This window comes from Erpetoichthys calabaricus, chromosome 7 (assembly GCF_900747795.2).
Source record: "Erpetoichthys calabaricus chromosome 7, fErpCal1.3, whole genome shotgun sequence".
In the NCBI taxonomy this organism is placed as follows: domain Eukaryota; kingdom Metazoa; phylum Chordata; class Cladistia; order Polypteriformes; family Polypteridae; genus Erpetoichthys; species Erpetoichthys calabaricus.
Genome location: NC_041400.2, coordinates 165,280,172 through 165,856,887, shown reverse-complemented (window position 1 = coordinate 165,856,887; position 576,716 = coordinate 165,280,172). Strand labels below are relative to the sequence as shown.

The window sequence follows — 576,716 nt, the reverse complement described above, 5'->3', positions numbered from 1 at the left end:
CGTATTGAAGAGCTCAGTGACTTTAAATGTGACAGTGCCATAGGAAAGCACCTTTGCCACAAGTCAGTGTGTGAACCTTCTGCTCAGCCAGATCTGCTGTAGCCAACTGAAAGTGCTGTTATATTATTAATTACAGTGAAGTGGAAGCGTCAAGGAGCAGTAACAACAACTTAGCCAACTACATAGTACATACTGTAGTAGGTACAAGTCATCTATCCTGTGTTGCTTCACTCACAACAGAGTTTTATACTGCCTTGCAAAGCATTATCAGCACAAGAACTGCATGCTGGAAACTTCATGAAATGGATTTCCATTTTCTAAGCAGCTGTACACAAGATAGGATCACTCTGTGCAATTCTGAGTGTCAACAAATGGACCATTGAAAACGTGTTCTCTGAAGTGATGAATCACGCTTAACTATCTGGTAGTCTGATGAATAAATCTAAGTTTGGTGGATGGCAGGAGACCTTCTGGATAATGGCCTGGAGCTGTTCTTCAGAGTTTGCCTAGGCCCCTTGGTTCCTGAAAAGAGTACTGTTAATACTGCAGCAGGCAAAGACATTTTACACAATTGTGTTCTTCCAACTTTGTGGCAACAGGTAAGGTCATCTTAACAGCATTATAGGCCCCCAAAAAAAGCAGTTCACTGGGGCCCCTACCTACACAACCACTCAGCAAGTCACAACATACACAGATCAGCATGGAGTCTCTATGCTCGTGGGGTCCCCGGGCAACTGCCCAGCATGCCCATGCATTAAGATGGCTCTGACAACAGGCCGTTTTCTGTTACAGTAGAACTACACTCCTGTGCACAAAGCCTGGTCGATAAAGACATGGAAGAACCCAAATTGGCTTGCTCAGAGCCATGACCTCAGCCAAATTGAACACATTTGAGATAAGTTGAAATGGTGATTGTGGGCCAGGTCTTCACATTCAACATCAGTACCTGACCTCACATGCGCTGTTTTGGTGGAATGGGCACAAATTCTCACAGACACACCCCAAAATGTTGTGGACTTCCTTCACAGAAGAGTGGAGGCCGTTATAGTCGCAAAGGGGGACCAACTCCATATTAATGCCGTGGTTTTGGAATGGAATGTCTGACAAGCTCATATACAGTAGGTATATTGATTAGGTGTCCACAAATATTTGGCCATATAGTGGAATAAGTACAAAAAGTATTAATTTGATATATTGTTAAAATGTTTATAGAAGACTGATCTTAGTGTGCATACTCAAATTTTAACAAATCTCCTTTTCAAGCTTGTGAAATTGTCTTTGTGCCTGTCACCGCTAGCCTATTGCCAGTTTGCAGAGCAGACTTTTGGACCCCACAATTCTAAGTGATATTTTATCTGAATTTTTTTGTGACACTATTTAAATGGGGTGTGAATTTTCACTTGCTCTTTTGAAGTATTGGTCAATATTATTATAAATCAGGTTGATTATCTATGTACAATATGACTTAGCTCAATGATCACTGGAGGAAAACTGGAAATGTATGGCTGTTCACTTTTGCAGTATCTCATTTTAATGTTGTGATATCTTCTAATATTATCCATTCTTAGTTGTTCCGTATGACAACATGCTGATAGATCCTTAGTTCGTGTGATTTTGTATTGCCATAATTCTGCAACATTTTATTTTCACTGATGTTACATTAGATTGTCCCTTCAGCACCACTGCCTCCACTTCAGTCACCCACAGTTTTCTCCATTTCTGCGTCTTCCCCTGCCTGCACATTCAGGCCACCTTCTCCATATCTTACTGCTCACTGTCAGAAGCAGATGAGCTCAAATAAGTCAATGGCCTCCAAAGAACTGCAGCATTTCTTATGTTCATCCATCCATCCATTATCCAACCTGCTATATCTTAACTACAGGGTCACTGGAGCCAATCCCAGCCAACACAGGGCGCAAGGCAGGAAACAAACCCCGGGCAGGGTGCCAGCCCATCTCAGGGCACACACACACACACCAAGCACACACACTAGGGACAATTTCGGATCGCCAATGCACCTAACCTGCATGTCTTTGGACTGTGGGAGGAAACCCATGCAGACACGGGGAGAACATGCAAACTCCACACAGGGAGGACCCGGGAAGCCATCCTCTTATGTTCATATGTTCTTAAAAATATAAGTACAATTTTTCAGTTATGATATCTCCAACCCTTGTAATTTGCATCGACTATAACTATTTTCCTTGTCCTAAGAGAATAGACATGACAGTATAAAGGTCTGGGGCACCAGATGATAAATCCTGTAAAACTGTTATGATAAGAAACAAAAAAAAGAAACACATTTCACAAGTGTTAATGTCTTCACAGACACAAGTCCAGTTGTGACTGCTCTAAGATGGCCAATCTTACAGCTTTGAGGATTTCCGGCAGGAAGAGGTAGGTCGGAACAGAAGTGATGTCAGTCGTGGCAAAGCCATCAATCTTCCAGTCTGCAGGGGGAGGAAGAGAAGAGACATGATTACACAGTGCCAACCCCTGGAGCAGCAGGGTATTACAATTACTAGAGCCCTTGAGCTGTCCCCTATGTGCATGCATGTGCGTGACACTTGCATTCTTCTTATATTTAAACTCAACTTTTCATCCCACATTTTTTGGTTATGCTCTTACCTTCTTACCTTCTGACAGGTAAGCTCACCTTCTCTCTCTCTCTCTCATTTTTCCTAGGGCACGAAGCGGAAGTGGAAGCAAAAGCAGAAGCGGACAATGGCTGACAGTGAGGTGAATCGCATTGCAACTGTAGTCGAGGAACTCCAGGCACTCGATGAACAGATTCAGAATCTTCTGTCCAGACGAAGATACCTCAGAGATCTGAAGGCTTGGCTGTTGGATAAACCGTCCTCGCCATCTGTTATCGGCGTAACATCAACCCCGCGTTGTGCCGCGCAAGTCACCTTCACCCCCGCGCCTCGTAGGAGCGACACCGATGATGTATTTCAGCTATGCAGGCGGGGGTTCAAGGCCAGAACACCTCCATCGGCACAGGCAAGCATCGTAACCCAGAACCGGTTTGACCCTCTAAGCGTCCCCAGTTCGCCTTCAGCTCCTGGTGATGTAATTGTGGTAGGTGATTCTATTGTTAGGAACCTCAATATCACTTGCCCTAATAGAAAATCTTTTGTTTCTTGTTTTCCCGGTGCTCGTGTCCGAGATGTGACGAGACGTGCACCGGTGATCTACAAGAACAGGGCAGTTGGAGCCATTGTTATACATGCTGGCGTAAACGACATAAGGCACCGACAGTCGGAGATCCTCAAGGCAGACTTCACTGCATTAATTAAAGACACAAAGGAGAGGACCCCATCGGCAAAGATATTCATCTCGAATCCACTCCCTCTCGTCAGACGATCAAACGAGTATTACAGTCGTCTGCTTGGTTTAAACAACTGGCTGCAGGGCTTCTGCAAGAATCAAGACATCGGGTTCATTAACAACTGGGACCTCTTTTGGGAAAGACCGCGTTTCTTCAAGCGAGATGGCCTGCATCCAAACAGCTTCGGCGCCCGGGTCCTCTCCGAAAACATATCGAAGGTAATTCGTTTATTTTGACTATCTATCTCTGCTTTTAACCCCTTCCGAAATGCCACTCCTGTGTTTGGTCATGATAATTGTTTAAAAAAATCTTCCATAAAAGTGCGCAACATAAATACTGTAATAACCAATCTTAATGCACATAGAAAATCTAGGCAATACGGCATAAACGCCAATAATTTAATTAAAGTTACTACTTTAGATGAACAATGTATTAAAACTGTAAAAACAGATCATAGATTAAACAAAAAATACACACAGAGCGGCGCTAATAAAAATAACTTAATTCCTGTTCCCTATATCAATAACGCACATAGTATTCATCTCTGCTCCTCCGAAACATTGAATATGGCACTATTAAATATTAGAGCTTTAACTAACAAGACGTTTTTTATCAACGACATTATTAGTGAAAAAAAAATAGATTTTATTGCACTAAGTGAAACGTGGCTTAGCTCAGATGGCGCAGCTGTTTTAATCGAATCTGCGCCTCCGGATTACAGTTTTACTCGTGCTGATCGCCAAGGAAAGAGAGGTGGCGGATTAGCAAACATTTACTCTAGCAGGTTAAAATGTAAAAATATCAGTTTTGGTAAATTCAAGTCCTTTGAGTATCTCGCCATTGTTATTCAGGGAGATTCTCACGTTCTAGTATTATCCGTGTATAGACCTCCTAAATTCAACGCGTCTTTCTTTGAGGAATTCTCTGACTTGATGTCAATCTTAATTACGAACTATGACACACTCTTAATAGTCGGCGACTTTAATTTTCATGTAGATAATCAATGTGACCAAAAAGTAAAAGAATTTATGAACCTCCTGGACTCTTTTGATTTGAGACAGCTCGTTAATCAGCCTACACATAAAGCAGGTCATACGTTAGACTTAGTAATTACTAAAGGACTAAAAGTTGATATAAAGCAGGTCATTGATACGGGTCTATCAGACCATTTTCTTCTACTTTTTAATATAGAAATAATGATAGAAAACACTCATGAGAAGCATATTGTTAAAAAACGCTTCTTTGACTCATCAGCAACTTTAAAACTTACAAACATTCTAACCAATCAGTCCGTTTATAGTGCCAACTATAATAGCGAGGAGAATGTAAATAGTAAGGTGGAAAGATTTAATACTAAAGTGAGGGCTGCTGTTTACATAGTTGCACCTGAAAAGACAGTTAAAAAATCTTCTAGCATTGTTATACCTTGGAAGACCCAAAGAGTGTCTGATTTAAAGAGAACATGCCGTAGAGCTGAGCGTAAATGGAGGAAGACTAAACTAACTATTGACTATGAGATATTTAAAGTTAAAATAACAGAATACAATAACACAGTCCGTCTTGAGAGGCGCTGCTATTTCTCTAAGATTATAAATAACAATGCTAGTAATCCCAGAGTCTTATTTTCGACAATTGATCGTCTGTTAAACCCAGGTAACTCAAAGGAATGCCTCCTAAGTACTTCCAGTAAAACCTGTGAGGCTATCGCTGTATTTTTCAATCAAAAAATTAATGATATTAGAAATAACATAGTATATCTCCCCAACACTAAGGATCCCCCGAAACCCCAGTACTCCATAATAAATAAATTAGAGTCTTTCACTAGGATAGATTTACCTGATTTACATAAAATAATTTCTCAAATGAAACCATCCACCTGTGCCCTTGACCCAATACCAACAAATTTTTTCAAAGAAGTATCGGGTGTGCTTATTGATAATGTTCTTGACATAGTAAATTCGTCATTAGATACGGGGGTCTTCCCAGACTGTCTTAAGACTGCGGTAGTTAAACCCCTACTTAAGAAAAATAATCTCGACCCCTCTGCTCTTGAAAATTATAGACCCATCTCTAACCTGCCTTTCTTAAGTAAAATTCTAGAGAAGGCAGTCAATAAACATGCTATTCTTGATAAATTTCAGTCGGGTTTTAGAACAAATCACAGCACAGAAACTGCACTCGTTAAAGTAGTAAATGACTTGCGGGTAAATGCAGACAGAGGCCATTTATCTGTTCTCATCCTCTTAGATTTGAGTGCCGCATTTGACACCATTGATCATAATATTCTTAAGAATCGCCTTAGTCAATGGGTGGGCCTCTCTGGCAGTGTCTTAAACTGGTTTGAATCCTACCTGGCAGGGAGAAAATTCTTTGTTAGTTGTGGTAATTATAACTCAAAGACACATGATATTCTATATGGTGTTCCACAAGGCTCTATCCTGGGTCCGCTGCTCTTCTCAATCTACATGCTTCCATTAGGTCAGATTATCTCGGGACATAACGTGAGCTACCACAGCTATGCTGATGACACACAGCTGTATTTATCAATAGCACCTGATGACCCCAAATCTCTTGATTCGCTAACACAATGTCTAACCTGTATCTCAGAATGGATGAATAGTAACTTTCTCAAATTAAATAAAGAAAAAACCGAAATCTTAGTGATTGGCAATAATGGATACAATGAGGCTATTAGAAATAAACTGGATGCATTAGGATTAAAAGTCAAATCAGAGGTAAAAAGCTTAGGGGTAACCGTTGATTGTAATCTGAATTTTAAATTGCATATTAATAAGATCACTAGGACAGCATTTTTTCACCTAAGGAACATAGCAAAAGTTAGACCTCTTATATCATCGAAAGATGCAGAGAAATTAGGTCATGCGTTTGTCTTTAGTCGGCTAGATTACTGTAATGCACTCCTCTCAGGACTACCCAAAAAAGACATCAATCGTTTGCAGTTAGTGCAGAATGCAGCTGCTAGAATCCTTACCAGGAAAAGAAAATCCGAACACATCTCTCCAGTTTTGATGTCACTACACTGGTTACCTGTGTCTTTCAGAATTGACTTTAAAATTCTGCTTATGGTTTATAAAGCTTTAAATAATCTCGCCCCGTCTTATATATCGGAATGTCTGACACCTTATATTCCAAATCGCAACCTCAGATCCTCAACTGAGTGTCTCCTTAGAATTCCAAGAGCAAAACTTAAAAGAAGTGGTGAGGCGGCCTTCTGCTGTTATGCACCTAAAATCTGGAATAGCCTGTCAGTAGGAATTCGCCAGACTAATACAGTGGAGCACTTTAAAAAACTACTGAAAACACATTACTTTAACATGGCCTTCTCATAACTTCACTGTAATTTAATCCTGACACTCTGTATATCCAATTCATTATAATAACTATTCATTCAAAATTTGTACTAACCCCTACTCTCTCTTCTGTTTCCTTTTCCGGTGTCCTATTGGTGGTGGCTTGTGCCACCACCATCTACCCAAAGCACCATGATGTTCCAACAATGATGGATGGATTAAAAGCCAGAAGTCTGTATAACCATCAGCATCAAGTGACTCCGTGAGAACCCTAACTACAAAGAGGACTATTTCATTTATGTTAGGTAGAATGCCCAAAGGGGACTGGGCGGTCTCGTGGCCTGGAACCCCTACAGATTTTATTTTTTTCTCCAGCCTTCTGGAGTTTTTTTTTTGTTTTTTCTGTCCACCCTGGCCATCGGACCTTACTCCTTTTTATGTTAACTAAGGTTGTCTTATTTTAATTTCTTATTTGTCTTTTATTCTTCTTTTCTTCATTATGTAAAGCACTTTGAGCTACTTTTTGTATGAAAATGTGCTATATAAATAAATGTTGTTGTTGTTGTTGTTGCCGGTGTGTTTTATTTTTACAAAATAGCAACTAAAAGTTTTTCACTTCTTTCTTCAAAAAATTACGCTGATCTGCACCGAAATCCTCCTGCACAAACAAATTGGTGTACTTTATAAATTTAGGTGTGCGGAATCCATTTCCGAAATTGAAACCATTTCCACAAGATAAAAATTCAGAAGGTTGGTGGAAGTATGTTTTGACCTGGGGAATGGCAGTCTTCCTTGTTCTTAACAGCTATACTTCCTTAGAAGACTGGCGTCCTTCAACATCTGCAGTAAGATGCTGCAGATGTTCTATCAGACGGTTGTGGCAAATGCCCTCTTCTACACAGTGGTGTGCTGGGGAGGCAGCATAAAGAAGAGGGACGCCTCACACCTGGACAAACTGGTGAGGAAGGCAGGCTCTATTGTAGGCACGGAGCTGGACAGTTTGACATCTGTGGCAGAGCGACGGGCACTGAGCAGGCTCCTGTCAATCATGGAGAATCCACTGCATCCACTAAACAGGATCATCTCCAGACAGAGGAGCAGCTTCAGTGACAGACTGCTGTCACTGTCCTGCACCACTGACAGACTGAGGAGATCGTTCCTCCCCCAAACTATTCGACTCTTCAGTTCCACCTGGGGGGGTAAACGTTAATATTATTCAAAGTTATTGTCTGTTTTTACCTACATTTTTATTACTCTTTAATTTAACATTGTCTTTATCAGTATGCTGCTGGAGTATGTGAATTTCCCCTTGGGATTAATAAAGTATCTATCTATCTATCTATCTATCTATCTATCTATCTATCTATCTATCTATCTATCTATCTATCTATCTATCTATCTATCTATCTATCTATCTATCTATCTATTTTAACGTTAGTTGAGTGGAAACAACCCACAATCAAGTATTTGGTACATTTTTTCTTCTCAGTTAGTACTTTTTTCCTCTCTTCTTTTTCCTTCAAAATAACCAGGAATTTATACTTCAGAAGTTTAGAAAGGTGTATTTTTGTTTTCCAGAACAGAGAAAGTTGTTGTTTAAATGTTTTTAAATGGTTTTTTACAGAGATATGTAAGGTCAAGCGATCCATCCATTGTTTTGACCAGGTAACAATTAAACAATTAAAGCAACCGGTAGAAGAATACACAATCTGACTTTGCTGAGAAAAAAAAGTGTGTGTCACAGTTCCTCAATTCCCAACATTCTTGGAAATACAAAAGGTGGAAAACTACAAAGAACTGTAATTTAGGAGCCAAGACCTTCCTACCCAGCATTTGGGTGTAACATGTCTTTAAAAATGAATTTCCTACACTCTCATTTAGATTCCATACCCATTCACATCCCCTTGATGAACACGGAAATAGGCTCGACCAGGACATCACTCAAATAAAAAGTGGACTGAGTCTATGTTAGATGACGTTTGTATGTCAGTTGCCAGTTCGAATCCCGTAAATGCCAATAGGGACTCTGCTCTGTTGGGCCCTTGAGCAAGGCCCTTAACCTGCAATTGCTGAACACTTTGAGTAGTGAGAAAAGCGCTATATAAATGCAAAGAATTATCATTATTAGGTCATTCCACTATGAAACACCTTCAGGCAATTTTAAATGGAGAAAAAACAGCAGAGACTAATTTTAAAAGTAATAATTATATTTAAACCAATTATACGTGTAATGTAAAGTTTAAACGTATAATTTTATAAATATGCCTTTTTTGCCAGATTTGGATGAAGAACCTTCAAATCATAAAGAACACCTACAATTTTTGACAGAAGAGAACAAAAATTTGCAGACCAATGTAATAATGGATCTCCAAAATTGTATGCGCAAAGAGGCCTCAACTGTAAATTGTGTCACACACACGTGCATTGGGGTCAGCAGCGGGGTCTGGGTAATGTTGAAACGTGACTGGTCATGTGCACTAATATCTCCTCTCATTCTTTACAGGAACAATTAAGAACAACTGCACTTCCTACTTCAGCAGTAGGCCGCCCCTTGGATGATGTCACTTCCCACTGATGACCCGCCTCTTCTCTTCCTCCCTTTCAGCCATATAAACCCAGCAATCCTTCTGTTTGGCAGTCAGATACGTGACTCAGCCTATAACGAGTACTCTTTTGCTAATGAAAGCCTTTTTGCCTTACAGCAATACAGATAATGTATGAGGCGGATCCCCCCAAACCTTTATTTTGTCTTTTGGACTCATTACAATTGTTACACTTCATAAAGAAGTATGGGGATTTAAAGACCTGGATCAACCAAACCCTGTAGTGAAATACCCCCAAACACCTATCTGAATAAAGCAATTACAACAGAAAAGTGCTTACATTCTGACTGCATTGTTAGAACTGCAAAAGTATATATACGTCCCCAAAACAAACAAAGAATCATCAAACCTGTATTTACACAGCCTCAAAGCAGTTGTTTGTGTTAAAGATGGAAATCAAAGCAGATGTAAATGATCAATATCTGCGGAGCACAGTGGCTTGCATTGCCCTGGCAGAACGGCTTCCCAAAATGACACGACGGTCTGTCCTACCAGCCATTTCCGAAGTTTGGTTTGACTTCACAGGTGTGCCCCATCCAGAAGAACAGCAGCGATGGTCCAGTAAGGCAATAAGAGATGCACTCCACTCTTCGTCTAGTAGGACTGGTTCTTTGGCACCAGAGCTTTATTCTCCAAGTTGGAAGTCTTGTTTATTACTTTTAGTTAAGTGAGTTATAGGTTGTAAAAAAGTGAACTGCAGCAGCCATTCGCATTGATTTACAGTATATAGTGTAACAAATCATAAGCAAACTATAATACTCTCTAAGCCTTCTCCACAACCCATAATTTCTTGCTTAAAGACATGGATGTTTTAATTTTGTTAGATAAATTGATGGGTAGGGAAAGCTTTCTTTTATTGTTTTGGAGATGTGCTCTGTAACCCAGATAACAGTGTATAAGACAGGGCACAGTTTGTTACAGAACAAAGACTCCATATTTAAAACATAAAAAACTCCAATGCCTCAGAGTTGTATTTGCTTATTATGCTGGTCATTACAATATTATAGAGATTAATTAATTTTGTTAATATTATATTGTATTTTGTTAATATAGTTTTGGTAAATAAATACAACTATTTGCTAAACTAATCTACTGTATATCATGTTCTGTTATCTGTCTTTCCTCTTATCTGTCATAGCTGCAGTTCCAACCCCTGACAGATAATCAAGGCGTTACTGTACTCAAACCAGTCAGCCAGCCAGTTGAAATCACATTTATTTCCGTTTCTGGTATTTGATGTAAAAATTAAATGAAAATCCTGACCCACATCTGCATAATTGTATACATTGTGCTGCTGCCTCGTGATTGGATGATTAGATATTTGTATGGATATGCAGGGATACAGGTGTTCCAGTTGATTTTCTGGTATCTTTCAATGAAATAAACATATCTGTAAATAATCCATCCATCCATTTTGTTAACCTACTTATCCAGAGCAACAAGAAAGCTGGAGCCTATCCCAGCAAGTATCATGCACAAGGCAGGAACAGGGTGCCAGTCCATCACAGGGTGAATTGTCCCACACGGGTCATTTTAGCAACACCAATTCACCTAACCTGCGTATCTTTGGACTATGGGAGGAACACATGGAGGAAACTGACATGGATACAGGGAGAACATGCCAACTCCATGCACAGACCAACCGAGATATAGTATGAACCCCAGTCTCATTGTTGTGAGGCAGCAGCGCTACAGTTGTCCCAACAATCTTTAAAGCAATAGCATGAAAACATTGTCAAGAGATGTAATGTCATTTCAATTGCATTTGTGAGCATTAGACATTTTTTTTCAGTAGCTGAGCCCACTTTTCACAAAACATAACTTGCCAGTTCTGGAATGCAGATGCCTGCTGGATTTGATTGCACTTCCCTCTACTGTCCTGGAGTGTCACTAATGGAGGGGTAGTGGGTGGGTATTCCTTCTGGGAAAAGGGGGCTGCGCATCTTCAAGCACACAATCCATTTAAAAACTCGTGACTAGTGCCTGCCGGCTGTAACTATATGAGCACTGGTTCAGGGTCACATGAACTCACTCAAGTGTGGTTGAATAAAGAGTCTTCTGTCTCCTCCATTATACAGCGAATCGGCCTCGAGCCTCTCATTACTGTGCTGGTCTCGGTTACACCCTTCTTTGAGTGCTCATATGGACAGGCAGACACAGGTAGCTGTCCAGAGCAGCTGTGTGTTTTTGTCCATGACACCAGCTAGGCTGAGACAGAGCCGCCATGCCTCCTATACTGTGATGAATACTGCGTATTAATAAGCTACAGCTTAGAGTTACTTATTTATACAGCACCTTTGAAGCAAAACGCCCAAAGTGCTTCACAACCTAAAACCAAAATAAAAAAAATAAATAATGAATAAAATACATAACAGTCAAAAAAGAACAATACACACATTATAAACTATTAAAGAACAATATTAAAGTATATCTAAAATATAAAACATTAAGACACTAAAAGTTAATATTAGGGCGGCACGGTGGCGCAGTGGGTAGCACTGCTGCCTCGCAGTTGGAAGACCTGGGTTCGCTTCCCGGGTCCTCCCTGCGTGGAGTTTGCATGTTCTCCTCGTGTCTGCGTGGGTTTCCTCCGGGCGCTCCGGTTTCCTCCCATAGTCCAAAGACATGCCGGTTAGGTGGAATGGCGATTCTAAATTTGCCCTAGTGTGTGTTTGGTGTGTGGGTGTGTTTGTGTGTGTCCTGCGGTGGGTTGGCACCCTGCCCAGGATTGGTTCCTGCCTTGTGCCCTGTGTTGGCTGGGATTGGCTCCAGCGGACCCCCGTGACCCTGTGTTCGGATTCAGCGGGTTGGAAAATGGATGGATGGATGGAAGTTAATATTAATAAAAAGAATAACAACAACAACAATATTTATTTATACAGCACATTTTCATACAAATGATGTAGCTCAAAGTGTTTTACAGGATGAAGAAAGAGAAAAAAGACAAAATACAAAAAATAAAATTAGGCAATATTAATTAACATAGAATAAAAGTAAGGTCCAATGGCCAGGGAGGACAGAAAAAACAAAAAAAACAAAAACTCCCGATGGCTGGAGAAAAAAATAAAATCTGCAGGGGGTCCAAGGCCACGAGACCACTCAGCCAGCCTCCTCTAGGCATTGTACCTGACATAAATGGCCTCAATCAGTCCTCATGGTTTTCAGGCTTCATGCGGAAGAACTTGATGATGACGGTCATGTGGACCTCTGGCCTTTAATCCATCAACGTAGGGACAGCACGATGCTTTTATCGGGTGGTGGTGGCGCAGATCGACACCACAAAAAATCAGAAAGAGAACAGCAGAGAAAGTAGGGGTTAGTATGGATTTCGGAGCCACCATGAATGATAATGATATATACAGAATATCAGGATTAAACTAAAATGAAGCTATGAGAAAGCCATGTTAAAATAATGAGTTATGAGCAGTTTTTTTATGTGCTCCACTGTATTAGCCTGTCGAGTTTCTATGGGTAAGCTATTCCAGATTTTAGGTGCATAACAGCAGAAGGCCGCCTCACCATTTCTTTTAAGTTTACCTCTCGGAATAATAAGCAGACACTCATTTGAAGATCTAAGGTTATGATTTGGAGTGTAAAGTGAGAGGCATTCTGAAATATAGGATGGAGCGAGATTACTTAAGGCTTAGTAAACCATAAGCAGTATTTTAAATTCAATTCTAAATGACACAGGTAACCAATGTAGTGACATCAGAACTGGAGAGATGTGCTTTTCTGAGTTAAGATTCTAGCAGCTGAATTCTGCACTTGTTGTAATCGATTGATGACTTTTTTTGGTAGTCCTGAGAGGAGTGTGTTACAGTAATCCAGTCGACTGAAAACAAAAGCGTGAACTAATTTTTCAGCATCTTGCAATGTTATAAGAGGTCTAACTTTTGCTATATTTCTTAAGTGAAAAAATGCTGTCCTAGTAATCTGATTAATATGCGATTTAAAATTTAGGTCAGAGTCAATAGTTACCCCTAAATTCTTTATTTCCGTCTTGACTTTTAAGCCTAATGAATCAAGTTTATTTCTAATACCCTCATTATATCCATTTTTGCCAATCACTAAGATTCCTGTTTTCTCCTTATTTAATTTTAGAAAATTACTACTCATCCATTCAGAAACACAAATAAGAGAAGAGGAAAACAGAATTATAGCTTGGTCTGATTCAAGAGAAAATAAACCTTTGAGAGTAAAAGTTAAAGTTTGTGTGAGCTACTGGTCATCTGATTGTCCAGCCCCATTTGATCAGTGAAGCACCAGCATTTATTAACATTTACGCCCCTCAGTTAGTCAACTGCTGACTTTGTCAGTTAACTGTCTGTGCTTCGGCAATGCTAAATATTGCATTATGTGCATCTTTTGAATTTCTCTAAGTCTTCTTGAAACCAAAACTCTGGCCGATTCATCGACACGTTCAGGGTCGTCGTAAAGTGGCTACTGGAACCCACAGCGTTATTCTCACCGGCCCAGCACTTTAACTGCTATTGTAAAAAAGTAATAATACACTACACTTATAGCAGATATTGTTTTAGCAACTTTCAAATTACTTGAGGTATCTGTTCCGAATTATTTTTATTATTTCAATAGCATATCTTACTAGTTTCTACTTTTAACTTTACATAATATATGAAATTTGTTATATAAATCAATTTATTATTAACTATTAACTGCAAGTCAAACTTAAAAACAAAAGCGCTCATTTTATAATCTGCCTTCTTTACAGTAACCTTTGGTATAGCAATGAGTCTATAAATGTTTAAATTGTAAAGCTTATTGTGTTGCAGTTTAAATTTTAATTAAATGCTATTTTAAGACTGGTTATCAGCCTTTGGGTAATAAAGACTTGAAGGTTTGAAATGTCTAAACGCTGTACTGCATCTAAGTGGATAATGATGGGGTTTTCTTTCTTGTTGTTAAAATTGGGTGCTAATTAAATGCCTACAATTCTGAGTTAATTGCTTACTTTTTCTGATTCAGGCACTTCAATGAAATATTCCTTTAAACTAACAAGAAATAATGACTGAAAAGCATACAAATCATCGTCAAATGCCACCACAACTTGTTTTCAGTTTAAATGCCACATATTATTGATTAAATGTCAAATTGTAACAAACACCTTCTCTGAATAAGTAGAGCTTAGTGTGGAAAATGCCGCTCCATCCAGTTCTAAATCTTTGTGATAGATTTTCTGATAATAAGTCAAATAAATAATATATACCATTAATATGGTACACAATATTTTATAAACAGTAAACATGTATGAGAGAGAGAGAGAGATAGAGGTTGGGATCACGCGCTGATGCAGCCCACCCACCACATGACGTACCACCTCAGGATCCCAAATTAGGACCCAAGCGCAGTCGTGCAGCGGGTGACACCTCAGCACCACTCTAGTTCAGATGGAATGGAGCAGTGGGAGGTTTTTTACAGTGGCTGGAGTGCCAAGTCTGCCACCAAACCCCAAGCTTTTCCTGCCAGTCAGAGGACCTGCTCTGCAGGGCTGGATACAAGTTAACGTCATACCCAGGACGGAGCAATTGCAGGTTAAGGGCCTAGCTCAAGGGCACAATGGAGTAGAATCATTTCTGGCATTTATGGGATTCGAACCAGCAACCTTCCAATGCTGCCGCAGATCCCTAACCTCTGGGACTCAAAAATTCCTGAATTGTGAAAAGAAAAATCCTTTATTACAAATATCGCTTTAAAACGCCTTCAAAATGCTCTCCTTGAGAGGCGCTACACTTGTCCCTGTACTTCTCCCATTTCTGTAAACGCTTCCCATGCTCTTGTTTTTGTTACCGTACCCAGAACCTGTTTGCTGGATTTCTTCCAAGGTAGCAAACCGTCTTCACTTCAGTCTCAGTTCTAATTTCAGGAACACACAGACATCACAGGGAGCGAGATCTGGTGGATACAGGCGGCGCAAACCAACAACCCCATTGGTTTTGGTTAAAAACTCTTTGACTGGTGTGTGCAGGTGCCTTGTCATGGTGCAAAATGCACTTTTGCGTGTGTCTTTTCTCTGGGTAGGTTTTTCTGATGCTTTCCTGTTGACATCTCAGCAATTCAATACAATGTCACTAATTAAGTCTGTTCACGGGGAACAAGCACTTTATCAACAAGTCTGTCAATGTTGAAAAACACAATGATCATTATCCATCCATCCATCCATCCATCCATCCATCCATCCTCTTCCACTTATCCGAGGTCGGGTCGCGGGGGCAGCAGCTTGAGCAGAGATGCCCAGACTTCCCTCTCCCCGGCCACTTCTTCTAGCTCTTCCGGGAGAATCCCGAGGCGTTCCCAGGCCAGCCAGGAGACATAGTCCCTCCAGCGTGTCCTGGGTCATCCCCGGGGCCTCCTCCCGGTTGGACGTGCCTGGAACACCTCACCAGGGAGGCGTCCAGGAGGCATCCTAATCAGATGCCCGAGCCACCTCATCTGACTCCTCTCAATGCAGAGGAGCAGCGGCTCTACTCTGAGCCCCTCCCGGATGACTGAGCTTCTCACCCCATCTTTAAGGAAGAGCCCAGACACCCTGCGGAGGAAACTCATTTCAGCCGCTTGTATTTGCGATCTCGTTCTTTCGGTCACTACCCATAGCTCATGACCATAGGTGAGAGTAGGAACGTAGATCGACTGGTAAATTGAGAGCTTTGCCTTATGGCTCAGCTCCTTTTTCACCATGACAGACCGATGCAGCGCCCGCATCACTGTGGACGCCACACCGATCCGCTTGTCGATCTCATGCTCCATTCTTCCCTCACTCGTGAACAAGACCCCGAGATACTTGAACTCCTCCACTTGAGGTAGGATCCTGCTCCCAACCCTGAGAGGGCACTCCACCCTTTTCCGGCTGAGGACCATGGTCTCGGATTTGGAGGTGCTGATTCCCATCCCAGCCGCTTCACACTCAGCTGCGAACCGATCCAGAGAGAGCTGAAGATCACGGCCTGATGAAGCAAACAGGACAGGACCAAACCGGACCCCCTCAACACCCTTGCTGCGCCTAGAAATTCTGTCCATAAAAGTTATGAATAGAATCGGTGACAAAGGGCAGCCCTGGCGGAGTCCAACTCTCACTGGAAACGGGTTCGACTTACTGCCGGCAATGCAGACCAAGCTCTGACACCGGTTGTACAGGGACCGAACAGCCCTTATCAGGGGGTCCGGGACCCCATACTCCCAGAGCACCCCCCACAGGATTCCCTGAGGGACACGGTCGAACGCCTTTTCCAAGTCCACAAAACACATGTAGACTGGGCGAACTCCCATGCACCCTCCAGGACTCTGCTAAGGGTGTAGAGCTGGTCCACTGTTACGCGACCAGGACGAAAACCACACTGTTCCTCCTGAATCCGAGGCTCGACTATCCGATGGACCCTCCTCTCCAGAACCCCCGAATAGACTTTTCCAGGGAGGCTGAGGAGTGTGATCCCTCTGTAGTTGGAACACACCCTCCGGTCCCCCTTCTTAAAGAGGGGGACCACCACCCCGGTCTGCCAATCCAGAGGCACTGTCCCTGATGTCCATGCGATGTTGCAGAGACGTGTCAACCAAGACAGCCCTACAACATCCAGAGCCTTGAGGAACTCCGGGCGTATCTCATCCACCCCTGGGGCCCTGCCACCAAGGAGTTTTTTGACCACCTCGGTGACCTCAGTCCCAGAGATGGGGGATCCCACCTCCGAGTCCCCAGGCTCTGCTTCCTCATTGGAAGGCATGTTAGTGGGATTGACGAGGTCTTCGAAGTACTCCCCCCACCGACCCACAACATCCCAAGTCGAGGTCAGCAGCGCACCATCCCCACCATATACAGTGTTGACACTGCACTGCTTCCCCTTCCTGAGACGCCAGACGGTGGACCAGAATCTCCTCGAAGCCGTCCGAAAGTCATTCTCCATGGCCTCCCTAAACTCCTCCCATGCCCGACTTTTTGCCTCAGCAACCACTGAAGCCACATTCCGCTTGGCCTGCCGGTACCTATCAGCTGCCTCCAGAGTCCCACAGGACAAAAGGGACCGGTAGGACTCCTTCTTCAGCTTGACAGCATCCCTCATTGCCGGTGTCCACCAACGGGTTCGGGGATTACCACCACGACAGGCACCGACCACCTTACGGCCACAGCTCCGGTCAGCCACCTCAACAATAGAGGCAAGGAACATGGCCCATTCGGACTCAATGTCCCCCACCTCCCTCGGGACGTGGTCGAAGTTTTGCCGGAGGTGGGAGTTGAAACTACTTCTGACAGGGGGCTCTGCCAGACGTTCCCAGCAGACCCTCACAACACGTTTGGGCCTACCAGACCTGACCGGCATCCTCCCCCACCATCGAAGCCAACTCACCACCAGGTGGTGATCAGTTGACAGCTCCACCCCTCCACCACAAGTCGGACGACACAACCACAAAGTCGATCATCGAACTGAGGCCTAGGGTGTCTTTGAAGTCTCCCAGCAGAACGAGGGAGTCCCCAGAAGGTATGCCCTCTAGCACCCCCTCCAGGGACTCCAAAAAGGGTGGGTACTCCGAACTGCTGTTCGGTGCATACGCACAAACAACAGTTAGGACCCGTCCCCCCACCTGAAGGCGGAGGGAGGCTACCCTCTCGTCCACTGGGGTAAACCCCAATGTTCAGGCTCCAAGTCGGGGGGCAATAAGTATGCCCACACCCCCTCGGAGCCTTTCGCCGGGGGCAACTCCAGAGTGGTAGAGAGTCCAGCCCCTCTCAAGGAGATTGGTTCCAGAGTCCAAGCTGTGCGTCGAGGTGAGCCCGACTATATCTAGCCGGAACCTCTCAACCTCGTGCACAAGCTGAGGCTCCTTCCCCTTCAGAGAGGTGACATTCCACGTCCCAAGAGCCAGCTTCTGTAGCCGAGGATCAGACCGCCAAGGTCCCCGCCTTCGGCCACCACCCAACTTATACTGTACCCGACCTCCTTGGTCCCTCCCATAGGTGGTGAGCCCATGGGAAAGGGGACCCACGTTGCATCTTCGGGCTGTGCCCGGCCGAGCCCCATGGGTGCAGGCCTGGCCACCAGGCACTCGCCATCGAGCCCCACCTCCAGGCCTGGCTCCAGAGCGGGGCCCCGGTGACCCGCGTCCGGGCGAGCGAAAACGCCGTCCAAATTTTTTATTCATCATAGGAGGTTGTGCTGAACCGCACTTTGTCTCATCTCTCACCTAGGACCAGTTTGCCTTGGGTGACCCTACCAGGGTCATAGGCTCACTGGGACACGCAAACCCATCCACCACGATAAGGTGGCGGTTCGAGGAGGGGTCACAATCACAATGATCACTATGAATTGAAAATCTGCTGTGGTGGCTTAAAGAAAAAAAAAATGACCAAAGTTACCTGTATGATTGCATATTAAATATCAGAAATACGAGCTTGATCAACTCAGCGTGATACCATAAAGCAGAATGATTGACCAGAGTTGTAGGCACACAATACCATACCATACGATATTCGATAGCTACACCCTACTCCTATGCTATTAACTGATTCTGGTCATTTTTGGGTTTCCCTCTCTCATATATTATCAATTAGGCAAAGCACACAAGACAAAGGGATGAGAGCCAATAGTTTGGTCCCAACTAAAGGCAGATGCAAAGAAAATGAAATGACAAAGAAGGAATTGTTAGGACCATCATGGTCTGGATCTCAAAGGTCAGTTGCAGTGTACCTAAAATAGTACTGTACTAGCTGTGGTTCAAGGCCAGACTGTGTAGTACAGTACTAAGAGGAGACGATCCTCAGGCCTAAGTGCTTTTGCAGTAAACAGCGGAACAAGATCAATACCACGTTTAAATAATGCGCAGCTAGTCTTGTTTTGACAGCTAGCTGGCTGTCTAATTGCCCATTAAAGGCCATGTGCTGCCAATTAACAGCTTGCTCTCCCTCAATTACACACTATCTCAATTTAAAGAGACAGAGCAGAAGGAAAAAGTATGTCATCATGTGAACTTACTAAAAAAATTGTAATCGTTAATCAATTAATACGTTAAATCAAACTGAGTGTGTGTGTTGTTGTAAATGATATTCATTCTGAGCGTATGAAATCCCTTGAAATCAATCCTTATACAGAAGGTAATGACGACAAAAGGTAAACATTAATAGGATTATATCTGAAGCATAATTGTCTCACTGTAAATCCTGGGCAGATCTACCATCAGGGCGACCTGGGTAAGGGTCACAGGGCCTCGGCATATTTGAGAAAAAAGTAATGCCAGCATTTTTCTTTTTCAGCGATACGTTACGTTACCTATGCTGTTACTCATAAATTATATCACCAACCCTCGATGTAATGTACTAGAGACCACTGGCTTAAATCCTCGAGGGAGACCACCACCAGGCTTGTTTTATTTTTATATGTGGTGTTCATATGGTATAAATATACACCTTGGGGCCTGTGGAAGTCTTAACCAGACTTGCAGTAATTCATTTCCCAGTTATGTACTGTAGATAATAAAGATGCAACTTGATTTTCTTATTAACCAAATTAATGCAACAGTCACCAAAGAGTATAAAATACCCAGTGAAAGGCTGGACGATATTTGTAATGGACGTCTCATCACGGCACAAACTTCACAGTAGAGCACAAGTTTTAATTAATGCATAATGTGAGAGATGTCATATCACATCTGGAGGACACCCACAAAGATATCTCCACGGCACTCCGAAGGAATACGACAGCAAAAGGAACTGGAAACATCTTTTCAATGCATACCTGCAGCTGAGCGATTTCTTAATTATGGATATCAACTCTGCGTCTTTTTACTGAAGGATAATGCTAAAGGTGTGCTGATCTGCAATTTTCCTAATTCTTAAATTGCGCATTATATATATTTCCATTCATCAGTTGTCTTGTGGCATTGAGTTAAATATATTTAATTCAGTATTATGTTATACTTCAGTCCAAATATAAAATTTAAATATACTTTCCATATTTTCTAATGATATACTGTATTTCTGCATTTTCATGTCCACTGCTGTCTGTCTGACGTGTGTGGAATTTATTTTATTATAACACTACCCACCATATTAAGTTCGTTAAACCTGCTGATGATGTGGTCTAAGTTAATGCACCACCTTGTTCAACTTCTCCAAGTCCAAAAAGCACATTACAACTTCATTAGTGTTTTGGGACACACTGAAAGAGTGCTAACCCCACAAGTTAATTTTATTACCATAAACGTGTACTAAGAATAGATCAGCCTAAGATCATCCCTAGCTGAGAGCACCAAGTGACAGTAAAGACCCTTAATGATAGTAAAGTGCTTCTGAGGCACGTGGTCTGTCACAAGTTGTGAATTTGGAAATGAACACTGACCTCCGGTCTGTCTACTTCTTCTTCTTATATAGTAGAGAGGGCAGAAGGGTTGGAACTTCTGCATCAGCAGAGCTCTTCCCTGAATTCATCCTCTGTTCTATGTTTAAAGAAGGAAAATTTCCCATTAACTGTGTCACCCCTCTTTAAGTTACTATGATTGCTAGCTGATTAGATCCATGAAGACACTCCAGTGGCACATTTTTTAGGCTAACATTTATATGTATATAGATACAGTGAATCTTTGAGAAGCAAATAAAGAAGTCAGGAAGATTAGGGCCACCATGGACCACCCCATTTAATTTGACATTTTGTTTTCCTCAATCAGAAAAGCTCAGCGTATTTGTGCTCAACTCAGCTCAGCTCAGCGTATACTGTATGTGTCTTGCTCCCTCCCCATTCCAACTGACAATGGTGTGGCTCATTTAAATAGAGGCAGGCAGGGAGGCGGGGCCTGGTACTATTATGGCTTGCCAGATTTGTAGATAGATACTTTATTAATCCCAAGGGGAAATTCACATACTCCAGCAGCAGCATACTGATAAAGAACAATATTAAATTAAAGAGTGATAACAATGCAGGTGTAACAGACAGACAATAATTTTGTATAATTTTAACGTTTACCCCCCCCCGGGTGGAATTGAAGAGTCGCATAGTGTGAGGGAGAAACGATCTTCTCAGTCTGTCCAGAGTTGCACCACCTTGTACTGACATAGAGTGCAAGTCCTCCTCCTTTCCGCTTTCCGCAGGTATTTGCGTCTCTGTCCGCTCTAACTGTGCTAAACCCGGGTAGCTCCACGTTAGCATCTGGGATGTTAGTTGTTAGCCACATTTCACTAAAACACAACAAACTGCATTCTCTGTAGGTCCTGACATTTTTCACCAGCATGGAGGTCTTCCTGGATGGGCAAAAGTAAAGAATAATTTGTTGTACCATTCTCAATTCCTTCTTTCCAGAAACCTTTTTGTCACACTCTAAAAGCAACAGACTTTTCTCTTGTGTGTGACACCAGTTCAGATTGGACAGCTAGGATTATAAATATGGGAAGTATCCCCTGAAGTACCTGATACAGAAATAATAAAATTAAAGGAAGAAATGAGGGAGCGCTATCTATAGAAACCTTAAAGCAGATTTGAGCTTCAGCTTCAGTGAGAATCCAGTGAGACTTGGTGTAAATTTCCACTTCATTTTAAAACATGCACTTCTTTTTTCTGCATTAAAATTTCTTGCTTAATCAGGCATTTTGTACACTGTATTCACCCATACTGCAGTCTGTAATATGAATGAATGAATCAATGTATTAATGAATGAAAAATGTATTGTTTTGCTCTATTGCTGCAAGGAATTTGTTTCAGTATTATAGCGGATTCTCTTAGGACTGGCTATGATTCTGCCCTTTAGAACTGAATCAAGCAGATTTAGCCACCATCACTATTCAAAGTGGTGTGTGTGTGTGTGTGTGTGTGTGTGTGTGTGTGTGTGTGTGTCATTTGTTCTAACTAATGGCATCCTGATAGCACATCACTACTGTCCTAAAAACTCTAGGCAGCCTAACACCAGATTTCAGAAGCTTGAATATACATAAGAATAATTTCTTGGCACACAACATCATGTTTGCATTTGTAATTAAAATGCTAGCATAAGTTTCAATTATTAAAGAAACATTTCCAGAGTTGCACTGCCTGTTGGCGTAAAACTACTTCAGTACTAATTGTGATAAACAGAACAAGCCTTTTAAGTCAGTTGGGCATAACAAATGAAGTAAAAACTGATTTTCTGTACAAATATTTATAGCCATTCTCTTGTATTTCAAAATACAATATATATATTGTGAGGCCTCGTCTCTGAACTCTTTTGGGACCCCCCCCCACACACAATGGGACGACTTGCCTAAACATGACTGCCGTGTCTATGGAGGGCTGCTCATCCATCATTGAGGCAACTGCAGGTTCGCAGCACAGTAACATAGCACCACAGAAACAAATACAAGTCGATCACAGTCGTGCTATAAGTGTGCTATGTCGTCGATGAGTGATGCAAAGAACATTATAAATACAGGGTACAGTATTACTTGGCCACTGACCTGACCCCGACCCTGCCTGTTTGCTGTGTCTGTGTATAGGAGAGTGGTAGCTCCCGCTGCAATAAATAACCGTGCTGTTCCTGTTTCATGCTGAATAAAGCTGGTTTTGTTAAAGTACTGAGACTCGGCCTCGTGTTCCTTCTTTTGTGATTCCAGGCTTGTTTAAGGTTGGTAAAATATTTTCACAACACCGTTTGTTTTTCATTGACGAAAGTTTGATACTGTTGCTAGTTTAATTGCGATGCAGAATATTGTGACCCATTACGTTTTCATATTGGTTTCTATCAGTGTATGAATGTCAGGGTTACAAACTCACTGGCTGGACAAGATGCTGGACTGTGACATAAAACATTTGCTCTGATTATAGTACTGTTTGTAGTTTGTCAAGGATTTGTCTGTAGCATGTCTTCTGACTTTGATTTAGGGTTACATATTGGGTTTTCTTCACTAGGTCATTTTCACTTACAGTGTTGACCTTTCGACTAAAACTCTTGGCTACAATTACATTTTTTTCCATCTTCTTGTCCTAAAACATTTCTTTTTATTTTGCATTAGACATAACAGCAACATGCCCATAGATGGTCTACGTGGTGGCCACAGAGAAAGTGCAGACGCAGTGCCAGTCAACAAAACAAAAGAGATCTGAGTAAAGTGTCACGGTTTTGTGTGTGGGAGCTGCTCAGAAAAGATTCCAAAAGTGTTTGTGGACTGCTAATTCTGACCGTTGGTGAGCAGTCAACATGCAGTTTGCTGTTAACATATATATATATTATGACACATGGGTCACTGTCTTGCACCCCAAAACACGAGGCTGAGTCTCAGTACTTTAGCAAAACCAGCTTTATTCAGTTTGAAACAGGAACAGCACAGTTATTATTGTAGAGGGATCTGCCACTCTGCTATACACAGACACAGCAAACGGGCATAGTCGGGGCCAGGTCAGTGGCCAAGTAATGCTGTTCCCTGAATTTATAATGTTCCTTGCATCACCCATCAGCAACAGGTGCATATAGCACAATCTCAATTGTGTCGTAGTTGTTTCCATGGCATTATGCTGCTGTGCTGTAAACCTGCGGTTGCCTCAGAGGACAAGCAGTCCTCCACAGACATGGCAGTCGTGCTTTGGTGTGTCGTCTGGTTGGGGGGCTCCAATAAGAGTTCAGAAACCTCACAACACCAACAGATAGAAACTGGGAAATGGCAGCACACATAATTAAAGTAGGAAACCAATAAAAGGCGGGACTATATGCCTCAGAGAGCCTAGACTTAACCCAACTAGCTGGAAAAACAATTATAAATGTTACCAAAAATATAATAACCCCACCCCACAAAAGGACAGAATACCATACACCCTTGGCTTGTAGATTGTTATGTTTTAGTCAGGGCCCACCCCCTCCCTTTTATGTCTATTTTCTTCATTTTTATGTTAATTTTGCTGCTTATTTATTTTCTTTAAGTCAAAGTATTTTTTTCTCTGTACCATGTGTTTTGTGGATGGTTCAGCCCTATAAAGGCTAAGGGAAAACCCATAGTCCCATGCGGTTCATTAAATGCACTTGTGATGTTGATGAGTTCCAGTGTTTTTGCTTAGCTTTGATTTATTGTACTGGATTTTGAGCCCTTTGCCTAATGTATTAAATTGAGAATTGTTTGCTCTGGATTGCCTTGCTGTTTCGGGTAACTCCTTTTGTCTCTGTGCTCTTTAGAGCTTATTTTTATTTGACCTCCTTAGCGTTAGACCTGAGCATCATTCGTACTGTACAAAAAGTGCTAAAAGTGTTAGTCCCGACTCGGGAAATAGTATCGACGCATCTTGTGTAAGACCTGAGGATTACTTGGGCTGTAAAAGTGCCAACAGCGTTAGTGGCGAGTGTTACTTGGGCAATGATATAGGCGTGTCTTGTGTAAGCGTCAGGCCCAGACGTCACCCAGGCAACGGTGTACACAGTTGCCTTCCCCTAGTCTCATAATGGCGTCTCATATGAAGCGCTTCTCAGCAGTGATGATGAGGTGAATCTGTCTTCAGGCAGTAAAACTGAAACGGTGAATGAAACTGAAAGTGATTCTGGTGAATCCAAAAGTGATGTGCAGTGTGCACATTTTTACTATTATACTTTCTACACTTCTGCCTTTGTATATTTAACATTTTGCATGTTTTACAGTAGAAAGAGGTGATTTAATAAAAATGGCATTTTTCAAGCCAGAAAATGAAATGCATTTTACACGTTTTTCTGAGAATAAATGTAACGCTAAGGAGGTTAACTGAGCTTCTGGGAAATAAATGTTTTTATCTATAAAAATTATACATTTGTCCTTTGTGACTAGTGGAGTTTTGATGGATTCCACTCTCTAGTGGGCCTCTTTAGTCATTTTTGTGACTATTGTGTTTGGGAGCTCTCTAATTTATAACATAGTGAACAGTCAAACAAAAATCTTTCTAAGTGATTTATTAACAAAAACAGTGTCAAGGCTAGGGGGCGCCAGTGAGCCGCAAACCCCAAACACAAAAACACAAGACAGTCCCAGGTTCTAAATAAAGAGTGTTTTAGTATAAGAATACCTCATATAATAAGCACAAAAGAAGTCGTCTCTTTCTTTTCCTCTCCTCTCTCTACTGCATTGCTCTACTCCAGTCTAGTATTGACTTCCTTCCTCCCAGCTCCGACTCACCAGTACAAAGCAGCTTCGTCCCTTTAACTGAGGACCCAGGAGTACTTCTGGTGGCAGGGCTTTGCTTGTTGGAAGAACTTCCAGGTTGGGCGGAAGTCCCAAATAGTAGGGACTGTAATTTCCTGCAACGCCATCTACAACTGTACTACTGGACTACAATTCCCAGCATTTCCTGTTGGTGCCCAAATGGACATCATTATCCAGAACTGTTGCCATCTAGCGTCCTGGGGGAATGAACATCCCTTACAGCCAGTTCTTCAGTGTCCTTCCCCTTCCGTCTTGGTCAGGGAGGGTACTACAAATATGTCCAGTCGAGATGCCTGTTCGTCTGCGTGTGGTATGGAATCTCCTCCTTTGGTTAGGATGTCCATCTGTCCTCTTGGAGCCTGCCGTCCAGGTAAGGAAAAATCCCCTATCCTGCTCGGGATGCCCATCCATCCCATGTGGCACTTACAATAGAAAAGTACAAAGAAAGACTCAACACATAAAAAAGGCACAAAGGAGTTTCTTAAAATGCAATCCTATGCAAACATGTCCCAAAATGATATCCAAAAATCATAATCCTTAAAATAAAGCCAGGTATAATCAAAAATCCTTTACGTTCAGAAAGAAACAGGTATTGTTATGGAAAACTCCAACAAACAAAGGATTCCCAACTCCTGAGCCTTCTCAGCCAATTTATAGACTCCCGGAGGGAACTCTGGAGTGGTGAAGTCAGGGTGGCCCCACCTCCTAGGACCCTACCCACAAAGAACAAGGATCAGAACTACATTTAAAGTGACAGTACAATGTTAAAAAATCACTTATTAAATGGATAAAAATAGAATATAGATGGGTAAAACAATACCTCAAAATTAACAAATACAACAATAAAACATATGATACATGCAACTGAACAAATACACATACAGCCACGGAACTGAATTTGGGAGCTGTTACCTTAAAGATTACAGACTGATTATACTGAGTTGGAGCTCCAGCATTTCTGTTTCAGTTTAATTGACAGTGTGAAGGTTCTGGAGAAAAAAGATTCCAATTGTAAAGGTATCTCCTTTCTGAGTTATGAAGTGCTTGCATTATGAGATTATTTCTCAGACAATGCTAATTAATCCTTTTTGACACACACAGACTTAAAGATTTTTATCATCTGTTGAGCTAATTAGTTCCACTCCAGTAATCAACACTACCTACTCACAACTTTACTGTTACAAACCCAATTAACACATTTCCTAAATGTTTATTACTTGTTCTGTTGTTTGCAAAGACGTTTTTTTTTGACTGAAACAGTGCTTTATTTCTTAAAAGTTAATGCCATAGCCACTACTGAAACCCCAATCCAAGCTTAGCAAAAAAGTGAAAGAGATGTGGAATTCACCCTACTCCATCCCAATAGAATTATCTGCAATGGAAAGAAGTCTTGCTGCCATGTACTGTACATATAACTGTCATTCTGATACTCCTTTCAATATGAAGAAGGTTAAGTGAATAGAAGTAAAGAGTTAAGGAGCAGTAAGTTTACACAGGACATAACAATGGACTCAGATGGCAAATCGTGAATTATTTCCATTGTTTAAAGGCCTGTTGTTGATTCTTGTTCTGATATCACACAGATGTGCAAAAGTTTAATAGAAGAACCAGGAAATGTAATATATTCAAAACAAAGCATGGCTCAAAAACAAATTAATTAAACGAAAATTTAGTCTTGTTAGATAGGGCAACTCAAAAATTAAAGTCAAAGAACAGGGCCTGTATTTATCAAGAATCTCAGACTTACTTTTAGGAATTGCACTAAAAGTTACACAAGGATAAGAATTTCTCCTACGTCAGTGTAGGGAATAAGAAGTAGTGTCTTAGTGCCAGTGCCAATTAAGAGTAGGTCTGAGAATGAATGACGTCACGATTTTATGGCACCCATTGCTGTGAACTGCCACTTATGATGAAACTTTTTAGTTTTTTGACACTAATGCTAAAACTTAACCACACAGTTAATAATCATTACAATATTCAAAGTAGTAGGAGACAAAGAAGAAGAAAAATGGAGCTAAGCTGCATATAACTGTTGCCACTTGATCACGGCAATATTAAGAATACCACAGTAACAAGCGCCAAGATGGAAAGGCCTAGACACACACCAAATGAGAGTAAAGCCAGATAATGGGCATGTTGATTTAACAATGAATGATCCACAGCCACATTTTCAGAAGAATTCCCACAGTAAATGGCTCATACAGCAAGAATTACTTAACTCTTTTAGGGCAGATATCAACTTTTTTCGACAGCAGGGGTTGAGGGGCAGAGGGCAATAATCAGCTGTAAATGTCGAAAAAACTCGCTGTTACATTATAGGTAGACACTCTTTGCTAGGAGGACTGTTAGACTCATTGACTTGACGTCGAAACCCTGTATACGTGTGAGTAACGTAAACGGCATCGACACCCGGCAAAAGAGCAAAGCGAATGTGCAAAGCAAATATACTCAATGTGCATTGTTTATTTTTGTTGTTTTTGCGTATTACAGTAATCCCTCCTCCATTGCGGGGGTTGCATTCCAGAACCCCCCACGAAAGGTGAAACTCCGCGAAGTAGAAACCATATGTTCATATGGTTCTTTTTATATATTTTAAGCCCTTATAAACTCTCCCACACTATTGTAAACATTTCCCGCACAATTATACAGCATAAACCCTTTGTATTCTCTTAGATATTAGGTAAGATTCGTTGAAATTATGTATGTAAACACAGTTTATATACAGTAAAACCTAAATATTATTTTAAAGATATCGAGCGTCTCCGATATCACATATGTTACAGCCATTACGACAGACAGGCCACCAGCAATAAATACGTACAATGCAATGCAATTGATTACATCTTGCCTGAAGAAGGGGCCTGAGTTGCCTCGAAAGCTTGCATATTGTAATCTTTCTAGTTAGCCAATAAAAGGTGTCATTTTGCTTGGCTTTTCTCTACATTCATAATGGCTAACACGGTACAACACCCTAGCACTACAATGCAAGAAAAATTGTATACAGTAAAATGTGTGTACAGTGACACTAAACTATGTACATGTAATAAGTACTGTACGTAGATAATTAATTATGCTTACTCACCAACAATGACACGACGACTTGTCCGATAACACTGAGTTTAATTTTACTGCACAACAAAGGATAGCGTTACAGCTTTTCTAAAGGAGCCTCTTCAGGCGACTGTGTAGCACCGCCGTTGTTCTTCTTCCACCACTCTTCAATCCAAATCCCTAAAGCAGATTCCATCCAGACTACTGCCTTATCACGTCCACTTGCAACTCGTTTTGCGCCCTGGTTAAAGGACACTGCAGCCGTAGATCTTATATGCTTTTCCTCCTTTTTAAATAAAAAGAATCGTGGACTCATTGATGCCGTAATGGTGTCCTGCAGCGGTGTAGCTGTTCCCTTCCTTCAACATATCCAAAACTTTTACCTTTTCTGCAATCATTTGCATCTTCTGTTGGCGCTTGGACACGGCCCCTGAAGCAGTAGCAGGAGCACGTTAATGCTGAATGAGTGAGATGAGACTTCCTGGTTAATGCAGCAATCCATCGCTGAGCCAATCAGCACACAGGAACTTAACTGTGTGCTCTGATTAGGTAGCTTCTCAGTCATCCGCCAATAGCGTCCCTTGTATGAAATCAACTTGGCAAACCAACTTAGGAAGCAAGTACCAGAAGTAAAAAGACCCATTGTCCGCAGAAACCCGCGAAGCAGCGAAAAATCGAGTTATATATTTAGATATGCTTACATATAAAATCAGCGATAGAGTGAAGCCACGAAAGTCAAAGTGCGATATAGCGAGGGATTACTGTATTGATTTATCAAACTTCAGTTTTGATGCAAGCGATCTGCAAATGGAAAACGAAAGACAGGTAGCTGTTTTTTTTTTGTCCAAAGTGCCTTTCAGCCTATAAGTGATGAGAAAACAGGTATGTAATAAGAGGCTCATGGAAAATAAAACAGTGACATTTGTCATAAATAAGGGCTTTATGTTGATTTACAGTATGTTGTGAAACCATTGCGTTATGTGCTTTTTCAAAAAAAAATATTCATCCCTGGAGAAAAGGTCAAAAATAATTAGCCCTAAAAGAGTTAAACAATCCATGACTATAAAACACACTGTTACTCTTTTAGTGTTCCATTTGTCTTCCAGAGTCGTGTGCCGTGTGTTCCTCTCTGTGATCCTCCCTTATCTTCTCTATTTAATAATGTGCCAGGGGTCTCCACCTGCCTCCTTGAACTTTCCTGGACTTGTAAATTGTAACACATATGCTACAGGGGTTCATGGAATGCAAAGTTTAGTGTACCTGTGTAACATTTTTGGTGTCAAACATCCATCCAACCATGTCTAACTTCAGAGCAATATGCTGGCTACTACAGTACAGTTTGCACCCATAACCACCTGTGTGTGCTGATTTGCATGAATGCAGCTTGCTTTAACATTTCCTCACGTGAACTTGTGGGGAAATTAAAAATCTGTGTACTACCTTACGTGTTGTTAAGGGCGTTCAAAGTTTCTTGTAAAGTTATTAATTGACTGCGTCCAAGAAAACATGGACCAAACAAGTGGAGGAAGATCTGAAGATCCGACAACTCGACCTGAACCAGGCCAGGAGCATCACTATGAACCATAAAACGTGAATCGTGCAGTGTACTGGTTGTGTGGCCAACTGAAAGACAGAGAGAGAGATTGCAAAGTTGCATTTTTCTTTTGGCCAAAATGTTACCAATACATTTATTTTGGCTGACAGCACCAGGCATCTCCATGTAGATGGATCAATCATGTAACAGACAAGAATTGTTGTGAATATTATTCCATTTTTTCTAAACAGATCTTTTTTCACATGTTCATTGCTGTCAAGTGCTTCCAAAACACAGGATGTGCATCTCGATCTCTGCTCGAATAACATCTTCTGGCAGCTCCTAATGAGTTTGTGTAAGTAAGATGGGTACCCAAACAGCCTGCTGATCTGCAGAAACAAACATCCTTTAGAGAATTTCTGCAGGTGTCACTCCCTCTGCCCAAAGAAATCTCACTACTGCACGTTGTTCAACAATGGTGTAATCCCGCAGTGGAGTGTCCATGTTCATTTCACCTTGGCCTTAACAAGACTAAAGACAGTGCTGTGCATGTTTGAACATCCCATAAGACATTGCAAACGTCTTGTACTGCATCAGCTTCTATCCATTGTGGCTACCATGTAATTTTCAAATTGCCTTTACTTTTGAATTGCCCTCCAATGTGTAACTATTTTATTCCTGTCCCTTGGCTCTTGTATAAACTGCTTATTTTTACCTTCTTTTGCTCTTCTCATTATTGCGTATTGTGAACTGTTTCTGTGTTTTTACTCTCATGGGTACAATACAATACAATACAATTTATTTTTGTACAGCCCAAAATCACACAAGAAGTGCTGCAATGGGCTTTAACAGACCCTGCCACTTGACAGCCCCCCAGCCTTGACTCTCTAAGAAGACAAGGAAAAACTCCCAAAAAAACCTTGTAGGGAAAAAATGGAAGGAACCTTAGGAAAGGCAGTTCAAAGAGAAACCCCTTTCCAGGTAAGCTGGGCGTGCGGTGGGTGTCAAAAAGAAGGGGGTCAATACAATATGATACGCAGAACAGAACACAAGTAATCCTCAATACAATATAATAGTGCAATAGAAATCTTACAAGTACAGAGTAGAATTAAACAGGAGATTATATCATATAATACGATTTGAATTTGTTTAGAGTCCTGGAGACCTCCGCCATCAAGCTGCCTCCCCCTATTGGCCATTCCACAGCTGAGATAGCGCTGGGCCAGCCAATCCAATGAAAGGACCCCTCTTTCCCACGATTTTTGCAATCTTCCATCAGGGATGACTTTACCTTAGACAGGCAAAACAACTTGGCAGGTGGGCCGTGACACCAAGTGCTACATTTGAGTACTGAGAAAAGAAACAGAATACGTGAGGGTGAGTAAGAAATTATAACTATCATGTTATTTATGTTTTAGTGCTGATAACTAACAACAGAGATGCAGTCTGTACAGTTAATCAGCAGCTCTAGTCAGGGTATGCTAAATTGAAGTAGTGAGTCTTTAGTCAGGATGTGAAAGCTGAGACCGAAGGGGCACCTCTTATAGTAGCAGGCAGACCACTCCACAGTTTAGGGGCCCTGTAACTAAAAGCTTGACCTCCCACTGTTATTTTATTAATCCTTTTTGGGGTTTTTTATATTCTGATTATTGGCTTTTGACCTTTTGCTCTTATGAATTTTCTTTTTGAAATATTGTTTGCTTACTTTTGCCTTTAGAAACTTCTTTATTTTTGTAACCTGTAAAGCCTTATTTATATTTTGCTTTTTTTTAAATAAACATCCTCTTATAGATTATTTAGGGACTTATCTCTTCTTCAGCCAGAGTTTTCATGGTTTTCCCTCTCGTGAAATATACATCACATTTTTTTAAGACTTTGTTTTCATTTTGAATATAAATTCCTGCCCCCCCCCCCCCTGCCCTTTTGAGGCCTATTTCAGCCTGAAGCCACCTGTTTTCCTGTGGACTGGCTAGCCTTGGCCAGTTGAGATTTGTTTTGTGGGCAATTTTAGAAGACTCACTGCTTTGTTTTGTGCTGCCAGTGCAATCATAACATAAAACATAAGTTGAAGAAAACATACAGAAAAATATATAATGTACAGAAAACAATTTAAATGATTACAAAACTATGACAACTTTAACTAACTGGCAATTTTTAATGCTAAAAACAAGATGTGAATGTACTATATATATATATATATATATATATATATATATATAGTCACACACATGCACTTGGGAGTCAACCAAAGGGACCGACAATTCCATGCCAGGCCAGGTGGTGGTGGGGTGCACTGAACCTCTCTCTTTTCTCTCCGCAGACCAAACACGAGAAATCCTTCCTGTCCCGGCCCCAAGGACGTCACTTTCTGTGATCCAGCTATAAAAACCCCTCATCCTCCATTCTTAAACAGTTCTGTTTTGGACTCTAACCAGTACACATTGTACTCTACTTTAAAGCCTTTTGCAGCTAGGGAAACACCTAGGGCTGTTTTTAGGGCGAAACACGTGTCGCATATTCTTTGCATTATTTGACAGTAAACTATTTCAACCATTCTATGATCTGCTTCTCGCAACTGAAATGAGGGCACCGTGGCGGATGTTAGCTGACTTGCTGACCAGCCACAAGCGTTACCTGGTAGGTAACCACCCATACAATCAGATTGTGACACAGACTACGAATGCAATATATATATATATATATATATATATATATATATATATATATATATATATATATATATATATATATATATATATATATATATATATATATATAATATAAAACGCAGAGGGTTATGTCCATCTGTTACTTGTGAACCAGTGGGGTTAAAATGTTACTCTTAGTCTTAATCGAAAGCTTATGATGTGATACAAGTTGGTGAAGTGGGGTAGTGGCAACATCTGCAAAGTCATCAGGGTTTGCTTGAAAGGGTGACATGGCTGAAAGGAAGAGAACAGCAGCGACATCTGCAGAGCGTGAGTGCAATTCTCACATCTGAAAGAACAAGAAGAGCAGATCACAGGTAATTTTTCACCCTTTTTTATAATCTAGTTATGCTGTGTGATGGATGGGACAAGGTTTCTTACCTGGAGAGGAGAGCAGGCCTTGAAAGGCACAAGCAACAGGGTGAAGATCGTCCTGCCTCAACCAGGCAGAATATTCCAGTGTTTCAGTGGGTGCACTGGCATCACAGCAGGCCTGGACTGAAGAACAATACCTGGCCAGGAGGCTAGAGTGTTGGAAGAATGGAGGAAACAACCTGGTAGGACTACATGTTCCTCTGACACACTTAGTGGCAGGCTCCCTGGGTGACACTACCTGTGGGGACAGCCACAAGACACACTTGGAAGTGTAGTCCCTTAGGGCAGCCTTGTTGGGATCCATGGTTGCCGTCAGGGTGTGCTGCAGGGATCCATCATCCCTGTTTTGTGGGACTTCCGTTTGACACAGAAGTGCCTCCATTGGGCTATGCCTTAGCACTCCCAGGTCCAGCATAAAAAAAAGGCACTCAACCTCTTCTAGGCAAGTTAGAGTTGGGTGGAAAGAGGACAAAACTTGCCTAGAAGAGTGGAAGGAGACAGGAATAGAGAAGAGGAAGATTTTCATTGGAATGGAGATTTTTTTAAAGCCTTTTTTGTACGGTATTAGTAAAACTAAACCTTTTATTGTACCAGGACTTGTGTTGTGGTGGTTGTGTCTGAGGTTTTGGGTGCTGAAACACCCCCTAATGGTCACAGGTGTTTTCAGAAAATTTGCTTTTGAGCAACACTCCACTTACCACAAACTCAACAACTAGATCTTTATTCACCTTTATTCGCCTGTTATCTTCCCTTCTGTTACATGTGCCTTTTGTGTCTCTGATTTAGGAGAAACAGCAGCTTGTTTTTAAGAATATGTGTTTAAGAATGTGTTTATGAATTTGGTATTTTGTCCATGTGAGTGTAATTTATTTTCATTTCATCATTTGTAAAAAATGTTTAAAAATTAATGATTTAACATCCTTTCATTAGTTCTTGCATAGTTCTCCTTAGTTCCAAGCAGCATGAATTCCCTTTTCTTAGTCCGTTATTGGGGGGCACGGTGGCGTAGTGGTAGCGCTGCTGCCTCGCATTTAGGAGACCTGGGTTCGCTTCCATGTCTGCGTGGGTTTCCTCCGGGCACTCCGGTTAGGTGGACTGGCGATTCTAAATTGTCCCTAGTGTGTGCTTGATGTGTTTGTGTGTGTCCTGTGGTGGGTTGGCACCCTGCCCGGGATTGGTTCCTGCCTTGTGCCCTGTGTTGGCTGGGATTGGCTCCAGCAGACCCCTGTGACCCATCCATCCATCCATCCATCCATTGTCTCCCGCTTATCCGAGGTCGGGTCGCGGGGGCAGCAGCTTGAGCAGAGATGCCCAGACTTCCCTCTCCCCGGCCACTTCTTCTAGCTCTTTCGGGAGAATCCCAAGGCGTTCCCAGGCCAGTCGAGAGACATAGTCCCTCCAACGTGTCCTGGGTCTTCCCTGGGGCCTCCTCCCGGTTGGACGTGCCCGGAACACCTCACCAGGGAGGCGTCCAGGAGGCATCCTGATCAGATGCCCAAGCCACCTCATCTGACTCCTCTCGATGCGGAGGAGCAGCGGCTCTACTCTGAGCCCCTCCCGGATGACTGAGCTTCTCACCCTATCTTTAAGGGAAAGCCCAGACACCCTGCAGAGGAAACTCATTTCAGCCGCTTGTATTCGAGATCTTGTTCTTTCAGTCACTACCCATAGCTCATGACCATAGGTGAGGGTAGGAACATAGATTGACTGGTAAATTGAGAGCTTCGCCTTGCAGCTCAGCTCCTTTTTCACCACGACAGACCGATGCAGCGCCCGCATTACTGCGGATGCCGCACCGATCCGCCTGTCGATCTCACGCTCCATTCTTCCCTCACTCGTGAACAAGATCCCGAGATACTTGAACTCCTCCACTTGAGGCAGGATCTCGCTACCAACCCTGAGAGGGCACTCCACCCTTTTCCGGCTGAGGACCATGGTCTCGGATTTGGAGGTGCTGATTCTCATCCCAGCCGCTTCACACTCAGCTGCGAACCGATCCAGAGAGAGCTGAAGATCACGGCCTGATGAAGCAAACAGGACAACATCATCTGCAAAAAGCAGTGACCCAATCCTGAGCCCACCAAACCGGACCCCCTCAATGCCCTGGCTGCGCCTAGAAATTCTGTCCATAAAAGTTATGAACAGAATCGGTGACAAAGGGCAGCCCTGGCGGAGTCCAACTCTCACTGGAAACGGGTTCGACTTACTGCCGGCAATGCAGACCAAGCTCTGGCACCGATCGTACAGGGACCGAACAGCCCTTATCAGGGGGGCCGGTACCCCATACTCTCGGATTACCCCCCACAGGATTCCCCGAGGGACACGGTCGAATGCCTTTTCTAAGTCCACAAAACACATGTAGACTGGTTGGGCAAACTCCCATGCACCCTCCAGGACCCTGCTAAGGGTATAGAGCTGGTCCACTGTTCCGCGACAAGGACGAAAACCACACTGTTCCTCCTGAATCCGAGGCTCGACTATCCGATGGACCCTCCTCTCCAGGACCCCTGAATAGACTTTTCCAGGGAGGCTGAGGAGTGTGATCCCTCTGTAGTTGGAACACACCCTCCGATCCCCCTTCTTAAAGAGGGGGATCACCACCCCGGTCTGCCAATCCAGAGGCACTGTCCCTGATGTCCATGCGATGTTGCAGAGGCGTGTCAGCCAAGACAGTCCTACAACATCCAGAGCCTTGAGGAACTCCGGGCGTATCTCATCCACCCCCGGGGCCCTGCCACCAAGGAGTTTTTTGACCACCTTCGGATTCAGTGGGTTGGTGTTTCCTTAAGAGGCATTAGCTCTCTGGAAATGTGTTCTTTTCAATTGCGGCGTTTTAATTAACCTGAATTTAAATAATTATAAAAAAAAAAAGGAATTATCCCCACCCATCATGCAATATGACGGTTACAAGATTACACGAGAAGTACAAAGGATAATCTAGCTCTTTACTGACGGGTTCACGCGGTATTACAGACGCGAAGCTTATGACAGACTATCAAGCATGTGGGTGTCTTGATCAACGCAGTCTGCCATCTTTCGTCACCACGCTGAAAGGATTTTCACTGGACGGAAGACATAATCTTCCGCCCAGCAGCTTCAAAGTGTTGGCCGTAGGTCCATCCTTATATTCTGGTTGCTCCATGTGCAGGCTCCTTCTCTGGGTCCAAACAAGGACAGGAAAGGACTCAAACCCCACCTTCAAAAATACAGGAATAGCACAAGGCCTACATACAGTTCTCATTCTCCCAACAAGGATAGTGTGCCGACAGAAGACAGAAATATATTAGTCTGTCTTTAGGCTGACTATTCAATTCTCCGGTTGTCTTTGGCTCTCTAGTCCTGTGCTTGGCTCGGCAATTCTAAATGCTGATGCTGAGCCCCTGTGTACCATACTTGGTCTGCCTGTATGAATGAGTCCATAACAGTGGTCACAGAGAACAGTGACATTAAACTTAATAACAAAACATACTATAACAGTTGGAAACTGGATGGATGGATGGATGGATAATCAGTTATTGTAATTAAGTCCTGTTAGTGTGAGAATCTAGCATACTGCTATTTCCTCTAACTTTTATGTTATTATTTTCTTAGTTGTGATGTGTTGACATGTAATTGTGCTTTGCAGGGTTCACATTGCCTTCTCCGGCTTCTTCTCCATATTTTGTAATGGCCTCCACTAACTGTCAACATGCTGCCAGCTGTACTATTTGCAGACTTCACAGCTCTTGCACTTTACATCCTTTACCAAACCTGTGTGCCTGCTTTCATTCTGTGTTCAATTTTAAACACTTCTCAGGACTCACGCTCTCTTTAATAACCTCTCATTATACTGTCAAGTCCAATCACCCTTCCATATTCAAATCCACTTGCTCCAGTTCAGGGTGGTGGAGGGAGTGGAGGAGGGCAACATAATTTAGGAGAGAACTCTTATTCTGAAATGTCTTGTGGATGCAAGTATTATTTACACACATTCCATGTGTGTGAGACTGATGTGTTCCATTATGTGACAGTGCATTGCTGTGTGTCTGTTAGTTATCTTGTGTGAATGGTGGTACAGGCCACATAGTTTTGGGGTACGCACCAGGTAAACATGTTTAATAAGAAATGACAAAAACAAGACATGCATAATGACACATCTAAAAAGATAGGAAGCAGTGGCCCAAGGCATTACTTTCTCCCTCAGGAGCAGGGTAGTGTCACTCAGGGACCCCAATCTTTGTGAAGGTCAGGTTCAAGCTTTGCTGACACCTACTACTGGAAGGGATGGGGCTTTCTCTCAGTATTTGAGGTGGGGTGAGTCGAGTTCTCTGGTTGTTTTCTCACAGGGGAGAAGAAGATACTGTTAGTGACAGCGCCCTCTCTTGTCTCAGTGTGGTATTGCTTACCTTAACAGAGCTCAGAAGATGGTCCCCTGGCACACATGCGTAACACTTAGCACTTTTGTTCTGTGACTGATACAATAAAGGTGAAACTCCCTACATTCTCTGTGTGAGAATGTCAATTTTGTAACAGTATGATTTTCTTTTTATATGTTATAATGCACAGGACATAAAGGAGGCAGCAGCCCAGAAGAATTGAAGGTAATGAAGAAACCAGCCCTGGACAGCAGGCCAATACAGAGCATGTATGGGGTTTTCTGAGAATTTCTTATACATCCACTGGCCCTGAGGTTAGGGATTTTCTCAGATTGCCGGTTCAAATCCCATAAAACACCAGAAGTGATTCTACTCCATTGGTCCCTTGAGCAGGGCCTTTAACCTGCAATCGCTCCGTCCTGGGTATGACATTAATCTTCATCCAGCCATGCAAGCAGGTCTTCCAACTTGCAGGGAAAACCTCGGGGTTGGTGGCAGGATTGGCACTACAGCCACAGTAAAAAAAACCTCGCACTCTTCAGTGTGGCACTGAGGTGTCACCCGTTGCGCGGCTTCACATGGATCTCAATCTGGGTGGTTTGTCATGTGGTGGGTGCAGCTCCAAACCTCCTCCTCCACTGTATCAGTTACCTTTTCAGGGAAATCAATTAATTTTATCTTACAGTAGTTGTTTACCGTCAGTCTAGTCAGTTCATATAAATAATGCTTTTGTTCAGAACATATTTTCCACTTCCTCCTCCATTACTCTTTCCATCTGTGACTTGCAGACATACTTGCCTGCAGTCATCTGCTTTTGTTCTGTCCCTGTCTTTGGAATTTAGAACGATCTTCTTTATTTTCTGATTGCATTGCACCTCACGTCCTTTGATGTGCTGGATACTAGGATGCAATGCAAATTGTTTAGTTTCCTTCAGGACATGAGCCACTAAACCATCTAGACCTGCTGATTTATTTATCTATAGTGCCACAAGCATTTTGAAAACCTGTTTAAACTGAACATACTGTAGTGTCGCCAATGTATGGCCAAGGCCTTACTCGACAGCTGTAGCCTACAGCCAGCAGGGCTTATCTTGTTGACGCTTTAATGAGTCTCTTGCTAAAAATACATTTTTCTTATCATTGTTTCCTAACATATAGAATTTGACTTGTATTTGGGTGTCATATGTTCTATGTGAAGACTACATGTTTAAGACGTCTTAGCAACAATAGCAACAACAACTCTCCCATGAAGTTTGAATTCAGTTTTGAGTTATTGCTCTGGTTTTCTTGGGTGCTGAAATGTGGTTTGCTGATTTTACATATTGCTACATACACACAAAAACAATGGACAGTCATGACAGGATAAATGGTCATAGGATTAGGGATGCTAATGTAAATGGAAAAAAAGAACAAGAAAGAACACATTAGAGAAAGTCCACTTTAGTGAGAGGATGAACTGAAATAAAACTGTGTGTTGGATGCTATGGGGTCTTAGTGGAGTAGTATGGAGTGTGTGAGGTTTCTGAATTCTTCTAGCCCCCCCCCCCCCCCCCATCCCCCCCAATGGGATGACACGCCAAAGTGCAACTAACGCATCTGTGCAGGATTGCTTGTCAGTCACCAAGTCAACCGCAGGTTCTCAGTGCAGCAGCATGATGCCATGTGTTATGGTGTATAAAATCTACAAATTATTCTCTATATTTTTATTATTATATTTTGCTCAATCCCAACAAAATGAATTTAGATGTAGGACACTTGTATAAGCATTATAATAAAAAAGGCATATCCTCTTCCCTTACACCTCACTTTTATAACAGTTGTTCACAGCATAGTGCTAAAATGGTTTTACAGCCTGGGAAAGGAAGACTGAGTCGATACCTCAGGATATTGATTACTTTATGGATGGACATCTGGGACAACAATTTGGGTTACAGCCTGGGAAAGGGGGACATGCAAAAAATAATAAAAAACTTTATTATCTGGGAAAAAATAGATTAAAGAGTTTGAGCAAAATGTATCCATCATATTGATGGCCAGCCAATCAGGTGCATGCAACAATCATGTGTTGTGAAACCACAGCATGAAGCTTTATAATAAATATGCCTCATTTGAAAGCAACGTCAGAAGTGAAACAGTGACGATGGAAGAACGATGTCAGAGACGAAAACAAAGACATGTGTGACCAGGTTTCATCCGATCTTCAGTTAACAGCATTTTCATGAACATTGATTGCTAAATCAAACGCCATCCTGGGACATTCATCCTTGACATCACTGATTCCTTTCATTAAGCTTTATTTAAGATTATTTTATCCAGACTTTACTATTGATCGTATTTGCTATTGCTTATTATTGTTCTTTAATAAATATTAACTTGTTTTCATCTTTCTATGCTTTGTCTTAATGTTTTTAGAGTGATTGAAATAATAAGGTAGATTTCTTTGAGCATCTGGTGCAGCCAGAGATTTGCCATTACCTCTGTGCTGCAAGGTTTATTAAGGCTGTGAGTGAGAGCTCCACTCAATAGTAGGGAACAGTACGTAAAAGTAAGGCATTCTTGACTGATAAATGGCTTATAGTTAAGAGTGCTGAGTCTTTGTATCTTTGAATATTTTCTTGGAAACCAAAAGAAATATTTAGGTCTGAGATCTATTTAAAACATTGTATGTTGTTCGTGCCGATAATAAATACGTCTCTTGAAGTGCTGAGAGAGTGACAAGTTATTGTGTGGTTTAAAGTGCTAAAAATTAGCCAGCTGTGTGTGTGCCATTCGTAGGGCACTGTTGTGGTTAGGGTCTGAGTGTGTGTGTATCTATGTATATGTGTGTGTTATTATTTAGGGTGCGGGAGTAGACCAATCCAATAACGAACATGGCAAGTGTTAAGGGTAAACAGATGATACACACTGCGGAAACAACTACGAGATGATTGAGATCACGCTATAAGCGGCTGTCGCCAATGGGTGATGCAAGGAACAGGACGACACGATGATGCGCAACTACTGTCTGTGGAGGACTGCTTGTCAGCTGCCGAGGCAACCGCAGGTTCTCAACTCAGCAGTATAGCACCCCAGAAACAACTACGAGTCAATTGAGATTGCACTATAAGAGTCTGTCGCCTATGGGTAATGCAAGGAACAGGACGACATGCCAAAGCGTGACTACTGCGTCTATGGAGGACTGCTTGTTAGTCTCAGAAGCAACCGCAGGTTGTCAGTGCAGCAGCATAGCGCCATGATAACAACTACGAGCTGACTGAGATTGTGCTATAAGCGCCTGTCACCGATGGGTGATGCAAGGAACAGTATAACTTGGCTACTGACCTGGTCCCGACTATGCCAGTTTGCTGTTTCTGGGTATAGGAGTGTGGTAGCTCCCGCAGCAATAAATAACCTTGCTGTTCATGCTTGAAGTTGAATAAAGCTGATTTTGTTAAGGTACTAAGACTCATTCTCTTGTTTTGGGGTGCAAGACAGGGACTCACGCATCACAAGTATTAGACATGCAAGCGTAGGGAGCACTTTATGGGCTTATGCCATGTTACTATGGGGAAGAATTTCAGTGTGACACTGGCACTGATTTTTGTTCCGTCCCTTTCCTTAGAATGGAGGAATGGAAACAGCCAGATGACAACTGAGGTCACTTCCTCTGGCCGTGAAACCACATCCCTTCTGGTCCAACTGATGTTTAAACAAAGTCAACGTTCATTTTGAGACTATCCTCACAGGAATACAGGGTTTGTGTGACTAACTTTCTTTTTTTTAGACATCGGATTTAAATGAGTGACCTTCCTTACCTTGTCGTTTGTTTACTTTCACAGGAGAAATGTTTCATTTTTAATTCCTCCTCATTTATTTACCTATTAGACACACCAGGAAAAAGAAAACTCTAAATAAACATTAGGATTAAATGCTAGAGAAGCACAATTCTAATTTTGATGTCCTCATAAACCCCACAATGTCTTTAACGCTTCAGCATTAAGTACACAAATTTCAGACAGAGCCCCAATGAGCAAACGTCAGTAATGCAGCATTGTTCGCAAAAGAACATTTGTGGGTGCAAAACAGTATGTTAACATTATAAAGTCATAAAAATTTGAAATCATTGTGACAGTAGTAGAACCTTCACCGGATCCTTTGCCAGCTATGGTGAGCTGGTAAAACAAGTAGAAGCTGGTATTTAACCAAATATAACACAGTTGACAGGTGCAGTGTTGAAACATAGTAACGTTAAATGAATCCCCACAAGACGCTTAGGTTAGATGTTAGTGCATCATTCCAGTAAGAATCAGATTTTTAGAATTTTTTCAGTGCCTTCACTTACCAGCTTGGCAGAGTCTTCTTCTTTAGCAGACTAGCTACTTTAGCGGTCCGTTGACGGGCAGTTTTCATTCTGCGCATGCATGACTACATACTCCCTTTATGCTGCTAAAAGCTGGCAAGCAGCTGATTTCACAACAGTCGAGGGTAACTAAACAGAAAAAGGGGAAAGCAGTCGCACTGCGGAGATGGTAGTAGTTTTAGTTTACTTGTTTGTGGATTTCATGTTTTGTTGTTGTTTAAGTGTTTAGACGTAATCCCCGGGGATGTGTGAAATGTAGGTAAGATAAGGGGGTGGACTCCCAGACTCCCCCTCTCTCATCAGAATGGTATGAGCTCATTTCGTTTAGGTGAGTGTGTAGGAAATGCTTAAAAGGCATCCACGCCATTAGTTCAAAAAGTCAGTGGCGAGGTTAAGGTGTTGCTATTGTGCGTATTGCAGTCTTTTTTTTTGCCCATGCTGTTGGCTGTCTTAAAGGTATTTTTCAACGTTTTTAAGCCAGGGTGTCTCCTAACTTTTGGGGGAGCTTCAGCCCTCAAGAGAGAGCCATTGGACCAATTATTCAAACTTTTGTTTTTTGGCAGCTTTGGACTGTGTGCATTATATGAGCCCTTGCCTGTAACTACTCTACATGAATGTTTTCATTAATTTATTGAATTTATCCTGTTTGTTGGATATGACTATTTTGTTTTGCTTTATTGTTGCATATAATTTTTATGGACAGTTTACCTCTTTGTGACACCTTTATTTGTGAATTGTTGTTGTTAATCTCACCAACAAATACTGGATTATGATTCTTCCTGTAATAAACATTGATGACTTTGGTTTTAAAATACTTTGTGCTTTATGTGTGTTTTGGGGCATCTATAGCACCATCTGGCAATGAACTACTAGCGGGCACTGAATTAAGATAGTGTACTGTATAATGCCAGTCATGCAGATTCTACAGCTATAAAATTTACAAAATGTGATTTAAATCATGACCATTTTTCTTAAAACATTTTATAAGTGGGTAGCATTGAGGTGGAGGTGTTGGCTCTGTTGCCTCACAGTGCAAGACTAAGTTTGGTGTGAACACATTTTTGCAAAAAAATGTTTGGAAAAGGACTAAAAAGTACAAACATAAACAGACAAACAATTAGAATATTACAACTACTTTGAGGAGAACACGGCATTTAGCCCTACAAGCTCACCCTTGCTGTTAGTGGGCAGATTGAAAGTCAGAAAAACAGAGACGACTGCAGGAAATGTTCACCAAAACCAATATTATGCTAACCAAAATCAACTGCTCGAGGAGAAGGTCAAAAGTACTAAACTGCCAAGAAAGAATTTGTTTTCAATAAGTTGCCAAGATTAATTTGCTTTAATTCAGATCCAAAGCTACAACGTTAGAACAGTTGTGTTACCATCTTACATAAGGACTAGCTGTGTAAGACCGTGCTGTTAAAAGCTCGGGGCCAATTGAAATGTCGAGATGTCAGGTAATTGAAAGTTTCTTCTGAGGTTTCGTTTTGCTGATGTGTTGGCCTCGCTTGTGTTACCAGTGGCTATGCCAGTGTTGTGTTTTCTGCCTTTACCCAGACTACACTTCTCACTTCCAGGTCGGACAGACACACACACACACACTTACACACGTAGACGTTTATATATAAGATGATGTGATGACACAGGACTAAAAACTGACATTATTGTTATAAACAATATGACTGTGGCCATCCAAAAATAGCAGAAAATGGTGACAAACTCTTGTCACTAAAAATAACATTAAAAGTAAACAATAACCAAAATCTTAAAATAAATTTAAAAAAAAACTCACTCTTAAAAACTCCGGTTCATTGGGCAGCTTATCTCTGTACACTCTGAAGCTGAAACAAATAAGCGCCAGAAGTTTTTGTTTTTGTCAGCCTCTTGTTTCTCCTGCAATGCATTGCAAATTTTAATCAAGGTGGAAGTCCCCCTCTCAGAGTTTTGAGCACAACGACATGAGCAGTTTAGAGAGGCGTTCCCCTTAGAAATTGGGAGGTGCTGGTATGTAACATTCAGTGCCACTACTGTACAGCAAAAAACTGAAAACTGACGGCCTACTTCAAGCCCTGCTGTCGTCTTACAAGTGTTAATTCACAGAATCACTTGATGGTAGAATTCTTTGCAAATGTAAAGGGTATCTAGAAATAAAATCTCTGCGGAGCAACAAAGTGAATGAGATGTCACTGGAGATTGGCACACAATTCTTTCTGTTTCCTCAAACCAGAAGCTGACAGTACGGCATGGCTGACACCTTGCTGCCCATTGTTATGAACTGAAGTTTCAAACATTGGAAAAGGGTGTGAGGCTTCCGTAATAAGCCACAAAAGCAGGTTAGGACCTTCACAGGCCAGGCCAGAAGAGGCTCACACAAGCCAGCCAGTCCCAAAACTGTTACCTGCGGGCTTCAGCCTAGACAGGCCTATAAATGGGGAAGTGGGTTTTAAATTTACATTTGTCTGCTAATTTAATTTATCCAAAGCAACGTACAGAAGAGGTAAACATAATCAAGTAAACATCTGTCTGGGGGACTGTTTGGAAACAAGTGTTATAGAACAAGGTTCCAAAATTTGATCATCACAAGTGAAGAGCTCAGAACAAAATGCAAGCTAGTTACAAGCAACTGGTTATAAAAATCAAGCAATTTCAACTGGTTTACATTCCTCACTTGTGATGATCAAATTTTGTAAACATGTTCTGGCTGTTAAGGTTCAAAAATTCAAGAAAGTTCGAAATTTCACAAAAATGACTTATAAAGGAGAGAAACCATAAACACTCTGGGTGGTAATCAAAAGAGCAACATGAATTTTGATAAAAGAGGATAATCATTGACAGAAAGCAACCAAATGAGCAAATATTACAAAAAAGGAGCAGAAAAGAGCTGCCAAAAAGGCAGTCCATATGTAACAACTGTCAAAACACAATCCAAAGAGCAGGAACCAGACACAGAAGTAAAAATAATCACAAAAGCTAGAACATCTAAAATGAAATAGCAGTACTTACAATACCCTCTTTAGCAACTCAGTGAACCACTGCTGAATCCTCCTAGATAGATAGATAGATAGATAGATAGATAGATAGATAGATAGATAGATAGATAGATAGATAGATAGATAGATAGATAGATAGATAGATAGATAGATAGATAGATAGATAGATACTTTATTAATCCCAAGGAGAAATTCAGATACTCCAGCAGCTGCATACTGATACAAAAAACAATATTAAATTAAAGAGTAATAAAAATGCAGGTAAAAACAGACAATAACTTTGAATAATGTTAACGATATATAAAGCCAGAGCGAGGACCCAGCAGTTGTGACATTAGATTGGACCTATCTTAGTGTTCTATCCACAAAACACAAGGAATGGCCACACTTTGAAAGGCAAATATTTCAAAAATGACAATAAAACTGAAAATAAATACTGGTTGTATCATAACACCCATTACAGAGGTGACGTGGTTGGAGTGCTAAGGGGTATTTAACTAATATGGGGACCCTCAGCATCCAGGTGTTCCAGGCACCATAAATGGGGTTATCAAAGCAAGAAGACTTTGAACATTGCCAGTCCCTGAAGTAAACCCTAAGAGGAGATGACATGTTGGTCTCCCTGGCAGGACCCATTACAGTCTGGAACCAAAAAATGAGTTGGCTCAAAGGCTCACCTGAGCAGGATATAAAGAGGGGGCCCTGAATGCAAATCAAAAAAGGAAGTTGAAAAGATTACATTGTGGTGCTTGGCGTGACGTCTGGAAAGAGGAAGGAGGAAAAGGAAACCTGGTGGTGGAATGAGGAAATACAGGAGAGTATACAGAGGAAGAGGATGGCAAAGAAGAAGTGGGATAGTCAGAGAGATGCAGAGAGTAGACAAGAGTACAAGAAGATAAGGCATAAGGTGAAGAGAGAGGTGGCGAAGGCTAAAGAAAAGGCGTATGATGAGTTGTATGAGAGGTTGGACACTAAGGAGGGAGAAAAGGACCTGTACCGATTGGCTAGACAGAGGGAGCGAGCTGGGAAAGATGTGCAGCAGGTTAGGGTGATAAAGGATAAAGATGGAAACGTACTCACAAGCGAGGAGAGTGTGTTGAGCAGATGGAAAGAGTACTTTGAGAGGCTGATGAATGAAGAGAACGAGAGAAAGAGCAGGTTAGATGATGTGGAGATAGTGAATCAGGAAGTGCAACGGATTAGCAAGGAGGAAGTAAGGACAGCTATGAAGAAGATGAAGAATGGAAAAGCCGTTGGTCCAGATGACATACCTGTGGAAGCATGGAGGTGTTTAGGAGCGATGGCAGTGGAGTTTTTAACCAGATTGTTTAATGGAATCTTGGAAAGTGAGAGGATGCCTGAGGAGTGGAGAAGAAGTGTACTGGTGCTGATATTTAAGAATAAGGGGGATGTGCAGGACTGCAGTAACTACAGGGGGATAAAATTGATAAGCCACAGCATGAAGTTATGGGAAAGAGTAGTGGAAGCTAGGTTAAGAAGTGAGGTGATGATTAGTGAGCAGCAGTATGGTTTCATGCCATGAAAGAGCACCACATATGCAATGTTTGCTCTGAGGATGTTGATGGAGAAGTTTAGAGAAGGCCTGAAGGAGTTGCATTGTGTCTTTGTGGACCTGGTGAAAGCATATGACAGAGTGCCTCAATTGGAGTTGTGGTATTGTATGACGTCAGGAGTGGCAGAGAAGTACGTAAAAGTTGTACAGGATATGTACGAGGGAAGTGTGACAGTGGTGAGGTCTGCGGTAGGAGTGACAGATGCATTCAAGGTGGAGGTGGGATTACATCAGGGATCAGCTCTGAGCTCTTTCTTATTTGCAATGGTGATGGACAGGTTGACCGACGAGATTAGACAGGAGTCCCCGTGGACTATGATGTTTGCTGATGACATTGTGATCTGTAGCGATAGTAGGGAGCAGGTTGAGGAGACCCTGGAGAGGTGGAGATATGCTCTAGAGAGGAGAGGAATGAAGGACAGTAGGAACAAGACAGAATATATGTGTGCAAATGAGATGGAGGTCAGAGGAATGGTGAGGATGCAGGGAGTAGAGTTGACGAAGGTGGATGAGTTTAAATACTTGGGATCAACAGTACAGAGTAATGGGGATTGTGGAAGAGAGGTAAAAAAGAGTGCAGGCAGGGTGGAATGGGTGGAGAAGAGTGTCAGGAGTAATTTGTGACAGACGGGTATCAGCAAGAGTGAAAGGGAAGGTCTACAGGACGGTAGTGAGACCAGCTATGGTATATGGGTTGGAGACGGCGGCACAGACCAGAAAACAGGAGACAGAGCTGGAGGTAGCAGAGTTAAAGATGCTAAGATTTGCATTGGGTGTGACGAGGATGGATAGGATTAGAAATGAGGACATTAGAGGGTCAGCTCAAGTTGGATGGTTGGGAGACAAAGTCAGAGAGGCGAGATTGCGTTGGTTTGGACATGTGCAGAGGAGAGATGCAGGGTATATTGGGAGAAGGATGCTTAGGATAGAGCTGCCAGGGAAGAGGAAAAGAGGAAGGCATAAGCGAAGGTTTATGGGTGTGGTGAGAGAGAGAGAGACATGCAGGAGATGGGTGTAACAGAGCAAGACGCAGATGACAGAAAGATATGGAAGGAGATGATCTGCTGTGGCAACCCCTAACGGGAGTAGCCGAAAGAAGAAGAAGAAGAAGACTGAGTGGTGATATGGAGGAGGGCAAATGGGGAAGCCACCCCTGCTGTTCTCCTGGTCCAATGTCAAGCCCAATGGTGCAGGAAGTGTATTTGTTTTAGTGTATTACCCTTTTAAGAATTTTGACACTATACTCTATGTTCTTCATATTATTGTTCCTTCCCACTTTGTTTTTTTTCCTTTGGGTACTTGTGTACTAAATGGACGGCACACTAGTACCCTTTTTCTATTATCAGGACGCAAATCGGATTTTCGCTTTTAACATTAGGCACCCAAAGGGGACATTAACATTAGGGACCTATAGGCAACTATGCTCCACCCCCACTAACTTTAAGGTTAGTATTTGTGGTTGGGGTAGGTCAGTCTAATAATTTAAACTCCAAAAATTAAGCAACCGGGATGCCTCCCCCACGGAGCCCAACACTAGAATGGGTAGGAACTGCCATCTGTGCCGTCCGTTTAGCACACAAGTACCTTCCTTTGTTTTATTCCTTCCCTCTTATTTTTTCTTAGACTTGTACTGGCTCTGATCATTTTTTTATGTTTTAGCACTCAGGTCAGCATTGGAATTTAGTTGCTAGGAAGACTTCAATAAAGATGGCAGTTGTGGTCACGATAGCTCAACATGTCTCACTGCTTAATTGCCAGGTTCTGCTCACACAAGAAACAGTCAAACAGAAAGTAGGCTGAGTGCTGGGAGGCTTTTCCAAGAGACACGTGCGCTCCCACCATATTTTTTTCACCCACTGCCCTCATTACCACCGGGCTGATTGCTATTTTTCTTTTAGAGTTGCTCTAATGAGAGGCCAATGGAAATAACAATGAGAGCATCAATTAATGTGAGCGTCCTCTGTCTGTCAGAAAGCCTCTGGCAATTAGGCAGCCTATAAGCAGGAGTGTGGAGAGAAATAAATTAGACTTAAAAATACAGCTGTCGTCTAAACAGCTTGCTCTCTTCAGCACGGGGCCATTATTTTGCAATTCTTATACCAGCTTTGCGGAGGTTGTTAGGCACATGCTCATAAACAGGGGCTGAATATATTTCAAAAAGTCCCGTAATGCTGTTATCCCACAGGTCACCTTTACTGTTTTGTTAAGCAGCACCCCCCAAAATGTTCACAACTGTCATTTTTTTTAATTTAAGCTTAAGAGCAAATGCTGACCTTAAGCATGGAAACGTGGCACTTGGAATTCAGAATGCCACCCAGTTTAATGAAACACATGCCTGCTGATTGAACTCCTTTTTCTTTATGCACAAATTATAGTTTGTTCTGTTTCTATGATCATAAAAACTATTATTTTAGCATTAGATTATACAGTACCTCTGTGACCCTGAATTGAATTAAGCAGGTATGTGAATGACATGCTATGCATTATTTATCTATGGATGAGGTCATTGCTATATATTTGTGTTGTGAAGCTTCACATAACAAAACTGCTCAAAACTCTCAAAACTGCTTCATCTAATCCAGGGCTGTGAGGACCTGAGCCTAGTCTGGCAGAACTGAGTGAAAAGCAAGAAACACTTGTGGACAGGCAACCTGGCCATCACAGGGTCCACTCACTCACAGAGACAAACTGGGAAAGCCAATCAAGTGAACCAGGATGACATTTGGGTCATGGGAGGAAAGCACTCAAGTAACATGAAATTCCAGCTCATAGTGGTGGTGACTCATACTCAGACTGATATAACTCGTCAGCGCTGTTACACGGCCTTCCCTTTGAAGTCACTATCCCCAGCGACCACTTTCAACTCCTCAATATGGAACACAGTCTGAAACAGTGGGGAGTTCATCAATTCCCTTGCGGTTGTGTGGCTGGTGACAAAGGCACATCAGCAGGGATGTTGAGCACTTTGTTTTCAGATGTCACGTGAGTTGTTAATTGCTGCGATGTTACGTGATAAGGCAGATGTGTTCAGTACTGCTTTCCTGTACCGTGATTTGTCCATTATACTTAAGCTAGCAAACCTCCTTGTCTAGTGCTGCAGTCGTACCCACCTTTCAGCTGTCTTCTTTCATTGAACTGTCAATGCAAATGGTGTTCCTGGTCTGGATAGCAGCTTTGAGTTCTTCCTTCCATCCACACTGCTCTGTAACACCTCAGCAATCTCCCTCAACCTTTGCCTGTTTTACCACCAGCCCTGCTACATATCGTTCACATTTTTTACACTTTTTTACACTTCTATGAGCCTGAAGCTCTACCGGCTTACATTCACTCAGGCCAATAACCCTTAGCAGATGAAGAAGTGGTGGGAGAGCTGCAGAGTTAGCAGTCCCTTAAGTGTCTTCCTTCCTGCACTGGTGCTGCACCTGGAATTCCAGATGCTAGATCTCGACTTTGAGACTCTCTAGAAACTCCTCAGAAGAGTCCAGCAAGTCCATTTTAGGTCTCCACTGCACTCTTTGTCTTCTTGTCATCCCACTTCTAACACCAATGTACCACAGGCACCAAAAACCAATATGGATTCTTTGTTTTTTATATTGTTCTTTTGGGTAGCTCACTATCATAAAAGGGCTGCTCACTGTAACTTTGCAGGCTTTCTGTTTTTATAGGCCATTTAGAGATAAAATTCTAGCCCATAGTAGTGGTGACTCATATCTGGACTGATGTAACTTGTCAGTGCTGTTGAACTGTCAATGCAAATGGTGTTCCAGGTCTGGATAGCAGCTTTGAGTTCTTCCCTCCATCCACACTGCTCTGTTACACCTCAGCAATCTCCTTTGACCTTTTCTAGTTTTACCACTGGCCCTGCTACATATCATTCACATTGTTTTACACTTTTTTCCAGCTCTACAAGCCTGAAGCTCCAACAGCTTCCATGCACTCAGGCCAATAAACCGTAGCATGTGAAGAAGTGGTGGGAGAGCTACAGAGGTAGCAGTCCCTCAACTGTCTTCCTTCCTGCACTGATGCTGCAACCGGAATTCCACATCCCAGATCTCGACTCTCTAGAAACTCCTCAGAAGAGTCCATTTTAGGTTTCCACTGCACTCTTTGTCTTCTTGTCATCCCACTGCTAACACCAATGTACCACAGGCATTAAATACCAATATGGATTCTTTGCTTTTTAAATTGTTCTTTTGGGTAGCTCACTATCATAAAAGGATTGCTAACTGTTGCCTCGCTGCAACTTTGCAGGCTTTCTGTTTATATAGGCCATTTAGAGATGGAATTCCAGCCCATAGTACTGGTGACTCATACCCTGCATGAGGCAACTTGTTAGGATCCTTACAATATTATATTCAAGAAGAATATTAGTCTTTCTAATGGGAAGTGATTCATTAAAAATTATCTGAAAGAGGAGCTCTTAGAGAGATTGGGAGCAGGCACTGCTACAGCGCGTTGTCGCACCCACCACACGACGAACCACCTCAGGATACCAAGATTAGGTAGATTAGATTAGTGCAACCGTGCAACGGGTGACACCTCAGCATCACACTAGTTTAGATGGAATGGAACAGTATGAGGTTAGAGATAAGAAAAATGAAGATTTTGTGTTTTGTAATTGGTAAGGGTGTTATATTTAATTATCATGCTGTCGGAGAGTTTTCCATGTCAATTAGAATTTCATTGAACTCTACACATGTGATAACAATTTAGAAGTAAGCGTTCTTACCCCTGATATGTTAGAATTTTGTCCCAATGTCTATTGTTGATGTAGATCTTTCTCTTTTTTCTGTCTGACTGATGACTGGTTATGAACAGCTTCTACTCTCAGCCTATCACAGATGGCATGGCACTGCATCTTCATGTTAACTGGCCAATCAATTTTATTCAGTTTGTCATGAGTGAGATTTACAATGTGTTACAGTTGAGATGCACGAGCAAGAAAGCTGCACTTTGGATAATTTTTGTCACGTGTGACAACATTGACCCTGTGAACCTTTGAACTTATAAGGATTCTGTAAACCTATAATTAAGGTTCAGAACACTGCAGCCAAACAAAGGACTGTGATCACTTTATCCTCAGCCAACTTGTCTACACTGGCTTGCTGTCAAATGAGAAGTAGGGTGAGCCACGACTTATCGGACCATAATGCAGTATGTAGACTGTCTGCTGTGTACACATAATGTGGGATTAACCTTATGCAGTAGATCCATATTACTAACCGAGAATGCTAAACCGGATGATGGACGCAGGCACATCCGGCAATGGGCCGTAGCTGCAAAAAGACGTACTGCGCAGGCGCAAAAAGAGTCCGCGAGAGTCGGCTGAGGAGCTGAGAAAGGCGGACAAAAGAGGGCGAGAGAGGCGGATGAGGGGCCGCGAGAGGCGGACAAGACCACAGAAAAAAGGAGTGAGCACAGGAAAAATTGAGAAATGAGGAAACGCAGGCAAAGCACGAAACACATTGCACACGAAACTAGACCCAAAAAAAAAAAAAAAAAAAAAAAAAAAGAGGCTCGCGCACAACAGCAAGGCACCGCCCCCCCTACAGGCACCGGACGGGACACACACCAAGAGGGGGATTCAACAAGCCCATGGAACACAAAAAAAAGAACACAAAACCACCCCACAGACCCTACAAGCAAGGGACGGGACACACACAAAGAGGGGGATTCAACAACACACAGGAACACAAAAAGAAAGAAGACGCTCGCGCAACAACAATCCTCAACCCCCCCCCCCTCCCCACACACACACACACATCCATAAGAAGTGACACCCAAAGCCACATATTCTAAAGTGAACATCAACACCTTCACACTAGACAGCATAGGTGTATCTCCTTACAATAAAGCACTATTAACCGTTCAACTGCAGAAAAGGAAACATTAACAGTGACTGCGATCCTCCTTATTACTTATCCATATTTCGCATGCTGAGAAAGAAACAAGTCATGAATACACGGTCACGGGTACAAAACGAAAAGGAAAGGATAACAGGAACAAACACACGAACACGAAAGAAACAACAAAATAGACGGCTATGCAGCATAGGTGGATCTCATTACAATAAGGCACTATTAACCGTTCAACCGCAGAAAAGGCTCCATATTAACAGTGAGTGCAATACTCCTTATTACTTATCCATATTTCTAAAAGAAAAAATGACTCGACTCCAAAAACGCAAAGCTCAACTAAAGCTTCTAGCTAACGATGTACCTAAAAGTAAAAACTTTATGAACTGCATTAGATCCTACAATAGTTCATTTAATATGCACAAATCTACATCCTAGATCCACATGACGCAAACTATCAATCAAAGTGCTGCATCGCAACAGGCACGGATTCAAAACGAAACACCTCCCGTCTCAGACATACGTTAATGGCAGCGAAGGCTACAACGGGCTTCTCACACAGCACAGGCAAATCGATTACAGCTCCAAAACAACACGTCCCAAATACTACACATGCAACAACGCGCCTCTCAAACGGCACAAGCAAAACATACACCAGGAAAATTCATTCGGATTAATGAATGTCATTTGCAATCATTGTCATTCAGTTCACTTCCCTGAAGAAACAACTGGCAATACAAGTTATACATTTACACGTTGTTGTCAAAAGGGTCAAATTAGACTGCCTTCTTTACATTCATATACTGAATATCTACAGAAGCTTATAATTGACGATGTACCTGAAAGTGAAATCTTTATCAACTACATTAGATCCTACAAATCGGAATCCACTATGAACATTAACGGTGGCACTGCACGTGACATCCGTCTTGAAAAAATGTTGTTTGTTGATGAATGTTCAATGGCATGAACAAACGTTTATGAATAATAATATTCGATTTGAAGGAAAGGTACTTTTATGAGGAGGAGATTTTAGACAGTGATTAGCTATTCTTCCAGATGCCATGCACTCAGCTATTGTTCAGTGCACCTTAAAATACGCAGATAATTGGCATTGCTTTCAAAAGATACAGTTAGTAAAAAAGATACGATGTCCAGAACCAGATCATAACAATTGCTTATTACAACTGAGAGATGGTACACTCACGGATACAGATGGACTTCAGCCACATATTATTACAATTCCTCAAGCCTTTATCTGCGACGACTTAGTTACAGAGAGATTTGGAACAGCAATCTCATTAGACCAAATGCCCCTTTTAACACAACGCACTATATTATGTCCAAAAAATATTAATGTGGAAAACATAAATACCCAAGTCATTCCATTACTTCCTGGAGAGACAAAACTCTTTCTAAGCTCTGACAAACTTGACTCTGATCACAACAATAACCATCTTAAATGACCTTACAAGTTCTGAGCTGGAATTACCTTTTACACTTAAACGGCGTGTACAAAGAAATTTTCAAATAAACCTTTACACTGTGCCACACACTTTATTGTTTGCTTTCTATTTGCATCATCTACACCGTCACACTATTCTATATCTCATTCATACATCACGCTCTTTGTCATTCCCAACACCAGGGGTTGGCGAGCGAAGCGAGCAGGGGGCGGAGCCCCTAGTATGGAAGAAACAAATTGATATAATGAGGTTAAAATTGTAAAGAAAATTCCATTGTCAGTTGTGTATCAGAAAATGCTACAGCTTTAATTTGTGCTTGTGCTGTTATATTGAGTATTGTAGTTTGTATTGCAGTATACAGTGGTGAGAAAAACTATTTGCCCCCTTCCTGATTTCTTATTCTTTTGCATGTTTGTCACACAAAATGTTTCTGATCATCAAACACATTTAACCATTAGTCAAATATGACACAAGTAAACACAAAATGCAGTTTGTAAATGGTGGTTTTTATTATTTAGGGAGAAAAAAAAATCCAAACCTACATGGCCCTGTGTGAAAAAGTAATTGCCCCCTGATCCTAATAACTGGTTGGGCCACCCTTAGCAGCAATAACTGCAATCAAGCATTTGCGATAACTTGCAATGAGTCTTTTACAGCGCTCTGGAGGAATTTTGGCCCACTCATCTTTGCAAAATTGTTGTAATTCAGCTTTATTTGAGGGTTTTCTAGCATGAACCGCCTTTTTAAGGTCATGCCATAGCATCTCAATTGGATTCAGGTCAGGACTTTGACTAGGCCACTCCAAAGTCTTCATTTTGTTTTTCTTCAGCCATTCAGAGGTGGATTTGCTGGTGTGTTTTGGGTCATTGTCCTGTTGCAGCACCCAAGATCGCTTCAGCTTGAGTTGACGAACAGATGGCCGGACATTCTCCTTCAGGATTTTTTGGTAGACATAGAATTCATGGTTCCATCTATCACAGCAAGCCTTCCAGGTCCTGAAGCAGCAAAACAACCCCAGACCATCACACTACCACCACCATATTTTACTGTTGGTATGATGTTCTTTTTCTGAAATGCTGTGTTCCTTTTACGCCAGATGTAACGGGACATTTGCCTTCCAAAAAGTTCAACTTTTGACTCATCAGTCCACAAGGTATTTTCCCAAAAGTCTTGGCAATCATTGAGATGTTTCTTAGCAAAATTGAGACGAGCCCTAATGTTCTTTTTGCTTAACAGTGGTTTGCGTCTTGGAAATCTGCCATGCAGGCCGTTTTTGCCCAGTCTCTTTCTTATGGTGGAGTCGTGAACACTGACCTTAATTGAGGCAAGTGAGGCCTGTAGTTCTTTAGACGTTGTCTTGGGGTCTTTTGTGACCTCTCGGATGAGTCGTCTCTGCGCTCATGGGGTAATTTTGGTCGGCCGGCCACTCCTGGGAAGGTTCACCACTGTTCCATGTTTTTGCCATTTGTGGATAATGGCTCTCACTGTGGTTCGCTGGAGTCCCAAAGCTTTAGAAATGGCTTTATAACCTTTACCAGACTGATAGATCTCAATTACTTCTGTTCTCATTTGTTCCTGAATTTCTTTGGATCTTGGCATGATGTCTAGCTTTTGAGGTGCTTTTGGTCTACTTCTCTGTGTCAGGCAGCTCCTATTTAAGTGATTTCTTGATTGAAACAGGTGTGGCAGTAATCAGGCCTGGGGGTGGCTACGGAAATTGAACTCAGGTGTGATACACCACAGTTAGGTTATTTTTTAACAAGGGGGCAATTACTTTTTCACACAGGGCCATGTAGGTTTGGATTTTTTTTTCTCCCTAAATAATAAACACCACCATTTACAAACTGAATTTTGCGTTTACTTGTGTTATATTTTACTAATGGTTAAATGTGTTTGATGATCAGAAACATTTTGTGTGACAAACATGCAAAAGAATAAGAAATCAGGAAGGGGGCAAATAGTTTTTCACACCACTGTATGCTGTCACTGCATGGACATGAGTGTATGTACAGTGCCGTTTAAAAGTATTCACCACCTTAGAAATTTTCACATTTTATTGATATATACCATACGGCCAAAAGTATGCGGACACGCATCCAAACTATTGAGCATAGATGTTTCATCTTCACTCTTTTTTATTATATCCATAAAATCAAATACTGTACATAGCCGCATTGTCTCCATTGACGAACATGGGGTCATACTGAAGAGCTCAGTGACTTTAAATGTGGCACTATCATAGGGTGCTGCTTTGCCACAAGTCAGTGTGTGAAATCTCTGCTCTGCTAGTTCTGCCCTGGTCAACTGTAAGAGTTATTATTCTGAAGTGGAGGGAGCAACAACAGCTCAGCCAAGTGCAGAAGGACACAGCGTGTAAAAATGGCCTACTCTCTACTGCATCACTCACAACAGAGTCGTCGGGAGCTTCATGAAGTGGGTTTCCATGGCCGAGTAGCTGCTCTAGGCAGTTAAGCTCATCCACTGTAGGCGCAACACTGAGCATTGACTGGAGTAATGTAAAGCAAGCCACTTTCAGAGCAGTGGAAATGTGTTCCCTGGAGCGACAAATCACACTTCATAGATGAATCAGGATTTGGTGGATGCCAAGAGAATACGCTGCCTTCTAGACTGCCTAGTGCCTACCGTAAAGTTTGGTGGAGCAGAGATAATGGTCTGGGGCTGTTGACCAGGGTTAGGGCTAGGCCCCTTAGTTCCAGTGAAGGGTAACAATAAAATGTGAAAACTTCCAGGGGGTGAGTATGTTTTATAGGCACTGTCTGCATGTGGATTTCAGAGCTGGGAGAGGCAGATTTAAGGCTACCACATGTTGCACCCATCCTTAAAACATGCTTTACAGTTAGACCACTTGTAGAAGAAACGTTTAGTCTTCATCACGTTCCTGCAACTTGCATCAAGCAGTTTTCCCCTATTAGAGGGTTCAAGAGAATCTAGTATTCTTATATTCAGGGAAGGATGAGAGAGATTTCATGTTAAGTCTGCTATACTCACTAATCATGGCAATGGACAGTGGTGACATGTTGCATGTTGATTAGTAAATGAGAGTAAGAATTTCACTGTCCTCTGTACACGTGATAAGAGTGATCCTATAAGCCCATTACAGTCACTATAAACCTACTGAACTCTTTTCTAATCCCTGTTCCTGTGTGATATAGCTGGTCCATAGCTCAGTAAGAAAGGCCAGTTTTTAAATTAGTAATTGCTGCACTCGCCAGCTTAAAGAGGGGGCAGAGTAGTGTGGCCGGAGCAGTTCCCGGGCATGATACGGGCTTGGGCGTTTGAAGTGCACAAGTGTGAGATCATCCATGTCTGTAATTGATGTCGGGAGCTGCTAATCACCACACCTGTGCCACGTCCCCATTCGGGAAAGAGAGCGGAGGTTAGAGGAGGACGCTGGAGGCTGAGAGCCGGTGCGGGTGTGAGCGAGCGAGCAGGAAGAACAGGTAGAGCGGCTTGCTGGTGGTTGTAGGCAGTTGGAAAGTGAACCCTCAGCAACGGTGTTTGGCTGGCAATCGGGGGGCGGATGGATTGGGTCACTTCTGCTGAGTTTTACAGAGGAGCAGGAGTGACTACGATTGAGGACGGCTTACCGCATGAGGCCATGGAAGGCAGTGGGAGTTCGAGGCTTTGAGGGTTGAAGCCCCAGCGTGAGCGCCCTGGTCACTGGGGAACCTGAGTCTCGGTCTGGCGGAGCCGTATGAAGCCAGGGGTTGGAAAGCGACCAGACCAGCAGGAGAAGGTGAGCTGCAGGTAGGACGACTCCCCAGGTGCAGGGCCCGGAGAGGAGAAACAGTGGAGCCGCCAGCTAATGAAGGCACTGGGTTTTTTAAAGGACTGTTTCCAGCCATTATTGACTTTTTAAATGTTGTTTTTAAATGGAATATTTATTGGATTATTTTAACCTCCACATTTCATCCTGGTTTTATGGATTATTTATATATTGACTTTGAGCACTGCACTTTATTTGGACATTGTTTTGGTTTGGACTGTTTTTAATAAAAGCTCTCTTTGTACTTTGCACCTTTCCCCTTACTTCGTTTGGTGTCCTCATTGTCCAGCTCATCCGGTTACATTACCGATGGTGTCGGGTTCAAGAGCTCCTAAAAATGAAGTGGGAGCATTGAGCAACAACCTGCATCGTCACATCCTGACTTATAAAGCTGTTTGCTCCATCACTGCCTGTTTGTGCCACTTACACCACAGACAGTAAGCATATCGTACAACTTAGCTTTTCTGACTCAGGTCTTCTTATTGTTTCAAAACCTGTGTTGTGATCCTTGGCAAACTCTTACTCAGCTTCCACTCTTCAGCGCTTTGCACCTCTCTGGTCCTCTCTTCCTAGATCTGTTGATGACACTCTATTTGTTGCAACATTTGAATCCAGAATAAAAAGCTACCTTGGTGTTAGACTTGTTTGGACAGTAACAGGCCATTTGGCCCATCATAGCTTTTCAATTGTCATTCATTTAACTTTTACAAAATATAAAGGTAAGATTTTAATTTGCTGTTCTGTTGTCAAAGAGTTATTCAGTGTGATCGGTCATTAACCTCACTTTACAATGGTCAGCTAGCCTGAAGCTGCACTCAGCATTTCTCAGTTGACCAATCACATTGCACTCTGCATTGTGGTCTCAGTGTGTAGGTGCTCTTGATTTGTCCAGCCCCTCATGTCCATCACTACTGGGAAGTATGCTGGTTTTTCCTTAGGTTCACATGTGAATTTCCCTTTGGGATTAATAAAGTATCTATCTATCTATCTATCTATCTATCTATCTATCTATCTATCTATCTATCTATCTATCTATCTATCTATCTATCTATCTATCTATCTATCTATCTATCTATCTATCTATCATCATGGCTCTCCTGAATTTGTACAGCTCAGTTTTCCACTTACTGTGTAAAATCTGTAAGGTTAACTTCCAAAGACTTCTGGGTGCCTACCAGAAGTACATTTTCTGTTTCGACTATGTGCGTGCTTATTTCTAATAGTGTCCTATTTGGTTATTGTAATTTTCAGCCCTGTGAAGTACTTTGGCTATGTTTGTATTAGAAGCCCCGTTTCTCAATTTGTGTCTTTCTTGATGGTTCACATTCATAAGTACAAGTGACCTGTAGATAGATAGATAGATAGATAGATAGATAGATAGATAGATAGATAGATAGATAGATAGATAGATAGATAGATAGATAGATAGATAGATAGATAGATAGATAGATAGATAGATACTTTATTAATCCCAAGGGGAAATTCACAAAATTTCTATTTTAAAATAGAATTTGTGTCTAACTGTAATGTGAATGTACCTGAAATGTCACACATGCACACATTGATACGGCTGTGCATGAGTCATCTGCATCACCAACAACAAAAACGGCATATTTGTAAGACGACTTGCGGTATTAAAACCGATAAAATGAACGTGTTAGTAGCTAGTAATCGATTCACGTTTTGCAACTGGAGGTTGAGAAACAGTTCATCCGCTGTACATGATTAGGTAGAGAAAGCAAAAAAGCCAGATGGCTAGCTTATGCTGTTTTCTCAGCTATTACTGGCAGTGCTACACCAGGAGATGTGTGGGTACGAGAAAGGAGGCAGCAGTGGTGGGGCCGTGACTGTTGTCGCAGCTGAAACTCTCCTCCACTGTTGTTTTACTGCACAACTGGCCGATGTTGACAGCGTTAAGATCATGTGTATAGGAATTTCGATCATTCACGTCACATGGCCATGTATCAGATACGAGTCCAATCTTGGACCACATATCAAAGTGACTTCAATCTGACTTGAAAAGATTGGATTTCTGTGTCCACACTGTCCAGAAAACATCAGACTTGTGTCACACTAAGGCAATAAAAAATCAAACTTGAGTCACATCAGCCTGGTAATGTGGATGTAGCCTTTGTGAAAGGGCATGCTGCTCATAGCCCCACGTAAAATAAAGATTAATCAATCGATTGAATTAAACTCAGCACTTGAAAGAAGCCCTGGTGTAGTAAAAGCTTTAAAAGCTATTTTTTCAGATAAACATTGGGCTACACAATGTAAAAACTAAATGTCAATACATTTAAAACCATAAATAATGAACAGGCAGTAGGGTTCCAAACACATTTAAAGAGTTCTGCAAAATGTTTGAAAGAAATGTATTTTTTATATACTGTATTAACTTTTTTAATCATTTTGGTAAATTAAAATTTGATTGACACATGCAAAACATTCATTTCATTAGGCAAAGTGCATTTTAATTAAACACATTACTTTTTATGCTATAATTGCAATTATACACGAAGGATAAAAACTGACTGTTCTGAACAAGAAGAAGTGTCAACTCACGCATATAATTTTAAGCAGAGCTGCCAAAACAGGCAGCATTAAAATCCATAAATATGCAGTTGAGTGTAGATTGTGAGACCCTTCAGTGGGAAGCACAATCTACGCACTTCTGTTTCTGTATGGATGACATACATTATTTAAAATTAGTGTACCAGAATCCTGCCGATGATACTTTGTGCTAATCAGTAATTTCTACTTTTGTAATTTTTTTTTTGAGACCCTTAGAGATGAGAAGTGCAGACATGCAGGATAGGCTAGGAGTAGAGCCGCTGACCCTCTGAATCGAGAGAAGCCAGTCGAGGTGATTTGGGCATCTGCTAATACGGATGCCTTCTGGACGCCTCCCTGTGGAGGTTTTACAGGAACAACCAGCTGGGAGGAGACCCTGGGATCACTGGGAGGATTAAATCTCCTAGACAACCTGGGAATACACTGGGGTCCCACCGTATGAGTAGGCAAGTGTGGCTGGAGAAAGAGACGTGTGGGCCTCACTGATAAGACTGTTGCCCCCATAACTTGATTTTGGATAAGCATTGCAAAATGAATGAATTAATTAATCATGATAGTAGCTTTAATAAATTTGTGTGCATCATTTTCCAGTTTTCTAGATTCAATAATGTTATACCGTACTGTATGTCAGTACAGCATTTCTCTAAATGCAACACTGCCTACCCCCAGTTTGGCCAGCTGACTTGCCAGTTATGACTGAATTTACTTGACTATTTTAGGACTAATCACAAGGTGTACAGGTCCTTATTCTAGCCTTTGATAACAATTTACAATATGAAAGTTGAGATGAAGAACGAGATTGATTAAATGTTTTCCGACCATGTATTAGTTAGGGGACTATTCCTAGGAATTGCTACTTTACTTCCACCATGTTATTCCTTTATTTAAATTATTCTTCCATAATCTTTAAATTGTAATACCACCAACTTGGCAAAACAATTATGAATGAAATTGAAAAACCCGTGTCTAAGGATGTTTTCATATTTTACTCTGTTTGCTCCTTATTTCTTTCCGGAGGCTATATACAAATTGGTGATTTTACAGTTCCAACAAGTATAGTTTAAACACTTCAAAAAATAAATTGAACACAATTCAACATTCCTTTGCTGTCTTCATGGCTGTACGTATCTTCAGAGGGAGGTAAGGAAAGTGCCATTAAAATGCAGACTCCTTCTGCCGCGCATAAAACCTTTCCAGTTATTTCAAACAATATGACTTTCTTTTCTTTAAGTACTATTTTCAGTAGCGTGATTTACACCATACTAGCTGTTTAAACACATAAAGCTAATCCATACTTTCTGCATTCACAGATCCATTCCTGTGGGCATAAAGAAATTGACGTCATTATGACATCCATCTAAGTGACCACACTGGTCCTGAAAGCTGTCTTTAAAGCTGCCCAGATATGTCCACATTGCACCTGTGCTGCAAGAGGACACATACATCATATACCCACAAATAGAAACACACATGTGCAGTCTCCGAAGTGTGATATAAACTGTGCACTTTGCATGTGTGTGTAGGCCTTCTGAAGTACGTGGTACCCGTAAGGCTGACTGTGACTCTCACCTACAAAATTCTAAAGCTTCCATCTATTTAGGCCATCCATTTCCCAACCCACTTCTCCAGTTCAGGGGCTCAGGAATCTATAAAATAAACCCAAAACATCAAAGTATCTTAATTACTTTATATAAAGTAAATCATATCTAATATATAAACGTCTACTACACAAACGTCTAATGCACAAGTGAGGCAAGCATATCGGCAAAACGAAACCTCTGAGGAGAGAGAAACTCACTTAGCCGCTAATGCACAACCGATGTGATTGATTGATTGAAGTGCCAGAATCCATGGTTTCTAAGAGCCTGGTCTTTTTGCAGCATGGGCTTACACAATTAGTCTTATATATAAATGTCTACGCATGGAAGTGTGTGTATCTGTCTGTCCGGCCCGTAAGTGAGAGGTGGAATCAGGGTAAGGGCTCTACCTCCAGGAATACACAAGCGAGGCGAGCACATCGGCAAAATGAAACCTCCTAGGAGTCAAATACCTGACATCTCTACATTTCAATTTTGTTTTCTGACAATTTCAATAGTTTCTAGGACCCCGGGTGTTTTACAGCACGGGCTTACACAGCTAGTACTGTATATTTAGTGCGTAAAGAGAAGTCTGTTATGCTCAAAACATTTCAAAATGAATTTTATTTATGTGTTACACTGTCACTCAATGGTGTCTCGACTTTAAGAGCAAGTGGAGCACTGACACCCCACCACCCCCAACTCACAGCAGTGAACAGTGCTGTGCAAAAATTAAGAACAGTAACAAGTAAATACAACTCAATAATTTATTAAAAGACAAACCTAGTTGTCAACTTTACAGTTTACCAGGATATGCTGAGTGCAACTTCTTATCTAGAAAAACATTCCTTCTCGAAGTATGTGAAATCTTCTTTGCACCTTATCTCCTTCCTTCCTTAGCCATCGTCCAACGCTTCTGCTGCTGTTATGATCTTTAATGCCACATTGGAGACTCTGTCATCTGGAAGGAGATTCTGCGGTCGGATAATCCCAAAACTGATCTTTCTGGCAATCAGACCAAACACCATGTTACACTGCACATTATCAAAAAATCACGCCATGCCTACCGTGAAGTATGGTGGTTGCAGCATCATTCTCTCATCATTCAGGCTCTGGGAGGCTTGAGAGCAATGTGCCCTCTAAGCTGAGCGCGTGAGCAATAGCTCACACGAATTCAGAGCGTCGCTCATACTTCCCGCACGATCACTCATTCCGACGGCGTCACTCGTACTTATCGCACGATCGCTCACTCCGACCGTCGGAGTTGGTGCTCATAAATTTTTGGCTTAAACAAAATGTCGCTCATAAACAATGTTTTTTGCTCACTATATGCTACTCCTTAGAGGGAACATTGCTTGAGAGGGTAAAAAGAATGCAGCAAAATATGAGAAAATTCTGGAGAAAACCTGAAGCTTATGAAAAGATTTGTTTTCTAGTAGGACAACAACCCCAAGCTTAAAGCCAAAGCTACACTGGAATGGCTTAAAAACAACAATGTGAATGTCCTGGAGCGGCCGAGTCAGAGTTTAGATCTCAATCAAACTGAGAATCTGTGACTGGACTTGTTCACTCATAGCCTCCATGCAACTTGACAGAGAAGTTCTGAAAAGAAGAACTGGGTGTTGAAAAAATCTCAGTGTCCCGAAGTGCAAAGTTAATAGAGACCTGAGCACACAGACTCAAAGACATCATGGCTGACAAAGGCGTTTCTACTAAAAAGTGACTGGAAGGGGTGATCATTTATTTCGTGTTTTATGTTTGTAGTTAATTAAGACCATTTCACAGAGATCTGTTTTAACTTTGACATTAAATAGTCTTAAATAAGTTTTAAATTATTTAATTTAAATACTTTCCCTCAGGATTAATAAACTTTTTCTGATTCTGATTCTTTTCCTGTTAATCCTTACCTTAACCTTGCTTGTTTCTATTTGTCTGCTTTATTTCATTCTGTCTGTTATTAGATGCAACTGAGAAGGCAAATTTCATGTTTTCTTGTGTAAACATGATTAAATAAAGAAACCTTAAACCTTAAACCTTAATCAGTGCCATAAAAGCCAAATTAAACCCACTCTGATTCAATGTTGTACGTTAATAAAAATGTGAGAACTTCCAAGGGGGTGAATATTTTTTATAGGTATCACACTATAACATTTTGGGGGTGATGCAACTGACTTAATTGAGCTGAACTCAGGGGCTAACTACTAGTAGTATATTTGTGCAATTATTCTGTAAGAGGGCCTTAGTCTTCTACTCCTCACATCGGTAGGCTTGTCTACACAGGCTGAAGGCATTTTGTTTACTAAAATCAATCATCTCAATGGATCAACCTAAAACAAGCCATCAATCCATCCTTCCATTTGTTGGCTGCCTCATCCAAGTCATGAGTGACTGGAACTTTCAGGCAAAAAACCAACAGAAGCACTGAAATGTTGTGTTTCACCCATCATCCTCTACCGGGCACCACCAAGCACAAGCCCAGCCCACTTTCATGTTAGGCCCCAAGTAACCGAACATGCAAAACTTTGGAACATGAAGGGAATGCTAAGGTACCCACAGCGTAACCCACACAGACAAGGGAAGATGGTGAGGACTTCTTTCAGACAGTAATCGGGTTCTAGGATTCAAGCTCAGACTTCCTGGAGGTTTGCGGCAGCAGCACCGCCATTCCTCCCCAGCACTGACAGGTATAAATCCTTTCCTTTTATCCTTATCTTCTGTGATGTTATTTAAAGATTTAGCACAGAGTGACAGATTAGCTTCACTGCTCTTCCCCATTAGTATAAGAGATCCTGGACCAGTAGGGACTCTTTAGGGGAAAAAAAAAACAACATCTCCAGAAAGTTTATATTTTATTTTATTTCATTGAAAACAAAATGATAAGAATTGAGTCAAAAAATGGGTCACGTTTTGCTTTCAGCAAATTGATAGTGCAACCCACATCACAGAAGTGAAATCCAAAATCCCAGCGGTGAACAGTCTTGCCTAATTGTTCACCTTTTTCTTAATTAGACTGTCAAAATGTTTGGACGTACGTGTTTATTCCTAAAGGTTAGAGCGTGATCAAGTGAAAGTGCATTGATTCAGATCAATCAATAATGTCAGAGTGACAAATGGGATAGGAAAGAGAGCTTCAAGAAGCTACAAAGAGCACACAGAGCAATCCATGCCGTAGAGCTGTTAATTATATTACCACAGAAGCGGGACACATGGTTATCAATAACATATTAAATAATTTAAATTACAAAAAAGGTAATCAATACATGACAAGCCTCCCCAGGGGCCAGACATAATGGTCCAGAGATGACATTCGTCTTGAAACATAAAGCAAGCGTTCAATCAGTATGTGGCGTATGCACCGAGGTCTTCAGCTACAGCGCTGAACTGGGGGCTCATTAAGGCTACACAAGTCTCCATAACTTTCACCTTTTCAGAAAAAATATTGAATAGCAATAAGGCTCTGTGTTCAGCCAGCAATTGTTTGAACCATCACAAAGAGGAAAATTATTGATTAGACTGCCTGAGGTGATTAATCAGATTCACTGTGAGCCCAATGCACACCATCATTATCCCAAAAAGGATATTTTTATTTGTACGGTTCCTTTCTGTTCAAATACCACGAATCATCATGAACTGGATTAAGAGTATTTGAAAATGAATGGAACAATATAGTGCCTTTCCACAACAGATGCTTCACAGTAGGCATTTTCCAGGTACAATTTAATTGCTTCTGTATTTCTAATCGGTGACTAGCTGACTGTGGGTCGTTTTAGAGGGGTGACCAGGACAGTCCTCTGCTTTACAGTCTGGGGTCTTAACCACTGGCGCTCTCCTTCCTTTCTTAAAGTAGTGTTAAGGTGCCGTCACACTTTAAGGGTTAAAGCCTCTGTGCTATGACTTTGTTTCCATCTTAAATTACTTATCCTTTTGCAGGCTTGTTTTATTTTCATATTAATTGTGAAGCGTCTTTTTTTAAGAATTTCATGGACGACAATATGGTAGAACTAATCTACTAAATTACTCTTTTCAATTTTTTCTCATTTTTGGAACCTTGAAATTACCATGGAATGGAATAAACCTCAGGATGACCTCAGGAGCAGGGGAGTTGTTAGCAACGGGTGCTGATTATTTTCTGAAACAGATTTGACATGTTCTCTAGTCAGGATAATGTTTTTCAGTTATGTAATTCATCAGGTTTTTACGATTTCTTTTAAGATGCACTGCTTTTCATCTTTTCATTTTGATTTTGCCTTCCAACATAAGAATTTTAACATTGTTATGATATTCTAGACCAAAAATTTGTATTACATACAAAATAAGGCCTAGATCTTTGAAATGGAGCTTCAGACTTTTCAATCAGCAGGCTCCAAACTCGGCAAATGCCTAAATGAGGCCTTAATCCCCAAATCTAGGACCAGACTTCTTTGAGGCCTAGCATCCTTTTCTTCTTTGGATAGCTGTTAGCTCATGCTACTTGCTCCAAATAGTTTGTAGTAACGGATGGGAAAAAAAAAATTAATTCCACATTTTCATAAAGAATGGACAGAAGAAAAGGCTATGATATAATACAAGCCAATAGTGACCAATGTTGTATAATGGCAAATGATGTGAAAAATATCCATGGAAAAACAAAAATTCTTTTTACTCGTGACATATAATCCACATGTCAGTTATCCACTTGCATGCTCAAAATGTGCAAAACAGATGCATTTTTGCTAAAATATTGTTAAACTTCTATTTCTAGAGCAATCAGCATGCATCATAAACATGAAGCTACAGCCTTATGGGACTGATTTATTAAATACGGGTGGCATATCAAGCACCAGGGGCCTCATGTATAATGACGTGCATAGAATTCACATTAAAACATGGCGTACGGGCAAAAGTGGAAATATGCATAAAAAAATTTAGATGCACAAAACTGTACATAACTCAACTTCCACACATGTCCCCTCCACAAATCCCAGTCAGCATGAAATGTAACGCACATCCGCGCGCCAGCCACCCCACCCCGACTCCTCCCAGAATTTTGCATATTTGAAATTTATATACAGTCATATGAAAATGTTTGGGAACCCCTCTCAGCCTGCATAATAATTTACTTTCAACAAAAAAGATAACAGTGCTATGTCTTTCATTTCCTAGGAACATCGGAGTACTGGGGTGTTTTCCGGGCAAAGATATTTAGTGAAGCAGTATTTAGTTGTATGAAATTAAATCAAATGTGAAAAACTGGCTGTGCAAAAATGTGGGTCCCCTTGTAATTTTGCTGATTTGAATGCCTGTCACTGCTCAATACTGATTACTTGCAGCACCAAACTGGTTGGATTAGTGCGTTAAGCCTTGAACTTCATAGACAGATTTGTCCAATCATCAGAAAAGGTATTTAAGGTGGTCAACTGCAAGTTGTGCTTCCCTTTGACTCTCCTCTGTAGAGTGACAGCATGGGATCCTCAAAGCAACTCTCAAAAGATCTGAAAAACAAAGATTGTTGAGTCTCATGGTTTAGGGGAAGGCTACAAAAAGCCATCTCAGAGGTTTAAACTGTCAGTTTCAACTGTAAGGCATGGAATCAGGAAATGGAAGGCCACAGGCACAGTTACTGTTAAACCCAGCAGGTCTGGCAGGCCAAGAAAAATACAGGAGCAGCATATGAGCAGGATTGTGAGAATGGTTACAGACAATCCACAGATCACCTCCAAAGACCTGCAAGAACATCTTGCTGCAGATGTTGTATCTGTACATCGTTCTACAATTCAGCACAATTTGCACAAAGAACATCTGTATGGCAGGGTGATGAGAAAGAAGCCCTTTCTCTACTCACACCACAAACAGAGTCGCCTGTTGTATGTAAATGCTCATTTAGACAAGCCAGATTCATTTTGGAACAAAGTGCTTTGGACAGATGAGACAAAAATTGAGTTATAAGGTCATAACAAAAAGCTCTTTGCATGGCGGAAGAAGAACACTGCATTCCAAGAAAAACACCTGCTACCTACTGTCAAATTTGGTGGCGGTTCCATCATGCTGTGGGGCTGTGTGGCTAGTTCAGGGACTGGGGCCCTTGTTAAAGTCGAGGGACGGATGAATTCAACCCAATATCAACAAATTCTTCAGGATAATGTTCAAGCATCAGTCACAAAGTTGAAGTTACGCAGGGGTTGGATATTCCAACAAGACAATGACCCAAAACACAGTTCGAAATCCACAAAGGCATTCATGCAGAGGGAGAAGTACAATGTTCTGAAATGGCCTTCACAGCCCCCTGACTTGAATATCATTGACAATCTATAGGATGATTTGAAGCAGACTGTCCATGTTCGGCAACCATCAAATTGAACTGAACTGGAGAGATTTTGCATGGAAGAATGGTCAAAAATACCTCCATCCAGAATCCAGACACTCATCAATGGCTATAGGAGGTGTCTAGAGGCTGCAAAAGGAGGCTCAACTAAGTATTGATGTCATATCTCTGTTGGGGTTCCCACATTTATGCACCTGTCTAATTTTGTTATGATGCATATTGCATATTTTCTATTAATCCAATAAACTTAATGTCACTGCTGAAATACTACTGTCTCCATAAAGGCATGTCATATATTAAAAGGAAGTTGCTACTTTGAAAGCTCAGCCAATGAGAAACAAAAATCCAAAGAATTAAGAGGGGTTCCCAAACTTTTTCATATGACTGTATAAACATCTACGTGTGGAAGTGTGTGAGTCTGTCTGTCCGACCAGAACTGTGATACGGCCCGGAAGCTCAAAGAGCCAGCAAGTCAGCCCCAAGTTAACGAGTCGGAAGAAGAAAGAAGTACAAGGCTACAGCATGAAGCTGGAAGAAAGCGACTCCGTTGCCAAAGTGAAACCACCGAGGAAAGATAAAGGATAGAGAGAAACTTGCTTAGCCGCTGATAGACAAGGGAGGCAAGCACGTCTGCAAAACGAAACGGCCGACTCTGCATTTCAATTTTTTTCTGACGATTTCAATAGTTTCTAGGAGCCTGGGCCTTTTATAGCATGGGCTTACGCAGCTAGTATTTAAATAAATATAAATAATAATAATAATAATAATTCATTAGATAAATATCCCTTTTAGTTGAGTCTTTTGTTAAAAAACAATAGCAAAAGCTGCTATACTTTCATAGGGTTACTCCTAACTGTTTTTACAACATACAACTGGTAACTGTGCTATTTGTCTACTCCTAACTACTTCATACTCACTCAACTTTTATTATTTGATATCTATATTATTTTGTAGTCTTTCTATTTATTTCAGGGTATTATTGAAGTTTGTAAATGTTTTTGTTCAAAAAACTATTGTATTTGTATAGTTGTTTGCACAATGTCAGATTAATGGACGGCTGAAATTGTGTTGTTGAGTTGAGTTGGTAATGTCTTGTTTTCCATGTTTATGTTTCACATGCTAGCAATAAAGTGATTCTCATGATATGGGCATACCATTGGGTACCACAACCCTTTTTCTGTGTCCTTTCGTATTTCATTACACAAAACAATTGACAATGCTTTAGGTGCAATTTTACTTAAGAAGAAAAAAGTCAGTGTGTTTCCTTGTTTAAATTTACCTTAAAAGTAAACATTCTCACAAACATTTCAGGGTCCTGATTTAAGTTCTCAAAATTATTCTTCTTGTTTGATCTTGATACAGAGGTTTGCCCAATAAATCAACTGCAGCTTATCCTTACTTTTCATTTTTGGTTAAAATATTCAGTATCTACCAAGTATAAAAAATTAAATATCTACAAACGAGCATTTGGAAAGCACCTAAGAAGCCTGACTGAGGTAAGAACATCAAGTGCAGGACAGGAACAAAAGCAATCGCCTACCTCCTCTTCTGTCTTCCCATCAGAATAGAGGGAAAGTCCCAGGATGGGCTATCATGTCACTTCCATTACACTTCTGAAAGACCCACTCCTTCTGCTCTGGAAACAATTTGAACAACAGCAGTGCCAGACGTCAGTGCCCATTTTGACCACACTCACCAAGAGAGTAGAACTCAAGTGAAAGAGAAGGCATTTTACTAAGAGCTTACGAGGACCCATAATGTCCTGCTATTCCTACTTTCTTCGTTATCACTTTCAGCTTTGTTATTAAACTGGGTACCTGGCTGGTCCCCAACTCTTTATGGCACTTTGGCATTTCATTTACAAAAAAATACACATATATATATACAGTATAGTAAATACATCCAGGTGGAATCCTGCTGTAACAAAATTCATGGGAACATAAAAACATTTTGTTATAGTGGACATTTCGTTATAACAAATATGTAGAAAATACATATAGTATTGTGACTGGGGTCGCCTGTGATTCGGCATCCATAATGGCAGCAGTGCAAGGACAGCTGCATAGATGCTCTGCTGCGTCTGGTAAAACAGTAAACCAAGGGCAAAGTAATTAGTTGCCCTCTGCAGGATAAGGCTTACTGTATAATGTGCTTGTTGCACAATATTTAGAACATTTAACACCGGCTTGAACCTGCTTGTCCTCGCACTCTCCTGGTCTGCTGAAGCAGTGATGCCAAGCCACTGGTGTTCTTCTATTCTATAGATAGGTGTTAAAGCAGGACACTTGCCCGTATCGTCGCTCCTAACAGCTCCTAGTTTGGATGAAGTCTTGAGACTGTACTTGCCTTCTCTATGCAGTATTAAAGTACCTTAATTTTCCTTAAAATCTTGGACTCGCATTCCTGTCTCTCATGCAACTCTGTGACCCAAGCTTGACAATAACTGTATAAAAAAAACAGCGCTTCGTAAACTGCAAATAAATTTTATTTGAAAATGAGACATTAGATGTAACTTTTTTTTAGCATAAAGTGACGCTGTTTCTCACCCTTTTTAGATAATTTCCCTCATTCATTGCAAAGAAAACTTTGAGAAGCTATATGAAACTCAAACAGTACAGTATCCACACACGACACAAATACTCATGCAGATGCAGAGGAAATATCGCAACAGATTGTCAGAAAATTTCATTACTTCGGTATTTACTCTAACGGGATTTGACCAGTTTACAGTATATTAGTAGTAGTAGCTTATCTAGTGATTCACTCTTTACATGACAGGACAATTTTACTAATTACAAGTGTTCATGCTTGCTCTATTTTGATCACCACTAGAAGGTGTTCACAAGAACAACATGGTTTTGCCTGTTTGTCATACACAAACATACACAGTTCTCCCCTTCTGTTTCTAATGCAAGTGCCATGCTCTGTAATTAAAAGTTTTCCTGTCTGTCCCTTGATCTCTTAATTTTCTTTTATCATTGTTTTGGGAAGTTTGGAAACCAAAGAACCCATTGGTAGTATTTATTTTGTGCTTCACAACATTTTTAACAATGTTAAACATTAGTTGTGTTTCTCCATGGTGCCATTTTGTTTTTCTCATGGGTGCCGCCATTTGCTGGTAACTCTGACAAGATGCAATGGATGGTTGTTAGGGAGCATGTCTCAGAAGTCACTTTGTATGGCATCTTCATCACATTTAAAGAAGCTCTGTGCTGGGACACTTCATCCAAGATTTTGGATTCACGTCAAAACCATAGCATTTATTCTTTTGCTGTGCTTTGACTTTTCTAGTTACGTAATTTACCACATTTATCGATTATGATTTAAGATTTATGAGTCATTTATTGGTTTAAAAACTCCCTGCGCTGTTTCCTGATTATGATTTCAGCTACACATCCTGAGCTTTTGTTTATTTTATTCTTGTCTTTTCAGTTATTTAAACTTTGAAATATCTCCTGATTCAATTTCATTTTCAAAACTGCTACCACCCTGTGCTGCCATTGCTAGATGATCTCAACCCACTAAGACTTAGGAGCAGAAGGTAGACATATTTGTTATCGTAAAAAACAAACCTAGAAAAGCAAAATGAGGAATCAAGACTGCAGTTATGTTTGCAATGGAAGAAAGAACTACATTTATGGGTTTTTCCTTTTTTTTACTGAAATGGCCAAATATTGTGTCTTCTGTATATTGTGGTATTTGATAATAGAATGCTAATATGATGCATCCATAAGAGGGTGAGATATATTCATTTAATGGAAGAAAATCAGAGGACATCGCTACCATGTCAATAGGAGTTTGAGTTAAGGACAATTAAAATAAAGAAATTACAGTATATGCACAACGTGCTATTGGCTGTTTTTATTTGTCATTTGAATTGGGGCTCCCCACCATTTTTGTTTACGTTTCGGTGTTTTAATTAATATGAGGAACTATAATATAAGGGTTTTCAGGTATCAAAAGACTCGCCGTACACCTCAAACGCTGATTGTGATTAATGGATCTTAATTCTTTCTTTGATATGTTGCTTTCGATTGTATTTCTGATTAGATGATTATTTTCTCCATATAGCAGAATGTGTTTGATTGTTTAATCTTTCTAAAACAATATATAACTACAAACAAATAAACATCAGAGTGTGTTCTTGCGTTGCATAGATGGGGATTCCAGTGGGATTGTAGCATAAACAGTCATTTCCATTATATTTTGTCAAATAATTATTCTGAGCATAACTGCGAATTTCTCATGCTGAACACACTGAGGACAGGAATTAATCAAATGGCACCTCAAACAGCAGATCGGTAGATAGATAATGCAGTCAGAATTTACGATTTATTGTAAATATTAATAGTTTTAGCTTAATTAAGATATGTATTATGATCTTTGCTTGCTTTTCTGCTGCTTCTTGAAACTAGCAGATCAGCAGGTACAGTGACATGACAGCTAGAGAGACTCAAATGGCACGCTGACACTTTACATTAGTGTTTAATTTCAAGAAATTCAATACCTTCTCACACCCACGCACTGGGTTGTCTTAATTACATGGTGTCTTACACCGACTTAAATGTGGTGAGCAGGATCAGTTATTAAAACTAGTGAAGGGAATTTTGTTTAATTATAGACAGTATGCAGCTTAACAATTATTTTTTATTATTTTTATTCTACTGAGAATTTTAAAAGAGACAGCTGAGTTAAACCTCACATATTTCTGTCAATGAAGTCTTTCTTTCTTTCTTTGTTTCTTTTTTTCTTTCTTTCTTTCTTCAAAGACAGATCAGAAAGACAAAAGCTAACTCACCCAGTGCTTACAGCAGGGCAGCTTTACTTGGGCTCGCTAGTGACTGATGATTTGTAAATATTCGACTCATTGGCGCTCAAAAGGAGCGCTAAAACACGTGTGTCCTGTGTGATATCATCAGCATTTCCGGTTTCGCCAGTGCTGGTAGAACTACCTGAATCAAGAGTCACGACTCATTTCTTTCGTGAACGAGTCACTACCCAAGGTCCAGTCGAATAATTCTTGTTCATTTGATTTGCAAACTAATCACTACCTAGTTGTAGTATATTTGATTCATGAATGAAGCATTGTAAGTTGAAAAATTCTCATTCACTCGTGATTCTGTAATGAAATATTTTATTTTCATTATGCATCTTAAATGTGTTATAATGCTTTGTGTACGGAAATAGGACAATGACATATGATTCATAGTGTTAAATATATGATTAATTATATATTTATAGATAAATTATTAAGTCATGATATTACTTATAAATCTATAACATATGGATTATTAAATCATGTATTTGTGATGCAATCAGAGGGGAAGGACTTCCCATATACGCCAGACTCTAAATGAATCAAATGATTCCAAAGAAATGATTTACTTAAATGGGTTGGTTGAAAGAATCAAATTGGTAAAGTAAATTGAAAGGGCCATCATTAGAGCTCACGTTAAATACATTAAAACCTTTCAAGCCATATGGCTGTCTGATAATTAAGTAAACATTAAGTGAATGTCAATAGGAGTGTGGTAGTCGTGGCCTGAAGAAGATAAAACAGGACAGAAGGAGCCAAAGCAGTAAACTGCACCAGGTCAGAAAAGAGCACCTGCCTAAACTAACTAGCTTATAAGGAGCAAGTTAAAACTGCGGTAGAAATTTAACATCTTATTAAAGAAAGAAGCATCCTCTTAACAGGAGAATTCAGTAATCAGGCAGGAGAAAAGCTGTTCATTGTATCTTTTTATTACTCCTCTGCAAAATGCCTTGGAGGGAGCATTCATCAAAAGCAGTCCGTTACAGCTTGGTCAGAATGATCAGAGAAACAAAGAATTGAGGTTTATTTTATAAGCTATTGACTTTACATACAGTGTCAATCAATACATACATTTTCCTCTGGTTGGTTCATTGGTTTACACCTAAATGATTTATATAAAATAAAAGTCTATTATATTAAATTCTGTTTCTTCTTATACCTTTGAGTTGTGCCACCACCCTTGAAATTTCTGTACATATAACAACTGTCCATTCTTGTTTATAGGACATTCTGCTTAGTCATCTCTTAGTCACCCTTCAGTACATGTTGTATATTACATTAGCCTTTCTTCTGGTACATTCTTTATTTACTTGACCATCTCAGTATTTTTCCTAAACCAATTCTTATATTTCAGTGTACATTTTGTTGTTCACTTCACCTTTATATCTGGTTTCCTGGTGTGCCTGAACAGATTTCTGACATTTCTTTAAGATGAATGCTGTGTTACCCTAAAATTATTGTTCCACAGAACACCACTGAGGTAAAAGTTGAATTGATGAAAACAAACTCAAAGAATCACAAAATCTGGGCACACTGGAATTGGTTATAAAAATAAAGCAATGTCAATTTGAAAAAGACTAAGTCTGTCAATCCTGAAATGCTCATAATAAATAATCACCTCATTTGTTTCAGCTGGCTTATTTTGTATTTATTTTCTGATATCATATGCCATTGCACAGAACAGCAGGATAGAGAAGTTCTGTTATGTTTCAGCCCGAGTGTGTTCTAGTTTTGTTTACCTACTGTATGTCGTTCATTGATTGCTGTAGTATAATTATCACTATTGTAAGGACTATTTGGATTTTCTGGTATTTTTTTTTAGATATTTTGCTCTGTTCATTGATTCTGCCTGTAGATTTCGGATTAGATTTGTTCTTCTTGGGTTGCCCTTTTAGTCGTACAATTTGTGTCTTATATTTTGACTTTTTCTTGTTCTTGAAGGGCACCTATTAGTATTTAAGCCTTCAAGCATTTCTGAACTTATAAACCCTGTGTTGCATTTTAGGACTGTGCTGGTCCTGAAGCTTTACTGTTAAGTTTAGGGTGAGGCCTTTTTTCGAAGACTGCTGTGCCTGCTGTGCTCTTTTTACAAGCAAAGGTGACAGGATGCACATGAGAGTACTAATCAATTCTCCATTTGTTAAGTGGCATAAAATATCTGAAATTATAGGCAAGCATGAACACAAAGCCTGTCATCAAGCTGTAGTCAAAAGAGCCAAGGTTCTTGTCCAGTCTATTGACACAAAATTATTAGTTAGGTCTCAGTCACGTTGGACAGAAAATGAGCAGCGAAAGTCGAAGAAAACAGACATCTGCTAAAAGAAGCTGCAGAGACAGTGCTCTCTTAAGGTCACCATGCAGTGTACCAGTCTTAGAAGGAACAGTGAACCCAGGGGGCTTCCTGTCTTTAATGACACATGGAGAAAGCAAAGCTTGTTGTGATTAAATGTTTATTGAAATATAAAACAAACACTTGAAAGAGGAACTTACGCTATTCTGATAGATATGACAATAAAATAAAACCCCATAACAGTGACAACAAAAGAATACAGGAGTCCATGAGTACCTTTTAGCACAGCATCGTCTCCACTAAAGAGAAGAGGAGCTAAAGATGAGCAGGACATGGGTTCATCTGTGTTCGTACCACTGGTACCATAGCCATCCGTTGATCGATATAAGAGCCAGATGCCTCATTGATCCTCACTGCTCCAAAATGTTCAGATTACAAATTCCATTTACTATTCTTTACTTATAATATTCAAATACTGTGCTCTATTTTAGTTATTTTACAGAGTTTACTTAGTTCAGTTATAACAAAAACATTGACTGTAATTTGCATTGAAATTAACACAAATTTGATATTTTAGGAATCAGACTGACAGACAAAGGAATATACTGAATATCATACAAAGTAAATGCCAATGTTTTATAAGTCTATCTTGTATCGCTATTTATTTGAACCTTTTTACTAAAAAACCTAAGGCCAGGGAAATATATAACAAATATTGAAAATGAATAAAGCTATTTTTAAAAAAAAGTCCTGTTTTTTAGAAAAAGACCCACCATGTCTGGGAAGCTGCCTACGCCCCACGTTAGCTGCTGTGCCACTATCAACCTCCACATGTACCGAATAAATATAAAAGTTTGAAAAATGAAATCAGTTCATGACCCAGCATTACTTTTAAGGATGTAAATTTTAGTGTTAATTAGTTTAGAATTTTCTTGAAATGCATGAAATGCCATAAAAGTTTCATCATTAAGATCTTAGATCAATGTTTAAAAATGTTCATTCACATGACAACAATAAATGGATGGATATGATATGTGAAAGATAACGACACGATCTGTGAAAAAGAATCAGGAAATTCAAGACAACAACTTCCCACCTACTACCTGCAGGCTTTGGCCTGTTCAGGCCCAAAATGCCTCACAAGAGAGAGGATGACCATAAACCTCCCGTGTTATATTTCATCCAGGGATCCTTCTCTGGCAGGGATCCAAATTCATGTTTTATGTTCTTGTTGCTCTTGGATGACATTTATTTATGTTAATGTTACTTTTGTTAATTATTATTATTATTATTATTGTTATTATTATTATTATTGTTATTATTATGCTGCAGTGGGCTGGCACCCTGCCCTGGGTTTGTTTCCTGTCTTGTGCCCTGTGTTTGCTGGGATTGGTTCCAGCAGACCCCCCGTGACCCTGTAGTTAGGATATAGTGGGTTGGATAATGGATGGATGGATGGATTATTATTATGTTAATTATCTGCTTTATTGTCTTTGCGTGTGTTATGTTTCAAGTGTTTAGTGGGTGGTCCTCCAAGTGGTGCAGCTACATGCCAATCACTGACACAAACCGATCTCCACCCAGTAAATCTGAAGGGACTCCCACAGTTCCTAGCGGTTAATTTGCATATCCTAGGGAGTGGTGAGTTTACTTGTGTTTTTTGCTTATCCTTATTATGATTTTTTTGGATTTATGACCTTCTGATCTGTTTTTTTGACCTTTGCCATGGGGCTTTGTTCGCCTTGGTTTACCTTTGCTGGCAACTCCTTTATGCATTTTGTGATGCAGTGTAATTGAACATTTTGTGAGAAAAAAACTTTTTACTTTACAAAGATGCTGCGTTTGCCCTTATGTCTAGCCAGGGTTACATGGGAAATCCCCCTCTAGTGGGCATTTTTGGAAGTATTTTTTGGACTTTCACGCTGTGGGACTCCTAGTCATACTATCTGATCTGTAAACTAACTTTGCATCTTTGTAAAATTAAGATTTGTTAATAAAGCTAAAAAATACAATAAAATACTCAGAAAAGCAAAAAAAGGCAATATAATGGTGAACAAGTCCCAAATTTTAATTGAATAAAAAAATTCCAAGAACAGAACAGAAAATATCCAGAAAACTAGAAAAATCTCAAAATAACAGTTCTCACAGTAAATTGTGACAAAAAAACTCAATTTCCGACTGCTGGGTGTCTCTTTCTGCAAGTTAGGAGGACCCAGCAGCAGTGACATCAGGGTGGGCCAGGGTGGGGAGAGGAATGGCAGCACAACTAAAGTGACAAACTGATAAATACAGAAATAACAAAAAGGTGACGAACAGTAATTCGAAATTAACAAAAGCACAATAAAACGGAAAATAAATTCAAGAAGAAGACTCAATTCATAACCCAGACATGTACATGTTAGGATGAACAGAAATTCTAAGGAGGCCCCGTGTGAGTGTGGATGGTGGGCTATACAGGTACAGGTGAGTGTGAGTTTGACATGAGGTGGGCAGGCGCCACTTCCAGGGATGTTTGTATGTGGCAAAAAATTTAGGTCAAAGGTTTTCATTAAAAAGATAAATCCAGTTTGGAGTTACAAATATAGATCCAAAAGACGACTTAACCGTGACTCACATCTAACTCAAAGGAAATTTATTTCTGTTCTGTTTATATCTGGTTTTCTACACTAACTGCACAAACCAATAGGAACACCTGATTAGCCATCTAATTATCTAATCAGCCAATCAAGTGGCAGCAGCGCAATGCATGAAGTCATGCAGATGCAGGTCAGGAGCTTTTGTTAATGTTCACATCAAACATCAGAATGAAGAAAAATGTGATCTCAGTGATTGTTTATGCCAGAGGGGCTGATTTGAGTATTTCTGTAACTGCTGACCTCCTGGGATTTTCACTCACAACGGTCTCTTGAGTTTACTCAGAATGGTGCGTAAAATAAATAAACATCCCATGGGCGGCTCTTCTGAGCATGGGAACACCTTGTTGATGAGACAGGAGAGTGACCAGACTGGATCGAGCTGACAGAAAGGGCTACAATAACTCAGATAACCACTCTGTACAACTCCAGTGAGCAAAGAAGCATCTCAGAATGCACAACACATCAATCGTGAGGAGGCTGGAGCTACAACAGCAGAAGATCATGTTGGGTTCCAGACTTGTCAGCCAAGAACAGAAAGCTGAGGCTGCATATGTCACAGGATTACCAAAACGGAGCAGCTGTAGACTGGAAAAACATATTCTGTTCTGATGAAGCTCAACCTCTGCTGAGGAACACAGATGGTAGGATCAAAACTTGAACCCAACCTGTCTTGTGTGTAAAGTCCAGGTGCCTGCAGGTGGTGTAAGGGTGTAGAGAATCTTTTCTTGGCACTCTTTTGGGCCTTTTAATGCTAGTTAATCATCGCTTTATTGCCACAGGCCTCTTGAGTATTGTTGCTGATCATGTGCATCCCTTCATGGCCACAATTTATCCATCTTCTAATGGTTACATCCGGCATGATAATGCACCATGTCACAAAGCAAAGTCGTCTCACACTGGTTACAAGAACATGACAATGAGTTCAGTATTCTTTCATGGCCTTCTTAGTCACTGAATTTGAATCTGATAGAACATCTTTGGGATGTGGTAGAACAGGAGATTCACATCATGAATGTGCAGCTGTCAAATCTGTAGAAATTGCATAATGCAGTCATGTCAGCCTGGACCAGAATCTCAAAATAATTTTTCCAACAACTTATTGAATCCATGCCATGAAGAACTGAGAGCATTCGAAGGCCCTTACTAGTATTAATGCAGTGGTCCTAAGAATTTGCTAAGTGAGTGTATGGTGCAGTAAGGATTGCTTATTTCAACTTATGAAAACACGACTCAAGGCAGTCATTTTGGCATCAGCCCTTGTGCCTTCTGGCAGTTACTGTTTGCTTGTGTGCTGTTTGTGCTCTGACGGCAAGTATGGCTGTTATTCTCTTTCTCTTTGTGCACTGGCAAATCCTTCAGTTGTCCCCTGATATCTATCTATCTATCTATCTATCTATCTATCTATCTATCTATCTATCTATCTATCTATCTATCTATCTATCTTTTGTAGACACCAGGAGGTGCTTCAGCTCCCCAAACTCTGGACACACACAGGCTCAGACACAAGTGTAAAAGCACAAAGAGACTTTATTGTGGGAAACTCTTTTTAAGCAAGCGTTTCAAACGCCACAACCACAATAGAGATAAAAGCACAAGTGCACATCAATGTTTTTCTTCTCTCTGTCTTCTTTCTTTTTCTGTCACTGCCTCCACTCCTCCATGCAGGCGTTGTCCTCTTTCATCCCGACTCTGGCTCCTTGAGCAGTGGCAGGCAGCTCCTTTTATGTGAAACCTGGGAGTACTTCTGTTGTCCCATAATTGTGGTCCAGGATCTCTTCCAGGTTAGGCTGGAGCACTTCCAACAAGGTAGGGCTTGTTAGTCCCCACAGCATTTCCTGGTAGCGCCCACGGAACCCAACAGGAGTCCAGTTCCCGTGCTGCTGCTGCAACCCGGCGGGTTGCCATCTGGCTGTCCAGGGGAGATAATGCCCTGTATTTGCTATTGTATCTGCCCCAATTTTTCTTCTTGGCAGAGGGCATCCTGGCTATCTATCTATCTATCTATCTATCTATCTATCTATCTATCTATCTATCTATCTATCTATCTATCTAGTTACTATTTCTTACTTCTCTTCAATATTTCCTTTGTAGGAGCTAATTAATTGTATATAAGTATGCACTGGTAAAATAATTTCTTTAAGCAGCTGAAGTACTGTAAGCAGCCTCCATGGCACATGATATGAGAACAATATTGCACATGGATTTAATAATAGAACAATTACTAATCTGTTCTGGCACTTAGGCAAACAAACATCAATTGACAAAACAAGACTGAAACACAAAAGAATGAATGCAAAGACATTATGCAGAGAATGGCTTGGCGGCTTCTGTTTCCCTAGGCACTAAAACTCTGTAGCGTGCCAGGCAGAGAGCTGAGGATGTCACTCGTTAACATTGGTTTGAGTTCACAGATGGTAAAAAGAAGGGCACATCTTGGCATTAGCTAGTGTTTCTCTGTATTTGCGCCATCTGCCTTTGATTAGCAAATGGAGCTCATGCCAAGTTTTATTGGTAGTCTTTACATTTCAGATGGCAGTATTTTGACATGTAATAACTTTTGATGCAGAAGTGTAATTGTTACTGTAACTTTAAGCTTTGGGTTTTGAGTTTTAAGCAGACATGCAATTGTTCCCAGAGCAAATTCAGAGCAGACTGTCAGCACACATTAGCACAATCAACACTTCGCTCCTCGTGTCTCTCAGCCACCATTATTATCTTGAACTGACAGGATGCATTAGTAATCTGACCAATGACTGTAAGCAGAGACATGGATTATAGATTGTGACACAAATTCCCAGACTCACGGTGATCTAATTCTTCATGTTGGCTCCATCTTGCAACGCTGATCCGCTTTTGAAGTTTCACCACCGTAGAAGATTGGCACTCAGAGCTTTCTTCTAGCAGCGTTCCCTCTGCCCTTTTTTTTTTCTGTGTCAACAGTCTTAAAATTCCTCCATGGATTCCAGGCACATCTGTAGATCAGAACAATTATTTAACATTCACAGCTCTTTTTGTGAGACTTTTTTTTTTTTTAAACCGATATATGGCCAAACGTTTGTGGACACCTGACCATCACAACTATATGAGCTTGTTGGACATCCCATTCGAGAACCATGAGCATTAATATGGAGTTGCAGCTATGACAACTCCACCAAACTTTAAGGTGGGCACTCTGCAGTCCGTCAGGCCGCCAGATAATAAAATGTGATGATACAGAAGAAAACTTGTTCACAGTTGATTCTAACTAGGCCATATTCTGTATCCTACCATTAAATTATACTTACTTTTCAGGATTCCATGTAAAACATACCGTATATCAGCGTTTCTCAACCTTTAAGTATTTGCGACCCGATTTTTCATAACAGTTTTAATCGCGCCCCCCCTAACGCTTTTTTGAAACCCTAATAAAATTTATTCCTATATTTTTTGCTGCCGATACACCACTACAAGTTTTAAATTTTCCTACGAATAGCGAAATTATGTCACATATGGCAACATTCGCGCCCCCTTTTTTGTTACTTCACCCACAGTTTGAGAACCACTGCCGTATATACTCACGTATAAGTCGGGTCTTGAAACCCAAAAAATCAATCATAAAATCAGACCCCAACTTATATGCTCCTCCAATCTCACATCAGTTTCTCAGACGCATTGAATTTTGTTTCACCACCCTCAACAACTTTCAATTTAAAACCAGCTTCATATTTTCTTCTGATCGAACGCTCCACCGTAGATAAGGGATGCTCTTACGATAAATGTGAATGACGGTGATATAAAAAAACACAAATTAGTGCAAACGTCACTTCGGAATAGTTTGGGTATCACCGTGTGGTCACGTAGACACAATAGAGAGATAGAGTGGTTAGGAGCACACGCTGATATAGCGCATTGACGCACCCACATAGAAAAAAAAAGGCCATGTGCTCCGTGGTTATTCTCTCAGGTGAGCGTTAGCATATCAAAACTCCAATAGTGTGAGTTTTCCACATTCGACATATACGACCGACATTATAAAATACCAGAAATGATATGGTAAAATCAACTCCCACTTATCCATGGGAGAACTTATCCGTGAGTATATACAGCATATTGATTTCAGACCCATGGCCACTAGTAACTTTACAAAACAGCTGCAATGTCCAAGAAAAGGAAAACTGATAAAGAGGCAAGAGACTTTCAAAAACAGACATGAGGCAGAATGTACACCAGTAAAGACTGGAGATGCATTTTAATGGCAGACATAAATGTAATCCTGCGAAAGTAAATACACATAAATCTATACATGAAACGCATGTTAAAGGGGGTCTTTGAGAAAACTCATGGTCATCCCAGGCCCTTTTTAACATGTTTTGAGTACTAATTAACCGCACTGTTTTATTAAAAGGGTCCATGGGCCAGATGGGGCCTGCAAGCCTCGAGTTTGACATCCCTGTTCAAGAGTCACCAGTCGGCCTAACCGTCACATCATTGGGACGTGGGATGAAAAGTGCGCAGAAGTCGACTCCGCTGGAGATGTTTGTTTCTTCTGCTCACCTTGTCTCATTTCTGTCGTCCCATTCACATTCCAACAGTCGCCTTAAGGGCGTTGACATAGCCATCACTTTAATTCTAACTCGATGTGGTATTATTTAATCAGGCTTTGCTTATTTATCCAAGTGTGAAATGAAATAAACCCCGTGGAGGCAAAATTCCTTAATAATTATTTTCAAGACGGCAAACAATTTGCAGGTGAACTACAAAAACAAAGAGTGAGCACCTGTGAAATGTGAGATGTGATTTGTAATCTCCTCAGAAGCTAATCTCCCGTCTATCTGTCATTTGTTTCCTTTGAAGAGCTCTTTCCAATGCAAACATTTTAATGTGCACTTTGTTTTTACGGCTCCCATCTCACCAGAGGAGTGGCACACATTTCTTGACTGTTTGCAACCTGACTATTATTGGTTGCACTTCTTTGAAGTAATGATGGCTCAAAAATATCGTCTAAAAATAGAAATAATTTGGAGATGCTAGGTTGACACCTCTGTGGGACACAATGAGCAAATGAGGATCACTTGCACAGTTAAAAAATAATAACCTCAGTGTGAGAATCGACTGTCTTTTCATTAAGTTTACAAACCTACTCATTCTAATTCACTGTTAATTTCACAACAGGATCATAGACTACCAGACCTTGTTTGTCCAATTCAGACATTTGTTATATCCACCTTTTCCAGTTCAGGGTCATTGGGAGGTCCATTCAGTGTTTGGTTCAATGATATGGTTGTCAAAACCTATAAAATGTATAAAACATACCTGCTTTATCCAATTTAACGTGGCAGGGGGTCCATACCCACTTAGTCCAATAAAGGGTTACAGAGCATTTGTGCTTTGTCACGGACACAATAACTTTATAATATCATGAAATGAGTGCAATACAAATAGCAATAAGGGTGTGAGACCTCCTAGAAAACCCCTAAACTTGGCCAGGCATCTTCCAGCCTGCCTCTCCCAGGCAACCTGAGCCCAAAACTTCACAGGCAGGCTTTGGCCTACATGCTCCCAAATAAAGGAAAACTGGATTTTAAAGGTTAAAATACTTAAAATATACTTTAAATGTTACAAAATACACCAAAAAATAAATCACTAGGGAAAGAAAACCCATAAAGAGACAGACACTAGAGACACTCTATATACACAAAGGATTTTCAATATTAAAAAAGGCAAAAAAGTTACATCTAAAAAGGCAATCCACAGCAGACAAGTACAAATCCGTAATTCAAGATTCAAGTCTGAAGCAGTATATCTAGAAATAAAAAAAAAATCCATACTTACACTAATAATGCACTCATTTAACATCAATAAGCCACTGAGGGGTCTGCTCCTCGACCTCACAGTAGGGGGTGGTCCTTCAGCTATGACATCAGGATTGCCCCGCCTCTTAATATTCTACCTTTGAAGTCAAATTCAGGGTAATGTCCAATTTATAGTTATGGGTTAACCCTTAAACTTGCCACATACTTTGGGGGGTTAATGCACCCCTGGACGCCAAATATTTTTTTTGCAGCACTTTTTAACTAAACGTCACAATTCACCAAGAAAAAGTGAAATTTTAATGGAATGCATATTTTTTTCATGCAAAGAGCATCACAATAACTGCAACACTGACCATTTTACACACCGCGAATGAAGTGTAAAAGCTATAAAAAAAACTACTGGAACACCATTGATGAAATTCAGTAAATCACCAACCCAACTGCGCTTGAACTGGCTGCACACAAGCACACAGAGGTAAAGGCTGACAGGCTAGTCTAGTGCAGCGGCTCAATCCCAGGGACAGTAAGGCTGCAGTCCTGCAGGGGGGTGGCAGTGGTCATGAACTGGCTACTCAACAAATGTACAGCAATGACTGACCAGCTCCGGCGTGCTGGTAAATTGCACTGGGAAGCAACTATAGCCAGTTCTGGTGTTCAATAAATGTATGTCGCTGAATATACTCGGCTCCTGCATGCTGGCAAATTGCATTGGGAACCGACAATAGCCGGTTCCGGTGGTTTAAGAGTTAAAGAACTGCTTTAGCTAATTTAGAGTCATAATAAGCCTTTCCCACTTTGTACTCTCCAGGGTCAAAGGCAACCAAGCCTGTTAAGTCTAACTCAGGGTAAGGGACATGCATGATGGAGAATCTGTGCCTACTTTGTCCATTTCAAGGTGCTACATGGTGAGACCTTCCTTGTTCAGTTCCTTTTACAAAGGGTCATATCTACTCTGTCTAATTTAGGATCATGGGTGACCAAACCCATCAAGTCCAATTCAAAGTCATGGTGTGCCATACACATATGGGTCACAGGAAGCCAGTAGTGGAAACCCACAACCTCAAGGTTTGAAGTCCAAAATCTTAACCAGTATGGTAACACTGCCTGCCTGAATTTAGAAGCAGGAGACATGTTGTCTTGGAGAGATGGAGAGAGACTGGAAAAGAGAAAAGATGAAAATGCTGCAGAATATTAATAACACTGATGCCAGCTGTTACTTAAAAATATGATTTTCAGCAAGACAGAAGTGTAAATTTGACACAAATTTTAAAACTTGCAGATGGTGAACTGCTGGTATGTAAAGTCAGAGGCCCACAAGTGAAGGTAAAGGGAGCACTAAGGATGCCTTAAAATCTCGGCATTATTTGGAAAGCAATCTTATATATAAACGTTGTGACAGACGTCCATGGACCTTGCACCACTGGGACGCTGCGAGAAGGGAAAGACCGGGAGAAGGGCAGTGTCTTCCCTGGAATGGAAGAGGGCAGCCACCCTGGATTGTATGGTAGCCACAGACCTGGGGAGCTCAACCCAGTGGAGCGACATGGCCACCACCAGGGTCGCCTGGGCAGCTCCGGAACTGGTGTATGCACACCCGGAAATGCTGCCGGATATTAATGGGGAGCACCTGGAGCACTTCCGGGTGCTGTATAAAAGAGGCCACCTCACTCCACTCAGGAGATGGAGTTGGGTGGAAGAGGACGGAGCTTGTAAGGAAGGAAGAGAGAGCGAGAAAGGAACTTTATTGTAGTATTTCTGTGCACTGTGGTGGGGGTTGTAGATAAACACGTGTGTTTTGGGACATTCTGTGTCTGCCTGTTTGTGTCCGGGTCTGAATCTTCCACAACATCTACACGTGGAAGTGTGTGTGTGTGTGTGTGTGTGTGTCTGTCTGGCCCAGAAGTGAGAGGTGGAGTCGAGGTAAGGGCTCCACCTCAGAGGAAACAGAAACTCGCTTAGCCGCTAATACACAAGTGAGGCGAGCGCGTCGTCAAAACAAAACCTCCAAAGAAAGAGTTACTCACTTAGCCGCAGATAGATAGATAGATAGATAGATAGATAGATAGATACTTTATTAATCCCAAGGGGAAATTCACATACTCCAGCAGCAGCATACTGTACGCAAGCGAGGCAAGCACATTAGCAAAACGGTATCTCTTTTACTTTTCCTCCTGCCTCTAATAAGTGAGTCCAGCACATCGATAAAACAAAACCTCCGAAGAAAGACCAAGTCGCTTAGCCACTAATGCACAAGCAATGCAAGCACATCGGCCAAACGAAACCTCCTAGGAGAGAGATGCCCAGAGTAGTTCCTTTCAATTACCTGGCATCTCTACATTTCAGTTTTTTTCTGATGATGTCAGTAGTGTCTAGGACCTCGGGCTTTTAACAGCACGGGCTTACACACATAGTAACTGAATAAGATGTGACAACACAAGCTGGGCCGATGGCTTCTTCTTGGCCTAAAACTCTGACAATAAAAGTGATTTTTGTATGAGGACGACTGTACCTAATGAACATACTGTGTAATTTTTTTTTTTAGTTTTCAGTGTGAATTTATCCTCCACACCTACACAGCCCATTTTTGAAAGGTTTCATTTTTATGCAGTCAGAAAAGGGACTGGCAGGCCGGACGATGTCAGCAGATGGGTATACAGCTGAGATGTGGCCCTAGGAAAGAGAGAAAGTGGAAAACTCATGCAGGCAGTTGGGCTTCAGATCAATATATTAAGGGGTCCTGTAACTGTTTTGGGTACCCCAGAAATAATTCACATGAACAATAACAACAATAACAACAGCATTAATTTACGTATATAGTATGTTTTCATACAAACAAAGTAGCTCAAAGAGCTTTACAAAATGAAATGAAAGGAAGTTAATATAAAATATAAACAAACAAGATTAGGCAATAATATTATACAATATGTAATGAAGAAAAAGGTAAGGTCGAATGGCCAGGAGGACAGAAAAACAAACAAAAAATTCCAGTTAGGCTTGAGAAAAAAAAAACCAAAATCTGCAGGGGTTCCAAGGCCAAAAGACCCTCCAGTGCCCACTGGACATTCTACCTAACATAGAAGTTCTAAATCAGTCCTTATGGTGTTCAGGCCTCACATGGAAAAAATTGATGATGATGGCACCCATCATTCAATCTGTAAACACAGGGGGCAGGTCAGGTGGTGGCGAATGATCATTGTGATCTATTATTATGAAGGCCACAGAGAGAGTGAATGGCATCAGAGTGAGGAAGAAGGTGACAGACACTCAGGGCACAAGGAGGCTGGTAGCTCACCTTTTGCTAAATAAGTGAGAGAAGCCAAAGAGCAGAGGTAGGAATTCCTTTTGGCTGACAGGGAGCATGGTTTTATTAAGTATCATCAGCCCAGACCTGCTGCTGCCATTTTTGTGGCCGCTAGTCCTTGTGTTTTCATGTGCAGGTGAGTCACTTGCCATTATTTCCACCTGAGAAGAATGGCTTTTTGGCTGCAATTCTTCCATAAAAGCCCCTTCTGACTGGACGTCTCTGGAATGTAGGTGGCTGTTCCAGAGTCCCAGTGAATTCTGCCAGTTCTGCATTGAATATCTTTCAGTTTCGAAGAGAAGTAAACTTGAAGGACAGAATTTGTCATTTGCGGCCCTCTGCCTCCGTGGCAGGTCACTGTGTTTCCCATCCTTAAACTTGCCTGTGTGTTTGTGCTTCTGTAGAAGAGCTTAGATGGCACATCTGGAAACACCTCTACTTAGGATATACCCTTCATGAGGCAGGGTGACCGCCCTGTGTCTTCTCACAAAACACACTGTAAGATTTGCAGGTTAAACCTCAACCTCCCTTTTGTAGTCTGGTGGTCCCTTGCTCAGTTTTATTTCCTCTACAGAGCAGTTTCTGTTTCATTTTATCACTTTGGTTCAACATTCACGTGATGGCATTGCTCATTAGCCCTTTTTAAGCACTGGGCTCTGTGCATACTAAGATCTCACTTTTCTGATGTGGAAAGTGCATTATTACTTGTGACAGATAGGGGGCGCTGTCATCCCCTTGAACCCTCGGTCAATACGTCAGACACCAGATAAAAGTCCAAAATGACTTTATTATAATAATAATTGTGCACAAAGCACCTCCACTCCACTGTAATCAATAAACAATCAATTCTCAATACAATTCTCAACAATGATAATCCTCCACACCTCCCAGCAGCTCAGTCACCCTTCCTCCCAACTCGGCTCACTGCTGGGATTTCCCACAGTCCTTTTAAAGTCTTTGACCTGGAAGTGCTTCTGATCCCCCCCCAGTCCATGTGAATCCTAGCACTTCCAGGTCAGATCAAAACTCTTCTTTTCTTCAGCCCGGAAGTATATCATTTCTTCCGTTTCCGCGATTGTGAATTACTTCCGGGCTATATGGAAAGTATAAGTCCCTGGGCCTCCCTGCAGCGTCCTCTGGTGGCCCCCATGGTATCCAGGAAGGCTGTGATGAAAGACTCCAGGTTCCATGATGCCCTGCTGGAATTCGGGGCCCTTCCATGTTGTAGGGATGGCTCCATCTGGCGGCTTGGGGTTGTTGGCTGGGATATACGGCCGGCAATCCCTCACATACTATATTAATTTTTTTTCTTTAAGGACATTCAAATATCTCATTACTTCAGTTTCATCAAGGAATGTTTGGAACTCTAATACATGTGAATGCTCTTTTCTATTAAGATGTCTCTCTATTATATGAAAAAATCCTTCGATACAACGAGACTTTTTGGAAGAGGGATTTTTTCAAGTCCTGTGAGACAACACTTTTGCCTTGAGATTTTTTTAAGTCACGCCCTCCTCTCAAACATTTTCAAACAAGACTACGGTCCTCTCAACTATCATTTGGGGGAATGCTTTTGTCAGATACACTTCCTGCACTCTCAGCTCTTACACATTTTAACGTTTTCCTCACTTTAAGTTCTCAATTAAAGAAGACGTATTATGTCCAAATCTTATTGAAGAATTTCAACACGAAAGGGTTATCAGCATACAAAATGAGTACATGCGCAATACTAGCACCGAGAAATGAGGAAGTCAAATGAATTAAGGGCAAAAATGTCGATCAGTTACACATCAAATTGGTTAAATGCATCCAAAAATGTCGAATGGTTACATGACAAATTGGTTAAATGTGTATCAATACTGTAGACTATGCTAAAACAGTTGGTGGTGATCGTGTGGAAGGTGAAAGCAACAACTTACAATATCCCATAGAATATCTACAATTATTAACAACGCACAAATTACTGTAGAAAGAAGAATTTTTCCAAGAAAGGGAATGTAGTAAATCTTCTGTGGATCACATTACACAACAAAGGAGATCTTGATAGGCCATTCGTATTAAAACGTTAACAGTTTCTGGTTAGAATAGCAAAGACAATTAACAAACCTCAGAGCCAAACATTTGAAAAAATCATTTTATTTAATAGAAATAATAGCAGTTATATGTTGCATTAATGCAAATGTAACAATTCCCATGAAAATAAAAATCTGTTTAAATTGTATATCCGCATCCCCATACGTGAGCAGCAGAACCGCAAAGAGGCTAGTGCGTAGCGCTGTCCAGGGGGTTTGCAAGTGAAGTGAGCAGTTAATCTAAAAGACATAAAATAACTGTCTAAGACAAATATTTTTGTGATCTGTCTAACGCGTCTCAGATTTTTGCAAACAACAACAACAACATTTATTTATATAGCACATTTTCATACAAAATGTAGCTCAAAGTGCTTTACATAATGAAGAAAAGAAAAATAAAAGATAAAATAAGAAATTAAAATAAGACAACATTAATTAACATAGAAAAGAGTAAGGTCCGATGGTCAGGGTGGACAGAAAAAACAAAAAAAAACTCCAGACGGCTGGAGAAAAAAATAAAATCTGCAGGGGTTCCAGGCCACGAGACCGCCCAGTCCCCTCTGGGCATTCTACCTAACATAAATGAAATAGTCCTCTTTGTTTTTAGGGTTCTCATGTAAGGACTTGATGATGATGGTCATGCAGACTTCTGGCTTTTAATCCATCACTGTTGGAACATCAAAGTAAGGTGTGGTGTCACATTTGGGTTTCTGGGTTGCATAAAAGGGCGGGCAGTAGAAAACTGGGCAAAAAGACCTCAATTTTGGCCCTTGAGGGAACAGTACTGGGGGCTTCTCTCAGTTATTGGGGAAAGAATTCAAGCAGACAGCAAACTTGACAGCTCATCTACCTTACTCCAGTGATCACCTTTCAGATTAAAAGAACTCAAAGACATCTTCTTCAGCTGAAGTGAGACAGGAGCAGTGGCTGGAGTGGAGCCAGAGGTGATCCAGACAGAATAGAGGGGAAACAGAAGAGCACATAATTAAGCAGGCATTAAAGCCTCCAAACCCCATGAGATGACTACCATACATGCCACCACCTGCAGATGGTAAACCTTAGTCATTTGGCAGAGGGCTACTTTGCTATTTGATCACCGTTTGAAAGTTTTTCTCTGAGGCTGAACCCACCCCAGGCTCAGTAAGGTGCAGCACGATTGGTCACAATATATAAATCAGGGGTGTCCAACTTCGATCCTGGAGGGCTTCCGTGGCTTTGGGGTTTCCTTCCTGCTGCTTTCTCCATCAATTTCTGCAGTTAATTCACATCTTTTCCCTTCATTTTATTTGCCATGTTTTTTAACACTCAATCCTCTGAATTGAATCTTTTTTTCCTTAACTCTGTCAACACAAGGGGTTGAAGATGGATATCAGGGGCAGAGGGCAAAAGAAAGCTGAAAATATTGATAAAAAAACTCACAGTTCCGTTATAGGTAGACCCTCTTTGTTTGGAGGACTGTTAGACTCGTTCACTTGATGTCAAAACCCTGTATATGTGTGAGTAGCTTAGAGTAAGCAACATCTAGAATGGCACTGACATCGGGCGAGAAAGCGAAGCAAATGTGTAAAGCAAAATACTTTGTGCATATTGTTTATTTCTTTATTTTTTACGTATTATTGCTGAATCAGACACTGACTTATCGAACTCTGATTTTAATACAAGTGATCTGGAGATCGAAAACGAAAGTCAGGTGCCTGCATCAGCTGATCATAGTGCTGGACGCTCGTGCAGCTGATGAGCCAATGAAAACGTTCGTAATGGGAGGACTGCACAGACATTGATCTGTGGGAGGCAAGCTGGCAACTGGACTTCACCAAATGACGCGGTCTGCTTGTGGACACTACCAGTTAGCAGCCACTCGACTACTTCAAGTCGTTTTTTTTTTTTTTTTGCTAGAAAGTGCCTTTCAGCTTATGAGTGATGGGATAAACACGCATGTGAATATGCATAGTGTAGGGGCTCCTGGAACATAAAACAGAGGGGCATTTGTCAGAAATAAGTAGTTTATGTTGTTTTATGTGTGAAACTGTTGCTTCTTTGTGCTTTTTAGAAAACTGAGTTTTTTGGAAAAATATTCAGCCTTAGGACAAAAGGAAGAAAAAATAATTAGCCCTAAAAGAGTTAAATAGCAGCCAAACAAAAAATGAGATATGAAGTCAGTCAAAAGATGACCAGCTGAGTTGGGGCCTCAAACTCCATGAAATTTCACTCCAACCCATTTCTTAATTCAAAGCCAATTCTTGTTGGTAAATAAACCCGTTATTTAATTCCATGGCTTGTTGGTGCTCTCATTCTACCAGACATGTCAATAACTGTTGATTTCCATTTTTTCTAAGAGCTCTGTGAAAATGTTTTGTGGATCTGAGCAGATCAAAATTACTGAGACCTTTACCTTTCTTTATTTTCAGATATCGTCTAATGGACACAGGTAGGCTGGTCATGTGTTGGCTCATTTCGAATCTCATTATTTTTTGACTGCTAGTTAAGGAAAGAAGAAACAATTAAGGGGTCTGAGTCTTAAAAAAATGTTAATTACAATTAAGACAAAAGAGTTAAATAATAGCAAAAACTGGTCACTAATTAAGAAAAAGGGTCAGAAGGAAAACCTGCAGCCACTGAGCATTGAGGCCCTCCAGAACCGGAGTTGGACACCACTGAAATATACTGTACTGTATTTAAAAATCCTTTATTTGAACCTGGAACTGTGTTGTGATTTAGGGACTCAGTGGCACCCCTACTTGTTACCATGTATATACCCATACAATCAGATTGTGACACAGACTACGAATGCAATGAATATATATATATATATATATATATATATATATATATATATATATATATATATATATATATATATATATATACACATATATAGATACAGTAACGGCAAACTGCACGATAACATGTAGTGAATACACTTGACTTGAGCATTCCTAGTTTTCATGCTCTTTCTCTGTATGTTCAGCATTCATTTGCTCAGAGGTTGATGCGCTTGCTGCTTCCTGAGCAACTCTCCTTTTCTCCGCCCTACTGGCTCACTTCTTCTCTTCTTTCCTTGGCATCTTTTCACGTTAAAACTGATTAAGTCACTGTTTGTGTTGTAATTACTTAATACGTTTTCTTTCATTTTTCACTTAAGCTGGCACTTAAGTCGTTTAATCAGCCTCAAGAATGATTTAAGATATGAAGGGGTAGGGGAAGTGACAGCGAAGGTGGTACGGATGAGAACGACGCCCATACACATGCACCACACGGCTGCCCTGCTGGCCGCTGCCGAGAGTTGATCTATACATATTAATAAAAGGCAAAGCCCTCACTGACTCACTGACTGACTGACTGACTGACTGACTGACTGACTGACTCATCACTAATTCTCGAACTTCCCGTGTAGGTGGAAAGCTGAAATTTGGCAGGCTCATTCCTTACAGCTTACTTACAAAAGTTAGGCAGGTTTCATTTCGAAATTCTACGCGTAATGGTCATAACTGGAACCTGTTTTTTTGTCCATATACTCTAATGGAGGAGGCGGAGTCACGTATTGCGTCATCACGCCTCCTACGTAATCACGTGAACTAAAAACAAGGAAGAGATTTACAGCACGAGTCAAACGTTGGAACGAAGGTAAATGACGTTAATTTTTGAGTGTCTTTTAATACTGTGTAAGCATACATATTAACACATGTGCAATTAAATGTGTGCATTTACGGGGTGATTTCTCAGGCTTAAAAGCTCGCCTTTTAATAAAAGGTAAATGCAAACTGTTTTCATTCTGAAGGGCACAAACCACGTTAGATTTCAGACGTTAAACGTGCAAAAATGTCGGTACACCAGATAAATAAGCGCAACATATTATCAGTTGTATTGTATGCTTACAATACATATAGAAATGTGTTAATCGTTAACTAATATTATGGGATGGTGTTTTTCGACTCGCGCCTTGATTTAAACGATTGCATTTCTTGGTGGGTTTGCGTAGCTTATTGTCAATATCTTTACACCTCTTTTTAAGACTTAATTTAAAAAGGTTTTCTTTTCTTCTTAATTAAAATTTAAAAGCAATACTTCACCGCTGCGAAGCCCCTCTAGCGCTGACGTCCGAGGTTAGATTACCGTAAGCGAGTGCAGTGAGTGTGTACGCCTGATGAGCCAAGAATAAGGGGGAAAGACGTGTCGCGTACTCTTTGCATTATTTGACAGTAAACTACTTTCAACCATTCTATGATCTGCTTCTCACAACTGAAGGCACCGTGGCTGATGTTACCTCACTTGCTGGCCAACCATAAGCGTTACCTGGTAGGTAACCAGCCACTCACTTCACTCCCTTACGGGAATCGAACCTCGGACGTCAGCGCTACAGGCGAAGCCCCTAAAATTGCGCCACGGTGTGTGGTTCGTTTATTTGACAACATGTAGATCGGGGTAATTACAATCACGACATTTGTAGTCTGATTCACAATCTGATTGTATGGGTGGTTACCTACCAGGTAACGCTTATAGTTGGCCAACAAGTCAGCTCGAAGTGATCACTCGAGTGAAGGCAGCTTCACAAAAAAACAGATCCTTAACAAACTGTTATTAGTACCCTAGGTTCTTGTCTATAAGCCGGACTCATGTATAAGCCGGAGACCAAAAATCATACGAATTTTTAAAATAAAATCGTATCATAGATAAGCCGGACTCATGGATAAGCCGAACGTACTATAACCTATAACTAATAGAAGGGAGGGAGGTCAGTGGTCTCACTCGCACCCATTTAATTTCTTTAAGGGGGGAGAGAGTGTGAGATATTGGCGTCTCTCTCACTCCCAGCATGGCGCAGTTGGAGCGACCGGAGCGCGTTCTTTCTGCTCTGGGCATCGCCGAGTCAACACGCGCGCGTAGCGGTCATTTAAATTGTGATTTTATATGTAAGCATATTTAAATATATATCGCAGATTTTTTGCTGGTTCGCGGATTTCTGCGGACAATGGGTCTTTTAATTTCTGGTACATGCTTCCTTAGTTGGTTTGCCCAGTTGATTTCATACAAGGGACGCTATTGGCAGATGGCTGAGAAGCTAGATTGCTTACTTTTCTCTCACTCTTGCGCTGACTATCTGTGATCCTGACGTATGGGGATTGAGCAGGGGGGCTGTTCGCACACCTAGACGGTACGGATGCTCGTCTAAAAATGCTGAAAGATTATCTTCAGGTTGCTATCTTTTGTAAAGCTGATTCCTGAAAAGACATGCTGCACGGTGCTTCGCATACTTAAAAGCTCGAAGGGCACGTATTGATTTTTGACTGAAAAACAAACTCTGTCTCTCTCTCTCTCTCTCTCTTCCTGCTCCTGACGGAGGGGGTGTGAGCTGCCGCCTTCAACAGCTTTGTGCCGCGGTGCTTCGCATACCTAAAAGCCAAACAGCACCATTGATTTGTTTGCTAGAGATTGTTTTCTCTATCTATGTGACATTCTGTGGTCCTGACACACACACCTTTGAAGAGGAAGATATGTTTGCATTCTTTTAATTGTGAGACAGAACTGTCATCTCTGTCTTGTCATGGAGCACAGTTTAAACTTTTGAAAAAGAGACAAATGTTTGTTTGCAGTGTTTGAATAACGTTCCTGTCTCTCTACAACCTCCTGTGTTTCTGTTCAAATCTGTGACCCAAGCATGACAATCTAAAAATAACCATATAAACATATGGTTTCTACTTCGCGGATATTCTTATTTCGTGGGTGGCTCTGGAACGCAACCCCCGCGATGGAGGAGGGATTACTGTATAAGCCGGATTTATGTATAAGCCGATATTCTATTTTTTCATTTTCACAACTTTTTTCCTTAGATAAGCCGCGGCTTATAGACAAGAACTTAGGGTATATTTTCCCTCAATTTAAAAAGGTTTTCTTTTCTTCTTAATAAAAATTTAAAAGCGGTACTTCGCCAGTGCGAAGTGCGTGGATTTGACCGACTGACACATACAGACATATTCATGAGTGCAGGTACTTCGGAAAGAAAGCACCGTGTAAACCTAAAGTTTAAATTAAGTTCATAGACCTACAAAAGGTTGCCATTCATTTGAGGCAAGATTGCTTTTCTTCTGTACAACTATACGTTGCATTCTCAAGAGTGTGCTTGCACGGCTTCAGATATAGATATATATATATATATATATATATGTATGTATGTCTATATATAAATATGTAAGCTTATAAGTACTGCCTTACTTCTCTTTAAGAAAGGAAGATGTAATGATACTTGATTTAAACGATTCCATGTCTTCCTGGGTTTGCTTAGCTTATTGTCAATATCTTTACACCTTTTTTTAAGACTTATTGCCTGAAACGGGCTTTCACGAAAAAAGTTAGGGCTTTGCTACAGGATACACCCTCCACAAGTTAAGCAAATAAAAATAAAAGTGTATATTTCTGTTTTATTTAAACCTTTTAAGCCCCATTTGGCTGTTTTATTATTTTTTTTCTTTCTTCAGTAATATTTAATCTCCTTAAAGAAAAAGAACATATCCATTTTACTTTTTTTATTTCTCTTTAGTAATATTTTAGTGTAAAAGGATAACCAGTATTTAAACCTTTTATGTTACTTTATACATTTATTTTACACAATGTTGAAAAATTAATAAGAAAGCTACATATTTTGGCAGCTGCTGCTTTAATTTTCAATGAAATGAAAAAACCTCTCCAAGAGAAAATGTCAATGAAGAAGAAACAGTTTGCACTATCTAAAAAGGAGAAACCCTCATTTATAAAAGTTTGCTGCAGATGACTTAACTGAAAATAAATTAATAGTTCCTATGTGTATAATACATATTTATCTATTTGACTTATGCCTTTATTCCAGCAACTTGCAACATCTGAGGTACAATTTCTTACATTACTTTTGTTTTCTGCAGCACAGGCAGGTGAAGTGACTTCCTCAGGGTCACACAGTGGTGTCAGTACCAGGATTTGAACTGACAAGCTCCGGGTTTACTGAAATATTACTGAAGAATGAAAAAAAACGAAAACGGGCAAATAGGGCTATGCATACAAATGTCCATCCATCCATTATCCAACCCGCTATATCCTAAATACAGGAGCCAATAAGTAGATATGTATATATACAGTATATATATATATATATATATATATATATATATATATATATATATATATATATATGTGAATGTATGTATGTATATATGTATGTCTATATATGATCTATATATATATATATATATATATATATATATATATATATATATATATATATATATATATATATATATATATATATATATATATATATATACTGTATATGTAGATATGTAAATTTGTATATGTATATATATATGTATATGTGGATGTGTATATGTATATATATGTATATGTAGATATGTATATATATGTATATATGTTTATGTATATATATGGTTACATAACCTCTTTAACACACTACTTCTCCGCTGCGAAGCGTGGGTATTTTGCTATATGTATATATATATGTGTCTGTATGTGTATATATATATATATTTATATATATATATATGTGTGTATGTATGTATGTGTGTATATGTATGTGTATATATATGTTGATATATGTATATATATGTGGATGTCTATATGTATATATATATATATATATATATATATATATATATATATATATATATATATATATGTAGATATGTGTATATGTAGATATGTATATAAGTATATATGTTTATGTATATATATGTTTACATAACCTCTTTAACACACTACTTCTCCGCTGCGAAGCGCGGGTATTTTGCTAGTTCTACAATAAAATAAAATAAAAAGAGGAATAACTTTGGAGGTCAGTTATCACCCCGAAAGTGGATAGCAGACGTCACGTAGTATATGTGTACCAAATTTCAGGTCAATCGTTCAAACAGTTTGCGAGCTAGAGGTAATTTAAAATCCTGGACAGGCAAACAGACAGCCACGGTAGCTTATTATATATAAAGATATAAAAGTAACTAGTAGGGGGTGCCATTGAGCCCCAAAACCACAGACTCAATATCGCTAAACGCAGTCCTGGGTTCAAGTAAAGGATTTTTATTTGTCTCCAACCTTCCAAGTGAGCACAGCCAATAAATACACAATCACAATGTTCTTCTACTTCTACTGCCCTCCTGGTGAGTGTTGCCCATTGCCTCCTGACTCCTGTGGTGGGCTTCTTTTTAAACCAGACCTGGGAATGCTTCTGGTGTCACAACAGTCTTCATTCAGAATACCTTGGGGTCATACAGAAACCAGGTTAGTCTTCCCCCAACACCTCCCTCTTGCAACACTTAATGACCCCAACAGGGCTGCTCTTTTATATTCCGACTCATATTAAACCCCGTAGGAGTCCTAAATGGGACCAGCCTGAAGGGACATTGCCTCCTATCGAGTGGGGGAATGAACTGCCTCTGGCACCCATGTTTGCCCATTCCATCCATTATCTTTTTATCTCAGCTGGAATGAGGATTGCTACCCATCCCGGTGAGTTACAGGTCCTTATATGCTGCCCATCCATTATGGCCTAACAGCCAGGTAAGGAATCACTGTCCATCCCAGTCATGATGCCAGTCCATTCATCTACTATATATATATATATATATATATATATATATATATATATATATATATATATATATATATATATATATATATATATATATATATATATATATATATATATACAGTGAAACCTCGGTTTGCGAGCATAATTTGTTCCGGAAATGTGCTCGTAGTCCAAAGCACTTGTGTATCAAAGCGAATTTCCCCATAAGAAATAATGGAAACTCAGATGATTCGTTCCACAGCCCAAAACTATTCATATAAAAATGATTAATACAAAATATAAAGTAAAAATACATAAAACAAATTAACCTGCACTTTACCTTTTAAATTGAATCATGGCTGGTGTGAGTGAGTTTCTAAACTCTTGTGGGATTCCACCCAGCGGGATGACACACAGAAGAGCGTCCCAAAGTAATCGCAGTCTCCCCTCCCAGCGCTGTAGCAGTTCACCATAAAAGCGAATCCGAAAAGCTATAATGCTTTATATGCTATAAGCGCCTGCCTTTGATGGGTGATACAAGGAACAAGGAACATTATAAATGCGCAGGGCACAGTACTACTTGGCCACAACCCTGTCTGACTGCTGTGTCTGTGTATAGTAGAGTGGCAGATCCCGCTACAATAAATAACCGTGCTGTTGCTGTTTCAAGCTGAATAAAGCTGGTGTTACTAAAGTACTGAGACTCAGCTTCGTGTTTTGGGGTGCAAGATGGGGACTTGCACGTCACAGCACACACGCACACACAGTCACAATGCTGTAGTAAACAGTATATGCGCGTATGGATGTTGACTATATAAGTGTGAAAAGGAGATGTTTGCCCACAATCCTGCAGCGAGAGAGAGAGAGAGAAGAACCGAGGTTCCACTATATTCCACTGTAATTATGTTGTTGGACTTAAGTGCAGCATTTGACACCATCGACCATTCTATTTTACTACACAGGCTAGAAAATGATGTTGGGCTTACAGGCACCGTGCTCGCTTGGTTTAGTTCTTATTTATCAAATCGATTCCAATATGTACAGAAATGTGCTGACAGTACTCCATCATTATACACAGAAGTTCAATATGGTGTCCCGCAGGGCTCAGTACTGGGACCTTTACTGTTTTCACTTTACATGCTTCCACTGGGATCTATCATTAGGAAACATAATGTTAATTTTCACTCGTATGCAGATGACACCCAGTTATACCTTTCATTTAAATCAGATGAAGTTTCTCCGATGTTGTCTTTAATTAGTTGTGTTAGCGAATTAAAGGAGTGGATGAATGAGAACTACTTGTCTTTAAATACAGATAAAACAGAGATGTTAATTGTTGGAGGGAATGACGCTGATCATAACAATATTTTGTCATCATTTAACTCAGTTGGAATCCCAATTAATTTTACTGAATCAGCCCGCAATCTAGGAGGTATCTTTGACTCTAGCATGTCATTTAAAGCGCATATTACAAAGTTGTCCAAAACATGTTTCTTCCATCTTAAAAATGTTAGGAAATTAAGGCGCTTTCTAAATAAACAGGATTCTGAGAAATTAATTCATGCATTTATCTCTAGTAGGATTGACTACTGCAATGCAGTGTTCACTGGATGTTCAAACTGTTCTTTATACAGCCTCCAGTTAATACAAAATGCGGCTGCAAGAATTATTACAAGAACAAGAAAATACGAACACATAACTCCAGTTCTTAAATCCTTACACTGGCTCTCGGTTAAGTTTAGGGCAGATTTCAAAATCCTTCTTTTAACATATAAAGCATTAAATGGCCGAGGTCCAGCTTACTTGTCTGAACTTATCGTGACTTACAAACCAGAGCGTACATTAAGATCTCAAGATGCCGGTCTGCTTATGGTTCCAAGGATTAATAAAATAACAATGGGAGGTCGAGCTTTTAGTTACAGGGCCCCTAAACTGTGGAATGGTCTGCCTGCTACTATAAGAGATGCCCCTTCGGTCTCAGCTTTTAAATCCCGGCTGAAGACTCACTACTTCAGTTTAGCATATCCTGACTAGAGCTGCTGATTAACTGGACAGACTGCATCTCTGTTGTTAGTCATTAGCACTAAAACATAAGTAACATGATAGTTAGAATTGGATACTAACCCTCACCTATTCTGTTTCTCTTCTCGGTACTCAAATGTGGCATTTGGTGCCACGGCCCACCTGCCAAGTTGTTTTGCCTGCCTAAGGAAAAGTCATCCCTGATGGAGGATCTCAGGAATCGTGAGAAAGAGGGGTCATTTCATCGGATTGGCTGGCCCAACACTGTTTCAGCAGTGGAATGGCCAAATGGGGGAGGCAGCTTGATGGATGAGGTCTCCAGGAGTCTAAAATTATCCAAATCTTATTATGTGATATCATCTACTGTTAAATTCTGCTCCGTACTTCTAAAAAATGTTTAATTTTTTGTTGAGGATTTGTTCTGTTCTGTGTATTGTATTGACCCCCTTCTTTTGACACCCACTGCACGCCCAACCTACCTGGAAAGGGGTTACTCTTTGAACTGCCTTTCCCAAGGTTTCTTCCATTTTTTCCCTACAAGGTTTTTTTGGGAGTTTTTCCTTGTCTTCTTAGACAGTCAAGGCTGGGGGGCTGTCAAGAGGCAGGGCCTGTTAAAGCCCATTGCGGCACTTCCTGTGTGATTTTGGGCTATACAAAAATAAACTGTATTGTATATATATATATATATATATATATATATATATACATACTGTATATATAAAAATCTATACTCTATATATATATATGTATATATACTTTATATATATACTGTATACTCATTTGTGTCTAATTTTTGAAGATATTTGTGCTATTTCTCTGTTTCCTATGTCACACAATTAAATGTCTGAAAGGAACATTCTGCTTATATCATGCAGTAGCCAAGCCTTTACTGTTGTCTCTGAATAACCTAAATACCCCTTGAAGGTCACATATTTGCCATGGGAGAGTCACAAGAGGGCACAGCCCTTTTTTCATCCTGCCTCTACAATTCGAACATGAATGCCATCATTTACAGCCATGGGTGAGGCTGCAGAGCCTAATGTAATCAAAGAAGCGCCTTTCATTTTCAGTCATCTCCTCTCAGTCACATTCCATTAGTTTGAGTGAGGAAGCGCCCAGCCTGGGATTTGCAAATCACTACACATGAGCTCAGCCACTTGCCTTTTCATTCTGTTACAGAAGCTCATCCTTCTAAACACCTGCCACATCTGGGCTTCTTTTATAAGCTTTATCTGCTGAATGTTTTCTGCACGGAAGCAAATTATCAGAGTATGTCACCTGAATAAACACTGGAATGCACAAGATGAAGAAAATGCTAGGCGAGTTGATTCTCTTTTGTGTAAAGGAATCAGTTCCCACACATTACTGCACAGGGCTGGGCTTGATAAAATTCAAAACATCAGATGGTCAAAGGGTTACAACGACATGGAATCTCTGCTTGTGAGAGATTGCTGGGTTTATCTCTCCCACACAAATATACCCATGAAACACCCAAACCTAATTGACAAAAAAAAATCCCATAACATCTTCTGTCTGCGGATGTGGGTATTATTTTATTTACTTTCATTTTTCTGTAAATCTTTTTGAGGAATTCTGCTGTTCACCATTGTTCCATATGGGTAAATTCTTTAGCTTAAAACGTATAGCTTAAAAAAAAGTGTAATTTGCTAAAATTGCTGGAGCTGTTAGACAGACTTGTGGCGTGTGACCCAAAGTGAAGTGGACACCTTGATGGATTTTAAAAAATCACATAATTGGCTGAGGTACAGGGACAAATTAGCTATTAGCTAACCATATTTTGTTGAAAGCTGATTTTCTGGCTTGGACGTTGGATATCTCTGGTTCCACGGTTCTTGAGGATCATCTTCCAATTAGCTGTGAACCACCCAGTCTCACTGAGATTGCACAGATGGTGAACCAACTGAGGGTAGGAAAGACTGCAGGGATCTGTGGTATCCAGGGTGAACTTCTCCAGGCTGTCCTCTTGGCATTGCAAGCAATCTTTGCTTCCATTTGGGAAACGGGCGTCATCCCAGCTGACTGTAAAATGGGACTTGTTGTCCCTATCTGGAAAGGGAACAGTGATTGCCTGGATTGTGGCAACTACAGGGGGATAACACTCAGTGCAGGGTAAGGTTCTTGCTATGGTCATCCTCAATAGGATCTGTGATCACTTGCTCACCTACCAGTGACCAGAGCAGTCTGGTTTTAGATAGATAGATAGATAGATAGATAGATAGATAGATAGATAGATAGATAGATAGATAGATAGATAGATAGATAGATAGATAGATAGATAGATAGATAGATAGATAGATACTTTATTAATCCCAAGGGGAAATTCACAAAGTTTTAAGCCTAAGAAGTCTACCATCGACCGCATCCTAGCACTGGGGCTTCTCATCAAACACAAATGTGAATATCAGCAGAGTTTCTTTGCAGAGTTTGTCGATTTTCATACAGAGTTTGACTCGGTTGATCGAGCTGCCCTGTGGAACATCCTGAGACTTTGAAGGATTCCCTCGAAGTTGCTGATTGTCATGGCCAGCCTGTACACTGGTACTGTGAGTGCTGAGCAGAGTGGGGGCAGAACCTCTGCATTCTTCCCAGTCGATACTGGGCTTCATCAGGGGTGTGCTCTTGTTCCTACCTTGTTCAATGCTTGTATGAACTGGGTGTTGGGCAGGGTCACGGGGCCCAGTGGCTGTTAGTGAAGAGAAAGTCACTGATCTTGAATTTGCCAACAGTGCTGTAATCTTTGCTGAGTCAATGGAGGTTCTGATCGGGGCTCTCGAGAGATTGAGTGAGGAGTCGGAGTGTCTGCACTTTGTGAGTGTCCTGGATAAAAACCAGGATTCGGGTCTTTAGTGACCTCTTTGGCACAGCCATCAGCTGTGTGCATGTCTAAAACAGAGTGTCAACTGTGTTGAGTGATTTATTTACCTCGGTTACTATGAACTTAGTAGCCGGATTGGGAGAGTATGGGGGATCATGAGGTCGCTAGAAAGGGGTGTGTAGCGCTCCCTGTACCTTTGCAAAATGGCAAAGGTTCAAGTCTTTAGAGTCCTGGTGCTTCCTGTTTAGCTAGAGACATGGACTCTGTCCAGTGACCTGTGATGAAGACTGGACTCCTTCGGTACTGCGCGTCTTCAGAGAATCCTTGGGTACCACTGGTTTCACTTTGTGTTGATGGAGTGGTTGCTCACAGAGTTCCGAATGAGGCACATTACCTGCATTGTTAGAAAACATCAGTTGTGGCACTACAGCCGTGTGGGGTGATTCCCTGAGGCTGATCTGGCTCACAGGATTCTCATTGTTGAGGACCCGAGCAGCTGGACCAGGCCAAGGGGATGCCCACATAACACCTGGCTGCAGCAGATAGAGGGTCACTTCTGAAGGGTGGGACTGGACCACCTGTCTGCCTTGGGGGCTGCCAGTCAGGATCCCGAGCTGTTTCGATGTGTGGTGGGTGAGGCAACACACTGTACCAGTGCATACTCCCCAACCTCACCTGACCTGGCCCTAGCCATATGAGTTTGATAACTGAACAGTCTCCTACTGTTTATAAAACGCTTTATGCTTTTCATTAGTTGCAGCAGTTACTCAAACAGAGACTGATGTCTGTTACGCTTATTCGTATGAGCTAGCTGAGGACTTCAATCCTCAAGACACAGAATTTGGGATGATAGAACAAGAAGTTGTCAGGGAGGTGCTTCCACAAATCTGGTTTCTCCCTTTACTTCCATTTCCTTTTTTTGTTTGCTTTGTGTACAGAAGTGGGTGAGCTCAAATTAGACTGTGGCTTCATGACTCATACAGCATCACTGAGGAGGTTTCATTGGCTACAGTCTCCAAGTTAGCTGTGTCGTAGGTCTTAAGGGTGTCTGAATTGGCTGCAATTCTCCTAGAGGCGAGTACTTGTGTGAGGAAATGAGAGTCAAGCAATCAATCCAGTGGAGTTTGTTCTATGGCAGGCATGTCAAACACGCGGCCCCCAGGCCGCATGCGGCCCGCAACAGAAATCTGTATGGCTCGCATGACAGATCCTAGTTAGCACTCAACTTGTACAAAATGATTACTATCGTTTGTGATTGAATCATTCTGCATCTTCGGTGTTACTTATTGACTTTTCTTACTTATGCCTTCTGACGAAAGCGCGTTTCCCATGGCATTACGGTACCGGAAACGTCATCTGCTAGTATAGCCACGAGCCTTGTTCAAAGTTAATGAGCCGCAGCGTCACAACTGAAGTGCTAGGCTGCAGCAGGGGTGGCCTTAGACATGTGCAAACTGTGCACCTGCACAATGCCGCCAAATCCCAGGGGCCGCCACGCCAATATATATTGAATATAAAACAGAAATAGAAAATAACGATACAGCTGATGGCAATGTGGCCAAAAAACATTCTGTTTCTTGTTAATTAGTACGCTGTATTTACAAATGTCGCCAGAGTCGGAGCAGTAAGCTATATGTAGTATTATAATGTTTTGCCGTAATGAGAATATCATGGGCCGCCACTTGGTTTTCAAGTTACGGATAAGCGCATATAGAAGCATGTCATGAGCACGAGGTGGCTATGCAGTGTCCACAATGGATGTGGCCACCCGCCATGCATAAGATACCATATTGACATTGCCAGGCGAAGGGGCCACCGATTCTTTCTCTGCCCAGGGCCGCCACGAGCCTAGAGCTGCCCCTGCTAAGGCTACACTACTGACTGGGCTGCTGAGACTGGCCACTGGGCAGAACTGACCATCAGGAGTAGTAATAGCCGGCATATTTTTACGTTTTTTTGCTCTAGTTTCATGTAATTTTGTGCTAGTATTGTAACGAACAGTTAGTGCAAACTACAGCTGAAGATCTGAAGTGGACGCGAGAAGTTGGTGAGTTGTTTATTAACATATTTTTGTGATTTTGAGTTTGTAAAATTATTGTAGGTCAGGTGGCTTTTTGCATATCGGCTTATTTTACAATATAAACTTTGAAGTAAACTTAGTAAAGTAAAATTTGATTTTTGGAGGATTTGTTTTCCAACTTGAATTACTGAGCAATGAATTCAGTGAGCATTTTCATGATTTCAGTTCACACAAACAGGGCATTGCGCTGTTCTCTTACAACATTGAGAATGCGCCTGAGAATATCCAAATGGAATTGACTGAAGTGCAGTCAGATTCTATTCTGAAGGCAAAATACAACGAAGTTGGTGTGCCAGGCTTGTATGCTTACCTGCCACCCTCGTATGTGCAGATCCGTAAGTTGGCATCGCTCAAGACTTACCATCGAGCACCTTTCATCCCTCATAAAAGTTGCAGCTGCACAAGATTTCAAGCCTGATATTGACGAACTGGTTACTAACAAGAGATGCCAAGTGTCGGGACAAAAGAAATAAATCTCACACTGTAAGGCTCCTATATAAGCAATGAATATAATATAATGAATATCAATCATCAAGACACTATATAAAAGTGGTCGGGATTGTCCTTCCGCCCCATGAGTGCAAAGCGTAGCGGTATTCCGCTTATCACAGACTTACTACTTGCGGCTTGGGGTACGAAGCGACACGATGTGAGCAGAGTTCTGGTGCTCCCATCGTTCCCTTGTTTTTGTGCGCGATGCGCTGGAAAAATAGACAAAATTATGTCTCTGGGAATAATTAATGTTGATGGAGTACAAGTGCCTCACCGCATAGTAAATATCAGGGGAGATGGTGCTTGCTTATTCTCATCTATAGCTTATTTAGTGCATGAAACTTTAGCGGTATAGATTCGGGCTGACATTGTACGACATGTTTTAAGTAATTGGTCAAGGTTTCAGCCATTTACAATGATGCCGTCAGGAATCTCTTATACAAATGAGCTTCAGTATCTCACTGAAATGTCAAAGTCTCAAACTTATGGTACCATTGCTGAGCTAATGGCAGTGGGAGAGTTGTTCCTCTATGAGTTTCAAGTATATTATTATGGAGTCCTACACTCCAAGTTTGGACAGGCACTCGAGGAGATAAAAAAACTTAGGTTTTTGGGAGATGTTATGAATGGGCACTTTGATGTTCTCATTCCCTACACTTACATGCCTGATGTACACATGGAGCGCACACAAATTGAGGCTAAAAGTCGGTCGCCTTAAAAGGCGGGTGAGCCTAGTAATATAATAAGGACCTAGCTAAGAGGTTAAGACTCTAATTCTACACTGTTGTATGGAGACTGCATGGAAATAAATTGCTTTTCTTTAAACTTTTAAGTGTTACATTTTTTAAAGTTTTCAGTATTGGAAAGAAAGCTACAATAACTTTGTATAATAGTATAATAGTATTTGTTACAGTACGGCCCGCTGACGCACGTATGGCAATCGAAGCGGCCCACCAATGGTAGTGAGTTTGACATGCCTGTTCTATGGGATTATAATACAGGTATGCAATGAAAATATTGTTTTGATTTTTTTCATGTGATTTTTATTTTTTTGTTTTGGGTGCTGAATTCAGAAATGAAAACCATTTTTCTCCATTATGTAACTTTTTACACAAAACACTCTTTTTAGCTGTCAAGTATACTTTTCTTTATTAATTCTGTGATATACTGTTAATTTTTCAAATATTAATATTTAAATGATGGCTGGTGCAGTCATAGCTCTACTGCCTTGCAGTAAGGAGACCAGGGTTAGAGTCCCAGGTCCTCTCTGCTTGGAGCCTGCATGTTTCTCCCGTGTCTGTGTGGATTTCCTTCGGGTGCCCCAATTTCCTCGCACTGTATAAAGATATGCAGGTTAAGTGAACTGGGGACACTAAGTTGGTCTGCAATGGACTGGTGCCCTGGCCAGGGTTTTTTCCTTCCTCTGTTCCTGCCTTGCGCCCTATGTTAGCTGGGACAGACTCCAGACATTGTGATGGACGGCCGGCATTTCCCTAAACAGAAAGAAGGAGGAAGAGCAGGCTTTTTAGGGCACTGCATCCCCTAAGACGCTAAATGGCAGCTCCCCTGGACGGCAACAGTTCCCCGGATTCACTCAGGGCATCCTGGGACACAGAGTCCGTTTCCTCAGCCCTGTTGGGTGCCGTGGGTGCTGCCAGGGGGAGCTCACAAATAACTTGGGGACTCCTATTAATACGACAACCCGGAAGTACTTCGGAGTCACGAGGACGGAAGCCCGCAGTACTTCCGGGCTACTTGAGAATGGATGATGTGGTGTTTGACCCGGAGAAGGCACATTTTCGGGTCATGGACTATTTAAAGGACTTTGGGAAACACAGCAAAGAGAGCTAGAGTTGGGTGGTAGAGTGACGGAGCAGCTGGGAGGAGTGGAGGATTGATTATTGTATTGATTATTGTTTATTATTATTTATTTGAGAATTGTGGAGTGTGTGGTGCTTTGTGCACTGTATCGAAGAATTTATTAAAGAAATCTTCTTGGTGCTTTTATAAGTGTGTCTTGGACAGCTGTCTGGTGGGTTTAGTGGGGCAACAGCACCTCTAGCGTCCACAACATCCAATCATGACCCTGGGCTGGATTAAGCAGATTAGAAAATGACATGACATATTTTAATGGTTGTTATTTGAATTAAGATATTCTAATATTAAAATCTATTTTAAAGCAAAACAATTATTATTTTTAACTCTTTTTAACTACAATGACCACTGTTGATTCAGATGTGGGGACCCAAAGGTTCTGTGGGTCTCACTGGGTCAGTGCTCAAGGGATACACAATGCCCTTATCTGTGAGTTGGACAGTAGAGCCAAGAACTATCATTGGGCTCAGAAGGAATGGTCAGCTGTAAAAAAGGCCACAGCTTGGTGAACCATTTAAAGGCTTTTGCAGGTGTTTTGAGTTAATTAGCTGATTAGAGTGTGGCACCAGGTGTCTTCAATATTGAACCTTTTCACAATATGCTAATTTTCCGAGATACTGAATTTAGGACTTTCATTAGTTGTCAGTTATAATCATCAAAATTAAAAGAAATAAACATTTGAAATACATCAGTCTGTGTGTAATGAATGAATCTAATATACAAGTTTCACTTTTTGAATGGAATTACTGAAATAAATCAACTTTGTCATGATATTCTAATTTTATGACCAGCACCTGTATGTATTTGTGTCTTAAAGATAAAGGTCTTTTTGTATTGACTTGTATGAGACCTGTCTGAATGCTGAGCCTACTCTTTTAATAGTATTACCCAGAATGCTGTGCAATTGAGGCAAACATGAAGGAGTGAAGAATCCATGTTGTTCTTTACTGTTATGTTTATTTGGTAGCAGTGGCCATGAGAGACAAGTGCATCAGGGGAAAAAAATACAAACCATACTTTTCAGTTCGCATGAGGTGAGTACCTGCTATGAAATTGGGTGTCAAGTCATTGTGAATTCACACTCCCTGCTCTTGTTGCCACTGTTTGCAAGAAATTTTCCTGTTCTGATATTTAAGTCAATTCATTTTATCTCAAGGAGGAATGGGGTTAAAAGACTGTTGCAACATTAAACTCCACTCAAAACTACTTCAGATTCCTACTTCCCTATTGACTTCAATGCATTTTGCTGAGTTTAACGAAGTTCCTGAACATCTCTGTGATTCATTCATTATTACCGCTGTGTATGAGATATTTTCAATTTATAAACAAAATACAAATAATAATTATTAATACATTTTAAATTCATGACAAATTAAGAAAGCTGTCTCTATAACGGACAATCAGCACAAATTTCAAAATAAATTATCCTTAGTTCAAGTTGTAATTAATAATATAGTGACAAGAGATTGAAATCAAGTTTGTAATTGTATTTCTATGGGAGGTCTTTACTATATTTAATTCTTTTAAGCTAAACCTGTCAAGTCAAACTCTTAAACCTGAGTGAAATGAACAAATGTCTGAATTCCATTTACTCATTGCAACCTTCTTCAAAGAAGCACATCTGAATACAATTTTATACTTAAATAATATTTAAAGGTTTAATAATGTTCAATAATATTTAAACAAAGCTGTGATGAGAAGTCAAGCAAAATGACACCTTTTATTGGCTAACTAAAAGCTCAGGACCCTTCTTCAGGCAAGACGTAAAGTTATTGTAATCTGTTCAGTTAGCCAATAAAAGGTGTCATTTTGCTTGACTTCTCATTGCATCCATAATATCTAACAACGTACAACACCCTACTACTACAAAGGTGTGATAAAAGGCTTGTTCAATTTTCACATTGTTTTTTCCAATTTGTACTCACCATCTATCTATCTCTCACTTATTAGAAGAGCAGGTGGAAAGGTGAAGACCCGAAAGGGACAAACACAAAAGAGCAGCCTATAGAGGGCCAGCAGCAGCAGGAACACCTGGCCCTGTCATCATGACTTGCACTGAAGGTGGACGTGACCTTTAATACAGTACAATTTATTTTTGTATAGCCCAAAATTACACAAGGAGCGACACAATGGACTTTAAGAGCCCCTGATTTTTGACAACATTGATTCTCTAAGAAGACAAGAAAAAATTCACAAAAAAACCCTTGTAGGGAAAAAAACAGAAGAAAATTTGGGAAAGGCAATTCAGAGAGAGACCCCTTTACAAGTAGACTGGGTGTGCAGCGGGTGTCAAAAAAAGGGGGGAAATACAATACAATTAACAGAACACAGTAATCCTCATTGCAATACGATAGTACAACAGTAATAGTACAAGTACAGAGCAAAATGCAAGAGCAGATGATATCACATAATAGATTTGTTCAGAGTCCTGGAGACCTCAGCCATTGAGCTGCCAACCCCTATTGGCCATTCCACAGCTGAGTCAGTGGTGAGCCGGCCAATCTGATGAAAAGACCCTTCTACCTGATGTTTCCAGCGCTCCTCCGTCAGAGATGACTTTTCCTTATGCAGGCAGTCAACTTGGCAGTAGGGTGCCACATTTGAGTACCGAGAACAGAAACAGAATATGTGAGGGTTAGTAACAAATTATAACTGCCATTATTACTTATGCTTTAGTGCTAATGACTAACAACAGAGATGCAGTCTGTACAGCTAATCAGCAGCTCTAGTCAGGGTATGCTAAACTGAAGTAGTGAGTCTTCAGCTGGGATATGAAACCCGAGACTGAAGGGGTATCTCTTACAGTAGCAGGCAGAACATTTCACAGTTTAGGGGCTCTGTAACTAAAAGTTTGACCCCCCCATTGTTATTTTATTATTCCTTGGAATCATAAGCAGACCAGCATTTTGAGATTTTAATGTGTGCTCTGGTTTGTAAGTCATGATAAGTTCAGATAAGTAAACCAGAGCTTGACGATTTAAGGTTTTATACATTAAAAGTGAGAGTCTTTAACACAGCCATTCTTCCATTATTTATTTTGACTTGAGGACCACCTGGTAAAATATGCATTAAATTTATTACATTTCAATCAAGATTAGAGACAGTCTTTGAACATGAATTTGCCGATTTGGTAAAATATAAAAAAATATTTCAGGTTTGGCACCCGAACTGCTTGCTGAAGCATGTTGAGCTGTACCAACCTGACAATCAAGTGCCTCTCCTCCACAGTGACATTTGTCCATCACCAGCTCTCCTGCTTAGTGCTGCCTGGTGTCAATAAACTCGCTGTCATCTATGAGTGATGCGCTTTATCTGTCTTATTATTTAAGCAAGCTCATTATGGATGCCCAGCGCTCATCCATTGAGTTCAGCTTCTAATTTTTTTCGTTTTTATCTTGAAGTGACTTTGCTTTTGCTCCATCTGTGCTTTGACTTTTGGCTTCTTTACAGCTGAAGTCTTCACCTGCTCCCTCAATTTTATTTCTTCCCCATCTGTCTGCTAACCGTTTTTTTCCCTTGACTATATTTGTGCTTTCTCTTGCCATCTGACACACTGTGCATGTAAATCTAATGTTGTGCTGGACATCATACTCTTTATTCCTCCACTTGCTTGTGCAGTGCACATTAGAGAATCCTCAACCTGCAGTGACACGATAGAACTAAAATCAAACACTTTGGAAAGTATGATGCTGGGGAATTATCTTTAGAATAAGAATAGCTGAGTTCACCACTACAATGGTTCCAATGGACATCCTTAATAACAACAGATCAGAGGAAGCAATGCATTTGAACAGCTAAGTTCATAACGGCAAATACAAAGGTGGAGTTACTGCAACTTATAGAGGCATAACATAGCAGTAAAACACATCATTCTGTAACAATCATGAGAATAGGGAATATTTAAGCCCAGTGGTTCTCAATCTTTTTGGCCTTGGGACCCAGTTTTATCTCTATTTGTTTAGTGAAGACCCTTTATTAGTAGTGATCTTATATATAAACGTCTATGCATGAAAGTGTGTGTGCCTGCCCGGCCTGGAAGTGAGAGGTGAAGTCGGGGTAAGGGCTCCACCTCTGAGGAAACAGAAAACTCACTCAGCCACTCATAATACAAGTGAGGCCAGCACATCAGCAAAACAAAACCTCTGAAGAAAGATAAAGTTGCATAGCCCGCTAACATTGGCAAAACGGTATCCCTTTTACTTTTCCTTCCGCCACTAATACACAAGCGAGGCGAGCACGTCGGCAAAACGAATCCTCCTAGGAGAGAGAGGCCCAGAGTAGTTCCTTTCAATTGCCTGACATCTCGACATTTCATTTTTTTTGTGATCATTTCAATAGTTTCTAGGACCCCTGGCTTTTTCCAGCACGGGCTTACACAGCTAGTTTGAATATAAACTAGCCAAAATTTTCCTCTGAATGGCACACATTAACATATAATAGTAAATACATACTCAACATTTAAATACAATACATAATACAGTAGGTGAGATACACACATCACTCATCCAAAAATAACTTGGTACATGGGTTTTCAATACTGAATCATAGTATCCATTTGTCTTTTTAAAGTGTAACCTGGTCTACTCTGATTTTCTAAGTTTGTCGAAATCAGGGCTGAGTGCAGACAGAAATGTTTTGGTGTTCAATTTTGGTGCATACATCCATTGCACAAGACAAGATGAGCTATTCTGCAATTGTGGGAGCTTGTTCATATTTAGCCATTCGATAAGCAAGGAGACGAAGCCCCAAGTGCCTGATGCTAGAATGAATTTTGTAAAGCATGAAGATTTTAGTCTTTTCATTTAAAAAAATTAAATGATTTAGTCCTGTGAGTAGCATGTTTTGTATGCAAATGTCTGTATACCTGAAAGCTTCATGCTTTCATGGTGGTACCAAACTGCAGACAAAGCACAATGGCTGTTACTCACCATGCTGCACGGTAAAAGTAAATCTACACCTCAGAAAATCGGGGTTGTCGGTTCTTTTAACATTCCTGTTTGATTCAGGTTTTTGGGAGGTTTTTATGGAGAGGAGGTGATGCTACAGGGCATTCAAGGAACTTTTCCATGTTCACTGGCTTTCTTATGAATAATGAAGTTTGCAGTGTGGTGTATACCAGACTGTGGCCTGCTTGTAACTGTACTCACGCCAGGTTTCCAATTCTCCAGTATGCAGAAGCAAAATGTCTCATTGACAATCAGTATCCCCCTAAAACATTGAGGTGATGGCTGATTTATTTATTTTTTAATTTGAGATAACAACCCATCTAGAGTGTCCTCAGGTTGAGAAACACGGATTTAGTCCATCATACTCACCTATACCTCATATAGATAGGAAAAGTACCAAATTATCTGGACAGATTAACAGTCTTCAGCAAACATCTTATCATTAAATAGGATCTTCTTACACAGAAATACTAAAGAAAAAAGAATCACATAATCTTATATTCTTCATGGTAGATGTAATGGTATAATTGTTGACATTGCTGCCTAACAGTTCTACTGTCAAATCTAAAGGCAAACAAATAAAAGCACCGAGGAGGGCAATAAGGGACAAAGGGCTGCAATATAAAGTACTTTGGAATATCCTTTCTGTAGGCAAATAGTCCCCTGATTTAACTAGCATGCACTTGGCTTTGAGTTTATTGTTGCTTGGCTAAATTTGAAGGTGCTGAAGCATCTGCTACACTTGGGAGTTTCCTAAAGAGAAATAAAACACTTAAAAACTACTTTATATCTGTATGCTCATCAGCGGTCCAAATTATTACTTTGATTATTTAAACGCGTTTGGAACTGGAAGGTGCAGATGGAATGAAGTCAACTTTAGTTCCCTCTTGTAGGCTTTTAGCACAGTTATTGACTTTGCTGATGTAAAATAGCTTTGAGCTTCTTAGTTTTATTTGTTCATGTTAAATATTAACTATTAAGATTAACCAACCAAATAACCAATTACTTCCATTTACACATGGGCAGTAGCTGATAGTACACACCATAATACACTGCAAAATCAACAAAAAAGATTTCTAAAATTTGGAAAGGCTGCTCTTTGTTTTACTAACTATGGAAGTAAGAATTGTACTGTACTCCGTACACATGACAATAATATTATTACTACTATTACAACTAGACTAAGGCACTGCCTGAAGAAAGCCCCTCCTTACAGCAAAGCTACACTTTATTCATGAACTAGCCATGGTACCAGTCAAGGACAGATAATACAGTCGGACAGTCAGTCATTGTCCAACCCGCTATATCCGAACACAGGGTCACGCTGGAGCCAATCCCAGCCAACACTGGCGCAAGGCAGGAACAAACCTCAGGCAGGGTGCCAGCCCACCGCAGGGCACACACACACACTAGGGACAATTTAGGATTGCCAATGCACCTAACCTGCATGTCTTTGGACTGTGGGAGGGAACTCACACAAACACGGGGAGAACATGCAAACTCCATGCAGGGAGGACCCGGGAAGCAAACCCAGGTCTCCTTACTGCGATGCAGCAGCGCTACCACTGCGCCACCGTGCCGCCATGTAATACAGTAGAATAATTTAAATACATTTGCCATCTCTTGGCCTATGTGTACCTTCAGCACCTTTCCTCTGTATTCATGTGCGTCTGAACCTCTATTCACTGGCACTCCCTTTCTCAAGCATGTTCTCAGAAAGCTTACTTCATTATTGTCGAAGTGCCTTTCTCATCTTCTGTCCGATTTTTTTACTTGCGTCTCTCACAGTGTGCACCTTCACTCCTCTGCATGCATCTCACACTCGCACTACCTCTTTCGTCAAGTCACCAAGGCCAAACTGACCAATCACAAAGCCAAGGTTTGATTACTCTGAGGTACCGGACACACAGTCCTTAGTGTTTTATTACATAGAATAGTAGATAATAAAGAAAGACTATTTAAAACACACACTGGACTACAGTGGAGATCAAATGTACTGTCATTTAAAATGAAAAAAAAAAAAACTAAATACAATGCTGAAAATTGACCTTTCAATGAAATGTGGCATGGTAAGGTGCTCTCCAGATATAAAACAAAAAAAAACAAAACCTGTTGTATCCTACTCATTCAAAATAGAAAGGCCAAAGGCAAATAACGCTTGGCCGCTCCCTAGAAGTACACTTCAAAACCCTTATTCTCATTTCAGCGGCCTGGCGACACTCCAACTTGAAGCTTACAAACTAATTTATCTTTTCTTCACTAATTTGTTCCCATTAAAGGAAGGTAGTTGAATTTCTCTTATGCAGAAAGAAAGTGTTTCCAGCTTACCAGTGTCTATGTTTGAACACGCTCAGGCGCCACCATGAAGCCTGACTACATCCAGGTTAAGCTCTTTCATTGTATTTTGTCACTTTAGAGGACTAGGAACGTTTGATTACAGGGTCCATTTTAAAAGTAAACTTCACCCATAAATTGTTTTTTTATAGGTACTTTGTACTGTAGATCTCACATTTTCATGCAGAATGAAGACAACAAAGTTTTTAATAGAACGGCTGACTATGGTGAACAATGCAGAACAGCAAACAATATCCAGAAGTCCCTGAAAAAATCTCATGTTACCCGTTGTTACATAATCCAAATGTCAAGTCATGCATTTGTATGCTTAAAGTGTTTATTTTCTAATTTAATTATTGTTTAATTATTATCAGAAAAAGTTAATCTCTTGATTAATTTTCTAAATTGTTTTTTAATTAAATTTACTTTAGTAATAAACTTATTGAAGTTAAATTCTTTAGGGCTTTTCTCGGGTTTTGGCTTTCTTGTTTTTGGGGCCGATCACAAATATTTTATTGGCCCAGTGAGCTCAACTGTTAGAATGAACTTAAGAGCCCAAGCAGGGTAGACACATTGACATTATTTTCTTGTAATTGTTAACTTACCTTAAACATAACTGCTCGAGTTGAAAATCTACTATATAACAAAATGCTAAGGTCTCTGTGTGTGTCCAGTCTCTACAAACAATCTGAATGGTCAGTTTGGTGTTAGTGTCACGATCATGAGTGTGAGACACAAGAGGAAAAGTAACGGCATTGGAGGAAAGCGGAGAGTTGTCTTCAAAGATGGGAAGTATGAAAGCGGACAGGAGGTGAGAAAGGCACCTTGAAAATATTGACAGCGTCTGAGAAGTAGCTTGTACAGGAATGCGCTCAAAAAAGGGAGAACCAGTCAAGAGAGGTTCAGACACATGAGGATACGAAGGAAAGGCACTGAAGGTACACGTAGGGCAAGAGATAACAAATATTTTAAAATGTATTCTATTACCCATCCCTGTGGTTAGTTAATCATAAATTTATAGAATATGTGGACCATCATACTGCTCTTGATCTGCCTGTGTGTGTGTATGGTAATCAGCATCAGTATATATTTATGAAGCTTTAATAAATTAAAGGCAATTTTTTAAAATTATATTTTGGGCTGCCAATCCTTAGTAAAGCCCCCCAGTGTGAGTCACTCATTCTATATAATTTCATATAAAATTGACTTAAGTCCACAGTTTGAAGCACATACACACACACATATAGGCAGAGTTCACCAGTAAATCTGTTTAGTTGGTAGTGTCAACCATTGTTATCGGAGTTAAGGACCACAACCGCTCAGCTAATGATAACCACAAGTCAACAAAACATAACTTTCAACCTGTCCTTTTTCATACTAAATAAAATTTGAGGCATTCATATCACAGTTCTAAGTGCCGTTTAGCAATATTGCTTTAATACGTTTACAATACAGTACAATTTATTTTTGTACAGCCCAAAATCACACAAGATGTGCTGCAATAGGCTTTAACAAGCCCTGCTTCTTGACAGCCCCCCAGCCTTGACTCTCTAAGAAGACAAGGAAAAACTCCCCTCCAAAAAACCATTGTAGGGAAAAAGAATGGAAGAAACCTTGGGAAAGGCAGTTCAAAGAGAGACCCCTTTCCAGGTAGGTTGGGCAAGCAGTTGGTGTCAAAAAGAAGGAGGTCAATACAATACAATACAATACAATACAATACAATACAATACACAGAACAGAACACAAGTAGTCCTCAATACAATATCCATCCATCCATCCATTTTCCAACCCGCTGAATCCAAACACAGGGTCACGGGGGTCTGCTGGAGCCAATCCCAGCCAACACAGGGCACAAGGCAGGAAACAATCCTGGGCAGGATGCCAACCCACCGCAGGACACACACAAACACACCCACACACCAAGCACACACTAGGGCCAATTTAGAATCGCCAATCCACCTAACCTGCATGTCTTTGGAATGTGGGAGGAAACCGGAGCCCCCGGAGGAAACCCACGCAGACACGGGGAGAACATGCAAACTCCACGCAGGGAGGACCCGGGAATCGAACCCATTTCCCCAGATCTCCCAACTGCGAGGCAGCAGCGCTACCCACTGCGCCACCGTGCTGCCCTACAATATAATAGTGCAAGAGAAATAGTACAAATACAGAGCAGAATTCAACAGTAGATGATATCACATAATATGATTTGGATTACTGTTTGCCAATAGTAATAAAATATGAAGTAAAAATGTTTGCTAATCTAAAAAGTTGTTTTTATGTTTTCTAGTTTTTAGGAAGAACAGAAAACAATTAAAAAGTGAATAGTTTGGGGTACATGGTAAGAAATATGAATGTGCCACTTTGTTAAAATTTCCTGAAATTGGAAATTAAGTTTTTTTTCTTTGTTATTAGACAAGGCAAAATGTAAAGCCCAACGAGAAGACACATGGAAACAGGAAGAGAATTGTATCCCTCCAGAGCACCATTATCCTGTACATTGGAAGGCTGGATTTTAATAAAGCTGGGAATGGTGACATTTGGATATGAGCCGTGTCCAAGCTGAAAGCCTAATTTGTATGCTGGGGTGCACATTTTTCTGCTGAACACCTTAATTACAGCACAGAGTACACAAGGCCCACATTTAAACATCTGTTCACTTTCCTTGGCAACATCAGCAAGCAAGAACTTTTCTCAAATTATAAAGGGCAGTCTTAGAAAATAAAGAATAAAAAGCAGTTCTCACTGGCAAAACTTATTTAGGAACTGTAAAATGGATCAGCCATAAAATTGTCTCTCATGCTGTTGCACTAAATAAAATGAACAACTACAAACACAGCAATGGATTATTGTGCCACAGTCATTTTCTGACTTGTATAAAATTATTCATATGTACTGCATACTCATATAATACCCAGACATGCCTATAAAATATGTTAAATTTCAGCAAAAATACTACCACTCATATTTCTTTGATCGTTGCTCTGATGTTTTTGTTAAATTGTTCTGAATCTCCAAAAAAAAATAAAGAGTATTATAAATACATTATTATAAAATAAAATATAATAAAAGTTCGTGCATACAGGAAAAAGTCCCAATTGAGGCCTCTAGTTATTATATTGTAGTGAAGGCTATCGTGCCAAAATGAAATGCAATCCAGCATGTTACCTACATTATAATGCAATGCATATGCATGTTTTGCATTTAATTGTTGCACAGTTTTATTATGTCGTAAATAAAAGCATATGAAACAAACGATTGATTGCTTTTCACTAGTTTAAAATGCAATACAGAAGGTTACTGCATTTTAATTACTGTCCATAGATTGTGTGTCATAACTAAAAGAAACGCAAACGTATTGCATTTCTCTTGGCAGCTGCTCAATGTATTATATTTTGATTCAAAATGATACATTAATCATACCAAAACTGAATATAGTCAAAAGAGCAATCAGCGTGGAAGGGTGTGGCAAGGGGTGTCAACAGTTGGGGAAAGAGGCGTTTCACTTCTAAACATTCGTGTGTTCTGCCAGCGAGGATACATTTTGTCAATGAGGACGGTGGAGTGATTAATAAAACGGCAAAAAGTATGTTTTACATCTCGCTGAACAAGTTTACTCTTATGTGAAGTTGTCTAAACTTGCAGTTTTTTGGAGGCCTTACATGTAGTTTTATTTGACTTATTTAATACTGTTGACTGTGTACAATCTATCAGAAGTGCAATACTTTTTTTTATATGTATAAAAAAAAAACAAATATCTGGCATCCGTCTTTGGCTGAACGTAATGTCATCCGGTGTCCATAAGAGGGCTTAAATGAACAAAAGCAGCAAGATACATAAAGAAAAAGGGATGTTAGGACTAACACATCTGGTAAGCAGAGGTTCATAAATACATGACGTGATTGAAACAGACGGAATTACCATTGTGTCCATTTTACTAAATGGGCATTTTGCATTGCTAGTGTATTTATATTTATATATTTTTTAGCAGTAACAACTGTTCCAGGGGATGTACAGTAATTGTGTTAGGCATCTATCTTTCAGAATTTTGGAAAATAATACACACATCATAACACAATTACTCAATTCATATCTGCACATTTCATCTAAAAAGGTTTTCTAGTCTCAACATGCCACTACTATCAACAAATGTGCACTTGGCAGACTAAAATGTCCTTCCTATAATATTTTTTGAATTTATATCTACCTTTCCATAATGTCCAAGTCAATTTTGAACATGTCACCTTTTGATGCTGACACCACTCATTGAAAACCACGTACTTCAATTATCTGCTGCTTGCACTTTGGGGCCACCTAGAATCTCAATTGAAAATGACTGGATTAAAGTACAAAGCATTGATGTCACTTTGATAATGTTTACTTTTTGGGCAACACAAATATAAATCTTGCAGTTGTTAAAGGAAACCACAACCAAATTGAAGGTACACACAAATGAGAACAGAACATTTTCATGTGCAGTAAGATAGAAAAGGAAAATACATAACTGAAAAATGATGAATGTTCTGAGTAATATGATACCAGAGCTTGTCCAAGGAAAAGTCTGCACAATGCAGAACACTGCCTAGGAGGGGCCTGCAGAACACTTTACAAATTTTTAATTTGGCCCTAGGACATGTCAAATTTGAATTTTTTTGTTTTAATATTTCAACTCCACCTTTTGCAAATGACATTTGAGGTAGGTTTGCTTGTTAGGATATGAGTCATAAAAGTTCTTTAAAATTAAATGCATGTCGAAAATGCAAACATTTAACATACTGCTATCACTGGAAATGTGAACAGGACAATATAACACTTGATCTTGAAATTCACCTAAATTTACTGTTGTGATGGATGGCCAGGGCCCTTGCCTGGCTGGGAGGCTGAAATATTGAAAGTAGTGAGGGAGCAGATGTGCACAGGATACTGCCTCCACAGAAGTGCTAGATGGCAGCTTCTCTGGGTTGCAGCGGCACCTCGGATTCTCCCAGGGCTCCATGGGAGTTGTGGTTAGGCACAGTCCTGTTGGGTTCTGTGGGGGCCACTGCAGAGCCCTACTTTGGGCTTCCGCCAAAGTGATTCCAGACGAGCCACCTGGGAGTATGTCTTAAAAGGAGCCACCTCACTTCACTCGGAGAACCAGAGTTGGGATGAGGAGGACAATGCTTGCCGGAAAAAGAGTGAAGGAGACAGAGAAAGAGAGAGAGAGAAAGAGAAGAAAAATGTGCTAATTGTGCTAGTGTACTGTGCTGCTAAGGGGAATGAGAGAAGAGTGTTCCCTGTGTAAATAAACGTCTGTTGTGTTCTGAAACTTGGGTCTGATATCTGCTTGTGTCTGGTTTGGGCAGCTCGAGCGCCCCTGTCTGGTCACACTGTGTATTTAAGTTTTTTTATACTTTCAGTACTCAAAGCTAATTTTAAACATGCACTTTACTATTCAGTACAAAAATAGTGGCCTTCTGGCAGTTTTCACAACTCATCGCCATAGTTCGCACTGAAGGCGGAATGTGCAGAACATAAGCCAAATGCTTCTCAGATTCAACACTGGACAGCTGTCTTTCCTCCTCATTTTATATTCAATTTTTTTTTAATTGTAGTGTTTTCCTCTTCATGTGTTGTCATGTCAGTGGTTTACATATGAAGCCAGTTACCTGCAGCCACCCAATACTCTCTCTGAAATTTTCCTGTCATTCCAAATGCATAAAGAAACCACTAACATACCATGCACATGCCTCAATTCATGTTGAGTGAAGTATTTATATCAAGTTTGCATCGAAACGTGGCAGCAATTCAAGCTTACTGTTAGAGCAACGTGTGAGGCCCTTTGGCAGTGTCAGCGAGGCAGTGGGACGCACCAGAGGCAGCCCTGCACTTGCACCTCACGCTCACAAAAGGCTTATTACAACGACATGTGAAACAACTGAATTGGCCCTAGTGTGTGTTTGTGTGTGTCCTGCAGTGGGCTGGCACCCTGCCTGGGATTGTTTCCTGCCTTGTGCCCTGTGTTGGCTGGGATTGGCTCCAGCAGACCCCTGTGACCCTGTGTTCGGATTCACCGGGTTGGAAAATGGATGGATGGATGACAATCAAATCAAAGATATCCTATTACATTGCTTTTTACTCTGCTGTACTGCTGAAATGTACAATTTCTTGATTAGTTTCAAAATATGAAAAAACACCTGTACTGTATCCTTTGCAGTTTTTTTCTTCTACATGGGTTTATTTTGCATTTACCAAATGTGGGTGGTACATCACACTGTGAGGCCAAGTGAGCTTTATCATTGACATTTACATCACTTTGTCAGCTTTCATGTTTACAGAATGGATGACTGTTTGCCCTTTACATAATCAAATAAACTGAATCATACTGTATATATGGTATTAGCCGCTTTATTAAAACCACTTACCAAGTAGCAGGTATGACTCTTTTAACCTGAAGAACTGAATTAATTCCTTGAGACATGGATTCAGCAAAGTGACAGAAACAGTCCTCAAGTATTCTGGTCCATGCAAACAGAATCATACAATTTGTCTACATATAGATGCTGAGAACGTACTGATTCACCTAATCCCAAAAGTGTCCCATTGGATTAAGCCTGGAGACTGTCCAGGTCACTGGAGTAAAGTAAACCAAGGTCATTGGTTCCATAATATTGGAATCAATTTGATAAGGTGTAACACAGTATATTCTGTTGATGAAGGTTTCATTTGAAAAGGGACATAAAGAGGTGTATACAGTCAACAACAATATTCAGGTTCAATGTAGCATTCAAACCATGTTCAGTTAATATTAACAAGGCCTAATATTTGCCAAGAAAAATCCCACACACTGTCTCACTATCACCACTTAACCGTACTGTTGACACACTACAGAAAGCATCAATGAATTCAGGCAGTATGTGCTGAATTCTGATCCTGACATTTGCCTGTAGAAGTAGAAATCAAGATTTGCCATTTCAGGTTGTATTTTTCCAATCTTTTGTCACCTAGGTTTGGCGATCATGTTCCCACTGTAGCTTCATCTTATTGTTGGTTGACAGGTCCAAAGAGAATGTTTGGAGATACCTTTCTACACACCACTGTTGTAGAGCTGCTGTTTGTTAACTTAAACAAGTCTAGTGGTTATGTTCTAATATCCCTCCTTTAAAAAGGGCGTTTTCACCCACAGAACTGCTGCTTATTGGATGTTTTTTGTTCATAACTCCATTCTCTTAGTACTCTGGAGACTGTAATACATGAAAATCCTACCAAGACAGCTATTTTTGAGACGATGCAATCACCATATCTAGTATCAATAATAGAAGCTGCTTACATCATGCCCATTCAAATGTTGGGTCTTGACCTCTCTGCATAATGATAAATGTTTTTATGCTGTCAAAAAAGAAAAACACAGACAGGATCAATACACTCGTCCGTTGTAAGGGCAATAAATGCAAGCAAGTCTATCAGCCCTGTCTATGACTGACATTTGGCATAAGCAACTTTTCATTTATTTAAAAAATACACTGTAGCTAAAAATACATAAAAAAGAAACTCACATTAAAATAATGTATATTGCATAGACAATAACCTTCTATGTTCAACACTCAGTTATAAATTGCCTTGTACTGCTACAAAGAAAACAAATGTTTTGTTATATTTGGTAACGTGATGCAGCCACACTTATTTTTTATACTGTCTCAAACAAATAAGTGAGTGACATTTATTTTTCAGCTAGTCATTAAAAACCTGCTGATTAAGAAGGCATCCAGTAACACATTAGTGGAAAAAAGTGTCCCTTATTATTCAGTGCAATAGCATCACAACGGCACACATGAAGGTACATTTCAAAAAAAGCACTATATTGAAAACAAGCTTACCAGCTGCTGGTTGTTTTACTGCACATACCAGATACTATTCCTTTTGTAAGACTTTAAACATTACATTTTGAAAAAAAAAATGCAATGTTAAGGAACATTAATGGGCCAAAGGCCAAAGAATTTAAAGTACAGTATGTTTTACCACGTAAACAATAGTTTTAAATAACGAATGTCACCTTGAATTAATATTAATTAGCTCCGACAGCAACAGCTGTCAAGAGAAGAACCATTCACCATTCTATTGCACAGTACTCCTACATGGAGCTCAGAAGTTATTGGCACCTTTAATAAAAATGAACAAAATAAACATCACAGATAATAAGCTATTGCACTCACTTAGTCTAATTCTGGGTCACTGGGGCTGGACTCTATTCCAGCAGCATCAGGCACAAGCCATGAAGGAACTCTGAAAAGGAAACATTCATTCCCACATCCACACTCACTCATACTGGGCAGATTTACAGTCACCAGTTAACCTAACATACAACTCCATGGGCTGTCAAAAGAGCGTGCAAACTCCAGACCAGACCAGCATTCAAATTCCACACTCTGGAGCTGTAAGGCAGCAGTACTATTTTGTGTCCACAAATTAGTAAAATGATATGCTTTTATTCCAATATATGTTCATGAGTAGTAGCAGTTTTCTTAAATGCACAGAGTCCAAAGAAATTATTACTTGTGTGCCTGACCAACATGCAACATGTCGTCAGTCACTCTCTGGACCAGGAAAATTGTGCAGACTTGAACATGGATAAGCACCTTATTAGAGCAGCTACACCATCACATTTAGTCCAACTTATTAAAATAATTTATAATCACTTACTTCCAAATAAGTAACACATTGGTGTGCCAAGTGTAGAAAGTGTTGTTTTATTCATTCATTAGTTCATTTATCCCCAGATAAAGTATTTAAAGAAATGAATTATTTTGAGAAAATGTGGAAGAGCTACAAAGTTACCCTTTTCCAAAATAGATTAATTTGAGATAGTTATCTCAGAAACATGGGTGTCATTATGATTGGCTTGCTTGTTTCCAAGTACATGGTGCAATACTCGCTAGCACAAACAAAAAAATATGTTGCAAGGGACCCTTGGACTTTTTTCAATGCAGACTTTTGATTGATCCTTCACACTGTGTGGTCTACAATTAATAGATTAACATCTTTAATTGAGGACACTGGTTTTCACTTGGGTTTAAGAGAAAATATTGAGATAGCCATTGCAAAAATCTTCCTTTTGTTTTCAGTTAACTGATCCTTTAATGGCTTTAAATTGTGTTTATGGTAATTGTCATGCTGCAACTGTACATCCACCCATGATATCTAGATATCTAGCAGATACAACCAGATTCATGATGCGATTAATTGTAACAAAGGAACCAGGGTTGGTTCCCTCAAAACATACTTACAATTTTAATGCCTCATTACCATATTTGCCATATATTTCAAGCTGGGTAGGATTTTTTTACATTCATGCACATTCTCCAAGCAAGCCATTGAAGAAGCCCATTAGCAAGAAAGTACAGTAATTACCAACTAACTGCTAGAGATTTGGTGATTCTAGGATCTAACTAGGTAGTACACTTATCAAATGTGAGTGCTGAATTGCTTTTTGCCTTCCTCGTCACCCTTTTAAAAATGTGTGATGCATTTTTGTCCACTTTAAGTTAAATAAGGTGCTAAATTACGTAGAGTATTGTCCTAATAGTGCTAAGTATTATATTCAGTATTTTTGTGTCCATTACCTCAGATGTGAGAATAACAATGATTCATCTCAAAAACTTGTCATTTGTTTTGTTCTTCACACACTATTGTGTCCATTACCTCAGATGTGAGAATAACAATGATTCATCTCAAAAACTTGTCATTTGTTTTGTTCTTCACACACTAACAGCAAATTGTTTTGAAAACACATTGTAGAGAAAGAAAAAGTTGTATCTAAATGATCTTAATTTTCTTTGTTTTCTTAAAAAAAAGATTCAAAGAGTTTTGACGCCAATGTTTCTAAGAGGTAAAACATCATAATGTATATAAAACTATTTGTATGGAAATAACTATATTAGACTACAGGCCTAAAGTATGTCCCTATTTCATTGGCCATGTTTTTTTTTTAACTTTGCTGTTTATTTTATAAAGATTTTTGTTCAAATTTATAAAGTCTGCCAATAACTTTGTGCCCACTGTATATATTAAAGTAACTTTATAATCAGCAGCACAGAATTACATACATCTGTTAAGTATGCAAACTGACATTTTTTAAAGAAATTCCATTTAGGAGAGACAGAATATAACTAAAGACCTGGTGCCACATGCATATTAAAACTGAAAAATGATAGAAAACGATGATAATGTCCACTGTATCATTTTTCCAAATGGGCTCATACTTAAACTCAGTGAAGAAGTTTGCAGGCTTACACACACACACACATGCACACATACACACACACACAGAGTCTTCAATTTGCTATATCTCTGAAATGAAAGTAACTAAGAGCTGTCAAAAGGAAAACATTGGTTATAAAGTAAAACCTAGTCTAGTAATAGAAAGATGAAGGTATAGTGCAAAACTATCATAAGGCACTTTACATGAACAGAATTATATTAATATTGCTCATTCTTTTAAATTGGAGTACAGACAAGGAGTGAACCAATAGCCACAAGAAAAATCTTGACACAATTCTAGTGCACTTAGCACATGGACCATACTCCATTCCTACCTTTGAAAAAATGTTGATGGCAACACTTGCATTATTTAGTGCTTGCCTATTAAAAAAAGAGTTTCAGAAAATGGTAACAATAGACAAAATTACATAACATCACAATGCATATTTCAGCATGAAACCAATAAAGCATAAATTAAAGCAATGGCTTTGATAGACATGTTTCTTCAGATAATCTGCCCAGAGAAATAGAAAATGTGACAAGGAGGCATAAATACAAAGGCATTACTAGTTCTTAATGGTTACTTGACATCAGCAGGTGCAATAGTTAGATGTGTATTTCTCACTGAGTATTAAACACTCTAAGGCATGGGTTGGCCTATTCTGTACTAACTTTCATAGAGTTTAGACATAAAAGCTGCTCAAAAATCAACCAGTATATACATAATGTATAATTTAGTACTTATTTGAAAGCTCTTTTTACAGTTCCAGAACTAGACATTGATACATACAGACGCACAAATGCACATATATACACACGCATATTATATGATGTTTTGTTTCAAGTGTTTGTTGTTAAATTTTCCTGAAAACTTTGTGACTGTGATTAGCCACTTAGAATTGTGAAAAATCAAAAAGAATTGACGTTATTGACGGTATAAATTGTGTACAGAATATTTTAGATAAATGAAAGATAGATGTGAAAAGAGAATCAGGTCAAATATAGTATTACAAGCAGCAAGTCTGAAAAAAATTGAATTTTTTAACCTGATTCCTATTTAATATCACACATTTACAGTGTACTCTATTTTTACAACTATGTAGATCCTTGGCTATCTGATGTATTAGCATTTCAATACAAGATGACAAAAGAATGAAATCTGAACATGCCAGTCATTCACAGCACAAAGAAATTCTCTCTTACTCTCTCTCTCTATATATACACAAACATTCATTAATACATACATACATACATACATACAATATGTAAATATATATATATGCACAAACACACATACTTACAAGAGTTACAATTATTTATAGAAGTAAACTAGTATTTTTAAGATGTATAAATATTTCCCATAAACATCAATCAAATGAAATTACAAAGTATAACAAAACAGTCTTATTTCTCAGCAAAGACTATCAGAGGTAAACAATATTTTCTTCACTCCCATCTAGTCCATTTTCTGGTTCCACACTGATGTATGTCTGTTGGTTGATCTGTAATTTAACTGCTGAAGACTGTGAAAACTGTTGACTTAAACTTGATGCAACACTTTGTCCTGGCATGGATTGGTTTGCATCAAACATATGTCCACTGATATCTGCAAGGAAAAGAGACACAAATGTAACAAAATGTTGACTACTTTCCATACCATCTTGGGTTAGTAACACCACAACAACTAAAGACAGTGAAACTACAATGACCGATGCATTAAAGAACTATATATACTAGACTACGCTAAGAAAAATGCAACTGAAAGGTAACATTTCTATTGGAATTGCACACAATATTAATGTACTGTATTTATATAACATTATCCAGCCTACTTAATAGATAGATATGAAATATGTACTGTATAATTTAAGAAAAAAGTAATCCAACAGGAAATAATTTAAGATACATTTTCAATCACATGTAAAGAAGCACAAAGCCTTATGTTTTAGGCTTTGTGAAAGCATTTCTTTTCAGTAATGAGAGTGATCAAAGCTCGCCTTTTAGTCTCATGCTTTATTATAACATAACACTTGATTTCAAAGAACAGCACACCTGGGACTCATTTTGAGCATCCACATCCCTTATATGAATAAAAGGACAGGTGTTTGTAGGATACAAAACAAAAAACCCAAAAAAACTCTGCGTTATAAAGCTTCACAAAAGATATCACATGACTCTTTTTGAAATGCACTCATACCTGTCACTGAATATTTTCCTGTTCCACGGTGACATAGTGGTTAAAGCTGGTAAAAGTTCAGACCACTGGGTTCAAATCTTAACTTGATCACAGTCTGTGTGAAGTCTGAACATTACCCATATCTACATGAATTCTTCTCTAAGTACCTTGGTTTTTATCCAAAATCCCACAGGCATGCATGTTCAGTTAACTAACTCAGAATTGGCCTGATCTGAGTGCATGTAGGTGTGTGCTTTATTGTGCCCTGTGATTTACTAGGCACACATTTTGAATGTATTTTCACCTTGGGCCTGTTTCTGCCATGATGAGCTCTGCCGCTTTTGAACCAGTGTTGAATTAAAAAGGTTCAAAAATAAATGCAAGGACAGACTACTCCGTCTCTAATTCTCTGTTCTTTCAAATTAACCCTCCACTGAAATATGCAAAATATACCGTATTGGATAAAAGTATTAGTTTAATTATGTTTGGTTTTGTTTACATTTTTTCTGTTTGTTTTACAAATTTCATCAATTTTTTTGTCTTAATTGCAGGGAGTTACATCAATGCAGGCAGCTAAAGGTACAAAGCAGGAGCCAATTGTGAGCAGTTTTACAAATGAAAACTTGAATTAAAAAATAATAAAAATATTCCTTTTCTTAGCAAAGATTGAGGGACTTTATTATTAAAGTACATTCCAGATCTAAATACATACAAAATTAAAATTATTCAACTTTTTACATGTCATTAGGTAGGCCTTACTGGTTGATAGATTTTGAAAGACAAAGAAAAATATTTTATGTATATTACTGCACCATCTTCTAATCTGAATTTCAAGTCACGGATTTCTTCATTTGAAAAAGTTAATTACATTTTTATGAAACAGGTCCTGGCCAGGTGTACAATAAAATTTACTCATGTTCCATGTGGGAATATGGACTATGATAACTATGTATTAGTGACAGGGCTAACCATGAATAGAAGTACAATGTTTTTACTTAACAAAATATTCATGCTGTTTATTTGCTAGTTACTGTGTTAATAAAAACATTGTATATGTGTAATTGGCAAATAAAATTAAATTTCTCAACCACTCTAGAGTGAGTCCCAAACACTTTTGAGGTATAATTTCCTTTTTGCTTAAAGTATCCAATTTCATCATCCTGAGAGCTGTGTAACATATACAAATTAAATTAAAAACAGTTCACAGTTCACTTAATCCTTAGAATAATCACTGGAACAGATCATCTCCTATCATAACATTTTTTTGTTGTATCAACAATTTAATCCTTATTTTCTGAGCCATGAATAAAACAACAAAATCAACAAGCACCTATTCAAAATATACAAGGAAGTTTCTTAAGCCTTCTGGAAAGTGAAAGAATCAGGAAACAATGATGGTACTTTCTCAGTACAAAAAAATGACTAAAAAAAAATCACCTGAGGCAATTTCGATTTATTTAACTGTCATAACTTTGGTGAGATCAAAGAAGTCATCTGCATACCTTACAATACTCTTACATTCAGTGAGAAAGCTTGTCTAAGGCTTTGTGAGAACTTGCCTCAAGGTCTCCCACCTTGTGGCTTATTTCGAGTCAATGCATACAATGACTTTGGTAACTACACTGCCTTTTTTATTAAACACGAATGCAGATTGCTCCTACGCCTGGAGGAGGCCAGTACTGAGTGAACCAGATTAATCACATCACTGGAAAATTCCATTAGCAGGAATAATTATTGAAAGGATTTATTTGCTATACAAACTAGAAAGTTGGTGCCAACCTATCTAGGCATCTGGAATTCTTCTCTGTGCCAGAGATAAATAAATACCTGGCAAGGAATTTTTTAAAACTTATTTTTTTACATTTTACAGTTTCACTGTTTACTGTTCATGGTACGAGGGCAGGCAATGATCAAATTGTACAACAACGGATGAGCTGGGTACCACAGATATTTTAGGTTGTGCATGTGTGCTTCAATGCTACCAGAGTGCAGCACTTGTCCTTCATTTGCTTTTCCTAGACACCTCCTAGCCATCTCTTTTCTAATTTTTTTTCACACCATCCAAAAAGCACATTTCTCATTGACATCATTTGTTTTCCATATTTTTGCAGCTCTGCTTATTGCACAAAAGCAAAGTACACCCAGTGCTGCTGTGATAATCACTGGCTCTCCAAACTTTAAACTGGGTGGATTAAATTTTACCCTTTAACACATGCAAGATTAAATACAGGGTGAGTCAAAATTATGTTAACACTAATGGATTATTTTTCTTCTACAGACAGACGTATACCATGGGTGACAGATTAACACCAGAGCAAAGAAGAGTGGTTGCAAGCTTAATGGAAGTGTATTGTTTGTCGACTGTAGTTCGTCAAAAGTTTGCGAAACCCGCCAAGCCATTTAACGATTTATTGTGTCTATGCAAAGTTTGTGAAGACTAGATCGGTAGCAGACAACTACCGAGGAAATGCGGGACAGCCCAGAACAGGTAGAAGTGAATTGAACATTGCTGTTGTGCAGCAAGCCACATTGCAGAGTCCATCAAAATTGACCAGACGGTGCAGTTTGGAAACAGGGATTCTGCAAAAAACAATGCAGCGAATCTTGATCACCGCATTTTGCCCGTACTGTTCGTACTTATCTCGACCACACCTTTCCAGGTCGATGGATAGGTTGTGGTGGACCATTGCCATGGCCACCACACTCCACTGATTTGACACCCTGTGATTTCTGGTTATGGGGTATGGTGAAGGAGTGAGTGTATAGCAGGAAAGTTCGTAATATCAATGACCTGAAGGACATAATATGGACTGGGGTATTATTTATTCCATGTGAAATGTGTGTCCGGGCTTTAAATGGTAAAGTTGCTTGTTGGTTTTTGTCTGTTGAACATGATGGCAAACAGGTTGAGACATTCCTGTAAATCATCTTGCACAAATGGAGTATGTTTTTTGAATAAATTGTTTCCTCCATTCAAATGTTAACATAATTTTGACTCACCCTGTATATACCAATAATGTTTGTTTAATTCTTCTCACTTGATTGCATGCTACACATATGCTTAGCTCCACACATTAGCTGTCAGTAGATGACAGGAGCATGTGTGTGCACGATAATCCCAGACCAATAAAATCCCTCATTTGCCTGAGGAGGGAACAAAAATTATTCGAAAAGACTTGGACAAGCTTCAGAACTGGGTTAACATTTGGAAAATGCAGTTCAATATAGAAAAGTGCAAAGTGCTAAACATGGACAAAAGGACGGTTAACTATAAAAACAAGGTGCAAGACACTGGTTTAAGACGACACATCATTTTCATCATCTAAGCAATGTGCAGAAGCTATTAAAAAGGCAGGTAAAGATAAAATGTTAAGTATATTGTAAAAACTGTTCAGTATAACCTCTGTCTAGACTATATAATACACTAGTGAGAAATCAGGAGTATTGTGTGTAGTTCTGCTCATCACACTACAAGAAAGGCATGGCAGCACTTGAAGCTGTGTAGAGGAGAGCAACCAAATGCATGCCAGAGTTTAAAGGCATGTCCTATTCTGACAGAGTTAGACAATTAAATCTTTTTTAGTCTCAAGCAGACAAAGACTACATGTGGACCTAATTCAGGTCTTCAAAATTCTCAAAAGCATTGATAAAGTAGATCTAGCAGAATTCTTTCAACTTAAGAGTGACTCGTACTCAAAGAAACCAGTGGAAATTAAGGAAAAGTGCATTTAGAACTGAAGAGGAAGCACTTGTTTTTATAAAGGGTTCTGTGAATCTGGAACAAACTACTAAGCTGTGTAGTTGAAGCAAAAACATTGAAAACCTTTAAGAGGTATCTGGAAGAGATACTGGGACAGCTTAGCTATTAGTTAAAAAAAGGGTTTGAGGGACTGTACAGTCTCTTGTTTTTCAAAGTTTATACGTTTATTTCCTATTGCATTGGGGTGAAATCCTACCTGCAAAAATTAAATTTACTCCCTCAAATGTGCGTTTACAAACTGCTTAAGTGGTAGGTCTTCCCTTCAAAAGCAAGGCTCCAAAGCAGCACTTGGGAGCAAAAGGGGAAGATCCCCAAGATCTATAAAAGTGTGTGAGACGTGTGTGTGCAGGAGTGTGTGAGGGAGGTGTCTTTGTTAAGGTGGAGACAAGCCCAAACAGTATTCGCTATATGAGAATTTAGTCCAAAGCCAAATGTACTTTATGACCCCCATTGTAGTGTATGTCTTTGTAATGTGGGAGAAAAATCTGGAATACACCAAGGAAACACCATGCAGACATAGGGAGAACATACAATTCCTCACAGACATAGAAACTGTTTTGGATGTGAATGCAGGATTATGTATCTATGAACATTTTTTGTAAAAATTATTTCTTATTAAGAAAATGTTATGTCTAACTGAAAGTGTCTTCAATGAAACCTTATCATCTCATCCAATGAGGGACTGGCTCTAGTTCCCCGACCCTAAAATTAAAATTAAGCAAGTTCAGGACTTGGACTAATGAATGACTAAATTATCCCAAATGTTGTACTTAGTTATTAATATATTATCTTTAGTGGCAAAATTCAGAAGAACAAAACAAGAAAAATGGTAATCTTACCGTTGTTAGGTTCTGCTAGGTCTCCTCTTAGTGGAGTGACTGGATGAGTGGGTATCCATTGCTGGGTACATGATGGCCAAGCATTTGCACTGTTTGAAATTTGTGGTTGGTAAAGGTGTTCAATCCTGTGATCACTTACAATGTTGTTGGCTTGTGCAATCAGAGAGTTCAAACTATTATGAACACTGGGAGTATCGGGGGGTACAGAGGTACTGGACTGTGGGTGGTTATTCAGTGACATCTGAAAGGCAGCTTCATTCACAAAAATGGAGCCACAACCATGAACATCTAAACTTTCTTTCCGGGTATGAGAAGGCACCTGCATAAACCAAGAAAAAATCATATACATATTTGTAAACTTGAAATAGAATGCAATTACAAATCAATTCTAAATCAAAGCATACAATTTGAAATAATACAGTATATTGACACTTGTGGTATTTTTAAGTTTAGATTAGTTTGTCATCATTTTGTATTACTATTATAAGATATGATCTGTCAGATTGTACTAACATGCTTAAATGATCAATCAGCTATCTAAAATAGCACATTTTTTACAGTACAGATTTACTTTGCACATCTAGGAAAAATTGACTGTACATATAGGGATGCAGCAGTGATACTACCATAATTATAAAGTGATATTATAAGGTAACTGTGCATTCTATATGGTTACACTGCACAATGTATAAGAAAGAAAATCTTAGCTGAAAAATATCAAAGAGATAATCACACAAAAACGAATTTGAAATGCTGCTGCTTAACCCATGAAGACTAAAGGTTTAGATGCAAAAGAAAAATTAATAATAAGCAGCCCACCAGGCATTAGCAGTTTTAAACAAAATGCTCAGGACTTACTTAAAAATGACTCAGGTTCAGATCACTTTCTATATGGCAACAGCAAAATTACAGTGAGTGTAAAGATTGTCTTAAAAACTAAAAATACAAAGTCACAATATATAGTTTTCATATATTAGTTTATGATTAAATCAGGTATAGTAAATACAGTATATTACCTTATATCAAAATGTGTTGAGAAAGAACAAAAAGCTACAGCACAAGACAACAAATTTATTGTACTAGATGCTTTTAGTTTTAAAGGACAAATTTGGTATTTTTTCACGTAGAAGTTCACAATCATGGAATATATTAATTTGCAATATAAAACTGTGGTCTAAAGTGAAGCAATTTTTATTAATTTTAAAAAACACTGTCAGTTCTTTCAGCTTACAAAAGGGCTCTACATTGATTCTGCATGTATTTACAGAGTGAATGGCATCAGGGTCAGTGAACTTATTCACTCAAAACCATAGTGCCCAGTTCTTTTATTACTATATGTCTCCAAGAGACACTCATTATACATAAAAAAATACATAATGGGTTTGTGATGTATTTATCTGCTGCTCTATATTTTCTGTTTTTTTTTTATTTTGTGTGTGGAAGGCATGATACTGCAAAAGTGTCTTACCTCTTTCAAAAATCTAAGGCTTTTATTGAAAAAAATTGTACAAAGTACAATTAAACTATGTGCTCTTTTTATTACACTGTCACTTACCGTGCAACCCACTCCATAGGTTAGGTAAAATAACTACACAGATTGTAATATTTTGGAGGGGTGTAGCTTTGTAATAACTACCCAGCTGCTGCAAAAACACAAAACAGCAAGTAACTTATCCTTACCACAAAAAAATAGGACTAAGAATCCACGATAAAATGATTATCTCTAGTTTCCTTCCATTATTACAGGTATGCCTCATGAACGAGGAAGGCATGTTTTCTTCAATCGACTACCTTTGCTACTTCAAAATGGACATTTCTGGTAGTTATTAAGGCTTTTTCTATTACACATGGACACTGGGTTCCACAGGGCCACACTGTAAGCTGCTACAACAGACAAAGCATTTAAAAAAAAAAAAAAAAACACCTTCACTTAGAACACACTTTTGCATGGCAAATAATATATACCATGATTATGAAGAAATATGAAGAAATAATGTATCCTTTAGAGACATGTTTATATCTGTGTTCTGGAAAAAATGGAAATAGCTGCAGTTGTGACCCCTGTATGTATGTATATATATATATATATATATATATATATATATATATATATATATATATATATATCGGCACAGTTTACAGACTAATTTAAATAAAAAAAGGAAGCTTTAATATACCTAACAAAGTATAAAAATAATTTTACATATCCTATTGGAGCTCAGGGCAGAAAAAAACTTCATGGTAGTAGTTCAACACCAAACCCTTTAACAATAATATACACAACTGATATTTCAGGGAAATTAAAATTTCATCTAATCTTAGGGAATCTTATGGAACAATATGGAAAAATGACATGCAATAGGATGAATGACGCTGACAGGAACAATTTGAACTTCAGGGAAGCATCAATGAACATTTGTTTGGGTTTTACAGCTAACAGAATTATATTGAACATACAGTATGAACTAAATTACACAGATTAAATAAACCACTATGAGCACTGGTCATGAGCGAAACTTGCAGAGTTTGCTTTGCTGTTAGGTAAAATCATAGAAATGTTAAAGAACAAAATAGAAGAAATAAATTGAAGTGAAGGATGAAGGAGAAACTGAACTAGGACTGAATGGATTATAATGGTGCAATGGTCTTTTTAAGTGTCCTTGTGGGCTAGGGAAGTGTTTACCAACTATGTTCCACCGATTATTGTGGCCAAAAATATGACCTGAGCTATGAAGCAGCAGCTACTGCATTATGGAGCCTCAAACAACAAATATATTATTGTGTTCACGAGGTTTCACTCTTCAGGGCACACACTGTCAGTACTAAAAAGAGACGGCATGGAACTTGCTTGTCCCATTGTTTTAAGTCATAGGTCCACGCAGTTGAAACATCTTTTTTGTTTCTGATCTGTGTAGATGCTTCCCACTTTTTCATCCATCAAGAAGACAGAAACCCTTTTACATTGTAATAAACCTTTCATTTGAAGCTTCAGTGCATGGCTAATTATGCATGGATTCGACCAGCATACAAAATTACCCATGTGGCGTGAGATCACAGAGATCAGTGATATATGTTTGGTAGCAGTACCCATAATATTCTTACTAAGGTCAACGACCCATCAAATTAAAACAGTGCAAGGTTTTTTTTAAACACACGTGGGGTGCAAATCCAACCAGAGTATCCACTGGATAGAGACAATTTAACAAACATAAAATGTGAAGTGGAGTACACGTACAGCATATACATGTGAAATTTCTGTGTATGGTTGCTATAGCTGTATTATGTCTTGCAAAGCATTATGGGGTGCTGAAAAAAAAGTTCACCTGCATGACAAATTGCTAAGAATATATTTATTTTAAAACAAAATCACACACATGATCAACAGTAATGAGTAACAATGTTTGATCTCTTTGGAGACAAAATTGCACATACAAATACAAATATGACAAACATAACAAACAATTATTAGGATCATAATACTTTATGGGGTGACACTGTGATGGACGGGCGCCCTTGTCCAGGTTTGTTCCTGCCTTGCTCACCATGCAGTCTGGGATAGGCTCCAGCCCAAACCCAAACCAACTCAGGTCTGGATTAAGCGGGTTAGTAAATAACATGACATGATACTGTATCATGTAAAATCCTGAAAGTCTGTTTCAGAAAAAGTTTTGGGAAATTTGAGTGACCAAATAGAAAGTCACTCAATTTAAAAATGCATGGTAAGTTGTACTGTCCAAGTGGTAGAAGTTGTAATCTTTAAATCAGAAACCTAAACAAAAACGTGAGTCAATCAATTGTTCTATAAAGGGAATACAAGAATCATAGTTTTTAGGGCAACAGACAGGAACCTGAAATTCTTAAACAATTACCTATAATCAGAGGTGGGTAGTAACGAGTTACATTTACTCCGTTACATTTACTTGAGTAACTTTTTAAAAAAATTGTACTTCTAAGAGTAGTTTTACTGCACCATACTTTTTACTTAAGTACATTTGTGAAGAAGAAACGCTACTCTTACTACGCTACATTGGGCAACACTCGACTCGTTACTTTTTTACATTTACATATTAGATACGCTTATATTTTTGCCAGAGAGAAGTCGCCAGTGGATATACTGCATGACTGTTTCACCAATCAGACGTACAACAACAACAACAATAGCACATTTTCATACAAAAAGTAGCTCAAAGTGCTTTACATAATGAAGAAAAGAAAAATAACAGACAAAATACAAAATTAAAATAAGACAACATTAGTTAACATAGAAAAGGAGTAAGGTCCGATGTAGCAACAATAATCACATGACTACATTTCACCAATCAGACATAGCAACAATAATCACATGACTCCGTTTCACCAATCAGACGTAGCCATGCAGTCACATGACCACACACAAACTTCCTGCGTTTGCAGCCTGTGACAGACTTTTAGTCATGTGGGGCTCCTGTTCACTGCTAAACAGTCACAGCTTCACTGCAAGAACCTTGAGAGCCAACTCCTGCTCAAGCTTATCCATCACTTCACTTAGTGAAGAACAAGCACGTTTCAACCAAATATGCACAGACACAGACAGTCATGATAAAGTGAGACTTCTTGTACGTGTACAAGCTGCCTTGTTCTAATGTTATTTTCTATCAGCTGTGCTATTTGGAGGGCAAGTGTATGACGATGCCGGTCCCCTACAGACTCTTTTCTTTTCTCCTTTTCTTTGATTCCCCCTTCTTTTTTTGTGTCGACCCGTATATATACACTCCCGTCTCCATGGGCCTTAATCACACACCGTAGAAAGCCAATGAAGCAATTGAGAATGATCACACGCGCATGTGCAGGTGTGACTTGCTCCAACTACCTCATCAACTCCCCGCGGCTGTGCAATTGCGCCTATGGAAAATGACACGGCTTTATGGATTTGAAACTGGCCTTTTTTTTTTTTTTTTTTTTGACGCTGCAGACCCGCTACACCACAAAGTGAATATACAGTATTATACTGTTAATGTACAGTATATCTTGTCACTGTAAGTAGTTTGCACTGTTCAAACATACATGTGACCTACTGTAGGTATTGGCTTCAAAAGCTTTATTGTGAAAAACTGAGATTTGGAATTTGTGTTATTTGTGCATCTTTATTTTGTAAAAGATGTTATTTATTTTTACTCATTTTTTAGTTTATTATTTGGAAATAGCAGAATTTGCACATTATTTTATATTTTTGTCTGTCTTATTAGAACATTTCTAACAAATAAATCATTTATTATGTTCAAACAGTTACTCAGTACTTGAGTAGTCTTTTCACCAAATACTTTTTTTACTCTTACTTGAGTAATATTTTGGGTGACTACTCTTTACTTCTACTTGAGTAATATTATTTTGAAGTAATGCTACTCTTACTTGAGTACAATTTTTGGCTACTCTGCTCACCTCTGCCTATAATCATTTTGCAAGTGTGAATTTCACACTCCTTATTTAAAGTTCACATAAGAAATATGTCGAACTCCTGTTCTTTAATTATATGGAGCCAACTACATTCTCATATATGAACAAAATTCAACAGTGAATGATAACTACAGTGGTGCATCCAGAAAGTATTCACAGCGCATCACTTTTTCCACATTTTGTTATGTTATAGCCTTATTCCAAAATGGATTAAATTCAAATTTTTCCTCAGAATTCTGCACACAACACCCCATAATGACAACGTGAAAAAAGTGTACTTGAGGTTTTTGCAGATTTATTAAAAATAAAAAAACTGAGAAATCACATGTACATAAGTATTCAAGTAAGCCTTTGATTCTTGTATGTCTAAGCATTATCCTCTGATGACGGCTCCTGGCAGGGGCTGAAAGCTCAGGAATAAAAACTACTTTATGATACATGATTCATCTTCTCCCTTTGTGGATCTCCAGCTGCACATATATATATATACAAACTATATTGCCAAAAGTATTGTGATGCCTGCCTTTACACACACATGAACTTTAATGACATTCCATTCTTAATACATATACTTTAATATGGAGTTGGCCCACCCTTTGCAGCTATAACAGCTTAAACTCTTCTGGGAAGGCTTTCCACAAGGTTTTGGAGTGTGTTTATGGGAATTTTTGACCATTCTTCCAGGAAAGCATTTATGCATTCAGGGACTGATGTTGGACGAGAAGGCCTGGCTTGCAGTCTCGGATCTAATTCATCCCAAAGGTGTTCTGTCGGGTTGAAGTCAGGGCTCTGTGCAGGCCAGTCAAGTTCCTCCACACCAAACTCGCGCACCCAATTTTTTATAGACCTTGCTTTGTGCACTGGTGCGCAGTCAGGTTGGAACAGGAAGGGGCCATCCTCAAACTCATCCCACAAAGTTGGACGCATGAAATTGTCCAAAATGGCTTTGTATGCTGAAGCATTAAGAGTTCCTTTCACTGGAACTAAGAGGCCAAGCCCAACCCCTGAAAAACAATCCCACACCGTAATCCCCCCTCCACCAAACTTTACACTTGGCACAATGCAGACAGGCAAGTACCATTCTCCTGGCAACCGCCAAACCCAGACTCGTCCATTGGATTGCCAGACAGAGAAGCGTGATTTGTCACTCCGGAGGACACGTCTCCATTGGTCTAGAGTCCAGTGGAAGTGTGCTTTACACCACTGCATCCAAAGCTTTATATTGCACTTGGTGATGTGAAGGCTTGGATGCAGCTGCTCGGCCATGGAGCTCTCTGCGCATTGTTTTTGAGCTACTCTGGACTCCACACGAAGTTTGGAGGTCTGTAGCTACTGACTCTGCAGAAAGTTGGAGACTTATGCACACTGTGCGCCTCAGCATGCACTGTCCCTGCTCGGTGATTTTATGTAGCCTACCACTTCGTGGCTGAGTTGCTGTTGTTCCCAATTGCTTCCACTTTGTTATAATACCACTAACAGTTGACCGTGGAATATTTAGTAGCTAAGAAATTTCATGAATGTACTTATTGCAGAGATGGCATCCTATCACGGTACCACGCTTGAATTCACTGAGCTCCTGAGAACGACCCATTCCTTCACAAACATTTGTAGAAAAAGTCTGCATGGCTAGGTGCTTGATTTTATACACCAGTGGCCATGGAAGTGATTGGAACACCTGAATTCAATGATTTGGAGGAGTGTCCCAAAACTTTTGGCAATATAGTCCATCTCTATCTATAGTTACAGTTTATGAATAATAGATATATAGAAATAATCCATCCATCCATCCATTTTCCAACCCGCTGAATCTGAACACAGGGTCATGGGGGTCTGCTGGAGCCAATCCCAGCCAACACAGGGCACAAGGCAGGGACCAATCCCGGGCAGGGTGCCAACCCACCGCAGGACACACACAAACACACCCACACACCAAGCACACACTAGGGCCAATTTAGAATCACCAATCCACCTAACCTGCATGTCTTTGGAATGTGGGAGGAAACCGGAGTGCCCGGAGGAAACCCACGCAGACACGGGGAGAACATGCAAACTCCACGCAGGGAGGACCCGGGAATCGAACCCAGGTCCCCAGGTCTCCCAACTGCGAGGCAGCAGCACTACCCACTGCACCACCGTGCCGCTATAGAAATAATATATATTGTAAATTTCAGGTACTTTGATTGACTATACAAGCATCGTGCCTGCAATCTCCATCAATTACCATATTCCTCTCAACAACCCTTCCTTTCCTCTGTCTTCTTCCCTGTGACTCTTCTGTTTTCTCTGACTATTGATTCTATTCTTGTCCTCAGCCTCTTGAAGGCAATGATCATTCAGAAAAATTTGCACTTTACTAAACCATTAATTAAATCCAGATTAAAAATGAATCATCTTCAAAATTTACTGACCATGATGCCACACTACGTTCTGGTAGCCCCAAAATTCATTTCATATCGGTATTTAATTTGAGAAAAATAGTATGACCTTCCACTTGATAGGACACCGGCATTTGCCAAGCGTTCTGTTACATGCACTGCCAGATGTGCAAACACAAATGGCAAATGTACTCAAAATGCAGAATCTACTGTTCCTATTGATTCTGTTAGGCAGCTCTTTGCTGGGCTACCACCCCATAGCAGCACATCACACAGATTACTGACTGGGATATTTCTTTGTTTAGGCTGAGACATGAAAACATGAATTAGAGAACCCCCCACCCAAATCAGCACTCATTGTTTCAGTGATTTTACAAGAGTACTTGCTTCCCTGCCTAACTTGTGCATGTTGTTTCTTCATCTTCATGACAATAAATGCAAGGGGCAGAGTTTTTGAGATGGGACTGTAATGTGCATCTCTACCTGGTGAAAAGGGCAATATTTCTGTTTCAGGTGTTGAATTACAGTTCTCACTACATTTTTGTACTGAGAAGATTATAGGTTAATTTCCATCTTTATTCTGGAGTCATATGACCCAGGAGACAGAACTGATAGAGAAAACCTAACTAAATGAGGGTTCTTCTATTAATTAACACTAGTGTTAAAAAAAAATGATGTATCCCTTTCTTCCCATTTATCTTTCAATGTACAAGGATAATCTTCGATAGATAGATAGATAGATAGATAGATAGATAGATAGATAGATAGATAGATAGATAGATAGATAGATAGATAGATAGATAGATAGATAGATAGATAGATATGTGTACTGGTACATTCTTTGGTAATGTCTTAAAAAGGAAAACATCCTTCAGGTATTCAATTGTTTGTTCAGCTTGATATTTTTGTAATATTTCTGTAATACTTCTGAGTTTGACCTCAGAAAATTAACAGAAGCATTTTATATCCTGATAGTTTTTAATATACTATCTGCTGAATGCAAGAATATATGGTAACTGAACAACTTCAAATAACTCCAGCAATGTTTAGGCGCCATCTGCTGGACTTAACTGTATAAAAACTAGCTAAAAAGAAGACTATCAGTAATTCAATCTGTTAGCTAAACAATTAATATTAACACAGTAAAAAAACAAAACAAAAAAAAAAAACTAAAAAATCAGTTTAATATATACTGGCAAAAGCTTGCAGCATTGGAATAAAAACAATGATTATGCATGGGGAGCAGCCTGCATTAAACAGTAAATTTAAACATTAAACATAGCCCATATCAAACAAATGCATGTATCTCTAAAGAAAGGCAGGAAATGAAAATCGATGAAGCAAAATCAAAAATTGTCACTTTAAATTCCAAACATAGTGCATAATTCAAATAAATTGATTCTGCATTCCTAGTGCTGACTTGCAATCACTTATTGCTGTAACTGTGTTGTGCCCTACTTTGGGCACGTGAAATTATTTGCTGCTGAAAATGAAAAAAATTTCAGCTTATTCATCTGTTCATATACTTTATCAATTATGGGTAGGAAATAAGCCATACATGAAAGAAAAAAAGACATTTCTCACTACATACTTTATATTTTTAGCTGCACCAGGTTTTCTGGTATTACTGTATATCAGTTAATATAATAACTGTTTCACACCTTTTTAATCCAGTTCTGGGGTGTGTTTTTAGACATCAGGTATAATGCAAGAACCAATCATGGATGGGGCCACAGCCTATCACAGGGCCTAATCACATACAAAACCACAATCATAACATGTCAATTTAGAATCTCAAATACATCTAACACATGCAGTACATCTTTTAGATGTGGGAGGATAACCGGAGTACTTGGAAAAAAATATAAAGGAACAGAGCAATCATGTAGAGTAAACTCCTCAAAGACAGCAAATGGTTGCGCAATTTGACCCAGAACATTGGATCCATGAGGTAAGGGTGTTAAATACAGTGCCATCTTACTGATCTAAATTAAGAACATTTTTTAATTCATTTTGTATTATTCTCACAGCTCTTGTCAATCTGGTTGAAATTGTAGTGTGGTCACCATTTATGTGGAGTTACCATGTTCAATGTATAAGTGCATGGGTTTTAGTTTTTATACTACAGTTGCTCTAGCACATGTGAAAATCATGCATGTCAGTTTGACTGTTCATTCCTGAACTAGCTGCACATGAGTGACTATGAATGTATGCCTGAGTGAGTCCTGTAACAGACTTGCAAGTTCTTAAGGTCTAGTGTTTGACGTGCGTCTGATATTTGGATTATGTGGGTTCAGAAAATTATCAGATGGAAGGATAGTTAATTTTACAAAACTTCATCAATATCAATTTACAAGCAAAGCACCAACAGGTCTGTACATGTCAGACTGTTTTAACTGTCATGTTTTTCCTGCAAAAATAGTGCTAAAATAATAAAATAATTTTTTTTTCAGATTAATGTTAGCTTTCTCTGAATATAACATTCTGGAACAAATCAATATCATATTTTAATGGAAACAGTAACATTTGATCAAACAGAAATATTCCATTGACCACTTAACCTACACAAACCTCTTGTCCGCAGCTCAGTTCACAGAGGACAGCCACACTCCTCACCAGGCACTTTGAGCTGTAAAAGGAGCCACTGTGTCACTTGCAAATATGTCACCAACAGTACCCATGTATCCAGCCCCTCTTGTTAAATTTAGTATTAAACAGTGGGCATCTTGCTGGTCTCAAAGCCTTATTTGCTATATTTCTTGTAGGAAGTGTCTAGCCATCCATATAAGTAAAACAGAGAGAAGGCAGGAGGAGTATTGCATGAAGAATGGGATTGAGCCATTAAAATCAAAAACAGTTGTAGAACACTTCACATCCCTTTATCATAGCCACACTGAGCTCTCTATCCGTGTTCTTTCACAGGGGTTCAAAGACACTTTACAAAGGAAAAACAGAAGAAGCTAAGCTCATTGTAAGCCTGGGATCACATATTTATCCAGGTCTTAATGACAGATTAACTTTTTAATCTCTCCCTTCATCTTCTTTAATGGTAACCTTTTCTTACCTACTCATTTCTCCTTTCATCTGACCTGATTTTGTTCACTCCTTCCAGTCAGTTTATATGTTGCCTGCTCTTTCCTTTTCAGTTGCACACTGATGAAGGCTATACAACTGAAACATTGTGTCTTTACCCTTCTTTTCTTTCCAGCCAAGAAACAGCCTTTTTTCCTTTAAAGAAAAACACGTTTCACAAAGATATGCTTTCAGTTTCCTAAACCTTATAAGAAATAATGGCATAATCAGCATTTTGTTTTCAATTAGCAATACATTTTATGAGTTAATTTGTTGTTTATGTTACTAATATAACATAAACTAGAAAATTAAATTGCTGAAATGTTCTCATATTAACATGTTCATTCTGTACTGATGTCTACTATAACTATTTCTTAAATGTGCAGTAACAAGGACATTTTATGTTAAAATTTTTCATCAGATTAAATTAAGATCAAGATTATGGTACTCATTAAAATTAAAGAAGAATGTCTGCAACTTTAGGAATGTATAATTAAAATATACAACAGTTAAAATAAGTAAAAAAGTTATTTACTGCCCTCTACTGTCTATATTTAGCACAGGAATTTATTTTTAAAAATAAAAATAAATAATTATGTAACAATGGCCTTTCTCTTTATATTGTACTGGCTTATAAAAGCCAGTACAAAACAGTCATTCTCAAAAAAAATAGTTTTAGTGATAATTTTAGTATTGTATTTTTCCTATTGCTATTTATTTAAAAATCAAAACACAATAGATCCTATCACATGAACCACCTTAGGTATTAAATCTATGTTTTCCAATGACACATGGAAAACTCCAGTTAAGGAGCAAATCAATCCTTCAATCTGAATTAGTTCTGGTTTAAGGCACTTTTGAGTGTGACCTGTAATATACACTCACAAAATCCAGAGTTGGCTCCTGCCTTAGCTGCCTTTCCATAATCTTGGAAGGAAGTACAGACAGTGAATGAATTTTGCTAAAATCAATAATCAGATCAAAAGATGTGGCTTTTCTTGAAAAGCATGCAAAATGAGTCATAGGTTGGTTACTAAAACAAATACAATTTCTTTACAATTCTCTTAATTTGAATTTACTTGTTTGAGATGACAACAGTGTTCTACCTAAAGTATGCTTATTCAGGCACACCTCACAAAAAGATGAGGGTCCTTTTCTGTGCTGGGCTAAAAATAGCAACTGTACAAAAGTTACTATATGAAGCCCTACTTTACTTATTCTCCAAAGCCTTATCTAGGGTACCATTAATAAAAGTACAGTTTAACACAGGTTGGCATTGTTGATTTACAGCTCTAAATAATATTTTAAATAACAGTTGACAACATATGTTTACAACAGGAAGATCCTGCCAAACCAATCTTTTACAGTTTTCTGAACAGGCAACTGGAGTAGAAGGAAAGGGTAAAACATCTTAATACATAATTCGCCTGCCTCCTCACTCACTCACTCATGTCCGTCCGAAGCCAAATGCGCAGTCGCCTTCTGCGCACGTCCGAAGCCGAATGCGCAGTCGCCTTCTGCGCAGCTGCCCGAAAAACCTTACGAGACCGACATCCAACACCAACATTGCGGCAGGCGGTGGATTCACGGCCGCAAAAATTCAAAGAGAAAAGCGACTTCGATTAAAGCTCTACAGGCCTGAAAGGTGATTTCAACTACAGCTCAAGGCCTAATTACGCATTCTGATTCAATTACGCATTCATTCAATACACCTACTGTATATCAGGTTTGTGGTGCTTATACTTATTACTATTCCGTATTGTACTGGAACATTCATCATTCAATATTATACTATAGGCCTGGAAAATTCATCAACTAACAGTACAAGCCTGTACAGTAATGAGTAAAGTGGACTACAATCATTACAAAACAACTTCTTCGTTACTTATCATTTGTTCTTCATACACTGCTGACACAAACTCATGCCCGTTTCATCTTACGTTGTCGAAACGGTCTCTTTGTCTAGTATGATATAATTTGCTAGGACTATCAAAACACCTTTGACATGGTTCTACATGGAGTATAGTTCTGAAGTTATGAAACTCTTAAGCTGTTTAATCAACCTATATTAGAGTACAAATATGGGAAAAATGCTCCATGTGAGGTGATATCAGTGTAGTCAAACAAGGATCTGTGCTTAGACTTTCTGTCTTTCTAATTTATATTAATGATATACTGTAGATATTTTGTATCTGTAAACTGTGTAACCCATATCATGGTATCTGGCAGCCTTAAACAGAAATGGAACTGAGGGGCTCTGTTTTTGAACACTGCAAGCCAAAAATGTCCTCATGGACCATATAAAGCTTAATTTAGGTTGATGTTTTGACATTATCTACTTTGTTCATTGATGTCTATTTATAACATATACAATTTCAATATATAGTAGTATTTCTTTTCACATATGTTTTGAATGAAATTTTTAAAATGTAAACTTTTTTGCTAATGCTTGCAAAGATGTAAAATGATAGCAGCATAAACAGTTTGGAAAAAAAACTAATGTTTAACAAAGAAGGTTTCATCCAGCTACAGTTTTTCTTGGAAGCTGTACAGTTTTAAATTTCTGTGCTTATGTACATGTAACATAGGAACAGAAGACTGATAAATGATGCATGAATTTTATCTGTTCCCTTCAAATACCATCAATCACTTAAGGCTTTGACACAAACGATTTCTCCAGAAATTTTCAGTCATAGCCTTCATTTACATAATCTTGGAGGCATTTGACAGTGCACTTCTGTAAAGCTGGTCACCTCTTGTCACACTCCCTGCAACTTACTCCAACTAGTCTGTGACTCTTCTGATAAAATTAAACTGCTTTTAATTTGCCTTTAGTCATAGAAGCAGGCTCATGAGAGCTGACAACCAATGAAAGCTCACCATAAAGTACAATTCATATAATGCAGCAATGAGGTATAAAAATGCGGGTGTTCTAGACCTCACAAATACAAAAGGAGATCACCTGTCTGATGTCTTATGTTTAATGACAGAATGGAAAAAAAGAAAAAAGGGCAGAGACTACAGATGAACTCACTATGGCTGTTAAATCCTCATATAGCGCCTGCTCTGTCAGGTAGTACACTATTGTCTGCCAGGAAAAGGGCGAGCATGACTGTACTGGAGAGCCGGGAAGCAGCTGGTAAATTAGACATAGTCCGTGATTGACAGTTACTCAAACTAACATGGTCTGACAACGAGAGCAGCAACAATGTTTAGCAAACCGGAAGCAGCAACTGTGGTTAGCTAATTTGACATACACCATGACCAGAAGTTGAAAAATGTGACTGGCTTCAGAAATTATTCTTACATCAAAATAGATAAACACATGGGAAACATAAATCTAATTAGGAAACATTATTAATTTACAAAACAATCACTACACTGCAGACAGTATTCACAAATACACTGGGGTATACTGCATATGCATATACAGTATACTTCTCTCAAACTATTAATTTAGTTTTACAGTAACATAAATCTCAATTGATCATGACAAACTGAAAAGAATATTACTTGTTCTATAGTTTTAATCACGGTCATCTAGCTAGTTACATCAAAAGTTAAGGTAACTTTCAGTAAATCACTACAGCAGTAGACAGACCTTCTGAAAGCATGTGACACGACTCAAGAATGTAACAATTGCTCTGGTTTCCCAGTCAAACATTTAGATACAGTGGTGTGAAAAACTATTTGCCCCCTTCCTGATTTCTTATTCTTTTGCATGTTTGTCACACAAAATGTTTCTGATCATCAAACACATTTAACCATTAGTCAAATATAACACAAGTAAACACAAAATGCAGTTTGTAAATGATGGTGTTTATTATTTAGGGAGAAAAAAAATCCAAACCTACATGGCCCTGTGTGAAAAAGTAATTGCCCCCTTGTTAAAAAATAACCTAACTGTGGTGTATCACACCTGAGTTCAATTTCCGTAGCCACCCCCAGGCCTGATTACTGCCACACCTGTTTCAATCAAGAAATCACTTAAATAGGAGCTGCCTGACACAAAGAAGTAGACCAAAAGCACCTCAAAAGCTAGACATCATGCCAAGATCCAAAGAAATTCAGGAACAAATGAGAACAGAAGTAATTGAGATCTATCAGTCTGGTAAAGGTTATAAAGCCATTTCTAAAGCTTTGGGACTCCAGCGAACCACAGTGAGAGCCATTATCCACAAATGGCAAAAACATGGAACAGTGGTGAACCTTCCCAGGTGTGGCCGGCCGACCAAAATTACCCCAAGAGCGCAGAGACGACTCATCCGAGAGGTCACAAAAGACCCCAAGACAACGTCTAAAGAACTGCAGGCCTCACTTGCCTCAATTAAGGTCAGTGTTCACGACTCCACCATAAGAAAGAGACTGGGCAAAAACGGCCTGCATGGCAGATTTCCAAGACGCAAACCACTGTTAAGCAAAAAGAACATTAGGGCTCGTCTCAATTTTGCTAAGAAACATCTCAATGATTGCCAAGACTTTTGGGAAAATACCTTGTGGACTGATGAGTCAAAAGTTGAACTTTTTGGAAGGCAAATGTCCCGTTACATCTGGCGTAAAAGAAACACAGCATTTCAGAAAAAGAACATCATACCAACAGTAAAATATGGTGGTGGTAGTGTGATGGTCTGGGGTTGTTTTGCTGCTTCAGGACCTGGAAGGCTTGCTGTGATAGATGGAACCATGAATTCTATGTCTACCAAAAAATCCTGAAGGAGAATGTCCGGCCATCTGTTCGTCAACTCAAGCTGAAGCGATCTTGGGTGCTGCAACAGGACAATGACCCAAAACACACCAGCAAATCCACCTCTGAATGGCTGAAGAAAAACAAAATGAAGACTTTGGAGTGGCCTAGTCAAAGTCCTGACCTGAATCCAATTGAGATGCTATGGCATGACCTTAAAAAGGCGGTTCATGCTAGAAAACCCTCAAATAAAGCTGAATTACAACAATGTTGCAAAGATGAGTGGGCCAAAATTCCTCCAGAGTGCTGTAAAAGACTCATTGCAAGTTATCGCAAATGCTTGATTGCAGTTATTGCTGCTAAGGGTGGCCCAACCAGTTATTAGGATCAGGGGGCAATTACTTTTTCACACAGGGCCATGTAGGTTTGGATTTTTTTTTCTCCCTAAATAATAAAAACCACCATTTACAAACTGCATTTTGTGTTTACTTGTGTCATATTTGACTAATGGTTAAATGTGTTTGATGATCAGAAACATTTTGTGTGACAAACATGCAAAAGAATAAGAAATCAGGAAGGGGGCAAATAGTTTTTCACACCACTGTATGCTATGGCAGGACTGCCCACTGATAATAGAGAAGATAAGACACTTATGACAGAAGAGATGGCTTGTTGCCTAGGTAGTTCAAACCTTTACTTACAACCCCTGGCAAAAAATGTGGAATCACTATTCTTGGAGAATGTTCATTCAGCTGTTTTACTTTGTTGGAAATAAACAAATCACATACATGACTCAATACAGTGATCCCTCGCTATATCGAGCTTCGCCTTTCGCGGCTTCACTCCATCGCGGATTTTATATGTAAGCATATTTAAATATATATCGCGGATTTTTCGCTGCTTCGCGGGTTTCTGCGGAGAATCGGTCTTTTAATTTCTGGTACATGCTTCCTCAGTTGGTTTGCCCAGTTGATTTCATACAAGGGACGCTATTGGCAGATGGCTGAGAAGCTACCCAACTTACTTTCTCTCTCTCTCTCTCTTGCGCTGACGTAGGGTGGTGTGAGCAGGGGGGCTGTGTGCAGCTGCTTCCTGAAGGACATGCTGCACGGTGCTTCGCATACTTAAAAGCTCAAAGGGCACGTATTGATTTTTGACTTTGTTTTTCTGTGGCTCTCTCTCTCTCTCTTCCTGCTCCTGACAGAGGGGGTGTGAGCTGCCGCCTTCAACAGCTTTGTACCGGCGGTGCTTCGCATACTTAAAAGCCAAAAAGCCCTATTGATTTTTTTTTTGAATGCTTGCTTTGTTCTCACAGTTTAAACTTTTGAAAAAGAGACAAATGTTTGTTTGCAGTGTTTGAATAACGTTCCTGTCTCTCGTCAACCTCCTGTGTTTCTGCGCAAATCTGTGACCCAAGCATGACATTGTAAAAATAACCATATAAACATATGGTTTCTACTTCGTGGATTTTCCTATTTCGCGGGTGGCTCTGGAACGCAACCCCCGCGATGGAGGAGGGTTTACTGTACTATTTTAGTTAACAGCTAAACATTCTGACATTATTAAACATACCTCAAAAAAATAAATGAAATTGTTGTAATTAATGGCACTTTTTTTTCAGACCAAGTAGAGGAAAGGAGCAAAGTAAAAGAGCTGAATGAACATCCTCCATAATTTTTGCCAGGAATTGTATGAATTGAAAACTATGTAAAAAAAAAATTGCCTGCCCTAGTTTAAGAATTGGGCTAAAATTTACTAGTATCAAATTAAAGTTAACTTTACCTGCAGAAATTTGTAGATACATTTAACGGAAAGCTATTTCTTAAAAATCAATTCATACCTTACCTATACTTAAATGTATTTATAGCTTTCAAATCATTTAAAAAACTGCATTGAAAAAATTCACCCATTATAATTTCCAAGGTTTTGTATACATCCAGAATTGTATTCAGTATGTATTTTATGTTTTCTCTTCCTTTTGACCTTGGTATTAATTTTATTGTCACTTTCTTATTATTTCATAGACACTGAAATTTTGTGGGGGTTTTTTGGCTGCAGCCATATTATTTATGATTGTTTGGACCATCATGTGACCATTATAGTGTGATGTCACAACCATGTCCTATTTAAGTTGGCTGCACACTACCAGTAGCATGTAAGTTTTTAGGTAATGAGAAATACTACAAGTTAGTGAATACATCTTGCACGGAATTAATCCTTTTGCATGTACTTATAATTATGACTTCTGGCTAATGATTTGACAACATATTTTTGACTTCTTGATTTGACCTCGTTTAGAAAAGAAGTTATTTAGGCAATTATGGCTAAATTTGAAAATTTCATTTCATTTGCCCATGAAAACATTAACTCAGCAGGAGCCCATAACAGGGAAAGGATTTTGTTCATAGTTTTTAATCTTATGTCACCTTGATGATGGTACTCTGTGCATTGTGTACTGGAAAAATTCATGTTGCACCACTGTCACTGTGCTTGCTTCAGCTGGTGAAGTATCAGATTCCATCATATTTAAGAGTAAAAGACTGCAGAAACCCCATTCACTGAAATTTTCAATAAAAATAAAGGTATGACTCTTTCAGCTTAAAGACATTAAAACTAATCCTGTTTTTATTATTAATTACCGGTAATTACCATATAGAAAAGTTTGCTTGATAGATCAACCCTTGAGTTTCCTGAGGTTACAGTTTCCATGTTTTGTGCTAAAATACTAAAAATAAATAAATAAAATACCAGTGCCATATATATTTTCATGAAAAATATTCTCTTTGATCACAGATATTTTGAGTTCTTCCTTGTACGTGTCACACAAGGAGTACTTCAAAATGTCTGCACATACTGTACATCCACACTTACCTATATTTGGACAATTTAGAGTTATCAATTAACCTAGATCAGTGGTTCTCGACTTTTATTCCTCCAAAGTTCACCAGTGTAACATAAGAATATGCAAGGGCCACTATGTATAGGCTGTAATATTTACGCTGCTGCAGTGTTGACAACAAAGATGCTTGTTTTTGAACTTATAGTTATTAAAACAAACATAATTGCTGCTAGTGCTATTACACTACCTGTGTTTTTTGAACCATAATACAAAATGAATAGGCTATTTCAGAAATAGCCTGTATATTTTTATTATTTGAAAGTTCCTGTTACTACTGTCTAATTTTCTTAATAAAGACATAAAAACAGTAGGCATTTTTAGAAATAAATAATAACCAGTAATTACCAAAATAAAGAATTTGTCACTGTAGATATTTTTATAACAGCAAAAACAGCTCACTACCTACCTACTTGTTAAATTAAGCATAAAATTAAATATTACTGAAAATAAAAAATCAATAGTCCATCCATCCATTGTCTCCCGCTTATCCGAGGTCGGGTCGCGGGGGCAGCAGCTTGAGCAGAGATACCCAGACTTCCCTCTCCCCGGCCACTTCTTCTAGCTCTTCCGGGAGAATCCCAAGGCGTTCCCAGGCCAGTCGAGAGACATAGTCCCTCCAGCGTGTCCTGGGTCTTCCCCGGGGCCTCCTCCCAGTTGGATGTGCCTGGAACACCTCACCAGGGAGGCATCCTGATCAGATGCCCGAGCCACCTCATCTGACTCCTCTCGATGCGGAGGAGCAGCGGCTCTACTCTGAGCCCCTCCCGGATGACTGAGCTTCTCACCCTATCTTTAAGGGAAAGCCCAGACACCCTGCGGAGGAAACTCATTTCAGCCGCTTGTATTCGCGATCTCGTTCTTTCGGTCACTACCCATAGCTCATGACCATAGGTGAGGGTAGGAACATAGATCGACTGGTAAATTGAGAGCTTCGCCTTGCGGCTCAGCTCCTTTTTCACCACGACAGACCGATGCAACGCCCGCATTACTGCGGATGCCGCATCGATCCGCCTGTCGATCTCACGCTCCATTCTTCCCTCACTCGTGAACAAGACCCCGAGATACTTGAACTCCTCCACTTGGGGCAGGATCTCGCTACCAACCCTGAGAGGGCACTCCACCCTTTTCCGGTTGAGGACCATGGTCTCGGATTTGGAGGTGCTGATTCTCATCCCAGCCGCTTCACACTCGGCTGCGAACCGATCCAGAGAGAGCTGAAGATCACGGCCTGATGAAGCAAACAGGACAACATCATCTGCAAAAAGCAGTGACCCAATCCTGAGCCCACCAAACCGGACCCCCTCAACACCCTGGCTGCGCCTAGAAATTCTGTCCATAAAAGTTATGAACAGAATCGGTGACAAAGGGCAGCCCTGGCGGAGTCCAACTCTCACTGGAAACGGGTTTGACTTACTGCCGGCAATGCGGACCAAGCTCTGGCACTGATCGTACAGGGGACTGAACAGCCCTTATCAGGGGGGCCGGTACCCCCATACTCTCGGAGTACCCCCCACAGGATTCCCCGAGGGACATGGTCGAATGCCTTTTCTAAGTCCACAAAACACATGTAGACTGGTTGGGCAAACTCCCATGCACCCTCCAGGACCCTGCTAAGGGTATAGAGCTGGTCCACTGTTCCGCGACCAGGACGAAAACCACACTGTTCCTCCTGAATCCGAGGCTCGACTATCCGACGGACCCTCCTCTCCAGGACCCCTGAATAGACTTTTCCAGGGAGGCTGAGGAGTGTGATCCCTCTGTAGTTGGAACACACCCTCCGATCCCCCTTCTTAAAGAGGGGGACCACCACCCCGGTCTGCCAATCCAGAGGCACTGTCCCTGATGTCCATGCGATGTTGCAGAGGCGTGTCAGCCAAGACAGTCCTACAACATCCAGAGCCTTGAGGAACTCCGGGCGTATCTCATCCACCCCCAGGGCCCTGCCACCAAGGAGTTTTTTGACCACCTCGGTGACCTCAGTCCCAGAGATAGGGGAGCCCACCTCTGAGTCCCCAGGATCAATAGTAATTTTTTAAAATACAGAATTAGTTTCTTCAGGCATTTTCTCATAAATCAATCAAAGAAGCTACTTGGTTATCCTCTGCATTCAACACTGGAGCGTTTCCATTACCAATAGCCGGATTTAAAACAAGTGGAAATGCAAATGTGTTTTCTCTCCAAATAAAAAAAAATCAAGCCAGCGGAAAAGATAAAAGCATTGTGTAGGGTGTTGGCAGCAGTCAGGTAAGCTGCAAAGGGTGGCCAGTTCTGACACCTGTACAGTTTTAAAGAGTGATCACCAGCATGTGTGAAGCTGACCTACCATAAATCGGTCAAATCTTTGGCATAAAGTTGTTGGGTCATTACAGGCAGCCTGTATCCATTCTAACTATGGGTTAGTAGCTATGATGCACTGTGCTGTGCAGATAAACCTGAGTGACCACCAAACTTGATCTGCTGTGCATATGTGGATAGTCCATTTGATTTAATTCTGGACATGATGCAGACATTACAGATGCATTTTAATGCCAGGTCTAAATGTAATCCAGCTAAACTATATACAAATACATTCTAAATATGAAATGTACATTAAATGGGGTCTTTGAAAAAACTCAGCAGTCATTACAGGCCATATGTAGTATCTTTGAATACCGATGAAGCAGGTGTAATATGTTTTCATAAGTTTGACACATATGCTGTAGCTTAATTTTTAGAGATGTAGGTTTATTGCTAATTTATAATTATTTTCTACTTGTGGCTCTCTTGGAAGTTTACACCAGTCATGGCGCTATCCTGCAAAAAGAACATTTTGGTATATTCAGGTAGATTTAAGTTACATGAGATAAATCCATAGCTCTAAGAGCCATTTACAAGAACACTTAGCTTACATAATTTCTCAAAATGATAACATGTACTTAATTTTTCCTATACAGTGGAACCTCGGGTCACGACCGTAATTCGTTCCAAAACTCTGGTCGCAACCCGATTTGGTTGTGACCCGAAGCAATTTCCCCCATAGGACTGTATGTAAATACAATTAATCCGTTCTGGACCGTATGAGCTATATGTAAATATATATACGCTCGCTCACGCTTTCTCTCTCTCGCTCTCTCTCGCACTCTCTCTCTCTCTCTCGCTCGCTCGTGCTCTCTCTCGCTTGCTTGCTGCACAGGGAGAGACTGAACATGTGTGGAAATCATCGGCGTGGTCGAACCGGAAGGGAAACTGGCTTGTTCGTCACTCGAGTGTGTGGTCGTGAACAGATGCCGAACTTTTTGGTCGTAACCCGATTTGTACGTGGTCCGAGACGTTCGTGACCCGAGGTTCCACTGTACCAAGAAATTCACTTTTATAAAATGACCACCTAAGACCTAGTAGCAGACTTTTGACAGAAAATCTACAGTGTCAAGAATGAAAAATATATACATATATAAAATATATAAACAGGAAAAAAGAGTAGAATCTTGAGTTGCTAGAGTACACATATTTCTGTTCTTAGAAGTTGAAAGAAATAAACACTGTCCCATGAGCCCCACAGGATATGGCTCAGTTGAACTGCAGCTAGGAGGAGAAAATTCAACAGTAGTGACTGCTGCAGAGATGACTGGACCATTCTTTAGAAGGATAATAACACGGCTACTAAAGAAATGTCAAAAATGTTCAAGGTTAAGTAAATATTTTTTTTTATATTATCGGTTATTTCAATGATATCACACTGTCACAATTTTGTTTTTGTTTCTTTGAGTGTTGCCATTTTCTGTATTTGTTTGCATGGGCACCCCAATTTGTGTGTCTGTTTGCTATGGTACTACATGAGTGCTATTCATGTGGTACAAACATGCCATGACACTAGTTAAACTATGGCAGCCATGTGATACATTAGTTAACCATGCAGTAAAATGTGTCAACCCGTGGAAAAACCTTAACTAAAAATAGTGTAGAAATTACTGGTATTTAGTTTATTTACTTTTAGCATTAATTAACATATAAATTCATCCATCCATTTTCCAACCCGCTGAATCCAAACACAGGGTCACTGGGGTCTGCTGAAGCCAATCCCAGCCAACACAGGAACCAATCCCGGGCAGGGTGCCAACCCACCGCAGGACGCACACAAATACACATTAGGGCCAATTTAGAATCGTCAATCCACCTCACCTGCATGTCTTTTGACTGTGGGAGGAAACCCACGCAGACACGGGGAGAACATGCAAACTCCACACAGGGAGGACCCGGGAAGCGAACCCGGGTCTCCTAACTGCGAGGCAGCAGCGCTACCACTGCGCCACTGTGCCGCCCATACAGATTCATTTTTTATATTAATTTATATTATATTAGATGAATGTATTATATTTACCATTAGTAGTATTAATCATTTTGTCATTTTGTTAATTCTGTGCTATCACTACAATATCATTTTGTCTCATTGGATTTCATTGGTGCCATCCCTTTCTGTGTCTCCATAGTTGCTAGGCTCATGATGCATGAGGCCATTACGGTGGCCATGATATATAAGACACATGCTCACAAAAGAGGGCTGTCAGAACTTGTTAAAGACTCTGTTAATAAAATAAAAAAACAGCTTTATATTAACAGTATATTGGGAGTAAGAATTATGCTTTCTATTTTGGAATATTGAGTATTCATTGTGCCTTTGTTTATTCTGACTTTAGTTACTGATCCTTGCTTTATCTTGGAAGATCACTGTAAACTTGTTTTAATTTCTGACACTCCTAAATAAATTCCAGACAGTTCTGACCTCAAATATTATGAATCCCTTGAATCTGACAATCAGTCTATTGAATTCTTTTAGAAACATTAGAAATATTTGGATGAGACCAGGTTATTCAACCCAACAAAGCTTGTCAGTGCTATCTATTTAACTCCTCCAAAATAGCAAGAAGTCTAGTTCTGAAGGGCCATGAAGTCCTGCGATCTTCTACTTGGTAACATATTTCATGTGTTTGTAGTTCACTATGTGAAGAAAAACATCCTAAGATTTTTGTGAAATTTACCTCTTACCTTTCTGTTTTACATTAACGTCTTGCTTTCTTCTGTTTACACCTTTAAAATAATCTCTGCTACTTGATTTACCAATTTTGTTGATTTGGACTTTAAAGCAAAGATCTGGGTGGTTAAGGCACATCTATATTGATATAATTGCACACTTTTCATCAGAAACAATTAAACTTGGAGGGAGTAGAAGAGTTCCAGGGTGCAAGGCAGGCTGGCAAAGAAAAGCAGCCTAATTCAAAAGTCGATAAATTATAAAGAACATATGCCAATAGCCTATGGTGGATTCTGCAAAGGAATTATTTAGACAACTTTGTTGTTGATTAGTACTCTGTTCTCACTTCAGTATCAGTCTGCCTTTTGATAAACTAAATGGGTTTATTTTTTGCACTTAATTACAATTAACTATTCTGCTTCTAGGCTAGAGCTAAGAATTATCAATACCATAAAGCAAAAGGAAATGAAAGAAAAGAGATAAAAGTATTAGAAAATTGATTTTATCTGAAATTTAAGAAATGTTTACAAATCAGTTTTGTTATTATAAAATGCTACCTTCAATGTGAAAAGTATAAATAAAAATCAAAATACCTGTGTTTTGGCTAGAGGAAAAGCAATCATAACCGGGAGGCTACTTTGCCGCTTGTGCTTCCAGCCGTGCAGCATCGCCTGCTGCTTGTCTAATTCTTCCCTGTCCTTTTCTACCAGTTGTTGTCCTTCTCGCAATCTTTCCAGGTTTTGTTGATATTCCTTCAGTTGATTTTCTAGATCTTCCCGGTCCCGTCGTAACTGCTCTGTTTGCAAAACACAGTTCCGTTCTCGCTGCTCCAATTCATTGTCCAATTCTACTTGCTGTCGCTGGTGTTGGCTACACTCACGTTCCCAGCGTTGCTGCTCCTGCCTCAGCTGACTCTGCAGTTGTTGTACACTGGCCATTTCTTCTCGGTGCTTCTCCATGTTGCGTTGCCTCCCCTGTTCCAGCAGATGATTGCCACGACCACAAAAATATCTGGGCAGTCGTTCAGTTTCCTGAAGGAGGAGCTTCTGAATTTCAAAGCAACTGTCCTGAATTGTCACTGCAGCCTAGAAGAGAATTATACTTAATATTCAGTTTTAATGTTACATATAGTACATTTAAGCTGTTTCTCAAGTTTAGTAATAAGCAAAGCAATGCTGTAACTAAAAAAGAATGACTAAATTAAGTCTTACAATACTCTTGCTGTTCTTAAAATTCTTAAAACATGTTTGTAACAATATGTCTAATTAATGTGTGTATAATGAACATGGTTTATTTTATAATTCACTCTAAGTCATCCATCCATCCTGCTGAATCTGAACACAGGGTCACGAGGGTCTGCTGGAGCCAATCCCAGCCAACACAGGAACCAATCCCGGGCAGGGTGTCAACCCACTGCAGGACACACACAAACACATCCACACACACTAGGGCCAATTTAGAATCACCAATCCACCTAACCTGCATGTCTTTGGACTGTGGGAGGAAACCCTCGCAGACACGGGGAGAACATGCAAACTCCACGCAGGGAGGATCCAGGAAGTGAACCCAGGTCCCCAGGTCTCCCAACTGTGAGGCAGCAGCGCTACCCACTGCGCCACTGTGCCGCCCACTCTAAGTCATGCATTTTGCATTTCAAATGTTATCTCTTCCTGCATAATAAAGTGTAAATTAATGTGTAAATATATAGTTAATCAAAAATTATCACCTATCTGTTTTACTTACCTGTCAGTCTGTCTAGCTTATTGCTTATTTTTAAGACAACTAATGTTGTCTTATTTTAATTTCTTATTTGTCTTTTATTCTTCTTTTCTTCATTATGTAAAGCACTTTGAGCTACTTTTTGTATGAAAATGTGCTATATAAATAAATGTTGTTGTTGTTGTTGTTATTTTTAAGTGGCATTTGAATGACACAACATTTTTACCGTGAACGTTATTCCTTTTTTTTATTTTATACATCACATACGTTAAAGTTTTATTGCAAATCAAATCAATATAAGCACCTCCCTCTACCCAATTTGGAAAGCAATAGAACAAGAAGCCCTTCTATATTGTATGTTAAGCTTAAGAGGCCCAGCTTATTTACTACATGAATTGATGCGAAAATCTAAAAATGTTATCGACATTCTTATCTCTCTATTATATTAAAGATTTCCGCCATGTCCATGTTATTCAGCTTTGACCACTCCCCACCACGCCACCTGCACACATCCTCTCTCCATACCACCCTGTGACACTCTCAGTGCTGCTAACTTACCCTTCAACGCAGTCCGTTATAATGGCAAGACAGAAATGCAAATTATCTGTTCAAAAATGTTGAATTTTAAATCACGATAGAAAAACAGCAGCAAAAGCTGATAATGAAGATCGAAAAAAAGAAAATGATAAAAAAGAGATGCATAAAATAAAAATAAAGAACAAAGAGAATCATCCAATAAACGAGAAAGATAAAAATATCGTGAACAATATATGAACAGAAATGCAAAAAAAAAAAAACAGATAAAGTAATTCATAATGTTGTTTTTGACAAGGCATTAATGTAGTTTAATTTTTTTTACTTTTTATTACATTTTACTTTTTTACTTCACTTTTTTATGTTTCATTTTTAAGTTTTATTATTCATTGGTATTTAAAATATACAGTTGTGTTTCTGTCTATAATAACTAAGGAGCAAACCGTCTTCCTCCCACACTCCGCATACTCTTCTACATACCATCTCTTTAAACACAATCGCTTTCTCTAACAAAGGAGCGTCCCGAGCCCTTCGAGCGGCTGAGTCGTGACATAATGGACATCCAGGTGAGCAAAGTGAGTAGGGGGCAGAGCTCCCTAGTTTTAAATGAAATAAGATTTTCTTTTCCCACTGAATTGTGCAGGATAGGACACGATTCTTCCAAATTACCAGGATAATATGATGAGTAGTCAGTGTAGTGTAAGATATCACAATATTATTTTCAGAGTGCTGTTCCATCTGTTGCTAGTTAAAATACTGCAAAGTTTGGAGTTATTGTAAATCCAAAACTATTTCACAGTTAAGCTAAGATGTTTAAATCAATATGATTTGATTATGGGGAGTAGAGTATGTCCTGACCAGGTCACAATTTGGGTCTTGCCCTGGACAGGTTTAGGATAATTTCTAGCTAATTTTTAATTGAGTTACTCCATACTTTGCACAAGTGGCTAAACTGATAAGGAGTGTGCTATATATGCAAAGAACATAAGGTTCCAAACACTTTGTTAAGAACTAGAAACTCATAACAATCTGTGATCTTGTAAGCCCTATAAAAGTTGTCAGGATGATGATCCTGGCATTATAATTGCCAGTGATAATGAATTTCTTGCAAAATGATAAAAATCCAAAATTAACAAATTCATTTTTAAACGAGGCGATTTGACCAAAAATCCTAACAAATGTACAAAATGAATGAAGGCATAAATGAATGACCGAATTAACTATTTTATATATGACATGCTAAAGATTAAAGAGTTTAGATCATTTGGGAAAACATCATCACTGCATGGCATAAAATTGATGTTGCATTTAGTTTTAATATTCAGAGATTTAAGGTCAAGGGTTTTGTATCTTATATTATAATTAACTGAAGAAGACTCCATTCAATAAACTAATTTTAACAATTTGAAAGGTAGTCTTATTATTACAACAAATAAAGCTGAACTTGCCCACACAGAATCCCATCTTAAGGTGGCACATCTTTCATATCACCTTCAGTTAGGTTTGATAAACCAGGCATGTGTCATAGGTGCTATTCAATGACACTTAGGTTGTTACGTGTAAGTCAAAAAACACAGACAATGTTATCTTTAAAGAATGCATAGCACAGCAAAAACAGCTTGCTTATATCCAAATATTTCCTAGGAATGTTAATAAAATAAGGCACACCAGAATAAAGCCCTACTCTTCAAAAAATATAATAAATATCCATTGGCTGCTATTTGATTTAATGTTGAAAGAGTTTAAAGGTTCTTACCTGTAAACTGTATATGAGCTGTAACAAACTCTGCACACTTTGTGCCACCTAAAATGATTAAAGCAGAAAAAGTCTTCACTCTTTCTAAAAACATTTCAATTCAACCCTCTTTTTGTGGCCATTTAAAATGATTACTTTAGAATAACTTTCAGGTACAAACATCAGTTATGCAAAGAAAAAACATTAGAATTACCGAGAAATTATTTTTGTCAAAATAACTCTTGTATTATGCGTCACCATTAATGCACAATATATACTGTAGATATTGTAATATAACAGTTGTACTTGCAGTCTTATCAAGAATAAGGCCAAAGAGGCCAAACTGCTCACATGTGTGTTTTGGAGATACCATCTTATTGGGTTTCTACCTCAGTATACACTACCAGTCAAAAGTTTTAGAAAACCACAGCTTTTTCAGTTTTTAATGGAAATGCATGCAGTTTAATTTCTTAATGTTTCATGAAATTAAGGCATAGAACAAATAAACAATGGCAAATAAAACATAAGTCAAGGAATCATTAAGTGTACAAAATTTTATTCAGATTTTTGATTGATCAAAGTAGCCACATTTTGCTTATATAACAGTCAAACTGTGGTAACCCTTTTGATTCAGAATGCCAGTCACACCTCCTCCATGTTTGATAGTTGGCGTCACACACTGAGGAACTATCTTTTCACCAACTTGTGCAAACACCCTGCGTGATAAACCGAAGTTTTCAAATTTTGATTCATCGGTCCATAAGACTTTTTTTCCAGCCTGCAGTTGTCCACAGCTAATATTTCAAGGTCCTATTTTTTCCTTTAAGAAATGGCTTTCTTATTGCCACATGCCATGTCAAACCTGCAGCACAAAGTCTCCTCTTCACAGTAGAAACCAAGACTTGCTTTTTTTAGCCATTGTTAAGCTGTGCTTGAAGCTATTGTGCTGTGAGGCACCTATCACACAAGCTGGTAACCCTCAGAAACTTTTCTTCTGATTGGGTTGTGACTTTGGGCCTGCCAGATCTGTTCCTATCAGAGTTTCTTCCAGTTTCCAATTGACTTTGGATTGTGTGGGACATCGCTGTAGATCATTGACACTTTGAGTTTCTTGGCAATTTCTCTCAATGAAAGGACTATACATGCTAAGGGCAATAATGCTCTCTCATTTGAATTGTTAATTGCAGTTTTCTTGCCATCATCACTGGAATTTACAACTTTCTACAGTGTAATATTGTCCCAAGTAGTACTTCAGAGGATGTAGTAACACAGCCTGTTCCAACTCTGTTTTAAGACAGAGGGTTTCTAAGTAATCAACAGAAGTTGGGGGCACCTGTGCAAATTGTTTGCTTCAACTCACCAGGCTTAATTTAAACCTCTGTAGGTTGTAACCTATTTGTTGTTCCCTGATGAAGGACCATTTGTAATATTCTGATATTTCCTTTTTGTTTCAGTTTTTCCTAAGCTAAACTTTAAATTTAAGCCTCTGACAGTTTACTGCTTAGCTTAGCATTCCTTGCATTTCAACTGAATAAATTTGAAGAAAAACTGAAGTAATCTTAAACTTTTGACTGGTAGTGTATGCAAACATAATGCTGTCATTGGTGGAGCAGTACTGTAAATGAAGTGGGGACATTGGGTGATGGAGCCACTAATTGTACACCTGAAGGTTTTCAAATAATAATTATTGCAGTGCATGTCATATTAATTAATTTTATCTTCAGGAAACAAATCTCTTTCATTATAGAAAAATAACCATGCCCACTAGCCAAGACTTAGACTAAGAAGGTATAGGTTACAAAATAGACTGATATTCAAGGAAAGAATAAAAAGAAAAAAAAGTTTTTGGGAGTTCAGTTAAAAAGTTTACAGAATCAATAAAGTACTTGCTGAGAAGGATCATTATAACATATCTGACAGTTGACTAGGACAATGTATGTAAAACCACAGGGATAATGTATCTTTTTTGTGCCCCACAGTTTATTATTCTCTGCTCTATAATGCCACAAGATTTGATTAATTAATGGCAGTATAATAAATAGGTATGCCCTTTAAAATATTTAAATATTAAGCTTGAAACATTTTGCTAATTTTGAGCAGAAATAAGAAGCAAGAAATTGAAATTAAGAGGTAATCACATACTGTAATTAAGTGCATTCTTGTATATATTATTGTATTTGACACATATATTATTCAGTTAAGTATGAAAAAAGTAATGAAAATGAATTGCAAAATTACAACAAAAATGGCTTTAGATAAAATACCCTTTAAAGGCTAAAGGCTTACTTAAAGTACAAGTGAACATTAGATAATAAACTGCTTGCATAGCAGCAGCGTACTCAAGCTCACATGCTGCGTAGTGTTGAGCATATCCCTGGCCCAAGTCACACATGTTTATGATATGAAATCAGGATATCCAGAGCAGCATGGTGACTCTAAACAGCTGAAGTGTTAGTGAGAGTCAACAAAGGTTGGTGATGTCCTGCTGGATATCGAGAATTGGTGAAGGGATGTGTTATTTTTAAAAATCTTCTATTCATTTTCCAACATATTTATTTCAGGGATGCTTGAAACCAGTGTACAACATAGCAGGATTAAGTACATGGCAAGAACTACCTCTGTGATGGCACATCACATGGAATATTTATGCCAGTATTAATACTCAATTACAACAGATCTTAATCTTTTGGACATGGGAGTAAAAGTGATGTACCGGGGGAAAACTCCCACAAACTCATGGAGAACATGAGAACACACACAGCTTTTAAGTCATCGGATGTAACCTTGTGCCACTATGCAACCCTTGAAAATGTTAGTGGGTCAATATTAATCATTAACAAATTCCAGAAAATAACAGTATTTTATTACACTAAACTTAAAAGAGAAATAGGTTTTACCTTCAGTTCCAAATGGTTGAGGTCCCCTGGCTGAAATTCATTAAGTGCATGTGATACATACTGATCAGGGTATGACAGTTCACCTTCCCGTACTTCAAATTCAGATGTCAAAGATGAAGAACTTTGTGCATTTAATTTTATGGCTTAAAAAATAAAAAGAATATTGTCACAGTAAATTACAGAAGAACAAGAATCATAAGAAACGTATAACGTAAGCAAGATTTGCAGTTTACAAATTAGCAAAATAGGTTATAAGGAAAAGATGACATGTCATTACATATAAAATTTAACTGTTGTTGTTTAACTGCAGCCTATGTTATTATTGCTGTTATTATGTAATATTATAAAATCTACAAGGAAGCAAAGGGAAATATCTGAAGTGCTAGATAGGAGAGAAAGATGGGAGTATCGGGTTTATACTGAGGTAGAGAATAAGGAAGGTAATAGGAGAATGTTTAAGATTGTAAAAAGAACTTAAGTACTTAAAAGAAGTGGTGAGGCGGCCTTCTGCTGTTATGCACCTAAAATCTGGAATAGCCTGCCAGTAGGAATTCGCCAGGCTAATACAGTGGAGCACTTTAAAAAACTATTGAAAACACATTACTTTAACATGGCCTTCTCATAACTTCACTGTAATTTAATCCTGACACTCTGTATATCCAATTCATTATAATAACTATTCATTCAAAATTTGTACTAACCCCTACTCTCTCTTCTGTTTCCTTTTCCAGTGTCCTATTGGTGGTGGCTTGTGCCACCACCATCTACCCAAAGCACCATGATGTTCCAACAATGATGGATGGATTAAAAGCCAGAAGTCTGTATAACCATCAGCATCAAGTGACTCCGTGAGAACCCTAACTACAAAGAGGACTATTTCATTTATGTTAGGTAGAATGCCCAAAGGGGACTGGGCGGTCTCGTGGCCTGGAACCCCTACAGATTTTATTTTTTTCTCCAGCCTTCTGGAGTTTTTTTTTGTTTTTTTCTGTCCACCCTGGCCATCGGACCTTACTCCTTTTTATGTTAACTAAGGTTGTCTTATTTTAATTTCTTATTTGTCTTTTATTCTTCTTTTCTTCATTATGTAAAGCACTTTGAGCTACTTTTTGTATGAAAATGTGCTATATAAGTAAATGTTGTTGTTGTTGTTGTAAAGCATATAGTGAAAAGAAAAACTGGCATAATGTGTATGAAATGGTTAAAAATTCTGAAGGAATAATTTTGATTTTAAAAAATGAAATCAAGAAAACCTGCAAAATGCATATGAAGAATCTGATGAATGAGGAGAATGAAAGGAAAAGGAGAAAGAAAGAAATGACTATGTGATGTTAAGAGAAAGCAAGGTGGCCAAAAATTGTGGATAAATGGCTAGTGTCAGCAGTATGTTAAGAAGTAAATCGGTCTGGAGGGGTGGGGGGTGGGGGGGGTGGGGCGCTAATAAAGACGTGAGCTCATACTGCTCATGCTAGTAATTTTTTACTGAGGCACAGTGAAATTAAGGAGAAGCTGCTTAAGGGGAAATTTCATAGAGATGTGAAAAGCCATGAGTTGAATGCAAAAATAAAGTAAATTGGTTGTCATAAGCAAATGAGAGGTAGTGAAGATGATAAATGCAATAGTATTTTGTGTGTATGATGAAAATATTGGAAGGGTACTTTTTGCAGTGCATCTCATACATACAGTACTGGAAATTTGTGAAGCAATATTTTTTTTGCTGAATTGTTGTACAAGGAGAGCAAGCAAGTGAAAACCTAAGTTTCAACAACAGAATTAATTTAGAGAAAGAAGGGAGTACTGTTACTTGGATGACATGCATAAGGATGAGATGTGTCTCGTTGGTGGCAGCAAGGGTAATATAAGCAAGATTAAATATGTAAAGAATTGTTTCTGGAATTTAAGGAGAATGTTTCATACATGTTTCATATATGTTAATAATGAGAGTAAACTGATGGAAGCAAAGGTTGAAGTATCACTAGGAAGGACTGAACCCAGAACTACCACACTGATATGTAGCATTTCACAGTAGAGACAGCAAGTCACATGAACATAAACAGGTTGAGCTACATTAGACATGTGGAGTAAAAATGCATAACGTTAACAGAATTAAAAGCTGACTGTGAAGAAAGTGCTGACGATCACAAGAAAAAGGTTAGAAAATTAGAATAGAAATACCATTTTGAGAAAACCCACCCAATAATAGGTCTAAACCAGTGTCTGTTTAACTTACATTCATGTGGAAATTCTGGAATACTCTCACAACTTTCAGAATCTTTCAGTTTTACTGATGAATCTGACACTCCAATACTCTCGTCAGAACAGAAGGATTCCAAAGTAAGTGTACTAAGTAGTTTTTCAACTGTGAAATGATCAGACATTAGTTGAAATTATAAATTCCATTACATTAAACATAATAATTTATCAAGTAGACACAGTTTATGCTAAGCCAATAGAACATTGTATGTTTACATGGATGATGCTGCTGTTTATAAAATTGGCTCATCCTTTGGAGACTGTTATGACTGCTGTTATCCATCAGAATTTTAACCACATTGTTTGAGGATTATTTTCTAATATAGCCAATCCTTTATTAACATTATGGTCAAATTAAAAAGAACAGACAACAAATTCATTGCTCAATAATAGCAGTTTCAGAGGAAGTTTTCAATTCCAAATCTTTGTTTTAATCAATGAATATGACATTGTATATTGCAAAGAACAATGTTTGAATTTTCTGGTACTGTGTTCAGCATCCCTGGAGAAGCCTTGACTGCTTTAGGGCATGCTGCCCACTAGTCATTTACATAATTTATGCCTTAAAATGAGATATGGCCCTTTTACAGTACCATTTATGGACCATTAACTAATGTATAGTATATTGCAATGACAAATATCTCAAGTGATACTGGCACCCAAAAATCACTTTGGGACTATTTCTGATAATTCTGAATTCTGAGACCACTCTGTGAACATGTTACACACACAAAAATCAATAACAATGCCTAAAAACATGACTTACATAAATAGATGATAAATCTTACCCTGTCTTATTTTCCTTTGTATCTATCCAACTTAAGCAATAGAGAAGTAATGGAATAAATATACTAAATGATAAAGATGTTTAATTTAAGTTTGAAGTTCCTTGTATTATTTGCTTTTCCAGCTTCTTTAAGTAGGGTAGAAAGAGTGAAAATGTTTGTGTTCTTGGGATTTCTTTTAGCATGGTTTTATGCAATCACAGTAATTGCATTCTTTTTGTCAAGAGTGTATAATCTTGAAGATGTTTTTTGTAGAAGATGGTTACAAGATTAAATTGACAAGATTAAATTATTTCCTGTAGTTTTGGATCCTGGAAAATCAGACCTCACTTTCTACAGATTAACCAAGTCTATTTCAGCTTTATTCTGTAACACCTGCTCATATGATCTCCTATATTGACTCAAAACCAGTGCAGGAAAAATTCTTTGGGACTGGACTGGTTGTGACTGGGGCAACAATGTCTGTCATGTTGACTCCTGATAAGCAATATCTGCAGAGATGAGTGAAGTACCCCAGAAGATTTAAGAACAGAGGTAGCGGTACTTAACGGAATATCTCTGTAAGTGATAAAGGAGACAAGGAAAGAAAGACCTGACTTAATTAAGCTTCATTTCTAGCTCATTTTTTAAAACACCACAAAAACCTTTTTCTTTCTTTCTTTCTTTCTTTCTTTCTTTCTTTCTTTCTTTCTTTCTTTCTTTCTTTCTTTCTTTCTTTCTTTCTTTCTTTCTTTCTTTCTTTCTTTCTTTCTTTCTTTCTTTCTTCCACAATGATCATGAAGCTATAAGAAAAACTGATTTGGATGGGTGGTATATCCTTAACTAACATAAAAGTTCAAAGCACTGTAGTGATAGAACAGTATTTATCAATGAACATGTTGCTTTGGTGAATAAATACATTTTTAATTTTCTAGAACTATAATGTAAATTTTATCCATCCATTTTCTAACTTACTGTACTTACCTCATTCAGGGTTGTCATTACATATTTAGGCATTGATAAAGCTTTTACACATGAACTTTACATTAGAGTTTACAGTGAGTTTAGAAGCATAGAGGCAATAAGTAAGTTTTAAGAAAGTTCATTTGACCAAAGTTGCTTTCACTTTCGTGGCATACTGTGTATAGCCATGGTGTTTTCCTTATAAGGAAGAGGTCAATCAAAGAAACATACTGTACTTAGCCATTTTGTCCTTTACAAATGCATTTGCTTTGTTTTAATTATCTGTTTCTGCAAGTACATTATCTAGGATCCAAGCGTAATAAAATACATTATTATTATATGTGCACAGTCACAAAATGACTTCTGACACTGTCATTGAATGTGAAGTAGTATGTTGTATATAATGTAAAAAATATATAATGATGTCAAACAGAATAAATAAATTGTACACATTTTAATATGAAACTTAACCTATAAAGCAACTAATGTATCAATTATACATGTAACTTTGCTAAATAGGTTGAAAATTTGAAGTGTCAATCCTGATATCCAAAAGCTTTATATGCATTGTGGTAAGACAAATGCAACTGCACATTAGAACATGGTAAAAAAAATGGTAAGAAAAACATGAGAAAAACAGACTTTCAGTCACAATTAACAGTTGACAAAAGGCAAATGAGTTACCAATGAAAATATGAGTAACACAATCCAATGAAAGTAGAATTATCTTTTCATACAGTAATGTTTTGAAGAGACATCCCAAATTTAAGTTTAAAACAAATATTACTCTCACCTTCTTTGATAGCAGTTGTCAAAAGGGCAGCTGCCTGTGGCACCTCCTCTGGGTCAGGTTTGATCAGTAAGTGATGCTCTGAGACAGGCTGACAAGGGAAATCCAGGGCTGTGAGCTTGCTGTATATATTCAGTTTCTCTTCGAGACTTTGGCAAATTTGTTCATCGTGACTATGCAGGTTTTCTGTTAAAACAAGATAAAAATAACTGCAAATATTTCCTCATGTCATAATCAGTTTACTCAGAAAATAGCAAAATTAGGAGTTTTACATGGCAGTAGAAAGAAATATGAAAGATCTAATATTTTAGAATAAAATGTAATATATGTTCCCTTCTTGTTTTAATTGAATTCTTCTGTGCCAGTGTTTTAATTGCTTTGTTAGGAGTCACATAGCAAGGGTTCACAACATACAGCCCAACTCACTTGAACATACGGCCTGTCCAAGCTCCTTAATGCTACTAACAATCACAAACCATTTGCATCGGTCATTCTTCTATAAGTTTAGTGAATGTTTAACACCACATTATGTGTAAAGGCTCATGATCCTCTAGTAATTTGTATGTCTGTGTGACGGTATGCGTTGGCTCCATGCTCTCACTTCCATTTTGGGAGCCTCTTCAACCCAATTCCGTCGATAACGTAACTGGATGTGCCAGGCAGATGAGGACAAAACATGCACATAGCAAGGGGTAGGTGCATATAGACGCCAAGTGTTTTTATTTAAAACAATTCAAAAATTAAAAAGGCGTTCAGTGCAAAAGGTTCAGTAAATAAGTTACCCCATAAAAAGAAGGTGTTCAGTGGGGTTTAAAAATTAACCAAAAAAATATTCCTTTAAAAATAAGGTTAAAACCCAGTGTTCCCAAGGATGAAAGCTGAAGTTAGATTGAATCATCATAATAAAAGAACTAATTTATGGCTCTATCATAGGCCATTAACCATTGCTTGTGTCTCTGTGTTAGCACTTCTTACATCACATCATGTGTTGTTCTAGTCCATTGAATCTGTTAAATAATGTGAATTCAAGGAAGACAAAGATATTATCTGTTCAAAGAAAATAGAATATGTTAGTAGTAGAATAATGAAATATCAGTTAGTTAAAAAAAGAATCTGACTGATTTTATAATAAACTGCAGTAGGGCATTTATGGTTACTGCCTTGTTTATTGGGGCAGTGTAATGGTGCTAGGGACTAAACGGGAGAGTTGCTGAAGCAATTAAAATAAGATAATAATAATGACTGTAAATACCCATTCATCCATCTATTACAAAACCTGTTTAGTCTAATGTAAGGCTATGGGTGGAGGTTTGTAATCTGGCTGAGAAAGAACATCATGGTATTGTTTAACAAACAACTTACTATAGCTGCTAACCTGAAATTGTCTACCATCATTTTTACACAAATCAATCATCATACCCTGAAATTTGTGTATCTTCTGTATCCTTGCCTCTGCCATCTGTCTGTCTTCTTCAGTTTCACCTTCCTTATCCTCTTCCTGTGGACAACTTCAAAGAAACATGTTAGTAAGCATCAAGGCACACTTTACTAAGCACTACAGCACCATAATCTTAAGTACAATTTAAGTTTGATCTTCTCAAATATTTTGAACACTTTATTCTTCAGTGTTTCACCAAACAATACAGAACATTTTTTACACAATAGTAAAGCACAAAAAAGCACAGTAATTAACATAGCTGTCTCATGGACCCAGTGTCTTTTGTTCAAATCCTGTGTCTGCTTATTGCCCGTGTGGAGTTTGCACATTTTCCCTGTGTATGAGTGATTCCATAATGGCAGTTACTTCTTGCTGGGTTGGAACTATGAATGCTACTTCTTTGCATTTCTTGGTTTACTGTGGGTCAACAAGTATATGTTTAATCCCACATTGTTAAAACTGGATAGTTTGTTGAATAAGTAAATTACTGATATGGCATGCAAGCTGGGTAAAACTAACACCTTTTGTGTTGCTTCCTCAATTGAATTCATGATTCATGATATAAATTGTGAAGCTCCATAAACTCTATAAGTTAAGCTAGGTTAAGTGTAACATGCGACATTTTAAGAACATTTACTCAGCTGTTTCAGAGTGAAGCAAGGTTTCTGTAGTGCTGGCCCTCTCATTACAATCCTCAAAACATCATGAAGCCTGTATTTTAAAATGAATGCGAAGTAAATGCAAAATTTTGCCAAAGTAGACATAGCCATTTTAGAGTGATGTATTATTTTTGTGTTGGTGCCCCTTCACACCACACCCACCCCCGGCCTCCATTGTTTTCATTAAAACACTGATGTGGAATATAGCCTTCACTGTAACTAGGGCCAAACCTAAACATTACGCCAAACACATTACCCTTAGCTTGACCATTTTGGTCTGATAACAGGGTTTGCACCAAAAACCACATTACTCCCCCATTTCTCAATGGAACTTTTAATAGGCCTTGAAGCCTAGATTTAAAGGTATATCAACAGAATTTTGCATGTAAAATTTCATGAACTTTAACTCAGCCGTATAGCATTTATTTTTAGTTGGACCAATGGTAATCTACAAGCAAGATTTAGTGAGAATCGGTTCAGACGTTTTTGCATGATTGGTGAACAAACAGACAAACAAAGAAACAGACAAGATGCAATTTGAGGGTTGAATTGAAGTGAAAATCTGATAAATAACATTAAACAAAGCCAAAAAGTCAAAACACAGAGGGTATTATGATTTTTATATATATTTTGAAAAACTGTAAATATGTTATTTAAATTTAAAATATTAAAATGCTTAAATAGTCCTCTTCTACAGGTTTTAAGTTAAAGTTTAACATGAACAGCAATTACTTACTCGGCCATTACCTAATTAGACTTAATTATTTTATTATACAGGTATTTAATTTAAGGATATGTCTGATCATGGTGGTGTTTAAATAGATCTTTCATCTGCTAATAATCAATTTAACCACCTTATAGGTATCCCCAACATGGCTTTGGCATTGTGTTTTTAAAAGCACTTTTGATGTTTAGTGATGACTTGACATTCACTACTGGATATAGTTGGATCTAAACAAACATGTCACTCTTTGTGGGATGTTTGTGGACCTCACAGATTACCTTTGTTAAGTAAACTAAATAAAAAATGTTTTGAAATATTTCAAAGATTTGGACTTCTAATTTATGGCTTACTGATACATAGCTTTCAGTATTTCAAGAGATAATGTATATAATCAGTTTTATTATAATTTTACAAAAAAGAAAAGAATCAACTTTATTCCCAGGCACTGTGCCAATCCTGTACATATTTTGAGAAGGGACAGATTTACAAAAGAGTAAGAAAAGGAAATACAGAATCCAGGCCTGACTAAATCTATCATGGAGAAGAACCTACACTGATGGAAAGGTAGCTTCTATAAATACAAGAGTTGGTAGCAGGTATTGGGGGGCTCATATAATGGTAATGCAATTTGGTAGCCACTTGAGGACTGTCTTTAATGAAATCATGATGTGAGTAGTAAGTAATCTTCTGGAATTTATACTACCCTCCTGCACTAGATTAACAGAAAGGTCATGAGAGAAAGTCAGAAATTCATGATTGTTTTAGTAGACCTCTGTGTTCTGGAAATATGATCTGGTGTGGACAGACTGAGCTGTACCACATGTTTTGAAGGGTAAACAGCCCTTGCCCAGAAAGTATGCCTGAGCCTTTGACCATGTATTGAGTACTGAACTACAAGTAATCCCAGGGCTGCCAGCGGGAGCTCTAGGAAGAAGGGCACAGGGCTTTCTGAAGCATGGCTCTGAATGTACAGTATTTTCATGATGGAATGTGAAATGCCTCAGCAACATTACTATGCTTAGCTAAGAGGAGAATGTACCATGTGTTCCCCTGGGTAGAAAGGAATCATGACCATTGGAAAAGCCTTTGTCTTGTGCTTGAGCATTGTGTTTTAAGTGGTGAGCAAAAATCAAGAATCAACACAGGAGATGCAGTAAGGTTTTTTCTTGTTTATCTATTAGTTACTTTTTGTTTTCCCACTTTGTATTGCTCCCTTCTGTATTTTGTATTGATAAACCACTATTTCTGATAAAAGAACTGATTCGTGAAATTTCCAAATTTTACCAAGAAAGGCTCTTCCTCACCCACCATAATCCTGCACTAGAATAAGTGACATTGCTTGTGCAGATTTTGTATATTGGTTCCAGTGAGAGCAACAGTGGATGGGCAGGCTTATGCATGACTTGTGATAGACCGATTCCCCATCCTCAGTTGGTTTCCACATTGTGGCCCTATGCTACTGGCTTCCTCAGAAACTGAGGAAGAAGCCAGATGGATAGATGGATTAATCTGAAAAAAAAATACCTTTCTCCAATTATTGATATGCAAAAGAAAGTTAAAAAAATTAGACTTCACCTTTCCACAGCTTCTCGTATTAGTCGCATCCAGGTGTTGCGCTCCTCTTTGGTATTGGTGTGAATTTCATACATCTCTGGACCTGAAGTGGAGGCACTAATCAAAAACATTCCTCTTTCCTCATTGGCTACTTCTCTTACAATTAGTTTCTGTAATGGAATGACTGGTGGCTTCTGATCCTAAACAAAAAAAAAAAACTTTCTGTACAACATTTGAAGGATTTAACTCAGCTCTGGTTCTCTCATACCAGGGTTAACTGGTGAAGAAAACATATTTGCTCACTATTTTAATTGCTTTAACTTACCACTGCAGCAAATACATACTTCTGGTCCTTCTCTTGTAGAAATATTAAAACATCTGTAAGTAGGAGAGCCAGTATATCTACAAAGAATTCAGAGAAGTAACCATTAAGTTGGAAACAATCTCTTTTTAATCCTTTGTTTGTAATTATATCACTACTATTATGTAATACTAGTGCCTTATCCTAATACAAATAAAACCTACTGTAATGAATATATAGAAATGGGAAAAAGTAGGTTTTGTCTAAAAAGAGAAAAGGTAAAATCACAATGCTGAGAAAAAAACATTAAATAAAGTATTCTCCTTCTCGACCATTCAGGTCTGCTGATGAATGGTGTCTGGTGATACCAGTTCTGAGTGGCATCAAATCAAAATCCAGACTGATTTTGTGTATAGCTCCTAGCAGGTGGAATGAGATGTCCACTTCATTCAAAATTCTGACAACCCTTAGTATGTATAAGAAGGATTTGAAGACTCTATTGTTTGCTGAATTTGTGACTAACTGATATTAGCTGTTATGTTTATTGTAATCTAGGACTTGTAACAAGCTGTTTTTTTGTTTGGAGCTCTTCACTTGTCATGATCAATTTTATACCTTTGTCCTGCAACATGTTACCAAAGAGTCCCCAGACTTGATTGATTACTTGATTATGTTGACCTCTTTTGTAAGTTGCTTTGGATAAAAGCATCTGCTAAGCAAATCAATGCAATGTAAAATTAAATTGAATCAAAAGAATTTTATATACTGCTGTAGCGTGCCTACATGCTAGGAGGACTGGGGGAGCAAGTGTGGTCAGAGCGTTACGTCCCCCGGGACGCTAGATGGCAACACCCCTGGATTGCAGCAGTGCCTCTGACTCCCGCAGGGCTTAATGGGAGTTGGGAGTGTGGTGCAGCCCTGTTGGGATCCGCAGGCGCTGCTGCAAAAGGAGTTGCTGAGCCCTTACGGGCAGTTCTTCTGCCACTCCTGGAAGTGCTCCCGGAAATGAGTACTCAAGCACCTGGAGCCAGCAGCCACTACCCGGGGACCCAGAGTCAGGAGGAGGAAGACTAAGCTTGACCCGAGGAGTGGAGGAGAAGGAAAAGAAAGAGGAAGACTTATTGTCTGTAAATTGTGCTGTGCTTGGACTGTGTTACTATGCTTATGGGAGACGGGGAAGACTTTCCCATAAGGGAAAAGAAAAAAAATAAAAATCAGCGTGTGCCTTGCACTTGTGTCCCACACTTGTCTGTGTCAGGTTCAGGTGGCAGAGCCAGCCCGGTGGTCCACACTGCACAACAAATTCAGAAAGTTCTGTTTATACTAGATGGACCTTACTATATGAACCTTTTCAAATTCTTTAAGATTCTATGCATAGAGTTACTGTATGTAGGTCTTCCCTACAATGTTGTATTGAGATAAATATTGGTAATGTTTTAAATTTTACAGTATAGAATAACTGTTCCTTTTATACCTTTTGAAAATTCATGCAACCAAGACAAACTTTGTCTACAACAGAATTAGCATCTTTTTTTCTATGTACAGTATGTAGGCAAAGATGCAGCAGGAAACATGGCAATATTCTTGTGCAAGCTGATACTAAGGCAATTACACATTATTTACTAGATCATATAGTCATACAGGTCTGTCCAGCCATTACTTAAATAATATAATATATATATATTATGCAGTACAAATACTGATTAAACTCTCTTTGTGTTGTATCAAACTAACTAAGAAAAAAGTTGCAACAATATAAACTTCCTCGGGTTACCTTTTGCAATTGTTAGCTTTTTTTTGTCATGCCCATGTTAAATCTAAAAATGCAATTAAAATGGTGACCACTAGAGGACAGACTGTGGTAAATGAAAAAACAAAGCAAAACGTTTACTTCAATGGAAGTCAGTTTAAAAAAATTACCATTTCTATTTAGTAACAATCTACATAAAAATTAGAATAGCTGCAAAGCTGACGATAATAACAAGCCAGATTTATGGATTCTCTTTATTTTCGACTAATTTACTTTTTAGGTGCTTAATTACTTCCTTTTAAAGGTTGATCCTGATGAAAATATTTTGAAATTTTCTGAAATTCAGCTTAGTAATTACTGATTCTGTTGACAGCTAAAGTTTATATACTCTAATATATACTTATATATACTGTACTTATATACTTTTCCCTAACATTTACTATGCTGTCAAATAATATAGGAAAGCTGAATAAAGAGAAATATATTGAAAAATAAAACATAATTGGGTCAGCTACCACAGCTGATAAGCAAAGTCGCACAAATACAATGACTGATTTTACTATTCACTAAAAGTAACAATATTTTCTGATATACCTTTGAACAATTTGATATTGAAATTGCGAATTCTGCAGTAAACAACAGTCATTCAAACGTTTTACTGTGTGCTTCAATATTATTATTTTTAATTTGGTTTGAAACATGCTTTTTAAGTTGTGGTTTGATATTCAGGTTAAAATCTTTCACTGTACCTCTCATAAGATTAGAAAAACACTTTTTATATATTCAAAATTATGTGCAGTAGGAGATCCACGAAGGGAGAAAAAACGAATCACGTATCATAAAATAGTTTTATTCCTGAGCTTTCATGTGTGTTAAGAATTACAGGCCATATGTCACACAGTGACAGACTACAATATTGCTTCTTGTGTAAAAAACTGAAACCAGACCAGCACTGCCTGTACTGAAAACCTTCTATGTTTATTTAGATATTTTTTATAATATTGAAGAACACTAAGACATACTCAAAAGTAATTAACATAACAGCACAAATATACTGTGTCTTCTTTCCTTCTGATTTATCTTTTGCTAATTTCAAAACTAAAACTGCATGTAGATATTGCTTTTGGAGATAGAGTATAAGTTGCATGGAAAAAAATGTAAGATTATGCAGGTACAGGAACTTTTTAGCATTTGGTAAATACATCACAAACCATCTTGACCCAAATGGAATGAGAAGTAGATTTCAAATGTCACATAAATATGTCAATTTAAGTTATTTATACATTTGTCCAATCCAGAGTTGATTTTTACCCTGGTCCATGGAGCACATGAGATGGATGGATTTTGTTATAAGAGAACACATAACAACTTGTATTTTTTATATTAGCATAAAAAATGGGTACTTTGCTCTCCCACCTTTCAATCTTCCAGTGGCAGTTTTCCAGAAAACAACTCCTTCATGGTGAAGAACCCGCTTTCTGTTCATCAGATCATGCTTCCGGAAGTTTCCCTTTTTAAGCCTGGCAAACGTCTTGTTGTCAATTTTACTGAGGATTTCAAGCAACTTCTGCTCTTTCTCATATTCATTAACCTTTAAATCAACTGCAGCAATAATATCCTTTACCAGTCCCAAGGATTTTGTCAGGTCTGCATGTTCGTCGGAGCCTTCTGTAAATGAAAGAAGTACATACTATTTGAGGTATAAACAAGTAATATAAACAAGAAAATATATAGACATTCTTCATGAAGCAACCAAAGAGAAAAGAACTAAAAATGTAAATATAAAAGTTCAGATGATATGAAAATTCAGGCTTTCACATGCTAGAGACTAATGTGTGTTTTAGGATGTTTGTGTTACTGTATATCATATGTGAAGGTGTGCTACATGTTTAACGTTTGTGTATTGTGGTTTTGTTCCAAAAATAAACAGGTTAGGTTGACTGATGACATCGAAAGTAATTGGTTGAATGTACTCTGCAGTGGACTGGTATACTGCTCAGAGTTCATTTCTACCTGTTGTCTGATGCTACCATTGTTGATAGACTGCAGAATCCTGTAATGCAGTACTGGAAAACACAGACGCAGAAACAGTATAATCATATAGTAGTACGGTCATATATACAGATTACAGGGAAGTATCTACTTGCAAACTCGACAAATACACCGCCTCTGTCATATTTGGAAAATAAGAGAATGTTTTTTTAATACTTTATTTTGATTAAGTAGCATAATGTAAAAACATCTCTCACAACATATTATTTAAATAAAATATTTTTCCTTAATATTTTAATAAAACTCTTCAATGATAAATATAAAAACACAGGTTAATCTTTACACTTCATTATAATTCGACAACTATAATGCTTTTAGCATTTTATTAATTTGTGCTGAACATAAACTACTTTCCAGTTTCATATCCTTTAAATATTCTAACTGGCAACCTTTTAAGAGGTGTGCTTACCTTTGGAATATTTCAGAATCCTCTCCAACAGTACTGGGTATTTTGTGAGCCGTTGAGTCACCAATAAGATACATTCAGGAATTTCTCTCCGTCGGACAAGGAAATTATTGCTTTGTTGCTATATTAAAAAAATAAGCAAATGCATTTTACGTGATTAGGTAACTTTGGGAGAGCCTAATAATACTTCACAACTGTTATCAAAACACAACCAAAAATCAAAGTAATAATAAAGAGTACTGCATAGTTCAACATACTATGACAGATTTGTTCTATTGTTGTGCCTAAAGCAAATGGGCACCTATAATTTTAAATGATAGTACATTTGTAGTGGTGTACTGTACTCTTAATTCTTGGTAAAATTCTAGACAAAACTGAATGAATGATAGAATAACACTTAATAAACCATTTTATATGGGCAAAACACATTTTTAAACACAACATTAACAAAATTATCTTGGAATGCTTTGAAATGGCATATGGAGTGATACTCCACAATATTAAAATATTAATTCATCCTTTCATCTACTACATACTGTAATAGAAAATGTAAAATATAAAACCTGGTGCCTGGCTAACTAACAGGCATTTTTATCAAAGAAGAACTTTGAAAATTTACAGCAGGCAAAGTTTAAATACAAGTAATATTTACTTATTTGCCTTAAAGTAGCATGAGCTATAAGAGAAAACAATCAGATAACAACGGTAAATAGAAAAATAAAACGGCAAGAGCCATGAAGATAGACAGCAGGCCTAAGAAATCTGCAGACTTGTGTAACTGAAAGCATAGAAAGCATTAACAAATTCTGTTCATTGGCAAATGACTGTTCAGAGAAACCAACTCTGAAACCATTTAGGAATATGTACAAAAGTTGAGGAATTGCAATGTAAAAGAAAAAACATCAAACAAATATATTCTGTCAAAGTAAATAAAAAGGCTAGCAACCATAAAAAGAGTAAATATCAAGTACAGTAGACCCCCGTGAAGTCGCGGTTCAGAGTTCGCGGCCTCAGTAATTCGCGGATTACTAATAATTGTTAGCAGAAACCGCAAATATCCGCCACAATTTTAATGGCTTTTTTCGTAGCAATACTGTACTACAGAGAGAACAGGAAGCAGCTGTAGAGAAAACCGCCACTTGGGATTGTGAAAGTAGCCAATAGAATATGAAACTGCAACTCCCAGCAGTCCCTGCAGTGGCTCGGATTGGTCTTCTGCTGAGGGTGCTGGGGCTGTTGAGGTCAAAGGATGTCAGCGTGGCTTTTAAAAAGGGGGCCGATGACCAAAAGCAAAAAAAAAAAAATTTTGTAATTTGTGTTTCAAGTTCCTGTCTGTCTGCCTTCTGTTGGGTTACCTGTACTTATTCATTTTGTCTGTTTCGTGCGTCTGGATTATCTGCCATCTGCGTGTGTACATGAGGACTGTAAGTGGATTCATGGCCATCCTGCAAAGAAAGGAGCACTCCTGAACCCGTCTTCACCATTTCAGGAACTACTGGTAGGACTATCTTTACATTCCCATTCAACGTGCAGATCTCTGGACTATCTATTTTAATCGTTACATTTCATCCGGTGCCATTTTTCATGATTTACTGTGTGTGTTTTGTTTGTGCTTTGTTGTACTTAATGTGTAATCACCGTAAGGGGAACAGGGGTGGTACTGTTGTTTTCTTATTTCATTTGTTTTCATTTACATTCTTTATTTGCTGTTTGATTACCGGTTTGCTTTGTTTTTGTATCTCAAGGCTTGGTGCAACCCTGGAATCTTCACCATAAAAATAAATAAATCTCCGTCTTCTCGATTGTGGCTTTTCATGCGACACTACGCTTACTTAAAAGCCTGAGCAGCACGTGTCCTTTTTGGCTGATTGCTTTGTTTCTCTCTCCTCCCCCAGACATTCTCTGCTCCTGTTGGGGGGGGGTGTGCTCCCCTATTTTGTTTGTCTATTGTTTAATCGATAACTAACTGCATGAGACATGTTTGTTTGAAGTATTTCAATAAAGTTCCTGTCTCTACAATCTCCTGTGTTTCTGTGCAATTCTGTGACCCAAGCTGCACTTAGGGCCCATTTATACTTCACGCTCAGAACGCGTACGCGCCCGCATCATGGCTGCCACGCGTTCTGAGCGTTCATTTGTTGCGTCCTCTGAGCATCCTTGGCATCAGCTTAATAATAATGGTAACTCTTATTTTTGGGTTTGTATACCAAGTCTTTTATCTTCTAATCATTCATTGTACAAAGAAAAAGGACAAAAAGAACAGGAAGTAATATAGCGTAATACAAATAATGGTGTTAAAACTAAATATACATCTGTGTGTTTCTCAGATTTATTTTAGTGTGTCTACTGACACAGTCACACATAGTATGGAAATGAATGACATACTGTAGATTCAGTTGCTGTGGACAGACAAAAAATTAAAATATTTTAGTAGTCAGTTGTCTGGAATCTTAAATTAAATTTGTCATAAATACAATTGCCTTGTACTGCATATACAGTAAGTATACTTACATTTTTATGTAAAAAATTATTTAAATTCCACATAAAGTGTACACCTACTTACTTTGATAAAACTGTTGAATTTCTTGTTTTGCTGCTGAAGCTCTTTGAAAAAGTTTACAGCATCGATGTGATGACTGCAAAATTCTCCATAAACTAGTTTCATTCTGACAGCACTTTCTTCTGAAAACTAAAGCAGATCATTTGTACATGCTCAATTTTTAATATATTACTTTCAGGGCTTACAAAATTACATAAAAGGGAAAAAATCTGTTCTAAAAAGAAAGTATCTGCATTTATATAAAGATGTAGAACATCCTTTATACTGCATATTGTTAGCATGTTGGCTTATAAAGAGAACATCCACATACTGCAAGTATTTTTACATTAATGTTGAGAATGTAGTAATGTTACAGATTAACTGGTACATTTAACAGAAAACATAATATTTTGAGACTAACCGCAGCTTTGACTTACTGTACAAATATAGTAATATTATATTTTGATAGCATATCAGCATATTGAATGAATACACTTAGCACAGAGTAATGCTTTCATAAAAAATAACCCCTATACATTGGTGTGAAAAACTATTTGCCCCCTTCCTGATTTCTTATTCTTTTGCATGTTTGTCACACAAAATGTTTCTGATCATCAAACACATTTAACCATTAGTCAAATATAACACAAGTAAACACAAAATGCAGTTTGTAAATGGTGGTTTTTATTATTTAGGGAGAAAAAAAAAATCCAAACCTACATGGCCCTGTGTGAAAAAGTAATTGCCCCCTGAACCTAATAACTGGTTGGGCCACCCTTAGCAGCAATAACTGCAATCAAGCGTTTGCAATAACTTGCAATGAGTCTTTTACATCGCTCTGGAGGAATTTTGGCCCACTCATCTTTGCAAAATTGTTGTAATTCAGCTTTATTTGAGGGTTTTCTAGCATGAACCGCCTTTTTAAGGTCATGCCATAGCATCTCAATTGGATTCAGGTCAGGACTTTGACTAGGCCACTCCAAAGTCTTCATTTTGTTTTTCTTCAGCCATTCAGAGGTGGATTTGCTGGTGTGTTTTGGGTCATTGTCCTGTTGCAGCACCCAAGATCGCTTCAGCTTGAGTTGACGAACAGATGGTCGGACATTCTCCTTCAGGATTTTTTGGTAGACAGTAGAATTCATGGTTCCATCTATCACAGCAAGCCTTCCAGGTCCTGAAGCAGCAAAACAACCCCAGACCATCACACTACCACCACCATATTTTACTGTTGGTATGATGTTCTTTTTCTGAAATGCTGTGTTTCTTTTACGCCAGATGTAACGGGACATTTGCCTTCCAAAAAGTTCAACTTTTGACTCATCAGTCCACAAGGTATTTTCCCAAAAGTCTTGGCAATCATTGAGATGTTTCTTAGCAAAATTGAGACGAGCCCTAATGTTCTTTTTGCTTAACAGTGGTTTGCGTCTTGGAAATCTGCCATGCAGGCCGTTTTTGCCCAGTCTCTTTCTTATGGTGGAGTCGTGAACACTGACCTTAATTGAGGTAAGTGAGGCCTGCAGTTCTTTAGACGTTGTCCTGGGGTCTTTTGTGACCTCTCGGATGAGTCGTCTCTGCGCTCTTGGGGTAATTTTGGTCGGCCGGCCACTCCTGGGAAGGTTCACCACTGTTCCATGTTTTTGCCATTTGTGGATAATGGCTCTCACTGTGGTTCACTGGAGTCCCAAAGCTTTAGAAATGGCTTTATAACCTTTACCAGACTGATAGATCTCAAATTACTTCTGTTCTCATTTGTTCCTGAATTTCTTTGGATCTTGGCATGATGTCTAGCTTTTGAGGTGCTTTTGGTCTACTTCTCTGTGTCAGGCAGCTCCTATTTAAGTGATTTTTTGATTGAAACAGGTGTGGCAGTAATCAGGCCTGGGGGTGGCTACGGAAATTGAACTCAGGTGTGATACACCACAGTTAGGTTATTTTTAACAAGGGGGCAATTACTTTTTCACACAGGGTTTGGATTTTTTTTCTCCCTAAATAATAAACACCATCATTTAAAAACTGCATTTTGTGTTTACTTGTGTTATATTTGACTAATGGTTAAATGTGTTTGATGATCAGAAACATTTTGTGTGACAAACATGCAAAAGAATAAGAAATCAGGAAGGGGGCAAATAGTTTTTCACACCACTGTATATACAATGTATAACACAGTATCAAACTAAAAAAAGTCTAGCAAGTGATGCTAAATCTAGTAAGAGAATGTTATATCTTAAACACCCAAGGATTCATTGGGTTTCCCTTTATTACACCTCTCCATAGTGCATTTCTTCATGTCATACAATATTTTCACTATAAATGTTTTAAAGTATAACATGACCTTCACTGTCCATTGATTTTGAACATATTAAGAAAACTCTTACACACCTAATAAAGGACAGACAGCCAAAATGTGTCTTCAACTGTCTTTCCTTTTCTTAAGAATTTTTTTATCCTTTTAAGAAAACTTTTTTGGTTAAACTAAGCAAAATACATTTGTCAAGTGGGTAAGCATTCCCAATAGTGAAGTGTGTGTACATAAATATTATATATATATATATATATATATATATATATATATATATATAATGTACACACACTAGGGGGTGCTGCCCCCTGCTTGCTTCACTCGCCAACCCCCAGGTTTGGTTAACCGGATATACAATTTAAAGAGATTTTTATTGTCATGGGAATTTATTTTAATTATTCAGCTAAAACAATATTTGGAATTAACTATTCTTCAAGATCGCACTCAATTTTGATTGGATTTACATTGTGACAATGCAACATATAACTGCCCGTGAGTGAACATGGTTTCTTTCTCTCTAATAAATAAACTGAATTTTTCAAATGTTTGTCCCTGTGATTTGTTAATTGTCATAGCATAAGCTTTTCTCACAGGAAACTGTAAACGTTTTAATACGAATGGTATATCAAGATCTCCTCTGGTGTCTAATGTTATTCGCGGAATATGCATTACATTACCTTTCTTGTCGCCTGTTAAAATTTTACATGTTAGAATTGTTCGACCAATTTTTAATACAACTGATCTTGTTCCATTGCATAGTCCACCACTCATACATAAATTACGCAATAACATTATGATACATCCTTCTTTCAACAGCAATTCAGCCGGTGGAAGACCGACTGGTGTTAACGCTTGTAGATTCTATGGGATTTTGTAAATTGATGTTTTCATCTTCTGCATGATCACCACCAACTGCTTCAGCATAGTCTATTGATACGCATTTAATCAATATGCCATGTAACTAATCGACAATATTTGCATTAATTTGTTTGACTTCGTTGTTTCTTGCTGCCATATTTAGATGAATGGGTGATTCTAAACTGGATCTTCGCAAGTGTGTGTGTGTGTGTTTATAAGTTAGCCCTTTAATGGATTGGTGTCTGTCCAGGTTAAGTACCGGAATGCATCTGATCACCGTGGCCTTGTTTGATAATAGTTGTAAGTAGGGCATGACTTGAAAGAATCTGAAGTCACGTCTCATCGCAGGATTAGTCTCGTCTCAAGATTTTTTTATTATATATATATATGTGTGTGTTTGTGTGTGTGCCGTGAAGAATTCAGTACAAAGGGTAATTAGTTTAACAACTTGCAATAAAATGAATATACCTGCTGCAAAAGAATATCACCAATTCTATCAATTACAAAATTTCTGTCACTATCCTCTGTCATAGACTCCTGTCGTCTCTCTGTCATCGAGGAGAAGAAACCCTTGTGAATTTCAAACAGTTCATCCAGGCAAGGGAAGATACGATCCACAATGCAGTGATCTAACTGCACTTCCTCCTTCATTCCTTTTCTAAAGATTTCAGACATGATCATCAGGGTCTGGATGTGGTGCATTTCCGTCTGCATCAGTTCTAAAAAGCAGAAATAATTGATTTTTAAAGCAGTGGTCAGTTTACTAGTATATCAACTGGAGGTCTTAGAACCTAGAACATTATCAAATATCCCAGATACTGTATATTATAACAAGTGCATTGTAAATTGAGCACTTTACAGCAGATTATTCAGCTGTTACAATATTAAGTTATACTTCTGATTGTTTACATTTTGAATGTACAAAGTGGCACTATATAAATAAATAAGAAACTTTCAATGTTATTGTATAGTGATAAATTTTTCACTTTCCCTCTTTACTTCTTTATTTCCTATATTTAATACAAATAGCAAAATACAATATACTGTTTCATTCTGCTTCTTATAAGATTAAAAGAAATTACTGGAAAACACTTGTACTGCTCATACATAGGGTTACTTTTGTAAAACTACTAAAAAAAATTTTTCCTAAATTTAATGCAGTGTATTCAATAATATACTGTTTACAGGACAACAAATGACTGTAAATTTCAGCATATTAAAATTACTTTCAAAATTTACATTTTTTAGGAAAAATATAAATCATTAAAAATTCAAATAACAGATTAAAAAATCAGTATGGAATTGTACTTCCATGTCAATTTCACTTTAGTGACACTGCAGGAAATCAATCAAAGGCAGATTTCACAATACAATACAACCAATTGTACTGTACAATAATATAGAGTCAAGTACTTTAACTTATATAATATTCATTACATACACAAATAAATGTACACTAAAATGAATAGGAAACTTAAAATTCACATTATTTTCTAACCCATTTAATTCAGACCTGGGTTGCAGAGAGCTGGAGTTTATCCTAGCCAGCATAGGGCACAAGCCAGGAACAAAACCTGGACAGGGCTCCAGTCCATTGCAAGACAAACACACACACACACACACACACACACACACACACGCACCAGACCTATGCAAACTCCATGGCAAACTCTGGTCTCCTTACTGCAAAGCAGCACTGCTACAACTGCATCACTGTGCCACCCAATTGAACCAAATGAACAATTTAAATAATATTTAAATTTAAAACTAAGCTGCAAAAACAGACAGATTGGTACAAGGGTGGATTAATGCCTCTGTGCATGTTGACCTTTACAGATCTATTGTGGGTTGTGTATGTGTGGGTGAGTGTTCATTTCTTTCTTGTCATCATCAACTAATATGTTCTAATACAGCAAACAAGCTGTCAGATATCTTCAGTTATAAACTTCTTTGAGTGCATAAGTGTGTATGCATGTGAGTGAATGTGTGCATACATGTACGAGATCAAAAACTCATACAAAATTTTTGCAAATCAGTAGGCCTGGTCCTATGGCTTAATGGAACAAACTGCAAAATTCTGCGGCAGTTATCGTTGGACATAAGTCTAACTGTTTTTGAAGGATAATAGGTACTAGACCAAAAACAATAGATCTAGAGACTGTAACAAGACAAATACAACGTAACTTGTTTGAAAAAGATAGCAAATTTTTTAGAAGTTGTCATTACAGACATATATACACACACTGATGCACATACAGACACTATTCTAAGTCTAATTGAACATCACCTATATTACTAAACGACAGTTTAATTTATGCACGGCGGACACACCGAAGCGCATGCGCACTGTGCCGCGGCGCCCCAGAGTCAAACGCAGCGGCTTCCCAGAGTCAGTAGGTGGTGCCCAAACAACACAACCTGTAAACTAAACTTGCTCTAATCCACTGTGCCAGCAGTCTGTGTGGCATGTTCAATTATGATTCCTAACAGTAAGCGATGTCTACCTAACGACACAGCCACAGAACAACAAAGACGAGACTGCATAAATAAAAACAATAAACGGAGGCTCCTACAACGCGCTTCAAAAACACCACACGCAAAGAAGTCATGGCTCCACATTGAAAGAGCTCAACTAATGGAAATACAAAACGTGCCCGTATGGATAAACACAATGAACGAGCGCGCCCACAACGCGCTTCTGACACAGCAGAGGAAAAGGAGGCACGGCTCCAAATGGAAGGAGCTCAACGATTAGTAATACAAACACGAGCCCGTATGGCTACGACCTGTAAACGAGCCCGTATGGATAAAAACAATGAACGAAGGCGCCCACACAAAGAAACCGCTTTAGTACAAATAGGTTTATTTAATTAAATGAAAACTTTACCATGGCTACGACCTGTGAACTAAACCTGAGGTAAAGCGTGCACGCCAGGTTGTACAGCCGCCCGAAAGCGACCGCCCACACCACTGCATATACCACATTCGTTTAGTAATGTGGAACCTCCATGCCCAGTTCCGCCGCCATAGTCACTTCAGCACGCGAATTCGCCGCCATCAGCAAACGACTTCTTGCTGACGACACAGCCATAGAAAAACAAAAAAGAGACTGCATGAATAAAAACAATAAACGAAGGCGCCTACAACGCGCTTCTGAAACACCAGAACCAGATGAGTCACAGCTCCAAAAAGAAACCGCTTTAGTACAAATATGTTTATTTAATTAAATGAACTTTCCCAGGACGCACCCAACCTCCATGATATTTCATCCCTCGAAATATCGGAGGGAACAGAAAGTGATTGCCATTCTTGGATTTGCGATTCTTTCGAGAATCGCGGGCTTGCTAGTAGAATCAGAATCTGAAGTTAACTTGATAGTGAATTTTTGACACCACCAAAAATATATTCCATGTATATGGAAATAAAAAACAGTTTAGGATTTAGAAATACATCTTGATAAGCATTATAATGGTGATTAAAATGTTCTTGTCAGAAGCCAGGTATGGTATCTCATAGGATTCAAATAACTATTAAAAGAACTAATATGGAGACATAATATTAAGTTTCACTGATGTGCAACATATTCACTGAAACTCCTGTCGTGTCCCGCATTAAACGGGTGAATGAGATGAAACAATGAATGCTAAAACACTGCCTTTCAACTCATGCAAGACAAAGTTCTATAGATGTGCTAAATTCTACAATTAGAAATACATCATTATATACTGAAAACTTCAACACTGACTTTGCTCAGTTCATTCACTTTAGTTGGTATGTATTTTGACAGTGACATATTATGTTATCTTTATATTATTTTTTATAATACAGTGGAACCTCGGTTTGCGAGCATAATTTGTTCCGGAAACGTGCTCGTAGTCCAAAGCACTCGTATATCAAAGTGAATTTCCCCATAAGAAATAATGGAAACTCAGATGATTTGTTCCACAACCCAAAAGTATTCATATAAAAATGATTAATACAAAATATAAAGTAAAAATACATAAAACAAATTAACTTGCACTTTACCTCTGAAAAGAATCATGGCTGATGTGAGTGAGTTTCTAAACGCTTGTGGGATTGCACCCAACGGGACGACACGCGGAAGAATGTCCCAAAGCAATTGCAGTCTCCCAGCGCTGCAGCAGTTCTCCGTAAAAGCGAATCCGAAAAGATCGCGGACATGCTATAAGCGCCTGCCGTCAATGGGTGATACAACAAACATTATAAATGTGCAGGGCCCTGCCTGACTGCTGTGTCTGTGTATAAATAACCGCGCTGTTGCTGTTTCAAGCTGAATAAACCTTGTGTTGCTACTGAGACTCAGCTTCGTGTTTTAGGGTGCAAGACTGGCACGTCACGGCACACACGCGCGCGCGAGCACACACACACACACACACACGAGCGTGCGCGTGCACACACGCACGTGCACACTGTCACAATGCTAATGCTGTAGTAAACACTATATGCTCGTATGGATGTTGACTATATGAGTGAGGCACGCCGACTCAGACGGAGAATAGGAGACGATTGCCCACAATCCCGCAGTGAGAGAGAGAGAAGAACCATCAGCTCAGTTGTGATCACATGACGCTCAGCAGACAAAGCGTATACAGTACATACTACTCATACTGCAAGACCTCGCTCGTTTATCAAGTGAAAATTTATTAAAAATTTTTGCTCGTCTTGCAAAACACTCGTAAACCAAGTTACTCGCAAACCGAGGTTCCACTGTATTTTTAAGATCTGTTTTTGCAAGATACAGATATTCTCAGTGTGCATGATACAAAAAGTTAATCATAAATACAACAAAGCCGTTAAGTACAAGTACCATTATGTATCACTGTTCTTCAAAATCCTGTCTTTCACTCATAAAACCATACCTTACTTAACTAACTCTATTACTCTATAGCATACGCTGTAATCGTAAAACACTATTGTCATTGTAATTAAATAGACTTATGATTACCTTTTAACTCATGTCTGGAATATCCATGACATGTCCCCAAGAACTAGATTCTGCAAAACACCTCTAACAAATGGTACAAATTAGCTATAAAAGAAAAAGCTGCTTAGCTTTTGCAACTACTATAATGGATAAAATAATACTGTATGTACCACAACATTCAAAGGATGCCCTCAAAGAAATTATTTAATGGGCAATTAATAATAACATACTGCGGACAAAACCCAGGGAATTAAATATAATGGGGCAAACAGTTAATAATCTGACATCAAGATTTTGTGCTATATTTTTTTCATGCATAATTAACTCAAAGTCAATAAACTTTCACAGCATCTGATCTGGTGAATATTGCTTCTGACTAAATTCTATGTTGCCATAATAAAAAACAGGCACTTTTAGTTCATTATTTGAAAAACATGGCACAGCATTACTGATATAAAAGGTTTCGGCAAGTTCTATGTTATGTTTAAAAACAGCAAACCCTTTTAATCAGTTTGCATTTCTAGCATCTCATGTTTCATGCTCAGGTCCTGTACTTATTGTCAGCTTCAACATCAGCCTCCATTTAATCAGATGCAGCCAGTGGGGCTGTTTCTTCCTGATGCAAACTGTACAATGGAAACCACTAAGCCCTATCTTCTATATATGATCTATGTCAAATGCTGTTTGAACACAAGCTTTTAATTAAAGCCTGAAGGCTACGGAGGACCTGCATCCCCAATAGCTCACACAGGTCCATAACTTATGTTTAACTGCCACTCGCTGGAAGGATCCCCAGGTTTCTATGAGAAAGGATAAACTCTGATATTTCAGATGTTATTGACTACATCCATTTTCAGACTTGGGCATAGATATGGAATTCCCAGGCGTTAATTTTTAAATGTATTCTTTACTACACTGACTCCATTAAGTGACCTCTTGCTTATGCTTTTCTCAGTTCTTTAGGCAACCAAAGTAAATTTTTGTGACCACTGAATTTCAATGAATTTTGAATTTATCTTATTGAATCAGTAGTTCTCTTAAGCTAATGTCTGTCACATTACATGACTTCTAGTTTTTTGTTTTTTCAATTCAATTCAAATCTTTATTGTCATGTGTACAAGTACCACTTATAATGAAATGCTTACTTGCATGTGCCTCCACAGACCGGAAACAAACACCACAGAAAAAATAAATTTAGAATACAAAAAGTGACAGCAAGTGCATGTGCAAGGTAACAGTAGTAGTAGTAGCAGTGGAGGTGACAAGATTACGGTTTGTTAATGAGTATAATTGCAGTTGGACAAAAACTGTTCCTGAATTTGGAGGTGCAAGTAGGGATTGACTTTATATGCTTCCTAGATGAGAGAGAGTGAAAAGTGGCAGTGCAGGACAGCTGGAGTCCCACCTGATACTGTTTACCTTCCTAAGACAACATGTGGTAAGGATGTCATAGGTCACAGGGAGCTGAGTGCCTGTGATCTGCTGTGCTGTTTTCACCCCACACTGTAGAGTTAGGCGATCCTGAACTGAACAGCTGGTGTACCAGGATGTAATGCATCCTGTGAGGATGGATTCCACAGCACACCATTTGTTTGACATCTTGGAAAGCACTTTTAGCTATATCATGTGTATGAAAATGTGCTATAAAATAAAAGTTTTTCTTGTAAACTTCCTGGCATTAAAAAGGTTTTCCATCTTAAATATGATCATTACTATTATTGTGGTGAAAAAAAAACTGATTTGTGAATTACAACCTACACAGAAAATACAAAAAAATCTCACCATAAATAACATCCTGTCTTTTAATAATCGATTTTTCCTGCTTGCTGCAGAATTCTGGTTCAACTGCCAAGCTCCATGACTCTGCCTCATATTCCACTGAATCTGCCATAAAGTCATTTCTTAGAGGAGAATCAATCATGTCTGTAAAGCAACCAAAAATGTTTAAATAATAAAAAAAATGACAATTATATATATTTTTTTATTTCTGTTACTTACCCCATGTTGTTGTAGTGATGTAGTGAGATGTGATGAAACAAAAGTAATTTTATGATGAATGGAGATTGCAAAGATTATGATTCAACAGTCTTCAATGGGCATCAGCAGAGAGGCCAATACTGAACATGAGCAACCAATATTAAACCATCCATGAATAAATGTCAAGTAATTGATGTTGCATAATCCACATGTCAGTTGTCCAAACATATTCTCAAAACAACAAAAACACATACATTTTTTGCTAAAAAATTGGTAAATTAATATGGCAGGAAAAGGCAAGTACTAAAGAAACATTAAGCGCATTCAAGCAGGATTTGACTCCCTGTCATTCATTTTTAACGCACAAGTGAGGCCATCTGGAGTACTGTGTGCAGTTTTGGTCTCAGGCTACAAAAATAACATAAAATGCTGGAGAAATTCCAGATAAAAGTGACTAGGCTGATTTCAGGTCTACAGGGGATAAATTATAAAGTGAGATTAAAAGAGTTGAGCCTTTTCACTTTAAACAAAAGAAGATTAAGAGGAGTCATGATTGACGTGCTTAAAATCATTAAAGAATTTGTGCAGTGGATCAAGACTGTTACTTTAAAAGGAGTTCATCAAGAACAAGGGGACACAGCTGGAATCTTGTTAAGGGTAAATTTCTCTGAAATATTTAAAAAGTTTTTCTTTACACAAAGAATCATTGACATATGAAATAAGATACCAAGTAGTGTGATAGACAGTAGGACTTTAAGGACTTTCAAAAATCAACATGATGTGTTTTTAGAATACTTAAGTCGATAGGACTGGCGAGCTTTGTTTGGCTGAATGACCTCGATATTCTGTATATGCATTTAATGATTTTTTTTTCATGGCTCCAAAATCCATGCTAACCCCTACTTTCTCTGCTGTTCTTTTTCTGGTTTTCTGTGGTGGCAATCTGTGCCACCACCACCTGATCAAAGCACCTTGCAATCCCTACACTAATGGATTGAAGGCCAGAGGTCCACATGACCATCATCGTCTAATTCTTCCACGTGAAGCCTGAATACCATCAGGACTGATTTAGATCATTTATGTTAGGTAGAATGGCTAGTGGGGGCTGGGCGGTCTCGTGGCCTCAGAACCCCTGTAGATTTTGTTTTTTACTCCAGGCCTCTGGAGTTTTTTTTTTTTTTTCTGTCCTCCCTGGCCATGGGACTTTACTTTATTCTATGTTAATTAGTATTGCCAAATTTTATTTTTTTATTTTTTCTTTCTTGTAAAGCACTTTGAGCTACATCATTTGTATGAAAATGTACTATATAAATAAATGTTGTTGTTGTTGTAGTAATGTAAAGAGTCCTGTCTTCAATTGAGGAGTTGGTTGAACTGTTTGAACAAGCTTCTTTTTGTGCACATTTCAGTATTTAACAATATCTTATAAAAACACATTTTGGATATATACAGTATAGAACTGGATAAATGATATTAGTATATTGTGACATAAGTAATTAGAGATTTTTTTCATGGACGTTTTAATATTTTTTGCTGTTGTATATACAGTAGTATTGGCCCCATGGCCAACCCTTAGTGAAACCCATTGTACCATAAACTGTGTATTCTTCATTCTCCATGAGAATAAAATATTTTCTAGGCCATTACTATGAACAACAGAGGTAGGTAATAGATCAAAAGACATAATTTTTGAATACAGTACTCCTTTAAAAACTGCACAAATCTCTTACTTAATGATCAATTTATTCAAGTTAAAATCGGAAAATATCAAGTAAACCCACTGAAATATTTAACAGCTTTGTTCATGCTTAATCAGAGATAATACATTCTTAGGAATTATATTAGCTCTTGAAATTCCCATTATCAAGTTTCCTTGAATGCTCACTTCAGTCACACTAGCCCTCAACCTGGCAATTCAGTCTGGAACAGGCCACCCAGGGAGGAATCTGTGGCATTTTTAAGGATATTTAACCAGGGTGGTACATTATATCTGAATCCAATTACTTATAAAATGTCCAAGAGTGATATACCTGAATCCTTGACAACAGGTAAAGAGACTGAGGTAGGACTAAAGTACTGGAATTGTAAGAATAAAAATCAGTTTTTAAATTCTACATATTTAGTAAGAATAACTTAGTCATGTCTCTATTGAAACAACTGAATGAGAAGTATGACAGTTTAGTAAATTATTTTCTGCTTAAAGAAAATTCCTCTGGTTCTTATTTTAATAATAATTGCACGTGTGCATTAAACTAATGTGGCTAAATTGTTAAGATTACATTTTCGATTTTTCTTGTTGAATGAACAAGTGAATGAACATTTTGAATATTTGTCTTGTTGTTTTCTCAGTTAGTATTTTACAACATTCAGGTTTTGTTCAGGCTGAGCAGTCAAAATTGAAGTGTAACTCCAAAGAGTTGGGAAGGTTGAGTTGTTTACATAGACACAAATTACAATTTACACTGGTTTTAGATTGTTAAATTGACCCTACAATTTGATATAGTTGTCACTATTTTCACACAACTATGAAAACTATCAAAGAAAAGATTATGACAAAACATACATGCACTACATTATTTAGTAATCAGGGATTTTCTTTATAAGTAAACCTTCTGTATAAACATGAGAGAAAACTTTTCATCTCAATATGTTTATTTTAATGTATTACTATCTCACAAGGACTTTCATTTAAGACTGATGCAAACAGTTTCAAGGAACTGTGCACATGTTGTGTCTACATCTGGGATCAGCTACCATGTCTCAGCTGACACTGGGGGATATGATGAGTTGTTATCATCTGTTTTTACTGTGGTTTCTGTGATTCATGAAAAGTACCTCTCAATTACTCAAGGTGAATGTCATGTCAGAAACCTAGAAATCATGGCTTTCCCTTCTGGAATGCAGACTTGAAAGTTTTTAAATCACAGAGAAAAACTCTGTATTTTAACATTGTTGTTTTAAGTCAAACATAGGAAAATACTGCTATTAAACAATTCATACTCAGAAGACAGACATAAAAGTGTGGAAAATGGAAATAGCTGTAATGGATTGTTTGATCGTGATAGATACAGTATCAATCAAAGTTTTATTTATTAAATGGCAATAAAAAAGGCATACAACTAACAGTTGATTTTTGATAATTGTAACACCTTCTTTCATGTTCCTGTGTGTTAAAAATACATGAGGTATATGTAAAGGCTAATTGGACACTTCAAACAGCCTCCTCACCTTCCAATGGAAATGTATCCGTGGAGGGAGATGTTCCAAATACTTGAAGCATTTCCTCAGATTGGGACCAGCTTTTTGCACTGTTATTGTCTACATCAGAATCCATGATGTCATTAGATTTCCTGAGGACAAGACATATCACACATACTAAGACAAAAAAATCATATGACACAAGAAAAGCAAGTACAAAGTGAAAAAGTAAATCCATAAACTGCAACTTCCCAAATAATAACTCTACATTTTCAGAACACAAAGAAACCAAGAAACATACTTGTAAGAACATGAAATGTACATACACTGAAGTATAGGGTATCCAAGTGTACATGGTGCTTTAAATCTTACAGGTTGTTTTGAACTTATTTTCAGTTTTGAAAATTAATAAAAATGACTGCATTATATACGCTTTTAAGGATATGGAATTTAAAATACCATTGACTGGACCCTTTATCTTGGAAGTATGAGATAAAATGTATTCTAATTTAAGGTATTTTTGAATTTAAGTCATGAATGAGACTAACTGTAATACATGTGAAGTAAATAATTAAAAATGTACAGTATATAGCATTACATTTTGTTTTGTTGCTACTAAGCAAAAGTTATATTGTGAGCCCTGCCAACATGCAGTATAACTGTATGGCGTAAGTTTAATAATAATTGCTTGTACCTTCATTGAAGATGAACTTTAATATCCAGACTTCATGCTTTAACCAACACATTTAATGTGGGGTGGCAAGGTGGTGCAGTGGGTAGTGCTACCACTTCACAAATAGTGGGTTTAAATATTGTACCCTAACACTGTCTGTTATTATGAATATCTCAAAAATAAACATGTTGTTTTAATAATATTGATGTGTGCATGGGGTGCCTTAAAATGAACAGGTGCTTCATCTAGGTCTGGTTACTGCTGATATAATCTCAAGTTCTCACAAATTTAAAAAGTTTGATTAAGCTGGTTTAGAAAATGAAAGGATGGATAGAGCTTATACTAAGATTAATGTTTACAGACTGAAAAATACAAAGATGAATTACATTTTCTTAGTACCGTTCTTTAATAGCTTTAACAAAAATCTGTTGTGGAGGACAAAATAATAATTTAAGCATATATTTCATGGAAATAACATCACAGAGAACTCTTACAATGATCTATGAACCCTACCAAGGGTCTGACTTACCGGTCAACACTGGGGCCAAACACATTCTTTGAATGTAGATTATTCTGAGAGTAGGATTCTCGTCTTGTATCTTTGGATATTCCTATGGGTATAGTGGAAGACCAGCTGTTCGTTGGAGGAGATGGAAGAGGTACATCCTTTGCTGATGAAGCTAAATAAATGGTATGTTTATATATTTTAAACATTTTTGAGTTTAAATATGAAAGCACTTTAAAATGCAACCTAAGTTAAAACAAACTAGAATTCAAATGATTATTCATTACACATCCTGAATAAAAGACATATTATTAAACTACTGAATACCAAGTCTTGTCACTGTGGTGGAAACCTTCAGTACTGAGATACTGGAACAACCTGGCCATTAGTTTACCAAATAAGCTTGATGCACTGGATAGTCTAATGTTGTTTGTCAAATTTAAGTTCCTTTTATTTCAATTTGCAAAGATTTCCAGTATATGAGGGGTGATTAAAATGTCAACAAAAAGAAATACTCTACAGTGATGATTTTGTAAGTGTCCTAAGACTACTTCCTAAGTACTATGATATGTAAATTACAATGATTTAAAGTTGTTTATATTGTATTATTTCTAAACCAAGTCAGTGAATGCTAAAAACTATAAGATCATGCAGTATAATATTGAATTTGTAACACTAGACAGCAACACCCCTACAGAAATTCTTTCTCGCCTAGTCAACATAAACCAGGAGCATTCATGTGCCATAATCAAGGGATAGCCTGCTGAATTCTACTGTGGCAGGATGTTTCTCAAAACTGATCCTAGCTGTCTGTGACCATGCAGGTCGGCTCCATGCTCCCTCTTCCATTTTGGGAGCTTCTTCAGCCCAACACTGCTAATACTCATGACTGGGATAAGCCTGGCTAAATGAGGACAAACACACACCAATCACGGTGATGGTGAAAATGTGATCTAGTGCTTTTAATACACAATTCAAAAATCAAAACAGTTAGTGTCCATTAAAGTGCAGTGCTCAAAATATCATCAATAAATAAATAATCCATAAAACAGTGGAAATCCGTGAGATAAAAACAAGACTTAAAAAGAAGATTAAAACCAACGCCACAGTTAGCGGGTCATTGTTCCTCCCAGACTCGGATGAGCCCATCACAATTCCCTTTTCTTCTCCCCAGCTCACAATAGCTCACTCAGCTGGCAGAGACGCTAGCAGCCCCAGTCCTCTCCTCCCAACCCCTGTCTTAGCTGCCTCAAATGGCATCAGCCAGACCGCTCAGGGTCGGTTGTCCTCCAGTCTTCCTTCATGGTCCCACAGTCATCCCTGGGGAGGATATCACCTTCATCGCACCCGCTCCTCAATGACGGTCGGCATGCATGATCTGCCTGCAGAGCACCAAACCTTTGCTCCTATGTGGCACAAACAACTGCACTGCCTTTCCCCACAATGGCTGCCTTGACCTGTCTCTCCACCCGCTATAGTTTTCTGGTTCGTCTGCTGTTCATTCTCTCTCTCCCTCCCGTTTCTCTCTTGTGCTCCCCTTTTATATGCTGGGAAGCAGTTGCAGATGTGATTGCTCTGGGCTGATAATGATGGAATCAAACTACCTGCACATGTCGACATGGCAACGCATGGACTGCTGATCACCTCACACCAACCCGGAGATGAGCTATCTTCTCTGCAGATTGCTCGCACATGCTCCACTCCCCAGCATAAGCACGTCCATTTATTTATTTAAACGGACACTTTTTCTGAGCGTCGGACCCGCTATACCACTATCTGACCTACGGTCTAGACTGATGAAAGAAGAAAATGTTGAATTACAATGGAGAACTTTTTAAGAGTGACAGTGAGTAATAGCAGGTGTAACAGCCATTTGTCTAAAATTGTAAATGTGATTGATCACATTATGAAATTAATTGTATATAATAAATGTTTTTGGAAAAATATATATAGTAAATATAATGGTATAGATTTATTGTGAATGTTAGGAAGACAATGAAGCATACGAAAATGAAGTTTTTTTAAAATTTATTTAAAGCATGTAACATTACATACAATCAAGTCAAACCTAAACTAAATTCAAGGAAAATGAAGTGTAGCTTGGCTGATTTGATAGATGTGGGAGGAACAATCTTCTTAGTCTGTCAGTGAAGCAGGACAGTGACAGCAGTCTGTCGCTGAAGCTGCTCTTCTGTCTAGAGATGACACTGTTTAGTGGATGCAGTGGATTTTCCAGAATTGATAGGAGCCTGCTGAGCGCCCTTCGCTCTGCCAAAGATGTCAAACTGTCTAGCTCCATGCCAACAATAGAGCCTGCCTTCCTCACCAGTTTGTCCAGGCGTGAGGCGTCTTTCTTCTGAATGCTGCCTCCCCAGCACACCACTGCGTAGAAGAGGGCGCTCGCCACAAACGTCTGATAGAACATCTACAGCATCTTATTTCAGATGTTGAAGGATGCCAGCCTTCTAAGGAAGTATAAACCGGCTCTGTCCTTTCTTACACAGTGCATCAGTATTGGCAGTCCAGTCTAATTTAATCATCCAGCTGCACTCCCAAGTATTTATTGTTTGCACCATCTGCACACAGTCACCTCTGATGATCCCGGGTCCATGAGGGGTCTGGGCCTCCTAAAATCCACACCAGCTCCTTGGTTTTGCTGGTGTTCAGGTGTAGGTGGTTTGAGTCGCACCATTTAACAAAGTCATTGATTAGGTCCCTATACTCCTGCTCCTGCCCACACCTGATGCAGCCCAAGATAGCAGTGTCATTCCTTTTGAAGCAATGGGTGGCTGCTCCCATTATTCTGTACTACAATGAGATTTGATCTGTTGAACAGGTCATAGAAAAACAGTTTTCTACTGTTAAATTAAGAAATTAACATTTTGAGTGTTTTTGCTGGCTGTCCTATTAAGGTAGACAGATGGATCAATATGAAGTTGATCTGTACCTAACAGACAGAACTAATTTTAAGAATTCACATTTCGTTAACTATGAATGACAGACAAGCAGCCTACAGCAGTCTTTAACCTACATGGGTCCAGTGCTCTTTTTACAACAGTAATTTGTCTGCCAATTATCATCAATTATGCACCGTAGGTCTGCCAGTGTCCTCCAAAGCTGACCATATCCTTCCTCTTCCCGGATCTGTGCTGCTCAGTGAGTGATCAATCACATTACTTGATTAACTCAACCATTCATCTTCAATGCTAATTTAACATGAGACTTCACTTTTTCTAATACAAAATATAACAGCAAAAATCCGAAATGCAATCTAGAACCTTCTAACAACAGTAACTGGAAATACAACTGAAAGCAGTAAATATGGGTAAGAAGACTATATAGCCAACACATTCTGCTATATTCATTTTTCATAATCATGGCACTTCCACAAACATTTTAAAAACACATAAATAACTTTAACTTAGAAAACAAAGTATATTGCTATATTGTGCCATTTTAGTGAACCTAGTGTAAACTAAGACAATGTTAAATATATTTTCAATACTCTAACAAGGCAATACATTAAAATAAAATATAGCACCAGCACATATAGATATTTTCAAAACAAAATATTTTACAATAAAAATTCTTTCATTAAATGACAAATATGACACAGCAAGACTTACACTGTGGAGTGGTCACTGGCTTGTTTTTGATTGACGTGCTCAGCCTCTGTTTAATCAGAATACAATAACAAATTTAATGAAATGTGAATATAGTAGTATTTAGAATATTTACTAAACAAAACAAATTAATACACAATCGAATTTTAAATAATATAATTTAAAAGTTATAGATTACTGAAACAGAAAGTGCTTACAAATGTTTATATTTTACCCAGACTCACAGTAAGAGGATATTCCAGTAGAAATGCACAATTTTCATGATGTTTTGGCACTGTTGCTATGCTTGGCTTATGCGAACACCCACAACTTTGCTAGTAGTATCTAAAGGTGTCTAATGAACATCATCATTTATTTAAGAATTGACAGGTGATATGTTTTTGGCTTCTTTTATTCATGCACTAAACCAGACAAATCATATAGCTCACGGAAAACAGAAACAAAATAAAAAGTTCATTAGCTTTGTCTATAAAGGTACAATTAAAAAGTATGTTAGATGTTCCATAAAACTAGCAATTTCTCTTATCAAGAGAAGAGAATATTATACCTCCTGGGATCAACTTGTTCCTATCATAAAGACAACGTGAAATGAGTGATTATTTCCTAAAAACAAATCTGAATTAAGATTCAGAAATTTAAGAGATGGCATGGCAACTCAGTGGTTAGTGTTACAGTGTCAAAGCTGAAGACTTTTGGGCTCTTAATCTGTGTCTGTTCACTACCTATTCTAAACTTCTCCTTATGTCTCTGTGGGTTTTCTACAGCTACCTTACTTTTCTCCCATTTCCAAAAGGCCTAATCTAAATTATCCTTGTATGAATGTGTGGGTATGCTGTATGCATAAGATAGGCAGGGATTCCATTCTGGGTTGGTTCCTGCCAATGACCAAATGCTTCCAGGAATAGCTTTGGCATCCTGCCACAAATTTGAACATATCTTCTCCATTTGCTCAGATACATTGTGTCATTTTCATATAGTTTTCACTAAGCAAGTAATATGTCAACTGTCAAATAATGCAAAGAGTATGCCGTGGCGCAAGGTTAGGGGCTTCGCCTCTAGCGCTGACGTCCGAGGTTCGATTCCCGAGAGGGGAGTGCAGTAGAGTGTGTACGCCTGATGAGCCCAGAATTAGGGCGAAACACGTGTCACGTACTCTTTGCATTATTTGACAGTAAACTATTTCAACCATTCTATGATCTGCTCCTCACAACTGAGGGCATCGTGGCGGATGTTAGCCGACTTGCTGACCAACCACAAGCGTTACCTGGTAGGTAACCACCCATACAATCAGATTGTGATTCAGACTACGAATGCCGTGAATGTAATTATCCCGATCTACATGCTGTCAAATAAACAAACCACACGCCGTGGCGCAACGTTAGGGGCTTCGCCTCTAGCGCTGACGTCCGAGGTTCGATTCCCGAGAGGGAGTGCAGTATGATTCAGTTGTGATTCAGACTACGAATGCCGTGAATATATATATATATATATATATATATATATATATATATATATATATATATATATATATATATATATATATAATATTTATATCATATTTATCCACAGGGAATATATTCAATGAATGAAAGAAATATAGATAACAGAGAAATACTAATGATCACTTAACAGAAGTACAGTAATTTGAAAACATTTTAAAATTAACAATAATAATAATACTACATGTTTGATGCATTCTTTTGTTTAGGATCATAATTTAAGTAAGGCCTATACACTTACCCTAATACATGGTGCAACACTTTCTTTGCAGTGTTTGTGGATATTAATCGTGCAGTCTCAAAAAAAAGGAAACACAAAAGAAAAACAATCATTATTTTATAATTGTTTGTTATTGTAAATGTGTTACATTTTTTACTTAAAACTATGAACTAGAAACTTAAAACTACATTTTTAAAATTAAATACTGATCAGGCCTTTTTAATACAAGAAGAAAAGAAATAAATACCTACTAGAACACTGAAAAAGCTCTTTCCCAACAATGGTTTTGTCACACACCAAGCAGAGAGTAGGTCCAGAAAATGAGCCACTTACAAACTGGTGGCCATGGATTAATTTGTCCTTTCCATCTTTTTCCTTATTCTTTCCCTTATATAGAAAAAATAACTATTATAAAGTCTTTTCTCATCTCATCATATTTTTCAGAACCACAGTAAAATTTTAAAAAACTACATTTTTTTTCAAGAACACAACAGACATGCAAACACTACAGCTAAACTGGAAAATATTAACTGTGGGACACATGCTGATGTTTTGTGCTTATTTTATCATGGTCAGTTTACTCACTGGATAAGCAGTAGACAATAAAATTTTACTCTCATTTGTTACCTTGTTTGCACTGCTGCTGGTGGTGGTTAATGATTACTAAATGTAAGGTAATTGTTCTTTCAGACAAACAGTTAAACCAGTATTTTTGCATCTGTTTGCATCTTTTTCTTTGTCAAGCACAATTTTCCATAAAGATTCTCATTTAAAGTTCAGCAGAATCTGACAGTCATATTTTGGCAAGCATTTACCTTCTTATCCCTTTTGCCTGACATCCTGTTTTTCAAGAAGCTGAAGGTGCGGCTCACTTTGTACTTCTCAGATTCTGTCTTTGATGGGATGATATACTTATCCCACTCTTCTTCTTCAATTCTACAATAAATAAATTATAAAAGTGCAACTTCTAGCATAAAAATCTAAATTTGGCAAGTACAGATGTGCATTAAGTTACTTTTTCTGTACATTCATTCAGCAGGCTAAAAAATAAATAACTGACGATAAGTAAAAGACTTGGGGGGGGGGGGGGGGGTTATGGGGCGATAAAAGTTAATGTTTATTGTTTGAAGGCAGAATCAAAAGCACATGAATAATGCATTCTCAGCTGAATATTACCATTTATTCTGCTGGAAATGTACTTTAGTGAACATACAGATTTTTGTACAGCTTTAAACTTTCCAAGTGAAACATTTTAATACTGGCATATATAGAATTGTAGTGATGTGCTAGCGTGGAACTTTTGAAGTCAATGTGTAACAGCAGTGAGGCAGACACCTTAAGTGCAGTGCTCATCAAAATGCATTACGTGACAGCAGCATTAGCACGTAAACCCCTGTGTTTAGCCAAATGAGACCCTAAAAATGGTGGTAATGGAATAGCCTTTTAAATTTGATACAAATATACTTTAAATATAAGCTTTCATTTGCTCTTCGTAATTAATGCCTTTTACAGTTCAATTCAATAGATGTTATTTTTAGAATTGAGAATAATTTGAGAATACTTATTCATATTGATTACCTTTGGTATTCTAATTCTGCATTTTACAAATTATTTTATTTATCATTTAAAAGTATGATAACTTTGGGCTGGTTCGCTTAGAAGAAAATTAATAAATACCATTATGGTGTAGACCTCAAAAGTCCATTCATATAAAAAAATGAATGAATAACAACAAAAAAGTTATTGAGAAATCAAAATCTATCAGATTAGGAATTTAAAAACATTTTACTCTATATCCAGAAGTTTTTTTTTTTTGGTTTTGTTTTCTTGCATGACATAATTTTCAAATCAGCACTTTAAAGTATTTGAAAAATGAAGCATTTATTATCAAATTAATTTCTTAGCATAAATCCTAATCAAGACAAAAAAGCATGCAGTATGAAGCACTGCATGGTTTGGTCAAACTGGAAACAACAGGGGTCTTCTCACAATAACAGGCAACAGCAGCCTTTTTAGATGCAGTGTCGCAACAGGAATGTTTAGCTAAACTACAAAAATAAATAACCAATCAAGTGCATTAATGAAGTTAATGGCTCAACGCTTGCTATTTCTAGACATGCCTGCTTTCACCAAAGAAGATGCCTACGTACTCCTTGAGGAATTCCAAAAGAGTGAGGTGGCGCAGAGACTCTGTTAGCTCAGGCCTGCATTCCTCCTCGGCTGACTGCGTTCGCTTACGGTAATTTAATTCCCTACAGAAAACAACACATTTGCTAATATTTGATTGCCAAAAACAAGACTGGGTCAAGGCAAAACATTTTAAATAGGCTTAGTACCATGATTTTTGATGTGACTACAAATATTTTAATAAAAAGTATGTTTTATCCATTTTCATATTCTACAAATAATATGTTTATCTGTTTTAAGATTAAACACCTTTTTGCAAGAACCAGCTAGAAAAAACCTTTAAAGTGAAATAACTTAAAACATATTTTAACAGTTTTTAACATACTTTGTTTGATTCCTATTGCAATTTTAATAATGGAAAATAAAGCACCTCATTAACAATTTTAAGCAAACAAAATGTCTACATTGAGGTATTCTTTATGCATCTGAAGCTTTAATATCTGCTCTTTACAGATAGATAGATAGATAGATAGATAGATAGATAGATAGATAGATAGATAGATAGATAGATAGATAGATAGATAGATAGATAGATAGATAGATAGATAGATAGATAGATTAATATATTTATTTGAGTAGTTTGAGTAGTGAGAAAAGCGCTATATAAATGCAAAGAATTATTATTATTTTATTAAATTAAAATAACTGTCATAATTGTTAGTTTGTGTCGAAGTCAGTGACAAGTTTGTGTCCAAGTCAGTGACAAGTGATCTTGTCCTTTAGCACTTTCCAGCTTCCTAGGTTAAAATTGCATCTTTACATGCCCTCCCTTGAATAGGTCAGTTTACTCCATGTACTCCAGCTTCCTCCTGCATCTCAATGATGTGATGTTAGGTTGACTGGCAAATTGAATTAGCCCAGACTGTGTCTGCCTTGTGATGGACTGGAAACACAACTAGGACTTGAACCCACCTGATGCTGCTGAGACTGGATCTGGCTTCCCACATAATAGAACTGGCATGTTTGAAAAAGGGGTATATGGATTATTATTTATTTAGGTATTTTAGATACCAAAAGCTACTTTCAATATCAACATCCAGCAACCTATTTACACACACACACCCGCACGCACACACGCACACACACACACACACACACACACACACACACACACACACACACACACACATATATATTGTGGAGGACAGCCGGAGTCCTTACCCGGCTGCTACCCCCAGAGCATGGAAGGACCAGGGAAGAGTTTATTTTTAAGAATGTTTCTCCCCCGGACCAACAGAGGGCAGCCCCCTTGGCTTGTAGCTGGGTCATGGGTCATGAGCATAGAAGCTCAACCCTCTATTTGGCTGCACTTCTGCCACACCTGGATGTGCGGCCGGAAGAGGCTCGTTGGGCATCTGGAGTCCTTACGGGTGCCCTTTAAATAGGTGCCAGTCCCCACCATTCTTAGGCCAGAGTTAGGAGGAAGAGGACAAAGCCTGAGGAGGAGTGGAGGCGGATGGACTGGCAGCAGAGAAGGGACTGTGTTGTGTCTTGGTGCTGGTTTACTGTGTGTACAGAACTGTAAATAAACCATGTGCTGGGTGCCAAACCAGTGTCCTGCCTGTCTGTGTCGGGCTTCACAATATATATATAAAACAAGACAGGCTTGAAAGTACATCACTTACACTAAATTCTACTGGCCAAACACACATACACAGCGTTTCTGTGGGCTAGTACTCAGCTTATCAATACCAAATTAATTTCCTCTGTCATACCTTCTTCTCTACGTTTTTCTTAGCCAGGACTATGAGAACCATCAGCTAAGAACTCTTGAATGTGTAAGGTGAATGATGTGACTTGAGCTGAAGATAAATGGGATCACATATATCTGTAAGAGTTTTTACCAAGGTAACATAGTGGTGCAGTGGTTAGTGCTGGGGAATCATATTTTCAGGAGACTTTAAATTCCAAAATGTTTCTTATTTGTTGAGTAATCTGAACATTGTCAATGTAATCCAGTCGGTCTTCCAAAATAATACTCTGATTATCCTTCCATGTCCCAAAGAATTGTGTGTTAAGTTAACTGAAAACTTAAAACTGAATATGATATACAATAAACTAGTGTAACTAATTTAACTCTTAAATTAATTCAACAGGTTAAAAAATGACTGGATTCAATCAATGCTGGAAGGATGAGTGGATTTTTCTTTAGGTTTAAAAATCTATATTTTGGAGACATACAAAAAGTAAAGAATTTTCCCAATTTACTGTAATACAGTAAATAAATCTTTACCGTTAAAAATTATGTATTGCTTACTACCATTAAAAATTACATATGCTTATATGCATGCCAAAATTGAAAGTGGATTTGTTACTTATGATATAATACCTATATATAATATAATAATACAATATATAATAAAATGCTTTTCATATGTAAATGTGCTTAACACTAAATATTAGTCATCTTTTAAATGAAAAAAAAACACAAAAAAAACTTTTTGAAAAGAATTATCAATTACTATTAAGCTACTAATATCTTGGCTTAGATCACTCACTAATATTCCTAAAACAACTTGCTTGTACTCTGCAAAACTTTGCAGCAATAATAAAACAATATACTGCAGGAAATCAAAATCACATAACCTATACAAAGACTGAGTTATTCAAGAAAGACCCAAGTTAAGCTGACAAGAACAAAAAGGAGCTAAGCCTCTTGATAAGAAGCACAAATGATAACAAGTAATTTATAGACGCAGACAAGACCTTCAAACAGTAAGTCTGAAACAGGTGTGTAACACTGTTTGCTGAAGAAACGCCTATCACAGTTTCTTGTATATAAAGTACACACACCTGCTAATGACAGTTGCTCATCATAAAACTTTCAAAATATATGCTGTATGTTATGCTTTTCAGTAGACATGCAACACGCCTGATGTTATGCTGAGCAATGACTCAATTAATATTACATACAAAATATTATATCTTTGTTTTATATATATACATACACACACACTACCAGTCAGGTTTTAGAACACCCCCATTTTTACAGTTCAAGTCCGATGAATAACCTATGATGGCACAAAGGTAAGCAGTAAAGTGCCAGAGGTTAAAAAAAGAGTTTAGTTTACCAAAGGCTTATTAAATAACAGGGATTACAATACATAAAATATATGCATACATATATATATATATATATATATATATATATATATATATATATATATATATATATATATATATATAAAATGGCCAAAAAGGGGCACCTCAGACTCCAGGCACGAGTGTATAGACACAGTCAAGGGTTCAAATAACATATTTCTATTATACAAAAGTACCTTTTCAGGTTTTTCCTCCAAAACACAAATAGTCACAAGCACAATTCAAATAATTAACTTTCTCCACTCTCTTCCAGGCATTCTTTATCCCCTTCCTCCCGACTCCAACTCCCTGATGCAGTAGAAATTGCTTCTTTCATGCCAAAACCAGGAGTATTTACAGTGCCAGGGCATAGGAAGCACTTCTGGGTTAGGTGGAATCTTCTCATAAAAAGGGAACATTTCTTACTATAGCACCTCTGGCAACACCCAGGGACGCCATCAGGGCTGCCTTTTGAGACTGCAGGTCCCATGATACCCTGCAGGTGTTCATATTGGGACTGGACAAAAGAAGCAGTGCCACCTCTGATGTTGGGAGTTAAATTGTCCCAGTTCATCCATTTAAGCCCGAATGCTCCAACTGTGGTATGAACAGCTAGCCATCCCTGCTTCTCCCACTGTGTTGCAAATCTATTATGGCCTCTCAGCTGGGAAAGGCATCACACAGTCCGAACAACGGTCCATCCATGTCAGCATTCACTATATACATATGGTAACTCAACAAAAGAGAAAGTGCGAGTGTGATATGCATGAGGAGGAGTAAAGGCATAGGAGACACACTGAGAAACTCAGTTTCAAAGACGTACAGTATAAAACCTTGATAATAATCTGAGAAGTAAGGTTTATGGGAATGTGCGCGAGAAAAGGAACACTGTTGAAGACATATTCGTAAAAGCATAAGAGGCCTGCTGGAAGAGTCACCTTAAAAGACAGAAAGTATGAAATCAGACAGGAGGTGAGAAAGGTGCCTCAAAAATAATGACAGTCTGAGAAGCAGGTTTTACGAGAACTCGAGAGAGGGGGCGCCAATAATGAGATGTTCACACACACACACGAATACAGAGAAAAGGTGCTCAAGATACACGAGACAAGATATTGCAAATACTTTTCAAAAATTCTATTATCTGTCTTTGACAATCTTGTGTGATAGATGCCTCACAAGAAAACAGTTTTAGACACAGTTTAATATTGGAAAGCAAGTCTCATTTTCAAGTGTTTAGAGAAGACTTTTAGTTAAAGGTTTGACAGGTTGAGTGGCGTTTAAAAAGTAAGAAAAAGAGGCTTGCTCGGGTCAGGAACCACTGCCCCTTGACTACTAAAGAAGGTAATCTACTTAATGGATCAAAATTTGAAATCTTTGGTTCATCTCACAGGGTTTTAGGGTTTTTGTACACCACTGAGTAAGTGAAAAGATGGTTTATACTTCACGCTCAGAACGTTTATGTGTATGCATCATGGTTGCAACGTGTTCCCAGCGTTCTTTTGACACATCTTCTGAGCATATCATCAGAAATTAATGTGACACATGCACGAGTTACAGTACCAGCAAAACTATGGGTGACATTTGTGTTTAAGGTTTGTTATGTGACATCAGCATCGTTTTTACTATCAACTTGTGATAGCAAGCCACAATGCAACTTCAACAGGATAAATGCGTGCTTCGATGTTTGATGAATGGTTTGTTGCGGTGAAGCAAATTGTCAGACTTAAATGCTGAGATGCAAATGTATTTATGGTTCTGTTCATCATCCATTTCTCACAAAGGCAGAACAAATGGTGCATGTTCCCCATCGTAACAAAGCAATACATTTAAAGACCTCACATACCATCTTCTGTGTCGCTGCTTTCATCATTGTTTTGGCACCTTCACAACAGCATCAGAATGTAAAGAATCTCCAACATCTTTTTTTTCGTTCAAGTCACAAAACAGCGAAACCAGACATTTTCTCACCATGATGATTTCTCACACTGCCACCTGGAGGAATCCTCTATATTTACTTAAAGTACGTGTCCAAGTATAAACAGTACACTGCTTGGACAGCAGCAGAGTCCTCATGCACACGTGTCGTGTAGCATTAAGTATATCCTTGGCCTCAGTGTGTGACAACAACTGTCAAACATGGGTGATTTGCACAGCACAGCATTTTGCAATGCCATACAATACCCTGTGGCCAATGCCTATTTGGTAAGGGGTTCATCATATACCTAAATAATGACACAAAGCTTCAAATCATGAAATCACCAGCACAGTCTCCAGACTTAAAACCAGCTGAGAAAGTTTTGGGATGAGCTGAACAGAACAGTAAAAGTAAAGCAACCTACAAGTGCAACATATTTTGCACAGTGTTGGAAAAAAACAATATTTGATTTCCACTGCAGAAAGAATATTGTGAGTGTGTTTGGCTGTTAGACCTGGAAAAAGTGGTTACTTTGATGTGTCAAAAATGTAGATTAAGTTTTGTTAAAAAAATAAATTCCATGATTTTTTTAAATATCCAATAGTTTATTCATTCTATGCTTTAATATTAAATGAGAAACTAAACTGCATAAATTTCAATAAAAACTGAAAAAATGGGGATGCTCTAGAAGTTTTGACCAATACAGACATCTTCCTTTAAACATCTGAAAACTTAAGTTTGGCCATGGCATAATATTTAATATGTAAACACTTGTTTTTATGTTTATTATCTTTCCTCTGTCAAACTAAATAAAAGGAAAAATAAGTAGCATTTGAGGGACACCTCTACTTAATATGCAATTTTTATCATAATTTTACATATTAAGCATTTAAGAAAAGAAAGTGTTCATTTCAGTTACAATCTGCTTACAAAATAGATTTTTTGTTACACAATATTTTAAAAAAAGGAACTAAGTTGCCAGTCTGCAAATATTACTTATGCTCTGAATGAACTTCAGATATTTAGGCTCGTATTTATCAAGCCTCTTAGAGTTGCTCCTAGGAATTGCATGAAGAGTCTTACTGGGATAAGAATTTGCCCAACCTCAAAGTAGGACGCGAGAAGAAGTTATGAAGCATCCTAGTTCCACTCACAGCCCCAAAAAGGAGTAGGAGGCCATGTCTGAGGATGAATAATGTCATAATTTTATGGCTTTCATTGTGGCAAATTAACACTCATGATATGTTTTTGTAGTTTTTGTTTTAAATACTAACGCTGAGGCTTCACCACAAAGATAAAAGTAATAATAACAATAATAATGATGATGGCAATAATAATATTCAAAGTAGAAGGAGTAGGAATACATAACAATGTAGGACACTGTGTTGTTGCCACTTTGCAACATCAAGAATAACACTGAAACAAACACTGAGATGGGCAAACTGAAACACATATACCAAATGAGAGTTAGGCTTGATAACGGGCATATTTATTTAACAATGAATGATCCACAGCCATATTTTCAAAATAATCACCTTCCTACTGTTATGACCGTGGGAAATACCTGTACCTAAGTAACAGTTACCGAAAGTAGCCATGGTTGTTTGCATCCATTCTTCAACTGTTTCTGATCGTCTTTCTGAGTCGCATACCATGCCTCATCTCCTGTGAGGATCTGTTTATCTAATGCTCCAGGAGTTTCCGCCTGCATTTTTGAAACATCCAGGAAAGTAAGGTGTAAAGCAAATGTTCCAAGGGTTCATGGAATGCAGAGCTTAGCATACCTGTGTGATGTTTTGCTGTCAATCTCCCATCCAGACCAGCTAATCCTCAGGGTAATAATGCTGACTATTTACATACACATGTTCATCTAAACTTGGAGCAATAGCCTTTATGTATGTGTTGATTTGCATGAACGCAGCTTTACATTACATTATGTGGAGTGGTGGAGAAAAGTAAGAATCTGTGTATTACCTCACATGTTTAAAGGGCAGTCAAAGTGATGCAAAATTCAAGAAATACTTGGCTGTAACATACACAACTCATCGCTATTGCAAAGCTGCATTTTCCAATTGGCCAAAAAGCATAACGTTACAAACATTTCAGTTCTGGCTAACGGTGCATGGAGTCTCCATGTAGATGGATCATGTAATGCCCAAAAATATTACGTTACAAATAGATTTTCCAATTTCTGATTGAATGTCATATTCTATCCGCTACTACTAGCGAGTTAGGGTAATTTACAGGCTCTCCTAAATTCTGGTGAAGTTAGAAGTACTTTACTAACTTAGAAAAATAGATAAAATTCTTTTACTCCTACTCCTAAGAGGACAGCCAAATTTCCATCACTATGAGATTTTTCAATCATTTCAGATTGTTTTCCTACTTCAAGAAGCATAATAAATATGGGCTTTAGTCTCAAAAATAGTCAACCTGACCGTGACACTTTTCAGTTTTGATTGAAAAAATATACATTTGTTAAAAACAATTCTTACGAATGGTGTAACTAAAAAGTGTACTATGTAAAAATGTGATAAAAAAATATTATTACCTTTTTTCTTTTGGGTGTTCTGGTAAACTGTAAGTACGGTGCTCTGAAATTAACATATTGCACAGTTACATATTGGAAAACAAGAAACCTTATGGAGAGAAACACATTTAGAAAGCAAAGAACACTTTTATGTTATCACGCAACAGCTATTCTTAACCTTTAACAATTCTTGACAACCTCAAAAACAAAAGACAAATAAAAATGCAAAATCTATGTCCTATACATGCTTATTTTTATTCAAGAAAAAAGCTAAATCACCCAGGAAAAATTAAGTATTATAAAATTAACTAAAAACGTTGGTGTTATGTGACTCTGCAATGTTTAAATATAACTGTGATTTCATTGTCACATTTTGAAAAAAATAAGATCACAGAGTTGAAGTAAATTATGTTGTCAAGAAATATTTAGGAAAAGTATAGCCATTTTCCATAAATTTAAATTTTAATGCTCAGCATAACAAGAAAGAAAGACATAAATGCACACTGAAAGAAGACCTTTAAAAGGTATATTGCGACACAAATTCCCTCTTAAAAACCCTCTCCACCTCAAAAGCCATGTTCTGTTAACAAGAGACTTTAGGTGCAACATGCATGACCTTATTTTTTCTATAGGTAACATATATTATTTTTAACTATTAAATTTAAAATAAAATCTCTTTGGTCAGCTTCTGTTTTGTCATGCATTTTCCACCTTCTGTCTAGAACACAGAAACGTTTATCCTTTCCCACTGCAACAGAGATGCCACAACAGAAATATGACATTTTGCATTAGTGACCTTTTAACATCAAAGCAAGCAACACTGGTTACATGACCAAAGGAACGTTTCTCCTTACACCAAGTTATCCAAAGTCCATGCCTTTAGAGACTGCCAAAGACAGTGTCCAACAAGTTGTAATTTACTTACTACCAGGGTGAAGGAGAGACACTGATTTAGACAAAGAAAGAGCCTGCAGAAGGGATCTCCCACTGTGGTTGAATACTCCATCTACAGAGCAGGGATAAATTCCTTACTGGTGAAAGATTTTACTCTATACACCACACTGAATTAAACCAAATTTCATATATCATGCATTAATGTTTTGATCTTAATAGTAGCATCATTTGTAACCAAACAGTGAAAGTAATTTCCTGTTTCTGTAATCCATTAGGTAACACTTTAGTTTAGGTACCATAAAAATTAATCATTTACTCTTAGGTAACAAGGCCTTAAGAAACACTTGTTTGAGTCTTCATAACACTTACAAAGCATCAGTAAAGTGTTTATTCATCACTACATTTTGGTGCACTAAGAAGACTTCACTTTGGAGTGGTCTGGGGTGGCTTAACTGAAACACATTTCTTTTGATATTACATATTTAGTATAAGATCTGTGGATCCTTCATATTAACAAGCAATTTTACCATCATGCCAATATACTTCACTGCACAGAGATGAATAACTAATCTACTGATGTTTTATAAATGTTATGATGACCAAAAGAAGCCTTTATTAAGGTTCTGTTACATAGGAGTAAATGAGTAATAGATGCATTTTTGCAGTACCTAAACTCAAGTGTTAACCATCCATTATACTAATCTTTAAATCACAGCAGACGAAACTCTGTACACCATTCAATGCATTTGCATTGCATACTATAATCAGCCCTTTTTCCACTATTGAGGTGAACTGCATATACAGTACAGTATTTCATTAAGGTTGTGGATTTCCTGTATAATTTATCATTATACTCTGGATAAACTATTGCCTTGCACCAGATGCTGCTGGAAAAGGCCCCAGTTCCACAAATCTGAATTGAAATAAGCGGTTTGGAAATGTATAGATTGGTAAATGTCTATTAAAAATACAGTATATACTGCAGTACCTGATTTTCCACACCCCGATTAATAGAGGGTCTGTATTATGTGAGGAAAACCTGTGTCATACAGTTCATTACTTTTCCTATAATTCATTAAAGCTTTGTTGTGAATATTGCACCAAGTGCATAAATACTATACTTTTAACTTGTACTGTTGGAGAGGTGGAGGAGCTGGTGACTCTGGGAATATGGGCATGACTCACTCACCTCTCCCCAACTGCACCCATAGCTATTGCCAGTGTGTTACAAGCGGTGACTTTGTACGCACACTCTACTTTTTATTCCAATTAGGATATGTGTGTCTATACAATGAGGACTGCACAGAAAATTCACACAAGGTTTCTCATACATACCATCGAAACAGCATTTTTGTATATTGAACAGCAGGAAGGCGCTACACCTGCTGACATTTTTTATGCTGAGGCGGAGGCCTGAAAGTGATACTGTACCATATAAATTTGCTGAAGAATGACAGTTGGTGAGCTGCTTTTGAGACTCCACCCCTAAGTTAAGCACTGAGGGTACAGGAGTTCAAAAATGCTTTAGATACCCTAGAGAGAGCACTGGAGAGACAGACTCCTGGAAGGGATTTCAAGGATTGTCTAAAAAATGGCCTAAAGTCAAGGTATAAGGCCACCTTAGCGCTATTACATCTTTGAGTGTGGACTCCAGAAGTGATTTGTAAATATGCTACTGGTGAAAAGAATGGACGGATGAAAACTAAATGTGAGAGAGAAAATGAAGATAAAAGTTAGAGCCTTTCAATGCAGAATTTTGATGACTGGGAAAGTGGAGAAGTTCAACCACCTGAAAGACTTGACAGAAGTTCAATGTCTGTACAGCAAAGGTTATTCTATTGTTATCTTTGAACTTTGTGTTTGCCCATTTGTTTTCCACTTTCAAACTGGAGCATTGTTAAAGGATAAGTTTGGTATTTTCAAGTCAAAGTTATTTCATCACAATTATGGAATATATTTGGTAAGTTTTAAGGCTTTTTTCATAGTGGGACCCTGGTACATGTAAGCTCCATTATAGAATGAAAGAGTGGGCTAGCTATTTTTTTGCAATTTAAAAGATATGGTTCACTTTTGAGCTCGATATTAAGTGGCAAATTAATACAGTGTATATTATGTTTATAAAGAAATAATTTGGACTTGAAAAATGTCAAATTTACCTTTTTATCTCCCGGAGAAGAGATTTTTTTTTAAGTGAAAAAAAATGTCTGCTGAAGACTCTGTAGAGCAGCATATAAGTAATACAGGTGTAGTGGATAAATTATTTTGTACTAATTTTATAGTAATTACATTGCCAAATACATTGCCTTCTGCAAAATACCACTTTGAGTTGAACAGAAGCCGAATATCACTCTTCAGCTATTATGGAGGTACTTGTCTTGTTTTAAAAGAAAAAAAAACATGTTTGGGGATGGTCAACCCAAAGTCCCAATCTCAAGCCAACAGAAATGTTGTAGCAACAATTTTAACATGGACTGTTCATGTTATATCTTATGTGAGACATCTGAAGAATGAAATATAAGGAAGAATGGGCAAAAATTCCCCAGACACATATAAGATATTGATTAATAATTTCTGAAAATATATGGATGTTCTCATAGCTATTGAAGAATGCATCACTTTTGACTGAATTAAATGGCTCAATTAATTTTGTGTTATTAGAAATTACATAGTGCAACATTTACTGTCTCGCTGTCATTTAGAGAACTAGACTCAAGATACAGCTTGGTCAATGGCAGTGTAAAAATTTCATGTTTGCTTTGTCTTCATGGTTTTTTTGCAGATACTCTGGATTTCTATGCAGACTCCAAGATTGTATGTGTTAGAATAACTGGCCCGGCACTGGTCAGTGAATTTTGAGAATGTGCCTTGTAATGGACTAGTGCCCCATCCAAAAGTGGCTCCTGCCTACTGTATGAGGGTTTATAAATTAAATCATATTGATTATACACACTTCTGCACATTTCAATATTTAACTTTTTTAATGTTTATTTATGATTCCACATCCACCCTGTGTCTCTATGAGCTGGTACTCCAGTTTCCTTGCACATCCCAACAAAATGCACTTTAGGTTAACAGATGACTCTAAACTTCCTCTGCGAAAGAGGGTCTGTGCTTGAGTGGGCTATCTAGCAGTGTGCCAATGACCCATTCAGGATGGATATACTGTATTTTTGATTTAAATCATACAAAATCATGAGAAGACCCTAGCCCCACCTGAGCATACAATAATAATAATTATGTTCCAAAAAATACAGAATGAACAAATCAATACAATAATCTAAATAATATGGTATGGTGTCTAGGTTATAACATTTATCTCAGTTGTATCTCAGCCTGAATTCCCACTAGATTTTGAGTTAATAAAAGGTTCACCAACATACCTGGGCAATATACTGTATTTGTGGTCCCAAAAGCTAAAACCAGATGGTGGGGGTAGATAAAATGCTACATACTTACACATAAATAGTGATGAAGTCATTTTATCTGAACTATGCAAGGACACTTTCACTTTGACATTTTCCTGCATTTGTTGTTACATTATTTGGCACTCTTAATGTGTTTAGTGCACAATAGTTCATTACACAAATATAATTTTCGCAGCTTATGTTGCAAGCCAGTCAGCCTGTTCTAAACCACCTTTTTTAAAATGAGCAGAACACTTCTGGTGTCTAATTGAATATATTTTGTGTCTATTTAGAAACTTGTAAATGAAAAGAGATTTTTACACAAGTTTCCTTGACTGATACTTGCTTTTCTCAGTTTATGTTGCTGTGATACACACATATCAGGATAATACATATTATGAATTAATGAGATATTTTCTTGTGTTGTGGCCATAAGGAGGATATAAAAAAACTGCCTAAATACATGGTCACTCATACTTGAAAAAAGAAATCCAATCTTGTGCTGATCAATAGTGGAAAAAGGCTTAAACTGTAACAACCAATATGTTTAAATAAAATCTACTCCTAAAAAGACACATTCCACTATATTAAGTGAAATGAACCTTACATAGTGAATTTCTCCTTGGGATTAATAATGTATCTATCTATCTATCTATCTATCTATCTATCTATCTATCTATCTATCTATCTATCTATCTATCTATCTATCTATCTATCTATCTATCTATCTATCTTTAAAGTGAACAATACTGAATACTACTTATGTAATAATGACAAATAAGTAAAGTAGATATAAATAAAACAAAATTCCTCATAGTTACAGTTCTATATGAATAACCAATGCAAAAATCAGACTGTGATATATACAACTGATAAAATTAAATATAAATATTGCATTAAATGCCAGTGAAGTCATCATAATGCATAATTAATATATCTATAATACATTAAACAAGTTCTCAGCTATATTAACAAATATAGTTAAGAAGATTAAGAGACAGCTGAGTTAAATGGTCAATTCAGTTAAGTTATAACAGAATATTTAAAACAAAATTAAAAAGGATAAAAATAATTTTATAAAGGTTATGCAAAAAAGCAACCTGACATATAAATCTGTTATGATAAAGAAATTACATCTTAAGTGAAACATGCAATATTATCTGTCAATACTGATCATTTAGATACCAAATAATATCTTTTCAAATAACGTATAGCTATGTTATTCTATACCTTAATTTGTTTTATGAAACTAAAACAAATATTTTTTTACCAAAAGAACATCAACAGTTGTTTTAATTGTGCTAATGGAGCATCATTGATGCCAACATTCAAGTGCCAATGACATGATAAAAATATATTCTTTTTCTATTTTTTATATAACAAAACAGGAAAAGTTAAGCAATTTAAACAGAATTTAACTTTGATGAATTATTTTAAGCTAGTCCGGACATATGAATGAATTTCCCACCTCATACAATCTGGAATATTTAACACGTTGCGTGTGTATGAACCTCTGAAATATTAGTGGGCTTTTTTGTTTGTTTTTTTAAAGGAACTGCAGCACATACCTTCTGTGTGGCTCGCAGCTCCAGAGTCCCGAATGAAGCTTGGCATGGTCATAGATACTTTAGGAGAAGAATATGAATAAGATCTCAGCCGAAGTCCAGATTCCATAAGTTCCTACCAAAGAGAAAAGCCAATTGTATTAAATATCAAATCATTTATTGACATGCGTTTATTATTATTACAATGTTTATATGAAAATGTATATGCACTATTTTGGAACTCACTGAATGACAAATAAAAGAAATACAACTTAATAGTAAAAAGAAGCATAGGCAAATAACTATGAAAGATTAAAAATACATGCATCTTCATTCTCCATGGCATCTTTTCAATAGAGCATTGTTACAATATGTTTTAAAAAGCAGTTCAAGCACACAGGAAGCCACTAATCAATCTGAATAAATTATAACTCCCAATAAAAAGAGCAGAGTTTGTCACCAATATACTTTATTAGTAAATCAAATCTTTCAGAAAAACAAAGATTTGGAAGGTGATTTAAGAATAGGAAAAACAAATTCTAATTAAAAAGAAGAAACAGTAAGAGAAACACGGAAAAGTGCTGAAAACCATTTTAAAGCCACAATGTTGTAGGCTAATCTTTGTAATTTTAGAAATGACTTATACTATAAAAAATACAGTAAAAAATGAGAGTGGCACGCTTTATCTTTCAATGCTTTTTAAGAACAGGTTGCAGAATTTATACACCCTGAGGTTATTGATGCAACACTGGACTTCTTACTTTATTTTACACAGTTTAGGATTGCTGTGTGTATTTGTGATGTTGAAGAATGACTGGGTACGGAGGATGGAAGTGACTTTGCTTACTATAAAAGACAGAGGACACTAAAGTGTTTTATTCTTGCTCTTTTGTTGTCATCAGGACACATCTCATTTCTTAGGCTAAATGGACTTTATACTGGCATGATTTTATTTAAACACTGATATGTGTTTATGTATGCAGATACATATTCTAATTTATAAATTGCACTGAGCATGTACTCAGCTAAATCATTATATAAAAAAAATTAATTAAATTGAAAATCCTCTTTAATCATTATCAGTTAACCATAATGTAGCCAATGTTTTTGTCTGTAGTCTTTTGAAGACCCTATCATGAACATTTTATTTATTTTGACATAATAAAACACTCCATTGAGTAATAAAAATATATTAACACAATATTTTGTGATTCATTTGCTACAGTAAGAGCACTAATTCTGCAAAGGGAAATGTGGGAGATGTCACCTTCTTTGATTTCCTGTCTGTTACCTATGCACTTAGTTTTTAGGCCAAAGCATTGCTGTAAACTATTTTCGTGTAATTTTTTTCTTCTAATGTTTACTGTTTGATGAGACAATCAGTTTTCTTACGTAACATTCCAATAATTGTACTTTTTGTGCTTTTGCTTTTACTCATCCTAAAATTCCCACTTATTGGAGAACAAGCTATTAATAATAATTTTATAAACTGTATTTCTCATACGAAAATGGAACGTAAAGAAACACAATCACAAAGATTCACTGCTTTTTAATATGAAACTTGCCAGTTAGTGTTGTGAACTACAGAGTTCCCAAGCAAAAGGTCTGAACAATGAATCAAAACACCCATTAGAGGGGGACTATTCTAACCACAGCTAGTTATAAAAAGTGCAAACATAGAATCTAACAAATAAAAATATTTATATTCATAAAAATGCTCTGAGGCACGAAAATAAACTCTGAGGAGCACAAGGTAAACAAATTGCCTGAGGCAACATGGCAATCCAGAGGCAAAGAAGTCCAGAATAACAAATCCCAAGAACAGTCAAAAGGACAGAGCAAAAGGGGTCAAAATCCAAAAATTCACAAAAGCACCAAAAAAAATCACAAATTCAGCAATGCTCAACATACCACAAACATATTCAATGAACCTCAAGGGACTGTGGGTTTTCCTCCACTTTATAGAGCTGAGGGTAGTCTTTTGTGGTTATGGGCAGGTGGCCCCTCTTCCTGGGGGACTACCCATAAAACTCAAGAAATATAAAAGAGGATACACAGAAACTAAATGACCAACAATATTAACATACATAAAGGAAACATAAATGAACAAGACAGACATAAAAATTAAATTTTAACTCTAGCCTTGGGAGGAACCTCTGCTAAAATATAACAAATAATTATAAATTCAATTAAATTAAATAAACATCAATACAAAGAATAAAAGAGAAAAACAATTGAGAAAAGCTGTTTCTTTCTATACATCCTCTAAAATAATGGGTTTATTTGCCATTTTTGCAGTTGCACTTACAAAAAAACATACATTTTCCATTGATATTACCTTTTAGGCAAACATGCTAGTCTCTACTTTAGTATGCAGACTACTGGAAATTTCTAACAACAAAAGAATCACAACAGCAGAGTTCCTCACAGATGCCAACACAGCTGTGAAGTATAACCGTGTACCAATCTATCAGAACTTGGTAATATCACCTATAGAGTGTCTTAGATGCAAAGTGTATACTGTCAGATGCATTACCATCCATCCCGATGATTTTATTTTTGGTTCCAATAGTGTGCCTATACAATTAAAAGACTGTAGAAATACATTGAGTATATACTGGATACTCAGTAGTATCTAGTAACTCCAGTAGGATTTTCAGGCTTTTACTTAGGAAATCTCTGGTGACTTTTTTCAAGTTCATGTCATATAGGCATTTTCTGAATTTTTTTGGAATTTTGGAAACTGGAATTTTCAGGAAAAAAACACTACAGGTATGAGGCAACAATGCCAACTGCAGAGCCAGTGCAGAGTAAATTGTAACAAAACTACAAAACCTTCCAGTGAACATAGAACACCACCTTTTTGGTTTTGTGCATTCAATGTATTGAACCAATACAGTACCAATAGGAAGACCTACAAAACTTGCACAATGTGCTAGCCAGAGTGCATTCACAGTTTCTACACAGTTGGCAAGAGTCAGTTGAGAATTCTACTAAATACTAAATGGATCAGAAAATATTTCATTATATAAGGAAACATTGCAGCAGAAAAGAAAATACCTTTGCAAAAGCTTTGTTGGCTGAAGAAATCGACCTGTTTCTATTTCCACTATACTCTGGGGATATTTCAAAGTAGTCCAACTCATCCCCACTGCTTGTCTGCTGAACAGGTGTAGATTTGGGAGATGGTGAAGCATCGAATGGCAGTGACCCCTCTACATTATCCTCTTCTTCACTATTACCATCAAGCCCATCACAACTGTGACTAAAAGAAGACACACTTATTTGTCAAAGGTCAGCAATACCAAATAATTCAGAAAAATAGTTTTAACAATGCATTGTCCATTTATTATCAGAATATATTCTAATTTATCTGTTTTTTAAACTTGTTATGCTTTCTTCTATCTTTACACATTAAGATGAACAAACCACATTAAATTGGACATACAATAACCCCATTTTATCTACTAGTGTAAAGTGACCCTGAAAATCCTTGTAAAGCAGAATACCATTATTAAAAAATCATTCTTTTTACAAGAAAATGTTCAAGTTAAGACTATAGTTATTAAACTAGAAATGTGCATATTTTATTCAATGTAATTACTGTGAACACTTACATCCTGCCCAGTTTTTTCTTTCACTATTTAGGACAAATTTTGGTTTAATATCACTTAAACTCAGGTTGTTCCTTAGGAATGCAACAAACACGTCTGTCTAAACACACTATTTAAAATAATATTAAAAGACTATCAACACAGTAAGAAATCCAGAACACTAAGTGTAGCAGGCAAAAACTAAGCATAACGGAAACTTAACCAAAACACTAGGTATAACCTTTGCTCTTTTCATAGCAGATGTGGTATGACAGCCAATGGTTGTTTTTCACAAAATCATTGGTCAACAACATGTTACCACAAAATCAAATTCAAAGTGATACGATTATAAAGTAAGATTAAGTCCTAAGACTTATTCAAGACTTTGTGAATGCTAATTTTGAGAGCAGTGGCAGCTTATAAGAAATAAAGGTAAAAATAAAATAAGCAATATATTTTTGCAAGAAACGCTGAACAAGGCATACACACCCAGGAAAAAAACATCAATAATTTATCAAGTTTGCAACTCAGCAAGTGTAAAGCTGTTTTCCTTTCATTTTGGAGAAATCATGGAAGAACCAGGAAACTCAGAAGGACATCTCTGCTGAGTTGATGGATGTGAAGAATATGGGTAATAAGAGCACTAGGAAATTGTATGTGAATGTGCTTCCAAGCATTATCTACCAATGGGAAAATTCGGAAATTATTTTGTTGATTTGTGATATCATGATAACTTTGTACCTCCCATAGCATGGGAATTTAGAATAAAAATTGCCATGTTTGGAACAGATCCTTACAATTTTTTGTCTAACAAATTAAATTTATTTTTATTGCGTCATCATGATACAGTGAAATGTATTTAGCACTAGCCATGCTGTTAGCAGCAACAGACAACCATAATACAGCTGATGGTAAAACAAAACAGCACAGCAGAAACAGGTCAATACATAGAAGAATGAAAAACAAGAGCAATAAAATCAATGAACATTCAACAGTATGAGAATAAAAATACATGTAACAGGTATAATCACAAGTAAAAACCAAGAAATATGACTAAGGTATTGTGTAAAAACACTGGCAGTGCAGATGCTTTGAACTGTGGAGCCTTAATCACACATCAGGTCATGTTGCTAACCTTACATGAATTAGCTGCTTAAAAGTAGAAACAAAAGTATAAATAGTTTGAGAATATAGTGAATGCACTCTTCAGTCTGCTTCTGTGCAAGTTTGTCAAAATCTAGTGAAAGGTGCCTTTGAGTTTTTACTTTTAAATTTGGATACATATTGAGAGGACCTCAATGAAATGAACCCCAATATATTCTGATATGGGTTTAAAAAACTCAAGAGGGACTGGTCCTAAAATATCAAAAGGGAAACTACCAAAATACATTTCCCAAATAAAAAAAAAAAAAAAAAAGTAAAAATGAAAACAAGTTCCAAAAATAACATAGGGAATTCAAAATTACAAAATTACAATTTGGATATGTGTTGAGGGGTCCTCAATGAAGTGAACTCATAGCTCTTCTGATAAGGTTTTAAAAAACTAAAAAGGATCAGGACCTACACATGCAAAAATAAGGCCTAAAATATCAAAAGAGATATGTTTAAAGGTCTAGTGCAAGTGATCCTGCAGACAAAAATAAAATGTGTCACTTCTGATTATGATAAAAGCAGGACATTTCGTTGTGTCTGTAGTTCATAATGGTCTGTGATCATCAGAGGTTACATTTTTAAACCTGAATAATGCTTGGAATCTTGTTGCCATCTAGTGGATGGAATAACATCATCCAGCAAACAATCATGAATTTTATAAGTGTTTTCCCACGCTAAGATAACTTATCATTATTCATGAGTGGGGCAGAGCCTCCAACTATACATAATGACGAACGAAAAGCCATAAAGGCAGTTGCAGAAGGAACCAAAACTGAACCACTACTCAAATCGAGCAATAGTTGAGGATGATGTGAATTGGTCATCAGACATTGACACAGAAAGTTGATGCATGATATAGTACTGTACGACCAAACTGCCATGATATACCCAGTGAATTCAGTCTTGTGTAGCTTGTGTGTGGTGTAACAGTAGCTGCGTGACAAAAAGGCAAAATAATTGAGAATGCATGGACAAGCCCCTTAAGCACCATCCACAATGTGGCAGCTGTCAATGTTCATGTTGGTGAAATGTGGAAGTCACTAAGCCTTGTGCTGTGGTAGCCTACAATAACTCAAGGGGCAGCGTCAATTGTGCAATCAGAAAAAAAAAAAAAAAAAAAATTTGCAAAGAAACACACTTCTAGTGTCCTGATTGAAACATTTAAACCTGTCTCAAAACATATCACACAAAAGACACGCACTAAATCTGCATCAGTACAGCAGCTGACACTAGACATATCTTTTCTACTGCATTTATGTTGGCATTTTGGTATTTACATATCTCTATTACATGCAATAACATTTTTTCTTGTTGAAAAAATTCAACATTCTTGGCTAGTTTTTCCTGGGGTTAACATAATACTAAGGAGGCTACACAAAGCTGTTAATCAATTTATGCAGCTTTTAGCTATTCTTCACTGTATCCTTATTACAGTATAATGTTTTGTGAGCAGGTAATTATTATTATGGTTTATGTTCATAAAATGATAATATCATTAGCCAACTTTCACATGAGGCAATATACAAAAAATGATATATATATATATATATATATATATATATATATATATATATATAATGTATATTGTCAGACATGAGTCTGGGAAGCTAAACAGATACAGGGAAGAAATTAACTGTGACAGCACCACTAACATTTGTCCAATCTTTTTCCTTAGAAAGGAGAAAGAGAGAACTCCAGAGGACCACTGAAATCAAGAAATGGGTGCATGAAGACTTCTAGAATTTGGCACTCAGACACAGACCATCTTGCACGGAGTATTAATCAACGCACTTCTGAAGATTCTTTTTTTTTTGAAGATGGCATCTGCTGATCACTTAATTTTGGCATGAAAGTGCCCCAATATTGTCCTTTGAACAATCATCAAAACAGGCATCTTGTCAGACACAAACCCTCATTTCTTTGTGCTTATCTTTAATTTTCAAGATACTGTATATGTGTTCAAAAAATTAACAAGACAGTAGAAAGTCAACCATTTTAAAGTAGAACACAATATATTTAACAGTACAGTTAATCCAAGGCTTGATGAAAATTAGCTACCTAAAAAAACAAATTGGTCTTATGGTTGATAAGAGATAGAGAAAATATAGTTACCTCAAAAAAAAGCAAAGGTATAGAAAGCCTAAACAATTCCAGGATGCATTTCAAACAGGCATTTTTGAAAGAAGGTCCCCGTGATTTTCATGTATGAGATCTGTGCTGAACAGTGTTAAGGATCATCTTTGGTAGTTTTTTTGCACACAGGTCCTTCAGGTCACACAGCACTAACCACAAGGAACCTCTTGCTTAAGCTTAGTTTTAAAAACTTCTTGGTTAAGCTTAATTAATATGTTCATTTTTAAGATAGTAAAAACTAAACAGTATTCAAATATATTGCTTGTTTAATAAAAAAATGAAAGCAATTATTAAGAAAATAATCGAGCACCACATACTCAACATTGATTCAGAAAGTTGTGTTATAACATGAAAGGTTAGTGATCAAACTAAAAGAAGTGGGAAATCAGGGCATAGCCTGTAGATTGGCACAGAATTAGTTCAAACATAGGAAGAAAAGAGTAATTTAATGTAAGTAAATGTGAAGTATCACATGGAGGAAGTAAAATGTTAGATTTAAACACACAATTGCAGGTCTAAAACTTCAAAGTACCCATTATGAGAAGGATCTAGGGGTCAAAGTGGACTCATTACATTTTAAATCTCAACAGTGTACAGAAGTTAATAAGAAGGCTAATAAGATGTTACATGTGGAGTACAAGTCAAGGAAGGTCAGAAAATGTAATAGTGGATGCTATAAGAGATATGGCAAGTGAACTAAGGAATATAAGGGCTGCACTATGTGATATTGACCACAATGTAAATGAATTGTTTAAAAAATAAATGCTGCGTCTGATTACCTGTTTTTACATTCTGCTAATTACATTCAAATGAAGTTGTAACCCTGTCCGATTTGGCTGATCATTTGGTGAGTCAGGGTCAGGTTCATCATATCGCATCTCTTCCAGTACGGGCAAGCCACTATTGTGTGCCACATTATGAAAACACTATATGCTTGCACAATGTGACAAATTTTCTGTGCACTACAGAGCAGCTGTTTAATAAAGTGGAAATGCTTTCTATTTACACAAGCAAATTCATTCTCTATGAATTCTCTATGATTCTTTAAGGGAAGTAAAACTGCTTAACATTTACGTGAAATCTGCCCTTAGCTTTTCTTGTTATAGAAGTTATTTTAAAGTAACAACTAGAACCTGCTAATTCCTGTCATAATTTTAAACTTTTCAATCATGCCCCCTCTATATCTCCGTTTGCCTTAACTTAAAAGGTCAGCTCCTTCAATCTCACCTCATAGCTAATACCTCATAGCCTTGAAATCACCATAGTCACTCTCCTGTGGACTTTCTGTAGCACTTCTATTTCTTTTTGAGACCAAAACTGAAAACTGTACTCTACATGAGGCCTCACTAGTACATTGTATATTGTGCTGTTACTTAGAGCGTCAGATCTGGGGGGAGGGGTGATGTTAGAGCGCATGAGCTTATTCAGTGCAGCAGGAACAACGCACATGTTGATCTTTTTTTCTTTCAGTACATGTGCCTTCCCTGTTTATTTATATATCTAGTGACTTTTCTGCCTGTCTGTCTCCCTATTATGCAGTGCTCTGTCTGTCTGTGTGTTATGGATCTTAAAAATAACAGTTATAAGGACAGTTGTTAATATTAATTGCAGTCTCAATTGTTAAAAAAATATTTTAAAAGGAGCATCCCACATGAAAATATAACGATCTCATTAACTGACAGTGCATACCAGTTTATAAATTTTATGTCCGTTTGAGGTTAAAAAGAAAAAAAAAAAATGTAACACTTCATCCCCAGCGGGGAATCGAACTCAGGTTTGTGAGGCACGGCAAAGCTGCTGCGATTTGAGAAGCAAATCTTTGCGCGCTACACCACGGAAACTTTTGTATTACCTTTGAACCTTTTGTGAAAGTGTTTATTTGATCTTTGAAACTCGGGCTTTACACATTCTATACTTTATGCCTACATTTTGTAACATTTACTACTAAAATATGAAAAAGTTTGTTTTAACAATGTGTTTACACAGATTACTGTAGAAACGGAACACACATGAAATGCGTGTGTTCCAAATAATGATCTATTATTTCCACTCTAAAACTCCAGTTCACTGCGGTGGGTTGGCACCCTGCCCAGGATTGGTTCCTGCCTTGTGCCCTGTGTTGGCTGGGATTGGCTCCAGCAGACCCCCGTGACCCTGTGTTCGGATTCAGCGGGTTGGAAAATGGATGGATGGAACTCCAGTTCAGTCACTCCCAGATAATCAATCAAGGCATGAGCTGGGAGAAGTTCGTGCACGTTCTAAGTCGGTGGGGGGATGGAACAGCCGGCTGCTGGCAGCATGTCTTTATCAGCACATTTAGAGGACAAAAGACGCTGGTGGAGAGGTGTGAACGGATTTAAGAAGTGATTTAAGGTGGGCCGGATCTACGAGTTTTTTCGTAGGCTCTGGTAATTCTAGTGCTAAATCTCCATTGTTGTTGATGTTATTTTGGACAACCTAGGTGACTAAGATGGAAAAGCTTGTTAGGCTGAATACCCTTTCTCATAACAATTTTTCTAATGTTTCAATGTTTACTACCTGGTGTCATTCAGTGCATAATGGAAAGTAAATGTAGCCCCGATTTTTTCGCCTCATATTAGAATGTATTCAAATGAGTAAATATTTATATGAAATATTTAAGTCATTAGTTATTGGTTCAGATTGCAGGTCTAATAATTGAAAGGTTTTAGATTTTATATTCATTGTAAAGTAAGATCATGTCAGATAATTTATTTTACCTGATCCACCTTCTTCAGCTTTTTCACAAATACAGGGTGGCCAAAATTAAGTACCACATTTCTCAAGTGTAATTGCAAGAGGTAGAGGCAGCCTAGTGGGTTGGGGTGGGGTTCCTTTGATAGGTGATCCCTTGTAGTTTTCAGTCAGCAACATGCCTTGGTCCAGTCCGTACCGTGCTTTCACTGTCAAAGTGTTTTTCCAAAACAACAAATCCATCATCACTACGCAACACGCCTTCTAAACGCACTTCAGCATTACTCCTAACGGTAATGTACCAAATCAGAAAACAATTCTTCAGTGGGTGGCTAAAGTTAGACAGATGGGTACATCATTGAACAGAAAATCTCCAGCCCATCCTCGGACTGTATGAACACCTGAAAACATCCAAGCTGTAAGGGTATGTTTTGCAGTCTCCTAAATGTTCATGCTTCTGCCTTAGGCATTTCCAAGATGTTTTTGAGGAGGATTTTGCATGAGGACCTTAATTTCCATCCATACAAAATGATGGTAGTGACTGGGAGAGCTGTACAGAGTTGTGAGAGAACATTCTGCAAAATGTTCATTGAGATGGCATCATCATGTGCAGTGACGAGGCACATTTCCATTTGAATGGTTGCGTAAATAAGCAAAACCTTCGCTATTGGGCTGAAACCAACCCTCGTGAACTTCATAGCATGTTACAGTTTGGTGCGCCATTGCAGAATCTGGCATTGTAGGTCCTTACTTTTCTGAGGAGTGGGAAGCAACGGTCATCATCATTTCAGAACGTTACATTGAAATGCAAGAGAACTTTTTGCAGCCCCAAATGGAAGAAATGGATGTGGTGGATGCCTGCTTCTCAACAGGATAGAGCAACAGCTCATACAGCACAGGGATCCATGCAAGTATTGCAGGAGATTTTTCTGGGGAAGCTGATCTCATTGCACTGCGATGTCGGGTGGCCTTCACGTTAACCTGATCTCACTCCGTGCAATTTCTTCTTGTGTGGCTATCTCAGGTCGAAGGTATACACACACTGATCTCAAAACCTGGAAGCCCTCGGGTTCGCTATTCACCACTAAATCGCCGCTTTTCCCCTTGAAATGACTGAATGAGTCATGCAAGCATTCAGAAAAAAATCTTGAAGGCTGTATTGCTAATGATGACCACCACCATGAAGACATAATTTTTAAAACACTGTGAAAAAAATCTCTTTTGCATACCTTTACTTGTGTTGTAATGAAATGTATTTTATTTTGTGGCATTTTTGTAGAATAAATGTTTGAAATGTGGTACTTCTTTTTGGCTCATCCTGTATATTATTTGAGCTAAATATTACCAGAGTGCATAACTAAGTTTAACAAAACACTAATTGCACCAACAATGATCCTCTTCAAGAATCCATTAATATATATTGCTAAAATTGTGGTAGAAATCAAACATATTAATTAAGGAAAGAAACTTATCCTCTATTAGGACAAGTATGATAAAACCTCTTAGAGTGAGTAATTAGGCAGGAGGAAAACTTATCCATTGCATCTTTAATTTATATGTTAGATTTCTACCACAGTTTTGGCGCCCAACATGTGGCGGTTGAGTTTTTCTGGTGAAGTACATCCAGAAGATTGGCCAGCTCATTATCATCTACGTGTTCTTTTGGGGATAAGGTGCTGGGTTTGATCCCAAGCTATTAGAATAGGAGTGTTTTATGTCTAAAGTTAGGGGCAGTTTTAGTGTAGTTAGGTTAGTGATTGTAGACCGTGGCTCGATTAGTTTGCCAGCTGTGTTATAATAGAATGTTCCAAAAGATGAGAGAGTAAAAATGTTTCTATAAGGCCTCTTGCCTGCCAATGGAAGCCTATGCCATCTCAGGGATTTGATGACAACATCAGAGATTAGCAGTTAGAAAGAATTTGCCAAGTGACTCCTTGCTGCATGGTGGATTATTTTGGGTTGCCTTCCCGAGGAAATCACCCACTATTGTCTGGGGCAGTGTCTCTCTGGATTTGGCAAAGCTTCTCAGTAGTAAGTAATGCTGTAAAATAGCTACGTGAAAGTCCTGTTTGAATAGGAGTTGGTCATTAGAATAGGGTTTGTGGAGTGCAATTGGCAGTGTTACTGAGTGTAATTGCTACAAGTGAAGGATGCATCACAGGCATAGTAGGATGACTAGCGTGGTTACTGCTGAATTCCATATTATATGTGTTAAGAGGTTACAACCAGTGGGCGGGAGAATCCCACAGGTAGAATAGGGTTGAAAGTAGAATAAGATAATTGTATAAGAGAACACAATTTATGCAGTACATGAAAAATGTAACTAGTAGGAAAAAGAACAGGGCTTTGATTAAAAGATAAGATTTTTGTCACTAGTATAGATCTATATTGCTTGTGTTTTCTGTGTAATGATTGTGTGTTCTCTTTGTGGCTTATTGGAGCAATTGGAGGTTACGTCATCAGAGGTAGTTGGGTGTATGTTTCTTTTAATCAGCAAAGTGAGAGAGAACAAAGTGTACAGCTAACTCATTTTACTTTAGAGTGGTCTTTATTTTCTTTTCTGCCAAACATAGTGTGTAAGTAAGTAGATGTTTTAACGCACAGTGAATTGAAAAAGAAAAAAAGTGTGTGACTATTGCAACTCAGAATTTGTGCGTGTAAATTACAGTTTTGGGACTGGAAATAGTAAAAGGTCTCAGTGTGCAAGCAACAGACTGAACGTATGTTTGAACAATGCTGTTTTAGTTTAATCAGGTTACATATTTGAGTAAAAATGTTGCCAGAGATTACTTGTGAGTTTTGAACACAGCGTAATTGTAGGCTGGAATAAAACACAGCTCTGTAATAGGTTCAGAACTCTGGAGTAAACAGTAGTGGGTTAAAATCCTACACTGAAATAAACTAAGCTAATAGCTAGGAAAGGAAGGAAAGTTTGCAATTTCCTCAAGAATTCCTTTGGTCTCCCCTATGTAGAACAGAGCCGAGAAGAAGGACTGGGAAGGCTAGTCATAATGGTTGCAGCTAGCAGATAGAAACTCGGACTAGCTCACACTAGTACAAGTAGTAGTTTATAGGGTAAGCGGTTCAAGTCCAGGAAAATGTATTGTGCACACAAATTTTGAAATATCTGATATACATTTCAGAGTCCTGAGTTAATTTGGGTTAAAATATGAGTTTTTGAATATGTGTAATATTTGGTGTAATCAAAATGTCTCCACTTTTGGTTATAAAAATGTTCGTAAACATGCAAAACATCTTTCCTTCAGACGCTTGGGGGAAAATGTTCTTTTGATAATTATAAAATGCAAAGGAGACAATTTCTTTCAAGGAATTGAAATTGTGTGTACGTGTGTATGAGAGTGAGTTCACTATGGTGCTTTTGGGAAATGCAGAATGTATGGTGGCATAGAGATTAGCACCGCTGCCTGGCAACAGAAAACGAAGGTTCAGACTTGTACATTCTCTGTGTGGAATGAAATACGTGAATACATGAAAGGAAAAAAGTATGTAAATGCTTTAAATAGTAGATGCTAAATAATAATAATAATAATAATAATAAAACTTGAGTGAGACCAAATGTGTTAGAGATAGTTTGAGTGAGTTTGAGTACATTATGCAGTATATGGAAGAGACCTCTGTGACTGAACTGTATTAAACAAGGTTTAAGCGAGTTTGGGGATATTACTGGTTAAAATAAATGTGTAAAATATTTGGTGTTGTTTGAAAGGATGAAGCAATTGATAATAAGTATTCTTAAAATTGGGAACATGTTTGTTTGCTTGGATTGAAAGAACTTTAACTTCAAACTGAAAATTATATTATTAGGTGCAATGAAAAGTCTCCAGATTTGGCATAATGTGTACATCACCTTCCTTTTTTGAGTACTGGCCAGGCTCAAATGGAGGGCGTATCTTTTAGTAATTTTAAAGTAAATTTCAAGTAAAAGGAGACATATTGTCTAGGACAGCAAGGAAACTGGTGATAAGCACTGGCTTCCAGTCCAGCTAGTGTTTCATACTAAGATATGCAATAAAAAGGGGGCTTAGCTAATAAAAGATAGACTGTGCTTTTTCTACAAAATGTTTCTGGATCAATATTCCCATTAACAAAATTTTTTTCAGTATTTTGATAGCAGCTGGTAGTCTTGATCACTTTGTTTTTGGGAAAGATAAGGAAATACCACTTCTGAACAAATCATTTTAAGAAAATGCGAAGTAATTACCTTTGTTTGTTTATCTTGCTATCACACTGACTTCCTCCTTGGTTAAACCCATGAGGCCGATGTGTCATATTCAGTCTTTGCAGGGCCAGATTAACAGGTGAGATAGGGGGCACAATCTCTGTGTTAGTATCTCTGTCTGTTAAATCCATATTCTCATGAAAGTGCCCTAGATTGTGATTAGACGTTGAAGGCATTTCTTCTAGGATTTGATCTGCACTTTGTTGGTGATACATCTCTCCTTGGTCTGAAGCATATTTCTCTTCCTGAACAGCTCCACTATTGATCTCATGAGAACTATATTTGATATTTAGATCATTAACCTGCAGAGTAATGGAGAAATGTTAAACCACAATTTGTAAAAAAAATAAGTAAATAAAACAGTATAAAAGATCTGAAATGTGTGCCACATAATGCGTTTCATGTACTTTATTTATAGAGAGCAAGTCATTATTTGAATTTATATTATAATGCACTAAGAGAAACAGAAAAATAGGACAATTTATAACAGATGCTGAGTCTAGTGAATAAAGGATACATTTGTCACATAAGTACTAATAGTAAATGTGTAAGTGCTAATCTATTCATTTGCTTGTGACCACAAAAGAAACATAAAAGTAAAATTAAATTTAAATCACACAACAAAAATGGTTGCTTTTGGGCCTTTTACAATTAGGATAAAACATTAAAAACTGACAACAGATTCTGTTACAAATCAACACAGAGAATGGTACTGTAGTCCACCAGGTAGAACTCCTACTGCATAGCACTTCAACCTGGATCACTGACATCTTTGTGCTGTTTCTATAATGGGTTTCCTCTTACAGGAACTGGGAAGCAATGTGGAACTATTTACAGGACACGCAGGAATTAGGAGAGTGTTTTTTTTTAATGTGCAGTGCATCTACAATTGATATGACTCTGTAAATGTGTGCATTATATGTGATTTGCTTAATTAGTTTCTTGGATAGATGAATATGTACTATATGTTCTGTTTACACGGTTCTAAACTTCTCCACTAGCTCTAAGACAGCAAAATGATATCTTATAATGATGCATCAAATGATAATCCAAAAGAAAATTTTACAGCTAAATTTATTGATAATCTTTTTTTCTTTCGAGGAAGTCTATGGTTTCCTTGTTGTCTGTTATCCTCTTTGATGTGACCCCAAGCAACTGGTTGCTGACCACTTTGCACTTTGGTAGTACTTCTGGCTCTCACTACCTCCATAATTGACACTGAAGCAGGAAGAGTGTTCTTACTTTTTCACACCTGCTTCTGCATGTGGTATTATTTGTTGAATTGCTAATGTTAAAATAAAATCACTGATGTGTTTTTTGCCACCTAACATTACATTTATCTAATTTTAGCACTTTATGAGGACTAGATAATTGTTTACATTGTGTCACATTAGATGACTTTTCCAGAAATTTTTAGTTGTTGCCTTCATTTACTGTACATAATCTTATTGTGTCAGAGGCAATGAGCTTCTGTGCGTAATGTGACATGCCCAGTGACTCAGTTCAATTAGTCTGTGACTTACTTCGAAAAATCACACAGGTTTGATTTTGCCTTTAGTTGTAGGGGAAGGCTGTATGAGCATGAGAGTTGACAACCAATGAATGCTCATCAGAGAGTCCAATGCATATAATGTAGGAATTATAGGAATAAATACGTGTTTTGAACTTCAACAACAGAAGATAGGCTCATCTTTCTGATGTCTTGTGTTTTACATGCTAAAACAGAATGGGGAAAAAAAGAAAAATAATGTTCAAGACTGCGGTTGAATGTGCTGTAGCTGTAAACCCTTTCTTTGTAAAGGGCTGGTAGGGAACCAGCACTGTCAGATTGCACACTATTGGCTGTCAGAAAAATGTGCAAGCCTGACTGTGCTGAAAGATTGGCTTTAGGTCGGTAAAATGGACATGGGCAATAATTTTCATTTGTATAAACATCAGAAAATCTGACTTACCCCATGACTAGAAGTTGCATAATGTTACATCAGCTTTGATTGTTGTAGTTGTATTATTTTAAAATTTATAATTTAAAATACACAACATAAATGGAGAAATATAATTTATACTATATGAGTAAATGTCTGATTTTAATGCGATGAAGAGTAAGTATAAACTGTACCTAATTCTCTGTTCAGACTAAAGGTCTGGCAGTTGTCCTTATGGAAAATATCATGTAATGGGAGACATGACCTAGTTGATGTATAAATACATGGTCTAAATGGACCAAAGAAGCAGCACAGATGATAGTCTTTTTATGTGATGGTGCCCTGAACTGTCTCCCTACTAATGTGCCATGTTATCTATAAATTTAATCATGCAAACTTGGAGGTCAAATCTTCCATGGGAGATGTAGGAATCATTATTAAAAATTACCTGACATTAAAAATCAATAAAGCAGGCTACACAAACCTGATGGCAATCCAAAATTAATTGGGCAGAGAATACACCTTTTAAATGCATCAAATGAAATCTCACCAAGACAACATACTGTATGAAGATTCATTGTGGTGGTTACTTCTTACTAGTAGAAAATCCTGAGACTGAGTACTGAGTACTGGTATTGCTTTCCTTTACCTCACAAAGCTTTTCCAAACAATGTGAGGGCTTCCCCATCAAGAAACTGATTATCATCATTTCATTGTTACATATTGTATATGAAACTGCAATACATTCGACTACATGCTTAGTCTAATAACATCAAAGGTTTTAAATCCTAATAGACCTCACTCACTTCAGATGACTGATACATGCACCACTGAGGCATTTTGACCATGGCATAGTGACAGTACAAGTGTTGTAAACTCACTGCTATCTTGTCTACTCAATTTATAACCTTATCCACTCAATTAATAATCTTCTGAAGGAAATTCAAATGTGATGTACTCTAGTGGTCATGTACTGCACTCCTGTGCAAGTTTTCGTGCAAACTGGGCCCCTCCTTCTGGGTTTAAGTTTTTTATTTTTGTACTATAGAATACATAAATAAAGTTCAGTAAAGTTTTTTCTATTTATTATTGACAACTTTCTTCTTAATTACTTAAATTTTCTGCATGGAACTAATATTAAATCAGTAGCAGTTTCCAAAACTTCAATAAATAAATAAATGACTGAATGAATGAATACAAAATGTTACACACCTGCTCCACGACCATAGAATTGGCATAGATTTCATCCTTTGCATTCAACATGGCTGAAAGTCGTGCAGCGGCACTAAAAGTAGGACGGTCTTTGTTTTTCTTAAAGGCATCTGACAATGAGCTGCTGTTGTCTGTGATGAAAATAAAACAAAAAACTGTCCAATACAAATACAAAAGTATGAAATACCACTTTGGGCCTTATCATACATACGTATTTGTAACTAAACTCATCATATGCCCATTCATTAAGCGTTTTGTTACTTTCTCATGTGACGGTGTGGGTCGGCTTCTTGCTCCCTCTTCATTTTCTTTAGGGAGCCTCTTGAACCTGACACCTTCTATAACGTAACCAGATGAGCATGGCTGATGAGGACAAAACACACATGAACCAAGGGGAAGGTGCCCAAAGTGCTCAATGCTTTTATTAAAAACAAATCAAAATGTTCCAAAAGTGCAGTGCTCAAAAAAAAAAACAGTTCAATAAATAAATAACCCATTTAAAAAACAAAGGTGAAGTAGAGGTTAATATCAATACTGAAAACACATCAATTAAAACAAGGTTAAAACTACTTGCCAGGAAACAGTTCTTTTTAAAAACCCGGTGCCCTGATCTTTTAAATGGTGGCTCCTCTGCTTATCCCATCGGGCCAGGCAGCAGAGGAGTGGCCCTAACAGCAGATGCAGCTGACCTTCCTCAGTTCCGGGTCCCTGTCATCCCATGGCTACGGAAAGGCTCCCTCTCCGGACCTTGGCTTGGGTCCCTAACGGCCAAGGAGCTCACACTGGGGCTCTCCTCCAAAGCCTCCTCAATCCCCGCTGCCTTCCCAAACTCCTAAACCCCTGGGGCCTCATGTATAAACGGTGCGTACGCACAGAAATGTTGCGTACAAACGTTTCCACACTCAAATCGCGATGTATAAAGCCTAAACTTGGTGTAAAGCCACGCACATTTCAACGGTACCTCATACCCTGGCATACGCAATTTCTCCGCTCGGTTTTGCAGAATTATTGGTATACAGCATCAAAAAGACGCTGCCTCAGCCACGGCATAACGCTTCAAAGCCTTTCCTGTACGGACCTCGCAGTTCACAAACAGTTTCATCCCAAGAACTATAAACACACTCAATCAGTCCATCAAGTGCTCCTTGTAGAATGCTTTGTACTTATAAGTACAATTACCCCACTGTAAACTTGCACTACAGTTATAATATTGCACAACCTGCACCACTTTATAAAGCGCGTCTTTACATATGATGACGATATCATTTTTAAGATGAAATGCAGCAAAATATGTTGATTATATTACACAGATAAAACTTTAACTTCATTTAAATAATCTGTATTGTTAATAATTAAACATGTGAGGACACGGTGCCGCAGCGCTAGCTAGTTCAGGGATTGTTCCTGCCTTGCGCTGTATTCTTGCTGGTGCTGACTCAACACTGGAAGGATAGATAGATAGAATAATTAAACATGTACTATGAAGATATTTCAATGTTCCTTAAAAGTTTTGAAGAATCTGCGTTCTAAGCTTACAGATGGCTTCACGTCTATTACAAAGCTGATTGTGTGGCAATTGGGTATTTGGAGAAAGAAAAGTAAGGACAGGAATTGGAGGTTAGTATGTTTGAAAAAGACAGTACTTCTGTAATAAATTATTTCATCGAAGGTCGCGCATGGCACAGCAAGCCTCTTGCATGAGACATAAACAAGCACTGCGCCACCGTGTTCCCATGTTTAATAACATGTTTTCATTCCTATCATCATGAAAAAGATATCACGTATACATCTCAGTATTTTAATTATTCAGAGAGCTGTAATATCACGAAAGTAATGGATTATGTGTCCTGTCGGAGAAAGAGAAAGTCCGTTTAAGAAGCAGGTAGTGATTCACACGCAGTGCACAAAGATCAAATACAGAACAAAGCATTTAACGTGCTACTTTAGTTACGATGGGATTTAAGAAACTAGTAAATTAAACGATTTTATGATGAACTTTATGATGTTCTACTTTAATGGCAAAATAAACTACATGATTAAAGTGAAAATTTCGAGATTAAAGTTGACATTTTGTGCTTTTTTCCCACTGTGTGCCTATTTTTTTTTTGCCTGTACCCTAATAAGTTTTCATATGACACTCAAACGGTAGGCTACGACTTGCCTTTTCACGGTGACTTTGATATGTGACTTCTTTTTTTTATTTTGGGCACTGTGCGACTTTGTGAACTTGAGCTTTTGAGTTTCTCCGACACGCTATGTCACTCGATCAACTTCCTTTTGTTGTTATTACCACTGTTTAAACCAACAAATAGTATGTTTTTCCTTTGTCTCCACTTGGTATTCGCTGAAATTCTTATATTTTCCCCCATGCTTTTCCTATTGTCTTTTCACAGAAGGCTGAAATTAAGGGCTATTTATATTGATTTGCATATTCAAAGAGGCTTAATTCTGGGAGGAGTTGGGGCGGGACAGAAGGCGCGTGCACGTGCATTACTTTTCATGCTGATCAGGATTTATGTAGCAGAAGAACGTGGAAGTTTGCGTACGTACAGATTCCTACATCTGGATTTTTCTGTGCGTACGCACATTCTCGCTTTGTGGTTACGCCATGTTATAGTGTGAGTTCTACGCATGGCATTATACATGAGGCCCCTGATCACTCCCAGTCCTCATTGCAGCTCAGCCGGAGTGGCCCATTCCAACTGCCCCATTCCCACCCCGAGTTTCAGCCACACACTCTTCTTCAGGGATCACTTCCCAGCTGCCTTCTTTCTCTCCCTCAAGTCTGCTCTCTTCAGCTCACTCATTCCCACACCGGCTCCTTCTGCCTCCTGCCTTGTGCTTTCCTTTCTCAATACCCCTTTCTCACACTCACGCTTCCCTTATAAACTGGGGATGGGGCACAGCTGTGGTAATGAGTAATAACGATCTTACACCTGTGCACTAAGTGCAGTGCCGTCCGGTCCCATATCACACACAGGAACTACACTGCCATGCAACACAAAGACATGAGTGTGGCGATTACTTATTTAAGAACGCCAAGCAGCCGTGGACCTCACTTTACCACATTCAGGATAAAGATTATTGTAAGACTGAATCCCACATCTGTTTTTGAATTTGCATATACCTGGAAAAGCCTATGCTTAGCAAAAACAATAAAGAAACTAAATATTTGCCAGTATTGATCTTTTCATTTTAAAAGCTCTTGTGGAACCTGCTAGCCTGATTGCTACTTCAAAGCCAAACATACCTGTGTTACATTTGATTCATAAATATTTATTGTGCTGTATACCCTGCTTATGCCATGATTTGAAAAAAAGAAGAAAAAGAAATACACAGTACTGGTAAATAATTTAGTTTGCTTCACTTAATATTTGATTTAAAGTAAAATGATATGTCTCATTTAAAGTACGATCTATTTTCTATCTATATTTCTTGATGTACTTTAGTACCAAATGACACTGTGAGTATTTAGAGCCTTTATCAAAGCAATCATCAGGATAGTCAAAGGCCTGCTTATAATGAAAACTACTAAAGACAAGTATAAGCAGGACAGTAAATAAAAAAAAATATTCAAAGAACATACCACAAAAAATCATTTATCATTGGTAGTAAGTATTTTAAGCATTTGCTGATACTGTAACATTGCCATTGCACCCTTTTTTTTTACCATCTAATCAATAATTCAGTATAATATCTGCTCAATGTCCTTGTAGATTATTCAAAATTTTTGCAACATGTTCTATCAATGAGAAAGCATTGAGTCATTCATCTCCCTCAACCTAAAACTTATATTATCAGCATAAACTATCCATCCATCCATCCATTTTCCAACCCACTGAATCCGAACACAGGGTCACGGGGGTCTGCTGGAGCCAATCCCAGCCAACACAGGGCAGGAACCAATCCCAGGCATGGTGCCAACCCACCACAGGACACACACAAACACACACTAGGGCCAATTTAGAATCACCAATCCACCTAACCTGCATGTCTTTGGACTGTCGGAGGAAACCGGAGCACCCAGAGGAAACCCACGCAGACACGGGGAGAACATGCAAACTCCACGCAGGGAGGACCCAGGAAGCGAACCCAGGTCCCCAGGTCTTCCAACTGCGAGGCACCAGCGCTACCCACTGCTTCACCCCAGCATAAACTAACTAAAATTTAACTAGCCAATGGATCGTACTAGACAAGTGGATCATTTGTTGTGATAAGGGTAATAGTGAAAAAGACCCACTGAATCTCATCACCAGTATTTGACTGAAAGGATGGTCTCAAATCTGGACCCTACAAAGCTATACTTAAGTATCATCCTCTACTGCCTTATCTGAAAAAGTATGTGATTTACCTAGGGCCACAACGTTGCTACATCTGTGTCCAATGCCATACAGCTGGCTGTAGTCTAGTTTAATAAGAACATTCAGGAGGTGAATGGAAAAATACATGGGAATACTATCTGACTAGTTGAGGAGTAAAGCTCTGTGTAATATATGGCAGACCTGTGATTAGCAAAATATGTTTATATTTTGGACTATAAGAAAGTCAGAGAGACACAGTTAATGTCTGTCAGATTTATAAATTGAAAAAGGGGACTCAAAAAGTTTAGATTCTATGAAAAATTAAGTGTCACAAGGAAGTATCAGTGAAATATGCAAGTGTGATGCAAGGTGGTGAATGTAATTTCTATCTGTCTGATAAAAAAAGAACATGTATTAAGCGATACATATGGCCAAATTAAATTATTACTTATTTAGTTGTCTCTGATATGTATGCCTCATACTGTTTCAGTGAGTATTTGACTAAAGTGACAGAAATGTTTGTGGAATGAAAAGGAAACTATAGGCCTTAACAGCAAAAATTCCCAGCTAGTTCTTCCTCTTAAATACTGTGCACTTGTGATAAATAAGCTGCAATAGTTCAATACTATTTTATTATCTCAGAGTTCATTTATACAATATTATCTTCAGTATTGAATAATGCCAGAGACAAATGAATTACTTGATTCTTTAAAGCTGTCATTTGTGCTCTTGATTTCCAGTATTGTATTGTTAAAGTTGTTTGCTTTGTTTTGTCATCAATAGTGTGAGCTATCCGTATGCTGATGGAAAAAAGTTGGATTGACATTTCAAAATTCATTGCTGAAAGACAATAAACAAATGAAAATGACAGCACAATGAAACAGTATGACATCAAGAACAAAAGAAACCAATAACAGCTCTTAAAGTTAATAACAGTTGTATTGCAGTCCTTAACCATCTTGTGTGGCCACACTCTTACAGCCACTACTACTTGACACCTCTTTAGTATAGGTCCAATAAGACTCTGAATCTTCAGTTGTGTATCTTATTGCTGCAGAATGGCCTGACAAAGCCGACTGGCCTTTGGTATTAAAGGAGCATCATATCTGGATGTTACAATCAAGTGAATCCCAAAGGTGCTCTATGGAGTTACCGTCAGGAGAGAATGTAAGCCAAGACAGCATTCATCAGTACTCCTCAGACCATTGGTGACCTAGAGGAAATGTGTGAGTGGCCTGGAATTGCTCTGCTATATGGTCAGAACCTGGGAGATGTCAGCAGGGAGCCTCTGGCAGGTCAGCAGTTGTATGGTCAGCAATATGCAGTCTATCCCTCACTGTCCCGTGACTGATTTGGACAATGTGTCAGTTGACAGTTTTAGTGACAGTATGTTTGCCAGATCTGAAACAGTTGATCCAGTTTGATATGTCAGTCCTGCTATGGTGTGGTCACTTGAGGACAACAAGACCTTGGATGGTCATCTGTCCTGGCAGTCTGCTGAGACCTTGTCTGGGGTTGGTACAGAGAAGCAGCTTAATCTGTGGATACTGGCAACACTAGCACATGACCTAATGGCCAGTAGTATGCCAAAGTCATTATTGAATGCACAAAAAACTGACCAAGTATAGCCTTTGTCTTACTCCGACGTAAACTTTGATAAAAGTCACTTGATCTGAAATTGTTCCATGTGACCCTTACTGAGTATCATTGTGTCTAGCAAGTTTATGTCTGTTTGTCAAGTTGCAATGTGTAAATGCCCAAGTTGTATCGCTGGTCAGAAGGCAAAAAATAATGGGAAATGTTTTGTGAAAGTATTATCGCAAAAGAAGAAGCCAGTCTAATAGTGGAAAAAGTAGGGACTAGAAGATAAGGAGGCATTGGGAAAAGCAAAAGAACAGTCTAAAAACAAGAGTGGGTCAGAGAGCCAGAGAGACTTAATTGATCTTGCAAATAAAACAAAAATGTTGATCAAAACTCATTTGTGAAGTTTGACTATAGATTTTAGATATATTCAGAAAAATGGACGCCACCATATTTGTAATGCTGGTTTCAACACCAAGTACAAGTGATGTCACGTATCATGTAGACATTTCATCACATGAACAATGGGCCTAGTAAGTACAAAAATGATGACCATGGCTATCAAAAAATGAGAGTATAATGACATCTAAAATCAAATAGTGATGCTAAATATATCCCCAGCAAAATGGAGAGCTTGAGACACAAGAAAATGTGAGTGTTTAGCTTTCTTAGGATTCTCACCAGCCACTGCCTTCATTTTTCCATGGCTAGTCTAACTGCTAATAATTCACTATTACCAGAGTCATAATTCTGTTATATGGGAGTCAGCATTTTCATAGTAAAAAAAGGCACTATGAAGCCATTTTTCTGTATAAGAAAAAAACAAAAAAACAGCCTGACACTGATAATAAATGTATGCATCAACCTCCAGTTCAAAAGCCAGGGAGCAATCTGGGTGTACTAGTATCATATATGAAGTAAAAGACAATTTAAGATCATTAAGGATTTCTAGAACTCATTAGTCCATATGAATTTCTATTTGATTTCTTAATCAAATCTGTTATTTGGGCAATCATAGAACTACATTAACAAAAACAAAGGTAATAATTGAAGAACCCAATTAAAGTATTGAACCTGTTTGACCAGCTGAGGTTCCTTCTAATCCAGACCCTCCAGACCTATCCCAGAAACTTCATAACTCAAGAATAAAACATAAGACTTATGAAATTCATTGTTTTCAGTTTAGTAAGTAAATTATTTTCATGGAATCTGGTTAATACATCATGTAAGTTTTGTACATGCAAATCATTTTTATTTTTTTTTTTTTAAAAATGAACATGTTTTAGATGTGATCCAAAACAAACTCACAAATCATCTCTGAAGATTTAGATCTAAAAGTCTGAAAAACAGTTGGTGCTTTAGCATACCCATATGGCATTGGCAGATACTCATAATGAGCTGAAAAAAATATTAAATTGGTCTTTCTTTTATCACCCTCACTGATTTGTACAAGATTACAGGCACTTTGTTCAACTATTTTGGTAAAAATTGTAGAGACCATGACTTGATTCAGTAGATTTTAAATTAAAGGTATCAAACAGTCACTATAATTTGAAAGAATGTATACATTTTTTAGACAAAATAGACACTTTTTAAACTATTTTGAGTTTCATTACTTTTAACATTTTACTAAAGTGCTCTGATTGTTTCTACAGAGACAAACCCTGATACTTTACTTTTGATATTTCTACTCCTTCCACAATGAGTTCTGGATACTTTTTAACATATGGGCATTGAGCAAATTTTATAAATGAGCATAATAAAGTACAAAAACCAATATAAAACATTGTAAACTGATAAATACTCATTTCTTTCTAATTCAACGTTTACTTATTATTTTCACTAAGACTTTATTTGCCTTTTATCAGTTGCTATTTTATTAATTTTCTATGAGTTTAACTACATAGTGATCCTGCTACATAATAGAAGAGATTTTTGCCCATATTCAAGGAATGTAAAGGCAAGCATTATGTGAAACACAAAAGAGCTTGATACAAATTTTACATACTTTCTCCCTAAATATTTTAAAGGATGGCATAATATTTAGCTTGGAGAATCCCAGCATTTGACTAATCCAACTTGACCCAATACATGCTTTTATGTGCATCGTCTCTCTCTTCAAACCTGTTACAAATAGGCAACAAATAACTCAGAAAATACATTTTTAAGCTCACATGCACAATAGATGCCAGCTGACAACCCATATGCAGTACTGTAAATACTTACTACCAGAAAAGGTTAAAGGCCATGTCAAGTCTAGCATATTGTTTTTGTTGGTTACAAAATGCAAACTACTCCAGACCGAATTAGGATTCAGGACAGCACTTTCTTGGTGAAACATTATTTATACTGTACTTTGAGGCAATTAGATCTGTTTTTAATGAAGCAGCCAAAGTAAAAAGAATAAAATACAAATTTTCAATGCCAAGCTGATATGAAACATAAGAAAAGAAGACTGAAAAAATACAGATTTTGGTAATATATTTTTTTTTTCATATGTTTTCAATACAGCTATTGTTAAACCTACTGTGAATAGTCCAGTTTCAAAAGGTTTAAAATTTAAATAAACAATACATTAATATTAAAGTATGCATTTTGCTCTACTGAGCCAAGGCTAAACAGAAATGTCTGTTGCCTGAGTAACCAAACCAACAACAAAGTAAAAATGATGGGCTTAAAGCTGCAATGGGAAATGTAACACACTATTTCACTTACAAAAAAAAAGTTTTAACTAATTTAACAAAGCAATTTGTTCACACTGAGTGTTGCGGTGAACCAGAGTAAAAGGTTCATTATTGTACTCACATAGGCTACTGCAGAGAACACACAACAAATCCTTTCAAAATCAAATAACAACTTTCCAGCATTCATTAGGTTTCCACCTATTAATGAGAATGAAACATAAATTCTGAATGTATTAATATTTTGGATCTTACTGTCTTTTACTACTGTAATGAGCATTGGCTATACACAGACCAGATCTAGAAAAAAATATTAAAAAAAGATGGACAGGTAGATGAATGAGATCAATGCAAACTTATTATTTAGTATTTATGCAGTTAACTGTATGTTGTCTTTGTTCACTATTTTACTTTGATAAAATGCCCCTTTTTATGTAAGTTTGGCTCCTCTGACTTCATTTTGGGATCAGGGAGAGCTCAAGAGAACTCCAACGATCCACTTTAAGTTAACGGATTATATACTGGAAAACTGGGTTTAACCAGAATAGAAAAAGAAAGGGAAGGTCCAGATATACAAGTGCATGAGAGGATAAGTACTTTAGAGACTGTAGTCTGAGAAACAAATAGTTGTCATTTCTGTTTTCTGTCTTATTTTTGTTTAATCTAGTAGAAGGGGCTACCAGTCTGGTACCCCAACCTTCGAACCCTTGTCTGACACATTTATGCTGGTTTTACTATTCCGAGAAGACATGCAAGTGAAAATTTCATTGTATTATGTACACTCTGTTTTACATGCACATTAACAATAAACCTGAACTTTACAGGTAAGAAACTCAGTATGTGTTTTTTATTTTGCTCACATAGACTAAAGTTATGATGCTAAAGGGATTACCCTTAATGAAGTAAATAAAACCTGTTCTAATATGGTTCATTCTGACTCCTTGGTCTCATGTCTGGGTGGTAGTCCACCCTAACTCCAGGACAGCCTAAAAATGCAAGATATTCATGTAGTTCAGTTTTTACATCCATATATTTATGTGATAATAAAAATCAAGTTGCTGGCATAAATAAGAACATACTTCTATATAAACCAAATTGTAGTAATTCCATTGAGTTATGCAGAAAATGTGTATATACTGCTCCTACAGACCACAAATACACCACATTATTTAAAATTATAAAAAAAAGTACAGTAATTTTGTGCCCTTAAAAAGGTAAAATGTGCAAGAACTGAAGATGTTGGAACATCTAAAATGTTTAAAAATCACTTGAACAGTATCTGGCTTACAAACATAGATGACAAAAGCGGATAAGTCCTTTATGTGAAGAAAATGCCTGTCAAGAAATTCATATTGTGCAACTACTTTGAGCAGACATATTAACTATGGATAATATTGGAACCAGTATGACAAGAGAAATCATAGAAGAAAAAAAAACACAAGAAAATAATTAAAAAACAACAACATGCTTAAAAAAGTGCAAACATACTCAATTGGCTGGTACACCAGATATAATTTTATGGCTTCAGAGCAAAAGGATTAAGGCTCTTTATTGGCAAAACCAACATACGGATTAAAAATACTGAAAATTATGATCCACCAATCTGCTCATCCTTCCTGGCACAGTTTACTTAATTATTAAAGGAAGAATGAGTTTAAATGATCCAACCCAGATATGTTGAGCGCTTATGGCCATAGCCTCTAAATACTAAAAGTTGTAACTGTTCTGAATGACAATTCGGCAAACTCAAGACTCATGGATTAATGTTAAATTAAACATTGTCATGTAGATTTTTTTTACACTTTACACTTTCATTTACACTTACACAGCAAAAATATTTTTGTTCCTTTAAATTGCTTATATCATGTAAATGATGGAGAGAAATTCTTGTCACCCATTTAATGTATGCAGTCATTCACTGGATGATAGACTTTCTGAATGCACCACATTAAAATGTAATACTGTGCATACAGTACTGCAATATTTTTTCTGTGACTAGTCTTCATATATAACATTAAATACATTTTATTACATATAAGAACATTCTATAGTGTGTACTAAGTAAGAGGAATTTTTGCATGCAAAAAATATAATAACATTGCTTGATTTCCAGAACTGGAGCCCAAATGGGTTAAGTAAACCACAAAGTGTCATGATGTAAGTTAGCAGCAGTGTTTCCAACCTGATGCTTTCCTCTTCATATCCAAATAAATCAGCCAGTAGTTAAATGCAGTATTAAAATTGAAATACTATACAGAAAATAATAGATAATTATACCATAAAGCTGAAAAAGTCACAAGGGTAAAAACACAAAAACTAAAACAAAATGTTCATGTCAGTAAAATATAAAAGACAAAAATATATCCTTTACAACCAAAATATAAAATATTTATCTAGAAGTCAACAGAAAATGTGTTTTACTGTCAATGAATACTTAAAAATACAATTTATTGCATGACATGCCCCTGTTCATGCTTTTTGACTTATGTTTATGTTATATTTCATTTTTACTACTATATTTGTTATTATAATATAGCATGTTGAGCTCATAAGCAAAACTGTGTTTAATATGAATAACTGAATTAAACTATATCAGCTTACTAGGTCATTGATTCAGACAGAAACAGGACTTGTTCATAACGTTTTGCTGAGAATATAAATAAAGAAGGAAATTTACACCAATGAGCTTGCTAACAAAAGATTAAATTATGTAATCAGTACAGAATGCATTTTGATGTTTTTAACAAATGCAGTATTTTACATAAATTACAATGGACTCTATAAACACAACTAAGTAAAAAAATACATTGCTAAATGTACACTTTGAAGCTACACTATAGTTCTGTCTTTTGACATATACATACATCTTTTGTAATGTTTTAACAAAGTATTTAGTGTATCTTCTGTTTTAGAAGCACGCAATCTTTGAAAATAATAAAACTGAACTTCTGATGTCTTTAAAATTAAAGAAACTCCTTACAAAATCAGAAAAATGAAAATGTTTAGTTTAACTGTTAACACCTATTTACATTTCCCTTTTTTACTTAAAGTTTTAACTACATGTTCCAGTGTATAAGGTAAGGTACAGCATACATGTTACCTTTTTTTGAAGTTCTGCGTCGAATCCTCATTTTTGGCAGGGAAGGCCAAGAGTAATTGAAGGGAGAATCAGAATCTGAATCCATGTTTTTCAAGAAATGAAATAAGCTACATCTATTACTCACAGCATTACAGTCTTCTTTCAAACAACCTCAGGTTAAACTGTGATGTAACATGAGGATATCAAAATACCCAGGCCTAAGCATACAAAAAACCAGGGATGGATGTTTGCTAACACTCCAGGTTTGTCCCAGACATTCTCAAATGCAGATAGCTCAAACACAACATTAAGATGTCTGTCCTCTGAAGTCAAAATAAAAATGAATTAAGCAGGGCAGCTGTTTTGTTGTCCAGGAGTATTTAAAAGGTCAACATGAGCCAATGAATCATTAACTCACCTTTTCATTTCTATGTAAATTAAACCACTGGAGCTAAGCCACTACAGATGACAGTAAAGCAGAGTCTTCAAATTAAGAAGTGAAAACCTCCAAGTTGCAGTAAGAAAGGTTATACATCTGTAATATGGTGTAGTTATCAGGTAACAGAAAAACTGCTGTCCGTGTGGTTAAAAGGCTTTAAAAGCTGCAGTATACTGCATAAAACCAAGGCTTCAGCTCCATTCACTGCGAGTCAGTTTGTTTGGCAGGCATTTCAATCTGGCAGCTGCAAAAGTATTCTGCTTGAAGAAAGTTAAATGTTTTATTGCTAGCATGCTTATTTTCTAAGGCGCTTACAAAGTAAAAAAGAAATCCCACCAGCCAAACAATTCTACATTACAATTTGCTGCAATACAGTAGTTTCATATAAAAGCTATCACCTTTTTATTTTCTTTTCTAGTTTCATGATTGCTTTTTATCAGGCAAAGTTCTTGCACTGTTTTTAAATAAATGTGGTACCTTTAAAGAACTAGGCTAACCATGTAGCTTTGCTAGCAACCGCTTTACAACAATTCCTCCATTCTTGTTGTCTCCCTGAACAACTTGCTGGCAATTAACATTCAGCATGGCCTTGACATCCCCTCCCCCAGCACCGGTACACGAGCAAGCACCAGACTTTTGTCTCTGTACATGTCTTTCCTTACACTTCAAACAAAGAAATATTTATTCTCTTAAACATTTCAGATTTAAATTCATTGATATTTATCTACTACATTTTTTTGATGAATGAAAGAAAAGAAAATGCATAATGGAATTCTCTGCAAAAAACATATTTAATGTACTGCATTGTGTTTTCTTTTATATTTATGTTTCTCTAAAATGTTTAGCCTGAGCTAGGCTAACAAAACAAAGTGATACCCAGAGAAGAATAGCTCTAACTTGTAAATTATTTCTCATTTTGATTGTTATTCAAATAAAATTAAATCTGTAGTAGTTTTTCTGCATGGTAGAAAATCTCTGAGATTTATATTAGTCTGCACAGTACTAGAATATGAGACAGAACTTGGAAAGAGAGTAAGGAGGGTGGGCACCTGGACTATTTAGATTTATTATTTTTTTAATGTAGATCTATCATCTTTTGAGGTTATGTGTTGATACTCTTTAACTGTACTAATAATATTTGATCACAAAATAAATAAATGAATAAATCTGTATAGTGTCAAGACCTTTAACATACACAGAACTTAAACCATTCAGTTTTTGGTAAATGCACTTTAAAATATATTTGGAGATTGGGATGCACAAACTACAATCTGTTAGTCAGATTCTGCTCATCAAAAATATCTATTAGCCACACTCCATTACAGTTAGGTCCGTAAATATTTGGACAGAGACAACTTTGTTCTAATTTTGGTTCTGTACATTACCACAATGAATTTTAAATGAAACAACTCAGATGCAGTTGAAGTGCAGACTTTCAGCTTTAATTCAGTGGGGTGAACGAAACGATTGCATAAAAATGTGAGGCAACTAAAGCATTTTTTAATACAATCCCTTCATTTCAGGGGCTCAAAAGTAATTGGACAATTGACTCAAAGGCTATTTCATGGGAAGGTGTGTGCAAGTCGGTCGTTATGTCATTATCAATTAAGCAGATAAGAGGCCTGGAGCTGATTTGAGGTGTGGTGCTTGCATGTGGAAGATTGAGCTGTGAACAGACAACATGCGGTCAAAGGGAACTCTCCATGCAGGTGAAAGAAGCCATCCTTAAGCTGCGAAAACAGAAAAAACCCATCCAAGAAATTGCTACAATAATACAAGTGGCAAAATCTACAGTTTGGTACATCCTGAGAAAGAAAGCAAGCACTGGTGAACTCAGCAACGCAAAAAGACTTGGAGATCCATGGAAGACAACAGTGGTGGATGATCGCAGAATCATTTCCATGGTGAAGAGAAACCCCTTCTCAACAGCCAACCAAGTGAACAACACTCTCCAGGGGGTAGGCGTATCGATATCCAAGTCTACCATAAAGAGAAGACTGCATGAAAGTAAATACAGAGGGTGCACTGCAAGGTGCAAGCCACTCATAAGCCTCTAGAATAGAAAGGCTAGATTGGACTTTGCTAAATAACATCTAAAAAAGCCAGCACAGTTCTGGAAAAACATTCTTTGGACAGATGAAACCAAGATCAACCTCTAAAAGAATGATGGCAAGAAAAAAGTATGGAGAAGGTGTGAAAAAAGCTCATTATCCAAAGCATACCACATCATCTGTAAAACACGGTGGAGGCAGTGTGATGGCTTGTGCATGCATGGCTGCCAGTGGCACTGGGACACTAGTGTTTACTGATGATGTGACACAGGACAAAAGCAGCCAAATGAATTCTGAGGTGTTCAGAGACATACTGTCTGCTCAAATCCAGCTAAATGCAGTCAAATTGATTGGGCGGCGTTTCATGATACAGATGGACAATGACCCAAAACATATAGCCAAAGCAACCCAGGAGTTTATTAAAGCAAAGAAGTAGAAAATTCTTGAATGGCCATGTCAGTCACCTGATCTTAACCTAATTGAGCAGGCATTTCACTTGTTGAAGACTAAACTTAGCACAGAAAGGCCCACAAACAAACAGCAACTGAAAGCCGCTGCAGTAAAGGCCTGGCAGAACATTAAAAAGGAGGAAACCCAGCATCTGGTGATGTCCATGAGTTCAAGACTTCAGGCTGCCATTGCCAGCAAAGGGTTTTCAACCAAGTATTAGAAATGAACATTTTATTTCCAGTTATTTAATTTGTCCAATTACTTTTGAGCCCCTGAAATGAAGGGATTGTGTTAAAAAAATGCTTTAGTTGCCTCACATTTTTATGCAATCGTTTTGTTCACACCACTGAATTAAAGCTGAAAGTCTGCACTTCAATTGCATCTGAGTTGTTTCATTTAAAATTCATTGTGGTAATGTACAGAACCAAAATTAGAAAAAAGTTGTCTCTGTCCAAATATTTATGGACCTAACTGTATAGTACATTTCTATCCAAAATTAAATTATGCAAACAATTTTCCTATACAATGCATCAGCGCTGACATTGTGCTTGTTTCTAATGGCACTGAAAGGTGAGCGCACCTTCTAAGTGCTATGTCAGATTCAGACTTTGTGATCATGGTCTTCCACCTGTCTCTTTCCCTTACTGAAAATGTCATGCAATGTTGATACCAAACCATCTCAAAGGCATTGATACTCATGGCATTTCTCTGTATCCCAAAAATTTTAATTGTATCTCACATAGTAAATGTCTTTTCATCTGTACTTTAATAATCCTTCATTTGTTACTTTCTCTGTCCATGAAATTTTTAAAAATTCACATTTAGAAAATCTCACATCTGCCTAGTCTACCTTCAATTGTTTTGCTCACAGTACATGTTTCACAATGGTATGTTAAGAGAGACCATATGTAACACCTTAGAATGTTCACCTTTGTTTTCATTTGTATCTTTTGTTTTTTAAGTATGTGTTTTAACTGCAAGCTGTTTTCCCATAGCAATCTTTCTCTTGATATTTCTGATCATTTTTTCCTTCTTGAATTAACAAGCCACCAAAATTAACATAAGTGATCTACTTGCTTGACATTTTCACATTTTACTATTAACTGGTATCCTGGCACTACTTTATCTTTTGTAAACACCCCACTAACTGTTTTCTTGCAATTCAATGTTAGTCCGTTCATTTCACTGTCTTCTACTTTCACACTTAATATTCTCTGCAGTTGTTTTTCACTTTTAGAAATACAGAAATATAACCTGCAACTGACAGATATGGTAATTCTGACACCTCCTACCCTTATTTCTGTCATTTCTTCATTGCCTCTTAGAATCAATTTACTGTACGAGAAAATGTCTGCCGGAAAAACAGACTTTTGTCATACTCCTCATCTTATTGGCTTCCATTTTCCAAATTCAATGTTGATTTTTATGTATAGCTACTGTTTATGTCCAGTACAGACTAATTACTAATTTAATGTCTTCCATTAAGTGGCAGAATCTTAAATCGTTCAACATTTCCTCATGCTTCACTTTATCAAATACCTTTTTGTAATCGATGAAGTGCTTAGACAGACAGACAGACAGACAGACAGACAGACAGACAGACAGACAGACAGATAGATAGATAGATAGATAGATAGATAGATAGATAGATAGATAGATAGATAGATAGATAGATAGATAGATAGATAGATAGATAGATCCCATAACTGAGCCTGCCCTTATATTATCTTGTTGATTTGGTGGGTCTCTCTTTAAGTGATGTTGCCAGCTCAGCATACCACAGTATAGAAAATCACACAGGCCATCGCAGAGTTGTAGTTGATGAGAACAATGTGACTACTCACATTAAAGGAATGCAGCATCCTAAGAAATAAAAGAATCTGCTCTGCCCTTTCTTAAATAGTTCCTCTGTATTCCAAGACTAGTTCAAGCTGTCGTTAATGTGGACCTCCAAGTACTTGTAGAAGTGTACCACCTCTATATCCACTCCCTGAATAGAACACAGACATTGAGGCTCTTTGATGTGGTGAAAGTCAATAATCAGTTCCTGTATTTTGTTGATGTTAAGGAGCAAGCAATTCTCTTTGCCACCAAGAAACAAAGTTCTCCAACTGTCTCCTATACTGTATTCTGTCTCATCCTCCTTATCGATACACGCCATAAGTGCAGAATCATCTGATAATTTCTACAAATGACATGACCTGGTTTAACATTTATAGTCTGAGGTGTACAGGGTGAAGAGAGAAAGAGACAGGACTGTTCCTTGTGGTGCTCCAGTTTTGCACACTTCCCTATCTAAAGGCTGATTTATACTTGTGTGTCGAGCCTATGGAGTAGCTATGCACGTAGGCTACACTGTTTACACTTCTGTGTCGCACTGTGTCACGGGTACCTACATATACCACCAATTAGCATGCAGGTAACACACAAGAAAAATGGTCAGTTTTTCCCTCCAGGATCACCATTCCTTTTGCTACACATTTTCTTCTGTAGGTGAACATATTTGTCCCTCACATTTTTCCATGTTTTTATACACTTACTGACTTCCAAACCAAATGACGAACTGAAACATTTTTCAGAAAATGCATAGTTACTAAACTAGCCAATCAGAGACGCAGGGATCTGCATAGCCACATTTATTAGGAGGTGTGCGTCAGGCTACGTTGTACACTGGAGGTGAAGCAGACTATGGCCTACCTATGGAGTAGGCTCAACAAAGGAGCATAAATCAGCCTTAAAAATGTACATTATTTTGCCATAATTAAATACAGACATATTAAAACAATAATAAATCATAAATATACTGTAATGGATTGCCAAGGTGTTTACGGGACTTACAGTAGGTAGCACGTAAGACAATAAAATGTCAGTTGAGCTACCAGGCTGCTGCATTTACTATAAAAGTAAGAGGGGGTCCTAAAACATGTAATTGGTGGGATTTTGTTCAACATTAAAGGAAGCTCAAGGACAGCACTACAGTAGAGGGCTTGATGAGCTAGGAGAAAGAAAAGGATAAAGGGGAGATTTTCTGGTGGTATTTGGTGAAGTGAATTAAGTAGGCACCTCACCAGCTCTTTCTGACATGGCCCATTGTGTAGGCTAATTTTTTCCCTTAAAATGAATCCATTATTTTCAAATTATTTTGAACTTCTTGAATTTTGTATCTGAGTTGCACATACAAAGGATGATCAAAATGTTTTTTTAAGCATAAAGTTGAAACAGGTATTATTTACATGGCTTGTTTTATATATTGGCAAAAGATTAGCTTCTGTCTGCGGTGGATTGGCACCCTGCCCGGGATTGGTTCCTGCCTTGTGCCCTGTGTTGGCTGGGATTGGCTCCAGCAGACCCCCGTGACCCTGTGTTCGGATTCAGCGGGTTGGAAAATGGATGGATGGATGGATTAGCTTCTGTGTACTAAAATGTATGAATTACAATTTACATTTGTCATTTAAAGTGTATTTTGTTTCAGAACCACATCAACATGTTGCACATTACCTCTTACACCAATGTTGTTTAAAATTAAATGTCTAAACTGTTCACTACAGCATACCAAACAAAAGGAATGTATCTCCTCCAGGCACAGTGGGTAAATGATTGACTCAGGGATGCTACAGTTTGGCTAGTGTTTCCTCTATCACAAATGAATTAAAAAAAAAAAAAAAAAAAACTCAACACAGGAGAAAATCAGTTCAGAGTTAAAGCCAGGAGAGAAGAAAGAAAATGTGAAAAATGTGACCTTTGCATACCAAATTCTAACAAAGTGAATAAAGTAATTTAAAATCTGGAAATGTTTCAGGTACATTCTTTTTATCACAGACTCAAACGAAAAAGTTTACCAAATGCTGACATAGCAACAGTGTCTTCTCATACAATACATTAGCAACACATTGTCTAGCTGACTTGGTCTGTTGGCAAGATTAGCTTGTAGAGGTGTATATCGTATATATCCAATTAGTGAAAAGTGACCATTAAAACTACAGTGCTCTGGTAACTACAGATAATTTCCCAATATAATGTGGTACTATTATGCAACCATGACAAAAATAGCTATCTTTTCCATTGTCTTCTGGGCATGACATTCTTTAAAGAGGAAAAAAGGACTAAAGTAACTCAAAAAACTGTGAAAAAATTTCAGACCTCTGAGAAGTACTATGCATTTCAAATATAAAAGAGAAATACATATAATTTGATAAATCAAAGTATATAAGCACATGATACATATTTAAGATTTATTTTTCCACATATTACACAGCATTAAGATTCATTAATTAAATACAGTATATGTGAATATTTAAATATAGCAACAGTCTAACACCACTCTAGACCAATGATCACAGCTAGGGCTTCCTCATAATCGCTGATCAGTCTCTCACATTAACTTTGAGGGATTCTGATCCACAGCTCTTAGCAAAATTCTTTCAACCTGTTAGAATTTAAGGACTGTCCTACATAAACAACTACCTTCTCTCTCAGAAACTTTTCAATGGGGTACAGACTTGTACTTTTGCAAATATATTATTTTTTCTATCATTTTACAGATGTTCTTGTATATTTATCATTATCTTATTGAAAAACATGTTTCACATTAGATTTCAGCTCTTGAATGGAGAGCTGAAAAAACCCTCTCAATTGTTCTCATACAAAATTGAGAATGCAGGGTTCTGTTAATGTACTGTAGACAGGCCATCCAATACTTGAAGAAACAAATAATCCCCTAAAGTTGTACGCATTCACAAACATAATTGCTGGTTTTGATGATAATCTTTTTTTCAAAAGCATAGTTTGTTTTATAAAAAATATAATGTTGTACATGGAAGCTTTTCACAGGACAGACCTCTCATACATGTTTGAAGATCACATTTCCTTAACCACTGTTCTAATATCACTGTTATTAATCACTCTTTTTTCTGATCATTGAGTTATGAACAAATTAACCAAGGCAAGAGCAGATTGTATGTCCTTAAATGTTAAAGTGATGGAGGTTTTTGCAAGACGACACAAGGAAGGTCCTAATACTCCTACACTCTACTTCTCCACCTCAAATTAAATTACAGTTATTCTGAAATCCTAAAGCCACAACAAGCAATGCTTTCCATCTTCTAGAACATTAGAAATATTTACAAAAGAGTAGGACATTCAGCCTGATAATGCAATCCTATCCACTTAATTCCTCTAAAATAGCATCAAGTCTGGTTTTGAAAGTCCTTAAAATCAATCTGTCCACCACACTACTTGCTAACATATTCCATGTATCTATGGTTTTCTGTGTGACAAAAAACGTCCTAATGTTTTTGTGAAATTTACCCCAAACAAGTTTTCAACTGCATCCCTATGTGTCATGTTTCAGCCAGGATTTCTCCTGTGGCTTTGATTCAAATCTTTGCTTTATGTCCTTTTTGCTCATTTTTTATTCTTTCGTTTACATTAACTGCTTGTGTTTATTTCTATTCTTTGTTTTTCATTTTGTCTATGTACCAATGCTTTGGTTATATCCCATGTGTTTTGTGGAGCCAACTGCCAATCACTGCCAGGAACTGCCCTCTGCATTTCGAATGCACAGGTAAATTTTCAGTGAGTACTATATTTCAATGTGAACAGAAACATAGAATGAGCTCACAAGACCTCTTAAACCTAAAGAAATCAACATGATAGTTTCTGACTTTATTGACACATTAAAAAAACATCAGTAGTTAGTCAGCCTGTCAGTTCAGGTCAGAAGTTATCTTGTATAGTATTTTGTGAATAATCACTTTATGACTATCAATGACTTTTTGCTGGTTTTGTGCTGATTTGAACAATCACTCGGACCAAAACTGCAGTGTATGGCCAACCTTAGGGTGTACTCACACTGGCAATTGTTTCCGTGCCCAAGCACATTTGTCCACATGTAATCCCCCAAAGTCTAATTCGTTTGACAAATGTGATCGCTCCGTGCCGGGCCAACCGTACCATGCCCTGACCTGCTTCGACCTAAGCATAGTTCAGTAGCATTCAGGATCAGTGTGATTGATAAACATGCCCAAGCATGGAAAACAGACATGATGTCAATGATGCGACAAGTCTGATAGTGCAATTTTCATTTTATTCAGTATGTTTTGAGTTAAAAATAGGTTTTAATTTTCACCTTACACATGAACGTGAATTGTAGTTGTCAAGAAAAGCTGCAAATTCCTCCCTTAATATCATTAAGGCCATAAAAATATTCAAGGACCTGCAGTACAATTAACAGAAAAACTATGCGCTGCATACTAAAATCTGTAAGAGGGTAGAGCGTTATCCTGCAATACACGACTCCAAAACAACCATAAAATGAGTGCTGCCACATTGTGTTTGGATCTTGTTTTGGCTTTACACAAAGTCACACTGTCATGACGAAATAGTGCCTAGGCCCAGAATGTTAAGCCCAGTGTGTGCTGTAGACATTTAGAGTAAAATACCCTCAGACCTTAAAATTCACATAAATTTCATTACAAATTGGCCCATTCTCGGCAATAAAAGGAAAAGATGAAAAACTGTCAGTGCACATTTGCTCAGCATAAATGACAAGAAAATATTTTTAAAATTATAAAATTGTATAAAAGTGTTCATATTCAGTATCTGGTTTTGATTATAGTAAACCATGTAGTATAGTAAGCTTCCACTAACATTAAACTCATATTATATCCAAAACCGTTAAATGTACAATTCTTTCTGATTGTGACACAAAACTAAACTCCATAATAGCTCTTTCACCATACCATAATTACTAAAACTAAAACTGAAACTAATAGATATAAAAATAAAATAGAAATGTCTTTGTGAAATAAAAACTAAATTGAAACTAAAACTAAAATGAATTTCCAAGTAACGTCAGAAAAAATATAGAAATAAAAACTAATACATAAAGACAAAACTATAATAACCTTGGAGAGTACACCCGTAGAGACTTGGCCTTTTACCAATTACAGTAAGCACATTGGCAGGCAGGGGCACCAGGGCCACTAGAGAAAGTTCTAGCCTGTTGTATCTGCAGCAGATATATGGTTGTCCCTAAAAGCATTACTAAGCTGGTAGTGACCCTGAAATGGGGCTTTATACAACTCAGAATCAGATGAAAATCAGATTAAAATGATGTATACAGTACAGTCAGGAGGAGAGCTGCTGGCAAGCATGTGATTGACAAGAAGAGGAGAGGTCAGGGATAAGAGAGAAAGAAAGAGATAGATAATATTGATAGAGACAGATTAATAGGGATAAATAGAGAGAAAGAGGGAGAGGCCGATCAAATATATTTCTATGAAAATCTGGGTGTTACAACTGGTTTGGCTCCAAGCACTAATTATAAAACAGACAAGAATTGGGGAAAAACAGAAATCAGAACTGAGTGAGAAATAAACTAATACTAGAAAGTGTACACACACAACACAAAAATCCTTTTAATTGTTTTTGTTTGAGAGAGTCTTTTATTTTCTACATGAAGGCCAGTTAGTAAATTCCTGCCATTTCTCATTTTATTGATACATCATCAGTTAATGCATGTGCACCACCTATACTGCAACAAGTATAGAAAAAGCTCCACAAATACAGAATGACACCAAACAAAATGACAAAACCGAGGAAACTATAAATATAAATTTTCTAGGAAACAAAACAAGGAAAACTTATTTAAACTGTAACCTGTAGACAAGATTTTGTGCTTGTAGTACTGTGCTTTCAGGTGGGCAAGTAGACAAACACTGAGAATTCTGAGAATTGTGAAAGCAGTGACAGGCTGCAGGTGTTTTGCTTTTCCATTTACAACAAAAACAACAACATTTATTTCTAGAGCACATTTTCATACAAAAAGTAGCTCAAAGTGCTTTACATAATGAAGAAAAGAAAAATAAAAGACAAAATACAAAATTAAAATAAGATAACATTAGTTAACATAGAAAAGGAGTAAGGTCCGATGGCCAGGGTGGACAGAAAAAAACAAAAAAAAAACTCCAGATGGCTGGAGAAAAAAATTAAATCTGTAGGGGTTCCAGGCCATGAGACCACCCAGTCCCCCCTGGGCATTCTACCTAACATAAATGAAAATAGTCCTCTTTGTAGTTAGGGTAGTTTACCTTATTACCTTGTAGTTTACCTTATTCTTTGCTGTTCACCCATTGTTCATCCCCTCTGTATGCCTTATTCATGAGATGAAAGCATCATTTTTTTAATATTTATGACCTACTTAACATTCTCTGTACAAGGTCGCTACAAGAACTCCCTCTAGTGGACACAGTACTCTGACAAGAATGTAAAAGAAAAAGTTTAAATGTTACTTCCAGTACAATACAGGTTGTAAAAAATTAAACGAAAAAGAAATGTTCATTTTTCTCTTCCCAGATTGAAAGTATCACTTTTTGAAAAATGGGAGATTCACAACTCTATAGTGAAAAATGTAAGTGATCAGGTCCAAAAGTAAATTAAAAAATGAAAGCAAAATGAAAATTTAGGATTTGGATAACCTAAAAACATTTTTTTATTTCAGTGCCTTTCCAGCATATACATGTAAATAAATGAGCGCACAGATAACACAAATGAAAATAAAGTGTGATAAGGAAGCATTGAGGTAGAAGGTACAAACAAATTTTTTTTCTCATTATGTTAAAAAGACTTTAAATTTGAATTATGGGAAAATAATATGTCTTGGAAATATTGTGAGTTCTTAGCATGGGGTGAAGGCTGGATTTGTATATGTTTGTCAAAAGTGACACAAAACAAAATCACATCTTCCACTGCAGAGGAAAATGTACAAAGTACAATGAACTATACAATTGTACAATAGATCTATATGGCATCATGCAATGCATGAGACTTTCACACGGTTACCATGCTGTTAAATGTTTTGATAACTTGTCTGTTTGGGCTTTTCTTTGGAAACTCCAGTTTCCTACTAAATCCTTAAGGATACAGGTTAGGTTAACTAACAACTCACTTCAGACTAGATGTCCATGGTTGCTACCTCCATTGTGCTCATTGCTGCAAGGATAGGTTTTGTCTCCTCATAACCCCGACTTGGAACAGCAGGTTAGAAAATGGATAGATTGATGGTTATTAACTTCTAGTAATATTGCGGCACAGACAGCCATTCAGACCAACTGACATTGTGATGACATAAACCCACTTACTTTTAGGAAGAGCTAAAATGGTTTAATTAACAAAAAGGCATATATTAAATTCTTGTTATTTTTAATCTATTTGCATGATAATTTATTTTAAACACTTACTAAGCTCACTTTGCCTTTTTGAATGAAGAGCTGATTTATATAGAAGTAGGGTCATTTTTTAAATGGTTTTTCACATACTGCACGAGATTTATGCCACATTATTAAAATAAAATTATGAATAAAGCTAAGAATGACAGCATGCCTTTTGTTTTAAATACCACATACAGTATATCTTACCTATATAGCTATAAACAATAATTTCATTCATTGTACTTTCAAATAAATTTATAGCTAAAACATTATGTAAATTTAGCCAGCATGTGGATAGTCTCTAGTTGATGGAAACAGTTTGTTAATATAAATGTTGATTGGTAAAATGGACTGTTCCTGGCTTGGGGGATTCACAATAGTACTGTATAAGAAAATAATTTTATTAACTTTACAACTTAAAAAGTTAATAAGTCATGCCAAACCCTGAATAAAACAAAGAATAAGCAACACATTTGTGCTGTTTTGTTATTTTAATTTGAGCCCTTTATGTATATTTATCCCATATCAACATTTTTTATTCTTAATAAACGCAGAGCTCTTAAGTGAAGTTGATGTTTTTATAAATAAGTGTACTTTGTATTCCAAGTAATATCAAAAGGAGATTTGCAACATAACAAGATAAAATAGATTGCAAGAACTATTCAGAAACTAATTATAAATAATAAGGTACAATTTTGGAAAACTGTGTTCTTTCAATATATGAAGTAAGTTTAAACAAGGGTTTGTTTCTTCAATCAGGTTCCCTTTGTCGAATACTACCGTCAATGTCAAAAATCTCCAATTACAAATGAATTCTGGATGGGGCCAAATATGTTTTCATGGCACTGTACAGTAATAGTGTCAGACTGGTTATGGACTTCAAATATTCCAATAAAGTTAACAGCTACCACATATTTTTACAATGATATTAACAATAAACTGTGCTAGACACTAGAAAATGTTACACTTTTTATATCTAATTCAACCTTCCTAAAATCTACCTTTATTTCTTTCAACTTAACTGAGGAAATTTATGAATAACTTTAGTAATTATTACATCAAAATAAACCCAACTTTTTAGGAGAATTAATTTTAAATACAAAAGCACCTTTTGACATCTTCATGTTTGTTTGTTTTTCTGTCTGTCTGCATGTAACAGCTCAGCTCCCAGTGGACTTGTTAAGGTAAATTGATAGTACATGTACTCTTCACAAAAAAATGTCTAAAAAGTTCAATTTTGTTTGGCATATCTTGAATAGAATGCATGATACAAATTTTAGAAACTTCAAAAACTTTCATCCCCCATCTTTCAAAAAGCACTGGAGAATTTTCAAAATCATCTATTCTAAAAAACATGGAGACATTCTGTGCAACATTACTTGTTAAATTCCTCTTTCACCTTGAAACAGTTTATTTTAACTTGTATATTTTCCTATTTTACATGTCTGATAACAATTCCTAAAAAATATTTCTAATATAAGTTATTTAAATGAAGTGTATGGATGGAAACTCATTGTCATGTTAATAGTGCATTAGCATGCAGGAGGACTTCAAAATAAATTAAAAAATGTTATGTTTAGAAATAATAACTACAAATAGCCATAGATCCTACACAAAGTATAACGAACAAAAGTACATCAATTAATGCAATTTTTAAATAATTTGACTATGAAAGCCACTTCAAACTCCACAGGCTAATTTGGGCTCTATTTTTATTTTGTAGGTAAAAATGTATACAAAGTCATCTATTTTATATACTCTACTAATGCATGTAATTACATTTTACTTTTATTTTTACTTTGAACAAGATCGTCTCAAGCATATATAATCAACTAAAACAGGACACAATATCTCTGTCTTTGATTAAATAGGTAAACAAAAATTAATGCTTCAACTTTCAAAATAGTTAATTAACTCCCTGATTCCCCCAAATTCTATGGCAAGCACACATTTTATGTTGTTTTTATGTGCTAATCCTACAGCATGCCACCTTCAATTCTGGATTGGCACTTGAAAGCTATAAATCAGTAAACTATTCAAAAGTTAATCTAATACAGCAACAATTCCTGCTGAGTTAAGGATTAGCTGACTGTTAATGAAACATAAAACGAGTCATCAACAACTATTTGGTATAAACTTTGCCAACAGAGAACACAAGACGTATAGTAAAGTGGGGATTGAATTTTAAGCTCTTTAAGTGATATTTTCAATGCAATCAAGTAAGGCATATATAGAAATCCTAGGATGTTTCCAACTTCGTTAGACATGAATCCTTCATGCCATTCTTTGCCTCACCCTTCTTAAACTACTGAGCATTGTAACTTTGACAGGTTTTTCTTACCTTCACCTAATTCTGCCATTTCTCCATCTTTATCATTCACCAGTGGCATCAAAGCCTAAAATAAAATTAGAAAACTATGACTTATGTCATCAACATGCTCTGAAAAAATGCATATTTAACAATACATTTTAGTGTAAAAGTAAATCCAGAATGTCAAAGGATTAGCAAACAAAAAATAATTACTCCTTGATGAGAAGGATCTTGTTACTGTAAAAACCTGGCATATGCAATACATGCTAGCAAGGCAAATACATTGACAAATGATATTTGTTCATATGGTCCCTCCAACCATGTTCTTTTTTACCAGTTTATTATTGAAATATAGAACATGATCTATTGGATTGTGTGCTTAATGATGTCTAGTTATTTGTTGGTAACATAAATCTGCTTCAAGCAACATATCTAGTTTGGAGCAGTAGCCATAGACATTTCACTGCTATAGTTAGATGCAGACCTTGAAACTATAAGGCCAATATGTGCTGGTTTATCTATCTGCCAAAATACAGCATAACATGCCCTATTACCTTCAGCTTTTAAATCAAGGTTGAAGACCAGTCATTTTAGAATACCACACTCCAAGACATGGCTGCTTCAGAGCCTGTTCATATTGCAGTTGTTGATATCAGTTCTTACCTAATCCCAGTATGTTTTGTCTTAATGGTATACTAAAGCGGCACTTAATATTGCTCTTCTAGAAGAAGATTAGTGGCCTTCATAATGTCTGGGACAAAGACACATTTTCCCTTGATTTACCCCTCTGCTCCACAATTTAAAATTAGAAATCAAATAATTAACATGTGATTAAAGTGCACATTTAGGATTTGTATTTAAGGATATTTGTCACACACTTTTTATGCATGGTCGCCCCATTTAAGGGGAACATAATGATTGGGTCAATTTTTGCCACAGGTGTTTGTGATTACTCAGTTGTGTTTCATTGCTTCATTAGTGGAGGCATAAGATATCTAGGCTTGTTCCAACACTTCTCTGTAGTTGTCACTGTTGAACATGAGGACAAGAGCTGTGCTAATGAAAGTCAAAGAAGCCATTATGAGGCTGAAAAACAAGAATAAAACCATTAGAAAAACATTGGTAAAACTTTAGGATTACCTAAATCAACTTTCTGGAATATCAGTAAGAAGAAAGAATACATTGGTGAACTGTGTTATCACTAAGGGACTGGTAGGCCAAGAAAAACCTCCAATGCTGAAGACAGAAGAATCCTCACTATGGTAAAAAAAAAAGCCCCGAATGCCTGTCCCAAAGATCAGAAACAGTCTTCAGAAGGCAGGTGTGGATGTGTGAGATACTAGAATCTAGAAAAGACTTCATGAAGAGAAATACAGAGGCCATAAATTAAAATAGATTGTAGATTACAGTTTGTGAAAAAGTACTTAACAGCCTGCAGAATTCTGGAAAAAGGTCTTATGGACAGAAGAGACAAAGATTAAGAGAGATAGCAACAGCAAAATGTGGAGATGAAAAGTAAGTGCCCAAGATTCAAAGCATACAAACTCATCTGTTAAACATGGTGGTGGTGGTGTTATGGCTTGGGCATGTATCGCTGCCACAGGTACTGGTACACTTATCTTCATTAATGATTTACAGTAACTGCTGACTGCAGATGCACAATGAATTCTGAGGAGTATAGAAACATCACTTCTGCTTGTCTATTAAATGCCTCCAAACTCATTGGCCGCTGCTTCAGCCTACAATAAGATAGTGATCATAAACATACTGCTAAGGAAACTCAGGAGTTTTTCAAAAGCTAAAAAATGGAAAATTCTTGAATGCCCAAGCCAATCACTCGATTTAAATCCAATTGGAGCATGCCTTCCATATGCTGAAAATAAAACTTAAAGAGACAAGCCCCTGAAACAAGCTGGAGCTGCAGATGACTGCATTAAAGGCTTGGCAGAGCATCACCAAAGAAGACACTAAGCACCTGGTGATGTTTATGAATCCCAGACTTTAAGCAGTCATTGCATGCAAGGGATATGCAACAAAATACTAAATATTACTGCTTTAATATACCTAGCATTGCCATGTCTTAAATATTACTGCGCCCTGAAATGGAGGACCATGTATAAAACATGTTGTCATTTCTGCATACATTTCAGTCACTCCATGTAAATACACTTAAAGTCTGCAATGTGCACTTAATCACGTCTGAATGGTTTTGATTTATAAATAAAGGAAAAATGTGTCTTTGTTCCAAAAACTAAGGGCACTATGCAGCCTATTCTACCTTTATGAAATGGGAATCAGCAGATCAAATGTGAGCCTAAGCCATGAAAGGTGTCAATAACATTAGCTCAGACACAAATGCAAGAGAGACGCATTACTTAAAACTGAAATCGGTTTGTCAGTAACCAGTAATATAGCAGTCAAAACCGAAAGGAAAATGCTAATCAAACTTGTTATTATTTTTACACTAAGATTTGTGACAAGTTAATTTTGAGAACACCATGCCATGAGCAACTTTGCATAGTATTACACTGACAGAACCACACATCAGCAGCATCCATGAAAAAAAAAATTGTGCCACAGTAATGTAGCGCATAACAATAACATTTATTGTCAAATGCCTAGAAACAACCATTTACAAAATTAAACATACATGGTGAATTGATAATGCTCAAACATTCCAAAAATACATAATTGTATTGTCATAAAAATTTGTATGCAGGTAAAAAATCTTTTTTTAACATAACCAGTTTCATAATAAATATCACTATTACTTTGATCTTCTTATGCCTTACTAACCTTAGAAGATACAGTAACCAATCAGTTAATGAGAATTATTCAGTTTCAACAGTGACACATTCACTACTGGATATTGTATCAAAATCATAAGCACTAGCTTACACTGTTAAACACTGTAGAATGATGAGGGAGGGGAGAGCCAACCTGCTGGTCTAGTTCAGAAACTATTTTTGAATTTTACAAATAGCCGTGAGCACCACTGTGAATTTTCTTTAGAATCTACTTAGACAAGAATTTTCACTTTCTCTTTTTCTTTTTGAAATTTTTTTAGCACATCAAGTAGGGAAATATTTAAAAATGTAATTTCTTCAAAAACCTTTAAGAACCTAATTTAGAAAAAAAAGTTAAACATTTCATTGCACATACTGCGTAATAGTTTTTGGCATTACATTTTAAATTTTACTGCATGATGCTCTTTTTTTCATTGACTGTAGCCAAAAAACTAGATAATCCTAACCCAGTAATCCGAATCATCTTTTTAAAAATATTACGAAAGGACTTTAAAGCTGACATTGAAATCTTAACTGCTTACTGTCTGAGCAGATGATAAAGAAAGCTGATATTTCACCTGAGACAGAAGGAGAACATCACATCCAAAAACAGCCAAATCCATATATTCTCAGATTTATCTGCCTCAATTGCTGCAAAACAGGCTATTAAACAGTATTAAGCAGCACCTGCATAGAGCTGAAATTAAATACAGTCTTCTATTTCTGTCTAGATTTAAAGTAATGGTTGACATGAATTTTTTAACATCATACTAGATTGGATAGCTATTCAATTAAAATATCAAAACAATTTTAATGTCTGGATTGACCATCAAAAGTAAATATAAAGATCCTTTTAACACAATTTTGGAAGTACTATGGAAAAAAATCAAACAAGATGTTAACAGATGGTCCACCCTCCATCTCACCTTACCAGGGAGAATTAATACTGTAATGATAAACATTCTATACAAGTTGCTATATCCAATGTAGAGTATTCCTATATGCATCACCAAAATCATTCTTTAAGAAATTAGACTCAATCATAACATCATTCATCTGTAATTCAAAATGACCACATATTCAAAAGGTGACTCTGCAAAGATCTAAAGCAGAAGGTGACATGGCTCTTACTCACTTTCAATTTTACTACTGGACAGCAAATACATTATACACAAAATAAAATAAATTGATACATTTACACTGGCCTGGATTGCAAAGGAAAACAAATCTTGTTGTAAATTTGCTATCTGATATAATCGATACCAACTATCAACAATTTACCAGCAATCTAGTAGTCCACCAATTAAAATGTGGAGCCAAGACATATTCAAAGTAGATGAGCTCTTATCTGTCACTCCTAAATAAGAAAACATTTTTAAAACTACTCTGTATTTAACCTAGAGTATTGAAAACACTGTGAGTTAAGACACTTAAGAGATTCTTATGCAGACAATGTATTTGGAATTTATGAATAATTACGCTCCAAATTTAACTTTCAACTATACGTGTTTTTCCTATAAAATAGGAATATTGGAAATTTTGTTAAAATAAACCTACCCAACTGTCCACATTTCACTCCCATGTCTATTCCACAGGCTAAACTGGTTAGTCTTCATAAAGACTCAGGCAGCACTTCAATAATAATTAAAAACATTTCAAAGAATCTGTCCTTTAATTAACCTAGAGAATGGTGGTAAAGGGACATTTGAATTAGCTTCTCCGAATATGTGGAACTTGACCATACATAAAATACACCATAGTAATAATACAAAAATTCAGATTAATTTAGTGGTAGAACTACTTTTAGCAGAAATAAAAAAAAAAATTAGGATTTCATAGATACAATACTATTGGGTGTGCCTGGCTAGTACAATATTAACTGTACATTCTCATGGTAAAAGGTGGAGTGATATACTTTGATACATAAAAAGCAAAGCTAGACCATGAAACTAAACAGACTGAAGAGGCAACAAAGATCTTTTCTTTGTTTTTTTTCTCTTTCTTGCAAACTGCTGGAAGTTATCAAATTACTGTACTTTCTTAAGTCAGGTTTTTTAGTGTAAACTTTGTTACAAGTTTGGACTGAACTAAAATAATTTTTGGCAAGAAACAACTAATTTTCCATTTTTGTCTGCTTTTTCACTACCCTTGTGTGCTTGTTAAGAAGCATCTACAGAATAATCAAACAATTACCACGTAACTCAGACAACAGGTTAATCATTGGTAATTATTACATCAAAGTCAAAAATCTAATGTTCTTATTATGATGTTCTGTATCTGACTAAAGCCAGTGCTGCAGTGTAACAGTTCAGATTCACTGTGACATATAACCGGATGCAGCAGGTTCAGAAATTAAATAAACAAGATTACTGTGAACTCTCTTTGTTGCTCACATTCAAGCTGTCGACAACACCACAATCTTAAAAACTCTCAAATGTCCTGTGGCTTTGCCTAGACAGTACATTTTTGTCTATTACTTAAACAGTATCTGATTACCACAAGTAAACATCAAAGTAGTAAAATGCTACCGAAGTACACAATGCAAGTTTCTGACAGTCAACTCATTGACTATTGTTACTTTATGATTACTTCATCTTTTATACTTTGGATTTGCATTTGTTATAGTACTTGCACATTATTTTCTTCAAAACAGATAATATCAACAGCATTTTTAACTTAAAACAATGCATGCTTAGCCATAACTCCAACTCTTAAGCAGTAAAAATAGTCCACATTTTTTGTTTACCTTACATAAATCAAAGTGTTAAGGAAAGAAACTGTAAAACAGTCAAAAGAAAACTAGATGTATATTTAAAATCACGGTTAAAAAAATAAACAAAGTTAATCTGGTAGCAAACATTAAGCCATCACTAAAATATAAACAAACACTTTTTCTGAATACTGCATAGAGGCATAGTAACATTGATTCAAAAATATTCAAACATATACATTTTTCAGGAACATAATCATGATGATGTGCATTAGAAGATCAGTGTATAGCCACTTTACAACTAACCCTGTTGGACAGAAAATGTAGTATGTTCTGACAGAAAATGGGTTTCTAACACAACAATTTCATATACTCAGTCATCTTCCACTAACAAGGAGTTCATCCCCAGTTCACTATGGAGTAGAGTCAAGTCAGTCAAGTATTCTCCACTGCTGATTCTGATTTGCTACCACTGAGCCATGAATTGCATTGTATACTTTCAGAATTCTATGCTACTTTGTTCTAAAAAGCCCAAAGAGGATGTCTACATGAGGCCACTTTTTTAACTCTTTATTTGGCATACTTCACACTGGCTGCCAACTCCACCCTCCAATTGCACATAATCAAATTCATCTTAAGTTGTGTAAGTATTTGTATTAGGTATTTTCTTTATAATTATGACTTGAATATTTTCTTTTTATTTTGCATTTAGTTATGTAATATACAGTATTTCTTCTTATACTAAATATTTAAACATAAGGAAATGACTATTGTATCTCAGTTTTAATGTAAGCTCTGTGATTTAATGCATCCATTATAAATGTACCAATAATTCTGCCTCTAAAATTACTTACATTGCAAAGATTAAAATCAGTGGAGATCATAAAAGCTTATTATTGCACACAGGTAAATGCTTCACTACAGTGTGATGGGGAATGTGAAACCTTCACCAAAAACCTTTGCTTTACTAGAAGTATTTTGTAATAAGCTGGTCCTAACCCAGATGGAATCAAATAATGCTTTTATTTAATTTAAAGCTCTCAGGCCAAAAATTGAACATACAAACATATGCAGTAAGAAACAAGTACTTGTCATCATAGTTGGTACCACTTTATGCCTGGGTTCAGGCTGAGACTGCATGTCCTCTCTGTGTTGATGTGGGTTTTCTATAGCTACTGTATCTAGGAACATATCTTAACTAGACAGTTTTAAGGATAACAAAAACTGCATACTTCACAAGTTTCTGCAACACTTGCACTTTTTGAGGAAATGGAATTTAATTTGGTTTGTCAGCAAATTTCTTTATCTTTTACTATAGTAAGATATTATGGAAAATTATGAATTAAGAGCAAAAACATTGAACACTAGAAAAACTTGAGATGCTTGGCTTACTCATTTATAAAATTCCAAAACAGAAATGCTATTCAACCAATATACATGTTATTGGGAGGTGGGAGGAAAACAAAAGTACACAGAGGAAAGACATGAAGGGATGTGTAGATTCCACACTGACAATGCCCAGGCATGGAATCTGAACCCATGGTCCTGAAGCTGTGAGGCAGTAGTGCTAACCAATGTGCATTGTGCCAAATATTAACTATATTTTATACACACAAACCTCTAAAATGCTTTTCTTAGACACATTGGGATGACAGGAATGCTTTTAAAAAGTGTTGCTTCTATATGTCAATGATATTAAAAAAATAGACATTCATGTCATATACATTGTGGCAAAGGAGCTATAGAGGCGCGACACAGACTGACAACGGAGGCACGTGTAAAATAAACAAACAGAACTTTTATTTTTCTTCAGCCGTGGGGCACGTTTTCCCCGTGTCCCACAGGCCCAACACAGTCCCAAAACAACACGCAAAGTAAATCACCCCAAACTACACTCTTCTTCCTCCACTACTCCTCCCAGGCAGCTTCGTCTTCGTTGTCATCGTCATCCTCCTCCTCCTCCTGATTCTGGTTCCTAGAATAGTGGCTGCAGGCTCCTTTAATAGCACCCCCGGAAGTGCTCCAGGTGCACATTGACCTACTTCAGGCTGCACTTCCAGGTGTGACTGCAGTCCAGCCCACATGGGCTTGTTAAGCCATGCAGCTCCCCCTGGCGGTGGCCATGGCGCCCAACAGGAATGAGCTCCAGTGTTCCACCATTGTGGCCTTGATGCAACCCAGGGGGGCTGTCACCAAGTGTTCCAGGGAACATAGGGTGTAGCCCATGGGTATTCCCCCGGATCCAGTGTCAAAAGGGCGTCCCGGCCGGTTATGGGACCCAGCCGCACGCCACAACATGTAACCCATTCACTCATTTGCCAATGTAAACACAGCAATCCAATTTAGGGCTGCAGGGGCTAGACAGTATTCCAGCAGCAATGATTAGAAGGCAGGTTCAGCTCTGGGAATGGCATAAAAAGCACATTAAACAATCATATGATGCCAATTTAGAGTCACCAATTAATTTCATCTGGAAGAAGTACGTACATGAATATAGGGAAAGCATGAAATGCTACAAAGTGACCAGGGACAGACTGAAACACAAGCACTGAGCTATGGCATACAGTAGCATTGCCAATAACTGTGCCACATCAAATACAATTCTTTATTGCTAATTTAGACTCTCAAATAGATTTGTTTATGTAACACATTCTGGTACAACACTGAACAATCATTTTCACCGCATAATGATTTTAATATGCTGTTACAAAGGAATATGGACTTTAATGTTATTAAGCTGACTAACACAACTTTGTACATTATGATCAATGATCTATTTTTGATTATGAAATAAAATTCCGATAGGAATCTGAATCAGGTTCCATAATTGAGTCAAAAACACAGTAACATGCTTCCAGTAGCTGACAGATTAACCCAGATAAAAAGAGATAAGACAAAAAGCAGTGAGAAAATCTGAAATAAAAGGAACTGTTCTGAACTTCCTAGTATGGGGCATAACAGGAAAACAGTCTGCAGATCTTATCAAAAGTGGGTGATAATTTTGGGGGAAAAAAATACACACACAAAATGATTTCCGACTATTTATTTAAAGCATGACTTATGGAGATTTGGAATAATGGTTTCAACCTTCAATACCCACAGGACAGTAAACTAAGTATGATTACATTATTAAGGGCTTACAAAAGTCATACTTTTGAAAAATAAAGTGAAACTGAAATTTACAAACACTTACTTAAACAAAAGTATATGCCTTACTGGGGAAAATATTCTAAAAATTAGACCTGGAATTGCTTACAAAGGAAACAAGATGGCTTCAAAGAAAATAACACTGCCCCTGCAGTAAACTCAGTGGAGGTCTAGAATGTTCTGGGTTACTTTGCTGCCTTTATTATTGGAGGCCTTGAGTGTGTGCATGACATTTATAATACATATTCACAAAACCAAATATAGTTAGACAGTGATGCAGAACATTTTGCTTAATAACTATACGTAAAATGTTAAAAGACTGGAAAAAAGATGTGTTATTAAAATTAATCAGGCATTGTCTAACTGTATGATATGGTAATATTATAGATTTATATATCATAAACAGGTGGTGTAAATTTTAAATATGCATATGAAATCAAATTCTTGAGCAGATATTATAGTGCACAAAAACTATGCTTAAGCAAATAAATAGTTCAATATACTTCAACAACACGCTGTATAAAAAAATCATGAGATTTCAAATTCATTAAATTGAGATTGCAGGCTCTGGATGTCAGTTTTTGAGCCATTCCCAAATATAAATAATGACCAAGGTGGACAAAAAAAGGAAAAAAGCAACAGTTAAAGCACAGTATATAAAGTAAGGCCTAGTACGGAAGTACAGTGGGGCAAAAAAGTATTTAGTCAGACACCAATTGTGCAAATTCTCCCACTTAAAAAGATGAGAGAGGCCTGTAATTTTCATCATAGGTATACCTCAACTATGAGAGACAAAATGAGAAGTCTGATTTTTGAAGAATTTATTTGCAAATTATGGTGGAAAAAAAGTATTTGGTCACCTACAAACAAGCAATATTTCTGGCTCTCACAGACCTAGAAATAAGTTGTTGTCAGTTCGCCCCTCTGGTTGTAATATGACCAAGCTGTGCACTGAGTTTACTCTTGAGCATGCAACGTATAGTTGGCCATGTGAAAAGCAATCTTGCCTCAAATCAATGCCAACCTTTTGTAGGGTCTGTCTCTGAGACTTATTAATTGTCATTGCGAAGCAGAGCCTTGCTGGAAATTGTAGGCGTTTGAATTGAAATGGGAGATCAGAGGGTATAATGGGGATGCGAGGAATAAAAACTCTCTCCCCTGAGCCACCACCAGTAAAAATAGTTGCCTCAATTAGGTTCTTTTGCAGGCATGTGACCTGAAGTCTTGTGCCGTTACAAAGTTTCGGCGGCTGTAAGTTTCTCAGTAACATTATTGGTTCCCCAACCTTCAAAATTAGATTATACTCAGGAGTGCCTGGAGGATTCAGAGCGCGGACCGAGCGGCAGGCTATGGACGTATATATATACGTAAGTAGGATTCAGTTAGTGTTGGGAACCCGTGTACCAAATTTCTTGAAGATGGGCCCATTAAGTAACAAAGACCATTGGAAAGTTCAATATGGCGGCCGACAGTGGTGTCATACCACTGAAATAAGAAAGTACATCGGTTTCGGTTAGCGCAGGGAACCAAATTTCGTGAAGATGGGGCCATAAATAAGAAAGTTTAACATGGCGGACGTTGTCGACCGTTATGACTGTTACGTGTAGAATTTCGAAATGAAACCTGCTTAACTTTTGTAAGTAAGCTGTAAGGAATGAGCCTGCCAAATTTCAGCCTTCTACCTAAACAGGAAGTTGGAGAGTTAGTGATGAGTGGTCAGTGAGGGCTTTGCCTTTTATTAGTATAGATGTATATGTTTATGTATATATATGTGTGTGTGTGTATATATATACAGTGCATCCGGAAAGTATTCACAGCGCATCACTTTTTCCACATTTTGTTATGTTACAGCCTTATTCCAAAATGGATTAAATTCATTTTTTTCCTCAGAATTCTACACACGACACCCCATAATGACAACATGAAAAAAGTTTACTTGAGATTTTTGCAAATTTATTAAAAATAAAAAAATTGAGAAAGCACGTGTACATAAGTATTCACAGCCATTGCCATGAAGCTCGAAATTGAGCTCAGGTGCATTCGGTTTCCCCTGATCATCCTTGAGATGTTTCTGCAGCTTAACTGGAGTCCACCTGTGGTAAATTCAGTTGGTTGGACATGATTTGGAAAGGCACACACCTGTCTATATAAGGTCCCACAGCTGACAGTTCATGTCAGATCACAAACCAAGCATGAAGTCAAAGCAATTGTCTGTAGGCCTCCGAGACAGGATTGTCTCGAGGCACAAATCTGGGGAAGGTTACAGAAAAATTTAGAAAACAAAAAAAGGACTCATAAGCATTAAAAATAATTTTCAAAAGAACACCATGTTCTTCATACTGTGTATTAGTATGTCTATGTGTATGCACTCAGATGTGTAATTCAGATTTCTGCTATGAATCGCTTTAGTGCTCTACTGTCCTGACAATAAAGAAGTTAAAGTGAAAAGAAACTGAAGAATATTTACTTATATAAAACAAGACGTATAATTATTTATACCTATCAGAAAGAGGAAAGTGTGAAAGATGCATCCTCAGATAAGTTTCTACAAAGGGTAAATCTTAATTTAGCTTATTATGTGTAGAATATTTGATGAAACCGATAAACAGATGCCAGATGACTAATGTAACTCTCTTGCTTGTCACAACACTACATGCCTGGATAATATCTGCAAAAACCATAATAAATTACATTCTCAGGGCTTCCACTTTGGTAAAAAATAATGGTGATATTTTGAAGCAAGAACAAATTTACACATTGAGCCAACAATGCATTTGCATATATTCTGAGCTTGTTCATTGTTTTTTAAACAATAAACACCCATATCAAAGTATGAAAAATCAAAAATAAATATTATATTAACAAAGAATCACTTTAAGAGATACCTACATCACAAGCAAATTCTTAGATTATAAAGATACTGCATCTTTGTTTTTCCATAAAAGAAATTTTTAATAATTATTGAAGTTATCACTATAAAAAGGATTTTTATTCAGCTCTGACATTTAAAGAATCACTCTAAGTTATGCCTACATCATAAATGTTTAGATTCTCTGTGTTCTTTTTTATTCTTCCTCCCACCTTCTCTTGCACTCAATGCTACAAACATGGGTTTTATTTTTCTGCAGCCATAAAAATTGGTTTATGCAAATTCAGTAACTGGATGGATGTACACAAAACAAAAAAAAAAAAGATACTGGAGTGTGTGTGTCATTCCTAATGATGGACTCTTTGTTAGACATTCATGGTTATCTTGTAGTTTACTGAATGACTGCACCCTACAGCAGTGTATCTCAACCACAAAGGCTACCCTAGAGCTCTGTTACACAGTCCTTATGTAAGGCTAGGTGACTGGCTAACCTGGGACAGATTGAATCAAGAACTCCTTTAATGCATTAAAAATGTAGCATTAAAAGTCAACTGCCTGTATTAAAAATGTGTATATAGGTTTACATACTTATATTTCATGGGTATTATATGGTATTTATGTATTTAACATTATGATTTTTATTTTGTTATACAGTAATCCCTTGCTACTTCGCGGTTCACTTTTCGCGGATTCACGACTTCGCGGGTTTTTAAATACAAGTGATTGCCTGCCTATCGCGGAAGTTATGTTCCAGACCCATCAGCAACAGGAGAAAATCCGCGATATAGAAAGACCATATAAATAAACATTTTTATAGTTTAAGCCTTAAAATACCCATCCCACATGCTTTAAACACATGTAAACTTATAAAACACACTTTGTTAACACATATGATATGTGGATGTCGGGCTAAGGATATGAGTAACATCTCACTATTATAAAACATTTTAACTTCACGCAAGACAAGACAGTGAGACAGGAAAATTGGTGATGTACAGGCTTTTAAATTATTGACAGGCAGAGCGACAAGCAGCACAAAGCCAGCACAAAGTCTACTTCTCCTTAGCGTTCATTCAGCTCCCCACCCCCTTGACAATGCAAAGTGGCAGGAGCGTACTGAGCCTCCGGGGAGGGGGGTTTGAGCGAACGTGCGTTCAGCTCTCACACACCCCCACTCCTCCTCATCCTTCCGAACGCGCAGAGCGACAAGCAGGCATTTTGGCAGAAGCAGCACAAAGTCCATTTCTGCTCAGCGTGAGTTCAGCTGCCCCCCTTCACAAAGCGAGTGCAGACACATCGACGTCTGATCGCTGCGTGCAGTGTGCAGTGTTGGTCTGCAGTGTTTAAGAATGCAGAAAGTGTTTAAGAGCATAGGAAGTGTTTATAAGAGTGTGGGAAAGGTTAACAAGAGAGTGAGAAAGGTTTATAAGAGTGTGGGAAGGGTTTATAAAGCCTTAAAATATGTATAAATAATAAATAAATATAGGTCGCTACTTCACGGATTTTCACCTATCGCGGGGGGCTCTGGAACGTAACCCCCGCGATAGGTGAGGGATTACTGTATGTAATTTTGTGTTTTAACCTTACCCTGTCGTACTTGTGAACAGCACTGTGACACAGATGAAAGTGAAGCTACCTCATGAACTGAATTCCTGGGTTTGAAAACATGATCTAATAGATGTCTGTGTTTACAAGTTATCCCTTGAGGGCCATGGTAGCACAGTAGATAGCAGACTTTACCTTTGTGGAGTTAGTGCATGACCTTTAATTGGGATACTCTGGTTTTCCACCCACATCACTGAAAATATGCTGGTTAAGTGAATTTCTGTTTATAAACCGACACATGTGCAAATGTGGGTCTATGCGTGAGTAGACCCTGAGATGGACTAGTGCTCTGTTCAAAGTGCCTTGTGCCCACTACTGATATGCTTTGCTCTCTACTTTGAGCTTTGATTAAGCTGGTTTGAGTATGCTATTTGTAACAGGAGTGGCACAGTGGTTAGGTCTATTGTCTTACAACTCTGTGATAAATACTAGGTTCAAAATCTGGCCCAGCCATTCTTTGGGTGGAGTTCAAAAGTCGGTATGAATTTGTTTTTTCTTGAATACACTACTTTTCCTTCAATGTCCAAAAGATGTACATGCTGAGTTAGTGATTCTGTGGCCTGGTATAGGTGTAGGTGTAGTGGCATAATGCCCTACAATGGACTGAACATACTATATACTGTCCAGTCTATGTAAATATACAATTAATGAGACAATCTTGCATTTTTATACTGATATCCCCACATTATAATTACACTTATGACTCACTTATGTAATTGGTTTATCTGTATTTCCTAAGACCTACCAGCTTTATACTTAATCACTAATTTGTAGTAAAGATAGACTAATAATCATATTAATTTGCTTAATTCTCCAAATTTATTATTTACCATAAATATCACAATCATTACCCCTTAAAAGAGAATTTTTATGAAACATGTTCTATTAATATATTGCCATCAGCCTGGATAGTGGCTACTGTTTACATAGCTGCAGTGGGAGCAGATTTTCATCATACTTAGTCTCTTCATAAACAAATTAGCAAATCTTACTGGACATGCTGCATAATCTGACTTATTGTTTTCAGGTTTCTGAGATTACTCACAGTATTGCGAATGAGCTCAGTTTGCTCTTCATAGGTATCTAGTAAGCCTCAAATTGAAGTTAACAGAACTGTATTTCTGTAACTCACAGATTGAGCCACACTAAATATGTGGCACACACTTTGACTGCAGTATTTCACGTGACAGCTGTTGCATTACATGCTTGGCTTACTGTCACAGTAAAAACACTTTATAGAAACTATAATAAATAATTGACAATATAAAGAAATTAATGACTGCAAGGATCAAAACAGTGCACATATTTATACAGTGTGTTTTTAGCCCACCCATTCATTTTCTGGAGCCATTTACGTCCAGACAAGGTTGTAGGGGGCAACACAGCAGCATCAAGCAGAAAGTAAGCTCTGTTCTATTGCTAGGCACACTTACTCCTGCACAATAGCACCCTTATTCACACACAGCATGCAACTTTCATTGAAATCATAATGAAGGTCACAAGTGAAAATTAAACTTTTTTAAACAAACATGCACCAAGCTAGAGCCAATAATATACATGTGCATGTCTTTGTGAAAGGAGACCCAGTTTTCACACATGACCACACTCACAATGCCAGTATTCTTTACAGTTTTCATAACATCTGCTGTGCAAATGATTTATGGGTATGAACAAAATAAAACAAAATGTAATGCCATGTTCTGCCTGTAAACCACCTGGGTACACTTTGTTATATTAGTCTGTAATGCATTACCACCATAAGAATAATAAAATTCATAAGGGAAACAAGAAAACAAATGTAAAAATGATTCCATAACAAACACTTCTATATTAAACATGAAAGTTCCTGGAAGTGGTTGACAGGTGGCCCTGCCTAATAATAATATATAGGCCATGCCTATAATAAACAATTGAAACATTAACATAAATAAATCACACAAGATTGGACAAAACAGACAAGAAAATCGATTTTGGACTCCAGCCTGGGGGATGAGGTGGGTTGCAGGGGACATTGGCTGAAACACGACAGCTTTCAAGCTCTAAATACAGGCCAAATACTGTATGCCAACCTATGATGCTGTGAAGCTCACAAAACACAACTGTTATCTCTCCAGTATTTAACTGATACTTCCAAAGATACAATATGATACAATGTCAAATAATTATATAGGCCTAGTAAAATGATAGCTTCAACTAAAGCATACTAATACTTACTTACTTACTTACTTACTTATAGGTAAGGGCAATCTGAAATCAGGATGTTTAACATGTAATCTAATACCTGTGAATCCATACACCGTGCCACTAGACCTGATTTTTTAGTGTTGCCAGGTCTATGGGGTTCTTGCCCAATTATTCTGTTTTTGATCGTCATCTATGGGGGAAAAAAATGGGCTTGTACAGGTTGCAGTTTTTTTGGGCTACTTTAAAAACAGTGTAGTGTTTTTGGCTATTTTTCTACCCCCCTCCACCACCCTGCTATTCACACTTGTTCTTACATGTGTGAATGTTATACTAAATGTTATACACTTGTACATGTTCTTTAAGACCTACTCCCACCATTGCGTGATGTCATATACCCATTCTACTACTCTGAAATATCTCTGAAAGGACCCACGGGGCTTTGATGGTATGTGCCTAACCCTCTCACTCTGTCACTGCTTTCTAGTATGTCATTTTGTATTCCTCGGGTATTGGGCTATTTTTGTGAGCAAATTCGCTATTTTTAAGATGTCCTTGGGGCACACATTTTTTAAGGACCTAGCATCCTTACTTATTCACCTCCCTAAATATTTCATTATTCTATAATTATCCTAAACTTATAAAAGACACAAATAACTTCAGCTTTTACATCTTGTGCTTGCTAACACAGCTTTCAAAGATGTGAGCTTTGTGCCACTTATTTCACACTTCTTAGGATGAGTGCATGCCACCATTACCCATCAATCTAATGGCGCTGCAAAACGTCAGTGAGTCAGAAGCATAGCTAAGATTTAAACCAGATAATGCTCAGCCAGCACTGTAGTAAAAGTTCATGTGAAACACCAGGGACATTAAAATACACAGTTTACTTAAGGTGAGCTTTTAAACAAAATGGCACTTTACTCAAAGTTACTTACATTATTAAGCTGCTCATGGTTTCCATCATTTCCATCATGTAAAAAGTCTGGAACATAAACAAATGCAATTAAAAGTTGAAGCAGTAAATCAGTATAACATGTAATTTAATTTGAAATGCTGTGAATCTGTGTAAGAAAAATGAAGACCATTTAGTTAAACCACAGGCAACTAGTATTTCATTTTATTTGGGACATTGCATCAAAGATTAAATGGGTAATAGTATCACCTACAAAACAGATTATATAATACAAACTTATCTTTATGAATAGATTTATGTTTACTTTTATACTGAGGAAAAAAACCTTTTGTTCATTTTCTTAGAGCAGAATTTATTTATGGAATGAGGAAATGGCATAATTGAAACAGGTAACATTTTTATTGGTATATCAGGAACATTGCCATATTTTATTGTAAAAACAATTGTAGCTTATTTTTACTGTCACAATCTGCACATTTTAGATTATTTTGCTTACACCTAATTTACTAATCAACATTACTGGCACCTGGAAAATAGCTTTTGCATTTTATAGTATGTACAGTAGCCTGTATGAAAGAGCATTCACAAGATCACAAACTCAATAAAATGGTCTGCAATGGCTTAAGTCATTTTGGTTGTAATGATACTCTGCCACTAAAGGTAAGCTAAGTTTAAATGCATTTTAATGTCTTGTTGTACCACAGGAAATTAAAAACAAACAAAAACTAACTATTTAGGTAGGAGGTAATCGACTCTACAGCAAAGAACAAAAAGAAGACTATTTAGACTCCTAGGGAAAAAACACTTGTTTCTTTATCCACTGTGATATATGGCTGGCAGTTTATCCCGGCTAATACCCCCAAACCAACAGATGGAGCCCTTCCTGCAACGTGGAGATGACCTGAATTCCAGAAGGGCATCATGGACCTTGGAGTTTTCCTTCACAGCCCTGCTGGATACCATTGTGGCCGCCAGAGGACGCTGCAGGGAGACATAAGGATTTATATTTGCACTATAACCCGGAAGTACGTCCTAGTCACAGGGACAGAGGAAATTACGTACTTCCGGGCTGAAGAAAAAGAGGAGTTTTCACCTGACCCGGAAGTGCTGGGGAATCACATGGTCTGGGGAATCAGAAGCACTTCTGGGTTAAGATATATAAAAGGACTCTGGGAGATCCCAGCAGGGAGCCGAGTTGGGAGGAAGAGTGACTGAGCTGCTGGGTGGATTGGAGGAACTGTTATTTGTATATTATTGATTGTTTATTGAATATTGTAGAGAGCAGGGTGCTTTGTGCACTGTACAATTATAATAAAGTCAATATTTGGACTTTTATCTGGTGTCTGACAAGTGGTCTGAGGGTTCAAGGGGACGACAGCACCCCCTATCTGTCACACCACATAAACGTTGTTTTTAGGATACATCATTTCTAATTTACCACTGAATTAAAGTATATACTGGCTAAAGGATGTATTGGTATAACATTGTATGTCTGGGACTTATTTATTTACTAATGTTCCGTGGTCCAGAGAAGTGAAAAAATTATTTTGTAACTGTAAGTGTAACTGTGGAAAAGTTACATTGCTAATACATTCAATTAATTTTCAATTTAATTATCTTATCACTGTGCACACTGAAATCCTGGGGGTTATAAAGAAAATATCACTTACTACAGGACCCTGGCATGCATGTCATGTTAAACTAACCTCTTTTTAATATACATAAACGAGATGGATAAGAATATAAACAACAAGCAGGTCAAGTATGCAGATGATACTAAACTAGGAATGGCAGATTATGTAAAATCAACAGAATCATTACAGAGGGACCTGAACAACATGCAGGCCTGGGCAGAATTGTGGCATATTAAATTTAAGGTATGTAAATGTAACATACTACATGTGGGAAATTGAAACATTAAATATGAATGCAATGGGAGTCTCAAAACTTGAATATACACCTTGTAAGAAAGCCATAAGAATCATAGTGGACTCATTACTGTCTACATCTACTGTATATAGTGTGCAGAATTAGGAAGGCTAATAGGACGTTAGGTCAAATAGGATGATGTGTAGAGTATCAGTCAACAGTGGTTACGCTCAAGCTACATAACTCACTAGTAAGAACTCACCTGGAGTATTGTGTACAGTTTTGGTAAAAGTATTACATAAAAAGATATAACCCTGTTATACAGAAGAGCAACTATGCTGATTCTGACACTGACAGCTATTAGCTATGAGGAAAGCCAGCAGCCATACCAGGCCAGTACTTGGATGTCAGGCCATCTAGGAAAAGCTTGGGTTGCTGCTGGAATACACTGTCATCATGGCACTGCCAGATCTAAACAGCAGCATGGCGAATTGCTCGCATACTGAAATGACTTTAACTGCAGGAGGAAATCCCATTTTAGTTTATGGTGTCAAGCAGAGTGCAGCAGTCTATTAGCCAGTGAAAGTGCTGTGAAGAAGCTGTCTGTTGTTAAGGTCCTGCCTTTGTCCAGTCTGATGGTGGTCACAAGACATCGTATCTTTGAGTGCCGGTACAACAAATAGTTCTGAGCAGGCATCAGCCACAATGCTAAGTGCTGCTTTTGTGAAAAGAATGGAGATAAATGCCCTCAACTCAGAGAGGGAGAGGAAACTTCGTTGTACCACATGAACGTCACTGAGAGAATAAAACTGAATAATAAAAAAACAAGAGCTAAATTTTAGAAGTAGCCAAAATTTACACCGGGTATTACAGACTCAAATCAAATGTATGTTTTGATTATATTATAGTAATAATAATAATAATAGTAGTAGTAGCTCACTACTCAAAACGCAGAGCGTCCGGTCTCAAACCCGATACCTTTGAGTTATAAGGCAGCGGTTCTTACCTCTGCACCATTCAATAATACATATCAACTCCCTGTTGATTGACATTTGAGCCTGGGTTTTTAACTCATTGAGAGCAACATGTAAATCAAAAGTTTGTTTTTTTTTTGGTTATATTCTTGACTAAAAGCGCACATGTTTATTTGATATTTAGACTAAAGACTTCACTCATTATACACTTCATGTCATTATTAGTATAATATGGAAAAAGTTTTTGCTTTAGGTATGTAAATAAAATGCTTTTTTTTTTTGGTTATATTCTCGAATAAAAGCGCATGTTTATCTGATATTTAGACTAAAGACTTCACTCATTATACACTTCACATCATTATTAGTATAACATGGAAAAAGTTTCTGCTTTAGGTATGTGTTCAGCATTTCTTGCCTGCCATTTCCTTTTATCCTACACTTACCCAGATCTTTGTAGACACGGAACACACATGAAATGCATGTATTCCAAATAACGATATACTGTATTATTTACCCAATACAACTCCAGGAACCTCATATGCAAATAAGGAGCCTTGGTTTGAACTGGGAGAACTTTTTGCCTGAGTTGAGCTCCATCAAGGCGAGGGATGGGACAGCAGGCTGCTTGCTGCTTGTGCTGATCGACACATTTACAACACAAAAGATGCTGATGGAAAGGTGCGAAGGGATTTAAGGTGGGCAGGGATTACACATTTTTTCGTAGGCTTCAGGGATTCTACTGTTAAGAAAATCTAGGTAAATCAAAGAGAAGAGCTTGTTAGGCTAAATGACCTGTTCTCATCAAAATTGAACTAACGTTGTAATGAATTATGATCTAAGGACTGCCGAAATCACAGCACGATGATGCCATTATGTTGAAATCATTTCAGGTCTTTCGTAATAGTGTGTTACTGAGCTTTATCCTGCTGAAAACAATCATTTGCAGATGAATGCAGGGATATACAGTACCTGTGGTAATGTGCGACCTCTGTGCATTACCAAATTTAAGTTAAAAATACATTAAACCGAAAATCATTGTTTATAAGGATAAAAGTACGCCAGCGTTACCGTTTGTGTGTTAAAGGCGCTGCTGCGGGAACATGGAGCAGTCACAGTGGGTCTGGGCACACTTGGAGCCAGTATAATGGCTCCTCTGCACGTGTTCAATTTCACACGCCAGTGTCCTCGCAACCTGCTCATCACAAGCAGTTAAAGGTACGGAGTGCCTGGAACAAAAATATGCCTTTGCCACCGAGGTTGAGTCAGAAATGGGGATTCCCATATGCTAAATAAATGAGGTTTACTTACTGGTGAGTTGGCAACTGGTGTGCCTGAGCTCAGCATACCCGTTGGTCGTCTGGGGGTGGTTATGTGTGAATGTGACCGGCAGGAGTTCGATTTTAAATAGAAAGTTGCTAGAGGCGTGTCATGGCATGTGGCGTGAATATGCCAGCGTCTACCTGGATAGGTGCGTGGGGGGTGTCAGATTGGCTGGATAATCTTGCCGGTTATATTTAAGGAGTTACCGGCCAACAGGGATCATCAGTGGAGCTAAAGGCGAGGTAGAGTTCAGCACTGCTGAGCTATTGAAGAAGCGGTTGTGTTAACTGATAGCTTTAGCTTTGTAAATATTTTTTGTACATATACAGTATATTTCTCCGAGTGATAATTTTGGTGGAGGTATATATATTTATTTGGTGTTGGGATGGTTTTTCTTTTGGGATTGGTTTAATTGTTTGTTTTTTTTGTATATACACACACTTGATTTTTTTTCTTATGCTTTTTTTTCCCCTTGGAGGAGCTTCCTGAACCAAGGATAAATAAGGAGTACTACCTTCATTTCTGAAGTGTGCGTGTGTGTGTAGTTTTCGTAGGAGTGCACTCTTTTTGCTGTAAATACACCATTTTTTTTGTCCTTTTTGTTTTAATTTATTTTTTGAAAGAGTGTTAGCGCTGAAGGACTGTGAAACAAAGCCCACCTGACACTACTGTCTTTTTTTGTACAGCATTCTTGTAAATAAACTTGCATCTTTCACCCTTCAGTTTTGGTCTGTGTCTCTTCTCTCCGCTGATCCTGTTCGGCTCATGAACTATCAGATGTCCAGAGTGTAGGTTGGGGCCACTTTCCCACTACACAAGATATCACAATACCTAATAGTGATGTTGAAACACCCTGAGCCATTCTAATTTTTGCATTACCTATAACAAGGAAACCAATGTGCACTATTAAAAAAAACTTCAATAACACTACCACCACCAGTCTTTACTGTTGACATCAATCAGACAAAGCTATGGAAATATGGAACTTTCATCAAACAAACCCACTCATTAGAATGAAATACGACAGGGGGCTCTTCTGGCCAGTATTATTCAACTAAACCCTCCACGTCAAACTTATTATGCTTAATTTATCTGTTACTTGGCACAAGTTGTTTTATTGTCAATCAAATTTCCTCAACTGTCTGATCTCAGTTGGGTGGACTGCTTGTTTTTTTTTTAATAGCCAATTCAACTTCTGACCTGCACACATGTGATCTGTTTGTACTTACATGTCTGCTATTAATAGCACTGTCTTAAAATATGACACTGTCACTGATTGTGCAGGCAACTGCACAAGAAGGTCAGGAGTACTCAATAAAGTGGTCACTTCTTGTAATTTACGGTGCCCCTCCCTATTGGCATTTCACAAAAACACAAAATCTTTTTAACACCCTTTAACATTTTGTTCTAGAAATGCAAATTATCAGTTTCTCCAATTTCTGTTTGTGCATAGGTAAATTTGACACCTTGTTACAGATAAGTTACAGGGATTGCCATTGATCATTTTGCTTTGCCTGTGGGTCAAATTTTCCTGGTGCTTTTCGGCACACCTTTTGGTCTTGTCCTTTTCATTTATTCCTGTTTGTCACCTGAATGTTATTTGTTATCAGTATCTTCAAGGTAAAATTTTCCTTTACTTCCACACTTATTTATTTTAATAGATACATTTTTATTTGGGTGGTCCTCTTTCCAAAATAGAATCTTTATTTTAGGTGCAATTATACCCAAATTCCTGTTGGTATCTAGATGGAAATCACCCAAATTAATTAATCCCTGTCATTGGCTTGCTTCACTTTATAATTATATGTATTTGTAACTCACTGCAGGTTGTATTTTTAAACTATATATTAAAACTTGGATAACCTTGAGAAAGCACCTGGGTCAGTTAGGGTTTTATTAGACAAAGGCACTGATTCATAGCTTGTGGACCTTTTTAAATATAAATCTTACATTTTCTTTCCCCATTAGACCTGGGGAATACAATAAACATTATGGGTCTATTGTTAGATTTTCAGGCGGGCTGGTTATGGTGATTTTATTTTTAATGTTATATAGTACCTTGAGTTCTAGATTGAAAAAAAAAATTCAGCATAATAAATTGTAGACTAACTTGCTAAAGACTATACCACAATAGTACCTTGCACTTGAATACATTTGGTTTTCAGGTCTTCATTTTGAACTTTGTTCTCCAGCCAGTCAGGTTTCTGGATTTCAAGCTGAAACATACAGAATTGAATTAATAAATACTTAATTATTATGCTTTAAAGTTCAATTCAGGTCATTAGTTACTTATCTTGTACATTATAAATTATAATCACACAGTGGCTTACTATTCTGTCCTGGGCTGTCATAATTTTACTGTACAAAACCAAAGCCTTTGTCTACAAGTGCACTCATGCAGCTCATGTTAGTTTAACCAGTCTGGTGATGGGGACCCAAGTTTTGTTTCATTTATGGAAAGATTTCTGATGTCTTGTGATTTCAGTCTAAAAACTAATCTGAAAGCAGAATAAACATTAACTATTCAAAAATGGACTGTGATGAATGACATCTAAGCACCATGTTATTATAAAGGCATAATTTAACTTTAAAACACTTTGGGATGGGTCTGTGGATAAATTCAATGCTTGCCGCACCTGTTGTGTAGAAGAGTTTAGTTTCCTTTGAAGCACATCACTTTTTAACATAGCACTAGCATGGCAGCAAGGGTTTACGTTGTTTAATTTATGTTAAGAATCATGGAAAGCAAAAAAAAGCAGGACTCCACTACAGGAGAATTCTGCATAAAGCAGGACACAACATCAGATCAAACCCTAGCCCATTCAAACACTTATACTTACATGGGGCCAATAAAACTAACATGTCCATCTCCGCAATGTGGGAAACCCAAATGGAATAGTGTATTGCGGTAACATTTCAGGATATTATTTCGGCAATTATTTGTAAATTATCACTTGTTTATTTCATTACATTATGTCTGACCTTCAGAGATATGTTTTTAATACAATTATAATGCAAACTACTTGGACTACATGCTTGTACACTTCAAGAAAATTTGTAGAATTTTAAACCTGCCTCAAAACAATTCAGGTGATATTGCTATTTAGATACAGGTGGGTATTCTTTCATTTCCAGAGATTGCATTTACAGGAAGGAAAGAACAGGTGAGGCTTTGGAGTTTTTCTTGAAAATTTTCTTTTTTCTTTAAACTTAAAATAATCTTTATTAGTAAATTATTAAAAATATTCAAAAAAAGAAAAAAGATTGAAAGTAAAGACAAAAAAACAGGTAAGTACATAAAAATGTCTTAAAGAGCTTAGCTGTTTGTTTGAAAGAAAACAAAATAAGAACAGGTAAGTACATAAAATGTTTTAAAATCTTATCTGTTCCTTTAGGAAAAAAGAAAGTAGTTACCAGAAGAGACTCCGACGTTTCAATGTTCCACACTTTCCTCAGGGAGTGAAAGACTGCTAACAAAGGTAAGTTTTCAAAGGTTGGGTTTGCCACTCCAGGTGTTAATTAGGGTCTAGCCTTACTGACCTATGTAAGTCAGTCTTAAAGACAAAGGCAGCAAAAATACCAATGACCCCCCAGGGTTATCCCTGGACACCCCAGGCAAGCTCCAGAGAAGGTACGTCCACTTTAATAAATAATTAAAAACATATTAAATCCTATGACCCCTTGACAAGAAAATAAAAAATCCCCAATATAAATATTTTCTAAAAAATATTGTATACTGTCGAAAATCATTTTTTAAGTAGGAGCCAATTCCTGAAATGTTTGGAATGTCTTATATTCCAGTGAAAGTTGTTTCTAGTTGTTCTTGATATTTTTGAGGAAAATTAACAAAGTATAAAAAATGGAATTTTTTAGTAATTTTTCTCACTTTTTCTAAGCATTGCTTTGAAAGAAATACAGAACTTTATGTTAAACAGACACACATACAAATGGAAACAGGTCAGCCATTCTGCTGGAATGTACCTTGTTGTCTACAGCTCACAATAAAGTGGTCAGAAATTTAAGAAAGTGAACTAAAATTGCATAAATGCCTTTTAACTTAAAGCTAGTGCATGACTGAAAAAAAATTATTGTGAGGTTCACTGAGAAAAAAAATTCTTACAAGCAGTTGTTTCTGGTATTTAAAAAAATGAATTTAACAAGCCCTCTAATTATATGCAATGTTCCTTTGATGGCCAGAATTTGCTTAAGAGTAAGAGTGTGGTTGAAACAAAGGCTTACAATTACTGTAACCTTTCAAGACAACCGCATGGGAAACCTTTGGCCCAGGCAATTCTTGCTTACAGACCTTCATTTATGACACTGGTTCTCCGGCTCAGTCCAGCAATCCCAGTGTGGCTTTAGGTTTTTGCTCCAATCGGTTTCACTACCAGCAGGTCATTGCATGCCTAATTTAATTAATTTAATTAGTTGGTTTTCTTCTCTTATTCTACATTCAGAAAAAATACAGCAGGGTGATTTTTACATTTATAAGAAACTTAGAAATATTAGTGAAATATTTTTGCTGTAGCTTTGAATGTTTAACTATCTTCTGTTATTTTCCTACAGACTTTTTTCTGTGCATTGTAATGACAATTAAAAATGAATAGAGCAGATATTGGGGCAAAAGACACTGAATGCTGAAATGCTGCAACTACCTTACTAATGTTCTTATTAGCAAATAAAGGATTAAATAAACAGAACACATGGAAAAGAAGAATGAAATGCATTAGAATGAAAGCTTAAAAAGTAATTTAAAAAATCCACAGAATTTTAACATACCATACACAAATGCTTCTAATATTCTACTAAACTTTATAAAACTAATTTTTGCTCTTTCTATATTGACCCCATAACAAAGAAACTTGCAAATAATAGCTTGTTAAATCAGGCTAGGAGTCCAATTAAAAACAGAAGGTGGTTGGAACAAAAACCTACAGGCAAATAAGGTTCCCATGACCTGAATTTGACAATCTACTATCTACAACCTAATATCTACTAGAAATGATAACCCTGAAGGTAGATGCAAAGGAGAGAATAATAAAAAAGCTGAGTGCCATTACACATTATATTGCACATCCTCTCTCTGATACACTAACACTGAGGACTTTCAGCCAATGAATTATTCAGTAGAAGTGTGTCAAGAAGCGCAACTGGGACTCCTTTCTACCAACAGCAATATGTCTGTATAATGACTGATTGTGACTGTGATAGCCAAGTCAGAAGTTTTTCTTACTTTTTAATTTTCTTCCTTTTTAGTCATTCTGATGTGTGTTCAGACCATAGTGTGTGAGTATCTATCTATCTATCTATCTATCTATCTATCTATCTATCTATCTATCTATCTATCTATCTATCTATCTATCTATCTATCTATCTATCTATCTATCTATCTATCTATCTATCTATCTATCTATCTATCTATCTATCTATCTATCTATCTAATAAGCTTCTGTAAAAAGCCAAACTTCCCCCTGGGGACAAAAAACTATCAGTCTATGGTATTTGTCACCCTATTGCTTGCATACTGCTGGATAGACAATGTTATTTGCTGACTTACTTTTATGTCTGTTCTTTCGTTGTTTAAGAGCATTTTATTGTTTTCATTAAATACCCTTAAACTGAGGTTTTACTTCAGCAAATGTTAGAAATTAAATTCATCATAGTTAATTCTATGAATCCCAGTGGTACTGAAGGACTCTCAAAGTTCTCAGTTAAAAACAATTTAACATAATAAGGAATAAAGTAACATTTAGCATGCATAAAAATAGGCATGAATCTTACACTATATTGTTAAACATATAATAAACACATAACTGAAAAACTTCTCACTTACCTCTCTAAGGAAATTATTATCCTTCAAATTCTTCCTGAGAAACTCAATGCTTGATTCTATCGTCCTTTCCATACCATGTTTGATTGTTAAAGTCAAGGACTTAGTTAGATGACAGAACTTTAAAAGGCTGTAGCTGTCAGTCTGTATGTGAGAAATTCCAGCCAAAGGAGTCACAAGGGGATTTGGAGGACTACAAAAAAATAAATAGTATAGTCAGTGACTCAAAACCAAAGGCTCAGCTACATATCTGTATTATCTATTACAAATGTTTTACCAAAACCTAGAAGCACATACTTATACAAAGTAATTATACAAATGTGTAAAAAAACTACCTATCTATAATATATATATGTATCCATATTACTAACCGAGAATGCTAAACCGGATGATGGACGCAGGCACATCCGGCCATGGGCCGTAGCTGCAAAAAGACGTACTGCGCAGGCGCAAAAAGAGTCCGCGAGAGGCGGATGAGGAGCCGCGAGAGGGGGACAAAAGAGGCCGCGAGAGGCGGATGAGGGGCCGAGAAAGGCGGACAAGACCACAGAAAAAAGGAGTGAGCACAGAAAAAAGACAAAAAAGGAGAAATGAGGCGCAATGAGCGCCGAAAAAAGGAAAAGGCACATAAAAAAGTAGTCAAACGCAGGCAAAGCACGAAACACATTGCACACGAAACTAGACCCAAAAAAAAAAAAAAAAAAAAAGAGGCTCGCGCACAACAGCAAGGCAATCCCCCCACCCCCCTTACAGGCACCAGACGGGACACACACCAAGAGGGGGATTCAACAAGCCCATGGAACACAAAAAAAAGAACACAAAACCACCCCACAGACCCTACAATCAAGGGACGGGACACACACAAAGAGGGGGATTCAACAAGACACAGGAACACAAAAAGAAAGAAGACGCTGGCGCAACAACAATCCTCAGCCAAACACACACATCCATAAGAAGTGACACCCAAAGCCGCATATTCTAAAGTGAACGTCAACACCTTCACACTAGACAGCATAGGTGTCAGCATAGGTGGATCTCCTTACAATAAAGCACTATTAACCGTTCAACTGCAGAAAAGGAAACATATTAACAGTGACTGCGATCCTCCTTATTACTTATCCATATTTCGCATGCTGAGAAAGAAACAAGTCATGAATACACGGTCACGGGTACAAAACGAAAAGGAAAGGATAACAGGAACAAACACACGAACACGAAAGAAACAACAAAATAGACGGCTATGCAGCATAGGTGGATCTCATTACAATAAGGCACTATTAACCGTTCAACCGCAGAAAAGGCTCCATATCAACAGTGAGTGCAATACTCCTTATTACTTATCCATATTTCTAAAAGAAAAAATGTCTCGACTCCAAAAACGCAAAGCTCAACTAAAGCTTCTAACTAACGATGTACCTAAAAATAAAAACTTTATGAACTGCATTAGATCCTACAATAGTTCATTTGCTTTTGCATCTACCAGAGTAAATATCAGGCCACCAAAAGGCAATGGCCCATACTGCTTTCCCATATGTGCACAAATACTGCATCGCATTGGAACAGTGCACCCTGAAACAAATCAACAATGAAAATATGCACAAATCTACATCCTAGATCCACATGACGCAAGCTATCAATCAAAGTGCTGCATCGCAACAGGCACGGATTCAAAACGAAACACCTCCCGTCTCAGACATACGTTAACGGCAAGGAAGGCTACAACAGTCTTCTCACACAGCACAGGCAAATCGATTACAGCTCCAAAACAACACGTCCCAAATACTACACATGCAACAACGCGCCTCTCAAACGGCACAAGCAAAACATACACCAGGAAAATTCATTTGGATTAATGAATGTCATTTGCAATCATTGTCATTCAGTTCACTTCCCTGAAGAAACAACTGGCAATACAAGTAATACATTTACACGTTGTTGTCAAAAGGGTCAAATTAGACTGCCTTCTTTACATTCATATACTGAATATCTACAAAAGCTTCTAACTAACGATGTACCTGAAAGTTAAATCTTTATCAACTGCATTAGATCCTACAAATCGGTATCCACTATGAACATTAACGGTGGCACTGCATGTGACATCCGTCTTGAAAAAATGTTAATTATTGATGAATGTACAATGGCATGAAGTCACTTACTCAACACCATTCATAAACTTCTACAAACGTTTATGAATAATAATATTCGATTTGGATGAAAGGTACTTTTATGAGGAGGACATTTTAGACAGTACTTAGCTATTCTTCCAGATGCCATGCACTCAGCTATTGTTCAGTGCACCTTAAAATACGCAAACAATTGGCATTGCTTTCAAAAGATACAGTTAGTAAAAAAGATACGATGTCCAGAACCAGATCATAACAATTGCTTATTACAACTGAGAGATGGTACACTCACCAATACAGATGGACTTCAGCCACATATTATTACAATTCCTCAAGCCTTTATCTGCGACAACTTAGTTACAGAGAGATTTGGAACAGCAATCTCATTAGACCAAATGCCCCTTTTAACACAACGCACTATATTATGTCCAAAAAATATTAATGTGCAAAACATAAATACCCAAGTCATTCCATTACTTCCTGGAGAGACACAACTCTTTCTAAGCTCTGACAAACTTGACTCTGATCACAACAATAACCATCTTCATTGACCTTACAAGTTCTGAGCTGAAATTACCTTTTACACTTAAACGGCGTGTACAAAGAAATTTTCAAATAAACCTTTACACTGTGCCACACACTTTATTGTTTGCTTTCTATTTACATCATCTACACCGTCACACTATTCTATATCTCATTCATTCATCACGCTCTTTGTCATTCCCAACACCAGGGGTTGGCGAGCGAAGCGAGCTGGGGGCGGAGCCCCCTAGTATATATATAAAGATCATTCAACAAATGGGCAGCATGGTGGTACCATGGGTAGTACTGCCACATCATAGATCCATGTTTCTGAATCCTATGCCTGACTTACACATTTATATGAGCTTGTTGGACATTCCAGAATTTGCCAACAGCCCTGCACAAACACTCTGCCCCCCACCCCCAACGCAGCAATAGCAGCCTCAACTCTTCTGGGAAGGAGTGTGTCTGTGGGAATATCTGCTCATTCAGTAAAAAGAGCATTTGACAGTGAAATACAGATGTTGGATAGGAAGAATTGGCTCACAATCGACATTCCAAGTAATTCCAGTTGGTCTGAGATGAGAGCTCTGTGCAGGCCACTTGAGTTCCTCCAAACCATACACATCAATCCATCTCTTTATAGACTTGGCTTTGTACACAGTCAAGGTGGCACAGAAAAATGTGTTACCTAAACTGTTGCCACAAATTTGTAAGCACACCATAATTTAAAATGTTTTTGCTTTAATAGTGCCAATCATTGGAACCAAGTGACCTAGATGAAATCCTGAAAAACAGCCCCAAACCATTTCATTTCACCAATTTTGCAGTCAGGATGGTAGAGTTCACCTGACATTTACCAAACTCAGTTTCATCCATCAGAGTACCAGACAGTGAAACATGATTGTGGTAAAGTGAGGTCCGCAGCTGATTGGGAGTCTTTTAAGTAAGTAATTGCCAGACTTGCGTCTTCAGGTGGGGGTGTGGTAGCAGGGTGTGAGCAGTTCCCATGCGTGATGCGGGAGTGTACAACCCTGCACTTAGTGCACAGGTGTAGGATAAGCCCTGACCCTAAATTGGTGCCAGAAGCTGAAAACTGCTGCAGCTGTGCCATGTCCCCGTTTTAAAATGGGAACTGCGAGTGCAAGGGGGAGAGAACAGAAAAGAGACTGAATGTAGAGAAGAGCCACGAGAACAGCAGTGGATGGAGAGGCAGATCAAGACAGCTAGCTTGTGGAAAGGTAGTACAGTCGTTTGCCCCAAAGGCTTGGTGCTACAGTGATGGATATTGCCCGCTGACTATTCCTTGAGGAGCAGGTGTGATTGAGGTGGCATTCTCCCCAGGGATTCAAGAGACGACTACAAGAACGTGAATGAAGATGCTCAAGGAGGCAAAGACAGGGGTCAGGAGAAGAGGACCGTGGCTGCTAGTGTCTCTGCCAGCAGAGTGAGCAATGGCTGAGCTGGGGAGATGAAGAGGGAGTTGTGTTGGGCTCATTCAAGTTGGGAAGAAACAATGACCCACTAGCTGTGGCACTGATTTTAGTCTTCTTTTATATCTTATTTATCTCATGGATTTCCACTATTTTAATGGTTTATTTATTTATTGGACATTGTTTGGAAACACTTCACTTTTGGACACTTATTTTGTTTGTTCGTTTGTTTTTTTTAATAAAAGCACTGAACAATTTGCACCTTCCCCGTGCTTTGTGTGGTGTCCTCATTTACTGGCTCAACCCTTGGAAATGTTATCGGCAGTGGTGGGGTGAAAAGGCTCCCATGGGGCCGACCTGCAGCGCCACAATGATTCATCACTTTACACCAGAGTGTAGAGTGCTTTACACCACTCTAGCCAGCACTTGACTTTGCATATGGCAGTCTTAGACTTGTGTGCAAGCTGCTCAGCCATGGAAACCCATTTCATGATGATCCTGATGCAGTTATTATGCTGATGTTGCTTCCAGATGCATTGCAGAACTCTGTTTTGAGTGATGCAACAGTGAATAGACGATTATAATGCACAGGATTGACTGGTGGTCCTTCCTCTGTGAGTGTGTGTGGTCCACCACTTGGTGGCTGAGTTGCTGCTGTTCCTAGACACTTACACTTCACAATAATAGCAATTACATCTGACAGCTTCCTACATCATCAAAAGGAACTTGCATACTAGAGATAATTCTAACAGGAACAGGTCTGGCAGACTCAAAGCCACAATAGAATCAGAAGACAAACTTCGGAGAATCAACTGGTTGTGGGACAGGTGCCTCATAGGACAATAGCTTTAAGCATAGCTTAACATAGGTCAAAGTAAGCTAGTCTCATTTTAAATTGTGAAAAGAAGAATTCAAGCTGCAGGTTTGACAGGTTCTGTGGCAGTTGGAAAGCCATTGCTAAACTTGCAAAATAATAAAATGAGGCTTGCCTGGGTCAGGAATCACACCACTTATCTCATTGTACTCTGAAATTATAGCTACAAAAAATAAACAATTGGGAGATATGCATACTGCATAGGTGTTAGCTATACTGTTGTTAAGCTATTGTCCTATAAACCAAATACTGTGTACACACTATGTCCAATAATGATAATTCTAAAAGCTCCATATGATTACTTTAAAAGATCTGTTGGGAAGCTCAAAGCAAAGGCTTCAGGACGGTCCCTACAGTCTCACTCACTGAGACTGAAAGCCACAGTAACATAAACAGAAGAATATACCACAGGATATACTTTCTCTTACTCAAATTCACTCAAACCCAGGGTGGGTGTTTTTGGACTAAGGGTGGAACCTCTCACAAAAAGTGGAGGGGATACTAACTATGCACAAAACCTATTGCGTGTTAAAAGTCCTACCAATAAAAAAATAATAAAGCATGTACTCTGAGTCCTGAATATCAGCACTACAACCTTAAAAAATAAATAAACAATGAATGAATAATACTCTATTTATATCAAACTCATACAAAACTAAAATACTTTTATGTTACAGAAATAAAACCTATGACAGACAAGTTGTCAAATGATATTACAACAGTTGTCCTTGCCTTCTTGGCTTTCATCCAAAATGATACTAAAACCTACTTTAACCAAAACCTAAAACCTTTGTCTCCTATTTGAACTGAAACATGAACAGAAATTAATACATGTGTCTGTCAATGTATGAAGTAAAGAATTAAAAGACAACAGAGTCAAACAATCTGATGTTTTCAAATATTAGTTTTGGTAATACAGATGGCTTAAGGACTCTCTGACAAAAAATAACACTCAATACTAAGTATTGGACATCAAGGGAAACACAAAAATACAAGGAAAAATATCTTTTACATAACTAATTTTATGTTACAAAATTCAGGGTTTTCAGTCTCAGATATCCAATATAGTTTCTTTTGTGCACTTAAGACTGGACTCCTTTGGTATTGTGTCTCTCTGGAGAATCCTTGGGTACCATTGGTTTCACTTTGTGTCGAATGAGCAGTTGCTCATGGAGTCCTGAATGAGGCACATTACCTGCATTGTGAGGGAGCGTCAGTTACAGCACTACGGCCATGTGGCGCATTTCCCCAAAGGTGATCCGGCTCTCAGGATCCTCATTGTTGGGGACCCAAGTGGCTGGACCAGGCCAAGAGGTCGCCCATGTAACACCTGGCTGCAGCAGATAGAGGGTCACTTCAGAAGGGTGGGACTGGATTGTGTGTCTGTGGGGGGGTTGCCAACCAGGATCCCGAGTTGTTTCGTCATGTAGTGGGTGCGGCAATGCACTGTACCAATGCATGCTCCCCAACTTGACTTGACTTGACTTGTGCGCTTAACATGGTAACACTTGTTACCCACCAGAAATGTGAAACAAATTGTTTTCTTTTCTTTTTTTCTCAAAGGTGTAGCAGGACATTTTAACATACCATTTTCTTATTATTTTTTACAAAATGTTTTCTTTGCACAGAAAAAATCTTTTTTAATGCAAGCAGACCACTTGGTATTTATTGATAATATGACATTTTTAAGTCACCTTTGGTAAAGACATCCACTGAATAAATCAATCAATCAACAAAAATGATCCAATAACACTCAACATCATTTTCCTGTACACATTAGTCATAATAAACTGTTACCTACAGTATGTATCTGGGGTTCTATACAATGACACCCTAAAAGAAAAAGACAAAGAAACCCAGCAGGAACACTGTCTCTTTCAGTTTAGTAAATGGAATAGAATAGAAGAGACACTAATAGAAGTATTTGTAAAACAGATGTGCAGCAAAACTATAATAGTAATTAGCTTCAAATTTAGGTGAATATTATAAAGAAAGGCTACTATAAAGTATAGATTGTTACAGGAAAAAAAATAAATATTAGAGTGCTGGTATGATGACAATGAATCTGTACAGAGAGTGACTCATTTTATTAGTGATGAGACGTGACTAAGGGCATAATTGACAGAGTAGTCATACAGTCAGGGGTAATACACTTAGCAGAAACAAACAACCCAAACCAAACAGTAATGTGGACTCCAAAACTGGTGGACAGGGAGAAGATTAGAAACAAAGCTAATCTTCATAATATTATTTGCTACAGAAGATAGTTTTCTCTCTCTGACAAACCATTATTTTATTTGAAACAAAGTACAAATCTGAATAAGGATCAATTTTAAATAAACAACATCTTGTCAGGTCACAGAATTCAACACAGGTTCACAAAGATCTTGGGCATGAATTGCACTGTGATAATCGAACTGTGGAGAACTACAGGTGATGACATCAAAGGAGAAAACCATCTAAACTGCAAAATAAAAAAGAAGACGAATGAGAATAAAAGTACAACGATAATCCTGACAACTGCTACTGAAAGCTTTGAAGTATGTCTGAATTTTTATATATGATAGAAACCTATATACAATAATTATAATTAGAAGCACATTTTGGGCAGCTACAATAGACAGGCAGATTACAGTGAAATAACATATGGGAACACTTCAGTCAAGCAAATATTCTTATGAACTTGAATCAAGTAATACAGAAGCAAATCCTATATAGCAGGCATGTCAAACACGCGGCCCCTGTGCGGCCCTCATGACAGATCCTAGTTAGCACTTAACTTGTACAAAATGATTACTATATTTTGTGATTGAATCATTCTGCATCTTCGGTGTTACTTATTTACTTTTCTTACTTCTGCCTTCTGACAAAAGCGCGTTTCCCATGGCATTACGGTGCCGGAAACGTCACCTGCTAGTATAGCCACGAGCCTTGTCCAAAGTTAATGAGCCGCAGCGTCACAACTGAAGTGCTAGGCTGCAGCAGGGGTGGCCTTAGGCATGTGCAAACTGTGCACCTGCACAGTGCCGCCACATCCCAGGGGCCGCCACGCCAATATATATTGAATATAAAACAGAAAGAGAAAATAACGATACAGCTGATGGCAATGTGGCCGAAAAACATTCTGTTTCTTGTTTTTGTGATTTTGAGTTTGTAAAATTATTGTAGGTCAGGTGGCTTTTTGCATATCGTCTTATTTTAAAAATATAAACTTTGAAGTAAACTTAGTAAAGTAAAATTAGATTTTTGGAGGATTTGTTTTCCAACTTGAATTACTGAACAATGAATTCAGTGAGCATTTTTGTGATTTCAGTTCACACAAACAGGGCATTGCGCTGTTGTCTTACAACGTTGAGAATGCGTCTGAGAATATCCAAATGGAATTGATTGAAGTGCAGTCAGATTCTATTCTGAAGGCAAAATACAATGAAGTTGGTGTGCCAGGCTTGTATGCTTACCTGCCACCCTCGTATGTGCAGATCTGTAAGTTGGCATCGAGAGTACTGTCAATGTTCGGAAGCACTTACCTTTGTGAGCAATTGTTTTTGTTAATGAAAGCTACCAAAACCCCACATCGCTCAAGACTTACCGTCGAGCATCTTTCATCCCTCATAAAAGTTGCAGCTACACAAGATTTCAAGCCTGATATCGATGAACTGGTTACTAACAAGAGATGCCAAGTGTCGGGACAAAAGAAATAAATCTCACACTGTAAGGCTCCTATATAAGCAATGAATATTATATAATGAATATCAATCATCAAGACACTATATAAAAGCGGTCGGGATTGTCCTTCCGTCCCGTGAGTGCAAAGCGTAGCGGTATTCCGCTTATCACAGACTTACTACTTGCGGCTTGCGGTACGAAGCGACGTGATGTGAGCAGAGTTCTGGTGCTCCCATCGTTCCCTTGCTTTTGTGTGCGATGCGCTGGAAAAATAGACAAAATTATATCTCTGGAAGGGCGGCACGGTGGCGCAGTGGGTAGCGCTGCTGCCTCGCAGTTGGGAGACCTGGGGACCTGGGTTCGCTTCCTGGGTCCTCCCTGCGTGGAGTTTGCATGTTCTCCCCGTGTCTGCGTGGGTTTCCTCCGGGCGCTCCGGTTTCCTCCCACAGTCCAAAGACATGCTGGTTAGGCGGATTGGCGATTCTAAATTGGCCCTAGTGTGTGCTTGGTGTGTGGGTGTGTTTGTGTGTGTCCTGCGGTGGGTTGGTACCCTGCCCGGGATTGGTTCCTGCCTTGTGCCCTGTGTTGGCTGGGATTGGCTCCGGCAGACCCCCGTGACACTGTGTTCAGATTCAGCGGGTTGGAAAATGGATGGATGGATGGATGTCTCTGGAAATAATTAATGTTGATGGAGTACAAGTGCCTCACCGTGTAGTAAATATCAGGGGAGATGGTGCTTGCTTATTCTCATCTATAGCTTATTTAGTGCATGAAACTCTGTCTTTAGCGGTACAGATTCGGGCTGACATTGTACGACATGTTTTAAGTAATTGGTCAAGGTTTCAGCCATTTACAATGATGCCATCAGGAATCTCTTATACAAATGAGCTTCAGTATCTCACTGAAATTTCAAAGTCTCAAACTTATGGTACCATTTCTGAGCTAATGGCAGCGGGAGAGTTGTTCCCCAATGAGTTTCAAGTATATTATTATGGAGTCCTACACTCCAAGTTTGGACAGGCACTCGAGGGGATAAAAAAACTAAAAAAACTTAGATGTTATGAATGGGCACTTTGATGTTCTCATTCCCTACACTTACATGCCTGATGTACACATGGAGCGCACACAAATTGAAGATAAAAGTCGGTCGCCTTAAAAGGCGGGTGAGCCTAATAATATAATAAGGACCTAGCTAAGAGGTTAAGACTCTAATTCTACACTGTTGTATGGAGACTGCATGGAAATAAATTGCTTTTCTTTAAACTTTAAACTTTAAGTGTTACATTTTTTAAAGTTTTCAGTATTGGAAAGAAAGTTACAGTAACTTTGTATAATAGTATAATAATATTTGTTACAGTACGGCCCGCTGACGCACGTATGGCAGTCGAAGCGGCCCACCACTGGTAGTGAGTTTGACATGCCTGCTATATAGTACATGATTTGTCACTTAAAAAATGTATACGAGGAATTATTCTGATAAATCACTTGAACTTTAATCAGCAGCTTTGGTAATAAGTTATTAATAATTAAATTTTGCTGAGTTTTCGACTGAGGAGTCCTTGGGGCCTCTACTGTATTTTTTCAAACTCCTTCATTTGAGAGAGTTATCTCAGTAATTATTCAATTTATGCTATTACTTTTTAAATTAATAAAAAGCAACAAAACACAAATAAATGTTTACATTGGCTAACACCTATGGGTTTTTCAACACTGTACAAACTATTTAAATTCTACTGAAACAAAAAAGTTCTCTGCCTGGTCATAATATTACCTTTTGAAAAAATAAAGTAAAATGCTTTAAGCAAAAGAATATTTAAATAAAGATGGACTGTTGAAATATATTGAAATAAAGCCACATTTTCATTGCTGTTAATTATGTACTAATTGCTTGATGTTAACCTGTGAGCTGCTAGAGCTGTTACTGAAAGCTGTGTGCATTGTCACTCACACTTTCAAATGATCACCCTCTTGCTGTGCTTTGTGTCTGGTGAAAGATGCCCCATTAAACTCAGCTGTATAATATTAAAGCACAGTATCAGGGCCTGGAAAGCTCATGGAGATGTTATAAAAGCTCACATGTTGTACAGTTTATTCTCATGGGATGACATTTAATTATTTATGTTGTGAAAAGCTTGTCCTGCGGTGGGTTGGCACCCTGCCCGGGATTGGTTCCTGCCTTGTGCCCTGTGTTGGCTGGGATTGGCTCCAGCAGACCCCCGTGACCCTGTGTTCGGATTCAGCGGGTTGGAAAATGGATGGATGGATGGATGGAAAAGCTTGTCAGAATCTGAAAAAAATATTTATTTTTATACAGTATTTCTTGGTAGGGCCAATGTAAGCTTTATATCTTAATTTCTATATGGTATGTTTGGGAAAACAAAAACACAGCATTTGTACACCTTTGTGCATCTGTGCCAAATTCTGTGACATGACAAGAGCTTGGTTATTTAAAACTGAGCCTCATTCAGTCCTTATTCACAACTGCACTTTCAAATAAAATAATGATTTGTCAGAGTTGAAAGATAACTTCTGTAGAAATGAATATTATGAAATTTAATTTTGTTAAGGTAATTATTTAAAGAAGAAATGACAAATAAGACTTATACAAGAGTAAAAGACATCTTTATATTCTTCAAATAAAAGCAAATCAAAAATACTTCAAAAACGTTATTATAATAGTAGTAGAAGTAGTTATAGTACTTTCACATGTAACGAGTACAATCAAATTCTTACTTGCATATCCTATGACACGGCATACCTAAAACAATGCCTAGAACTTAAGATAAATGCAAATAAAGTCTCATAAGGGAAAAAATAATGATTCAAAGGAAAGTGGAAGACAAAATAAGCCCTGCTATACGACTAGGCTTTGCTTCTCAGTTTAGAAACTACAGTGTTGTGGCCTACCCAACTGTCAACCTTAATAGTACCACAAGTGCATTTGTTTGTCACTTATTCTCTAATACTTCTTCCATAGCTGTAAGGCTACATCCCATTTTACACCCTAAATTCACAATCAAATCATACTATCAACAGATGGCTCTATTCATTCTGGATTTACAATTAAAACTTAGGCCAAAGACTGCCCCTTACAATTATAGGACTACCAGGTATACCTAAAAGTCCTTGGATCTTTGATTTTTCTTTAAAACAGAATGCTGTCGAAGACGTTTGTTGATAGCCCTTGCCCTCATCCAGTCCGCTAGGGCCACAAACTCTTTCCTGTGCTCTAAGTATGTTTGCCTCTGGAAAATCCACACAACATATACTGTACACTCCAGCAGTACATCCTTCTCTCACTCTGACATTTACAGCTTTATTACCATTACCAGTTTAAGTTTTCTCACGCTCTCTCATTCCCTCTTAATTAGCCTGTATTCTTTTCATGCTCCACGCCACTTGCACACTGGGCTGTAACATTGGGATGCGATGACTCAATGTCTTTTTAAGTTCTTTTTCCCTTAAACTGTAGTAGTTTCTGTAGACTTTGTAGTTGTTTCTTTTTATTTTGCTTCCTTTTGTATCTGTACAATTTCTGATGATTCCCCACAACCCAGGCAGACAACTGTTTTGTTAAGTAACAAATGTACAATGTTTATAGTGATTTGGTTTTACTCCAGTTATGCACTTATGCTTACAAACAAATAAACAGACAAAAACAAGGAGAGAATGTACAAACAAAGAAGATATACAGAGGCATGTGAAGACTTATCCAGTCAGCAAGACTACAAACACTGACTCCTGTGCTTGCAACTGAAACTTTTAAGCTTTTGTGCAGAAAAAAGCAATAAGAAACCAGACCCTGCTGAACACACAAATTAAAGAGAGACTTTCAAAAATACATCCTCAACTATTTTATGTGTTTGGACCAGAACAATTTCAAATTGAAAGTAGCACATAGGATGCAATACTTTAAAAATGTGTTGCAGAAGACACAGGCCTCCCATTCTTCACCACTTTTTGTTTAATTAGACAGAATTTCCTAGGGCAAGTTGTATCTAAGATGTAACTGCATTTTTGGAGTAATGGTGGGGATTACACAGCAATAATGGTTTGCACCTGATTTAGAAAATATTTATTAAGTTAATCATACACTACCATTTCTGATATAAATTGATACCTTTTATTATCACTATACCATTAAATTGAATAAAAAATACAGCCAAGACAATACTAGTGTTTATAATGGCTATTATTGTTTGAAATGGCCGATTTTTAATTTATTATTCGCAAAGTCACATTTTCAGCAGAAATTAATTCAGTGTCCTAATGGTAAACTCCCTTAGCTTGTACTCAGTTGTGTTTACATGCTAACTGGTTATTAGAGAAACCTTTGTAATTGCATTAGCACCACTGAAACCTGTACTGGCATTCCTAAAGTTCAGTTCTAGGTTCACAATGGACAAAATGAAACAGCTTTCTCAAGAAATATGCCAATTTATTGTTGTTTTGCAGAATGAAGGCTATTCCATGTGACAGATTACTGAAAAACTGAAGATTTTTATTCAGAATTGTCTATGTTTGTCACTAGGACACTTAAGGAATTACTGCTGAAAATGGGGCTTTGCTGCCATTAGTAAGTAATAAATTACAAATCAGTCACTTCCAGCAGTAACAACCATTATAAACACTAATAAGTAGTTCAATTCAATGTATTTTGATAGTAAAAAGTATCACTTTCTATCAAAAATATGATAATGTCTGGGTGACCATAAATGTTTGAGCCACAGTATATATTAGCAGAGGAGATAGTATTGCTATTGAATTGTTTCTTTATAGTTCTTTCTGATTCGAACTGGTTTTCTTAGTGTTTTCTGTTTGGTTCTAATTATTTTCTGTAAGGTTTAATACTTTCATTCATATAGTGTACTATATGGGCTTTTGATTAATGACTGGCTTAAGCTTTGTTGCCTGCCTTTTCATTCTGGTTATTTTGCAACATGAGCCTTCCCCTGTCTCTGTAGTTTCTTTCAAAACAGCCAACCCTCTACAAATCAAAAAGAAACATTGAGCATCAAAGCAATCTCCAATATCCTTTAATACATTTGTACTTATACAGATTCATAAAATAAACTAGTAAAAAGATAATTTGTATCATTTCTGATTTGCTAATATGGCATATCAGAAAGTATTAGCCCTCCTGCTCCCCATTTAAGTGGTGTTTTATCACATTTCAAGGAAAGATGAATAGTCCATGTTGCCCTATGCAATGCCCATGAAATGTTTAAGATTTCTTCTTGCTATTCTCACAACTCTAATTCCTTCTGGATTGCAACATTTATTTGGTCAAATTTAATATTCAGCAAATAGTCTTTTGACTAAATAAACACTAACAACAACATAAGACACCCAAACATCTGGAATTACAAATTACTAATAAATCTTTGCCTATCAAACTTAAATAACATGGATGTAAAGCATATTTTCATGAGCAAGATAATATGCCTATAACAAATAGTTATTAAGAATAACTCTATATTTCTTTGACCAAACTACTATTAAGAAAATTCAACAGGACAAAAATCAAACATACAAAATGGTCCTCTAGAATTAATTCGAAAAGCATATTGATCATCTTTATAAATATTACATGGTTTATTTAGTATTGTCTTTTATTGTTTTACTCTGTACTGTTTACTTTTTTCTTATGGCTATAGTATATTGTATTTGTAAAGATGTGCAGTATTTTGAGTTATATACAGTCTTATTAGCACAACAATATGAACTTTAATAACTCATCAAAGACCACTGATCAATCGGACCTATCCCATAACAGTACCATTTTTAGTTAAAGTATTAATATCGCATAAAGAAGTATAACGTTTTTTGACTTAAGTTTTGTTATGGAAATAAGCACTATCTTTTTTAAAAACCCTCTTGTCACAAAGTACACTACATTCTCACAGAACCTACTTGCACAATATGGTAAATTACAGCATGCAACTTTTTGTCTTTTCCATTAATTATGTATATCTACATTGCAGACTTCTGCTTTAGAATTCAATTTGTTTTGTATTGCCTTTTCAAAACTGATTTTTTTTGGATAAATTAGTAAACTTCATTGTAAGACAAAATTGTAACTTCAAACACAGCATCTCTGATTTTTTTGAACCAAAGATAATTGCAGCAGTATTTACTAGGTCTAATATGAACACTGGCTTCACATTAAACAGCCGGATTAGTACATTGACACTATACAGTACATTATTGCAAGTCAATGCATGAAATTACATGATTGAAGTAGTATAAGTAGTCTTCTAAATTACATGACATCATTACTGAATTTCCTAACAATGAATTTAAATTTCCATGGACTAGGAATATAGCAGCAAATATCTATTTTTAAATATTTATTTGTAAAGAAAATTTTTGGTACTTGAGAATCTCAAGTGTAGAGGTAAAACCCAATTTAAGACTATAAACAATTGTCATTGAGTTGCTTTTTGCTGCTAGCAGTAATCTATGGCAGTTGCACCAAGATAAAGCAGTCTTGATGCAGCTTTATCTTCCAACTTTTGTTTCTGTTAAGCATAACAAAATCTACTTTCACTTTGCCTTGAATGGCAGTAACACTTTCACATGCCGATTTTACTATATGGGAACCAGAGTTCTAAAGTAACAGAGATCTATCTCATCTAAAAGGTTTCAAGCAAATTTTTCAAACAGTTTTTCTTAAAACTTTAACCCTAAGGAATATTTTACTTTGTAAACTATAAATTTGCTTAATGTGAATAAAAAACATAAACTGAAACTCTGACTTACTTTTGAAGCAGCTGCACCAGATCTTCATGTCCATTTTGTATAGCTAGCTGCACTGGAGTGACCCCTTCTTCAGAAGGCAAAGACAAAGCAATTAAACCACCTGGCTGACACAGCAGAAATTGTGTGAGATGAAACCAGCCTAATCTTACAGACAGATGAAGCAAGGATTCCCTGGTTCTGACTTCTGAAAAACAAGCAGGAAAAGAAAACGTGAAATCGTTTTTGTCTCACTTACAATAGAGGCCATGTCACGCCACACACCCATTTTTCTGTCATGTGAAACAATGTGTGGAAAAGAAAAAAAAATACATCAAGGGAACTGAAGTTGAATAGACTGCATATCATGTTACAGGTGAAAGAAAGAAATTGTCATATCAGATATTATAATGAAAAAATGTGCTTAAGAAAACATTTAACCATTCACATACTGAAAACAATAACCTTGCTAATAAAAGAAAACAAGATAGCAATAGAGCAAAATAGAAATATAATGCTTGCATTAATGGATTAATAACAATTTTATAATATACTGTATAAACGCAATAAAAAGAAGGCTGAGTTGTAAGAGAGAGAGAGTCCGGGATTTAAGGAGGCATAAGAAATATGTAAAAGGTAGCATGGTTAAAATCCTCATGTAAAAGAGATTCCATACTGCCTCTCCAAGTGCTAGTGTGAATAAACAACAAGTAGGGGGAGATATGTGCTATAACTATGCTGACAGAACCAGAAGATCAGTAGAAAAGAGAGCTGCTGCCTGGGCAGAAACCTGCTGAGCAAATGACTCAACATTAGTCAGGGATTTCTAACCATCGGATGACAGAGATTTGGGGAAAGATAGTTAAAGGCCTGGGAAAATTCTCTTAACCAGCAGTACAGGGTGCCTATATAGTATGGGTGTGGACCTGTGTGCTGCTATGAGGACACCAAGGGTGCCTAGTGCTTTAAGCAGGCATTGGGGGTGAGAGGCACAATGATAGCTGTGGCCAGGAGAGAGAACTAGAGATAAGACTGCTTCAGGCATTATATAAAGTTACTTCAGCACTATTTTTGAATGGAGGTGAGAGGTGAGTTTGGGCAAACACTCAACTGGCAGAAGAAAGAGAGAGGCCAGAACTGAGACTAAGAGAGAGTAGGGAGGTAAAAGAGTGATCAGCTTTGTGCTTGATGCACAGTGATTTGATGAGTTGGCAAATAGACAAGAAGCCACATTGGAAAATCTTGGGTTTTAAACCTTGATAGGAAGTCCCAGAGAGGGAGCAGCAGGTGTTTTCTGTTTGTTACTATGATGATTTACATAATTTAAATTTTGTTTATATTTGCCTTGCATTACTTTTATTAATAATAAACTACCTCACTATTTTTGTTATTTGGACATTTTGGCTTATGGGAATACTAAGAGAGCAACCCTACTGTCACGGTGTGTTTAATGTAAAGAATTATTTTAAAATTAACATATATTTTAAAAATTACAAAGAAGGTAAAACTCATTATCACAAAAAATAAAATAAACACTCAGACCTTGACTTCTGGTGGCCATGTAAGTCCATTACTGACAAAACAAGTGCCTATGCTAAAAAGGAAATAAACAAAATCATAAAGAATAATGTATTAAAAATGAAAAAAATTAGAATTGCATAGTGCATGTTCAAAAGCCCATAAATTATTTTTGTTATTTTGATAACATTATTTAGTCTCAGATTTTTAGATTTGCTTGCATGGGTTGTACTATTTCAAGTTTTTTGGATTTCAATGATGCTGCTATTTTCTGTGTGACCACTATGAAGTTTCACGGTTATTAGACAAATGAGGTATGAGCCATGTGATATCAAGGTGGTCATGATATACAGTATGAGGTGGCCACTTATACCAAAAATCTTTAAACTGAACACTTCAACTTTTGATACTGGTTTTGACATCAGATTATAGACTTTGAAGGGTACTGTCCTAGCTTTGTTTATGGCAAAGTTATTATCTTTTGAAAACGTGCACTGGCTTTGACCAGTATTTCATTTTGACTTCAGATTTGCAGTTATTCTAATAATAGTGAAAAAGAAAAGGTAATGTCTGTTTGATGCCTTGCTAGTAACCTACCCCCAAAATAAAGAGTTCTAAAAATCTTTTTTCCTTGATACAAGATTTGTCCAATAGGACACTGTATTCATCCTACTAAAGGTGGTAGATAACTAGCATAGAGTTATGAACGGCGAACTCGTGAGAAGGCCACATAAAGTTGTCCATGTCCAAATACGGGCTCAGAGAGGTAGATGCCAACCTTGTCCATGGTTTGTCCTTGTGATTTGTTGATGGTCATGGCAAATGCAGGTTTAATGGGGAAGTGTCGCCGTTTAAGTGTAAAAGGTAATTCTAGGTCAGAACTTGAAAGGTCAATTCTAGGAATCAGAACAGTATTGTTAGCATGTGATCCTGTAAGAACTTTTGCTTCAATAACATTGTGTGTCATGGTGTTGACAACTAAACGTGTACCATTGCATAAACCCTGTTTAGTGTTAAGGTTTCTTAATAGCATGAATATTGTTCCGATTTTAAGGTTAAGATTGTGTTGTGGTAATCCGGCTGGGTTAATAGTGTTCAAATATTCTAAGGATAAATTAAGATGGTCATTGTCGTCATCAGAGTGAACTTTGTCAGAGCTTAGAAAGAGCTGTGCCTCTCCAGGAAGTAATGCAATGACTTGGTTATTTATGTGAGCAACATTAATATTTTTTGGACATAATATAGTCCGTTGTGTTAAAAGGGGTATTTGGTCTAATGAGATTGCTGTTCCAAATATCTCCGTAACTAAGTCGTCGCAGATAAAGGCTTGAGGAATTGTAATAATATCTGGGTGAAGTCCATCTGTATTGGTGAGTGTCCCATCTCCCAGTTGTGATAACCAATTGTTATATTCTTGATCTGGACATCGCATGTTTTGTACCAAGTGTTTCTTTTGAAAGCAATGCCAATTGTCCACGTATTTTAAGGTGGACTGAACAATAGCTGAGCGCATGGCATGTGGAACAATAGGTAAGCACTGTCTAAAATCTCCTCCTAATAAAAGTACCTTTCCTCCAAAGGGAATATTATTATTCATCAACATTTGTAGAAGTTTATCAATGGTGTTGAGTAAGTGACTGGATGCCATTGTACATGCATCTATAATTAACAGTTTTGCAAGACGGATGTCACGTGCATTGTAACTGTTCATTTTCATAGTGGATACTGATGTTTCTGTGATTGGGACCGGTATTTTGAATAAGGAGTGACATGTGTGATTAACAAATTAGCTGCCACTCCGGTTGTAGCTGATGCGATAATTAACTGTTGTTTTGGAGCCTTGCCTGCTTGTTTTCTGGCATTTCAGACACGCGTTGTAGACGTCTGCGTTCATTTATTTTGTCCCGTCGCTCCCATTTTTGTATCTCTGTGACTTGAGCTCTTTCCTTTTGAACCCGTGCCTGCTTCGCTTCAGCACTTTGAGACGCGCGCTGCATGCGTCTACATTCATTGTGTGTGTCGCGGGTTCGTGTTTGTGGTCCCGTTACTCGAGCCGTATCATTTTGTAACCGTGATCGTGAATTCATGACTTGTTTGTTCTTTATCGTTAGTAATATGGATAAGTAATAAGGAGGATCGCACTCACTGTTAATATGGAGCCTTTTCTGTGGTTGTATGGTTAATAGTGCATCATTGTAATGAGATTCACCTATGCTGTACAGTTTGAACATGTTCAGATGACGTATGTTTAATACGGACATTTCGTTTCTTCGTATTATTACCCATCAGGTGTCGCGCCTGTATATGTATTGTAGTCCGGTCTCTTGTTGTTTATGTATGACGTCGTTTGTTGGCGTGCGTTTTTTTAGAAGTGCGTGGAATGTGCTGTATAGTCTGTACGTTGATTTCAGATGCGAGTTGTAGGCGAATGCTTCTATCGTAGTATCTGCCATTTTCCAAAACACAAATCGCTTTCTGTAATATGTTGGGTTTGATGTGTGACCCTTTGAGGACTCCGTAGTCTGTTCCGTTTAACTGTGATGTGGGGGTGTGAGTCCTCTTTTTCAGTACCATCTCGTGCTTGATTTGTGAAGTTTTGTGGACTCCTTAGACTGTCCCGTTTCACTGTTAGGCGGGGATAATCTGATTCAAATATGTTGTGTTGTCCGTATGTGTGGGGTTTTTGTATGATCTCGAGTATTCGCTTTTGGTTGCTCTTCCGTTTTTGAGCCTCAATCTCGGGCTTGATGGGTGACCGTGTGTGGAGTCCCGTTTCACTTTGGGGTGTGTGTCTGACTCCTCGTTTTTGTGTGATATGGGCGCGTTGCCTGATTTCATATTTCTGTTAGTGGAGGGGTGCTTTGTGTCTCATGTCTTATTTATGTTAGTGTGTGAAATCCGTAGTCTGTCCCGTTTCGTGTGCCATGGCCTTTGTGTGGCGCTTGCGTGTGACTCCTGTTTTTTGTGTGCTAGGGGCACGTTGCCTCATTATTTATTTCTGTTAGTGGAGGGGGGCTTTGTGTGTCGTGGGTCTGAATCCTCCTTTTTGTGTACATCCCGTTTCGTCTGCTATGTCTGTAGTCTGTCCCGTTTCGTGTGCAATGGGCTTTGTGTGGCGCTCGCGTCTGACTCCTTTTTTTTTTGTGTGCTAGGGGCGCGTCGCCTCATTTTTTATTTCTGTTAGTGGAGGGGGGCTTTGTGTGTCGTGGGTCTGAATCCTCTTTTTTGTGTGCATACCGTTTCGTGTGCTATGTGGTGCTTGCGTCTGACTCCTTTGTTTTTGGTGTGCTAGGGGCGCGTTGCCTCATTTCTTATTTCTGTTAGTGGAGGGGTGCTTTGTGTGTCGTGGGTCTGATCCTCTTTTTTGTGTGTGTCCCGTTTCGGATGCTATGGGCTTCGTGTGGCGCTTTGTGCCATGGGTTTGTGTGGCGCCCGCGTCCGACTCCTTTTTTTTGTGTGCTATGGGCGCGGCGCATCATTTCTCATTTTCCGGTGCTTGGAGGGGGGCTTTGTGTGGCGCCTGCGCACTACGTCTTTTGCGTCCACGGCCCATGTCCCTGCGTCCATCCGGTTTACCATTCTCGTTTAGTAATATGGATGTTGCAAATTTTTATTTTAACTAAGGGGCTTGTATATTTTTAGCTTTTCCTTCATGTTCATAACAAGAATGATGTAACATGCGCATTAGTCACTCCATTTCTCTTCTGGCGTATATGCTGAATTCTGTTTGCTAAGTCAGTCTTTTTTAGATCTCAGCAGTAGGCCATTTTGCATATTCATCACTGATATTCAAATAATTATTCTCTTGCCCTTTTGGTTTACATTTTATTTTTTGTGGAACCTAAAGCTATGCTTTAAGCCATCTCAGAAAGTTGTGGCTGCTGTTTGCAGAAATACATTACAGGGCTTGATTTTCTATGTAGGATTTCAACAGTTGTGCATTGTATTTAAAAGACAAACCTAATTTAATTAAAAAATCATGGGCTGAGATACATTTAACCAAATCTCCATCTGCTAACAATACTGTATTAAAAACCCAACTGCAAGTTAAATTAGTTGTACGTGACATTCTAAATGGATCATAGCCAAAAATAACAAAAGAATCATAACTGCAAGATGTAACAGAAGGTGGCAAATTATAATTGATAAATCCATAAATATTTTGTGAGTAATTATGGTGGTCTTGCAAGAAAAAAAAATATTATTCTGTATTTAGCTGATGGGTTTACTCTTGGTAACTTACAAGATGAAGGTATATTACAACGGTTTATGAATATACTGTATTTTATTTACAGTTGGGACACAGGCCAGTTAAGTAATATGTTCTGAGGTAAACAGTAAGACAAAAAGGAAAAATGAACTGGTAACCCTGTGGTTTAAAGTACAATGCCTTAGCTGCTAGACCATACTGCCTGCCAGCTAGTGACACATGGCTAGTTCAGATTGAGCCTCCAAGCGTATTATATTTTAAGAATTACACAACTTTGCATATTTCATGTTGCACAGAATCTAAAATGAGATATCTACTTGGCAGCGAATATTGCTTAACTAAATTATACAACCCTTAATTTACTGCAGCGGAAAAAGAGATGGTCATTTACAGCAATTAATGGATTCCATTATCTTGTTTGTAAAGACCCTGAACCCAATAATTGAAAAAATGGATTTGGAAAAGAGATGAATGATGTCCACAATTCTTGTTCATACATTTCTTTCAAACACTGCCTGAAATAGTGGCTGAAATATTAGTGATAGTTTAGAGGTTCAGAGTTCAATTCAACTGTTTAATGCCTTGTTAATAACCTACCCCAAAAATAAAGAGTTCCAAAAATTTTTTTTCCTTGATACAAGATTTGTCCAATAGGACACTGTATTCATCCTACTAAAGGTGGTAGATAACTGGCATAGAGTTTTAGGTAGGAGCTTTCCCTTTCTGGCATTAAAATACCCAATTTAGCAAAAAATTATTTCTAACATTCTGCTGGACAGCCTTGTAGTTTTACATTTTGTAGAGATTTAACAGTGTCTAAGATATGAAAGACTGTTAAAGGGTTGTCCAACTCATTTACACACTGGTATATGTTTTATTAAAACTAGTTTGACTGTAGCATTATGCATCCTCGCCAAGTATGTATACATTTACTAAAAACATCACAAGTACATATACAGATACATGCAATAATACAATATACCTGCAGTATCTAAAGACTAGTAAATACATGTGGCACTTTTCAGTGTCACTGAATTGAATGTGGGGGTGGCCTGGTGAAAAAGGAGACAAGAAGTGAATTCACACTGTTTACATACATATCAATTACACAGATATGCCAATATATTTTCAACCCACAATTACTATTGCATCAAATGTCAAATGAGAAGCTAGTACTTTAGTTAATGTTCAACTAACCTTCTTATGGCTTTACAAATGTCCTCTCTGGGCATTTTGTAACATTATAACATTTTACAGTTTCACATATTAGGATTTAGGATAACAGAATTGACAAAGCTTCCTATTAGGGTCAGTCATATACCTTGCAAGCAGTTTTTAGACAATTTATAAATAGACAGGAAAATGGAAAAACACAAAAATATTAAAAGTCCCCTTCAGGTTAAAGAGTCCCTTGTTCCTTTGCATTATTTCCTAAATCACTCTACCAAACAGAAGACAACTTTACATAGTGTGATTACAATATATTTCATTACTTCACATGCTCTTGGCCCTAATTTTAACATAAAATCTGCAAAAAATTAGCAGTGGACCAGTCAGTCATTAAACATAAACAAATATATTTCAAATTTCTAATCAGCTTAATGGTGCTTTCCATAATAATTTCAGCATGATCTTTATTTGGGTAGTATTGTAGTGGTTAGCACTGCTGCTCCAAACTTTAGAGTCCTGTACTTGAATCCCTCCAAACCTTCTCTCCAAACCTACCTGGCCAGTTTACCAGGTCTGATTTCCTCCCACACTGTCTCACACTTCTGTTATGTTCAAATCAAATCAATTAGCCTTTTATTGTCAATTCACTATATGTGCACAACATGCAGGAGAATCAAAATACTGTTTCTCTCTCATCTTCATAGTACAATAAAACATAAAAAGTATAAAAGTATACCCTAAATATAAGTTTTCCTAGTCTGGAAAAAGCTTTTCAATCTTTCTTTCTAGCTCACAACAAAGAGGTTAGGTCAATTGGTAATGCTATATTGATCCTAATACAGGGGTGTGTTTACAACAACAACATTTTATTTCTTGTACAGCCCAAAATCACCCAAGGATATCCTCTATGGGTTTTAACAGGCCTTGTTTTTTGACAGCCCCCAGCCTTGACTCCATAAGAAGACAAGAAAAAACTGAACTGAATGTCAAGCAACCTGATTCTGCTTTAAATTGAGGCATCCAATTTAGATATATTTAAATGGAGAGCACTTCCTGGTATTTCTCTACATCCCATGCCATGGTGTGAAGAAATAAAGGTATTAGAATGCCCTCCAAATAATGAAACGTTAATTATTAAAGTAGACTGCACATATGGAAGGGACTAACATAGTAGGAAAACAAAAAATTTAAGGAAAAAATAACACAAAGATAATCCTACCTGCCCACCTTCAGGGTACTTTGCTCCTGCCTGTTAGATGAGGTGAGCTATCAACCTCTTAAGCACTATCAAAACACTCAATGCTTTCATCTCCTCTCTATTTCTCCTGACCCTGACCTCTTCTTTACAGAGGTTAACTTTTGCCCTAAATTGCCCTTCCAGGTCCTATTGTATAGTTTATCTTGCCTGAGGTACCTTTATAGTCCATCAGGGTGTCACTTTAGGGCAGCCTTTTGGCTATAAGAATACCTAAGTAAAACTCTCTCAAGTGTTACGTTGTCTCTCAAATGTTACTTTGTATAGCTGAACCCCAAGTATAATGTAGCCTTAAACTATCTAGAAATTTATAGACAGGACATCTTAACTGTATAATATCCTGGTCTTGCTCCTTTAGGTTATGTTCTGACACATGATGGTGAGAGAGAAAGTACTGCAGGCTATGGATTTCTTCTGGCTTCCCAACAGGCTTCCAAAGCCTGTCTCTTTCTATTCCTCTTCCCAAGTGGATGGTGAAGTACCACTGACACATGTTAAGGTGCCTTACGTCTAGTGTAAGCATCCTAAGACCCATTCTTCTAAATTTGAGTTTGGGGTTTTACTTCTAGGGTACCATTCACACTGAAAGGATGTATATTGATTCCAAGCAGCATTTGTCTTACCCTACTGTAGTATAGTGGTCTTCTGTAACTTATAGTGTCAGGCTTTTTCTGCAGGGCTTTTCTTTGTCCTTTGCTTTCCTGGACCACATTTAGAGTTTTCACAGATGAGGAAAGATTTTAAGTGCTTCAACAATATTTTAAAGAATACCTTATACATACTATACTGTATATATTATAAGGGACAACAAAGCTAAGTGTCTATATAGGATTCTTTTAGCTATTTATGCCTAATGTTATACCTTTATTTTGAGCAAAACTAGGACTGTATTTGAAAACAGAAAGGGCACTACATTTTTCTGAGATCCAATGAATATTATAAAGCCCACAGCATCAACAAAATAAAATACGGACAGGAATGTGATACAGTATCTCCTACAAACATATCATGTATACTTTTATGACTTTAAAACATCAAAACTTTCATCAAACTAACAAATATGTAATATATATTCCACAATTTGCGTGGGTTACGTTCCTACAGCACCCGCGAATTGTGAAAAACCGCGACTTTTGGATGTGGTTAAAAAATTCCTTTTAAATGCCTATTTTTATAGTTTAAACCCTAAATACAGTATGCCCCCAAAGCACTTTAATTTAGTTGCAAACTCAGCTTAATACATTAATACATTACCTAAAAAATTACCTTAATACATTACCTGAAAACAGAATGTTAAGGTAAACCCGTATACTGTACAGTATTGTGCTGCAATGTCTCCCACAGCACTAGAATGTAAAATACCGATTTTACCGATATACGTACCGTAATTCATGCAAGCGCGTTTTCTTTGGTATACGCTGTCATTTTCTTTGTTATAAGTAGAGTAAATACATAATAATTTCACTTAATTAAAATACAGTAAAATGTACGAGTACCCACCAATGATGAATGATATTGATGATGAAGTAGCTGTGCAGTATGATGCAAAGGATTTAAATCTCCTCAGGTGGCACCTCTTCTTCAGGCTCTTCAGGAGGAGTCGTATCTTTGGACAGGCTTCTTCTGGTGGGGTTTCGTGCTGGCTTTTCTTTCTAGGTTTCAGGAACATTGTAATGGGAAGTTGCTACATTGTCTCCTGTAGCAAACTGCTGGTACAATTTCCGTGCTTTCTCATGGATGATGTTACCGTCCAAGGGGATGTTCTTTTTCCTGCAGTCGGTGATCCACAGTGCCAAGGCAGAGTCCATCCTGATGATATTTTTATTCCTTATGGTCATTACCTTTTTGGCACTATCTCAGAAATTTACAGACACGGTACTCCAGATCTCTGCTTCGCTCTTCTTTATGTAGCGTGTGGTGCTTTCATTAATGCCATAGTGGTAGCACTACAGCAGCATAACTTTATAGTTCTCAGAGCAAATCCAGTAGTTCAACCTTCTCCTGGAGTGTTTTAAACTTCTTCTGGCGCTTAGGCTCAGTGCCAGAAGCCTTAGAAGGTGCAGGGTGTTTCGGCGACATCTTGTGCGTTTAAGAATAACAAAATGAATACAATAACAAAATGGAAAACACGAGCACACTCAGCTGGAGACGCGTCACAGGGCAGCAGTCAATCAACAGCAAGGAGAAATGAATAAAGCTCTCGGATTGGCTACTTTCACCATCCCAAACCGCGTTTCCTTCAGTGGTTGCTTCCTGTAAAGCCATAAAAAATTGCAGAGGATATTTGCGCTTTCCGCTAACAATTAATAGTTAGGTTCTAAGGAAAAATCTGCGAACGACTGAGTCCACAAATCCTGAACCGTGACTTTGTGGGGGTCTACTGTATATAAACTGCTCAAAAAAATTAAAGGAACACTTTGAAAACACAATGGGAAAAAAATCATGCTGGATATCTATACTGATATGGACTGGGTAATGTGTTAGGAACAAAAGGATGCCACATCGTTTGATGGAAATGAAAATTATCAACCTACAGACGGCTGAATTCAAAGACACCCCGAAAATCAGTGAAAAAAATGATGCGGCAGGCTAGTCCATTTTGCCGAAATTTCATTGCAGCAACTCCAAATCGTGCTCAGTGGTTTGTATGGTCCCTATGCGCTTGTATGCATTTCTGACAACATTGGGGCATATTCCTAATGAAATGACGGATGGTGTCCTGGAGGATCTCCTCCCAGATCTGGACCAGGGCATCACTGAGCTCCTGGACATTCTGAGGTGCAACCTGGTGGCATTGGATAGACCGTAACATAATGTCCCAGAGGTTTTCTATTGGATTTAGGCCAGGTGAGCATGGGGGCCAGTCAATGGTATCAATTCCTTCATCCTCCAGGAACTGTCTGCATACTCTCGCCACATGAGGCTGGACATTTTTCTGCACCAGGAGGAACCCTGGACCCACTGCACCAGCATAGGGTCTGACAATGGGTCCAAAGATTTCATCCCGATACTTAATGACAGTCAAGGTTCCGTTTTCTAGCCTGTAGAGGTCTGTGCGTCCCTCCATGGATATGCCTCCCCTGACCACCACTGACCCACCACCAAACCAGTCATGCTGAACGATGTTACAGGCAGCATATCATTCTCCACGGATTCTAATGACCCTTTCACATCTGTCACATGTGTTTAGGGTGAACCTGCTCTCATCTGTGAAAAGCACAGGGCGCCAGTGGTGGACCTGCAAGTTCTGGTATTTTATGGCAAATGGCAATCGATCTCCAATGTGCCAGGCAGTGAGCATAGGGCCCACTAGAGGATGTCGGGCCCTCAGGCCACCCTTTTGAAGTGTGTTTCTGATTGTTTGATCAGCGACAGTCACACCAGTAGCCTGCTAGAGGTGATTTTGTAGTGCTCTGGCAGTGCTCATCCTGTTCCTCCTTGCCCAAATGGAGTAGATACTGGTCCTGCTGATGGGTTAAGGACCTTCTACTATCCTGTCCAGCTCTCCTAGAGTAAATGCCTGTCTCCTGGAATCTTTCCCATGCCCTTGAGACTGTGCTGGGAGACACAGCAAACCTTCTGGCAACCTCTGTAGGGTCCAGGTATCGCCTCATGCTACCAGTAGTGACACTGACCGTAGCCAAATGCAAAACTAGCGAAAAAACAGTCAGAAAAGATGAGGAGGGAAAAATGGCAGTGGCCTCCACCTGTTAAACAATTCCTGCTTTGGGGGTCGTCTCATTGTTGCCCCTCTAGTGCACCTGTTGTTAGTTTCATTAACACCAAAGTAGCTGAAGCTGATTAACAACCCCCTCTGCTGCTTAACTGACCAGATCAATATCCCAGAAGTTTTACTGACTTGATACTATACTCTGATTAAAAAGTGTTCCTTTAATTTTTTTGAGCAGTATATATATAGTCATTCTGTACATTCTCTTGCTACATTATTATTTCAAATTTAATGCTTTCTTGTATGTCTTTATACTCTAAGCTTAATAATGTTTTATTATGTTTCAGAATTAACATTCATTGTAAAACTTTTATTAACTCAGAAGAAATAAGAGAAAACTGAAATCAATCATCAAACTGAAGGCATAATTTTACTATTTGTAGGGTATTTTTTATAATTATGCCATGCTATCCTTTCCCCCAGACATTTTTCTTCTACAGTGTACCTACATTTAATTAAATGTATATTTTTTTTTTAAAAAAAGGTCTGTCTAAACAAGTAATAAGCAACAAGCGGTCAACAGAACATTAACACAAATATGAAACAAAAGACTTTAAAACTTAAGAGTTTGTCTACTTCAAAGCAGCAGGGTTTCACAAAACATGCCTTCTGGTTTTCCAACATTAGTTAAAGACAATAGCATGACATTCAAAATAGACATTCAAAATAATTACTTTTATTCAAGATTTTGACACTGACCTTTCTGAGGAAAGCACTCTGCCATATGCAATGCCTGAAGTAGATGGAGGTTTCATTTAAACAACTATTACATACTGTATGGTGGATACAATGGAGGTAGCTAGAAGGAAACTGTATTGTGAATCACAAACTGTTCAGAAATAGAATATGCAACTGTTTATACATTTATCTTAAAGCAGTGACACTGCTAAAACTGCCCATAAATCTGAAAACCTGCCATGCCTGTGAAGAACTTTCTGTACAGTTCCTTTCAGACAATCATATTTTAAGAGTGGTGGAGATCTATAAATTCTCCCTTTAGGGGCTCATCGGAAGGACAGGCAGTTCATTGAAGGGTTTGGTACAATAGATGCTAAGCTCAATCACAAAACCACTGAGGATGTTGCCCCTTAAGGTTCATCCCCCAAGGAACAAAGAAACATCACATATCAAATTTGTGATTTCCATTTTGAGTTTGGTTAGTGTTGTGGTTATGGCAACTTTTTTTTTCAGAATTCCCAGTTAATGAGTTTGCTTTGGTCCATCCTTATTCCTACTGGCTTACTTCATCTGCACTACCAAACCTTCCTGTAGGTTTGCTGTAGTGATATGGGAGTTTGCTCTGCGTATCTGACCAGTTTACAAACAGCTACATCAAGGATTTTTTGTTCTTCCCTATCTTAACTTCTTACAAATACAAATAGAAAGAATTTAGATATCTTTTTATAGATTTTCCTGCCTTGTGAGACATTTTCTTATTTTTCCAAACCCATAGTCAGCGAGTTAGAGGAGACATTGATTGTTGAGTGAAAGCACAATACACTGAAAGGTTCAATCAATCACAGAATCTATTGTCGTCACATTCCTTAGATTAGGGCCTAATGAGGCAATTAAATTAATTAACTGGAAAGGTTCCCAAATGTTGCACATGCCAACTTGTATGGTTTTTTTTCAGATCTGTTAAATTCAGCAAATAAACAGTAACTAGGCATTTAAATTTACAGAAATATGTAATTTTTTACATTATTAAGTACAGTATATGTAATTTAACAAAATATTTAACACAAGATTTTGAAATAAAATGAGAAAGCAGTCTTTTGCACACTTTATTTTTTGGAGTAAACTAAAACTACATTCACCATCGCAATCTACCATGCCTTTGTCTCTGTCTTATCTTTTGGACAGTCTAGGAGACAAAGTTATACCAGTATCATATAATCCTGAGACTATTATTGCTGTTACACAGACAGCAATGCAGTGTTTTTGCAAAGTCATTTCATGCGTAAGCTTGCCCAGAATCTTATTTCTAACTCCCTGTTTCTTATGCTTGAACACATATTCTTATTTTATTATACAGTAGTACATATGCTTGAATGGCTCTTCTATTTTTAAAAAAAGTAAACAGTAACAGATACTAGTGGTCTGAAGAAATTAGATGAATTATTCTAAAATGGACAAACGTCAGAAAAGTATTATAGTCAACAATATGAAGCAGGTGATAAAGATTATTATTATTATTATTATTGAATAACCATTGGAATATTTTAAAATTACAGATTGAGGTCTGTAGTACTAGGGTGTTGTACCGTGTTAGCCATTATGAATGTAGAGAAAAGCCAAGCAAAATGACACCTTTTATTGGCTAACTAAAAAGATTACAATATGCAAGCTTTCGAGGCAACTCAGGCTTACTTCTTGATTACATCTTTCCTGAAGAAGGGCCCTGAGTTGCCTCGAAAGCTTGCATATTGTAATCTTTTTAGTTAGCCAATAAAAGGTGTCATTTTGCTTGGCTTTTCTCCAGATTGAGGTCTGAAGGGTTAGTCTTTAATAATTCCTCCAACTGTTCCATTTCTGGTTGTAGGCATATCAGAATAATTCTATAACAAATGATTTTTCAGGATATATTATGCATGCTCATCTGTGTAACCCTCCGTGACTATTTGTTTTCACATAAGTTGTAGAATACAATTTATGTAACAAAAAACACATAAGGGCTAAGAAGTTCAAACACTCCTACCACCCTGTGCTTAATCATACACAAGACATTAATGTCAGAGTCCCATATGGTTAACTAAACGTATGGTACAAGCTCTTTGCGATTTACACGTTTCACTGCAAGGTTGAAGGTTTCTTAACTAAGGAAATCATATGTTCTGCTGCCTTAGGGTGCTCAGTTAAACTCATTTCCTGGTATGTAGGTATCATTGTCATACTGGAAAAGCAATGAAAAACTTAGTTTCAGCAACACTTATTTTTATCATCATCATATTCATTTCCCCCTTCTGCTTTATTTGTTTTGGATAACGGTCAAGGTGGAAAAGACTGATGAGTCTCTTTTTACTTCAGCTACAGCATTCAATTTATTCTGTGGAATTCCCACCACATCCTAGAAACAAAACCCACACAATTCATATTGGATTTTCCCAGTGTGAACGTTCAGTATACTGTACCTACTAAAGAATATCTGAGTGGTTTATTTCTTACATCTTAACTTTTGTATAAGTACCTTGTAACATCACGTTTATTAATCTCATGAGGTCATATGATTCAATGTGGAAGCAGTTCCCCAGGTATTCCTCACTCATTTCATCCACAAAGATTTACTACCAAAAACATGCCAAAAACTGGTATTTACTACCCGACAACAGTGAAGAACACAGAGTGAGACAGTGCAGAGTGACACTTCTGATGTTATAAGACCATGAATGTTCTAGGCAGGGAATTGTGGAGGAAAAGAGCTCAGATGAGGAGGAAGATGAAGGTGAAGGGAGACAAGCAAGCAGCTGCTCAGAGCAAAACAACACAAGCCACATCACCTGAAACAGCTTCTTACAGAAGCAAAAATGAGAAACAAAATAAGCACAGAAGATGCCATATATGACCAGTAACACCAGATTGCAAAACAACTAAATGCTGTACTGTATGTCAGGTGCCATGTTCCAAACATGTATCAGGTGCTATGTTGTAATGGTAACAAAAATGTAACTGTGGCCTGTGATTATTGTGCTAAATCCTGAAAATCCCATGTATACAAGGGTTAAATCAGATGACCAATCTTCTTTGACATCTATTATTAATCTTGTTATAACTTCACAGAGAGTAAGACAGATAATCCTGTGTAGGAAAATCATTCAGGCTACTTAAATCCACAATGTCATTTTTCAGCCTTACTAAAATCTTACAATAAAGGTGGATATGGACATTGAGCAGTAAAGAGTTAGTAAATTGGGAGTTAGGTTTTAGCTAAAATTTCACAATCATTGTGCAATAGAATGTAAAACCATGGCTGATACTATAACTTTTGAAGCAGTCTCCTGATCTTCTTAATCAACTTATGACCAAGATCCCATGGAACTTAAACTTTTCACCTGGAGAACTGCTCTCCCCTCACCTAAAGACCGGCAAGCCACATTTTCCTAATTTCATATCAATATTATGACTTAACATTAATGTCAAGTGTGTATCTCATGTGATGTTTACTTAAGAATAATTAGTACATAGTTCATTACGTAGTTTTAGTAACAAGCTACAACAAGAATATTTCTCAGCAAAAACTCTATTCAGGTACAAAAAAAGTCGTTAGATCAAAATAATAAAAGCCGGTTTTTCTAGATTAAACACAATAGCAGTTAAAATTGCAGTTAAAACAGCTACCAGGCAACTTCTCAAAGTTACACCCAATATGTAGTTACTTTACTGCCAACTTACATTTAATGATTTACTTTTAAACAATATATTTTTGAAAATGTTTCAAATTAAAATGTATCTTTGAAAACTGTTCATTATCTCACCATTTTGTCCAAATTCAATCAGAAATTTAAAGAAAGCATTTACAAGGAGTGAAAAAAGTAACTGAATATGGCCCCTGATGTGTCTTTTTGGAAATGCATATCAATGTTGTACTTTTGCAGTTATACTTCGGGTTTCCTCTAAACATTATAAATATTGACATTTCAGATAGAAGTTACCACTTCATCAGTGGATTATACATAATCAACCAGCGAGCTGTACTGGATACAGGCACAAACAACCTGTGAACTTTGTTGTATTGTTTCTCTTTTTCTTTCATCTGTACATACAGTATTAAAAGTTTATAGATGCAGTGTAGACTACACACATCAAATCAATAATCAATCAATTCCTCCATCCATTTTCTACAATGCCTATCAATGTCCAAGTCAACAGGTGTCTGGAATTATCTCAGTCACAGTAAGCAGATGGCAGGTCACTGAAAAAATTCAGAAACATTCATTCTGGAGAGCACAAGAGGTTTTGCAGCTGACAGATGCACGTTAACATACCACTAAGGAAACATTTGCTTTAATAATTTTTCTCTGTATTCCTTTTATTTTAAATGTATACATTGTAATTTATTTTTTGCATATATATTGTGTAATATATATTACATATAGTACACAAACCACAATGTACAAACGCCTATCTCTAGATCTCAAGTCCTTGTATTGTTTTGTATACAAGAATCCAGGTATTGCTCTCATTGCAGCCTCTTATTCTCCATCTGAACAACTTGCCAGCCAAAACAATTTGCCAGATGATGCAAATATTCTGCCGAAAATGTGACAATGATAAATTCAAGGGGACTGGCATATATTGTTAGGAGCACATTGACATAGCCTAAAGAATATTGTGAGCACTTAGAAAAAAATGACCAGGAAATGGTAACATAAAACATAAACATAAAATCACTGGCTTGAGAGACAAGGCAACAATAATCTTTATAAATAATTTATCTTAAATAGTAAAAAGGAAGCACAAGAACAATACAAACGGGGAAAATGGCAAAAATTAGGCAATAAAAGTGTTTGCCTAAAATGCAACCCAAAACTAACAAGTCTGAACTAATATCCAAGCAAAAGTAATCAAAAACCCAGAAAAATCTACAGCCCTTTAAACCTTGAGTTACGTGGTGGTAATAGCAATGTTAATGATATAATTAAAATTGGATTAAAACAGTTTATTTTATAATACATGTTGTTAAATTATTAAGTAATTATTTTTAAAATGTTTTAAAATTAAAAGTAAATGCTGGTATTTATGTTAAATTATTTTGTTTAGATAGTAGCAATGAGGGCACATGTCAGAGATCAAGGAAGCGTCCTAGTGATTGGTCTATCCACAAGCTGTGAGGATAGTGAGAGAGAAAGGGTGAGACAGACATGACAGGGAGATGATTAAACGTTTTAGCAAAACGCTGAAGTGAAAAGGGATAGAAAAGGAAAAAATGCGTTAACACAGAAGTGGAAAAAGCTTTGGTAGAACTGCAAAGCAACAAGAACTACAAAGTATGAAGAAACAAAAGAGAAAAAATAGAAGGGAAACAGAGAGTAATGGTGAGAGTATCAGTAAAGTTGTCGACAACCTAACTATATTTGAGATAATGCCATGACAATTTTGGTTATTTCATTGGTAAACTTTAGCTACATAACTTTGTTTACCAAAGAGTTGATTCTAGCATGCAGTTAACTATCAGGAGATGCTGGTGGTTGGACAAACTGTGTTCAAGACGCTAAAGTGGTGTGCTGTCCATGAAAGGTTGAACAAAGTAGACGTCAGCAGGCACTGGAGTTCATCATTGCTATTGGATGCTGTGGCAGCTGAATCACTATCACAACCAACTTAACACTTGACACGACAGACGTGAGTGTCAGCTTGCTTCTGCTGGGAACAAGTGATTTCCATACGTTCTATTAGAGCGAAGGAGTCAGCTGGGGAGCAACTCCACAATCACAAGCAACTATCAGGACTGCAACATTTATGTGTGGTACCATTTACAGGACTGTTTTTTTTTCTTATTAGTTTTTTTTGCCAGCTTAGGTTCAATAACGTGATTTTACTTGTTAATTTCTTTAAGAAAGAACTGTTGGGTAAAACTAAAATTGTTTACTAGACTTAAATCTTCTGATTGATAATTTTGTATGGGATGTGGGATGTACAGTATATATGTAAGTAATAGTTCATATATTTAAACTAAGCAATTCAGCTCTTGTGTGTTTTTGATAATAAGTGGCTTAGCCATAAAAGGGAAAAGGGGGTTGGCAATTTAGCATGTGGCTAAAGTATTATTAACTGTGGTTTAGTAACAAGGGATGTAATTCATGTTAACATTATGTAAATGACTTTAGTTAACAGGATGAAATATTAGTTTTTTGTCATAAGGAACATAAGAAAATGCATTATATGTAAATACTAAATAACAGATACATAATAAAATTAACAATGTTTGCATAATAACAAAAAACATTAAAAAAGAATCATTCAGAAACAACAAAAAGGGATATACAAATATAAGCCAGGGAACACCACCTGATTGTAACTTAACATCACTAAACTATTTGAGATTCTTTTAGCAGAATTGACTTCCACTAAGGACCCATTCACACCTAAGTATTTTTACATTTTCTCCACTGCAATGCATATTAATGCTCGTAAAATGGTGGTAAAAAGAGCGCTTTTACAGAAAGTCACTGCTCCTTCTAGTATGAGCCAAGAATAAAGCAGTTCAACAAATCTAGAAAAAAAAGCCTATGTCATTGTGCATGCACATGCTTTAGCCATCTAGTACAATTACAATCTAGTGACCAAAACTGAGCATAAGGTTACATTTATGCATTTAGGTTTAATCAAGCTGAAGTTTACTAAATTCAGTAAAAATATTTTAACATATAGGCAGAGTGGTAGTGTAGGGCTGTCATTCTTGCCTCATAGAGTGATGAGTATGGGGTCTGCATACTCATTTTTGGATTGATTGGTATTAGTGAATGTGCTTAACTGCAAATGACTACCTCTTTTAACACTGAACACTAGAAATGTTGTAGTTATACTTCTCAATTAGGATAATGTTTACTTCTTCATGTACAGTAATCCCTTGCTATATCGCACTTCGACTTTCGCGGCTTCACTCTATTGCGGATTTTATATGTAAGCATATCTAAATATATAACGCAGATTTTTCGCTGCTTCGTGGGTTTCTGCGGACAATGGGTCTTTTTACTTCTGGTACATACTTCCTCAGTTGGTTTGCCCAGTTGATTTCATACAAGGGACGCTATTGGCGGAGGCTGAGAAGCTACCCAATCAGAGCACGCAGTTAAGTTCCTGTGTGTTGATTGGCTCAGCGATGGTGTGCCGAATTCGATTCAGCTGCGTTAACCAGGAAGTCTCGCTCATTCAGCATCAACGTGCTCCTGCTACTGCTTCAGGGGCCGTGCCCAAGCACCAACGGAAGATGCTAATGATTGCCGAAAAGGTAAAAGTTTTGGATATGTTGAAGGAAGGGAACAGCTACACCGCTGCAGGACGCCATTACGGCATCAATGAGTCCACGATTCTTTTTATTTAAAAAGGAGGAAAAGAATATAAGATCTATGGCCGCAGTGTCCTTTAACCAGGGCGCAAAACGAGTTGTAAGTGGATGTGATAAGGCGGTAGTCCGGATGGAATCTGCTTTAGTGATTTGGATTGAAGACTGCCGGAAGAAGAACAACGGCGGTGCTACACAATCTCCTGAAGTGTCTCCTTTAGAAGAGCTGTAATGCTCTCCTTTGTTGTGCAGTAAAATTAAACTCATCGTTATCGGGCAAGTTGTTGTGTCATTGTTGGTGAGTAACCATAATTAATTTTCTATGTACAGTACTTATTACATGTACATGGTTTAGTGTCACTCTACACACATTTTACTGTATACATTTTTTCTTGCATTGTACGTATTTATTTCTGGTGGCCTGTCTGTCGTAGTGGCTGTAACATATGTGATATCGGAGATGCTCGATATCTTTAAAATAATACTTAGGTTTTACTGTATATAAACAGTGTGTTTACATACATAATTTCAACAAATCTTACCTACAGTTAGGTCCATAAATATTTGGACAGAGACAACTTTTTCTAATTTTGGTTCTGTACATTACCACAATGAATTTTAAATGAAACAACTCAGATGCAGTTGAAGTGCAGACTTTCAGCTTTAGCTTTAGTTCAGTGGGGTGAACAAAACAATTGCATAAAAATGTGAGGCAACTAAAGCACTTTTATTAACACAATCCCTTCATTTCATGGGCTCAAAAGTAATTGGACAATTAACTCAAAGGCTATTTCATGGGCAGGTGTAGGCAAGTCCATTGTTATGTCATTATCAATTAAGCAGATAAAAGGCCTGGAGTTGATTTGAGGTGTGGTGCTTGCATGTGGAAGATTTTGCTGTGAACAGACAACATGCGGTCAAAGGAGCTCTCCATGCAGGTGAAAGAAGCCATCCTTAAGTTGCGAAAACAGAAAAAACCCATCCGAGAAATTGCTACAATATTACGAGTGGCAAAATCTACAGTTTGGTACATCCTGAGAAAAAAAGCAAGCACTGGTGAACTCAGCAACGCAAAAAAACCTGGACGTCCACAGAAGACAACAGTGGTGGATGATTGCAGAATCATTTCCATGGTGAAGAGAAACCCCTTCACAACAGCCAACCAAGTGAACAACACTCTCCAGGGGGTAGGCGTATCGATATCCAAGTCTACCATAAAGTGAAGACTGCATGAAAGTAAATAGAGAGGGTGCACTGCAAGGTGCAAGCCATTCATAGGCCTCAAGAATAGAAAGGCTAGATTGGACTTTGCTAAAGAACATCGCTAAAGAACATCTAAAAAAGCTAGCACAGTTCTGGAAAAACATTCTTTGGACAGATGAAACCAAGATCAACCTCTACCAGAATGATGGCAAGAAAAAAGTATGGAGAAGGCGTGGAACAGCTCATTATCCAAAGCATACCACATCATCTGTGGAGGCAGTGTGATGGCTTGGGCGTGCATGACTGCCAGTGGCACTGGGACACTAATGTTTATTGATGATGTGACACAGGACAGAAGCAGCCGAATTAATTCTGAGGTGCTCAGAGACATACTACCTGCTCAAATCCAGCTAAATGCAGTCAAATTGATTAGGCGGCGTTTCATGATACAGATGGACAATGACCCAAAACATACAGCCAAAGCAATCCAGGAGTTTATTAAAGCAAAGAAGTGAATTCTTAAATGGCCAAGTCAATCACCTGATCTTAACCCAACTGAGCATGCATTTCACTTTTTGAAGACTAAACTTCGGACAGAAAGGCCCACAAACAAACAGCAACTGAAAGCTGCTGCAGTAAAGGCCTGGCAAAGCATTAAAAAGGAGGAAACCCAGCATCTGGTGATGTCCATGAGTTCAAGACTTCAGGCTATCATTGCCAGCAAAGGGTTTTCAACCAAGTATTAGAAGTGAACATTTTATTTCCAGTTATTTAATTTGTCCAGTTACTTTTGACCCCCTGAAATGAAGGGATTGTGTTAAAAAAATGCTTTAGTTGCCTCACATTTTTATGTAATCGTTTTGTTTACCCCACTGAATTAAAGCTGAAAGTCTGCACTTCAACTGCATCTGAGTTGTTTCATTTAAAATTCATTGTGGTAATGTACAGAACCAAAATTAGAAAAAAGTTGTTTTTGTCCAAATATTTATGGACCTAACTGTAATATCTAAGAGAATACAAAGGGTTTATGCTGTGTAATTGTGCGGGAAATGTTTATAATAGTGTGGGAGAGTTTATAAGGGCTTAAAATATATAAAAATAACCATATGAACATATGGTTTTTACTTCGCAGATTTTCACCTTTCGCAGGGGGTTCTGGAACGCAACCCCCGCGATTGAGGAGGGATTACTATACTGTAAATAACATCCATCCCGTTCCCAGCCTCATCTACAGTCCCTGGATATGAATATTGTCCGGTGTACCACCATATGACACTGTTTCAAAATACTGTATATCATATCATACTGTATAGCGGAATGATTTATTTTTTTTTAAGTGGTAGGAATAAGCTAATGTAAATATTACAAAGACACAATCACTTATCACTGCACCTTAATGGAGATCGACATCCATGTATAATCTTGGAATTTTGGATGCTGCCTGAGTTGTTCATAGAGAATCTAGAACTGTCCTCTAGACCTCCTTTGCTTCAGAGTAGGGTGAGCCCAATATTTTTTGCTCACAACACTAAGGGTTTATCATTGGCTTAGTTTTAAAAATGTAAAAAGTCTCACCTAAAGGAAATGAGTATTTTAAACTTGTTTGTCAACTATTTAATATGTCAAATCTTACCAAGCTGTACACAATAGGCAATATTATCCTCAAGCACTTTGCTTCAAAAATACCTTACCCAAAGGTAAACTGTAACTTAGTCCAGCAGTGAACAACCATAAATAAAGAATATATAAAATGAAAAATGTAAACAAATGTGAGGTTGGCACAAGAATGTTTTTATTACTAACTGGCAGATGTCTCTACCCAAGGCAACTTACACTAGTGAGATACAGTATACTAAAATTGCTGACATACAGATACATATACTGTATGTCAGAGGCAGGTTAAGGGATTTAGTCAGGATTACACAGTGAGTCAGAGAAAAAAAAATTAAGATGGTAAACTTGTATCAGTTCTTATACTATAAGCTTTTTCACAGAATTAAACAATTATAGGCAATTCCCCAGGTATTTATCCCAAGGCAAACACATCTGAAAGCTTACTGAAACAGGTACAGCAAACTATTTGTATTGTGGGGGCAACTGGCCTGTTTTACTTACAGTCTTCCTAATTTCTCTTAGAATGCAAGACTTTACCAAAATTCTTATCACTAACTTTTCCTCTAGCCTCTATAAAGCGTTCAGGCCGACAACCAAGTGAGCCCTCAAGCAATTATTGTTGCCCCATATACAAGCTCTAATAGTCATTAAAAAGAACCAGAGATTCACAACTTCCTCTGGGCTGCCTGCATTTCCCAGTAGACAGCAGGACCCAAGTATTTCAATTTGAGGTTTCTCTCCCCACCTGTTGAGTTCAGAAACATTAAGATATCAAACTGTCTTCCTTATGTGTAATAGTAGACAACTCAATGCAGATAGCAATATTATTTTAACAAAATCACATATGAGTAGCCAATGCAAACTACTGTATGTACTGAAGCCATTTATAACAGCTGGTGGTCCTAAAGTGCACTTAAATCAAACCACACTCAAAGTTACAAAAATACAGCAACACATAAAATGAAAACATTGGGACAGTGAATAGGTAGGTCATTTGTTTTTAATTGCTTGTGTAATAAATAGATAAGAGGCATTTGATTCATTTTGCTGTAATCTAGTTGATCCATTTACCTAGTGCAGAGGCGCGGGAATGCTGGAGCTTATTCCAGCAAGCATCAGGCACAAGGCAGGAACAATCCCTGGACAGGACGCCAGCCCACCACAGAATGGATGTATACACACACATTTCAGGGTCCAATTCAGCAACACCAGACCACCTAACCTGCATGTCTTTGCACTGTGGGAGGCAGCTGGAGCACCTGGAGAAAGCCCATGTGGACATGGGGAGAACATACAATCTCCATGTAGGGAGTACCTTGGACTCTAATCCTGGTCTCCTTGTTGTGAGGCAGCAATGCTACCATTGCCACATCATGTCTCCCCTTATTGTCTTCTGAAAAGAGAAATACAACTTCTTCAAACTGGACAGCTTGACATCTGTGGCAGAGCGACGGGTGCTCAGCAGGCTCCTATCAATTATGGAGAATCCACTGCATCCACTAAACAGTGTCATCTCCAGACAGAAGAGCAGCTTCAGCGACAGACTGCTGTCACTGCCTGCTCCACTGACAGACTGAGAAGATCGTTCCTCCCCCAAACTATGCGACTCTTCAATTCCACCCGGGGGGGGTGGGGGTGGGGGTAAACGTTAACATTATACAAAGTTATTGTCTGTTTTTACCTGCATTGTTATCATTTTTAATTTAATATTGTTTTTTGTATCAGTTTGCTGCTGCTGGAGTATGTGAATTTCCCCTTGGGATTAATAAAGTATCTATCTAATCTATCTATCTATCTAATCTATCTATCTATCTATCTATCTATCTATCTATCTATCTATCTATCTATCTACAGTGGTGTGAAAAAACTATTTGCCCCCTTCCTGATTTCTTATTCTTTTGCATGTTTGTCACACAAAATGTTTCTGATCATCAAACACATTTAACCATTAGTCAAATATAACACAAGTAAACACAAATGCAGTTTTTAAATGATGGTGTTTATTATTTAGGGAGAAAAAAAATCCAAAACCTACATGGCCCTGTGTGAAAAAGTAATTGCCCCCCTTGTTTAAAAAAATAACCTAACTGTGGTTTATCATACCTGAGTTCAATTTCCATAGCCACCCCCAGGCCTGATTACTGCCACACCTGTTTCAATCAAGAAATCACTTAAATAGGAGCTGCCTGACACAGAGAAGTAGACCAAAAGCACCTCAAAAGCTAGACATCATGCCAAGATCCAAAGAAATTCAGGAACAAATGAGAACAGAAGTAATTGAGATCTATCAGTCTGGTAAAGGTTATAAAGCCATTTCTAAAGCTTTGGACTCCAGCGAACCACAGTGAGAGCCATTATCCACAAATGGCAAAAACATGGAACAGTGGTGAACCTTCCCAGGAGTGGCCGGCCGACCAAAAATTACCCCAAGAGCGCAGAGACGACTCATCCGAGAGGTCACAAAAGACCCCAGGACAACATCTAAAGAACTGCAGGCCTCACTTGCCTCAATTAAGGTCAGTGTTCACGACTCACCATAAGAAAGAGACTGGGCAAAAACGGCCTGCATGGCAGATTTCCAAGACGCAAACCACTGTTAAGCAAAAAGAACATTAGGGCTCATCTCAATTTTGCTAAGAACATCTCAATGATTGCCAAGACTTTTGGGAAAAATACCTTGTGGACTGATGAGTCAAAAGTTGAACTTTTTGGAAGGCAAATGTCCCCGTTACATCTGGCGTAAAAGGAACACAGCATTTCAAGAAAAGAACATCATACCAACAGTAAAATATGGTGGTGGTAGTGTGATGGTCTGGGGTGGTTTTGCTGCTTCAGGACCTGGAAGGCTTGCTGTGATAGATGGAACCATGAATTCTACTGTCTACCAAAAAATCCTGAAGGAGAATGTCCGGCCATCTGTTCGTCAACTCAAGCTAAAGCGATCTTGGGTGCTGCAACAGGACAATGACCCAAAACACACTAGCAAATCCACCTCTGAATGGCTGAAGAAAAACAAAATGAAGACTTAGGAGTGGCCTAGTCAAAGTCCCTGACCTGAATCCAATTGAGATGCTATGGCATGACATTAAAAAGGCGGTTCATGCCTAGAAAACCCTCAAATAAAGCTGAATTACAACAATTTTGCAAAGATGAGTGGGCCAAAATTCCTCCAGAGCGCTGTAAAAGACTCATTGCAAGTTATCGCAAACGCTTGATTGCAGTTATTGCTGCTAAGGGTGGCCCAACCAGTTATTAGGTTCAGGGGGCAATTACTTTTTCACACAGGGCCATGTAGGTTTGGATTTTTTTTTTTCTCCCTAAATAATAAAAACCACATTTACAAACTGCATTTTGTGTTTACTTGTGTTATATTTGACTAATGGTTAAATGTGTTTGATGATCAGAAACATTTTGTGTGACAAACATGCAAAAGAATAAGAAATCAGGAAGGGGGCAAATAGTTTTTCACACCACTGTATCTATCTATCTATCTATCTCACTGTGGAGTGTGGTTACAGATGAAAGCAGTATTGTTTTTTTATCTTAATTTTCAACCTTCTGCATTTCTAAATAGTCTCTTCAAATTCTTTTCTACACCAGGTTTTGTAGCTTTGGCTATATATTCACAAATGGATTAAGCTTATTTACTGTTATTTTACATTTCAAAATATAAAATATTAGAACATTAGAACAATCTAGATGAGAACAGGCCATTCAGCCCAACAAAGCTCGCCAGTGCATACTTAAGCTATTAGTATAAAGATTTTTAATATTATTTTTATAACACCACTTAAGGGTCACCTAATGATATTACAGCAAATCTGATACTAGTTTTAAACTTATATGATCTGATTTGAAATCATCTGTATGAAAAAAAAAATGTTTCTTCTATTTTTCTTGAGTGGAACTTTGTCACCTCACTACCTTTCAGAATAATACTCAGTTCCAAGTTAAAAATGTATAAGTGACTAATTCTCTGGCAAGCATTATATATAGTGTTAACCTTGATTTATGACAGTTGCCTTCTGTATAGGCTATGGGTCTCTGTGATTAGATAGGTAAGGCTTATATGGATGAATGTTTAAGTAATGGCAATTGGATGTAAAGAATTTAACTTAACTTGCATAAGAAGTGTCTTGTATCTTATTATTTGTTTTTTATACTGCAGGAGTAACACCTACTTCTAATAGAATTTCATTCCTCAATGAGTATATGCCCAATTTTAAAATAAAACACAGTGAAGCTGTTTTAAAAATATGAGCTCCCTTGAATCTCAATTATTTACTTTTATAACTATTTAGATAGAATAAAAGAAATCTTACCTTCACCAGGCTGATTTCCCAAGATGTTCCAAGAAAAAGGGAGCTCCAGGTGAGAAAGAGCAAGAACAATTTTTTTATCTATATTCTCGTTTACTTCATTGGTCATTCCAAATCTTGAAATCAGTGTAAGATGGCTTCCTGTAGTTAGGCAATGGGAATTATCCACCAAGAACTGAGCCAGTTCCACAATATCATTATTGATATACTTAAGAGAACTCTTGCCTAGGATACAGATGGAGTTGTCACCAGTATTAGCAAAGGCTGTCACCGTTACATTTTCTGGTATGTTATGACCTAAAATCAAACAAAGTATTTGACATTAATAAATAAGGAAATGCTATTATATTGCTATAGTGATTAAAAGTTATATTTAAATTAAATGTTTTCTACAAAAGAGAAATGTGTAACAATTTCTAATTTATTGTCCTAAAATTACTTGTCATAACTTCCAAGTGTGAAATGATATGTCCTACTGGTCATACATACCATAGATCATTTTTAACAAAAAATACAGTCATATGAAAAAGTTTGGGAACTCCTCTCAGCCTGCATGATAATTTACTCTACTTCAACAAAAAAAATAACAGTGGTATGTCTTTCATTTCCTAGGAACATGTGAGTACTGGGGTGTTTTCCGGACAAAGATTTTTAGTGAAGCAGTATTTAGTTGGATGAAATTAAATCAAATGTGAAAAACTGGCTGTGCAAAAATTTGGGTACCCTTGTAATTTTGCTGATTTGAATGCATGTATCTGCTCAATGCTGATTACTTGCAACACCAAATTGGTTGGATTAGCTCGCTAAGCCTTGAACTTCATAGACAGGTATGTCCAATCATGAGAAAAGGTATTTAAGGTAGTCAATTGCAAGATGTGCTTCCCTTTGACTCTCCTAGAAGAGTGACAGCATGGGATCCTCAAAGCAACTCTCAAAAGATCTGAAAGCAAAGATTGTTCAGTATCATGGTTTAGGGGAAGGCTACAAAAAGCTATCTCAGAGGTTTAAACTGTCAGTTTCAACTGTAAGGAATGTAATCAGGAAATGGAAGGCCACAGGCACAGTTGCTGTTAAACCCAGGTCTGGAAGGCCAAGAAAAATACAGGAGTGGCATATGCGCAGGATTGTGAGAATAGTTACAGACAACCCACAGATCACCTCCAAAGACCTGCAAGAACATCTTGCTGAAGATGGTGTATCTGCACATCGTTCTACAATTCAGTGCAATTTGCACAAAGAACATCTGTATGGCAGGGTGATGAGAAAGAAGCCCTTTCTGCACTCACGCCACAAATAGAGTCGCCTGTTGTATGTAAACGCTCATTTAGAAAAGCCAGATTCATTTTGGAAAAAAGTGCTTTGGACTGATGAGACAAAAATTGAGTTATTTGGTCATAACAAAAAGCACTTTGCATGGCGGAAGAAGAACGCCCCATTCCAAGAAAAACACCTGCTACCAACTGTCAAATTTGGTGGAGGTTCCATCATGCTGTGGGGCTGTGTGGCTAGTTCAGGGACTGGGGCCCTTGTTAAAGTCGAGGGTTGGATGAATTCAACCCAATACCAACAAATTCTTCAGGATAATGTTCAAGTATCGGTCACAAAGTTGAAGTTACGCAGGGGTTGGATATTCCAAGAAGACAATGACCCAAAACACAGTTCGAAATCTACAAAGGCAATTCATGCAGAGGGAAAAGTACAATGTTCTGGAATGGCCGTCACAGTCCCCTGACTTGAATATCATCGAAAATCTATGGGATGATTTGAAGCAGACTGTCCATGTTTGGCAGCCATCAAATTTAACTGAATTGGAGAGATTTTATATGGAAGAATGGTCAAAAATACCTCCATCCAGAATCCAGACACTCATCAAAGGCTATAATAGGCGTCTAGAGGCTGTTATATTTGCAAAAGGAGGCTCAACTAAGTATTGATGTAATATATCTGTTGGGGTGCCCAAATTTATGCACCTGTCAAATTTTGTTATGATGCATATTGCATATTTTCTGTTAATCCAATAAACTTAATGTCACTGCTGAAATACTACTGTTTCCATAAGGTATGTCATATATTAAAAGGAAGTTGCTACTTTGAAAGCTCAGCCAATCACAAACAAAAATCCAAAGAATTAAGAGCGTTCCCAAACTTTTTCATATGACTTTAAGTATTCAGGTCACTGTACAGTATATATAAAAAATCCATGATGTTAGCTACTGCACTAGATTTCTTTTTTAACTGGAAGAAGTTGTAAATGAAAGACAACATTTCCCTCACCTAAATATTCTGTATATTAAGACATTTAAATTACTCTGAAACATCACTAAGTGGAAAGCAGGTCTTAGAATTAGAAAGTTTACAAATAGGATGATTTAGAGTTACATAAACACACTAAGCAGAAAAAAACAACAAAAGAAAACTGTTTACTTGCTATTGTGCATATGAACAGGGTTTCTACATAGAAAATAAGGAAGAGCACAAATGATACACAGTTTTCAATTAATTTGAACATTCTCTCATACTTCAAAAATGAATTCTGTTTGCTGTGAACAAGTTTGGAAAACTAACTTTAATATACACAAAATAATCTATACACAAAGCATATTTTGAATAATACTAAAAATTACAATCAATAAAAGCCCTGCAACTCATTTCTGAAATGTCGAAAGCTTCATCTGTGGGTTCCATGGACATGTACTAGAATTTTAATGTGTTACTTTCAATTTGGTTAGTATTTATTAATTTGTTATTTACTTTGTTTAAGTTTTAAAAATTATCTTCTGCTACAGCAGTTGACAGGAATGTGATTGATCTCATTGGGTGTACCTGCATGTGCATGCCTTCATTTGACATCATCTTGCTGCCTTTTTTTAAAAAAATGGTGTTTCACATACAGAGTTCAGGTGGTCATTCTTAAAAAGGAACAATATAGCTAAGAAATCTATCTCTAGGCTATTTATTTTTCTTAAAAATTCCAGGATCTTGCCTTTAACTACTTCTTTTTGATGAAAATGTGTTTTACCTCTCTAGCTATACCCCACTACAATTCAATAATCAAGTGCAAAGACTTTATCTGTTATCTGAGCATGTTTTGGCCTAAAGTCTTAAAATCAGCACCACTCTTGAAAAATAGTCACTGTATTAAATAGTTCCTTTTATGAATAGGTCTTTAATGCCACAACACTGTCACATTATAAGATATTGTGCCCTGCCTGCCACAATATATTCAGGTAATAGGAGGCAGCAAGTGTGAGTTACTGTAGCATAACAAGTTTGGAACAATTAATATCTATACCTCGCATACAAAAAAGCTTTTCAAATTAGTTATATTTTACTGAAGAGTAACAAAAGGCAAGCTAAAAAAGCAGAAGCTGTTAAAAATTGAAAGTGAATACTGCATATTGGATTTTTCCAAACTGTATACATAGTTTCTTCTTTACACAGTTACAAACATAGTTAAGCCCACTAAGGTTGCATGTGATGTTTAAGCAGGCAACAGGAGTTTACAGATACATCTCCACACAGAAAACAGCATACTGTACATATTTTTTAAAATGAAGAAAATCTTAATGATATTAATAATTACCTGCATAAAACTCATGCATGTTGTTTACATATGTTATACTATTAAATAAGAACAGCTTCTTCAGATAATAATATTACAGATGGCAATAAAATGGGAGAATAGCATTCATCTTTGACAATGTAAAACGTATTTTGGATTGCTTATTTTCAGACTAAAGGAATTTTTAAAAATTGAACACCCATAGACATTATCATGATTTTCACAATTATAACTTTTTGGCTCTTTCAGAAAGTTAGCTGAGGAGCTGTATGGTAACAACATAGTATGGACTTTGGCCAGGTCTGAGGAAAAAAAAAACAGCAAGGTATTGGTAAGTCCTAAAAGACTGAGGAGGAATAGAAAAGAGAAGCTGAAGTAATGCACACAAGTTGTTAACTCGGCAAATCAAAAATGCAGTATGCACAATAAAATAGAACATTCTCAAATATCAATACTTTCACCTTATGTTGAACATCAATTTAATATACATTAAAGCAATATCCTGAAACCAAAAACGTGTGTCCTCTATAAAGTACTAATGTAACATGACAAGGGCAATATCTATAACGTCATTTACAGTTTGTATGCATTTTTAATTCATATTTGTTTCTTATAAATATCTTGGTTTATAATAAATATCCGCAATGCATGCAGGTGGTGATTAAAAAACTTTTGAACAAAAAGTTAAAGGAGGTATTCTACAGTGCTCAATTTGTAAGAGGCCAGATTTGCCTCTCTCTGTTTAACTATGTGATTGACAAGTTTTTTTTCATTTTTGATTTATAATGTTTGTTTGATAGTTCAGAAACAAGTCAATATGGACACAAAAAAATGTAAAAAGAAGCTATTGCTAAATTTCTAATACTAGTGAACTAGACAACAATATGCCTTTGTGGATTCATTCATACTTAACTAACATGTATCAGAACCAGGCCCCTTTCATGTGCCACTGTAAAGAGGGAGACAGGATGCATCTCAAACTTGACCCAACATCAGTCCTGCTGTCTAGTTCAATGACAGAAAAAAATGTTCAAACTATGGAGCAAATCACAATAGACAACAAAAGAGTAAAGATGCATTATATGCTAGATACTATAGGGATTAGTTATAAGTCAGTTGAATTAATTCTTCATGAACAATTAAACATGTGCATGGTCAGTTTATGTTGTATGTTCAGAAAAGTAACTCCAAAAAAAGGGAGCATCACTTTATTCTACTGTATATCCCAAAGATGATGTTGAGCTAAAGAATTATTACTGGAAGATATCTTGTAACTGGAGATGAAATGTGGGTACATTAATACTACTCAAGAGTCCAGACAAAACAAACAATACAAGCATGATGATTCTCCTAACTCAAAGGAATTAAAGGCCCAAATCAGTGACATCAAGATCATGTGCACATTTTTTTTTTGGAATGTTTAGGATATAGTCACATTAAATATTGCTTCAGCAAAGGAGTTAAATGTAGAACTTTGTTACTTGGTGTAGAATAAATTGTCTGCAGTATAACATCAGCAAAACCAAGAAACTGTTTTTTGACTTTCGCTGTACGAACAGCCTATACACCTACTCACTATTTAGATAGTCAATGTAGAGATGTTGCATTGCTGCAAGTATGTGGGGGTCCATATCAATGACAGGCCTGACTAGTGTCATAATACAAGCTGATTAAAAGGCAGGCTCAATTATGGGAAGCTCTCTCTATCTCCTGGGAGTAGTAGTGAAAGAGAAAATGAAAACAAAAATGAGTGCAATTATGAACAATGCTGCACATCCTCTCGGAGATAGTAACGCTGAAGAGTTTCAGGCAATGAATTGTTCAGCAGAAGTGTGTCAAGAAACGCTACTGGGGCTCCTTAATATCAATAGCAATACACCTGTATAATGCCTTACTGTGACTGTAACTGTCAAGTCAGAAGTTTTCTTTCTTTTTGGTCAATCGGGTGTATATTTTAGAGGGGTTTGTCAAAACATGATAATATTATGTATTTCTTTATTGAGCTTCTGTAAAATGCAAAAAGTCCCACTACTACTGCACTGGTGGAGTCTGTCTGCAATCTTTAAGACCAACAACTTATTATGGATCACAAGCTGAAATCCATGACTCTGAGATACAAAGCCAGCAAAACTGAGTGTGAATATGTTTATTTGTCATAAATGTAGTAACTTTAACCTGTATTTTACATTACAAAGTATTGGATGTAATTAATCTCCCCAGTCTTGGATTTTGAAAAAATGGTCACCCTGTCTGCCACACCATAAGAGCCACTATCTTGGAATAACAAAACAAATGAGTTTGTATCTCTACATTCTGTTTACCATAGTTTAGGAAAGGGAAATATTTACATGTGAAGACATTAAACAATAGGTAAGCTTATTAAAATACACAAGCACATGTTTAATATAAACAGAATACAAACTTCAAAAAACCTTCATCTATTTCTGTGCTCAGTGAATTGCTATGAATTCTAGCAGTAACTAGCACATCTCAGAAATACAGTCCAACAGATGATTCCGGCCAGTACAGGACAAACAAAAACATAGCTATATACAGTCATATGAAAAGGTTTGGGAACCCCTCTTAATTCTTTGGATTTTTGTTTATCATTGGCTGAGTTTATTATTGGAAGTAGCAACTTTCTTTTAATATATGACATGCCTTATGGAAACAGTAGTATTTCAGCAGTGACATTAAGTTTATTGGATTAACAGAAAATATGCAATATGCATCATAACAAAATTAGACAGGTGCATAAATTTGGGCACCCCAACAGAGATATTACAGCAATACTTAGTTGAGCCTCTTTTTGCAAATATAACAGCCTCTAGACAGTTCTATAGCCTTTGATGAGTGTCTGGATTCTGGATGGAGGTATTTTTGACTATTCTTCATACAAAATCTCTCCAGTTCAGTTAAATTAGATGGCTGCCGAGCATGGACAGCCTGCTTCAAATCATCCCATAGATTTTCGATGATATTCAAGTCAGGGGACTGTGACGGCCATTCCAGAACATTGTACTTTTCCCTCTGCATGAATTGCCTTTGTAGATTTCAAACTGTGTTTTGGGTCATTGTCTTGTTGGAATATCCAACCCCTGCATAACTTCAACTTTGTGACTGATGCTTGAACATTATCCTGAAGAATTTGTTGATATCGGGTTGAATTCATCCGACCCTCAACTTTAACAAGGGCCCCAGTCCCTGAACTAGCCACACAGTCCCCACAGCATGATGGAACCTTCACCAAATTTGACAATAGTTAGCAGGTGTTTTTCTTGGAATGCAGTGTTCTTCTTCCGCCATGCAAAGCGCTTTTTTGTTATGACCAAACAACTCAATTTTTGTCTCATCAGTTCAAAGGACTTTGTTCCAAAATGAATCTGGCTTGTCTAAATGAGCACTTGCATACAACAAGCGACTCTATTTGTGGCGTGAGTTCAGAAAGGACTTCTTTCTCATCACCCTGCCATACAGATGTTCTTTGTGCAAATTGCACTGAATTGTAGAACGATGTACAGATACACCATCTACAGCAAGATGTTCTTGCAAGCCTTTGGAGGTGATCTGTGGGTTGTATGTAACCATTTTCACAATCCTGCGCATATGCCACTCCTGTATTTTTCTTGGCCTGCCACAACTATGTTTAATAGCAACTGTGCCTGTGGCCTTCCATTTCCTGATTACATTCCTTACATTTGAAAATGACAGTTTAAACCTCTGAGATAACTTTTTGTAGCCTTCCCCTAAACCGTGATACTGAACAATCTTTGTTTTCAGATCTTTTGAGAGTTGCTTTGAGGATCCCATGCTGTCACTCTTCAGAGGAGAGTCAAAGGGAGGCACATCTTGCAATTGACCACCTTAAATACCTTTTCCCATGATTTAACACACCTGTCTATGAAGATCAAGGCTTAATGAGCTAATCCAACCAATTTGGTGTTGCAAGTAATCAGTATTGAGCAGTTACATACGTTCAAATTAGCAAAATTACAAGGGTACCCACATTTTTGCACAGCCAGTTTTTCATGTTTGATTTAATTTCATCCAACTAAATACTGCTTCACTAAAAATCTTTGTTCGGAAAACACCCCAGTATTCAGATGTTCCTAGGAAATGAAAGACTGTTATCTTTTTTGTTTAAAGTAGAGTAAATTATTATGCAGGCTGAGAGGGGTTCCCAAACTTTTTCATATGACTGTACTTTGACCTAACAGCATGTCTTGAAATGTGGAAGAAAATTAAAGCATTAGAACTATGAAGTCCAAAGCTTTCAATGTTAACTTATTAGTTATGTTCTTCTATTCTGGATCAAAATAAGACTGAAGAATATTGAATATTTAAAAAAATACACAAGCTAACCTACATCTAAAAGCATAGTGTTATCAGTATCCATTAAATCTAACATATTACAAAATTTTATCTTACATCTATTTATAAAGTAATTAAAAAATAGTTTAAGGAACTAAAATGTTTCTATTTATGGCTTCTTCCATAGTAAGAGAATTGCGAAGTACACTACACTAATCAAGTAAATAAATTCTAACTTAAAACTGTAAAGAATTACATGGATATAAATTATTAGTCACCCTGTTTGGCTTAAACTGTATATTAAAGATTTTCTGACTAAAATACACTATTCTACACTAAATACACTATCCAAATTATTATAATGACAACTCACCTGGAACCAAAAACTCTAGTGTGTTTCCATCAGCCCTCTTTGCCTCGGTGATGAGATCTTGACTTGAGCCTTCATACATTAAATACAACTCTGCCTTTTCTGGCAAAACCTGTGATGTTTCCAAAACAGCAAAGGCCGCCTCTTGCCCCTAGAAAAAATAAACAAAACAGGTTTAGTAAACTTAAACAGCTGTTTGTGATCCAGTTTCAAATTCCATTGAGAGCTGCTTATAATTAAACAATATTCTAAAATATACTAAAGCTTCCGAAACCATATAATAATCAAAAAGTAGGTTTTACAGCATAACACATCAATATACAATAAGTAGGCCTGCATTATAGTTAAAGGGAGTAGAAAAAAGGGTATACACATTTTTATTAATACACTAAAATGAACTCTGGCTACAAAGAAAATTTTCAGTTGTCATTTAAGCAAATTTTTGTCAATTAACTATATTACTTGAAACACGTAACATGCAATTAAAGTTACTTTTAAATGAACTGGAATAAATATGCCATCTGATTAGTTTTGTTTTGCCTATCAATATCACAAATTCAGTGTCATTTACAAAAACCAGCAAAAAATCAACATATCCTTGTTTATTTCTGTAGGATATTTTTAATTATTATCATCTTGAAAAAGCTGCAGACAAAACTACAATGATTATTATCACAACACAACATTTTGCAAGAATACAAAATGTGTACAAGAAATATAAAAAAGAAAGCAAAAGAGAGGGTGAGAGTTAAAGTGGGTTAAGCAAATGTATAGATAAGAGTTGAGTTAAAGTGAATGCCTATTTCAGTGTTATCAAACTGTTTTGCAGAGAACATTACAATATTTGCAATGGGTGTCACTAGTGACTGTTATTTAAAATGTTTGAAGGTTAAATAAAACAAACAGGTTTAAGTAAAAACATTACACAATTAATGTCTTTCTTTCTATTCATGTCTTACCTCAAGAAAACTAGCACTTAAAGTCATCAGCAATAGCACTACAATATGTATCAATAATCTGGCATCTATTCTCCCACCAAATCAATATCATTATTGGTTTAAAAAATCCATATTTGTCAGGATCAGAATTCCTATTACTTGTTCAAGGGTTTTTATTAAAATGGTATTAAAAATACTATGTTAAAAAAAGACATCTGTAATTATGATGTACATATTCACCCAGGCATCTTTCTAATTATCTGATGCTTAATTATCTGAATTTAAGGTAAAGATGCCCAACACTGGGCAGACAGCAGGATGCAGTCATGGATGAGATGCTAGGAATTATTCATACACAAGCCCATTCTCACCCACTCTCTCCAAACTGAGAGCTGCCATCACCCTACAGTAAAACATGTGTCCATAAGATGAGGAAGGAAAACAAAATATAGTTTACCAAGGACATTGACCTAGCCAGAATAACACGCTGATCCCACTTTGCCACTTTGTTAGACATACGTTATTAGTTTAACCCTAAATTATTTTCAGGACTTGGTTCCTTTTTTTAAATGCAAAAATAATATTATCAAGCTCTTGGCACACAATTTTATTTAAATTGTTTTAACCAGCCACAAGTACAACCTATATTTGCCCTTTTCTTTTCAGTGACTGGAACCCTTCCTTTAAAGATCTGCTTTCATAGGAAATCTAAATGGTCAGGAAATTACTTCTAAGTGCTCACCACGGACAAGCACATTTACTGTAGAGCCATTCTGTTCCTGTCTGAAAAACAAAATGTTTATGAAAGGGTATTTTTAAAATCTAAGTTTTGTTTCACTAAAATATGACTAGCTTTTTTTATATGAACAAATAAAAGAACAATCCCCAGGAAAAACAATAGCAATTAAGTTTATTATATAAATGGGAACAAAAAGATGTGCTATAAAACAAACATTTCTACACTACTGCATGGCTTTACACCAGGTTTAGTTTTTATAAATATCGAAATAAGCGTGGAAACAGGCGGACACAACATTTTTGTGCTTGCGCATAGTTTATACATGATGACCCACGTCCCAACCAAGGCTGCAAGTAGAGGGGTAGATTGTTTTCCAAATTTATTAACGTTAAAAAGGTAAAAGTGAAACTTAACGCAGTCGTAGGTATAGCTGTATACAAAGGAAAGCTGTAGGATTTGGGTCCAATTATGAAACCTCATTAAAATTAAGAAATCATGTTCTGTGAATTAATCTGGTTTCACAGGACAGGTGCTCTTAATTATATGACATAAGCAGAAAGAAAAAAGAAGTAATAGCTGCCTATTTTAAAAGATCTAAGTGTTAGCAGCACAATGTTGCTTTTTATTTGTAAGCCCAGTACTTCGTGCAGTAAAGCTAGAAAGATGTGGAATTACATGATTTTGTTGTTTCTCAGTAGACTTGCTCCAAAACTCTTTAAAAGATGTAACCTTACATCTTGTCTGAAGAAGGGACCATAACTGCCTTGAAAGCTTGCATATTGTAATCTGTTCAGTTAGCCAATAAATGGTGTTAAGTACTTCCTATTTAAAGAAAACCTATTCAGTGTCACACATGTAATAATAATAATAATTCATTACATTTATATAGTGCTTTTCTCAGTACTCAAAGCGCTATCCACACAGGGAGGAGCCGGGAAGCGAACCCACAGGCTTCCACAGTCTCCTTACTGCAAAGCAGCAGCACTACCACTGCGCCACCTGTGAGGACACTTCAAAGTGACACTTTAAAGACTAATCTCAAGAAGGTAATACCCTGCCAGCATGAGAGGGGGTGCTGCCACTTACAGGCTTGTCTGTTTTTTATTCTTTTTCCTCAGCCCAGAGAAGACACCCCTTAAGGGCAATTGACCACTGCCCTTCCAGATAAACCAGTATCAAAGGGAGATGCCCCCAAATGTCTGCATCTCATTTGGACCCGAACCTCTGAGAAGGCCAGAACTCCCCAGACCCTTTGAACGCATTCATAGTTGTAGCTATTAGGGCAATTTACATTTATTTCACCACCATTGAGCACCTGTTTACTTTGACTGCAACCAGAATAAAGGGGACTATCCAGATGGCACCCCATCACTTTGCAAGAGCTACGAGTGTTTCTTCCACCTGTCCGCATTAGATAATCCAATTAATCAAATAAGCGCATTAAAATGCATAAATGCGCATACTGTCCTCTGTAAAAACATAATATATTAAGAAAGGTATGAAGGCATATCTGCGGTGGGTTGGCACCCTGCCCAGGATTGTTTCCTGCCTTGTGCCCTGTGTTGGCTGGGATTGGCTCCAGCAGACCCCCGTGACCCTGTTCGGATTCAGCGGGTTGGAAAATGGATGGATGGATGAAGGCATATAATAAACATAAGCCTTATTATGCTTTCTGTTTTTATATACAGTGTGGAAGAAACCTGGTCAGGTTTAGGCTTGCAGATGTTCTCTGAACAGGAATGAAGCAGTAAATTGCCAATGTAAACCCTGATGCATTACTGCACCATTCTGAGTAAACTCTAGAGAATGTTCTGTATGAAAATCCCAGGAGATGCGCAGTTGTAGAAATACTAAAACCAACGGGTCTGGCATCAACAATCATGCTAATTAATATCACTGCAATCACATTTTTTCCCATTCTAGTATTTGATGTGAACATTAACAGAAACTACTGATCTATGTCTGCAGGATTTTATGTATTGTGCTGCTGCTGCCATATTATTGGCTGATTAGATAATTGCAGACAAATCACTTCTGATACCTCAAGGACATTACAGTAAATGTAACTAAAAAAAATATTGGAAACAGAAAAAGTACATATGACCAGATCCGACTCGATACTTCTCAGCACGTCAATTCAGTGTTTTGGATGGCGCATATCAATGAATAATGTAGGGAATTTGTTTTCCTTGTATTCCTTTTGACGGTAACAGCAAAAATGTAATACAGGTGAGATTAATATTTTGATTAAGATCAAGATTCCCCCCCCCCCCCCTCATTTTTTGGTCAAGGCTCCTGTCTTCAATTCAAAAGCACAGTATTAAACAAATGCATTCCTAGGGGGCTGCACCCCCTGCCCGCTTCGCTTGCCAACCCCTGGGTTTGGTCCTGTGGAAATACAATTTAAAGTGTTTTTTTTTTTCATGGGAATTGTCACATATACATTATGTTCACTTTTTATTTTAAAACTTCAGTAAAAACAATATTTGGAATGAACTTTTCTTCAAGATCGCATTGAATTTTGATTCCTTGTTTGGTTTTACAGCGTGATAATGCAACGTATAACCGGCCGTAAGTGAATATCGCTTCTTTGTCTCTTATAAATAAACTGACTTTCTCAAATTTTTGTCCTTGTGATTTGTTAATTGTCATCTCACATTTCTCACGGGAAACTGTAAACGTTTTAATACGAATGGTACATCAAGATCTCCTTTTTTTAGTTCAATCAATAAAAATAAGACTTTCTGATAAAACAATCTATACGAAAGTGGGAATATCCAGAGCCGATGTAGCTGGTGGCATTGTTCTCAAGAAGCTGAGGATTTCTGGTCATTGTGGATTGCACCTCATTGTAAGAAATAAATCTGGTCAACCGATAGATCTGGATATTGCCATTGCATCATGATATAGCTGTTGCAATGCTCTTGGACTACCTTGATATGATGATGGTAATATTACTGCTTTACCTATTTTGAATTTGTCTAAACTATTCATATTTGAATTTTGAACCTGATAAATGAGACCTTGCATATGTTCCGTTCTAAGTTTACCTTGATTCAATTTAATAAAGAATAGACAATTAGCTGTGACTTTTACATACACATTAATGTAATGTTGCGATAGACGTTGAGATGATAGAAGTGGGTTAAATACATGGGAACGTATTGTTAATTTTGACCCGAAATATAGTGTGGGTGTTATTCATTTTTCTGAATGCATTTGTTTCATATTGTGCGACTATCCTGTTTTCGCCATCTGAGAAAAGCAAAGGAAGGAGTAACGGGTTGGCATGTGGGGATATATTTGACATAAATGACAAATCATGCTTTGCCTTTGGATATACATGAATATCTACTCTCTTTGATAACTTTTGGACGTATAGATTTGTATCCATTATTGGCTGTATAATTTCTATTACGTCAGATCGTTTAACTCTTTCGATTCTATGTTGCATCACTTCTCCATGATCATAAAGATACACCTGAATAAATTGTGTTTTTTTCGAAATGAAACTTGTTGTAGCTGTAATTGTTGTGGGAACACAGATTCTCATAGCATATGGTCCATTATTGTGTACATTAATGTTTTGTGCATTGAATGATGCTAACGCGAAAAGATTATTGTACACACATATATTTTGCCTGTAGTGTTTGTGGACTTCACTTTCACCAAACAACAAATCTTTTAATTCTTGCGAAAGCGCCTCTTCATTGGGAAGCAGCAGTACTTTCCCTGATGGCAACACAAATTAGACGATCTACAAGTCTCCAACTTAAACTTTAAAGCCTTACAATATCTACAGTGAGGCAAAAAAGTATTTAGTCAGCCACCAATTGTGCAAGTTCTCCCACTTAAAAAGATGAGAGAGGCCTGTAATTTTCATCATAGGTATACCTCAATTATGAGAGACAAAATGAGAAAAAAAAATCCAGAAAATCACATTGTCTGATTTTTAAAGAATTTATTTGCAAATTATGGTGGAAAAAAAGTATTTGGTCAATAACAAAAGTTCACCTCAATACTTTGTTATATACCATTTGTTGGCAATGACAGAGGTCAAACGTTTTCTGTAAGTCTTCACAAGGTTTTCACACACTGTTGCTGGTATTTTGGCCCATTCCTCCATGCAGATCTCCACTAGAGCAGTGATGTTTTGGGGCTGTCGCTGGGCAACACAGACTTTCAACTCCCTCCAAAGATTTTCTATGGGGTTGAGATCTGGAGACTAGCTAGGCCACTCCAGGACCTTGAAATGCTTCTTACGAAGCCACTCCGTTACCCGGGCGGTGTGTTTGGGATCATTGTCATGCTGAAAGACCCAGCCACGTTTCATCTTCAATGCCCTTGCTGATGGAAGGAGGTTTTCACTCAAAATCTGACGATACATGGCCCCATTCATTCTTTCCTTTACACGGATCAGTCGTCCTGGTCCCTTTGCAGAAAAACAGCCCCAAAGCATGATGTTTCTACCCCCATGCTTTACAGTAGGTATGGTGTTCTTTGGATGCAACTCAGCATTCTTTCTCCTCCAAACACGACGAGTAGAGTTTTTTCATCTGACCATATGACATTCTCCCAATCCTCTTCTGGATCATCCAAATGCTCTCTATCAAACTTCAGACGGGCCTGCACATGTACTGGCTTAAGCAGGGGGACACGTCTGGCACTGCAGGATTTAAATCCCTGACGGCGTAGTGTGTTACTGATGGTAGCCTTTGTTACTTTGGTCCCAGCTCTCTGCAGGTCATTCACTAGGTCCCCCCGTGTGGTTCTGGGATTTTTGCTCACCGTTGTTGTGATCATTTTGACCCCACAGGGTGAGATCTTGCGTGGAGCCCCAGATCGAGGGAGATTATCAGTGGTCTTGTATGTCTTCCATTTTCTAATAATTGCTCCCACAGTTGATTTCTTCACACCAAGCTGCTTACCTATTGCAGATTCAGTCTTCCCAGCCTGGTGCAGGTCTACAATTTTGTTTCTGGTGTCCTTTGACAGCTCTTTGGTCTTGGCCATAGTGGAGTTTGGAGTGTGACTGTTTGAGGTTGTGGACAGGTGTCTTTTATATTGATAACGAGTTCAAACAGGTGCCATTAATACAGGTAACGAGTGGAGGACAGAGGAGCCTCTTACAGAAGAAGTTACAGGTCTGTGAGAGCCAGAAATCTTGCTTGTTTGTAGGTGACCAAATACTTATTTTCCACCATAATTTGCAAATAAATGTGGTTTTCTGGATTTTTTTTGTCATTTTGTCTCTCATAGTTCAGGTATACCTATGATGAAAATTACAGGTCTCTCTCATCTTTTTAAGTGGGAGAACTTGCACAACTGGTGGCTGACTAAATACTTTTTTGCCCCGCTGTACATACTTCCGACATATCACCTATGTCCATATATTTAGTCTCTTTTTGCTGTACCGTTATTTCACCTAGTAATAATTACTGTTTGTTTGTGCAAATGCAATCTTTTTTTGACATGTTCGAATATTAGTACTGTCATATTTTTGAACTTGCTCTGCGTGAGTATCGCACCAAGGTTTTTTTTGAGCCTTTCGAATTCCACTGCTTTCATAATCTGTAACCTGCTCTGCATGTGTATGGCGCCAACGTTTTTGAACATCTTTATGAAGTTCTACTATGTCTTTTACTCTTTGTCTTTTATTCCTGACCTCGTTTGGACCTGCAAGGATTTCAATTCCTCTTGTTCCGGGCTGATTATTACTTTCCTTGCCTAGGTCACCGTCTCACAGGAACATGCTTCCAATGGATGTCAGTATGAAGTGACTTAACCGTGTCATGGGAAGTGAAAGTGTCTCTGCTTCTCTTAAGTGTCTCTCTATCTCTCTTCAGAAGATCACGTCTCATCGCAAGATTTTTTTTATAATAGAGAGATAAGTAACAACAATGCACCAAACAACAATGCACCAAACACAGCTACATTTTACAACATGTTCACATTTTTCAGCTTTTTTTATATAGTTTGAATAATCAGGCTAAATACATTTGCAGGAGACAAAAAATATTTCTGATGAAACAATAGTTTTTGAAAGACTTATAGCTATGAAAAAGACCAGACCATCAAACATAGCAAAATTATCAAAAATATGATATTTAAAACAATGCACATGTTGGTATTTTTTGCTATGAAACAGTTCCCATTTTTGATTCTGTCAACTTTAGTTTGCATAAGGTCAAATGAAACAAGAGATTATTTTAAAAGAAGCAAACAGCTACTGAAGCACACATATAATTGGATGAAGTTTACTGGCCTTCTTCTTGACAACCAGACAGCCTTGACTTCCCAAACTACGTCATGAGGCAAAATTACATTACAATAATAAATGTAAAAATAACACAAGAAGTCATCTAAACATTTTGACACTAACAACTACCAGGCAACAGATTAAGTTAAATTAAGATATAAACAAAGCTCTTTCTTGTTACATTAAAAGATCCATCTATAATTAAGTAATAAAATGTAGAAATAAAGACAATTTTAAAAATAACAGTAAAAAATGCTTTAAAAAACTATTCAGTATATAGTTTATTTAAAAGTCAAGAATACCTTACAGTTTAACTATCAATCCTGCAAGCCATTATTGTAGTATAAAATAAATATGAAGCACAGTTAATTAACAAAGTTTTATTTAAAAATTATACATAATAACTTAGTTTAGCAACAAAAAGAACAAAGAACTACTTTATATCAAAATGATTTAAAGATCCCACTGTTCACACTTTGGATAGACAACACATAAAATTGCCATTTTTTTAAATTTACATGGCAGATGCAGAATCGGCTTTCTCTTTTCAAAATAAATAGATCCAACTTGCTTTTAAGGAATCACCCTATAAGTTAGAAATTACAAACAAATGCCCAAGGGACATTTCTGAGGGTTGTATCTTTATCAGCATAACAGCAATCTGTCCTGTACTCAATGTGAACCTCATATTGAGATGACCCATTAATAACCACCAAAGAAGGATTCAGGAGCACAGGGTGAAAGAACACAATAGACAAAGACCAGTGGAATTAACGGTATGGCAAACTCTCATACAGCTTGGCAATTCCAAGCTATTAATGACTTCCCACTTAAAGAGTAGCATTTTACAAGGTCTTTTGGAACTAGGGGCCAGTTTTCATTAAAGCACTGTTTAGTTTAGAATGCTTGTTACAGAGCAAATTTTTTTATGTGATACTACACTGATACCCTGCAATTAGAACATGCAAAATGACCCTTCTCTCCCGCAACTGAAACATGCAGGCTTTTAATTGGTACTGCAAGGTCTCGGCAAAGTGTCACAAGTTCAGGCTGACACCATTTTCAGGTTTTGCTTTAAGACATTTACACCCAGCACTGCTGAAGTAAGAATATTCACAGGCAGGACTAAGATGTAATATTTAAACATACACCAACACTGAATAGCATCAAAGTCTGTATACTAGATGTCAATGATTTCTGTTAATATTTACTGTAGGTCCCCTCAATAAACTGCAACAGTTGTTTTGCAATACAAGATAGTACCACTAATTTCTAAGTTTCCTCTGCCTGCATCTGCTTGATTTATTTCATATTTCTTCCAGTCTTCCACTTTGTATTCCTTCTTTCTTTTTCACTCTCTCATTTCTCTGGAATTGTTCTGTTTTTTTTTACTTACAATACATCCATTGATTTCAATTACAATTACAATAAAACTAATTGTCCTCTTTTTTATTTAATTATTATTACACTATATCAGTGGGTCCAAAATGGAAATTTAATGAGAAGCACATAAATCTCAATTTGAGAAAGTAATAAATGGAAGACCATAACTACTTTAACTGGCTATTATGATTGCATCAACCAGCGTCTCTGAGTACTGAGGCTGATGCCGGTTCCAGTGGTTGTACTGTTATGTAAACAGTTGAATAGTGAGAGGTACTCATAATTAGGAGGGGTTTCCCTCCTTTGAAGAGCTTAACAATAATAAAAACACAAACCTGCATACCACTGATGGCTGCAACATGCACTACTAATGTTGTGTCAATCTTGTGACATTCTATGTGAGCAGTGAGGAAACCGTACGAAAAATACATCTACAAAACCACCTTTTAACTGAAAACCTGGCAGTTCAAGCAAGAATTTTTTTGGACTCAAAGGTTCATAAGAGGTCATGTTGATTAAAGGCTTGTTCACTGTGATTGATACAAATGGCCTAAAACCATGAGATCAGAGGATGTTTTCTTAAGAATTTTGCCAGAAAGTAAGCAAAACTGACAAGCTTCATTAGAGCTGAATCTATTATTATACCAGAGTCAAAAGGAAATCCTCAGTGGAGGATGGCCTTTTATGTTGCTGCAACTGTGCACCTGGAAAATGATTTAGCCAAACTGTTTATGTCATTATTGTATAAAGTTAAAATATCTTAATAAATATATTAGCAATTATTATTTCAGGTTAGTTTCTATATTTCTTTAAATATTGTATTTTTTTCCATATTTTCAATCACTGTCTTTCACTTTATTAATACTGTAAATATCATGTTCCCTGAGACTTTTTTTATCTAACAAGGATAAAACATGCAATTTTAAAATACATCCTTAAGCTAATTACTAAAGTAAAAATGTTACACATTTTCCTTCAGAAAATATGACAGCACATCTCTCTATTATAATAAAAAAATCCTACGATGAGACGTGACTTTTTGGAAGGAAGTCCCACGAGACAGAGACTTTTACAATGAGATTCTTTCAAATCACGCCATACTTACAACCTTTGGAAGCAAGTCACGTGAGATGGAGACTTTTGCCATGAGATTCTTTCAAGTCAAACAACTATTTTCAAACAACACCAGGTCATCAGGTGCATTCCAGCACTTAACCTGGAGAGACACCAGTCCATTAAAGGGCTTGCTTATGAACACACACACTTACGAAAATCCAGTTTAGAATCACCCATTCATCTAAATATGGCAGCGAGAAACGATGAAGTCAAACGAATTAACATGAAAATTGTTGATCAGTTACACGGCAAATTGATTAAATGCGTATCAACAGACTATGCTGAAGCAGTTGGTGATGATGGTGCGGAAGATAAAAACATCAATTTACAATATCCCATAGAATATCTATAAGCGTTAACACTGTCCGGTCTTCCACCAGCCAAATTACTGTTGAAAGAAGGATGTATTGTAATGTTATTGCGCAATTAATGTAACTCAGGCCCCTTCTTCAGGCAAGATGTAATCAATTGATCAATGTAATCAACTACATCTTGCCTGAAGAAGGGGCCTGAGTTGTCTCGAAAACTTGCATATTGTAATCTGTTTAGTTAGCCAATAAAAGGTGTCATTTTGCTTGATTTCTCACTATATTCATAATGGCTAACATGGTACAACACCTTAGTACTACAATCCTAAACTTTGTTACTGTATTCTAATTTTTGGATCTAGGTTAATGTATAAACTTAGTTTAAACACCCAACAACTATGAAAATCCATATTACTAACCGAGAATGCTAAACCGGATGATGGACGCAGGCACATCCGGCCATGGGCCGTAGCTGCAAAAAGACGTACTGCGCAGGCGCAAGAAAGGGCGGACGGGATACACACCAAGAGGGGGATTTAACAAGCCCCTGGAACACAAAAAAAAAGAACACAAAACCACCCCACACACCCTACAAGCAACGGACGGGACACACACAAAGAGGGGGATTCAACAAGCCCCCTGGAACACAAAACGAAAGAAGACGCTCGCTCAACAACAATCCTCACCCACACACCCCCCCCCCCCCAATCAATAAGAAGTGACACCCAAAGCCACATATCTAAAGGAAACGTCCATATTAAACATACGTCATCTCAAAACCTTCACACTAGGCAGCATAGGTGGATCTCATTAAAATAAAGCACTATTAACCGTTCAACTGGAGAAAAGGCTCCATATTAACAGTGAGTGCGATCCTCCTTAATACTTATCCATATTTCGCACGCTGAGGAACAAACAAGTCATGCATACACGGTCACGGGTACAAAACTATTCGGATCGGATAACGGAACCAAACACACGAACACGAATGAAACAAAAAGAATACACGGCGGCGCATACAATGCGCTTCGGAAAATACGTGAGAAAAAATGTCTCGGATCAAAAAACGCAAAGCTCAAGTAACCCCGTTACAGAGACGTGCCCAAATGAACAGACACATTGAACGTAGATGCATACAGCGCGCGTCTCAAAGTGCTGCATCAAAACAAGCACGATTTCAAAAGAAAGAGCTTGCGTCTCAGACATACAAAAAAGGGAGCAAAGCAACGCGCATATGACTGGCCAGAAAACAAGCAAGCAGGACTCAAAAAGCAGAAAGCTCAACTGACCACATACAAAAACGGACAAGGCACGATACAAACAATGCACGACGTAGAGTGAAACGGACTTTGCGCAAAGCGGAGGCGGATCAATTAAAACCCAAAAATAGCGCGTCACAAATAATGGACATGCAACAACGCGGCACTCAAACACCACAAGCAAAACATGCCCGTCGCAGACATCAACACCAGACGTCTGCTAAACTCTTACGCCAGTTGGCTGACAACGCTTTCAATAATGAGTCCACTATTGAGGAAAATTCATTGGGATTAATGAATGTCATTGCAATCATTGTCATTCACTTAACTTCACAGAAGAAACAACTGGCAATACAAATAATGAATTTACACGTTGTTGTCAAAAGGGGCAGATTAGACTGCCTCCTTTACATTCATATCCTGAATATCTACAGAAGCTTCTAACTAAGGATGTGCCTGAAAGTAAAAACTTTATGAACTGCATTAGATCCTACAATAGTTCATTTGCTTTTGCATCTACCAGAGAACATAACAGGACACCAAAAGGCAATGGCCCATACTGCTTTCGCATATGTGGTTAACACAACGCACTATATTATGTCCAAAAAATATTAATGTTAATCACATTATTAACCAGGTCATTTCATTACTTCCTGGAGAGACACGGCTCTTTCTAAGCTCTGACAAAGTTGACTCTGATGACGACAATGAACATCTGAATTTCCCATTAGAATATTTGAACACTATTAACCCGGATGGATGACCACAACACAACCTTACCCTTAAAAACTGAACAATAATCATGCTATTAAGAAACCTTAACACTAAACAGGGTTTATGCATTGGCACACGGTTAGTCGTCAACACCATAACACACGATGTTATTCAAGCAACAGTTCTTTCAGATTCACATGCTAACAATACTGTTCTCATTCTTGGAATTGACCTTACGAGTTCTGACCTAGAATTACCTTTTACATTGAAACACCGACAGTTCCCCATTAAACCTGCATTTGCCATGACCAGCAACAAATCACAAGGACAAACCATGGACAAGGTTGGCATCTACCTCTCTGAACCCGTTTTTGGACATGCACAACTTTATTTTGCCTTCTCATGTGTTCGACGTTCATCTCACATTAAAGTTAAAATTAAAAATGATCCATGCCAAGGAAGACTCATTCAAAGACAAGACACCATCTTTACTACTAATGTTGTATACAAAGAAATATTCCAATAAAACATTACTCTATGCCAAACACTCTATTTTGTAGTTATATAGGCATCATCCAAACCTGCACACTATTCTATATCTAATTCATACATCTCACTCTTTGTCATGCCCCAACGCCAGGGGTTGGCGAGCGAAGCGAGCAGGGGGCGGAGCCCCCTAGTTATTTAATAATTTAATCTAATAATTTCTTACATGTGTTATTATACAACACCCTGTTTTGCACTGTCTTGTCTTCTGCACTTTTGTTGTGAAATGTGTGGCACTTTATGCAGCTTTGTATTGTTGTAAATTACACCATGGGCCTGAAGGCACATAATTTCAGATCACCATTGTCATGCATGTGTGTCAGAGGGTCGCCTTCCAGGCTCACTTAAGGTAAAGTAATAGTAACAGCATCCCGGGACCAGAAGGGATGCTGTTGCTAACAGTGTTGTCTCCTTTTCGCCACACAGCCACGAGAAACTGCTTCTAGAGGGCAACAAAACCAAGGTATCCCCGCCATTTCCAGTCCACTTGTATAAAACAGAGACACTCCCAGAAAATGGCTTCTCATTTCAGACCTGGCCACGACAGTGAACAATGGGGAAAGAGAGAAAGAAACCAAGTGCAACTCGGAGAGAGCACTGGTGCACTGGAATTATCCTTAACAAAGAACAATAAACAGCATGTAATTTTATTAACTTTTCTTATATTTTTGTTGGAATTAAACAGGGTTTTGCCCAGTTGGCACCCCAAACATTTGGCTTTTGCTCTGCCTCATAATTTTCCCTGCTACACCATGTACTTTGTATATGACTATGATTACAATAAAGTGACATGACTTGATTGTACTGAAAAAAGGCATTGACAACAAGGAATTTTTAAATAGTAAACCTCTTCATTATCAGGGTACGATACATATAAAGAGTGGGATTATTTGAAGATAACACATAAAAAACAAGGAATAAGAGCAAATAGCATCCTTCATAATAACAACACAAAAAGAAATAGAATAGTTAAGTAGTTTTCTATTGCAAATCAGACATTAATTTATTCAAACAGTAGACACATTAGGAAACTCAGTCAGGTCAGATTAACTATTAAAAAGGTAATGTCTGTATTAGTTCAGACTAAAGTAGTATATCACTAATTCTTGCACCTCAGATAGGTGGATCATTATTTCCTCCATCCATTTTCATAATACTCATATTTCTGGTCTTGGTTATGGGGAGCAATCAGAGAGAGAAGTAAAACAAACCAGTTCTGGGCAAAATCCTAACTATTGAAACATTGTTTTATTAAAATCAATAACACATAAAGTGTGCATAAAATTAATATTTGTATAGAGTACAGTAAACAACTTTAATATTTTTCATAACTTCAAACTGTGCATGTCATTGCCCTAAATGAACATTTCATTTATCAAAGATGATCCAGGCATAGAGTAGTGCAAATGCTCAAAAGAGACCAAATAATCAATAACACACTGAAATATTCAGAACATCACAAGTATTATGGTGATATTAAATGTAATTCTGCTTTTTCTACATATACAAACTGATATACAACTTATTATTAATACAGCTAGTAAGATGCATCATTGACCTCTGAATTGCAACATTATTGTGATGTCCTACAAAAATGCAAATGCTGGCTTTGAAAGCATATAAATAACAATGAAAAATTCCATTCTACTGTTTCTAAACAGTTAATGGCATTGTAGGTGCTCAGTGGCAAGACTATAAATGTGCTTTCCCGAAGACACTTTGAAAGAAATAAGTGAGAAAAGAAATAATAACTAACATTCATGACAAACCTATTCACACTAGTGAACTGTTCTTTAAACCTCTTTCTTGATAATTATTTATCTAATAGTGTGCAGAGAATAATGTTACAAACATTACTTGTCTTTTCTTGCTGGATAAAGTTCACTCACCCTATTAAGACCCCCCAACAGTCTGATGCACATTAGTATCCTGAAAGCTTATATTACAATAGCTGCAAGGGGGATCTTATCTGATCATGGGAAGTGCCAGCCTGTCAGTTTTTTCACAGCTGCTTAGGTGTGGTGTGCCTAGGAGCAAACGATAATTCTCTGTGTTCAGAGGAGGAGACTTTGGCAGTGGAGTTATAATATAAAACGGATACAGATGCAAAAAACTACAGAACTGCTTTCTTACTACTTGAGGCAAAAAGATAATTCCATGAAAGCAATTATGTTGCTTAACATTCCTAATGTTAAAAAATGTTAATGCATTTTTATAAAGGCAAAAGGGTGCACTTATCCAGGAATTCACAGATTTTATCACTACCTCCCCACTTTATGCTCTCTTCCTCACTGTGCTTATCTAACATTTATTTAGCAACAGGTTTATGAAACTTTCTAAAGCCAATGTCAGTAAGAAATTTCCCAGATTTCTAGAAGATAAACAATGAAATCTTGCTAAAACATATATAATTTAATTATACTTAAAGTGGGATATGGGTTTAAATTACAGCTTTTCAAATAACACATACAGTGGAACCTCGGTTCACGAACGTCTCTGAACACGTACAAATCGGGTTACGACCAAAAAGTTCGCCAAACTTTTGCATCTGTTCACGACCACACACTCAGTGTACGAACAAGCCAGTTTCCCTTTCGGTTTGTGCGCGCCGATGATTTCCGCACGTGTTCAGTTTCTCCCTGTGCAGAAAGCGAGAGAGAGAGAGAGGGCTGGCCGCATAAGGCCGAGAAGGCAGTTAAAGAATGCACCAGGCTTGTTTTTAAAGAGACTGATTCAAGCATTGTTTTAACCTCGTTGTACTGTATTTAATGAAGACTTTTTTCTATTGGATTTTAACCTCCACTTCACTTCTGTTTACAGCAATCGGTTCATTGTTGCAATGTTACTTTTCTTGGTTGTTTATTAATCCATCCATCCATCCATCCATCCATCCATCCATCCATCCATCCATCCATCCATCCATCCATCCTCTTCCGCTTATCCGAGGTCGGGTCGCAGGGGCAGCAGCTTGAGCATAGATACCCAGACTTCCCTCTCCCCGGCCACTTCTTCTAGCTCTTCCGGGAGAATCCCGAGGTGTTCCCAGGCCAGCCGGGAGACATAGTCCCTCCAGCGTGTCCTGGGTCTTCCCCGGGGCCTCCTCCCGGTTGGACGTGCCCGGAACACCTCACCAGGGAGGCGTCCAGGAGGCATCCTGATCAGATGCCCGAGCCACCTCATCTGACTCTCTCAATGCGGAGGAGCAGCGGCTCTACTCTGAGCCCCTCCCGGATGACTAAGCTTCTCACCCCATCTTTAAGGGAGAGCCCAGATACCCTGCGGAGGAAACTCATTTCAGCCGCTTGTATTCGCGATCTCATTCTTTCGGTCACTACCCATAGCTTATGACCATAGGTGATGGTAGGAACATAGATCGACTGGTAAATTGAGAGCTTTGCCTTATGGCTCAGCTCCTTTTTCACCACGACAGACAGATGCAGAGCCCGCATCACAGCGGACGCCTCACCGATCCGCCTGTAGATCTCACGCTCCATTCTTCCCACACTCGTGAACAGGACCCTGAGATACTTGAACTCCTCCACTTGAGGCAAGATCTCGCTCCCAACCCTGAGAGGGCACTCCACCCTTTTCCGGCTGAGGACCATGGTTTCGGATTTGGAGGTGCTGATTCCCATCCCAGCCGCTTCACACTCATCTGTGAACCGATCCAGAGAGAGCTGAAGATCACGGCCTGATGAAGCAAACAGGACAATATCATCTGCAAAAAGCAGTGACCCAATCCTGAGTCCACCAAACCGGATCCCCTTAACACCCTGGCTGCGCCTAGAAATTCTGTCCATAAAAGTTATGAACAGAATCGGTGACAAAGGGCAGCCCTGGCGGAGTCCAACTCTCACTGGAAACGGGTTCAACTTACTGTGGACCAAGCTCTGACACCGGTTGTACAGGGACCGAACTGCCCTTATCAGGGGGTCCGGTACCCCATACTCCTGGAGCACCCCCCACAGGATTCCCCGAGGGACATGGTCGAACGCCTTTTCCAAGTCCGCAAAACACATGTAGACTGGTTGGGTGAACTCCCATGCACCCTCCAGGACTCTGCTAAGGGTGTAGAGCTGGTCCACTGTTCCGCGACCAGGATGAAAACCACACTGTTCCTATCCGACGGACCCTCCTCTCCAGAACCCCCGAATAGACTTTTCCAGGGAGGCTGAGGAGTGTGATCCCTCTGTAGTTGGAACACATCCTCTGGTCCCCCTTCTTAAAGAGGGGGACCACCACCCCAGCCTGACAATCCAGAGGCACTGTCCCTGATGTCCATGCGATGTTGCAGAGACATGTCAACCAAGACAGCCCTACAACATCCAGAGCCTTGAGGAACTCTGGGCGTATCTCATCCATCCCCGGGGCCCTGCCACCAAGGAGTTTTTTGACCACCTCGGTGACCTCAGTCCCAGAGATGTGGGAGCCCACCTCCGAGTCCCCAGGCTCTGCTTCCTCATTGGAAGGCATGTTAGTGGGATTGAGGAAGTCTTTGAAGTACTGCCCCCACTGACCCACAACGTCCCGAGTCGAGGTCAGCAGCGCACCATCCCCACCATATACAGTGTTGACACTGCTCTGCTTCTCCCTTCTGAGATGCTGGACAGTGGACCAGAATCTCCTCAAAGCCGTCCGAAAGTCGTTCTCCATGGCCTCCCCAAATTCCTCCCATGCCTGAGTTTTTGCCTCAGCAACCACCGAAGCCGCATTCCGCTTGGCCTGCCGGTACCTATTAGCTGCCTCCAGAGTCCCACAAGACAAAAGGGACCGGTAGGACTCCTTCTTCAGCTTGACAGCATCCCTCACCGCCGGTGTCCACCAACAGGTTTGGAGATTGCCGCCACGACAGGCACCGACGACCTTACGGCCGCAGCTCCGGTCAGTCACCTCAACAATAGAAGCACGGAACATGGCCCATTTGGACTCAATGTTCCCCACCTCCCTCGGGACGTGGTCGAAGTTCTGCCGGAAGTGGGAGTTAAAGCTACTTCTGACAGGGGGCTCTGCCAGACGTTCCCAGCAGACCCTCACAACACGTTTGGGCCTACCAGGCCTGACTGGCATCCTCCCCCACCATTGAAGCCAACTCACCACTCTTCACCCGAGTGTCCAAGACATGTGGCCACAAGTCCGACGACACGACCACAAAGTTGATCATCGAACTGAGGCCTAGGGTGTCCTGGTGCCAAGTGCACATATGAATACCCCTATGCTTGAACATGGTGTTTCTTATGGACAATCCGTGACGAGCACAGAAGTCCAATAACAAAACACCACTCGGGTTCAGATCGGGAGGGCCATTCCTCCCAATCACGCCCTTCCAGGTCTCACTGTCATTGCCCACGTGAGCACTGAGGTCTCCCAGCAGTACGAGGGAGTCCCCAGAAGGTATGCCCTCTAGCACCCCCTCCAGGGACTCCAGAAAGGGTGGGTACTCCGAACTGCTGTTCGGTGCATACGCACAAACAACAGTTAGGACCTGTCCCCCCACCCGAAGGCGGAGGAAGGCTACCCTCTCGTCCACCGGGGTAAACCACAATGTACAGGCTCCAAGTTGGGGGGCAATAAGTATGCCCACACCCGCTCGGTGCCTCTCACCGGGGGCAACTCCAGAGTGGTACAGAGTCCAGCCCCTCTCAAGGAGATTGCTTCCAGAGTCCAAGCTGTGCGTCGAGGTGAACTCGACTATATCTAGCCAGAACCTCTCAACCTCGCGAACAAGCTGAGGCTCCTTCCCCTTCAGAGAGGTGACATTCCACGTCCCAAGAGCCAGCTTCTGTAGCCGAGTATCGGACCGCCAAGGTGCACGCCTTCGGCCACCACCCAACTCACACTGCACCTGACCTCCTTGGCCCCTCCCATAGGTGGTGAGCCCATGGGAAGGGGGACCCACGTTGCCTCTTCGGGCTGTGCCCGGCCGAGCCCCATGGGTGCAAGCCCGGCCACCAGGCACTCAACATCGAGCCCCACCTCCAGGCCTGGCTCCAGAGGGGGGGCCCCATTGACCCGCGATTGGGCGAGGGAAAACGCCGTCCAAATTTTTTATTCATCATAGGAGGTTATGTTGAACCGCATTTTGTCTCATCCCTCACCTAGGACCAGTTTGCCTTGGGTGGCCCCACCAGGGGCATAAAGCCCCGGACAACAGAGCTCCTAGGATCATTGGGACATGCAAACCCCTCCACCATGATAAGGTGGCGGTTCGAGGAGGGGTGGCTGTTTATTGGTTGTTTACTAAATTACGGATTTTTCAAATGTTCATGTTTTTCCTTGTGCTTAAAACTCATTAAAAAAAAAGTGTTTTTAGCGAGCGGTTCGTAGCACTATAGCACAAACTCTTGCAATGTTAGTTTTCTCTGTTGTTCAAGGTTTTCTCAGTGATATTCAATGTTTTTACATTTAGTTTACTATTACACTGTGCATTCTATGGTATAATTAACTATATTTGTGCTTAAAAATCTTTAAAAAATTTTTTTACATACAGTTCGTACGGTCTGGAACGGATTAATTGTATTTACATACAATCCTATGGGGGAATTACTTCGGGTCACGACCAAATCGGGTTACGATGAGAGTTTTGGAACGAATTACGGTCGTGACCTGAGGTTCCACTGCTTTTGCACACCTTCAAGGAAACATAGGATCTTAGACAAATAATTAGCTTATTATTTTTGTGAAAACTTCCTGAACCAGAATGAAATGTTCCACAGAAACTGACTTCTCATCCAATTCTTCATTTAGCATTTAATTCTTTATGTTTGAGAACTCTCTAATATAAAATTAACCTTTAAATAATGAATTGTAAAATGACATTTAGGGGTTTAATTACCCGAAAAGTAAAATTTCATTTGATGCTTTTTTCTCCAAGCATGCAAGATGCGATTTGTAAAAGTTCATATTTTCTTAACAGTCAGTGAGATTATATAATGTATCTCAGCACTATCCAAAATATGCATGTGTACTACCACACATTTTCATTTGAAGCTCCTTCAAACTTTTTCAAACTGTTTCTTTTATGTTTTGTGGCTGCTTGACGATGTTTGGGAAACCAAGACATAAAATTCTATAACAAATATTTAACACTAATTTCTTTTAATAATATTTTGTAAATTACTTCCCTATCATTAGGCTTAATTTAACTGTTTCTAGATCTAGATTTTGCACTGCTACAACATCCAAACACATTGTTCCAAATAAGTAATACTGAATATTGTCACCATGAATCTAAAAAAAAGACAACTTGTTAAAACAATTTGGAATACACATCACATCACTGGAGAAATGCAAGTTGAAATCATTCACGTAGGCCAACTTATAGTGAGTATTTACATTGATTCTTTCATTAGTTTTATACAGTATTGACTAATTTTTTTTATGTTTTTGTGGGTTTTTTTCTGTTTTTTTAACATGATTCTGTTCTGATGTTTATTTTTCATTTTGTCTTTTTCAGTTTATGCAAGATAGTTTAGAGGTGTCACATGACTGTGATAGCCTCTCCAGTGACACAATGTGAGAAATATGCGACGGCCACATAGTGCATTACACCTTGGTGGATACACTACATTAAAAAATTCTCTGTTATAGTTAACTCCAGCTCTAATTAGGCCCTAGTATTATGTTTGTGCTTTTGGTTTATACTTAATTTTACCCTCAACATCTGAATGACAGTGCCAAGAATACCTTCAAATACATACCAATCTCTTGTTTGACTTCATAATTTCCTTTACATTAACCCATGACTAAGACCCCAGGTTACTTAAATACTTCCAATTATGACTGCTTCTCCAAATCTCACACAACGCCCTGGTATCTGGTATGAGTCCTGATTATTTGTCAGTATAGAAAATATTATAAAACTATAGTAAAAATATCTTAAGCTGGGTACTCTGCTGATAAAAAACAAAAACTATAAAGGGCCAGGAAGATTTAGGACCACAGTTACTATCTCTCTATTATAAAAAAAAAATCTTTGAGAGGGAGACTAGGGAGACGATACGTGATCTTCTTGGAAGACAATTTGAAGTCCCGCGAAGAGACACATTAGCTTGCTCCCAGCTCTTAAAACAATGACAAGTGACAAGCAAAACATACAGCTCGCCAGCAGGATCCGACCGCTTCTCCTTGCATGCGTTCAGCCACCCCTCCCCTCCCCCCATCACAATGCGAGTGGCAAAGACGCGAAGTGGGAAGAGGACACCTGCTGTACAGGCTTTAAAATGATCGACAGGCAACGCAACAGCAGCAGAAAGCCAGCAGATGATCCGACAGCATCTCCTTAGCATGTGTTCAGCCGACCCCCTTCACAACGCGAGCAGCGTTACATGTCCTGCGAGAAAGAGATTTAACCATGCCCGGGGCCGGAAATAAAGGACAAGTATTGTTTTAACAACGACAAGCGACAAGCAAAACATGCAGCTCGCCAGCAGATAATCCGACCGCTTCTCCTTAGCGTGCGGAGTTCCCTAGTAACTAAATATTTTCATCCTTCAAAATTATTGCACAGTTCAAGAAAACATTTTAAGTTAAATGTAAAGCTTAAGACCAGAACCATATCCAAGGATATCCAGATCTCTCTTCTGATGCTTATATGCTTGTTCATACTCCAATATGAATGAAGCAAGCTTAATACCAATGAAATCCATAAGTGCAAGGAGTGGATGTTACAGTGAATTGCATGCATAAAAACAGATACTTGGAATTATTTACCATACCATACCATACCATTTTTATTTGTTAAGCGCTTAAAAACACAGCATTACAACTGACCGAAGCGCTGTACAGTTAAAACAAGCAAGACTAAAAGCAAAAGATTAAAAACAAACATTAAGAGAGAATTAAAACAGAGACACTAAAAACAGGTCAGGGGACCCAATAAAACAGAGAAATAGCAAAAAGCAAGTGGAAATAAGACAGGTTAAGAATTAAAAGCCAATGTGAAGAAGTGCGTTTTTAGGTGTGATTTGAATGTGGCAACTGAAGCGGCTTGCCTAACCACTAAAGGTAAGGAGTTCCAGAGCCTGGGTGCACAGACGGAAAAAGCCCTTTCACCACGAACTTTAAAATGTGCCTTGGGAACGGTTAGGAGCAGCTGATCTGCGGATCTAAGAACACGAGGGGGATTGTGACGATGGAGCAAGACACTCAAGTAGGCAGGGGCTAGACCATTTAGTGCCTTATAGGTTAAGAGGAGTATCTTAAAATCAATTCTAAATCTAATCGGCAGCCAGTGTAGGGTTTTTAAAATCGGTGTAATGTGTTGGCTTCTGCTGCTTCCAGTTAAAAGCCTTGCAGCCGCATTTTGAACCAATTGGAGTCTAGAAAGAGTGGCTTTACTAACACCATATAGGCAGGAATTAGAATAGTCGAGCCGGGACGTAATGAATGCATGGATTACTGATTCCAGGAGGTGGTAAGGCAGAATTGGTTTGAGTTTGGCAATTCGCCTGAGATGGAAAAAGCAGGATTTTACTGTGCTGTTGACTTGAGCATCCATTTTCAGGACCATATCCATTTTGATTCCAAGATTGGAAAAAGACGAAGTTATTTGACTACAAAAAGATGTTTTATTTAATATTTTGGTACTAACATTAAAAAAAAATTAATAATACACAATTTTAGATAGATTACTTAAAATATCACGGAACAATTTTACAAAAAAACATCAATGGCGGTCTATGACTAGATCCCAAACATTAATAGAGGCCACTACACAGGCCTAATGCCTACACTTTAAGGGAAAAAGGGAACTGAAAGGCTCATTCACAGTTGAATATTGTACATTCCCTGTGTTTTTCCAGCATTTATCATTTTTAGGGTTTTTATTTCCATTTTGCAAGCATTTTTCCAGTATTTTTCAGCCATTTTTCAAGCATTTTCAAAGAAGCATTTTACATGGAAAAAATGTTCCAACATCATTTCCTTTTACTATATGGTGGGCTGTGAGTTCTTCTAGTGCTGTGAGGTGATTGTTGTGTCTCCAGAATGTCTTTGATGACTTTAGTGCTTTTAATCCTGGCACTCACAATACTGAAGAGGAGGCGTTATCAGCATCACAAGTTGCAGATATTGGGTTCACCAAATTCAATAAAGGGAGTCTAGAGGACAATTCTGGATTATCTATTAAGAACTCAGGCAGTATCCTGAAAAATTCCAGGATTACACTCTGATGTTCATAAGCAAGTTTGTACAGTGATATGTAATTGTGTCTTAATGATACCTACAGAAGCTTATTCCCACCACTCAAAAAAAAGTCACTGCGTTATTTCACAAAAACAATTGTTTGCTGCTGTTGGTACACATGCTCAATCTGGTCATCTAGAGATAGCTAGAGAGGAAGAAGTTAAGCACATGCATAGCATGTAATTAAGCAGAAAGAACTGAACAGATATTATAGGTATACATTTAATTCAACGTGTGCTGAGAGGTAAATATAATCCATCCAGTTTAGAGTAATAAGCATCTTATCACAGCAGCACTGTGTGTAAAGCAAGAAGCAAACATGGTGGATGATAAGCTAGTCCTTTGCATGGTGCAATCGCACAGCCAATCAAAAAATAGTGTGCTGTGTGCAATCCAATAACAGAGACTTATAAATAAAGTATATGTTTAGTTTTAATTCCATTATATGATATAGATATTTTGAAACAATGTGATCTGGTGGCACAGTGGTCAATGTTAATACCCAGGCATTCGATGGAAAAAGGAGATGGATGTTATTTACTTCACAGCACTAGAAGAACTAAACATATTTTCTTAATTAAGACGTACTACCGACAAATTTCTAGCGTTCAGTGTGTAATGAACAGCACACATGGACTGGTATCCCGGCAAGAATCCTTATCCAGCAGGTTGGCCAGTATAATGGAAAGAGTGAGGAAGATGAACACTATTAAATACCCTCTCCCGCCAAACACTAGAAGGCAGCCCCCTTGGATTAAGATTCCCATGTGGACACCCGCAGGGCATGCTGGAACCTGTAGTTGCATGACGCAGCCCTGTTAGGTTCCATGTGGGCCACCAGGGGGAGGTACTTCCATCAGGCGGTGCCCTAGCATCAGAAGTACTCCAGGGTACAAGATAAAAGGAACCACCCTGCCACATCTGGGAGAGTTGGAGTTAATATGGAAGTAGACAAAGCTCACCTGGAGGAGTAGAAGAAGAAACAGAAAAAAGAAGGAAAGGAATTGTGTTGATTTATGTCATTGTTGTAGCCTTTTTACAAAGTATTTGATATAAATAAACCTTTTATTTTTACAGGAACTGTTGTCTCTGAAGTTGTGTCTGAGGTTTGGGGTGCTGCAACAGCCCCTACTGGTTACAAGTGTTAAAAAGGGTAGTCATCTGTGGTTAAGCACACTCACTAATACAGATCAGTCCATAAATACTTGGGCAGAACATGCTCTACCACGTTGCCTATATTTAAAACACTTGTAGTAAACGCAATAAAATTCAAGTTTACTTACAACTAAATGTATACCTATTACTTGATTGCAAACTATGTGGCATTTTATTTAATGGCCATCTTTATATAACCAGAGCACATGAGCTGCTTCACTCAGCATTTTTTTTCAGTGAGCTGCTTCACTCTCGTCTCATCCACCAAGAGGCACTAACTTCTTGTAAAAATTTATTTTAAAAAAAAATTATTTTTACAATATCTTATGAGTGTTACCACTGAAACAAGCTTTTGACTGAAATCACTTGAAAACTGCTACACGCAGGAGTCTTCTAAACTGCTTACTGCTTAGTGTCACTGAAAATAATGGCAAATAACTTTACGAGTGGTTTAGGAGTGTTTTTCTCTAATGCTAAAATGTTTGAAAAATGCTTAATTGTGAATGGGTCCTAAAACTCCTCCCACAAAAAAAATGTTATTTATGTATTGTATTTTCTTAAGTTTAAAAAAAAATACAAAAAACAAACCCATAAAAATTTTAAAAGTTTCCAAAATTTCAAAAAATATATAAAAATAAAGTAAACACAAATGGTAAAAAAAACAAAAATAACAAAACCAAATCTGCAAAAATCACCCAACACAAAAAAAAGCGAAATTTAAAAAAAACAACTGGAAATCCAAACAAAAAATGATCAAGGGACCAACAAACTTACAATAAACAGGATAACAAAATGACAACCAACAACATGAGCAGAAAATATTTATGCTTCAGCACCTTTAAATAGGCCACTACATTCAGCCTAATTAGCTGCACATTAGGATCAACATACAAAGTGCAAGAAATCTTGGTAACAGGATTACCATAAGAAGAGGATACAAAGGAAAATATAAAATGGTTAATAAACAAGAAAATACTAAAAAAAGATTCAATATAAAAAATATTTTAGCACAAATCACGAATGAATCTTAAAAGAAATCTACAGAAAAAAAGAACAAAACCTAAAAACAGAAAGCCCAGGCAAAACTATAATACCTTTACTCTCGTAAAAAAGGAGTATTAATGCTCATATTAAGTTTTCCAAAGAAAGGAAAATGGAAGGATATTTTTGTACAGATGAATGTAAAATGTTTCTTTCTGACCATCAGTGACAAAAATACCAAATCATCTTACTTTTACCTTGGTGGTGGAAGTGTCATGACTTAGGATGGCTGTTCTTCCAAAAGACCTGTGTGACTTATGAACACAGAAGTAACTATATACTTATTTCAGTTTTTTTCCTAGATAATTTTGATTAGTGGGTAACTTTGGTGCCTAATTCTTGGTCGGAATGGAAGGGTAGTTATTGGGGAGTGTCTGTACCTTTTAGACAGGTGGTACCAATTAATAATAAAATAGCAGGAGCAATAAATAATTAAATAATGTAAAGAAAATCTTTAACTGCAAAAAAGGAACTCATATAATTTTTTTTATTGACTTGTAGTCAAAACAGGTCCAGAAATAAGCCAAATAAGTTGCTATTAGAATCACGTTCAAGATATACCAATAAAAAAGGTATACATACATCCATCCATCCATTTTCCAACCCGCTGAATCCAAACAGGGTCTGCTGGAGCCAATCCCAGCCAACACAGGGCACAAGGCAGGGAACCAATTCCAGGCAGGGTGCCAACCCACCGCAGGACAGGTATACATACATTTTTTAAAAAAAAAAATAAGATGAATCACACTAAATTAGTCCTTGCAGGAGAAGGGAAGCGTGTCATTACATTTATATATGGAGTATACATGTTTAAATATATAAATACAGTGTAAAGATATTTTTTCCACCACAGTCAAAGCTTAAAATGGCATCATACAAACATTCTGTTTAGATTCAGGTTTGAATTACCCTACATGATATAATAGAATGTCATTCAAAAACATGTGATACATGCCTTTGTACAACTTTATTATTTTTTTATTTTTTCTCTTTAAGAAAGTAAACAAAAAATAAAAATTTTCCACTTTCAAAATAAAGTTACTAAGTCCTCAAATGCATCTGAATATTATGTGTGCATTTCCTATGGGAAGGGTTATTCCCTAAAGGCAGTGTCAGATTTACTTCTCAAAACAAAGTCCACAAGCTCAAGATAGAAGGCATATCACACTTAAAGACTCTAGTTGCTAAAATCTCAACACTCCTTGGTCACTACAGCTGTCACCTTAAATGCAGTGTGTGACTAAGCACAGGATTGTTTCCATATTTTCACAAAGATTCTAGCTTATGTATGGCTAGGGTTATCCTTGCAGCCAATTAATGTAGACCACTGTGCAGAAGTAAACAAAAAAACACTACAGATCTCTCGGTTTCAGTGTGTCCCCTTTGAAAAGCCATAGTGATTTAATAAATTAGGGTGGAGTAGTGGCTCTGAGGCTAAGGATCTGCGCTGGCATCCCGAGGGTTGCCTGTTCAAATCCCCATCACTGCCAAAAGAGATGCTACTCTGCTGGGCCCTTGAGCAAGGCCCTTAACCTTCAATTGCTCCCGGGGCGCTGTACAATGGCTGACCCTGCACTCTGACCCCAAGGGGTATGCGAAAAAGATGCATTTCACTGTGTGTTGTCCTATATAACCATGTATGTGACAAATAAATAAAGAATTATAAATTAATTCACTTCAACATTGTATGCAGCAATTCTTTTAAAATCTTTTGATAAATGGATATCAGTAATCAATGGCTCAAGAGAAACACTAACACAAACATGGGAAAAATGCAGGCACACTGTAGAGAGGACAGGATTCATACCCAGTCTGCCTATGAGGCAGCTGCACTAACCACTGCACCAGCTTATTGCTGTATACAAAATACATACCACCTAAAACACAGCCCTGAGCATCTCTGGCTTCTGCCTGATACTGCTGGGATAAATACCTCATGACTCTGAATTGATGTATTCCATGTACTCCAATTTTTACTCCCAAATTCATTCCACTTAAAAGGTTTATGCAGGTTAGGTTTATTGTCAATTCTCATACTAGTACCACTGTGATTGTACATGGTGCATGAGCAGGGCTTATGATGTACTGGAACCCTGAACAGGGTTGTTTCCTGGTTTATACTCAGTGAGAAAACAGTATGTCAAGTTATTATACTGGCCATTCTTAAAACATAATTCATGCAACAGACAAAAAATGTAATACTGTAAATGCACATTTCACTGGAGTGGATTAAAAGCAATCAAAACACGTGTATATGTGGTAAAAAGATTTTTCATAAATCAAAATGCATATTGTTCCATTAAGGCATCTGAAGGATGTATTGTATTGTTGTAAGCAATCAGAAAGGATTGTTAATGTTATGTTTTCCTTTATGTATATCTCTGGAATGAGTATGTTATGGAACTGAGGTCGCCTCGAGGGCAGCGAGCCATTCTTATGGCCATTGTTAAAACCAAAATAAACTATGCTTTGTGCATCTTTGATCTAAATTCCTGTTATCTCTCAGCTGAAGCATGATATCAGCTGAGTACTGCAGTATGTTTTACTGGTGTTCAACAACAGAGGAAACATTTTAATAACAACAGTCTGGATTCACAGGCCTAACATTCCAACCAATTCCTTCCTTCTCTCTACATATACCTGTTTAATATAATTCAAAGAAAGAGTTGATAGAATTTACTTGTTCTGAATGTAAAAATAAACTGTACATGAGTTAATCAAAATTTTTGCAACTGTCTAACTTAAGCATCATAAATACAGTGCATCACATATTACAATATGCACTTTTTCTATAATAGCCACACTGACAGAGCATTTAAAGGTAATTTAATGTACACATCTAGTATTTGCTAAGTACATGTGCAGTCTAAGACTTTAGAGACTGACAAGAGCAATTTTGGAAATTTGATAATGCAACATTAAAGGCAAATCTAATCAAAACAAAAATGTTACTTAATGCATACACTCTCATACATATAAACGTATGAATATTCGCCTTTATGCTGTGAAATTTTAAATTACTAATGTACTTTCATACTTTTATCACATTATCTATAGAGTAATGCAATGGTTTCATTTTCAATGACCGAAAAGTTAGGAATAATATATCTAGTATCAGAATAGATATGTCACAATTGTACTTCATTAGAAATAAAGATATACGATCAACATGTTTAAAGTTTTGTGGCAAAACAGAGGTGATGCTGCAAAGCTGTTAGCCTTGCATTATGAATATGTCACACCCCTTTGCCTTTTATACTTGTATTAATGTGTAAATGGATGGGGTTTCTCAAGTTCTTTAAATTTCAAATCTCAAAGGAAACTTATTCTTTAACACACCCAATAGTATTATACCCCAACAAAATGATACAAGCACAATATGTAAAAAATATGCCTAACTTCCTATACTTAAACTTGTATTCACCTGTAATATATATCAGCAAAAATAGTCACTTTTAATTTCAAACTCACATACTGAATAATACTAGCACATAGGAAAGAGTAAGTGCGCCTATTTTCAATTGAATGTGTTTACATATGCTGAAATAGCTAACAATCACAGACTGGCCAACACAACCTTCAAATTGATTTAGCAGGTTTGAGAATGTTACATTTCCACATTTCTCAGAAATTCTTAAAACTAGGTAAATCTATAGTCAGGTTAGATAAGATGCCATGCATGACTATGTACGGTCCTATATTCCTTGTGCCAAAAGGTAATTTACAAAAACGATGACCTGTGAGCAATCAAAGGGGTGGAGGGGGTTATTCAAAATAAAGTTATAAGCGTTCTAGATATTCTTGCGAACATTACATCTAACTAGATTATCAAAGTTTTAATAAACTCTAACAGAGAATAGTGATAACTACAGTACCCTGTGTGTCAGAAGTAAACCAATTTTATTAAGTAAAATAATCAGGCAAGCTGATTCATCATGAATAATATTAAACAGCACAAAAACTGTTAACTCTCAACTTTCAGTCTCGAAAGTACTCAGTATTCAAGTTTTGCTGCTCTGTTATGTCCTATAGTCTTAGAACACACACACATACAGGTATGTCTCACCCACATTAACTCTGCTCATAGAAATATTCCACAGCCTAAGAAGAGCCTCATGCACAGCCAGTCATATCATAAAGACTAAATTCTAAGTGCACAGTAAACAACCCATTACGCATGTCAAATAAACAGTAATAACAAAAAAAAGAAGAAGCAAGACATCTTATAGAAGGCAAACACTAAATAGTAATTCTTAATTCCCCCTAACCAGGCTGAGTATCACTAATCAGGAGTGCCTTGGACCAGAGGTATTTGGATTTTGGATATTTTCAGATTTTGGAATATTTGCATATACTGTATATGAGATATCAACACACTTGAACAAGAAGGGAAATTAAATCAAACCAGCTAAAGATGACTTATGCATAAAATAGTTCATTTTCACTGATCTGTATGGATGTGACAAATATGTTAAACCTCAAAAGTGACAAATAATGATGTACAGACTGTATTGTACTTTCCTTTCAAGTGGGCCAATGCTGCATATTTGCACTGAAGGGCTTTTTTGTTTTTTGTCAATTTATACACTGTGTGCTGCCTGTTGTCAGTTCTCAGGGAGTTGGCCGACAGATCTGGAATATCTCAATCAACCTTCTCTCCATCATGCCTGCTATGCTTCAAGCCTTTAACTGGTGAGGCACTAAATTGTGGCATAGTGTGGGTGTACATACATAAGACATAACATGTTTTTGAGAACATAAAAAGGCAAATCAATAGAGTGTCCTGTTTTCCTAACATAACTGGAACGGTTTACTGCACTTATATTTAATAAGGGCACTTAGCAAAAATAAAGCTTCTTTTGTTAACTGTAAGCAGTGACATTCCATTAACGCACAACTAATCTGCAATGTGAGTATGAGTTTTGAGGCACGTTTACAAGATGATTTTGATTTATAAAGGTAAATTATGCAGAAATGTGTGTACACCAGGTTTTATAAATCAATTTTGTTTTTTGTTGGTGTACAGATTTTCCCATTTTTTGGCATATGCATATTTTCATGCTAGAATTCAAGCAAAGTTTTATAAAGGAGATGCCTGATATATAATTTACCATTTGAACTGCCGCGAAACTGCCATGCAGTAACTGTCCCATGTCACAGCACTTCATGGGGGACAAATACCCTTATATTCCACAGCGTGATGGTGCTTCACAGCACTCGGTGCATCACGGGTAGCCACAGCCCCGGTCATCTTTCATGTGTTGTTTCTTCAAGCCACTTGATGCTTCACAGCAGACCAACCCCACCACCCTCACCCAGAATGAGTAAATCTATTTGGAAACTGCACATATGTTGTTCACTACTGCTCAGCAGTAAAAAAAATACATAAGTAAAAGAACGAAGTCTGAGTCATGTTGGCACTCAAAAGGTTTCAGATGATGGAGCATTTCATATATTAGAATTTTAGATTAGGGATGCTCAATATTTATCACATTTGGGGATTTTAACAAGGTAATATAGTTTTTGTGAGTGTGTGTGCATTTAGTTTTCCTATGTATACAGTATCTAGTGCTTTTTTAACATATTTTTGTTAATGTATTCAATGAACAATAGTGTAGTCTGATAGAGAATAAACTTAAGAAAGCCTGAAATTTCCATACTTTTAATTTTCCAAAATAACACATATGCTCGGGTCCTAATTTGGGATCCTGAGGTGGTTCATCGTGTAATGGGTGCAGAAAAGCACTGTATCTGTACATGCTCCCAATCTCTCTCTCTATTTATTAATTCAAATCAAAAGAAAGAGAAAAAAGTCACAAGTTACATACAACGTCTGTGTAAAAAAGATGTATAAAATCATTGTATATAATGATGGCTGGGGAAAAATTTTCAATCTTATTTTTTCATGCAGGACAAGATAACAAAATTTTTGGTACAATGTTCTTCAAGGGTGAACAAATGCAACCAACAGAAAAGAAGTAACCTGAAACAATATTGAAAATGGTGTTGATTGGGGAAATTCGCCAAAGCTTTTTTGCATTGCACATGCCGTTGACCTTGTTTGCTGAATATTTTCACCATCCAGCCAGCTCAGACACACAATTTTTCCAAGTGCTCCATGAAGCTTTGCAAGGCCAGCGTGAAATCACAGTGCTGTAGCAGTCACATGCAGAAGTCGCATGCATACCTACTGTAACACAGCTTCTTTTTTATTTGATTTCACAAACTGATTAGTACTACAGCCATCCAACACACAAACATTTAAAAATAAAATGAAAACTTAGCTTCCAATCTTCGATGTCTGTTTAGAATAATATATTCACCCACAAAGTCTAACACCCCGGAGATATTATTATCGTTGGATGCAGAAAAGGCATTTGATATGGTTGAATGGAACTACCTTTTCACCATATTAGAGAAATTTGGGTTTGGCCCGAACTTTTGTGCATGGATCAAACTACTGTATTCCAGTCCAGGAGCTTCAGTTTGTATTAACAACATTAATTCAGACTACTTCAAACTAGAACATGGTACTAGACAAGGATGTCCCTTGTCACCACTGCTTTTTGCAATCACCATTGAGCCACTGGCAGCTCACTGTTGAAGTACTTATGAGATAAAGGGGATTAGCAAAGAAGGACTTGAACAGAAAATTTCTCTATATGCAGATGATATGGTACTGTATATATCCGATCCACAAAATACTGTGCCTTCAGTCCTAAGAGCACTAACAGAATTTCAAAAGATTTCTGGTCTCAGAATTCATTTGAACAAAAGTTTGCTCTTTCCAGTGAATTCTCAAGCACACAATATTAGATTGGACACCTTCCCTTTTATCATTGCAGATCAATTTAAATACCTAGGGATAAACATCACAAATAAACATAAAGCTCTTTATTAATAAAATGTTGCTGTCTGCATGGAAAAAATTAAGCAAGATTTGCATAGATGGTCTACCCTCCATCTCACTTTAGCTGAAAGAATTAACATTGTCAAGATGAACATCCTTACTTTGTCAAGATGAATATCCTTCCTAAGCTTCTTTTTCTATTTCAAAAAATTCCAATATACCTCAATAAATCATTTTTTAAGAAATTAGATTCAATCATAGCCTCATTTATTTGGAATTCAAAACATCCATGTATCTAAAGGCAGAAGGTGGCATGGCTCTACCTAACTTTCAATTTTATTACTGGGCGGCAAATATATAAGCTATAAAAACTTGGACATTGACATAAATAGACAAACAGACATAAGCTTGGTCCGCAATAGAAATAAAATCCTGCAGTACTTCTTTATATTCCTTGCTTTGTACCCCAATAACTACAAGTCATCACCAATATACTAAAAAACCAATTGTGCTTCACTCACTCAGAAAATGGAACCAATGTAGGAAGTATTTTAAGACATAGAAGCTTTTTTTTGTGGCACCTCTGCACGAGAACCACCTTTTTCCACCCTTTTTAATGTACACAGTTCTTAATGTCTGGAAAACATTAGGGATAAAATCACTTAGATATCTGTACACAGACAACTTCTTTGCATCCTATGAACAATTACACTCCAAATTTAACTTTCCAGCAACACATTTCTTTCACTACCTTCAAATTAGAAACTTTGTTAAACAAAACCTGCCCAATTTCCCTCACTTCCCACCTACCTCTATTTTGGAAAAAATATTGATCAGTCTTGAGGACTCGGACAGCATTTCTGTAATATATAAAAACATTTTAAAGTCCCTACCTTTCAAAGATCCCAGAGTACAGTGGGAAAAGGATCTCTCACTCAACATCTCGGAAAAGAAGTGGAAGGTAGCAATGCATAGAATTGACTCGTGGTCCATATGTGCAAAGCATAAAATTATCCAACTTAAAATTATACATCAAGCATGTCTGTCTATTTTAAAATTGTCGAAAATGTTTCCAGAGCTAGTTCCAACCTGTGAATGTTGCAATCAAGTTCCAGCCTCATTGGGCCATATGTTTTGGGCATGCACCAAATTAACTTCATTCTGTACCAAAATCTTTAAATGCCTTTCAGGAAGTCTTAGTGTCACAATCCCTCCTAATCCATTAACAGCTGTGTTTGGTGTACTTCCAGATGGGCTTAAAGTGGAGAAGGACAAACAAACTGTAATAGCCTTTACCTCACTACTGGCATGTAGACTTATCTTGCTAAACTGGAAGAATCCTAGTCCACCTCTTTTAAGTCAGTGGGTAACTGATGTTACATATTATCTAAAATTGGAAAAAATCAAATTCTAACTTATGTTTTGCTCTGCTGGCCAGGCTCTCTATCTCATGGGTGGAGGTTGGTTCATTTTGAGCCTAGTTTTGTTAAACTTGACTTCCTTGTATGGATTCTAATATTGTTCTAAGATTGTTTGATTCTAATAAAATTAGAAAAAATAAAAAATAAAATGAAAACTTTGGGCGGCACGGTGGCGCAGTGGGTAGCGCTGCTGCCTCGCAGTTAGGAGACCTGGGTTCGCATCCCAGGTCCTCCCTGCGTGGAGTTTGCATGTTCTCCCCGTGTCTGTGTGGATTTCCTCTGGGTATTCCGGTTTCCTCCCACAGTCCAAAGACATGCAGGTTAGGTGCACTGGCGATTCTACATTGTTCCTAGTGTGTGTGTGTGCGTGCCCTGTGTTGGGCTGGTGCCCTGCCCGGGGTTTGTTTCCTGCCTTGCACCCTGTGCTGGCTGGGATTGCCTCCAGCAGATCTCCGTGACCCTGTAGTTAGCACACAGCGAGTTGGATGATGGATGGAAAATGAAAACTTGTTGTATTTTCATTTGGAAAGTTTATTAGCTGACCATAATTAAAAAATTATGAGAACTGCCACCTGATATATAACACTAATAGGCTGGCAGCACTGCATGGCTAATTTGCATTCATAATTAGCCATGTGCCAGCAACTACTAGTCAGAACAAGCCTTAAAGAAGCCCTCCCCTTTCCCTCCTCAGAAAAAACAGGAAAACCTGTAAAATAATAAAAAGGAAGGATTTATTACTTTACAAGGCATTTTTTTCTTACTAATGGTAGAAATAAGTGTGAAGCATCTGCACAGATACATAGGATACAAATAAAATGACGCCCGGAGACATTGCTTCAAACAATGCTGCTTCGTGGCATGGAAAATGTGTGCCCCAAGATTGGAACACAGTGAGCGTATTGATTTTTTTTTTATTTACTGCTAGTTTGTAGCCATCTGTTGTATTTTGTTTGTAGTTATTGATCATTCTGCGTCTTTTGTTGTTTGAGGCATGGTGCCACCTGATATAAAATACTGATGGCGGGCGCTGCTTCCTCACAGAACAGATCATATTTTTGGCCACAATACTTGGGCTAGCATAGTTGGAAGACAGTTTCCTAGCCTTAAGGGCTACTTAAAATACCACTACACTATTATAATCCACTCAAAACTAGTTCAGTTCTTCCTTCCCCATTGGCTTCAATACATTTTGCAGAGTTTGATGACGTTCCCGAACATTTCCATGACATGGTGAAGTAGACTCACTAAATGTGATGACAGTTGAATAACCTACAAATGACCGCTCTTCTTTGTGAGTTTCCAAATGTCAACTGCTGTTTATTTTAAACTGTACCCTATCGCTGCCCATTGTCTGGATCACAGGGACGTAAAAATAAAAAATAAAAATAATTCAACCATTGACCTGTCAACCTGCATGCCTGCTCTTTTACATCTCTCCCTTTTCTTTGTCTGGTTCTGTCTTTTTAACACATTTCTCCCTCATCACTCGAGTCTCTCTCTGGAGCCACCATGGGTTCCTCCCCAGTCCTGCTTCCTATTCCCCATGGCTCTCCATGCAATAGAAAGGTATGCCACAAAATCAAAATGTCAGTAAACAAATCTCATATTACATCCATCCATCCATTATACAACCCGCTATATCCTACAGGGTTACGGGGGTCTGCTGGAGCCAATCCCAGCCAACAGAGGGCGCAAGGCAGGAAACTAACCCCAGGCAGGCCAGCCCACCGCAGTCTCATATTACATGTGTCACATAATATATATTTATCCAGTAATACATTCACAACAACCCAAAAATATTTTTACATTTATTTTGTTAAAATATTGTTAAATAAACCATTTCTGGAAAATCCTGTCATGCACTACAGTTAAGAAAGCTATAATAAAATCAAGCCTTTTGAATTGAAGACCGTTCTTCTCATCATTCTTGTTCTTTAATAGCTCTTTCATTTAATACCACAGCATCAGAGTCAGCATCCTTCCCAGTGCTCTAATAGGAAATCCTTACAGCCTTCTAAGTAGAAACACATATTTAATTGTAACTTCAATGGTTTCTCTCACTCTCTTTTTCTGCTTCTTGGCTTTCGCTTTACTATGATGCTTGCAACTTACTTTTTGTGTGTGTGTTCCATTGTGTACCACCTAGAAACCACTTTGTTGGTTTGGCAACTATATATTGGATTATCCTACACACAATAGATCTCCAGATGTGATAATGGATAAGAACAACTGGATGGCTGAGGTGTTCAAATAGGGTTAAAAGATATTCAGAAAAATAGGGAAAAAATAACAAGTTCTAAAGCCAGAAAAGAAAATACAGCTGAATTATAAAGCAGGAAAACAAAACTGGAAAAAGAAACAAAAAAAAATCCTAACACTGCCTTGGGTAGTTACAGATATCATTATTATTCACAAATGCTAAAACCCTGAGATATCAGAAGATGTACACCATCATGTTTTATAGGCAGAACAAGATAACACAACCTCCACCATCAAATGACTGGTAACGAGCATCTAAAATATCACAAAATGGTTGCAGAGCAGCAAGAAATGTATTTAAAACAGTGCCATGATAATATATTTAAACATTAAACAATAAACCAGAGGCAGCTGAGGGGTACCGGCGGGCCAAGCGTGTGGCAGCATCGGCTGTTGCTGAGGCAAATACCCGGGAATGGGAGGAGTTTGGGGAAGCCATAGGAAAAAGACTTTAGGTCGGCAACGAGAAGGTTCTGGCAAACCGTCAGGCACCTCGGGAGGGGAAAGCGGTGCTCCACCAACACTGTGTATAGTGGAGATGGGGCCCTGCTGACTTCAACTGCAGACGTTATTGACCGGTGGAAGGAATACTTTGAGGATCTTCTCAATCCCACCAGTATGTCTTCCTTAGAGGAGGCAGAGCTGGAGGACTCCAGGGGTAGCCCGTCCATATCTGGGGCTGAGGTCGACAAGGTAGTTAAAAAGCTCAGTGGTGACAGGGCCCCTGGGGTGGACGAGGTTCACCCTGGGTTCCTCAAGGCTCTGGATGTTGTCGGGGTGTCCTGGTTGTCACGTCTCTGCAACATCGCATGGACATCGGGGGCAGTGCCTCTGGATTGGCAAACCGGGGTGGTGGTCCTCCTTTTTAAGAAGGGTGACCGGAGGATGTGCTCCAACTTTAGGGGGATCACACTCCTCAGCCTCCCCGGTAAGGTCTATTCGGGGGTGCTGGAGAAGAGAGTTCGGTCGATGGTTGAATCTCGGATTCAAGAGGAACAATGCGGATTCCATCCCGGCCGTGGAACGCTGGACCAGCTACACACTCTGGCCAGGATCCTGGAAGGGGGCATGGGAGTTTGCCCAACCAGTCCACATGTGTTTTGTAGATTTAGAGATTTAGATTTAGAGAAGGGATTTGACCATTGAGGCATCCTGTGGGGTGTGCTCTGAGAGTACGGGGTACAAGGCTCGTTGTTACGAGCCATTCAGTCCCTGTATAGGAGGAGCAGGAGCTTGGTCCGCATTGCCGGTAATAAGTCAGACTCGTTTCCTGTTGAGGTTGGACTCCGCCAGGGCTGCCCTTTGTCACCGATTCTGTTCATATGTATTATGGACAGAATTTCTAGGCGCAGCCAAGGAGCGGAGGGGGTATGGTTCGGTGACCTCAGAACCTCGTCTCTGCTATTTGCGGATGACGTAGTTCTGTTGGCTTCATCGTACAGTAACCTTCAGCTCTCACTGGAGCGGTCGTGTGTGAAGCTGATGAGATGAGATGGGATGAGAGTCAGCACCTCTAAATCCGAGGCCATGGTTCTCAGCCGGAAAAGGGTGGAATGTTCTCTCCAGGTTGGGAACACATTACTGCCTCAAGTGGAGAAGTTCAAGTATCTCGGGATCATGTTCACGAGTGAGGGAAGAATGGAGCGGGAGGTCGACAGACGGATCGGTCCTCTGCAACGGTCTGTGGTGGTGAAGAGAGAGCTGAGCCAAAAGGCGAGGCTGTTGATTTACCAGTCGATCCTACCCTCACCTATGGCCATGAGCTTTGGGTAGTGACCGAAAGAGCAAGATTGCAGATACAAGTGGCCAAAATGAGTTTTCTCTGCAGGGTGGCTGGATTTTCCCTTAGAGATAGGGAGAGACTCGGAGTAGAGTTGCTGCTCCTCCACATTGAGAGGAGTCAGTTGAGGTGGTTCGGGCATCTGGTAAGGATGCCCCCTGAACGCCTCCCTGGGGAGGTGTTCCGGACATGTCTCACTGGGAGAAGCCCATGAGGCAGACCCAGGACACGCTGGAGGGATTATATCTCCCGGCTGGCCTGGGACCGCCTCGGGGTCATCCCAGAGGAGCTGGAGGAGGTGGCCGGGGAGAGGGAGGTCTGGGCTTCCGTGCTAAGGCTGCTGCCCCCGCGACCCGACCTCAGATAAGTGGTGGATAATGGATGGATGGATGGATCAAAAACATATAAATAAATATAATATAAACATCAAAATGAATAAACAACAAATAATCTATGTATAAAAATTCCAAAAATTATTCAAAATCAAAGGCCAATACAAAACTTCACAACATTAAAAGCTGAATTTGATATGAAATATAGTGTTACTGATTGTATACTCAATTATTCTGTATCATGTTTTTTGTAATGTAATATTATAACACTAATAAAGAGCCAAAGGTAAGCAAAGGTCAAGAGCATAAAATGACAGGCAGGGCATGGACAAAGCAAAAGAGAAAAATCCAAAAATAATACCAAGGTCAAATCACTAAACTTCATTTTATGAGGGCAAAATGCAAGATGCTAGAGTGAAGCACTTCTGTCAGGCTCTATCACTTTGTCTCTCATGAGACAGCGGCAAGAAGAACACTAACAAGGATAAATACTAATACTAACAGCGTAGATTAGAAACATATCTTGGCTCTCATCCTGACAGTAATTTAAAGTAGATCCTTGAAACTTGTCCTGTCAATATTTTAGACACAATAGAAATTGGATGAACTATGTTGGGTTAAATGAGTTGGTGTTTTTTGTGATTATGTATTCACATTGCCAGATGTTTCCATCATGAGTCAAATAATTTTTGAGAAACATTATAAAATGACATGACATGAGTATGGAATTAGATGCCATATCTAATCAACTTACATAAAGAGGCACTTCTTTGCAGCTCAACTCCATTGCTTTGTCATCTGCAAACAACAAGGAACATGATCAAAGTTAGATATATTCAAAATACAAATCAATGAATGGTAATATACTCACATATTTAAGCAATGTTTATGTTTATTTATTTTCATTTGATTGTATATATATACAAATGGTGTCTTAAACCCAAGACAGAAACATAATGAGCTAGACCTAACAGTGTGACATAATATCCTCAGAGACTTCTACACAGCATATGAGAATGGATGTTCATGTTTTATATAAGTTAAGAGGTTATAGGGTCATTATTTTATGTGTATAGAGTCAGTTAAATTTTTACTCTTTCTAAGTAACAAATTATATAAGTGCTCCTAGTAGTATTTGAAGCACTACTGAAGCAAGTACACATCTAAAGAAAACCTCATTACCAATTGGATTCTTCATCAACACTGCTAGAATTTGTGGAACCCACTTAAACACTCAGATGTGAGTATATGTGCTGTCAATAAATGACCAAGGCCACAGCAGCCAGTTAATAACAGAACTTAACCATAAAACTGACACAGTGCCCCGTATGCCATTGTGAAATTAAAATTTAGTCTAAACCACATATTGACACATTTCAGCTGTACTCTCCAGGTGTCCCTTTCAGCAAACTCCTATACTATTCGCTTCATGCACAACTCTTTGTTCTGAGTGTTCTCAACTGAAAGAACCATGAGTCTGCATTATCTGTTGTAATTCATACTGCTATGCAAATAATTCTTTATTAATGTAAGCTTTGAAAATGATTGAGCAAAATAAATCAATACAATGCAGTGCAAATTTCACTGAAGCTAACTATAATATTGTTGTAATGATTTATAAAATTTGCATTTGTATCTGCCTGTGAACTTATTCAGTGAAGACCACTATACAAAAATAAACAGAACTGAATTGAACTGAGTTCTCAACAACTAAAACCACGGTCAGCTCTTGAACAGTGGCAATCTCATAATTTTCCGTTGAAAGCTACTCAAAATGTTATCAAACTGGGTATTGAATTGGATTGGATTGGATATTCATGGTTTAGAGACAGGTCCTTTCATATCAGTCCACTAATGACCACACCATTCATAAAAATGCATCATTTCTTTCAGCTGCAAGGGGTTTATGGCTGTTTCAGTAGAAATAAATCTGTTATCATAAAATTATGATTCAGCACGATAGCTAGATGATGTCAAGGCAAGTGTTGAATATGTTCCCATAATTCCTGATTAGTTCCTCAATCTTCACTACCACCAAATTGCTGTTAGAAGGAGAAAGCCTTGCCATTAAAAGTTGTTTTCTCCACATTGTTATTATTTTGATTTGAGTTGCTAAAAGATGCTATAAATATATCCCATATTACATTTAAGGTTGTCCATAAATTACTAAGTAATCACATGATTAATCATACCCTAATTTACAGAATTTTAGAGCTCATTTGTGTGCTTAGTTATTATTACCCAAGAGATACGTTAAAGGGTATCCCCAATATATGTATCAAAATTAATACATAAAGAATAAAGAAAATATTTATAGGTCACACAATCACTGCCTCAACACCATTAACATCTGTGTCTGACTGTCTGTCCCTTTTGTGCTTTGAAAATTCATTTTGGTTTCTGACTCTCAGATTAGGCTTTCTGGTTTGGATTTTTGGCACTTTCTTACCGATTCAATTTTAGTATTTTGGATCTTGGGTTTTTCTTTTGGATCTCCTTTTTAGTTGTGTCCCATTTCTTTAGTACTCTGGATTTTTTTTCTGTTTTTTTGGAAATTTTATAAATTTGGTATTTTGAATTTCAGAATTAAATTTTTTGCATTTTAAACTTTGAATACTGTAGTTAGTATTTTTGGATTTTGTTTTGATTATACGTTTAATTTAATTCCATTTGTTTTTGTCCATTTACGTTTTTAGATTTTGAGATCAGTGCAACTCCCAATTCAGCTGTGTACAAAACACAACTCCCTGTTGCCTTTACGGCTTCAACAATCTCACAATGTCAGACTCGCATCTGATTTTTACAGACAGTTTTTGCAAACTGTAGTTTGCATCTAAGAAAAGAGCTTATTCATTTTCCTCAGTTCTCTTCCAACAGATGAACAGTATGTGGTTGTGCATAGTCATGTAGGATAATATTTTTACTGCCTGGAGGAAAAATTTTCCACACAACACAAAATAGAGATTCTGCAATGTAACAAGAGGCAGTATGGATTCAGATGATGACAAAAAAGTATGTATCACTAAACAATCCAAAACACAACTCATGTAAAATTGCAGTGTAAGGTTACTATGTTCAGTTTGCTAATGTTAGGTAAGGTGCATTATGATGCCATTCCAGGCTCTGTCATATGGTTTCGATATCAAACTGATGAAACCAGATGTCATTACCCATCAATTCTGTGAAGAAAGCCATCCTGTTTGAAAACATAGCATTCCAGAACTTTTAAGGAAAAATGTTGGAGTTCTCTGTCTGCCAGTGTGTCCTCCATTGGGAAACAAGCTTTCAGGTATTTCAAATTTTCAACTGTCACCTTAACCATGTGGTGTTTTATTCAGATTTCTGCTGACATTTCTGTCACTGTCACACATTATTTCTCTCTGTGGGGATTATCAGTTTTTTTTGTGTGTTGACCCCTACAGAGCTAAACTGCAGTGAACCAAGCTGATGTCTGTTTGCCGATCTTTAATATGCTGTACCCCTCACCTGACACTGCTATCACAAAAGCAGGTCTCTGAATATGCATGTAAAAGTCAAACATGAATATTAACCAAAAGTATTTCCTCCTTAGCATGTCTAAACAACATGTTTTTGTAAGCCATTTTCTAACACTAAACCAAACACGTGTGACATCAGGTCAGGTGACATCATTTTCCATTCAGGTTTTTAAAAAAAATCTTGTGACACTTGAGACAATATGCGAAAAGAAAATTGTGCAAATTTTAAAATTACTTGAGCTAGCTAAGGAGTAAATGTTTTTTCTTGTTTAGTTGTGCCACAGTAGCTTCTGACAGATCAATTTAAAAATCATATAGAATATACAGTAAGGCTAAACAAAAGAAATAAAACAAAAGAGAAAACTGTAAACATACATATCACAAAGGACCTGCCAACCTGACTCCTAAATCACCTCAAAAATGTGCAGCAATTACACAGTCTAACGCTGACATAGTGAGATTTTGGCTTTTATGCTTTAGACAGTCATTATTTTGTTAATAAACAAGCGACAAACCACTTGCAGTAAGTACAGTCTCACAAATAAAGTAGACCCCCGCAAATTCGCAGTTCAGGGTTCGCGGACTCATTCGTTCGCGGATTTTTCCTTAGAACCTAACTATTGTTTGTTAGCAAATATCTTCCGCAATTTTTTATGGCTTTTTTCGTGACAATACTGTGCTGTAGAGAGAACGGGAAGCAACTGCTGAGGAAAACGCGGTTTGGGATGGTGAAAGTAGCCAATCCGAGAGTGTTATTCATTTCTCCTTGCTGCTGATTGACTGCTGCCATGTGATACAGTAATGTATTAATGTATTAAGTTGAGTTTGCAACAAAATTAAAGTGATTTGGGGGCATACTGTATTTAGGATTGAAGCTATAAAAATAGGCATTTAAAATGCATTTTTTAACCACATCCAAAAGTCGCGTTTTTTCACAATTCACGGGTGCTCTAGGAACGTAACCCCCTCGAATTTTGGGGGTGTACTGTAGTAGTAAACATTGCAGTACAAGGAAAAAATAGGGAGCAAAGGACAAATCTTGTGTAAAGCACTTTCTTTCTGACTCCAGTTTGTAAATTGTAAGTCACAAAGTCACATCTAAGCTTACTATCTTGCTCCACTCCATTCACCACCTCTGCATACTCCTGAGCTTCTCTGACTCTTTTCACAATTCTGAATGGAAAAAAGTGCAAAGCGTGCACTGTATAAATGTAATGAATAGGAAGGCTCCCACAGTAACCATCCAACCTAGAATGGCACCAAAGATGTCAAAATATTCAAAGTACAAATTTACAAATTAGGAAAAAATAAAGGAAAGAACAAAGGAAGAGACAAAAGGGATTTGCTTTTGTCCAATTCCATTTTTTCTGTCCGCAATCAATTTTCTAACCTCTTTCCAATAGATGTTCAAATTTTGATTAATGACTCCACTATGTTTTGTTTTAAAGAACTCATTGCAAAAATGGAATAATGTTTAGCAGCACAAATAAGGCAGTTTCACATAGTTACTAATAAGATGATTCTACTCTGGATATTTTACAGATTATAACAAATATTCAATTGTCATTAAATTAATATATTTATGCTTGTAACTGTTGATTTAGGTAACTTAAAAATAAACAAATATAAGACATTATTAGTTATTATAAGTTAATAATTAGTTGTGTGTTCACAGCTAATTATTTTTTCTTCAAGCTCTTTTAGATTATCACAAACTTCCAATATTTAGGCTTTATCTATATTACTAAACCACAGTTAATTTATGCACGGCGGACACACCGAGGCGCATGCGCACTACGGCCTTGGCGCCCGCCCCAGAGTCCAGAGTCAAACGCAGCGGCTTCCCAAAACGCGGCGACTTCCCAGAGTCAGTAGGTGGCGCCCAAACAACACAACCTGTGAGCGCCCAAATAACACACCCTGTACAGTCAAACGCGGCGGATTCCCAGAGTCAGTAGGTGGCGCCCAAACACCACAACCTGTAAGCGCCCAAACAACACCACCTGTAAACTATGAGCGTGCCCACAACGTGCTTTTGACACAGCACAGGCAAAGGAGGCACGTATCGAAATGGAGGGAGCTCAACGATTAGTAATACAAACACGAGCCCGTATGGCTACGACCTGTAAACGAGCCCGTATGGATACAAACAATGAACGAGGGCACCCACACAAAGAAAACGCTTTAGTTCAAATACGGTTATTGAATTAAATGGAAACTTTACCATGCCTACAACCTGTGAACTACACCTGAGGTAAAGCGTGCACGCCAGGTTGTACAGCCGCCAGGACGCAACCGCCCACACCACCGCATATACCCTCCATGATATTTCATCACGCAGCGGCTTCCCACCGAGGCGAATGTTGCACCGTGGCGCACGCCCCAGAGTCAAACGCAGCGGCTTCCCAAAGTCAGTAGGTGGCGCCCAGGCAACACAACCTGTTCACTACACTTTCTCTAATCCACTGTGCCAGTAATATAGATCACATAACGGTCACAGACTCAAACCCAGCGGCTTCCCCGACTCAGTAGCTGGCACACGAACACCACAACCTGTAAATTATACTTGCTGTGCTCCACTCTGCCAGCAGTCGGTGTCAGCAAAGGCAACAGAATCACGTCTCCACAAAACGAAACCGCTTTAGTACAGATATGCTTATTGAATTAAATGACATTTCCCCAGACGCACCCACCCTCCATGATATGTCACCCATCCAAATATCGGACGGAACAGAAACTGACTGCCATTCTTGGATTTCCGATTCGCTAGCGAATCGCGGGCTTTCTTGTTTCAAATAATCTTAAGTACTGCTTTCTTATAACAACAGACTGTAAACATGATACAAGAATTTGTTTAAAAATAATCAAGTTATTTTCCTTTTAAAAACTCATTCTTGCTAGTCTGAAGTATCTTCTTTTGACTACATCCACACTGCCTGTCTGAAGTGACTCGAATCCAATTTTGCCTTATTTTGACAAAAGTCCAATGTTTTCAGGGCTGTGTGAACAAAGAAATCCAAACTTTTCAAATCTGATTAGAATTACTAATGTGGTCCTAGGTTGGAAACATATCCAATTCGCGGCCATACAACATGAATGAGAACAGTCAGATTGGAATTTATGTGGTTTTTTCCTTATGCACATGGCTTCAACAGTCAAGAGTGCAGTAAAACATCATTGGAAAAGAGCTTCAGCTGTGGCAACAGTCTCAGTCCCACTATTGTTGTCTCCTTTCTCGTACCAACACATCTTTTGGTGCAGCAGATCCCCTAAGAGCTGCAAAAACAGCATAAGCTAGCCATCTGGCTTTTTTTCGCTTTCTCGACCTAATCATATACAGTTAATCAACTGTTTGCCGTCATCTAGAGCAAAATGCAATGCATACATTAGCTAATAACGTGTTCATTTTGTTGGTTTTAATACTGTGTATCATCTGACAAATACTGTATGAAGTTTTTAGTTCTTGTTGATGACTTGTGCACTAACATATCAATGTGCACATGCACACCGTTTCAGAGGACAGATGTATTCACATTACAGCTAGATACAGGTTACTTGTACTCATGAATGTGAACCATCAAGAGAGGCAAATCCAATCTGAGTAAAAAATCGTAACTGAGCAATGCAGCTTGTAATGTGAACTTGTCATAATGTTTAACCCATATATTATTAAAAAATATAACAAAACAGAAAATATACACAAATTTCATATGCACTGAACGTCTAAAGATGAGCAATGCACAACCTCTTGAAGTGAGTATTCTTAAAATTAGTTTAAAGAAATTTCTGGTGTAGATGACAGAAATTTCAAAAAATGGTAAATATTTCTAAGTATCTGATTTATGGCTACTTAAAAATCACATCTACTGCATTATACTAATATAGGCTTAGATGCTTCTGATGTCACAATCTAACAATATTATTTCAGTATAATATGAAGTAGACTGGCTCTGACACCAAGTTATCCTGAACTGGATGAAGAGGGTTCAAAAAAACATAATGGATAAAGTATCAAGTAAGTCAGCCTATGTATGTGTTTCAGAGGTGGGATGTCCCTTATGAGGAACCTGCATGCTCACCTTATGTTTGCATGGGTATTCTGATAGGACTGAACATACTGACCAGTTTGTTGGCTCATTATGACTGAATGAATTAAGAACCATAGACTATTCAATCAAGCTGATGACTTGTCTTAGTATTGTGGTAAGAATGAATGCCAGAAAATAAAAAACAGTCAAATACAAAACTGATTCCAAAATAGAATTACAGAAATATGTCATAATGACTGATAAACAATCTAAATGATGTTAAATTTTTCATATCTTTACAGTGCCAGTTTAATTTCAAATCAAGTATCACTGAAACAATAAATAAAAGGGACTGTTCATGATGTGGAATGTGAATAAAAAACAGTCTACATTCCTAGTTCCATCCACATTTTTTAAAAAGAATGTAAAACTGACTCTATAAAAGGCCAAATTTAAAAGCAGGATATGAAAAAGCAAAACACGCTTTATGTATTTTCCTGTAAACAAGCTGGTTGTACAACACGCTCCAGACCAGGGTTTCCTGTACACAGAAAAGTATCCTTAATTAATCCTGCCTTTTTTCCTGCACAGGAAAACACAATAATCAACATTCACCATTGGTTCACAGCTTTATAAATTGTTGCTCACTGTATTAATCAAGTGAAAAAGGTCTAAACTGTTAACATTCAAAATGTTCTTGTTACATTTAGACAAAGGCATTTTTTCTGCAAATGTGACTCACATGTTTAAACCAGGTATTAATACTTGGTCATCTGCTGTATGAACTTCATATTAACCAAACACAACAATCTAAAAGCCATTTCACGTTTTCAAACCACACTTTCTCCAACACAATCGGAGTCATTGATGGGGCTAATTTTTGCTCACAAGCTGGGGCATGTGTCTGAGCTTGCAAAGTTACTTTACTGCAGGTGTTGAGTACTAATGAGTATCCAGGGGCTTGAGGCCAAAACATAAGTTAGGGCATTCTTCTTTGAATCTAGATTTTGACAAAATATTTGCTCAGAGCAAATCACAAATCACTACACAAGAAGTTAAGTTACATTGAAGATAATATCCACCAAACTGTGCCCAATCAATGCATACAAAAGGAAGACAAAAACCATAAAAGAACAACCACTTTAATGGGAATTTTTGAATTTATTCACATATCGCCTTTCACGACTCATTTGATAATGACATCAATGTGAAAAAACATGATAATCATTCACAGTTTGTTGGGGCCTGGTCCACAGGTAGCTTTACCAGATATTTTGTTTTGAAAAAGCAGCACAGCAAGAATTTCCAACTTTTAATAAATTACACTTTGCCGGATCCTTGAACTAAAATTCAAAAATTCTGTCAATCCAATGTTAAAATACAAACCTGGGAGTTGAATTTGCAAGAATTCTATCAATCCAATGCTAAAATTCAAACCTAGGATTTGTTTTCAGAAGATAGCATTACAAGTCCTATTATAGGAGGAGTGCCCAGTAGATTAAATTACTGAGGTGTGTTAGTGGTCAGTGTCTTGCTGTTGTGTAACTGATGCCCTAGAACTTAATTAATAGGAGTTAAGACTGTAGTTAAGTTCAGGTGTGTACTGCAGGCTATATCCATATGCAAAAAAGGTAACATTTTACTTTAGGTACTGCACATGCATCCATTACTCATATACTTTTATGTTACAAGACCTTAAGAGAGGTTTTTTTTAGCTTTAATTATGCATGTAAAGCATCAGTAAATTGGTTAGTAATCTTAGTGCAGTGTGGCATATTAATAGCCATTGGTACACTGGCAAAATTGCTTTTGAATGTTGGGTTCACATATCTTATACTGACGTATGCCATATCAAGGGAAATATGTCTCACTTAAGCCATTTCTGATCATTTCAAAGCGAAGTTATTTTAGAAGGTCACATTGCATAGGTCAATAACCACTGTATCAATGCTTTGTAAGCATTATGAAGACCAAAAGAAACCTGTGTAAAATCATGTTACATAAGAGTAAAAAACTAAGAAATGCATTTTTGAAGTATCTAAACTAAAGTATTATTCAAAAAAAAAAATTACTGAATTGGAAAGCAGTTCAAAAATGAATTCTGGATCAATACATTTTTTAATTATCTGTCCTTTCAAGGACTTTTAAATTTGAAGATATGCAATAAAGGACAAAACCTCTGAAAAATTAGCATCAGTATTAAGAGGAAATAAAAACTTTTAAGATTGCAAAAAATGTACAAATTGCACACAAATTGACAGTAAGCCTACACAACACAGATTGTCCCTCACTCCACATCACATTTGAGGGACTGAGAGGAGTAAACAATCACCCTGTTCATCACAATATTTTACAACTTATAAAGAGATATCAATAGATTTTACAGCTCATATTCAACAATTACAACTGAATGTGTCATCTAGCTCAGTGGCAATGCACTAAAATCCATTAAAGCTCTCTTACAGCTGATTTTTATGAAAGCACATAATTCATTTGCTTTTTAAAATAACATGGAGATTAGCTTTTTGCACAAAGGCAAATTATGTTGTGGCTATGGAAATGTATCTGTCATTATACAAAGCAGCACTGTACCAGCTACAAAGAAATACATTTGATAATTCAGAAGAAATATGTGCAGGACAACAGCTTTCGCCTCTTCACAATTCTCAAATTTATTCTTCTGGTCATTCATTTTAATTTTGTTGTCCACAAACAGTGTAACATTATTTTTATGAACGTTTTACACTGATTTTTATTTAACTTTTTGCAATTACTTATCAACACTTAAAACAGAAATAAATAAATAATAATAATGTTGGCTTAGGTATTCTAAAAAAATTATAAGCTATGCATATCTTTATATAAAGCTACTGCATACAATAAAATTGATTAACAAAATAATCTGTTAACAAAAAGTTTTAAATATAAATGCTACTACTATATAGAAAGGAGAATACCCACTGATTACTCTGGCTATTGCTTCAAAACATTACAATTTGAAAGTCAGTAACTTTGTTGATTTTGCTGTACTTAATTTATTTTTCACCCTTTATTTTTTGTTAGCAACTTTGTTTATTTTCCTGCACTTAATTAATTTTTTACCCTTCATTTTTATGATTTACATTTTGAACTACATAGAAGTTGGTTTCACATTTTTTACATTCATTTTGCTTTTGGATTAGTTATTCTGTTTTATCACTATTTTATTTTTAAGTGGGCACTTCACTTTGAGCGTCTGTTACCATGATGAAATGGTTTGTTGTTAGAAGGATCTCATATCTCAGTATATCATGAGAAGTTTAGTGTATTTATAACAGTAATTAATTATGAATAACATACTTGACAATTTGCAAACTACTGCACATGTACCAAAGTACATTAAAGGATTTGATGCATAAAACTCTTGCCAAAATGTCTGAAATATTTTGAATTTGTACTAGTGAAGTTTACTGCCATAGACTCTTACTGAATTCCAGGCACAATTAACTAAGTTAGCTATGTAAGACTCACATGGCCAGCATAGCTTCTATACAACAGCAAGAAGTCCAGAATTAATTACTACGAGTGAAGGTTGTACTAATAATTTATTTCTATAGACCTAATGCACTTTCTGATGTTTATACATTCAGAGATTTTAAATTTGACTTCAATCTGACTCTGGATATTTCCTTCTAAGAAAATATGCGTGACTTCTTTTTCGACACAAAGAATGCACTCCAAATGCATATTTCATATGTGCGTCTTTAAGTTGTCTTGTCTGGATAAATATAGTTACTTGAGTCTAGGAGCATCAATATTTAAGTGTAAAAATTAATTTACATGTCCTCACACAAAGGTGTAGATTACGCAACAAGTCTTTATCACATAAAAGGAAAATTAGTATTTTACTTTAAAGTCAGCTTACAGTGAAGAGTGAAAATATAAACTTCTTTAGGAAATTACATATGTTCAGAAAAGGTCTTACAAGTTTAAATTACATAAGATTATAATTTTGATTTGTTGACTACACACACAATCACAACAGTCAATCTTGGTTTTTGAAATTAACTGTGGCAACAGAAACAGATATGGTGCATTTAACATAATTGCACCAAAACAAGAGCCACTGAACAAAGGAGTAGTTTGTTTCACTTGTTATACCTATGTTGTTTAACACATTGAAGCTTGCATAGCTTTCTCTGCCTCATCAACCCAGGGATATCTCTGACCGTGGATAAATGCATCAATAATCATTTTGCTTTTTTTTGACTATGAAGTACATTCTGGAGATATTTGTGTAGTGTATATAAAACAGCAGAATATTGGCCTACAAAATGCCAGCTTGATGCTTTATTTTCGTGGAATTTCATATAAAGAACAGCCTTCAAACTTTCATTATCATTATATGAAAATGTAGTCGTATGTGTTTTTAAATATATTAATTAAATTGAATGGTAGGCTAAATCACTGCATCAAACCACTAATATGACAACTTTTAGGACAGTCCTAGATTTCTGAAATAAGGCATTTCCACTATGACTGAAGAGAATATTTAGTTTTATCTCAAAATATGTGCGTAGGGGAGGCACTGTGGTAGTACTGATGCATATTAAGAAGACCAGAGTTCTTCCCTCGTCCTCCCTGCTTCATGTTTGCATGTTCTCCCCATGTCTGCATGAGTTTCCACTGGGTGCTCCGATTTCCTCTCACAGTCCAAAGACATGTATGTTGGGTGGACTGGAAATACTAAATTGGCCTTAGTGTGTGGTTGGGGTGTGTGTGTTTGTGTGTGTGTTTGTTCACCATGTGATGGACTGGTGCCCTGTCCAGGATTTCTTCCTGCCTTATACCCTGTGCTGGCTGGGACAGGCTCCAGCCTCACCCGTGACCCAGTTCAGGACTAAGTGCACTGAAAATGACTAACCTGATATGCCTGTGTTCACCAGTTAAATCCTTTGATAAAAAAGGTTGACATTTGCTTTATAAGTGAGTGACATATATTTAAAAGGGCAATGAGAAGCAAGTTTTTTTCAACAAATGCTTAGTCACAGATAAACAGGAATTAAAACCAAAACCAAAAAATCCTGAAAAGAAAATGCCTGAAAAATTAATATTCATGCAGCAAAAACGGACTTTCATTTATCAGAAACAAAGTGCAGACAATTACTGACCATGCTGTCCTCCCTTAAATGTGATAGCCACCAACCACATGACCAATAGTGACATCACAAGCAAACACACGACCTCAGCAAGACATGGCGACATAGAAACCATGTCTAAAATGACAACATCTTCAAGACATCAGTGATATGCTTCTAAATAATGATAAAATCTAAACAAAGCATTAACAATAAAAACAAAAAACTTAATATTGCAATGTAATCATGATTTACTGTGAAATTGTGACATTGTCTACTTGACTATTTAAAGTCTTTTCTGTGATCATAAATTTCAGTTATAAAATAATCTCTGTAAAGCATCACCTTAGAAATTCCTTTTTGCTAATGATTCCAAATCAAATACAAATAAATATTACAGCTAATATCAAATAAAAATCATATCATCCATTGAATGTCAGTTTTTAATAATCTTTTACATATAAAATCTGGCATAGTTGCACAGTGATTAGTGCCACTTCCTCACAGTGACAGGTGACTTAATTTGAATCCAATTTTGGTGATTAGCTCTAGGAGTCCAGTCGACAACAAAAATAACATTAATTCAAGAAACCCCACACAGGCAGGCCTGCTAAGCTCTCATCTGTGTCTTATTCGGTGTTTTGAGAACAAACATCACCATACTCAATCTGAAATTAATGTAGCAAATTGATATAATTCAGAAATTCATTATGGGATTACAAATTCCTAAAAATTCTAACTTTTTAATGCACAAATTTCCCACTCCTTTTTATTTGTTCGGCATTCTGTCTTGCTTGTTGCAAAAATACGTTACATATATTTAACATGACTTTTTTATAATTGTGCCAAATTTGTTACTGTTAATAATTTTTAACTGTTTACATTTGTTTAGCTTTCATGCACAGGATGTCATCATCCTGTTGCAGCTGCTCTTGTGTTCGGCAATTGACTGTTCAGAGTAGCTGTGCAAGTACACAGCCAGAGTCGAACTTGTGGGCGCCATGTGATGCCCTGTGTTTAAACTGCACTTTAGAAGAAGCTTAGCTAAACTTTGATGAATTGTAGACTACAACAACCTGAAGTATATTTTTTTTCTCAATTTAATATTGAAATTGGGAAAATCCATCCATCCATTATCCAACCCGCTATATCCTAACACAGGGTCACGGGTGTCTGCTGTAGCCAATCCCAGCCAGCACAGATCACAAGGCAGGAACAAACCCCAGGCAGGGTGCCAGCCCACTGCAGGGCACACACACACACACACACACACACCAAGCATGCACTAGGGACAATTTAGGATTGCCAACACACCTAACCTGCATGTCTTTGGACTGTGGGAGGAAACCAGAGCACCTAGAGGAAACCCATGTTTGCATGGAGAACATGCAAACTCCATGCAGGGAGGACCCGGGAAGCAAACCCAAGTCTCCTAACTGCGAGGCAGCAGCGCTACCACTACACCACTGTGATTGGGAAAATTGACTTTGTTTACTGAATTAAAATTCAATTTCTCTGCCTGTTTATATGACAAATTCAAGTCTGTCATTTGTGCTATGATATTTAAAGACATTTGTCATCATTTCTGTTAAATTTCAATGGTGTCCAGATTGCCAAAGTAAAATCAGTGGCACACACAAAAAGATAAGACAAAATTCTCAAGTAATCATGTAACTTTCAACAATGGGAAAAATGAGGACTTTGTAGGACACCTTTCCCTTTGATACAACTATTCACCTTTATAGTCTGTTATGGTCTTTTAGTAACATCCTTTAGTTTTTGCAACAGTTCAAAGTATTCTTAAAGCAAATATGTTGTGTTCACTGGCAAACCAATAATAGTCATAGTCATTCTCAAACCTGCTTACTCAAATTCAAAACATAAAGCAAAGGCCTATCCTGGCAGTACTGGACACAATGCATGAAAATGGCCTGGGCAGGGTTCTAGTTCAACACAGAGTCCACTCACATACACACACAGACTATGACAACTTAACCAAAACTGCAAGGCTTTGAGAATGTGGGAAGAAAACTGGAGTACCGAGAAGAAAACCACAATCCACATTCACATGGTGGATTTTAACCTAGTATGCTGTATCAGTAATATGGCAGTGCTAATCAGTGTGCGCTAATGTGACACCTAAGTTAAGAATTTTTAACTATAATGTATTTTAACAGAGTGTCCTAAATTTCTTAAATGAACAGCATTCACACTAACGGCCTTATGTTGACTGCTCAACTACACATGCAAAATTAAATAATTACTTAAAAATTAAAATAGGAGAAATAAATTATTTGTAAGACTAGGTGACAACTCTGTCTACTGAAAATGTTATAAAACTGTAAAATGTAAACATCAGAAAAAATAAGCTGTGGCACTAACAATACGGCTGAAATATTAACATCAAAGTGCTTTTTAAGATGTGGGTTTTTGCCCAGCATCCGGAAAGTATTCACAGCGCATCACTGTTTCCACATTTTGTTATGTTACAGCCTTATTCCAAAATGGATTAAATTCATTTTTTTCCTCAGAATTCTACACACAACACCCCATAATGACAACATGAAAAAAGTTTACTTGAGGTTTTTGCAAATTTATTAAAAATAAAAAAACTGAGAAATCCCATGTACATAAGTATTCACAGCCTTTGCTCAATACTTTGTCGATGCACCTTTGGCAGCAATTCCAGCCTCAAGTCTTTTTGAATATGATGCCACAAGCTTGGCACACCTATCCTTGGCCAGTTTCACCCATTCCTCTTTGCAGCACCTCTCAAGCTCCATCAGGTTGGATGGGAAGCGTCGGTGCACAGCCATTTTAAGATCTCTCCAGAGATGTTCAATCAGATTCAAGTCTGGGCTCTGGCTGGGCCACTCAAGGACATTCACAGAGTTGTCCTGAAGCCACTCCTTTGATATCTTGGCTGTGTGCTTAGGGTCGTTGTCCTGCTGAAAGATGAACCGTCGCCCCAGTCTGAGGTCAAGAGCGCTCTGGAGCAGGTTTTCATCCAGGATGTCTCTGTACATTGCTGCAGTCATGTTTCCCTTTATCCTGACTAGTCTCCCAGTCCCTGCCGCTGAAAAACATCCCCACAGCATGATGCTGCCACCACCATGCTTCACTGTAGGAATGGTATTGGCCTGGTGATGAGCGGTGCCTGGTTTCCTCCAGACATGATGCCTGGCATTCACACCAAAGAGTTCAATCTTTGTCTCATCAGACCAGAGAATTTTCTTTCTCATGGTCTGAGAGTCCTTCAGGTGCCTTTTGGCAAACTCCAGGTGGGCTGCCATGTGCCTTTTACTAATGAGTGGCTTCCGTCTGGCCACTCTACCATACAGGCCTGATTGGTGGATTGCTGCAGACATGGTTGTCCTTCTGGAAGGTTCTCCTCTCTCCACAGAGGACCTCTGGAGCTCTGACAGAGTGACCATAGGGTTCTTGGTCACCTCCCTGACTAAGGCCCTTCTCCCCAGATCGCTCAGTTTAGATGGCCGGCCAGCTCTAGGAAGAGTCCTGGTGGTTTCAAACTTCTTCCACTTACGGATGATGGAGGCCACTGTGCTCATTGGGACCTTCAAAGCAGCAGAAAGTTTTCTGTAACCTTCCCCAGATTTGTGCCTTGAGACAATCCTGTCTCGGAGGTCTACAGACAATTCCTTTGACTTCATGCTTGGTTTGTGCTCTGACATGAACTGTCAACTGTAGGACCTTATATAGACAGGTGTGTGCCTTTCCAAATCATGTCCAGTCAACTGAATTTACCACAGGTGGACTCCAATGAAGCTGCAGAAACATCTCAAGGATGATCAGGGGAAACAGGATGCACCTGAGCTCAATTTCGAGCTTCATGGCAAAGGCTGTGAATACTTATGTACATGTGCTTTCTCAATTTTTTTATTTTTAATAAATTTGCAAAAATCTCAAGTAAACTTTTTTCATGTTGTCATTATGGGGTGTTGTGTGTAGAATTCTGAGGAAAAAAATGAATTTAATCCATTCTGGAATAAGGCTGTAACATAACAAAATGTGGAAAAAGTGATGCGCTGTGAATACTTTCCGTATGCACTGTATGTATTATTCTTTTAAAATGAAAAACTAAACTTGTATTTTGAATATTTTATTTTGAACCCCTTTCCATAGATATTCAAATGATTCATTTCATTTGCATCGGTTAAGCTTGGCATATTTAAATGTCAGAACAGTATGTATGTAAAATTATAAAATGTTTTGTGCTTTAAATAACTCATCCAACTTATTATCATCAGTAACCTCTGAAGACAAGCAAAAATAAAACTTAATGACATCTAACATTCTAAAACAAGTATAAAAGATCAGATTTTGTGTGCAAGTAAAGCCGGTGAGAGACTAAACTTTTATTGTGTTTGATTTACACAAGCACATACGAATGTGAACTGCTTGATATCATTATTTAAACAATATGTTACAAGTTACCTTATATACACACATAAATATTTTTTAACAATTGCTGTTTGATTTGTTTACTTTATTTTAGGCTATGCTTAACAACTATTCTAAATGTATACTCTTTTAATATCTATATATATTTGGGTTGTAAAGTTACCAGACACTTTATTTAATAACAACATGTTGCTTACAATTCATAGTCCTCAGAAAAATCTTAATAAAAGATGCAAGATAGACTTGTGTTTTTTACTTGCTTAATTAAGGTACAATATATTGCCTTTACAAGTACCTAACAGGGGTTTAAACTTTTTTTCCATTTTCTAATGATGATTATCACTAGTTCTGGAAATCAAGCTAGGTTTCCCAAGGTCACTTAGGACTAAACAGCAGTCAAGTTGTCCAATATCAATCACAAATTGTTAATTATTAGCTAATCTCAAACTGTATAGACATAAATGTGAACTTAATGTTACTTTTATGTTGAGAATAGCTGCTTGAGGGCATTATTATGGGTTACAAGTAAAACAGTAATGTAGTATAAATTAAAGGAAAAGTGTCACATGCCATATTAGTTAGAAAACAAGATTGCCAGCCCAACAACTATAGTGCCAGTCCTTGATAATAAAATTCTATTTACTTTTAAATTACTTTGAAGTTATCACCTTTGCACTCTGAAGCACTTTTCACAAGATTTTTCTCTTAAACATGGTAAACTTGATTTGCTTGTCTGTTTTACTGATGGCACCTACTGGTGCTTGAGCATACAGTATTAATAATGTAACAAGATAAATAATTAATATGATATAGCACCAGCAAACCTGTAGACATCTTAAAATGCTTCATAAATGACATATAAAACAATAAAAAAACAGAAAAATAACTTATGGCCATAATATCTAAAAATATTTTTTTTAATTAAAATCCATCTTAATGTATTTATAAAAGAATTTGATAATGAGATTTCTTTGAATGGGTGGCATGGTGATGCAGTGGTAGCGCTGCTGCCTCGCAGTTAGGAGACCCGGGTTCGGTTCCCGGGTCCACCCTGCGTGGAGTTTGCATGTTCTCCCCGTGTCTGCGTGGGTTTCCTCCGGGCGCTCCGGTTTCCTCCCACAGTCCAAAGACATGCAGGTTAGGTGGATTGGCGATTCTAAATTGGCCCTAGTGTGTGCTTGGTGTGTGGGTGTGTTTGTGTGTGTCCTGCGGTGGGTTGGCACCCTGCCCGGGATTGGTTCCCTGCCTTGTGCCCTGTGTTGGTTGGGATTGGCTCCAGCAGACCCCCGTGACCCTGTGTTCGGATTCAGCGGGTTGGAAAATGGATGGATGGATGGATGGATTTCTTTGAATGGGTGGCATGGTGATGCAGTGGTAGCACTGCTGCCTCTCAGTAAGATGACTTGGGTTTGCATCCCGGGTTCTTCCTGTGTGGAGTTTATGTGTTCTCGGACTGCGACTCTGGTCTGGATTAAGTGGGTTAGAAAATGATGATGACCTTTCTTTAAAATAGAATATTATAATAAGAAGCAGTTGCCTGCTCGTCACATTATTATGGATAACACTTTAATAAAAAAGGTTTTCAGTTAGGGTTGCAATTTGAAAATTAGACTGTATAATACATTTCTTTCTGCACAATAATTTGTATAAAATGCATTTGTAAATATTGTCATTAAATATTACTTTGAGCTTATTAGTCAAGTTTAGAGAAAATCTGAAAATCCTACTTTTAATGTATAAAGCCATAAATAGCCAAAGTCCGGATTACCTATCTGAACTTATCATTACTTACAAACCAGTGTGCACATTAAGATCTCAAGATTCCGGTGTATTTATGATTCCAAAGATTAATAAAATAACAGTGGGGGGTGGGGTCAAGCTTTTAGTTACAGAGCTCCAAAACTGTGGAATGGTCTGCCTGCTACTGTAAGAGATGCCCCTTCAGTCTCAGCTTTCATATCCTGGCTGAAGACTCACTACTTCAGTTTAGCATACTCAGACTACAGCCACTGATTAACTGTGCATACAGCATCTCTGTTATTGGTCATCAGCACTAAAACATAAGTACAGTAATCCCTCGCTACATCGCGCTTCGACTTTCGCGGCTTCACTCTATCGCGGATTTTATATGTAAGCATATCTAAATATATAACAAGGATTTTTCGCTGCTTCGCGGGTTTCTGCGGACAATGGGTCTTTTTACTTCTGGTACATGCTTCCTCACTTGGTCTGCCCAGTTGATTTCATACAAGGGACGCTATTGGCGGATGACTGAGAAGCTACCTAATCAGAGCACACATTTAAAGTTCCTGTGTGCTGATTAGCTCAGCGACGGAGTGCTGCATTAACCAGGAAGTCTCATCTCACTCATTCAGCATTAATGTGCTCCTGCTACTGCTTCAGGGGCCGTGTCCAAGCGCCAATAGAAGATGCAAATGATTGCACAAAAGGTAAACGTTTTGGATATGTTGAAGGAAGGGAACAGTTACACCGCTGCAGGACACCATTACGGCATGAGTCCACGATTCTTTTTATTTAAAAAGGAGGAAAAGCATATAAGATCTACAGCCGCAGTGTACTTTAACCAGGGCGCAAAACGAGTTGCAAGTGGACGTGATAAGGCAGTAGTCTGGATGGAATCTGCTTTAGGGATTTGGATTGAAGACTGCCAGAAAAAGAACAACGGCAATGCTACACAGTCGCCTGAAGAGGCTCCTTTAGAAGAGCTGTAACGCTCTCCTTTGTTGTGCAGTAAAATTAAACTCATTGTTATCGGACAAGTCGTCGTGTCATTGTTGGTGAGTAACCATAATTAATTGTCTACGTACAGTACTTATTACATGTACATAGTTTAGTGTCACTGTACACACATTTTACTGTATACAATTTTTCTTGCATTATATGTATTTATTGCTGGAGGCCTGTCTGTCGTAACGGCTGTAACATATGTGATATCAGACACGCTCGATATCTTTAAAATAATATTTAGGTTTTACTGTATATAAACTGTGTTTACATACATAATTTCAACGAATCTTACCTAATATCTAAGAGAATAAAAAGAGTTTATGCTGTATAATTGTGCGGGAAATGTTTATAATAGTGTGGGATAGTTTATAAGGGCTTAAAATATATAAAAAGAACCATATGAACATATGGTTTCTACTTCGCAGATTTTCACCTTTCGCGGGGGATTCTGGAACGCAACCCCCGCGATAGAGGAGGGATTACTGTAATATGATAGTTATAATTTTTTACTAACCCTCACCTATTCTGTTTCTGTTCTCGGTACTCAAATGTGGCACTTGGTGTCACTGCCTACTGCCAAGTTGCCTGCCTACAAAAGGAAAAGTCATTGCTGACAGAGGAGCACTGGAATCGTCATGCAGAAGGGCCTTTCATCATACTGGCCGGCCCACCACTCATTCAGCTGTGAAATGGCCAGTGGGGAGAGCCAGCTTGATGACCAACATCTCCAGAACTCTAAACAAATCTGAATCATATTATGTGATATCATCTACTCTTGCATTTTGCTCTATACATGTAAAATTACTATTGTACTATCATATTGTATTAAGTGACTAAATGGAGTATTGAATTGTATTTACCTACTGCACGCCCAACCTACCTGGGAAGGGGTCTCTCCTTGAATTACCTTTCCCAAGATTTCTTCCATTTTTTTTTTTTTTTTTTGCTTACAAGGGTTTTTTGAGAGTTTTTTCTTGTCTTCTTTGAGAGTCAATGTTATGGGGGGCTATGAAAAAACAGGGCCTGTTAAAGCCCATTGCAGCACTCTTTGTGTGATTTTGAGCTATAAAAAAAATAAATTGTACTGCACTGTATACATGGAATTTATAGGTGCAATTTTTTCTAAATTAATGTTTATTCCGGGGCGGCACGGTGGCGCAGTGGGTAGCGCTGCTGCCTCGCAGTTGGGAGATCTGGGGACCTGGGTTCGATTCCTGGGTCCTCCCTGCGTGGAGTTTGCATGTTCTCCCCGTGTCTGCGTGGGTTTCCTCCGGGGGCTCCGGTTTCCTCTCACAGTCCAAAGACATGCAGGTTAGGTGGATTGGCGATTCTAAATTGGCCCTAGTGTGTGCTTGGTGTGTGGGTGTGTTTGTGTGTGTCCTGCGGTGGGTTGGCACCCTGCCCAGGATTGTTTCCTGCCTTGTGCCCTGTGTTGGCTGGGATTGGCTCCAGCAGACCCCCGTGACCCTGTGTTCGGATTCAGCGGGTTGGAAAATGGATGGATGGATGTTTATTCCATAGTGCTCAACAGCTCTAATCTTTTCTATGAACATGTTATCTAGAATAAATAATGGCTAAAACAAGGCATGTAATAATATGTCTGTATTTTTTTAACACAAACACATTAAAATTATAAATGTAAAAGCAAAAAAAAAAATTAAACATTTGACAATGTATTCTGTAAAAATATCTAAATTAGACAAACAATATTTACCTCACACAATGTGTTTCTCTAGTGCACACCAGCCAAAGGTGCTTTACAGGTGCAGAATAGGTGACATAGGATTCAGATGCAGGACCCTGGAGCTTTAAGGCATCATCATTAAACACTAAGCCATTGAGTCACCCAAGACCTAATCCAATTCTTCAAAATTCACAAAAAGTATCAATATAATTGGCACAACAGCATTTTTATAGTTAAATAGTAAATCACACACTCAAGGACACTACTAGACATTAGATTATGTTGACCTCTTATGTAAGTCACTTTACATAAAAGCATCTGCTAATCAAACTTCAAAATTCACAAAAAGTATCAATATAATTGGCACAACAGCATTTTTACAGTTAAACAGTAAATCACATACTCAAGGACACTACTAGACATTAGATTATGTTGACCTCTTATGTAAGTCACTTTACAAAGCATCTGCTAAGCAAACAAATGTAAATGTAAATTAGAGGAGCACAGAAAACAGAAGGCAATTCTTCACACAAAATGAATATCAATGAAATTTAGTGGAAACAATGGCATGAACATGTTGAAGTAAAAATGCTGCAAGCTATTAAAAGGTATCTACAGTATATAAAATACTAGAAAAAATTAGTTTTTGCCAAAGAAAACTTGTGTTCTTATTAAGTTGGAAAGATGTAGGCCACAAACAACGAAGGATAAAATAGCTCAACAACAGGGATGCCAACAGCAACGAACAACAAATACTCTATAAAGATAAAATTAAATTAACATCAGAGCACAGTAAGCCATGAAATTATAATAAAAGTACAAATGAAACAAAAAATACAAAACAGTTAACAAGAGGTTAGAAAAGACTCAATGACCAAGAACAGATTGAAACCACAGCAGCTCCTTAAATACCAGAGATGGTTAAAATGACTTGAGACACAATAAGAATGTTTACACATCCAGTTCTAAGAAGCCAGAGGGTATGGGTAAAGGGGTTGTCTCGAGTGTAGAAATTCTGAAGAACTAATAGGGGCAAATTTTGAGGTGACATAGATGAAGGAGTGTGATGTGGCACCAAAAGTAATGTCTTACTATTTCCTTCAAAGTTACACCAGTCTAGTGGCATTTGTGTTCAGCTTCCGGGCACAAAGTTCTAAAAGAAGCTTCTGGCAGGATACATACATCATGTCCAAAATCTACTTTGTACGCCTATGCAAAGCTACAGATATTATAAGCACTAGTCAGTTTGTTTACATTCATTACAACATACTGTATTTTCAGACCTTTCTAATCAATTTAGAGTTAGACTCACACACGTATCCATAGAGCCAGTTTTGAGATGCCAGTTAACCTAACCTAACCACACTGTCAATGATGACATATGTCTATATTGTGCTAACAATCTTTTAGCTCAGAGGAAAATTAAAAGCTTAATTTTGATGAATATGTATTATTTACTACTCTCTATTATCTGCATAGTATTTTATAATGAAGCCACTGGATGACTATGAAACTATGAAAATAGTTTATAGGCTGGCCCTTTGCGATTCAGGGCTTTGTGATTTGTGGATCTGTCTCTTCGCGGGTTTGTCATGAATAATTAAATGGAAATTATTTTGCATGTTTTGCAGCCTATTGCAGAAACCACAGATGATGATGTAGCAGCGCTACTTAGATAGTCTTCATATCCCAGCAGCCCCGAGGAGTATTGCACCATTGGGCAGCTTCGGTGGTTGCTGTGAGGGCAGCTGGGTAAAACAAGATGAAGCTCAACTTTTAAAAGGGAGCCATTACATCATTGGGTGTCTTTTTGTTTCAACAATTCACTGCACAATTGAATTACAATTATACCAATTAAATTACATTTTTTTCTGGATTTATGTTCTTGTCCTGTGCCCACTTGTACAAATCTTCACTTACATCGGCATCACAGCATGACAAAACTTTACATAACTTTCAGGAGGCCATTCAAAGGGGATTTCATTTCATAGATACATCATAACTCATCTGCATCTATGAAACTTGACTGTGTTGTGTTTATCATTTTTTGCTTAGTGTTTTGTTGGATTAAATTTGTTTTTGTAATATTAATTATTTTTATCTGTATTATCATTAATATACACACAAACTTATTATAAGTTAAATAAGTCACTAAAGAGGTGTGTAACTACACACTTTGTCAGTAGAATGCCATGCCATCTTTGCCTTGGTAGTCAGCCTCACGCACTTGGCTTGCTTGCACATTGATTGTTCTATCTAAGGTTTCTCATGACTTTTTGCATTTTATTTAGTGTAATAAACTTAGAATACTGTAAAATCATGGTCCAAAAACGCATTAGGAAATTTTTACATGGTTAGGCTTGTGTGCTCCTAAACCCCACAAATCGCAAGGAATTAACATTTGAAAATACTGAAAAGCTACCTATATCCATTACATATGTTAAAATTACTCACACAATATGGTTAATTTTATTTCAAATATAAAGAAAATTAAATGTGCAGGTGTTCATTTCATTCATTTGCATATACAGTAGACCCCCGCGATGTTGCGGTTCAGAGTTTGCGGCCTCAGTCGTTCTTGGATTTGTTCCTTAGAACCTGACTAATAATTGTTAGCGCAAACTGCAAATATCCTCTGCAATTTTTATTCGCTTTTTTTTGTGGCAATACTGCACTGTAGAGAGAACAGGAAGCAACCGTAGAGGAAAACGCGGCTTGGGATGGTGAAAGAAGCCAATCCAAGAATGTTGTACTCTAATACAATTTGAAACTGCAACTCCAAGGAGTCCCAGCAGTCCATAAGGGTGCAGGGGCTGCTGGGGTCAAAGGATGTCAGAATGGCTTTTAAAAAGGGGGGCCGATGACCAAAAGAAAAAAAATTTTTGTAATTTGTGTTTCAAGTTCCTGTCTGTCTGCCTTCTGTTGGGTTACCTGTACTTATGCGTTTTGTCCTGGATCACTCCTGAACCCGTCCACCCATCTTAACCATTTCAGGAACTACCAGTAGGACAATTTTTATATTCCCATTCAACATGTAGATCTCTGGACTATCTATTTTCATCATTACATTTCATCCGTTGCCGCTTTTCATGGACTTTACTGTGTGTTTTGTTTGTGCTTTGTTGTATTTAATGTATAATCACCGTAAGGGGAACAGGGGTGGTATCATTGTTTTCATTTGTTTTCAATACATTCTTTATTTGCTGTTTGATTACCGGTTTGCTTTGTTTTTGTCTCCACCATAAAAATAAATAAATCACTGTCTTCTCGATGTTGTGAATCTTAGCGGCACCGGACCACTACAGCGTTATTCATTTCTCCTTGCTGCTGATTGACTGCTGCCCTGTGACACATCTCCTACTGAGTGTTTTCGTGTTTTTTGTTTTGTTCTTCTTAACCCTTAAACTGTCGCAACCGGCTATAGTCGTTTCCCAGTGCCATTTGCCAGCACGCCGGAGCTGATCAGTCAGTGCCGTACATTCGTTGAGCAGCCAGTTCATGACCACTGCCACCCCCTGCAGCACTGCAGCCTCAGTGTCTCTGGGACTCAGCCACTGCACTAAACTATCATGCAAGCATCAGCCTTTACCTCTGTGTGCTTGCGTGCAGCCAGTTCAAGCGCAGTTGGCTCGGTGATTTACTGAATTTCATCAATGTCGTCAGTTGCACCTTGTACATATTGTTCCAGTAGCTTTTTAATAGTTTTTACAGTTCATTGGCAGTGTGTAAAATGATCTGTGTTGCAGTAATTGTGATCCTCTTTGCATGAAAAAAAATGTGTTCCATTAAAATGTCACTTTTTCTTTGTGAATTGTGACGTTTACTTAAAAAGTGCAGCAAAAAAGTATTTGGTGTCCAGGGATGCATTAACCCCCAAGTATGTGGCAGTTTAAGGGTTAATGCCCCAAGATGGCACCAAAACGCCCCCCGCACCTTCTAAGGCTTCTGGCAATGAAAATGCACTTGCATGAATTACAGTACATATAGTGTTAATATCAGTGTTTTACATTCTAGCACTGTGGGAGACATACAGTGCATCTGGAAAGTATTCACAGCGCATCACATTTTCCACATTTTGTTATGTTACAGCCTTATTCCAAAATGGATTAAAATTCATTTTTTTTCCTCAGAATTCTACATACAACACCCCATAATGACAACATGAAAAAGGTTTACTTGAGTTTTTTGCAAATTTATTAAAATAAAAAAACTGAGAAATCACATGTACATAAGTATTCACAGCCTTTGCTCAATACTTTGTCGATGCACCTTTGGCAGCAATTACAGCCTCAAGTCTTTTTGAATATGATGCCACAAGCTTGGCACACCCTACCCTTGGCCAGTTTCGCCCATTCCTCTTTGCAGCATCGCTCAAGCTGCATCAGGTTGGATGGGAAGCGTCGGTGCACAGCCATTTTAAGATCTCTCCAGAGATGTTCAATCGGATTCAAGTCTGGGCTCTGGCTGGGCCCACTCAAGGACATTCACAGAGTTGTCCTGAAGCCACTACTTTGATATCTTGGCTGTGTACTTAGGGTCGTTGTCCTGCTGAAAGATGAACCGTCGCCCCTGTCTGAGGTCAAGAGCGCTCTGGAGCAGGTTTTCATCCAGGATGTCTCTGACCATTGCTGCAGTCATCTTTCCCTTTATCCTGACTAGTCTCCCAGTCCCTGCCACTGAAAAACATCCCCACAGCATGATGCTGCCCACCACCATGCTTCACTGTAGGATGGTATTGGCCTGGTGATGAGCAGTGCCTGGTTTCCTCCAAACGTGACGCCTGGCATTCACACCAAAGAGTTCAATCTTTGTCTCATCAGACCAGAGAATCATCTTTCTCAAGGTCTGAGAGTCCTTCAGGTGCCTTTTGGGAAACTCCAGGTGTGCTGCCATGTGCCTTTTACTAAGGAGTGGCTTCTGTCTGGGCCACTCTACCATACAGGCCTGATTGGTGGGATTGCTGCAGAGATGGTTGTCCTTCCTGGAAGGTTCTCCTCTCTCCACAAAGGACCTCTGGAGCTCTGACAGAGTGACCATCATGTTCTTGGTCACCTTCCTGACTAAGGCCTTCTCCCCCTGATCGCTCAGTTTAGATGGCCGGCCAGCTCTAGGAAGAGTCCTGGTGGTTTCGAACTTCTTCCACTTACGGATGATGGAGGCCACTGTGCTCATTGGGACCTTCAAAGCAGCAGAAAGTTTTCTGTAACCTTCCCCAGATTTGTGCCCTCGAGACAATCCTGTCTCGGAGGTCTACAGACAATTCCTTTGACTTCATGCTTGGTTTGTGCTCTGACATGAACTGTCAACTGTGGGACCTTATATAGACAGGTGTGTGCCTTTCCAAATCATGTCCAATCAACTGAATTTACCACAGGTGGATTCCAATTGAGCTGCAGAAACATCTCAAGGATGATCAGGGGAAACAGGATGCACCTGAGCTCAATTTTGAGCTTCATGGCAAAGGCTGTGAATACTTATGTACATGTGCTTTCTCAATTTTTTTATTTTAATAAATTTGCAAAAATCTCAAGTAAACTTTTTTCATGTTGTCATTATGGGGTGTTGTGTGTAGAATTCTGAGGAAAAAAATGAATTTAATCCATTTTGGAATAAGGCTGTAACATATCAAAATGTGGCAAAAGTGATGCGCTGTGAATACTTTCCGGATGCACTGTAGCAGTACAGTACTGTGCAGTATACGGGTTTACCTTTACATTCGTTTTTTAGGTAATGTATTAAGTTGAGTTTGTAATGAAATTAAAGCATTTTGTGAGAATATTTAAGGTTTAAACTATAAAAATAGGCAATTTTTTAACCACATCCATAATTCGTGGTTTTTCACAATTTGAAGGTGCTCTGGGAACGTAACCCCCGGGAATTTTGGGGGTGTACTGTATTAAAAATTATTGCAGTCCCTATTTACATTTGTGGTACATTCAGAGAATAAAACATTATTTTACTTCCATACCTACATAACCATTCAACACTTATCTCATCACTAAATGCTGGATGACTCTTTCTTATTACTATATGCTTCAAATTTCACTTTGACAAGCCAGTAAATGTGTAATATCATTTAATGCAAAAGCAAGTTCTTTCAGCTAATAACTCCTCTGAAAGGTGTGAACTTACAAATACCACTTCTCTCAACTCTGGCAAAGGATAATCCCTCCCTTGCATTTTTCATTACAGATTTGTGGAAATTAATGAGTCTTTGATTTACAAAGAAGCCTGTCATTGTGCAACTGAGCAATCAATGAAAACAAAAGTATATGTAACATCATTAAATAAACAGGACTTTGATACCAGAAATTAAGGTATAAAACAAATTATGTCAAATTTAAACTGAGGTTTTCATAATGCAACACTCTCACGCATCTTTTAACTTGCTCCTATTAACCTCACTTCCTACTCATTGTTTCTGTAGGAAACTTCTTACAACTGATATTGTTTGTTCTCCTTCACACCATCCTTTAACGAAATGATTCATTCTTCCACCTGCAATTCAGCTTCTTCATTTTGGATAACCTAAATTACTTACTAAAGACTCTGACTGCCAACATATCTTAGACTTAATAATGTCTGAGAAAGAAACATCAAAATATTTTTAAGAATTAATCATTCTTCATGGATCATGAAACCTATGGATAATTCCCAGTGACATTTTTTTAAATGTTCATTGATTAAAAAGTATACAAAAAAATGTTCAATGTCATGTCCAAAAAAAGGAAGTGTGCACAATGATACTGAGAACAAAACAGATTGGTAAAAACAATACACCACTGCCTTTTTTTGATAAATACAAATTCTAATATTGTAGCCTTTTATGATTAGCAACCACTCCTAAGATGCCCGAAGTGTGACCTGCTGGAGTTTGTGGGTCACATTAGGCAAAGAGTACTGTTTTGTTGTGTTTATTTACAGAAGTGGTGGCTGAAGTAGAAAGCAAACGAGACAGCCGGCTTTGTTTGATCCCTTCAGTAAACATCTAATCTTTATCCAGGGCGACGCCTCACATAATGATTTCCTACAGTGATAGAAGCAGCAGGGCAAAACACGGCTTTCCACTAAAACCTTTTTAACATATATTTGTTTTGAAGAAATGTGCATAGCTTTGCTTTCATAGATGGGGTGTCTGACTTGACTTGTACAGATCTTACATTTACAACAAAAACAACTGCTCTCTTTTGGCCTGCCCAGTCATTATTCTTTGGAAATCACTACCTCATAGCGACAGAGGAGATAAAAAGAAAAAAGTACAATAGATATTGCTAAGATGAATGCACAATTGTTTCACAAACACAAACATAAAATGAATATAGCTTTTAAGTTCATGGTATGCAATCCTTAGAAGACCTGTATAGACATATTAGTGATGACAGGCTAAATCAATTAAATACTCGCTGCTGAAACAACAACAGAACTTACTGTAACCCTTTCTGCACATTAAAATTTATCAGGTACAGTTTGATCTTTCAACAGACATGTAAAAGTATTCATCTGTGAGAGTAAATAAAAGTTTTAATGGTTTACAAGTCAAATGATATAGCAAGCTAATCAAAAATAACCTATCATTTGAGGCATGCTATATACCATATGTTTGTGCTCAATATATGTAAATGCTCAATTTTACCTTTATAATAACTTAGAAACCCAGAGAGGCAAAATGAACATTTAAAGTTTAGCCATGTTAAAGATCAATTGTGCTACAGCCAAAAGTAAACAACATATGATGATAGTTTATTAATAAAATTACAATAAACAGATTTTATATAAACACCTTTTTGGCCAAATTAAAGTATTTTTTTAGAAAAAAAATTGTGCAGGACATAATCATAAAAAAACACTGCACAAAACGGGTAAATAACTAGAAAATGTTGCATATTAAAAAGTAACAAAAATTCATCATTCAAACACTTGGGAAAGAATGTAAGGAACAGTATGAACCAATTCTGGATGAGACATTAGGCCTCAGTAACTCATGTCTAGACACAGACGGACACGCATTCACAATGGGCATATTTTAATCTGGCAATTGAAGCAATCAACTTCAACTGTTTTTCATGGACTGTGGAAGGAAAACTATAGTTCTGGGAGGAAACCCACAATAAAATCAATGCCTGAAGGCATAAAACAAAATGAATTACTGTGTCACCCTGAGTAACACCAAATCTAAAAGGCAGTTAAATAATGACTGTAGGTATCCGGAATAAAACATATTAATAAACAATAAAGGACAGTTTAACATTTCACATGTCAAACCTATAAACACAATAAATAGCAATTACCACTATAATAGCAATCCTTAGTAATCTGTAACATTCCATAATCTGCCTACAGATTAAAACAGTTTCCAGATGTTTTTGAGCCAGCTCATCTGTACTGGAATAAACTGTTTCAAAAAGTTGAAGGATATAACTATTCAAGTTCTTTCTGAACCACTCATAAAATTAAAAAAAAAATACATTTGAGCCCAGTTTTCAGTAAATTTTTAGAGGAGCAAATCCTGGCAGAAAATGTGGACAAAAAAGACCTCCAGCCTTTTTGATAAGAGGACAGCATTTAACTGGGTACACTTGCAGCGTGGAACTAGACATATGAAGTCCTTGATCACCCTGCCAGCAAGTGTATGAAAAAAAAACAATGTCCCCTCAAGCATGCCGAGAACATGCCAGCGCCCTACAGAATCAAAAAGAAGTGGGAGGCAAGGGCTTTGAGGAAGCACGGCAAGATGAACTGACATTTATCAAGCTATTCACCACACAAAAAACAAAAACTCAAAAAAATAAATTCTGAACAAAAAGTATTTGTCTAGTTTATAAGATTACCTTGAATAAGATGCATTACATGCAATATACAGGTACATTATGACACTCTTTCAAGTTATCCTGGCTATTCTGACTATATTAAAAAAATAATGTTTATTATGTTGCAAAGAATCAACATTTTACAAAAGAATGCTTTACTGAGTTCTCATTACAAGCCAATTTACAAAGCAAACTATAAAAAAACAAGACAAATTAGGAGCTCATTCAAAATGAAACGAATAAACTTTCACTGAACAAACTGCATTACTAAATATGTACTGACAACACAAGATACAGCAGATTAACAATTTGAGATTACATCAAAGTAGAGTTTTAATTACAGAAACAGGTTTAACAATGTAAAATGCAATAGTGAATTAATGGAAAATTTAAAGTTTCAAAGTTCTCTTATGATAATGAATGTATTTGTTAATTTATTTTAAACCCCTTGTTTTAATGCAGGGCCTATTCTGGCAGCACTGGGTACAAGACTGAACCAACACCGCTGGTTGCCACTCCATCGCAGATCATAATATTACTGATTGAAATTAATTTTCTCCTAAATCCCAAAAATGTTCATTTTAGTTTAAATTAAAAAAAATCAAAACTGTCCGCTAAATGAGAGCATGCATGTAAGTGTGCCATGCGTGCCTTACGTACAATGCTGCAGATGGAAACTAAACCCGGTTTCAGAAAATGCATTAATAATTATAATACATATAGCCTTCCAAAATATGAATGCTAGTTTTGGATGCGAGAAGAAACCGTTAAAATACATCGCGTACGTGGATGTCAATTTCTTGCTAGTACTACGATAACGATACCTTTACTATAATGTTATTATTAATAAATTGACGCTTTACGTTTCCGACTCGGTATATAAATAATGCAAATGTCATTATCTCCACAATTTGCGATTGCAGCGGCTGCTTTTCGAAGCTTTTAAAGGGTGCATCAGTGCAGAGAGATGGTCACTCATTAGCACACACCGGCTGCGCTCAGACAGTGCGGCTCTGTGTTCGTTGCACACTGGAACAGGTTGGTAAAGCACTGACATGGAAAACTGGATGCCAGTTTAACACAATCAAAAAAAAGTTTTCTCTCGTTCTTTGTTATGACACTTAGATCCTTCACCAGACTGTCTTTTTTGCTCTTTTTTTATGAAAATTGCTAATTTTTAAACAAGGTGACATGATACAGTCAACAGAATTTACATCTGAAATGAAGGTGGCTGACAAGAAGTAAAGAAACAGAAGCATGCAGAAGCAACACGTGTAGCAAACATTATGAACAACGGCAAAATATTAAAGTAAAGTGTTTACCTCAGTCCAGTTGTCAAAGATGCCGTCTCAGTTATTACTGGAAAAATGTAAGAAACGCTCAAAATATCCCTGTCACGTCGGACGCTGTCAGAACTGAGGAGAGTGGACAAAGTGAGGGCAACGGAAGCAACTCCGTGTTCTGTACGTGTGGTTCGTTTACCCCTTCGGTCTTAGACGCGGGTTATTATTGTTTGTATGCGCAACAGTCTGGGGGCTCCGGTGCAATCCCGTGCGAGCTGGACGAGCCACCCGCGATCTCAGAGGCGAGAACTAAAACTGAACACACGACACAACATGTCACGTCACTTCGAGCCACAGGATGCAGAGGAGTGACGGTGCGCGCGCAACCACCTGAGCACTAAAGTCGAGGAGCTGCAGCGGCCGACAGGTGAGGGAGGAGGTAAGGAGGGAGCTTGACAAGGGGACTCGCTGATTCTCCCTGAGATGTTTATGGAATTGTAAAAGGTGGATTGTATTAACTGCGAACGCCTTGGACTTGAGCTCTTGTTAGTAAGTCATCCTACAGTATTCAAATGAACAAAGTCCCAAGATTGTAGTAACTTGTTTAATATTCACACCTATTCGCGATTTTAAATAATATAAATCTGCTTGAAGAAACAAGTATACAACTCTTAAAATTGCAAGTTTAGAATTTTTGCAATTGGATAGTTCCGATTTGATACTTGGGAGAAAGCACAGGTAGTCAACACTGGAAAGTTTTAGCTTTGTGCGTGCGCTATTTAAAGCCTTTTGTTTCCCCACGAATTAATCGTCGATTCAGCTTTTTTTTTGACAATGGGAGTTGAGAACAGAATTTCAGCATAATGCCTTGTTTCTATTTTTTAAATACTTTGCTTAAATGTAATTACACGCTTGGAATGTTAAGCAAACGCCTTACTAACGTTAAGGTGGTTATATAATCGGTAACTATAAATTGAAGCCAGACCGGCTCCTTTGATGTGCAAGTATTTGTCTACTTACAATGGCCTTAAAACTGCATTAAGGATGTTTAGTAAACGGGTGAATGCTGGATATTTACGAGGATTGATACATGTAAAATATAACGTGGGGATAATATGCAATACCAAAAAGAACATTTAGTGTTCTGTTTAATTGCCTTGTGGCTTGGTTTAGTTTTGTATCATTTAATGATGAAACATCTTCAATTCCAAAAGATCCTGAATAGGCTAAGAAGGTTCAGAAAACTGCTAGATGTTTTATTGAACACACTGCATCTAGTTTATTTGACAATAATGTCTTTTAATGTTTCATTTTACTGAACACATGACAGGTTTGGTCTTTGTGACACTGCAGTGAGTTGTTTTGTGATTTGGAATGCTGGTGTGCCACCTCCGTTTATTCAAAGAAAATTACGCAGCTTCCTTACCAAAGCCCATTGTCTGAATTAAAAAAAACAAAAAAAAACAAAAGCAGGAACTGCCAGTGGGCCTCACTGTGTGCTCATGCTTCATAATCCACTTCCTTCACCAAGAAACTATTTTTTCCTACAATCTGATCTCCATCTTCCTCCACATCACTTGCTCTCTTTCTTTCTGTCTCTCTCCTGTCCAGCTGTCAACATGAATCACTACTATGTCACAAAAGCATGTGTATCTCCTATTAAAATCCCCTACCTCAAACCTGCGAAATGCTTGTGGGGTCAAAGAATGCTCATATATTATTATTACTACTTATTATTTAGCTGGTACCTTTATCCAAGGCATCTTACAATATTTGAGATAAAATTGGTTTCATTTCTTTTGTTTTTTCCATTTGGAGCACGGATTAGTCAAGTGACTTGCTCTGGTGACACAGTGTCAATAGCGACATATGAACCCACAATCTCAGTGTTTAAAACCTTAACCACTACATATTAATAGGGTGTTCAGCTGCCAAGATGCTGCCAGAATCAAGGGCACCACCATGATGACATACAGTAGATTAAGGTTAAGTACTACATACAACCTAAGGACAGGGAGAGAGAATAGATTATACATCGCTGTTTATAAGAGAGCATCTCTATATGGAAGGAAGGGCAGGCAGGTGCCGCTAGGAGCAGTAGATCCTGTCCAACATGCTGTTTCATAAATGAAACCACCAGGGGCACTGCTGATTACAAGACAAGTGCACTGTTACTGCATTCAAACAGATGGCACTCCACAAAAATATTAACACTGCTGCACAGATTTTATCACCTAACAAACAGCCTTACTCACTCACTCAACAATAACAATATTTACAGTATACAAAGAATATAGCTCAAAGTGCTTTGCAAGATGTCAAAGAGAAAGTTCCAAGAAAATAAAAACTAGATTAGGTGAGAATAATAAAAAAGAAGTCTTCTTCTTCTTCTTTCAGCTGCTCCTGTTAGGGGTTGCCACAGCAGATCATCTTCTTCCATATCTTTCTGTCCTCTGCATCTTGTTCTTTTACACCCATCACCTGTATGTCCTCTCTCATCACATCCATAAACCTTCGCTTAGGCCCTCCTCTTTTCCACTTCCCTGGCAGCTCTATACTTAGCATCCTTCTCCCAATATACCCAGCATCTCTCCTCTGCACATGTCCAAACCAACGCAATCTCGCCTCTCCCAACCGTCCAACTTGAGCTGACCCTCTAATGTACTCATTTCAAATCCTATCCATCCTCGTCACACTCAGTGCAAATCTTAGCATCTTTAACTCTGCCACCTCCAGCTTTGTCTCCTGCCTTCTGGTCATTGCCACCGTCTCCAACCCATATAACATAGCTGGTCTCACTACTGTCCTGCAGACCTGCTGATACCCGTCTGTCACAAATTACTCCTGACACTCTTCTCCACCCTTTCCACTCTGCCTGCACTCTCTTTTTCACCTCTCTTCCACAATCCCCATTACTCTATACTGTTGATCCCAAGTATTTAAACTCATCCACCTTCGCAATCTCTACTCCCTGCATCCTCACCATTCCACTGACCTCCCTTTCATTTACACACATGTATCCTGTCTTGTTCCTACTGACCTTCATTCCTGTCCTCTCTAGAGAATATCTCCACCTCTCCAGGGTCTCCTCAACCTGCTCCCTACTATCACTACAGATCACAATGTCATCAGCAAACATGATAGTCCACTGTCTAATCTCATCTCATCACCATTGCAAATAAGAAAGGGCTCAGAACCGATGCCTGATGTAATCCCACCTCCAACTTGAATGCATCCGTCACTCCTACCGCAGACCTTACCACTGTCACACTTCCCTCGTACATATCCTGTACAACTCTTACTTACTTCTCTGCCACTCCCGACTTCCTCATTCAATACCACAGCTCCTCTCAAGGCACCCTGTCATATGCTTTCTCAAGGTCCACATAGACGCAATGCAACTCCTTCTGGCCTTCTCTAAATTTCTCCATCAACATCCTCAGAGCAAACATTGCATCTGTGGTGCTCTTTCTTGGCATGAAACCATACTGCTGCTCACTAATCATCACCTCACTTCTTAACCTAGCTTCCACTACTCTTTCCTATAACTTCATGCTGTGGCTCATCAATTTTATCCACCTGTAGCTACTGCAGTCCTGCACATCCCCCTTATTCTTAAATATCGGCACCAGTACATTTCTTCTCCACTCCTCAGGCATCCTCTCACTTTCCAAGATTCCATTAAACAATCTGGTTAAAAACTCCACTGCCATCTCTCCTAAACACCTCCATGCTTCCATAGGTACAGTGCATCCAGAAAGTATTCACAGCGCATCACTTTTTCCACATTTTGTTATGTTACAGCCTTATTCCAAAATGGATTAAATTCATTTTTTTCCTCAGAATTCTACACACAACACCCCATAATGACAACATGAAAAAGTTTACTTGAGGTTTTTGCAAATTTATTAAAAATAAAAAAACTGAGAAATCCCATGTACATAAGTATTCACAGCCTTTGCTCAATACTTTGTCGATGCACCTTTGGCAGCAATTACAGCCTCAAGTCTTTTTGAATATGATGCTACAAGCTTGGCACACCTATTCTTGGCCAGTTTCACCCATTCCTCTTTGCAGCACCTCTCAAGCTCCATCAGGTTGGATGGGAAGTGTTAGTGCACATCCATTTTAAGATCTCTCTAGAGATGTTCAATCGGATTCAAGTCTGGGCTCTGGCTGGGCCACTCAAGGACATTCACAGAGTTGTCCTGAAGCCACTCCTTTGATATCTTGGCTGTGTGCTTAGGGTCATTGTCCTGCTGAAAGATGAACCGTCGCCCCAGTCTGAGGTCAAGAGCGCTCTGGAGCAGGTTTTCATCCAGGATGTCTCTGTACATTGCTGCAGTCATGTTTCCCTTTACCCTGACTAGTCTCCCAGTCCCTGCCACTGAAAAACATCCCCACAGCATGATGCTGCCACCACCATGCTTCACTGTAGGGATGGTATTTGCCTGGTGATGAGTGGAGCCTGGTTTCCTCCAAACGTGACGCCTGGTATTCACACCAAAGAGTTCAATCTTTGTCTCATCAGACCAGAGAATTTTCTTTCTCATGGTCTGAGAGTTCTTCAGGTGCCTTTTGGCAAACTCCAGGCGGGTTGCCATGTGCCTTTTACTAAGGAGTGGCTTCCGTCTGGCCGCTCTACCATACAGGCCTAATTGGTGGATTGCTGCAGAGATGGTTGTCCTTCTGGAAGGTTCTCCTTTCTCCACAGAGGACCTCTGGAGCTCTGACAGAGTGACCATCAGGTTCTTGGTCACCTCCCTGACTAAGGCCCTTCTCCACCGATCGCTCAGTTTAGATGGCCGGCCAGCTCTAGGAAGAGTCCTGGTGGTTTCTAACTTCTTCCACTTACGGATGATGGAGGCCACTGTGCTCATTGGGACCTTCAAAGCAGCAGAAATTTTTCTGTAACTTTCCCCAGATTTGTGCCTCGAGACAATCCTGTCTCGGAGGTCTACAGACAATTCCTTTGACTTCATGCTTGGTTTGTGCTCTGACATGAACTGTCAACTGTGGGACCTTATATAGACAGGTGTGTGCCTTTCCAAATCATGTCCAATCAACTGAATTTACCACAGGTGGACTCCAATTAAGCTGCAGAAACATCTCAAGGATGATCAGGGGAAACAGGATGCACCTGAGCTCAATTTTGAGCTTCATGACAAAGGCTGTGAATACTTATGTACATGTGCTTTCTTAATTTTTTTATTTTTAATAAATTTGCAAAAATCTCAAGTAAATGTTTTTCACGTTGTCATTATGGGGTGTTGTGTGTAGAATTCTGAGAAAAAAAATGAATTTAATCAATTTTGGGATAAGGCTGTAACATAACAAAATGTGGAAAAAGTGATGCGCTGTGAATACTTTCCGGATGCACTGTATATCATCTGGACCAACGGCCTTTCCATTTTTCATCCTCTTCATAGCTGTCCTTACTTCCTCCTTGCTAATCCGTTGCACTTCCTGATTCACTATCTCCATATCATCCAACCTCTTCTCTCTCTCGTTCTCTTCATTCATCAGCCTCTCAAAGTACTCTTTCCATCTGCTCAACACACTCTCCTCGCTTGTGAGTACGTTTCCATCTTTATCCTTTATCACCCTAACCTGCTGCACATCTTTCCAAGCTCGGTCCCTCTGTCTAGCCAATCGGTACAGGTCATTTTCTCCCTCCATAGTATCCAACCTCTCATACAACTTATCATACGCCTTTTCTTGTCTCTTTGCCACCTCTCTCTTCAGCTTGCACCTTATCTCCTTGTACTATTGTCTACTTTCTGCATCTCTCTGACTATCCCACTTCTTCTTTGCCATCCTCTTCCTCTGTATATTCTCCTGTATTTCCTCATCCCACCACCAGGTTTCCTTTTCTTCCTTCCTCTTTCCAGATGTCACGCCAAGCACCCTTCTTGCTGTCACCCTTACTACTACTGCTGTAGTTTCCCAGCTGTCTGGTAACTGTTCACTGCCACCCAGTGCCTGTCTCACCTCCTCCCTAAACTCAACCTTGCAGTCTTCCTTTTTCAACTTCCGCCATTTTATCCTTGGCTCTGCTCTCACTCTCTTCCTCTTCTTGATCTCCAATGTCATCCTACAGACCACCATCCTATGCTGCTTAATTACACTTTCCCCTGCCACCACTTTGCAGTCTTCAATCTCCTGATCAACTGTTCTGCATAGGATGTAATCTACCCGTGTGCATCTTCCTCCACTCTTGTACGTAACCCTGTGTTCCTCCCTCTTCTTAAAATACGTATTCACCACAGCCATGATAAGGTAAGATGGCCAGGAGGACAGAAACAAAAATCCAGCTAAGCTAGAGAAAAAAACAAAATCTGCAGGGGTACCAAGGCCAAAAGACCAATGAGCCACCACTAAGCGTTTTACCTAACACAAATGAGCTTAAATCATTCCTCACTTTTTCCAGGCTTCATCTGAGAGGATTCAATGCAGTCGGTCTCGTTGACAGCTGGGGCACTCGCCTTCATCCCAACATCAGAGGTGGCTGCATAGGACTTTGTTCAGGTGGTGGTGGTGGCAAAAAACTGGAAAAGAAAGCAGGAAAAAAGAAGAGATTTGTAAAGATTGCAAATCCCCAAAGAATGTGATAATTCTGTGCCTGTATAGTCAATTAAGAGTACAACTAAAAATGTAACTAAGAAAAAGTAAAATTTAAAAAGTGGGTTTTTAGCGTTTTTTTAAAGAGTTCCATAGTATTAGCCTGGTGAATTTCTTTCAGTAAAGTATTCCACATTTTTGGTGCATAAGAGTAAAAGGCTGCTTCACCACTTTGTTTATGCTTGGCTCTTGGAATTAAGTGGACAACCATTAGAAGATCTAAGGTTACAACTTGGAGTGTAGGGGAAAAGGCACTCTAAAATATAATCATGACCAAACATGGTGAAACATTACCAACTCATTTGATAGGACAAAGGTCATGTCAGGTCAGGTTGGGGGGGCATGCACTGATACAGAGCATTGCTGCACCCACCACGCAACGGAACAGCTCCAGATCCTGGTTGGCATCCCTCCAGGCAGACACGCAGTCCAGTCCCACCCTCCAGAAATGACCCTTAATCTGCTGCAGCCAGGTGTTATGTGTCCCTTTGGCCTGGTCCTGTGAGACGGATCACCCTCGGGGAATTGCGCCACATGGCTGTAGCACTGCAACCGACGATCCCTCACAATGCAGGTAATGTGCCTCATTCGGGACTCCATGAGCAACCACTCATTCGACACAAAGTCAAACCAGCGGTACCCAAGGATTCTTTGAAGAGACACAGTACTAAAGGAGTCCAGTCTTCGTCTCAGGTCACTGGATATGTCCATGTCTCGCAACCATATAGCAAGACAGGAAACACCAGAACTCTAAAGACTTGGATCTTCGTCCTTTTGCACAGATATCAGGAGCACCACACACCCCTTTCCAGTGACCTCATGACTCCCCACGCTCTCCCAATCCATTTATTGACTTCATAGGGAGAGTCACCAGAGATGTGAATGTCACTGCCAAGGTAAGTAAACCAATAGGGTTTATTTAATCTGAAAGATGTAAAAATCTATAAAACATATTCATTGGGTTTAATTAAACTAATTAGATTACTTCTAAAGAAGTAAGCAGACTCTATGTAAGAGTGCCATACCATGTGGAGTAAACGTCTATAGAATCAGTGATTTTCTGTTTTTTTAGATTTATCTATATAATTTCATTATTACTTTAAAATTGTCCTTTTTTTAGTTTTGGTCAATGGCAACCATTCCTTACTAAATGCAGCAAGTTTCCATATTGTAAAACATCAAAGTCTAAATGTGATTGATTGTTATAGCAACTGCTGTTAAATTTACATAAATACAGAAGAAGAAAAACCAGATTAAGGTACTGCTTTACAACTAAATTAGTTCTACTTCCTGATGTCAGGGTGCATTTTTAATTTGACTCTATATGCCACCTTGTGTTGTTGAAAAAGAACATTTGGCTTGTAGATTTTAAGGATTTTGTTTTATTGAATTATTAATTTTTTAAAATTATAAATCAAATGGAACAATTCTACTGTTTTACATAATTACTAAGAAATGTCACCTACATACTTTCACCAAAACATCACAACATATTTTAACAGTTTAACACACTAAACATTAAACATAAACATTGTGAATTTTCCCTTGGGATTAATAAAGTATCTATCTATCTATCTATCTATCTATCTATCTATCTATCTATCTATCTATCTATCTATCTATCTATCTATCTATCTATCTATCTATCTAATCACAGAATTAGTAGTCTCTGTATGTGCTGGTTTGACTTATATATCATGCTGAAGTTTAACAGAATATGCCTAAATTATCCCATATACGTGATCTCACAATCTATTTGACAATGTTTCTATGTCTGTCATTTTCATAATTTGCTATGGCTTAATGAGTCACTCTTGATAATTATTTTCTTTTGCCAGACACTACAATACAGTTGATGATGACTCAACACTAACCAGCATACAGCAGAGTGTATTGTTTCCAATATTATTAGAATGGGATGAAGCATTAGGGGATTTTCCATTTTTGTTGCTTTCTTTGCTTCTCCATATTCGCTTACTTGTAACAGCATTGATTAGTGTTTTATGTAAAGGTCATTGCCAATACATGTTAATAATTAATAAGCACACTTGTGGTATATACGTTATCTGTAGAACTGTAAATGCAAAGTACAGTGACTGCTTTGTTCTTGCTGATAATTTATATTTGACAGGAAAATTCTTTGCGGTGTTAGAAAAAATAGTCTTTCAAATCTTAATAATGAAAGATAGTTTTTATTTTTATTGAAAAATTAAGACTAAGCCTACTTCTGTTGCCCTGCAACCAGGTCCTCCAATTTGCAAGGAAAACTCAGGGGTTGGTAGCAGGACTGGCACTGCAGCCACTGTTAAAAAAAATTCACACTATTCCATTCCATTCTTCCTAGTGTGCTGCTGAGGTGTCACCCGTTGCATGGCCGCACTCAGGTCGTAATTTGGGATCCTGAGGTGGTCTGTCATGTGGTAGGTGTAGAAACAGGCTGTATCAGTTACATGCTCCCAGCCTACTGCTGTCATTTTTTGTTTAAATAAATATACATTATGTATTTTATAAACGGTCTTGACATATTCCAACTTCTAGAGGTAAATGTAGACTTTGAGATGCCCAGTTTTTCATCTCAATAAGATGTTTATCACAATTTAAAGAACAGAAACAGATAAAAGTATAGTTTCACAAAATAACACCTACAGTATAAGCCCCACTTAGCCTAGTTTTCATAGTGATAGGTGTAATAAGAGAGGAAGATTCACAAGAGCTTATCATTGAAAGCTTTAAGTAAATGAGTCTTTTTATTACTCCATGTTGTCAGAAGCTGGTGATGTTCCTATGTTTCACGACCTACATAAAATAAAATACATAAGCCATCTCAATCACTGATTTTATATGCAAGTCTTAACTTATTTATGCCTGCTATTCCATGCCAGGCAGAGACAGCTGAAAAGGACTGTCAGAGTTTCACAATCTCAGGTTAGTCGCTCAGGCTGTCTCTTGGTGCCTACCCACAGGTCACAGTGCCAGGTGTTTCTTGGCCGGCCCCTGCTTCTATTCCCCAGGAGATTCCATGTAAAGGCTTGTCTGATAATACTAAAAAGCCTGGTTTGCGCAGGGTGTGGCTTATCCATCTTTAATGTAGTTGGAGGATTCTCTGCCTCTTCTGGCTCTTGTCTGGTTTGCTGTCAGAGTTATAGGTTACTAATGGTATCAGACCAACAAGTCTGGAGGATCCATCGCAGACAGGTATTGATAAATGTCTGGATTTTCTTTTTGGTGTAAAGAGTCATTCATCATCTCTCTGTACCATAGAAAGGAAAAGACTGTTCCTGATCACAGTCACTATGTAAAAGTCCCTGGAGCCCCAGATGTTCTTTGATTGCAGGCCCCTGTCTTAATAATTCTCGCTCTTAACATCGGAATCTGTCCCACCCTTCATGTCAAAGATGCTGCCAAGGTAGGCAAAGCTCTCCACTTCCTCCAACACTTTGCCTACCAGCATGATGGGGGACATGTTGTCAGAATTAACCTTGCTGTTTCTTCTCTGTATGTTAAAGCCCTGGCATGCTGAGTTAGCTGTGCCGATACTGGTTTTATCCTACATCTTCTGCTGGGTATGGGAGAGAAGGGCTAGATCCTCTGCAAAATTCTAGATCATCCAGCAGAGTCCAGGGTGTCCACTGGTTCCAATTTCTGTTTTTTTCTGCAGATGCCATCGTGATTCAGTCTTATATGTGACTGACATAAGTAAAACGCCTTTGTGCTGGACAAAATTGTAGTCAGGAATCCAGAAGGGAGAACCAGAACACAAGGTCAAAAAACACTATCTGAACATCAGATCAAAGTGTACAGTGGGAGAACACCAGAGTAATGATCAAGGACCAGGCAAGGGCAGAGCTAGACACACTTTTATTAAAAGAACAACTCTACCATGACAGGCTGAGTAAATCAAATAGCTCTTACAGCAAAAGCAAGCAGGCAGAAAGGTACAGTGAGTTCAGAAAGCATTCAGACCTTTTTGCTTTCTGCACACTTTATTGTGTTGCAGGTTTAATTTTAAATGGATACATTTGCCATTTTTGAACGTAATTTCAGAAAGGTTTGCAAATGTATTGAAAGTGAAAAACTGAAGTCTCTCATTTATAGAATTATCCAGACCATTTGCTGTGGCCCCTGAGATTGTGCAGATACATCCTGTAGGTGCATCATGTTTGCTTTAATTATCTGTAACATATGTCTAGAACTTGGCTGGAGTCCACCTGTAGCAAACTGAATTGATTGGACATTGTTTAAAAAGGCACATGGTGGTGGCAGCATCATTCTTCTCAGCAGCAGACTGCACATGACCTCAGACTTAGGAGATGGTTAACCTTTCAGCATGACAGTGACCCAAAGCATACAGCCAAGCCAACGCTGGACTGCTTTCGGGAAAAGTGTTGGGCTGTCCTTGAGAGGCATAACCAAAGCCCAGACTTAAACCTAATAGAACATCTGTGTAGAAACCTTGAAGATGGCAACTTGCAGATACTTCCCCTCAATTCTAACAGAGCTTGAGAGAATATGCTAGGAAGAATGGAATAAACTGCCAAAACTCAGGTATGTAATGCTTGTAGAGACTTACCCAAGAAGACTCAAATCTGTAATTGCTGACAAAGCCTGTGTAGGTGGCAGAATATTTAGCTACAGAGCATCCAAAATATGGAGTGATGCAGCTGCCAATATTTGAGTTGCTCTATTGATCTCAGCATTTAAAACATGGCTCAAGACTCATTATTTTAGCATGGCATACTTGTGGTAGACTTGATGCTGAGACTGTTTCTTAATGCTCCCATTTGTTTTATTTTAATTGTAGTAGTTTTTGTTTTGGGCGGCCCGGGGGTGCAGTGGTAGCGCTGTTGCCTCGCAGTTAGGAGACCCGGGTTCGCTTCCTGGGTCCTCCCTGCGTGGAGTTTGCATGTTCTCCCCGTGTCTGTGAGGGTTTCCTCCGGGCGCTCCCGTTTCCTCCCACAGTCCAAAGACATGCAGGTTAGGTGGATTGGCGTTTCTAAATTGGCCCTAGTGTGTGCTTGGTGTGTGGGTGTGCTTGTGTGTGTCCTGCGGTGGTTTGGCACCCTGCCTGGGATTGGTTCCTGCCTTGTGACCTGTGTTGGCTGGGATTGGCTCCAGCAGACCCCCGTGACCCTGTGTTCGGATTCAGCGGTTTGGAAAATGGATGGATGGATAGTTTTTGTTTTGCCATCAACAAGTCTTTTTTATTTTCTTTCTCTTTCAGTGTTCTGTGATGGTGCTTGGTCTGCATTGGAATTGGAGGCATCATCACATAAAAGTAACATTTTCATAAATCCTCTATCAAAATAAAATTGTTGTCACTTCTCAATCATTTTTAAAATGCATTGCATGTTGTGTTTATACTTTACTTTTTTCATACTTAATCTCACCACTTTTCTTGATTTTTATGAACATGACATAAAGGTGCAGCCAAGACTTGATAGCTGTATATAAAGGTTGCATCTCTGTTGTCTGCCAGTGATGTTCTCTCCTTGGCCCCCTCATCAGCCTGTGATATGTTGAGATTTATCTAGGCATGGTTCATAGCCAAGTGTTATGTGGTTGCTGAATTCACAGCCAAACCCTTGATTTATCAGTCTGTCTGCATCTCTACTCCCACCTACAGTTGCAGACTCTGGGTTCAGGCCTACACAATGAGATTTTGGGTACAATCTGAAAATGAGGATTCTGTGTAGGATTATGTAGACAAGGTAAGGATTTTTGCAATATGTCAGAACCCTGCAGTAGAATTATCTGTATTATGAGAGCAAGCCAAGGTGGTTTGGGCATGTAGATATAATACATCCAGATATCTCACTTCAAGGGTGTACCAGGCATTACCCACTGGGTAAAAACTCAGAAACTGACCATAGAACATGCTGGGGAAATTGTATCACTCAGCTGGCTTAGGGGAGACTATTCCTGTTGATTTTGTGGCTTGTCTTTTTGTAGCTTAGCATGGTCACATTGCTGCCTTCACTGCAAAATAGAGAGCTAGTAGTGATAAAGAAATGCACATCCCATAAACAAGCACACTAAGAAAAGACGTGAAGATCTATGCAAGTCTTTTCATCATAAAGGCACAATTCAAGGGCAGAAAATGTTGAAAATAAATCAGCATGCACTTTGTAACTATTACATTTCTTGCATGTACATAATTATTCGTTTTTGCTTTTTTTTATTTTAGCTAATACTGTAACTATCAAACACTGGTTCACCCATTTCCTTGACTTGGATCATTACATTAAAACTATTTAAAACATTTTGCATAGTCTTTGTTAAATGCTCAAAGAAATTCACAAAGCAGGATCCTGGCATAAATACCTGGGAAACAATGCTGCACAATGAAGTGAAGATTTATTTGTTTCCTACTGACCTGTTTTTAGAAGGGGAAAAGTCAATAGTAGACTTCAGATTCTGGAGAATTATGTAGACAAATAACTTTTTTTTTGAGTTGGTCAACATTATTTTATTTTCAATGAGGTAATTGTCACTGCCTTTAGGCATTCAATGTTCTGTTTTTTGAAAACTGGTATAATTATGGTGTTCTTAAAACATGCAGGAACTCTGCATTGAGCTAATGCCTGATTAAAATTTAAATAAAAAGGGTACTTGTTCATACAGTATTTCTGTGTGGACATCATGGGGCCAGCAGCTTAAACGGAACAGCAAACTTATTTTATACTTAATAATACAAGCAATGTAGGAGGAACGGGGGTGTAAGAAAGAGAATTCAGAGCAAACAATGCTATGAGTGTTTTACTAGCTTAATTTAAATGGTGTAATGTATATTATTAGATACTTTTTCTTAAAAGAATTAGCAACATTCATTTTCCTTATAACTGAAAATTGTACAATGCAATTGTATTTAAACGTGTCTATAAAATTTAAACATTAGAGTACAAAGATCTCATGTTGCCCGAAGTGTAATGCACCACCTAAGCAATTACATTTTACAATTATGACAAAAATGATAAAAATGTTGTGGTTGAAAGAAAGACTAAACTTTTAATTATATGAACAATCAAGAATAATGTTGTTACGGCTGCCCTGTAAGTGTCACTTGAGTATTTGTTTTTGAAGTGTATTTATATTACATATTTCCACATATTGGTGGCTTATTTTAAAATTAAAGGGCGTGAAAGTATCATCTGTTTAGGTGGAAATGTTCATAAAAGACAAATTCTCAAATGTGTGGTGCAGCTGCAAAAGCTAAAAACCATAAGGATTATAATTTAGTCAAGACGTAGTTCAGGCCTCTAACAATTTCAAACTTGGACCAAAAACTATAGTCCAGTAGCTAGCAATCTGCAGCAGTACTTTGTCATCTGTACATATTTTACATGGTAGCCTGGCCAAAAAGATAGATGCTAGCACCAAATGTGGAAATATGGAAAGCAGCAATTTTTGGAAAAGCGCCAATATGGTACAAGGGAGAACAACCCACACTGGTTGTCAGGGCACCTGCCAAAATGGGCAGAAAACTTCATAAAACTTATGCACTATAAGGTCCATGGAAACAAATTGTCTGTGTGTACTATAGGGAAAATGTGGTTAAAAAAGGACTTTCAGGATTCTGATTATTGCGACCTCCAAAGTGACCACACAGGGGGTTTAATACAAAATCAACATAAAGAAATTCTGAGTCCAGGATTAAGAGGACAGTTTAGAGCAATGGCTCACTGGCATGCAGAAGAGGCCAGAGCTGTGAGTGAGAAAGAATGTGAGTTAAGAGTGTTTTGTTGTGGTACTTGGTAGGTGGGAAAGTAGGTGCGCTACCCCAACTGATTAACAGTGTTTCAGTATGTTAAAGAATGAGCTAATGGGACATTTTTCTTTTCATCCTTGTTCCTTTGTGCTTCAGGTTCTCCATTGAGGCCCCTTCATTATGTGGTTTGTTAAGATGTTGTCCATCCTTAACATTATTCCAGGTTTAAAGTGTACATTTGGGGGGAACCTTCCTGTTACAAGCTGTCTCTAACAGACTTAAAAAAAAAGTGAAAACTGACACTTTTTTCAGTTTAAACTGGCAAGCAACTCTGAAACAGTGGGCAGGCAGATGGCCTCAGCATTTGAATAGCAGGCGCACTCTGTGTTCCTTTTTAGGTGTTCTCACTGCTTCTGTATTAAAACAAAGAGGAAGGCCAATTATTCTACGATGTACAGTGCCTATAAAAAGTATTCATCTCCTTGGAAGTTTGCACATTTTACTGTTATACAACATTGAGTTATAGTAGATTTAATTTGGCTTTTTTGACACAATTCTACAGAAAAAGCAAAGCGTTTTAAATTAATTACAAGTATAAAACACTACATTTTTAATTGATCTCATAAGTATTCTTCCTCTTAATATGGAAACCCTTAAACATTTATGGTGCAGTCAATAGGTTTTAGAAGTGACATCATTGGTTCAGTGGAGATCACCAACTATATATAAATGCATCTTGTCTGGAAGATCCAGCTTGTGTTCAGTCAGTATGGTGGCCTAACGTACACAATCAAAACAAAAAACACTATAAAGAACTCAATGAGAATGTATTTAAAAAGAATAAACGGGACAGAGACAAGAAAATAAATACTGAATATCCCTTGGAGTCCAGTTAAATCAATATTAAGAAATGGAAGGAGTATGGCACAGTGATAATTCTACCTAGAGCAGGCCGTCCACAAAAACCGAGTGATCATGGAAGAAGACAGCCAGTGAAGTAGGCTACCAAGAGATCCATGATAACTCGTAAGGAGTAACAAGCTTCAGTGACTCTGTGCATAGGACAACTGTTGTTCAAGTGCTTCACTAGTTTGCAACATGTTTTCAGATAGCCAAGAGAAAGACTCTGTTACAAAAACATACAACATTTCAGCTGGAGTTTGCCAAAAGGCAAATTGGAGGTTCTGAAGTCAGCAGGAAGAAAGTTTTACATATATATATATATATATATATAACCTGGTAGGTAACCACCCATACAATCAGATTGTGACACAGACTACGAATGCCGTGAATGTAATTACCCCGATCTACATGCTGTCAAATAAACGAACCACACGCCGTGGCGCAACGTTAGGGGCATCGCCTCTGGCGCTGACGTCCGAGGTTCGATTCCCGAGAGGGAGTGCAGTGGAGTTTGTACGCCTGATGAGCCCAGAATGAGGGCGAAACACGTGTCGCGTACTCTTTGCATTTATTTGACAGTATACTATTTCAACCATTCTATGATCTGCTCCTCACAAACTGAGGGCACCGTGGCGGATGTTAGCAGATTGCTGGCCAACCACAAGCGTTACCTGGTAGGTAACCATCCATACAATCAGATTGTGACACAGACTACGAATGCCGTGAATATATATATATATATATATATATATATATATATATATATATATATATATATATATATATATAAAGTTATATATATATATATATATATATATATATATATATATATATAGTGGCCTGGTGCAGGAATAACAGGCCTCACAATAAAATTTGGGGCGCCAACCAGGTCATCCTGTTTAATTCAACAAAAAGTCCAACAAAAAGCAAACGCTTCATGGTATTAGGCATCTTGCCCATGGGCTTACAAATAAACAAAAGAGGCTTGACTTTAGCTGTGGTATCAGGGTCTGTTTGCTCAGGAGCTCCATCCGGCGGGTCTCTTCTGCTGAAAAGACGCCTCCTTCCAGGCAGCTGGGGATCTTATGTTCAGCGAGCTGGAAGGGGCAGTGCTAAGTGCCCTCACTGCCCAGTTTCTTGGTGCTGCGGGGAGAGAAGGAGAAGACAATGTTAGCAACAGCACCTCCTCTCATCCCATCATGTTATTACATACTTCAGTTGAGCCCATGAGGAGAACCTCCAACACGCATGTGTCATATCCTAGCTGTGGTACCCCCATCTAAGATGGGTTAAAATCTTAATAATCAATGTAGGCCTAAGTGTTCAAATTTGCAGTGCACCATGTAATGCATATGACTCTGTTATATGCCATTTTGTATGGGATTTGTAAAAGCAGTGTTAATATATGTGATGCACCATCTACTGGAATGACAAATGCAATGCAAGTTATTTCTAAAATGTTTGTGATACTGCAGCTTTTGGAATGATGGAAACATGGCAACCAGACAGACACACAGACACCTACCTGTTTATTAAAGTGGACAGTACATACAGTAAATATATGGACAGTTCCCTAAGTCAGTCTTCTATGAAAACTCATTGTTTAAATGACCATATACTAGGCAAACTGGTTAAGCATTGCTTTAGTCTGCTACTTGTGCAATGTGAGGTTAGCATCAAAACTGGAAGCATACAAAGCAGTGTGAAGGTGAACTCATTGGCACATAATTGCCTTCTGCATGAGACAATATGAATGCAATTGTTTTACATTAATAACTGACTGAAGATAGAAGAAAAAAACTAAATTGCTGGCTTTATGTGGACCTGCTTGCCAAGGAGACACTATACTGTGAACAGAGTGGAGGAGAGGGGTGGAAAGTATAGATACTAAGAAAATCATTTTGCTCAATATCTCAGATTAAACAAACTCTATAAATAAAAATGTAAAAACTATCAAACTAATAATAATAATTATCTGGGCAAATTTCAAATACAACTTTAAAAAGTACAGACAAACTCACATTTTATGAAAATAAAAAAAAAAACACTTCTAAAAAAATAAGAAGAGATGCATTTTACTGTGGGTGAGCTCTACAGTTCCCCTAAGTCAGCCTTCTATGAAACTCATTGTATAAAAGAACTTATACCAGGCAAACTGGTTAAGCATTGCAATAGTCTGCTACTTGTACAATGTGTTTGACAAAAAAGCTTTGTGATACTTTTACATTTACTATAACTGGTCAAACATCAGCTGAATGAATATAATTACTTGTTAAGTTATTATACTACGAAGAATGTGCACCCAAACTTGTATAGAATCAAATTTCATCCCAGATCTTCAGTCCCACACACAGTGTAATACTAATAAATACGGAAAAGAATACAGCCCATTTAAAGAGTAAGATTAAGTGCATACCATTATGTGAATGAAAACACTTCCCCAAGGCTTTATTTTGTTTCTCTGCCATTTTATTCTGCATTAAATGTAACCTGTGGAGGACCCTGGCATTGTTAACAAACATTTTAATGGAAAGTCTTTCAAAGTGACTTTGTGAAGGCTCATATAAACATTTCAAGGTTTTAGAAAGGGATCCTGCTATATCCTTAAATGGAATTTAATACTCATTTAGCTATTTCATCCACCCATCCAGGGATGAGCAGTCCACTGTAGGGCTCACACTCACACATACCAGGCAAATACTTTCCACGGCATACTTAAAAGTCTAGACATTTAGTACTCAGTCCTTGCTTCTCTTTTTCGACTTGAAGTTATAAATTAGACTTAATCAGATTTGTATTATGCCCCGTTAGGCTAACAACAATTTCATAATGATCATTTCTAATAAAAGGTGTCCTCAAAAGAGGCCAATTGCTGAGGCCAGTAGTACAACATTGTGAAAATACTGTAAGTCCAGAGACACACCATATACAGCAGATTACTTATAGAGAAAGAAAAACGCATACCTAGTACTTCTCATACAAACTAGTTTTTGGAGGTATGATTTGGATAAGATGAAATGGTTCATTTTTTTGTTTTGCAAGAAAATTGCAAAATGAAGAAAATGTTGTGGATTTGAGTTCTGTCAAGATTGTAGAATTGTGGTAGTGGTGTATTAGTGTGGCGAGAGAGAAAAGAGAACAACATTTGAACGTCATTTAATTATGACACTAATTGGGTGAATTCTTTCAATGCTGCCATGTACTCATCTTCAAATGGACTTTAATTCTTCATGACTCAAGAACAGAAAAGTTTTAGAAAACTTTCAAGAACAGGTCAGTGAATACTGTACTTTTGAATGTAATGATCTGCCCAGTCACCACAGCTAAATCAACCATCAATGAAGTTAAATGGAGAGAGATCCACTGCCAAATAATTGGCTACAACAATGAGACACACTGGACACATGTGTTGCACATTTCTTGCTTTGTTGAGGCCATGTCCTGACAAGTTTAGGCTTTTCTGAGAGTGAATGGTGGACAAACTTCAATTCAGTCTACATGTTTACTGCAATTCCATATTTTCCTTTTTTCTCAGCTCCAAACACATTAAAATAGGTATGAAAAATCATGAATGGTTAACAACTATTATTTCTATGACACAATTTCATACAAAGCAGGTAACTGAAAGTGTCTTGCAAGATGTTAAAGTAAACAATTCTCAGCAAAAAGAACATTAATTAGAAAAAATAAGTATATGAGTAAATAAATAAATGAAACACCAAATTGCTATGATACATCTTGAGATGCAAGTTAAGGCACATCATCAATGATGTTACCTGAGGTCATTGGGTGTTTTGGGTCTTTCAAACATCAGACACCCTCACTCAGGCGACCCAGCTGAGGTTGATCAAGCCTCAGCTTGTGTTCTAGCAGCCTCCTCGCACGCATTTGCTCTCTTGAGCCAGAGCTTCCTTGAGGCTTTCTCTGCTGCCTCAGTGCTATTATAGATGGCCCTCCTCCTCCTCTCACCTATGATGCCTAGTACAGTATAAGCACTGCAGACAGATTGCCTGCAAAGCCTCTACATCCTACCTCCACTGGCAAGCATTGTCTTCCCATGGCACGGTGAGTTCCAGCATAACTTCACTCTTTGTAGTTTCTGACACCAGAACAACATCTGGTCAAAGGGTAGTCTTGGTGATGTGCTCAGGAAACTTGAGCTGCCTGCCCAAATCTACTGTCACGCTTTCCACAATTGTCTTAAGCACCTGGTCGTGCTGCAAGCGATAAAGACCTTCTCCCAGACCTTTGGGCAACAACTTAAGATATGCTCTAGGGCCTTCTTTTTCCCACACAGGGTGCATGCTAGTGTATCGACTGAGCCCCAGCAGTGCAGATTGGACAGGCTGGGAAGGACATCATAGACAGCCTGGATCAAAAATCCAATATAGTGTGGCTCTGACCGCCAGAGGTCTGCCCACGACATCTTCCTTCCTAAAATATAAATAAATATATAATAAATTAATATGCACTTACATAACACAGACAAACAAGTAACAGATAAAGTGGAGTTCTTACTTATTGACTAAATTACTACATTTTTTTCAAGCCTTTAAAGATTATAACTGTAAGTCTAATACAAAGGTCAGATGGCCAAGGAGGGCACAAAAATAAAACCTCCAGCAAGAGATGATCAAGAAAATAAATCTGCAGGGGTTCTAAGAACAACTGACCACCCAAACCCCACTGGGCATCCTACCTAACATAAATGTGCTTATGTCTTTCCTTGTTGTTTTTATTCTTCATCCTAGTGGCTCTCACAGGCGCCTGCAGAGAACTTTGATCAGATGGTGGTGGCACAAAACTCCACTGCAGAAAAATGGAAGAGAAGACAGAGAAGTGTAGAGGTCAACAATGATTGCAAATCAGTGAATTGTATGATAATACAGTACTGTCCGTGTACAATCTGCTAGACATGGTCCAAAAAATCAGCTATATATAAATTAAATTTGAAAAGTATTTTTTAGAAGTTTTTTAAAATATTCTGTAGTATTAGCCTGGCACATTTTTATAATAATCCATCCATTATCCAACCCACTATATCCTAAGTACAGGGTCACGGGGGTCTGCTGGAGCCAATCCCAGCCAACACAGGAAACAAACCCCGGGCAGGGCACCAGCCCACCGCAGGGCACACACACACAAAGCACAATTTTTGGAATCGCCAATGCACCTAACCTGCATGTCTTTGGACTGTGGGAGGAAACGGGAGCACCCGGAGGAAACCCACGCAGACACAGGGAGAACATGCAAACTCCACACAGGGAGGACCCGGGAAGAGAACCCGGGTCTCCTAACTGCGAGGCAGCAGCACTACCCACTGCGCCACCATGCTGCCAATTTCTATAATAATAATAATTCATTTTATTTATAAGGCACTTTACATTAGCAGTAAATTTCAAAGTGCTACATAAATCCCATTGGGATTTGTGAATTTCCCATTGGGATTAATAAAGTATCTATCTATCTATCTATCTATCTATCTATCTATCTATCTATCTAAAAAATGTAACAAAGACAAAACAAGATAAAAACAGAGATAAAAGAACAATAATTAGTGGCATTCTTGATAATATCCATCCATCCGTCCATTATCCAACCCGCTGAATCCGAACACAGGGTCACGGGGATCTGCTGGAGCCAATCCCAGCCAACACAGGGCACAAGGCAGGAACCAATCCCGGGCAGGGTGCCAACCCACCGCAGGACCATTCTTGTTAATATGCTTTCCTAAATAGAAAAGTCTTTAGCTGTTTTTTAAAACAGCCCACAATCTGCTGTGTTCTCAGGTTGTCTGGTAGGGCATTCCAGAGCCGTGGAGCAGCAACTGCAAAGGCTCGGTCACCCATTGTATGAAGTTTGGTGATAGGGAAGCGAAGGCGGTAGGTATTTGCAAAACGGAGGTTTCTTGCAGTGGATTGTAATATAAGAAGTTCCTTAAGATATTGTGGAGCATTTCCATGAATACACTGATGAGTGAGCAAGCAAAGTTTGTACTCAATACAGAGGTGAATAGGGAGCCAATGAAGTGACCAAAGGATTGGTGAAATATGTTCATATTTCCGCACCCTCATCAAGATTCTTGCAGCACTATTTTGAATTTGTTGGAGCTTTTGAAGGCTCTTGTTGGGTATCCCGATGAGTAGTGCATTACAATAATCCAGCCTGGAGGAGACAAAGGCATGAACCAGCTTTTCAGCATCACAAAGGGAGAGGCAAGGACTGAGTTTGGCTATGTTTCGGAGATGAAGGAATGCAATTTTACAAAGGTGATGGACATGTGTATCAAATGACAGATGGGAGTCTAATTTGACACCCAAATTTGTAACAGAGAGGGAGAGGGCAATGGTACGGTCAGAAAAGGAAATACAATTTACAGAGGAACGAATTTGATGGGGGGTACCAATTAAAACAGTGTCAGTTTTGGTGCTGTTCAGCTTAAAGAAGTTCTTGGACATCCAGGCCTCAATCTCATCCAAGCAAGAGGAAAGAGTTGATGGAGGTATAAGAGAAGTCGAATCCAGTCTCACATATTGCTAAAGTATTCTAGATTTCTGGTGCATAACAGCCAAAGGCCTCCTCACCACTTCTTTTGTGCTTAGCTCTTGAAAAAATAAGCAAACCATTATTGGAGGATCTAAGAGTATAACTGGGAATTTTATAGGACAGACACACCTAAATATAAAAAAGCAACATTATTCAGAGCTTTATCACTATTAATAGTATTTTAAAATTAATTCTAAAGGGCACATGAGCAAAAAACCAAGATATCCATCCATCCATTATCCAACCCGCTGAATCCGAACACAGGGTCACAGGGGTCTGCTGGAGCCAATCCCAGCCAACACGGGGCACAAGGCAGGAACCAATCCCGGGCAGGGTGCCAACCCACCACAGGACACACACAAACACACTAGGGCCAATTTAGAATTGCCAATCCACCTAACCTGCATGTCTTTGGACTGTAGGAGGAAACCGGAGCGCCCGGAGGAAACCCACACAGACACGGGGAGAACATGCAAACTCCACGCAGGGAGGACCCAGGAAGTGAACCCGGGTCTCCTAACTGCGAGGCAGCAGCGCTACCACTGCGCCACCGTACCGCCCAAAACCAAGATATTAATTGTTTTAAAGGTTAATTTAAAATTGAAAACGCGTGCTTTGCTGTTTTATAAGAGACACGCTCCTTACCTTTAGACATTAAACCTTCTTGAAGAAAAGGGACAACAATAACAACATTAAAGAACACACACACCGGTTGCAGCTGCAGTTATTGTTCTCTGGCTGCACCAGACATTTAATATACTGTATTTCTGATAAATGTTTTAATGTAAGTCAGTGACACAATGAACCAAACGGAAGTACAAGTCTAGAGTCAAAACGTTTGAAAGTCTACACTCCAAATCACACATGGGAGTATTTAAGGTTAGAATCTATCAGTCATGTGTGAAAGATATCCCAGCAAACAGTAAAATAAATGACCAGATTAAGTGAAACATCCACTCATCCATTTTTTTAAACCTGCTTTATCCTGCTCAGGGTTCCAGGGAGGCTGGAACCTATCCCAGAAAACACAGAACACAAGGCAGGAACAATCCCTGAACAGGGCACCAGTCTGTCAAAGGGTGAACACACACACACAGGGGGAATTTAACATTGTGAATTCACCTAATCTGCATGCCTTTGGACTGTGGGAGGAAACCGGAGCCCCCAAAGGAAAAACAGCTAATGAATAACTCCAAAACCGACCAACAACAAAATATCACAGTTGTTTTTCTGTATTATACCCACTAAAGCCCACCATTATTTGACCACAAATACTTGGTACACTTCTTCTAAACATTGCTAAGTCTTACATCTGTTGAGTGGTTTATTCAGTAACATTACATTACTCTTTACCTTAGTGGACCCGCAGGTGTCACTGTTAGAAATTAACTTAAACTTCCTGACTAAACAGTATCTCAGTGCTTCCCTTTGCAAGCTTTGATGCACATACCCAACGGCCATTTACGCAGACTTCCTGTACTGTGGGAAAGAGGCTCTGGTTCAATGGAGAGCAGGGAATATTTTACTTTAATGTGGACACTTGGAAGGCTCTACCTTATTGACATTGTGCAGCTGAACATGGGACAATGTCCTAAACAAAAACAGTGCACTCCATGCACTTTAAAGAGAACATTGTGCTGGATGATTTTGGCCAAATTCAACAATAATGCAGCCGTGTAATTTGCCATTTGTGGTCCTTTAGAACAGTGGTCCCCAACCTTTTTGACAGCAAGGACCACTTTATTAGATGCCAATTTTTCCGCGGACCTTGGGGTTTGGTTGGGGGGGGGCAGTTTTATACACAATTTACATAACATTTCTATTATTATTAAAGTTATTAAGCAGTTCGCATACATTTGCAATCTGAGATTTTTCTTCTTTTTTTGCATATAACAAAGACATGTGCTTTGCATTTGCCAATCCAACAGATTGCACATCACAAACATTAACACTGCAATCTTTTTTTCATGTCTGCTGTTTCTATAGGAGGGTGACAATGAGTTAAATTCCAATGGATGTTTTTCAAATGTTGACAAGCAATAAGCAAAAGGTATCACTGAAAACCACAGAAAACAAAAACAGCAAAAAAAAAAAAAACAGTACGAGGAAAGTTCGAAGAAAGAGATTTTTTTACAATGTTTCTGTTTGGGGATCGTTGTGCAACTGAGCTGCGACCACAGATCTAACTGCTCTGTGGATAATTCGTTCAAGCACTTCAAGGTCACTTTGTTGTAATGAAAGCATCTGTTGAATGTACTTCATAGTAACGTGATTTCTATAGACTCATGTCATATGGGGAAATTGTCGGGACCATAAAAATACTTTGTTGTAATAGTCTCTCACCTCGGTCTCTCTCCTCTCTCTGCGCCGCTGCAAAGCCCCACCTGCCAAGCGTTCTGAAAAGTCTGAGTGAGTCGCCGTTGCCGGCAGTTCTCTTGCGGCCCGGCTATCAGACGGCTGCGGACCGGTATTGGGCCGCGGACCGGGGGTTGGGGACCCCTGCTTTAGAACATTAGAACAATCTGGACATAAACAGGTCATTCAGTCCAACAAAGCTCACTAAGTCTAGTCCACCTAATTCTTCTAAAATAACATCAAGTCTAGTTTTGAAAGTCCCTAAAGTCCTACTGTAAACAACACTACTTCTTCCATGTGTCTGTGGTTCTCTGTGTAAAGAAAAACTTCCTATAATGTTTGTGCAAAATTTACCCTAGCAAGTTTCCAACTGTGTCCCCGTGTTCTTGTTGAACTAATTTTAAATTAACAGTCTTGATCCACTGTACTAATTCCCTACATAATTTTAAACACTGCAATCATGTTTCCCCTTAGTCTTCTTTTGCTTAATCTTAATCTATCTTCATTATTCGTCCCCTGTAGCCCTGGAATCAGCCTAGTCGCTCTTCTCTGGACTTTTTCTAGCGCTGCTATGTCCTTTTTGTAGCCTGGAGACCAAAACTGTACACAGTACTCCAGATGAGGCCTCACCAGTGCATTGTAAAGCATGAGCATTACGTTCATGGACTTGTACTCTACACATTGTGCTATATAACCTAACATTCTGTTAACCTTCTTAATGGCTTCTGAACACTGTGCTGGAAGTTGAAACTATGACTCCTAAATCTTTCTCATAGAGAGAGAGAGCGAGAGAGAGGTTAGGAGCAGACACTGATACAGTGAACTGCTGCACCCACCACATGACAAACCAACTCAGGATCCCAGATTAGGACCTGAGTGTAGCCATGCAATGGGAGACACCTCAGCACCACACTAGTTCAGATGGAATGGAACCAGTGTGAGGTTTTTTATGGTGTTCAGACCTGCCATTGTGTATTCAAACAAAACATTTTTACTTCCTACACATAATACATGCATATATTTTACATATTAGAACACTGACTATATTACAAATATGACAGATCAGCTTTTTCATGTGCTACAAATGGAAATGCAGAGGAATTTCAATTTAGTACTTTTAGCATATTACAGTAAGCTTGGAAAAAACAAAGCATGAATGAGTACAGCAACCTCCAATAAATCATAGCTAGTTAATGTTTCTATGTCTGGTGTGGTATTTACAGTATCTTCATGCGTTTGTGATCAATAAGTTGCTTATTGAGTCACTTATAAAGTGGCCATTAAATATCTTATCATATATAAGCAGTGTTGCATATTTAGTGACAGATGTTACTTGTGTTAATTAAATTATGTGCAGTAAAATGGCATTTTGTTTATGGCTACTGTCACACAGCTCCTGTGTCCTGGACTCAACTCTATTTACAGTATGTGAAGTCTTCAAATTTTTTGGGGTGTTAAGACTTTGTAATGCTTTCTGACATTTTCTTCCCTGCAGTGATTTTTCTAAATGTGCCTCTGCTGTGTTTTCATGTGTTACACTGCAGCTGTGTGTTTAAATCATCTGCACCCACAGTACAATATTCCCTTTTCTTTGTTTCAGATCTGTCCTGGCTCCTCCTAAACTCTGCCAATACTTTATGCTTGTTTGGACTTGTGCTATTGCTTTAGGTTTTTGTTACTGAACTCATGAATTTATCAGTGCAGGTTTCTGTAATTTCATTTGTACTATACAGCATAATCATTAATAAATCATTGTAAAAATTGGGAAGGGCTTCAGGTATTTTGTTTTTTTTATTATTTTACCATTTGTACTCTATGGTACTAATATGTTAAAAAAAAAAAAACTAACGAATAGGTGTGACATCACAAACCATGATAAACAGGTTTGGTAGGTGCATGAACTGATGCAAGCAACTATTAAATTTCCAAGATAATAGTCAGAGTAAATGCCTATCAGACATGTTGTTTTTATACAGAACTGCAAAATGCATTGAGGTGATAACTTTTTAATCTGAAACACTACTAGCATTTATTCAGCTCAGGGTTGCTGGGCAAACATGGGAATGCTGCTATTAAATTTCTTGTATTAATTTCTCAGTCGCTTCTTCGTTTTGAAATTATATAAAAGGGGTTACTTGATTCAGCACTTTTTCCACACAGCTTCTGATTTCTGGGTTCAAATCCCAGACTTGGCACCCCCAACGTTAAATTTGCACATTTCGTGTAGATCTGGTTGTATTTTAACTGAGTAACATGGTCTCATTCCACAGCTAGGGTAAACCAATTTGTAACTGGTACAAATAAGTTTGTCTGGAGTTTTTGAAAGTGAGGCATAGTTTTACAGATGAAGCCTCTTTTCAGTTTCACAAGGGCAAAAATTGTAACACTCATATTATTAAATTACACAAAAATAGGCAATGAGGAGTTTTTCAATGGAGGCCATCCAAACAAAGGGAGAGACCAATACACAGTGGTGAATGAAGATTCTTTTTGCATGTCAACAAGGATAAACATGGACCACCAGGTTACAGTTAACCCTAAAATCTGTGAACAGTGTCCTACAAAAAATTACTCAGAGGGTACCAGCAAAAACAGACATAACACAATACTTAGGACCTACAGTTAGGTCCATAAATATTTGGAAAGAGATAACTTTTTTCTAATTTTGGTTCTGTACATTACCACAATGAATTTTAAATGAAACAACTCAGATGCAGTTGAAGTGCAGACTTTCAGCTTTAATTCAGTGGGGTGAACAAAACGATTGCATAAAAATGTGAGGCAACTAAATCATTTTTTTAACACAATCCCTTCATTTCAGGGGCTCAAAAATAATTGGACAAATTAAATAACTGGAAATAAAATGTTAATTTCTAATACTTGGTTGAAAACCCTTTTCTGGCAATGACAGCCTGAAGTCTTGAACTCATGGACATCACCAGATGCTGGGTTTCCTCCTTTTTAATGCTCTGCCAGGCCTTTACTGCAGTGGCTTTCTGTTGCTGTTTGCTTGTGGGCCTTTCTGTCTGAAGTTTAGTTTTCAACAAGTGAAATGCCTGCTCAATTGAGCCCCTGCAATGAAGGGATTGTGTTAAAAAACTGCTAGTCGCACGTATGTAACACGTGATAGTTATGCATTTTCTGAGGACTTCTCCTTAATTATAGAAATGGAAATGGACAACATATTACTGACTATCAAACATCTTTATTTGTCCCTCAGTATTTTCCTTTACCAGAACCCATGAAACATTCCCCATGCTCACGTGTCTAACAAAAGATACATAATAGTAATATATGCAGTGCATCCGGAAAGTATTCACAGCGCATCACTTTTTCCACATTTTGTTATGTTACAACCTTATTCCAAAATGGATTAAATTCATTTTTTTCCTCAGAATTCTACACACAACACCCCATAATGACAACGTGAAAAAAGTTTACTTGAGATTTTTGCAAATTTATTAAAAATAAAAAAATTGAGAAAGCACATGTACATAAGTATTCACAGCCTTTGCCATGAAGCTCAAACATTGAGCTCAGGTGCATCCTGTTTCCCCTGATCATCCTTGAGATGTTTCTGCAGCTGAAATTGGAGTCCACCTGTGGTAAATTCAGTTGATTGGACATGATTTGGAATGGCACACACCTGTCTATATAAGGTCCCACAGTTGACAGTTCACGTCAGAGCACAAACCAAGCATGAAGTCAAAGGAATTGTCTGTAGACCTCCGAGACAGGATTGTCTCGAGGCACAAATCTGGGGAAAGTTACAGAAAAATTTCTGCTGCTTTGAAGGTCCCAATGAGCACAGTGGCCTCCATCATCCGTAAGTGGAAGAAGTTCTAAACCACCAGGACTCTTCCTAGAGCTGGCCGGCCATCTAAACTGAGCGATCGGGGGAGAAGGGCCTTAGTCAGGGAGGTGACCAAGAACCTGATGGTCACTCTGTCAGAGCTCCAGAGGTCCTCTGTGGAGAGAGGAGAACCTTCCAGAAGAACAACCATCTGTTTGTTTGTTTCAGGACAACCATCTATGAAGCAATCCACCAATCAGGCCTGAAGCCACTCCTTAGTAAAAGGCACATGGCAGTTTGCCAAAAGGCACCTGAAGGACTCTCAGACCATGAGAAAGAAAATTCTCTGGTCTGATAAGACAAAAATTGAACTCTTTGGTGTGAATGCCAGGTGTCACGTTTGGAGGAAACCAGGCACCGCTCATCACCAGGCCAATACCATCCCTACAGTGAAGCATGGTGGTGGCAGCATCATGCTGTGGGGATGTTTTTCAGCGGCAGGGACTGGGAGACTAGTCAGGATAAAGGGAAAGATGACTGCAGCAATGTACAGAGACATCCTGGATGAAAACCTGCTCCAGAGCGCTCTTGACCTCAGAGTGGGGCGACGGTTCATCTTTCAGCAGGACAACGACGAAAAGCACACAGCCAAGATATCAAAGGAGTGGCTTCAGGACAACTCTGTGAATGTCCTTGAGTGGTCCATCCAGAGCCCAGACTTGAATCCGATTGAACATCTCTGGAGAGATCTTAAAATGGCTGTGCACCGATGCTTCCCATCCAACCTGACGGAGCTTGAGAGGTGCTGCAAAGAGGAACGGGCGAAACTGGCCAAGGATAGGTGTGCCAAGCTTGTGGCATCATATTCAAAAAGACTTGAGGCTGTAATTGCTGCCAAAGGTGCATCAACAAAGTATTGAGCAAAGGCTATGAATACTTATGTACATGTGATTTCTCAGTTTTTTTATTTTTAATAAATTTGCAAAAACCTCAAGTAAACTTTTTTCACGTTGTCATTATGGGGTGTTGTGTGTAGAATTCTGAGGGAAAAAATGAATTTAATACATGTTGGAATAAGGCTGTAACATAACAAAATGTGGAAAAAGTGATGCGCTGTGAATACTTTCCGGATGCACTGTATGTTGTGATACGCAGCCACAAACAAGATGAAAATGGTGTGAGGCCTCCTAAAAGAGAAACAAAGGCATGCCAGTACTTCAATAACCAACCCAGATGAGGCACATCTACTTCAGCTTTCCCCAGGTATCTACCTGTAGACTTTGGTCTGGCTAGGCCCAAAATGGGGGAAAACTGGTTTTACAATTCAAAATATAAAGAAATGTCCCAAAATATATCAAAATGCCTTACAAGGGAGGGATAACCCCTGGCATGTAAACAGAAAGGCTAAAAAGAACCTTTATAAATGAAGAATATTTATTAACAAAATACAGAATAAAGCAACAGACATAAAGGAGCTGCCTAAAAAGCAATCCTAAAGCAAAATACGTAAGTCCCATCCTTAACTGAAATGCTCAGAACTAAAGCAAAAAGTCAGAACAAAGCAGCAAAACATGAAACAGTAATACAGATGAAAAGCTCCAGATACAAACGCAAACGAACAACTGGCTAGATTTCTTCATCTGGCCTCCTGATAAAGGTAGTGGGAGAACCCAGCAGCGGTGACATCATGGTGCCCTAGTCTCCTAGGGCTTGAAGGACAAAGTGGCCATTGCTTAATTTCCTTGGCTTTTAGTGGCACACAAAGCCTATTAAGACAACAGATTTAACAGGGGTGCAGAAAGCCAGCTGCACCTTCACCTGCATTTCAGATCGAACACGTTGGTCAGCTCTGTAAAACAAAGGTATACATACCAGTTGAGCTGAAATGTCTGCAAAGACACCTTCAAATTAAAATGCATCCCAAAGAGCATTCATTTTAGGCTTGTAACAGTAAGCTGAACATTGGCTGAATGTGATGAAGAAAACAGGCTACCTATAAACAAGCACTAATTCTGTTACTGGAAGTGACCTTGATTTAATTACCAGAGGATACACTTTCCTTCAAAACTAGCTGTATTCATTTTTGCTTTCTCCCAAATACCTGAAAACTGACGATCCACTCTGTTTGGGAGCTACAGTATAAGCTGATGAGCTGCTATCTTTGGAACATGAAGCCATCCACTGTCTGTGGAGCAATAAGCTCACCAACTGTCTTTTGCTTGGAAATTGCTCTCCATAGAGAGTTGGAACTGGATATCATGATAGACAGACAGACAGACAGACAGACAGACAGACAGACAGACAGACAGACAGACAGACAGACAGACAGACAGATAGATAGATAGATAGATAGATAGATAGATAGATAGATAGATAGATAGATAGATAGATAGATAGATAGATAGATAGATAGATACTTTATTAATCCCAAGGGGAAATTCATATACTCCAGCAGCAGCATACTGATAAAGAACAATATTAAAGAGTGATAACAATGCAGGTATACAGACAGACAATAACTTTGTATAATTTTAACGTTTACCCCACCGGGTGGAATTGAAGAGTCGCATAGTGTGGGGGAGGAACGACCTCCTCAGTCTGTCAGTGGAGCAGGACATTGACAGCATTCTGTCGCTGAAGCTGCTCCTCTGTCTGGAGATGATACTGTTTAGTGGATGCAGTGGATTCTCCATTATTGACAGAAGCCTGCTCAGTGCCCGTCGCTCTGCCATGGATGTCAAACTGTCCAGCTCCGTGCCTACAATAGAGACTGCCTTCCTCACCAGTTTCTTAATGCAGATGTTGAAGGACGCCAGCCTTCTAAGGAAGTATAGTCGGCTCTGTCCTTTCTTACACAGGGCATGAGTATTGGCAGTCCAGTCCAATTTATCATCCAGCTGCACTCCCAGGTATTTATAGGTCTGCACCCTCTGCACGCAGTCACCTCTGATGATCACGGGGTCCATGAGGGGCCTGGTCCTCCTAAAATCCACCACCAGCTCTTTGGTTTTGCTGGTGTTCAGTTGTAGGTGGTTTGAGTCGCACCATTTAACAAAGTCCTTGATTAAGTTCCTATACTCCTCTTCCTGCCCATTCCTGATGCAGTCCACGATAGCAGTGTCGTCTGCAAACTTTTGCATGTGGCAGGACTCCGAGTTGTATTGGAAGTCCGATGTATATAAGCTGAACAGGACCGAAGAAAGTACAGTTCCCTGCGGCGCTCCGAGGTCTGTCTGTAAGATAGTCCACGATCCATGCCACCAGGTATGAATCTACTCCCATCTCTGTCAGCTTGTCCCTAAGGAGCATAGGTTGGATGGTGTTGAAGGCGCTAGAGAAGTCTAGAAACATAATTCTTACTGCAACACTGCCTCTGTCCAAGTGGGAGAGGGATCATGAACTAGCTCTGAGATCCACTCTGCCAAGCCAAGCTCTGTGCCAGTGATTGAGCCCAGTCTGAGTAGACTGAGAAGCAGCCATTACTCCAAGTGCAAAACTTCACCGTCTACACTCTTGTACCAGAAATTCTAAAGCTTTTCACTGTGTAGTTGAAGAGGACACAGCAAAGAGTCTAACAGCAAGCTGAGGAAGGCAACATCACACAACAGGAAAGGACCAAGAGTGCACTCCAACGCAAAGAGTCCTCCACTTGAGCCTGAAGCAACAACACACCACTTCACACAGCATCAAGCGTCATCTTTAAAGACTTTGTATCGTAAAACAGTTTATGCCAAGATAAATTAGAACTCTAAACAGGCAATAAATATCCAGCCTCTTCTCTTCGACGGGGTGGTGGCTCTGAGGTTTAGGGATATGCACTGGCAATCGGAAGGTTGTCGGTTCGAATCCCGTAAATGCCAAAAGGGACTCTGCTCTGTTGGGCCCTTCAGCAAGGCCCTTAACCTGCAATTGCTGAGCGCTTTGAGTAGTGAGAAAAGCGCTATATAAATGCAAAGAATTATTATTATTATGTTATGTTTGTCTGCCCTGCATCCTATCTTTTATGTCAGTTATCATATTTCAATAATCATTGTATTTTTCTGTTTCTTGACACAAATCTAAAGATCTGAAACTTCTCAGAGAAAACTAAGGAAAATGAAGTGGGAGCCTTACAAAATATTTAATTAATTACTGGCATTGCCAAAGACAAAACATGTTTAACTGATTGATTAAATCAGTTAATCGATTCTTCTTCTCACATCATAAACGCATTCTTCATAGCCTCCATGCACAAAACACATGGATCTGAGGCACACTTAAAAAGACAGTACATAATTACAAAATTAACAGTAAATACATAAAAACTATGAAAAATAACAATACAAAAATAAAAATAAAACACAATAATACATACAGTAACATGCATATATTATTATGTGTAAATGTATTTTAGTGTACTGTATATTTATATAATGATATATTGGGTGTAATGCTCCAAAAAGACTTCCATTACAGGTTCTAATAATGAAAATCCAGTTCTGGTTGTACTCTTCCTTATATCTGGCAAGCCCAGAAGGGGTGGAACCAAAAGTCTTCCTTAGGAATTTTGTCCTCAATTTTAAGGATTGAAATGGAAGGCCTGTTAGTGACTTCCGGATTCTCTTGTACATTCCCTTGTTTCCTCATACTAAGCACAATAAAGCATTCTCCAAGCCTTTGTGTCTGATGGATGACAGACAGACAGACAGACAGATAGACAGACAAAGAGTTTTAACTATAGCTAGCAGTAAGGGACGGCACCTGAAAGAGACAAATCTTTAACCACAGGATTTACAGCATAACTTCTTCTTAGTAGGCTAAGCATTTACTGGGTGTGAAAAGACTGATCAGAAAAAGTATAATTTACCTGTAAGCTATTTTTTATAGCAGGATGAGGTTAATGGCAGAGCACAAAGTATTTTTATTTGAAGGCAGAGATGCGGCTTTTACGCTAGGAGCATGAATTGCTGAACTGAGCAAACAAAGGACATGTGCCTGCTTCTCTGCTAATTTGATTGGCAAAAAAGACCAATCCCAAAAGTATAAAACAACTGACACTGTCCTGTGTAATTTGAGATTCATATATGGAGGGTTACAATTATACTAATACCTAACTGCCAATACCTAAAACAATTCCTTGTATTTCACAAATATCGCACATGATATTTGAGAGCCCTATTAAGATATCGTTTGATCAAATGTTTGAATATGAGAGTGTAGGCAAGCTAAATGTATCATTTCCATACTGCATTTTTTTATCTTGATATCTACACCAATGGGTACTGGGGAGGGATTTATTTGTTTTACTATGACTACAGTTCTTAAAGAACACATTGCCAGGGATTATGTGCTCACAACTCTATAATCTGTCAATACAGAACAGGTGTAATTAAAGTGAATAAGCTTGCCATATGCCCTTTTGTCCTGTATTAGTACAGCAGGTGTTTGTATGGACAGAGATGATCATTCATCCCCAATCCACTCTGAGCTACAGTCTACTTCACACAGTGAAGGCAAATAAGAATATAATACTCCCAATGTTATTCCATGAAGGAATATGGTCATGGTGAATACAGGATCTTATTGTTGAAAAACCGGTCTTATTTATTTATTTTTATTGATTGTTTTTTAAGAGGTAGCTTAATTTAAAGACATTCAGTGAGTCAACCTGCCTTGCCCAGAGGAAAACTGGAAAATCTGGACAGACATGCTGATTCAAGCTATGGCACATATTGAACTGGTCCTGTCACTGCCATCATGGTTTTAACACTTTTTGATAAACAAGGAAATGTTTCTGTTTGAGATTGAAAGACCAGCATCTTTGCAGCAAATTAAATGTATCACAACAAAGATCTGGCCTCAAGTTATAAAATGTACTGTATATAGGGCATTGAAGCTTTTGTTGTTCTTTCCAAGTAGTGCCATCAAAGATCATGAAAACGTAAAAAAACAGAAATATGACTTTGTTCACAAGGGAAAATAATAAAATAGCAATGAGATTAACCCTATTTTGGCCTTCACAGTGACAATGAGACTTCCTCTCATCTTCTCATGTTCTTTTTTCTTGATTTAGTTATTTTTACTTGTAGCAAGATGCTCTTAATTATTTGCAGTGCTTTCACATCAACAAAATGTAAACACTTTTATATGTTACGTTTTTCATATCTTTTTTTAATATTTAATTTCATATAGTATTGTTTGGCTCCTGGACTCCCATTGTTTTCCAAAATCCATGATAGATGTGATTTTATAATGTCATGTGAGGTGTGCTCCAGCAGCACTGAAATGGCATGACGCCTTCAAAAAAGCAAACAGAGTCCCACTACACGGTGAAGACACCGTCAAACCTTGATTAGTCATGAAAGGGCAAACAGGGAATCCTTATAAATAAAAATACTTATTTTCCAAATACAGTATGTTCTATAGCAATCAAATCTTTGAAGAACACAAAAATGTCCAGAAGGAGTTGCCTGAAATAGGCAATCCAGTAGCAAACAAGTTCCAAAAAGCAATAATTCAAAACAAAGTCGAAAAACAGAGGTCAAAATCCACAATAAATAATCAAAATCTCACAAACTCACCAGCACCAAAAACACATTAAGTGAACCACAAGGGACTGCTTGTTTTCTCAGCTTTTATAGGGTTGAGGGCAGTCTATTGACGGAAATAGACCAGTGGCTCCGCCTCTTGGGGAACCACCAACCAAATACATGTAAGGGCTCGTTTATACTTCACGCTCAGAATGCGTACACGCACGCATCATGGCTGCCACTCGTTCCCAGCATTCATTTGACACGTCCTCTAAGCAGGTCCTCAGAAATTAACGTGACGCGTGCGTGAGATGCAGTACCAGCAAAAAGTCGGGGGGGGGGGGGGGCACAGTGTGATAAAAGTTGGAATGTGATGTCAGAGTCTCTGTTTACTATCTACATGTGACAGAAAGCCTCTATGCAGATCCTATGGGATCGATGTGTGCGCTTCAATGTTTGATGAATGGTATGATGTGGTGAAGCAAAATGCTGACATAGAGATGCATTCGTGGTGCTTTTATATTCAATCGTCACATATTCCCGATCGTAATGACACATTTACATTTTAAGAGTCTCACATACCATCTTTTGTGCCGTCTTTTTTTTTTTTACAACTTCACAACAGTAACATAATGTACAGCTCTGTATTTGAGCCACTGAGAAACAAAAATTAAGGACATGGTGAAAACGTGTATTTTGTGATTAAATTTCGTCTTTAATCTCAAAATGTCCACTTTAACATCGTAGTTTACTTTATCATTAAAGCAGACCATCGTAAACGTCATCCCAGTTTTTAATTGCTATGAGCTTTTTGGACTGCCTCCTGACCTGACAGCAGCAGCAGCAGCAAGCAGCAATAGATCACCACACAGTACACATAAATATAACAAATATATTATATTCCAAGTCTCTGCAAATCTAGAATCTTTAGATTTATACTTGATATCACTTTCATGATGAAATCCATTAAAATATGTATGTTACAGATAAATTGTTAATTTCGTTTAAATGATGAATACTGTTAATAATTACACACATAGGGGTGACACGGTGGCGGAGCGGTAGCACTGCTGTCTCGCAGGGAGTCAAGTCGCTGGTATTCCCTGCTTGGAGTTTGCATGTTTTCCTGCTGGGTTTCCACACTGTGCTCCGGTTTCCTTCCAAAGATATGCAGATTTGGGGATTTGGTGCCGCTAAAATGACTCCAGTGTATGTGTGTGCTTGTATTCACCTTGCGATGAGCTGAGACACCATCCAGGGATTGTTTCTGCCTCGTGCCTAATGCATGCTGGAATGGACACATCCCTGGATTGATGGATTTAACTATTAAACATCCTTTTCAGAGATACTGCGGTAAGTTGTCATCAGAATTTAATGGGTGTTCCAGGCAATTCACAACACAGAGAAGCCCAACCTGTTCGCACTGCCACCTGGTGGATTCCTCCAGATTTACGTAAAGTATGTGCGCAAGTGTAAACAATAAAACGCTTGTGTAGCAGGAGTGTCCACTGTAGCATGTGTCGCGTGGCGTGAAGTATAAACCCATCCTAACATGGCAATACCAGCATGGATACATAAAAATAACATTATACACAAAACTAATTAAAAAAATAAGAATAATGCAAGTAATAACAAAAGTAACAATATTATCATTTACAAAAAAAAACAAAAAATGAAATTAAAAAGACATAAAACAGGAACTTGAACCCCAGGCAGGGGAGGAATCATACTGTAACAATGTGATCAGCATGACTGTTGGCATCAGCTGTAACATAACAGTGGTCATATTCCCTAGAAAAGAAATACACTGGTAAGATTATTAGCCATTGTGGCTAATTTTAAAGGGCTAAACATGATCACTTTAAAATGTTATTCTTGTTAATTTATTACATTTTCCTTCTATTTTGCTACCACTTAAATACATTATTATCTTCACATTTGGTTATTTGTGCAATTTTTTATCATTTCAGCACTGTGGGTTTTTGTTTTACCCATTAGAGGTTAGTTTAAATAGGCAGGTGCTCACACTGACTGTGCAGCTTCACTTGAGTGATCCTATCAATACTTGGCTGGGGTCCTCATAAAAGACCCTCCTTTTACCTGTAATTCTCCTGTCACATATGCCATGCATCATTTATCAGGCTGCAGTCATGAAATGGGAGGGGCAAGAAAAATAAAACTGAGAGCTTGATACACGGTCTTCATTTTAGTACTGTGCATCTTGCCTTTGTCAAAGCCTCTGTCAGACTCTTGTTGTGATTTTTCTATTTTTATCTTGTAACTACTGTTTGTCTCTCATCTTCTCAGAGAATTTTGGTTGTTCAAGTTTTGCTGCTTTGCTTATTTTGTTCTTTAATTTTTTCTTCTTAATGGATGTTTTCCTTTTTTGATGGTCATTTTGGAAGTTGTTACTCCACGATACCTCTTTAGTAGTTATTTTATTTTTGAACATCAACTTAACAGTATTAAATTGATTTTACAACTTTCATGCTTAAAATTTGATTTGATGGCATTTTGTGGACTCATCATCATGATGCTAGTTGGGTAGACAGGGGTGTGGTCATGTGGGTCACGACCTCCACGTCAGTTACAAAAATGAACAAAAAGGTCATCCTGGCTGCCATTTTCGATTGAAGTTTGATGGATTTATCCACAAAACATTTTATCATGTTTACATTGTTTATCTAAACTCTTTTTGGTTTTAACTAGGACTTCTGGGCATGATATTTGCTTAGTGTTTAGGGATTTTTGAAAGAGTATTTTTGATTTCCCGGTAAGAATCATTGCTTGTCACAGGACAACATGTTTCCTTGTCCTCTATTTAAATTTCTTTTTCGAGATAGCACAAGTATGACATATGCCTGCCTTTTTTGATACTTTCAGTTTTTTGCTTAATGATAATTTGATTCTAGCTTCACTCTGTATGTCCCTCTGCATGTTTTCTTGCTTATTCTTCTTACTTTATTAATAAATATTTTTTTGGTTCTTACTGGCCATATGCCTATCCTTCTATCAGTTCATGCAGATCTGAATACCAAACAAAGTGCACACAGCTAGTTGCACTTTAAAAGGTGACATGGCACCCTGCAGTTCTCCTCTTTGGCTTTTCCTCCAGAAAAGCTTACAGCAAGGGGATGCACTGTTTCTGTGAAGATGAAAGGTTAGTGGATGACTGACAAAGGCAAGCTCTTATGGCTTCATCTTATTGTTAGTGTTTAGTTTTTCTCCGCCAACTATGGTTGACATCTATAAAATTCTTTCTCCACAACATGCTGTATCCTTCATATTTCACTGTTACAACATAAAGCAACCCAGTGGTATGTCTGTGCCACATAAATAAATATATATTTTAACTTGCCTGCTGGTCATGACAGGGACATTATAGTCCTGGCTCTTAATTACATTGTAAGGGCTAGGAATCCATGTGTACTCAGTACATGCAATAGAATTGTGGGCACTCACCAATCAGTCCTTCATATACCACATGTTTTCACCGCTTTCTCCTTTGTCCAGGCAGCTGCTGTTTATTTACACTTGTCCTACTCTGACTATTTGTATTTTTATTCTCATATTACCAGAAGCTCTTTGTTGTGGTTACTTCTTCTGGGACTAACAGTATATAACTAAACATTTAATTTAGTTTATAGGTTTCATTACCTTAGATTTTACAGTTGTTTCAAATGTTGTGATTTTAGAAATTGCATTTGTAATTATATGTTATCACACACATGCGCATGGGAAGCAGCTAAAGGGCCTGAATGAGAGTAATTCCATGCCAGACCAGGGGGTGGCGGAGTGCACTAACTCTTTCTCTCACTTCTCTGCAGACCAGTTATGGGAAATCCCGCCTGGCCCCGATGATGTTACTTCCAGTTCCGGGCCCCACTGATAACATCATTTCCTGTTACAGACCCAGTAATGATGTCACTTCCTGTTCCAGCCCCACTGATGATGTCACTTCTTCTGCTCTACTTTAAAGCCACCATCTTTGTGCTATTGAATCAGTTCTGTTGTGGACTCCAGTTTGTACACATCTGTATATCATCAATAGCCATTTTGCAGCCAGGAATAATAAACGGGTGGCTGCCCCAAACCTTTTTGTGGCTCTTTTGTCGTGATTCTGAAAATGTTTAATTTTATTCTCTTGGAGTCTCTTGCCAGTCATCATTCTTTTGATAAAGAGTCAGGCAACCTTGGCATCTACTGGGCCACCTGTCCATCAGCATGGTGGGACAATATTGTAGCGGGGCTACATAGTTAGTGTTGTCAAATGTCAGTTCTGAGTGCATCTCGTTTCCGTTGTCCCATTTTCTGTTTGTGTGAGTATCAGAAAATGCCGTCCCCGGACGATGGAAGAAGACCACAGCCTCTAACCTGGACAACACCTGTTCGCAATTAATCAATTACAGCCGTCACAAGGACTATTTAAGTAATCAGATAGGAGAGAGGAGGAGAGAGAAGAGAGGAGAAAGGAGACCATTTTGTTTTCAACCACTTATCAACTTACTTGCTGTTTTTTCACATCGCGCCTTTGCATCAGTTTGTTTTTCATTTTGCCGGACTGTCTTTCATCCTTCATCTGCTGAGACCCCGGGGTTGATTCGCCATCCACCATACGCCGAGGAATCACGGTGAGGTTGCTCCATTTGCCGGGAAAATCAAACGACTCATTTATCATTAGTTCAGTCATCCGTATTCAGGATAGTTTTTGTAACCGGACTCAAGTTCACAATCATTCAGTATATCATTCATTTTTGTTATTCGTGTTGTGTGTTATATGTTACAGGGGCAAGGGAGGGTTTTGTTGTATTTATATATGGTGGTGTCTCATTGTTGATGTGGTGGAGGGATATTTATATGTTTCTATTTTTGCATTTGTCTTGTGGTTTTATTTAATACATTTAATCAGTTTATTTTTACATCATCTGCTTTTTGCGTGCTTATATTTACACCGGCGATTGTGGGGGAAAAGTGTAATTTGTTAGAGGTACGGCTTGATAGTTAGATTCATCTCAGTAAATTATCCAGGCCACAGGTCTTGGAGGTGTAGCTGCCAGCTGGGTAAGGGGTCGGCCGTTACAATATCTTCAGTAGTCAGTACACAAGATTCAAAGAGTAGTGTATGTGACTATGGCTTATACCTGCCTACACAAAAAGCAGCATAGCAGTCAGAACAATTCTCCGTCACACATCATGCATACTCCTGTGACAAAATACTTAAAGTGGTATGACTCTTTGATTAAGCAAATAAATAACAGGAAGCGCTCTAAGTTTCAAATCAGTTAATTAAGTCACACCTAATGCTATGCTATGTGTACATTTTTCTAGCTTCTTAAAATAAGAAAGTCCTTATTTTTCCACAATTAAAATACATAGTTAAACTAACATAAAACCATAACATTGTCTGAAATTTAATTACAGTTAATGTCAGTTGTATCCTTTTTCGTGATGATGACTGACTTATAAGCCGATTTAAATGTTCTAGAGCCATCTTCCTGGAGTTGTGTTCTGAATTTGAGCCTACAATACAGAGAACATCTCACAAAAATCACACAATTCCTGTTCCATTACAGGTTTACAACAACAATGAATGTACATCAGAATGTTACTGCTGTATCACTGAAATATGCAGTGAAGTGAGATTTTGTTTCCACTTCATTGACCTGTTAACTGGAGTCTCTAAAATGCCAACATCAGAAATGTCTGAAAAGGACTTACAGATGGTCGTAACTTTATGTAAATTTAAGCAGTACTAGGATGTTGTACAGTGTTAGCCATTATGAATTTAGTGAGAAGTCAAGCAAAATGACACCTTTTATTGGCTAAGTAAAAAGATTACAATATGCAAGCTTTCGAGGTAACTCGGGTAATTACGTCTTGCCTGAAGAAGACTTCTCACTACTGTAACTTTAAGCCAATTTCTATGCCAGGTTCAAGTTTTATAAATCCTGACTTCTGCGTAAGACTCTCTTTTTGTTTGTTCTTTATGCACAGCTTTGTTTGTCAAGTCACAGACCTGAAGTCTGGCACACGGGTACTTCTCACCAGAAGTCAGATTTCTCTCATATAATATTCATCCTTGCTCCTTGAGGGGGCAGTTTGGACTGCTCAGGCTAAGTGGAAAAAAAACAACAGAGTGATTTAGTGACAAACAAACAGCATCACACACTTTGTGAAGGTGGTGTAATGGTTAATCAGCTTGCCTTTCAACAAGAAAGGAAATATGACTTTGATTATCATCCATTGCATTGAACTTTTTCTTGAATCAAGTATTTCCCTGACTATTTTTATTATAGCACAAGCTGTCCCCACTGGGTAATGTTGTCTCCTGAGTTTGGTATTGCAATTTTGAGTTCATTGAACGAGAAGCACAATATTATATACTAGATGTTTTCCAATGCTACTAATAGTAATGTATGTTCTAAATGTTTAAACAAGTTTAAAGGTAATGAATTTTGATATCTCATTTGTAATTGCTTTTTACCTTTTTGGCTTTCCACTTAGGCAATGCCAGGTAACATGCAGGTCATGAAAGTTTTTGTTCTTCTCATATCTTTATGCAGTTTATATGCTCCTTCTTAATATATTTTATGCCAGATTTTATAGTGTTGTCAGTTAAATTTGCTAGAAGAAAAATGTGTCTGGGCAATCCTGCATTTTCTTGTGTATGGCACATAGCTTGACTAATTTTGCCAAAACTGCATGTAATTATACTGAAGATCTTGATAAACAGCTGTGTTGTCATTCACTCATAGTTTACCAGTCATTTTTAATTACGAAAGGGAAGATCAAATTGTCTGTTACGCAGTACCCTTAAACACTGGTAATGCTGTCTACCTTCATGCCAAAACGGTCAAAAGAATCTGGAATAGTTGTGTGAATTCCCCTACCATCCCATCTCCTTATCTCAAACTATTCATCACCAATTTGCTTCCAAACACTACTGTACAGTATTACTATCTAAAAGCAATTCTCCATTTCAACACTTGGAGGTAGTAGTGGGTCAGCTTACGAATATCTTTGTTTTGTAACCTAGGGGCACAGATACATTATTTTGCTTTAGGCAACAAAGCAAGTGACCAAATAAAAAAGAATAAATGCACATTATCTACTTTCTGTATGTCCACTTAAATGTTAACGTATTTCTTGAAAATTTAAATGGAGCAGTTTTAGTCTTCTTCTTCTTTCGGCTGCTCCAGTTAGGGGTTGCCACAGTGGACCATCTTCTTCCATATCTTTCTGTCCTCTGCATCTTGCTCTGTTACACCCATCACCTGTATGTCCTCTCTCACCACATCCATAAACCTTCGCTTAGGCCTTCCTCTTTTCCACTTCCCTGGCAGCTCTATCCTTAGCATCCTTCTCCCAATATACCCAGCATCTCTCCTCTGCACATGTCCAAACCAACGCAATCTCGCCTCTCTGACTTTGTCTCCCAACCGTCCAACTTGAGCTGATCCTCTAATGTACTCATTTCTAATCCTATCCATCCTCATCACACCCAATGCAAATCTTAGCATCTTTAACTCTGCTACCTCCAGCTCTGTCTCCTGCTTTCTGGTCAGTGCCACCATCTCCACCTCTCCAGGGTCTTCTCAACCTGCTCCCTACTATCACTACAGATCACAATGTCATCAGCAAACATCATAGTCCATGTGGACTCCTGCCTAATCTCGTCTGTCAACCTGTCCATCACCATTGCAAATAAGAAATGGCTCAGAGCCGATCCCTGATGTAATCCCACCTCCAACTTGAATGCATCCGTGTCTCCTTCCACATACAATACCACAGCTCCTCTTGAGGCACCCTGTCATATGCTTTCTCCAGGTCCACAAAGATGCAATGCAACTCCTTCTGGCCTTCTCTAAACTTCTCCATCAACATCCTCAGAGCAACCATTGCTTCTGTGGTGCTCTTTCTTAGCATGAAACCATACCGCTGGTCACTAATCATCACCTCACTTCTTAAAGTAGCTTCCACTACTCTTTCCCATAACTTCATGCTGTGGCTCATCAATTTTATTCCCCTGTAGTTACTGCAGTCCTGCACATCACCCTTATTCTTAAATATCGGCACCATTGAAAAGCCAAAGAGGAGAACTGCAGGGTGGCATGTCACCTTTTAAAGTGCAACTAGCTGTGTGCACTTTGTTTGGTATTCAGATCTACACGAACTGATAGGATAGGCATAAGGCCAGTAAGAACCAAAAAATTATTTATTAATAAAGTAAGAAGAATAAGCAAGAAAACATGCAGAGGGACATCAGAGTGAAGCTAGAATCAGATCAAATTATCATTAAGCAAAGGATTCCATTAAACAATCTGGTTAAATACTCCACTGCCATCTCTCCTAAACACCTCCATGCTTCCATAGGTATGTCATCTAGACCAACGGCCTTTCCATTTTTCATCCTCTTCATAGCTGTCTTTACTTCCTCCTTGCTAAGCCATTGCACTTCCTGATTCACTATCTCCACATCATCCAACCTCTTCTCTCTCTTGTTCTCTTCATTCATCAGCCTCTCAAAGTACTCTTTCCATCTGCTCAACACAATCTCCTTGCTTGCGAGTACGTTTCCATCTTCATCCTTTATCACCCTAACCTGCTGCATATCTTTCCCAGCTCGGTCCCTCTGTTTAACCAATCGGTACAGGTCCTTTTTTCCCTCCTTAGTGTCCAACCTCTCATACAACTCATCAAACACCTTTTCTTTAGCCTTCGCCACCTCTCTCTTCACCTTGCGCCTTATCTCCTTGTACTCTTGTCTACTTTCTGCACCTCTCTGACTATTCCACTTCTTCTTTGCCATCCTCTTCCTCTGTATACTCTCCTGTATTTCCTTATTCCACCACCAGTTTTCCTTTTCCTCTTTTCTCTTTCCAGATGTCACACCAAGCACCCTTCTTGCTGGTCACCCTTACTACATCTGCTGTAGTTTCTCAACTGTCTGGTAATTCTTCACTGCCACCCAGTGCCTGTCTCACCTCCTCCCTAAACTCAACCTTGCAGTCTTCCTTTTTCAACTACCACCATTTGATCCTTGGCTCTGCCCTCACTCTCTTCCTCTTCTTGATCTGCAACGTCATCCTACAGACCACCATCCTATGCTGCTTAACTACACTTTCTCCTGCCACCACTTTGCAGTCTTCAATCTCCTTCAGATCAACTCTTCTGCAAAGGATGTAATCTACCTGTGTGGATCTTCCTCCACTCTTGTACGTAACCCTATGTTCCTCCCTCTTCTTAAAATACGTATTCACCATAGCCTTGTCCATCCCTTTGGCAAAATCCACTATCCTCTGACCTTCTTCATTCCTCTCCTTGACACCATACCTACCCATCACCTCCTTGTCTCCTCTGTTCCCTTCACCAACATGCCCATTGAAATCCGCTCCAATCACCACTTTCTGTCCCTTGGGTACACTGTTCATCACTATCCAACTCACTCCAAAAATCGTCTTTCTCCCCCATTGTACACCCAACTTGTGGTGCATATGCACTAACAACATTCATCATTAAACCTCCAATATCCAGCTTCATAATTATTGCTCTGCCTGACACTCTTTTCACCTCCAAAATACTCTTGACATACTGTTCCTTCAGAATAACTCATACCCCATTTCTCCTCCCATCCACACCATGACAGAACAATTTGAATCCACCTCCAATCCACCTGGCTTTACACCCCTTCCATTTAGTCTCTTGCACGCACAATATATCAACCTTCCTTCTCTCCATTATATCGGTTAACTCTCTCCCCTTACCAGTCATACTGCCAACATTCAAAGTTCCTACCCTCAGTTCCACTCTCTTTACTTTCCTCCTCTCCTCCTGCCTCCGGACACGTCTCCCTCCTCCTCTTCTCCTTCTTCGGCCAACAGTAGCCCAATTTCCGCCAGCACCCTGTTAGCTAACACTAGTGGTGGCGGTCGTTGTTAACCTGGGACTCGACCGATCCGTTATGGAAATTTGTATCGTTGTCCACATATTGATTTGGCAAAATTTTACCCTTCCTGATGTAACCCTCCCCATTTATCCAGGCTAGGGACCGGCACGAAGAAACACACTGGTTTGTGCATTCCCTGTGGCTGGGTTAATAAGTGAGTTTATAAGTATTTTTTTTTGGGGGGGGGGGTCCTTTAATCATCCCAGTGATTCTGTTTTTTTATTTTTCTTTCTGAACTGTTGCTATTATATTGTTCACTTGGTTGGTATAAGTTGCATTGAGTAAATACAGCTGGGAAAATATTTGTGTGTGTGTATCTTCATTTCAGGCTACAAAGCAACAAAATGTGAATTATTGGGATGGAGGTGGTTCTTTTCAATACCCACTGTACCTGTCCTGGGATTCCACTTATGGTCGCGTTGAAGAACAAGGCATCAAGTTTATGCATCATTTTCTTTAATCTTTGCCAGTATGTTTCAAATCGTTTGTTTTGAATGACTGTGTCTCTCCTCGCAGAACGTGGTAGGAAACACATTTAGATAGGGCAGTGTCTGGCATATTTAGGCACATTTCCAAACTCAGATTCAATGTTGTCATAAAATGATCACTAGGGCAAAGTAAGGGATGGGGCTCAGGGAAATAAATGATGCCAATCCATCATCATCTTAAGCAGAACTTCATTTCAAATAGGTCACTGTACACACACTTTTTTGTAAGAGCGTATGAGTTTTGTCGCACACAGTCTACAAATGCGAATCTCTGGGAACTGCGTATATTTTTAAGTTCGATCATTGACATCAGTCATTCTTGCCGTCTTTATAATTCTAATGCCGTTGTGTTTTTCTGTCACCTGGCAACGCCCTTCACTCGAAATTACATGTTTAAGAGGCGGGATGCGCAGAACCATCGAGGTACTGCACACATGCTGCTGATGGGCGAGAAGACGACGGGTGGGAAATGGAGATACGACCAAGGGGAGAAGACCCCTCTCATGAGCCGAACTCGTCGAAAGGTAGATGTGTTTGTAAACCGCCTAGTCCGTACACGAAGCTTCGCCGCTCAACGCAAGCTCTGATTATATTCATAAAGCTGCTTTCCTAATACCCAAATTAATAAATGGATTAGGCACACGTCGGACGCGTCCCGAACATGCGAGATCTTTGTACAAAAATAACCAATTTAACTAACACTGTTCTCAAACGTTTTAGGCCGCAAAAATGGTAGAAGCTCAACAAGCGCCTCGTTATTATTCACATGACAGATATAAGCATATCATGCCAAGACGTGGAAGCTCAGTTTAACCTCGTCATACGTGCTTAATCAGGAGCAGGAACGTTACTAACAGTGTTTTCGATATTCGATTGTGAAATGCGATCACGGATAGCTCAACGAACTATATTTCTTAATTCAGTTGAACCTGATACTTTTCAATACGCATAATTAATTCAGTTCAGAATCGTTGAGTATTGAAATTCAACTTAATAGTACCGAATATCAGGAACCAACTCTGGGCAAGGAGCCACTAACACATTCGCAACCGGCTAAAGTACATTCACAAAAGTACCTACCGAAATAAGCAGGCGTATAAGAAGCGAACTGCCTGCAAAAATACGGGATTCGAACTCTCCATACTGGAAGTCCTTGTAGGAAATGATACCCTGGGCCTAAAAGTATTCTACCAAAACGAGCGCCACTTCTTTGACAAGCCAATCCAATCACACAAGTCCATTTAGACGAAATGTCTAAATCATGAGACATAAATACGAGCTTCAGTGTAACTCCTGAATCCCGGAGCTGCGGAGGTCGGCAGGTGGGTTCTTCTTCTTCGCCTAGCCCCTCCATTTTAAGTTATTTTTATAGTGCGCCTTTCCACAAACTTTGTGCTTAGTAAGACGTAATATTTTGACTGCGTGCGGAATATTCACAAGATAATGCACCAAAAACTTGTAAATCAACTGTTCTATAGTTTGCTTGTCTTAAGGATGTCAAAGTAAACTGATGTATTAAGAGAAAAGCAGCACACAGACACTGTAAAGCTATGAGAGAATAGCAACAATCACCTAAAGCGTCTAATTATAATTTAACAAATGATACCATTTTGCTTTTTAGGGACAAAATTATTTTTCATTTATGTGCTTTTGGGTTATTACGTGTTCAATACAAATTGATAACTGGATTTTACATTTTATCAATAGTTGCTTTTTTCATGTTGTCAGCAATCTAGCTATTTTGGCTCAGCTGATATTGTGTATATTATTTAGGTTCAACTGTATGGAGGAATATTTCAGACAAAACTGATTAAATAAATAAGTACTGTGTAATGTGACAAAAATAATACCAACACTAAATTTGAGTATAAATAATTGTGTCACAAAATGTATACTTATTTTTTTAATTTTTTCTTTGTTTATTCATTTCAGTGACAGGCATGCAAGATGAAAAAAGCCCTTTAATTGAAACTGTCATTTTCATTTGTCAGAGTTGAAAGGGAGGATTTTAGCAAGTACTGTTTTGTGATAGGTGAATTGTTAGTGTGGACATACAGTAAACTTTCAGCCATCAAGTGCCGACTCAGAGTTTCTTGCATTAAATCAGCTGCTTCACACAGTAATTCTGGGCAACTTTTTCTTGCACTCATGTCCGACACACACAGTCACAACTTGGAGCATATGCAAGTCACAACTTGGAGCATATGCATGAGCCACGGAATTCCCAAGTCAAGGAAAGTGCATACGTCTACTCTGTGGATGATTCACCAATCAAAAGAACAACTTTGATGAGTAAAAGTGACAGTTTTCATTTTAGGGCTTTCTTCATGTTGCATGCCTGTCACTAAAATGAAGAAGTGAAGAAAAAAATAATATAGAAAAAGAAATAAGCAAGAAAAATATATCTTGTGACACATTTAATTATTTCTAGCTAGCTAGCTAGTGCCCTTCCCAGGCACAAAACCAAACTGCCATTCACAAACTTTCACCTGATCTTTTCCCCAGTATTTTCTCAACCTCCTTCATTACCTTCTCCAGAAGCTTGTCCACACCATAGGATTTACACTCCAATGGATTACCTTTTCCTTTGTAGAATGTAATAAAGAAGCTTTGTTTCCAATTTTCAGGAATCCTTCATTCACCTGTTTTTTTTGTATCTGAAGCATGGTGTAGCACCCAACCATTTTCATTGCATCACCAAACTCCAGAATCCACTCACCCTCAACACCTTGTTATGGTGACCCATAAAATCCCTATCCATTCCTGCTCATCCTCTATTTGCAAATGTAGGACTTGAACTTGGAGCCTTTAAATTATAGAATAATTGTTTTAGTTAATGAAACTAAAAGAGAACTCCCTTGGTTATAGTAGTCAATCGGTCCGGTGTTAGAGTGCCTTGTTGGCAGCAGCTGGCTTTCTCTCTCTCATTCTCTCTCTCTGTTACTCTCAGCCTTGGTACACCACCAAATCAGCCTTACCACAGAACATCAGGTATTTGACTGTCATAAACTGGATTACCCCCTGCTATGTTTTGTTCAGGTTTTATAACTTCCTGTTGATTTTGGCAAGTGTTGGAATCAGCGGTTTAGTACAGGCTGTACCTTGCCCATTCTTTGTATCTCTCGTCAAAGAGGATATCAGAGGAGAAATGTTTAAGATCCAATGCCCTTCTTGATACCAGCCTCATTTAGTTACTTTGTACAGCATGCAAGATTAACCATGATCTTATTCTTATAACAAGTCACAGGGGAAAACCCTAATTCACTGGTTTTTCATTGTCATTGGACAATCAAAAGTCAAAACATCTAAACTATTTCTTCAATTTCTTAAGAAACTGATTTTCTTTCACAAAAGAGTTTATAGCCTGCCTTCATATAGGCTGATCTCCAATACAGCCTGCCCTCATATAAGTTAATCTCCAAGAACCACACACCATGCCCCACTGCAACATGTGCCATTTTCAAATACAGGTGCTGGTCATAAAATTAGAATATCATGACAAAGTTGATTTATTTCAGTAATTCCGTTCAAAAAGTGAAACTTGTATATTAGATTCATTCTTTACACACAGACTGATGTATTTCAAATGTTTATTTCTTTTAATGTTGATGATTATAACTGACAACTAATGAAAGTCCCAAATTCAGTATGTCGGAAAATTAGAATATTGTGAAAAGGTTCAATATTGAAGACACCTGGTGCCACACTCTAATCAGCTAATTAACACCAAACACCTGCAAAAGCCTTTAAATGGTCTCTTAGTCTAGTTCTGTAGGCTACACAATCATGGGGAAGACTGCTGACTTGACAGTTGTCCAAAAGACGACCATTGACACCTTGCACAAGGAGGGCAAGACACAAAAGGTCATTGCTAAAGAGGCTGGCTGTTCACAGAGCTCTGTGTCCAAGCACATTAATAGAGAGGTGAAGGGAAGGACAAGATGTGGTAGAAAAAAGTGTACAAGCAATAGGGATAACCGCACCCTGGAGAGGACTGTGAAACAAAACCCATTCAAAAATGTGCGGGAGATTCACAAAGAGTGGACTGCAGCTGGAGTCAGTGCTTCAAGAACCACCACGCACAGACGTATGCAAGACATGGGTTTCAGCTGTCACATTCCTTGTGTCAAGCCACTCTTGAACAAGAGACAGCGTCAGACGCATGTCGCCTTTGGACTGCTGCTGTGTGGTCCAAAGTTATGTTCATTGATGAAAGTAAATTTTTTTTTTTTTTGGAAATCAAGGTCCCAGAGTCTGGAGGAAGAGAGGAGAGGCACAGAATCCACGTTGCTTGAGGTCCAGTGTAAAGTTTCCACGGTCAGTGATGGTTTGGGGTGCCATGTCATCTGCTGGTGTTGGTCCATTGTGTTTTCTGAGGTCCAAGGTCAACGCAGCTGTCTACCAGGAAGTTTTAGAGCACTTCATGCTTCTTGCTGCTGACGAAATTTATGGAGATGCAGATTTCATTTTCCAACAGGACATGGCACCTGCACAGAGTGCCAAAGCTACCAGTACCTGGTTTAAGGACCATGGTATCCCTGTTCTTGATTGGCCAGCAAACTCGCCTGACCTTAACCCCATAGAAAATCTTTGGGGTATTGTGAAGAGGAAGATGCAATACACCAGACCCAACAATTCAGAAGAGCTGAAGGCCACTATCAGAGCAACATGGGCTCTCATAACACCTGAGCAGTGCCACAGACTGATCGACTCCATGCCACGCCGCATTGCTGCAGTTAATCCAGGCCAAAGGAGCCGCAACTAAATATTGAGTGCTGTACATGCTCATACTTTTCATGTTCATACCGTTCAGTTGGCGAACATTTCTAAAAATCCTTTTTTTGCATTGGTCTTAATTGATATTCTAATTTTCCGAGATACTGAATTTGGGACTTTCATTAGTTGTCAGTTATAATCATCAACATTAAAAGAAATAAACATTTGAAATACGTCAGTCTGTGTGTAATGAATTAATCTAATATACAAATTTCACTTTTTGAATGGAATTACTGAAATAAATCAACTTTGTCATGATATTCTAATTTTATGACCAGCACCTGTATGTACACTTAATCTTCTAACTGTGCTACTCAACACAAAGAAAAACAAGAATAATATAAGGGAAATGAATATCCATTTTAATTCCTGACTAGTACCGTGTTTGTCACACTATACTGTTACTGACCCTTCTGCTCACGAGTAGATTTGTGCCAACTTCAGGAGCAGATGGAATATCACACATCAGCATTGTGAACAGAGCATCTGTTAATGCCAAAAACATTATACTTCATTTTCCAGATCTGTTTAAGCGCTCTGATTCTCCATCAGCAATCTGTTTTTTATGCATACTTTGGTTTTAGGTTGCAGGGAGCCAATACCTAATTTAGAGTGTAAGGCAGAAACTAACTGGCCCTTTAGTAATTAAAGGTTCAAAGGGACATTACTGTTACATGGAATTTACAGGCTAAACAAAAGTATTTTGAATGTAAACGTGAAAAAATAAGAAAATCCTGAAATCACTTTTTTATGTAGTTCCAGGGAAATGGCTAGTAGGTATAAAGCGCAAAGGAGAGCCTAACTGCAGCAATGACATTGACCAAGTGCCTAAGAAGAAATTCTGTGTGGAGGATACAAATAAGCTTTACATAGGTGAGAGATGGACAAGGTAAAATATTTTGAAAAAAAAAAAAGAAAGACTTGAGGTTGAATGCAAAAGGTACCATTGTGCAATAGGGGCTTACCCTGGTCAAGTATTACTAGAAGTGTACAATAAACACTGAAACTGGAAATGTATGTGTTGGCTATGAGCAGTTCTCACCTTCCAGGAAACAAAGGTCTTAGTTTTGTTCTTGTTTTATACTAGCAGAGTGAAAGGCTACGTGTAATGCAATTTGCTACTATAATACAGCTAATTTATATAGCATGTCATGCTGTACAGTATGTCTGGGATAAAGCCAGTGTGAGCAGACTACGAGATTTGATTCAGTGGTGGTAGTCACATATTCCCAGGTCACGAATGGGTTGTAGTAAATAGATGAGCCTTATCCTGTGCCTACAGGGCACCCATGCTGGTCTCACTCACCATTTGCGGTATCATTATATGCATCATGTTTATGTCCAGTGGAGGAAATGGGTAAGGTAATGACTCACTAGTGAGAGAAAGTGAAACCTAGATCAAGTGAGACAAGAATCTGTAATTTGATACTGGAAAGGTTGAAAAGTAGGTAGACCACCCTACCTCATAGACAGGGTTCATGACTCAAACAGGTAAGCCACAAAAATATTGCAGTAATTGTTTTTTTACTTTTGCCTATTTAATAAGTGCATCTGTAGTTGTATATTTTAACCTCCTTGGCTTCATGCTGGTTCTGGATCACTCCGGGCATGCCACCTCCTGTTACAATGTATATATTATTTTAAGTCCCATCTAAATCTTACAGATCTGTCAATAGATCATTTTGTGACTTTCCTGAAGTAAAACCTTTTTTTTTTTCTAGGAAATGCACGAGATTTCCTAAGTCTCTCTGAAGCACCCTTTCCTTCATTTTTTGCTGTCTTAAGAGAACAATGTAATGTTTTTGTGAAGGGTTTGTGTTACGAATTTTCCCAGTTTTTTGCAGCAGTGGCAGCCAGTTGGAAACTGATGAAACTTAAGTTTGATCCAGGTACTAAAATTACTTTATTTAAAATGTAATGAAATATTTCAGATTTACTGTAGACAATCAAAGTTATTTAATGTAATATTTAATAATATTTTAATGCGCTTGTTTGAAATATTATGTTTTGCTTTGTTAACTTAAAAAAATTACGTAATTTTCTGGTTTATTAGATTAGAGTAGACTAGATTAAATTAGATTAGATTAGATTATGACACTTGGTAACATAGTCAGGCATTATTTGCTACTAGCTGTGTAAACCCGTGCTGTAAAAGCCCGGGGTCCTAGAAACTATTGAAATCATCAGAAAAAAAATGAAATGTAGAGATGTCAGGTAATTGAAAGGAACTACTCAGGGTATCTCTGTCCTAGGTTTCATTTTGCCGACGTGCTCGCCTCGCTTGTGTATTAGTGGCGGGAGGAAAAGTAAAAGGGATACCGTTTTGCTGATGTGCTCGTCTCGCTTGCATAAGAGTTTATCTGTTTTCTAGGAGTCACTTTCTACTTCTGATTCGTTAACTTGGGGCCGCCTTGCACTTCTGGGCCAGACAGACACACACACACACACACACACACACACACACTTCCATGAGCAGACGTTTAGTTTTCTGTTTCCTCATTGGTGGAGCCCTTACCCTGACTCCACCTCTCACTTCCGGGCCAAACAGACACACACACACACACACACACTTCACCCATAGATGTTTATATATAAAATAGGAAACTCTTTGGTTTGTAGGTTGGATTATACAATACCTTATCAATATAATCCTTATCAAAACCTTCTTGAAAATCATTAAAAACTAGGGGGCTGTGCCCCCTGCTCGCTTCGCTCGCCCACCCCCGGGTTTGGTTTACCAGATATACAATTTAAAGAGATTGTTATTTTCATGGGAATTGTTACATATGCATTATTTTCACTTTTACTTTAAAACCTTTGTAAAAACAATACTTTATTTCCGGCCCTGGGCGTGGTTAAATCTCTTTCTCACAGGACATATAACGCTGCTCGTGTTGTGAAGGGGGGCCGGCTGAATGCACGCTAAGGAGAAGCAGTCGTATCATCTGCTGGCGAGCTGCGTGTTCTACTTGTCGCTTGTCCAATGTTTTAAGAGCTGTTAGCACATGAAGTGTGATTGCCAAAAGCATTCCAACTACTGCTAGGATAGATGTCTGTGAACTTGTTTTAAATGTTGTCTCACTGCCTTGTCTCGCGTGACGTTAAAGTGTCTCACATTGGACATCAAATTGTCTTCCAAGAAGATCACGTCTCGTCTCCCTAGTCTCCCTCCCCCAATTTTTTTTATAATAGAGAGATATTGTATATACTCCTATGGTGAGATGTAACACTTGCCATCTTCCATCTTTAAAAATTTCTTTAGCATGTAATGATTTCTGAATATGTGTGCATTAGGTGTTTATGTACAGAATATAATTACTACGTTTCTGTAGCACTCTTGAGTGTAAATATCAACGAATTCCATAAGAACCAGCTTCTGGATATATAACCAGCTAATGCACTGCTATTGGCTAGCTAGTTTCGTCATGAAAGATGTGTGGTAACCACCACCACCTGTCCTAGTAGCACTGTTTGCAAGGAAGGAAAGAGTCCTGGAAACTCACTTACACCAATCCACACACAGGTTCACATAGGTCTAAAATGTTACATGTGTGTGTACTTGTAAATTTATGCACAGTATATAAATATTTTTTCATTTAAGGAGAAAGGAGGTGCCCAGTAGAGCACAGATCTCCTTATCATTACTTTTATTCCAGGAAACACATCACATGCACTTCAAAACAAGTAATGCACCAGAAACTAAGCATGTTTGGGCCCAGCCAGTACTTGGATGGGAGTCCATCCAGGAATAATTTGGGTTGCTGCTGGAAGAGGTGTTGGTGAAGCCATCGGGCGAGTATACCCTGAGGTCTGTGCGTAGATCCCAATGCCCCAGGACATTGATGGGGACACTGTTCTGTAAAAATGATGTCATCCTTCAGATGAGATGTAAAACTGACGTCCTTACACTCTGTGGTTTAATGGCCCTGGGCATCCTTCTTAAAGAGTAGGTTTTCTTTTCCCCTAATCATCCCCTGTCCCTTACTGGCCAACTATCTCTCTCTCACCCCTTAACCACGTAATTGCAAATGTGTGGAGAGTGTACTGGTGCAAAGTGGATGCCGCATATCATCCTGGTGAGCGCTACACATTACTGGTGGTTGAAATGGCTCCCCACTCTCCATGTAAAGCAGTTTTGTTGGTGAGAAAGGCGTTCTATGAATGTAATTAATTAATTAATTAGAATATCATTATAAGGCCAGGTGTATAGTTAAAAAGACATATTATAAATATATAATAATAATTCATTACATTTATATATACTTATATACCCTGTGGAAAGATCAGCCTCGACACAGACAGACACCGACTTGCATTGTCCCAAAACACACACGTTTATTAATTCTTCAGTGCACACAGCACAAAGCACCATAAACTACTCGCAATAATTGCTCTTTTTTCTTTCTCTTCTGCTGCCTTCACTCCTCTCCCACAACCTCTGTCCTCTGCCTCCCGACTCCCCAAATGGAGTGAGGTGGCCCCTTTTATGGCACACCCAGATGTGCTCCAGGTGCTCCCTGGTGATCTTCTTGCAGCACTTCCTTGTGTGGCGGAAATGCTGCATCAACAACCGGAAGCACTCCAGGTGTGGCTGGTTCCTCTTCTGACAGAGCTTCCTTGTGTGGAAGAAGTGCTGCAGTCCAGGGCTCTGGGATAGTCCAGGTGCCCTTGAGCTTCCAAGCTCCAAATCCGTGGCCCTTGTGTAATCCAGGGAGGCTGCCCTCTTGCGCCCCGAGGAAGATATTGCCCCTCTCCTGCTCCTTCCCTTCTCCAGGCATCCCGGTGGGACAAGGTCCCTGGTGAGCAGCCACAACCCTTAGGAGATTATAAGATCTGCTTTTTCACAAAATGTTTACAGATTTATGATTACGACAAACACACCTGTAAAGAAGGTTATGTTGGTGGGCTTGTGAAAATATTTTTTCTTTGTCATCTTCTGAGATAAAATAACTCCAAAGTTATGGTCTACATTGTTTAGTATACATACAGACAGGTTTGGTTAGAAGGCTGTGTCAGAAGACATGACTTGTTTGTCATATTGATATGAAGCAGTAGAAACAAAAGAGCTGGCTCTTTACCAGACACACAAGCAAATAAAAGCTGAATAATAAAGAGGGGGGATGGGAATTGTAATACCAGACTATTTAGGTAAGATCTCATGTACGTGACAGGTAGACACTGAGCCAGGGATGACGACATGTAGTCTGTAGTACCGTACACAAAAAAGTGCCTTTTGCAAAATTACTAATAATGAATTCTGCTCTGTTGACTGAAACCCTCAGAGGAAAAGGTTAACACAGTTCTCGCATAGCATTTTTGAGGAAAAACAAATTGTTTATGGAGTAGCAAAGATGCTCAGTTTAATCAACATTGTGCTAGAAAAGAATGCATGCTTGTGTTTAAAGACTTGACTGTGATATAGTTAAACAATCCATGTGGAATAAAAGCTTTTTTGATCAATAATGTGTAACCTGTCATACATATATTGTTTAGATGTTGTTTAGATGTATGTTTAGAAAAATAAATCAATTCTCAATAATACCAATTAGAGTCAAGATATGAAAATAGGCCTGCATTTTATTTTCTACCAGACTGAATAGTTCAACCACTTTTCCAGCTTTCCTGTACTGTCAGATCTATCTATCTATCTATTGTGATGGACGGCCAGGGATCCTGCCCAGACGGGAAGCCCTTTATAAGAGAAGACGGGGGAATGGGCGTACTACCAGGAGTACCTCCCCCGGGACACGAGAGGGCAGCCCCCTGGGTTTACATCGGGGCCATGGATTTGGAGCTCAGAAGCTCAACCCGTTGGGGGCACCTGGACAGCTCCAGAGTCTGGGCATGCAGCACTTCCACCACACCCGGAAGTGCTGCCAGAAGAGGAGCGGGATTCCTATGCAGCACTTCCGGGTGCACTATAAGGGAGGCCACCTCACTCCATTCAGAAGCTAGATGTGAATTTCCCCCTGGGATTAATAAAGTATCTATCTATCTATCTATCTATCTATCTATCTATCTATCTATCTATCTATCTATCTATCTATCTATCTATCTATCTAGAGTTGGAAGAATGGAGTAGAGGCGGTGAAAGGAAAGAAAGGAAGGAGTGTTGCTATTGGAGCACTGTTTTGTGTGCGGGACAGTATAATATAAATACCGTATTTTTCACACCATAAGATGCACTTTTTTCCCCCCAAAAGAAGGTTGGAAATGTCTGTGCATCTTATGGAGCAAATATTGCGTCACAGACCGTGATGTGTATTATCTGACAAAAGTCGACATCCAGGGGTAGAGGGCGACAAAACTCACTGTTATGTTACAGGCATTCCCTCTGTGCTTGGAGGAATGTTAGACTCATTGACTCGGCATCTAATCCTTGCATGTGCACGAGTTGCGAAATGTAAACAAAGGTAAGATTGCATCGACATCTCACGAAGGAGCGAAGCGAGTGCAGAAAACAAAATACTCAGCAGACGATGTTTTGCGCATTATCACTGAGTCGGACTCTGATTTTTCAGAATTTGATTTTGTTGAGAGTGATCAGGAGATCAAACGAGAGTGAGGAACTGGCATCAGCTGATCGGGACACCAGCCAATGCCGCCCCAGCTGAGCATATTCGTGCAGCCGATGCACCTATGGCAAGGTTCGTGTGGGAGGAATACCTAGACATTGATCCGTGGGAGCCAAACTGGCTACTGGACTTCACAAGACAGTATGGCTTGCTGTTGAACTCGACAGATTACCAGCCGCTGGACTACTTCAGGCTGTTTTTTCCTGAAGCTGCCTTTCAGTTACTGTCAGACGAGACAAACAGGTATGCAGAGCAATTTTTTGAACCGAGGGCTGTGCTTGCACCGCATTCTCGTTTTTCAAACTGGAAACCCACAACAAAACACGAGATGAAGGGCTTTGTGGCATTACAAATATAGATGGGACTAGACTGGCGATACTGTATAACTTCACGGAGCATTGGTCCAAACGTGCTTTGTCCCCTGGTGGCTTTGGACAGGTTATGCCACGTGATGATAGGTACGTGCTCCTGCAAAGTGATTGTGAGCAACTGAGCTTCATAAATTCTGACACTAGCGATGAGGAGTTCTTGGGTTTCCATAAAACTAGAAGAGTGCTTGAACCTTAAAGTCTCTCCTTATTTGTTAATGGCAGTGATGATGTTTCTTAATACCGCTGTTGAATTTACATGGTTGAAATATTATTCTGCTATATTTTGTTAAACATATTAGTACACCATTTGGTTCAGAATATTTTTTTTCTTGTTTTCCTCCTCTAAACCTAGGTGCGTCTAATGGTCCGGTGCATTTTATGGTGCAAAAAATACGGTAAATGTGTGTTGTTTTGGACATTTTGAGTCCGTGTCTGTCTGTGTCCGGGCTGATCTTCTACACTATCTATCACAGACCTGGGCTCTTTTTCTTTGCACCTGCTTTTTTCCTGATGCAAAATAATCCTTTGCACCAGGCAGCTTTAAAGCGCTTCCTCTTTTGAAAGTTTGTGCGAGTCTTATAGAGACCTTGCTTCTGGCCACCTCTTGCTATCTGGGTACCCTTTCACAATTTTCAGAAAAAACATAAGCCATTTGCAACTTAACACATAATTAATATGGTATGTACTGTATAACCACACTGAACCACTGTAACCACCATATGTATAACCACTTTCCTTTCCTTCACTTAAACCACTTATAAAGTGCAGCATTTGTTTTTTATTTATTACATTTTTGAATGTTGCTCTTCAGCTTTTACAGTACTATCAGTAGCAATTTATTCACATACAGTACATTATCTGCTGAAAGTGTGTGTGATGACTCAAGGAACTAGGATTAAGTGGTCCTTGGAAAGTGCTATATATAAAATGTAAACTGCCTGTAGTGGAAATGCACACACTGTGAAAGTGCATGTTAGGATGCTAATGCAGACCTTTGTTCTGTCACCTCACAAGTGCAGAATTGTATTCGCTGTCCGTTTACTGTCTCTGTGGGTGTTACATTCTGTCACCTTCTCTCCTTCATCCCAATTATGTAGATAGTAGTATTATTGAATAAATAATACAGCATGTAGTGCCAAGTAAAAGTATTCAGACCCCTGACCAATTCTCAAGCTTTACTAAAAAGCCAAGCAAAATGGCACCTTTTATTGGCTAACTAAAAAGATTACAATATGCAAGCTTTCAAGGCAACTCAGGCCCCTTCTCCAGGCAAGATGCTCTTCAGGCAAGATGTAATCATTACATCTTGCCTGAAGAAGGGGCCTGAGTTACCTCGAAAGCTTGCAAATTGTAATCTTTTTAATTAGCCAATAAAAGGTGTCATTTTGCTTGACTTTTCACTACATTCGTAATGGCTAACATGGTACAACACCCTAGTACTATAAGCTTTACTAAAAAACAAATCCTATACTTAAATTTTGTTTTATGTGATATTTTTATTTCAAAGTTATGAAACTAATTTTTAATGTGACATTGTTTCCATGGATATGCAATAATGTCTGCATAATATTCAATCCCAAACAACTGAATATTTTGTAGAGGCAAATTTAGCAGCAATAATAGCTTTAGGTGTTTTGGGGTATGTCTGTGTACCAGCGTTTGTATAAAAAAGCACGAGTATGAGTTTGGGAGTGATTTTAGCCCATTCATCCAGGCAGATTTCTCCTAAATTATTGAGGTTAGTGGAATGATGGATGTGCACCACAGTGTTCAAATATGCCACAGATCCTCTACCAGATTGAGATGAAAAATTTGACCTGGTCAATACAGGATATTTGTCTTTTTGACCTTCAAAACACTACATTGTTTAGAGTTGTTACCTTGCTGAAAGATGATCTTCTTTCCAAGCTTCGATTCTTTAGCAGGCTAAAACAGATTTTTATGTAGTTTTTGTGTTTAATTTTCTCAATCCATTCTTCTTTCAGTTTTAACCAGATTCCATGTCCTGCTGAAGAAAAGCAACCCCATGGCATAGTGTTCCATCACTGTAGTGTAGGTATGATGTTATCTGAGTAGTAGGCGGTGTTAAATTTTCGTTCTATGTTTGTCTCATCTGACCACAAAATCTTTTCTCACATCACAGCTGAGTCACTCTCATGCTTTTAAGCAAACTCCAGACATGCTTTCTTTATGAGTCATGGCTTATTTTGTGCCACCCATCCATATAGGCCAGTATTCTGCAGAGCTCTTGATATGGTTGACTGATGTGCCTTTGCTCCAGTCTCAACTTCTGAACTCTGTGGCTCTTTCAAAGTGACTGTAAACATCTCTGTAACTTCGCTCACAAGTCTTCATGCTTTTCAAGATACTGTCTGGCTGGTTTGAAGTAGCTTCATTAATGCCCACTTGGATATCCAAACATTTAATATTGTTTTGCACTTTATTCTATTTTATGCTGTCACACTCATGCACCTTGGGGATAGCTTAAAGGCTCTGGAGGTAGTAATTCAACACTGATCCACAAGGTGGCTGTGTAGGCCTCTTCTCTTCCTCCTTCTACAGGCCTAATGATTGACAGAACAAACAGTGATGACATCTCATCCGGTGTCAGTCCCCCTGGACCCGCCTCTTCCTGCCTGTCCAGCACTTAGCCAGAAGTGTCGCCATCTTGTACAATTTCATCTTGGACTCACATACTGAGGGGCATTAATATTTTGCTGAAAAGCCTAAAATAAACTGCATTTATAACATACAGGGTCGCTGTGTAACCCCAACCCTTTTTGAATTGTTTTGTCTCTTTTTACAATTCATTTGCACTGTTTTATCTCAAACCTTTTGAGAATGTTCTTTGATCATCATTTTAATGACTGTCCTTTTAGATTCACAGCCTGAATAAAGATAACTTGACTATGGAGTGTTTATTCTGAAAACATGCCAATTACTTTAATAGTTCACTGGTGGAGACTAATTATAAGGCACTTATGCTCACATTAGAAAATTGTTACTCACCTAAATAAACTTAAGAGTTTTCACAACAGAGTATTTGTGCAAATAGCATGCTTTTCTTTTTTTTTAGGATTTTTTTCTAACATCTGCTGAACTCCACATTACATTGTTACTTACATAGGTCTTTTGCAGTTTAACAAGTATTTGTACTGTATTACATTAATATATTGCTATTTGCACTTTCTTAACTGCATTCCATTGGCTTTGTACTTGTATACTCTAAAGTGCCATGTTGATGAATACAAGCACAAGCTACTGCCTGTATAAGTAATGATACATGTATCTGTGACTAAAAGCACACGTGTGTCCTGGCAATTCAGTTACTATTTACAGCAAGAAATGTTCAATGCAATCCTATAAACATTTTTTTTCCCATTTCTTTTTTGATTGTGTTAATTTTAAAACTCACTTTAAAGTAAATGAGACAAAAATAATCAAGGATACAGTTAATATTGCATCTCATACATATATGTCTCATAACTATCTCAATATCCTCCCTTACTTAGTGTGGAGAGCTGTGTGATCAGAGAACCCAATATAAAAAAGTTCCTCATATGTAATGTGTTTGTTTTCTTTTCAAGTGTTGTTTATGTGATCCCATGGTGAATGGGAGCAATCTAATATGCTTTTAAACTGGAGTGTTTTTATCCCCTAACTGTTGCATGTTTTTCATAGTAAAGCACATGTTTCAGTTTTGGGATTTTCAAGCCATATTTTCAATGTTAAAAATATTGCCAAGTTGTATGTGGCAAAACAATGACAAGCATGACTTGTACTGTGAAAAGTGGCAGTACACAATATAAACTCATGTGGACCTACATCATCTTTGAGCAATGTGTGAAATTCTTATTGAAAACTAGGGGGCTTCGCTCGCCAACCCCCCTCCGGCCTGCACTACATGCCAGCCGCTCGTGTTGAGAAGAGGGGGGCTGAATGCACCCCAAGGAGATGAGGTCACTCCTCCAAAACCCCCTCTTAAACGATGATACAATGGGAAACAAATACATTTGTTTTTACCTCCTCTTTGCTCAATCAGCTGCTGGCTTGCTGCTGCTGCCGAGACACGTGATCTACATCTCAAGTGGCACGTTGAACATTTAAAAGCCTGTACGGCAGCTGTCCTTTTGTCTCACTGCCTTGTCTCTCTTCTCCCTCAGACATCCTCTGCTCCTGTTGGGAGTCCTGCTCCCGAGGTGCGCCCCTACGAAGAAGAAGATTTTCTATTTTTTTAATTAAGAAATGGAACTGTCCCCTCTGACAACACATGAAGCTTCATTCACATCTGAAAGAGACTTATGTTTATTTAAAGTGTTTGAGTAACGTTTCTGTCTCTAAAATCTCCTGCGTATCTGTGCAACTCTGTGACTCAAGCGTGACAGCATAAGTGGATTTCAGTTTCACCAAACAACAAATTTTTTAATTCTTACGGATATGCCTCTTCATTCGGAAAGAAACACTACTTTTCCCTGATGGCAACACAAATTAGACAATCTACAATTCTCCAACTTAAGGTTTAAATCCAAACAATATATTCGATCTCTTTTTGCTATTCCATTGTTTCACCAAGTAATACAGTAATCCCTCCTCTATCACGGGGGTTGCGTTCCAGACCCCCCCGTGAAAGGTGAAAATCCGCGAAGTAGAAACCATATGTTTATATGGTTATTTTTATATTGTTATGCTTGGGTCACAGATTTGCACAGAAACACAGGAGGTTGTAGAGAGACAGGAACTTTATTCAAACACTGCAAACAAACATTTGTCTCTTTTTCAAAAGTTTAAACTGTGCTCCATAACAAGACAAGAGATGACAGTTCCGTCTCACAATTAAAAGAATGCAAACATATCTTCCTCTTCAAAGGAGTGCGCATCAGGAGCAGATAATGTCAGAGAGATAGACAGAAAAAAGCAAACAATCAGAAATCAATAGGGCTGTTTGGCTTTTAAGTATGCGAAGCACCACCAGACAACGCAGCTGCTAGGAAGGGAGCAATGTTAAGGTAGCCTTTCAGCATTTTTTTAGAGGAGCGTCCGTATCGTCTAGTGGTGCGAACAGCCCCCCCACTGCTCACACCCCCTCCGTCAGGAGCACAGAATGTCAGAGAGAGAGAGAGACGGAGAAAAACAAACAATTAAAAATCAATACGTGCCGTTCGAGCTTTTAAGTATGCTAAGCACCATGCAGGAAGCATATCGCTTGACAAAACAGCCACATTTAAGCCCAGCAAGGAAGAGAGCAATGTGAAGGTAATCTTTCAGTGTTTTTTGAGGAGTGGCCGTATCTTCTAGGGGTGCGAACAGCCCCTGTGCTCACAATATATTTGAGGAGTTTTATTTAGTGCGTAATACATGCTCTGATTGGGTAGCTTCTCAGCCATCTGCCAATAGCGTCCCTTGTATGAAATCAACTGGGCAAATCAGCTGAGGAAGCATGTACCAGAAATTAAAAGACCCATTGTCCGCAGAAATCCGCGAACCAGCAAAAAATCTGCGATATATATTTAAATATGCTTACATATAAAATCCGCGATGGAGTGAAGCCGCGAAAGACGAAGCGTGATCTAGCGAGGGATTACTGTAATTTCCGTTTGTTTGCACTAATGCGATCTTTACTATCATTTTTTTGAGACTTTCGAATTTTCGTACTTCCACTATCTCTAACCTGCTCTGCATGTGTATCACGCCAATGTTTTTGAATTCTTTACGATGTTCTACTTTGTCATCTACTCTTTATTTCCGGCCCTGGACGTGGTTAAAGCTCTTGGCACAAAGTCTCGTCTCACGGGACGTGAAAGTGTCTCTCTGAAAAAGACTTGTCTTGTCACAAGATTTTTTTATATAATAGAGATGTCATAGCGTAAAGAAAAAAAAATCTGCAGTGTAAGAATCCACTTGGAAACTCAGTATGGTTTTAGAATATTGTTTTAGTATTCATTTCCTTGATAGGATGTTTACTTTTTATTTTTTGTAGAATATGAATCTCTTCTCCAAACATACACAATGGATTCCCTTATTGGACAAGGAAAATATGGCAAAGTATATTCTGGGTATCGAAGAAAAGATAGTCTGCCGGTAGGTAAAACGTACTGAATACGTGAGTGAAGAGGTAGAAACAAGACTAATGTTCATTCATTCTGTCTAATTGTGCCTTGTTGATTCATACCTGTTTTCTCTTTTAGGTAGCAATTAAATCAGTCAAAAAAGAAGAAATTAAGAAATGGATCCAGCTGGTTAGTATTGAAAAAATTTCCCGACCATGTATAAAAACAAACAATTAGCCAGTATAAAATCTGTAATTTAGTGATTACTTTTCTGTGGAGCTGTTTTTACACATAGACCTTAAAACAGATGTAAATGTATGGTTTGCTTTTAACTGAGGTTTTAAACATTGAGTACAATTTCATTAGGAAATGGTTGTCAGTATAGATCTGGCAACATGGCACTGCTTGTATAATGACATCAGCATGTGACATGATTACCAACAGGATATAGGAAGAGTTGTGGACTAATTCTACAAACATCTGTCTCAGATAATTCAGTTTATGAGTAAATGTTAGTGTTATTTTGAGTTTGTAGTTTGTGTTTTGATTCCATTGTGAATTGCCATTAGTTTGGAGTAAGTAGCATTAGTGAACCAATGTGTACAGTATAAATAACTTTTTTCAAATAAAACTGGCCAGAATTTTGCCAAATTCTTAGAACGTATTCGATGATGATTTTTATTTTTGACTTCTAGTTTGTTTCACTTTATCAGATTACTCAGAAGGAAACAGTAACATATTAGAATAGTGTATTTACAGCTAGCTGTGTCAAGGTGTCACATAGATTGGTGCTTACGTCTCCTGGGTCTAGTGTCCTGGGTTTAAATCTTGTGCTTGGTCAGGGTCTGTATTTATATGTCCTGCTCATATCTGCATGGAATTTTCTCCATGTGCTCTAGTTTGTCTCACAAATTCTAAACAAATTAATGTTAGATATGGAAAATCCACTTTATTTCTGTTTGAGTGAGTTTTGATGTGTGCTAGAAAGTACCTTGAAAGGAGTTTTCATCCTGTTGAGAGTTGATCCCTGTCCTGTACCTAATGCTACTGGGATGAGCTCTGTGTGTATTGAATGAGAGGCAAAGAATAGTGGTTTTTAGAAAGGATTAGAAAAAACAGACTGGGAAAAGGCGCACAAGAGGCAAAAGCAAAAGGGTAGTCATAGAAACAGGCAGCTATCAACCCAGAAAGAAAGACTAAATATTAAAGTACAATGTGTAACCCGAAAGTCAAAAACAAGCCACTGCAAAGTTCCTGATTATCTAAAATTCCTTTCATGTATAACTAATTAGATTTTGTTTGATGTTTTACGGTTTTTTCCAGAACCTTGGACTTTCTCTGCGCCACCATCTTAAGTAGTTGCAGTTTTAATGACGTTATAAGCCACACATTCTTCAAAATTTTATTCCTGAAAACAAAATCTGATTAGAATACTATAAACTCAGAAGGCTTCAGGATGACATTGCCAAAATAATGATAAAAAATAATATTTCTCAAAAAATAACGCACCAAAGTTAATCCCAGAGATACTAAAATCAGTTTCATAATGCTGGCCCATGCAACCCTGAATTGGATTAGGTACATACATGGATGCCCAAAGAGGCTTGTCAGGCTCAGGGCCGGGGCCCAAAAAGACTGTTTTTCTCATGAAGATTACAAAAACTGAGTCTCAAAACTTGAATCCTAGCTATGTTCTTTTCTTCTGTATTTAGGCCTGGTGATTTGTGGTAGTTGAAATTGGTTGATTGAGTTTGGATAATAAAAAAGATCATTGTACATGATTATAATGTTATTGTTATAGTTCTGTAGAATCAGTCAGTTACATCCCTCTTCTAGCTAAAGCACTAAATGTTTAAAATGCATCTTGTGAGCATCTGCAGTATATATTGTGCATCAGCAAAATCCAGCACTGCACTGTTTGATTGACTTTAGTGACTGTGATTATTATGATCGTTTGTGGGGAAGGCAGACAGCCAAACAGTGATCATATAATTTCTTGAGAAATGTAATTTCTCAATTTGTGTTTTTACAGGATAAGTTATCACAGGGTTTCACGGTGTTTGTAATTCATTATTGAACACAATGCATGTATAAGATGTTGTGTTGCTCCCCAAATGCCACTTCTTTACGTAAAACATGCTAATCCTAATGCAAATAATTGTTCTGTAAATTATGTAGTATGTGCTACAGTATCCATTCACCTAGTATGATGAAGTAATGAGATTATGTTTGATGTTCTATAAATTAAAATAAATATTTGCATTTTGTTGAACTGTTGAATAATGCATTTTACTTGTATTACATACTTGTATCTATGTACTTTGGCGCAAGGGCCCATCCTGAGTAGAGGTGGTTGGGTATTGGATAGATGTATGCTGCTAACTCTTCTGCTCTGTCCTGATTCATTATATGTTAATACAAATTTACTGTATTTGGTTTTTAGGATAAGTGTACACTTTATAATGGTGTGGGTAGCTAAGATAAAACTGTGTAAAAAGTAAGCAGAATGGCTAGCTACACAGAGACTCCACAGTTGCCACTTGAAGGGACTTGACCAACCTGTCAAGAACAGAACATGTCCAGCTTCTCATCTCAGAAAAACGTAACCATTCCAGACTGAGACACAGAAGGTTTTTTAGCATAGCTTGCACTCATTTGCAGAAGGCCAGCTAATGAGGAATAGGAAAGCTACAATTCACCATGAGATAGGAAGATGGAGAAGAACAGAATAGATGAAATTTAACTTGGGAGTGTGTAGTTGGATAGGAACAAGACAGCCACCATGGAGTATGAGATAGCCATCTGGATGGTAACAGGAGAGCTACTACTCAGCATAAAACAGCTAGCATCTAAAAACTAATAAAAACAAAACAAAAAAAAAAGTCCTGAACTATTTTCTAGAATCTCTTATTTAATCTATATAATTCTGTACACTATTAAACAGAAAATTAAAACAGGAGGAGAAAATTATGTTTGAGTTCGTATGGCAGATATGATCAATCTCTCTTTTTTTAAGAAAGAAAACAAAAGAGTAGTCAGATTTGTTGCACAAGTTTCTTCTGTGATTGTTGCTAAAACAAAAACATCCAAAAGTACAAGAAATACAAATCAAAAGAGCTTCCTAAATTGTTTTTTTATTTACTCAAGTGCTGTTTTCCAACAAGTCTTTGTCATAAACTTTATTAATGTGAGTGTCCCTCATACAGTCTATATGAAAATGTTTGGGAACCCCTCTCATGCTGCATAATAATTTACTTTCAACAGAAAAGATAACAGTCTTTCATTTCCTAGGAACATCTGAGTACTGGGGTGTTTTCCGAACAAAGATTTTTAGTGAAGCAGTATTTAGTTGTATTAAATTAAATCAAATGTGGAAAACTGGCTGTGCAAAAATGTGGGTCCCCTTGTAATTTTGCTGATTTGAATGCATGTCACTGCTCAATGCTGATTACTTGCAACACCAAATTGATTGGATTAGCTCGTTAAACCTTAAACTTCATAGACAGGTGTGTCCAATCATGAGAAAAGGTATTTAAGGTGGTCAATTGCAAGTTGTGCTTCCCTTTGACTCTCCTCTGAAGAGTAACAGCATGGGATCCTCAAAGCAACTCTCAAAAGATCTGAATACAAACAGTATCATGGTTTAGGGGAAGGCTACAAAAAGCTATCTCAGAGGTTTAAACTGTCAATTTCAACTGTAAGGAATGTAATCAGGAAATGGAAGGCCACAGGCACAGTTGCTGTTAAACCCAGCAGGTCTCGCAGGTCAAGAAAAATACAGGAGCAGCATATGCACAAGATTGTGAGAATGGTTACAGACAACCCACAGATCACCTCCAAAGACCTGCAAGAACATCTCGCTGCAAATGGTGTTCTGTACATCACTTTGCACGGCGGAAGAAGAACACTGCATTCCAAGAAAAACACCTGCTACCTACTGTCCAATTTGGTGGAGGTTCCATCATGCTGTGGGGCTGTGTGGCTAGTTCAGGAACTGGGGCCCTTGTTATAGTCGAGGGTTGGATGAATTCAACCCAATATCAACAAATTCTTCAGGATAATGTTCAAGCATCAGTCACAAAGTTGGAGTTACGCAGGGATTGGATATTCCAACAAGACAATGACCTAAAACACAGTTCGAAATCTACAAAGGCATTCATGCAGAGGGAGAAGTACAATGTTCTGGAATGGCCATCACAGTCCTCTGACTTGAATATCATTGAAAATCTATGGGATGATTTGAAGCAGACTGTCCATGCTTGGCAGCCATCAAATTTAACTGAACTGGAGACATTTTGTATGGAAGAATGGTCAAAAATACCTCCATCCAGAATCCAGACACTCATCAAAGGCTATAGGAGGCGTCTAGAGGCTGTTATATTTGCAAAAGGAGGCTCAACTAAGTATTGATGTCACATCTCTGTTGGGGTGCCCACATTTATGCACCTGTCTAATTTTGTTATGATGCATATTGCATATTTTCTGTTAATCCAATAAACTTCCTGTCACTGCTGAAATACTACTGTCTCCACAAGGCATGTCATATATTAAAAGGAAGTTGCTACTTTGAAAGCTCAGCCAATGATAAACAAAAATCCAAAGAATTAAGAGGGATTCCCAAACTTTTTCATATGACTGTGCATATATATGTCAGGGGCTGCCACAATGTCAGATGTCATAAGACACATGCATCAATGGCTAGCAATAATCCATCGAATGGTGGTTTCTATGAAAAAAGAAAACATGGATCTCTAAAGGAGTCACTTTATCCCCCCATTGTCTAAACAAAACAAAGTTGCAGACCAAATGCTGTTATTTGTCATGGGGAGTTAATAGTGGCTCTTGTAACGTCAATGAAACATCCTGATGTCATCAGCACACTGCCCTGTAAACGTCACAAAACAAAAAAAATATCAAACATTGTGTAAAAAATGTCAAAACATGCTCAACACCCCAAAAGTCTGAGCTGATAAAAATGATTTCCCTCAAAAGTCTGGTTCTCAGAATATGTCTCTGTCTTGACTTTCAAACAGTGATATGGTTCAAGCTAAATATTGCTCCATGTAGGAAAAAATAAAAAAAGATGCAAAGACAAGTTTCTACACACCCCTGTCAAAATGATAGATTTTGTGTAATAAAAAAATAAACCCAAGATTCCGAACATATTCCACTATTATTGAAAAATTTAATTCTATACAAAGAAGGTGAAAAAAAATCGTAAACTGTTAAGTGAAAAAAGGAAAAAAAACATTCACAACCCTTGGTTGTATTAATGTGTTCACCTTTTAATAATCAAGGATGTGACTGCGTTCAGAAACATTATCAATAAGTCTTATCTTAAATAATAGTATATACCTGACATCAATTAAAGTGCTCTGAATGAGCTCAGATAAAGTTTGGCTGTTCCTGTAGGATTATTCTGAAATCCTCTTGGTTGGCCATATACTCCAAAAGCTGTGGACCACAAAGAGCTTTTAAATTCTGAGTGGGATCTCATCGTTGAAAGTTATCAATCAGGACAGGGGTACAAAAAAGTATCCAAAGTATTAAACATCCCATGGAGCACAGTGAATACATTCATCAACCAGTGAAGAAAATATGGCTCAGCAGTGACTCTACAAAAAACAGGACGTCCCTGTTTGATGATTGATGAGAAGACAAGGTGAAAACTATTCAGGAAGGCCACCAAGAGGCCTACAAAAACATTACAGGAGCTGCAGGATTTCCTGGCAAGTACTTCTTGTTCCCTACATGTGACAACAATCAGTCTTATTCTTCATATGTCTGGATTGTGGGGTGGGGTAGCAAGGCAAAAGCCTATTCTCACAAAGAAAACATCAGTTTATTTTGGCACAAAATCTTCAAGCATCTGCTAGGAAGCTGAAGATGAAAAGGAACTTCATCCCCAAGGCATACATTGAAATCAATAAGGCAATGGCTTCATAAAAGGAGGATCAATGTTCATGAATGGCCCAGCCAGAGAACAGAACTTAATCCAACTGAAAATCTGTTGGGAGGCCTAAAAAGAGCTGGCTCAGGAGATGCCCATGTCCAGATGTGCCAAACTGTAATAAAATCTAAACGTGTTTCAACCAAGTATTAGTTTAGGGGAGTGCACACTAATCCAACCAGGTTTTTTGTATGATTTCTTTTTTCACTAAACTCTTTCTGACTTGTTTTCACCTTCTTTGTGTAGATTTGCAATAAAGGTGGAATAAGTTCTGACTGGATTTCTCTTGGTTTCATTTATTTATCACACAAAACCTGCCATTTTGGTAACATTGTGCAGACTTTTTATAACTAAGTACTATCTGAGTAAGATTCTGGGCTGTAGATTTATGACCTGAGGGTTTGTTCCTAATTCTGGAATTGCACGTGCCCCTGGTCCTCAACTAAATGCGAGAATGGTGGAGGGCGAAAAGTGACTGTATTTGACGGCTCATTATGAACACAGCTTGTCTTTATAAAGCAGAACTTATTAGATATGTCCTGAACAGACGAATGCTGTATGTCAGTAAATTTCTGATCCAAATTCAACATCCTCGGTATAGTGCTGTCATGTCCTATGCCTAACAGGTGACCTATCTGGATGTAATACAGCCAATCAGGATGAACTCTGTTCTGCACTTATAGAGTTTGGTTATTATGTTTCAGCTACGGTTTATTTCCTGGCTTAAGAATGCTTTATTTTCCATTTTGTTACTGCTTTTGAATGACTAATTTTTAATTTTGTTTCTTATTATGAAATATTTGTTAATATCGTTGTGTATTTTGTTTATAAGCATCAAGGATATATTCCGTGTTTTGTGTGCTGGACCCCAAGATGTGAGGCCAGCATGATATAACTGCTGAGGGGCCACCCTCCGCCTTTCTATTCTGAATAAACTGGAAGAGTGATTTAAACTATCAGTCAAGATGTATAGAAGTCTCATTCAGAACCTAGAAAGTGCTTGATTGCTGTTATTATGTACAAAAAGGCTGTGCTATATAATAGTAGGTTAAGGATACCAATTTTTCTGTTCGTTTTATTATTTAAAATAAGTTAGATAATAACTAAAAAGCAAAGCTTCTGTTCTGTTTAATGTAAAATAAATAATAGTGGATGCCAAATATTTTTGTGAGTATCCACTTAGTTTAAGGAAAATTGTGAGATTTTATTTACAGTAAACCCTCGCTATATCACGCTTCGACTTTAGCGGCTTCACTCTATCGCGGATTTTATATGTAAGCATATCTAAATATATAACTGCTTCGTGGGTTTCTGCGGACAATGGGTCTTTTTACTTCTGGTACTTGCTTCCTCAGTTGGTTTGCCCAGTTGATTTCATACAAGAAATGCTATTGGCGGATGGCTGAGAAGCTACCCAATCAGAGCACGCAGTTAAGTTCCTGTGTGCTGCTGATTGGCTCAGCGACGGAGTGCTGCATTAACCAGGAAGTCTCATCTCACTCATTCAGCATTAACGTGCTCCTGCTACTGCTTCAGGGGCCGTGTCCAAGCGGCAACAGAAGATGCAAATGATTGCAGAAAAGGTAAAAGTTTTGGATATGTTAAAGGAAGGGAACAGCTACACCGCTGCAGGACACCATTACAGCATCAATGAGTCCACGATCCTTTTTATTTAAAAAGGAGGAAAAGCATATAAGATCTACGGCCGCAGTGTCCTTTAACCAGGGTGCAAAACGAGTTGCAAGTGGACGTGATAAGGCAGTAGTCTGGATGGAATCTGCTTTAGGGATTTGGATTGAAGAGTGCTGGAAGAAGAACAACGGCGGTGCTACACAGTCGCCTGAAGAGGCTCCTTTAGAAGAGCTGTAACGCTATCCTTTGTTGTCCAGTAAAATTAAACTCATCGTTATCGGACAAGTCGTCATGTCATTGTTCGTGAGTAACCATAATTATCTACGTACAGTACTTATTACATGTACATAGTTTAGTGTCACTGTACACACATTTTACTGTATACAATATTTTTCTTGCATTGTACGTATTTATTGCTGGTGGCCTGTCTGTCGTAATGGCTGTAACATATGTGATATCGGAGATGCTCGATATCTTTAAAATATTTAGGTTTGACTGTATATAAACTGTGTTTACATACATAATTTCAACGAATCTTACCTAATATCTAAGAGAATACAAAGGGTTTATGCTGTATAATTGTGTGGGAAATGTTTATAATAGTGTGGGAGAGTTTATAAGGGCTTAAAATATATAAAAATAACCATATGAACATATGGTTTCCACTTCGCTGATTTTCACCTTTCGCGGCGGGTTCTGGAACGCAACCCCCGCGATGGAGGAGGGATTACTGTATTTCTTTTTGTTTTAAGCTGAAGGCACAAATTATTTTTGGCAATGTCTGTATTACATTCATCAGTAGTGTTGTTTAATGTGACACCTTTGCTCCACTCTCTGTCCTCACAGCCAGGTGAGATGGAGCTTTTGCCTCTGGAAGCTGCCCTTCTCCAGATTGCTAGCAGTCCTCCAACATCTCCTAGAGTGATCTGCTTCTTGGATAGGTTTCAAACATCCTCTGAGTATTTGCTTGTAATGGAGAGACCAGAGCCCTGCAAAGACCTGTATGAATTTCTGCTTGATCAAACACAAGGCAAATTTGGAGAACCTCTTGCAAAATACATCTTCAGGCAAATTGTTGAGGCAGTAATTCACTGTCATTCTCGGGGAATTCTGCATGATGATGTCAAGGTTAACAACATATTAGTGCAGACTACAACATACCAGGTGAAACTAATTGATTTTGGAGTTGGTTCTATTCTAATGGAAGCTGAATACAGTGACTTTGGAGGTAAGTTAAAAACAAGTTTGTCTATGTTTGTTCATAATTCTGCAGTAGGGCTGACAGTTAACTAGTTCTAAAATGTCAGTTGTATGCAGATGTTTTAGTTAAGAACAATTGTTACTTTTCAGCTGGTTAGGAGTGATTTTTTTTCTGTCTTAGGTACTTTTATTTTTTTTTCACCCGAGCGGGTCCTCAATAAAAAGTACAAAGCAATTCCAACAAATGTGTGGGCACTAGGCATCAATCTCTACATTTTGGTAACTGGAGGACCACCCTTTAGAAAAGCTGATGAGATTATAGAAGGCAAACTATGTTTTCCAACTGATACTTCTCAAGGTGAGACGGTTTTCTTTTTTTATAAATTGAATTACTTGCTGTGTTTTTGGATCAAAATAAACTTTCTCACTGCATGTTATATTGCATTCTTTTTGCCAAAATGCTGAGTATGTACTGAATGCACAGATACCAACATGAATACAGACATTTACTGTTGACCACACCACAATTTTTTAAAAAACATACATTCTCTGTACTGTATTGTATGTTTCCTTTAAAAATGACATATCAAGTTTTTGTTTTTCACATTTAAGCTTCTTACAACTTGGAATTCTTCACAGAAACCCTAACAGGTCAGGTCAGGTCAAGGAGCATGCACTGGTACAGTGCCATGCCGCACCCACCGCACAATGAAACAGCTCCAAATCCAGGTTGGCAAACCCCAGGCAGACACATGGTCTAGACCAGGAATGGGCAAAGTCAGTCCTGGAGGGCCGCAGTGGCTGCAGATTTTTGTTCTAACCCAGTTGCTTAATTAGGAAGCAATTCTTGTCAATAATTTAATTTCATGGCTTGTTAATGCTTTAACTCTGCCATGTCAGGTAATTCTCATATCTTAAACTTTTTCCCCCCCTAAGGATATTATCCAAATGATTTGAAGGCTAAAATGAATGAGTAATTCTCAGTCCTTCACTTTTCTCTCTTAACTTTCCTTCCAAGTATTTAATTAAACCCAATAGTGCATGATAAACACACACACATTTGTAAATGGAAACAAGTTAAATGGAGAACTGCATGCAGCTAAATTGTCATTTGCATGTTATTGCTAATTAGGAGCCATTAAAAATCGAGAATACAGCTGTTTAAGACTAAAATATGCAAAATCTTAACAAGTGAGACAACTGAAGTGAAGCACAAGTGTTATTTGAGCAATAAGTGCGTCTTATTAACAAACTGGGTTGGAGCAAAAACCTGCAGCCACTGTGGCCCTCCAGGAATGACTTTGCCCACCCCTGGTCTAGACCCACCCTCCAGAACTGGCCATTTATCTGCCGCAGCCAGGTGTTACATGGGTGTCCCCTTGGCCTGGTCCAGCCGCTCGAGTCCTCAACAATGAGGATCCTGCGAAACGGATCACTCTCGGGGAATCACGGTACATGGCCGTAGTGCATAACTGATGCTCCCTCACAATGCAGGTAATGTGCCTCATTCGGGACTCCATCAGCAACTGCTCATTCATCACAAAGTGAAACCAGCAGCACCCAAGGATTCTCCAAAAAGACACAGTACCGAAGGAGTCCAGTCTTCATCTCAGGTCACTGGATAGTGTCCATGTCTGGCAACCATATAGCAAGACAGGAAGCACTAGGACACTGAAGACTTGGACCTTTGTCCTTTTACATAGATATCGGGAGCACCACACACCCCTTTCCAGCAACCTCATGACCTCCCCTCCCTGCACTCTGTCTATTGACTTCATTAGAAGAGTCACCAAAGATGTGAATGTCACTGCCAAGGTACTTAAACTTCTCGACAAGGTCAACAGTCTCTCTGCAGACAGACACACTGCTGATGGCTGTGCCTAAGAGGTCATTAAAGGACCTAACACCCTAACAAAAAGAAAAAGTAAATCTGGTTAAAGATTTAAAACAGGTAAAGAGTAAAACATTTAAAAATTATTTTACATCTAATAAGAAATCCATGTCTTACAAGATTTGTCAAAATGAGCTCACTCCATACAAGAGCATAAACATGATGGGGGAGCACTTGAAAAGAAAATAAATTGGGGTACAGTAATGGTTATTCTTCTCTCACTTACAGTAAGGGATACTCGACAATATGGCCGACTTCCTTTGCAGAGGATTGCTTTTGACAATAGCAACAGTGACTCAGTTCATCACATGGTCTTTGCTGCCACCTAGTGCGTAAATATTAAAATAATACACTTTAGGCCACATTTGTTGATAGTTAACAGTGGTTTCAGCCATCTTCTCCTTGATGTTAACAACAGTCTTACGAATAAAATGGTTACATTTTTGCACAGATTTTGCAGTTTTTAAACCCCCTATTAATCAAAGTATTATTTGGCCAACTAATTGTTAAGCAAAATAGTTCTAAGTTGCAGCCCTAATATGAACAATTAGAAGATTTGAAAAAATCTGAGATGAGAAAACATGCTAATTCACATCAGAGAGAAAGTTGTCTGATTGTTTTACATTTTTTATTCCTTTTCGGATGTGTATTTCTAAATTGTTATTTAAGTATTTGGTGTTTGTTTCGGAGTGCTGCCCTCTCGCATCTCAGGGAGGATACAGTCCCAAAGAGGTTCTCTCCCTCGGCGTTCTGGCCGGGTAATGGTCCTGGCCAACCATCACAACAGTCACACTCTCATCTTCAACTCTCCAGAGGACAGTTAAAAAGAATAATTCTTAGAATTTTAAAAATGTGAATATGTCCTAATATGGACTAGAGCAGAGATTTCAAATGTCCTGTCTGAAGTGAGTATTTGACACTTAAACTCCAATAAGAAGAATACAAGAAAAAATGTCAGTAATGTGGAAGTTTTGCTAAACCTCATAAGCTAGTAATGTTTATTGTGATTACTATAAACATGTTTTCTCATATTTCATTTCTTCTGAAAAGAAAAGTATTTTGATCACTTCTGTTGTTGTAATGATATAATAGTATAATAATAACCTTTATAATATATATTGAATTTGGAAAGTGCGACTCAGTAATACTGGAGTGTGAATGACTAACCTTTAATATTATTTGGTTTTTACAATTTGTCTAAATATATGGGTTAAAACTGTGCAAAGATTCTTATTTAATAATCTATTTTTGATTAGACATCAAAATATAAAAAAGTGCAGTTGCCTGAAAACATTTTAAGATGCTGATGCAGTACTTCTCGCTCTATATATATAAAATCCAACGTCTGTCTGTCCACTTTTCACGAGAGAACTGTTTAACAGATTTAGATTGTTTTTTTTTTTCTATAATTTGTTTGAACATTCCGGTTGATTTTGCGACTTCGCTCATCGGGCTAAGTATCATAGTTTGCTTGCAGGAGTGATATATTTGCGCTAATCTGAGACAGAGGCTGCGGGCCGATGGGAGGGAGAAGCGTGATGTCAGGAGTGGGGAGCCGGGCAGGGCCCTTCTAACTCACACACCAGCCTCCGTTCGAATCGGTCTACCTCTGGCCATGTTTTGTTTGCCTCCGCTTAGCTAGCGATATCTGTTTGTTTATTGATTTTTAAAGTCTGTCCTGTTTCATTACTACGGGGGCGGACTGTATATATGTAACAGTATGATTTTTGTGCTAGTTGATAGTACTTCTGCCTTATAAGCTCACAGTCATAGGTTCTGTTTCCATGGTCTCCCTCTGTCTAAGTGGCTTTTCTCCAGGCATTCCATTTGTCTTTCAAAGATGGCTTTGGTCCCACTGTACTTTATACTGCTAGAAACTGTGTAGCGACCTGCCGCCACTATACCTACATCTGTTTTAATTTCATCAGGACAGATGCATTATTTTTTGTATTCTATGAATTGGTGAATACCCACCCAGTAATTTTTTGGATGATATATTAACTGGGTTTTAAACATCAGTATAGAACAACAGTATTACTCTGAAGAAACATATAGCCTCTTCATTTAAATGTGAAGTTTCCCATCATTGTTTTGCATTAACATACTATTCTTTACTAACAATTGATGATTAACATAGAAATCCCATAAGAGCTCACTGCTTGTATTCAAATCTGGCAGACAGTTCCTCTCAATCACACTTCTACAAATATCTCTGTCATTCCCAATGTAATATGTCGTCATGTTCTTAAACCCACATAATCCAATGCAAGATTCATATTGGGCCAAAACCTATCTTAGTGGCACTAGGTGCAAGGCAGGACGTAGCCTTTGGACATGTGAACACTGAAATCTCCATATCAGCCAGGGCTTTAACTAAGGGACAACTTCAGAATAGAAGAGAGAGACCACCCTTAATAATTCTTTGCATTTATATAGCACTTTTCTCAGTACTCAAAGCGCTTAGCAATTGCAGGTTAAGGGCCTTGCTCAAGGGCCCAACAGAGCAGAGTCCCTTTAGGCATTTTATGGGATTCGAACCAGCAGCTTTCCGATTGCCAGTGCAGATCCCTAGCCTCAGAGCCACCACTCCGCCCTAATCGAGAAGTCTGGTTTCAGAGCAAGTACTGTGTGTAGAGGTAGCTGTTTTTCCACCGGAGAATCTAGATTTTACACTACATCCCAAGAACCAGTTTTTCATCCCCAATGTCTAGCATGCCTGGATCTGTCCCACTTTTGACTCTTGTCCAACTGGCATTACATCCGACCTCTTGTTAGAGGTGAATCCACATGGTGACTTCACGTGGCTTTTTCCAACTAAACACAATCGTCCTTTGTGGGTCACCAGACACAAGGTGATGAACACCATTCCCAGGAGTGGCTCCATGAGTAAGTCCCTGTTCCAGGAAAACGTCTCTTTGATTTAAATAGAACCATCATCTGGGGCATTTATGGGTTGTTCTTTGTCTGGTAAAGCACAAATTTCCAGACAGCATTGGTCTAAGGATCATAGATGCACCACAAGATAACTTAGGAAGGCAAGACAGGACCTCGTCTAGGATGTTACAAGCAAGAGTGGGAAAGTATGGACCTTAATTAGGCAAAATGCTGTAAGATGGTAGCTCCTGCCACAGGATATTAGGGCAATCATGATCAAAAACATTTTTCCAAGTCCATAAAGTAAATGTAGTCACCGTGACTCTTCCTCTCCAACATGAGCAATAATTAACTTCTGGTCGTCTTTTCTCATATCCTTAATTGCTTTGAACACTCTTAAGAATGTAGATTTAAAGAAGATAAAGAAAGGTAAATTAAACAACTTACTACCTCATCGGCCACTGCTACCTCCCTCCCCTTCTGTGCACTGGCTCTTCATCAGTTACAAACTCCTAGAGTCACTCTCATCTATTCAGTGTACTTCTGTACTGACCAAAATGCAGCAAAAATATTAGAAAAGGGGCAGCAGCTTTAACATTACATGCATTCTCACAAAAATCCAGTCAAATATTGCAAATGAAACTTGCACCCTAAGGTGACAAATGCACTTCATTCTTCAGTAAATGCGATAAGTGGTCTCCACATGCTCTGACCTGTCTGTGTTAATACAAGAAATTCATCTGACGACAAAGAAATATGAAACATAATTAAGAAAAAGTAGATAAAGGGAATATCGTTTTTTAATTTAAACAGACCTGCAGGTGAAGCATAGCAAAAAAATAAAAGATATGAAAATATCAAATTTTTGTAAACACAACACCCGATTATACTTTAATGCGTTTCTCACAAAATCTGTATGTCGTGTCTAATAAATGGAGGTTGTATTCTATGTTGAAACTAGTTTTCATTGTACCAGTTTTTCTTCTTATGTGGAAAAAGACTCTGTAACAAGGCTATAAAATTTAATTATCAGGAAATGTCCTGTCTTAGTAATGCTTTATGTTTTCACAGTGGGTGGGGCACCTAAGAGGGTACAAGTTACATAGAGACTTTTGAAATTAAAAATGCACATTGACAAATACGTGTTCTCTTTATTTGGTATATCTTTTTTAGTCATAAAAATTTATCGTAAGTTTCTTGTTTTTGCTATAGTCTTACAGGAGATTCTACTGTAAACTGGTGCTGCACTGGCACCTGCCTTCGACTTCAAGGCAAAATTAAAGGAGTTGAGTTGCAGTATCACTTTCACCACCTTTTAAGCTTTGAATGCAAAAAAATCATTCATGTCTGCCATCCTATTCACTTCTCGTGCAGAATGCAAGAGTTTGATAAATTGGTGCTTGATGTTTAAACCAGAAGACCGTCCAAGTTTACGGGAAATTTTGGGACACCCATGGCTGCAGTCAACATGTCCTGAAATGTTGCAGGTAAAGATTTAGAAAAATAAAACCGTCTGTGGTTACCATTGTGACAGCTTTGGGCACAAGGAAGGAACAAAACAATTGCCAGTCCATAACAAGTCATGCTCACATACAAACCCAGTAATCACTTGTGCAAGACCAGTTTAGAATTACCACTTAACATTATCTGTACGTTTTTGGGAAATGGGAGGAAAATCAAAGTATCCACAGAAAAAACATGGACAGTCTACAAGCCAGGATTCATAGACAATAATTCTATTCTGTCCTTTTTAGTAATTCCACACATCCATCTGTATACCGCAGGGGGCATTCACTCCTTGATGCAGAACAGACAGGAACCTAACACATCCCTTTAGTAACCATGGCGGAAATAATCAAACGAGCAATATTGTACAAAAAGAGATTTGTGTATTTAACTTGCTTTAAAATGTAATTTCCACCTCAAACTATACAGTGCATAATTCATTCAGCATGACTGGTTTGGTGGCGAGTCAGTGATGGTCTGGGGAGGCATATCCATGGAGGGACACACAGACCTCTACAGGCTAGACAACGGCACCATTACTGCCATTAGGTATCGGGATGAAATCCTTGGACTCATTGTCAGACCCTATGCCGATGTAGTGGGTCCTGGGTTCCTCCTGGTGCACGACAATGCCCAGCCTCATGTGGGGAGAGCATGCAGGCAGTTCCTGGAGGATTTAGGAATTGATACCATTGACTGGCCTCCATGATCGCCTGACCTCAACCCAATAGAACACGTCTGGGACATTATGTTTCTTGTCCATCCGACGCCACCAGGTTGCACCTCAGACTGTCCAGGAGCTCAGTGATGCCCTGGTCCAGATCTGGGAGGAGATCCCCCAGAACACCATCTGTCGTCTCATTAGGAGCATGTCTCAACGTTGTCAGGCACATGTAGGCCGTACAAACTATGGAGTACGATTTTGAGTTGCTGCGGTGAAATTTCAGCAAAATGGACTAGATGCCACATCATTTTTTCACTTTGATTTTCGGGGTGTCTTTGAATTCAGACCTCTGTAGGTTGATAAGTTTCATTTCCATCAAACAATGTGGCATCTTTTCGGTGTTAACGCATTACCTAGTCCATATCACTATAGATATCCAGCAGGATTTTTTCCCATTGAGATCTGATGTGTTTTCAAAGTTCCTTTAATTTTTTTGAGCAGTTTACATACATATCCAGGCCGGAGAGAAGCCAATGGAACGTACAGGTGTCATTCAGTCTTCACTGTGGGGATGCTGACAGTTGTATGAACCTCTAGCAGGGCAGAGAGCAGCATTTGGTCAGCTTATGGCTTTGTAATAGTTCTTGTGCATTATAAATATTCACATATTTATATATTTGCAAGGTATGGGCAACTTCCCACAGAGCTGTCCATGTTATAGTGGACTATGCCCATGTTCTCATGGTTTCAAAAGGCAGTAGCCGTTGGTCACACATATATTTATTCAGCCAACTTCAGCATTTTAAAATAGCCTGCCTGGATTGTCTTTCACACTTCTATCCATCTTCCTAGCCAGTTCCACCCTGTTAGCTGGTGTGTGTGTGGCTTCAATAAAGGAATAATCTTTTATAAAATAATGTGTTTGTAATAAACCTCACAGATTACAGTGGCACACTTAAAACCTTTGCCCACACCATCTCAACATTCTCATTTACGACACATTTAACTTCTTCTCCTGTGCTCCCATTACAGCCTGTGTCTCTGCTCGATACATCATTGCTAGTCTTACCACTCTCTTAAAAACCTAACCTTTAACATTTGCCTTAATTCTTCTGATACCTTCCTTCCTATTGTTCCAACCACTCTACACTCTGGTTTATCTCTGCGTCTATTTCTCCATGTTGGTCTACCACTGATCCTAGATATTTTACGTTTATGCACTCTTTTCAACAGCTCTCCCTGCAGGCTAACTTATGAATTCTGATCATCGTTAAAACTCAGATTCGGTCTTCTTTCTATTTAACTTCAGTGTTCTATCTTTCAAAGCCGTTCTCCATTCTTCCAACTTCCTCTCCACTTTGTTCTTTCTGGTGCTACACAACACTGTGTCATCAGATTGTTTTTTTATCCCATAAAGCAACACATCTATAACCAGATCAAAGAGGTAAGGACTTCAAGAAGATACCTGGTGCAGTCCTACTCTAACTGGGATCTTATCTGGTACCCCAAAACTGTTTTGAAAGAAGCAGATTATGACAAAAAAATAAAACATTTTTTTAGAGTGTGACGAGGCAGAACCAACTGTGTATTTCCTCGTTAACAAATGTGTGTCTAAATAATAGGCTGAAGAGTACAGATTAGCCTCCTGCCAGTCTTTTTGGACCCTACTTATAAAAGAGCAACATACTCCCACTTGTCTGATGTTGAGACCAAGTGATGCTCACTGCTTGTAAGAAGGTGCCAATATAAAACCCAAAATAATTGACTGTGTAAGTATTCACCTTCTTCAAGTCAGTATTTAGTAGATGTGCCTTTGGCGGCCATGACAGCCTTGAGTCTGTGTGCCAGGTCTCTCTCTATCAGCTTTGCAAATGTGGACATTGCAATTCTTTCACATTATTCTTTCAAAAGCTGCTTGTGCTCTGTCAGGTTGCTTGGTGATTGTGAGTGAACAGCCATGGTCAAGTCCAGCCACAGATTCTCAATTTCATTTGAGATATGGACTCTGACTTGGCCGCAACTGGGGCCTCATGTATAAACGGTGCGTACTCCCAAAAACGTTTCCACGCTCAAATCGCGATGTATAAAATCTATACTTGACATAAAGCCACGCACATTTTGACTGTAGCTCCAACCCTGGAGTACACAAGGGTTATATAATATGTTTATTATATTATACAGATAAAACTTTAACTTCCTTTAAATAATCTCTATTGTTAATAATTAAACACGTGAGGACATGGTGTTGCAGCACTAGCAACGAGCTGGCGCTCCGTTCACGGATTGTTCCTGCCTCACGCTGTATTCTTGCTGGTGCTGACGCTACACTGGAAGGATAGATGGATAGAATAATTAAACACGTACTACGAAGATATTTCGATGTTCCTTAAAAGTTTTGAAGAATCTGCATTCTAAGCTTACAGATGGCTTAACGTCTATTTCAGATATGATTATGTGGCGATTTGGTTATTTGGAGAAAGAAAAGTAAGGACAGGAATTGGGGGTTAGTACGTTTGAAAGAGACAGTACTGCTACAATAAAGTATTTCATCGAAGGTCACGCACGGCGCAGCAAGCATCTTGTGTGAGACATGAACAATCACTGCTCCACCATGTTTCCATGTTTAATAACATGCTTTAACTCCTATCATCATGAAAATTATATCATGTATACATCTCAGTATTTTAATTATTCAGAGAGCTGTAATATTACGAATGTAATGGATTCTGTGACCTGTCGGAGGAAGAGAAAACCCGGAAGCACGTAGTGATTCACACACACAGAGCACATAGAAGATCAAATACAAAACAAAGCATTTAACGTGCTACTTTAGTTACGATGGGATTTGAGAAACTAGTAAATTAAACGATTTTAAGATGAAGTTTATGATGTTCTACTTTAATGACAAAATAAACTACGTGATTAAATTGGAAATTTCGAGATTAAAGTTGACATTTCGTGCTTTTTTTCCCCACTGTGTGCCTATTTTTTTTTTTATCTCTGTACCCTAATAAGCTTTCATATGACACTCAGACAGTGGGCTACGACTCTCCTTTTCACGGCGACTTTGATATGTGACAAGTTCTTTTTTATTTCGGGCGCTGTGCTACATTGTGAACTTGAGCTTTCGAGTTTCTCCGACACGCTATGTCACTCGATCAACTTCCTTTTGTTGTTTATACCACTGTTTAAACCAACAAATAGTGTGTTTTTCCTTGCCTCCACTTGGTATTCTCTGAAATTCTTCTATTTTCCCTCGTGCTTTTGCCATTATCTTTTCACAGAAGGCTGAGCTTAAGGGCTATTTATATTAATTTGGATATTCAAAGAGGCGTAATTCTGGGAGGAGTTGGGGCGGGACAGCAGGCGCGTGCACGTGCGTTACTTTTCACGCTGACCAGGATTTACGTAGCAGAAGAATGTGGAAGTTGGTGAACACACAGATTTATGCATCTGGATTTTTTTGTGCATACGAACATTTCCGCTTTTGTGCTTACGCCATGTTATAGTGTGAGTTCTACGCACGGCGTTATACATGAGGCCCAGAATGGATGCGAGATGTCATACATTTTTATTTTGTTGAACTATTTTCTTATTTCCATTTCAATATTTTGTTTTATCTTTTTTTGTCGGTTTCACTTTCCAATTGATGAGGAGGAAGAATGTGTTTCAGCAAACATGGAGGAAGGCAGCTACAAGGTCACTACTAGCACACCAACGGCAAGACCCATAATTAGTGTACAGGCAGAGATCGAAACAGTAGAGGAGCCTACCAGCAAACCATTCGAATGATAATCACATCTAACGGTAAAGAAGTCAGCTCTGGAGGATGCATTGGAGAGATCCTGAGCTGATGGGACAACCTTTATGATCGACTCCAGAGGGATATCCAGGCAATGTATGACTAAAGACTGGGGCCACAGAATCATCAGCAACATCAACACCACAGTGTGTGTCTTGCAGGCTACCGACAGAGTCAGCAACCCGGTTAAGGCCAGGGATTCTTAGTGTTACTCCAGTGCCTGATAGATGAGTACATGAAAGATGGCAACGACCAAGTCGAACCTGTCGCCAGCACCAGACCTCTCTACACATAACAGATTCTCAACCCCCTGTCTTGGAAGTTTGCTCATCTGCTGCTACTCCAAGAATTGTTACTATCATCGGCTACTCTGTTGTTGGTAATATCAACACAGTTTTAAATGATAAGCATCTTTGGCTCCATTACTGTTCTCCCTTTAAATACTACCAGCAAGTAATATCAGAAACTTTGCAGTTGATTTCCACTTTTATTCCAATAATATTCAATTTGTATATATCAATTGAGCTCAGTTCTCTAGATGTAATAAATAATATTGAACAGTGCTTAATTTCTATGAATGAATGGATGTGTAACAACTATCTAAAACTTAATGAGAAAAAACCTTAAGTAATAATTATGGGACTACAGTTTATGAGACCACAAGCGCCAAGGGATACTCCGAATTCAAGGTTTGACAGTATGGTAACACAATGTTGGTGTAATTCTTGATGGTAATCCGAGTTTTAAAAAATAGGTTGAGTAGATTACAAAGACAGCAAATCTGTCATCTAAGAAATATAGCAAAGATCAGATCTTTTTTATTACTGAATGACGCTGAAATAATAATACATGCTATTATTATTACCCACCTTTACTACTTTAATTCCTTTTTTACTGATTGCCTAAAACGACCATTAGTAAGTCACAAATAGTACAGAATGCTGCTGTTAGAATATTAACAAGAAAGAAGAAAACAATATATTACACCAATCCTGTGTCACCTCCATTGACTTCCGGTGTCTTTTAGAATAGATTTTAAGGGATTTTAAACTATGTACAAAGCATTAAATAGACTAGGACCTTCATATATCGCTGAACTTCTGAACGGTTACAAGCCCATTAGAAATCGGAGCTCCTCAAACTCTGTTCTCTTGTCTATACCAAAGGTGAAACATTAATACATTGGCAAGGTAGCTTTTAGTTGTTGTGCTCCCAAGCTCTGGAACACACTGCCAGTGGAGATCAAAGAAGTATAAGCACTAATTGCAGGAAGCTAGAGTCTGACTTAACAGCCAAACTTCTGAAGATAAAGTAGTTAGTAGTAGGGCGAGGTCCAAATCATTCAAGGTTTCTTTAAATGGCAGAATGGTGGCTTTGAGGCTACAAATCTGCACCGGCAAAAGGAATGTTTCTGGTTCAAATCCTGAAAATGCCACCTTCCTCTTCTTTTGGCTGCTCCCATTAGGGATTGCCACAGTGGATCATCTTCTTCCATATCTTCCTGTCCTCTGCATCTTGTTTTGTTACACCCATCACCTGCATGTCCTCTCTCACCACATCCATAAATCTTCACTTAGAGCTGCTAGGCAAGAGGAAAAGAGGAAGGCCTATCTTTAACATCCTTTTCCCAATATCTCAGCATCTCTCCTCTGCACATGTCCAAACCAACACAATCGCACCCCTCTGACTTCGTCTCCCATCTAATGTCCTCATTTCTAATCCTGTCCATCCTCGTCACACCAAGTGCAAATCTTAGCATCTTTAACTCTGATACCTCCAGCTCTGTCTCCTGCTTTCTGGTCAGTGCCACTGTCTCCAGCCCATATAACATAGCTGGTCTCACTACCGTCCTGTAGACCTTCCCTTTCACTCTTGCTGATATCCGTCTGTCACAAATTACTCCTGACACTCTTCTGCACCCATTCCACCCTGCCTGCACTCTTTTTCACCTCTCTTCCACAATCCCCATTACTCTGTACTGTTGATCCCAAGTATTTAAACTCCTCCACCTTCGCCAACTCTACTCTCTGCATCCTCACCATTCCACTGACCTCCCTCTCATTTACACACATGTATTGTGTCTTGTTCCTACTGACCTCTCTAGAGCATATCTCCACCTCTCCAGGGTCTCCTCATCCTGCTCCCTACCATCGCTACAGATCACAATGTCATCAGCAAACATCATAGTCCACGGGGACTCCTGTCTAATCTCGTCTGTCAACTTGTCCATCCATCCATCCATTTTTCCACCCGCTGAATCCGAACACAGGGTCACGGGGGTCTCCTAGAGCCAATCCCAGCCAACACAGGGCACAAGGCAGGAACCAATCCTGGGCAGGGTGCCAACCCACCGCAGGACACACACCAAGCACACACTAGGGCCAATTTAGAATCGCCAATGCACCTAACCTGCATGACTTTGGACTGTGGGAGGAAACCCACGCAGACACGGGGAGAACATGCAAACTCCACGTGGGGAGGACCCTGGAAGTGAACCCGGGTCTCCTAACTGCGAGGCAGCAGCGCTACCACTGCGCCACCGTGCCGCCCCAACTTGTCCATCAACATTGCAAATAAAGGGCTCAGAGCCAATCCCTGATGTATATGTGACGTTCGATCAGGTTATAACATGACTTGGTACAAACTGACTCTTCTTCCTTTCAACTACATCTCTCAACAGTCCACTCTTCTGCTATCCATTCTTCTTTAGGTAATAGCGCAGACATAAACTTTATTCAGGATATTGTGGCCTCCAACCATCACCACGTGTTTAGCAATGGTAAAGAGTCTCTTTTCTCATGATGTCATCTTCCTGTATGTTTTACTTTATAGCTGGTCACTGTTGTACCCCACAATAAACTTTTAAATGCCATGCTCCCCTTCACCCCCTATCAAATATTAATCCAAAGTTAAACCCTCCAGTTAATCCTACATTCTTTGGAATACTAAAACGCTCTCTACGAAGTATTCAAATTTAATTTGTGACATCTCTACTAGATTTAGAATTCTATCTGGCCAACGTGAAGTTAGATGAACCCTCTTGCTAATGTACCATACCCAGGAAGAGCATGGCAGCTCCCCACCGACAGAAACCGGGCTTGGATTCCAACCGTTGTCCTGAAGCTCTGGCACAGTAGTATATAAGCAATGCAACGCCATGACACGAAATAACGGACCCTTTGAAATCATCAGTTAAAGCCTCAACAAAACAACTTCCCCCCCTTCATCTTGGCTGTCAGTGGCAGGACTATCTAGGAGATGGGATTCAAAGCTCAACACCATTATTAACATTCAGTGAAATTAGCCTGCGCATGTCCTAGTCCAGTCCTGAATGTGAGATGTCATCGTCAGGCCCCTTTGGTTTCCTCAATCACTACAAAGGGAAAGAACTACTTGCTGATATTCAGTAGTGGCCAAAAGTTTGGCAGTGACACAAATGTTGTGTTTTGCAAACTTTGCGGCTTCAGCACTTTCAGATTATTTTTTACGTTTCTATGGTATACTGAAGAACATTTATAAACATTTCATAAGATCCAAAGGCTTTTATTGGAAAATATATCACATTTATGTAAACAGTCAAATATTTACAGTGTTGACACTTCTTCATAACTTCTGCAGTTCGCTCTGGCATGCTGGATGTCACCTTCTGGGCCAAATCCTGACTGATGGTGATCCATTCTTGCCTTTTTAGTTCTTGGAGTTGATCACAATTTGTGGGCTTCTGCTTGTCCACCCGCTTTTCGAGAACTGACCACAGGTTTTCAATGGGATTAAGATCTGGGGAGTTTCCTGGCTACGGGTCCAAACTTTCAATGTTATGATCTCCGAGCCACTTCGTTATCGCTTTTGCCTTGTGACATGCTATTCCATCATTCTGGAAAACACGCAGATCATCACCAGATTGCACCTGGATTGTTGGGAGAAGTTACTCTTGGAGGCTGTTTTAATACCATTACTTATTTATGGCAGTGTTCTTGGGTAGAACTGAGAGTGGATGAGAAGCAACCCCACACATGGATTGTCCCAGGATGCTTCACTGTTGGAACGACACAGGACTTATGATAACGTTCACCTTTTCCTTCTCCGGACAATTGATTTTCCAGATGTCCTAAACATTACTGCATCAGTTTTCTGCTGTTCAATTCTTGAACTTCCTGCAGAATTTCAGTCTGTCCTTGGATGTTATTCTTGGAAGGAAGTGGCTTCTTTCCTGCCCTTCTTGACACAAGGCCATTGTCCAAAAGTCCTCGCTTCACTGTGCATTCAGACGCACTCACGCCCCCATACTGCCAATATCAAAGCAGGCGTCTGTCACGATTTTGTCGCTGACTCCTCAGGAGTAGACTATCCTGGCACTTACTGGGCACTTTCAGCTGATCATATTGGGCCTGGGCCAAAATAAGTGAAAATGGGTTTTTGTGATAAAATTAACTTTATGCGCTAATAAAGCTATTTGCAATTAATTAATATGCATCTGATAACTCTGCACAACAATATTAAAACAATGTGAAATTAGGAATTTTTTTTCACTCTTTTGCTTTGTATGGCACAAACTATTTTATTTTTTGTTCCTTTCATGTAATTTGTACTAGTCATTAGACCCTGTCAAAGACCTGTGCAAATACAGACACTGTAGAGAAAATGAACATATTTATTCAAATGAATCACAGCATCAAAAACTGAAACCTAGCGGGGGTCAAAAATAGAAAAACATTTATATAATAATTAACATCTGCTATGTGTGGCTCAGAGTACAACATGTTAAAAAAAAAAAAAAGGTAGCTAACCACCTTGCCCTTTTCACTCCTGAACGGCACCATCCATCTGCAATCTACAGCAGGCCATTTTGTAAACTCCAACATCAAGTCACTTATGGGGCAAAGTTATTAGAGTCAATGGCGCCAACACAAGTGAAGAGTGCCTCGAGAGCTCACTGGGCCCAATCCCCTCTACATTTGTGGCCATTTTATTATTATTTCTCATCACTACAACCATCTAAAAAAAGACTGCATAGCCAAATACCTCTGCCAAGATCTTCTTGTTATCTAAATATTGGGGATGACCAGAAGATTGTACGACTATAAAAATAAATATTCTTCTGAATGAACGTGTATGTCTGGAAATGGTTTTCATACAGTGCTGTTAGCTTCCTACTTGACAAAGCATTAAAATCCCCGCTGATACACAGCAAGTTATTAATGCATGAATTGTAGTTGTACTATGTAAAGTAAGGTTAAAATTGAAGATGGTGTTTATTATTTGAACATATTTAGAAGCACTTTTGAAATCTGAATGACTCATCAATTTACCATTAAGAGCTGTACAGCACAATCATGTTCCCAAAAATCCATAATTTATTTTGATAATAAAATAGTTCTAAGTCAAAAAATAAATGGGTTATTCTGAAAGTAAAGTAATGTCTTGAGAAGAGACTGATATACCTTCATTCTTTCTTTCATAAAAATGTCTTTTAAAAAAACATAATTAAAAAAAAAATCAAACAAAAATCATCCGTAATGTAGTTGCCTGCTGGAGGAGATGTATTTGAGGTGCAATCAGTATTTTGCCAAACTGAAACTTGCACAGCTGCAGTTTATGGACATTTTGAGCAATTGTTGTCAAAGAATATTCAAAAAAGAATTTTCTAAAATCCTGTTTTGGAAGACAGGAATTCAAAACGTTGTCCTGACTTATTCAAATTCAGGTGCTGTTTTAAGACATTTCTTCTTGGTCAGGCATGACTTCAGTGTGCGGTTGTCCCTCTGTAGGACCATTAGACCTACTTTGTGGTGCCAGAGCTTCCTTTTTTGCTGTCATTGTTGCAAACAGAGTATCCATCATCCCTAGAACTTCTACCAGTTCCTGCTGGTAGTCCAACTCCTTCTCAATTAGCTCTTGAAGTCGTACAAACTGCTTGTCAATCACTGCAGATTGTCCAAGTATGGAACCATAGATGTCTAAAACAAAGAAGAAGAAAAAAAAAACATGGAGGAGGAGTAAGTAAATGAGAGTAAATCTGGAAACCTTGGCTTGGACATGAAATGTTTCAGAGGCAAAATCTGATTTAAAAAAGGTCTGGTATCACACAGGGAAGGCTAAAAATTTAAATCGCCACGTTTCTAAATCCCTTTTTAAATTTGTAACACAGAAATAGCCTTAGCAATTTTTTTCTTCACTCATACTATATTCCCTACAACTGTAAGTAACCATTTTCTAATAGATTTACAAGTGATTTATAAATAAATTATACAGACAGAGGTATTCAGGAAACCCATAATGAAAAGTTTGACATATTAGAAAACTCACAAACTACACAAAATGCATTTTGTAAGGTACAAAGCAGTGGAATATACAATTACACACACTTCAAGAAAGGAACGTGTTACTTTAAGTGTCAGGTCTTTAGCTTCACTGAATACTTTTTGAATATTCCTGTTTATTACTTAAGGGCTTCAAAAATTAAGACTGATATTCAATTGAAAACGTACAACTTTCTTTTAGTCTGAATGATGAACTTTCAAAATAAGGAGTAAGAATCCTGGCCATTAAAGGAGTATAGAGGACAGTTTGGCTTGGTGGGCACAAGACTTTACAGAACCAACTCTGGCATGAATTGAGCTTAGACAGCAAGGAGGCACATTAACACACCACTTCCATGGGAGAAAGAAGATCACAACCAATGTCTGATCCAGCTCCAGATCAAGCTTAGAGCAGGAAGGCGAGTTAAGGCAATTTCTAAACTGATGGAAGGAAGCTAGGCCAAGGTTTGCTAGAGAGAGTTGGAGTGCTTTTTACAGTAATTTGACGTAGCAAGTGGACAAGTCATCACACACTAGACAGGCACTTAAACCTGTGGAGGTAGGCCCAGAAAGGTTAAAGGTTATACTCTTTGCAGTTCTGTCAGAATTATGCTATGAGAGCACCCACACCTGGTCATATTATAAGTGATTTACTTCAGAAAGCTTTAACAAATACACAAGTTTGTAGAATACCACAGGAAAACTGACAAAAACTGAGAGCATAGAATTTCAATAGTAAATGAATTATATAAAAGCACGTCGGCAAGGAAGTTTCTTATATTCTAATAATTCTGATAAATTTTGAGACAAGTATTTCAACTATCAGGAGCTAATGTCAATGAAAGAACAGGAGAAAATTTTGTGGTACACAACACTTTCATTTTTATATGTAAACCAAGCATCTTCATGTTTAGACAGAAAACACATCCCACTAGTAATTCTGAAACCTCAGAGAAAGATAAAAAAAATTAAAAAACTACCTTATAAACAGAATAAAATAGTTCTGGTCAGATTTATTTTGAACAATATTACTGCTCCCATACAAATGTCTACACACTAGACAACTTAGATCAGGATACACTGAAACTTTAACTTCTTTTTTCTAGCCTAACTTGTAGAGTAAAAATTGGTTAAGTGAAACGAAGGGTTGTAAAGGTAGGAACTGAACTGGCAACGTTGTTTAAAATCCAATGACTTAGCCATTATGTCTGTCTAATAATGCTGTACATTGCATGTTAGAAGTGTTAAGTAAGCATACTACACCAGTGATAATTTTCTGATTTAATATAACAATAAGCAAAAGCTTTGAGTATTTCAATCTTCTTTTGTCTGTTTATTACTTCTGCTACCTTGGATATTTTAAATTTACACATGCTGGCAGCAACAGACATGCATCAGGTCTTCGTTTTACTTAACTACAGTTGTTGGTATCATAATGAACAGTCTTCTGTAAGTGTAATATTTTAACATAAATACATAAAATACTTTAAACCTTGGGATGCAGCTACAAAATGGGAATATCCTTAATTGACTTACCCAAGACCATATCTGCAACAATTATTAAAATTCGAGCAAACCTTGGATCAACTACATGCCTGAAAACAAAATACATGTAAAAAGAAGGTGAGATAATTAATAGTCATATTAGCTAAAAATAACAGCCATCATGAAATCTTATATTAATATAACAGATACCTGATTAAGAAATTTAGCAGTATTGAAAAGTTCTTCTCGTCTCTTCCTGCTAATGCATTCATTAAAGTACCTCTCCGATTAAGTTCCTGAAGAACTGCAACTGTTACTTCTGGGGTTTTTATCCTAATGTGAGGCTGTAGAAAAATTAAAAAATATTTACACTAATCTGCATTATACAAATAATCTGAAGAAATAAAATCTGCCTCATACAAGAATTAACAGAAAAAAAAAGTTGCATTAATACGTAAATAAATTAATATTAAACCATAATATTACTTATTTTAAGGTTTGCAGTTGTGCAACAAAAGTCTTACCATGAAATCCCACTATGATGTACATGCCATTTTCCATAACCAATTATTCTGGTATCAAACTAAATACTATAAAATAGCTTGATAAATTTGACCATTTAAAATTCAGCTTTGCTCATTAAAGTGCCATTATAATATGTACAGGTAGTAAAAGCATGTGACATTGTTCTTTTGTTTCAATTGTTACAGATAAACATGGAATAGATGCTAAATAAGAACAGACAAATAATACTGAACTATAATCTGTTAGATTTCTTTCAGCCACACATACATCACCATAATGAAACTTTATTTTAGGTTAACAAACATCTAAGTTTGGAAATTAATATTTTATATATCTACACACACACACTTGCGCAAACACAGCACTCATATTAGCTTTCCTTATATGAAGCCATTATCCATAGATACCGACAATCCTTAGGCCCCCCTTTGGTCCACAAATTTCCAACAGAGCTATTTCATAGTTATTGTAAAACAACATAAAAAACATAGATAGATAGATAGATAGATAGATAGATAGATAGATAGATAGATAGATAGATAGATAGATAGATAGATAGATAGATAGATAGATAGATAATTGAAAGAAAAGAAAAAGTGCACCATTTTCATTTTTAATATATAGTACTGTTTAAATATGCAATTGATTCTTAAAAACTAAATTTACAACTTACCTCAAGGACTGTATCAAGCGCTTTTGTCACTTCAAAGCTTTTAAGTTGTCGGTCATACTTCTTTAAGTGCATTTTAACAGGTTTGCTCACTAACAGGTCATCCTAGAATGAAAGTATAAACTATTGTTTACAAGATAAATTTAGTAAACACTACAGATAGGGTCTTGCTTAAAAGTAACATCTAAGAGTAAACCGAAAAATGAAAACACCTTAAGCAAATTGTAAAATTTCAATATGCTGGTCAGCCAGATTGTAACCAAGTTACATACACTAATTTCATAAAAAGAACACATATGTTCTTGACTACTGCCATAAACAGAAAGGTAAACAAAACATGAAATGACTTCCTTGAATGGTCAATAATAATAAAAAATAAAAAAAGTAATAAAAAACTTTCACAAACAATCACTCACTTCTGTCACAGCTTCAAAAGTTTTTAAATCATTCAAAATAATCATTCCAAAATCTAAAATGTGTATTGAAGTTACATGAATCCTTTTGAACTTACCAAGTGTCAATATACGTAAAAATAAAAATGAGCAAGTCAGATTTATTATTGTAATAATACTTTTCAATTTTTTCTTCGTTCATTTAAAATTTTCTAATGTCAGGATATTTTAATCATTCAGATTTTCTAAAGTGCTGAAAAATGCGTACTCCAAGTGTGGTCATTAGACCCTCTTATGCTACTCTGTGGTCTTCTCTGCAAGTTGCCCATGGGGTTCAAGCTGTACTTAATTTTATCTTCATTTATTTTACTCGTGTTTACAACTCTAAACTTTAAGAAGAAAATGCTTAGCTCAGAAAAGTTCACATCTTTTAATGTCACAATTTCTAGGGTACAGTTGTCTTTAGGTAAGAATTGCCTAACTATTTTCCTGTTTCTCTTGTGGAACTGAACTTTGTTCTGTTGATCTAATACAAGTCTGAGTGTACAGCAAGAAAGAAATTGAAATAAAAGAGTGCTCTGCAAATGGCCTCACTGTTTGTGTAGACCAAGTAGAAGCCTTTTCTGCTTAGGTCCGAATCTCCTTAGAATGTGAAAATTACTTCCCAAGTTGGCTTCCACCCAGGCCTTTTAAAACAAGCTACAAAGCAAAGAATTTTGAAGTTAGATGAAATATAAGTATCCCTGTTAAATGAATGACGATGAACAGGTAAACAAAATTTCTCAGTTTAAGGATGACATGACAAAGTTTAATTTAATATAGATAATAGTATTTTCAATATTGAGATACTCAAAAGTGGGGAAAAAAAGGATAATGATAAATTTAACAATTTACCACATTAGCTACTGTATATCATAAATAAAACTAACTGCCATGGTGGTTTGTACAGTTTGAGCAAAATTAAATAACTGAAGATATACATCTTTATGAATATTACAGTAGTTCTATAGATTATATTCTTCTATAACAATAAATAATGAAAATATGAAATCTTGCGGTTGCAGTTTATTTTGTTAGATGTTATTCTACGATCGAGATTTTTAAGGAAAATGAAGCTTTCATATTACTAAGCCAATTATCAAATTTCTACATAATGACTTCTTTCCATTGCAGGTTGCTTTACTTTATATTATTACATTTTTGAAAATGTAATGTGAATATGTTACAGTGCTGACCTCCTCCCTTATAATGAAGCCAAAGTCTTCATTAGTATGACCAATCTAAATTGATCTGCACAAAATCTTAAGTGTGTCAAGAAAAAAAAAAAGATTGCCTTGGTGTCAGATGAAGGGAGTATTGACAATTTAAACATAACATCTGAATGTGCCACAACATATCATTTAACTGAAAAAAGTGATGTACTGTATATAAAGATATGTCAGCTATTAGTTTTCTAAGCAGAAAACCAAAAGAAATGTAATCATTTGTATCATAAATGTTGTAATTCGCCATGGATACAGGTGTCAACCAAATAAGTAAATGCACAGTATATGCTGTTAAAATGAAATTGGTTACTTCTTTTTTAGCTATATTTTTCCTCTTATTTATCAGAAATGTTCAATTTTCAAATATATCTGGCCAATGCTGGGTGTTTCTCCTAGTACATGTTTAGCAAAAACCAATACCATAATTAATAAACAAACTCCAAAAAGGCTATGTGATACACTACAAGAATGTTTCCATGCTTTGAGCACCTATTTAAGTACACAGCCTTGAAAAAGAAAAAAAAAATCAATTTCTGGGGCGTGTGTATGCCTTCTAACCAGCTTAGACACACAGTCCAACTATGAGAATTTGATGTCTTTAGGCATGACGTGAAACATTTCTTCTGCAAGAGAAAAATATGACAGAGAATTCATGGTATCTGATAACTTGTAAAATACAAAATCAAATATCACAGAACAAGAAAGGTAATGCAAAGCATCTGATGTTTCCTAATTGCTTTCGCCAACTGCTAATGTTTTATTGGCGGTCAATCAGTCATTGCCCAACCCGCTATATCTTCCTTTATTATTCTGCAGTCAACAGAATACTCTTTTTGGTCATATTGTTAAAAACGTTCTTGTAGAGTAGGATCAAGTAAATCTTCTAACTAGCATAGCTAATGTAAATAACTTGTTGATGGTGTTCAAAACACATAACCACCTCAGCAAATACCTGAATTTAAGGTCCTTTTTCAAACTAGTAAAATTCCTCCATGAAATTACCAACAATATAAACGCCCCCCTGAAAGTTATCTATGAACATTAAAGAATTCTTGCCGATTTAATGTCAACATATCTAGTGGCCAGGTTATGACCTTAAGTTATGTCCTAACATTGTTTTATTTAAATTTACTCATAAAACAGAGAACACTAACCTGTTTCGGCCTATAGTTCTTGCCTCTCACATAATAACGATAGGCTGGTTTACGTCTTTTTTTATTTTCCATTAGAAGTTTTTCTTCTGTTTGTTTTCTGTGACGAATACTGAGTATGCCATTTGTCAACCCCACAGCGATTACTTCATCTTCTGGCTGAAATAGAGTTACAATTAAGTTGTTTCATAAGTTGTGAAAGTCCAATGGGAAAAAAATACAACAAAATGGCATGTGTTTTTGCAATGCAAGCGGGTACATTTTACATGAATGCATATATTTTTTTGAATATCAGGACACATCATGTTAATATGAAACAACTGAAGGAGGGGAGTTACAAGCAGGTAAACAAAAAAATAATATAAATTAAGATTTGTAGTTAACTTTTCGATTTTGTTTCATATCTACTTGAAAGGCTTCAATAATTGATTTGAAATGTCTGATGTATGTCTGTGGTGATTCTTCCTGCCACATCTGTCTGAATAAACAATATCTGGATGTTTCTTCTATTGGTCTCGCATATTCCATTCTTAATTATTCAAAAATCTAGGCAAATAACAATGGCACATTTTTAGGTCAAGTTTAATTAAATTGGGCAGCACAGAGCAGTGCTTACTACTGCTGCTGTCCAGGGTTTCAATCCCAAGCTCTGTCATTTTGTCTGTGAGGAGTTTGCAAGTTCTCCCCATATTTGGGGAAGTGGAAAGAAAATCTGAATATTGTGAGGAAACTTCCACACAAACACATGCTGGTTAGATTAATTAGCAAATGTAAACTGGCCCCATTTCAGTGTATATGAAAACTTGTACCCAAAGCTGCTGGAATAAGTTCTGGGTTCCAAGACCTTGTATTTGATTGAGAGGACTTAAGAATGTTAACACTATTCTTAATTATTTCTGTTCAGCCCAAAGGAATGTTAATATCTACACTATTTAGAAAACCAAACAATGTCCTAGAAGCAAAGAATGTTGCAATAAGAGTGAAACAAGATATCTTCCATTTTACTTTGCAATTTCAGTTTAATAAGAAAATGAAACACAGAATTATAAATTAAAACTTTTACTTCAACGTTATTAATATTAATCTTATCCTGTATTGTTAAAATTACAGAAATATTCAAAGTGATTTTCCAAAAGCAAAAATGTGTATTTTTGTCAAAAACTTAAGATTAAAAAAAAAATTCAAAATTATATATGATCCATAATAGTCTAATCCTAAACTGAAGAAAATTTTGCCCAACTATAAAAAAATGTAAACAGAAACAGATAAATTAGTAACATTTGCACATGTATTCACTCAGGTGGCCCCCTCAATAAATTACCCTAACATGCAAATTGACAACAAATAATGAATTTGGCACAGTCTTCTTCAGAAAAGCAAAAGCTATTTCTGCTTGGGGACGTTTTTAATTTGAAATAAGCAATTATTTAAATTACAGGGAGAATATGTATATGAATTTGAAAGCAATTAAAAGGGGGGAAAGAAAAACAATCAGCAGTTACACTAAAAGCATAGCGTTATATTTGAAAACTGATGCTAGACCATATAGATCAAGAGACTCTACTATTGTTACAGTGGAACATCTATATGTAACATAACATCATCCCTTAAACCTGCCCAATCAATTTCAGTGTGCCAGTTCATTTTTGGCTCACTATTATTCATAATCTTACACTCACACAGCACCACTTTAAAGTCTCCATTTAACCTAATCCATAGGTCTTTGGCGAAGTGGAAAGAAAACCAAAAGCAGGCATGACGCCAACATGCGGAATTCAAATTCAGGACACTGCATTCAAGAAGTAGCAGCATTAACCACCTCACAAACATGCTATTCAAAAATTATGGACAATAAACATATGTAATTATTTGTATTCAGTTATAATTTTAAGATCAAAATACAGAGAGTCAATGCCTTTGTAATGAACATCTGGTATTAAAACTGTACAGAAGATACCAATATGAAGCTGTAACAAACAATGTACATAAATTTTTCACATTAAATTACAAATCCATTTTTCAAATATTTTCAGTACCTTTGCGGCCTTCTTGCCTATTCCAATTTTATTTATAGATCACCCATCATATACTTAAATAACTATCGTCACAAGGAGTTTCTAATAGAGTATGGTTAGACTGCTTTCAAACAAAACAACACAATTACAGTATCTACAAAACATGTACTGGTCCCAAAAAAGTTCATGTCATCATGAATTGTGACCATAAATAAACTGCACCAAGCAGTGGAAAACAACGCTTCCCGATTAACTGAAATGTTTGGCATTTTTCAGTACATTATATATAAACTGTGTGTAGGATGTATAATCACTGGTGCAATCTGAATGAATCGTGGTGTAGAGTATTAACAAGACATGGTTTATAATGAAACCTTGAATACCATTTACAACGAGAGGATGGTGCACTTCTTTCTCCAAAAAAATGTGTGAATCAAACATGCTTGAAATATTACTGTGTTCATGTGTTATGGGAATTTTCAAAGATACAACTCATGATGTTTCACCTAAATTAATGAGAATATCAGTCAGCAATTTGGGGGGAAAATGCAAGGACAATGTTAATTTGCTGCATGGTCTGCACAAAAACCAATTAAAAAACACAAAAATGTAAATTTCTGCTTTTTTATTTTTATTGATTTCTTTAATAGCAAGTAACAATCCATACAATCAAGCAAATCTTAACATGACTAAATTCACTTTTTCTATAATTAATTTTTATACTATTTTAATTTTTATAGTAATAAAAAAAGACGAGATGTCAACTTGACTAATTCAGGTTGGACTGTTTGTGTCACTGGGAGCTACCACTTCAAAGGGCATTCACCTGAAATTTTTGAAAGAGAAATTCCTATTTCTTGTCTGTCCCAAGGCACATGAACATAGTACAAGTGATGCTGAGGTGGTTATATGCTATCACTACAGCAAACAAAAATATAATTTAACACAACCTTATTCAGTCAACCAAATGCGAGACCTTGACAGTGGCCTTTGTGATGTTGCATGATAAAATTGACATAATCAAAGCACTTGTTGGCCTTACATACAAAATGATGCTGGAGATGAGAGCTACAAGAAGGTGTGCTGTATGTGCTCAGCAAAAAATGGACTTACAACTTCAACAGCACAGGAAGATCAGTGGATAGCGCAACAGGCATCACAGAACCAAAGTGAATACTTTTCACGGTCTACAGAGATATGTGTTCCTACACAGTTTGTAACTCACAAATCTGGTCTCCATTACACTGAACGGAATCCAGAAAGCATTCAAAACAGCAAGGTCTCATTATCTACCGTGCTGCTTGTTATAGCCAATTTGTCATTGTAATGATACATCAAAGAGATTCCGTCATTCACTACAAGCCATTTCTTAGCAGCCTTGGCTCCTGGCAATGACAAAGTGCCATCAGCAACTTTTAGTTTACAGCCATATCCTTAGATTGGTCTTGCACAGAGCAGGTGTATGGCTTTCTGCTCCATGATCTCACGGACAACTGCCTATCTGGTGAAGCAGCTATATACTGAAGTTCTTATACTGAAGAGTAACAGGACACCATGATAAATCATTTGGACTCCATATGATTAACACACATGTGAAGTCTATTCTGGACTAATAATGGAGTTCTTTTCTTTGTTTCTGTTAATCCTTTCTGGCTTTGATTTACATACCAACAAAAAAAAAGTTTATATTTTAACAAAAACTATATAACCCATCTTTTTGTCTCTTCTTGCATATCTATGAATATGGATTTATTTATTTCTTTTTTTTTGTAATTTAAATAAAATATATTTTAAAATGCCTGTGCTGAAGATGCATTCTCAACTGGTTTAACTTCCCCAAGGTATTTAAGTTTGATGACACAAAGCCTCCTCAAATGGCCAGAAAGCATGCCAAGCTCAGCGCCAGTACAAGCTGAGCATTCTCTGTCCCATAAGCAATCCAAAAGATAGTAAAATTTTCAAACATCAATTCTATACTTTCATAAGCATAACTCTGCCATCTGCTGGTGACTAAAACCATGGACACTTTTTACAAAACAGATGTACAGTATGCTGATAAAATATTTGTAATACATGATTTAAAAAATACCTAATATTTCTGCAAGATTTTAAATGTGGTGTACTGGTGTATAGTGTACAACAAAAGGTGGCTGGCTCAATGAATACCTACCACTCACTGTGAACCACAGCAAGTCATTTAACCCTTGGGTTATGCTCATTTTTTTAAAAACCTCTAAAACTGATATGACTTTGCTATAATATATGATACACTTAAACTGCAGGAGCAAAATCACCACTTAGCTTATTAATTAATTAATTGGCAATTCTAAATTGGTCAGGTTTGAAGGTGGGAGTGTGAATGAATCTATGCTGCAGTGAATTGGTGCCAAGTCCAATGGCTAGATCCTGCTCTGACCCAGTGCTACTAGGGTAAGCATAATCTCAGGACTCTGAAATTGATGAACAGTCTAAAATGATAGAGAGATGGACAATTTTAATTTACAATCTAATCTTCTGATCGTGGATACAAATACATACACATGTAATCTACATCTAATCAGTGTGTTTACACAGGCAGCACTATAATATACCTGGCAAACTCAAATGAGCAATAGCCTACACAGGAGACTTCAAGGTTACTGCCACAGCATGACCTAATGTAAACATAGACAAGAACACATAAGCAAAATAGTATTTTTGTTTCCTCTTAATGTTTTGCTTGGTCTGTAGATATGAACTACACACAACGAAAATAAACATACCACTTGCCTGTAAACCCAGTTATCTGTATTTTTACCTTTTCCTCCCCCACGGCTTCCCATAAGCACAAGTCAGTTATGCAACTTGGTGCAATGCACAGAGAATATGTAACAAGGAAATAAAATAGAGTCCCTATACCTTGTCCATACATGGATAGCATTCTAAGAACCAGAACAACATTATTAACCTTAAAATACTCAGAAATGAATTGAAATTTAAGTGCTGGCTATAGAAAAAATACCTAACTAGTGTAAAATATGTTTAGGGGACCAGAAAGGGTCAGACAAACCTGGATGTCAAATGAGTTTTTTTGTCTCATAATTTGACACCCTGGGTTACATAACCTTGAGATCTTGCTCACTTTCTATAAGGTTTGAACATGGACTGAATATTTTAAAGCTTCCCAGATGTGTGTGTATTTTATTTATTTATTTATTTTTTTTAAAGTTCAATGTGTAAGCATATTATTTTCTACTTTCAACATAGAATATTTCTTTGATTTAAATTAAACGTTATCTGGCAACTCTAAATTGGCTCGGCTTAAGTGTGAGTATAGGTGTGTGCCAGGAGCAAGCCCTGTGTTGTGTTGACTCTTGTACACAGAGTTGTAAACACATACGCCACTTTTAGGCATCAGATAAAGGGCTAGCAGCCTGTTCATAAACTGTCTCATGCAACTACCATTTGTCCCCCACCTTCATCTCTGTTCCATATTAGGACCGTCAAAATAAAATCCAACTTTTGAAAATATTAAAATAATTATGCTTTACTTTGAATGTTAAGAATCAAATTGCTTAGTTTAGATTAATGTTTATTAGCGAAATGTGAAAACAGCACATTAATGAGTATGTGTTCAGTGTGTTTAAGTGACAGTCTTATTCAAAACACTCTTGGACAGCAGAGTTCTTACTCCACTCATCACTTACTATAACAGGAATCCAAACTCTTGGATATTACCTGGTTCTATAACACATTTAGAAGCATCATATGGCCTTGATTTACAATTTGTTTGAGAGAACACGTCTGGGTTAGACTTGCAGCATACATGAATTCATGAGTTAATTCAGTTTGTAGATTCTCTTTATTTCAAAAGAATAATGAAAACTATTTTTCTCAAAAACCTTTAAGTCTGTCCAAGGTCTTTAAAGTTCACACTGCCATGTTAATGATGTATGATACCATCACCTGTGCCATAACAGAAAAAAGTGATGGTTGCAGTTTTGTGCTTTGAGGAAAATTCTTCAAATATCTGGAGTCTATCAACGATTCTGCTATACCTTGATGATGGGGCCTGCCAATGGACAATGACATTTACCATTGTCTCAGACCTAATAAACAAAGTTTTCCTTCTTAAACCAAATTTGATGTCTTTTACCTAGACAAAATTGCGTTTGATTTTTACATAAAAACATGGAACTAAATCTGATTAAACAATCATTTGCACCCAAATCACTGAGCAAAGTGATGGTAAGATTTCTCAAATAAGATAAGTCTGTAATGTGATTAAATGATTTTAAAAATTTCCATGTAAAAACTATGCACTTACATAAAACCACCGCTTATCGACCTATTTTACAATATATTAGTGCTATATCATCAAGCTACCTTATATGTTATGCCCTGAAAGGAACTACATTTTCCTTTTGTTTTATTTTTGTACATGGTATTCATCCTGTTCACCATAATATATTACTGAGATGGAAGACAAGAACAGAACACAGAAGTTGAAGTCTAGCCTTTTGTTCATTCAGGCATACTGATTTTATTAAAAAAGAATCAAGGTTTTCCCTAGATTCTGAACTCCTATTTGAATTTACCTGCTGTTACAGCCATGAAAAATACTTCTAAAACCAAAATTGTGTGTGATCTGTGCACTTTAGTAACTGATGCTATTTTCCCCTAACAAACATAATCACTCAGTTCCAGTTGCTCTCAAAAGTGCTATTGGTCTGCCTGCATTTACACTATTACACTTATCACTGAGGGGTTATTATTACTGGCTAAATACATTTAGTAAAGTTAACTGTAAATTGAAATTTACAATAAAAAGTAAATTTATAATAAAAAGTAACTGTAGCTGGTCTGCCATATCTAAGTTTGATGAAATGGTCCACAGTGGGAAACAATTTCAAAGCCATTATCCTATGTATGTTTTAAATCAAAGGATTCTTATATTTTTTTAGTGTATTTTTTGGCACTCATTAAGAAATATTCAGTTGTTTCATCAAGAAAAGTTTATCATATTTGCTATGAGGGCTTGGAGAGAACTCTTTAAATATGTCATATCATGTAGCAATGAGGAAACAAGGAGTTTAACATTTGTTAACTTCAAATTTAAATTATAATCATAAAATACATCAGTATACTCATACAGATTTCGATACAAGTTTTCATAAAATGCCATGAAGTAAGAATAATTCAGTTAGCATAAGATGCAGGAAACTTAACACTTAACATTACTTTCAAACAATGTCACTGAACACAGGAAATTCTTCTTTACTGTCATTCTGACTCATGCAATTCATTACAATTCATTAGTAAATGTATTAAATCATCTTTTAAATTTCTACAATTCTTATAATTTAAAGCATACTTACTGCTAAAGCAAGACTCAAGACAGATGTGGCATAATCAAAACTATGCACTACTTTGTATGATGTTGTGCTATATACTTTTAAATGCCTGTCAAAAAAAAACACAAAACAATTTACAAGACAAATTGATGGCATTTTTTCTAGTGACCTAAACATTGCAGCAAAAGAAAGAAAAAAGCTAGGCAATCTATTCCCTGTAACTGTATCAAATTGTGAAACCTGAGTTTGCTTCTTGAAGATCAAAATATATATATATATAATTTGCACAGTAATTCTGTAATTGCATTTTACTGGACCAATTAAATCAATTTTAGGATCTTGAAAAGCACATTCATTCATATTGGGTCAACCTATTAATTTACTAATTGCAAAATTACAACTATAATATTTACATCCTAATTAACAAGTTAAGACCGACTGAGGTAATATGGTATAGATTGAATCTCATCCTCATTTTTAGATCTGTAATGTTCTTACCTGTCAAGTGATCCAGAGAGCAACCTGTGACCAGAGCTACTGAGACAAAGACATGTCACTGTCTTGTGATGATTTTTCAGTGATACAAGCTGCTGACCGCCTTTCAGCAAATCCCAGACTTTCACATATCTTCCACCTTTATTTAAAAAAACAACACAAAGAAAATGTTTTCAGTATGACCTTATAAACTCTAAAATTAAACAGTAATTATTAAATATGTAGAAACAGGCACTTCTACGATTATACTTTGCAAAAGCGCTTTTAAGCTCTATTCATCTACAGTATTCACCTACAAATTAACTGAAACATGTAATCCGATTGTGGGTGCCCAAACTTTTGTAAATGACAGTATGTATTTTGAGTGTACATGTATATACAGTCATCTGAAAAAGTTTGGGAACCCTTCTCAGCCTGCATAATAATTTACTCTACTTTCAACAAAAAAAAAAAAAAAACAGTGGTACTGTATGTCTTTCATTTCCTAGGAACATCTTAGTACTGGGGTGTTTTCTGAACAAAGATTTTTAGTGAAGAAGTATTTAGTTGTACAAAATTAAATCAAATGTGAAAAACTGACTGTGCAAAAATTTGGGTCCCCTTGTAATTTTGCCTAATTTAAAAACATATAACTGCTCAATGCTGATTACTTGCAACACCAAATTGGTTGGATTAGCTCGTTAAGCCTTGAATTTCATAAGACAGGTGTGTCCAATCTTGAGAAAAGGTATTTAAGGTGGTCAACTGCAAGTTGTACTTCCTTTTGACTCTCCTCTGAAGAGTGACAGCATGGGATCTTCAAAGCAACTCTCAAAAGATCTGAAAACAAAGATTGTTCAGTCTCATGGTTTAGGGGAAGGCTACAAAAAGCTGTCTCAAAAGGTTTAAACTGTCAGTTTCAACTGTAAGGAATGCAATCAGGAAATGGAAGGCCACAGGCACAGCTGCTGTTAAACCCAGCAGGTCTGGCAGAGCAAGAAAAATACAGGAGCGGCATATGCCCAGGATTGTGAGAATGATTACAGACAACCCACAGATCACCTCCAATGACCTGCAAGAATATCTTGCTGCAGATGGTGTATCTGTACATTGTTCTACAATTCAGCATAATTTGCACAAAGAATATCTGTATGGCAGGGTGATGAGAAAGAAGCCCTTTCTCCACTCACGCCACAAACAGAGTCGCTTGTTGAATGCAAATGCCCATTTAGACAAGCAAGATTCATTTTGGAATTTCACAATATACACTAGGTGCTTTGGACTGATGAGACAAAAACTGAGTTATTTGGTCATAACAAAAAGCACTTTGCATGGTGGAAGAAGATCACTGCATTCCAAGAAAAACACCTGCTACCTACTGTCCAATTTGGTGGAGGTATCATCATGCTGTGGGGCTATGTGGCTAGTTCAGGGACTGGGGCCCTTGTTAAAGTCGAGGGTCAGATGAATTCAACCCAATATCAACATATTCTTCAGGATAATATTCAAGCATCAGTCACAAAGTTAGAGTTACGCAGGGGTTGGATATTCCAACAAGACAATGACCCAAAACACAGTTCAAAATCTACAAAGGCATTCATGCAGAGGGAGAAGTACAATGTTCTGGAATGGCCATCACAGTCCCCTGACTTGAATATCATTGAAAAATCTATGGGATGATTTGAAGCAGGCTGTCAATGTTCGGCAGCCATCAAATTTAACTCAACTGGAGAGATTTTGTATGGAAGAATGATCAAAAATATCTCCATCCAGAATCCAGACACTCAAAGGCTATAGGAGGCGTCTAGAGGCTGTTATATTCGCAAAAGGAGGCTCAACTAAGTATTGATGTAATATCTCTGTTGGGGTGCCCAAATTTATGCACCTGTCTAATTTTGTTATGATGCATATTGCATATTTTCTGTTAATCCAATAAACTTAATGTCACTGCTGAAATACTACTGTCTCGACAAGGCATGTCATGTATTAAAAGGAAGTTGTTACCTTGAAAGCTCAGCCAAAGATAAACAAAAATCCAAAGACTTAAGAGAGGCTCCCAAACTTTTTCATATGACTGTACATACACACATATACAGTATATTTAAGTTCATATATATTGTCACACATGTGCGTCTAGGAGGGAGCTGAGTGGACGAAGTGGAGGTAATTACCCGCCAAGCCAGGGGGTGGCAGGGTGCTCTAAACCTACTTCTGTTATCTCCGCAGACCAAATACGGGAAAACCTGCCCGATTTAACATCACTTCTGGTTCCAGCGCTCAGAACGATGTCACTTCCTGTTCCCAGCATATAAAAAGACACCATATCCCAAAACCTCATCAATTCAGTCCAGGAACTCAACCTATCAACAACTTCTTGTTCTTTCTTTAACCTTTTGCAGCCAGGGCCAATATACTGGTAGGTGCCAAAAACCTTTCCAGTGTGTTGAGACTCATTCTTTCACAATATACACAAATACACACAATCACACAGACACACTACATAGTGCACAGTATCTTCTACATTATAAACACATACACATGACAGACCAGTATATATAAAGTTGAACACATAGATAGTGTTGAAATATGCATGTTGATACTGTGTGCATGTGACAGGAAGAGAAAATGACCCCGAAAACAATTACTTACTTTGTTTGTGTAAATGGCAAGCACAAAATGGTCTTTAGCATCAAGCAAAAATCCCCCACAGCTATTTGGCTATATGTTGTGGGAAAAGAGGTGGCATAAACTCCAGTAAATTTCCAAAGTGTGACATAAAAGATGGTACAATCGATCACAGGTTCTCTTTGATTTAATGTCAGACAGTGAGGCATGCAAAAGTCTTATTCATGTAAGACCAGAATAATAAGCATGCATGTCTTTGGTAAGAATGTGAACTTGACATAGAGTAACTAAACCATGAAATTACAGTAATAGACACTGCAGTAATACAAAGCTCATTTGTGTCACCATCCATATAAACGAAATTTACTTTGTCTAGTCATATTGACAACAATACAGCTCACTAATCCTTTACAAATGCTATGAAAAAATGTGAATGTTACCTGCAGACACCAAGAGTCCCCCTGAAGGGAAAAGGAGCACACTCTCTACAGGCTGGCCATGATCCATATTTAATACACTTTTATCTGTGCGAGCATCAAAAACCCTTACTGTGTGATCATATGAACCTAAAATGAAAACAAAATATTACACACCATGAAATAAATGAACAAAATAAAAACCTATCACATACAGTTAGGTCCATAAATATTTGGACAGAGACAACTTTTTTCTAATTTTGGTTCTGTACATTACCACAATGAATTTTAAATGAAACAACTCAGATGCAGTTGAAGTGCAGACTTTCAGCTTTAATTCAGTGGGGTGAACAAAACGATTGCATAAAAATGTGAGGCAACTAAAGCATTTTTTAACACAATCCCTTCATTTCAGGGGCTCAAAAGTAATTGAAGAATTAAAGCTGAAAGTCTGCACTTCAACTGCATCTGAGTTGTTTCATTTAAAATTCATTGTGGTAATGTACAGAACCAAAATTAGAAAAAAGTTGTCTCTGTCCAAATATTTATGGACCTAACTGTACATTGTATGGTATTCACTTTAACATTTATATGGTTAAATAGAAATCCTTGTCAATTACATTGCATACTAGAATAACTATTACTGTAGATAACTATATCTATTCCATAAACAATGTATTAAAAGTTCATTGCCTATAAAAGAAAACATTTTTAAAACAGAGGATATAGGTGAACTAAATATAGTGTTATACAGCCATCACAATTTTATTTCAAGAGAGGCTACACTAAGTAGTACATGAAAAGTCATATATACATTTATGGATGGATGCAATCAGAGGAAGAACAGTAACCAATGAATCCTACATTTACATTTTGTACTCTTACCCTAGATGTCAGTAGCAACTGAAGGAATGAGGTTGTGGGTACAAATGTGGTGGACATATTACCCGAGAACCAAGGATTCAGGACTTATTCACCATAACATAACATGGAGCTGAATAACTCTTGGTGTAGAGCTGTTGCTCTTACACACTGAGAAAAGACAGACAAGATGTAGTGAGAACATGCACTGAATCAGCTTTATGGAAACTGTAGTGCAGATAGGAGGGATGGCCAGATTCTCTCTTGCTTGGTCTAGGATTATCTGGGAATTCCCCAGAAGGAACTGGAAGCTTTAGAGAGTGTTAAGGAAGTCTGATATGTTGTTACAACAAATCCACAACAAGAAAACCACACTGAATGTTCTACAGCAAAGGTGTGAAGCCTGTATTTTATTATTTTGTATATTAAATTACATGTCACACTAAAAACTAATAAAACAGATAAAAGAATGGTCATGTTTAACATGTAAAAGTGTGAATCCAAAGTATGATGATATTTTAGACTGTAGTTTAGAATATTCCCTCATTCTTCCTCTTACTTTTATTCTACATCAGGTTCATAAAACTGGTTTCTTTCCCACATATAGTCTGATTAATAAGATATGTGTCATAAAAAACAAAAACTGCCAATTCTGCATGAGTCAGCAAGTTTATGGTAAAGTAGTATCTGGGACAGGCGATTGCGAGAACAAAAAAAAAAAAAAAAAAAACTCACCCGTCACAAACATTTCAGGATTTAGCTTGCTAGCAGCGCCACACCTGACATAATCTGTATGCTCATCATAGGAAATTAATTCAGATGCTGTTGGCATATCCCAGAACTTTGCAGAGTAGTCATCCCCACCAGAAAATACGTGATATTTGTCCGATGTAAAATTTGCTACATGAACAGCTCTGAAGAGAAGAAATACATCAAGGTGTCATGCACAAAAAACAAAAAGAAAAGAAAAAAGTTCTCTAAAATAACAATTATTCTTTTTATATGACACTGTGGATATAGAATAGCAATAATGGAAACAGAAACTTTATTAAACACATCAGTAAATATAGAAAATCTAGAAATGAATACCAAAACTATACAGAAATGTAGGGTGAGAAAAAAAAATCTAAATAAATATTCAAAAAGGTTTTTGCCTTTTTTTCACAAAATATGGATTAAAATCAGGCAGCAGGGCTGGGGCTTTCAAAGGATACTATGACATACTTATTTACTAGTCATTTTTAATCAAGGTGGCTTGTACAATCAGACTACAATATTTTATTTTAAAACTGAACTGAAAGCCAATTCAAGTCAAAGAAACACACTGCTGGGAGAGGCAGTGGGATATTGTGGGAATGAGATAAAGAACAAAGCTTCCAGGAAATTTTAAGCAGCTTTGAAAGGGATGGAATAAAAACATGAACAGTTCAACTATACAATACATATATTACTTGAAAAGGTAAAACATAAGTGTGTTAGAAAAATGAATGCAAGGATGGACATTCAACACTCATATAGAAAGATGCATCATCTGTTCCGAGTCCACAACAGGCACATGAATTGCTGGACAGAGGGCTAGCTTCAATTGTCTCTCTGCATTGTAAAAATTACTAGTTTCTTGAGATGACAAAACCATAAGCACATGGTGCATGCCAGTGTCCAATGTTTAGTTTATAATTTAACATATAGTTTCTCCTCAATAAAAGTATTTTAATTGAGGTATAACCAGAATATGGATTTTGTGAAGTTTAAAACAAGGCTACAAACTTAAGATAAAAATCAAAGCAATTTGTTGGAAGAAAGAAAAAAAAAAATAAAAAAAAAACTTAAAAATGTAACAAATTCTCAACATACTTTGTATGTCCTGAAAATTTCCTGAGTGCTTCCCTTCCAGCAAGATCAAACACTCGCACCAAGCCATCCTCACTCCCAGCCACAAGCAGTTTCCCATCTTCCCTGTAGGAGCCAGAGTAGGCAGTTTCTTTGAATCTGGAGAAGGTTTTAATCGGTTCCTGGGAATATTGCCCATAGATGTGGATCTGCATAATAATATAACAGAGAACGAAACTATATCACTTAATATAATCAGCACTTTTCCTCAAAAAGCATGGCATACAGAATCAGCATAGAAGCAAGTTAAATTTATTCAAAAATCATTAAGCTCAGATGTCACAGAAATAAACAGAAAGGTAGCTGCATTCTGTGTTCTACAGGAGTAAATTGTATTTGAATGTATGCTACCAGAAAGGTTGCTTGCATTCTGTGTTCTACAGGAGTAAACTGTATTTGAATGTATGCTACCAAAGTCAAAAAGGGAAAGTTAAGAGAAAGTAGAAATATAAACGGCCCACTTCTTAAAAATTGTGCATTTTTAGAAAAAAAAAAGGGCCGTCAAAAGAATATTAACACATCAACTGACTGCAACAGAAGGAACATGGTCAAATTCACTCACCCTTGATGAAGCAGTTACTGCATAGTTATAGGGAGGAACAGGAGAGAAGTCTATTTTTGTAACAGCAGCAAACTCCTTAATTTGAATGGGTGTCTGTAATACACAAGAAAAAAAATTACTGTATCCTTCTAGTTGACGGAGATCAAAAATGTAGTCGAGAAAGGTTTTTATACAATTCTGGTTAAACAGAGCTTATAAGATGTGTAAGGTGTTTCAAAGTTTTAAGAAGTATCCAGAATTAAATTAGAAAAACCTCTGCAGAAAATAAATAATTCACTTTAAATAGCTACCAATCTGGCAAGATAGCTTTTCCTTTATTAAAATGTTTTATTGCTCAATGAGATAGCATGAAACAATATTAAACATTTTTCCCGACTAATTCAAGGCAAACCCAAGCAAAGAACAGTTTACAGCAAGCACTGGAACATGGGCCTTCATCAGAAAAGGTGTAAAGTTCTCGAATTTTCTTTTAAAATTCAAATACACAAATCCTTGTTGAATATTCCCAATTTAGTGATACACTGAGCATGGAACTTTCTGCCACCATTCACCCTGAACCAGTATTTTAAATTCTGTACCTTTTAATTTTGCAAGTTGAAATGTGTGTTCTCACTTCTGCATCGTTGATGTTTACTACTGTGTGACAAACTGCAAGGTCCACAGAAATAAATACAGGAGCAGCAAATACTGATGATCAGTCTTAAAAGTATTAAACTTTTACCATAATGCAGTCGCTAATGTAGCACTTTGTTCCTCAACATTGAAAAATAACAATGATTTACAATAGTTACACTGAAGGCAACGCAAAATAGCTCACTTATACCTTATGACGTGTTTAGAACCAAGTGCTCTTACTAATAATGTTTAAAATCTTCTAATAATTTATACCCTGAACTAGGGATGCTCCAATCAGGTTTCTTAAGGCCAATACCGATCTCTGATTTTCATGTTACTTGACCGGTTGAATCCGATTTTTTTTTCCTTTATCCCTTTAAAAAAAATTAATCTACACACAAGCTTCTGAATAATCAGATGCATAGAAGCCTTATGTCCTATATCAAAGTGTATTTTTATAATTAAACTATAGACCACAGGTGACAAACGTTCATTTTTATTAACACAATAAAATTCTGTGGGCTTATTGTTCAGCAATCATAAAATACTAAAATAAATTTCCTGAAAATGCTTAATAATAAATATTTATCCATAATACATATGGCATAAAAGAAAATAAAATGCTTCTCATAATTACAAGCAAAGAACAGTCTACAGTAAGTGTCATTGTTTCTTTTTAATTATGTACTTTACCATTTTAAATATTTAGTACTTGTTTCTTAGGAAAACTTGTGCTGTAACAATAAACACTGTACAAATTTTAAAAAAGCCTATTGTTCACTAAGCAGCAATTTCAAATTCATCTTTATTTTTTCTTTTCCCAATTAAAAGTGTAAGCTTCTGCATTTTAAACAAGCTCGCTGTCCAAACTCAAGCGGTGTCCAATTTAATTTAAAGGACAAAATAGAGGTCTGAATTCTTTAAAGTTGCTTTTCTTTCCATTTGTCTAGTTGCACGGGACAACTTCTCTGATTATTTTTCCAGTTTATTGCTCCACTTTTTTTAACGTAATTGCTAATACACCAATCACCTCTCATTCACTGATAAAATAAACCTCCACTCACTGCCATATTATTATCTTGTGTTAAGGCGGAAGGTTGCCAATTCGAATCCTGTAAATGCCAATAGGGACTCTGCTCTGTTGGGCCCTTGAGCAAGGCCCTTAACCTGCAATTGCTTAGCACTTTGAGTAGTGAGAAAAGCGCTATATATACAAAGAATTATTATTATTAAGGACACTACAACTAAATTACCATAAAGCTTAGAAAAGCAGGAACTGAAAACAACTTTTTACCGATCAAGTCTTTTTACTTTCTCGTATATGAAGTATTGGGAAAGTATTGTAATTGTCCAAAAATTCGATGTCAACATTTTGATGGATGTCGACATTTTAAACCTCCCTGACTTTCTCGTATACGAGGTATAAGGAAAGTATTGGAATCCTCCAAAAAAACTCCATTTCGAGGTTTTGATGAATCTCAACGTTTTAGACCTCCCGGAGTCCAAAAATACCAATTTTGGAATTACGTCTGTCTGTCTGTGTGGGTGGGTGGGTGTGTGTGTGTTAGTGTGTGAGAGAGACAGAGTAAGCTTTCACTTAGGTCAATCAAATTTTGCATACAAGCATTAGGTACAAAACGTAGATTTCTATCAACTTTTAGGCTATTTCTACTAACCGGAACTTTATTAAAAAAAAAAAATAAAATCTTCCAAAGGGTAAAATGATTAAAAGTACTACTCACTTTGCAAAGATTACCTTTATTCAAAAGGTTTTTTAATACATCTTTGATATGCTATATAATAGAGCTGATAATTTAATCACAATTTTTAAAACTTTTTCAAAAACAATTTTGAACTTGCTTCCAAATATAAGATCTAAAGAATGTGAAATTCACCAAGTTTATTTTATTTTTGAGGTACAATAGTGAAGCAAACAAAATTTGGTTTCGTTTAGGATTTTTTCACATTCAACCTTAATAAAAAGGCGCTTTGAAATACAGCTCCACAGTGCTATAAAATTCAGTGGTCAAATGTTTTTATAAACCCATCTGCACATATTTTACCTTTCACATGTTTACCCTACACCACAAAATAAATAAGCATTTAAAAACAGTAAATGTTGTCTTACTTGTGAAAATGTCACCTCAGTCAAAGAATTTTAAACATTTCTTCTTCTACCCTTGTCAAATCCAAAACTGCACTCAAACCCAGATATTTTTACAGCTGTGTGAATTATACAAAAACTGAGTTGCATTTGGTTATTAGATCCCTGAAACTTTACTGCATGTGTATTTTTAGTTTGTTAAGCTTTGCATCTCATACTTTACACTGTAATGACATTAAAACACTCTTGCTGTCTGAAGTGGATCCCGATGTAAGGTCACATTCGCCTTTGCAGTAATTTAGGTTACTCAATGGCTTTAGTTATGTATAAGAGTATATAAAAGTGCTTATCAAATTAAAAAACAAGCTATTTTAATTCAATATGGCAATGATGTGAAGTATGATACAGGATACACCTCCCAGCAGAAATGCTGCTTCTAATGAGAGACAAAGAAACTAGTTTAGATGTATTCCAAAGCACCATCTACTGGGAGTGTATCAGGCACAGCCATAATTGGAAAGAATCAGTGGCAGACACAGAACATACTAGAACGATTACAATCTCTCTCATATCCAACTAGCCTGTTCCAGCTGTGAATTCCACATAATGAGCAGGAATCTGTTAATGATGATACAGAGTAACCTGGTTGATCAAGGTTGGCTTACTGCAGCTATGACCCTCAGAAGGAAAACCAAAGCAAAAGTTACAATTACATACCTATGTAGGTCAAAAGTAGGCACTTAGTTGCTACTCACAGATTTGTAATTTATAGATGAGGATCACCCATTACTGGAATATTAAGCTTTAATTACTGTATTTAAATGTCTAAGTGTGTGGGAAATTTCACTTTATTTAGCATGCAATATCGTGATGTTCATTAAAAACTAAGCATACTCGGACAATGCTTTGGGCTTTCAGCTATTGCATCACATTCTTCTCTAGACTCCATTTTTTATAGGAATCTACAGTGTTAACAGAGAACCTAACATTAAACACATCAAAAATATGGAGTTATTGAAAATGTTTGTCAAAAAATGCTAAGTCCAGAAATGTCTAGAAAACACACTTAAAAGCAACCTTTATTTCTCTCTATCATAATAAAAAAAGACATGAAAGAGAGACACTTTCAAGCCCTGCAAGACTAGACTTTTTGCCAAGAGATTTAACCACGCCCAGGGCAGGAAATAAAAGACAAAGAGTAGACGACAAAGTAGAACGGCGTAAAGAATTCAAAAATGTTGGCGCGATACACATGCAGAGCAGGTTAGAGATAATGGAAGTATGAAAATTTGACAGTCTCAGAAAAATGATAGTAAAGATCGCATTAGCGCAAAAACTATTACTCGGTGAATTAACGGAACAGCGAAAAGAGATTGAATATATTGTTCAGATTTAAACTTTAAATCGGAGACTTGTAGATCGTAATTCATGTTTCTATCTGGGAAAAGTAGCGTTTCTTCCCAATGAAGAGGCGTATCTACAAGAATTAAAAGATTTGCTGTTTGGTGAAAGTGAAATCTAACAGGAGAAAATTTCAAGCCCCACAAGACAAGACTTTATGCAATGAGATTTGGAAAAGTCCCGCCAACATCTAAAACACTTACAACCACGCACATGGTTCGCTCATTTCTCATTTGTGTGAATGCTATTGTCAGACACAGTTTGTGTAGAGAGAAAGAAACGATATTCACTCACGGGCAGTTATATGTTGCATTGTCAAGATGCAATTCCAAACACGGAATCAAACTTCAATGCAATATTGACAAAAAGGTAAAAGCGAAAAGGGATTGAATATATCTGGACATAGGTGATATAACAGAAGTATGTAGATGTTGTTTGGCATTAAACTTTAAGTCGGAGACTTGTAGATCATCTAATTCGTGTTGCCATCATGGAAAAGTAGTGTTTCTTCCCAATGAAGAGGCCTATCCGCAAAAATTAAAAGTTTTGTTGTTTGGTAAAAGTGAAATCCACATACACGAGCAGCAGAGATGCAAAGTTGCTGGCACGTAGCGCAGATGTTGGTTGGGGGGGGATCGGGTTGGCAAGCAAAGCTGGCAGGGGGCGAAGCCACCTAGTTATACTATATAAACAAAATGAAGAAATATACATTGACCTACTGTTATACAAGAAATTCAGTGCATTTACATGAGCTTTAATAACCCAGTTATATACAAAAACCTGGTTTTTTTTTTTTTAAATGCCATGTAAACCGTTATTCCAGTTAGATAAACCAGGTAATTGATCAATGAGAAAGCTAGTTAACACACAGTCACGTTATTCTCTGCAAATAATCCCGATATTTGGCCATGTTTAATTAGATAAGAGCTAAGGATTTCATAGCCTGTAAATTTCATTTGTACTCTTTTTACCTGCTTTGCTTCACATAAACTTTCAGTAGACACAGACAGGAGAAACCACAAGATAAATTTCCCAAGGCAAATGCTTGGGTGATGACATTATTCTTTCTCCTGGTTGAAATAAGCCATCTCAGTGTTTCAGAAATCACTCAATTTATGTTGATGAGCTGAATGTACGGTGTCAAGCTCAGCAGTACAATCTTGGGAGTAGAGTTGGGGTAACAAGTTAAAAGTAACAAATAGTTTAACGACTTAACGCAATACCTATTTAATTGTAGTAAAAATATTTGCTTTATTATCCCAACTACACTGGGTATAAGACAAGAAGCAAACATACTGGTACTACTTTGTAGGGCACAATTGCACAGCCAAACAGAAAAGAGCATGCTTCACGCAATTCAGTAACAGAAACATATTAAAAGTTTCAATTTACTTTTAATCTAGCAATCTGCTATAGATGTGTGGATACAGTATGCTCGGGTGACATAGTTGCTAGTGTTCATACCAGAAATCTTTGGGGGCTCAGGTCAATGATATCAAGGTCTACTTTTCTGGCCAGATTCATGAACGTTTATATATGGGCATAGGATAGAATAGTAAATGTTGGCCAGTGAAAATGTGTACTTTTTTTATGCAAAACAGGAAGTAAATCAAAAGTAATTACATTTTATAATAAGTACCTATTGTGGGATATGGCCGGCCATTCATCCCGGCCAATACCCCCAGGCCACTAGATGGAGCCCTCCTGGCAACGTGGAGATGCCCCCGAATTCCAGGACGGCATCATGGACTATGGAGTTTTAATAAACAGCCCTGCTGGATAACGTCAGGGCCGCCAGGCGACGCTGCAGGGAGACACAGACAAGTTTATTTTCCATACAGCCCGGAAGTAAATCCTAGTCACATGGTTGGAAGAAATAAAGTGCTTCCGGGCTGATGAAGAAAAGAAGTTTTTTACCTGACCCGGAAGTGATAGAAAGTCACATGGACTGAGGGACAGAAACACTTCCCGGTCACAGACTATAAAGGACTCTGGGAAATCCCAGACGGACGAGCTGAGCTGGGTGGAAGGGTGGCAACGCGTCTGGGAGTGGAGGATTGGTTATTGTAGTGATTATTGTGTAGTTATTGTTTATAATATGAGTAGTGTGGAGGGTAGAGTGCTTGGTGCACATTATTATTATAAAATAAAGTCATATTGGACTTTTATCTGGTGTCTGACATCTGGTCTGAGGGTTCAAGGGGTCGACAGTGCCTTAATCTTTCACACTATATACCTATATGGAAAAATATACCTCACTCATTTTCTTGTGTTTCATAAATATGATTAGTCCTTCATGTTCTTTAAAGTAAATCCCATTCATCCTCTTTTTATATAGTAATAATACTGCATTTATATAGCACCTTTGCCATGCTCAAGCAGCTTATATCATTGATCTGAGCCCCCCAAAGATTTGTGGTATGAACACTGGCCACTATGCCACCCGATCATACTGTTTCCACACATCTATAGCAGATAAAAATAAAAAAAATTAAAAAAAAGTAAGCAGTAATATAAGAGGTTACTTTTAACAGTAATCTTTGCCATACTGTTCCCAACACAGGCTCCATGCATTTTTTTTTTTTTGGATTCACGGCAGCTGATAATCATGTTTAACCTTTTTATTGTGCAGTAAATTTACTTCAGAATTTTTTTGCCAAAGATGAACTACATACGTGGATGTGTGCATGCAAATTGGGGGACCAGGTTTCTACGTAAACTGGGTTACTCACCTTATTCTGGACTATGCAAGACTAAAAGGAGAACCCAGAGATCTGTAAACACAGTAGCCTAAACTTTGCTAATTGTTATCCTTGTGCCTTGAAAAGAGAGATGGCTCTTCTCACTGAAGTTGAAATGTCAGAGATTTTTTTTCCTTACACACCAAATCATTTGCTTGGTTAATTATCTCTAACAGAATACCTCCAGATATCTGAAAACGATATGAATCAATACTTCTTTAACTATGCAATAATAATAATAATAATAATAAAAGGAAGCATGTGTATAAGCAGAGAAAAATCTAAAGTGAGATAGCAACAAACAGTTTGTGCCAGAAAATTGTAAGAAAAATCTGGAAGCAGATAAATGCACTCAATGGTATTTTGAAACAAGCACCTTAGAGGGAACAACCATTTATGATACAAAAATAATCTGTTTTGTACAAGTCATTTGTTTGAAAGGAATTTTATGACTACTGCTTTAACAAAGTATTACTTCATTGGTACTGAATTACCAAACTAATTACATACATTGAATTGGCCAGCATCCAAAAAAATCATACAAGCAGAGATATTTACCTTATAATTTTTCCAGTAGATGGTGTCTTGTGTAACTTTTTCTCCAAGCTTTGGGTAGCTTTGAATTTTAGTAGGTTTATACGCAGTCATTTCTTCTTGAAATTCACGGTTGAAAAATAAACTGCAAAAAAAGTGAGAATGAATAAAAATCCACTGAGCATTCTGTCATGCATAATACTTCTTGAAAACAGGCAAAAATATAAACTGTATGACAAATAAACATTATGAAAATATTGTGAAAAGGCTATTTAAAAAAAAAAGCAAGTGTAAGTAAACCACTGACTAGTAACTGACCTCTAAGACTACTGCAAAGGCACAGGAGTCTGTTTCGGAGCAGCTAGGATTGTAAACTGGAATCACAAAAGATCAGGTATAAACTTAAATATTTTAAACTTATGAGTAGTACTAGGGTGTTGTACCGTGTTAGCCATTATGAATGTAGAGAAAAGCCAAGCAAAATGACACCTTTTATTGGCTAACTAAAAAGATTACAATATGCAAGCTTTCGAGGCAACTCAGGCCCCTTCTTCATTACATCTTGCCTGAAGAAGGGGCCTGTGTTGCCTCGAAAGCTTGCATATTGTAATCTTTTTAGTTAGCCAATAAAAGGTGTCATTTTGCTTGGCTTTTCTCTACATTAAACTTATGAGAAAAGATTACATTTTTGAGAAGGCGTTGATAGTTGGGGAAAGTAAAAGATAAAATACAGGGGCCAGAAAAATAATGATGCATAGTTTACTCCTCCAATTTTGTCATGTAATTGCATTTAAGCATCTAAAGGTCAAAACACATTAGTTGCCCTGATTTAATCTGCAAGTTTAATGGCATATTAAATTATTTTTGATATTTTGAAGCAGAAAATGTTGAGTCTGAGTAACTCCTCATAAATATAAAAGGTGCTGGTGAGTTTCTTACCCACCACAAAGACATGCATCCCAAGGAAACTGTCATACTCTTAACTAGTGTTATTTGGGTCAGTGTGACCTGCCATAGCCACCACTGGCCGTCACCTGTGGTCATATTTCTGAAAGCAGGATTTGAGTGCATTCCGAATATAATAAATCGTGATTTCAAAAATCAGTCCCAATCTGTTCCAGAATATCAAGTCTGCATTTCTAGAACAGATATCAGAATTGCGAGTTCCGCGGAAACAAAGATAAGGGCACTTCGCTAATCCTGCATTTTTGAACGGACTCCGGCTTTGCCTGTTCCAGAAGGAACCTTTTGACAAAGTCCATCTCATTGACGAGGGCAAACAAAACTCATGAAACTAACATGCAAAACAAGCTAAAGGTGAAGGGTTTGTAGTCTCAAGAAGCAGCACATCCAGTCATAAAATCAAAGATCGTAAATGTCCTGTCAGAAATGCTGCTATTTAATTAGCAGTAAAAGTCAATGAACTGCTGAAAATGTGCTTCCCCTTCCTGAACGAACAACTGGTACAGAAGCACGATTCATTTACCAAATACTGAACTGAGAAACGCAATCAGACCTGGTCAGACGTTGGACCATAACCAGAAAAGTGTTTGCATGAATGTTACTCTTTTACATCGGAGACTTTAATATCTCTGGGATCCTCCTAAAACGTTGCAAGTGATGTCGAACACTTCATAACTCTGAGTTAACATCGATGCAAATAATGGATATTCCACGTGTGTTTTTATGTTGTTGCCGTTTTTTTCTCTGCAACTCCAAGTTTCTCGACAACAATGGAAATGCCATATAGCACAGCAATCACAAAAAGGTGCCCAACTTTTAGCGGTGTCTGTCAAAGGTGGCAAAACAATCACAATTGCCGGACCCGTATAATCGAGGTCTCCAAGACTTGACCACTTTGCAACAAAGAACTGTAAGTAAATACTTATACTTTCCTGAATCTTTTACTATGTATTTGCAGTATTAACCCTGAGTACATACTTAGATATCTTTATCGTAACACAATTATTTATCCTTACAAGAATATCAACTTTCTCACTATAGAATTCCTCACTGCTACATGACGGACATAATACTACAAAATGTACTCGTATTAAAATAACACGCACACTAAATAACATACCTGATGTCACACCTTCTTGGAAGGAAAAACAAATACGAAAAAAATTAAAAAGTTGCTAAAACACCGACGATCACGCCGGGAAGCAGAAGTAAGTACGTCTTATCAAAAGACGTTATTAGTGTCCGGTCTTAAAATATCCAAATAAATACAGGGTTTTGTTGTAACTCCACAATTCACAAGCGTAACATCAGAATTGTCCCTTGACATTAAAACGACTGGAATTGCCATTAAGCCAGAATCACGTTGCAACTATCCAACCTGCAGGAGGCAGCCATCTTGATCACGTACCACTTCCGGTGTGATCGCTTCAATACTCTTTATTGTAACTCCGGATGGACAATTTCAATAAACTTTATATGACTAATACAAATGGGTAAGGACTGAGGAGGCGAGAGCGATCGCTCTTGGATAGTTCAAAACTAGAATACGCTCACATAGTGTTAAACCCATGGTAAGGTATATAAACATTATGTACAACTTATTGTTATATGGAATTGTATTTGCTTTATACTCAAATGGAAAATCAGGCTTTGCTTTGTATGAATATGTGTGCTAGTAACGTTCTTTATTTTCCATGAAAAATCAAGACCGATCGCTTTAATACGGTTTAAAAATGCACGAGGATGGTATTAGGACTATGAAAAGGTACGTACAAGTTATTACTGATACACGTAAACAAAAAATCAGTTATTGCTTTGCGTGAATACAGTATGTGTACTAGCAACGATCTTTACTGTTTATGAGAAGTCAACACCGATCGTACTAATGCGGTTTAAAAATGCGTGCGGGTGGTATTAAGCGCAATAACTGGTAAACACAAACAGAAAAACAGTTAGTTAGTGCTATGTGTGAATATGGGCACTCGCAACGTTCTTTACACTCAGACAGTGTCTTCCAGTCTCTTTATTGTTACTCGGCAGTTTATTTATTTTTAGCGAGTTTCATTACACATTGGTTGTAATATAAAGCAGTAAAGGCTTTTAGAGGTACGCTTCTTTCTAGGTACGTACTAGCACGAGTCGAGATTGGGAAACTGTCATTGTACACGTTGCGACAACTAACTGGAAAGGCTTGGCAACCAAGGTGTTCTTCTAGGATTTGTCATAAGCTAGGAAAAACAATAGAGATCGGCTGGTTTAACACTAGGCGCAAATTTTGGTTGAATGAAGAAGGGGCACAGGTCTGTGGCACACATACGCGTTTTATAGCAGATGGCAGCTGCAGTACCACCGCAACAAGCTGCGTTTACACTGGAAAGTACGAGGCTGATCTTGGCTGCTTATTCTCAGCAACTTCTTGGTGCCCCAGTTACTCCTTCGCTTCGATCAGTCCGCTACACTCCCATTCGCCCAGCTGCATGGTAACAGGAGGACGCAAAATTTAAAACTGTATACACGTATTTTCTTCACTGAACAGTGATGATTCGAAAGAGGAAAATTCCACAATTTGACTGCATGAACTCGAGTACAGTAGTCGGATTCACCTCCAAATCGATACCGGACTACTATTGTATTTATCTGGCAATGTTAACTCCTTTCTATTAACTGCCGCTGAGACACTTCTATTTTCATTTATGTTTGCATTCACAGGGACCCCAGCTGTGAATTTCTTCGGCGCCAGCGATTGCACACCAATCTATTGTATCAGTAGACTGTACTTATACTGTACCATACTATTTTCTAACTTTCTGTATTTATATTATTGCGAGGGAATTATTAAAGCAATTCTTATAGTCTTGACACTCACCAAAAGGCTGAAGTAGTAGGCTTTTTGTTCATAGCATCACGGATAGCTGTGTTTTTGCAAAACTCAATGGTAAAAACAGAAAGACACTACGTTTTAGAAGGCATGCATATATAGTATATACTATATTCAAAGTTATATGGATTTGTATCATTGAACCTGTTTAGCAATTGAAAAGATTCAGGGAGGTGATTTTTTTCCTGGTTTAACACTGACATGTTCATTAAATTTGTTCTCAGACTTAGTACAGTGCTACAGCTGCTGTGCAGAACTTGGCAAATTACAATATTAATGTGGGATTTTCAAATAGATGAATTCAACAGATAAACTTTTATTTTAATTTTCAAGTTTATTGTCATCAGACCCCCGTGACCCTGTTTGGATTCAGCGGGTTGGAAAATGGATGGATGGATGGCTGAAGTTTATTGTCATGAGTATATAGTGCAATAAAATTCTTATTTACATGTCTCCTCAGAACAGTAGACAATACAATACAAAAAATACAATGCCAATAAAAGATATAAATAAACAAAAACAGCATGCAACATACAGCTATACTAGCTATATTACCCAGCTTCACTTCCTAAGACAATGGGTGTCAGTTACAGTGCCGTCAGTTAATCAGGCGTATCAGAACCAAGTACTTTTGTGTATACAATAGTTTAGATTTGAATGTACCTCAAGTCCAACTGTCCTACACACTACATGGTAATTTAAACTGGTTCTTTGTGTGAAGGAAAACATATTTATATTTATACAACCCCAAATCATAATAAGCTGGGACAGTATGGAAAGTGCAAAAAAAAAACACAGTGATTCTTAAATTTGCTTTGACTTTATTTCATTGTAGTCATTACAAACACCAGATATTGCATGTTTTGTTTGGTCAGCTTAATTTAATTTGTTAATATACAGTATATCCATTCCTGTATAAGTATAGAGGTTTTCATTGTGTAAAATACTCAATACAATAAATAATGATTTAGTGACAAGGAAAAAGTAAAATAACTATTTTTGAAGAATTAACTAATGACTTACGATTTCCATATATGTTTTATCACTAGATTCATGAAGATGGGCAATAAAAAAAAGCAGGTTATTGGCTAAATGATGGCTTTTACAGTTTGACCCAGTGCACACCATGGCGTCGTCAAATGAGGATCACAGTGCAGGCTGCCAGCTGCTTCATGATGAGATGGAAGGCATCTGTGTACTTCCAGAAATAGCCAGTGTAAAACCAGAGCATCAGATGGCGGATGATGGAAACCCCCAAAATGTGGCGATGGGCATTAAATTCATTTTGCCCAACCGCTTTGACATGAATGTTTGTTCCCGGTTTGTAAAGTCACTTAATGAAGAAGACAGTAAAAACATTCAAGACCAGGTCAACTCAGATTTGGAAGTAGCGTCTGTGCTGTTTAAAGGTATGTTAAATACTGTATAAGGTACTTTCATGACAAAAGTGCACACAGTGCTCAGTGACACCTCTTTAAATTTTCAATCAGTGCCAGTAATGGAGAGCAGTACAATTTCAAATCATATTTTTCTTACAACTATCAATTGTGAAGACTTCTGAATTTCAGAATCAATGAAATGCCAAGGTATGTGCATTCAAAAGCAGATCACTTTAAATCCGAATAGCATGTTTTTACTGATAACAGAAACATTTAGTTTATTGGAACCAGGAAAGAACATCATCATGTCTATTGTATTTCAAAAGTTGCTGCCGGGACTTCTGATAGGTAATGAATGGAGGATTTTGTTTTGCTTCCTTGTGTGTTCGTTTCAAGTCACCTTATTTGTTAAGAAAAACAATCATGAATGGTAAAGATTCGTTGTGAATATGAATGAGCTGTACATTTTCACTTGTTATTACTTTATAATTAATATTGCTAATATTAATAGACCATTTCTATTTTGTGTTTTGTTTTTCTGATTTCTTCATATATACAGTATGTAGAATTTTTTTGTGTGGCTAAAGTAATTGAATAGTAGTTAATAGCAATAAATGGGAATTGCTGAAAGTATTGATAAGCTGTAGCTAAATTTGAGCATATTTAATTTTTAGTATTTCATCTTTGCAGTCATGCTTTGTAATTTCACTCCTTTTGACATAAAGACTCCATATAATGCATGCCAGAGCTTGCATCGCTAGCTCATACTTTTAATTTGTGTGTTTCCTGCAAAGGTTTATAATTTTTGGTGTGATGTAAAAGATGCTAGAGTAGGGGTGTCCAACTCCAATCCTGGAGGGCCGCAGTGACTGCAGGTTTTCATTCCGACCCTTTTCCCAATCAGTGACCAGTTTTCACTGCTAATTAACTTCATTTCCTTTCTTTTTATTAGCTGTTTCTAAGGATTCAGTCCTCTGAATTGATTCGTTTCTTCATTAAATGACAGCCAAACAGAAATGGGACGTGAAACAAGCTAATGGATGACCAGCTAAATTGGGGCTTCAAACTCCAACCAATTTATTAATGAGAAACTGATTCTTGCTATAATTAAACCCGTTATTTAATTCCATGACCTGTTGCTGCTCTTATCTGCCACCACAGACGTTTCCAAAACTGTCAACGTTCTGTTTTTTCTAAGAACACCATCAAAATGTTTTAGTGACTTCAGAGATCAACCTTAGTGAGACCTTCACCATTCTTTATTTTCAGATATTGTGTGATGGGCACAGGTTAGGTGGTTGAGTTTTGGCTTGCATTGTGTCTCATTATTTGTTTGGTTGCTAATTAACAAGAAACAATTCAGCAGTCTGAATCAAGTCAATTAAAAATTAAGGCAAAACAAGTTCATTAGCAGTATAAACAGGTCACTGATTCAGAAGGTGGTTAGAATGAAAACCTGCAGCCACTGTGGCCTTCCAGGACTGAAGCTGGACACCCCTGAGATTTTCATTTATTATGGTATTAACAGTGTTAGTATTACATTTCCAAAGAAAATGTATTTAAATATCAGCATTAAAAAGCCTTACTGCTTGTTAACTCAAGGGTTTTGTGATTTTGTTTAGTGATATTCCTTCACGATTGGAAGTGGCATGATAAAATAACACCTTTTGTTTTGTAAGAAGCCAATAGCTTGAAAGGTTTGTTGTTTTCAGATAAACATCTCATTTTGTAAATTTGTTTTGTTATTTCACACTGTAAACAAGAGAAAATATAGCTATGTTTTGAATAAGTGAAATAATTTATGAGGAAAAATGATGTCAACGCTTAATCTGCAAGGATTACATTACATCTGCAGAAAAGAACAAGGACAGTTTATAACATATATAATATGAAGAGTTTTACCGTTGAGTTCGATTAAAATAGCAAAAGTTAAATTTAGCTTGCTAAAATTAATCTTCTTGTGTAAACAACAGATAAATATGGTTTGAGATATCAAGATTATCTGTGGTTATAATTTTATGTCAAAAAGAGTGAATTTTTCCTTGAAAGAATGACCGAGTGTGTGTTATCTGAGTTCTTAAAAATGGAGTACATTAATTAGTACAATTATTCATTTAGGGAGGGAGCTAATGAAGAAATTGCCATGCCCATTTTTTATTTAAACAATAAATAAATAAATGCTTGTATATGTCCTATATAGGCATATCTAAACAGTTTTAATGTCTCACTGTGCAAATTAAGGTCACATAAGTGTTTTCCCCTTTGTACAATAATATACAACTGCAGATTTGCACAGATGTATAACACCACATGCCTACGCCAGCAGGTCTAAACCAACAGTTTTAGGACTGAAGTTAGGGTTAAGGTTTATTATGTGTAGCATGTGCTATAATTGGTTAAGATTAGATTTTACTTAACATTAGGGGTTTGTTCTGTTAAAGTAGGGATTGGTATGGTTAGCATGTCAATCAGTTTGATTTGTGCTGACCTATAAACTTTTATTGCCAAATTTCTGGTCTAGAAGTGCGGTGACATCACTTTTATCATGAAACTGCTGGCATAGACCTGTGATGACATATGGTGCTACATCTCTATAGGTGGATACATCACCCTTTGTGCAAAGTATTTTAAAAAAGCCCCATCACAAATGCTTCATCCTGCTCACTGCATCACCTATGAAGAGACTTACACTCACATCTACACAAATCCCACTCCTGGAGTGTTGACTGAAGTCTGCCTTTCAGAACTTGATGTAGTGTTCTTTCTTAGGTCAGAAGTGAATTTAAAAACGAGCGTTTCTGGAGAACAGGACCTTCTCAAGACCAGGGCTACTCAATGGTCATGTCTGACTCTGCCTCAAAAGGCACAATTACAAATCCATTAGATTGAAAGAGAGTGCTGTTCTCTGGATAAGGTACCAGAACCCTCCACCTTTCTAAATCACACTTCAGTCACACGTCTATGTTTGCCTATATATCCAGAGGAAGATTTACGGGCTTTTTAGTGTTTGTTAATAGAGGCATCCATACTACATTATAATCTTTTTCCTCTGGCATGTTTTGTTTTACTTTCTTAATAATGGTAATTCCCTTGCATACTGTATGTAAGTAACCTGTTAAGTACACACCAATTTAGTCTTAAAATATTTATATTTATTCAAATAAATTGTTAGTTTTGTTGCACTAAAAAATAAGAATACATTGCTTTCTTTTTTCAGCGGAATGCAATATTCAAACTTCTCAGTCACCAGGGATACAAGTGAGACATGTTTATACTCCTTCAACAACAAAGCATTTTTCTCCAATCAAGCAGTCAACAACTTTGACTAACAAACATCGTGGCAATGAAGTATCTTCTACACCCTTACTTGTACATTGTAAGTTCCTCTTTATATCAATAGGAAAAAGGCTGTGCAATTTTATAGTGATGAGACTTTAGATGATAATTGGGGGGGGGGGGGGTTCTAAATAATGTAATAACAATTAAAACATTCCAACATAAATGAAAAATGCAACTGAAAATAGCTCTGTTCACTTTTAAGTTTGAAACTGAACAGTTCTCTTCTTCATCTGTGACAACTGTATGGCTGTTTCTAATAATGTCAGATTAATGAATGACTCTTTTAGCTGGACTATTCTTCCTTTAATTTCTTACACATTAAATACTGCAGCACCTGTTGTTGCTGTTTTGGGAATTTAGTTTCCCTCCCATAGTCATCTACAGTAGATTAGATTAATTGGCTTCTCTAACATTTCTTAGAGTTAGTGTGGGTGTGTGTGTTTGAGTGTGCCGTGTGATAGAATGGTATGCCTGCCAAGATCGTTTCCTGCATTTTAGGTGATGCTAGCATGATTAGCTCAAGTTTTCCTTGATTATAATTTGGATTAAGTGGGTTCACCAAATGAATGGACATTGAGCTGATTGACAGAAGCCTGTCAACCAATAAAGGCTGAAATCTGAGGTGATTTTTTTCGAAGAACTTATCTTTTCGTCTAGTCCAGGGGTAGGCAACGTCGGTCCTGGAGTGCCACAGTATGTGCAGGTTTTTGTTCCAACCCAGTTCCTTAACGAGAACTCAATTATTGCTGATGAAGCACATATTGCTTAAGTGACATTTTAATGCTTCATTTTAGTGGTCTCGCTTGTTAAGGTTCTCCAACCTTAATTGCTTATTTCAATCTTAAACTGCTGCATTCAGTGTTTTAATTGCTCCTTATTAGCAATAAGATGTAAAACAGGGGTAGGCAATGTCGGTCCTGGTGAACCGCAGTGGCTACAGGTTTTCATTCCAACCCAATTGCTTAATTAGAAACCAATCATTGCCAATCTCAGACCTTATTTAATTTTATGGCTTGTTAGTCTGTGCAATGTAAGGGTTTTATATCGTAGATTTTTTTCCTTTCCAAGGATATCATCCAAATGATTTGAAGCCTAAAACAGATCATTTTCAGTCTGTCACATTTTTCTATTAAGTGTTTTATTAAATCAAACCATGCATGATGAACACACACAGATGTAATTGGAAAAAAGCTAGCTGGAGAACTGCTGGCTGCTTTGTCTTTTACATCTTATTGCTAATAAGGAGCAATTAAAACACTGAATGCAGCAGTTTAAGATTGAGATAAGCAATTAAGGTTGGAAAACCTTAACAAGCGAGACCACTAAAATGAAGCATTAAAATGTCACTTAAGCAATATGTGCTTCATCAGCAATAATTGAGTTCTCATTAAGGAACTGGGTTGGAACAAAAACCTGCACATACTGTGGCACTCCAGGACCGACGTTGCCTACCCCTGGTCTAGTCCACTCTCGTGCATAAGCAGACCATACTGTAGTTATACATTTATAAAATGTTTCCTTTGTGATTTGTTTTTGGCTGTTTAAAGAAGCGTAAAACAACTTCACATTTAAGCATTTTTAATTGATGGGGATTCTTTTTGATTTTGAGCTGATAGTATGCCTTAAGTTTTTTCCTGATTGCAGAAATATTCTGAACATATAAGCTTCATCTGAAATGAATTTATATTAGTAATGACATATAAATATTTAACTAGCCATGCTTAATATGCATAGCATATATCAAGTAGTTGTTTGTGACTGCTTTTATGATGTCTAAACAGAGGAGCCTTGACTTTCTTTCAGCTTTGTCAATTCATCAGCTAGCAGCTCAAGGGGAGATGGTGTTCCTCGCCAGCCGTATTGAACAAGGTAAGGTTTAAAGTAAAGGTTAGTGTAAAGTATAATGTCAATTCAAGTCTTCAATGAAGCTGTTATTTCAGCGTTGCTTCTTTTTATCTGTTTGAGATGTAAGTTTAATGTCTGTGTGTGTGTGTATATATATATATATATATATAATTTTTTTTTTTTTTTGCAGAAGCAGTAATTAATCTACAGGATGAAGAAGGTTTCACACCACTGATGTGGGCAGCAGCTCATGGACAAATAGCTGTTGTGGAATTTTTACTTCAGAATGTAAGGAACAAGCTTATCATAATTTTAACGTTTACTCCAGTGCATATATGGATTAGAACTATCTTGAAAGAATTTTTGATTGGATATACTATATTCATGCCTGAAGGGAAATGTAACACAAAGTTAAAAATACTGTTGTGCTATATTATCAACCATGCCCACTGAAACTTGTCAGACCAACTCTTCCCATATAGTTTGTCTAGGACCTTGTCTACCATAAGTGATTTTTCCTCTTGCAGCCGTGCCCTGCACTCTCAATTGCATGGATGTTGTAATTTTATAGAAGGGACATGAATATATTTTGCCTCTCTGGTGGTATATTTAATTAAATCTACTGTATGTTTAATCATTTTGTGAAATTATTGCCAGTGTTCTTTTTTATGGATTATGTGTTTCATGTGTTGTGTGTGATAGGCTGAATTAAGTAGGTCTGAGAATATTATGTTACGTTATATCATGTCACATCGTATCTCATCACATCTTCTAGCAATTCTATATGCCAAAAACATAATGATTCTATTACAGATCGGGAAGAGTTTGTTATCTTATTCTTAACCAGTGATTTGCAGCCCAAACATGGTTAAGCATTTCATGAGTAGCACAGTCAGCATGGTTTTTTTTTGTTTTTTTTTTTTTTTTTTAGAACAAAATAAACATCTCTTTCTCTAATTTCGAAGCTGATTGAAGAGCCAATTTTAAAGAAAGTTGTGCTTTCAAAGTAAAACTAGCGCGGTTTCTTTCCCTTGACAAACTGCCAAGGACTGACTTCTTGCAATCATACATGTAGTAGGTGCCTTTTGATGGAACAAGCTTCAGGACTCCTTAGGTTAGGTATATCTTATATGCAGATAATGACACTGTACCTGGTAGTTTTCTGAAAAGACTGATGCTTTATTTAGCACCCCCAGTTACACCCTTTCTCATAATATTGTGTGTCACATTATTTAGTAGAAACGATTGAATCTTTTAGATTTCAGCTTAGTATGATGTTCTATGTAGTTTGTTTAAGCCTGCGTCTCCATTCCTGTGAAAATGAACCTGCTTGATTTCTAAACACCCATAGTGACTATTAACCTCTGATTAGAGTGTCAATGCTATATATCATTATTCTTACCCTTAGGGAGCTGATCCTACCATTCTTGCAAAAGGAAGAGAGAGTGCGTTGTCACTTGCCTGCAGTAAAGGATATACTGATATTGTGAAGATGCTAGTAGAATGTGGAGTGGATGTCAATGAATATGACTGGGTAAAGCTTCGCTTTACACTAATATACTTTAGGAAACCATTTTTAACAAATACCAGCAATAGCATAATTTTATTCCTTCATTAATTTATTTAATAATTGTAGATAAATAGCTACCCTATATAAAAATGGGAGTAGCTATGGAAGAAGATGAAGAAGAAAAGGAAGACAATATCATTGTTACATTTTTTTTACCTATATAGTATGTTTGTTTGTAATAGCTGCTTACAGGCTTAATGACAATTTATCTGCTACCTTAAAATTATTTCATTAAACTGAAAAAGGGAAATTTCAATTATTTTAGAACACAGCTAAAATTAAAACAATGTGCTTTGTAGATATGTAAATAAACATTTTATAATATTTTTTTATCCATTTGTATTGTATTTGAAATTAACGGAATCCTTCTATTTTTGTTGTTGAATGAAAAGTACATTTAGATTTTAATTATAACATTTACTTGTTACCAGAATGGAGGCACTCCTTTGCTGTATGCTGTTCATGGAAATCATGTTCGGTGTGTGGAAATCCTTTTAGGTAAGATTTTTGAGAAACTAAAAGAAACCCGCCTGTTTATTCTAATTTCTGTACTTCTGTAAATGAAATATATTTATATTATTATCATGCAGAAAATGGAGCCGATCCAACAATTGAAACTGATTCGGGATTCAATGCGATGGACATGGCAGTAGCAATGGGACATAAAAATGGTAATTACTAAAATTGTTGAAGTAACTTTAATCATAATGTTTATTAAATGAAAAAAATGTCCTTTTTTATTTAATTTGTTGCTTGGCTTGCTGTCTGTTGAGTTAAAAAAAACACACATGGAGACAGAGGGAGAATGTATAAATGCCACACAGATAGTGCCAGGAAACAGAGCCAGGGCTCTTGGTCTATGAGGCAGCCCTCTGTTAATCTCTGTGAAACCACACTTCTCCTGCAATACAAACAGTATATTGATATATAACACAGGTCTTTTAGAAACTACTTTAGTTTGTCACTTTCTGTGAATCATATGGTATATTGTAGAAGGTTCACAACTTAGTAATGTTACATGGTGGTTGGATGAGATTGCAGTATGCAGAAACACCCCTGCTTTCCAGGACAAAAATGATTTAAATTATGTCACCTTAAGGCAGTGATTTTGGGTCATAGCCTTCATTTACATAATCTTACCGAGCTAGAGGCACATTTCAATGAAGACAGTCGTGTAATGTGACATGTCCAGCAACTCACTTCAACTAGACCATTAGTTGCGCTGACAGCTTTAAACAGGTTTGATTTTGTCTTTAGCCACAGGGGCATGCTCTATATTCATGAGAGCTGACAACCAATGAATTCAGTGATGAAGAATAGAGAACAAGTGGGTCTTGGACCTCACAAACTGATGAGAAATTTGTCATCCTGATGACTAGTGTTTACATAAATTGACAGAATGGAAAAAAAATTGCAGAGATTGCACTGGTACTTGCTGTAGCTGTTAACTCTTCATACAGCACCACATCTGTCAGGCAGCACATTATAGGCTGTTACAAAAAGGGGCAAGTATGACTGTTGTGGACGGTCAGCACACAGCTGGTAAAGGTGACATCCACAGCAATATTCAGTCATGTTATTTGGCATGGTCCAGCGTTGAGATTAGAGACTGTATTCAACAAGTCTGTCATATAAAGTCGTGAAAAGTGACATCAGCTTAAGGAGAGCAACTAGCTTTATCATTTTAGTTGATTGTGCTGTTATCCTTTCATTATAGTTTACATCAAATAAACACATTACATTGAATTCTGTCATTACCCATAGTTTGTTATACATTGCAGATACTGTTTGTACACTGGCATCTAATATTGTGCAGTAGAATTACAAGATAGTAATTACAAAATAATATTAAACTCTCCATTCATCGTAGCAGGAAACACACACACGCAAACTTCACTCAGTGTCATCAGATTAATTTAGCACTGTTAGCTTTCTTGACATGCATGTCTTTGTTATGTGGGAACAATTCTGGAAGACCTGGAGATAAACACAAACATTTGCAGAAAAGGTGAACTGCCACTGAAGATGGCACCCAGGCCAGAATCTGAACTGTTTTTTGGTATTGTTAACTACAATGTCAATGTGCTGCAGAGTATTAAACCTCCAGGTATAAATTAGAGGCAGTGTATGTTATGAAAAAAATATAAATTCAATAGCGTACCACAAATTTTATTTAAATAACTAATTTTAGACATGTGTATTCTTTAGTTTTTATGGTGGTTAGTTTCTTCTTCTTCCACTTCATATTTTCCCATTGCTTTATGGGGTTGAGGTATCTGATCAACCTTCTACGTACAGTTCAGTCCAGCATCTCCTTCCCTGTCAGACCCTTTTGCTTCAGATCTTCTTTTACTTTATCAATCCACCTCCGCTTTAGCCTTCTTCACTATCTCTTCCCATGTACTTGCTTAGATATCTCTTGTCATTTTTGTTGTACCTTTGAATGTCTCATGTCTTATTTACCTTTTTTGTATCTCCACACATCCATTTCAACATTCTCATTTACATCTAACTTCTTCTCCTGCACCTCCTTTACTACCCATGTCTTAGCTCCATACATCATTGGTGGTCTTACCACTGTCTTAAAAAAACATATCTTGAGCCTTCACCTTAATTCTTCAATTGCTCAAAACTCCTGATACCTTCTTTCAACTGTTTCATTCACACTTCTCTCTTTACGTTATCTCTGCATCTATTTATACATCTTGGGTTACCACTGATCCTAGATATTTAAACCTAGCCTGCAGAGAGAGCTATTGAAGAGTGAACAACTTATGAATCCTGATCAGCATTAAATTTCAAATGTTGTGCCTCATTTCTATCTTCAATCATCTGTTTTTTCAAAGCCTTTCTCTATTTTTCCAACTTCCTTTTCACTTCCTCCTTTCTGGTGTTACACATCACAGTGTCATAAGCAAAAATCATCCACCTGGGGATTGGTCTTTTATCCAATGAGTCAGCACATCCTTAACCAAATCAAAGAGGTAAAGATTTAAAGAAGATCCCTGGTGCAGACGTACTGTAACTGGGATCTGGTCTGTTGCCCCAACAATGTTTTTAACCCAAGTCCTCACTTCTTCATACATATACTGGACAATCCTTGCATATTTTTCTAGTACTCCTTTCTCTGTCATTCATCTTAACTGATAAACATGGCACTGTATCATTAGCCTTCTCTAAATCAATAAACACTGTATGCAGACCTTTCTGCTTTTCTTGATGCTTCTGTATAAGCTGTTGCAAAGCATAGACTGCATCAGTTATTCCTCTCCCTGACATAACACCAAACTCCTCCTCCCCTATGGGGGTCTCTTACCTAAGCCTTCTCTCTATAATCCTTTTCCTTTGCCCCTCTCTATTATTTCCACAATACTGAATATTTCCTCATAAATGGGTACAATCACACTGTTCCTTGACTTTTCTGGTATTCTCTCCTGTTCGTAGATCTTCTTCATTAGATCCCAAAACATATTTACTTCCTCTTTCCATAAAGTCTTCCACACTGGTATTTTATTCAGTCCTGTTGTTTTTCCATTCTTCATTCTTTCCTGTGTCTCCTTTACTTCCTCTCTTCTTGATACTAGCCCTTCATTTGGGACTCCATTCCCAAATACTACCCTTGGATTTTCTTCATTCAATAGCTTTGCAAAATATACCCTTTCATCTATTTGTGATCCTATTATGCTCGCTCAAGACCACACCTTGCTCATCATTTATCTACTTTATCTGACTGAAGCCCTTTCCAACCTTGTTACTAAGTTTCAGTGTACTAAAAACTGTTCTCTGTCCCTCTTTTGTCTCCAGTTTTTCATACACCTCTTCCAAAGCTTGTGCCTTGGCTTTTTCAACTGCCTTTTTTGCCTCCTTGTTTATCTGCCTGTACTTTTTTGTCTTCCTCCCTTCATGATTGGTACCCTACCACCACTCCTCTGTGTCTCCAGGTGGTCTCTTTCCAGATTTACTACCCAACACATTTTCATCTACTCTGAACACAACTTGGCTTTTCTTCTCCCACCATTCCCCCACACTCTAAAATGACTGCACTTTGTTTAAAACGTTCTCTCTAAACCTGTTCCTAATCGTTTCCTATTTTAATCTCCACCACTCCACCACTATGGAGATACGGTAGTACATAAAAAAACGAGCATAAAGCAAAATTACTGCAGGAGCAAATGAAAACATGTATTTTTAGTGGATGACCTGCCAATTAAAGTTGGGTAATTTGGATTAAAATCCTCAGCCCTTTCTAGATTTTTACATATGAATTTACCATCACTCTCCTTACTTTTCTATAGAATAATTGTTTAGTGTGATTTTCAGTTTGGATTTCTGTATATCCGTATTCTTCTGTGCTCTATTAATTTTTATGATTTTTATTTTTGTACAAGACATTTACCCTCGTTGTCATCCACTTGGATTTTTGTACAGCAATTGGACAGGGTGGCCTGAATTTTTATTTCCATTACAATTTCCTGCCATATGTCAATATGAATTAATTTATAGTAATATGTAGTTAGATTTTTTTTTTGTTTTTGCCAAATGTTCAAGTTTTGACTTCTGTACAGTAATCAAAACTGCTTTATAATTCAGGTTTGCCAGAATCATTAATATTTTGAATCAGTGTGGCCTATGACTTGCACTCTGACTTGGTTACGCCTTTTTTCTTTTTAAATAGTTCAACAGGTGATGGAAGGCCATTTGCTAAAGCTGCTGCAAGGTATCAAAGAATGACTGTGAAAAGGGTGGAACTCCTGTTGTAAACTTGAATTGTACATATCAAGGTTTGATTTGGTAAAAATGTCTGTATTTTCTTTGGAAGAAAATCACAGTTAATTTTTTATTCATGTATATACAGGTATATATATAATTATATGGGCAACTTATTTACCATAACATCAGAATTTTCAGAATTGCTACTAAGAGTTAGTCACTGTAGTAGAAACTAAACACTGCCATTTTGGGTTTCTTTACGTTCTGAGGGCAAAGTGTAATACAATTCAACTGTCACTAATCTGGCATCGTTAGGACCTGTGAGGTGCCATTTTGGTGACTTTGCCGGATCACCGATGGTTGGAGTCACAATATAGTATACCCAAAATCTGTATCAGCTCCCTGTATTAGAGTACATCTCATTGGGATTGTAGACTTGTTCAGGTCTTAACTTTTCATCAGAAACTAATTTGGCTAAGTTGCTGTCCACTGAATGTTTTTCACCATACACGGCATGAAACTTTAAACTATTTTGCTGCTTTAAACATTGAAACCAACCTTCACTATAATCGCACTCAAAATCTAGTCCTAATTTTGCACTTGGTTCCTTCACCAGATCTCTACATAGCTCAGCACCTTCACTTATGCAGAGCTTAGACCATGTTATCAGCACTTCACCAGTTTTGAACTTTATTCATCTTTCATCATTTCTTTTTTTTTGATCTACTGTTAACAAAGAACTGGAGCAATTTTTCTTTATGTCTCTTCATAACATACACTGACAAAGTGCCAGTATTTTATAATTCACACAAGCTTCTCACAGACACACCGCTGTCAAGATTTTTCTTTATATGTTATGGACAATGTGGTGTTTGTACTTTATACAACAAGAATCAGTTCATGTCTTGGAACCATGGCTGGGGCTAAATGTGAGTGGGTTATAATAATAAATGCAAAAAAACAAGTACGAGTGGTTTGCACGAACAGCTGATCGTGCAACCAAAAAAGTAATGGCAGGTTGGCAACGTGCCAACCCGTGAAATTTGAAATTACGCTTGTGCAAATTATGTTCGTATTAGTGGTGGTACCGGATTACCAGTGGCCAGATTAGTGATGGTCGCCAATCTGTATCAGATACTGTTAATAAGTTCTATAAAGGGCTGCAATGTGGTGTGGTTGCAATGTGTTGATGCATGTGTGCTACATAGAATGGTCTAATGACTCTGTCTGTAGTTCCCTTATGAACTGAAGATGTTATGCCAGTTAAACTAGTTGATTCCATTTTAGTGCAATGATCAGATCATTCAAATGATCTTAAAATATTTCCATCCTAAAATAATTCATAATATTGATACGTAAGGAAAAATTAATTGTATGTCGCAGTTTTCATTTTAATAGAACGCATTGTTTTATATCCATACAATTACTGTAACTATAGATCTACAAATGAAGCTAAAAACACAGCTCTGTCAAATGAGTTTGTAGATTGCACACCTCCAAGTCTAGTATTCTGTGGCAAACTGTTCAATGAATTACTTACACTTGTTTCCTGCACTAAAAAGACATAACAGCTGGTGCACTCTGTTGCTCACCTTTTCTTTTTCCCATAAAAGACACTGATGATTGAGACACCTTTGTGTCTCTCAAGTATACTCTTTCTCTCACCTTGCAGCCTGTATGTTTGATCAACAGCTTGCTCAGATATTTGCGGCACAGGAGCATTTTCATCAGACATACAAAATGGTTCAGTTTAGTGGATTCATTTAAAGAAATGTTCAAATGACAGAAACATTCATGATTATTTGTTGTAGTTGGCCATTATCAAGATCTGGTATTAGCACAAGTTAAGGTTACAAATAAGTTTCTAAATAATAACGTAGGCATCTTTTAATGATGAGGGAACCATAGCTGGAGAATAATCAAGTTAACCTCATGGTTGTGAGTCCTGTTTGTAGTAGGCCTGAGCTTATTATAAAAGCAGCATCTTCTTACCTTTTTTCAGCACACATGGGTTAGTTATGGAGTACTGCTCAGTCCAGTTGTCTTAAAGGTCTTCAACAACTTGTTGAAAAAAAGAAAAAAAAATGAGGCTGGAGTATTTTCCCCTCGGCAACAATACTATAACTATTTACTGCTAATTATTTTTAGCAGGTGAAAAAAACATATTTTTCTCCCAGAATAATGTCATATTAAAGGCTTAGTTATTTTATTTGGAGTTGGCATGCTTCATGCTCAGTGGACAGAGCATCTGCAAAAATTTTTCTGCGTTGTTTGTAATTATTGAGCGTGTGAAATTAGCCTGAAAGCAGATCTAAAGCTAGTCTTATTTTAAAAGTTCATATTTATTGATCTATATACAAAGATTTTGCAGTGTTTTTATTAAATACAGTATATGTGTGGTACTGTTATTAAAATTCATGTTGAATATTTGATATAGTTTACTACTTTTATTGTGTTATTTAATAGTAGTGACTTATTTATTTTTATTTTTGTATAGTGTTTTTAGGTTGTATCCATGTGATGGTATTTCTGTCAAGTTTTCCTTAGTGCAATATAGTAAACAAAGTTTGATGAATTCAAGAAGACATTTTGTGCAAATGTTACATATGTTTATTGTGCTTATTTAGTAATTCTTGTATTTCACTTTCCTGATAACAAACACATAATGTGATTTATCTTTTACAATGAAAACATCAACTCCTTGCAATAAAGAGCAACTTTGTGTCCTGTTTTTCTTCTGCGTCCTTTTCTATTGAAATAATGTTATTTGTACTATACATAACCACTATATATAACTACCGTTAAAGTGAGATTGATCTTGTAAAACACTTACATGTGTTGGAAATAAATGGCAATTTTTCTTCAATTTAATGAATGTGATTTTGTTTTTTTAGTAAATGGTAGAAAGTGGTTTTATTTCAATCAGATGATGATGTGGCTGTAAGGTATAAACTTCTTCTTCGTCTTTCGGCTGCTCCTGAAAGTGGATCATCTTTTTCCATATTCTCCTGTCCTCTGCAACTTGCTGTGTCACACCCATCACCTGCATGTCCTTTCTCACCACATCCATAAACCTTCTCTTAGGCCTTCATCTTTTCCTCTTGCTTAGCAGCTCTGTCCTTAGCATGCTTCTCCCAATATACCCAGCATTCGTCCGTTGCACATGTCCAAACCAATGCAATTTCTCCTCTCTGGCATTGTCTCCAAACCATCCAACTTGAGCTGACCCTCTAATGGACTCATTTCTAATCCTATCCATCCTTGTCACATCCAATGCAAATCTTAGCATCTTTAACTCTGCCACCTCCATCATAGTCTCCTGTCTTTTCATTAGTGCCACCGTCTCCAACCCATATAACATAGCTGGTCTGACTACCATCTTATAGACCTTCCCTTTCACTCTTGCAGGTACCCGACTGTGACAAAGCACTCCTAATACTCTACTCCACCCTGCGTGCACTCTCTTTTTCACCTCTCTTCCCCACTCTCAATTACTCTGTACTGTTGATCTCAAGTATTATTTAAACTAGCCCACCTTCGCCAACTCTACTCCCTGCACCCTCACCATTGCACTGACCTTCCTCTCATTCACATAGATGTATTCTGTCTTGTTCTTACTGACCTTCTTTCCTCTCCCCTCTAGAGAATATCTGTACCTCTCCAGGGTCTCCTGAATCTGCTCACTACTCTTGTTATGTCATCCGCAAACATCATAGTCCACAGGGACTCCTGTCTAATCTCGTCTGTCAACCTGTCCATCACCATTGCAAATGAGAAAAGGCTCAGAGCCGATCCCTGATGTAATCCCACCTCCACCTTGAACGCATCTGTCACTTCTACTGCAGACCTCGCCACTGTCACACTTCCACTCTGTACAACTTTTACATATTTCTCTGCCAATCCTGACTTCCTCATACAATACCACAACTCCTCTCTAGGCACCTTGTCATGTATTTTCTCTAAGTCCACAAAGACACAATACAACTCCTTGTGGCGTTCTCTATACTTCTCCATCAACACCCTCAGAGCAAATATCTGTGGTGCTGTTTCCTGGCATGAAACCATACTGCTGCTCACTAATCATCACCTCCCTTCTTAACCTAGCTTCCTCTACTCTTTCCCATAACTTCATGCTCTGGCTCATCAATTTTGTTCCACTGTAGTTACAACAGCTCTGCACATCCCTCTTATTCTTAAAAATCTGTACCACTACACTTTTTCTCCACTCCTCTGGCATCTTGTCAATTTCCAAAATTTACCTAAACAAGCTGGTTAAAAACTCCACTGACATCTCTGGTAAACACCTCCATGCTTCGACAGGTGTGTCATCTGGACCAACAGCCTTGCCATCTTCTTCATAGTGTCCATGAGCCAAAATGATATGACCACCTGTCTAATATGCTGTTGCTCCTCTATGTGCCACTGAAACACCTCTGACCTGCTGAGGCATGGACTGTACAAGACCTCTGAAAATGCCTTGTGGTCTCTGGCTCAAGGACATTAGTAGCAGATCTCTGACTCCTTTAAGTTATGAGGTGGAGCCACTGTGGATCAGACTTGTTGCTCCAAGACATTCCATAGATGCTTGATTAAATTGAGATCTGAGTAATCTAGAGGCCAGGGCAACACTTTGAACTCTTCATCATGTTCCTTAAAACTATTGTGGCGGAGCACATTATTCCGCTTAAATATGCCACTTTCATTGCCATTGTCTTGTAAGGCTGTATCTGGTCTGAAATGAAGTTTAGTTAGATGGTATGTCAAATTAACATTCACATGAATACCGAGACCCAGAGTTTCTGAGCAGAGCATTGCCCAAAGCACACCCTCTCTCCATCAGCTTGTTTTCTTCCCACCATGCATCCTGGTGCCATTTCTTTCCCCTGAAAACCATAAGGACTGATTTAGAACATCTGTGTTAGGTAGAATGCCCAGATGGGACTGGGTGGTCTTTTGCCCTTAGAACCCCTGCAGATTTTGTTTAAAACTTACCTTTTTTCTTTGTTACGTACTGTATAATATTATTGTCTAATCTTGATTATTTATGTTTTATATTAACTTCTTTTTATTTCATTTTGTAAAGTACTTTTTAGCTACATTCTTTGTATGAACACATGCTATATAAATAAATGTTGTCATTGTTGTAAACTATGCATGTGTACCCTGTCATCTACATGATGAAACCGTAAACAGGATTTAGCAGACTAGGTGACCTTCTTCCATTGATCCAAAGTCCAGATCCAACGTTTGTGTGCCCATTGTATTCGCTTACAATGATGCTTAGGGGTTAGCATTGGCACTCTGACTGATCTGCAGCTAGCTGTTCAGTAGGGTTTGATGTACTGTGTGTCATGACACATTCCTCCCCTAACCATTGTGGCGGACGGCCGGGACCTATGCCCGGCCGGAACACCCCTTTGTCACTAGATCCGGGGGAGCAGCCATGGGAGCCACGCTACGTCCCTCGGAACCTTTGTTGGCAGCCCCCCTGGGTTCCATTAGGGCTGCTTTCATGGAACACCAGAGCTCATCTTGGTTGGGCTCCGTGGCCTCCACCAGGGGGAGCTGCATAGAGCTGCACGGCTTAACGACCCCGCCTGGGCGGGAGCGTAGCCACACCCGGAAGTGCAGCCAGAAGTAGGTCAACGAGCACCTGCAGCACTTCCAGGTGGGCTATAGGAGGAGCCTGCAGCCACTACTCGGGGCGCCAGGGTCAGGAGGAGGAGGAGGAAGCTGCCCTGGGAAGAGTGGAAAGAAGAGTGTGATTTGGGGTGATTTTTCTTTGTCTTTTGGGACTGTGTTGTGCCTGTGGGGTTCACGGGGAAGATGCTCCCCACAGGTGAAGAAGAAATTAAAAGTTCTTTTGTTTATTTAACACATGACTCCATTGTCAGTCTGTGTCGGGTCGGCGCCAATATCACACCATCAATACATTTTATGTGTGATTTGTGCTACAGTAGCCCTTCTGTTTTTGTGTACCAGGTGGAATGTCTTTTGTTATCCTTTTTCATTAGTGAGTTTTGGCTGCCCAGCACACTGTCAGCAGTTCGTGGTTTTACCTCTTTGGACCACTGTTGGTAGGTATTCACCATGGCTAACCGTTAGCATCCCGCAAGCCTTGCCTTTTCAAAAATGCTCTGACTCAATCATTTGACCATAACAATGCAGTCCTTATCAAAAGCACTCAGGTCTTTAAACTTTCCCATGTTTTTTTGTATTCAACATGTTGAATTTAAGTACAGTATCTAATGTCGGCTTACCATCCAATGCATCTCTGACCTGGATATGCACAGTTGTTACCAGATAGTCAACATCATTTGCATCATATGGGAGTAGTCATAATGCTTTGGCTCATCAATGTACACATCAATTATCTGATCAAAATAGTCTGTGCCTTCATTTCTAACAATAAGCAATTAATAGGTTATCCCTGATGGTTTGGTGTAATGTGGCCAGACGATTGAAAACACCTGAGTAAATGAGAAAGATATAAAGTTAAAACTGAAATGGCTATTTTCACACTAATCTTGCTGTCAAGTTAATCAGGCAACTTTCTTGTGGTCCTGCACAAGGTTTCTAAAAAAAATCTGCTGTTTTATCATTTTGGATTCCATGCCTAGAATATCAAAATTAAGTTCTCCTTGAAAGAGCAGTTGGTAGGGGTTTATGTTTTTATGATGAACTTTATGATATTTTGGTGTTAAATTCAAAAGAAGCAACATTTTCAGCAAAGAACAGTGATGGCTGAAATCAACTCAAATATTTCTGGCTTGTTGGGCCCTTGTCTCTAGTCCCTATCATCCAGTCCAGTGGCTTCTCCTGTGAGAGCCATGCTAATGATACACAGTTATAACTGTCATTCCTTCAAGAGGACTACATCACATTGACATTGCAACATGTATGCAGGAACAACATCTTCTTTTCAACCTGGCAAAGATGCACCATCTTGTTATCCCAGCTGGTCCATCTATTCAGCACTGCATCTCTGTTCAGCTTGGTTCACTATCAGTAATACCCGCTTTGTTGGTATGCAGTCTTGAGGTGGTAACTGATGACCAGCAGCTCCCACCTGCTTTGTTCCTTCTAAGGTAGTGAACCAGAGGTGTTATACTGCCCTCTCCTTCAAAAATCTCGATTTTGAGGTTTAACACAAACTCCATTCAGCAGGTCATTACAGACATCAGGTCTGCCCTGCCTGAAGCAAGGTATTTTAAGAATGATTGAGAGGTCCACCACCATTAGCACAAAATCAGTCCTCAGTATCGGGGTCGTTAGTCTGTTCTATCCCACTACTAACACCAATGTAACAACCCATGGATGGGGGAGATGGAGGAATGGAAGTAGCCATTTAATGCCAAATGCTGGTAAGTGGCCCTTAAAAAAATCTTAGGCTTCTTCAGTGCTGTTTCTGCCCACTGCTTGGACGTTCAGCACCGACATGCGCTCCAAGCTGCTTTGTCCCTTCTGGTGCTCCTAAACACCATATGGCTCTTCCTCACCAGGGGTCAGAGATGACCCATATACCACGCTATTTCCCCATCTCTGTATGAGCTAACCCAAGCCAAGGGTCCAATCTGAGACTTAGCAGTGGCCAAGCATCTGAGCCGAAGGGTTTCAGCCGCTGGGAGACACGTCTGATCTAATTAATAATAATAATTCTTTGCATTTATATAATGCTTTTCTCACTACTCAAAGCGCTCAGCAATTGCAGGTTAAGGGCCTTGCTCAAGGGCCCAACAGAGCAGAGTCTCTATTGGCATTTATGGGATTCGAACCGGCAACCTTCCGTACACAAAGCTGCTTTATAGCTGGCTTCTCCTGCTATTCCCACCCCCTCAGACAGTCTGCCAACACCGGGGGAGTGCATCCCTCTGAAGTCTGGACTCAGAGGCATTACAATGCTGTAGTTCAGGGTCTTGTACTTATATAATATTTTGCACTTTGTTTTTACTGTTTTGAATGGCAAGTTTGTTTTCTGTGTTGCTGCTTTAATTAGTGAATTTGCCCTCAGGGATAGATAGATAGATAGATAGATAGATAGATAGATAGATAGATAGATAGATAGATAGATAGATAGATAGATAGATAGATAGAGGATCACACTGCATTTTTCATGTATCTGTCATTATCATGAACTTGACAGAGCAGGATAACATCATCCAAATGCAGCATATAAACATGACATTATTCCTGGCATGTGCAATAGTTTATAAAACACAAGCAACGGAATACTAACCAGTGGTGAAATGTGAAATGTTCAGATGATAATTCACCATTAGTATTGATCGGCAAAAGGCAGTCAAATGTGATCACAAAGTGATCTTCGCAGCAAAGAGAGGATACTTCTTGAAAACGGTTTGACCTCAGGTGCTCCAAAGTGAAATGAGCTGACCTTGCAGCATCGTGACACATACAACCTTAGTGCTCTTATGAGAAGACTCTTGTGGAGGGCCATCTGTGTCACCTCTTAATATAATCTCAATTAAAAATGATCAGAAATATTTGTTAGAGGGTAGTTTATGTCTAAGCTAAATTGCTCTAGCATATGAATTTTGTTTAAATTCACATTGGAGTGTTTTTATTCAAAACGTTTGCATTTCTTTAAAATGTGACACAGTATTATTTTATTGTATGGAGCTCAGCTGACTACAACCAAATACACACAGCTACTCATTATTGTGTTGTTCCTCATTCTTCATGGACTCCTACTGAAATGAAAAAGCCATACAGGAGAGTTTTAAATTACACTGAACAATGGAATGTGAGGTCTTTGGAATAATAGATAGCATTTGTATTTAAAGACTATAAATAACGCTTTTCTTACATGCTTGCACAACACTTAAAGTAGACTGGCTGTTGCCTAACCACAAACCAAGCAACGGCACTGTTGTTGTCCATTGGTCAATACACTCAGTAAAATTAAAGAGAAGTAACACAGGTAGTTCAAATTTCAATGGCATTTGTTTGCTTTCACTCAAATAATTTATTATTCAGAGAGTTTGCCACAGCAGCAGGATGCATTCAAATACTGTATATCCAGAGTACCAGGTAAACATGAATTATTCTTAATATTATTTGAAATAATTTTGATAAAAGCTCATCATTTCAGGCACTGTCAGTGGAGTTTAAAAACCTGATCTTTGTTGTAGTATTTACAGCTTCCACTTGCCTAAGAACCTGGACATTTCCCTACTGTCAGTTATGATCTGTTTGAGCTTTTAGCACTGAGTAGTTTGGTGTTAATATATCTGATGGTGCTTTAAAACCAGGTTTAAACTGTGTTTTTGTAAATGTTAAACAACAGAATCATAAAGTAAAGAAAGAAAAAAGAACATAATACATCATCTAAGAATGTATTATACTAAAATGTATGTAATACTAAAAGTCGTGCTGTCATATGTACAGAGGACAATGAAATTCTTACTTGCATGCCCAGCCAACATGCAGCACTCTTTAGGGCAGTAATAAACAAAAATATACTCAAATAAAGAACTTGTATTTAATAGAAAATACAGATTAACTTACCTGATGCACCCCTAATTCCTGTTTCTACTTCTATAGTTGTGCCCCCAGTTTAGGAGTGAGATTTGAATGAATATGAATGTACGGAAGAACCAGACAGTGATATTTTAAACTATAAGACATCAGAACCAAAGCAAACTGGATAAATCCTTTACTGTTGCTTTAGCACTGTAACAGAATGTCCCATTAATCAAGCAAATTTTAAACTATAATGAGACATTTCTGACAAATTTTAGAAGACAAATTTTTAACACGCTCACAATATCTTTACTCTTTTCTGACATTTTTGTGACTGAGCACCAACCCCTTCAACACAGTGACACCAATATACTGTAAGTTCAAGTTCAATTAATGGTTTGGATTGGAGGAGAGCCTCCTTTTATGCCAGACCCAGAAGAAGTTCCAGTAACAAGACTACCAGCTGGAGGAACTTCCAGATCAGGCAGAGGTTCTCTAAACTGGGGACGATTTGTCCCTGCAGCTCCCTCTGGTGGCACTGATGGAGCACCAAAGGGCTACGTCACTGGACAACAACTCCCAGCTAGCCCTGCAGGCATTCAAGTCAGCACTGTAGCTCAGGAGGACTCCCACCTGATGTGTTGTGGCAGCAAATAGTCCAGGTAAATAGTCTTCCTCTGTCTGTCCACTACACTGGCCTCCCAGCAGATTAAGGACCTTGAATCATCCTGGCCAGAAAGCCAATCCATCCTTAGCGTCCATTACAATATACTGTATATATATTGTACATACCACATCGGCTTGACGAGCATCCCGGCCAGAAGAGGAAATGGTTCCTTACCCGGATGAGGGGGCTTCTAACAGGCAGATAGGCATCCTGGCCAGGGAGGAGAAAGGGATCAGACCTGTAAGGAAGTTACCAAAAGGGATGGCTGGACACTCCACTGAAAAGAGAAGATGTCGCAGGGTTTTTTTTTTTTATTCCTCCAGCACGCTAGAAGGCTGCAGTCCTGGATATCAGTGCCCAGTAGGTAGCCAGCAGGGCATGCCAGGAGATGTAGTCCGGCAGAGCAGTCCTGCTGGGGTCACTGGGTGCCACAAGAGGGCGCTGCAGGGAGGCAAGTTCCTTGTTATAATGAACTTTCACATGACCCAGAAGTGCTTCCATCGGGCAATCGCCCTGGCACCAGAAGTACTCCCGGGTCTGTGATGAAAGGGACCACACTCCCTTATCCAGGCGAGTTGGAGCCGGGAGGACGTGGAGCAACGCTCGGTTGGAGGAGGGCAGTGCGGTGTTAGTGAGAGAAGGGTATTGTGGAGAAAGACAACTTGTGTCTTTGTGCAATTTTGCAACTTTGTTGAAGAAGTGGTTTAATGAACCTTCCATTATTTGAACCCGGAAGTCACTGTGTGTTTGTGTTTGGGGGTTTGGGGCTTGCTGACACTCCTTGTTCCATCACAATATATATAATATTATATATATATAATTAAGTAAAGCCATCTCATTCAAAGTAATGAAATTAATTTATTGTATTGTTAGAAAGGAAGACTAGTTGGGGATTAGTCTAAACCACTAGCTCCCAAATACAGCTCTGGGAGACTCACTCCGAACATCATTCTTACTTTTAATTGATGCCACTGTTTAGTGGGCTGTCCTTTTTTATTCTCTTTTATTCACCTTTTATCCTAAGAAATTCTGCAATATTTATAGTTTTGCCAAAGCACTAAATGCTTAAGCTGACTTTGCATTTTCTTTTTCATTTCCCATTTTCTGTACGGTTTACCTTTAATTGTATCAAAATGTAAACAACAATTAATGTTGAATAGGAGTGATTACTTCAGTGACATATTCACTTATCTGCTCATTTGTAAGAAATCACTAGTCATCAATAGACAAGTGAAAACGGCCATGAAGTTAATTCTTGCCATTTAGCTGTCAATGCTGTTAGTTAAGGTTAGCACAGGAATGCAACTAAACTTAATGGTATGACCAGGGACCTCATTTGTAAAACTTTACGTGTATTTGAATGTGAGAATATGCACATGCCAGAAAAGCAACACCTTGAACTCTGTGCTATGTTACTCAAACCATTCCTGAACAAGTTTTACAGTGTGGCAGAGGGCATTGTCCTGCTGAAAGAGGCCACTGCCATCAGGGAATAGCACTGCCATGAAGGGATGTATGTGGCCTGCAACACTTTTTAGGTAGGGGGTACGTGTCAAAGTAACATCTACATTAGTGTCAGGACCCAAGGTTTCCCAGCAGAACACTACACAGAGCATAACACTGCCTTTGCAGGTTTGTCTTCTTCCCATAGTGCAACCAGCTGACATCTTTTTCCTAGGTAAATGATGCACACACACCCGCCATCCTCAGGCTATGATGCACTGTGTGTTCTTTCGCCTTTCTCTCATGTCTAGCATTACATTTTCAGCAGCTCTATAGCAGCTCTTTTGTAGGCTCGGACCAGATGAGCTAACCTCCACTCACACCACACATCATTGAGCCTTGGGCGCCCATGACCCAGTCACCAGTTAACCAGTTGGACCACTTCAGGTGGGTATTAACCTCTGCATACCGGGAACACCCCACAAGACCTACCGTTTTCGAGATGCTCTGACCCAGTTGCCTAGCCATCACAATTTGAGCCTTATCAAAGTTGCTCAGAGCCTTACGCTTAGCCATTTTTCCTGCTTCCAAAACATCACCTTCAAGAACTGACTGTTCACTTGCTGCCTAATCCATCCCACCCCTTGACAGGTGCCATTGTTATTCACTTCACCTGTCAGTGGTTTTAATGTTGTGGCTTATCTGTGTATGCATGTTGCATGGAGACCAGTGTGAAAATGAACAGACTCGACACACATAAAAAGGTTTGGGGCAGCCACCCGTATAATATTCCTGGCTGCAAATGGTTTTTTAAGTTATAAAGAGCTGTTGATAGCACTGAGTCCAAGATCGAACTGATGAGAATTAGGAAAGATGGTGGCTTTAAATGATCAGACCGGACGTGATGTCAGATAACTGGATGTGATGTCCTTCTGACATCAGTCTGTGCGCCGGAACCGGAAGTGACATTCTTCTGGGTGCCCGAACCGGAAGTGACGTTCTTCTGGGTGCTGGAACGAAGAAATGACATTTGTCTGGGCACCAGAACTGGAAGTGTCATCACTGACTCAGATAGGTTTTCCCGCGGCTGGTCTGTAGAGACAACAGGAAAAGGTTTAGTGCACCCCGCCCTCCCCTGCCCTGGCGTGGAATTACCTTTACTTAGTCCACACAATGTCCCCCTACTTGCACATGTGTGACACCAGTTACTGGTTGTTAAATATTTTTGATCATCGTCATTGTGGTATTCATTTTTTTTCCAAATGTTCTGGTTGCTTAAGTCGTCATTAGTAATGGACTCACTAGTGGGTCTGATAATCATGTAATTGTAGCCTTTTATCATTCAGTTCTGTTTGTCCTGTTATCTACTCTGGTCTTTGTTGTTTTTAATAGGATACAATTAATGGTAAACTCTACAGAAAAAGGTGAAAAGAGAGATAAGAACTGAAAAAATGGAAAAAAAACAAACATTTCAAAATGAAAATCTCACACTACTACTCTTTTCTAAATTCAGAATAAGACAAGAAAAAGACCAGCTAATTAAAAAGTGAGATTACAGGTAAAATTAATTATGAATTGTGAAACTGTTTGGAACAAAGATCTGCAACCTGAGGGGGGCTTTTCGGAGAGAACATGGGAACCACTGATGATACTCTTTGTTTTCTATTCATTAACCAGTTCATAGTCCAACTTTTTGTGGAACATAACTGTTTCTATATAATAGAAATTGCAGAAAAAGCTTCCTCTCAAAATCATCTTATGATAACTATTTGCACATTATGTTATGGTAATAAAATTCTTTCTTGTAGTATATTATTAATTTTAATATGACCTTGCTTTCAGTTTGCATTGTTCTTGTCAACAGGATGTTGAAGCCTATTCTGTTACTTCTCGAGCAACTTCACGTTGGGGATCGGAAGTTTCATTAGCTCCCAGACAATACAAGGAAAAAGGTAACTTGTTATTTTAAAATGCTGCATGAATGGCCTGAACGCTTAGGCAACTTTTGCTTTTAGATTTTCATAACTTATATATGTTAATTTCCTGAGCCTACATATTCTAGGGAGTGGCATGCTAGACCAATGACTAACCTGGGTAGAAATTCCAGCCTGTCTGTCAGGAGTTTGCAAGATCTCACTGTATCTGTGTGTTTTCCCAACATTCTCAAATCATGCATGTTGGGTCAATTGGCCTGATAGACACTACCGTCAAAGGTTTTAGAACACCTCAGTTTTCCAGTATTTCTTCAAATTTAATCAGTAGAAACGCAATGAATGAAATGCAGTACACTATAAGAGATTTAAATTTAAAGTTTAGTTTAGCAAAAACTGACAAAAATGAAATTTCAGAATATTACAAATGGGACTTCTTCAGGGAACAACTAATAAGTTACAACTTATAGATGTTCTACACCAAAGTAAATTAAGTATTGCAAGTTGAAGCAAACAATTTGCATAGGTGTCCCAACTTCTATTGATTACTTAAAAACCCTCCGTCTTTCTTAAAGCAGAGTTGGAACAGACCGTGTTAGTATACCCTGTGAAGTACTACTTGGACAATATTACAGTGATAATGATAGGTGTAAGAAATAAACACAGACGTATAAAGGTTTGGGGTTTATAGCCCCGTATACTGTAAAAAAAAGCGCTAGGTCAATAGTTCCAAATAACTCAAAAGACATAGAAGGAGGGGAAGACGGACAATTTATGGGGACAGACCGGAAATTAAACAGTGGGTTGCTGGGAAAATTGTGGTGTAGGATGGGTAGCTGACGTCATCACATGGGGACCAGAGGGAACAAAGGAACCCGGAAGTGTTGTGGGTCTTTGGATCATCCAGGCGGTATTATGACGGCGGAGCCTCTTTCTTTCTGAGGAAATAAAGAGAAAGAGGTTAGTACGCTGTCGATGTCCCCTGGCACGACTTGTCGCGGTGTGTGTCGGGTCCTTAAACTGCTCCCCATGTGCACGTGCATGACACAGGAAAAGAGCAATTAACAAATGAAGGTCTTTCATTTAGAAAAACTGCAAAAAAAATCAAAGTGTCTGTGAGTACAGTGTTGTCCTACACAATCCAAAGTCAACTGGATCCAGAGGATACTCTGATAGGAAGAGATCTGGCAGACCCAAAGTCACAACCCAATCAGAAGACAAGTTTCTGAGGGTCACCAGCTTGCATGGTAGGTGCCTCACAGCACAATATCTTCAAGCACAGCTTAACAGTGATCAAAAAAAATGGAGTCTCAGTTTCTACTGTTAGATTCTGTTGAGGTTTTGGTCAGTGTGACACCAAACTTGGTTAAGCTGGTGTGATACTAGGTGGATGGACATATTCCTGTGATTAGTCATAGTGTGTCTTAGCCTATCCTGGTATGATCTAGCCTGGGACAAGATGCCCTTCCATCACAGGACACACTGACTAACATATCCACACTCCACACTCACTCTCACAGGGCCAATTAAAAGACACCAATCAAACAACGTACACATCTTTGGGATGAGGGGGGTAACCAGCATACCTCTAAAAATCCATTTGTAGAGTATACACACTCTCAGTCACATTGGGCCATATTGGAGTCTACATTTGACCTAACTTGTTCGACTTTTGATTAGGAGAGGAATTCCTGAATACTTGCAGAAAAAACAATCTAAACTCAGGTATAATAAACCATAGAGTTACCAGGCCAGTGTACTGAGCCAAAGCTACTGGAGCTGTGAGGCAATGGTGCATTGGTGCTGTTGTCCATGCCTCCATGCCACCACTAATGTGTTTCCTATTAGCAAAACAAAGACTGAACTGAAAAATGCTTATCATAATATGGAGTTTTACTAAATGGTGTCATAATCAGAGTGTCTGAATCCTCTGCAAAACAGTAGATTATAGTTTACAGATTACAGATTATTAAAATAATGAGGCCTTACATCCACAAAGTGGTGCTGCTCAAACTTTATAACACACTAGTGAGACCTCATTTGGAGTATTTTGTACAGTTTTGGTCTCAAAGCTACAAAAAGGACAGAGCAGTGCTGGAAAAAGTCCAGAGAAGAGCAACTAAGATGATTCCAAGGCTACAAGGGATGAGTTATGAGGAAAGATTAAAAGATCTGGTCTGTTCAGTTCAGGTAAAATTAGATTAAGAGGTGACATGACTGAAGTGTTTAAAATTATGAAGGGAATTAGTCCAGTGGATCGAGACTGTTACTTTAAAATGAGCTCATCAAGAACACGGGGACACAGTTGGAAACTTGTTAAGGGTAAATTTCACACAAACATTAGGAAGCTTTTCTTTACACAGGGAAAAATAAACATATGGAATAAGCTACCAAGTTGTGTGGTGGACAGCAGGACTTTAGGGATTTTCTGTACTGGACGTGATGTTATTTTACAAGATTTAAGTGGAATGGACTGTTGAGCTTTGTTGACTGAATGCCTGCTCTCACCTAGATTGTTCTAATATTCTAATGTTTAAGGCTATGGGGTGCATTTTATACAGTGATTTACTACATGATCCTAAAGCAGTCACTTACAATACAATACAATACAGTTTATTTTTTGTATAGCCCAAAATCACACAGGAAGTGCCGCAATGGGCTTTAACAGGCCCTGCCTCTTGACAGCCCCCCAGCCTTGACTCTCTAAGAAGACAAGGAAAAACTCCCAAAAAAAACCTAGTAGGGAAAAATGGAAGAAACCTTGGGAAAGGCAGTTCAAAGAGAGACCCCTTTCCAGGTAGATTGGGCATGCAGTGGGTGTCAAAAGAAGGGGGTCAATACAATACAATACAGTACAGTACACAGAACAATTTCTCAATATAGTAGGAAATAAAAAATATAAATTTTAGAAGTACAGAGTAGAATTAAACAGTAAATGATATATCCCATAATAAGATTTGTATTTGTATAGAGTCCTGGAGACCTCATCCTTCAAGCTGCCTCCCCCATTTGGCCATTCCACAGCTGAAACAGTGCTGGGCCAGCCAATCCGATGAAAGGACCCCTCTACCCCACGATTCCTGCGATCCTCCATCTGGGATGACTTTTCCTTAGGCAGGCAAAACAACTTGGCAGGTGGGCCATGGCACCAAGTGCCACATTTGAGTACCAAGACGAAAAACAGAATAAGTGAGGGTTAGTATACAATTATAACTGTCATGTTACTTATGTTTAAGTGCTAATGACTAACAACAGAGATGCAGTCTGTACAGTTAATCAGCAGCTCTAGTCAGGATATGCTAAACTGAAGTAGTGAGTCTTCAGCCGGGATTTAAAAGCTGAGACCGAAGGGGCATCTCTTATAGTAGCAGGCAGACCATTCCACGGTTTAGGGGCCCTGTAACTAAAAGCTCGACCCCCCACTGTTATTTTATTAATCCTTGGAATCATAAGCAGACCGGCATCTTGAGATCTTAATGTGCGCTCTGGTTTGTAAGTCATGATAAGTTCAGACAAGTAAGCCGGACCTCGACCATTTAATGATTTATATGTTAAAAGAAGGATTTTGAAATCTGCCCTGAACTTAACCGGGAGCCAGTGTAAGGATTTAAGAACTGGAGTTATGTGTTCGTATTTTCTTGTTCTTGTAATAATTCTCGCAGCCGCATTTTGGATTAACTGGAGGCTGTATAAAGAACAGTTTGAACATCCAGTGAACACCGCATTGCAGTAGTCAATCCTACTAGAGATAAATGCATGAATTAGTTTCTCAGAATCCTGTTTATTTAAAAAGTGCCTTAATTTCCTAACATTTTTAAGATGGAAGAAACATGTTTTGGACAACTTTGTAATATGCGCTTTAAATGACATGCTAGAGTCAAAGATAACTCCTAGATTGCGGGCTGATTCAGTAAAATTGACTGGGATTCCCACTGAGTTAAATGATGACAAAATATTATTGTGATCAGCATCATTCCCTCCAACAATTAACATCTCTGTTTTATCTGTATTTAAAGACAAGTAGTTCTTATTCATCCACTCCTTTAATTCACTAACACAACTAATTAAAGACAACATTGGAGAAACTTCATTTGATTTAAATGAAAGGTATAACTGGGTGTCATCTGCATACGAGTGAAAATTAACATTATGTTTCCTAATGATAGATCCCAGTGGAAGCATGTAAAGTGAAAACAGTAAAGGTCCCATTACTGAGCCCTGCGGGACACCATATTGAACTTCTGTGTATAATGATGGAGTACTGTCAGCACATTTCTGTACATATTGGAATTGATTTGATAAGTAAGAACTAAACCAAGCGAGCACGGTGCCTGTAAGCCCAACATCATTTTCTAGCCTGTGCATTAAAATAGAATGGTCGATGGTGTCAAATGCTGCACTTAAGTCCAACAACATAATTACAGTTGAGTTTCCTTCATCAGAGGATATCAGAATGTCATTTACAACCCGTGTTAGTGCCGTTTCTGTACTATGACCAGTGCGAAAACCAGACTGGAATTTCTCAAATAAATTGTAATGCATAAGGTGTGTCTGAAGCTGACTGGCGACTACTTTTTCTAGTATTTTAGAGAGAAACGGTAAATTTGAAATAGGCCTATAATTATTTAGTATATGTGGGTCAAGGTCTGACTTTTTAAGTAATGGTTTAATGACTGACACTTTTAGTGCATCTGGTACTGTGCCATGCAATAATGAACTATTGATAATGTTTAGGATAGGCGCTGCAAGAGCATCCATTGCACTTTTTACTAGTTTTGTTGGCACTGGATCTAGGGAACAAGTAGTGGGCTTCATTTTAGAAATTAAACTTAAGACTTCCTGCTCAGTTACAGGATTAAAATTACTAAAGTGCTGAGTGCAATGTGAGACAGGGTCTGCTAAGCTAGTATTTGGTTTGTACTGTGATGCTGAGATCTGGGATCTTATATTTTTAATTTTCTCATTGAAGAAGTTAATAAAGTCTGTACTGCTAATGTCTGTTGGTATTTTGCACTGTTGATCTGAATTTCCATTTGTTAATTTAGTCACTGTTCTAAACAGTGCCCGAGGATTTTTATTATTGCTATCTATTAATGTAGAATAATATTCTGACCGAGCTTTAAAGAGGGCTTTTTTATATTTATTAACACTCTCTGTCCATGCAATTTGAAAGACCTGTAGCTTTGTTGTTCTCCATCTGCGTTCCAGTTTTCGACACTCTAATTTAAGAGCTCGAGTGTTTTCATTAAACCAGGGAGAGTTTCTATGTGCTTTGATCACTTTTGTTTTAAGGGGTGCCACTGTGTCCAGAGCATCTCTCAAGGTCACATTATAATGTGATGTTAGCTCATCTAAATGGTTTTCCACAATTACACTCGACTTACTCAAAGTATCTATAAATTTTGAAGCAGAATTACAATCTAGATGCCGCACTGTCTTTGTTTTAATCTGGGAGTGTGTTCGCAAGGGCAGGACCAAATCAAATGTAATTAAGTAGTGATCAGAAATAACTTCATTTAATGGAGTAATAATTAAATTTTGAATTTCAACTTTGTAAGTTATAATTAAATCTAATGTGTGGTTATGATTATGAGTTGGACCTTTGACATTCTGACAAAATCCTACTGAATTTAACAAATAAGTAAAACATTTGCTAAAAGTGTCAGTTTCCACATCAATGTGTACATTAAAATCTCCCATCAGTACTACGTGATCATAATTTATAGCCAAGTCAGATAAAAGGTTGCTAAATTCAGACATGAACAATGAATATGGCCCTGGTGGTCTATAGACTAGCACTATAATTGTGTTGGAATCTGTTTTAATATTTAAAATGAATGCTTCAAAGGATGTAAAGTTGCCTAAATTTTTAGAAGTGATTTGCATTTTGTTACAATGAATTATTCCAAGGCCCCCTCCTCGACCTGAATCTCTAGACTTATGAAGGAACGAGTATCCATCTGGTGACGCCTCAGCTAGGGGTACAGTGTCACATTTACTAAGCCAGGTTTCGGTGAGAAGACACAGATCAGATTTTGTACTTAATATAATATCATTTACCAAAACAGCTTTAGTGCCAAGAGAGCGAATGTTCAATAAGCAGCATTTAAAACTGTATGCTTCTTTCTGAATTGGTGATATACTTTTTGTTTTAATTTGTAGTAAATTTCTATTACAGATGCCCCTGGTGGAGGGTCTGGTTTTATCCCTTGGTCTAATTATACACCTTATTTTTTGGTTATCAATTAATTTAATGTTTGTATCAAGACTAAATTTACTGGATGCCCCAAGACAAGGATTATGGGTAACAACTTCAGGAAAGTAACAGGTGGGATAAACAACAGGCTGTGATTTAAGATCACATGACTGCGGCCTGGATGGTGCTCTAATCAGTCAACCAGGCAGTTTTGCTGCCATATTTTGGGATAATACATAAGATCCCCTCCAGTTAGGATGAAGACCATCTCTTCTGAAAAATCCAGGCCTTTCCCAAAAATCATCCCAATTGTTCACAAACGCTATGCTTTTGTTTGCACACCAGGTTTCTAGCCAGCAGTGAAGGGAATGCAATCTGCTATAAATCACATCCCCTCTATATAATCTTGGTAAGGGGCCAGATACAACTAAATTCCGACATTTTCTTTTAGCTTTGATGCAAAGAGAGATGAAGTTCCTCTTTAATACCTCAGATTGCTGTGAATAAATATCATTAGTGCCGACATGCAGCAATAAGGTAGATACTTCATCGTCGGCGACACGGTCCAATGCGGCCTCTATGCCAGAAATCTTGGCCCTGCGAGGCACTTAACATGAACTGCTGGTTTAACATAGTTTGGAATTCTAACATTCCGCACTATGGAATCGCCAATTATGAGCACTTTCTTATTCTCAGTTTCCACAGGCGCGCTGCGGAGTGCTGAGAATCTGTTCTGGGTCCGAATTGGTGACCTGGGTGCCGGGGGACTACATTTTGGATTCTTAGACCCCCGTCTTACTGTTACCCACTCGCCCTGTGGCTGAATTGGTGCTGCTGACTTTGGCCGTGCACTGACTACAGTGGGGCCAGGAGAGACTGAAGCCGAATCAGAAGTAGCCGAATTGTCTAAACAAACCGAGTCGATCCAATTTTTGGTTTGCCTAATCGCTATCAGATTCCTAATGCGGTCCTCCAATTCGCGTATTTCTCTTTGAACTGTTAAGGTTTTTAAATATGATATTTTCTCTTTAATGTGTGAGTTTTTTTTTTCTGGATGACTAATAAAACAATTTCACGGCAACTTTTCTGTTGAAATGTTTCATGGGAGGTTGTTGCTATGATTGCATATGGAAGTTTGTTTAAGTATAATTTTGTATGTCTCAGTTGGACTTTTATCTGTCATGAGGTTGGGCATGGGGTATTGACATGACTATCATGCTGTGCCAGGTCTTGGTAAAATACTGCATTTACTACATAAATAAACTATTTTAAAAATGTTAAGTCCTAGCAGATTTAATCTAACATTCAAGAGAAACACAAAGCCTGTGATTGTCTTCTTTGTTTTTTTTTTTTCAGTCTGTGGAGGCTGTGTCACCAGGAGATGTCTACTAATTATTTTTGGATCACTGATTATGATAGGGTTAATAGCAGCTGCAATTGCTCTCGGTAGCGTATATGGAATCCCACCTAGAGACACTGGTAAGATCAACCACTACGTGTGAACTGTACACTCTGACATGCATTATAACAGCAAGGTAAAACAAATCTGAAATTCTGATATTAACAATATTCTTAGTAGATGTTTTTAAGTAGCTAAGCTGAACAGAATTATAACATTTACCAAAAGCAGGCGCTGGGACTTTTTTTGGTAGTTTTGTGTGAGAGCCAGCTACATTCATGCCTTATGTGTGTCTAGCAGATCTCTCATTTGAGAAGAACTCTTCCCAATGGCTGGGCACCACCAAGCACAAATGAAAAGCCAAATGTTTCCTTGATTTTACCTGTAGGTTTATTTTTGTGTCAGAATAACACTGTTCTTACCTAAGAAGTTCACTAGTGTTCAAAAGTTTGGAATCACCCAGAAATTTCATTTCCTTAAAAGATTGACATTGGACAATTGATTTCTGAGTGATCCCAACATTGTGTCCATTTCAACCATTACTCTTTTTTGCCGGTTTCAGATATGGCTTTATCTTTGAAACTCTCCCACCAAGGCCAACATCCTGGAGTCATCTTTTCTCTGTTTCAAATAACGCTGGTATTTGGTATGTATATAAAGAAGAAGCCAGCTGAGGACCTGTAATGCATTTGTTTCTCAAACTACAAACTCTGATGTACTTATCATCTTATGCAGTTGTGCACCTTGGTCTTCCCTTTCTTCTTCTCTTGTAGTTAGATCGAGTTTTCCTTGTTCTCTCAAGACAGTACTGGACACCTGTGTATGAAATCTTCAGTTTTTGACAATCTGTTACATGGAATAAGTTTCATTTCACAAAACCACTATGGAGAAAGCCATTCATTTTGGCCATTTTAACCGAAAACTGAACTTTAGGAATGCCACTACCTTACAGCCCAAGAAAAAATAATTTACTTGCTTCATTGAACAGAAAAACAGGTATCAGCTGTGCTAATACATTTGCAAAGAGTAACCTGTTACTATTTATATATAATTAATTAGTAATGAAGAAAAATTACCATTAGGATACTATAGTAAGACCTGGTGAAAATGGGGCCTTGCATTCATATGTGAGTAATAAATTATAAAGCATTCATTTCAAGCAGTAACAGAAATTTGGAACAATCTTTGTCACAGATTTAAATCAATGTACTGGTCCCTTGATAAAAATGTGCCAGTTTCTATCAAAAAGAATACAAACTTCTGGGTGATTCCATACATTTGAATGCAAGTGTACATGGGAATAAATTAAAATGAATATTTGACTGCAAAATTGAAACTATTTCTCTCAGGGATAGTTCCAGTTCAGAATACGATGTCAAGAGGAATGCACAATTAATAATTATTTAAATACACATGGAAATTATGAATAATAATGGATACAAAAGTCTGCAATGGACTAGCATCCTGTCCGGGATTTGTTCCTGCCCTGTACTCTATGCTTGCTGGGATTGGAAGCATTGGAAGCACTGGTGCCTCTCGCACCAGTGTGTTGGAAAATGACTGACTGAATACAAAAGTATGAAGGAGACAGACACCAAATAAGAAAACCACTTTACCACATCAGGCTTGGCTATTCAGTCATTTAGCCCTTAACTTGACTAAGGGGATTGTCGTATTCTGTTTAATATAAATAAACTAGCAGTGTTACCAGGCTTCACTCAGGAAATTTCCTGGGCCTCGGTTATAGAGACGTCAGTTATTTATCAGAAGTGCTATATAACAAATGTACTTTTTTCTCTATAATATTTGTTTTGTTTTTCTCTCAGGGGCTAATATTATTAGGTCACTGAGGCTCCTGACTCTTGGACGTGCTACATACAATTAATGATTGACTTTGGCTTTTGTTGATGGTCACTGCAAAACACAGTTTTACAGGAAACCTTTATGTTTTGAAATGAAATGGGCAATCAGTAGAAATAATCTGGATTTTAATTCCATTTATTTTTATGATTTTCTTCAGTTATATGTTCAAGATTCAATTTTTTTTTCTATCATACCCCAATGGTCAAGTCAATAAAGTTCTAATACTGAATTGTCTTTTAGTTTATTTTAAACAGCAACAATATTTACAGCCTGCACATTTAGGCAGCTAATGCAATGAAGTGAACATTTTTAATTTTGTTTTGTTTTGTTTTTCCTCTATTGCTTGATATGGTAGAAAATAACTGCTGGTAATATGTTCTAATAGATTTGGGTATGTTGAAGTCCACAGAGGTCAATGTCGATGTAAACTGATTTGGGAGACTGTGGTCTCGCTTCAAAGTTTGCAGATGGAAATGAGTTTTATGGGGGACTTTGTTTAAAGTATCGGAACTGTCTGTGATTTTCTCCTTATAATTTTATTGTAATGACATCTTCATGGGTAAAGTAAAGAAGACATGGAAGTCTCCAATGTAGATAACCAAGGTGCTCAGCCTTGCAGGAAACATAACTAATTTTTTGAGTTTAACTGGGAGATGTGTGCAAAAGGCAAAACAAAACAAATGAAATAAAATGAAGAGAACGAAACCGAAATGAAAGTCAAAACTTACAGTCCAAGTCAGGCAAGAAATCAAAAACCAGGCAAGACATGAAAATCAGTCACAAAGAGAATATTATGAGGGTGTGTGAATGATTTATCCACAGATCGGATAAAGCCACTTTTATCTGCAAAAGAACTAGAAGTCATGTCCCCTGAGTAGACGCCCCTAGAAACGTGCTTCACAATGCTAAAAATGGTACTCAAAATGGTTTACACTATCTTGACACAAGGGAAGAACATTTTATGAAGGAGTGAGGTTAGGGTTAGGGCCTAACTCTAGAGTTTTGGGTCAGACTGATGCTTGGATTAAGGAGACTAGGACTCATTTTGAACGTGAAAGAGCATTAAGGCCTAGCCAGGAGTGAAAGTCTGAATTTTCTGTTTTTGAAGAGCCAGGATTATCATAATAAAATTGTACTCAGAAAACCAAAAGTAAAAAAAATGTAAATAATAACACAAAATAAATTTCCTTTGAAGTTTGGTGGCATTCAATAATCTAAATTATTTTCTTAGAAACAAACTAAAGTCCAAATACTGGAGATGCAGATTAAAGTTCTTACAGTGGTTGAAAAATCAAAAATGAAAATGGCAGCAGAAAGGGTCTGTGTACTTTTTGGTATTTGAAATTTCATTTTAGAAGCAAAAACGAAAAAACCAAAATGAAGGGAATTTTCAGATTTTGATTTTTGATTAAAGGATAAAATGAGGGAAAATAAGGTATTGACCCGGTCCGTGTACTTTTTGGTATTTGAAATTTCATTTTAGAAGCAAAAACGGAAAAACGAAAATGAAAGGAATTTTCAGATTTTGATTTTTGATCAAAGAATGAAATGAGGGAAAATAAGGTATTTTTTAATTCTGTGGTAACAAATAGCAGTCATAAACTTAAAATTACACATACTTTTCTCGATTTATTTGTGAATCAAATAATGAAAGTGTTATAGCTCAGAAACAACAAAACAGACGCATTTTCGTTGTGTGAAACCGGAGGTCTTCTTCTGCGCGATTTTTGACGACACGTGCGAACAGCCCTCCTCCTCACAACACATCGACCGACGGCCTTGAAGGTACACTGCATGGCATCAGCAGAGGATGGATCATTAGATAGATAGATAGATAGATAGATAGATAGATAGATAGATAGATAGATAGATAGATAGATAGATAGATAGATAGATAGATAGATAGATAGATAGATACTTTATTAATCTCAAGGGGAAATTCACATACTCCAGCAGCACCTTACTGATACAAAAAAACAATATTAAATTAAAGATTGATAATAATGCAGGTAAAAACAGACAATAACTTTATATAATGTTAACGTTTACCCCCCCTAGGGGGTGGAATTGAAAAGTCGCATATTTTGGGGGAGGAACGATCTCCTCAATCTGTCAGTGGAGCAGGACAGTGACAGCAGTCTGTCGCTGAAGCTGCTCCTCTGTCTGGAGATGATCCTGTTCAGTGGATGCAGTGGATTTTCCATAATTGATAGGAGCCTGCTGAGCGCCTGTCTCTCTGCCACAGATGTCAAACTGTCCAGCTCCATGCCAACAATAGAGCCTGCCTTCCTCACCAGTTTGTCCAGGCGTGAGGCATCTTTCTTCTTAATGCTGCCTCCCCAGCAGACCACCGCGTAGAAGAGGGCGCTCGCCACAACCGTCTCACATTACGTTGTTTTTTCGGAACAGTAAAAGAGTGACACTCCGGGACGAGGACATAACTGCAGAAAAATGAGTCGCATCTTTCAGGTAAAAATACAAGCTTTGCAAACTTTGCTTCATTGATGTGGCAGTTCTTTTATGAATGTTATTGTTATTACTTACTGTGAAACTGATAAAATTTGGTGATTTCATTTACTAACACTAAGTCTGGCAATTTTTATAGTGCTAGCATTTTGAATGGTTGCTCATTGACTTTTACCGGCTACTATACAGTAAACATTTCGAGTATTAACAGTGCGCACAAATGTAACGCATGTTAGGAGAGCAACGTAATTTACAGAAAGTTTTCTTAACATGTGTTATACTTGTCAATGAGAATCCACTCACACATTTACACACATTCAAAATGCTAGCACTATAAAAATTGCCAGATTTAGTGTTAGTAAATGAAATCACCAAATGTTAGCTGCTTCACAGTAAGTAACAACATTAACGTTCATAAAAGAACTGCCACATCAATGAAGCCAAGTTTGCAAAGCTTGTATTTTTACCTGAAAGATGCGACACATTTTTCTGCAGTTATGTCCTCGTCCCGGAGTGTCACTCTTTTACTGTTCCGAAAAACAACGTAATGGTCCATCCTCTGCTGATGCCATGCAGTGTAACTCAAGGCAGTCAGTCTATGTGTTGTGAGGAGGAGGGCTGTTCGTACGTGTCGTCAAAAATCGCACAGAAGAACAAGTACCTCCAGTTTCAGACAACAAAAATGGGTCTGCTTTGTTGTTTTTGAGCTATTACACTTTCATTATTTGAATCACAAATAAATCCAGAAAAGTATGTGTAATTTTTAGTTTATGATTGCTATTTGTTACCACAGAATTAAAAAAATACCTTATTTTCCCTCATTTTATTCTTTAATCAAAAATCAAAATCTGAAAATTCCTTTCATTTTCATTTTTTCGTTTTTGCTTCTAAAATGAAATTTCAAATACCAAAAAGTACACGGACCAGAACGACAGAAGTAGAAACTTCTGCTGGAAAAAACAGCAAGAACAATTAAAAAAAAATAATCAGGAGAAAAATACATAATCCAAAAATGAAACAGTCATAAAACAGAGCTCAGACTAATCATAATCAACTCCAGACAAAAACATCCAAAAACAATACCACAAGTTGAAACCAGAAAATCTTCCATAAAACGGATATGTAAAACACAAAGATGATAAACAAAAAAGGGGTTTGGAATCTGTTCAGTTACTTTTTCAAATAACTCTTGCTAGTTTTTCTAATATTAACTCTGATCTCAAAGAATGAGTAGCCCTGAGATAACAGGATATATACAATGACATTTGGTATATGCAAGGAGGAGTAAAAGAACTGGCCTCTGGTTTATAGAGCAATATGTTTGATGTAATAGTCTCCATAGACCATTGAAAGGGATTAATGGGTCACAGAATGGAAAGAAACATGGGGAAGGAAGAAAATCTTCCATTAGCGTTGGATTTGAGCAATCAATTTTTTATTAAAAATGATGTGTTTATGATGCCAGTGGAAATAAACGATTATGATATAACTGCCTTTACAGATTCAGGATCTGTAGACAGAAGCTACTGTTCAATTACAGTCCATGAGTTATTGTATGGGAAGCCCTTTGGGGAGGGGATCACCACTATTTATTACATGTATTCCATTTTATGTGCTAAACTCCCCAATGTCACAGGCTATTGTGGGTATTCCCTAGTTGACAAAGAAAGAACGGCCAACATAAAATGTAACAAATGTGGACTAAAAAGTGTCTCTTTACAAACAGAGTTACATTATCTGCAGAAATCACCTGCAGAAGTAGATGAATATTTTCAGAAGTATACAATTGCCCTTGATTATATTTCCTCATAAATGTGATCAGCTGAAGGACATTAAAGAGAAAATGTTCACCTTTTTGAGGAATCTTGTGCTGCTAAATTACAACAGATGTAATTCCGCAGCGGACATGTTTTGGTCTGCTAGGCCCCTTAAAATATGACTTTGGACAGCCTACAACTGCAGTGTTCTCCTGGCTCAACATACTGAGAACAACAAATATTAACTAAAAGGAAATACAAAATAAATTTATGAACATAAAGGCACAAACACTTAATAAAACAATACAAAAAGACAATATTTTCAGGAACATAATTTACCAAGTAATACATAAACAATCAAAAAGAGGAAAAAAAAAACCAGCAATATGACCCAGTTATGAACCCCTTGTTGTACTATAAGAGTCAAAAATCCAAAAAAAACGAAATCTCAAATAGAAAACCAAAATCTCTAAACTGTTCTTGCATTGAAAAAAAAAGGGCAGCCAGGCTTAAGGGTCTAACTGGGAAAAGAAGTCAATAGACAGGCAAGGACCAAAACTAGGAAGACAAGAGATCTGAAGACTAAAAAGAAAGGAAAGGCAAAACTCGTAATCGAAAAATGAAAGCAAGGCCGGGGCCAAACCAGAAAATAAACAAGGTTTTTGTGCAAAGGTATTCACAAATTTGGATAGTGAACATTTCAGCTATTGTGGAATTGGCACGGGGGCACATCCTCAGTGGGGGTGTGACCCTGGTAACTGCCTAGCAACCAGGTACCAAAATGCAAAAATTGTCATTTTGAGAGACTGATTTGTTATTGAGACTTCTGGTTAGTTTTGTGATCTTGATGTGTTTCCAACATTGAGCCTTGTTCTACTTTTGTTTTGATAGCTTGGTAGTTTCTGATATTTTGGTTAGTGACCTTCTTTTTAAATCAAACAGCAATTTACTAGAGATAATTTACTTAATCTCTGCCAGTCAATGTATACAAAGAAGCTAAATAATCCTTTTTTTACTCAGCCAAATTGAAATATGAGAGTTTTTATTTTTTTGCTTGGTTGAGAGACACCTCTATTAGAGGATTAATAAAGGAATACTTAGAAGACATCAATGTAATGTTGAATTATTAGCTGTTTTCATATAGTTGATGTAATTGATGAATATGCATATATCAATTTGGTTGTAGGACTCTACACACGAACCTGCAGCTTACAGTCCAACAGCAGTGGCTTCCTGTGTGATGACCGCACCACCTGCTTAACAGCTTCAAGGATATGTGACGGCAAGGTAGACTGCCACAATGGAGAAGATGAATCAAAATTATACTGTGGTATGACATCAAGTATTTATTTCAAGTAAAGTTATATATTCAATTGTGGTCATATTTTGAGGTCATAATAATACCTTCATCAGTTACCACAGTACAACAAAAACAAATACATTTTAAACTGGAAAAATTAGGAAGAATTACTGAAACATTTCTATTGTTGCATCAGCCACAATAGTCATTTAATAACTGGTTTTAATTAGAATTAGGTCTATGACTAGTGTTTGTTGGTGTCAATTGAAACTGAAAAACATTGTCGTTGTGCGAAGAAAGGAGTACAAAGGAATAAATGTTGGGTGCCAACCAGGCTGTCCCAATTTAATCCTTCAGTCCAAACGAAACAAACATTTGACGGCGTGTTAACTAAATAATAATCAATCTTCAAGAAAAATGCAGCACCTTTAGCTCAAAGCTTATGGAGCTCCAGCCAGAAGGGGTGCAGTCTGCTACCCTAAATAGGCATCTTCTCTGCAGTGTGGAGAAGAAAAGGAGACAACACAGTAAGCAATGGCACCCTGTCCATCCCCCGGGTGTTATTATGTTCCTCAAATGAGCCCTTGAGGTGATCCTCTGACCCTCATGAGTGACAATATATATATATATAAATATACTATACTAGTCATTTAGCCCGTTACAATAACGGGCGCTAGAACAGTAGTGCATAAACATTAGTAGGAACAGTCTGTATTAAATGGCAAGGGACTTTGACCTCATTCTTTTTGTTGGTTGAATTTTTCTTTCTTTCAGCCTTTCTTTTGTTGATGTTTACTTGCTGAGCTGGCCGTTCTTAATGGGCTGCCGCCGTGTATTGTGTGTCTTTAATTTTCTGTGACAGTAATACTGTCTTGTATGGCTCTATTCAATAAGGGCGCGAAAAAAAAGGCGAGCTTCAAAAGGGTGACCTCAATTGGGCGCGGCGAATAAAGGCGGTCGTAGATAATTTAGTTCAAACGGCAACAAAGGTGCAGATCTTTATTTACGTGCGCCTTTATTCGCTGCGCCCAATTGAGGTCGCCCTTTTGAGGCTCGCCTTTTTGTGCGCGCCCTTATTGAAGGATGCATGTGCGCGCCCTTATTGAAGGATACCGTCTTGTACGTCCGCTGGCTTGTACATCCGTAATATACCTTTAATTTTCTCTGGCGGTAATACAGGCGTGCGTGTCGGTAATATGCCTTTAATCTCCTCTGACAGTAATACTGGCTTGTATGTGGCTGTAATATGCGTCACTGTATTGTGTACCTTTAATTTCCTCTCGCAGTAATACTGGTTTGTATTTCCGTAAAACGCCTCTAACTTTCTCTGACAGTAATATCGCTCATCGCACCGTGCCCCGCGCATGCGCACTTCATCAGAAGACACCCACACACGGACACCTGGACGCACATAGGGATTTTATATATATAGATATGCTATATTTAGAAGTGACAGGGATGAAAAAACATAGAAAAATCCCTAACATACCCCGTTACTTTCTGGTGATTTAGACCCTGAACAAAGTTCATAGTAGGGCTAAGTCTCCTTTTTATTTTTACCTTCTTCTACGTTCCTTAGATATTTGTGATTGGCCCAAATTACAGTCCTGGAAGTTCTTTCGATTCCATACCTACAGGACGTAAGGTAGTGTGTGTGTCTGTGGTGGGAGGAAAGGGTGCGGGTGGTGCGGGTGATGGTAGAAGTATTGTTATCTTACGGTTTCTACTTTATTTCCTTTCCTTTTTTTTGTTAAGATTTTACAGTCCTGTTTCACTAGCCTAATAAAAAAGAAGCCAAAACAGATTTTTTAATTCACTCAGCTCACCCTATGGGGACAGTGTGAGTGCCTGTTTGAGATAATTAGCTCCCAATGTGAGGCAAACACCACAAAGACTAAATAAAAAGAGCAAACAAAATTAGGGACAAAACGACAACAACAAAATGCTAAAATAGAATATGAAAAAAACACAAGCAAGGAATGTTTTCACTTTTGAAAAACTATGCAAACGGAGAGAGAAAAAAGTCAGATATTTTCCTAAAGGACCAGAGGGTCAAACTCTCATCACACCTCCAGATACTTTTATAAGGAGGAGAACGGTCAACGTGATGCCACACGCAGACTCACATGCCCACGCCTCTCAGATGACATCACAATGTTTCTTTTATGATCTGGAATCATTTTTACATTTGTTTCTGACCTCTTTCCTGTGGTTCTCAACTCTGAATTCCTCTCATTACAAGTTTTTTTATTAATGAGTACCGTATATACTCGCGTTTAAGTTCTCCTGCAGATAAATCAGGGCTTGATTTTACTGCATAATTTCTGGTATTTTTAATAAGTCATATAAGTTGAATGCAGAAAACTCACACTATTGGTCCAAGAGATTATGATGTGCTAACGCCCACCTGAGACAGTAACCACAGAGCGCACAGCCTTTTTTTCTATGTACCTATGTGACCACACAGCAATACCCAAACTATTCAGAAGTGACGTTTGCACTGTTTTGTGTTTTTTGTGTCTCACACCCTCATACACCTTCATCGTAAGAGCATCCCTTATCTACGATGGAGCTTTTGATCAGAAGAAAATATGAAACTGGTTTTAAATTAAAAGTCAGTGAAGTGGCGAAAGAACTGGGTAACTGTGCTACTGCAACAAAATTCGATGTGTCTGAGAAACTGATGTGAGATTGGAGGAAGCAAGAAGGTGTAAAAAACAAAAAAAATTAAGTGTCGCATTTTTGAACAGACGTATAAGTTGGGGTCTTATTTTATGATCGATTTTTTGGGTTTCAAGACCTGACTTATATGTGAGTATATACAGTATTTCTTTTGTTTATAGATTTTTCCAAAGTGTATTTATGAATGTTAAACATACTTAACATTTTCCCAAAATATCATTATTGTTTATTTCAGGCCTCACCCTGTCTGTTTACTGTTGCAATAGTTTTCTACACTGGGATGACAGAGACTGTGCAGCATGTGACATCACCTATGGGATGAATTGTAGATAAGATTTTAAAAAATCCCCTTCATTTGCATGTGCTTTACTTATAGACTACTCTGGTTTTGATCCTTCTGATTTAATTCCCAGACTAAAATTTCTGGTTAGCATTTTGAGTTTAGATTTAACATATGACCAGTTTTTTGGTTTAGAACTTTGCCTCTTTTATTTTGTAGTCACTATTATATCAGTCAGCTGCCTAGTCAAAATGGAGCAACAGTAGCACCATCTTGGATCCTCAGATGTTTGAAAATTGAAAGAACATATTATGAAAAGGAGTTAAGTATCATAGTGGACTCGTGACTATTAACTTCCAGACAGTGTTCAGAAGCCATTAAGAAGGCTAACAGAATGTTAGGTTATATATCGTCCTGATGTGTGGAGTACAAGTCCAAGGAGGTTATGCTCAAGATTTATAAAGCACTAATGGGGGAACCTTCTGGAGTACTGTGTGCAGTTTTGGTCTCCAGGTTACAAAAAGGACATAGCAGCAACTGAAGAAGTCCAGAGGAGAGCATCTAGGCTGATCCCAGGGCTGTAGGGGATGAGTTCTGAGGAAATGCAAAACGAGCTGAGCCTTTTCAGTTTAAGCAAAAGTAGATTAAGAGGAGACATGATTGAAGTGTTTAAAATTATGAAGGGAATTAGCACAGTAGATCAAGACTGTTACTTTAAAATGAGTTCAACAAGAACACGGGGACACAGTTGGAAACTTGTTAAGGGTAAATTTTGCACAAACATTAGGAAGTTTATCATCACACAGAGAACCACAGACAAATCGGAGAGTTACCAAGAAGTGTAATTGACAATAAGAACCACAGACAAATCGGAGAGTTACCAAGAAGTGTAATTGACAATAAAACTTTAGTCATCTTCAAAACTCGATGATGTTTTTTTGGAAGAATCAAGTAGATAGGACTGGCAAGCTTTGTTAGGCTGAATGGCCTGTTCTCATCTAGATTGTTCTAAAGTTATAAAATAGTGTGAGATTATCAGCCAGCAAAAGCAAAGAAGAACAAAGATGTAAAATTTGAAAATACGCTCACTCTACTGCAGAACCAGTCATTTACAAAATTTCTTAAGTTGATTCTTCCCCAGGACAGTGTAGTGAGTAGTATTCCTTATTACAGAAAATGGTCCTTGGATCGATATATGGCTAGGATGGCTTCTGTAAGAAGCTCACATGTTTGTTTTTTGGTAGTGTAGGTTTTTTGAGGAATATTATTTCCTTCCACTGAGCAAAAATATGTGTCAAGGTTTCTAAACAACTCTAAATTGTTTCAGTGTGTGAATATGTGCATGAAGTTGTCCTGTTCTGCTTTGTGATTCTGAGTGTTTTATCATCCAGAGCTAATTCCTTTCTTCTTTGTGTCTTTTGCTGCAAGGATAGCTTCTGGTTACCTTAATCCATAAGCAGGCTAAAACAATTACAAAATTGGACAAATGCAATGAGTGATATGGTGGGTATATTGACTACAGCTGCTCTCTCAATGATTCAGCATCCTAGGTTTGGATGCCAATCAATGTCTGAATAGAGTCTGCATGCTCTCATTGTGTCTGCATAGTCCAGGTTTACTTCCATATGCCTAAAGATGTACATGTTAGATTAGTTGGAAAGTTCAGATTGGCCCTATGTTACTGTGAGTCTGTACATGAGTGGGCCCTGCTATGGATTGTTGCCCAGTGCAGGGTTGATTTCTATCAGCATGGTCTAGCCTTCTTTGAGCCTAATTTAATGTCACTGTATACTATGGATAAATAGAATTTTGCTATCTAATGACATTTAATAATATGATCCTTCTGGATAGGTCAGAAAAACTACAGAAAGTTATTCAAGTGGCAGCGTGCATGCTTGTGATGCCCTCTAGTGATAAAGTTCCAGGATAAATTTAAATTAAATAAATGGTCTTCTTTTCAAAAGTTATCAGATACCCAAATCTGTTTAATTCAATTCAGACTCTTAGGGAGCCAAAGCATTTAATGGAAGCACTAGGCATAAAGCTTGATAGTACCCATCTAAAGGCTTTCAGATCTAAGTTTAGCCATTTTAGGTAAAGGATGACATGTCATTTATGGTTGGTGGATTCTTCAAAACCTAGTAACAGTTGGCAAAAACATTTACACTTTTATCAAAGGCAGTTTTTGTAACAACGTTTTATGTCTTTTGGGATACCCTGGAACTAACAATGACCAAATCTTTCCTGTCAGAGTGGTGAGGCCACTTGGTGCCATTCTAGATTATTTTGTACCCTAATACTTTGAAACTCCTGCGGTATTTCACCACACTGAAATTTCTGACTGGGAGGTTTGCTCTATATTAGGATCTGTATTGAGTAAAGCCATGGAGCAACATTAGATAGATAGATACATTAAGAAATAATTTGAAGGATAAGAGGCAATGGTGCAGAAGACAGGAGGGATCACTGATGCACATGTATATGTTCGCTTCTCTTCTACAGGAAATCTACCTCACAGTCTTCCCAGTGACTTGGTTTTCATGTGTGCTAATAAAATCTCATGGACCTACATTGACAATGTATGTGATGCTAAGAATGACTGCGGAGACTGCTCTGATGAAACAAGTAAGTATTGAACTAAAACATGATTTACAGGCCTCAAGGAGCACAGATTTGGATGGTATAGTAGCTCAGTCATTCGAATCTGACTATGTAGAGTCTATGTAGAGTTTTCTGTCACATGCCAAAAATGTATAAGTTACGCTGATTAATGAGTATCCTGTTCCAGTTTGATTCCTACTTTGGCCCAATGCTGCTCAGATTAACTCAGAATTTACCAGCAAACATGAATTTGACTTCCTTCTCTCCATCATATCTCCTAACTCTCTCCCCTTACCAGTCATACTGCCAACATTCAAAGTTCCTACCCTCACTTCCACTCTTTTTACCTTCCTCTTCTCATCCTGCCTTTGGAGATGCCTTTCCTCTCTTTTCATCCTCCTTCAGCCAACAGTAGCCCAATTTCTGCCAGCACGCTGTTGGCTAACAGTACTGGCGGCAGCCATTGTTAACCTGGGCTTTGACCGATCCGGTATGGAAATTTGTATTGTTGTCCGCATATTGATCTGCCAAAATTTTACACCGGATGCCCTTCCTGACGTAACCCATCCCATTTATGGAACCGGCATGAAGAAACACACTGGTTTGTGCATGCCCTGTGGCTGAGTTATTTAGGAGCATTTACAGAACAAAATTAAATATATTTCAATTTATACTAATCAGTATACAGATAAATGGTTTTAGTTACATTCCTTATGCCATCAAGTATTATGTAAAGCACCAAATTAGTTAGACATATTACAAGTGTTAAGTAAATAATTGATAAATAAAAATATGACTTGTTATATGTAACAAAATATAAAGTTAAATGTTATATATGGTCTTATCTTCTAATATAAATGTGCTGATGCAAAGAAAGTCAAGATGTCCTACCTTAACAGGCAGGCAGTTTCAAATACATTTTCCTTTACACGATGGGTCTGCACTCGGCCTGTTTTTGACGCCATTTCTGGTGTGCATTTTACACCTCCTGGTTTTAATTTTCTTTTCACAATAATACTGAGACCATTGTAATCTAACAATGAGCACTTCTTGGTCTTTGACTTATTTCCTTGCTTTGTTTCAAGTGTTTCAATGAAAGGCATGTCATGATGAACACATACAAGTGCAAAAGGGATAAACCTACCAAGAAGTGCAGCTGGATGATAAATTGGACTGGACTGCCAATACTGATGCTCTGTGCAAGAGAGGACAGAGCCGACTATACTTCCTTAGAAGGCTGGCGTCCTTCAGCATCTGCAATAAGATGCTGCAGATGCTCTATCAGATGGTTGTGGCGAGCGCCCTCTTCTACGCGGTGGTGTGCTGGGGAGGCAGCATTAAGAAGAGGGACGCCTCACACCTGGACAAACTGGTGAGGAAGGCAGGCTCTATTGTAGGCATGGAGCTGGACAGTTTGACATTCGTGGCAGAGTGATGGGTGCTGAGCAGGCTCCTGGCAATCATGGAGAATCCACTGCATCCACTAAACAGCATCATCTCCAGACAGAGGAGCAGCTTCAGTGACAGACTGCTGTCACTGTCCTGCTCCACTGACAGACTGAGGAGATTGTTCCTCCCCCACACTATGCGACTCTTCAATTCCACCCGGGGGGGGTAAACGTTAACATTATACAAAGTTATTGTCTGTTATACCTGCATTTTTTATCACTCTTTAATTTCATATTTTTTTATCAGTATGCTGCTGCTGGAGTATGTGAATTTCCCCTTGGAATTAATAAAGTACCTATCTATCTATCTATCTATCTATCTATCTATCTATCTATCTATCTATCTATCTATCTATCTATCTATCTATCTATCTATCTATCTATCTATCTATCTATCTATCTATCTATCTATCTATCTATCTATCTATCTATCTATCTAAGAAAGATGTTGGTTTCAATGATATTTAAAACTGTTAATGCTGAATGTTAAATTGAAGATCTGCCTGTTCTCCTCGTTCACTGGTGAAGAAACACAACCAGTCCCTGAGCAGTCTCCTGGACTTCCACGCCCCCTTAACATCCAGGTCCATCTCATTCTCGTGCTCAGCACCTTGGTACACCTGTGAGCTGCGAAAAATGAAGGCGGCTGGGCATGTCCTTGAGCGGCGGCTCAAGGCCTCTGGGCTGACTGTCCACAAACAGGCTTACAGGGAACACAAGAGGGCGTATGCAGAAGCTCTGAAGGTTGCACGGTCCAGGTTTTATTCCACCGTCATCAGAAACAGCTCCAGGAATCCCAAAAAACTTTTTTCAACTATAAATCACCTTCTCAAACCTCCTTCACCTGCTCACTCCGAGGCCACCGATGAGAGGTGCAACATGCACATCAATTTTTTCAAACAAAAAGTTGATAACATCTGCTTACACCTCTCCACTATGGATATCCTGCCCTCCCCATTTGTCGACCCACTGTCTGAGACTGTCCAGCCCCTTTGCTCCTTCTCTGTTGCCACACGGGAAGAGGTGGAGGACGTCATCAGGAAAATGAAACCGTCTACCAGTTCCCTGGACCCTTTTCTCTCAGCCCTGCTGAGGGCCAACATCTCTGCCGTCTCTCCACTTATCACCAGGATTATAAATCATTCCCTTCTGGCTGGCCATGTTCCTTCTGCACTAAAAACTGCTGTCATCAGACCTCTACTGAAAAAACCCACCCTGGATCCTGAAGTTCTCTCTAACTATAGGCCCATCTCCAATCTTCCATTCCTCTCCAAAGTTCTGGAAAAAACAGTTGCAGCACAACTTCATGATCACCTCAAACTGAATAACCTGTTTGAAAAGTTTCAGTCTGGTTTCCGCCCTGGCCACAAATGAACCTTCTGATGGCAGCAGATACTGGTTCCCCTTCTCTACTCATCCTTCTTGATCTGACAGCTGCTTTTGACACAATAGACCACAACATCCTCCTTCACCGCCTGCAATACACTATTGGACTCTCAGGAAATGTTTACAACTGGTTCACATCATACCTGACCAGCAGAACTGAGCATGTCGCCCTGGGCAGTGCAAAATCTCACACCTACAACGTTACCTGTTATGTCCCACAGGGCTCTGTGCTAGGCCCCATCCTTTTCACCATCTATATGCTCCCCCTTGGAATTGTCATTAGCAGACATGGTTTATCTTTCCATTGCTTTACCTCAGGACTACCCCCACCTCCTCTATTGCTCTTCTGCCAACATCTACACTGACTACCTGCCTGGAGGAGATAGAGGCATGGATGAGGCTCAGCTTCCTTCAGCTGAACAGATCCAAAAAGGAAGCCATTTTAGTTGGCACACCACACCATCTCCGCTCTTCTACCATCACCAGTATCACTTTCTCTGGCCAAAACATCCCCCTTTCCACATCTGTCACCAATTTGGGTGTTAAAATGGACTCACAACTCACCTTTGACACCCACATCAAACACCTCTGTAAGTCATCTTTCTACCACCTCAAGAACATCGCCAAACTCCGCCCAACACTCACCCTGGTAGATGCAGAGATGCTCGTCTATGCCTTTGTCTCCTCCAGGCTGGATTACTGTAATGCGCTCCTCATTGGGATTCCTGGCAAGAGTATCCAGAGACTTCAGTATATTCAGAACAGCGCTGCCAGGATCCTGATGAGGGTGCGAAAGCATGATCACATCACCCCCATCCTGAAAACCCTTCACTGGCTCCCTGTCCTACTCAGAATAGAGTACAAGGTCTCCCTCTTCACCCATCAGTGCATTTATGGACATGCTCCTCCTTTACTCACAGGAACTTCTCACCCCTCATACCTCTTCACGTACCCTCCGCTCTGTACACACTAACACTTTCCAAGTCCCTAGAACCAAGCTTCGCAGTATGGGTGATAGGGCTTTTTCATCTGTGGCGCCGAGGCTGTGGAACGCCCTCCCTGACTACCTGAGAGCCCCACAGTCGACTGATACTTTTAAACAAAACCTAAAAACTCATCTTTTCAGAAAGACATTTTGTTAAAGTATTTTATAGATTTTATTTTGACTCTGTAGCACTTTGAGATTGCCAAAATATAAAGTGTAATACAAATAAAATTTATTATTATTATTATTATTATTATTAAACCTGTCTTTCATTGAAACACACAGCATTGCAGGAATGATGTCTTCCTTCCATATAATACAGACCTTTCAGGAAGTAACCATTAATAATATTTTTAGCAAAAATGCACACATTTTCCTGTTTTGACCATACAAATGGATATTGGACATGTAGATTGTACAACATGTTGTGAAGACAATTGAGCAGTGATTAAAAACATCCTATTGATGGCTCCTTGATTTTATCAAACTGTCTCTTCAGTCTTCCTTCTATAGAAACAGAATGGAGATGTTAACCAGGATAACATCTAAGTAACCCAATGTTTTGCTCTCTTTTCAGCTAAGAAGTGTCTCTCCTGCCTTGGGTGGAGATGCAATACTGTTTTCTTCAAAGACTGTGACTGCATCCCTAAGTCACGCTGCAAGGATACATTTCAAGACTGTGACGACTGGAGTGATGAAAATGTCTGTCAACCATAAAATAATTAATTGTGAAAGAACAGACAAAAAACAAAATTATAAATATAAGCTGCATGTTGTAAACGGGCGGCACTGTGGCACAGTGGTAGTGCTGCTGCCTCGCAGTAAGGAGACCTGGGTTCGCTTCCTGGGTCATCCCTGCGTGGAGTTTGCATGTTCTCCCCGTGTCTGCGTGGGTTTCCTCCCACAGTCCAAAGACATGCAGATTAGGTCGATTGACGATTCTAAATTGGCCCTGGTGTGTGGGTGTGGGTGTGTGTGTGTGTCCTGTGGTGGGTTGGCGCCCTGCCCGGGATTGGTTCCCTGCCTTGTGCCCTGTGTTCGGATTCAGCGGGTTGGAAAATGGATGGATGGATGGATGTTGTAAACAGGTATGTTATGAACAATAAGGGATGTAACCCTTAAGAAGTGATTCACATTTGCCCACATTGACATAACAGCTGGAAAATAAGTCTTTGGAACTGAGGTCTGCTGTCAAGGAGGACTGGGCCACCTCTTTTAATGATACCATTATAAGATGACAACGTCTCACTTCTTGAACCTTCTGTGTTTTTCAGCTTTGAGGAAATGTTTGATCATCTAGCCTGGCTTTCCTTATGGTAACATAGAAAGTAGGCTTCTGTGTGCTTTACTTTAATTTCACATGACCATGCCTGGCCCCACAAATCAAAAAATAAAGAGCTAATTGTGGACATTGAAAGGCTCACCACATTATGAAATAGGAGGAGATGAAAATTTTTTAGAATTCCGAGGTATTGAAGGAAATGTCCTAAGATTCGCTGTGAGGATTCAAGTGTTGCCTGTCACTGACTGTTGCTGCCTAGAGAGGAGGCCTGACTCGATATAACTCTGGTGACTCTGAACATGCAATGGTCCTCCTGTGAATAACCCAGGATCTTACATGGCAGTTAATATCAAAATCAGTATTGAAGGACTGCTGAATAAATAAGGCCAGTGTCACATTACAGGATTTTGAATCTGAGAGCACATCACACTTTATGACTCGTTGCCTAGAAGATCTCAGACTACACTACAAGGAATTGCAGGGGATGACTACTTTTCTGTTTCTCAGCATATTTGCAGATTTTCTGTTGCAAAGTTGACACATTTTTTGCAGCCAATCAATGTAGAGTGTTGAACTCAATTTTATTGAGGGCCAAAAATACACTTTACAGTGGGGCAAAAAAGTATTTAATCAGCCACCAATTGTGCAAGTTCTCCCACTTAAAAAGATGAGAGAGGCCCTTAATTTTCATCATAGGTATACCACAACTATGAGAGACAAAAATGAGAAAAAAAAAATCCAGAAAATCACATTGTCTGATTTTTAAAGAATTTATTTGCAAATTATGGTGGAAAATAAGTATTTGGTCACCTACAAATAAGCAAGATTTCTGGCTCTCACAGCCCTGTAACTTCTTCTGTAAAAGGCTCCTCTGTCCTCCACTCGTTACCTGTATTAATGGCACCTGTTTGAACTTGTTATCAATATAAAAGACACCTGTCCACAGCCTCAAACAGTCACACTCCAAACTCCACTATGGCCAAGACCAAAGAGCTGTCAAAGGACACCAGAAACAAAATTGTAGACCTGCACCAGGCTGGGAAGACTGAATCTGCAATAGGTAAGCAGCTTGGTGTGAAGAAATCAACTGTGGGAGCAATTATTAGAAAATGGAAGACATACAAGACCACTGATAACCTCCCTCGATCTGGGGCTGCATGCAAGATCTCACCCCGTGGGGTCAAAATGATCACAAGAACAGTGAGCAAAAATCCCAGAACCACACGGGGGGACCTAGTGAATGACCTGCAGAGAGCTGGGACCAAAGTAACAAAGGCTACCATCAGTAACGCACTACGCCGCCAGGGACTCAAATCCTGCAGTGCCAGACGTGTCCCCCTGCTTAAGCCAGTACATGTGCAGGCCCGTCTGAAGTTTGCTAGAGAGCATTTGGATGATCCAGAAGAGGAATGGGAGAATGTCATATGGTCAGATGAAACCAAAATAGAACTTTTTGGTAAAAACTCTACTCATTGTGTTTGGAGGAGAAAGAATGCTGAGTTGCATCCAAAGAACACCATACCTACTGTAAAGCATGGGGGTGGAACCATCATGCTTTGGGGCTGTTTTTCTGCAAAGAGACCAGGACGACTGATCCGTGGAAAGGAAAGAATGAATGGGGCCATGTATCGTCAGATTTTGAGTGAAAACCTCCTTCCATCAGCAAGGGCATTGAAGATGAAACGTGGATGGGTCTTTCAGCATGACAATGATCCCAAACACACCGCCCGGGTAACGAAGGAGTGGCTTCGTAAGAAGCATTTCAAGGTCCTGGAGTGGCCTAGCCAGTCTCCAGATTTCAACCCCATAGAAAATCTTTGGAGGGAATTGAAAGTCTCTGTTGCCCAGCGACAGCCCCAAAACATCACTGCTCTAGAAGAGATCTGCATGGAGGAATGGGCCAAAATACCAGCAACAGTGTGTGAAAACCTTGTGAAGACTTACAGAAAACGTTTGACCTCTGTCATTGCCAACAAAGGGTATATAACAAAGTATTGAGATGAACTTTTGTTATTGACTAAATACTTTTTTGCCCCACTGTATATACCCAATGCCGGACAAAACATATCAACAAACTCCCACCACATAGGCCATTCAAGAACTGACGGTTCACTTACTGCCTAATATAAAGTGTGTCGTCCATTGTAACGAAATAATGAATGTTATTCCCTTCACTTGTCAGTGGTTTTAATGTTGTGGCTGATTATACTGTAAATATATCTTGTATATAAACGTCTAAGCGTGTAAGTGTGTGTGTCTGTCCGGCACGGAAGTGAGAGGTGGAGTTGGGCTAAGGGCTCCACCTCTGAGGATATGCAAGTGAGGCGAGCACATCGGGAAAGCGAAACCTCTGAAGAAAGAGTCACTCGCTTAGCCACTAATACAGAAGCGAGACGAGCACATTGGCAAAATGGTATCCCCTTTACTTTTCCTCCCACCACTAATGCAGAAGCGAGGCAAACACGTTGGCAAAACGAAACCTCTGAAGAAAGACAAATTCCCTTAGCCGCTAAAGCACATCGGCAAAACAAATCCTCCCTAGGAGAGAGAGGCACAGTAACTCCTTTCTATTACCTGACATCTCAACATTTCATTTTTTTTTTCTGATGATTTTAAAAGTTTCTAGGACCCCAGGCTTTTTACATCACACTCTTACACAGCTAGTGTATACAGTATATGTGCTTTCTTAATTTGTTTATTTTTAATAAATTTGCAAAAATATCAAGTAAACTTTTTTCACGTTGTCATTATGGGGTGTTGTGCATAGAATTCTGAGAAAAAAAAAGAATTTAAT

General features: G+C 38.0%; 5 protein-coding genes across 12 annotated transcripts; 3 read left to right on the top strand and 2 right to left on the bottom strand.

Moving 5' to 3' along the window:
- Positions 1 to 121,359: 121,359 nt before the first annotated feature.
- Positions 121,360 to 402,838, bottom strand: arhgef28a (Rho guanine nucleotide exchange factor (GEF) 28a). 4 transcript variants are annotated; one of them, XM_028805674.2, is made up of 37 exons: positions 402,600 to 402,838; positions 371,729 to 371,772; positions 332,693 to 332,840; positions 324,450 to 324,743; positions 297,450 to 297,633; positions 282,073 to 282,262; positions 278,377 to 278,455; positions 272,099 to 272,145; positions 255,893 to 255,947; positions 229,761 to 229,891; positions 226,609 to 226,928; positions 215,857 to 216,061; positions 212,821 to 212,932; positions 207,880 to 207,960; positions 206,976 to 207,018; positions 198,057 to 198,177; positions 197,493 to 197,628; positions 197,263 to 197,318; positions 195,526 to 195,571; positions 191,924 to 192,074; positions 190,752 to 190,873; positions 187,329 to 187,469; positions 181,070 to 181,320; positions 177,469 to 177,594; positions 174,909 to 175,026; positions 173,864 to 174,115; positions 170,722 to 170,798; positions 170,418 to 170,596; positions 167,441 to 167,529; positions 166,025 to 166,207; positions 163,482 to 163,610; positions 161,252 to 161,394; positions 158,376 to 158,423; positions 154,960 to 155,451; positions 130,896 to 131,214; positions 124,160 to 125,726; positions 121,360 to 124,121 (listed from the first exon to the last, which is right to left on the bottom strand). In XM_028805674.2, exons 2-36 carry the CDS (start codon positions 371,759 to 371,761, stop codon positions 125,545 to 125,547), a joined length of 5,283 nt encoding a protein of 1,760 aa, XP_028661507.2. In that variant the 5' UTR covers positions 371,762 to 371,772; positions 402,600 to 402,838; the 3' UTR covers positions 121,360 to 124,121; positions 124,160 to 125,544. The 4 variants fall into 4 exon arrangements, with proteins under 4 accessions (XP_028661507.2, XP_028661508.2, XP_051785456.1 ...); XM_028805675.2 differs by lacking the exon at positions 207,880 to 207,960; XM_051929496.1 differs by lacking the exons at positions 255,893 to 255,947; positions 272,099 to 272,145; positions 278,377 to 278,455; ... (4 more) ...; positions 371,729 to 371,772; positions 402,600 to 402,838 and adding an exon at positions 241,424 to 241,760.
- A 44,957-nt stretch (positions 402,839 to 447,795) lies between these two features.
- Positions 447,796 to 485,291, top strand: LOC114654179 (serine/threonine-protein kinase pim-2-like). Of its 4 annotated transcripts, none has more exons than XR_007935380.1 (9): positions 447,796 to 447,950; positions 452,959 to 453,075; positions 453,924 to 454,091; positions 465,126 to 465,230; positions 465,338 to 465,384; positions 473,624 to 474,005; positions 474,159 to 474,335; positions 479,955 to 480,229; positions 484,567 to 484,599. XR_007935380.1 is itself a non-coding variant. In XM_051929557.1 (9 exons), exons 1-9 carry the CDS (start codon positions 447,896 to 447,898, stop codon positions 484,702 to 484,704), a joined length of 1,302 nt encoding a protein of 433 aa, XP_051785517.1. In that variant the 5' UTR covers positions 447,796 to 447,895; the 3' UTR covers positions 484,705 to 485,291. The 4 variants fall into 4 exon arrangements, 3 of the variants coding, with proteins under 3 accessions (XP_051785517.1, XP_051785518.1, XP_051785519.1); XM_051929557.1 differs by having other exon boundaries at positions 480,117 to 480,229; positions 484,567 to 485,291; XM_051929558.1 differs by lacking the exon at positions 453,924 to 454,091 and having other exon boundaries at positions 480,117 to 480,229; positions 484,567 to 485,291.
- Positions 485,292 to 489,947: 4,656 nt separating this feature from the next.
- Positions 489,948 to 520,461, bottom strand: utp15 (UTP15 small subunit processome component). The gene is made up of 13 exons (XM_028805670.2): positions 520,156 to 520,461; positions 518,097 to 518,217; positions 510,678 to 510,770; positions 510,080 to 510,264; positions 508,961 to 509,139; positions 507,389 to 507,514; positions 504,348 to 504,483; positions 503,874 to 503,958; positions 496,505 to 496,660; positions 493,697 to 493,798; positions 492,709 to 492,842; positions 492,550 to 492,608; positions 489,948 to 490,671 (listed from the first exon to the last, which is right to left on the bottom strand). The coding sequence occupies exons 2-13, from the start codon at positions 518,184 to 518,186 to the stop codon at positions 490,427 to 490,429; spliced, it is 1,590 nt and encodes a 529-aa protein (XP_028661503.1). The 5' UTR covers positions 518,187 to 518,217; positions 520,156 to 520,461; the 3' UTR covers positions 489,948 to 490,426.
- Positions 520,462 to 520,504: 43 nt separating this feature from the next.
- On the top strand, positions 520,505 to 537,483 carry ankra2 (ankyrin repeat, family A (RFXANK-like), 2). The gene is made up of 9 exons (XM_028805671.2): positions 520,505 to 520,606; positions 522,963 to 523,322; positions 526,510 to 526,668; positions 528,435 to 528,500; positions 528,667 to 528,764; positions 529,885 to 530,010; positions 530,478 to 530,544; positions 530,637 to 530,717; positions 534,722 to 537,483. The coding sequence occupies exons 2-9, from the start codon at positions 523,040 to 523,042 to the stop codon at positions 534,775 to 534,777; spliced, it is 936 nt and encodes a 311-aa protein (XP_028661504.1). The 5' UTR covers positions 520,505 to 520,606; positions 522,963 to 523,039; the 3' UTR covers positions 534,778 to 537,483.
- A 6,196-nt stretch (positions 537,484 to 543,679) lies between these two features.
- On the top strand, positions 543,680 to 573,371 carry LOC114654178 (low-density lipoprotein receptor class A domain-containing protein 1-like). 2 transcript variants are annotated; one of them, XM_051929561.1, is made up of 6 exons: positions 543,680 to 543,804; positions 548,211 to 548,298; positions 555,830 to 555,952; positions 563,145 to 563,288; positions 568,723 to 568,845; positions 573,218 to 573,371. In XM_051929561.1, exons 1-6 carry the CDS (start codon positions 543,772 to 543,774, stop codon positions 573,355 to 573,357), a joined length of 651 nt encoding a protein of 216 aa, XP_051785521.1. In that variant the 5' UTR covers positions 543,680 to 543,771; the 3' UTR covers positions 573,358 to 573,371. The 2 variants fall into 2 exon arrangements, with proteins under 2 accessions (XP_051785521.1, XP_051785522.1); XM_051929562.1 differs by lacking the exon at positions 555,830 to 555,952.
- The last annotated feature ends 3,345 nt before the right edge of the window (positions 573,372 to 576,716 follow it).

Excerpts from the sequence above, each read along its gene's own strand:
- arhgef28a (XM_028805674.2), bottom strand. The coding sequence starts at position 371,761 with ATGGAGTTGAGCTGCAAAGAAGTGCCTCTTTAT. Across the intron at positions 297,634-324,449 it reads GGGAAATCAGCCTGGTGAAG|AAGTCAGAACCAGGGAATCC; the intron begins GTAAGATTTCTT and ends CTTGTTTTTCAG. Across the intron at positions 190,874-191,923 it reads TTTGGCCCCAGTGTTGACCG|GAAATCTAATGACATCATGG; the intron begins GTAAGTCAGACC and ends TCTTGTCCTCAG.
- LOC114654179 (XM_051929557.1), top strand. The coding sequence starts at position 447,896 with ATGGAGATACGACCAAGGGGAGAAGACCCCTCTCATGAGCCGAACTCG. Across the intron at positions 465,385-473,623 it reads TTAAGAAATGGATCCAGCTG|CCAGGTGAGATGGAGCTTTT; the intron begins GTTAGTATTGAA and ends CTGTCCTCACAG. Across the intron at positions 474,336-480,116 it reads TCCAACTGATACTTCTCAAG|AATGCAAGAGTTTGATAAAT; the intron begins GTGAGACGGTTT and ends CTTCTCGTGCAG.
- utp15 (XM_028805670.2), bottom strand. The coding sequence starts at position 518,186 with ATGACTGCGTATAAACCTACTAAAATTCAAAGCTACCCAAAGCTTGGA. Across the intron at positions 510,265-510,677 it reads CAGTAACTGCTTCATCAAGG|ATCCACATCTATGGGCAATA; the intron begins GTGAGTGAATTT and ends ATTATTATGCAG. Across the intron at positions 493,799-496,504 it reads AGAACTATAGGCCGAAACAG|GATGACCTGTTAGTGAGCAA; the intron begins GTTAGTGTTCTC and ends CTTTCATTCTAG.
- ankra2 (XM_028805671.2), top strand. The coding sequence starts at position 523,040 with ATGGCGTCGTCAAATGAGGATCACAGTGCAGGCTGCCAGCTGCTTCAT. Across the intron at positions 528,765-529,884 it reads TGGAATTTTTACTTCAGAAT|GGAGCTGATCCTACCATTCT; the intron begins GTAAGGAACAAG and ends TCTTACCCTTAG. Across the intron at positions 530,011-530,477 it reads ATGTCAATGAATATGACTGG|AATGGAGGCACTCCTTTGCT; the intron begins GTAAAGCTTCGC and ends ACTTGTTACCAG.
- LOC114654178 (XM_051929561.1), top strand. The coding sequence starts at position 543,772 with ATGCATTCAAATACTGTATATCCAGAGTACCAG. Across the intron at positions 555,953-563,144 it reads AATCCCACCTAGAGACACTG|GACTCTACACACGAACCTGC; the intron begins GTAAGATCAACC and ends ATTTGGTTGTAG. Across the intron at positions 563,289-568,722 it reads TGAATCAAAATTATACTGTG|GAAATCTACCTCACAGTCTT; the intron begins GTATGACATCAA and ends TCTCTTCTACAG.